The sequence below is a fragment of the Pinus tabuliformis genome, chromosome 2_1 (assembly GCF_031772625.1).
Source record: "Pinus tabuliformis cultivar Carrire ecotype Pingquan chromosome 2_1, CPIR1, whole genome shotgun sequence".
Lineage (NCBI taxonomy): Eukaryota > Viridiplantae > Streptophyta > Pinopsida > Pinales > Pinaceae > Pinus > Pinus tabuliformis.
This window is the reverse complement of record NC_142299.1, coordinates 413,707,077-414,283,792: the sequence shown is the minus strand read 5'-3', so window position 1 is coordinate 414,283,792 and position 576,716 is coordinate 413,707,077. Positions and strand designations below refer to the sequence as shown.

Genomic DNA, 576,716 nt, shown 5'->3' with positions numbered 1-576,716 from the left:
GTAAAAACACTTTTTCATTACTTTTTACGTAGTCCAAAGTAAAATATTAGTGTTCTAACTTGTTTTCAAACATATATTGTTCATTTCTGACTAATTTGATGAAGCATTTGAAAATACAGTACAATCTTTGAAAGAAAAAAGCTATTTATGGTAAAATCAAAATGAGACCATTCAATCGAGCAGTTTTAGCACATAGTTCAAGCTCGTTAAAAAATAAACATAAGCCATGAGCAAATGTTTCCCCCTGCATTTAAGTTCATTAAAAAATGAACTATTCCCCGGTAAATAACCATCGTGAATGTAGTACTTCAGCCATTAAAGCCTTGGTCATGTTTGCACCGTCACCTCCACTTTTCCATTGGCCGATCATACACCCCCATTTGATTGTTTACCCATTTTGAGGAACAGTTGCGAAGAGTGATTTCACTAGCCATCCTTGTAACACTGCCATGATTGGAAAATTCCAAACCTTACCTGGAATCAGCTGCTACCCATTTTATCACTCGTTCCTCAAAAGACGAGTCTCCTTTAAGCTCTTTTCAACTGACTTGTAAAATATGAAAAGATTGCTGAGCCATTAGCCTCTCCAGCTCGTTAAAGGGACAGGAAGTGCTATCCCTCCTCTAGATTTTAATATTTTTGGACCTGAGGGATTATTACACAAAAAGATCGAGCGCTCGTTAAAAGTATCGAAAATTCATCCCTTATGTATTGTTTTATACTTTTTCGGACTTAAGGGATTAGATGACGAAAAAGGAATTTTAGAGTTACCTTTACGTTCCTTTTCAGACTCTCTAAAATTGAAAAGGACCGAGTTATCTTTGTCGTTAAACTCATTAAAAAGATTAATAGCGACAAACTTGTCTATAGACGAGAACGAGTTTCACTGTCGCTAGGCTCGTTAAAACATAGCGATGGGTTTGCCCGAAGGGAAAATTATAGAACAAGCATATGTTATCCTCCTCAAGCTTGACAAAATAAAAGAGGTACTGGTCAGCAATGACTAGGGAAAATTGGGAAGAAAACTTGAAGAAACTTTGTTGGTAGCAAGTCGTTCTTGAACATGACACTTCCACTCCGTGTCCGAGTCGAGTTGGGTTGTTTCATTCATCGGTCACATCACCATGGTCACACCATAACATCCACATTTGGGGTTAATGCTACCAATCCATCACATCAGTGTCGCCGATATGTTCAAGAGAAGTCATTCAGTGAATTCACCTGTGTCTCACCCACTACCATACATTATACTCCATTCTTTCATGACCGCCACCCTGAACCTTATATCACCAGATCGTTTTCACCTCCATTAAAATCATTTGCTCCGTTTCGTGTCATTGATGTGGGATTCATTAAGGCCCTCCTGTGACAGATCACTTATTGTCGACATCAACTCATTATCCAAGAAGTTGATCTAGGAACACCCCATTCAGTACTTTGAAGCTTGCATGCCTCAATGGCAAGTTTCTCACTTCTGGCGACAGGTTTACATCAATGGCCTTCGACCGAAAGATTTTGCGTGGTGTTCGACGCCAAGTCCTTTATTCACACCACGTGAACTGTACTATGGTACCTTGAGGGTCATTATCATTATCGGTGATTCCTCTTGCGCTTGTTAACAATTTACATCATTGACTGGTAATCAAGCGATGTCTTTCCATGTTTGACTTCAGAACATTCCTCACATGGATCGACTTGTACTTCGAGTGAAGATCGGACGAGATTGAAGACCTCGGATCTAGTTTCATCCATCCGGGCTACGATATATATTCAAGGAAATAAAGACATTAAATGTATATCATTGCTGCATAGATAATCATCCACTCAAAAGGATGATGGCTCTATCAGAATCATCAGTCTACACTCAGACGATTATCTGTCCTATGTACATGAAAATGAATTTATAAAGCTGAGCATGGGAATGCCCGCCTCAGCCAGATCATGAAAATGTTATGAAGATAATGTATTGTATTGTATCTTATTACAGGTCTCCTCCCAGCATTGAAAGAACTTCGGATCCTCACAATAAAGCATTTCACCCGGCATCAAAAGATTGACGGCCTCATGCTTTAGGGGGCAACTGTTATAGACATTTTTGGGCCCTACAACCCCAAGCATGAAATTTCCATAAACCAAAGGCTCCTAAGTCCCTAAAAGTGTTGTTCTAACCCCTAAAGGAACAAGGTCAACAGATTACAGCTTCTCCGAGAAGTTCTCCATGAGAAACTGCTCATAATTGGTCAAAACAGGATCATTGCAGTTGCTTCGCTGGCTAAGTGTGTTGCATCTCACCCAAATACACTGTGAGGGTGTGTTTCATTTCAAAAGTCCCTTCTGTGGGGTGCGATGGGTGAGAAATGACAAATGGCAGTGTCATTCCACGAGGTGGAGAGGCAATGGAAGCTTCTAGAATCTTCTCCTGTGACACTTGCCTCACTGAATTCGACCAAGGATGAGTAAGAGGCCATCAGTATCCAAGTGGAAGCAAGAACTATCAGAGAGAAGACACTAATCAAATCACAAGCTGACTCATCCCCCTTACAGATATCTATATATGGATCCCTCATCCCAGAGATCCAGAGGCTGGAATTTTGCATATTGTAAGGAATTGTTTTTGGTTTCTTGAGACAAACATCAGATTGTTGGGTGATCTAAGCTTTGTTTGAGGTGAAGAGGGGCTTCTTTGCTGGGAGGTTGATGTTGGGTCAGAACAACTGGTTGTAACTCCTCTTGGCTCTTTTCTTGTTTATCAATACAAGTTATTTGAGTTTTCCTCCATGCTTTTGTGTCATTGATGCTTATTACATTTGTATGGTCAATTTACATCTGATCCTAGATTGTTTATGATTATAGATCCATGTCTTTGTATAGTGCTATGCTTCTGTGATCTTACAGGCACTTTGTGAAGTTGGGCGTGCAAGGGAGCAGGTAGCTGAGGACTATCAAAGAAGAGAGGGATCAAATCAGGAGATTAGCGCAAGACAGAGGTTGGTCTTTCTGTTCCTCTCTATCTATAATTCATAAAGGAAAAACAAAAGTAGCTTTTCTTTGTTTGTTTCTAAGGCAGCTGTCACACCTTAGTGGGATAGAGCAGTTCTATCTAGACACTTTTCCCTGTAACAACCTTCACGGTTTACTATCCTGCATATTCAACCTCTATAGTATTGTCTCGACATAGTTCCTCTAGTTTAACTATAGATTCCTCTTTTCCCATTCTCTTTTAATTTCCATGTCCAAAATATAGTTTGCAACACCAATATCTTTCATGTTGAATTTGGAGGAAAATTGGGTCTTCATATCCTGGATAATTTATTTGTCATTTCCAACTAGCAACATATCATCCACATACAAGACCAGATAAATAACATGGTCACCAATTAATTTAAAATACACACGGTGAGCTGCTTTGCTTCTGGTGAAAGCCAAGTGCCCGTATAAATGTGTCAAATTTCTGATACCACATCCTTGGTGACTATTTTAACCCATACAAATACTTCTTTAACTTGCATACCATTTCTTTCTTACCCTTCACCACAAAACCTTCAGGTTGCTTCATGTAGATCTCCTCTTCCAGATCCCCATGAAGAAATGTTGTCTTCACATCCATCTGTTGTACCTCAAAATCAAAAACAGTAGCAACAGATAAAAGTAATCTAATAGAAGCTACCTTGGCAATAAGAGAAAAAATATCACCAAAATCAATCCTTGGCACCTAGGAATAACATTTTTCTACCAAATGAGCTTTGTATTTCTCCACCTTTCCTTCTGCTTTTGTCTTCTTCTTGAACACCCATTTGTTGCCAATGGGTTTCCTTCTAGCCGACAACTCCACCAGATCCCAAGCCTCATTTTTGTGCAAAGATGCCATTTCATCAACCATGGCCTCTTTCCAGATTTTTCCATCCTCTGAATCTACTGCTTCATTCATAGTTATGGGATCATCATCAGTAACAGATAAAGAAAATTTTGAATAGAAAGCAGATGGACAACACCTTTCCGGCTGCCTTCTTTCTCGAACTGATCTTCTCACACCCAAAGTTTGTGGCTCTTCATCTTCTGATTCCTCCTCTATTGTAGAGTTTGATTCTTCCTTCTTAAGCTTAAGTTCAAACTATATCTTCTTAGGTTCCTTTGGTTGGAATTCATGTTTAATAACATATTTCACCTCTTTGAACACCACATCTCAGTTGTACACAACCTTCCTTGTTACTGGGTTCCAAAGCTTATAACCCTTTAAACCATCCTTATACCCAATAAAGATGCACTCTTCAGATTTACTATCCAACTTGGTTCTTTTCTGCTTTGGAACATGTACATATGCATCACATCCAAATACCTTTAGATGTGAAAGAGAGTTTTTCTTACCAGTCCATACCTCTTGTGGAGTCTTATCCTCCAAGGCTGATGATGGTGATCTGTTGACTAGGTAACATGATGTCTCCATCGCCTCTGCCCAGAATTCCTGTCCTAACTTGGCACCACTTAGCATGCTTCTTTCCCTTTCCATCAACATCTTGTTCATTCTTTCTGCAACTCCATTTCACTCAGGTGTGTATGGAGTAGTCTTCTATTGTGCTATACCACACTTCTTACATAATTCTTCAAATTTCATGCTGCAAAACTCTCCACCATTATTTTTCCTCGACACCTTTATCTTATTCTTTGTCTTGCTTTCCACCAAATCCTTAAATTCTTTAAACCTGTTAAAGATTTCATATTTATTCTTAAGGAAATATATCCATGTATTCCTTGAGAAGTCATCTATAAATGATACATAGTACACAGACTTACCCAGTGATGGAACCTTCACAGGTCCAAACACATCACTATGCACAAGTTCTAATATCTATTTCGCCCTCTTACCACCAAAGGGGAAACTCACCCAATTTTGCTTCCCATATACACAATTTTCACAGAAACCAAAATCCAGAGAGCTATTACTCATACCTTCTACCATACCTTTACCATGAAGTATTCGAAGTCCCTTCTCTCTAATATGTCCAAACCTTTGATGCCACAACATGGTCTTCTCTCCAGAGACCACTAGATTTTTTGCTCCACTTTCAAGAACCACAGAACTGTTGCACCCATCAACGACAGTGTTACCTTGCAGCTTGTACAGAGTTCCAATTCAAACTCCCCGCATCAATACCAATGTCCCCCGAACCATCTTGCAAGTATCCTTCTCAAACACTATTTTTACACCTGCATCATCCAGCTTTCTTATAGAAATCAGATTTCTGGCTAATGCAGGAATATGTAGAACACCCAGAAGTGTTCTAACCCTTCCACCTTGCAAATTCAACTTTACTTTTCTACGACCAACAATTCTAGCCTTCCTATAATCCCCCAAGAAGACATCACCACCATAATATTTCTCATACTCGCAGAACCACTCTCTATGGGGAGTGAAGTGAAAGGATGCACCTGAGTTAATCAACCATGCCTCATGATCTACATGTGTACTTGAAGAAGCCAAGTACACATCCCCACCTTCATTTGAGGTGGTTTTTGCCTTTGCATAAGAAGCATCATCAAATCCCTTTCCTTTATCTAGATCTTTATATTTAAAGTCCCTTTTGTAGTGCCCTTCCTTTCTGCATTTCCAGCACACCACCTTTACATGTTTTCCTAGAGATTTATGTCTCCCTCTAGATTTAGATCACCATTCTGGCTCTCCATATTTTTTTGTCTCATTTCCTCCATCAACAAGGATGAGACTATTTCATCAAACTGCAAGGCGGTTGCATTGCTACCTATCGCAATAACTAAACTATCTCACAAATCTGGTAGAGAGCACAATAAACTAATGCACTTATCTTCATCTGAAATTTTAATATCAACAGATAATAACTGACTTACCACAGTATTAAATGCGTTCAGATGCTCTGTCACCGAGTCTCCGTCTTTCATCCTAAGGTTATGCAGCCTTTTCCATAGGAACAATTTATTTGCCAAAGACATAGATTGTTACAAATTCCCTAACTTTTCCCACAAAGCCTTCATCATAGCTTCCCCTCATACATTCCACAATACTGAATCTGAGACACACAATCGTATTGTGCTCTTTGCCTTCTGATCCAACTTCTTCCATTGTTCATCGAACACTCCTGTTGGTTTAATACCTGGATCTACCGCGATCCACTGATCTTTATCCACCAACAGATCCTCCATCTTGAGTTTCCACAACTCAAAAATCTGACCATTAAATTTATCGATCTCTATCTTTCCATTGCTCGCCATCTTCTTTCACCACGAAAATCCATCTCGCTGATCTCCCACTGAACAGGGTCTACCACAGGCCCAAGCAAAACCCCTCGGCAACAAAGGCATCCCCTTGAAGCCAAAACAACTCTGACACCAAATGTAGGTTTTAACCCCATACAAAAACTACTTGCATACGAATTCTAAAACACAGAAAATAAACAATGTGAGAGCTTAACACATAAAACACATATACACAGAGATTTTCCCCTGGATCCCAAAACCGGGACTACCAGCCTGATTTTTCATTATGTTCCTTTCAATGTTACAATACATGTTTATACATTCTGAAGCATCCAATACCATGGACTGAAAAAATATCACGTCCAAAACCATGGTCCAAAAACCATCGCGTCCAAAACCATGTGCGAAAATCATGCACAAAACCATAGGTAGGTCCGCCCAACCTAATATAGGGTCCAAAAAACAAAATTTACCTGCACCCCTCAAACCCCCTGTGACCCCCCCTCTACGCAATGGGCACAACAAAGGGGGGGCTCCGCCCCCCCTCTAACCCCCCAGTTAACTACGTGGGTCAGTTGTGGAAATAATATAACACAACGCAACACAAAAATGGGTATGATGTTGCAGTGGAGTAGCAGTTAGTAGTAGCATGATGCAACATAATGAGAAGGGGTTGCAGTGTAGATGCAGTGTTGGTAAGAAGTACCAGCAACAGCACAAATACAAAGGGAGTTGTACTGTAGATGCAGTGTTGGGGAAAAGGACCAATAGTAGCACGAATGTAGAGGGAGTTGCAGTATGGATGTAGCAGTGGTAGTGATAGAGCCATGGGTAGCAGTATAGGATGCAACAGTGCAGAGGATGTTGGGCGGGGAGGCTCAGCAATAGCACAGGTACCAGTGCTGTATAATCGGAGTGATGCTTAGTGTGGAGTATTACTAGAGCACATTCCTCACTAAGAGGGAGTGTTGATTTGGGGTAGCATCATATGTTCTCTAGCCATGAAAATTGGTGAAGAGGCTAAAGGACATGATATTTCATAGTTAAGATGGATCTATTCTGGTTATTTAAAAATATGAAATCACATAACTGTATTAACATTTGGATTTTTTTCCCAAATTTATTTATATTTAGGTAATTACAAATTATCAACAATTTTTATGAAATCCTTCACCATATCAATAAAATTATATTTATTTTTTTACATATTCTAATTAATTAAATGTATATGCAATGATTACAACCTCATATTTGAGAAAAACATATTTTTGAATTATACAAATATTATAATAACAACTAACAATATAATAATAATAATAATAATTAGACAAAATGAGGCTGAAGGAAGAGAGGAAACGATTACATTTGATCCAACAAAAGAGTTTCTTCTTGTATTCTTTTATATTAGTGAATATTGAACACTCTTTACATCCTTTGAATTGGGATAATCACATTGACTATTTGTGGTCCCATTTTGTTTCATAGTAACTGGTTTCGTAGAGCATAAGCCTTAAGAAAATTCAAAGAAGGGAAAATAACACATCACCTATGCCATATTCCAATGCTTATGACAAAATTCTCAACCCTTTGGTATGTTTTTCTGAATATTTCTAGATACATAACATGAGTATAAAATAAAAATATATGTCATCTTGAGATTCATTATAAGTTAATTGAAGCATTTTATGAATTCTTTGTTAGATATGGATTTTTCACATTTCAAAAGAATGGAAAAATCAACTAGACCCATTGGAAACACTACCTTCACAAATTGATAATACAAAATGTGGAAAAAATGTGGGAGACCCCAAATGTGGACATGCACCTAATTTTCCAACATTTATACACTCTTAAAATGAAAATTAATGAGCATTATGAATAGGTGGATGACCCATGGTTAAATACATTTCTAAACTTTGAAAATAATATGATAGGAATGTCTAAATATATATCATACTTCTATTTTGGAATTAAACTGAAAAAACTAAACGAGTGATATATTTTATCATGGAAATTACGAAATTCATATTTATGTAAACTATATTTCTACTTAGTAATCAATTTTATTTATGTTAAAAGAATATATTTTGTATTCTTAAATTTAAAATCCTCAAATCCCATAAAAACACTTTTGGAACAAAGGAACTCAGAAAAAAAACTCGGTGCAAGGAATCGTAAGTGTATTTTCTTGGGGTATTCAAATACCTCCAAAGCACACCGTCTCTATGATGAAATTAATAAGAAGTATGTTGTATCTAGAGATGTGATATTTTTTTAATATTCCAAGCCTCACAATGTTGTTGAGCAGAATCTTGATTGCGTGGATAGATTCGGACATGCAAAGTCATTTCAAGAATTTGATAATCAGATTCCACATTTTGAAGTGGGGGTTCCTATACTAGATGAATTTTTGGAATCTTCTTCTGAAGCAGTCTCTCCCCCACATGAAGCTCCAACCACTGATGATGATTTGAGTGATGTGATTGACAGAATTGGTTGACTCAATCTTCATTCAGTCCCAACTCAATCAACTGAGAAGCTTGGTCCATCTCAGAAAGGTGCTTCAAAATGGCTCACAAAGAGACTTGAAAGTGTTCATCCTTATGACACTAGAAAGTGAGGAACAAGAAATTCAATTAGTCAAAATGGAGGTGATGTCGATGATTCTGATTCACCTTTTGATATGGATGTTTCTTATGATTGTGAACTCAATTTGTCTAGATATTTTGAACCAACTTCCTTCAAAGAAGCCTCTTCTCATGACGAATGGAAAGAAGTGATGTAGGAAGAGTATGATGCCTTGATAAAGAATGGAACTTGGAAGTTGGTTGATCCTCCATTGGAAACCCAACCAATTGGGTGCAACTAAGTCTACAAGAAAAAATATAAAGATGATGGCTCACTTGACAAGCACAAGGTAAATCTTGTGGCAAAGGGTTTTTCAGAGAAAGAAGGGGTCAACTATGAGGATAATTTTTCTCCCATAGCAAACTGGGCTACCATTCAGACACTCTTTGCCGTGGTAGCTTAGAACGGTTGGAAATTCCAACAAATGAATGTAAGAACTTCTTTCTTCAATGGAGATCTGAAAGATAATGTTTTTATGTCCTAGCCAGAAGGATTTATTGTGAAGGGCAGAGAACACAAGGTATGCAACCTTGTGAAATCCTTGTATGGGCTTAAGAAAGCACCGTGAGCTTGGTATGAAAATTTAACTAAGCATCTTCTCAAACTCAACTTCAAACATTATTAGCTTGATGATGAAACTTTGTTATTCAAGAAAGTTGGAAAAAACGTTTTATAGATTGTGGTGTATGTAAATGATATTTTTATGACAAGGAACAATGATATCTACATTGCATCCACAAAGAAGGGATTGAGGAAAGGTTTTGAAATGATTGACTTGGCTTTTAATCATTACTATCTTGGTATTGAAGTAACTCAACATCCAAAGTTTTATTCCTCTATCAGAACAAGTACATTGGAGATCTGTTGAATAGGTTTGGCATGGATGAGTGCAATCCTTTAACTACTCCAATGGAACAAAACTTAAAGCTCACATCCATTGAAGGAAAATAATTTCAGGATGAAACAAAGTATAGACAACTTGTAGGAAGTGTCAACTACCTGACTACTAATAGACCGAACATGTCATTTTTTGTTGGAATCCTCTCCAAGTTTATGCAAAAGCCTTGTGAGGGACATTGGCCTACTGTAAAAGGAGTTCTAAAGTGCTTTAAGGGAACTCGAGACTTTGGACTCAAGTATACACAGGTGGGAGACTTTAGCTTGATTGGATAATCTAATTCGGACTTCGATAGAGAAAAAGAAACATGGTTATCTACTTCATGTTATTCTATGAGTCTTGGATCAGGAGTTGTTTCCATGAGGTCACTCAAACAATCAGTTCCAATAGATTCAACAATAGAGGAAAAATATGTGGCAGCAGCTAACAAAGGAATTTTTGTGGCTCAGTAAAATTCTGGAAATTATGAAGGTGAAACAAGTGCATTCAAATCCACTCATGACTGAAAACACTTCTCCAATGAAGTTGGCCAAGAACCCAAAGTTCCACAATTGAATGAAACACATCAATAAAATATACCATGTGATTCTACATCATGTTGAGGCCAAGACAATCCATCTACGCCATTGTTCCACAAATGAGCAGATTATAGACATCTTCACCAAAGCACTTGGGAGATAAAATTTCAAAAGATTCATAATGATGCTTGGACTCACCAACATCCCTTCACATTAAGGCGGGGATGTTGACACCTAATCTTTGGGATTAGTAAATTTATGTAAATATTGTAAAAAGAAAATAAGGATATTAAATTCAGAGGTGAAGCCTAAGAGTCTCTCCCTCCATGTATATATCCATGAGAAATCTATTGTAGTGGCTACAACTACCCTCCAAAATTTTTCCTTAGCTTCATTTTGGAGCCCCCTGCCAACCATCCTCAATAGCATGTCTTTCACTGTTAAGTACACAAGCTTCAGTGGTTTTCTAGAAGATTTACAACCTGTGCATGATAGCCTGTTGCATCCCCCTCGCAAGTTGTTTATTCAGACTTTGTCCAGCTACAGGCTGACCAACTCCCTCAAGAAATTGAGCAATTGTGGAGGGGAACTAGCCTTCCCTCCAGAAATTACGCAATCCTGACTGGCAGCCTACTGGGGTCCAGAATTGTGCAATTTTGCCTGTCAACTTGATCCAAGTGGATATTTGTGGCCACCTACCAATTCCACTTTGACCCCCACCATTGTCTCTTTCATTTTTTTAGTTTCTATAATTGTAGCAAAGTTTACTATTTTTAGCATTTTTTCGGGTCGTGAACTTCCAGAGCCGTTTTGAGGCCCTAAATGACGTTTTTTGGGAACAATGGGAGTAACATGGGTCCATGGACCGATGTTTCTCTTCCTAAAGTTGTAGTCCTCAGATAGATCTTTCTAACGAGGTATTGTGTGCATCAAATGGAGATCATATGCCAAAGTTACGAACCCGGGAAGTTGATGTAACAATTTACCAAAAATGGGGCCCATAGTTTGGCGCTTCATCTCCGAGGGTTAGCTTTTTGGATGTTTAGGGTTTTCCATTGTGTCTCAAAAATAAATAGGCCTTCAAGCCTCATTGTAAGATAGTTCAGAGGCATGTAGCCGCCATATCTCTTCTTAGAGATAAGCTACCATCGCCCTAGCTAGTTTATTTCCATTTCTGTTTGTTTATAGTAATGAAATGAAGTAATATTTCTGTTGCATCTCTATATGTATGGTTATATCTGTAATTTGTTACATTCCTGTTTAAATCTAGATCAGTGGTATCAAAGCAGTCTACTCTTTCTCTGTCTTTCTTTGCATGTCCCCAACAATGTCTGGATATAAGAAGTTAGGGCTTGAACTGGTCGAACCTTTGCAAGAACAACCTCCCATCGTGGATGAAAAGAAAGACGAGAGGAAAAGAGATACTATAAAAATCTTGCTCAAAGAGGCCCTCGAGCAATAAAGGAATGCGATGATGAACAACTTTGCCCAGATCCTTCAATGGCTACCCAAGGGTGACACATCTACTTCCAGCAACTACTCTGGAAGCGCCACACCTTTTAAGGTACATGCTAACTTTGACATTCCAATATTTTAGGGTTAGATATATGCAGACGTCAAAGATAAATGGTTAAATCTGCTAGAAGGGTATTTTTCTGTTCATGATTTTTTCGGAAAGAAAAGATTACTTTCGCTATTCTAAAAGCCAACCCCCATATCAAGTATTGGTGGGAAAACTACTGTGAGAAGAAGGATGAAAGTACGGCCTCACTATTTTCAGCCGCACTCACTTGGAATTCATTCTGGTCTGCCATCAAGGAGCAGTACTACCCTGTTGGAAGTTATGAGGACCAATACATAAAGTGGACCATGCTGCAACAAGGAAAGGACCAAGACGTGCCAGATTTTACCAATATTCTCCATATCGTTCACACAAAGTTGAGTATCAAGGTTTCAGAGCAGCATTTGGTACTCAAATACCATGGCTGCTTGCATAGGTACATCTAGGACAAAACATAATTCCTAAACATCTCCTCGCTCAGCACGGCATATTGATATGCCGTCAAGATCGAGCAAAAGTTTAAATAGAAGAAGCGAGACTTTGGATCTACGAATGTGAAGCAAGGGAAAGGTGCGACCAAACCGTAGAATAAAGGACAAAGCCAAGGCGGGGTGGCCCAAGACAACCCACCAAAGCTACAAGCAAAGAACAACATTGCAAAGCCGAAAAAGGACATGGGAAAATGGTGTGAGTTCCATAAGAGCTCCACTCACAACACAAGTGAGTGTTAGGCCAAGCAGTCATTGGTGGCTGAGCTAAAGGTTTCAGAATTAGATGCATGTTTCGACTTTGAGTCAAAACCCGACAAGGGGAATGACAAAGGGAAGCAGATTATTGATGCAGAGCCCAACGCCACTATTGCCACAATGAAGATCCAGAAGGAGGAACTTGAAGATCCAGAGGAGGAGGAGTGCCTCTTCCACTCCCAGATGTGGGTAAAGGGCTCCCTGCTATAGTTCATTGTCGACAGCGGGAGCCAAAAGAACCTCATTTCAGTAGAGGTCATGAAGCTGTTGGGCTTACCGACCACAACACATCCACAGCCATACACCATCAGGTGGCTTCACCAAGGAAGTGATCTTCGCGTGAGCCAGTAGTGTCGCCTTACATACAACATCAAGCCCTTCACAGATGAGGTATTGTGTGATGTTGCTCCCCTTGATGTTTGTGATGTATTATCAGGCCAACTGTTGGAACTCATAAATGTCATATTTTCATCCACCTTTTTCTTCACTATTCCTTACATTTCATCATCCCATTAAACTTTTATCATATCATCTTCATACGTACATTTGGGTTTCACCTTCTTATTTTCCATTTTATTCATTTTTGTATTACAAGTGAATTTATGATTAATTATTAGAAAATATACATATTTTTATATATATCTCAAGAATATGTGAGTTTTGTGATGTGTAGGAAATATGTGAAGAATTAATTCCAAGAGACTTATCCATATCTCCTCCACCATATTAAGGAGATAATTATGCAAGCCTATTCCTAAGGAGAAAAGCATGGAGGATTTGGTTGGCATATCTTATCCAATTCCTAAGGAGAAGATCATGGAGGATTTGGTTGGCATATCTTATCCAAGATATGTGATAGCTTTATGGAGGATTCAAAGGGATCATATTTTGTAATAATGGGAAAGTAGTTAAAAATGCTTGAGAGATTTGTGGGATCATATTTTGTAATAATGGGAAAGTAGATTAGTGGATGATCATTATGAATTGTTCCTCGTCCCATTGTATAAATAGGAGTACAATCTCCTCCATTTGTAATCTAGAAGTTTTTGTAATCTTAGAATTTTGGAATAAAGGATCATACTTCAATTTTGTTTCTACATCTGAGTCTCCATTGAAGTGGTGTGCTGGTGGAGTTATGGAGGGCCCCCATGGCCTCACTTGCATGCTTATTTGTTTATGTTTTTGTTTGATTTCAGCTTTCAAGTTTTGTTAAATATCCTAATATTGGAAGAGTATTATTTGAAGGTGTTCTTGTAAGAGAACCGTAAGATCTCATACAATTATTAGATCTAGGTTTATTTCATTTCAGCTTTTAATTTCTTCTTAGATGTTCTAATGTTGGAAGAGATCTTGTAGAATATGTTCTTGTAAGAGAATCGTAGATCTCAGACAATTGTTAGATCTAAGTTTGATTAGTCATTGAAAGAGATCTTAATGAATATGTTCCTGTAAGGGGACTTTAAGATCTTCGACAAAATAGGAATCTTTCTAGATCTATATATTTTAGATAAGCACTTATAAGTTTACCTTCTGTTGATGCCCTGAAAATCGTTGTATCAACATTGGGGGATAACCACCCGGTCCGGACCTTAATACAGCTCCTTTTCCATTTGGAATGGTGGCTCCGACTGGGTATAATGGGACCAGTTTCCCAATAATGAATGAAAGGGGTGGATGAATGATTGATTATCTAATCTAACGATAGGTGAATAACTTAATCTATTAGCAAAAATAAAAGGACTACTACTAATCCCGGGAACTATTATTCTTTGAAATGTAGTGCTTGATGATCTTTGTCTATTGACAGGCATATAGATGACTCTATCTAATAAACATAGACATTTATTCATTCAATGATTACTTTGTTTAAATAGTTAAACAAATTGATTAGCACAATATTGCTACACTTATCATTTATATTATCAATACATATATGATCAAAAGGAAAGCATACTGTAAACATCCAATAGTGGAAGGAATAAAGAATGTTGTTTAAAACACATGCATATATCCGATAATAGAAAAAGCGATCAAATGACAATTCATATAAAAAGAATGAACTCAGACATAGATAATAGTACCATATGAGCTGCTAATCACTCCTTATATCAATCGCTATTTGAAATTCTTCTTCCGACTCAGAAATACTTTCAAACAAAGACAGTAGTGCACATCCGCATAAAAGCTTCTTTGTCAAAATCAGAATGATTGGCCCAGTTTTATAAAAGAATATGCTTGCAGTACAGTAGTGTAACTTCAGGTTTTAAGTCATATACAAAACTTACGACCCTTTCTAAATACATGAAAGGGTCTATAAATACTTAATTAATCTAACTACCTATGAAACTGAAATCCTACTTAATTGGTATCATTTGATTCTAAATATCTCCTTCACGGCAATCTGGCAGTCGGCGGCATGAATCATCATTTAGGTTGTTTGCCTTTAAACCTGAGCTGGCATATCGCAAGCATTGGCTCCACTTTGGGTGGTCTGTTGAGGCAAGAATTGAGTTGGGCAGCATAGGTGGCATCCTGTATATCGGGAATGATATACCCGATTGCATCTGTGAGGCATTTGAGGGTGGCTCTCTGGCTGTATGGTTTGACTAAGAAGAACCAATAGATGTCCCATGTCAAACTGTTAATTCCTGCGATTAATCTCCCATTTTTATCTAATTCTGGATAACATGACTGCTCCAATGTTTTAGCCGTTGTCAATTTACCTGGAGTACATTGAGAAATCATGTTAGACAAGTAGAGAGTATTATTAACCAATTCAACCAAATTACTTGTAGTTAATTTGCATCTTGAAATTGCTGTCTCTGCTTTCATTAACTGGGACTGCCATTCCGTAAATAATATCTCCTTATGTGATTCTAAAATTTTTGGTAAATTAGCCGCCTGTCCCTGATCGGTATCTTGCCACTCAAGAAAATTAGTTAATGTTTCATCGGCTTGATCAAATTCTGTTCTAGCTTTTTCCGATTTTTCACTTATTGATGTCGTCAAATCGCATAACGGTTCCACCTGGGTGATTTGTTGACATAAAAGCTTTATCTGTGTTATCAATGCCTTGTTTCTCTGTAATGCCTCTGCTCTGAATTCAGCTAGCTGTGGAAGATTCTTTGTTTTCTCTAGCTGGGCTGATAGTTGAGCAATTTGCTCATCTTTCGACTTCAGCATTTGTTCATTCGCTGCTTTTAGTTGTGCCAATGCCTCAGACAGCTCTTTCTGCTTTTGAACTGCACTATAGTCAATCCTATGTTTCTCTTCCTGTAATTGTTTAGTCAATTGATTATTTATTTGCTGATGTGTAAACAATTGCCATTCTGATTGCTCCGCCTTTTGTTGTGCCTCCGATAGTTGTGCTTGTAGTGAAAAGATCTCCTGGTCTTTTGTTTTTAATAAATTACTCACCTCTGATGCCTTGTCTATTTTCGCTGCCGAATAGGCTCCATCATATTGGGATAGTTTTGTTAGGTCATCAGAGGGGTCAAATTCCTCTTTCCAAACCACGTTGCCCATCACTGTTTGTTCTGGGAATAGGGAAGGTTGATCAGTCCTTCTCCTTTTCTGCTGTCGTTTTACCACAGCCTTGTGTCTTGGGCTATAGAAGACATCTAAGGGAGGAATTTCTTCTACTTGCAAAATAATCTGATCGGAGGAATCCTTTGGGATTATCTCTACTTCTTTAGAACTGGGTAGGCCGCTGGTTCCACTTGGAACCTGTTTTGAAGTTGTCTCCTGTGTGTCAGCCGCTTTTGATGTCTCGGCTTCCTTAGAGAACTCAAGATTGTTGATGATTGAGTCGAATTGCTGCCATTCCTGGAGCAATTTCGGGTCAATCTGAGCATCTACATTCACCTCTATGCTACTTTGTTCCTACTCTTTCGTCTGGATTTCCTCTTGTTTTCTCATATGCACTTCCTCTTGTTCTTTTGTCTGGGTTTCCTCTTGTTTTCTCATATGCACTTCCTCCTGTTCTTTTGATGTAACAGGAGGTTCCTTAGTGAGTTGCTGCTCAGGCTCTCTTGATTCTATCGTTGGGGTTGTTGCTAACAGATCTAGAGGCAGAGTTTGCAACCTCTGTTCTCTAAGTCTATTGAATTCAACTAACCCATCATCTTTGTATTCCATTCTGGCCAGCCATTTAATTTGGGAAATTGACTCGGCTGAGGAGAACAGGTCATCGAACTTATCTTCTTTATGATCAAACTTTGTCAATTTGGCCTGTTCAAGTGCATTATAGGCGACTTTGTTTGGATCAAATCGCCTATTAGTGAGAGTTGCTAGAGTTGATGCCTTCATCTTTTCAGCTTCTTTCTCTGCATGTTTAAAATCATGCAAAGTGTAGACACCGCATCTCAGAGGAAAAGAGGGCCAAACCTGCTTCTTATTTTTCTTTAGAGTTTGTGTAACTCCTTCGGACATAATCTGATAGGCTATCTCCCTAGCCAACAGTTTATCGGGTATGTACAAAGGAAGGACATGAGGTTTGGCTTGGCTGCCGAAAATTCTTATATAAGTAAATTTTTCCTCTCCGAACCATCTTCCTATGGATGTCAAATCAACCCCTGCTTGGTAGGAAATCTTAGGAGCAGGTTTATCAAAAATAGAGTAATGAATGGGTAACATAAAGCCATTGCAGACTTGGTATAAATGGTGCTTATAGTAAGTTTTCCACAACTTCTGATGGTATATGTGAATGGGCATGGGGTCTTGTGAAGCCCACCTCCATCCAAGCACGGGAAATTCAGAATTAAAACACAGGGTGTCCAGGATATAAGCACTGCAGTAGAATGGGGGAATAAGCCTTTCAGTGATGTGGGTTTTTCTTCTAAAATCAAGAACTGCGGTTGCTAGCTTATCTGACAGTATAGTTGCCCAATCCATTATTTCACTATTACATGCCGCTTCCATCAAAGGAACCATTTCTATAGCAAAATTAGCGGAATCATGCAACCCCCACAACCTACACATCATTATCCCAGCATAACAATAAGGAGAACATAGAGAATCAATAGAGTACTTACCCGAAGACTCATGCTTGTGTTCTACCGGATTTTGCCTCCAATCCCGAATGGGTTCAGATTCAATTTCGTTCTCATCTCGGAATTTCTCCAGAAATGCCTTGTTGTACTTCTTCTCTGGTACAGGCAAATGATACATTTGCCTCAAATCATTAGTTGAAATGAACCGAAGATTCTCCCATCTCTAGTGCAAAAGGTTTTGTCTGTGATTGGGATTTCCTCAATTGCCCACCTCACTACATCTATATATGGGAGAATTTGTTCTCGAGCTGCTATCCGATGAAGGAAACAGTCGGCTAAATCCTTTAGAGTAGCATCAGATTTTCGAGTGGTATCTACTGTGGCTTGTACTGCTGTCACCTCGGGTTCTTCGGCCTCAATCAAATTATAGGTACTTTGCCAAGTAGTTTTGCCGAGTCCTAGACATGTAGTGTCGGATATCAATCCTTTTCTTTTAGTTCCTGGATCAGCGATGAGTTGTCCTGTGGCTGGTGAAGCGGAGGCTATTGCAGTTTTCTTAGACTTCTTCCCATTCTGCTTAAATCTACTGCTTCGGAAGAGTTCTGCACAGGAGTGAAAATGAACGTAATACAGAGAATTGGTAGCACAAACCAAATATGAGCGAGATATATTAATCAATGCATGATGAAGGATTATCTTAAAGTGGCCGTGGATACAATCTGTGAAAAGATTTTTTTAGACTTACTATTTCATTAAATGGTCGTTAAAACCTGTCAATCCTTTAAATGCCCATCATATCGTTTATTGGCCAAATGATTTGTTTAAGCGTGCCTTGGATGTTTTGGCGGTTGAGCGCAGGTGAATCACTGTTGGGAAGATAAGGCCTTTAATACGAATTAATCATAATATCCCTGCTTTATCAATTCTTTGAAATTCGCGCTTTTGGCTTTATCGCAATCAGCCGTCGGGGAAAACTTAAATCGTTATATGGGTTCCTTTTGGAATCCCCGATTGCCGATAGCAATATCGCATCACATCGAGAGTATTAACTGAGAACTTTGAAAATCATGCATGGTACATCTCCGATCGCCGATAGCGATATCGCATCGCATCGGAGCGAAAGGGACTTTATCGCATCGCATCGGATCGAAAGGGACTTTTTTTATGATAACTCGTTATTGCCGATACCCGATAGCCTTTTGCGTGTTTTCGTGTCGGAGAAAACCAATGGGTCTTTAAGTTGTGCCTCCTTTGTCATTGCGACATGCGATCTGGTGATTGCTTTATCGCAATGATAAAAGATTACTCATTTATATATTATAAGACCAATTAATTGGTTTATCAAAAAGGTTTTGTAATGTTTTCATTTTGTTTTCAGATCTTTTTGAATAATACTAAGTTGATACCAATTAAAATAAAAAGGGGCCCATTTCATATTATAGTTTTGAGAATAAAAATGATATGAAATGGGGGGTTGTTGTAGAGCACAACAATTGGCGATTCACTGGAAGAAACAATTATCTCTGAAAAGTACGGAAATACTTAAACTTTTTCAAAATAGGAATCTCATCAAAAGGGAAAATTCTAATATAACTAGGTATATATGCATTCCAAATAAAATGAAACTATCTTTGCTAATTTCCTCTCTTGTTTAAAATTAGATACATTCTAAGTTTTAAATTGGCTTCTATTGGTTGATAATGATAAAACAGAAAACCTTTCCAAATCAGCTTTTAGAATTGACTCCTTTGTCATAGGTAGAGCCTCCGCTGCCAGCAAACGTTCATAGTTTCGACAGGGATACCTTTTAACCATGTTATTGTCCATTGTCCCATCCATTTCAGAGTATGATTAACAGAATGAATTCAAAACATGCTTTTCATATTTTGCATTTCTTTTCTACTTTTATGTTATTTTGTAAGATAAAAGCCATTGTCCTAGTTTGGTGACCAGCTGAGTGACAATGCCATTCACTGGTAGTAATTTAACCGAACACGCTGGCTCGTGATGAGACCCCTTGTCTTATAATTCTAAGCCATCACCCTGTTTTGGTATGCAGTATTGGTAATGTCGGTTATACTATTTCCCTATGATCATGGTAAGCAAGCTTGTAATAAGACCTCTTATCTTTTATATCAAATATTTTAGAATTACACTCTGAGTAATCATAAGCTTTGGTGAGTGGGATGGACAATTTTCTCCTTAAGAGTAAAATGGATGACAAGGTAAGAGTTAAAGATGCTGAAGTTGGATTAGTTCCTATTTTGATATTGATAACCTTTTTGTGACCAATTTGAAAACATAAAATGATTTACAATACTTCTAAACTTTGAGAAGCGTTCACAAAAATTGAAGTGTGGTTTCAGAATGCAATTATACCTAGTTTCCTAGAAATTATTCCTTTTGTTTAAGACTTCTATTATTTTAAAAGCAAATATCAACACTACTTCTTTTGAACAACTTTTAAATACAGCATTGGTCAATGGAAGATACCTTACAACTTTATTTTCTAATGGTCCTACAAACTACAAAATTCTACTAAACTAAAAAGGAGAAGGGGTTACCTCCTCAATTGAAGAATTTTTTTAAGATAAGACCATTAACAGGGAGAGAATCTCTCAAACCTGATAAATCTTGTAATATGAAGGTCAAATGGCCTAGCTTCTCACAAATCTGAAATGGACCAAGCCACATCTTCTGGAACTTGGTGTGTTTTCCCTTATCTTCATGGGCTTTGTCCCATTTCAGAACTAAATCACCGACTTGAAATTGTTTTGAACCGGATGAGGCTGAATCAAAGGATGACTTGATAATTTGCTGATGTTTTGCATGAATAACCTTGGCTTTTTCTCTTTCCTCTTCTAATTTTAGAATTTGGTCATGTCTAAGTTGAATAGAAGAAGAAGGGCTTTCCTCAATAAACTGAACTAGGGCTAGAGAAGGAAGGACAAGATTTGTTGGTAGCACTACCTCTTTTCCATACACGAGATTGAACGGAGAAGAACCTATGGAAGCCTTCTGTGTTATCCTATCAGCCCATAGTGCAAATATTAAGGATTTGTGCCATTTTTTATGATTCTGTTCGATAGTCCGCTTAATAATTTTAATCAGATTTTTATTTGTGGATTCTGCTAAACCATTACCTTGGGGATAGTAATTAGCAGAATATTTCAGTTTAAATCCTCTTTTAATAGCGAAATCAAACATAGCATTGCCTGAGAAGTAAGATGCATTATCAAAAACAAGATCATTTGGGACACCAAACCTGGTAATGATTAATTGATCTATGAATTCTATAATTACCTCAGAATTTGTTGTCTTTAAAGGAATTGCTTCAACACACTTAGTAAAATAATCAGTGGCGGTAAGGATATACTTATGCTGTTTGGAAGAATGTGGAGTAATTTCTCCAATGATGTCCAATCCCCATTGCTCAAATGGTTGTTCAATGTTGACTGGTTGCAAAGGGAAAGCTGGCTTTCTGTCTTCCACCAGAAGTTTGACAATTTCGGCATTTCCTTAGATATTCATGAGCATCTCTAAACAGAGTGGGCCAATAATATCCAGCATGAATGATTTTGTGGGATGTTTTGTCAGCTCCAAAATTTCCTCCTGCTGGTCCATCATGTAATTCCTGCAAAACCTTTTGTGCTTCAGGTTTTTCTAGGCATCTTAATAAGATTGAATCATAATTTTGCCTAAAAAGCACATCATCAATAATTGTGAAATTTTTTGCTTTTAATCTAATGGCCCTTTTGTTTTTGTAAGACAGGTTAGGAGGTGCATATCCATTTTTCAAATAAAAGATTAAGTCAGCATATTGTGATTCAGAATCAGTAATACTTATCTGGTTGATCTCTTCGGTTTGATCTGTATCACCTGATTCTTGAATGTTGGATGCTCCTGCCAATAACCTGCAAAAACCTTGGCCTCTAACAATCTTTGCTGGTTTAATTTCCAAGTCATATTCTTGAAGTGCTGTAACCCAATTTGCCCTTTTTTCACCTAATTCCCTTTGGATTAATAGTTGCCTTATCGCAAGGAAAGGAACTATAACTTTTGTATGGGCTTTTAAAAGGAAGGGTCTATAATGTTTGATAGATTTATATACAGCAAAGGCTTGTTTTTCTACTTCGGAGTAATTCAATTCAGCACCCTGAAGATTTGAACTATAGAATGAAATGGGTGCTTCTAAGTTGTGACTGTTAATCTGTGTGAGTACTGCTGCATAAGACAAATCGGATGCGATAGTATACAATGTGAAATGATTAGAAAAATTAGGAGTATTTAGAGCGGGGGCATTAATTATTGATTATTTGATTAAATCAAACGCTTCCTTTTCTGTTGATCCCCATCTAAAGACTGAATTTTTCTTAATCATAGTTTGAAGTGGAAAAATGATTTGAGAAAAGTCTGGAACGAATCTTTTGACAAAATTGATTTGGCCTAGAAATGACTACATGGATTTTTTATTATGAGGGAAAGGGATTTCAGAGATTTCTTTAATCCTGTCTGAATCAATATAAATGCCATCTTTAGAAACAATAAAGCATAAGAGCTTTCCTTGGTCAAGAGCGAAGAAGGATTTTTTAGGATTAAGTGAAATACCGTACCTTTTGCAGCGTTGAAAGATTTGATTTAAATCATGCAAATGATTGGATTTCTTTTTAGAAAATACAGTAATATCGTCTAAGTAGACAACTACTGTTTTGCTAATCAATCCTTTGAAAGCTATATCCATCGCTCTTTGGAATGTGGCTCCTGCATTAATAAGTCCGAAAGGCATTTTCTGATAAGCATAAGTTCCCCATTTTGTTCTGAATGTGGTTTTGAGTCGGTCATCAGGATGGACCAAAACTTGGTTATATCCTGAAAAACTGTCTAAAAAGGACATCAACTCAGAGCCTACCACTGATTGGAGTATCTGATCCATAGTAGGTAATGGGAAATTATCTTTTAGGCTCGCCTTATTCAAATTTCTGAAATCTATACAAATCCTGATGTCGCCATTTTTCTTTCTGACAGGCACCATATTGGAGACCCAGTTTGAGTGCCGAACGGGAAAAATAATCTTAGCTTTCAAGAGTTTATTGAGTTCTGATTTTATTTGACTCTCTAAGTTCGGATGTATTTTTCTCAACTTCTGTTGAATTGGTTTCTGTTCGGGAAGCATTGGAATGGTATGCTGGATGATGGATGTATCGTATGTCTTTAAATCGTCATATTTCTAAGCAAAAACATGTTTATTTTTTCGAAACAGTCTAATGAATGCTTCCTTTTCTTCCACAGAAAGTCCTAATCCTAAATTAATGTTTTGAGGACTTTGCTCAGTGCCAAGGTTTATCAATTCAAACCTTAAGGTGGAACTTTGGAGCTTTATATTGGTCACAGGTTTAAACCTGTCTTTAATATCATAAAGATCCTCAAGCTTCACCACAGACTTTGGGATTGAATTTTCCTCGTGTTTACCCCTCATTTGAAGTTCATGCTCGTTTTCCTCAATGATTTGATCATCATAGGACTTTTCGGAAGTTAAAAATTGTAAAATGTCTTCATCGTGATTGAATACTCTCCAATTAGTGACATTGTCAGGAATGGATGGCCTAAAAAGTAATTCTACTGAAAATCTATCTGGGCTATAATCTTCGGAAGGTAGGAGCTTGGAAGCAACATTAGCCAGCAAGTCGGCTGCTGAATTTTGAGACCTGGGGATGGAAGAAATATTGAATGTCGAAAAGCGGGAGGTGAGTTCCTGTACCAGCGACTGATAATGTTTGAGATGGCTAGAAAGACAATGAATTGTATTCCTTACCTGTTTAATAATAATTTCAGAATCTCCAAACACTTTCAAATATTGAACCTTGAGGCCAATCGCTTTATATAGTCCTTGGACTAAGGCTTCATACTCAGCTGTATTATTCGTGCATTCAAACTCCAGCCTACAGGACAGCATTGTTTTTTCTCCCTGAGGGCTAACCAAAATACATCCTACTCCTGAGCCCTCGCTAGACTTAGACCCATCGAAATATAGTGACCAAAATAAAGAAGTATTAACAATTTTATTTACAGTTTCCTCAGTATCATTAAAACATCTTGACCTATCTGTTTGTGAATAATTTTCGATCTGAGATGTAGAATTGTTTACTGAGAACAGAGATGGTTGGGCAGTGAAGTTGCCAAAGAATGACTCAGATGAATAATTCCCCAAAATGTTGTTATTAAATGCTATTGATTGGTTTTCTTGTTCAAATTTTGTAACTGTATGGGTCATGTGTTTCTCCCGATCGATTTTTATTTGATTTGGCTTTCCCTTATAGGGAAGCCACATATGGGACCAATCGGTAGAAATATACCCATGGAGTTTTTCAGACCAATCCCTACTCAAGATCAAACCATAAAATTCAGGTATATCAGCGATTAAGATATCAATTCTTTGAACTACTCTAGGATTAGCTGATAGCCTGATAGTTACTGAGTTGATTTCTCCTAAAACCTGGACTTTAGTCTTGTCTAACTGCACAATATGAATAGCAGACTTTTGGGGTTCAATGTTCAGTTTGGAACAAACTTAAGCTGGCATTATATTAGAGGATGCCCCTGAGTCAATCAAACAGTTGTGCAGGTTTCTATTGTAGATTTCGTAGGTTAGAAGGAAAGGTGGAGTATGAGAATTTGATCTATCTCCAATCAGAACTGCGTCTGTAGCTTCAACCATACCAGAAGGTGGTTGACCTGCATCATTTGCAGCTTTAGCACTGGGAAAGGGTGAAGTAGGAACAGCATTTAATTCTTTGAGAAGCAATTTTTGCTGATGTTTCAATTTACTAAGTTCAAACATGGTAATGTTTGCCTTAGTCTTTTTCATGTCATCAACAATATTGTAATCCATTGAATCAGAAACTACCAATGTCTTAGATGTTGACGGAATATTTGAGGTTGAAGGTTGGTTTTTTGGAACTGTTGCGGGTGGCTTCTTTGGGGGTACCTTTTCCTTTGTTGTAGTAGCACCTGCACTCCTTTTCTTTGAAGTTGTCTGAACAGGTTCGGAGGTACTTTTACTCCTAGTAGTGACAGGAAACGCTTCTTCTTCATTTTCTGTATCGGAGTTAGGCAATACAAAATCCCACATTCCATGACATTCAACAACTTCCTCTTCTTCATCAGTTGGCAAGATTGTTTCTTCTTCTCCTTCTTCAAGATTTGAATCTGCATTAGATATAACATTCGGTGGTTTTGATTCAGTTTTCTTGTAATTCTTAAAGGGCATTTTGGTTGAGGTTTCAGCTACTTGTTTTTTGATTTCAACCATTTCATTTGACATAGCCTTGAGGACCTTTTGTAGACCCTCCATGTCATATGGATCTTTAGGGGTTTTCTTCTTTGAATCATCTTTAAAAGAAACTTTTTTTGTTTTTCTATCTTCAAGAGCAGCTTTCTTCTCTAGAGCATTAATATGTTTCTCCACAGCAAGTGCTTCTTTCATGTTTTCAGCTAAAGTTGGTTTTCCAGCCCTGTCTACAAAAATAGCTATATTGGCAGGTAGGGCAGTTATATACCACTCGCTTCTGATTTGCTCACTTGGTTTGGAGGCTGTTGGGATTTTATTCAAGAGTTTATTGAATTGCGCATTAAATTCTTTAATCAGTTCCCTATGCTCTATCCTAAGATTGGAGAGATCATTTATTAGTGTAGCTAAAGACCTATCATCACCATACTTAGTAAGAAACTGTTCTTGGCAAGTTGTCCAACTGGTAATTGAACCAGAAGGCAAGGAAAAATACCAGGATCCTACTGATCCTTGCAAAGTATAAGGGAAAAGCCTAACGACAACATCTTGCTCTATTACTCCTTTCAAATTAACCACTAACATGAAGTTATTAATATGTTCCTCAGCTTGTGTTCCATCATCTGGATTAAACTTGGGTAGCCATTTCTTAGGAGCATCAAGCAATGCATGCAATGGTGCAGGCATGTTGACTGCACCGGGCCTGGTCCATGGATCTGCCATTGTAACCGCAGTAGTGGATGTTACTACTATTGAACTTCCAGATGTCTTGGAAGGAGTTGATATTGAGGATTGCGCAGGTTGGGATGTTGAGGTTGCTAATCCTTGATGAACAACAATGTGTGATGAGGGAGTGGATAGTTGACTTCACACTAGGGAAGATGAGATGGAGGATGTGGATGAAAGTGTTTCACTATCAGATCCTTCAGTGTTTTTCTTCACCTTTTTCCTTTTGGATAAAGGGAACTCAGTAGGTTCAATACTGAGCTTTCCACTCTAAAGTCTGGTGAGAGGGTGAGGTAAATTGAATTGCGAAGTCGCACTGCTTTGAGATACCTCAGATTTCTATGGTGATATCGAGAAGCTCTGAAGTTTATGGATAAGAGACTGAACTTCAGGAGATTCAAGACTTAATTGTTCTGGAGTATTATGAGTTTGAGAAGTGGTAGTTGATTCCTCTTCTTCTTGTTTGGATACTGGAGAACCAGCATGCAATTGGGAAGTACAAGGTGATATGGAGGGAGAATTACTCTTAGAATGGTCTGTAGATTTGGGTTTGCTTGCCATTCACAGTTGAGGCCCTCCTTCTAGCGCCAAAAATGTTGATGCCCCGAAAATCGTTGTATCAACATTGGGGGATAACCACCCGGTCCGGACCTTAATACAGCTCCTTTTCCGTTTGGAATGGTGGCTCCGACTGGGTATAATGGGACCAGTTTCCCAATAATGAATGAAAGGGGTGGATGAATGATTGATTATCTAATCTATCGATAGGTGAATAACTTAATCTATTAGAAAAAATAAAAGGACTACTACTAATCCCGGGAACTATTATTCTTTGAAATGTAGCACTTGATGATCTTTGTCTATTGAAAGGCATATAGATGACTCTATCTAATAAACATAGACATTTATTCATTCAATGATTACTTTGTTTAAATACTTAAACAAAGTGATTAACACAATATTGCTACACTTATCATTTATATTATCGATACATATATGATCAAAAGGAAAGCATACTATAAACATTTAATAGTGGAAGGAATAAAGAATGTTGTTTAAAACACATGCATATATCCGATAATAGCAAAAGCGATCAAATGACAATTCATATAAAAAGAATGAACTCAGACATAGATAATAGTACCATATGAGCTGCTAATCACTCCTTATATCAATCGTTATTTGAAATTCTTCTTCCGACTCAGAAATACTTTCAAACAAAGACAGTAGTGCACATCCGCATAAAAGCTTCTTTGTCAAAATCAGAATGATTGGCCCAGTTTTATAAAAGAATATGCTTGAAGTACAGTAGTGTAACTTCACGTTTTAAGTCATATACAAAACTTATGACCCTTTCTAAATACATGAAAGGGTCTATAAATACTTAATTAAGCTAACTACCTATGAAACTGAAATCCTACTTAATTGGTATCATTTGATTCTGAATATCTCCTTCACGGCAATCTAGCAGTCGGCGGCATGAATCATCATTTAGGTTGTTTGCCTTTAAACCTGAGCTGGCATATCGCAAGAATTGGCTCCACTTCGGGTGGTCTGTTGAGGCGAGAATTGAGTTGGGCAGCATAGGTGGCATCCTGTATATCGGGAATGATATACCCGATTGCATCTGTGAGGCATTTGAGGGTGGCTCTCTGGCTGTATGGTTTGACTAAGAAGAACCAATAGATGTCCCATGTCAAACTGTTCATTCCTGCGATTAATCTCCCATTTTTCTCTAATTCTGGATAACATGACTACTCCAATGTTTTAGCCGCTGTCAATTTACCTGGAGTACATTGAGAAATCATGTTAGACAAGTAGAGAGTATTATTAACCAATTCAACCAAATTACTTGTGGTTAATTTGCATCTTGAAATTGCTCTCTCTACTTTCATTAACTGGGACTGCCATTCCATAAATAATATCTCCTTATGTGATTCTAAAATTTTTGGTAAATTAACCGCCTGTCCTTGATCGGTATCTTACCACTTAAGAAAATTAGTTAATGTTTCATCGGCTTGATCCAAGTCTGTTCTAGCTTTTTCCGATTTTTCACTTATTGATGTCGTCAAATCGCATAACGGTTCCGCCTGGGCGATTTGTTGACATAAAAGATTTATTTGTGTTATCAATGCCTTGTTTATCTGTAATGCCTCTGCTCTGAATTCAACTAGCTATGGAAGATTCTTTGTTTTCTCTAGCTAGGCTGATAGTTGAGCAATTTTCTCATCTTTCAACTTCAGCATTTGTTCATTCGCTGCTTTTAGTTATGCCAATGCCTCAGACAGCTCTTTCTACTTTTGAACTGCACTGTAATCAATCCTTTGTTTCTCTTCCTATAATTGTTTAGTCAATTGATTATTTATTGCTGTTGTGTAAACAATTTCTGTTCTGCTTGCTCCGCCTTTTGTTGTGCCTCCGATAGTTGTGCTTGTAGTGAAAAGATCTCCTGGTCTTTTGTTTTTAATAAATTACTCACCTCTGATGCCTTGTCTATTGTCGCTGCCGAATAGGCTCCAGCATATTGGGATAGTTTTGTTAGGTCATCGGAGGGGTCAAATTCCTCTTTCCAAACCACGTTGCCCGTCACTGTTTGTTCTGGGAATAGGGAAGGTTGATCAGTCCTTCTCCTTTTCCACTGTCATTTTACCACAGCCTTGTGTCTTGGGCTATAGAAGACATCTAAGGGAGGAATTTCTTCTACTAGAAAAATAATCTAATCGGAGGGATCCTTTGGGATTATCTCTACTTCTTTAGAACTGGGTAGGCCGCTGGTTCCACTTGGAACCTGTTTTGAAGTTGTCTCCTGTGTGTCAGCCGATTTTGATGTCTCGACTTCCTTAGAGCACTCAAGATTGTTGATGATTGCGTCGAATTGCTGCCATTCCTGGAGCAATTTCGGGTCAATCTGAGCATCTACATTCACCTCTATGCTACTTTGTTCCTGCTCTTTCATCTGGGTTTCCTCTTGTTTTTTCATATGCACTTCCTCTTGTTCTTTTGTCTGGGTTTCCTCTTGTTTTCTCATATGCACTTCCTCCTGTTCTTTTGATGTAACAGGAGGTTCCTTAGTGAGTCGCTGCTCAGGCTCGCTTGATTCTGTCATTGGGGTTGTTGCTAACAGATCTAGAGGTAGAGTTTGCAACCTATGTTCTCTAAGTCTGTTGAATTCAACTAACCCATCATCTTTGTATTCCATTCTGGCCAGCGATTTAACTTGGGACATTGACTCGGCTGAGGAGAACAGGTCATCGAACTTATCTTCTTTATGACCAAACTTTGTCAATTTGGCCTGTTCAAGTGCATTATAGGTGACTTTGTTTGGATCAAATCGCCTATTAGGGAGAGTTGCTAGAGTTAATGCCTTCATCTTTTCAACTTCTTTCTCTGAATGTTTAAAATCATGCAAAGTGTAGACACCGCATCTCAGAGGAAAAGAGGGCCAAACCTGCTTCTTATTTTTCTTTAGAGTTTGTGTAACTCCTTCGGACATAATCTGATAGGCTATCTCCCTAGCCAACAGTTTATCGGGTATGTACAAAGGAAGGACATGAGGCTTGGCTTGGCTGCCGAAAATTCTTATATAAGTAAATTTTTCCTCTCCGAACCATCTTCCTATGGATGTTAAATCAACCCCTGCTTGGTAGGAAATCTTAGGAGCAAATTTATCAAAAATAGAGTAATGAATGGGTAACATAAAGCCATTGCAGACTTGGTATAAATGGTGCTTATAGTAAGTTTTCCACAACTTCTGATGGTATATGTGAATGTGCATGGGGTCTTGTGAAGTCCACCTCCATCCAAGCACGGGAAATTCAGAATTAAAACACAGGGTGTCTAGGATATAAGCACTGTAGTAGAATGGGGGAATAAGCCTTTCAGTGACGCAGGTTTTGCTTCTGAAATCAAGAACTACGGTTGCTAGCTTATCTGACATTATAGTTTCCCAATCCATTATTTCACTGTTACATGCCGCTTCCATCAAAGGAACCATTTCTATAGCAAAATTAGCGGAATCATGCAACCCCCACAACCTACACATCATTATCCCAGCATAACAATAAGGAGAACATAAAGAATCAACAGAGTACTTACCCGAAGACTCATGCTTGTGTTTTGCCGGATTTTGCCTCCAATCCCGAATGGGTTCGGATTCAATTTCGTTCACATCTCAGAATTTCTCCAGAAATGCCTTGTTGTACTTCTTCTCTGGTACAAAAAAATGATACATTTGCCTCAAATCATTAGGTTGAAATGAACCAAAGATTCTCCCATCTCTGGTGCAAAAGGTTCTATCTGTGATTGGGATTTCCTCAATTGCCCTCCTAACTACATCCGTATATGGGAGAATTTGTTCCCGAGCTGCTATCCAATGAAGGAAAGAGTTGGCTAAATCCTTTAGAGTAGCATCAGATTTTCGAGTGGTATCTACTATGGCTTGTACTGCTGTCACCTTGGGTTCTTCGACCTCAATCAAATTATAGGTACTTTGCCAAGTAGTTTTGCCGAGTCCTAGACATGTAGTGTCGGATATCAATCCTTTTATTTTAGTTCCTGGATCAGCGATGAGTTGTCCTGTGGCTGGTGAAGTGGAGGCTATTGCAGTTTTCTTAGACTTCTTCCCCATTCTGCTTAAATCTACTGCTTCGGAAGAGTTCTGCACAGGAGTGAAAATGAACGTAATACAGAGAATTGGTAGCGCAAACCAAATATGAGCGAGATATATTAATCAATGCATGATGAAGGATTAACTTAAAGTGGCCGCGGATACAATCTGTGAAAAGATTTTTTTAGACTTACTATTTCATTAAATGGCCGTTAAAACCTGTCAATCCTTTAAATGCCCATCATATTGTTTATTGGCCGAATGATTTGTTTAAGCGTGCCTTGGATGTTTTGGCGGTTGAGCGCAGGTGAATCGCTGTTGGGAAGATAAGGCCTTTAATACGAATTAATCGTAATATCCCTGCTTTATCAATTCTTTGAAATTCGTGCTTTTGGCTTTATCGCAATCGGCCGTCGGGGAAAACTTAAATCGTTATATGGGTTCCTTTTGGAATCCCCGATTGCCGATAGCGATATCGCATCGCATCGGGAGTATTAACTGAGAACTTTGAAAAGCATGCATGGTACATCTCCGATCGCCGATAGCGATATCGCATCGCATCGGAGTGAAAGGGACTTTATCGCATCGCATCGGAGCGAAAGGGACTTTTGTTATGATAACTCGTTATTGCCGATACCCGATAGCCTTTTGCATGTTGTCGCATCAGAGAAAACCAATGGGTCTTTAAGTTATGCCTCCTTTGTCATTGCGACATGTGATCTGGCGATTGCTTTATCGCAATGATAAAAGATTTCTCATTTATATATTATAAGACCAATTAATCGGTTTATCAAAAAGGTTTTGTAATGTTTTCATTTTGTTTTTGGATCTTTTTGAGTAATACTAAGTTGATACCAATTAAAATAAAAAGGGGCCCATTTCATATTATAGTTTTGAGAATAAAAATGATATGAAATGGGGGGTTGTTGTAGAGCACAACACCTTCCCGGGTTGACATTAAATTAAACTCTAATTTGCATCCGCATTTTAGACCACACATTTTGGCGCCGTTGCCAGGGAAGTGCAACTAGAAGGATTTAGTAATTATTTTATGCAGTTGTTTTTATGGACTAATTTGTGGAACTTGGTGACAGCAAGTTCATAAAGGAGTTCAAAGTTTGGAGCATTCTTTTTTTTCATTTTCACACATAGATAATTTAAATTCAGTTTTTATTTTAAACCCCCCATTTCTCACTAATCCATCTACGGATGAGGGCTTTGACAATGTTGAACAGGTACTTCTTGGAGAGCAAGGACAATAACCTTGAGCCAACTCTAAGACAGGATTCTCACATACTTGTAAAACATAATGTAAAATTTTTAAATCTTGATGTGAGCATGTTCGAATTTTTAGTCCGTAGATGGATTCACTGGAAGCATGCTTTTACTTAGAAAATAAAATATCTTTTAAGTTAATGTAGAATAGATTAGAAAAAAATAAAAATGAAATCTCATCAGAAGTCATTAGAAGTCGTTATCATTAGAAGTTTTTAGTCTTGTTTTCAAAAAAATAAATCATCATGAATAAATTCAGTGGCACATATTTGCATTTCTATGTCTTGTTTCTGTATCACGGATGAGCCAGGAGCCTGATTATCGGAAAAAATTGTCTTCCGAGAGTCTAAATGCCCCCATGACATTGCAGAAAGAGTGTAGATAATGCAAGGTTTTGTCGCAGATCTTAATTGTGTTTTATCCATCCACGCTAACATGCATAAATAAAAAAATCAAGAGATTAGTATGCTCTCTTCCTGCGCTTTGTGCAATCTGAAAGATTAGAAAATCTATTGATTTATTTCAAACAAAAAAATACTTTTGCTGGAAAATTGATCTGCATGAGCGAAAAATCATCTTAATTTTTTTTTAGATTTCTGTTAAAAAAAAAAAAAATTCCAACAACAAAAAAAACACATAATAATACGAAACACACTGCAACACCATAAGTCACCAAATTTTGTGCAAAACCGACTCCTCTGTTCATTTGTAGAAGCCTAATGAACACAGTAGAAGCAGATCAACTGCTCATGTTAATCCTTTCGAAGTCCAAACCATCTGCGAGACGAGTTGTCCGTGTGAGATTGTTTGTTCTCTTTATTATCCCTGTGAGACCGTTTGTCCTCTCTTTTGCTGTTAGATAACGGCACACCGAAAGCCTCTTGAGATTGTTTGTCCTGTTTACTGGTGGTAGATGAAAGCCCAAGGAGTGCACACTTACTCAGAACATTACTCATACCACTTCTTCCTGTGTCGAGCATCTGTGCGTGGGATTCTTTCCACCCAGGCAGAGCTTTATCTGATTTTTTTTTCCACTCGTTGTCAAATTGGTCGATCTCATCTCCATCCATATTGTGCAATATTTCCTTCGTCTCAACCCTTCCATCCAAATTCAGTTTTTTTTAGTAATAGAATGGCCCTTATATTTAATTCCTCTGGATGTCCTTTTGGTTGCGTTGCCCGTTGTGGTATCCGCTTCCATGTGTTCCTCGTGAGTCACCCCGTCAGGCTCCATTCTCCTGGTTGTTGAGGATGTATAATATGCGCTGTTTTGTCCTTCTTAGGTTACTTTGGAACTTTGGAATGAGAAGGTTTGAGATGATGACTGCCTTGGATAAGTATTGCTACTTCCTTGGAATACACTGTGGCTTCTCTTACCATAAACGGTGGGTCGGTCTTTCAACATCTCAGATTCTATGGATCTGGTAAATGCCCCTGACCCCAATAAAAGTGGATGTTGACCCATCACGCATCTGTATGAAACACCTCGAAAGCCTCTGTATGAAACTCAGCACGCGTTTGAAGCAAGCAAGTATTTCGACCTTGGAGTATTGATCTGGATTTTGTTCTAAATAAAAGTGATTCGTTAAGAAGCGTGGGAGCGAGGGCTACGCAATAAACCTTCAGTGCAACTTAGAAGATTTGGCTTGTTTCTCCAATTTCATTTTCTACTGGAAGCAGCCGACTGTTGTTGAGCTTTCATCCATAACCCTCATCGCTATGGTGACCAATTTCCGGAAACTTGGCCGGCCCACAGGCCATCGAATGGCCATGCTAAGGACCATGGTTTCCCAGTTGATTAAGCATGAGCGGATTGAAACCACTGTTGCCAAGGCAAAAGAGGTAAGACGATTGGCAGATAGAATGGTCCAGCTTGGGAAAGAGGGCACTGAATTAGCTAAGAGACGCGCAGGTTCTTTTGTTCGAGGAGATGATATTGTTTATAAACTTTTTACTGAATTTTCTTACCGTTACAAGAATAGAGTGGGTGGCTACACCAGATTACTTAGGACTCACATAAGACAGGGTGATGCTGCAGAGATGGCTTATATTGAATTTATCGACCATGAGAATGAATTGAAACAAGCCAAACTAGCTGCTCCCTTTTAATCCATTTTAATGTTAGTTTATTTTTAGAAATTTTCTTGTTGATTTCTTTATTAAAAAAAATGATTTTTTTTTCTAATTTTGAATTTCATTCTTTTGTTTAAAAAAAATTAAAAAAAAATTCACAAAATTCATGCAGGTCTGAAAATAAAAAAATGGAACACTTGGAAACAAATTTTGAGGATCGATTTATCAAACATTTGGAGGATTCTATAAATGATTCAATAGCTTCAAGTTGGCATTAAATATTCATGATGAATGATTGTATATCACATACTAATATGCAGAACACAACAAATCTTTCTAATGCCAATCTTTTTGCCGAGCATATTTCATCTGACACAAACAGGGAGTATTACTTTTCATGGTTATTTTTAAGAATGGATTGATTTTAATATCATTATTAAGTCAATTTCAACACCTTGATTGTCCTTAATATGTTTTATTTGGTATGAAATTTTTGCGTAAGAATCATGAAGGAAATGGCCATTTCTTCTTGAACACACTTATGTTTTCTTTCCACCAAGTTTTTTTTATAGGTTACAGGATAATCAAGTGATCATAAGGAGATTACATTGTGAAGACAATTGGTCTTCCAAAGACTACAATTCATGAAAAATTATAAAGACAAATCCAACTCCACAATCACTACCTTGCACCTCCCTTTTTGAAGCAGATTTTGAATTCCACCAATTGTAAATCCATAACGCATGACATTTCTGTATCCATTTTTCACAGCAAGAGTTCATCTTCATACACCATGCATTTCCTTACATTCATTTTTGGACGCTCGAAGTCATTCCCTTTCCATGATTACATGGCCTTGTTTTCCTTGCCATGCTGATCCACACTACTTGTCCGTGAGTTCTTTCCATTTATAATCCTACCAAACCTTTTTGTACAAACTCGCGTTGACTGATGTGGGATTCCTTAAGGCCCACCTTTCAACAAGTCTTGCCCCATCGACATCAGTACCTTATCTAGGAAATAGACTAGAGTTCCTTTAGAGTACCTAGAGGCTTGCATGCCTTAATGGCAAGTTCTCTCGCTGACGATCATGGGAATACATCAATGTCCCTTGATCTTCCGATCTTGCAAGTGGCTCGACCTCAACACATCCATTCGCACTTCGCAAGATGTACCCGGGTACCTTGGCACTCATTGACATCAATGGTGAGTTGCCTCACATTGGTTAACGGCATACATCAATGGCCAGTAATCCAATGATTTCTATTCATGCTCTACATCAACACATTCATTCGCATGTTTAGAATTGTACCATCGGGTTTGTAGCAGGTGAATACTATACACAACTCCCTCAGCAGTTACAGCAGCATTCATTCTGATCTATGAGAGTACCACAATTCCACTTTTAGCGTTTCTCTTTTCCATGATTCAGCATCAACAGTTCAGATTCCTTCATCTCCCAGGATCCAGTTACAACAACATCAGTCACATTTTCCTGATCCAGTAGCAGCAACAGTTACATTCCTATTACATAATTCATCATTCTTGGGTAAGTAGAGGTATGTTGTTTTCTAATCTTTAATCATGCAATTCCTTATATGATAACTTGAATATTTTGGAAAATTCCCTCACCATGCTACATTTCCTTTCATGAGCCATGTCAAGTTGCATGAGGACATGCAACCAATTCAGTTGAGGGGGGGGAGAACTATATTCACTTCCATGATTCCATTTCTTCACCACACTACATATTCACTTCCATGATTCCATTTCTTCACCACTATCACTCCATTTTTTCTCATTTACCATTCACCAACATTTATTTTCCAATGATACTTTGTTGCACTTTGCTTCATACGCAATATTGGCATGCTTCATTAATATTACAAAAGGGCTTTCTTATGCACATTGATAGCTTATGATTTCCAGTGAGTGTTTACATTATTATTGAAGAAAAGAGAACAGAAAATGAAATGAATGTTGTTAACACAAGAACCAACATTATTTGTATTCATGGTTGTCACACAAGAACCAACCATAAGAAAATGTAAGTTGTTACTCATGTATTTCACATATCCTGGAAAGATTCATTATTAAAGACATCATCATGTAAAGCCAAAGTTGTTCAAGATGCCAAATTTTCTTAAAGAGACCCATGCATGGTTGCATGAGGACATGCAAGAAGTTCAGTTGGGGAGGATGTTGGGACTCATAAATGTCATATTTTCATCCACCTTTTTCTTCACTATTCCTTACATTTCATCATCCCATTAACCTTTTATCATATCATATTCATACATACATTTGGGTTTCACCTTCTTATTTTCCATTTTATTCATTTTTGTATTACAAGTGAATTTATGATTAATTACTAGAAAATATACATATTTTTATATATATCTCAAGAATATGTGAGTTTTGTGATGTGTAGGAAATATGTGAAGAATTAATTCCAAGAGACTTATCCATATCTCCTCCACCATATTAAGGAGATAATTATGCAAGCCTATTCCTAAGGAGAAAAGCATGGAGGATTTGGTTGGCATATCTTATCCAATTCCTAAGGAGAAGATCATGGAGGATTTGGTTGGCATATCTTATCCAAGATATGTGAGAGATTTATGGAAGATTCAAAGGGATCATATTTTGTAATAATGGGAAAGTAGTTAAAAATGCTTGAGAGATTTGTGGGATCATATTTTGTAATAATGGGAAAGTAGATTAGTGGATGATCATTATGAATTGTTACTCATCCCATTGTATAAATAGGAGTACAATATCCTCCATTTGTAATCTGGAAGTTTTTGTAATCTTATAATTTTGGAATAAAGGATCATACTTCAATTTTGTTTCTACATCTGAGTCTCCATTGAAGTGGTGTGCTGGTGGAGTTATGGAGGGCCCCCATGGCCTCACTTGCATGCTTATTTGTTTATGTCTTTTTTTTTTTTTTTTTCAGCTTTCAAGTTTTATTAAATGTTCTAATATTGGAAGAGTCTTATTTGAAGGTGTTCTTGTAAGAGAACCATAAGATCTCATACAATTATTAGATCTAGGTTTATTTCATTTCAGCTTTTAATTTCTTATTAGATGTTCTAATGTTGGAAGAGATCTTGTAGAATATGTTATTGTAAGAGAATCATAGATCCCAGAAAATTGTTAGATCTAAGTTTGATTAGTCATTGAAAGATATCTTAATGAATGTGTTCCTGTAAGGGGACTTTAAGATCTTGGACAAATTAGGAATCTTTCTAGATCTATATATTTTAGATAAGCACTTCTAAGTTTACCTTCCCGGGTTGACATTAAATTAAACTCTAATTTGCATCCGCATTTTAGACCACACACCAACCATACTTGTGGAAGCGACATGATGTGTATGAATCAAGGCCTCGTGTTGTTATTGTTACTTTGGGAAATAAGTTGTACAGGATACCGGAGGTAGCACCGCCTACTTCCATCTCTCTGGTTACTACAAATAAATGCAGTAAACTCATTTCCAAAACTAGAAGAAGTATATTTTACACTTACGCTGAAGACTTATGTCTTCATGTAGGGGCTCTAAGCCTCGAGGCTTGGAGCACTCTTTTCCTATAACAAGACATTTGTCCTTGTACCAAAACAGAGCTTCCTACACCAAGTATTCCCATTTACTTTTGGGAAAAATAAAATAGCGTGTTAACTATAAAAAAAAATGCAAATGCGAGTATAATTTGAAATAACTTTCACATGAAAAAGAATGCTTTAATCATCTGAATCTTGCAAATAGAAATAAACTTTTAATATGAAAACAATCTTCAAAAGTTAAAGTAGACTTTTTTCAGTCAAAGGGTTTTGCAAGCAATCAAATATAACTCGAAATGGTTCACTATGATATTTCAGATTACTTTTAATCCTTTTCCTTACATTGTGAGATGAAGTCATAAATTAAGATATTTAAACAATGTTCTTTTCTTATCTCATGAATTCATCTTTAATTGTAATATTCCTAATTAGCCATGGCTAATTGGAATATTCGATTTTGTTCAATTTTTTCCTTCTATAGTTAATTGTAAATAAAAAAAGTGAGGACGGGGAACATAACTCACTTTTAGAATAAAAAGTCACTTCCTCATAGCACAACGTTTTGAATTAGAGGGGAGCCAAGGGGGCCAAAGGGGGACGCAGAAATGGAGCCCACACAGACACATGGAGGGACTGCGCAGGAGGGAAGAAACGCGTGGCAAGAGAGGAATCACGCAGGAGGAGGTGAGCCTTGGGATTGAGAGAGGCAAAGGCTATAAAGGAGAGAGGAGCCCCCTCATTTTGATCATTCCAGTTATGAGCATCTGTGATAGTCATTTTGACTTAGAGCACGCTAGCTATTTAGCTAGTTTGCAACACTGTTTAGTGCATTGAGTGTCTCCGTTCGGAGATCTCACCCTTAGCCCCGGGGGACTTCGAGTGCCTACTCAAGGAAGGTATTTCCATTGGCATTCTAGCAATAGTTTCATTAGCATTTCAGCAGCAGTTTCATCAGTATCTTTGAGGAACTGTGCAGAACCCCAAGGGGGTGATTTTTGGGGGTTGGCCATTTCAGAAAAGATTTCTGGGTTTTTCTTGGTTTCTTGAGTAGAGTCTGATTCCAGAGTTTCAGCCTTTTCTGAGGAGGGGAGCAGCCCCAAATCATCATTTTATTTCCAGCAACAATAGCAACACGGTAGTTTTCCAACAGCTAGGACGCAGATCAGTGTGACGCCATTCCTTTGTTATTTTGAGTGTATTTCTTCACTTGCCTTGTGCAAGTCGAGGTTCCTTCCTTCTAATCACCTCTGTACTCATTCCTTTACTCAGTATAATAAAATGGCTTAGCATTTCTCGCTGCATTTCGTGTGTATGTATTTATATTTCATATGTTCATTATTGTTGCTGCACTACTATTATATCTATGTGATTTTCTCAGCTACTATACCACTTGTGCATATACGTTGTTGAGATTTTGCTAGGTTTTTGGAATATTCTGGGTTAGGGATATTACAGTGGTATCAGAGCATAGATCTGGCTCAACTTGTGGAGTTAGAAATCTATGACACCAGGGTAAAAACCTTATATTTGTTATAGATGTCAGAGATATAGAGACACTAGGCGTAGGTTGGAGAACACTTACGGAGAGGGTGACTGTGTTCCGGTGATGGACGCAAGACAGGAGGATCCTATGGTGGACGCAAAGTAGGAGAGTCCGATGCCAGATGATGACAAGAAGAGATTTGCGGATATGCTCCTCAAATCCGTGTAGGATCTATCAAGGCATATTGAGGTGATGGGGTAGAGATTCATGGCAGTAGAGGCCAGACAACGTGAGAGCCCACAGGTTTTTCAAGTTGGTGAGGGATCAGGTGCATCCCACCATTCGCCAGAGCAGCATGATTCTACGTAGGAGGTGGCCTCACATGCCCCTACATGCTCTACCATGCCCACTTTCTTAGGAGCCGATAGGGGCCATAGCCTAGCAAGAGGCAGAGCCCGGACATATGGGCGATTATTTTGCAGAGTACTAGGCCTATGGGCAGGGGTTTAGGGAAGTCCTCTCATTCAGAGATTTTGTTAAGCTCCAACGGGATAGTAGACCCCGCGACCATCATAGAAGGTACCGGCATTACCATGATGGTGACACCCACCGTGCAGTGAGTAGATTCCACTTTCCTACGTTTGATGGTTCATCAAACAATTCGGCAAAGTCTTGGGTGAAGAAGCTGGACATTTATTTCTAGCTTAACCAGATGTCGGAGACAGAGGCCATTAAGGTGGCAACATTGCATTTGGATGGTGAGGCCCAGGATTGGTGGTTTCATGGGATGGATACACTAGGGAACTCCAATGTGACGACATATGTCGAGTTTACCAGGAGACTGATGAAGCGATTTGATCGGAGGGATCTAGAGCAGCATTTTGTTGTGCTGACAAGGCTCAAACAGACAAGGAGCCCAGAGACCTACATTGCAGATTTCTTGAGGGTCTCTGTGATGGTGCCAAACCTATCCATGGCACGGAGGGTCTATATGTATGTTGAGGCATTAGCAGAGCCACTTCGCGGTTTAGTCCGATCCACTAGAACAGCCACACTCCAGGATGTTATCAGCAGGACCCGGGACTTACAGGAAGTCTTACCTAGGACCCGGACACCTTACCCCCAGAGACAGAATTTCTAGTCTAAAGGGAAGGATGTGAGGATTCCACCTCCAAAGGGGAATCCAAGACGAGTACAGCTTGACGATGATGCCAGGAGAGAGCTGAAGAAGAAGCAGTTGTGCTTCACTTGTCAGGAGCCATGGGCACCAAGACATAGATGTGTTGCTGGTAAAGCACATTTTATTGAGGTCTTATCTGAGAGTAGTGGAGAGGAGGATGACGAGGATGATGTGGAGGCAGGAGATAGCCATGCCGTATAGCATCCTTTGCCACCACCACCGCCAGCAGCAAGTGGTGCATCGTTTGCACACATTGGAGGGGCCCTTGCAGCATTGCGAGGAGTTCCCAAGTATATGACACTACATGTACGAGGGACAGTACGTGGCCAAAGAGTATCAGTTTTGGTTGACAGTGGGGTGACCTACAACTTCATCGATGCCCAGATGGTTGAGCAGAGAGGTATTCAGACAGAGAGGTTCGATGGGTTTTCAGTCTTGGTCCCAGGAGATCAGACCATGACGTCTGCTCATTATGTTCCATAGCTTTCAGTGACGATGGGCACCTACACATTGACTGACCACTTTTTCGTGGTTGATATTCCGAACACCAACATGATACTAGGTGTTTAGTGGCTTATCACTCTAGGGAAGGTCACGACAGATTGGAAGACCCTGGAGATGGAGTTGGATGATGAGAAGACATGGAGGCATGAGAAGATACAGGGACAGCACACATATCCGCCTCAGATTATTTCGGCTCATTGGATGCAGGCAGTCTTCCGAAAGGGAGACATAGAGTGGGCAGTGGAGTTGCGTGCATCAGAGGCAGGGACTACAGGGTAGATGGTACACCCAGAGATACAGTCTATCCTTGATCTATATGCCATAATTTTTGGGGAGATTCCACCAGGACAGCCACCGGATTGGGGGTTTGAGCACACCATCGAGCTTAAGCAAGGCATACAGGCTGTGATTACCACCCCCTATAGGCCCCCCAAGGCCTATCGGGATGAGATTGAGCGAGCTATCCAGGAGTTGTTGGCTCTTGGGCATATCCGACCGAGCATGAGTCCTTTTGCTTCTTCTGTGGTGTTAGTGAAGAAGAATGGTACATTGTGGATGTGCATTGACTATAGGGTCCTGAACAAGATGACCCTGAAGAACAGGTACCCCATACCAAGGATTGATGAGTTGATGGACGAGTTGAGAGGGGCACATTACTTCTCAAAGATTGATTTGAGATCTGGGCACCATCAGATTCGCGTTAGGGAGCAAGACATTCCCAAGACCGCCTTCAAGTGTCACTATGGGTACTTTGAGTTCTTGGTGATGCCTTTTGGGCTAACCAATGCCCCTGCTACATTTCAGTCCTGCACGAATCAAATCTTCTGTAGTCACTTGAGGAAGTTTGTGTTGGTATTCTTCGATGATATTCTTATTTACAGCAGGACTTGGGAGGAGCATCTCCAGCACATTGAGACAGTATTGCGTATCTTATAGGAGCAGCAGTTCTATGCCAAACTCTCCAAGTGTGAGTTTGGGTTGACGGAGATGTTGTATTTGGGACACATCATAGGGGTGGACGGAGTGAGGGTCCACGAGGAGAAGATTAGGTCCATTAGAGAATGGCTAGAGCCAAGAAACATAAGGGAACTTCAAGGATTCATTGGCATTTGTACTTACTACCAGAAGTTCGTCAAAGGTTTCTCACAGCTTGCTGCACCCCTGACAGATTTGATGAGGGAGGGGGCTTTCAGTTGGTTGGATACAACGCAGCGAGCCTTTAATAGGTTCAAGGAGGTTATGAGCAGCTACCTAGTGCTTGCATTGCCAAATTTCACACAGCCATTTGTTTTGGAGTGTGATGCATCAAGAGAGGGGATCGACACAGTATTGACGCAGGGAGGTCACCCTATAGCCTTTGAGAGTCAGAAGCTCCTTCCGCATGAGAGGTTGTATTCTATATACAACAAGGAGATGTTAGCCATCAAGCATGCATTGGCTAAGTACCGACAGTATTTGGTAGGTAATAGGTTTAGGGTGAGGGCTGATCACAACAGCCTCAAGTTCTTTTTGGAGCAGAAGCAGCTACAGGAGAGGCAACAGAAGTGGATCAGTAAGATCCAAGCATATGAATTTGAAATTGAGTATGTCAAGGGTAAGAACAATGTGGTAATAGATGCCCTTTCATGTAGACCAGCCACATTGTCTCTTATGAGCTTGGATACAGACTGGAGGGCTCGACTCTTAGTAGAGTACTCCAAGGATAGGTTTGCATGTGAGGTCCTGGATGGGCAGGTGGCAGATGACAGTTATAGGGTGGTCGATGAGATCATCTATTACAAGGACCGGATCTTCTTGGCTGAGGGGTCTCAGCTCAAGAAGAAGATACTCCAGGCATCACATGATTCACCTATGGCAGGACATCAGGGGTTTACCACAACCTACAGGGCCATTAGAGAGAGGTTCTCATGGAAGGGCCTCAAGGAGGATGTACTCCAACACATCCGGGAGTGCGATGTTTGCCATAGGAACAAGGGAGAGATGAGCCATCTCGCAGGTTTATTGCAGCCTCTTCCCATTCCAGAGGGGAAATGGGAGAGTATTTTGATGGACTTCATCACAGGGTTGCCCACAGTACAGGGCAAGGATTGTATATTTATCGTCATTGATCGACTGAAAAAGTACGCACATTTTTTTGCCATATCCACACACTATACAACAGCACAGGTGGCCGAGTTGTTCTTCAGAGATATTTTCAGGCTACATGGTCTTCCTAAGACCATCGTCAGTGATAGGTACAGTTGTTTCATGGGTGAGTTTTGGTAGGAGCTTTTCCAGTTGGTGGGGACGGAGTTGACACTGAGTACCAATTATCACCCATAGATGGATGGGCAGACAAAGATAGTTAACAAGTCGTTGGAGGGCTACTTGTGTAACTATGTCAGTGGGCAGCAGTGAGCATGAGTGAAGTGGCTGCATATGGGGGAGTACTACTAAAATACTTCACATCACATGTCCATTGGTATGTCACCATTCTATGCCTCATATGGGTATCATCCTTTATCTTTTTCTGACGTGATGTTTGGTGATAACAAGGCTCCTAGAGCCAAGATTTGGATCCAAGAGAGTCAGGATATCCTCCGAGCACTCAAGGATATCATGGCTACAACACAGAACCAGCAGAAGCTGTATGCCAACAGGGGTCGGGTGGAGAGACAGTTCGAGGTAGGGGACATGGTCTACCTACGATTACAGCCATACCGATAGTCGTCACTGAAGCAGAAGGGGGATGAGAAGCTCAAGCCCCACTTTTATGGGCCATATAGGGTGATACACAAGATTGGACATGTTGCATATGAGTTAGAGCTACCCCAAGGCAGCAAGATTCATAACGTTTTTCATGTATCATGCCTGAAAAAGGCATTGGGGCAGCAGGTGACAGTGACAGATGAGCTACCACCCATGGATGATGAGGGGCATTTGGTATTGCAGCCGGAGGCTATCATTGATACCAGAGAGAGGCAACTACAGAGCAAGAAGGTCTAGGAATTCTTGGTGAGGTGGAAGAATTTGCTGGATGAGGATGCCACTTGGGAGAGTGAGAAGATCTTGCAGCATCTATCACTTCAATTGCTTGAGGACAAGCAACATTTTGCTGGGGGAGACTGTAATTTTCCTAATTAGCCATGGCTAATTGGAATATTTGATTTTGTTCAATTTTTTCCTTCTATAGTTATTTGTAAATAAAAAAAGTGAGGACGGGGGACATAACTCACTTTTAGAATAAAAATTCACTTCTTAGTAGCACAACATTGTGACTTAGAGGGGAGCCAAGGGGGCCAAAGGGGGACGCAAAAATGGAACCCACGCAGACACATGGAGGGACTGCGTAGGAGGGAAGAAACACGTGGCAAGAGAGGAATCACGCAGGAGGAGGTGAGCCTTGGGATTGAGAGAGACAAAGGCTATAAAGGAGAGAGGAGCCCCCTCATTTTGATCATTCTGGTTATGAGCATTTGTGATAGTCATTTTGACTTAAAGCACACTAGATGTTTAGCTAGTCTGCAGCACTATTTAGTGCATTGAGTGTCTCCGTTTGGAGATCTCACCCTTAGCCCTAGGGGACTTTAAGTGCCTGCTCGGGCAAGGTATTTCCATTGGCATTCTAGTAGTAGTTTCATCAGCATTTCAACAACAATTTCATCAATGTCTTTGAGGAACTGCGCAGAACCCCAATGGGGTGATTTTCGAAGGTCAGCCATTTCAAAAAAGCTTTCTGGGTTTTCTGGGTTTCTTGAGTAGAGTCTGATTCTAGAGTTTCAACCTTTTCTGAGGAGGGGAGCAGCCCCAAATCCTCATTCTATGTCTAGCAGCAACAGCAGCATGACATTTTTCCAGTAGCTGGGACGCAGATCAATGTGAGGCCATTCCTTTGTTATTCTCAGTGTATTTCTTCACTTTCCTTGTGCAAGTCGAGGTGCCATCCTTCTGATCACCTCTGTACTCATTCCTTTACTCAGTATAATAAAATAGCTTAGCATTTCTCGCTACATTTCTTGTGTATCTGTTTATATTGCATATGTTCATTATTGTCGTTGCACTACTATTATATCTCTGTCATTATATCTCTGTGGTTTTCTCTGCTACTATACCACTTGTGCATTTTCCTGGTTGAGATTTTGCTAGGGTTTGTGGAATATTTCAGGTTAGGGATATTACATTAATCTTGAGAAGTCTAACCTTTAATATTAGAAACGCTTCATTCTGATGATGAACGCTTAGTTTGCAGAAATAGATTAAATCACAAAAAGGGAAAAGAATAAAACACTTGCTATAAATAAACTAGCAAATCAGAGTGCAGAATCCTACATGCACTGGTGCAAGGATAATCTTAACTACACGATCCAAGTGAAAGAAAACCAGAAAGGAAATTACAAGGAGTAAACTAATTCAACTTAACTTTCATGCAATGGATTCATTCACACTTTGACTATTTTAATGAAATAAATCAAAATTTATAAGTAAGAATAAAATTAAGATTCAAACCACACTTCTGCAAATAAACAAAGTTAACACACCTTTAAGATAACGAAAGAAAGAGGGTAAACGAGCTGGGTTGGTTGGGCCCTAGGCAACCAACTCGTTTCCCGTTTTAGGAAACGAAAACCTTTAGCACGTTAATAACATATCAATGAAGAATTAAAACGCAGAATGAGAAAATCATGGCACAGCTCCTTGTATTAATTCCAATTAGCAAATATACATTTGAGTTCAAGTCCGACCCATAACGAGGGTGACAATGAGATTACAAATTAACCAGAAATTATAATTGTGTTGTTATCGCTATCACTTGCTAACCTATTTCTATCTGAAAGCTAAATTTTGTACAACCCTTCAACCTATGGACGCCACCAAAAATTACACAGTCATTCCAAATCAAGCCTTTTGGCTTAAACAAATTAACAAACAAAATTACAAAATTAATCCAATGGCTATAATAAGGTGTGAACTATTTGTTGGTCGTAGACCTGATCCTAGGCCATATCCATGACTATCGTCCACTTGAGTTCAACTCTATATGACCGCAACCAAACTGGACGACGTGGACTAAGATGTCCGTGTGAAGTGATCAAGTTGTTGTGGAGATCACGGAATGGGTAGTTGTTGGCGATGCAAGGATCTACCTGCACTAGATCAAGCTAGTAAAATGATTAATACCTTAGCTTATCAAATACTTTAGGAAGGTAAATATAAGTTACAAGAAATATTAAAGGCACAAAATCTATTTTCAATTATTAATTAATCACCTAATAAACCTTAAACATGAAATATCAAGTTTGTGTAGGAATAGACAGTATTCTTCGACTAGTGCAGGAATGAGGAGGTTTATGGAGATAAACAGAGGTTAATGATTGTGGTTTTGTAATAGGAAGGGGGTAAAAATAGAGAATTTCGACCTATGAACAAAGACTATGTCCAACAAGGAGTTGTACAGTTGAGCCACACTCCTACAGGAGAACAAGTGGTAGACATCCTTACCAAGGCCCTTGGAAGAACCAAGTTTGATTATTTCAGGGAGAAGATGGGGATGATAAAGAATCCATTTCAGTAGAAAAAATGGGTATGATGTTGCAGTGCAGTAGTAGTTAGCAGTAACACGATGCAACATAATGAGAAGGGGTTGCAGTGCAGATGCAGTGTTGGGAAAAAGTACCAGTAGCAGCACAGATACAGAGGGAGTTGTATTGTAGATGCAGTGTGGGGAAGAAGGACCAATAGTAGCACGGATGTAGAGGGAGTTGCAATATGGATGTAGTAGTGGTAGTGATAGAGCCATGGGTAGTAGTATAGGATGCAACAATGCAGAGGATGTTGGGCGGGGAGGCTTAGCAACAACACAGGTACTGGTGTCGTATAATCGGAGTGATGCTTAGTGTGGAGTATTACTAGAGCACATTCTTCACTAAGAGGGAGTGTTGATTTGGGGTAGCATCATATGTTATATAGCCATGAAAATTGGTGAAGAGGCTAAAGGAAATGATATTTCATAGTTAAGATGGATCTATTCTGGTTATTTAAAATATATGAAATCACACAACTGTATTAATATTTGGATTTTTTTTCTCAAAATTATTTATATTTGGGTAATTACAAATTATCAACAAATTTTATGAAATCCTTCACCATATCAATAAAATTCTATTTATTTTTTCACATATTCTAATTTATTAAATGTATATGCAATGATTACAACCTCATATTTGAGAGAAACATATTTTTGAATTATACAAGTATTATAATAACAACTAATAATATTATAATAATAATTAGACGAAATGACTCTACTGTTTGTCAACAAAATGAGGCTGAAGGAAGAGAGGAAACGATTACATTTGATCCAACAAAAGAGTTTCTTCTTGTATTCTTTTATATTAGTGAATATTAAACACTCTTTACATCCTTTGAATTGGGATAATCACATTTACTATTTGTGGTCCCATTTTGTTTCATAGTAATTGGTTTTGTAGAGCATGAGCCTTAAGAAAATACGAAGAAGGGGAAATAACACATCAACTATGCCATATTCCAATGCTTATGACAAAATTATCAAACCTTTGGTATGCTTTTCTGAAGATTTCTAGATACATAACATGAGTATAAAAGGAAAATATTTGTCATCTTGAGATTCATTATAAGTGAATTGAAGCATTTTATGAATTCTATGTTAGATATGGATTTGTCACATTTCAGAAGAATGGAAAAATCAACTATACCCACCGGAAACACTACCTTCACAAATTGACACTACAAAATGTGGGAGACCCTAAATGTGGACATGCACCTAATTTTCCAACATTTATACACTCTTAAAATGAAAATTAATGAACATTATGAATAGGTGGATGACGCATTGTTAAATACATTTCTAAACTTTGAAAAGAATGTGATAGAAACGTCTAAATCTCTATCATACTTCTATGCTGCAATTAAAATGAAAAAACTAAACAAGTGATATATTTTATCACGGAAACTACGAAATTCATATTTATGTAAACTATATTTCTATTTAGTAATCAAATTTATTTTTGTTAAAATAATGTATTTTGTATTCTTAAATTTAAAATCCTCAAATTCCATAAAAACACTTTTGGAACAAAGGAACAAAGAAACAAACTTGGTGCAAGGAGTCGTAAGTGTATTTTCTTGGGGTATTCAAATACCTCCAAAGCATAACGTCTCTATGATGAAGTTAATAAGAAGTTTGTTGAATCTAGAGATGTGATATTTCTTGAATCTTCCAAGGCTGACAATGTTGTTGAGAAAAAGCTTGATAGCTTGGATAGATTCATACATGCAAAGTCATTTCAAGAATTTGATAATCAGATTCCACATTTTGAAGGGGGGGTTCCTATACTAGATGAATTTCTGGAATCTTCTTCTTAAGCAGTCTCTCCCCCACATGAAGCTCCAGCCTGATGACGATTTGAGTGATGTGATTGACAAAATTGGGAGACTCAATCTTCATTCAGTCCCAACTCAATCAATTGAGAAGCCTAGTCCATCTCATAAAGGTGCTTCAAAATGGATCACAAAGAGACTTGAAAGTGTTCATCCTCATGATGCTGGAAAGTGAGGAACAAGAAATTCAATTAGTCAAAATGGAGGTGATGTTGATGATTTCGATTCACCTTTTGATATGGATGTTTCTTATGATTGTGAACTCAATTTGTCTAGATATTTTGAACCAACTTCCTTCAAAGTAGCCTCTTCTCATGATGAATGGAAAGAAGTGATGTAGGAAGAGTATGATGCCTTGATAAAGAATTGCACTTGGAAGTTGGTTGATCCTCCGTTAGAAAACCAACCAATTGGGTGCAACTGAGTCTACAAGAACAAGTATAAAGATGATGTCTCACTTGACAAGCATAAAGTAAATCTTGTGGCCAAGGGTTTTTCATAAAACGATGGGGTCAACTATGAGGATAATTTTTCTCCCATAGCAAATTGGGCTACCATTCAGACACTCTTTGCCATGGCAGCTTAGAACGGTTGGAAATTCCAAAAAATGAATGTAAAAACTTCTTTCTTCAATCAAGATCTGAAAGATAATGTTTTGATTTCCCAGCCAGAAGGATTTGTTGTGAAGGGCAAAGAACACAAGGTATGCAACCTTATGAAATCCTTATATGGCCTCAATCAAGCACTGCGAGCTTGGTATGAAAATTTAACTAAGCATCTTCTCAAACTCAACTTCAAACATTATTATCTTCATGATGAAACTTTGTTATTCAAGAAATTTGGAAAAAACATTTTATAGATTTTGGTGTATGTAGAAGATATTTTTATGACAAGGAACAGTGATATCTACATTTCATTCATAAAGAAGGGCTTGAGGAAAGGTTTTGAAATGACTGACTTGGGTTTTGTTCATTACTATCTTGGTATTGAAGTAACTCAAAATCCAAAGTTCGTATTCCTCTATCAAAACAAGTACATTCGAGATCTCTTGAATAGGTTTGGCATGGATGAGTGCAATCCTTTGACTACTCCAATGGAACAGAACTTAAAGCTCACATCCATTGAAGGAAAATAATTTGAGGATGAAACAAACTATAGACAACTTGTAGGAAGTGTCAACTACCTAACAACTAATGGACCGAACATTTCATTTTTTGTTGGAACCCTCTCTGGGTTTATGCAAAAGCCTTGTGAGGGACATTGGCCTGCTATAAAAGGAGTTCTAAAGTGCTTTAAGGGAACTCAAGACTTTGGACTCAAGTATACAGAGGTGGGAGACTTTAGCTTGATTGGATACTCTAATTCGGACTTCAATGGAGAAAAAGAAACATGGTTATCTACTTCATGTTATTCTATGAGTCTTGGATTAGGAGTTGTTTCCTTGAGGTCACTCAAAGAATCAGTTCCAATAGATTCCACAATACAGGAAAAATATGTGGCAGCAACTAACAAAGGAATTTTTGTGGCTCTGTAAAATTATGGAAATTATGAAGGTGAAACAAGTGCATTCAAATCCACTCATGACTTAAAACACTTCTCCAATGAAGTTGGCCAAGAACCCAAAGTTCCATGATTGAATGAAACACATCAATAAAATATACCATGTGATTCTACATCATGTTGAGGCCAAGACAATCCATCTATGCCATTTTTTCACAAATGAGCAGATTATAGACATCTTCACCAAAGTACTTGGGAGATAAAAGTTCGAAAGATTCATAATGATGCTTGGACTCATGAACATCCCTTCACATTAAGGTAGGGATGTTAACACCTAATCTTTGGGATTAGTACATTTATGTAAATATTGTAATTAGAAAATAAGGAGATCAGGAATATGAAGAGACACACAGAGGTGAAGCCCAAGACTCCCTCCCTCCATGTATATATCCATGATAAATATATTGTAGCAGCTACAACTACCCTCCAAAATTTTTTCCTTAGCTTTGTTTTGGAGCCTCCCTACCAACCATCCTCAGCAGCATGTCTTTCACTGTCAAGTACTCAAGCTTCAGTGGTTTTCTAGCATATTTCCAGCTTGTGCATGATAGCTTGTTGCATGCCCCTCACAGGTTATTTCTTCAGACTTGGTCCAGCTGCAGGCTGACCAGCTCCCTCAAGAAATTGAGCAATTGTGGAGGGGAACCAGCCTTCCCTCCAGAAATTGCACAATCCTGACTGGTAGCCTGTTGGGCTCTAGAATTGCACAATTCTACATGTCAACCTGATCCAAGTGGATATTGGTGGCCACCCACCAATTCCACTTGGACCCCCACCATTGTCTCTTTCCATAATTGTAGCACAATTTACTATGTTTAGCAGTTTTTCGGGTCCTGAACTTCTGGAGCCGTTTTGAGGCCCTAAACAATGTTGTTTTGGGAAAACTGTGAGAAACATGGGTCAATGGACCGATGTTTCTCTTCCCAAAGTTGTATTCCTCAAATAGATATTTCTAACGAGTTATTGTTCATGTCAAACGGAGATCATATGCCAAAGTTACGACCCTCGGAAGTTGATGTACCAATTTACCCAAAAGGGGGCCCATAGTTTGGCGCTTCATCTCTTAGGGTTAGGTTTTTAGATGTTTAAAGTTTTCCATTGTTTCTCAACAATAAATAGGCCTTTGAGCCTCATTGTAAGACATCTCAAAGGCATGTAGCTGCCACATATCTTCTCAAAGATAAGTTACCATCACCCTAGCTAGTTTATTTCCATTTCTGTTTGCAAGCATATTTCAGTATTTTAGAGTAATGAAATGAAGTATTATTTCTGCTGCATCTTTGTATGTATGGTTATATCTGTAATTTGTTGTGTTCTTGTTGAAATCTAGATCAGTGGTGTCAGAGCAGTCTGCTCTTGCTCTGTCTTTCTTTGCATGTCCCCAATGAGGTCGAGATAAAGGAGTTAGGGCTTGAACTGGTCAAACCTTTGCAAGACCAGCCTCGCAAATCCTGACAGCCTTCCATGGTGGATGAAAAGAAATATGAGGGGGCAGGAGATCCTATCAAAATCTTGCTCGAAGAGGCCCTCGAGTGACAAAGGAATGTGATGATGGACAACGTTGCCTAGATCCTTCAGCAGCTACCCAAGGGAGACACATCTACCTCTAGCAGCTGCTCTAGAAGTGCCACACCCTTTAAGGTACAAGTTAACTTTGACATTCCCATATTTGAGGGTCAGATAGATGTAGACACCATAGATAAATGTTTAAATCTGCTAGAAGGGTATTTTTAGGTTCATGATTTTTCCGATTGGGAAAAGATTACTTTCGCTCTACCGCCCCCACGTCAAAGACTAGTGGAAAACCTACTGCGAGTAGAAGGATGAAAGTATGACCTCACTTTTTTCAGCCGCACCCACTTGGAATTCATTCTGGGCTGACATCAAGGAGCAGTACTACCCTATTGAAAGCTATGAGGACCAATACATAAAGTGGACCACGCTGCGGTAGGGAAGGGACCAAGACATGCTAGAGTTTACCAATATTTTCCATACCCTTCACACAAAGTTTGGTATCAAGGATTCAGAGTAGCATTTGGTACTCAAATACCATGGCCTTAAGGCCTCATGTTGTTATTGTTACTTCGGGAAATAAGTTGTACAGGATACCAGAGGTAGCACTGCATACTGCCATCTCTTTGGTTACTACAAAACAATGCAGTAAGCTCATTTCCAAAACTAGGAAATTTGTTTTCCTGATGATACTCCCTCAAGGAAAGAAGAAGATGGTGGCCATGACCTCTAGACAGGGCCTGTCCACATGACAACTACAGACAGACAAGTTCGTGGAGGAGTATGAGGACATCTTCACCTCCCCTGCAAGGGTTCCTCTGCACTGTTAGGTCAAGCACTCCATTGATCTAACCCATGGTGAGCCACTGCCCAATGAACCAATCTATCAATGCTCCATTCTGGAGAACGATGAAATCAAGAGGCAGATTCAGGCAGATTCAGGAGCTTCTGCAAAAAGGTCACATCCATTTGAGTTCATTGCCCTGTGGGAGCCCGATCGTGTTGGTACAGAAGAAGGATGGGACTTGGAGACTCTGTATTGACTATCAAGTGTTGAACAAGATCATTGTCCGTAATGAGGACTTGATCCCATGGATTAATGACCTCCTGGACCAACTAAAGGGGGGAAAATATTTTAGCAAGATCGATTTGAACTTAGGATATCACCAGGTACCAATCGAACCCTCCGATGTGTGGAAGACTGCCTTCAAAGCCAAGGAGGGCCTTTTCAAATGGTTGGTTATGCCTTTCGGGTTGACGAATGCTCCTACAACCTTCATGAGGCTAATGGATGACATCTTGTGGCCATTCACCAACTCATTTTTAGTCGTATACTTGGATGACATCCTGATCTTCATCCAGAGTTGGGAAGAGCACCTCCACCACATTCGACAGGTTCTCCAAACACTGCGGCAACACAAGTTATCTGCCAATTTAGAGAAATGAACTTTTGGTATGACCCAGGTTCAGTATCTTGGATACAATAATGATGAATGGGGGTTGCATGTGGATCTAACCAAGATCCAAGTCATTCGGTATTGGCCATCTCCGACCACTCTGATAGAGCTCCACAACTTTCTGGGTCTTTCCAACTTCTACCGCAGGTTTGTGTTGGGATTTTCTCATATCACTTGGCCCTTGAGTCAAGTCACCAAGGGAGGAGAAAAAGAAAAATTATTTTGGTCTAAATCTCAATAAAAGGCATTCACAGAGTTGAAACATCGCCTCTGCTCAGCACTAGTGCTCGCATCACTAGACTTGCAACAACCATTTGAGGTCGATGCAGATGCCTCTGACTATGCTATTGGGGCAATCCTTACTCAACATGGGCATCCAATGGCATATCATAGTGAGGCAATTTCAGACATAGTCTTGAAGTATCCCACTTATGACAAATAGATGTATTCCATTATGCAGGCCTGTCGACAATGGAAGCATTACATTTTGGGGAAGGAAACGGTCATCCGCACAGACCACTGCCCCCTGCAATTCATACAGACCCAAGGAAAATTGCAGAATGATCCCCACCAGAAGTGGTCCACATAGCTGCAACAATTCCATTTGAATATCAAGTATAAGAAGGGAAGCACCAATAATGTTGCAGATTGCCTCAGTCGACCGCCGATCATGGCGTTAACCATTGTGCTCAACTCTTGTGGGCACGAGACTTCTGATTGGCCACTTATCTACAAAAGTGACCCAGAATTCAGCCACACATACTTGAAACTCTTGGAAGGCCAGCATGTTCCAGATTTTCACCTCCAGGATGGCCTGTTATGCCACCTGGGTCACCTTTGTGTTCCTTCAAGTGAGCGTGCCAAGATGATTTGGGAAGCACACTACAGTTGGGCTGTTGGGCATTTCAGGGTCAAGAAAATGGTGGCAGTACTGTAGAAGTATTTCTATTGGCTGAATCTTCGACAGGATGTTGGGGAGTACATCAAATCATGCACTATTTGTGCCATTGCCAAACCAGCCATCAAGAAGCAAGGCCTCTATACCTGATTTCCTACCTCTATTCGACCTTGGGAATCCATCTACATGGATTACATGTTAGGCCTTCCTTCTACTAAGCATGGAAACGATTGTGTTTTTGTGGTTGTCGAAAAGTTCTTGAAGATGGCCATTATGGCAGCATGCAAGACGAATATCATAGTAGAAGCCACTGCTAAACTCTTCTTTAAATGAGTGTGGGTACATTTTGGGATCCCAAAGTCTATCATCTCAAATTGGGACAACAGGTTACTCAGTACATTTTGGTCCAGTCTTTGGTCGATGTTGAACACCAAACTCACTAAGTCCACAACCTTCCATCCCCAAACTGATGGCGAGACAAAGGTTGTCAACAAGATGATCATACACATTCTGCACATGTACAACTCAAAACATCCACACACATGGGATGAGAGCCTTCCCTATGTTCAACACATCTATAACCGGGCTCTCCATAGCTCGACTAGCCACAACCCTTTTCATGTGGGCTTCAGATTCCAACCATTACGTCCCATTGATGTGGCCATGCCATTTGCAGCTACTCAGGCAGATTCGGCTCATGTCCAGTCCAAAATAGATAAGTAAAACAAGTTCATTGAGCACATCCAACATATTCACCAGTAGGTCCACGACATTCTGGAGAAATCAAATGCCAAGTACAAGCAGCGACATGATCAACATCGGGTACAGGGAAAATTTTAGGGGCTAATATTTTCCCATGGGCTAATTTTCTATACTTTTTCCAAAAAAAGTTTCGCTAATTTCCATTTTTTTGTAAAAATTATTCGCCCAAATTTTATAGAATGAAATTATTTTACCCTAAAAAGCGCCAAAAAATTATATATATACTAAAAATATTATAAATTTGAATATTTTTACAAAAATGTCTCCAAAAATTTATAGATTTTATATTATGGACTAGTGGGATTTGCTAAGGTTTCTAAACTTTAAGATAAATTTCCATCCTTAAAATTTTCCCTAATCGGGTGCCACACAAGTTTTAGGTGGGCGACAAAGTCTGGTTGCATTTGCAAAAGAAATGCCTTGCCGAAGCCTATCAAAAACTCAGACCACTCTGATATGGTCCTTACACCATTACTAAGGCTGTGGGAGACAATACATTTGAGCTCAGAATTCCCCCATTCCTTGGCCTGCACCAGTGTTCAATGTGGACCACCTTCAACAATACTTTCCACCATTATTAGACACATCCGACATTGCAGAATACCTCACACCCACAGAGTTAAATCTAGATTTCACAAAACAAGCTACAACTGATCGGATCATCGACACACAGATCAAGCACACTTGCCAGTGGAAGATCCAACTGTATCGAGTTGTCAAAGCAGGCCAACTCCTTCACTAGGGCAAGTGGCTCACTAGGGACCAAGTTCAGTAGAAGTTTCCTCATCTCATGGAGGAACTCAACGCAATGGGGACCATTGCTTCCTAAGGGGGGAGGAATTATTGAGGTGGATATTGGTGGCCACCCACCAATTCTACTTGGACCCCCACCATTGTCTCTTTCAGTTTTTCAGTTTCCGTAATTGTAGCACAATTTACTATTTTTAGCAGTTTTCCGGGTCCTGAACTTCTAGAGCCGTTTCGAGGCCCTAAATGACTTTTTTTTGGAAAAACTGGGAGCAACATGGACCCATGTTTTTCTTCCCAAAGTTGTAGTCCTCGGATATATCTTTCTAACGAGGTATTGTGCGTGTCAAATGGAGATCATATGCCAAAGTTATGACCCTGGGAAGTTGATGTACCAATTTACCCAAAACGGGGCCCATAGTTTGGCGCTTCATCTCCTAGGGTTAGGTTTTTGGATGTTTAGGGTTTTCCATTGTTTCTCAACAATAAATAGGCCTTCGAGCCTCATTGTAAGACAGTTCAGAGACATGTAGCCACCACATCTCTTCTTAGAGATAAGCTACCATCGGCTTAGCTAGTTTATTTCCATTTCTGTTTGTAAGCATATTTCAATATTTTACGGTAATGAAATGAAGTATTATTTCTGCTGCATCTCTGTATGTATGGTTATATATGTAATTTGTTGTGTTCCTATTTAAGTTCGGATCATAACCTTACCTGGAGAAACTGCACAATTTGTCCCAGCACGAATGCTCAACTCAGAAATTGCACAATTCTGGGCAGCAATCAGTTGCTCAGCTCAAAAACTATGCAATCCTTTTGGGTAGCTAGCCCAGCTCCCTCCCAAAAATGCGTAAATTTTCCCCTCAATCAAGCAGCCTGTTGCATGTTCCATTGGGTTGACCTGTTCCACTCGGGACTAAGAAAACTTGACTTGCATGCATGGGCTTCTTTTTCCCGAAATAGCAAAAAGCAACATGCAAAAAGCATCCCTAAATTTTAGGGAGCTATTTTTAGCAATTGGAGGTTACATGCAAAGATCTCTTTAGAATCTTTCATCCAAGTGTCTCTTTTTCCTAAATTTGTGGCATGTGCGTCATGAGCATCAAACTTATTTATTCGACACTTGAGAGCTCTGACATCCCACAACACATCCAGGAGTCTTCGACACATCCAATTCAACTATTTATGAGTAAGTCCTCTTAACTTTTCTTTTGAAAAAAATTTGTCGCTTTTTGTCTTTTGGCTTGTGTGAGTGTTGTTTGCTTGATTTCCGTGAACACTTGTTGTCGTTTGCATTCATATTAGCTTGTACTAGCACTGTTTCAGTTTTCGTTAGCATCTCACTATTGTCGCATGCATAACACTGTTTTGTACAAGTGGTCATCGATTTGGCGACTCACTTCAAACACATGGATGTTGTTTCATGTTCTAAATCTTTCATTCACAATTTTCATGCACGATCATTCACTCCTACTTACACTCAATATCACCATGCATTCACCTTCACATTTTCTTTCAATTGGGCATCGGCGGGTCTGGGCAACCTTGGCCCTGACTCTGCCTCATCAAGATAGCATTGCGCAATCCTGAGAGGGAAGGGTTTTCCTTAATCTCAGAAAATGTGCATTTCTTCCCATTTACTGTCCTCCAGTATTGCATTGCGCAATTATGAGAGGGAATGATTGTTGGGCCAGAAAATTGCCTAATGCAATCAATGGGCCTGCAACCATTGCCATCAGAAATTGCGCATTGCATAATTCCAGTAGCTAGCAGGCCAATCTAGATTGCGTACTGCACAATTCTAGCAGCCTGGAATGCCTTTTGTGCAATTCTGGCAACCAGTCTCCCAGCCTCCCAGGAAAAATTGCACAATCCTTTCTAGTCAATCCCCGGGTATGTTGTATGTTGTTCCTCAAGTTTACATTGGTTTTAACTGATAGATTTCTTGCCATGCATGTCTCTATGTCTCCATATCTGGCAGGTGTTCGTCCGCCACTCAACAGTTTAGGATCAATGGCCTCCAAGAGGGCAGGATCAAAGGACATTGACGAAAGTGCAACTGGAGCAACAGTTGAGCAAGTGTCCACAAGTCTATCGATCTATGAAGACACCAAGCTGATTGTAAACAAGGACATCAAGTTGAAATGGCAAGAGGCCAATGATGCATTTACAGGCACATTTGGGGAAGATCTCAAAGACTGCCAAGTCTATGTGAACATCCACAAGTCTGGCTTGTACTGGATTGCATGCAGGTAACCTATGTTCCATTGTATGGACATGATAAGTTGGATCGTCTCACACACTGATCCTGAGACAATGACATTGAGAAGTGTCAGTGGGACGAAGATTGCTACCTTCAAGGAACAATATTATGAACAAACGTATAATATGTCGAAGCCAGTGATCACCATGGATACACCCTTCAGCATACCCAGTAGCAATGCCAACTCCAAAGATATCTTAAAGAACTGGGTGACGGAGCTGGCCAAATTCAGGATGACAACCAACCAGGTCTACCAAATGAAGATACTGCAGAAGGCATATCAATAATTGGTCATATTTACATGTTACTTATATGGCCAAGAGAGCACAGAAACCTTCCCGCAGAGTTGGGTGATCATGTTGGACCAACTGGCCAGAGAAGGTAAAGCATGCAACGGGTTCGACATGTTGGCTCACCGGGTGAAAGAACAGGTAACAAGAGCTTGACAGCCACCCAAAGGTCAGCAGGCAGAAATCTACATGCCCACTTAAATCTTGGATGCAATCTATGCCCATCAGGAGTTATCGGGCCTGAAGTGGGCATGGACATCGACGGAGACCTCTATGAACACTAGTTGTGAACAAGGATCAAGTCATTGATGGACTTGGTGTTGCACAACCAACGTGTGTTCTCATTCATGAAGAATATGAGTGGGAGTTTGAGCATCAACACTCGGCGAAGGATGACTCCTTTCTACAATCACTCAGTGAAGGATGACTCCTTACAATCACTTAAATTTTACAAATAATATCCTTATTACTTTTGTCTATGACCATATTTTTTTATGTCCACTAAATTTGTCATTGATGAATTGAGGCTTCTGTGATCCATAATAGTTATAAGTAGAATTTCGGCGTAAATCACATAAAGAGAGACATTTGTCGACGCGTTTCGAACCAACCAGTGTGGCTCATCATCACGACAAGTTGAAGAAATAGATCTAGCATTGCATGCTAAATAGTCTGAGCAGAGCCTCCAACGACTATCTTGATCAACGACTAATTTTGACTTAGGGACTGTAGTCAAAAAGTCAAAATGATAAATTAATGGGAGTTAGTTATCATACCATAGATTATATAAAAGAAATAATTATAGATGTTGATTACGTTATTAGTTTATTAAAAATTGTGACTTATATGGGAATTAGTTAGATCAAGGACCTGACTTCTATATATATATATATATGTAAGGTAATTTTAGGATGATAGTTAGTTATAATAACTATATATTACTAGAAAGTTAAAATTAAATAGATAAATAAAGTAATAGAAGTTATTTGAAAGGTATAATTAAAAAAAAACAAAAAAAAAAAAGTAAATTAAGTGGGAATTAGTTATATTAAAGACCAATATATATATATATATAAGGTAGGTTAGTTAGTTATAATTACTAGAAACTTAAAAATATGAAATAATTTTATATGGTGATTACTTATTAGTTGGTTAAAAGGTATAATAAAAATTATAAATTCAATGGAAATTAGTTAGATAAAAGACCTTACTTTCATATATAAATATATTTATATATATAAGGTAATTTTAGGGTGATAGTTGGTTATAGTAATTATATATTACTAATCAGTTAAAATAAGATGGATAGATAACTAAAAAATAAAAATGAATAACAACTAATTAAGAACGTAGAATAAAATATAAATAAAAATAAAAATAAAAATTAATAGACCATACAAAATAATAATAATAATAATAATAATAATAATAAAATAAAAAAATTAATTAATAATAATAATAATAATATATAATAGTTACGATTATATTCAATAATATCTATCAGGAAGAAATAAATATAAAGAGCGCCTAACATAAAAAGAAGGAGAAGGACCGGAAAAAATCTAAAACGAAAGCAAAGAAGATGAAGGGGGGGGGGGAGGAGGGAGGAAGAGAAAGACTAGGATGAAAGGGAAGGGATCCAACATCTACTGATCTTCCAGCCGTCATCTCTATTGAGATTGTTTGGCCTTCTTTCAATCTCAATAGCTTCCCTGAATTTACGATGATGGAACTAAGCAACTTTGGCAACAACCTTGGCCTCCTCTATACACACCTGATGCTTAGTCTTTTGTACATGCTCTGCCAATGCTGAAGACTTGGATCTCCCATGTCTTAGGTTGGCTGCATGTTCGCTGATCCTCTGATGGATGGAGCGCCCTATTTCCCCAATATAGGGGTTCCCACAAGAACAAGGGATCAAGTAGACACCATTCATAAGCTTGGATAAGGAGAGATCCCATCTCCTTGATGTCTTTGTGGAAAATGGATATAGTAGGCGCCTAGGTCAGAAGGATTTTCGTAAAGCCTCTAAAAATGCGTTAATTAAGAAAGAGCCTAAAGAGCGTTGTCTAGGTGTCCATCTTCCCTATGTCCAAGGAACCACGGACAAGATTGCTCGAATCCTTAAGAGGTATGAGATTCCCTCAACCTTTAGGCCCCTCAACACCATTCGCAATTCCCTCCGATCGGTGAAAGATCCCATTAACCCTAAGGACATGAAGGGTGTCTACTTGATCCCTTGTTCTTGTGGGACCCCCTATATTGGGGAAACAGGGCACTCCATCCATCAGAGGATCAACAAACATGCAGCTGACCTAAGACATGGGAGATCCAAGTCTTCAGCATTGGCAGAGCATGTAGAAAAGACTAAGCATCATGTGTGTATAGAGGAGGCCAAGGTTGTTGCCAAAGTTGCTCAGTTCCATCATCGTAAATTCAGGGAAGCTATTGAGATTGAAAGAAGGACAAACAATCTCAATAGAGATGACGGTTGGAAGATCAGTAGATGTTGGATCCCTGCCCTTCCATCCTAGTCTTTCTCTTCCTCCCTTCCCCCCCCCCCCCCCCATTTTCATCTTCTTTGCTTTCGTTTTAGACTTTTTCTGGTCCTTCTCCTTCTTTTTATGTTAGGCGCTCTTTATATTTATTTCTTCCTGATAGATATTATTGAATATAATCGTAACTATTATATATTATTATTATGAATTAATTTTTTTTTTTTATTATTATTATTATTATTATTTATTTTTGTATGGTCTATTAATTTTTTTTTTTTTTTTAATTCTACGTTCTTAATTAGTTATTATTCGTTTTTATTTTTTAGTTATCTATCCATCTTATTTTAACTGATTAGCAATATATAATTACTATAACCAACTATCACCCTAAAATTACCTTATATATATATATATATATATGTTAATGAATATAATCGTAACTATTATATATTATTATTATTAATTTATTTTATTTTATTTTATTTATTTATTTATTTTTATTCTACGTTCTTACTTAGTTGTTATTCATTTTTATTTTTTAGTTATCTATCCATCTTATTTTAACTAATTAGTAATATATAATTACTATAACCAACTATCACCCTAAAATTACCCTATATATATAAATATATTTTTATATGAAAGTAAGGTCTTTTATCTAACTAATTTCCATTGAATTTATAATTTTTATTATACCTTTTAACCAACTAATAAGTAATCACCATATAAAATTATTTCATATTTTTAAGTTTCTAGTAATTATAACTAACTAACCTACCTTATATATATTTATATATATATATATATATATATTTATATATATATATATATATATATATATATATAGATATATATATATATATAGATATATATATATATATATTGGTCTTTAATATAACTAATTCCCACTTAATTTACTTTTTTTTTTTTAATTATACCTTTCAAATAACTTCTATTACTTTATTTATCTATTTAATTTTAACTTTCTAGTAATATATAGTTATTATAACTAACTATCATCCTAAAATTACCTCACATCTATATATATATATATATATATATATATATATATATATATATATAGAAGTCAGGTCCTTCATCTAACTAATTCCCATATAAGTCACAATTTTTAATAAACTAATAACGTAATCAACATCTATAATTATTTCTTTTATATAATCTATGGTATGATAACTAACTCCCATTAATTTATCATTTTGACTTTTTGACTACAGTCCCTAAGTCAAAATTAGTCGTTGATCAAGATCAAGATAGCCGTTGGAGGCTCTGCTCAGACTATTTAGCATGCAATGCTGAATCTGTTTCTTCAGCTTGTCCTGACGATGAGCCACACTGGTTGGTTCGAAATGCATCAACAAATGTCTCTCTTTATGTGATTTACGCCGAAATTTGTCATTTTTATATTTCTACTCCACTAAGCAATAAATGCAATTTCATTATTTGTACATTAGTTTTTAGTGACACACTATAATTAATCTAGTTATGGTAAAGATGACATTGATGTACATGATATTGATTACTTACAATTTCATTTAAATTTATATAAAAAGCAAATATGATCTAGTAAGGTTTCAAGAAAGAGGAACTAATTTTGGATAATAAATATATTTTAGCTTTCAAAATAAATTATATGTATAGCTAGCTTAAAAATTTGATGTCATGCTTTTAATTTATTTACTTTATTCCCAGAAACAAACACTTCATATTCAATATTCCAAGGGGAAATATAAATAATGTGTTGTGTTATATGGATAGAAAATATTTCTTGAAATATTATGGGAGAGAGCACATTCGTCACTAGTTGCAAAATAACACCTCCCCCAAATCGTCATTCATCTAAAGCTTAAATCGTTGATTAATTTATCATTTGATTCAACTTTCCTGTAGAGATCTACCAACACCTTCTGATTGTATCATTCTCATTTTGTCTACTGCTGCATGTCCCTTCCCTATGCCATCGCCATGGCCATCACATGTTGCATCACACTGTATGCTTTCTCTACCAATATGTTGTACTGGTTCATTCGCTGGAACTGGAACTGTTTATGAGGAAGAGATCATGATTTCACCATCTATATGCTGCGCTGCATTTTCTCGAACCCAAAATTATTCAAGAAACCCAATTTTCAAATATGCTTCATTGGCTTAAACTTTCCACAATATGCTTCTCACCCACCACGCCCCCTTTCGCATTCTTGGGAGGACATTAGATCTGCAGTACAGAGCCTAGGAATTAACCCCTCGAATCATTCAAGGGAAGGTGACATGGCAACTAGAAGGATCTGTTATAATATTATTCTTCAAAGTTAGTTTTTATTAGAAGTTAGTTTATTTGAAAATAAAGTTTAGTCGCAGATGATTAATTCGCCACCTATATGTTGCGCTTCATTCGCGGGAACCCAATAATATTCAAGAATCCCAATTTTATTTTATTTAATAACAATTTCCATAAAGATATTACATCAAAAAATTAGAAGATATACTAAGTTGGTGGTTCAGAGATTGCAATCTCATCCATTAGACAAACTCCATCCACCAACTATTTGGTGCATTAAAGAAAAACTAACAACATGTGACACAATGGACTTAGAATTATTATATTAAATGAAATGATATTTTAAAGTCCACGAGACTAAAAATAGTCTATGAGACCATTAGTTCCCTGTTTTTCGCTCTTTGCAATTCAGTCCTTTTCTGATTCAAATTGATGATGAGCTGACCCAACCTTCCAACAATCTCTTCCCTAAAAAGACAATGCCAAGAAATTGATGCTAACATGTTCTCATAACTTTCTCTGATGTCTTTGAATGCATCACATTCCAAAATGAAATGTTTTTCCTATTCCACCGCCCCAGACGTGCAAAATGTGCACCCTTTCTTCCCAAGCTTCTTTAAGCCTTTTCCACCATCTTGTTTCACACCAAAGTTGATGTGAGTTGGTCTTTAATTGAGCAATAATTTCCTTTGCCCTCCATGAAATGCTAGCTCTAATGAACTATTTTTGTTGTAAATCACACGTAGGGTTGAATTCCTCAATGTAATATTTCTTCTTTCTACCCAACTCTTTTCCCCATACCTTTTTACAAAACTTCTCCATAACAAAATCCTTTAGCTCCTTGTTATTTGTGGAACAAGCATTGAGCTAGATATCCCATTTTTGCATCCATGTGTAGTTTTGTTTCATCCATGTTTTCTTTCTTTCACCGATGCCTTCATTGAAGATAACATTAGGCCATCCACCTACTCTCATTTGTTCAATTCTTTTTAGGTATCTTATGAGCCGCACCATAGCAATTGCTTCAATGGAAGTTGCTCCAGTTTCACTCAACATTATCTCATAAGGTACCGAACTTTTCGTTTTGAGGTTGCTCATGATCAAGCGTTTTTGGATTTCTCAATTTGTTTCCATTTTAAGACGAGAGTGATGCTAACCCACAATTCACACCCATATAGCATCACTGGACAAGATAGGAGTCCAAAAAGCACTTTAATCGTTTTCCAATCCCATAACTCTGCTCTCTACATCTATTTTGAAGAACATATAATGATTTCCACCCTCCTAAAATTCTCTTCTTTCTGCAGTCATCCCAATTGAGTTTGTTGTTGAAATCAATGCCAAGGTACTTGTACTCCTTTACTTCTTCAAGAATGTTGTCTTGAAAGAAGAAAGTATGCTAGCTCTGCTTCCTTTTATTAGAAAAAATCATTATTTTGGTCTTGCTAATATTGACTTGCATCCCCACTGCTCTACAAAAATGCTCAAGGGCATATAAGTGAATTTCCAATCCATGGGCTGATTTAGAAATAAATACAATATCATTAGCATATAAAAGAAGCTTTATCCCAAACTCCCCCAACCCAACACCATCTCCACCTTGCAGATTTAGCCACTCTTCCAATTTATCAATATATAGACCAAAATGAGTGGGGGATAGAGGGCAACCTTACTTGACTCCAATGTCACTTCTAAAGCTTTCTGAAATACCTGCTGAGGTTCTAATTTTGACTTTCACTTCTTCATAAAGTCTATGGGCAGTAGCTCTATAATGCACAGGAATTTCAAGTTCTTCCATTCTACGCCACAACTTATCCCTATGGACTGTGTCAAATGCTTTTTTGAAGTCAACAAAGCAGCAAAATACTTCTTCTTTGTCCTCCCAAACCTTTTCAACCATGTGTCTCAATGTGATGCCATGATCCACTGTAGAATGTGCCTAAACTCATAAAGACGTGTGTATTTTCTCACTCACTTTCCAAAGGAGTGGGAATGGGTAGTGATGTGAATGTGGTTTTTTTTTTCTCTGAATTATGAAAGTAAAGTGAATTTTAATATATGTTTTTATTTTTAATTTTAATTTTATAATTAATATATATCTATTTCTAATCTATCAAAAGTTTAGAGGGATCAAAATTTTGGAGGTATAAAATTTTTTCCTAGTATAAAATTTGAAAAAAATATTTACTTTTAGAGAGATTGATTCCTCTCAACACTTCGTAGATTTGGAATTAACATAAATCTATGTTGGTTCTTTATAATATTATTTACATTATGTATAAATTTCACATATCTATATATAGAAAATATTCTTATTTTCAACCCTATAATACATATTAATATTAATATTAACTTTTGTTAAGAATATGAAGATATGTGAACTAGTTTGTGGGTGAGTGAAGGAGGGATATAAATAGTCCAATGTTTCAGCCACACTAGATGCCATAATTGCACAAAATTCTATGTCTATGGAGGGGTTTGTGAGATAGACCATCATAAGCATGTCCTTGAAATAGATTCCCATTCTCACTCTCACCCAAAGAGTGGTACTCATGTGTTATCAGAAATGGAACACAAGGAAGAAGAGGTTATGAAAAATTCAGAGGACTAAGATAAGTGCACCATCAATGTTGCAAATTCTGAAAGGGATACATTTGAGTAACTCAAGGGCTTGGATCTCCTCGCCTCACACATATTTTGAGCCAATGAAAAACAACATATAGGGGTGAAATCATATAGTGTGATGCATCATGTGATGGTCATGGCATATGTAAAGGGTGCAACACATATTTTGAGCCAATGAAAAACAACATATAGGGGTTAAATCATATAGTGTGATGCATCATGTGATGGTCATGGCATATGTAAAGGGTGCAAATTCTGAACGGGATACATGTGAAGAACTCAAGGGATTGGATCTCCCCTCCTCATAGATAGTTCTACTGAATGAAAAACAACATATAGGGGGTGAAATCATATAGTGTGATGCATCATGTGCTGGTCATGGCATATGAAAAGGATGAGTAGTAGAAAAAATAAAGAATAAAACACTTGAGAAGGTGTTGGTCAGAATTTAAATCAAATGATAATCTAATGAATGATTTAAGCTTTAGAATTGCTCAACTAGAGTAACATATATTCAAGGAGGACGATGAAAAAGACACAGAAAAGTAAAACTCATTCATACTCATCATCCCATTGAACCTCTCACCAACCAACCCGCCAAAATTCCAAATTTTGTATTTGTGATTCCATATTCTTATACTCCCAAAAGTGTTTTTATGGAATTTGAGGATTTTAAATTTAAGAATACAAAATATATTCTTTTAACATAAATAAAATTGATTACTAAATAGAAATATAGTTTATATAAATATGAATTTCGTAATTTCTGTGATAAAATATATCACTCATTTAGTTTTCATTTTAATTCTAGCATAGAAGTATGATAGAGATTTAGATGTTTCTATCGTATTCTTTTCAAAGTTTAGAAATGTATTTAACCATGGATCATCCACCTATTCGTAACGCTGACTAATTTTCATTTTAAGAGTGTATAAATGTTGGAAAATTAGGTGCATGGCCACATTTAGGGTCTCCCACATTTTGTATTATCAATTTGTGAAGGTAGTGTTTCCGGTGGGTGTAGTTGATTTTTCCATCCTTTTGAAATGTGACAAATCCATATTTAACATAGAATTCATAAAATGCTTCAATTAACTTAGAATGAATCTCAAGATTAAATACATTTTTCTTTTATACTCATGTTATGTATATAGAAATCTTCTAAAAAACATACCAAAGGGTTGAGAATTTTGTCATAAGCATTGGAATATGGCATAGGTGATGTGTTTTCCCCTTCTTCGAATTTTCTTAAGGCTCATGCTCTACAAAACCAATTACTATGCAACAAAATGGGACCAAAAATATTCAATGTGATTATCCCAATTCAAATGATGTAAAGAGTGTTCAATATTCACTACTATAAAATAATACAAGAAGCAACTCTTTTGTTGGATCAAATGTAATCGTTTCCTCTCTTCCTTCAGCCTCATTTTGTTGACAAATAGTAGAGTCATTTCATCAATTAACTGTTGCGCCCTCCCATTCACCACTTCCTTTCGTTGCGGTCTTTTTCTCGTTGCAAAGTAAATTCTCCCCCAAAACAATAGTTTTAGCCAATGGTCCCACTCCATTGCAAACCTATAAATCTTCACTCGCCCTCAATCACGTTCTTTCCTCACTCTCATACTCTCACAGTGGCATCAACCCAATCTATGTTTTTCCTTGTTTACTATCCATTGCTGACAAGAGTAATTACTTGCAAGTTCTTTTTCCCGTGTAATTAACATTGTCATCCTCTACAATTCTACCCTGTTATCACAATGGCCCCCAAAACCAAAACTGATGTCACTGTGATAAACCCGATGCTTCCTCCCTCTATGGATTTAGACCACATTCCCTTAGCCGAAAGAAACTATAAAATCGCCGAAAGATAGTGTGAATTCGACCTCTTTGAATTACACTACTAGTTTCGAGACACCTATCTAGACCAATCAGATGAAATTGGGCTTTGGCAATCTAGACTACCCCTATTCATTTTCCCTCAATCTTATTATTTCCCAGAGTTTTTCCTCAAATTCCAAGCCTCCTATCTCTCAAGAAAAAGAGCTATCATATCCCCTAATTGTGAAATCCTTCTCACCATTACCCCTAAGAATATAAACCACATGTTGTAGGTCCCACAAAGTGAATCCTAAACTCCCTTCTAAATTGCTGCTCTCAAAGAAATTTACCAAAAACTCACTTTTTCCCTAAGAGCAAGGATTTTTGAAATTTTTCTATCAGAGGATTCTCAATTGCCCAAGAAAAACCCCCCTTATCCCTCTTCTATTTTCCCCCAAAGAACCAAACAGATCATCTCTGTCTTGTCTCGCATACTTGGGTATTTCTGAGATGAATGGGTAGATGAGCCTATTTTAGGCTTTCTATCCACCCTTTCCACAGACTTTCAGTTAATTTTTACTATGGTCACTTTCTTACAGATGTAATACATGAACAATTCCTTCAATTTCTAACTGAAGGAATGTTCAGATACTCTTCCATTCTCATGCATATGTTTCTTTTCTTCCATACAAACAGGTTTCCTTTTGGAGTTTAGAAACTCAATCAGCAGGGTGAGCCTCAGTCGATAATCTGATGGACCTCCATTATCAGAAAGCATTCACAAGAGTACAAGTTCAAAGATTTTAGTGATGAGTTCATATATCGAGCAACTTGTTTACTCAATGGCCAACGAATTTCCCGGATCGGTGAGGATATTAAAAAGGTGTTGCATCTCAGTGAGCAGGTGAAGACAGGAGATTGGTATTTATGCCGAAATTATACTGAGGCCAAGGTTTATGGCTCTGAGATACCGCCCTATAAACTGCCCAAATATATTCCTATGAGTATATTTTCCTTAGAATACATGAGGCAAATAATCAAAATACAGATAGGGTTATTTATTTGTAACAGTAGAGTAAGAAGGGAAAGCATACATCCTTCTAAAATAGATGAATTTTCCCCTAGGCTTCACATGGTCTTACGAGCCCTTTGGGGTAATTTCTAAGCTGACGTTGGGACAGAAGACAACCCCTTATTGTTATAGACATTTTTGTGCCTTACAGCATTGAGCATGAAATGTCCATAAACTAAGGGATCCAAAGTCCCTAAACATGTTGTTCCTACCCCTAGAGGAACAAGGCAAACTAACCACAGCAATTCACAGAAGTTCTCCACCTGAAAACACTCAAAAACAAGCCAATTCTGGATCATGTCAATTGCTCCACTGAGCATCTACGCTGAATGTCAACTGCTCCACTGTCTACCTGCGTTGAATGTCAACTCCAACAAAGGCTACCTGCGCTGAGCGTAATTGGACAAGTGGCAGGCTCATTCCTCAATGTGTCAATGCCCAGGAAGCTTCCAAAATGACACTTGCATCAAGGAATTCGACTGGTGATGAGTAAGAGGTTCCAAATCTCCAAGTGGAAGCAAGAACCTCCAAGTGGACTCAAGAACTGAGAGAGGGAGAGGACACTAGTTAGATCTCAAGCTGACTCATCCTCTCTCCAAACATCTATATATAGATCTCTCCTCCATGGGATCTAGGAGGCTGGAATTTGGTGATTGCAAAGAATTGTTGTTGGTTTGTGGCTGGAAATATTGGGTGTTTAATGCTTTGAAGGGAGCTGAAGAAGGAATTCCATTCTACTGGGAAGGAGATGCTAGATTGGAGCCCTATGGGTTGTATCTCTTCCTGAACCCTATTATCAATCAATAAAGCTATCTTGATTCTTTCCTATATGCTGGTGTATTTCGTATGATTGCATTAGTGTATTTGATTTACTTCTAATCCTGAATCATTTATGAATATGTATATTTGCCTTTGTATTGTGTTCTTCTCTTGTCGCAAGCAGTTGTTCTCTTGTCACAGGTAGTTGTTCTCTTGTGATCTCGTGGGAGTCAAGTAGCTGTTCTCTTGAGCAAGCGAGGAGACAAGTAGCTGTGGACACACAAAGAGAAGAGGATCTAGATCGAGGGACAACCAGAAGACAAAGGTAAGTCTACCGATCTCCCCTCTTTCACATTTCATAAAGGAAGAAATCATAATAGCTGTATTCGTTTGTTGCTAAGGCGCTGTCACACCTTAGGTGGATAGGATCGTCCTGCATAGGCATTTTTCCCCACAAAAAATTGGCGACTCCACTGGGGAGAATTTGTTTATTCATTTCATTTGTGTTTCCATCATTTGTTTACTTCATAGACTTGACAGTAACTATTGAACTGCATCTTTCCCAGATGCAAAGTAGAAAGTTGTTGTTTTGATCCAGTTGCCGGACTTGTCTATGATCTAAACTAGATCCACAAATGATTTGATGATCCTTGTGATAGTCTTTAGTACCCTCTCAAAGCATCCCTCTGTTTAAACCTTGCTTTTGTTTCTGATTTGGCCTGAAACAGTTGATTTTTGAGCATTTTATGACCCAGAACCCAGGGGAAACGAGAGTTTCTCCTTCAGCGCAGACACTGTGAAGGCAGTTTGCATTTCAACGCAGGTCCCGTGAAGGCTACCTGCGCTGAATGTCAACTACACAGTGTTAGACTTGCGCTGAACCAGTGTGGCTTTGTGCAGCTGGGGTTCTTTGCTGTCTATTGCCCTGTTTTGATCTCTGCTTTTTGTAGCCTTTAACCAGCATAGGTACCAGTCAGATAACCCCTTTTCCTTGCTTAGATTCCGCCTCTTTTTTTTACAAAAAGACTGTGAATTTTTTTATGTGTTTGTGGCGTCATTTACAGTTTTCCTTTGCATGAGTAAAGTAGTCATTCTGTAGCCTTTGATTCAGATTTGATTGATTGTGGTCTTAGAAGAGAGTTCATTGGCTGTTTTCGGATTGATTATAGATTTACTTTTTCTTATTGGTTTGAATTTGTCTCTTTCAAAGTGTCAAAACAAGTCTTTATTTCGAAAATCGCAAAGTGATTGTAATCTCTTCTACCCTTGTTGATTTCGAAGAAAGTGAACTTGTTTGTATTGATCATCTTAAAAGCAAATTCAAAGTTGTGCAAAAAGCTTTCTTTGTAGGCATTTATACTAAGAAAGTGGAAAACAAACACCTGCATTGTGCATTTTGAATTTGATAGTTTGCATGTTGGATTTAGGGAAAGTGCATTAGAGTGTGCTGATTGCTCTTTGAGAAAAGATAGTGTTATTCTTTTCCCTTAGTAGCTAGGATTTTCAAAGTTGAAAGATAATAAAGCTTGCTTATCATCTTAGACTGCATTTAGGAATTTGTATCATACATCTCGTGGTGAACCTTGAAAGGCAAACTTTAAAAAGATCAACCTAAAATAAACTGAATGAACCTAACAACGCTTTGTAACATAACGCACAACATAGAGGTCTAGGCTAGAGACGTGTTCCGACGTCGTTAAGCCTAGTGACTGTCGATCTCGAAGAAGGTGGGTGATTCCTCCTGAGAGACGGTAGCGCTAGTACGGATTGTGCTCCCACGTACCGTCGCATATATATTGGGAGACCCCTATAGGCATATATCTTTTATCATTAGGAAGCCGTGTCGGCCGCCCTACCGATCGTAATGCAATGAACACAGCATTCACGAAGATCGACCGCCCGTACCCTAAAAAGTATTCTGCGATTTTGCGAAAAGTTTGGCACACCCTCTACCTAGAACTCCAGAGCAGTTTCTTTTGGCCTTTTTCAGACTCTATAACAGAAAAAGTCCATCCGAGCATTTGTCACTTCAGGCTCGTTAAAACATCGAAGGAGACTAGAGTCATCTTTAGCTTTTTCTCGACTCTTTAAAATTGAAAAAGCAAGTTGTGTCTAAAGCGTCGTTAAAATTTATTTTAAACGGAATAATCATCACCATTCCCTCGTTGATCTTCGAAGTTAGTCTCTTTTCATCGTAAGTTCTTGTAGAATCGCTAGAAAATCTTTTGGATAGACTAAATATGTCTGAACAACCGTCGACATCCAGGACTATGTCATTCGACACAGCAGCGGCAGAGCCTCCTGCCGCTACTCCAACGATGTTCGCTGGTATACCATCTGTCCCGGCAAGTTGTCAACAACAAGCTGGAGTCCAATCAGAGACTGTTTCGATGACATGGTTAGTTCCTATTTCTTCATCCGGATTATCATCTGGTATTTCTTATGTTGAAACTCAACAAATTGATCCAATGTGTCTTCAAAGGCCAATATACACTTTAAGTACTGGATTGCCACCATATGGAGGGCAGTATGCCTTTTCATTGTTCCCCCCAGGAGAACAACCATATGGGAGTTTACAACAAAGTTCAGGTCAAACTGGAATTACATCCAGCGGATGGGTACCGATACTGCCTCAGCAACCAAGGGTTGCATATTCAATGCAACCAGTCCACCCTGTGTCGAATGTTGCCACTATACCTGGTATGGTGATTGCGTCGCAAGTACAAGCACTACCTGTTGTATGTCAACCCCAAGTTTCTCAGGTTTCCATACAACAACCTCTTGTCTCGACAACTCAATCACAACCTCCAGTTAGTGCCTCCTTATCTGGAGTGACTCAGGCTCAAACAAGTACTATGACTCCTCATCTTGGTCAATCATCCAGTATTGAACAACAGCAACTGGTCCAACAACCAGAGCTGGTTCAAACTCATCAACCCCCATTCCAACAATCATATCAAGGACCTGAGCAACAAGTCTTTGTAAGTAATGGGCAACCATATTATAGTGGTTATGCCCATCAAACTTTTCAAAGTTGCCAGCATTATGTTGGTATGCAAAGACCCACTGCTCAGGCGATTCCATCTTATCCTGGATATGCTTCGCCTAACCTGAATCAACAGTTGCCCTTTGTAGCAACTCTAGAATTACCAGATCTAAACCGGCTGACGAATGATCCAATTGCTTATGCCCCTTGGTGGCCAGCGATTCCGCATAAACTTCCGTCAGATATTCCTAAATTTAATGGAAATCCGGGTGAAGATCCGTCGAATCATGTGATGACATTTCATCTGTGGTGTTCATCAAACACCCTGAATGATGATTCGATAAGACTTCACCTTTTTCAGAGGACTTTAACGGGTCCAGTGGAAAAATGGTATATTGAATTGCTTAGAGCTTCGTTCGACAACTTCAGTACCTTAGCCACAACCTTTTTAACCCATTTTCAATTACCGATAAGGTATGAAACAGGAACAGAACTCCTTACCAACTTCAAACAGACAACCGCCACTCACATATCTGATCATATACATGAGTGGCGACGTCGTCGAAGGATGGTAAAAACGTACGTTCCCGATCAGCTATTAGCTGAATGGTTTATCAAGTCGTTACTTCCCGCTATAACGAAAGATGTGGCAAAGGGAGGAGTCGTAACAGAAGAGCAAGTTATCGCTCATGCGCAATATCTAGACTTGGTCTATACTCAGTCTGGCACACTCTACGACAAAATACCTAACGCCCCTAGACCAGAATTCTCAATTCCTCCTCCTCCTAAATCAAACAATGACTCTCACGCCGGCGATGGCGTGATTGGCACGACAAACGTGAAATCGACAAATGCTACTTCTATAAAGGTCCGTAAGATTTCTAGTCAAAATGCAAATGAGGAACTTCTTGCCTCAGAAGTAAATGCCGCGTCGACCAACAAGGGAAAACAACTGAAGCAACCAGGGGGCAAGAAGAAAAAGAAAGGGAGAAAAAGGAAACCCCCTGCGGGGTGTCATATATGCGATGAGGATCATTGGATGAGAGATTGTCCACATATAGCTGAAGTTAAGAAACTCTTTAAGAGTTCAAAAACCTCAGCAGTATTGACTGATCCGTTTCCAAACCCTGGAACCAAAATGGTTGCTAATCAAAATGCTTCCCGATCCCAAGTGCTTATGTTGTCTGTATCAAAGCAACAAAATGATGCTTTGACAAGGAATAAAGATTACGGGAATCCACAGGTGTCGAATAACAAGGCTAATGAACAACCTAGTAGTTCGACAACAACTTTGACCAAAGCTGTGCCACCCATCATTCTTGTACCAATGATAAAGTCGCCAAAGGGAGTAGTACACAAATCGACATTTAATCCTCGTGCCAAAGTAGCACAGAATTATAATATAGTAGAGGACCTGGCCCAATCGCCATCCGCTATGTCGACACTTGAGGTACCGCAAAATTGCCCCTCCCAAGAGCAAGCTTTATTATCAGCAATAGGTGGGATTGGCCCAATGGATTCCAATCTTGTGGCCTTTGATCATAAAGGATATGACCCTCAGTTACCAGCTCAACTAGCTTTCCTTATTCAAGTGAAAGCCCTCAACAAAACTGTTCATCGAACAATTATTGATGAGGGGGCATCTACATGTCTTATGTCGATGAGTTGCTGGAAAAATTTAGGCTCACCACCCTTGTCGAAATCGTCAACAATGTTAAAAGCATTTGATGGACGATCATACACTCCATACGGGATTTTAAGTAACTTGCAAGTTGAACTGGGGGGCAAAACAGTAGAAGTTGATGTTGAAGTAATCGATGGAAACCTCGATTACAACATCCTACTGGGAAGGCCCTGGATATATGCCATGGCTGCAGTTGTGTCGACCTACTTCAGGAAGATTGCATTTCCCTTTCAAGGAGGAATTACAGTCGTCGACCAACAAACTTTCCTCCCCGACAGTTCACAAGTTACGGAAAGCATTCCAATGATCCATGGAAGCAATCATTCGCTTCAAAATATTGGAGTAGGTCTCCTAAAAGACCCTGCCTTAATGGGTACTTTTTCCCTACCGCCTGCAAGTAATCTGGCGAAAGTGGCCACAGTGGAAACCTACAATATGAAATCTTCTATATCTAATGGATTCGGAAGATTCCTAAACATTTTGTCAGCGTGGATCATTGCCCTAATAGAAATACTGTAAATACAGTGGGCTCCGAGGACAGTTCTTATCCTGTGTCGACCTCGTTAAAAAATGAAACAAGGAGTCATGAGGATAGTTCTTTTACTGTGCCAACCTCATTTAAAAAAAATGAAACAATCCCCTTTCCAAATCTCAAAGGTAAACCTTCATTCCAACCACCAAGTTGAATGCAATGAAGCTTGGGGGGCATGCACCTCGATTTGCGTTGTTATGCTGGGGGCATGCAAACTTATCATCGAGCAGTTTTAGCATAAAGTTCATGCTCATTAAAAAATAAACGCAAGATCCGAGCAGTTTTAACGCGGTCTTCATGCTCGTTAAAAAATAAATATAAGCAGTGAGCAGAGTTTCCTCCAGTGTTTAAGCTCATTTTTAACTAAAAAATGAACCTATCCCGGTAAATAACCACTGTGATCGTAAATTTATCAGCCATAAAAACCTTGGTCGTGTTTGCACCTGCCACCTCCACTTTTCATTTGGCCGATCGTTCACCCCCATATGATTGTTTACCCATTTTGAGGAACAGCTACGAAGAGTGATTTCACCTAGCCATCCTTGTGACACTGCCGTGATTGGAAAATTCCAACCTGTACCTGGAATCAGTTGCTATCCCTGTTTATCACTCGTTCCTCAAAAGACGAGTCTTCTTTAAGCTCTTTTCAATTGACTCATAAAATATGAAAAGATTGTCGAGTCTTGGCCTTCCAGCTCGTTAAAGGACAGGAAGAGCTATCCCTCCTCTAGATTTTAATCTTTTTGGACCTGAGGGATTATTGCACAAAAAGGTCGAGCGCTTGTTTTATTCGGCTCGTTAAAATTATCGAAAACTCATCCCTTCTGTATTGTTTTATAATTTTTCGGACTTAAGGGATTAGATGACGAAAAAGGAAATTTGGAGTTAACTTTATGTGCCTTTTCAGACTCTCTAAAAATGAAAAGGACCGAGTTATCCTTGTCGTTAGACTCGTTGAAATTATTAAATAGCGACAAACTTGTCTTTAGACGAGAACGAGTTTCACTATCGCTAATCTCGTTAAAACATAGCGATGGGCTTGCCCGAAGGGCAGGTTATAGAACAAGCATATGTTATCCTCCTCAAGCTTGACAAAAATAAAGAGGTACTGGTCAGCAATGACTGGGGAAAAATTGGGAAAGATCAAGAAAACTTTGATGGTAGCAGGTCGCTCTTGAACATGACACTTTTCCTCCGTATCATAATCGGGTTGGGTTGTTTCATTCACTGGTCACATCACCATGGTCTCGCCATACCATCCATATTTGGGGTAATGCTACCAATCCATCGCATCAGTGTCGCCATATGTTCAAGAGAAGTCATTCAGAAAGAGTCAACCGGGTCCCATCCACTGCCATACATTATCCTTCATCCATTCATGACCGCCACCCTGAATCATATGTCACAGATCGTTTTCACCTCCATTAAAGTCATTAGCTCCGTTCCGTGTCACTGATGTGGGATTCATTAAGGCCCTCCTGTGACAGATCGCTTCTTGTCGACATCAGCTCATTATCCAAGAAGTTGATCTAGGAACACCCCCTTCAGTACTTTGAAGCTTGCATGCCTCAATGGCAAGTTTCTCACTTCCAGCGACAGGTATACATCAATGACCTTCGACCAGAAGATTTTGCGTGGTGTTCGACGCCAAGTCCTTTATTCACACCACGTGAATTGTACTGCAGTACCTTGAGGGTCATTATCATTATCGGCGATTCCTCTCGCGCTTGTTAACGGTTTACATCATTGACCGGTAATCAAGCGATGTCTTTCCATGTTCGACTTCAGCGCAATTCTCACATGGATCGACTTGTACTTAGAGTGAAGATCGAACGAGTTTGAAGACCCCGGATCTTGTTTCATCCATCCGGGCTGCGATACATATTCAGGAAAAATAAAGACATTTGACATGTACATCATTACAGCAGATGATCATCCTACTCAAAGGATGATAATTTCGCCAAAATTATCAGTCTACCATTAGACGATCGTCTGTGCTATGTACAAAAATGAATTTATAAAGCTGAGCATGGGAATGCCCGCCTCAGCTAGATCATGAAAGCAGTATGAATCATAATGTGTTGTATTGTATTTTATTACAGGTCTCCTCCCAGCAGATGGATGAACTTCGGACCCTCCTGGATAAAGCATTTCACCCGATAAACGGCCTCATACTTTAGGGGGCAACTGTTATAGACATTTTTGTGCCTTACAGCATTGAGCATGAAATGTCCATAAACTAAGGGATCCAAAGTCCCTAAACATGTTGTTCCTACCCCTAGAGGAACAAGGCAAACTAACCACAGCAATTCACAGAAGTTCTCCACTTGAAAACACTCAAAAACAAGCCAATTTTGGATCATGTCAACTGCTCCACTGAGCATCTGCGCTGAATGTCAACTGCTCCACTGTCTACCTACGTTGAATGTCAACTCCAACAAAGGCTACCTGCGCTGAGCGTAATTGGACAAGTGGCAGGCTCATTCCTCAATGTGTCAATGCCCAGGAAGCTTCCAAAATGACACTTGCATCAAGGAATTCGACTGGTGATGAGTAAGAGGTTCCAAATCTCCAAGTGGAAGAAAGAACCTCCAAGTGGACTCAAGAACTGAGAGAGGGAGAGGACACTAGTCAGATCTCAAGCTGACTCATCCTCTCTCCAAACATCTATATATAGATCTCTCCTCCATGGGATCTAGGAGGCTGGAATTTGGTGATTGCAAAGAATTGCTGTTGGTTTGTGGCTGGAAATATTGGGTGCTTAATGCTTTGAAGGGAGCTGAAGAAGGAATTCCATTCTGCTGGGAAGGAGATGCTGGATTGGAGCCCTATGGGTTGTATCTCTTCCTGAACCCTGTTATCAATCAATAAAGCTATCTTGATTCTTTCCTATATGCTGGTGTATTTCGTATGATTGCATTAGTGTATTTGATTTACTTGTAATCATGAATCATTTATGAATATGTATATTTGCCTTTGTATTGTGTTCTTCTCTTGTCGCAAGCAGCTGTTCTCTTGTCACAGGTAGCTGTTCTCTTGTGATCTCGTGGGAGTCAAGTAGCTGTTCTCTTGAGCAAGCGAGGAGACAAGTAGCTGTGGACACACAAAGAGAAGAGGATCTAGATCGAGGGACAACCGGAAGACAAAGGTAAGTCTGCCGATCTCCCCTCTTTCACATTTCATAAAGGAAGAAATCATAATAGCTGTATTCGTTTTTTGCTAAGGCGTTGTCACACCTTAGGTGGATAGGATCGTCCTGCATAGGCATTTTTCCCCACAACACCTATGTACATACCCAGAGACCAGAGATTGAGAAATATATGAATCAACAGGATTGGGTAGAGAATACATTGCAGGAGGCTAAAGAGGTGTTGTCCAGAACCACTTCAGAGACTCTTACCCCTAGAGAGAAAACTAAGAAAAGACCGAGAGAAGAAGAATCACCTTCAGTTACAAAAGTCTCAGCCAAGGAATTCAAGATTTATTCCAAGAAAACAAAGACAATCTCCAAGATAGATTTCCCACCATGGGAGGAAACGCAGGGTGCTATTGTACTCTCTGGCCTTCATACTTTAAAGTTTGGTAGCAGCACCAGTGATTCTCCATCATCCTCAACCACTAAATACTGTTAGGGACAATTTGTCTATTAACATTTAATCGCACTTTTCTCTACCATTATTGTTTTATTAACCTTTAACCTTTTACATAAATTAACATTTTTTTCCATCTAAACTTATTTATGATGCATTGTATTCCCAAATTAAGAAACATCTTTCAATCATACTTATTATTTTGTTTTCAAGTGATGATATATTTGACTACCCAAGTTAATATTAAAATAAGAATTTCATATTTATATAGACTATATTTCTATTTAGTAATCGATTTTTAATTATATTTAAAAAAATAATATGTATTCTTAAATTTAATATCCTCACGTCAGAAAACGAGTTTAAATACAAATTTAGTGGGAAGCTGTACAACCATGATAATAATCATGAATGAGTTTTACTTCTCCGTGTCATTGTCATCGTCCTTGGATATCAGTCGCTCAAGTTGAGCAACTCTAAAGCTTAAATCATTGATTAATTTATCATTTGATTCAACTTTCCTGTAGAGATCTGCCAACACCTTCTTGATTGTATCATTCTCCATTTTGTCTACTGCTGCATGTCCCTTCCCTATGCCATCGCCATGGCCATCACATGCTGCATCACACTGTATGCTTTCACCGCCTATGTGCTGCACTGGTTCATTCGCTGGAGCTGGAGCTGGAGCTGGAACTGTTTCTGAGGAGGAGAGCATGGTTGCAATCTGCAGCATGGATCGTGCAATTCTCTTCCTTTTTCCTAACCTCTTCTGTCTGCGGTTGCGTTTCTGATAATTCAGGAGTGCCACTGTTTCGGTCAGAGTGAGAATGAGAATCCATTTCAGGGGTATGCTCATGATCTATCTGTTGGCCGCGCCCCTCCATAGTCATAGATTTTCCTGCGATTATGGCATCGAGTGTCTCTTCCAGTTGAAGCAATAGATGGTATACAGCCTTCCTTGACTCCCGCACAAATGACTTCACACCCTGCACAGAAAGAAAGAAGAGCATATATTATTTGGTTAAATATAATGTTAAATGATGTCATGTAATAATTTAAGGTTTCATGCCCCATTAATTATTAAAGTTAGTCAAAATAAATACCTCAATTGCATCGAGTCTGAGCAGCAGAGACAGGATCTGGTGGTCAAGTTTTCGGGACTCGTACTCATTTCCACGTATCAACTGAGTTTGTGTTGAAATACGCCTCCCTATTTCATCAGCTTCTGACTTCACATGCCCTATAATCCTCCAACGGCTTTGAATTCCGAACACAAAACCCTCTGAACGTGGACTGTATTTTCACAGCGGCAACACCCTGGTCCATCCTGGGAGCCGCCACCTTTGCTGCTTTCGTAGACACAGATGGTGATTCGGTGTCTGCATCATAAACGGGAATCGAAACCACTCTCCCCTTTCTACGTGTAGTTGCTTCTGCGTTCTTCTCCTTTGCTAGATGAGCGTTGGTTCTACTTGTAGTTGGCTTGGAAGGAGTAGAGTCCCGCCGATTATTTACCTTAAATAACAGCTAGCCTAAAAGTTTGAGCTTTATTTATTTACTTTATTCTTTGAAAAACAAACATGCATATTCCATATTTCACGAGGAAATCTAAATAAACCCATCATTAAGTGTTATAGTTCTGAAGGATCAAATCACCTTCCTCCTTTTTCCACCAAAATATGAATCTATCCCCTTACTCAAAAGGTGTTGTATATCTTGGTAACATATGAAATTCATAAACAAAAACAAATGCTTAAAACCACCACAATTGTCCATTATCTTTGCACGGCTTCTCAAATGTCTTGGATTAATAGCAAAATTAAAAATATTATGTCACAAAGGAAAATATAAAGGGAAGTTGAACAAGATAGAACAAATTCTCTGTTACCTTCAAACCCTTTCCCTTGATACCATTAGAAATTCTCTTAGATCCGCCAAAGACCCTGTAAACCCTAAAGACATGAAAGCAGTGTACTCCATCTCATGTTCTTGTGGGGTTCCATACATTGGGGAAACTCCTTACTCCATTAACCACAGAATCTAAGAACATGCAATAGATATTATGCACAACCACTCTCGTTCCTCAGCTTTAACTAGACATGCATCCCATGTTCTTATGGGATTCCCTACATTGGGGAAACTGGTTACTCCATTAACCAGAGAATCTAAGAACATGCAACAAATATTATGCACAACCGCTCGCGTTCCTCAGCTTTAGCTAAACATGCAGTGAAATCCAATCACCATGTCTACAACGAGGATTCTTGGGTCATCGCCATGCGCTTCCATCATAGGAAGCTTCAAGAAGCCATTGAAATTGAAAAGCGCGCTATTAATCTTACCACCATAGGAAGCTTCGAGAAGCCATTGAAATTGAAAAGCACCCTATTAATCTTAAAAGGGAACGATGGTTGGAATTAAGTAGAAGTTGGATCCCCTCCCTCTCTTCGTAATTTTTTTTAATTACTATATATATAATAATAACTAATTTATTTATTTATTTATTACTTTTACTTTCATATTGCAATATATATCTTTTCTACCTCCCTATTAAAATATTATCCAATATTTCAATATAATAATATTTAAATCTAATTGTTGAATATTTTTTTTTAATAATAACCATTTGATAAATATATTAAACTTATTTTTAATTATATATTTACAAATATTGGATTCTTATTATATTATTATTAAATTAATCTAACTAATTTGAATTCAATAATTAATAAAATAAAATAAAACATAACAAAATAATAATAAATTTATTCAACTAATTTTTAACGGCTAATTCCTAACATCTATTTCCTAACGACTAACTTTGGAACCAGATGCATCCTTGTTATTTAAACATTCTCCTTCACTTTTCCCCTGAGGTGGAACCACATTAGATGGTTTGAAACGTCAACCAACAACTCATGATGTGATTAATGCGAAAGAATTTATCAAAATCTTCACATTTTCTTAGGGTCGATGTGATACCTCTCCCTCAATTTCTTTTACAAACATGATTATTTTATATTTAATTGTAAATATTGTTTGACTAGTTGGCCATGCGCCCATGGCTTAAGTTGAAAAAATTATTCAAATAAATTTTATGATAAACAAATGCCTTTATTTTTGGAAATATTGTGGGAAAGAGCTCTTGAGTAATATAGGATTCTTGTTATCATAGGATTTAATAAGTGGTTAAGTCCACATGGTGGACCTTCCCAAATTCTTTCAAAACTCCTAGAAAAAATATTACCATGGGGGAAACAACATAATTGGAGAGAAACATTGTGTTGGGTTGAAAGATAAAATTATATGGAAATAAATGCTATGTTAAGTAACATTTTAAGAAAAGAATAATGGGAGAGAAAAGTGTGCTTAAGATGAAAAAGGAAAGACTTTTTCCTAATGAAAAGAAAAATCCTAGGTAAAGTAAAAAAACCTGGTAGACCTTAAAAGCGGGTCCCTTGTTAGGAAAAATCTATTGGGACCTTTTGGATTTTATCTTCTTTTGGGACAAGAGCTTAATCATTAAATAGAGGAGGCAAGAAGTTTGAGCTTGGGGGGAGGTGCTATTGTGCAACTCGTTGGTTGGGAGGAATGTGCTCTCTCCCATAATTTTTCCAGAAATATTTTCTCACCATATAAGTTACTGTATTATGGACCATGATTGATCCTAATTGCATATAATATTGTTCTTGAATATCAAGAGAAATAATTTCTAGTATTGTATATTTAATGGTTGCCTCCCTCGTGAAAATAAGTAGAAAATATTCTTTGTATCTTTCTTTCACCATATATTTTATTTGGCTATTAAGCCAAGATATTTGAGAAACACTCCAAGGAAAATGGACGATTTTAGTGGTTTTAATCATTTGTTTTTGTTTATGTATTCCATATGTTTCCAATATATATATGTAGCATTGTGGTAGCAACACCTTTTGCATAAATGGATAGGTTCATATTTTGGCTAGTAAAGGGGCAACATGATTTGATCCTCCACAACAATAACACATAATTATAGGTTTATTTAAATTTCCCCTTGGCATATTGAATATGAAGTGTTTGTTTCTTGGAATAAAGTAAATAAATTAAGATCATGCCATCAAACATTTACACTAGCTATACATATACTTTAGTTTGAAATCTCAAATATATAAATATGTATGTTGTCTTTGTGTGGGCTTATGGGGATTTTGTGCAGGCTAGTTCTGGCGTTGGCACTAATAATGTCTAATAAGATGGTGTTATTGAATCATTTATTATTTTTGTTACATCAACAATATTGATATCTACTATGAAAACTAAAAACTATATTATTAGATATTAAAGTTATATTTATACTTTAGGAAGACCATCACTTGTTTGATTCAATGGTTCAGGACTATGTTGTCTTCCAAAGAGCAGAACATTATGCCTATATAGTTAACCTTCTTGTTCATGCAAGGTAATTTGATGAGGCAATGAAAGCTATTAGATTCATGTCATTTGAAAACAATGTTTTGATACAATGAACATTAATTCGTGCCTCTAGAATCTACAAGAACTTGGTACTGGGAAAGTATGCAACAAAATGTATTCTTAGGTTGGAACCAAAAGATGATGTAACATGTGTATTGGTTTCCAATATATCTGCATAACTTAATCAATGGGATTGTGTAGAAAAGTTGAGTAACATGATGGAATCTAGAGAATTGAAAAAAAAGTAGGACAAAGCTAGATTGAGGTGAAAAGCTAGTTGCATTCTTTGGGTACAATAGATGAATCACATCCACAAATAAAAGAGATATATCAAAATCTGGTGAAATTAAATGGAGAAAAGAAGGCAATCGGGTATGTACCTAATACAAACTTTGTTTTTCATGATATATATGAGGAGTTTAATGAAGAATCGCTTCGCTGCCATAGTGAGAAGATTGTCATGGCTTTTGGGTTGATCAACACAGCGATTGGGACACCTCTCAGAATCATTAAAAATATTTGTGCATGTGGTGATTTTCATACTACCACAAAGTTCATCTCTAATATAGTTGTGCAAGTTATCATCATGAGAAGTAATAAATACTTTCACCAATTCAAAGTTGGTATATGTTCATGCGGAGATTATGGGTGATTGTGACTATAAACTAGCAAAACAAATCTAGTCATTAACTATGCAAAAATTACGAACTCTCTCAATTGATGATACATCAATCACGTCATCTTTAATTTTGCTACAAATACCATTTTATATTATAGTTTTTTATATATATACTTCAAATTTCAAAGTCTAAACATGCTATAAACTAGTATTTTTAAGGCCACCCAAAATAATGGGAAGGGAAACAAGCAATTTTGGCCTAAATTTTAGAATGAATTATTTTGGATTGATGGAATTGCATAAATTAGATGTGAACATTGCAAATCTACTTGCTAGATGGGTATTTAAGAGTCAAAATCCATTTTTGCATTAAAAATAATAATTTAATCCATCTAAAATTAACAAATATTAGTTAGTTGAATTCTATTAATAACAAACCAGAAAAGGTGGAAAAGATAGAGTGTTTAAGCTTTTTCTACTTCAACTCACTATCATATAAATATATACCATAAAGTAAATTTGTTTTAATAAAATAAAGCAAACCTAAATTATTTTTTTTTGGCCACTAAAGCACAACTAACAACATGTGACACAATAATTGGATAGGGTGTGCCTTTAAGCACCAAAGCCAACCATCATCAACTAGGGCGTGCATTTCAACACTAAAACTAGGAAATACAATTATGATTTTTCCCTCTCACCTTAAGCCATAAGAGCTCCTAGAAGTATTAACGAAATATCAATCAATAATGGTTCATGTACCAAATGAACTCCCATCCACCATTTTATAATTTTCCTTCTCCAAATACCATGAGTCATCAAAGATTATGAGTTTTCTTTTTATCTCCTTTATTTTTAAATTAATTATTCATTTCACTTTTTTATTTTTTCATTTTTATTTTTATGTTTCTTTCTATCCAAATCGAAATGAAAAATTTATCTTTTTGGAAAGGGACATTATAAAAATCACCATCCCAACAAGACATAAGCTTAACCTATAAAAAACCAATTATATGATATATATAATAATGTTAAATATATGGGATAAAGTGGTTATGATTTTCTTTAATATATTATTAAATTTATAATCATACTCTTTATAAAGAAAATAAAATAGGTGATTCAAACAAAATGTGATGGACCTAGAAGTATTATATAGAAAGTGCTCACATCACATAAGCCTAAACTCGTAAAGACATCTATGTATTTTCTCACTCACTTTCCAAAGGAGTGGGAATGGGTAACGATGTGCATGTGATTTTTTCTTTTTGGAATTATGAAAGTAAAGTGAATTTTAATATATGTTTTATTTTTTATTTTTTTATTTTTCTTTTTACGGGTGGTTCACAGACACTAAGTGGCCACTACATCCATTGAAAATCTGGGCAGATCAACTCTGAAGGGAATCTTTTAAAGCCTTAGGCCAAACTAGCAAGGCCTAAACCCAAGGGTGTCGAGGAGAATTGACCCTGTGACCAACCAATCGGCGAGGTACTTAACGATGTGGACTCGACCAGTTGAGCTAATACTTGGAGCTTTCAATTTTAATTTTATAATCAATATATATCTATTTTGATTTCAAATCTATCAAAAGTTTAGAGGGATCAAATTTTTGGAGGTGTAAATTTCTTTTCTAGTATAGAATTTCATCAAATATTTGGTTCTAGAGAGATTTGATTCCTATCAACACTTCATAGATTTGGAATTAACATGGATCTATGCTTGTTCTTTATATTCACAACTTTATATATAGAAAATATTCAACCCTATAATACACATTAGTATTAATATTAACTGATGTTTAAGAATGTGAAGATATATTAATATATTGTTTTTTGTGTATGACGTGAACTCGTTTGTGCGGGATTCAAGGAGGGATATAAACTGTCCAGTGCACCATCAGTGCTGCAAATTGTGAAAGGGATACATGTGAAGAACTCAAGGGCTTGGATCTCCCCTCCTCAGAGACAGTTTGAGCGAATGGAAAACAAGATATAGGGGGTGAAATCATATAGTGTGATGCAACATGTGATGGTCATGGCATATGGAAAGGACGAGTAGTAGACAAAATGAAGAATGAGATGTGGAAGTTAAATCAAATGATAAACTAATCAATGATTTAAGCTTTAGAGTTGCTCAACTAGAGTAACATATATCCAAGGATGATGACAAGGACACAACAAAGTAAAACTCATTCATACTTATCATCCCAATTGTGCAACTTCTCACTAACCAACCCTCCAAAATTCCAAAATTTGTATCTGTGATTCCATATTCTTATACTTCGGAAAAGTATTTTTGTGGAATTTGAGGATTTTAAATTTAAGAATACAAAATATAATTTTTTAATATAAATAAAATTGATTACTAAATAGAAATATAGTTTATATAAATATGAATTTCATATTTCAATATTAATTTCCATGATAAAATATATCATCCGTTTAGTTTTTTCATTTTAATTCCAGCTTAGAAGTATGATAGAGATTTAGATGTTTCTATCAAAAAAAATTAAAAGTTTATAAATGTATTTAACCATGGGTTATCTAACTATACATAATGCACATTAGTTGAGACTTCCTACAAGTTGTCTATATTTTGTTGCATCCTCAAATTATTTTCCTTCAATGGATGTGAGCTTCAAGTTTTGTTCCAATGGAGTAGTTAAAAGATTGCAGTCAAGCATTCGAAACATGTTCAATAGATCTCCAATGTGCTTCTTCTGAGAGAGGAATATAAACTTCATATGTTGAGTTACTTCAATACCAAGATAGTAGTGAACATATCCCAATTCAATCATTTCAAAACCTTTCCTCAATTCATTCTTTATGGATGCAATGTAGCTCTCATTGTTCCATGTCATCAAATTATCATACATAAAACACAAGATATACAACTATTTTTCCAACTTTCTTAAAAAAAAATTGCATCATCAAGATAATAATGTTTGAAGTTGAGTTTCAGAAGATGCTTAGTTAAATTTTCATACCAGGCTCACAGAACTTTCTATAGGCCATAAAATATTTCACAAGCTTGTGTACCTTGTTTTCTTGGCCCTTCACAACACATCCTTCTGGTTGGGACATAAAAACATTCTCTTTCAAATCTCCATTCAAGAAAGCAGTTTTTACATCCATTTGATGGACTTTCCAACAATTATGAGCTACCAAGGAAAATAGTGCCAGGATGGTAGCCCATTTTTCAATGGGGGAAAAGTCTCCTCATAGTTGACCCCTTCCTTCTTTGCAAAACCCTTTGCCACAAGCCTCGATTTGAGTTTGTCAAGTGAGCCATCAATGTTAGGTAACTATAATACTAGTGATTCCCCCGTTACTATTTTCATTGTATCCCTCATTGTTATTGTAGTTCCCCTACTATCCCTGTATTATTATTATTGTGCACCATACAAGCCCACTATTGTTATTTTTGTGCCCTTATATTATTATTGTTAGGTCGGCTTTGGTTATATTGTGACCTCCTAGACTCATATATATAGAAATGAGGTTTTGTCATTTGTATCATCAAAGAATTGTTCATTTGTGTAATGTAAAGGAGGTTTCCCCCTCGAAGAGGCTGAATTCTCAGGTGTTTATCTTTCTTTTCTATCTTTTTGTGAGCTAGTTTCATAACATTTGGTATCAGAGCTAGGATTCTAGGGTTTTTCTGCTCCAAACAGGTCATCGTGGAATTTTCACTATAATTTTTTTCTGTGATGTTTCAGAAGCAAACAAAAAAACCCATTGGAACCTAAATCACTCTGAACCGTGGGTCAAAATTTCAGATCTTGTCTCGCTATATGTTCGAAGATATGATCCAAGGAAGTTAGGGTTTTTGTAGGATCCCAAATTATATCACAAACAGGTGACCTGGGGAAAATCGTCATAACTCTTTTTTTGAGCATCAGTTTGAAATTTCGTAAGAAGTTACAGAAATAAGACAGAATGTAGTTTCCCATGTATCCATTTTAGATCCTAAGGTCAAAACTGTGACACGTGGAACTTTGTACAAGCTCGCTCTACTAAACGAGTCTATAATCAGGTTATCGTGGGAGATTTGGCATAACACTTCATTGGATAATCCAATCTTGATCAGACTCACAGGGTTAGAAGGAGTACTTAGAGGGATACCGCAAGAAGGAATTTCAAACCTTGGAGATCCAAAATTATAGAGATATAGTAGATTCAATATCGAGAACCTACAAAGTGAAAAAAGATGTGTAGTTTTTTTAAATTTTTGTATAGGTTTGGTTTGAAAAATTAGTTTGAAGGAATTCAAAGGGAATATTGAAGCATTATTATCATTAATTGATGCCCTGAATAAATAAAATGGAAACACCTAGTAAGCAACCTGAAAGCTCTAGCATGACTCATGAGGAAGAGGAAGAAATGAAACGTGATATATCAAAATTACAAGACCAAGTGCAACAAATTTCACTCGCACAAAAAGTAATAGAAGCTAAGATGGATGGTTTAAAGAAAGACGTAGAAGCTAATATGGATGACATGGAAGCTAAGATTGTTAGCCTCACTCTCATAATAAAACAATTATAAATCCAAAAATAATAATTAAATAAATCAAATCTTGAGAATTAAGAGTTAGTTCCTCGAACTAGGGATTTAGTTAGGATGAGAGATTCTCTCCAACCAGTTCTCCTAGATTAGTGTTTTGTTGAGAAAATATCTCAACCATAGTGTCCAAGATAGATATACTATCTTGAGGCCAACTTCCTCATGTATTTATTTGTACTATTATCATTCTTTGTACATTGGATTGATTAATAATGAGAATGTGAGGAATGTTGTAAGGCTGAGGCCATTTCCGCCATGTCTGGTTTCTATATTTCTGAGTGTTTATTTTATTGAGTTTATTTTATGTGTGTTAGTTTCCTTCATGTGGTATCAGAGCTTATGGTTTTCTCTTTGGAAGTGAGAGAGTAAGTGAGTAAATAATGGTCTGTTTCTTCATTGTAATCTGTGTAGAGGTGTAATCTCAAGTGAGCGGACTATTGCACAAGAGGAGGATCTGTAGATTTAGATCGAGAAAGAAATTGGTATCAAAGCTTCCAACCATTGCAGTACCTTTTTCAAATGTGGCCTCACGGTTCGGCTCTGTGCTGGATCCATCGGTAATAAGATTGTTATGATCCACAGGCGTTTCAATTGGGGGTGAATGTAATGTGACCAAGGGCTGATCTTCGAGACCAATGTCAGTTACAACTTTGCTTCTATCTATGTCCACGTAGTCCTCAAACCCCAAATCTCCTTCTCCTCCTGTTACTGCGGGTTGTTCTACTTCTTCTTCTGGTAGTGACTTGTGGTTATCAAAATAGTCATCATTTTAGCATTAATGTCATCCATTTTCAGAGGGTTATTAACTGGTCCAGGGCAATGTAGTCTGGTGTACCGACAGTTGAATAAGCCAGCATGCACCTGTTCCTTTGCCAATGTGAAAGCTGCTCCTGTTGAGTGCGCTTTGGTGTGGTTGATGTGTTCAAATGCCCATCCATGTCCAAAACATATTTTAGATTTTTTCCAGCAGTGAAGCCATTTTGATGTTATTTGATTAACTATGCAATTACTGTCTACCTCGGCAAGAAGATTCCTCTCTGCCTTCAACTTTTTCATTACATAGACATTACCAGTTTACATTTCAAAATCTAGCTTCTCTCTTTACACTCCTGTAAATTCCTCATTTGAGCTTTATAGTGGTTCTCTATGTATTGCTTGGCGGAGCTACTTTTTGTTTTCATGATGTTTGAGGGAGCTTCATGTGAGCAGGTCTGGGGTGAAATGATGCTTGAATCTACTGTGTTTTTTGCACAGAGTTGAATCTCTTTCACGTTCTAATTGGAGCTCATTCAAACTCTTGATTTCCGAAGCAAGATCATTGCCACATGACTCCAACACTACCTCAAGATGTTATTAATCACCCCCATAATTTTCAGGAAATTAGTACAGATGGAGAAAGAAAGCGTTCACAGCTATTAAATTGAAAGACATCAGGCTCCAGAACCCAATGAGGATCAATATCTTAACCTTCTTTTGTGTAAGATCTGAAGCCTATTTTTCCTTCTTTTATTATTTTAATTAAAATATATATATCACATACTTCGATATACTCCTGTATTCCATATTCCTGGATAAGTTTCAATCTGGACACTTCATTCCATGGCAAAACATGCCTTAGTGGTTGTTGTTGTTGGAAGAGGGAATTTGTCTGGCATTGAGAAAAATTGGATGAAACCAGTTTCGGTTAACTCTTTACTGGAAGTTCCAATGGAAAAGTCTGCATCTATGAAACTTCGAACAATAGTTGCTTTGGATTTTGGTGGTGTTGCCATCTTTAGTGAGTTTTATTGGACGAGGAAGAAATAGGATGAATGTGTTCAGTATCTAGCATGACAAGTGGGTCTAGGCCTGGTTTCAGCTGACCTTAACAACATCTCTTGCTTCATGTGTTTCTTTTAAAGCAAGTTTTGGAAAAATTCCATTCCAGATATGAGAGAGAATGCTCTTTTGGGGTTGTGATTTTAAAGTGTTTGTACTAGGCACTGGCTATTTGTTGTTGGTAACAACATTCTCTACCTTAGATTGTGCCATCACAAACCTTAACAGTGAGTTGAACTTCAAAGCCTTGGAAAAGTATAAGGTGATACTTTATTGCTTTTAAGTCATTAAAGCATTGATTATTATTTATAAAGGGTTTGAAAATTTTGTAAAAAGGAGTAGACTTCATTTAGTTTTTGAGATATAACATGCGAATGAGTTTTTTATTGAGAGATAAGGTGTATTAAATAATTTGGAGCAATAAGGTGAAAGTATTTTGAAATTTGGAGTGATAAGTGAAGATTTTTAAAAGGGAAGCTCATTGTTGTATTTTGAAGAAAGCTTTATTTTTAGCAGATTGAATCAGTGTACATTTATTTTTGAAGACAAGTTGCTTCAAGAATCTGTGAGCTTGGCATTCTCATTTTTGGAGAAATTTCATTCTTGAAGGTTGATGTACTCCCATACTTAAATAAAATCATAATTTTTGTGGTGCTTGTGTCCTAGATCTGCGCGAAATTGAATAAGGGGATCTCAGGTACACCGTGTGTAATGAATGCGTGTGCATGACTTGTGTTTAGATTATCATAACACTCTTTTTGTATTATTCTTAAACAACTACATGCACATAAGCAAGCTTAAGTATAAGAATGCTTAATCAAACTCCTATAATCAAGCTTAAGTACACATGCACAAAGTGTCACATCATCAACTTGATAAAGATGATCTTCCAAGCAAGCACATTTCACATCATGTAATCAAAGCAATCAAGTTAAGGACGCTACAAAATCAAGCATTTCAAGCCAAGACAAAATCAACATCATCAACACATTTTGTCTCACTTGCAGATAAACATTTTTTAACCGAATTGTAAGGGTGCTTTCTCGGTTGTAACCGACACCCTAACTTGAATTGTTAAGGTGAATACATTTATTCAAGTAAGTCTTCAACTAAGTCATCAAAATTGAACTTGTCATTTGTCTCTTGGGTGCATTTTCGACAGTGTTCAACACCCTTCCTTTTTTAAAATCAGCACATTCAGTGAGTACATTCAAGAAAGCACAAAATTTCAGTAATCAATCAAGCAAGTTTAAGCAAGCCATCTAGCAAGAAATCATCATCAAACGAGTGTGAATTCTAGTATTCTATTCTTCAAGTGAGCATCAAATCAAGCCAGTTTTTAGTGCAAGTGCAATAAGCAATAAATCAAGGGAGCATGTCATTCAAACAACAAAGCAAGCGAGCATGTCATTAAAACAACAAAGCAAATGATCATGTCATTCAAACAACCAAGTAAGTGAGTGTGTCAAAATCAAGTGTGAAAGTTCAGAGCACAACATCTACAACAAATGAGCCAGTGTGAAGTTGATTGAAGCATTCACTAAGTGTCAGTGAAGCATTCAAGCAAAGCGATCATCATCAAGCAAGTGTGAAATCAAGAGTTCAAGCAAACAAGTTATAAAACTTCAACAATTGTTTAAAGTATCAACAATAAGCAACAAGACAAGTGAGCCTGCATTCAAAGTGAGCAAGCTAACATGGCGACACACATTCAACTGTCCCAAGTCTCGACAACATCGGTGAAGCAGCCAGTGGGCATTTTCATCAGCAAGTGAGCATCAACAAATTCACCAGTGGGTGATCGACAGCAAAGTCAGTCATGAGAAATTTTCAAACACAACAGAAACAGTGAGTTGTTTTTCAATGTCATCAGCTAGTGGTCGTTCATCATATTTTGTTAGTGGACACAAGGTGTTGATTTCAAGCAAAGGATAGATGGATCCTTTTGCATCTTGGCATGTGATGGAGTTGTCAAGCGACATTTAGAGATGTATCAGACATGCAGCTGACTCATGGTCTCTTCATATTGCATTTTCTTCAGCATCCAGCTTCGGTGGTTTTTCATGCAAATGGTTTTTGAGGATCAACTTGAGAACTTGGAAGAGGGTTCCTTGTTCTTATTTTGGATTTATCATTGAGGGGGGGAATGTTAGCCTCACTCTCATAATAAAATAATAAGAAATCCAAAAATCATAATTGAATAAATCAAATCTTGAGAATTAAGAGTTAGTTCCTCAAACTAGGGGTTTAGTTAGGATGAGAGATTCTCTCCAACTAGTTCTCCTAGATTAGTGTTTTGTTGAGAAAATATCTCAGCCACAGTGTCCAAGATAGACGTACTATATTGAGGCCAAATTCCTCATGTATTTATTTGTACTATTATCATTCTTTGTACATTGGATTGATTAGTAATTAGAATGTGAGGAACGTTGTAAGGCTGAGGCCTTTTCCGCCATGTCTGGTTTCTATATTTCTGAGTGTTTATTTTATTGAGTTTATTTTATGTGTGTTATTTTCCTTCAAAGATCAACGATTTAAAGAAAGGCATGGAAGATAAGATGGAAGAATTGAAGACAAATTTGACAAAGTTTCTACAAGGAATGCTTACTAATGGCGAAAGGGTAGTAAAGGAAACTCATGATGAGAACAAACTAAATGTTAATCAAGATTTCATAGACTCTAACATTGGATCAAAGAACCACCATGTTCCAAAGATCGATATGAGCAATTTTGATGGCAAGGATCCTGTAACATGGATACTATAGATGGAGCAATTTTTCGATCTCCATAATGTGCAAAACACGCAAAAGGTACACATTGCAACTTTATATTTCGAACCAAATCAGTTTGTATGGTATCGATGGCTTTGCTCTCATAAACAAATTGTCACTTGGGATATTTTTATGGATGAAATGATACCACATTATGAGGATACAAAAAGAAACACTTTTTTTAGCCAATTGATAAATCTCAAACAAAAGGGTTCAATGATAGAGCACATTGAGGACTTCCAAAAATTGAATATAAGGGTAAAAGACATACCAGAGGAGCATAGGATTGATGTGTTCATAGGGACTTTAAAGAATAACATCCAACATGAGGTTCGCCTTTGGGAACCTGATTCATTGGAGAAGGCATTCAAGTTGGCAATAAAAATGGAAAGCAAAATTATGGCAACAAGGAAGCCTACCACTCATAATCATAAAGATGGAAGTGTTGTTGCCCCTAGCCATCCACAACCTACAAGGTTTACACCACAAAAATTGGAAGAAAAAAGAGAAAAATGTATTCGTTGCAATTGTGATAGCAAATACACTAAAGGTCATAAGTGTGCTGAGAAGAAATTATTTTACGTAGATTGTGAAGAGGAGGAAGAAACAAGAAACGTCAAAAGAAGAAGATATACACCAAGAACAAACCCTAGAGAAAGAAGAAATGAATCCGACCATATCTTGTAATGCATTGGCTGGAATTACCACTCCTCAAACTATCAAGATAGAAGGGCATATCAAGAAGAAAAAGGTAATAGTGTTTATTGATTCGGGCAGTACCCATAATTTTATTCATTGTAAGATAGCCAAGGAATTGAATTGCTTCCTATATCCAGCACCAGAGTGTCAAGTGATGGTTGCAAGTGGAGGAACCATAAATTTCTCAGGAAAGTGCCATAATATCAAGTTATCCATGGGAAAATATGTATTGGAGAGCCCAATGCTTTCCATTCCAATGGTTGGTGCTGATGTTGTACTAGGAGTCCAATGGCTACAAGTGATGGTTGCAAGTGGAGGAACCATAAATTTCTCAGGAAAGTGCCATAATATCAAGTTATCCATGGGAAAATATGTATTGGAGAGCCCAATGCTTTCCATTCCAATGGTTGGTGTTGATGTTGTACTAGGAGTCCAATGGCTACAATCCTTGGGTACAATAGCTTTTAATTTTCAAGAAATTTTCATAAATTTTTCTTCAGAAGGAAAGGAAGTTGAATTAAGGGGTATCACAGGGAAACTGGGAAAGATAATCAGCTCTAACGGAATAACAAAGCTTTTAAAGAAATAAAAATGGGGCATAATTGCACAATTATGTTCACTAGAGGTTCCCACATCGAAATAATATATTTCTCCAAATCTCCAAAAAATGTTGGACAATCATTCCAAGGTATTTGAGACTCCCAAAGGCCTCCCACCTATTCATGATCAATATCATGCTATTCATTTGATTCCAGGATGTGTTCCTCTAAACATCAGGCCTTATAGATATCCCTATGCCCAAAAGAGTGAAATTGAACGTATGGTTGCAGAAATGCTAGAGGCTGGTATAATACAACCTAGTAAAAGTTCTTTCTCTGCTCCAGTAGTATTGGTTCACAAGAAGGATGGATCATGGAACATGTGTCCAAATTATAGGGAGCTCAAGAAGCTCAGTATTAAAGATAAATTTCCCATTCCTATCATTGATGAATTATTGGATTAATTGCATGGATCAATTTACTTCACCAAGTTGGATCTTTGTTTAGGATATCATCAAATCAGAATGAATACTAAAGACATTCCAAAAACAACATTTAGAACTCATGAGGGTCATTATGAATTTTTTGTCATGCCTTTTGGCCTTACCAATGCACCTTATACATTTCGAGTTTTGATGAATTCTATTTTCAAACCCTTCCTTATAAAATTTGTATTAGTATTTTTTGATAATATACTAATCTACAACAAGTCTTGGAAGGATCATCTTCAACATGTTGACAAGGTTCTCAAACTATTGTAGGAGAAACAATTATATGAAAAAAGCTCCAAATGTTTCTTTGGAGTACAAGAGGTGGAATATCTGGGTCATACTGCATCCCATGAAGGTGTTAAGGTAGACACTAGCAAAACTAAAACCATTAAGGAATGGAAAATCCCCACATCCATAAAGCACCTACGAGGATTTCTCGGGTTGACAAGGTATTATCACAAGTTTGTTAAGAATTATGGGAGAATAGCTACACAAGACATCACAAAAACCTTTATTATGGAATGTGATGCCTCAGGAAATGGAATTGGTGTTATTTTAATGCAAGAAGAAAGACCCATTGCTTTAGAAAGGAATCCAATCAAAGGAAAGTATTTACACAAAGCTATTTATGAGAAGGAAATGTTGGCAATACTACATGCACATAATAAATGGCGACCCTACCTAATGGGAGGACACTTCAAGGTAAAAACAGATCATGATAGTCTTAAATACTTTTTCGAACAAAGATTATCTTCAGAAGAGCAACAAAAATGGGTCACAAAGATGTTTGGTTATGACTTTGAAATCATCTATAAAAAAGGGAAGCAAAACGTTGTGGCAGATGCACTCTCAAGAAAGGATGAGGACGTGGAAGCATTTCTTTCTGCCATTTCTATTATCCAACCATATTGGATAAACGAAGCAAGGGATGAATGGAAGAATGATGAATAAGTGTGGGAACTTATTCAAAAGTTACAACAAGATCCCAGTACACCTGATACATTTAGCACGAAAAATTATTCATTATGGTACAAAGATCAGTTATACCTATGTAAGAATTCCCAACTCAAACAAAATATTCTTAGAGAATTGCACACCTCTCCCTTAGGAGGGCACTCAAGATTTCTAAAAAATTACCACAGGGTTAAGAAGGAATTTTTTTGGGATGGCCTTAAATCAAATATTCAAAAGTTTGTGGCGGAATGTTTGGTTTTCTAACAAAATAATGTTGAAACAATTAAGACTCCAGGTCTATTACAACCTTTATCCATTCCAAGCCAACATTGGGAGGAGGTTTCAATGGATTTTATCACAGGTTTACCCAAGTTTGAAGGAAAGAGTGTTATCATGGTGGTACTTGACAAAATTACCAAGTATGCACACTTTTGTGCATTATCTCATCCATTTAAAGAAAGTAAATTTTCTACTACATTTATGGAAACAAATCAAAAGCTACATGGAAACCCAAAGATTATTGGAAGTGACAAAGATCCCATTTTCACTGGAAATTTTTGGACAGAATTAGTTTCTTGTATTGGTACTCAGTTAGCTCATAGCTCATCTTATCATCCTCAATATGATGGTCAAACTGAGATAGTAAACAAATGTTTGGAAGGATATCTTCATTGTTTTGTATCTGATAAACGGACACAATGGGTCAAATGGTTGCCTCTAGCTGAATGGTGGTATAACACTTCCTTTCATACTGCAACAAAAATGAGCTGATTTATGGCACTTTATGGATATCATCCACCATCCATCACATCATATTTAAGAGAAAAATCCAAGGTTCAAGTAGTGGAAGATCACATTGAGCATCAACAACAAGTTCTCCAACTCTTAAAGGATAACCTCACCTTAGCACATAGTAGAATGAAACAACAGGCAGATCAACATCGCATCGAAAGAAGTTTTGATGTAGTTGATTGGGTATTCCTACGGCTACAACCATATAAAAAAATGTCTCTCAAGCAAGCTAATAAGGATAATAAATTAGCACCAAAGTATTATGGTCTGTACAAGGTGTTGCAAAAGATAGGTACTATGGCATACAAATTGGAGCTTCCTGCAACTTCCCGAGTGCACCCAGTTTTCCATGTTTCATGCTTAAAGAAGATTATAGGTAACAAAATCCCAGTTCAAACAATATTGCCAGAAATTGATGAGGAAGGAAAAATCACATTGGAACCTGAAGTAGTCAAAGAAACAAGAACTCGACAGCTATGGAATCGATCAATTTCAAAGTATCTCATCAACTGGAAGAACTTACCCATTGAATATTCCACATGGGAGGATGAGAATTTTATATAGAAGCATCTAGAACTACTCAAGTGTTGAGGACAACACTTTTTTGAAGGAGAGGGGCATGTTAGGTCCCTATAATACTATTGATTCCCCCATTACTATTGTCATTGTATCCCTTATTGTTATTGTAGTGCCCCTATTGTCCCCATATTGTTATTATTGTGTACCATAGAAACCCACTATTGTTATTTTTGTGACCTTATATTATTATTGTTATGTCGGCTTTCGTTATATTGTGACCCCTCAGACTCCTATATATATAAAGGAGGTTTTTTCATTTGTATCATCAAAGAATTGTTCATTTGTGTAATGTAAAGGAGGTTGCCCCCTCGAAGAGGCTAAATTCTATGGTGTTTATCTTTATTTTCTATCTTTTTGTGAGTTGGTTTCATAACAATCAACTTTATACTATTTCTTGTGGACCCACTTGTAGTCAATTGATTTGGTTCCCAGTGGAGGATCAACCAACTTCCAAGTACCATTCTTTATCAAGGCATCATACTATTTCTACATTGCTTCTTTCCATTCATCATGAGAAGAGGCTTCTTTGAAGGAAGTTCGTTCAAAATCTATAGACAAATTCAGTCCACAATCATAAGAAACATCAATATCAATGGGTGAATCAGAATCATCTACATCATCTCTATTTTTCCTGATTGAATTTCTTGTTCTTGTATTTCCAACCTCATCATGATGAACACTTTCAAGTGTCTTTGTCAGCCATTTTGGAGGAACTTTCTGAGATGAACCAGGTTTCTTAGTTGTCTGAGTTGGGACTGAATCAAGATTGAGTCTCCCAATTATCTGAATCACATCACTCAAATTGTCATCAGTGGTTGGAGATTCATGTGGGGGAGAGAGTACTTCAGAAGAAGACTCCACAAATTTATCCAGTATAGGAATCCCCCCTTCGAGATGTGGAATTTGATTATCAAATTCTTGAAACAACTTTGCATGCCTGAATATATGCAAGCAAACAAGTTGCCGCTCAAGAAAATTGTTAGCCTTGAAGGATTAAAGAAAGATCAAATCTCTAGATACTAAAAACTTCTTATTAATTTCATCATAGAGAGTATTTTTTGGAGGTATTTGAATACCCTAAGAAAATACACTTATGACTCCTTACACCAAGTTTGTTTCTTTGTTCGTTTGGTATCAAGGCATAACAAGTGGAACCAAAGACCCTAAGATGCTTTACCAAAGGAATGTGGTCATACCACATTTCATAAGGAGTCTTGTTTCTAATATCATTAGATGGACACCTATTCTTTACATATAGAGAACATAGAATGGCATCAGCCCAAAACATCAAGTTTACGTTCTTAAAAAACATCATGGAACGTACCATATTTAAGATTGTCCTATTCATTCTCTCATCTACTCCGTTTTGTTGGGCATTATAAGGCACAGTTGTTTGATGTTTGATCACATGCATTTGAATATAGTTTTCAAATTCATTTGAAGTGTATTATTTTCCATTATCAGTGAAAATAGAGCCAATATGAGATTGTTCATCATTTTTAATAAGTGCATGACATTTCTTGAATGTTTGAAAAGCATCAGATTTGTTCTTCAATAAATAAACCCAACACAGTTTGGTATAGTCATGAATAAATGTCATCATATCTTTATTACCATTAGCATAAGGAACAAGAATTGAGCCACATAAATATGAATGAATGAGTTCAAGTTTTTTATGTGCTCTGGAAAGAGAATCATGAAAAAAAAATTTGTTATGCTTTCCTAGAATACAGGCATCACATTGTTTAAGTTTCCTAGGAATTGTAGGAAAACCGGTAACACCACTTTTATTCAACATATGAAGGTTATCATAATTCAAGTGTCCAAATATAGCATGCCATTAAATACTACATGGAAATGTACCTTCATCATCATGAGAATTTTATGAGAATTTTGGTGCACAAATAACATACTTTGCAGCTTTAGAAGTCTTTCTTCTTCAATCCCCGTCATGACAACTGAGTGATTTGATGCTTTTCTGACCTTAAACTTGTCATCAAACATATGGATGGGGTGTCCTTGCTAGTGGACATGGAACAAGGACAACAATTTTCTCCTAAACATTTGGAGGTATAGAACATCATGTAGAAGAAAGTCTAGAATAACAGGCAATTTGAGCTTGATGGTGCCAAGCCTTGATGGCTTGAGTTTTGACTTGTGTGCATAGTATATTGCTCCATCAAAATTGTTAGTAAATTCTTCAAAAAAATCTCTACTAAAGTCCATGTGGCAAGTTGCTCCTGAATCAAGCAACCAATCATTTTTCCAAGAAGCAAGTGAAGCATTAAACAAGTCTTCAGTTTGTAACAGCCCTGGTGAAAATTCCATGTAATAAAAGTAAATAAAGGAAAAATAATAATCATGGTTTATGGGACACGTATTCCAAGCTTAATGTTGTACAAGACATCCTAGTGTGGGTGTTCATTTGGTTGCATGTGAGGAGGAAATTGAGGGAAAATAATGGAAAATGAAGAAAATAGAGGCCTTATTCATAAAAAGGCTTATGAGGACCATTTGGTAACCTTTAGTCAATTCAATTTTTTAGCTCTCTCATTATTCTTTCTCTCTCTCTCATACTCTTGGGTACTTAGAGTTTTCTTGGAGCACTCTTGGAGGGCCTGGCATACTTGGATTTTGGAGCAAGAAGGAAAAGGAAAAGCAGGAAAGAACAATAGGACATTTGGATCTTGGAGGATGCATATATCCTCAAAAAATCCTAACATTTAACCAAAATAGATGAGTCTCAAATCCTAGTAAGACCACATACACCTAACCCTAGACTTCATTAGTGCCACGACGAGAACTAGCCTACACAAAATCCCCACAAGCCCACATAAAGGCAACACACATATTTATATATTTGATATTTCAAACTAAATTATATGTATAGCTAGTGTAAATGTTTGATGGCATTATTTTCATTTATTTCCCTTATTCCAAGAAACAAACACTTCATATTCAATATTCCAAGGGGAAATCTAAATAAACCTATAATTATGTGTTATCGTTGTGAAGGATCTTATCACCTTTCCCCTTTTCTAACCAAAATATGAGCCTATCCACTTATGCAAAAGGAGTTGCTACCACAATTATACCTCTATATATTGAAAACATATGGAATTCATAAACAAAAACAAATGATTAAAACCACCAAAATAGTCAATTTTCCTTGTAGTGTTTCTCAAATCTCTTGGCTTAATAGCCAAATTAAAAACATGATGACACAAAAACATAGAGAATCTTTTCTACTTATTCTCAACAAGAAGACAACCATTAAATATACAATACTACCAATTAATTCTCTTGATATTAAGAACAATATTATAATCCAAATAGGATCAATCTTGCTCCATATTACAGTAACTTATATGGCGGGAAAAGATTTCTAGAAAAATTATGGGAGAGAGCACATTCCTCCCAACCAACGAGTTGCACAATATCACATCCCCCCAACCTAAAACTTATTTCCTCCTATATTTAATGATTAACCTCTTGTCCCAAAAGAATATACGATCCAATTTCTTCCCACTTAATAGTTTTTATTGTTCTCTTCCCACTAGATTTTTCCTTGCAACGACCTGCTTTTATGGTCTACCGAGAATTTTTACTTTACCTAGCATTTTTATTCTCATTAAGAAAAAAATCTTTCCTTTTTCCTTTTAAGCACACGTTTCTATCCCATTGTTCTTTTCTTAAAATTTTATCTAACTTAGCATTTCTTTCCATCTAAACTTATATTTCAACCCAACATAATATTTCTTTCCAATTATGTTGTTTCCCCCATGGTAATATTTCTTCTAGGAATTTTGGAAGAATTTGGAAAGGTCCACTATGTGGACTTAACCACTTATCAATTCCTATGGTAACAATAATTCCATATTACTCAGCTCTTTGCCACAACATTTCCAAAAGAAAATCATTTGTTTATCATAAAATTTACTTAAATAAATTAGTCAACTTAAGCCATTGGCCAACCAGTCAAACAATATTTACAAATAAATATAAAATAATCATGCTTGTAAAAGAAATTGAGGGAGTAGTATCGCATCATCCCTAAGAAAATGAGAAGGATTGGTCTAAAATGCATCTCCTAAGATATATTCCAAGCCCTATGACAAAATCCCCATTCCTTGAGTTTGGGAATGTTGTTCTAAAATTTGCACATACATAACCTAACCAAAAATGATTTTTCTCAACTGACAAACAATGAAGGATACAGGGCCCATATCTGATCCGTCATCTCCCATGTAGCTTATTCAGGCCCAAAGTGCTTCCACTACACTTTAACTTGATCTATGGCTCTGTTCTTGAGCATGAGACGCTTCTGCTACAATATGCACTGAGGTTATGGATGTAACTCTCTTTCTTACTCCACCTACAATACAAACCAATCAATAACATGTTCAACATCCTTTATATACTTCCTAAGCATTGAAATATGGAAAACATCATGGAATTTCACTGTTGGAGGCAGTGAAAGTCAATATGCCACTAATCCAATCCTCTCAAGGATCTCAAAATGGCCACAATACCATGGTGCCAACTTGGCACATGATCCAGTCCTCAATGAGATTTTCTTGGGCTTGATGCACAAATACACATGCTCCCCAATCTAAAACTCCTTGAATACCTTGTTCTGATCTGCATAGCTCTTATTTCTATCTTGTGCTTCCTTCATATTCTTTTTTATAGCCTGCATTTCCTGCTCCATGTCCACCAACATATCTGGCCCAATAAATACCCTATTCACTGGATCACTCCAGCTGATGGGAGTGTTAAAACTCCATCCATACAATGCCTCGAAAGGACACATCCTCAATGACTCCTGATAACTAGTATTGTATACGAACTCAACCAATGGAAGATACTCCACCCATTTCCTCTATTGGTGCATCACGTACATCCTCAACATATCCTCCAAGATCTTGTTGACCATCTCTATCTGTCCATTTATCTGCGGGTTATGTTGAAGGACAACTTTTTACCGAAGCTTGCAAATAGCTCCTTCCAAAACTTGGAAGTGAATTTTGCATCCCTATCCGACACAATATTCTTTTAAACACCATGCAATATCACTATCTCTTTGATAATAAATAAACAATATATTCTAAAATTATTGCACAAATTTTGGAGCTCCAATGATTGAGAAAATCTAGGAATGTGTTCCCTATCATTTAATGCATATTCCTAGTGTTGGGAACTAGATCCACTATTTGAGGGATTTTGGAGGGTAAATATTCCTCCTTTAATGGAGAATTCCTCTTAATCATTTTGTATAAGTACCAATTCAATTTTTCCTCTAGGGGTTGGTTTTTCCTAGTCTTCTTCTCGAGAACACTTGTATTTTTGCAACTCCACTTTCATTTGTTGTTGGGATGTAATTGTATTGATGGAAATAATAAAGATTGTTACCATTTTCACGTTCTAAATTTTGGTCTCCTTCATAGGACTCTGATTTTCCTTGGGCTTGGATATCCCAGGATCCTCAGAGCCCTTTTGTATAATTTACTTCTCTTCCTTTCACTTTTTATTCACATGCATCTCTTGTTCTTGCTTTTTCCTATTTGTGCATTTAATATTAATTATTTCTTGTTGTAGGATTGGGTTAAATGGTTGAAGTAAGTTCTTTAGTAGGATCACATGTATGATTTCATATTTGGAACAACTTTGGAAGGTCATATTAATCATTTAGCTACTTGGATTAGTTTGTTTATTCCAAAATCTAAATTTTTGGAAGTCCCTTGTGGAAAATAGTAGTAATTTTCTGTTATTTTTTAGAACATGCTAATGAGCTTCAATTGAGTTGATTCCATTTGAATTAGATCACAAAAATATTCAAGTTAATAAAAGAATTTACCCCATTTCATTTTCACTTGGTTAGTTTAGGAATTTGATAGATTAACTAGCTCACTAGTTCTCGAATCTTTAGATTTTAGACTAGTAATTTTCTGTTATTTTTTAGCATTTGTTAGTAGCAGTATTTTTGAGTGATTCCACTTGGAAGGGAGACCTAAGACATGCTATTCAATATAAAAAATTGTTCCATCCAATTTGGATTTGGTTTACTTGGTCATTCGGTCAATTATATCTTCCTGTAGCAAATCCCATAATTTCCTGTACCACTCTTCCAGCATGTATATACTTGCCCAAATTTTCTCAAAAATATTGTTTTTTGTCCCTTAGGGTTGAATCATAACCCCTAGGCTCTAAATCCATGATTATGCAAGACTAAATACCACTTAGGACTTGCCTTTTTACCCTTGAAAAACATCTCAACAATTTGGGTTAATGGATGGATTTATGAATTGGATAATACAATAATGATTTTCTTGATTGTCACATCCAATGAACTCTGTCAATCTATATAAAATATTTTAGATGCAATGATTTATCTTTAGTTCATTGTATTTAATTAATGAAATTACAATAAGTTTTCTTTCCTGCAATAGGTTAATGTTTCCATTTTGAGCATTTCCATTACCACAATTAATTTAGGATTTGATTTCATTACATTCACTTCATTACGTCATGACAGTGAAATAAGGACACATTATATGTTGCACATATAGTGTTGATACCTCTTAATTTTGTATGAACCCTAGGTTCATAATTAAAGGTGGTAGCCTTTGGAGTTGCAACATTCAAGTTACAATACTGAGGCTCATCACTTTTTGGCATTGTTTTCGAGTAGTTGTCAAAATATGCATTGTTTTCTTCCCTAGTTGATTCATTTCTTTTTAATTTCTGCAAAAACAAAAAATTGCATTAGTCATATTTCATTTCAAGGACAAAAAATTGCATTGCATTAGCATTCTTATTCAAAAAAATAATCTCCAACACCAACCCCCCCCCCCATTTGATCACGTGGTGCAGTAAGAGCCACATCACCATTCATTTTTGCACATATAACAAGAAGAGGTGACTGAGGAGGTAGGAGAAATGGATGGAGATGATGACAATGAGGAAGATCCTCTTGGATTTCCCATTCAAGATACTGATGTTAGCGTGCACATGAAGAACATCCCTCCATCTTTTCTTCCAAGCTTCCATGGTATGAGGTTAGAGGATCTAGAAACCTTTCTCTTTAAACTTGAAATTGTTTGTAGATCTTATGGTTACATATTAAACACTCAAAAATTGAGATTGTTTACGGAAACATTTAAAGATAGAGCTCTTAAATTGTTCATGAGTTTAGGGACTAATTCAATAAGATCATGGAATTATATGAAAAATATATTTCTAGAAAAATATAAAGATCATGATCTTAAGGAAGAAATCTTTAGAATGAATCAAAAAGAAAATGAGCGCCTTGAGGATATAATAGAGAGATTCATGTATAATGTTAAGAGGGAAAAATTACATCATTTAGGATATGGCACACTAAAAACCCTCGTACTTAGAACAATTAGGGATGATTGGATTGATATTCTTGATCTCATGAGTAGAGATGATGTATACCAATTATCATTTGAAGAAGTCTGTGAAACATGCAAACACATATCAAGAGGAAGGGAAAGAGTAAGTAAATCAGCATCAAGATCAGTAAGTCAAGCTAAACTTGGAAATTTATTTGATGACTTTAAAACAAAAATATTAGCAATCTAAGCGAACAAGTAGAAATGTTAAGAACGAAAGATGAGGAAAAAGAAGATGTTGATATTTTTGTTGTCCATGTAGAATCACATTCTATTAAATATTTCCCATCATTACCAAGGTTGAAGGAAGTTTACCAAGAGGACAATGGATCAAGTCAATCACCAAAGAAACTATGTTATGTAGCTCCAAGAGGACCATGGAAGCCTAGTCAACCTGGTATGATGCAAGAGACTAATTCACAATTTAAAGGTTATGCACATCCATCTCAAAGTAATTGGAACACACCCTTTCCTTGGCAACTTTGGCCATATCAACCCCAAAACCAATCTTGGCAACAAGGTTGGAAAGAACCTTATAAGAGAAATCCACAATATCCTCAATATTATCCTCAATACCCTCCATACCCAACCCCATGTTATCCCTACCATCCGCCTCCACCACAACCACAACCTCAACCACATCCATCTCAAAGATCCACTCCCATTCAACTCCCTGTACTACCATTTCCAAACCCACACAAGGAAGTAGCTCAGCCCACTTACAATGTTGAGGCACAACACTTCCAAACATATCCTCTTGATTTAAATGGTATTAATCTTAGATCAAGAAAGGTATTGCAAATAAGCGATTCTATTGATGTGATTGAAGGACAACATCCAGAAGAAGAAGATTCAAATGAGAAGACGAAAGGATTAGAGGCTGAACTTGATGGAGAGAAGATATTACAATCAGAGATTAAGGGAGTTACATCAAGTTCACCATTACATCCTCTATATTTTCAAGAGAATAATCAGCAAAAAGAAGAAAATATGAATTTCATGGACTAGGGGCCTCATGACTATATTGAAATATGGTTCCATACAATCATTAAGTTGCAACAACACACTGTTCTTCAACAATTCTTAATCTCATCTCAGTCAAAGCATTTGGTCTCTTACATTCAGGTACATGTCAAAGAATATGTTTCAATCCTACACATGATTTTATATGTCATCCAATTATGCAAGTGGCTCCATTGGAAGTATTCCTACACATTGTATGCTACACATATAGTGCTAATACCTCTTAAGTTTTTACGAACCCCAGGTTGATAATTAAAGTTGGTCGCCTTGGGAGTTGCAACATTCTTGTTACAATACTAAGGCTCATCAGTTGCCTTATCCTACTTTTCCTTCCTTGATCTTTCTTTCCTTCCATTCCCTTTGCTTGATTTTCCTTCCTTGCTCCAAAGCTAGAGGGCTCCAAGAAAACTCCAAGTGACCAAGAGTGTGAGAGAGAGAGAATAATGAGAGAGATCCAAACTTGAACTGACAAAAGGTTTGAAAAAATATTTGCCACTAATCCTCATAAGCCCATTTATGAATGAGGCCTCTAATTTCTTCATTTTCCATTATTTTCCTTAAATTTCCTCCTCACATGAAACCTATGACCTTTCACCTTACTTTTCTCATAATTTCCTTTATTTTCATAAATAAATGTGCCAAAAATGTATTTTTTCCTTTTAATGCCTTTACCTTAGCCCTTGCTAATTTCCTTAGCCAAAAACACACATCCATTTATTCCCATTAGGATATGTTTGCCCAACATTAAACTTGGAATAAGTGTCTCTTAACCGTGGTCTTATTTTTCCTTTATTAAATTTTATTACATGAACTTTTCACTAGGGCTGTTACAGAAGGGAACTTTAGTGTAGGGAAAACAATGGCCAACTTGCGTAGGTACATGTATTGGTCCAAGATGAAAGAATATGTAGCTAGGTTCACAAGAGGATACATGATTTATCGTACCAAGCTTAGTAATAGGAAACAATGTCTAGATCATCCCACTACTACATATAGTAATAAATTTCGATGAAATAGAATGACAGTTTGGCTAAATTGGTTGTAAAATCGAAAATTATAAGAATTAATTCATTTATTTCATTAATTTTAAATTAGGCCCACATTTCTCGGTATTGCAACAAGATATATCCACATTGTCATAATTATGATGATATTCTCTATATTGTAGTAAGGACGGCGATATTCGGCAATTATCACATTATAAACAAAAATCCCCTTTTTGGCCAATCATTTCTATTCATTGATCTATTAATTGAACGGTCGGTCACTTTTTGACTAATCAATTTTGACTTTGTCAACTATCGTCAAAATTTTGATGGTATGCAAATTTATAAATATGTTTCTCTTAAGAGACGTTGCACAATTTATAAGGTCTTTTTGTCGAGAAAGAAATATATTTCTTTTTATATATATCAATTGCATTACAAAATATAATAGATCTAGTACACCACCCAATTTTGTAACATAATCATCGCATAACGTTTTAGTGGGGAAAAATGTCAAAAAAAATTACTACTAAAAAAAATAAAGGGGATGATGGGAGATGTTATTGCCCTTATTCTAAATGTTTGGGCTTACATCGCATAACAGTTTTAAGAGAAACAACTAAAATACATCATAGGGGAACATGGGCACATTGAAGGGGGATTGAATGAATATCATTCCTTGGTTAGCTATATATTCATTATTTATTGTGTTTATATTAATCACACTTGTAAAATTTTATATTGTTATAACATTTTTTATGCTAACTAATTTTGTATGATGCTATGTATTTATAAAATCAAGCTACCCCCCTAGTCAGTGTTCGAATGCCCCAAGTAGTAGTAGAAATGATGTTGTACAAGCTGAGGAACATGGAGAAAATATTGAAGATCAAGTTAATGATCCTATGGAAAAACTTGACAATAATGGCGTAGTTCAATATGATGGGACAAATGAATTGATCCAAGACTTGTTCGCTCGACTAGTCAATGATCAGGATGGGGAAAATGATGATAATATTCTTGATGAAACTCTGTTAGAAAGGCAATAACACCACTTTACAAAGGCTCAAGAAAAAATCTTCTTTCTTCTACATGATTGTTGGTGAGCTTGAAAGGGTTAACTAACAGTTTCTCAAACACTTGTATGGAACATATCCTAAGGTATGTAATATGTTTATCACATATTATACATAAAGGTTGATTTTTTCCCTTTCTTTGTGTTAATTAATTTGTAAAATAAGAATGAAATATTTACGATTAATATTACTTACACTAACTAGTGATTTTTTATGTTATAGATTTCTAGGTGAAATTATGTTACCATCACCAAATATTTTACCTTACTGAGATTTATATGCCATTATGAAATAAATTGGAGTGGAGTATCAAGATATAGATGCATGTTCTAATGATCATATTTTATATTATGGAAAAATGCATCAAAAAAAGTTTCCCATAATGTTAGAGCAATAGATATCGAACCCAATCAAATAACAAAAAGGTGCCTCAAAAGGTTCTTTGCCATTTTTCCAATAATTCCACATTTGCAGTGATTGTTCATGTACGAAAGCATAGCACAGTTTATGGATTACCATGCATGAAAGAGAATTGGAGAGGGTGTTCTTCAAATGCCTACAGATGGTTATGATTTAGGGAAATTGAGGGAAAATGCTCGCTTTATAAAGATGAAGCTCATAATGTTAGGATTTCATTGGCAGTTGATGGTTTTAATCCATTTGGAGATCTCAATTCTATTTACTCAATGTGGCCAATTTTTGTTATAAAAAATAACCTTCCTCCTTAGATTTCAATAAAGAGGGAGCACATAATGTTGACAATGATTGTTATAGGTATTTCTTTACAATAATTTTTCAAATGAAACATTTTCATTTCTCTTGTGTGTTTCGTAATGTGTTATATTTGTTTATTTTCTTATATATATACATATCATGGTAGTAATTATGTGTAATTTCAAACAATTAGGTAACTACCAAGTTAAAGATATGAATGTATATATCAAGCCTCTTATCAACAAGTTACTAAATTTATGGGTCAACATCACTATGTATGACATCTGTAAACCAATAAGGTAGAGGAAATTTCAATTCCATGGAATACTTGTATGAACAATTCATGATGCTCCAGGACTAACACATTTTGGTGGTAATGTTCCAATATTTCACTTTAATAGTATATAATTATTTGAAGATACAACGCATGTTTTTTAAATAATTTCTTTATATAATTGACATTAATATTGTTAAGACACATACATGGCAAACACAAAATATGAATGATAAACATGAGTGTGTATCTATTATTAACAAATGATATACATTCATAGTATGACCTTTGGTTTTGTATTCCAAGGTCTCTTGGACTTCCTTAGACTATTCAGCTTCCACACCAACCCTTAAAGGATTAGGTGTCCAACACCCCCTCGCCCCTTAATCCGAAGGGTTATGTATGAGCCCAAGAAGAGAGCTATAATACAAAATGTGAAAAGATGCATGGTGGCACTAGGCTGAATGTGCTCCCTAAAATGTTGGTATAAGGGAGGTGGTTTAAGGATGACCACCAACACTGGAATACTTAGTGTAGTTCCCAGAACTCTTCCAAGTCTGACATGAAGCTCAGGTCTTCTACTAGAGGAAGTTCTCCTGGTGTTTTAAAGAGGGAAACCTTCAGCCATGAATGGGAGGTCTCAACCTGTGATGGTTTAAGGATGACCAACAACTCTGGAATGCTTAATGCAATTCCTGTAACTCTTCCAAAACTAGTAAGAAGCTGAAGTCTTCTGCTAGAGGAAGTGTCCCCAATTCTTTGAAGAGGTATCACCAACTGAAGGCATGCTCAAGGGCATATTTGTCTCTGGCTACAACTCTGAATCTGGTATGGTAGGTTGTGGCTTAGGCTCACTTGATGTGGCTTTGAAGCTTGTAGATGACCATCATTTCCCCCCCTATCAGATACAAGGTGAGAAGAAGAAGAGATCTCAACTGCAAGAATTTTCAATATTCGAGAACAAATCCTGTTGTATGAGCGAAATATCTTCTTGGCTATTGAAGGCCATTGCCAAGAAGTGATCCATCCAAGATGAACCTTTGTTCTTGTAGGATGTTTGTTTCTGAAGCATCTGTTTGAAGAATGATTGGTTTTATGATAGTGCTTACATGGATGAAGATCAATACAATGATATTTCATGTGGCCAACTCGGTCATAGTGTTGGCATTTCACAATCTATTGTTGTTGCTATGGAAGAGGGGTAGAATCTGGAACAGTTGAAGGTGAACTGTCCTGAAGGAATCCAGCACTCTGAAACTGGATGGGCATTGAGTAATTGGGAATATTAAATGACACGTCCTTGTCATATCCAAGACTAGTTTTGTGCTTGTTATGGACAAGCTCTTCCCAAGGTTTGATGATGGGCTTGGGAAGTGCAAACTGAACTTCTGCATCTTCATGTACAACTTTTGCTTCATTAGGTACTAAATCTGAATGAACTGTAACATTATTGTCTTGTTGTTTATGGGAGTCTGTTTCAATCTTCTGAATAGAAACAGGTTCAGAATGATGACTCCACTGCTATAATTCTTCCTGCTATAGTTGAGATTCAAGCTGCAAAAAATCAATCTGTGCTTGTGCATATTGTAGACAAGTTTGAATTTTTGAGAGAGAGCCTTTGCTGATTTGGAATGTGTCATCAAAAGTAGATAGTATCAGAGTTTTCAAGAACTCTATTATTGCATTAATTATGGTCATTTTCGTTGAACAAATTAGGTCAGTCTCTCAAATTATATGGCTAAAATGGTTGCAAAAATAAACAAATATACCCTGTTGGACAAAATGCACAAAGCTAATTTTGCATAATGGCAAAAACACACTCAAATTTGGAAATATCAATGATCACTCTAAAACTTGCCACAATTCTCGATACAGTCAAATGTATTCAGTGCATCAAAACCAAGCCAAACTCATTGCAACTTACAATTAATATCTTAGGTTGCAATCTATAAGACCAAATTCAACAATTTAAATAGTTCTAAATTCAATGACTCTCGCGGACCATTCATTAATGGAGCAAGCTCCCCACATGCATAGAAACATAGGAAGCTTTCAAATACTATTAACCCCATTTCCCATCATCCCTTCCTCTTCGTCTCCTTGTTTCTTTCTCTGGTTGCCTCTGGAGCCCTTCTTCTTCGCTCCATGGATTCTTCTCCTCCTGGATTGAATCCAATTTATTTATAAAAAAATATATATTTAGACAACATTTATATATAAATATATATACACATACATATAAATATTTTCATCCATTCAAAGTGCGTTCTTTCATCCAGGAAGGTTGAGGAGAGCTCTGTCTCTGTAACGCTGCGCTTTCTGAATCGAAGGCTACCTGTGGGTGGTTTTGTTGTGGAGCGAGGGGTACATCTATTTGGCTCAAAGTTGGTGAAGAAGAAGAGAGTTATGCATGCAGATCAGCCAATCAATTTAAGGCCAAGAGGAAGAGTTAAAGGTCGTTCCTTTGGGCCTCGTCTTGACTCTGCACTTGTTGGCACCTGTTAGCACTTGGAATTCACCTAGGTTGAGATAGACAAACTCTCAAGGCTACATCAAACCATTTCACCTCGTAGCTAGCCCTACGAGGTATGAGAAGGCTCTCTCAGGTCAGATTCGGTAGATCTTTCAATATGATAAGCTGACCAATTAGGAATAAAGATTTTAGGCTAGTAAATTGATAAGGGGGGTTGATTTAAAGATTTTTGGGGTTTTTGGTGGCAATTGGAGGGAGTGCAATTCAGGGTGCGGGGATTGGGCACAGTTTTTGCAGGGGGATCTTTGGGGCAAGGTAGGAGTGAGTGCTGATGCCTTAATCTGAGACGGATGATCAGGAATGATAGAGGAGGAGCTAAAGAGGGCAAACAACAACTTTGAATCCTCTTTAGACAGTAGAAAACATAGATATTGAACAAAATTAAAAGTTGAGCATGGCATGCATGAATTCAAACTTTATCACTTCATCTGTTCAATTAGCAGCAAAGAAAGAGATGGAACACATAAACACACTTACAATAACATGTAGAGAACACACCATCAACACAACAATCCACAAGAATCCACAATGATGTCTGCAAAACCCTGGCCTTCCTTTTCCTTAAATTGCAGTAATAGATGTACAATATACAATAATGCTTCTCCCACAAGAGTCCAACCATGAAAATGAGCAAGAGAAGGCATAATATAGACCATCTAACTCCTTTCCCCACCTCTAGGGGTCGAGCTCAGCTTCCTAGGAGCAGTTTGAACTAATTCTAAACTAAGCACTAGATAATAGGAAGTCAAAACAACTTGCCTCTAAAACTTAGCTAACTCATCCATGCATTAAATATTCACTATTTACATCAAGGAAGCTTCTAGAAGGGTTAAGAGAGATTAAATCTATCAATGTGCCATGAAAATTATCCATACATCCATCATTTACAGGTACAAATGATCAACCAAGGTAAAAACAGAGTTTGCAGGCCTGAAAAGTCAAAACTGGCAATTTTAGCTCGAGTGGTCGCGCCCCCTGCTCGAGTGGTCGCGCCCCTTTGCAGCACTTTTTGAATGGGTTACAGTTGTCCAAATCAAGTGCAAGATGGCTCATTGGAAAGCTCTGTGTGTCTACTTTCCATCCCAAGTGGAATTTCTAGATTTGGAGTTGATCTGACCCCTCAAAAGTCAATTCTCCCAAGGTCACTTTCTGCAACTCAAAAAGTGGGCAGAAAGTCAAAATTTTGATGTATTTTGAGCTTTTGGAGGCCCAAATCTCAAAATCAAGTTGACCCCAAGTATAGGTAATTCTAGTTTTTGCATGCCCTTTCCAAAAATGTCAACTTTTTGTGATTCTGAGCAGTCCTCCCGAGTGGTCGCGCGGGGGGTGAGACCACTCCACAGGCAAAAACCTGTAAATTTCCAAAATGCTCCAAAACTCTCAAAATTTTTTGATTTTGCTGCTGGATGAAGGCTAATGAGTACCATGGTGAGTGAGGGATGCCTCAGCCAAGATACGGAGTGGGTTTGTCCTTTTCTTCTTCTTCTGGGCCTCTGACAGCTTCCTTCGGAGAATTTTCATTTTAGCCTTGCAAACATGCAATCTTGCCCAATAGTGTGTTTTCATGTTGCGTAGCAGCTCTTTGTCATGATTTTCCTTCTCCAACAATCTCTCCAAGCGAAGATTTGCTTGGATGAGCAATGACTCCCTATCAACGGGCAATGGGTCCCCGGGCCTCCTGCGGTTCAAGCCTCTGTTACCGTGGATTCTCCATAATTCATCCAGCTCTTTCTCCATCTCTAGCTGTTTGTTCCACTGCTCTATATAAGTGATAGTCCACTGAGCCATCTCAAGCTTCCGCTGCAACACAAGGTTCTCCTCCTCTCTCTGCCTAATGAGCTCATAGAAATCTGAAGAGGAAGGAGAATGAGCATCAAGATCAGTGAAATCAGGATGTGCCTCGCCAACTGCCTCATCCTCAACCATGGGCTGCTTGCCCTCTCGTACTGCTTCTGCTGCTGAAGGATGCGAGGCCCCTTCCACCTGGTGTGGAGATAACACTCGCTGATCTGAAGAGGATGACGAGACCCCTTCCACCTGCTGTGGAGAAATTACTCGTCGAGCTGCTGCAAATAAGGTCCTATGACCTCTCTGATAAGTGACCCGAGGAGAAGAAGCCATATGTCTCGGAATACTAGCCTCGGGCTGATGTGATGGCCCTCCCTCCTCGTGAACTGCCTCTAGCTCTGGCTGTGGCTGTGTGAAGAACTCACGGGAGATAAAAGCTGCCCAAGGAATGCCCTGCTGGCTCAGCTGATGGGAAACAACCAGCTGGATGAGACCATGATGACACAAGCTCCTGAGCTGCTGAGCTGGGGTCTGCTTCTGGAATATAGAAACCATCCTCTGAATGTCATGAAAAAGGTAAATCGGGATGTTCATCATCCTCACCCTGGTAAAGTGCATCAGCATGCGAATGTGGCAAGCAAATACTCGTGAGAACCTCCCCTCGCATGTGAAATAGTGCATAATAAGCCTCATGATAGATGCATATTCCTCTCGGAGGAACCTGATAGGAAAGTTCTCTGACAAGTTGTGTATGTATGTTGGCCTGACATATGGCTCAAAGTAAACAAAATCCAGCCACTTGCGCTTTGGCCACACCTCACCCACATTTGGTATCCCGGTAGCCTGTGAAATAGCCTCTGGAGAAAACACAAAATCCACCCATGCAAGGGTGACCTGCCCGTCATGAAGGTGTAGAAAAAATAACCGGTCCAGCTCCCTATGATGCTGAATCTGTGCAAGCCTCTCGCAAAACTGATAGCATGACATGTACTGAAAGCAAGTCACTGCCAATGGGCAAGCCTGCAACTCTGCCAAGGATGTGGGCTCTTCTCTCTTGTGATGACCACCCTTGCCACCCTTACGAGGCCTCCGCTGTGTCTCAACCTCTGTGGATGAAGATCGGTCATCACCTTGCTCATTAGTCTCAGTGGTTGACATGATGTTATTGAGCAAGGTGGAACAAATAAGCCAAGAGGACTGCTGCCCTGCCTGCAAAAATGCTGAGAAGTATGTTGTTTTCAAGGGGAAAAATCATGAGGGAAATGTTAGGGGAGGGAATTTACATAAGGAAAGGGAAAATATATATAAACAACAGGGAATTTTGAAGGAAATAATCACATAATGTCAAATATGTCATTCCATCTCTCATCATTTGCAAATAAATACTTTATTAGGGAAAATAGGTGTTATGATCACCAAGGGAAAGGACAATATAAATTTTCATCATGGAGAGAATGAGGGCATGAGCATAGGGGAATAGGGTAGCATCAATTATGAACAATTAACAAGCTGCTCCTTTTTATTTTGTATTTGAATGTCTTTCATGAGCATACTCTGTTTTTCAACATTTGATGCTAATGGGAAACAGGGATTTTTACTTATTTGATCATAGAGGAAGGGAAGGGGTTTTATGACAGTTTTGAAAGGGAAATGGGATACTTTGTATCAAGGGAATTAGGGAGATGTATCATGCCCTTGTGCAAACCCTAGCACAACAAACTGTTCATTTTGACCACTAGTACATTGATAAACTTTGTCATGGACACTCCCACAGATATCTAACCTCTGATATTTATACAGCAACATATATGTTTTGCTCATGTCTTTTACTAGGCTATGCATAATTACATTACTCTGTTTTTTATGATATTCATGTGCATGCCTCTTGCCATCATATTCTTTCTTTTCACAATGTTTCTTTTCATTTTTTGCTGTGTTTTTTACATATATATTTGCTGTGTGACATAGTACTAGGGTTTGGGTAGAAGGCATGGGAGAATGGGTTTTAGGGAGGGATTAGGGTTTCATGAAATTGGGATAGGGTTTAGCATTAAGTTGCAAATGTGATTGAATAAATTAACACTCTGACATTTGTGCATAATGATGGGAAAACATGGAGGGAAATAACAAAGGGATAATAAACCTTGAAGAACAAACAATAACCCAGCATAATGCTTGCAAAGGCAAAAAATCATTTAACCTATTTCTTCATTAATTTCTCATGATAAAAATGACCATAATCATCCATTGAATCCATGGCACAATCATTAACAATGCAAGGGAGGCCTACCTCAGAGAATTCACGAGCAATCACAAAAATTTTTGAAGTTTTGATACGTTCTGGAGCAAGCTGGCCGAGTGGTCGCGCACCAACCTCGAGTGGTCGCGCCCCCCTCGAGTGGTCGCGCTCGACCAAATTAACACAGGGAAATGTTGCTGGAGTGGTCGCGCACCTCCCAGGTGGTCGCGCACCCTGGTGGAGTGGTCGCGCACCCTCAAAAAGCCTGAAAACTGCTAAAACTTACCAAATTCGCCCTCTTGCCTCTCTCCTTGTGTTTTCTTGCCTTCAAATGCATAATGAGGCTCTTTAAAGAGGGAATTTGCCTTTATATGCTCGCATTTGAAAAAATTAACTTGAAAAACCCACTTTATAATGTTTTCACTTTTGCATTCTCTTTAACACTGTTTTTGAGTTGATTTTGTCCTGAAATTAGCTTTTTGAGGCGTTTGACTCCATTCTTTTTGCAGGTTAACCATCTGATGGACTGTGGCGAATGAACCAGGGTTGTTGCCGGCACTTTTGAAAACTTTTGAAAATTTCTTTATTTTTACAAATTTCTCATGACCTTGGACTTAAAAACAGGGTTTTTAAATCCAAGGCATTAAATGCCCTGTAGCTGATGAAAATAACAATGAAACATATGTACATACCTCCTTCTGGCTTGCTGGGCACTCACTGAACTTGAACTCATGACCTTGCAGTGATTTTGACTCAAAACCCTAGACCTAAGACCTGGGACCTCAAGACAAAAATAAAAACAAACATGACTCAATTTCATTGTGGTATGACCTGATCCAGCAAAGCCAAGAAGGGAACAAAGACTAGCCCTCCATTCAGTTTTATGGCATGCCTAGTGGGATGCAAAACTGACACTAATGAGACACCTACCTATGCATATGCAAAGAGCTATTGATCACCAATGGAGGGCTCAAGACCGACACTAATAGCACCAACACCACCTTTGCAACTATTATTTTTCCTTTGTCGTAGATGGATCTCAGGGTTTCCGCCCGCATGGAGGACATCCTAGTTCTGGCTCCTCTTATGAGATTCACAAGGCTAGACAGGAGATATAATCATAGTTTGTCATTGATGAATCAAGTTGGGGTCGTGGTGATATCAATATACAGGCACATCAAAGCAGACTAGCTCCTTCTTCAAGTCGGTGCTTAACTTTGATTTCTTGGACCTTTAGGGTGCAAAGGAGACAAAACACTCAAACAATGGGAGTTGAGTGACAATTTTGTTGTTTACAGAGAAATGTTTAAATCTCAAGATCTAAGGCATTGACAAGATAAATCTCTGTACACCCTACAACTCTCCGTCACTGCAAAGGGCCGAGTAACTTTCTCAACATATTTTCTATGTCCATCGAAAATAAGGAACAGATATGAACACATGCTGCTGCATATCCACAGTCCATAAAACGCTTCCATTCTGTTGCCATGGCCAATATGTTGATCCCTGATATCATTCAGGAGGACATATTCCCTCACCTGCCATGGCACACCCGTCCCCTTCTCATTGCCTTGAACAGAGTGACATGTGGCTACAGATGTGGCCATCGTGAAAGTTTTCAATGGGAAATGGAAGTCGGTATATACAAATTGTAGACCTATCTCTCATATATGCGCATCAGGCAAGGCTGTAGGTGGCCTTTTGCAATTAACTATAATCCTGGAAATGGCACTGGTTATTTTGACATAACTGAGATAACTGGTGCAGGAGAAGCAAGGGAGGAGGGATATATCCAGGATGAGAGTCTTACATATCACTCCACCAATTGCTTTACCCATCCATTCTTTGTGCATGTGAGGTACAGGTTGTATTTCTTTGGATTAATGGATTACAACAATGGTGTTTGGCTTTATGACTTGAATCAGAGATCACACACATTTAAGACAAAAGCGTTTTACATAGATATATGGTTTGCAAAATGCGGATTTTGACAGGGCTTAGAATAGAAGAATTCTGACAGGGCAGGAGCAACCAATAGATAGAGAAACAACCTTGAATACAAACATGAATACAATGCATATACATTTAGCATATGAACTAGCACACATAACAGAAAGAGATTCAATGCATATACATTCAAAAAATGAAACAGTCTGCTAGAGCGCCCAAGTGCAGCAGAGCAACATTAGTATATTTCTATAAATAGGGAAATGGTAGAAAAATTATAGAAAGAATGCAGCACTGACAATCTCTGAAAATGCCCAGGCCTAACGATAGCTCTTATACCATGTTGAGACGCACACATGGAAAACACAAAAGATGAATGATAAACATGAGTGTGTATCTATTATTAACAAATGATGTACATTTATAGTACATTCATATGACGCTTGGTTTCGTATTCCAAGGTCTCTTGGACTTCCTTAGACTATTCAGCTTCCACACCAACCCTTAAAGGATTAAGTGTCCAACAAATACATTAAAGGAACTATGGAATCCACCTCAATATAATCAGATTCATCTCTATGTTTGCTAAGAAAAGCATTAGGTAGCATGTAGAATCCCAATGAGGCATCAATTAATGGCTCGTCATTGAATATGGATGGATTGACAGGATTGCAGTGAGCCATTTGATGCATGGGTGTAGTACTGTGACCCATTACATACTTTGGAATATCTCTTAAATTGTTTGTTTGCATGGGTTTCCTTGTAATAGTGGTTGTCATGTTATGCATTACATGAATGTTCCCTAGGGGGGTGGGTTGTTTCCACGTCCAATTGAATCGTGGGTTGGTGGAGCAATGGAAAGAGGACCTCCACCCCCATTTTTCCACCTTAGTCACTCCATCTGCAGAGATTAAATTACCTATTTATTATTGTTGTATAGTTGATTAATGTCAGTGAATTACACAGAGAATAAATGTGGGTTTTTATGTAATCATATGATTCGTGATGACTATATAGATGGGATGGTCCATTGTGAGACTTTGATATTGTAGCAGGGTGCTAACTCTTGCATAAATGGTATCAATGTAAGAAGAGCCTATGAAATGGGAAGAAGAAAATAAAAATGAGGAAGACAATATTATGTTAGTAGAGGATAAGACAGTGTTACATAAGGAAAAAAAAATTCTAAACTTGTTGGAAATGTAACTAGTTCCAGTCTTCATAATTGTTGTTGTACTCATTTCAATATGTATTCTATGTAACAAATAAGAGAAGAAAATAAAAAGTTAGTATTTTAAAGCATGGGTTTCATGCTCATTATTGATGGTATTGTACGTAAAATCATGTTCGTCATGCCTCTATGGTTTTTTAGGTCATATGAGTTATTGTCATGAGTCAAGAAAGTCAACATCGTGTTTATAAGACCTTTCTAGGAAAAATGTAATTGGATAAAGAATGATTTTGAGCCTAGAAAATCTAGGAAACTCCAAAAGTACAATTCGGACCTGGCAGCTTCAGGTAAGCCTAAAGGAGGCAATTCAACCCTTTAGAAAAGCTATAAATACAAGCACTTCAACCTCATTTGTGTCTCACTCACTCACAAGTTCAATTTCAAGAAGGAAGTTCGACCTATAGCTGGGAAGAAGGAGAAAAAGATAGAAAAGGTCTAAAAGAAGAAAGGAAGGAAGGAAATCTTGTTTTTGGGCTCAATCTCTCACACACATGTGAAGAATTAGGGTTTTTGCAACTTCCAACAAGGTTGAAATCGCAGGTCTGAGTTGTAGTATCAAGTAGCTATGAGAGCAAGATATTTTGTTTTAACTTGGTTGATCTTGGAAGACTTATTGAAGGGTTGAGTTAGAGTTTCTACAACATCTACAGGGCTCAAGTTGTAGGTCAAAGTAGTAGTATTGAAGCTGGAAAGTCAAAGTTTCAATGTTAAGCTGGTTGGTGCTAGATCAGGGAAAGAATTGACTAGAAGGGTTGACTTGGTACTTGGAGGAGGACTTGGTCTAGGGATTGGGTATTTTTTGTCTCATTTGAAGTAGATTCTATAAGAAGAGAAGATTTTTCTGATTTTTCCCCTTGGAGGGGTTTTTTTCCCTCATTAAGAGCCTAATTTCTCTGTCCTCTATTGCTACTATTTTTTTTCTTGATATTTTTTTGATGAAAAGATCTAAATAAATAACACAATAATACTAACTAAATTCACAAGAAAACATTAAGGTTAAGAAAAATTGGAATTAATAGCTGCCACTTTGTATTTTTCCAACAAAACTAAGAGAAGTGGAATAAAGTACCATTCATGAAGTGTTGGACATGGAAGTTGTAAGATGTAGGAATAAGAGGAACCCATGAAGAAATGAATGGTTGAAGAATGAAGAGACTAAAGAATGGTTGAGGCTACAATGCTCTTTGGCTTGACAACCCTCTTTGAAATTTAGAGGAAGAGGGAATTAAGGCTAGTTTTGTAATATTTATATAGAAAATGATTAATAAATAAAGAAAAGAGACTAAGCACATTGTTAGTGTTTTTTTCCTTTGAGTCTCCACATTTAATTTATCACATTTATACTATGATGTCATTATTTATTACAACCAATGATCTATCAATTTTTGTTGTGCATACTTAATTAACATCATTAAATGATATAGGTCATACATGTTGTTGGGGTTTTGTATAATTTATCATGTTTATATGATGATATCATCATTTATTGCCACAAATGATCTATGAATTTGTTGTGCATACTTACTTAACATCATTAAATGATATAGGTCATACACGTTGTTAGGGTTTTGTATAATCATGGGATTCATGAAGACACATTGTTGGAGTTTTGTATAATCATGGGATTCATGAAGACTATGTAGAAGTGGTTCATTATAAAAAATTGACATGGTAGAAAATGGTTTCTCTTTGCATCACTTTCTCACACCTACACACAATCAGTACTACAATTTCCTTAAAAGTTTTATATTAAATTACATTTGAAATTTTCAAGTCATTTCATAAATTTTATTGAAGTAATGGTTGATTTTCCTTGAATTTCTCACATTTGTACTTAATTTAATGACATTATTTTCATTTTTTTATTATTGCCTTTGAATTTTCCCACACATTTAAAAAAAATTATAATAATAATTTTTTTGTTTTTTATAATTTTCTCACATCTATACCTAAATTTATAATGACATAAAAAATATTTGCTACTAACCCGACCATATATATAAAATGGTTAGTACACATTGATAGCCATCGAAACACTTACATCATGATATCTCAAATTTCCAAAGTTAAAAAAATTCATAAAAAATAATTACCATTAATTATAAAAATGGTTGATATATGAAATAAACAAAAATACATTTAAAAAATAGGTAACAAAATCCTTAACTATGGATATTGTCCCCCACTTTACCATGGAGATTCTTAACTTGTAAATTGAGTTTGTTACAATACCATGGGCCAATACCATGGCTCACTAATACCACATTGCCCAAAAAGCCATCGGTGAGATTGATATGAAACATGTTAATATGCCTTTTTTAATTAATCATTTTAATTAAAAGAGTAAATAGCTTTTGAGATAAATCTCAGTCTTTGTTTTATGGCTATTCCAAAATATTTGTGGAAGTTAAAACTATATCACTCACTTAATAATTATTGATAATTAAATGTAAATTTTAAAGTCTTATTCTAAATGTTATTAGCATAATTACTTTACAAAAATAAAAAATAAAAAATCAAATACCAATAATAAATTTAAAATTGAAAAAAACATTTAAACTATGACATTATTCATAACTTAAGAATGAGAATGTATACAATGTGCCATAATTAAATAAAAATAATAATCAAATATCAATAATAAATTTAAAATTGATAAGAACATTTAAACTATGACATTATTTATAACGTAAGCATGAGAATGTAAACGATGTGTCATGGTAGTTTGGAATGTGGCCATTTTTTTCAAAAAATTGACGTGAGGAGTGCTTGAATCTTGTTTTTGAGGTGGAAATGGATTCAACACCAACAAAAATAGCTAGGCACCCAAAATCTTAAAGCTTAACAACTATAACTTAAATTTCCAAAAATATTCATGAAATTTATAATCAAAATCATGCTGCAATTTCGATTTATTTTCTATCAAAAAATTATGCATCATTAAACTATAAACTAAATACACCACCTAAACTTAAATCTAAATGGTAAAGTATAAAACATTAAACAACATCATTTTATGTGAATCTAAAAGACCTAAGCTTACCTCTTTCAACCAATATTATTGTCTCAAGCTATCTAAAATAAATTAATTGACACATTAACATTTATTCTTATAAAATAAAAGTCGAAAGCATTTTGTTTTGAACAGAACAAATAAACACACATCACCATTTATTCTTATAGTTTTTTTTGGGGAATGTGAGGAGATACATATACATGCTCATCCATCTATTTATCATATTAAACTATTGTTTTATTGTAAAAAGATGGTTATTATAAACAAAACATTACACGATTAGAGATGTTATAAAGTTGATATTATATGATTAAAAATGAATTAAACAAAGTTTTTTGGTAGAAATCACATGAGAGAATTTTTTGGCGACGCGTTTCGAACCAACAAGTGTGGTTCACCATCAAGACCAGATGAAGAAGCAGGCCATGGCAAAAGCTTAAATAGGGAGCAATGTAGAGACATAATTTCAAGTAACGACTATATTTGAACAATAATGTTTAAATTATAATATTAATTTATTAATATATTAAAAACAAATATTATTAAGTAATGGCTATATTAGACGACTAGTTTTTGAAAAAATATTTAAATAATGATATTATTTCATTAATTTATTAAAAATATTAATAGGTAACGGCTATATTAAATGGCTAGTTTTTGAAAAATAATATTTAAACTATGATATTAGTTTAATAATTTATTAAAAACAAATATTAATAAGTAATTGCTATATTAAACAGCTAGTTTTTAAAATAAATAAATAAATAATCAAAGTCAAACTTTAAAGGCGGGGAATAAAAAGTTATAAAAATGAGTGAAGACCCTAATCGAGACAAGATCATTTGATAAATAAAATAACTAATGGAAATAAAATAAAATAAATTAAAACTAATTAATGGAAAAGTAAATAAAATAAAACAAAAATATACACAAGTCAAAATATATATATATATATATATATATATAGATCTATAAAATAAAAATAAATAAATAGAAATAAATAAATAAATACACAAACATATATATATATATATATATATATATATATATATATATATATATATATATATATATATATATATATATATATATATATATATATATATATATATATATATATATATATATATATATATATATTCAAAGAAAAATAATCAATAAATAAAACGGGGTCAACAATAAAATATGGGGCTCAGACCCATTAAACAAATAACAAAAATGCTAAAAGGAGTTAAGAACAAATAGGATGATAAAATACATAAAAACACGAAGGATCGAGAAAATAAACTCTAATGAATAATAAATCAACAACAAATATTATAAAAAGGATGCCAATACCTACAAAGATTTAAAAAAAAAAAAACTAGGAGGACAAGACAGGGACCAAACTTCTACTAATATTCCAACCATCATCTCTATTCAAATTATTGGGTCTTTTTTCAATTTCTAGGTCCTCCCTCAATTTACGATGATGAAAATTACTAACCTTAGCAACGACTTGGGCCTCCTCAATTCAGATGTGATGCTTAGATTTATTTGCATGCTCCACCAAAGTAGAGGAGCGGGTCCTACCATGCTTGATGTCAACAGCATGCTCATGAATCCTTTGATTAATCCTGCGACCAGTCTCACCAATATAGGGAGTCCCACAACAGCATGGGATAACATAAACACCCTTCATATTCTTGGGGTCCATTGGGTCTTTTATAGATCTAAGGGAGCTCTGTATGGTATTTAAAGGTCGAAAGGTTGAAACCACCTTATGCTTCCTTAGGATCCTTGTAATCTTGTCAGTGGTCCCTTGGATAAAAGGAAGATGAACACTAGAAAATCAATCCTTGGTATATTTCTTAGCACTAGGACCTTTTTCAGCTCTAAGGAAAGCCTTAGTACATTGGTGTCTACTATACCCATTATTAAAGAAAACACTTAGGAGATGTGCATTCTCTTCCTTGAGATGGTTCTCATCAGAAACTCTTAAAGCTCTAGTCGCTAAGGTGTTGAGAACACCAAGATTTTGACCTAGGAAATGATGAGAATTAGCATAAAGATATTGTTGCGTATGAGTTTTCTTACGATATACTTGATGAGAGAAAGAGCCATTATCATTCCTTGAGAGGAGGACATCAAGGAAGAGAAGACTACCATTACATTCAAATTCCATGGTGAACTTTATAGAACTAGATTGATTGTTAAGATGGAGGAAAAATAGTTCCAACTTTTCTTTACCATGGGACCAAATGACAAAAGTGTCATCCACAAACCTCTTCCACAACTTAGGTAGAAGACGAGAAGAGGCTAAGGCCTTTGATTCAAAATCCTCCATGAATAGATTAGCTACCACAGGGGAGAGGGGGGAACCCATGGAAACACCGCAAGTTTGCTCATAGAATTCCCCATCGAATGAAAAGAAAGTAGAAGAAAGACAAATACCAACTAAATAAGCCGTATAAGGATCTGTTATGCACTTGATAACTTCGATGGCCTCATTGATAGGGATATTAGTGTAGAGAGAGACCACATCGAAGCTCACAAGCTTGTGATCTTGATCAAGCTTGAAACTCTTTAACTCATTAACAAACGATGTCAAGTCCTTGACGAAGGATTCTGTATGGCCAACAAGGGGCTTAAGCTTTTGGGCTAAATATTTAGCAAGAAGATAAGTTGGCCCTCCTATCATGTTGACAATGGGTCTCAGAGGAGCCCCTTCCTTATGGATCTTTGGCAGACCATAGATTCTGGGGGTAAGAGGGTGACTTTCAATAAGCTTATGACTGAACGAGCTGACCAAGCTACTAGCCTTTATAGCAAGAGACACACTTTTGGAAATCTTCTTCAGGGGATCCTTGTTGAGTTTCCTGTAGCTCCCGCTATTATGGAGGTGGTCCAACATCTTTCGACGATAATCATCTTTATCAAGAATAACCATAGCGCCACCTTTGTCTGCTTTGAGAACAACAATATTCTTATTATCATTTAACTATTTGAGAGCATCAAACTCAGGTTTGCTGATGTTATTCTTGGGGGGCTTTGCCTTTCTAAGGACAACTGCATAGTCTTGACGAATGATATCTTTAATGACATCCGGTAAGTCTCTAATACCATATTCAATGTCACAGATGATATCGTCAACCGGGATCTTTCTAGGAGCAAGAGAAAAATTTAAACCTTTCTCCAAAATCCTAAAGATAGGGGGATCAAAAGAAAAGCTAGAGAGATTGACAACTCTATTACTAGAAGAGGAAAGAAAATTAGAACAACCAATATTATCCAAACTTAGAATCTTATTACCAATTCTATTATTATTACAATTATCAGAATTGAAAACAGAGCCACTAACCTCATTAATATTATTATTATTATTACGTCGAGTGATATTATTATTATTATTAATATCCAAACACAAATTATTATTGCTATTATTAATATTATTATTCCTATGTGAGGTGAAAATATAATCACTATTATTAGTATTATTATTAAACCAATTATTATTATTATTATTATTATTATTATTATTATTATTATTATTATTATTATTATTATTATTATTATTATTATTATTATTATTATTTAATATATTATTATTAATAGAACCACGTCCACTGTTATTGATACCAATAGAAACCAAAGAAGAATTAACAGACAACGAACCTAAGGGAATCTGACCCAGTGAATATGAGATTGTTCTAGCTTCACCTTTGATGGCAAAAGGGTGAGAAACATCGTCAACCCAAGATCGGAGAGCAGAGATTTGAATAGAATTAATTCTGCTTCTCAAAGGACCACGAAAGAAACTAGACTCATTAGGCCGTGAGATGAATTTCTCCGATAGCTTACTGAACTTCTTGGACTGTTTTACTTTCCATATTTCTTCCAGACGAGAAGATTTCAGATCCAAGCATGCTTCAATCCTTGACCAAAGGGGAGTAGAGATCTGATTTGAAAGTTCCAAATGGAGAGACAACAAATTACGAGAAATGAAATCCAAAACCTTTCTCACCCTAGCATGCATTGCACATTCCTAGACCTCAAGGCTTTGCCTTGGCTCCAGGAATTTCATAGAAGCTTTGTGTCATTGAACTCTAGGTGTTCTTTGCACAGTTTTGGGAGACATTGCCCAGTCTTTCCCACTGGGATTGTACAATGCACAGTTCCAACCAACAACCAAAATGGACTGAACTGTGAATTGCACAGTTCCAGTCCACAGTTAGCCTCACTGGATTGTGCTCTGTGTAGTTCCAGTCAACATCACATCTCACTGGTAGTTGGGACTGCGCAATGCACAGTTCTAGCTGATAGTCCCCAGGCTCTAAGAGTCACTACTGTGCAATCTTTCCCAATGGTTACCCAGCTTGTTGCATGATCGATCCTTGAAGTGCTATGTGGTTTTAAACTAACATTTTCTTCCCATGAGTGTCCAATTTGTCTCTAGGTACATCTGTTGTTGAGAAATCTCTCAACAGTACAAGCATCATGGTCTCCAAGATAGTTGGATCAAAGGACATTGTAGAGAGAAACACTGGAGATGTAGTTGAACAGGTGCCTATGAATTTTCCTATCTATGTAGACACACAACTGTTCGTAGAAAAGCACATGAAGATCAAATGGAAAGAAATAAAGGACATATTTGCAGGCAGTTTCAAGGAAGATCTGGAAGATTGACAAGTCTATGTCAACATTCACAAGTCAGACTTGTACAAGGTTGCATGTAGGTACCATGCCTTCCCATGCATGGATGTCATTCACTGGGTTGTCTCACATACTGATCCCGAGATAATGACATTGAGTAATACCAATGGAACAAAGATTTCCACCTTAAGGACGGAAAAATACCATCATATATATCACTTGCTGCAACCGGTGAATCACATGGATGCATTGTTCTTCGCTCCCAATAGCAATGTGAATACTAGAGATATCATGAAGTGTTGGGTAAAGGAGCCATCAAAGTTCAGGATGACGCCCAACTAGATATACAAGATGAAATCAATCAGGAAGGTGTACCAACTCTTGGTCATCTTCATAAGTCACTTGTATGGTCAAGAGAGCATGGAGACCTTCCCGCAGAGTTAGGTGATTATGTTAGATCAGTTGGAAAGTGAAGGAAGGCCCTTCAACTGGTCAGACATGTTGGCTCTTCAGCTGAAATTGCATGTGTCTAATGCCTAGAGTCCACCTAAGGATGGAAAAGCAAGATCCTTTATGTCTGCATACCTGCTTGATGCAATTTGTGCCCAACAACAGCTCCTTGGCATGGGTTGAACATGGACATCGTCAGAGGATGCTATGAACATTTATTGCAAGATCTGAGCTAAGGCAACCCAGATCTGCCCAAGGGTGACTTGAAAATGAGTAGATCTGAATGCATGGGAAAATATGGTGTAGATCTAAGTGAATGGAAATGCATGCAATCAAATAAAGTGCAAGAATTAGTCAAACAGAAGAATAAGAGAGCTCATGAAGAGAGTCATTGCAACGACGACTGTTAGTGCAGAAACAGGGTCATGCATGCGACACTAAGGAAATGCAATGAAAAACTTGAACCAACACTTCTACAAGTTAAAATAAACTTAAACACTAATGGTCATTTAGTAAAACATGAAAAACAACACTCACACAAGCCAAGAAAAGAAAAGTGATAGAAAAAGCAGCAAAAGACTTAAAAATAAAAAATTACCCAAAAAAGTTGCGCCTACTATGGTGAAGGTTCCAAGATGCCTCAGGAATGCCATAGCTCCAAGATCGAATGTGTAGAATGAGCTTTGAGGCATCATTTAAATAGATTTGATAGATTTAGGGTTTATGATGTGCATGCCACAAATCTAGGAAAAAGCAACACTTGGCGGGAAGTTTCTAAAATCAACTCGCATGTAACTCCTACTTGTAAAAAATAGATCCCTATTTTCTAGGGATGCTTTTTTCTTTCTGTTTTTTCCTTTTTCGAGAAAGGTTGTTATGCATGCAAGGAAGAATTGCATAGTTCTAGAGGTAACTGAGAAACCTACCAGCACATTCAGCAAACATCAGCTGAAGAATTCTTCAACGCAATTCATGGGTTGAATGGCTTTGGCTGCCTCTCATGCTCTCCATAGTTTCCCAACTACAGACAAGCTGTCAGCTGGGTCTTCACAATTCCTGAGCCAAAGCTCACTGCTGGGTTGCTTTGCGCAATTCCTGAGAGCAGAGCAAGTTTCCCTCTAGGACTACGCATTTTTCCAAGACAACACAAGAACCGGGTTCAGACCAAGTCACGGGAGGTTAGCTTGTGGTTAGAAAACAAGACAAGTTAGCAAAGACAAGCTGTAAAGCCAAAGATAAACTCAACTAAAAACACAAGTACCTGGGCAATGCAAGACAAGCTGCTTAGGATTTTGGTAGGGAGGCTCCCAAACAAAGCTAAGGAAAAATTTTGGAGGGTGTTTGTAGCTGCTACAACATTGGCGACACACTAGTAGAACTCCATATCTTTGTATGGACCTTGTTTCGTGTAAAGCGAGTCTAACTCCTCAAGAAGTATTGTTCGAGTCTTTAATCATCATGGCTTCTACACTAGCTTGAGTTAAAGATATAGTCCCTGCCATTCTCTTGATTGGTCAACACACATACCAAGCCAAGTCAATTGAGTTGTTTCGATTGGGGATGAGGGGTATATTGGTGCACAAGTAATATAACTATCAGAGTTTTAGTTGCATCTCTAGTGTTTCTCCACTTCCAGAAGGCCTAGATAGTACCCCGACGGAGTCACGCCGGAACACAAGAATCACTTCGCTGCCAGCGAGCCTGGTTAGTACCTTAGCAGAGTTACTTGCATCACCTCTCTACCCAAGAATCCTTTGTCTTCTTTTTCCTTCATTTTATTATTATTATTATTTTTTTCATTTTTTCATTTTCAAGAATTGTGCATAGGCACTTATTTATTTTTCATGAGGCAGAAGAGGGATCCCAACTTATTGAGAGCATAAGAGGTTGTCCCTTCAGATAAGTATGTTATATATACCTGTGACATACTTGTTAAGGTTTTTCCCCTCACCTTATTCTACTTGACTGAGCTGACAAGGGTTAACCGAATATAGAAAACCGATTAGAGTAGGCGGTACTAGTTAAAAGTGCAAGCATTGTGTTTTCACCAAGACTCAGTCTAAACAAAACATATTTTCCATCAGGGTATCATCCATTGAAGACAACAAGCCCTTCATAAAGAGAGAGGACAACATATAACCAATTTTTGATAGTTGTACAAGTCCTCTTGTATTTGAACTTGCTTGTCTCAAGAGCCAAACACGGTTTCATGTGAAGCTAAACCTATGGGTACAAAACAAGAAAACAAACAAACAAGAAAAACAAGTAAGCAAAGAAAAACATGAAAGCAAAGCAAAGCAAGAAAGAAAATAAAACAAAAAGAAAACACTACTCTTACTCCTACGCTAAACAATTCATGGGCCTACTCACGTAAAGTGATATTTCCAATGTAGCCACCAACGCATTGGTTGACCCATGTTGGTGAAGGCATGGTTGACAAGAAAGATAAGCATGTAAACCATCACACAAGAAAGATAAAATAGTGAAGACCAACACGCTCAAAGTTTAAAATAATCCACATAAAAGAAAAGGGTAAAAGTGCAAGAAAAACATTCTCCAGACGTACCATGGTGTTGCAACATGTTGTGCGTAGATGATGAGCATGTACACTCTTTTGACCATGACAAACAAGAAAACATGAAGAAGGAAGACAAGTTATGTTTCACAAAAATTCTCATTGTGTATGATTCCTCCAATGCATGAGTGATTGGATCATGTGATACAAGTGGAGGATGTGAAATATGTGGATCAGATTGATCTTCAATGCAAACAAGAGAGTGATGAGGAGCCTGGAGTGTTTCAATAGATTTATGATGAGGAGTGCAACTGACCTCAAGGCAGTGAGGACCTGACATAACCATCAGCTCAGGATGAAGTGCCTCGACATCTTGAGGGGTTTCCACTTCATAAACAGGTATATCATCAAATATTGGTGGCTTAGAAAGATCAACGATGAATGAATCAGCATCATGATCGAATGAAGGAGTAAAGAGATTATGATAGCCATGATCAGAAAATTTGATATGTTCATCAGCATCTGTTAGGAAACCAACTCACAAAAACATAGGAAAGATAGATCAACACCTTAGAATTCGGCCTCTTCAAGGGGGCAACCTCCTTTACATTACACAAATGAACAATTCTTGGATGATACAAATGACTAAACCTCCCTTCTATATATAGGAGTCCAAGGGGTCACAATGTAATCAAGCCGACATAACAGTAATAACATAAGGGCACAAAAATAACAATAGTTGGTTTCTATGGGGCATAATAATAACAATATGGGGGCAATAGGGGCACAATAATAACAATAAGGGATACAATGATAATAGTATTGGGGGAATCACTAGTATTATAGGGGCCTAACATGCCCCTCTCCTTCCGAAAAGTGTTGTCCTCAACACTTGAGTAGTTCTGGATGCTTCTGTATAAAATTCTCATCCTCCCATGTGGAATCTTCAGCGGATAAGTTCTTCCACTTGATGAGATACTCCGAAATTGATCAATTTCGTAGCTATCGAGTTCTTGTTTCTATGACTGCTTCCAGTTCCAATATGATTTTTCCTTCCTCGTCAAGTTCTGGCAATATTTTTTGAATTGGAAACTTGTCACCTATGACCTTCTTTAAACATGAAACATGGAAAACTGGGTGCACTCAGGAAGCTGCAGGAAGCTCCAATTTGTATGCCATAGTACCAATCTTCTGCAACACCTTGTATGGACCATAATACTTTGGTGATAATTTATTATCCTTCTTAGCTTGCTTGAGGGGATATTTTTTTATATGGTTGTAGCCATAGGAATACCCAATCACCTACATCAAAACTTCTTTCGCTGCGATGTTGATCTCCCTGTTGTTTCATTCTATTATGTGCTAACGTGAGGTTATTCTTTAAGAGTTGCAAAACTTGTTGTTGATGCTCAATGTGATGTTCCACTTCTTGAACCTTAGAATTTTCTCTTAAATATGATGTGATGGATGGTGGATGATATCCATAAAGTGCCATAAATGGGGTCATTTTTGCTACAGTATGGAAGGAAGTGTTATACCACCATTCAGCCAGAGGTAGCCATTTGACCCATTGTGTCTATTTATCAAACACAAAGCAACAAAGATATCCTTCCAAACATTTGTTTACTATCTCAGTTTTCCCATCAGATTGAGGATGACAAGATGAGCTGGGAAAATTTTAAGAACCACCCTAAATTTATATGTATAATAAATGTGCTAATCCACATGATACATAGGAAAAATGGGAGGCGATTTTATCAATAATATAATATGTATATATAGTTTTTTTGGCGAATCTCTCACCAAATTATATTATCTTGTACAGTGATGGAGAATTTTTCACTGAATTATAAAATCTTGTAAGATCTTGGCAAATCTTTTACTGAATAATAAAACATTGTGAAGTCTTGGCAAATGTTTTGTTAAAGTATGAAACCATATATGATAATAAGAAAACATATTCATTAAACTGTAATATACTAACATACATGTTTGGAAAAAAGAAACATAATTTTCTCTTCCTACAAACAATGTTCCAAGTTTCAGTGGTCATGTTTGTCAATGTTCTTACAATACACTCTTTCATATCCTTCTCTTAGTTTTGATAATATTCCACAACAAAGTTCTTGTAGGTGTTGATATTGACCACGAATTCTGTCAAGGTAGGAGAGATTAATCTTTTCTCTACAACTTTTGTCAAGCTACCACTTTTTTCAAGTTATCAAATTTCTTTCTTATTCCACAGACTCCAACTGCGAGATAAAAAAAAAAACAAATCAAGTTTGTTTACCCCAACATGCCAACAAGTAGCAAGCCCCAACTATATTATAAAAGAAAGTATTAGGTATCCCAAAGGCTTGAAGGGGATCTAATTGAAAGAAGTGACCATTGTGAGAATTCTTCCAATCAATATATGAATATATAAATGTAGATTTATTATTTTTTTAATTCGAAATCTTCAATTAAATAATAAAATTTAATTACATCTCTCCTAATCTAAATTGCTTATTAGCATAATTCACTACCCTCATACGTCTCACATTTTTTAATAGCATTGTAACATGTAGATTAATTTCCTTTTTGGTGAACAATCTCCACCTTTTAGGAAAATATGGTGCAGTGGCTCCAACCCCTACAGATCATTAGGACAAACTAAGAATAGCACAGAAGATGAAAGGTTGTACAAACCAGATTATTTTTCAAACAACTAATCCAACATCAGTACCTAAACTTTTTCATGAAGATATCATATTGAAAATGTTTGAAAAATGGTGGGAAATCTTCTGCGAGGGTGATGCGGAAAGAGTGATAAGGTTTCAGTGTTTTGATTTTTTTGTTAAATTAGAAAAACCAATATTAATGGAGATATTGGTATTTTTTACTAAATTTTGTGAAGTGACTAAATGTAGCTTTAACCATTCACCTTAATATGTGTTTACAATATAATTTCCTAAGTCTATTTAATATCTTCATTATCATAAAAACCAACCTATATCCATCTTAACTCCACATCTACCACTCTTAGAGGGATGAAATCTATTTATCCCTCTGAGAACTTGGTAGACCTAGAATTAAGATGGATCTAAGATGATAGAATTTCTCCTTTAAATAGTCTATGCTCACATGAATAACATGGTATTACCATGGGTTATCATAAACCTGGAGGTTAAAATTTACTATTAGTAATTTATAAAAATTAATAAAATTAATAATTGATTTTTATTTTATTTTTTATTTTAACCAAGTTAAAATGTTTAACGTACATTAAATTACAACATCCATTTTTATTCTTGATCCACCAAGCCTCGAGAGGGATCAAATATGTTTTCACTCTATGCTAGTTTGCATATCACGATATTTGATCCCTCTCAAGGCTTACTAGATCCAGAGTAAAGATAGATCTATGCTGATTTAATTCCCCCCTTTAAATAGGCTACATTCCACGTGAATACCATGGGTCAATAGCATGTGCCATTTTTATTTTTATTAATACTAATATTAGGGTTAATAATGTTTTTTTGCATGATAGTCTAGCCCATGGTATTTGGCCCATAGTATTTTGCCCATAGGTTTCACCTAAATAGAACGCATTTTTTTGAGTGTTCCTAGATATAAGGTGACTTACGGAGTAAATATAAAAAATGTTTTATTTATTTACCATACCTCTCATTTATTTATATTTTTATTAATTTACCATACCTCTTTTACAAATATGGTATTTGGCCTATAGGATTCACTTAAATAAAACCTCTTTTTTGAGCCTTCATAAATAGAAAGAGGGTTATGGACTAAATATAAAAAGAGGTTTTTTTTATTTACCATACGTCTAGTTTATTTATATTTTTATTTATTTACCATACCTTTTGAGTAAGTATAAAAAGAGGTTTTATTTATCTACCATACTTCCACTTTATTTATATTTTTATTTGTTTACACCCTTGCATGTATATAAGGTGACTTATGGAGTAAATATAAAAAATGTTTTACATATTTACCATAGCTCTCATTTATTTATATTTTTATTAATTTACCCTACCTCGTTTATAAATATGGTATTTGGCCCATAGGATTCACTTAAATAAGACCTATTCTTGAAAATTAGGGCGAATGGAAGGTTTTAACTCCTAATTTCAAGGGCTAAATTTACCTTTTTTACCCTCTCCCTTAAAATAAGGTGGGCTAACCTCGATACCTAATTTTTTTATAAAATAAATTTGAGGCAATTTGTAAAAATGTACTATGATACAAAATATTCGCCCACTAAAAATGTAAAACCCCTTAATTTCGCCTAAGGGCGAAAATTCGCCCCTAAAATTTTCCATGAAGATGAGCTATGAGCTAACTGAGTACCGACACAAGAAAATAATTCTCTCCAAAAATTTCCAGTGAAAATGGGATCTCTGTTGCTTACAATAATCTTTGGGTTTCCATGTAGCTTTTGAATTGTTTCCATAAATGCAGTAGAAACTGCATTGACTTTAAATGGATGTGATAATGCACAAAAGTGTGCATACTTGGTAAGTATGTCAACTACCACCATGATGACACTCTTTCCTTCAGACCTAGGTAAACCTGTGATAAAATTCATTGAAACCTCCCCCCAACATTGGCTTGGAATGGATAAAGGTTGTAATAGTCATGGGGTCTTAATTGTTTCAAATTTATTTTGTTGGGAAACCAAACATTCTGCCAAAAACTTTTGAATATTTAATTTAAGGCCATCCCAAAAAAATTCCTTCTTAACCTTTTGGTAAGTTTTTAAAAATCCTGAGTGCCCTCCTAAGGGAGAAGTGTGCAATTCCATAAGAATCTTTTGTTTGAGTTGGGAATTCTTACATAGGTATAAGTGACCTTTGTACCATAAGGAATCATTTTTCCGTCTAAATGTATGATGCAGGAAATCATACGTATACCCACAGTGTGCATATACTATGCATAAATCCTGTCTGTCCCAGGTTTTTTAACTCTCTAAGGAGTCAAATATTCAATTCTTAAGCTTTAAGGCCCATTAACAATTCTCTATACGGAATGATTTATAGACTAACAAAGTTTAACCATTAAACCAATGTTAGGCCCCTATACTACTAGTGTAACCCCTTATTGTTATTAGTACAACCCACTTATTATATTGATGTACCCATGTAGTGCCCATATTATTACTCTTGTGCCCCATAGAAGCCCACTATTGTTATTATTGTGCCCTTACATTATCATTGTTATGTCGGTTCTGATTATGTTATGACCCTTAGACTCCTATATATAGAAAGGAGGTATTTTCATTTGTATCATCAAAGAATTGTTCTTTTATGTAATGTAAAGGAGGTTGCCCCCTCGAAGAGGCTAAATTCTAAGGCGTTTATCTATCTTTTCTATCTTTTCTTGATCTGGTTTCATAACATTTGGTATCAGAGCTTTGGATTCTAGGGTTTCTCTACTTCAAACAGGTGATCGTGGCATTTTCGCTATAACTTTTTTCCTGTGACGTTTCAGAAGTCGCAAAAAAACCCATTTGAGAAGAAATCGCGCTGAACATTGGGTCCGAATTTCAGAGATTTTTGCGCAATATTTGCGGAGATATGATTTGAGGAAGTTGGTCTTTTTGAAGACTCCTGAATTACATTCAAAACAGGTGACCTGGGGAAAATCATCATAACTTTCTCTCTGGGGATTGGATTGAAATTTCATAAGAAGGTGTAGAAAGAGGACAGACTATAGTTTCTTGTATGCATTTTTCAGATCCAAAGGTTGAAACAGTGACTCGTGGCACGTCGTACAAGTTCGCTCTTCTGGAAAGGTCTATAATCAGGTCATCTTGGCAGATTGTGCATAACTCTTTTTTGGAGAATCCAATTTGGATTAGACTAGTGGCATTGGAAAGAGGACACAGAGGGCTACTACAGGTAGCAACTTCAGAACTTAAATATCTGAAAGTATAGATTTACAGTCATTTCAAGATCGAGGTCCTAAAATCAAGAAAAAGCAAGATGAGGAAGTTTGATGGCAAGGATCCGGTAAATTGGATACTTCAAATGGAGCAATATTTTGATCTACATGGTGTACCAGTGTTACAAAAGGTATGTATTGCATCTTCATATTTAGAACCAGATCAATTTTTATGGTATAAAGGGCTTTGTTCTTGTAAACAACTTGTTACGTGGTCAATTCTCACGGAGGAAATGATAGCACATTATGAGGATACAAAGAGCAATACCTTCTTTAGAGCAACACCACAACAATTGGAAAGAGTAAAAGGGCTTTGTGACATATCGGAAAGTAAAATTATGGCAACAAGGAAGTCTACCCCTCACGACTATAAAGATGGAAGTGTTGTTTCTCCTAGCCTTCCACAACCTACAAGGGTTACACCACAACAATTGGAAGAAAAAAGAGAAAAAGAGCTTTGTTACAATTGTGATAGCAAATGCACAAAAGGTCATAAGTGTGCTGAGAAGAAATTATTTTACATAGAGTATGAAGAGGTGGAAGAAAAGGATCAAAAAACATCAAAAGAAGAGGATATATTCCAGGACTCAACCCCAGAGAAAGAAGAAATGAATTAGACCATATCTTGTAAACTATTAGCAAGAATGACCACTCCTCAAACTCTCAAGATAGAAGGACATATCAAGAAGAAAAAGGTGAAAGAAGTGAAAGATCACATCAAGAAAGAAGAAATGAATCCAACCATATCTTGTAATTCATTGGTCGGAATTACCACTCCTCAAACTATCAAGATAGAAGGACATATCAAGAAGAAAAATGTTCAAGAAGTGAAATATCACATCGAGCGTCAAGAAATGAATCTGACCATATCTTGTAAAGGATTGGAAGAAATTACCACTCCTCAAACTCTAAAGATAGAAGGACATATCAAGAAGAAAAAGGTTCAAGCAGTGAAAGATCACATTGAGCATCAACAACAAGTTCTCCAACTTTTAAAGGATAACGCCACTTTGGTGCAAAATCAAATGAAACAACAGGTAGATCAACATCATAGTGAAAAATGTTTTGATGTCGGTGATTGGGTATTTTTACTGCTACATCTAAAGAAAGCTATTTATGAGAAGGAAATGTTGGCAATACTACATGCACTTAACAAATGGCGACCTTACCGAATGGGAAGACTCTTCAAGGATGAGGATGTGGAAGCATTGTTTTGTGCTATTTCTATTATCCAACCAGATTGGATAAACGAAGCAAGGGATGAATGGAAGAAGGACAAAGAAGTATGGCTACTTATTCAAAAGTTGCAAAAGATTCCAATGCAAACAATATTTCCAGAAATTGAAGAGGAAGGAAAAATCATATTGGAACCTGGAGTAGTCATAGAAACAAGAACCCGACAGCTACGAAATCGATCAATTTCAGAGTATCTCATCAAGTGGAAGAACTTACCTGCTGAATATTCCACATGGGAGGACAAGAATTTTATATGGAAGCATCAAGAACTACTCAAGCGTTGAGGACAATGCTTTTTGAAGGAGAGGGGCATGTTAGGCCCCTATACTACTAGTGTAACCCCTTATTGTTATTAGTAAAACCCACTTATTATATTGATGTACCCATGTAGTGCCCATATTATTACTCTTGTGCCCCATAGAAGCCCACTATTGTTATTATTGTGCCCTTACATTATTATTGTTATGTCGGCTCTGATTATGTTATGACCCCTTAGACTCCTATATATAGAAAGGAGGTATTTTCATTTGTATCATCAAAGAATTGTTCTTTTATGTAATGTAAAGGAGGTTGCCCCCTCGAAGAGGCTGAATTCTAAGGCGTTGATCTATCTTTTCTATCTTTTCTTGAGCTGGTTTCAAACAACCAACCTTTCCTTTATATAGGAACTCATTCTCCTTTTATCAGGACTTAATCACCCCTCTTAAACCTTCGTTAACCTTTTATTAACCCAAATATATATATAACCACACATTAAACTAAATCCCACTCATTCCTTTGGACTTGCACATGAAATCCTCATATCCGCGCTATATTCTATTATACTTCTTTTATAATAGAAATACTTCACAACATAGGAAATCTTACCTTTTCCGCACTTTTCCATGTCTCTGCACATTCTTCGATGCATGCTTTATCGCAATCGCAATCGCTATCTCCACGGGTCACATTACACATGAACTATTGCATCTGATATGCGATAATGCATTATCGGATTTCAAATACCATTAACCACACCCATATAACTGATCGGGTCTGCTTCTTATCGCATGCCTCAATACTCTTTGCCTCGATCAATACCGTTGTATGTTTGCGATGTGATCACTCCGATGATCGCATCGGTGATCGCTTGTCGCTGAGGTTAGTTCACATATCAATATAACATTGCGATGCGATATTTAAGAAGGCTCCACCACCGTTGATCTTATTTATGATTCGACGGTCCACGCTTCAATCACATATCGCAATCGCTCAAGGCATGAGGCTGGTTCATTCACTCCTGAAGCTTTCCTCCGATGCGATATTAACTGCTCCACTTGCTGCGACTTAATCCTGCCCGTTGATCCTAAAGATCCAACGGATCCTATGCAACAACACTTCATTACTCATCCTTCTCTTTACTTGTGTTTTTGCGGCATTCTTCAATGGTTTTGGTCCTTCTGTCGTTCCGCTACGCGACTCCCTCCTGAGCTTAATCCATATATTTCTTTAACCAATGTTACTCCAGGACTTTATTTCGATCCTTCAATTGGATTCAATGACCCATTACGACTCTCTGTCCATTCAAAAAGGAATCTTGATTCTTCATGCTTACACACAGGTTTTAATTAAGCAATTTAAATACTAATCCCGTGAAAGAATTTCCATCAGTCATTCGTGTTATTCATGCAGAATTCCACAGTATTTCACAGGTTCACAATCAAATGCATTATAGGGCTATTAAAGCACATACAAATACAAATTCCCACACATGGTATCCACAAATCCACACTGATTTGATATTAAAATATTTACAATGGAACCAGTCACATTCGACTGATTCAGTCCTTCTCCATAAAATCCATCTATCACTCCTCCTAAATTCTCACTTCTACACTTAATATCTTCTAACTCTCTCGCTCTAGCTAGCCTGTCTAACCTGTCTAACCTATTGAATTATATAAGATATTACAATTTATAATAGATTCTTCATTAATCAAGTTTACAATTAAAAATCCCCTCAACTCAACTAAACTTAGGAAAATAAATAAAATGATTAAGGGAACCCACTCCCTTTTGTAAATGTGAAATAAGACTCATGGGCCTTATAGACTTTGAAGAATGCTCCTGCATCAATGTATCATATGTACTGGGATCTTGTTGTAGCTTTCAAATGAGTGCCCACACTTCTTCTTCACTCTTCCATTCCTCCCTTGCTTCATTTAACCAATCTGGTTGGATAATAGAAATGACGCACAACAATGCTTCCACATCCTCATCCTTTCTTGAGAGTGCATCTGACACAACATTTTTCTTCTCTTTTTTGTAGATGATTTCAAAGTCATAACCCAACATCTTTGTGACCCATTTTTGTTGCTCTTCAAAGGATAATCTTTGTTCTAAAAAGTATTTAAGACTATCATGATCCGTTTTTACCTTAAAGTGTGTTCCCATTAGGTAGGGTCACCATTTCATAAGTGCATGTAGTATTGCCAACATTTCCTTCTCATAAATAGCTTTGTGTAAATACTTTCCCTTGATTGGATGACTTTAGAAAGCATTGGGTCTTTCATTTTGCATTAAAACAGCACCAATTCCATTTCCTGAAGCATCACATTCCACAATAAAGGTTTTTGTGAAGTCCGGCATAGCTATGACTGGTGCTTGGCACATTGCCTCTTTAAGATGTTCGAAGGCCTTTGTGACTAAGAAAGGATGCTCCACCTTCACCAACATATGTATTATGTGACAAGTCATTGTAAAGATCCTCCGACACTTCAAAATCATGTCCGTGAGACAGACATGTCAGGGGTTGGATTGTAATGTAAGTCATGAAATATGTACAGAGATTCAAGAACTACTTTGAGGACTCAACTTGTCATTTGGCCCTCCTAGCGCCAAAAATGTTGATGGTGCTGGACCCACCAACATGTCATGGGGTCTCCCCAGTAAGAAGTCCAAACTAGACCTCAGACCATTTAGAGGAGTCCCAGCACTGGGTAGTACAGTAGTGCCTTGACTGCGGTAGCGCACAAAGGTAAGTGTGATATCCTTCTCGGAAGAAAGTGTGTGACCTTGCAGTGAGTCAAGTGATATGCATGGGGGGTTCTAACACACGAAGGGGAAAATAAAGTGTGTCCCTTAGAAGTCTATAATAGTATGCAACCTAAAAGGAACACACGAGAAGAAGGAAATCACGGGATAGAAGTGGAGTAGTCCACAATCCAAGGTGACTGGTTAAACCAACAACAAGTCTCTTGTAATATTCCTAATTAGCCATGGCTAATTGGAATATTCGATTTTGTTAAATTTTTTCCTTCTATAGTTATTTGTAAATAAAAAAAAAGTGAGCATGGGGGACATAGCTCACTTTTAGAATAAAAATTCACTTGCTAGTAGCACAACATTGTGACTTAGAGGGGAGCCAAGGGGGCCAAAGGGGAATGCAGACATGGAGCCCACGCAGACACATGGAAGGACTGCGCAGGAGGGAAGAAACACGTGGCAAGAGAGGAATCACGCAAGAGGATGTAAGCCTTGGGATTGAGAGAGGCAAAGGCTATAAAGGAGAGAGGAGCCCCCTCATTTTGATCATTCCGATTATGAGCATTTGTGATAGTCATTTTGACTTAGAGCATGCTGGCTGTTTAGCTAGTCTGCAGCACTGTTTAGTGCATTGAGTGTCTCTGTTCAGAGATCTCACCCTTAGCCCCAGGGAATTTCGAGTGCTTGCTCAGGCAAGGTATTCCCATTGGCATTCTGGCAGTAGTTTCATCAGCATTTCAGCAGCAGTTTCATCAGCGTCTTTGAGGAACTGCGCAAAACCCCAAGGGGGTGATTTTCGAGGGTCGGCCATTTCAGAAAAGCTTTCTAGGTTTTTCTGGGTTACTTGAGTAGAGTCTGATTCCAGAGTTTCAGCCTTTTTTTAGGAGGGGAGTAGCCCCAAATCCTCATTCGACTTCCAGCAGCAACAACAGCACAGCATTTTTCCAGCAGCTGGGACGCAGATCAGTGTGAGGCCATTCCTTTGTTATTCTAAGTGTATTTCTTCACTTGCCTTGTGCAAGTCAAGGTGTCGTCCTTCTGATCACCTTTGTACTCATTCCTTTACTTAGTGTAATAAAATGGCTTAGTATTTCTCGCTACATTTCGTGTGTATTTCATATGTTCATTATTGTTGCTGCACTACTATTATATCTCTGTCATTATATCTCTGTGATTTTCTCGGTTACTATACCACTTGTGTGTTTTCCTGGTTGAGATTTTGCTGGGGTTTGAGGAATATTCCAGGTTAGGGATATTACAGTGGTATCAAAGAATAGATCTGGCTCAACCTATGGAGCTAGCAATCTATGACACCAAGGGAAAAACCCTATATCTATTACAGAGGTCAAATATACAGAGACAGTGGGTGTAGGTTGGAGAACACTTACAGAGAGGAAGACTGTGTTCTGGTGGTGGACGCAGTACAGGAGGAGCCTATGGTGGACATAGAGCAGGAGTATCTGATGGCAGATGATGATGGGAAGAGATTTGCGGATATGTTCCTCAAATCCATGCAGGATTTGTCGAGGCAGATTGAGGTGATGGGGCAGAGACTCACAACAGTAGAGGCCAAACAACGTGAGAGCCCACGGGTTTTTCAGGTTGGTGAGGGATCGGGTGCATCCCACCATTTGCCAGAGCAGCGTGATACTGCACAGCAGGTGGTCTCACATGCCCATACACGCTCTACCATGCCCACTTTCTTAGGAGCCAACATGAGGGCCGTAGCCCTGCAGGAGGTAGAGCTCAAACATATGGGTGATTATTTTGTAGAGTACCAGGCCTATGGGCAGAAGTTCAGGGAAGCCCTCTCATTCAGAGATTTTGTTTAGCTCCAACGGGATAGTAAACCCCACGACCATCAGAGAGGGTACCGGAATTACCATGATGGTGACACCCACTATGCAGTGAGCAGATTCCACTTGCCTACGTTTGATGGTTCATCAAACAGTTCGGCAAAGTCTTGGGTGGAGAAGCTGGACATTTATTTCCAGCTTAACCAAATGTCGAAGACAGAGGCCATCAAGGTGGCAACATTGCATTTGGATGGTGAGGCCCAGGATTGGTGGTTTCATGGGATGGTTACACTAGGGCACTCCACAGTGACGACATATGCCGAGTTTACCAGGAGATTGATGGAGCGATTTGATCGGAGGGATCCAGAGCAGCATTTTGTTGAGCTGACAAGGCTCAAACAGACAGGGAGCCCAGAGACCTACATTGCAGATTTCTTGAGGGTCTCTGTGATGGTGCCAGACCTATCCACAGCACGGAGGGTCTATATGTATGTTGAGGGGTTAGCAGAGCCACTTCGGGGTTTAGTTTGATCCACTAGACCAGCCACACTCCAAGACGCTATCAGCAGGACCCAGGACTTACAGGATGTCTTACCCAAGAACCGGACACCTTACCCCAAGAGACAGAATTTCCAGTCTAAGGGGAAGGATATGAGGATTCCACCTCCAAAGGGGAATCCAGGACAAGTACTGCTTGACGATGATGCTAGGAGGGAGCTAAAGAAGAAGCGGTTGTGCTTCACCTTTCAGGAGCCATGGGCACCAGGACATAGATGTGCTGCTGGTAAAGCACATTTTATTGAGGTCTTCTCTGAGAGAAATGGAGAGGAGGATGATGAGGATGATGTGGAGGTAGGAGATAGCCATGCCGTATAGGGTACTTTGCCACCACCACTGCCAGCAGTAGGTGTGCATCTTTTGCACCCACCGGAGGGGCCCTTCCACATTGCGAGGAGTTCCCAAGTATCTGATGCTACGCATACAAGGGACAGTACGTGGCCAAAGAGTATCAATTTTGGTTGAAAGTGGGGCGACCCACAACTTCATCATGCCCAGTTGGTTGAGCAGAGAGGTATATAGACAGAGAGCTTCAATTGGTTTTTAGTCTTGGTCCTAGGAGATCAGACTATGACATGTGCTCATTATGTTCCAGAGCTTTCAGTGACAATGGGCACCTACACATTGATTGACCACTTTTTCGTGGTCGATATTCTAGACACCAACATGATACTGGGTGTTTAGTGGCTTATCACTCTAGGGAAGGTCACGACAGATTAGAAGACCCTGGAGATGGAGTGGGATGATGAGAAGACAGGGAGGCATGAGAAGATACTGGGACAGCACACATATCCGCTTCAGACTGTTTTAGCTCATCGGATGGAGGCAGTCTTCTAAAAGGGAGACATAGAGTGGGCAGTGGAGCTGTGTGCATCAGAGGCAGGGACTACAGGGTAGACAGTACACCCAAAGATGTAGTCTATCCTTGATCGATATGCCATAGTGTTTAGGGAGATTCCACCAGGGTAGCCACCGGATCGAGGGTTTGAGCACACCATCGAACTTGAGCAGGGCATACAGGTCGTGATTACCACCCCCTATAGGCACCCCAAGGCCTATCAGGATGAGATTGAGAAGGCTATCTAGGAGTTGCTAGCTCTTGGGCATATCCGGCCGAGCACGAGTCCTTTTGCTTCTTCTGTGGTGTTAGTGAAGAAGAAGGACGGTACTTTGAGGATGTGCATTGACTACAGGACCCTGAACAAGAAGACCCTGAAGAATAGGTACCCCATACCCAGGATCGATGAGTTGATGGACAAGTTGAGAGGGGTACGTTACTTCTCAAAGATTGATTTGAGACCTGGGTACCATCAGATTCGCGTGAGGGAGCAGGACATTCCCAAGACCACCTTTAGGTGTCACTATGGTCACTTTGAGTTCTTGGTGATGCCTTTTGGGCAAACCAATGCCCCCGCTACATTTCAGTCCTGCATGAATCACATCTTCCGTAGTCACTTGAGGAAGTTTGTGTTGGTATTCTTCGATGATATTCTCATTTATAGCATGACTTGGGAGGAGCATCTCCAGCGCATTGAGACAGTATTGCATATCTTACAGGAGCTGCAGTTCTATGCCAAACTCTCCAAGTGTGAGTTTGGGTTGACGGAGATGTTGTATCTGGGACACATCATAGGGGTGGACGGAGTGAGGGTCCACGAGGAGAAGATCAGGGCCATCAGGGAATGGCCAGAGCCGAGAAACATGATAGAACTTCAAGGATTCATTGGAATTTGTACTTACTACCGAAAGTTCGTCAAAGGTTTCTCATAGCTTGCTGCACCCCTGACAAATTTGATGAGGAAGGGGGCTTTCAGTTGGTCGGATATAGAGAAGCGAGCCTTTGATAGGCTTAAGGAGGTTATGAGCAGTTGCCCAGTGCTTGCATTGCCAAATTTCACACAACCATTTGTTTTGGAGTGTGATGCATCAAGAGAGGGGATCGGCACAGTATTGATGCAGGGAGGTCACCCTATAGCCTTTGAGAGCCGGAAGCTCCTTCCACATGAGAGGTTGTATTCTATATATGACAAGGTGATGCTAGCCATGATGCATGCATTGGCTAAGTACTGGCAGTATTTGGTGGGTAACAGGTTCAGGGTGAGGACTGATCACAACAGCCTCAACTTCTTTTTGGAGCAGAAGAAGCTACAGGAGAGGCGGCAGAAGTGGATCAGTAAGATCCAAGCATATGACTTTGACATTGAGTAAGAACAATGTGGTAGCAGATTCCCTTTCATGTAGACCAGCGATGTTGTCTGTGATGAGCTTGGATACTGACTGGAGGGCTTGACTCTTAGTAGAGTACTCCAAGGACAGGTTTGCATGTGAGGTCCTAGATGGGCAGGTGGTAGATGTTAGGTACAGGGTGGTCGATGAGATCATCTATTACAGGGACCAGATCTTCTTGATTGAGGGGTCTCAACTCAAGAAGAATATACTCCAAGCATCACATGATTCACCTTTGGTAGGACATCAGGGGTTTACCAAAACCTACAGGGCCATTAGAGAGAGATTCTCATGGAAGGGCCTCAAGGAGGACATACTCTAGCACATCCGGGAGTGTGATGTTTGCTAGAGGAACAAGGGAGAGATGAGTCATCCCGTGGGTTTATTGCAGCCTCTTCCCATTCTGGAGGGGAAATGGGAGAGTATTTTGATGGACTTCATCACAGGGTTGCCCATGGTACAGGTCAAGGATTGTATCTTTGTCATCGATGATCGACTAACAAAGTACACACATTTTTTTTCCATATCTGCACACTATACAGCAGCACATGTGGCCGAGCTATTCTTCAAAGAGATTTTTAGGCTACATGGTCTTCCTAAGACCATCGTCAGTGATAGGGACATCCGTTTCATGGGTGGCTTTTGGCAGGAGCTTTTCCGGTTGGTGGGGATGGAATTGACACTGAGTACCAGTTATCACCCATAGATGGATGGGCAGACAAAGATAGTTAACAAGTGGCTGGAGGGCTACTTGCGTAACTATGTCAGTGGGCAACAGCGAGCATGGCTGAAGTGGCTGCATCTGTGGGAGTACTACTACAATACTTCACATCACATGTCCATTAGTATGTCACCATTCTATGCCTTATATGGGCATCATCCTTTATCCTTTCCTGACGTGATGTTTCGTGATAGCAAGGCTCCTAGAGCCAAGATTTGGATCCAAGAGACTCAGGATATCCTCCGAGCTCTCAAGGATAACATGGCTACAGCGCAGAACCAACAGAAGCTGTATGACGACAGGGGTCGGGTGGAGAGATATTTTGAGGTAGGGGACATGGTCTACTTATGATTACAGCCATAGCAACAATCGTCATTGAAGCAAAAGGGGGCTGAGAAGCTCAAGCTTCGCTTTTATGGGCCATACGGGGTGATACGCAGGATTGGATAGGTTTCATATGACTTGGAGCTGCCCCAAGGCAGCAAGATTCATAATGTTTTTCATGTATCATGGCTGAAAAAGAAATTGGGGCAGTAGGTGACAGTGACAGATGAGCTAACACCCATGGATGATGAGAGGCATTTGGTATTGCAACCAGAGCCTATCATTGATACCAGGGAGAGGCAGCTGTGGAGCAGGATGGTCCGGGAATCCTTGGTGAGGTGGAAGAATTTGTCGGATGAGGATGCCACTTGGGAGAGTGAGAAGATCTTGTAGCATCCATCACTTCATTTTCTTGAGGAAAAGCAACATTTTTCCAGGGGAGACTATAATATTCCTAATTAGCCATGGCTTTTGGAATATTCGATTTTGTTAAATTTTTCCTTCTATAGTTATTTGTAAATAATAAAAAAAGGTGAGGACGGGGGACATAACTCACTTTTAGAATAAAAAGTCACTTCCTAGTAGCACAATGTTGTGACTTAGAGGGGAGCCAAGGGGGCCAAAGGGGGACGCAGACATGGAGCCCACGCAGACACATGGAGGGACTGCGCAAGAGGGAAGAAACACGTGGCGAGAGGGGAATCATGCAAGAGGAGGTGAGCCTTGGGATTGAGAGAGGCAAAGGATATAAAGGAGAGAGGATCCCCCTCATTTTGATCATTCCGGTTATGAGCATTTGTGATAGTCATTTCGACTTAGAGCACACTGGCTGTTTAGCTAGTCTGCAACATTGTTTAGTGCATTGAGTGTCTCCGTTCGGAGATCTCACCCTTAGTCCCGAGGGACTTCGAGTGCCTGCTTGAGCAAGGTATTCCCATTGGCATTCCAGCAGTAGTTTCATCAACATTTCAGCAGCAGTTTCATCAGCGTCTTTGAGGAACTGCGTAGAACCCCAAGGGGGTGATTTTCAAGAGTTGGCCATTTTAGAAAAGCTTTCTGGGTTTTTTTGGGTTTCTTGAGTAGAGTCCAATTCTAGAGTTTCAACCTTTTTTGAGGAGGGGAGCAACCCCAAATCCTCATTCGATTTCCAGCAGCAGCAGCATCATGGCAGTTTTCCAGCAACTGGGACGCAGATCAGTGTGAGGCTGTTCCTTTGTTATTCTAAGTATATTTCTTCACTTGCCTTGTGCGAGTCGAGGTTCCTTCCTTCGGATCACCTCTGTACTCATTCCTTTACTCAGTATAATAAAATGGCTTAGCATTTCTCATTGCATTTCATGTGTATTTCATATGTTCATTATTGTTGTTGCACTACTATTATATCTCTGTCATTATATCTCTATGATTTTCTTAGCTACTATACCACTTGTGCGTTTTCCTGGTTGAGATTTTGCTGGGGTTTGAGGAATATTCTGGGTTAGGGATATTACATCTCCAACAAGATTCATACAATCATATACAAAATAGTACATACACAAATGCGTAAGTTAAATAACATACATTGCTAAAGCAACCAGAATATTCCAACTACAATAAAAACATATGCATGAGAATGTGTTGACTTTGTTATATTATATAAAGTGAAATTTCCATCCATACATACACCATGACAGCCACTTGCCCCAAAAGTGGAACATTACAGTCAACACTGCCTGCTGCTCCAAAGAGATGTACACACTCTGCACTACGGAGAAGACAAGGCTTGTCACAATACTCTCCAAGCCTTCTGTTAGACATGCCTAGTCAAAATCTTGGCTCCCAAAAGCCTCTACTATGAGTTATGAGGTTCTATGTATAACAAAGGTTGGGGTGACCATTGGCATTCCCCTTTGACTCTTGAACTACCCTCATGACTCTTCACATTAAAATAGTGATTGTTTACATTCCATTAACAAAACTTGGAATTTCACTTACAACATATTTACAATAATACAATTTCCACATATACCCATGTGGGACAAAATAGGCTTTAGTTAGACTAACAAGACAAACAACATCACTCACGGGCTTCTGGAAGGACTAACTCGGTAACCTCCTTGTGGTGATCTTCAGTGAAGAGATGATACGAAGATTGGTACTATGCTATAGTGTCCTTGTACCGTTTGATGATGTCTTTGTTGAAGAAAACTCCTGCCTACATGGCTTCCATGTATATGGTTTTGAAACCTCTGTCCAGCTCAACCTGAAGCATGTGCAGCATTGTCTTGAGTGTGGCTGGACCACCGATGTACTTCTGCAAGTTATTTGTGCTGAACTATAAGTCATCACTAGTGGCCTCGCACATCAAATTCTCTATGTACTCATCGACATCCAACATGACTCGGTTCTTCCTTCTGTCCTTTATGAGGGTTCCGAAGCAACTAATCTTGTGCATTCACACTATGACATCTAGACTCCTGAACAACTATGCATAGGAAGATGCAATGGTAGTGATGTGTGGAGGGAGATGCTCGTAGTTCTGGATTAACATTTGAATTTGTGCTTTGTCTAGCTCAACCTATGGCTTCATCTTCTTATGCAAGTAAGGCAGGGCTCCCTTGTAGCTCATTGTCCATTCCTGCATGTACATGATATCAACATGAATGTATTTGAGAGTTTGGGTTGTCTGCATGCACTTCTGCTGAAAGGCGTATAGATGGATAACTGCTTTGTGCACGGTGACAAATATGCTATACAGTGTCAGCATGATGGCCTTCAACGTAGATATCTTTGCCGCTATTTCTTTCTTAATCTCTCTCATTGTGGATCCCACGGACTACTGTATTTTTTTCCTGGCCTCTTGCAAGTCCTTTGCCATTCGATCATTCTCTGATATCAATAACTTTACCATTGAACTTGTGGTTTCTGCATAAGCCTTAGAAGCCTCGGTCATGGAAACTGGATGTCTTCTCACATATGGTACAATCACCCTTTCTTTTATGTGTGCAAGTGATGTATGATCATCTAGAAGCTTCTTTCTTCTTTCTTGTACAATCCATTATTGTGATTCATTAAATGCGAGATTGCACACATCCATCTCCAGATCATCATCAAGGAGAAGAGTCTCCCCTTGTTCACTCTGGACTTTCTCTAATGTCGGAGGTGGTGAAGCCCATGGGGTGAGCTCGGCTACTCTTGGCATGAGGTCGATATCTTGATCTTGCTGCTCTTGTACCATCTTCATGTCCATCTATTCAATCATCTGTTCAATCATCTATTCATCCTGTTGAGAAATTTCTTGTCCATGTGGCTGCTCACCATGTTCTTCATCTACTACTGGAATATCTAAGTCTTCAACCTGTATCGACGCAGTTTACTCTGATAATGTGCCTTACGCTTCGTCCTATTCTTGATCCTGTTCCTACTGCGCTTCCCTCTCTCTTATGCGCAACTCCTATTCTTCTCTGAGCTTCTGCTCTACCTCTTGCAACTTCCTTTCTGATTCTTCCAGTCATTTCTTTTCCATCTTTCTCTGTGCTACTCTCCTTTCACGTTGTCACCTCTTTGCCTCTATCTCCAAAGCTACTTTCTCAACAAGTGGATCCTCTTTAAACTTGTAGCTTTTCTCTACCTATGTGCTCTGAACAATATTCCTCTTGCCTTTGTCTTGTACCGATTTTTTGCTCACTATTGCTATTGTTGTTGCTTCCTGTGGTGCTACTGCATGGAGTGTTGCTTTCCATTCTACTGCTATGCTGACCGGTTCATTGAGCCTAGAGGAGTTGCAGCAATACCTCAAAGGATCTTCCTCTCACCAATGACATCTCCCGTGGATCCATGGATATTACACCTTCACATTGTGCTCTTTGCATATGCAGTGAGGATCATATGGATTGAACTTCTTCAAGTCCTTGGCCTCGACATCTGCATCCTTTAAAGTACGGATCTCATACAATCCAATACAGAAAGGAAGAGTGGGCCACAATGCCTTCTTCCTCCTGTGCAGTCATGATGATAACCTTGTGGAGATTTGGTATGAAACCTCTTGCATGACCATCTTGTCTATGGAAAACCTTGGTAGCTCATGTGGAGGCTTCTCTGTGCCAAACATCCTCATGAAGGTGCCATCGGGTGAGGCATACCAATCTGCAATGTTGAGCAATGCCTACATCGCCTCTTGCGACATGCAAGGCAGATCCCATTCAGAGATCATCTTATACAATGGGGTGATGAAGTGGTCAGACAATCTCGTCATGACTCCTCAGTAGCTTCACTTAGAGAGAAAATTGCAATAAATGTTCACAACGTCCTCTAACGATGTCCATCTCCAACCCATGCCAAGGAACTGTTGTTGGGCACAGATTTCATCAAGTAGGTATGTGGACATAAAGAATCTTTCTTGTCCATCCTTAGGCAGGCTCCAGGAAATAGACACATGAACGTTCAGCTGAAGAGGCAACATGTCTGACCAATTGAAGGGCCTTCCTTAATTTTCCAACTGATCTAACACAATCACCCAACTCCATGGGAAGGTCTCTATGATCTCTCGACCATACATGCAACATGCGAAGATGACCAAGAGTTGGTAAGCCTTTACCCAATGCTTAATGATATCTCTAATATTCACATTATTGTTGGGAGCGAAGAACAATGTGTCCATGTGATTCACCCGTAGCAACAAGTTATATATATGATGGTAGTCTTCTGTCCTGAAGGTGTCAAGCTATGTTCCACTGGTATTTCTCAATGTCATTGTCTCGAGATCAATATGTGAGACAACCCAGTCAATGACATTCATGCATGGGAAGGCGGGGTACCTGCATGCAATCTTGTACAAGCTTGACTTGTTAATGTTGAAATAGACTTATCGATCTTCTAGATCTTCCTTGAAACTGCCTGCAAATATGCCCTTTATTTCTTTCCATGTGATCTTCATGTCATTTTCTATGAACAGTTGTGTGTCTACATAGATAGGAAAATTCATAGGCAGTTGTTCAACTACATCTCCAGTGCTACTCTCTACAATGTCCTTTGATCCAACTCTCTTGGAAACCATGATGGTTATACTGCTGAGAGACTACTCAACAACTGATGTACCTGGAGACAAAGAGAACACTCATGGAAAGAATGTGTCAGTTTAAAAACACATAGCACTTCAAGGATCGATCATGCAACAATTTGGATGATTGTTGGGCAATATTTCACAGTAGTGACTCTCAGAGGTTGGGGACAGTCAGCTGGAACTATGCATTGCATAGTCCCAACTTCCAGTGAGATGTGTTGTTGAATGGACATGTGCAGAGCACAGTCCAGTGAGGTTGATTGTGGACTGGAACTGCGCAATACATAGTTCAGTCTACCTATGTTGTTGGCTGGAACTACGCATTGTGCAGTCTGAGTGGGAAAGACTCGGCACTGTCTCCCAGAACTGCACAGAGCCCAGCTGGAGGCCAGTGACAAGAAGATTCTACACAATTCCTAGAGCCAAGGCAGAACCTTGAGGTCCAGGAATGCATAGTGCATGCCGGGCAAAGCAAGATTTGAGCCAAGGAAATCCATATCTGCCCAAGGGCGACTTGAAAATGAGTAAATCTGAATGTATGGGAAAATATGGTGCATATATGACTGAATGGAAATGCATGCAATAAAATCAAGTGTAGGAATCGGTCAAATGGAAGAACAACAGAGCTCATGAAGAGAGTCTTCACAAGGTCGATCGTTAGTGCAGAGATATGGTCATGCATGTGACACTAAGGAAATGCAATGCAAAACTTGAAAAAACACTTCTACAAGTTAAAATAAGCTAAAACGCCAGCATTCGTTCAGTAAAACATGCAAAACAACACTCAAACAAGGCAAGAAAAGAAAAATGATAGCAAAGGGAGAAAAAGAATTAAAAAGAAAAACTTACCCGGAAAAGATGCGTCAAAGGTTCCTAGATTCTTCGGGAATGCGAGAACTCCAAGATAAAATGTATAGAATGAGCTCTGAGGTGTCGTTTAAATATATTTGATAGATTTAGGGTTTATGACGCCCATGCCACAAATCTAGGAAAAAGTGACACTTGGCAGGAAGTTTCTAAAATCAACTTAAGTGTAACTCCCACTTGCTAAAAATAGATCGTTATTTTATATGGATGCATTTTTCTTTTTGCTTTTTTCTTTTTTGAGAAAGGTTGTCATGCATGCAAGGAAGAATTGTGAGTTCTGGAGGGAACCAAGCAACCTACTAACACATGCAGTGGACAACAACTGAAGAATGATTCTACACAATTCCTAGGCTGAGTGGATCTGGCTGCCTCACATGCTCTACGTAGTTTCTGAGCTGAAGACAGGCTATTAGCTAGGTTTAAACAATTCCTAAGATAAAGCCCATTGTTGGGCTACTCTACGCAATTACTGATAGTGGAGGAGGCTTCCCTCCAGGACTGCATAGTTTTCCAAGACATCACAATAACCAGGTTAATACTAAGTCACAGGAGGTTAGCTTGTGGTCAGAAAACAAGACAAGTTAGAAAACACAAGCTGTAAAGCCAAAAATAAACTCAATTGAAAACACAAGTACCTAGGAAGTGCAAGACCAGCTGCTTAGGATTTTCACAGGGAGGCTTCAAAATGAAGCTAAGGAAAAAAATTGGAGGGTGGTTGTAGCTGCTAAAACAACTGGTTATATGTATATATTGTGGCAGCAACTATGTATGACTCTCATCTTGTTTTTAGTTTTTTATGAATGGATAATGTATCTATATCCTAATAAATGATAAGCAATGAATGACATGAGGAAACAATGGTTCATGGCGATTCTTAGATAATTATGAGATCCCTACACTTAATTCTGTTGTTTATGCCTCTAGGTTACATGTTGATGATATGTTTGACAAAATGCTTGTTAGGACTAGTAGGGGTCTGGATATCGTCTTGTTCAGTTTATTGCTTTGGCATCATTGTTTACCTGTACTTTTACTAGTTTTAAGTTATCATTCCATTCTAGGTAGTGTTTTGGGCTCTGGGCTTGAAAAGGTGGCTCAAATCCTGAAATTACTAGCTAAACCGAGTGTTACCCTAGAGACTAACGCATTTGGCTAAGGGCTGGAGAGAATTATAACTCTCTTGTGTTGTGTCTAGGGAGTGTTACTCTGGCCTAAGCTGGTAAAAACCTTAGTAGGTCCCAGGGGCAAGTTGTTTAAGGCGCTTGTTTGGTTATTGTGGGTCCCAAGGCTCATGTTGGAGGTCTATGTGTTATGATTCCATCTATTCCACTTGCTTAAGGTCACATAGGAATTTGAATCCCATCATAGTAGCCTCTTTCACATGTTTATCCTTGGTTGGCTAGTTATGTGGGTAGATGTTGGAGGAGGGTGTTATAGAGTGATATCAAAGCATGGTTCAACTCTCAGACTAGATGGGAAGTGTATTGATCATGCATGCATGTTAGTTGCATGTGTGTCTCTTACACTTGCATAACATTTTCTTGTTGCATTTGCTTGATGATTGATTATGGTTGTAGTATGGTTATCATGGAGATAGTATGGTTATCATGGAGAATTTGATATTGATTTTTTGAAATGCATTTTCATAAGTATGTGACTGACTGTATATGGATTATATGTTGATTTTATGTCACCTACTTACATCCTTTTATGTTAGGTTACATTCTTAAATATTTTGATTACATGTATTAGTCTTGTAGGTTGATTACAAGAATTGGTCACTTATGCTCGACAACATGCATTTATGCATAGGTGTAATTGATCTGGCATTGCTTATGCATGTTGATAGTTGCATATGGAAATGTGTACAATGGAGTAATGGTCATTTTCATGCATGAGGTCATAATATGCATTATTGATATGGCCTTGCATTAATGACTGGACCCTAGCTAGAGTGATGTTTATGTGTTGACACATTCATTTGTGTATGTCTATATGATGTTATGATTATGTTATACATGTATCATGCTAATTTGGTTATCTTTCAGATGAGGTAATATCCCTGAGCTATACTAAGGTACGTTGGTTTATTGTGATTTGGTTGATCTGACATATTATGCCTTGTAGGAAGAAATATCAAATGGATAGCAAGACGGTTGACTACAAAGACTCTCCCTATGAATCTGAAGAGTAGTATGGTATTGGGAATCCTTCTGATTTGGCAGTTACACTAAGAAGCTTAAAGAAGAGATAAGGAGTTGCAAGGCAGATAATGACTGAATCATATAGGCACAAGAGAAGCAAGCAAAGGTTAATGAAATACTTCTTCAGATTTTATTAGACTTGCAGCAACAAGGGCCACTTCAGATCAGCCATGGACTAGAACTAATGGGGCATATGGCAATAGATCTCCTGGTAGACACAGGTCAGATAGATCTAACACAGTGAGAGATGGCATGTTTTGGACACTCCAGATAGGAGGGGTGATGAGCACATGTATTGTTCTATTTATGGTTCTAATAGACATCATGATCATCATTGATATCATCCTTATAGAAGGAATAATAGGGGACACTTTCTGAATGAATTCAAGAAAGAAAAACCACCTACATTTGATGGAGATGTGAAGAAGCCGGAACAGGTAGAAGTTTGGATACTTGGAATGAAAAAATCCTTTGAGTTGGATGAGTACATAGACAACATGAAGGCCAGAATAGCTATCTTTAGCTTGAAAGGTAAACCAGACATCTAGTGGGAAGATGTTAAGCGGGTTAGAGACATTAGGAAAAATGACTCTAGCTGGAGGGAGTTTAAGAGGCTTTTCAGGAAGAAGCACTTATCAGAAAGGTACTATGACAGTAAGGAAAAAGAATTCTATGAGCTAAGGATGGGGTTAATGACAAAGGAAGATTACACGACCATGTTTTTAGAACTATTGAGGTATGTACCGTATCTTACTGATGAGAAGGCTAAAGTTCAGAGATTTGTTAGTGGTTTTCCATTAGCATTTAGAGATCAGATTGAGTATGATGAGCCTCGGTTACTTGAGGAAGTCATTAGGAAGTTGAATCATTGCTATGAATAATCAAAGCATAGAACTGAGACTAAGCCAGACTGGTGAGGTAATGTAAAGAACAAAGGAAAATGGGACAAAAAGTGAGCAAGGCCACAAGGTACAGATAACAAGGAGAATGTTGGACCCCCTAAGAGATTCAATGCATCAAATAGAGGACAGGGACATCGAACTGAAGAAATGAATAAGGACAGAGGTTGGAAGCCTATAGAGTGTTGGACTTGTGGAAAAGATCATCACAAGAGATATTGTCTGCAGAATTAGGGTGGAAGACCTCAGATATACAGTGCACAGGAGGCATAGACTATTGGGGATGTCAGTCAGAGTATTCCATGTATCTATGCAGCAATGGATAACAAATAGGTGGATCATTAGGTATCTATCATTGAGATGGATGGTAAGCTCTATGATCAAGTTATTTCTATTTTGATTGACCCCAGATCTAATTATAACTATGTTAGTCCTGAGTTGGTGGATAAGTGTGGTTTGAGTAACAAATTGCATGCAGAATCTTGGTTAGTGCAGTTGGCTACAGGTAAAAAGAAATGAGTCAATCATTGGGTAAGAGCTTGTGCATTTGATTTGAATGGTATGCCTACCGCAACACATTTAAATGTATTACCATTGGGTTCATATAGTATGTTCTTGGGCATGGATTGGTTGTATCTACATAGAACCAAGGTAGACTTCAATGACAAATCTATTGAGTGTGTTGATGATAATGGGGAACCAAGAGTCTTGCAGGGTAAGAAGAAATCCACATCAGTTAGGTTGGTGACAACTATACAAGAAAAGTGTAGCCAAAGGAAGGGGTGTAATCTATTTGTAGTACACATTTCTAGTGATAAGGGTGAGGAAGTTGAGTATGCCGATGTGTTGAGCAGGTACCCTATTTTGCAGCAGTTTCAGGATGTATTCCCTGAGGACATTACATAGTTGCCACCTCACAGGGAGGTAGACTTTTCTATTGAGTTAGTGCCAAGAGTAGCTCTGGCATCGAAAGAAAATTATAGGATGAGCACATATGAGTTGGTTGAGTTAAATTTCCAGTTGAAGGAAATATTGGACAAGGGATATATTAGACCAAGTGTATCACCTTAGGGCACACTAGTATTGTTTGTGAAGAATAAAGATGGAACACTCATATTATGCATCGATTATAGGCAATTGAACAAAGTGACTATCAAGAACAAGTACCCTTTGCTGAGTTTTGATGACTTGTTCGATCAACTGAAGGGAGTAGCAATGTTCTCAAAGATTGACTTGAGATCCGGATACCATCAAGTACGCATCAAAGAGGAGGACATTTACAAGACTTTGTTCAGGAGCAGGTATGGGAATTATGATTTTGTAGTTCTTCCTTTTGGTTTAACTAATGCTCTAGATACATTCATGTGTTTGATGAATAGTGTGTTGCATCCATATTTAGATAAGTTTGTTATTGTGTTCATTGATGATATATTGGTATATTCTAAAAATGGGGAAGAGTGTGTCGAGCATTTAGCAGCAATGTTGAGGTTTGTTAAATTGGAAACTAAGGCAAAACTCCATGAGGGACATATCATTCATGGCTGATAATATTTTTATTAGATTCCTCTCATTGACAGGTGTAGGATTGATCTAAAGATCATCCAATTCCAATAAGTATTTATGGAGATATGAATTTATTTTGATTATGGAATTATTATCAAGCCAACCTACAACTCATGTAGACTCAAAAGCCCAACAGTTGCATCTATTCAAACATCAATAGTTGTGTATAAATATAGGAGGACTTTTCCTCATTTGCACTCACTCATTCCTCACATCTCTCTCTCTTGTGCAAAAAAAAGGCTCTTCTCTATTGCGCAGAAAAGAGACCTTTCTCACACATGTGGAGGAGCAGTTGCAGATTTTAGGGCAGCAACTGTAGAAGTAAAGTTTGACCTGCATGGACCAGAAGATCTCCTTATCAGAACTGCACTGTAGGTCCATCTGGATCTCCTCTGAAGGCCGCAAATTTTGGTGGTGGAATCAAGCCGATCCGATAGTCGGTTTGCGAGATATCGACTGCCCTAGTTTGAAGGAAGATGCAAAACTGAAGCTGCAACTGCAGATCCAAACTTTGACCAGTGTAGACCATCAAACCTCCTCTTATGAACTGCATTGTAGGTTCATCTAGACCTCCTCTGAAGGCCGTACATTTTGGTGGTGGAATCGAGCCAATCTGATGGTCAGTTTGTGAGATATTGTCTACCCTAGTTTGGGACTGATCTAGGTTTTGCTGCTGCAAATATAAATCTGATTTATGTACTATTTCTCTCTGCTGGATTATTGAAGATAAAGGAATATTTGATCAAAGGGTTTCCCCACACATTGTGGGGTTTGTCCCTGGCTAGCTGCCACATCTTGTGTCTCTTGTCTTGGCTTGTTTTCTGTCGATCATTTAATGTTCTATCTGCACTTTACTTTATGCATATGTGATTGCTAATCCGTAGATAATAATAATAAAAAGAAGTAAACTACTATAAGCATAGAACATACCATATCTTAACATGGTATCAGAGTTGAGGTGAAGACAAAGCCCGAGCAAGAGCAAGATCAATCACTGAAGAGAAGATTGGTAAGGCTATCCTAAAAGAACTATGGGGTCCTCATCACTCTTTCCTGCTGAGGACAAGCTCCCTGAGAAAGCTGACTATCACGGATGGAAGATGTCTATCGATCTAACCCTTGAGGATCAAGGAGTGTTGGATCATGTGAGAGGCAATATTGTTGAGCCTCCATCAAATGCACTTGTTGTTGCCAGGATCAATTGGAAAACCGATGAAGTCAAAACAAAGAAGATCATCAAGGACTCTATTGACAAATGCTTGGTGGCCTACATCTCCAACCTGAACACCTCCAAGGAAATGTACGATAGACTGGTGAGTTTATTTAAAGTTAATGATGCAAATCAAGTCTTGTTTCTTAGAAATAAGCTGAAGGAAATTAAGAAGGGTAAAGATGAGAATATGCAAGCATACTTCTTACGAATCACCAAGATCAAGAAAGATCTACTGTCTATTGGGGAGATAATTACTAATAGGGAAATGGCACTCACGACTCTTGGAGGATTACCATCTGAACGGTACGTGTTCAGGACTACTCTTCTGAACAATAACATAATTCCTGGATTCAAGGAATTAATGGAAAGATGCATTCAAGAAGAAACAAGGATAGAAGAACAAGAAATGCCCATGCCTAAAGGTCCTCCTACTGCCTTTTCTTCTCATGCTAAGAAAAGAAATAATTCCGGGTCTAAATCTAAAAGAAAGGCAGGTCACTATGCAAGGGGGTGCCCTAATAGAAGGGACTCACACCAGGATGATGATCAAAATCCCTCTCATGGAAATCAAAGGAATGGCGAATCAAATAGCAGAGGCAAAAGGAGTGCTGGAAATCAAGGAAGAGGACAACCATTCAAGAAGGCCAGAAATTCCAGGTATAAATCCAACCTTGTTGAAAATAAGCAAGATGAATATTATCTACCAGTTGCTCTATATACCTCTGCTCCTTCGGACTCAATGGGAATTTGACTCATTGATAGTGGTGCCTCAAGGCACTTCACTGGTTACAAAGAAGTTCTCCATAATCTGTTAGAGAAAGAAACTAACGTGGAAAGTATTCTCGGAGATAATATGAAATATCCCGTGAAAGGTGTAGGCAATGTCTCTCTTAAATTGAATCAAGGTAATAGAATCCACCTACATGATGTATTATGTGTACCTGATCTCAAAAGGAACCTGGTGTCCCTTTCGACAATGGAAGACAAAGGCTACAAGGTAACCTTCAACGATGGCAAGGTACTGTTATAGACATTTTTGTGCCTTACAGCATTGAGCATGAAATGTCCATAATCTAAGGGATCCAAAGTCCCTAAACATGTTGTTCCTACCCCTAGAGGAACAAGGCTAACAAACCACAGCAATTCACAGCAGTTCTCCACCAGAAACTGCTCAGAAACAAGTCAATTCAGGATCATTTCAGTGGCTACACTAGCTGTTTGCGCTGAATGTCAAAGCCAACACTGGCTACCTGCGTTGAATGTCAAATGGAACACTGGCTACCTGCGCTGAACGAGAATGGACATGTGGAAGGCTCATTTCTCAAGGTGTCAAAACCCAGGAAGCTTCCAAAATGACACTTGCCTCAGGGAATTCGACTGGTGATGAGTAAGAGGTTCCAAATCTCCAAGTGGAAGCAAGAACCTCCAAGTGGACTCAAGAACTGACAGAGGGAGAGGACACTAGTCAGATCTCAAGCTGACTCATCCTCTCTCCAAACATCTATATATGGATCTCTCCTCCATGAGATCTAGAGGCTGGAATTTTGTTATTGCAAAGAATTGTTGTTGGTTTGAGACTGGAATCATTGGGTGCTTAATGCTTTGAAGGGGGTGAAGATAGGAATTCCATTTGCTGGGAAGGAGATGCTGGATTGGAGCCCTCTGGGTTGTATCTCTTCCTGAACCTTGTTATTCATCAATAAAGCTATCTTGGTTTCTCCTATATGCTGATGTATTTTTGATGTATGAATGCATTAATATGTTTAGTTTATTTCTAATCCTAAACTAGTTATGAATGTGAATATCTGTCTTTGTGTAGTGTTCTTCTCTTGTCACAAGTAGCTGTTCTCTTGTCGCAAGTAGTTGTTCTCTTGTGATCTTACAGGAACCCGTTGAAGCTGGGCGAGTGAGAAGGCAAGTAGCTGTGAACTCCCAAAGAGAAGAGAGATCGGATCGAGGGACAAACGGAAGACACCGGTAAGTCTATTGATCTCTCTTCTTTCACATTTCATAAAGGAAGAAACCAGAATAGCTGTCTCTGTTTGTTGCTAAGGTACTGTCACACCTTAGGTGGATAGGATTGTCCTGCATAGGCATTTTTCCCCACAACAAATTGGCGACTCCGCTGGGGATATATGTTTAGTCATTTTATTTGTGTTTCTATCATTGTTTGTTTCATAGACTTGACAGCAACAATCGAACTGCATCTTTCCCGGATGCAAAGTAGACAGTTGCTGCTTTGATCCAATTGCTGGACTTGTCTATGATCTGAACAATGGACTCACAAATGATTTGATGATCCTTTGTGATAGATCTTAGTACCCCCTCAAAGCATCCCTTTGATTACACCTTGCTTTTTGTTTTTATTTGGCCTGAAACAGTGAATTAAATAGCAATCTGTGACCCAGAACCTGTGGGAAACGAGTTTCTCCTTCAGCGCAGACCCAGTGAAGGGATTCTGCATTTCAACGCAGGTCCTGTGAAGGTTACCTGCGCTGAATGTCAAAACCCCTGTGTTGAGGTTGCGCTGAACCAGTTTGTCCTTGTGCAGCTGGGGTTCTCTGCTCTGTTTTGCCTTGTTTTGATCTCTGATTTTTGCAGCCTGTAACCAGCATAGGTACCAGTCTGATAACTCCTTTTCTCTGCTTAGATTCCACCTCCTTTTGTACAAAAAGACTGTGAATGTTTTTATGTGTTTGTGGCGTCATTTACAGTTTTCCTTTGCATGAGTGAAATAGTCATCCTGTAGCCCTTGATTCAGATCTGTTGATTGTGATCTTAGAAGAGAGTTCATTGGCTGTTTGCAGATTGATTATACATCTACTCTTGCTTATTGGTTTGAGTTTGTCTCTTTTAAGTGTTGAAACAAGTATTCATTTCGAAAATCGTTAAGTGTTGTAATCTCTTCTACCCTCTCTGATTTCGAAAAAGTAAACTTGTTTGTATTGCTCATTTAAAAGCAAATTCAAAGTTGTACAAAAAGCTTTCTTTGTAGGCATCAATACTAAGGAAGCAGAAAACAAACACCTGCATTGTGCATTTGCATTTGATAGTTTGCATGATTGATTTAGGAAAAGTGCATTAGAGTGTGCTGATTTCTCTTTGAGAAAAGATGGTGTCTTTCTTTTCCCTTAGTAGCTAGGATTTTCAAAGTTGAAAAGATATAAAGCTTGCTTATCATCTTTAGACTGCATTTAGGAATTGTATCATACATCTCGTGGTGAACCTTGAAAGGCAAACTTCTAAAAAGATCAACCTAAAATAAATTGAATGAACTTAACAACGCTTTGCAACATAACGCACAACATAGAGGTCTAGGCTAGAGACGTGGTCCGGCGTCGTTAAGCCTGGTGACTGTCGATCTCGTGGATGGTGGGTGATTCCTCCTGAGGGACGATAGCGCCAGTACGGATTGTGCTCCCACGTACCGTCGCGTATATATTGGGAGACCCCTATAGGCATAAAACCTTTATCCTTAGGAAGCCGTGTCGGCCGCCCTACTGATCGCAATGCACTGAACACAGCATTCAGGAAGATCGACCGCCCGTACCCTAAAAAGTATTATGCGGTTTTGCGAAAAGTTTGGCACACCCTCTGCCTAGAACTCCAGATCAGTTCCTTTTGGCCTTTTTCAGACTCTATAACAGAAAAATTCCATCCGAGCATTTGTCACTTCGGGCTCGTTAAAACATCGAAGGAGACTAGAGTCATCTTTAGCTTTTTCTCGACTCTTTAAAATTGAAAAATCAAGTTGTGTCTAAAGCGTCGTTAAAATTTATTTTAAACGGAACAATCACCCCTATTCCTGCGTTGATCTTTAAGTTGAAAAAATGGAGCACACCAACCAAGGAATTCCCCTTGGTGGAAATCCTAGTCCCTTCTCCTCTTGGGGAGATGTTGGTGCGCCTCATATGGCCATATTGTCACTTCCAGGACTGACAATTGGCCTGCCAGTCTGGCTCTTTTCAACCAATGTCGTTCAGAACACCACCATTCCTGAACAGTCGAGTCAACAGTTAGACTAGACCAGAGTTGCCAACCAGCCTTCTACTTCATCTAACTCTTCCTCTCCTCCTTCCTCTTCGCTTGACGGAACTGGTAAAACAAAAAACCAAGTTCCTAAGGAGAAGAAGGAAAAGAAGAAGGAGCCAAAAGCGACTGGGGGCAAACAAGTGTCGTCTGACAAAAATCCACACACAGCACTGACCAGGCCTAAATCGCCATGTGTCATATGCAAGGGAGACCACTTCCACAGAGATTGTCCCTGCATCCCTTGGATACTAAGGGACTGGTCTCCCCGTTTGCACAATTCGGTAGCATCAACCTCTGATAGCCATGTTGACTGCTCACCGTCGACTAGTGAAAGTGAAGTCCCAGGACAGAGAGGGAAATCTAGATTTCCCTGCAAACTGTGTGAAGGCGATCACGCCATCCACCGTTGTCCCTTCTTAGACGAGGCTAAAAGAGTTCTGGAAGATCGCCCGATTTTACGAGCGCAACTTCCTCCTGGATATCAAAAACTCCTGCCAAGTCCTTCACTAGTTGAGAACCCGGCTGGCCCGCCCAGGTGGTCAGCCAAAGCACGTATCATTGAAGATGAACCGTCTGGATCCATGCCTGACGAAAGTCAAAAGGTTGAGACGGCAGTTGACCCGGTTTTGCCTTCAGAGGCTCTATCTTCGAATGATACCATCACAGAGGAGAATAAAGATGACACCGTCCAAATTCTCTTCATCAACACTGACTCTGATGAACAAGGGGGCAATGCCCCCATTCCTTTATCGCAGGAAGGAAGTTCGTCAGAGCGATATCCGGCCGTTTATTTGGTCCCACCACTAAGCAACCTGGTTGTGTCCTTTGATTGGAACCAACTAGGCAGACCCCGGTTGCCAGCAAGCATACCATTCAGAATTATCATTCAAATATACAGAATGGTGATGGCTGGCACTATCATTGATGAGGGGGCATCTGTGAGTATCCTTTCCTCTATTGCTTGGAAAGCGCTTGGTTCGCCAGCACTTTTACCTGAAATGAGAAATCTATCAGGTTTTGATAAAGGAACCAGTCGACCTTTAGGGATCCTCCCCAATGTGCCTATAACATTGAAAGGGAAGACCGTTCAGATGAACGTGATGGTCGTTCAAGGACCCTTGGATTATAACCTACTCCTTGGACGAGACTATATATATTGCATGGGAGCTATAGTCTCCTCACTCTTTAGAGTAATGTGTTTTCCGCATGAAGGAAGAATGGTCAAGCTCGTAGACCAACTTTCATTTCCCAGATCACGCATCGCAAATAGTCATGTACCATCCCTAAATGGTCTATTCACGCAAGAAGTGTCTCAACCCACGGTCCGTCCTCCTGATGAGCGCGAGTAATCCGGGAGGATATGACTGGAACCCAGGGGGCATGCGTCCTGGTCTGCTTCGGCAAGGAAACTTTGGGTATAGAGTAGGTTTCCGCGGGAGAATATGACTAGTCTGTACCCCGTTCGTAGAGGAAGAAGGGTTATTCTAGAATAAGATTCTTTTGTCAAAGTTATGTGTTTGGCACTCGTTGCCACTCACCTTTGACGGAAAAGAAGTAGAGGTAACCTTGAAATCGTACTTTATACCTGGGGGCATGCAAACCTTTTGGAGTGCAAGCAAAGAGCGGTTATTTATCTGTTTTTTAGGTTAGCCGTTTCCTAACTTGCATAAAGAAAGGATGCGGGGCGTAGCTTTGTGAGATGAAGCTCCGTAAAAAAATAGAATCTCAATGAGACACTCTTATCATATGACTGGGTAATCGAGCAGTTTTAGCACACAGTTCATGCTCGTTAAAAAATAAACGCAAGATCCGAGCAGTTTTAGCACATAGTTCATGCTCGTTAAAAAATAAACATAAGATCGAGCAAATGTTTCCACCCACATTTAAGCTCGTTAAAAAATGAACTATCCCGGTAAATAACCACTGTGAATGTAATATCATCAGCCATTAAAGCCTTGGTCATGTTTGCACCGTCACCTCCACTTTTCATTTGGCCGATCGTTCACCTCCATATGTTTGTTTACCCATTTTGAGGAACAGCTGCGAAGAGTGATTTCACCTAGCCATCCTTGTGACACTGCCGTGATTGGAAAATTCCAACTTGTACCTGGAATCAGCTGCTAACCCTGTTTATCACTCATTCCTCAAAAGATGAGTCTTCTTTAAGCTCTTTTCAGCTGACTCGTAAAATATGAAAAGATTGCCGAGTCCTTGGCCTTCCAGCTCGTTAAAGGGACAGGAAGAGCTATCCCTCCTCTAGATTTTAATCTTTTTGGACCTGAGGGATTATTGCACAAAAAGATCGAGTGCTTGTTTTGTTCGGCTCGTTAAAACTATCGAAAACTCATCCCTTCTGTATTGTTTTATACTTTTTCGGACTTAAGGGATTAGATGACGAAAAAGGACTTTTGGAGTTAACTTTGTGTATCTTTTCAGACTCTCTAAAAATGAAAAGGACCGAGTTATCCTTGTCGTTAGACTCGTTAAAATCATTAAATAGCGACAAACTTGTCTTTAGACGAGAACGAGTTTCACTATCGCTAGGCTCGTTAAAACATAGCGATGGGCTTGCCCGAAGGGCAGGTTATAGAACAAGCATATGTTATCCTCCTCAAGCTTGACAAAAATAAAGAGGTACTGGTCAGCAATGACTGGGGAAAATTTGGGAGAAACTAAAGAAAACTTTGATGGTAGCAAGTCGCTCTTGAACATGACACTTTTCCTCCGTACCACAATCGGGTTGGGTTGTTTCATTCACCGGTCACATCCATGGTCTCGCCATACCATCCATATTTGGGGTAATGCTACCAATCCATCGCATCAGTGTCGCCATATGTTCAAGAGAAGTCGTTCAGAAAAGTCAACCGTGTCCCATCCACTGCCATACATTATCCTTCATCCTTTCATGACCGCCACCCTGAATCATATGTCACAGATCGTTTTCACCTCCATTAAAATCATTAGCTCCGTTCCGTGTCACTGATGTGGGATTCATTAAGGCCCTCCTTTGACGGATCACTTCTTGTCGACATTAGTTCATTATCCAAGAAGTTGATCTAGGAACAACCCCTTCAGTACTTTGAAGCTTGCATGCCTCAATGGCAAGTTTCTCACTTCCGGCGACAGGTATACATCAATGACCTTCGACCGAAAGATTTTGCGTGGTGTTCGACGCCAAGTCCTTTATTCACACCACGTGAATTGTACTGCAATACCTTGAGGGTCATTATCATTATCGATGATTCCTCTCGCGCTTGTTAACGGTTTACATCATTGACCGGTAATCAAGCGATGTCTTTCCATGTTCGACTTCAAAACATTTCTCACATGGATCGACTTGTACTTAGAGTGAAAGATCGAACGAGTTTGAAGACCCCAGATCTAGTTTCATCCATCCAGGCTGCGATATATATTCAGGAAAGATAAATACATTGACATGTACATCATTGCAGCAGATAATCATCCTACTCAAAGGATGATAATTTCATCAAAATTATCAGTCTACCATCAGACGATTGTCTGTTCTATGTACAGAAAAATGAATTTATAAAGTTGAGCATGGGAATGCCCGCCTCAGCTAGATCATGAAAGCAGTATGAAAAATAATGTATTGTATTGTATCTTATTACAGGTCTCCTCTCAGCATTGGATGAACTTCGGATCCCCCTGATAAAGCATTTCACCCGATAAACAGCCTCATACTTTAGGGGGCAACAGTTATAGACATTTTTGTGCCTTACAGCATTGAGCATGAAATGTCCATAATCTAAGGAATCCAAAGTCCCTAAACATGTTGTTCCTACCCCTAGAGGAACAAGGCTAACAAACCACAGCAATTCACAGAAGTTCTCCACCAGAAACTGCTCAAAAACAAGTCAATTCAGGATCATTTCAGTGGCTACACTAGCTGTTTGCGCTGAATGTCAAAGCCAACACTGGCTACCTGCATTGAATGTCAAATGGAACACTGGCTACCTGCGTTGAACGAGAATGGACATGTGGAAGGCTCATTTCTCAAGGTGTCAAAACCCAGGAAGCTTCCAAAATGACACTTGCCTCAGGGAATTCGACTGGTGATGAGTAAGAGGTTCCAAATCTCCAAGTGGAAGCAAGAACCTCCAAGTGGACTCAAGAACTGACAGAGGGAGAGGACACTAGTCAGATCTCAAGCTGACTCATCCTCTCTCCAAACATCTATATATGGATCTCTCCTCCATGAGATCTAGAGGCTGGAATTTTGTTATTGCAAAGAATTGTTGTTGGTTTGAGACTGGAATCATTGGGTGCTTAATGCTTTGAAGGGGGTGAAGATAGGAATTCCATTTTCTAGGAAGGAGATGCTGGATTGGAGCCCTCTGGGTTGTATCTCTTCCTGAACCTTGTTATTCATCAATAAAGCTATCTTGGTTTCTCCTTTATGCTGATGTATTTTTGATGTATGAATGCATTAGTATGTTTAGTTTATTTCTAATCCTAAACTAGCTATGAATGTGAATATCTGTCTTTGTGTAGTGTTCTTCTCTTGTCACAAGTAGTTGTTCTCTTGTTGCAAGTAGCTGTTCTCTTGTGATCTTACAGGAACCCGTTGAAGCTGGGCGAGTGAGAAGGCAAGTAGCTGTGAACTCCCAAAGAGAAGAGAGATCGGATCGAGGGACAAACAGAAGACACCGGTAAGTCTATTGATCTCTCTTCTTTCACATTTCATAAAGGAAGAAACGAGAATAGTTGTCTCTGTTTGTTGCTAAGGCACTGTCACACCTTAGGTGGATAGGATCGTCCTGCATAGGCATTTTTCCCCACAACAGGTACGCATATAGAAAAATAATGTTAAAGATTCCTTCACTCTTGGGTTTCGAGTTGATTCATTATATCAGGATGGAGGAAGTCCGCTAGGTGTCATGTCTTGTGACACATCTCAAACCTTGATTGAGAATCAAACTGAAAAGAAGATCAAGATCATAAGGACTGATAATGGGATGGAATATGAATCTAACGAGTTTCATGATTTTTGTAAAGAGGCTGACATTAAGAGGGAGACTACTACACCACATACTCCTGAGCAGAATGGTGTGGTGGAAAGGAAGAACCATATGATTGTGGAAGTTGTTCATGCTATGCTTCATGATCAAAGACTTCTGAAGTTTCTATGGGTAGATGATGTATCAATTCCTGATGTAGAGGAACCTATGGATCCTATTTATACACCCGAGCCTTCCTCTTCTAGGAAGAGGTCTTCATGGCTTAGAGGGTTACTTGATGATGTATGGGAAGTAGTTCCCAGACCCCAGAACAAGACAGTTGTCACTTCTAAATGGCTTTACAAGATAAATCATGCAATAGATGGAAGTACGGAAAAATATAAGGCTCGTTTTGTTGCTCGTGGTTTCTCCCAGAAGGAAGGTATAGACTATGATGTGATATTTTCACCTATTTCCAGATATATGACCATCTGTAGCCCTTGCGGTTTCACAAAGATGGAACCTACATCAGATGGATGTCAAGACTATGTTTTTGCATGGTTCGATCAAAGAAGAGGTCTACATGGAGCAACCCGAAGGATTTGAGATTTATGATTGAAAATCTCATGTATGCAGGTTGAAGAAAGCTCTCTATGGGCTAAAGCAAGCACCTTGAGCATGGTATGAGAGGATCGATAGCTACTTGATGAAACTAGGATTCACTAGGAGTGAAGTCGATCCTAACCTTTACTTTAAGGTTGAGGATGACAAACCTCTCATATTGGTACTATATGTGGATGACCTCTTCCTGACTGGTGCAGACCCTCTCATTCACAAATGTAAGAGGGAGTTGGCTTCTGAATTTGAAATGAAGGACCTAGGACTAATGCACTATTTCCTAGGACTTGAGGTATGGCAGAAGACAGGGGAAATTTTCCTATCTCAAGGAAAATATGTGGTGAAGATACTAGAAAGGTTCGGTATGGTGGACTACAAGCCTGTATCTACCCCAATGGAGCTTGACTTTAAGAAGTTAAGTGGTAGTGTTGCTGGACCTGTTTTACGAAATGCCACTGAGTATTGGCAACTCGTAGGAGCATTAATGTTCTTGGTTAACTCTCATCCAGACATATGCTTTGAAGTCAACACATTGAGTCAACACATGGTTGAACCTCTCCACATACACTGGATTGGTGCCAAGAATCTGTTAAGATATCTTCGTGGCACAATCACATATGGGCTCAGATACACTGCCGGAAATGTGAGACTATTTGGATACACAGATGCTGATTGGGCAGGTAATGTGGAGGACCGTAAGAGCACATCAGTGTGTTGCCTCTCCCTGGGATCTGCTTCGATATCCTAGATGAGCAGGAAGCAGAAGTCGGTGACTTTGAGCACCGTCGAAGCAAAACATATTGCTGCTAGCATGGCCTCCTATGAGGCAGTCTGGTTGCGAAAGCTCTTTAGTAAGCTATTTGGATTTACAATGGATACCACCGTGATCCTATGTGACAATCAGAGTGGGATTCATTTGTCAGAGAATCCTGTATTTCATGATCACTCCAAGCATATCGATATCAGGTATCACTATATTCGAGATATGGTGCAGCAGGGAGCTATCAGGCTCCAACATATCGGTACAGATGAACAGGTCGCCGACATTCTGACAAAGCCCCTAGGGAAAGTAAAATTCCTGACTTTTCGAGAACAACTTGGTGTTGTTCAAAGACCCTCTGATGAGGGTCCTATATGATGTATTGAGCTCTGGGAGCTCTAGGGGGTGTGGGGTACTTCTTGGAGCGACACATGACGAACAGGGTAAAAGAATCAAAACTTTCCCTGTGACACCCCATGGTGACTATGTAGCAGGATGATTAGTTCTCCTGTGAGGTCTGGATGATGTGTTCTCCATGAAGACTATGTAGCAGGATGATTGGTTCTCCAGTGAGGCCTGGATGATGTGTTCTCCATGGCGATTGTGGACAGGATGATTCGCCCTCCAATGGACAGGATGATTCGCTCTCCTGTGGACAACATGATTCTCTCTCTTGTGGGACAAGATGATTCACTCTCTTATGGGACAGGATGATTCACTCTCTTGTGGACAGGATTGATTAGTTCTCCTGTCAAGGCATCCTACCCATGCAGTCTGGGACTCATGGGAAGTACCTCTCATCTGATCAATGAGCAGGGAAATGAAGTTAGGACCATAGTAGTATCGATGGATGCATCGTTGTATTTACCGTACTCCCTACACTAGGATGACCTTCATTGATCCGGGATCAATGATACTGGTCTAGTACTAGTGGTAGGAGTTGTACATACTATGAAGCTGACTTCGAGTCAGCTGAGACTGGTCTGGGACCAGTGGTACATACTCTAAGACTGACTTCATGTCAATGCAGGACTGGTCTGGGACCAGTGGTACACTCTCTAAGCCTGCAATACTGGTCTGGGACCAGTGGTAGGAGTGGTACATACAATGACACTGACTTCGGGTTGGTTGAGACTGGTCTAGGACTAGTGGTATGCACTCTAAGACTGACTTTGAGTCGGTGGAGGATGATATTGGTCTGGGACCAATGGTAAGAGTTGTACCCACTATGACGTTGACTTCGGGTTGGTTGAGACTGGTCTGGGACCAGTGGTACATACTTTGAGACTGACTTGGAGTCAGTATGATACATCCTCGATCATTTCTTCCTCTTCATAATTCGGACAATGCAGAGCAGAACAAAGCAAAGCAGAGCAGATCAGAACAGAACAAATCAAGAGCATGCATAATAGAGTAGGGGTCAAGCTGTACAGGGCAATGCATTTGATGGATGAATAATAGCAACCAACAGACAGATTGTAGATGGAGTTCTCCCTAGTTGAGAGGGAGCGTTAAATTGGCAACTAGGGCCAAACTCCATGAGGGACATCTCATTCATGGCTGATAATATTTTTATTAGATTCATCTTGTCGAGAGGTGTAGTATTGATCTAAAGATCATTCGATTACGATAAGTATTTATGGAGATATGAATTTATTTTGATTATGGAATTATTATCAAGCTGACCTACAACTCATGTAGGCTTAGAAGCCCAACAGTCGCATCTATTCAAACATCAACAGTTGTGTATAAATACAGGAGGACTTTTCCTCATTTGCACTCACTCATTCCTCACATCTCTCTCTCTCTCTCTTGCGCAGAAAAGAGGCTCTTCTCCACTGCGCAAAAAAGAGACCTTTCTCACACATGTGGAGGAGCAGTTGGAGATTTTAGGGTAGCAACTGTAGAAGTAAAGTTTGACCTACGTGAACCAGAAGATCTCCTTATCAGAACTGCAATGTAGGTCCATCTGGATCTCCTCTGAAGGCCACAACTTTTGGTGGTGGAATCAAGCCGATCCAACAGTTAGTTTGTGAGATATCGACTGCCCTAGTTTGAAGGAAGCTGCGAAACTGAAGCTGCAACTGCAGATCCAAACTTTGACCAGTGTAGAACATCAAACCTCCTCTACTAAACTGTGTTGTAGGTTCATCTGGACCTCCTCTGAAGGCCGTACATTTTGGTGGTGGAATTGAGCCGATCCGACGGTCGGTTTGTGAGATATTGTCTACCCTAGTTTGGGACTGATCTAGAGTTTGCAGCTGCAAATATAAATCTGATTTATGTACTATTTCTCTCTACTGGATTATTGAAGATAAAGGAAGATTTGATCAAAGGGTTTCCCCACGCATTGTGGGGCTTGTCCCTAGCTAGCCACCACATCTTATGTCTCTTGTCTTGGCTTGTTTTCTGTCGATCGTTTAATGTTCTATCTGCACTTTACTTTATGCATATGTGATTGCTAATCTGTGGATAATAATAATAAAAAGAAGTAAACTGATATAAGCATAGAACATACCATATCTTAACAAGGTTGTTGAGGGAGCATCAGTTGTATAATAAGCTCATCAAGTGTAGTTTCTTCCAAAGTGAGGTACATTACCTGGGACATGTCTCTAAGGAAGGCATTGCAGTAGATTTAGAGAATATAAGGGCCATCATGGAGTGGGTAGCTCCTAAGAGTGTGGATGAAGTGAGATCTTTCATGGGCTTGATAGGCTCCTATAGGAGGTTCATCAAGAACTTCTCACAGATTGCTTATCCCATCACATCATTGCAAATGATAGGTAAGAAGTTCGAATGGACAGAGGAATGGGAGGCTAGCTTCAAACAACTTAAATAGTTGTTGACACATGCACCAGTGTTACAGATTGCAGGTCCAAATAAAGAGTTTGTGGTATGCAAAAATGCTTGCAAGAGAGGACTTAGTGGAGTCCTTACGCAGGATGGGTAGGTCGTATGTTATGAGTCTCGGAAACTATATGAGCATGAGAGGAACTATCCTATGCATGACCTTGAGTTGACAAAGATCATACATGCATTGAAGATGTGGAGACACTATCTTCTTTGCAAGAGGTTTTTACTTATGAGTGATCACATTAGGTTGAGATATTTGTTTGACCAACCGAATATGAATGCCAGGCAGGCTAGATGGTTGGCCATGATCAATGAGTTTGACTTCGAGATCAGGTACATCAAAGGTAAAGAGAACAGGGTGCTAGATGCTCTTAGTAGACGGGTACAGGTACATCACTTGGAAACTATGAGCTCCTATGGGACAGACTTATAGGATAGGATCTTGCAGGAAAGTCAGTAGGATGTTAGGTATGTGGAGATTGTGTGTAGGTTACAGTAGGATGCTAGTACAGGTACATGTGATAGTATAGGTACAAGTACAAGTGTAGATACAGATACAAGTAGTACAGGTACAGGTGCAGGTGCACATAGTATGGATTATTGTCTTACAGCGGATGGATTTGTTAGGTTCCGAGACAAATATATGTACCAGATAGAAGTGAGCTCAAGAAGGTGATCTTGAGGGAGTTTCATGTGAAACCTTATTCAGGTCGCCCAATTTATCAGAAGACACTAACAGTAGTGAAGATATATTATTATTGGCTGAATTTGAAGAGGGACGTAATAGAGTTTGTGGCAAGGTGTTTTGACTGCTAGTGAGTGAAAGTAGAGTGTAAACACCCAGGTGGATTTCTACAAATGATTGCAATTCCATCGTGGAAATGGGAGGTTATTTCCATGGATTTCATCATAGGGTTCCTAAAGACAGTGAAGTAGCATGATTCCGTTGTGGTCATTATGGATAGGTTAACAAAGGTTTCACACTTCATTCTAGTGAAGTCTACATACTCAGCTATCGATGTGGCATAGGTATTCATCTGAGATGTGGTTAGACTACATGGTGTTCCAAAGAAGATTATGTCAGACAGGGATACGAAGCTCACTTCCAAGTTTTGGAAGGCCTTATTTGTAGGTTTGGGCACAGAATTGGCCTTCAACACAACTTATCATCCGCAGACAGATAGACAAACAAAGAGAGTCAACAGGATATTAGAGGATATGTTGAGGATGTATGTGATGCATCAACAGAGAAAGCGGGAAGAGTATCTCCCTTTGGTAGAGTTCACATACAACAATGGTTATCAAGATTCATTAAGGATTAGTCCTTTTGAGGCAGTGTATGGGTAGAGTTGCAACACTCCCATTAGTTGGAGTGATCCAGTTAGTAGGGTATTGATTGGACCAGATATGTTGGCAGACATGGAATAGGAAATGCAGGTGATCAAGAAAATCCTTAAGACAGCACAGGATAGGAAAAAGAGCTATGCAGATTAGAACAAGTCATTTAAGGAGTTCCAGGTTGGGGAACAGGTGTACTTGCGTATCAAACCTAATAAGAGATCCTTGTGGATTTGTTCATGTGCCAAGCTAGCACCACAGTTTTGTGTACCCTTCAATATCATTGAGAGGATTGGGCCAGTAGCCTATCGACTTGCACTACCTTCGACAGTGAAAGTCCACGATTTTTTCAATGTATCTCTGCTTAAGAAGTATGTTAAAGATGTTGATCATGTGATTGACTGGTTTGTATTGCAAGTGGAACCAGATGGAGAACTCTAGTCAGAGCCTCAGTGTATATTGCAGAAAAAACTTCTCATGCTCCAGAACCAAGCAATCGAGCAAGTTATAATGCGATGGAAGCACTTTGGGCTCGTTGAAGCTACATGGGAGATGGTAGATCAAATGCATGCTATGTATCCTTCATTGTTTGTCGGTTGAGGCAAAGTAGCTTTGATATGGTGGTGTGGAATTTACTTTATGGTGGTTTTGTAGTTGCTTTATGGTGGATTGGTATTTTCTTTATGGTGATTCGGTATATGCTTATGGTGGTTTGGTATTTTCTTTATGGTGGTTCAATATATGTTTTATGGTGGTTGGTATATGCTTTATGATGTTTTGATATATGCTTAGATATGGTGTTTAGTGATATGTTTTGGTATATGATGTGGCATATGTTTGGGTATCTATATTTATGGTGATGTTTCTATATGTACACATATATATGGATGTAAATACTGTAACTAGCTATGTTATAAAGCTTCACTATGAGGTATGGGTATCATGTCATTATGGTTATGTTTTCATGTTATTATGTTGTCATGTGGTTATGTTAGCATGATGTTATGATGTCATATGGGTTGGCACTCAACAAGATGATCATTGTAAATATCGTAATGAGTTTTGTTATAAAGCTCCACTATGTTGTATGTTGGCATGTTGTCATGATGTTTTGTTTTGAGCAGATATTTCATTGTAAATACTGCATTAAGCTGTGTTATAAAGCTCCATAAGAAATATGTATTCTTTCAGCAGGTTTCTGAGGTATTTGTGTGATTGAACACCGAGGAATTTCACCTGTAGATCAACTGATAATGCAATGTACAAAAGCAATATACTAGATCTACTTCTACAACAAACTTTGTGGAAGCTTAATCGATTATGAGCAAGATCAAATAGAACACATATAATAGATCAAGAGAAATAAATCACACATGAACACAGAAGAATAACTCAGGGAAAGCCTCAGCCTAAAACCCCAATCTCTGTATTATCATACAAGTGGAAATTATCTCAGAATTACACAAAGCTTTAGCTCACAGGCTATCCAGCTCTCAGCACAATCCCACAATACCGCTCACAGACTGAGTAGACAAAACATATGCCTTTCCTCAGCCCTCCAAGCCTCCAATTTCCTTGCGCAGTTTTTCCTGGGGTCCAGTGATGCCACTTGTGTGAAGTCTGGTCTCATACAACTCACTAAACCAAGAAATAAATGCACAATCTCTAAGGAATGAATTCCTTCTGCATGCAAGAGATATCCTCCAAGGAATATTCCTGTAACTGATAGTACATTGTCCCACCATCTGATCTCAACTGGGTCTCTAACTGAACTGACATGCATGAGTTATTTATGAGAGAATATTCAGTTATTTGAAGTGCAGTAGTTACATGAATGCAAGCATTAACTAACTGAACTCACCATTAATTCTACAAACTGTTAGAACTAATCTAACTGGACTTAACTCAGTTAACTGAGCTAACTAATTTCAACTCAAAGTACAACTCATCCTCATCTCCTTAACTAAGGGATAAATTCCTCAATCAATGGAGAAACTGTTGCATGTCTTCACATAGACTTCATGTTTGATTTTCTCCAACTAATTAACTCAAGATGAATTAATTAATTATTAATCAAACAGCTGCTAAGAACAAATTCAAATTTTAATTCTCTATTTTAGTTCAGGGACTAATTAAAATTGGAAGGTATCTCGAAATTCTATTTATAGCAATGCTATTTATAGCAATGCTATTTTTAGCACTTCTATATTTAGTATTTCTTGTTGCTATTTTAAACACTCCCTCTCAACAAGAAAGGGATTATCAGTCACTTCGTTCCTGTCTCTGTGGAACTTGAACTTGCATTTTGACAATGCCTTAGTCAAAATATCTGCATCCTGCTCCTTAGTCGAAACATACAACAACAACATGATCCTCTTCACCACACAATCTCGAAGATGATGGTACCGAATATCTATGTGCTTGGACCTATCATGAAATACTGGATTCTCAGAGAGTTTGATACAACTCTGATTATCGCAATAGATCACAGTTGGATCCATCCTCTAACCAAACAATCCCACTAGAATCTTCCGCATCCAAATGGCCTCGCATGTCGCCTAACTGGCAGCCATGTCTTTAGCCTCTGCTACGCTAAGTGCAACTAACCTCTGTTTCTTGTTGTACCAAGAAACTACAGCTGAACCAAGGTTGAAGATTCCTCCAGAAGTGCTCTTCCGGTCTGATGGGCTCCCTACCCAATCAGCATCCGTGAAGCCCTAAAGCTTCACTCCCTCTATCCATTTGTACCACAATCCATACTGAGATGTGCCTCTGAGGTATCTCAGCACATGCTTTGCTACCTTCCAAAACAACTTGGTAGGTTGAACCATAGCTTGACTCAGTTGGTTCACCGCAAAGCACAAATTTGGTCATGTATTCACTAGATACATTAGTGAACCCACAAACTCCCGATAAATAGTAGCAGCTACTACCTCACCTGAAGTAGCATCCTCCTTCCTCTAGTTACCTGCTAGAGGAGTTTGCATGAGCTTGCACTTCTCCATGTGGAACCGCCTAAGTATCTCATTGGCATACTTGCCTTGAGACACAAATACTTCCCCATCCTTCTGCCACACTTCCATGCCTAGAAAGTAGTGCATGAGACCCATGTCTTTCATCTCAAATTCTCTTGCAAGGTCCTCCTTGCAAGATTTGATCAACTGATCATCACCTGTCAAAATTAGATCATCAACATAAATGGCTTACCTTCTACCATGATGTGGTAAGGGTTCGCATCTGCTTCACTCTTCGTGAAGCCCAACCCAGTGAAATAGTTGTCGATCCTAGTGTACCAAGCATGGGGTGCTTGCTTCATCCCATACAATGCTTGCTTGAGTCGGCAAACATGCGACTCACAATCGAAGGTCTCAAATCCTTCCAACTGCTCAATGTACACCTCTTCCTCAATCTTCTCATTGAGGAACGTAGTCTTCACATCCATCTGATGGATCTTCCAACCCATCTGAGCTAATAATGCCAACATCGATTTGATAGATGAGTACCTTGCTATAGGAGTAAAAGTATCATGGTAGTCGATCCCCTCGACCTGTGAGAAACCATGGGAAACGAACCTTGACGAACCTTGCCTTGTGTTTCTCAACACTGCCACCAGCTGCCTGCTTTACCTTGTAAAGCATTGGGAACTCACTACTGACTTGTCCCCAGGTCTAGGGACAACGTTCCACACACTTTTCCATATGATAGTGTTGTACTCCTCTACCATTGCATCAACCTAGACTGGTTTCTACACTGCCTCCTTGAAAGAAGAAGGTTTGGTCGCTACACACTCCCCAACCAGGGCCACGTAACCAGTGTATCTCTCGGGAGATATCCTCACTCTACACTGAGAGGATGGTTTCCCCAAATTCTCTCACGCATCTAGCATCAACCTATCAGCTTCCCTCGAGCATTTCCACCCGTCTCTGGAAGACTCTCCATGAGTGGATGTCTCCACTTCTGGATCCTCTACATGCGGCTGCTCTGCATCAGTATGAGGCTCCTCCTCCTTTGGAACTAAAAGTTCCTCCTCTGCATGCAACTTGAGCTCCCTCTCAAGTGATACTTGCATGTCTCTCTGCTCGTCGAACTTCAGATCCCTGCACCCAACTGTCCTCTGACTGGCAGGCAGAAACACTCGATAGTTGTGGGGTGTATCTATGTACCCCATAAGTATCCCCAACTAAACTGTTGGATCTAGCTTCTTCCGGGCATCTTTGGTCACATGGAAGTAAACCGATGATCCAAAGATATAGAAGTGACTCACATCTGGTCACTTCCCGGAAAAGGCCTCCATTGGTGTCTTCATCCCCAATATACAGTGAGGACTTCTGTTCTGTAAGTATATTGTTGTATTGCATGCCTTAGCCCACAAATGAAGTGGTAGGCTTTGGTCATGCAACATCACTCGAGCTGCTCCCACTATCGATTTGTTCTTCTTTTAGGCCACCCCATTCTGTTGTGGGTTATGGGGTGCTGTCAGCTCCCGTTTAATTCCTTCTGCAGCGCAGAAGTCCTTAAACTATTGGGAGACATACTCTCCACCATTGTTGCTTCGCAAGGCTTTTATTTTTTTTGTAGATTCTTTCTCTGCCAAGGCTTTAAACTCACAAAACCTCAAGAAGGTCTGATCCTTCTTTTGCATAAAGTAGATCCAACATCTATGAGAAAAATTGTCAATAAAAATAACATAGTACCTTTGTATAGTGGTGGAGGTTGTAGAGAATGGTCCACATACATCTGAGTGAACTCGCTCCAGGATTTCTCTAGCTCTATTGTCCCAATCCTGAAAGGAAGATTTTGCATACTTACCTAGGGTACACCCTTTGCATGTATCTGTTTGCTCCAGTTTCCCCTTGGGTAGTCCGGTAGAAATTTGTTGCATGATCTTCAGGGCTCCATGGTGCAAGTGGCCCAGTCTTCTATGCCATAGCTCGCCAACATCTTGGCTTTGCACCAACTTAGCTTTAGAACTCAATGCAATGCAGTCATCTACCTCCAACTTGTAGAGATTCTTTACTCGAATCCCAATTCTCTTGGTCTGTCCGGTGCTGATATGCCTCAATAATACCTTTCCTTTACTAAAGACTACATCATAGCCTTTATCTTCTAGCATAGCAACGGACACAAGATTCTTCTTCAGACCTGGTACATACTTGACATCAGTTAGTGTGAGAGGAGCTCCATGCTCCCTCTGAAACACAACTGTACCTTCACCTGAGACATGGTACTTTCCATCATCGCCCATCTCGATCCGCATTTGGAGATCCATCTCCACCAAGGTACCGAAAAGATTCTTATCGCTCAACATGTGGAATGAAGCTCCACTGTCCAGGTACCAAACACATCCCACCATGGATGAAACCATGCATGCGATAAGAGAGAAATCCAATTCGAACTATGAAGCAAGGGCCTGACCATCTGATCCCTTCGAGGATCCCTTCTTGGATTTCTTTTGTGGACAATTCATAGCATAATGACCCACCTCATGATAATGAAAGCATCACACTTTGATTTGTCAAACTTCTTCCCACCATGGGAAGATTTGGATTGGGACACCTTCCCTTTCCCTTTCCTAGCCTTACTTGCTAGGGCTAGATTTTCTTCATCATCTTGTTTTTTATGAAGATCCATCTCTGGTGCTTCTCCTTATCTCCTCCTGCATCATATCCGACCAAAGTCATTCCCAATCTAGCATTTTCTCTCTTCTGTTTACCGAGTCTTGGTAGCTATGCCAGCTCTTAGGAATACCGAGGAGAGCTAGACTCACCATGTTGTCATCAGTTGTCGTGATCCCTACACTTCCAAGCTCATCCCTGCAGGTGGTTAGCTTGTTCAGGAAGGTAGAGATCGTGTCACCCTTTTCACACTTGATTTTTCAAAGCTTGTCTTTCAATGCCAACTTCCTCTGATCGTTGCTATTTTGATATAGATCTTTCAATATTTTCCACATCAAAAACGATGTCTCCTTCCCATGGAGGCTTGAGACAATGTGGTCTCAAACTCCCTCCAAGAGGATTCTCCTTGCTCTAGCCACACATTTCTTCCATTCTGCCAATTCTTGGGCACTAGTTGTTGCAGGCTTGGGGACTTCTTGATCAATGAAGTCCTTTAACCCGTTGTCCTCTAATACTGCTTCCATGTGATCCTTCCAGGCTATATAATTTGAGCTACCATCAAGGGCATACTCAAGTCTCAAACCGTTGACGCCATTGATGAAATTGAAATGTGATAAGAACTCGATTTCTATAATCAAAAACTCTAAACTTTGTACTTCTCCCTTCTTGTATACTGTTCTCCGCTTGATCACCTTTGCTCCGATACCATGTAGGAATTTCACCTGTAGATCAACTGATAATGAAATGTACTAAAGAAATATACTAGATCTACTTCTACAACGAACGTTGCAGAACCTCAATCGATTATGAGCAAGATCAAATAGAACACATATAATAGATGAAGAGAAAGCAATCACACATGAACACAGAAGAATAACCTGGGGAAAGCCTTATCCTAAAACCCCAATCTCTGTATTATCATACAAGTGGAAATTATCTCAGAATTACACAAATCTTTAGCTCACAGGCTATCCAGCTCTCAGCACAATCCCTCAATACCACTCACAGACTGAGTAGACAACACATTTGCCTTTCCTCAGCCCTCGAAGCCTCCTATTTCCTTGCGCAGTTTTTCTTGGGTTCCAGTGATGCCACCTGTGTGAAGTCTAGCCTCATACAACTCACTAAACCAAGAAATAACTGCGCAATCTCTAAGGAATGAATTCCTTCTACATGCAAGAGATATCCTCCAAGGAATATTCCTGCAACTGATAGTACATTGTCCCACCATCGAATCTCAACTGGGTCTTTGACTGAACTGACATGCATGAGTTATTTATGAGAGAATATTCAGTTATCTGAAGTGTGGTATTTATATGATTGCAAGCATTAACTAACCGAACTCACAATTAATTCTACAAACTGTTATAACTAATCTAACTGGACTTAACTCAGTTAACTAAGCTAACTAATTACAACTCAAAGTACAACTCATCCTCACCTCCTTAACTAAGGGATAAATTCCTCAATCAATGGAGAAACTGTTGCATGTCTTCACATAGACTTCATGTTTGATTTTCTCCAACTAATTAACTCAAGATGAGTTAATTAATTATTAATAAAACAGCTGCTAAGAAAAAATTCGAATTTTACTTCTCTATTCTAGTTCAAGGACTAACTAAAATAGGAAGGTATCCAAAAATGCTATTTTTATCACTTCTATATTTAGCATTTCTTGTTGCTATTTTCAACAATGTGGTTATGTTAGCATGATGTTATGATGTCATATGGGTTGGCACTCAGTAGGGTGATCATTGTAAATACCGTAATGATTTGTGTTATAAAGCTCCACTATGCGATATGTTGGCATGTTGTCATGATGTTTTGTTTTGAGCATATCTTTCATTATAAATACTACATTGAGTTGTGTTATAAAGCTCCATAAGAAATATGTATTCTCTTAGCAGGTTTCTGAGGTATTTGTGTGATTGAACACCGAGGACGATGTCCCCCGAGGGGGAGGGTTCTGTAACAGCCCTAGTGAAAATTCCATGTAATAAAAGTTAATAAAGGAAAAAAAATAACCACAGTTGATGGGACACTTATTCCAAGCTGAATGTTGGGAACAATCCTAGTGATGGGGATCACTTGTGATTTTTAATGGCTAAGGAAATTAGCAAAGGGAATGACTAAGGCTTTGGAAAGGAAAAATGGAATTTTTGGCACAATTATTTATGAAAATAATGGAAATAGGAGAAAAGGGAGGTGAAAGGTCACAGGTTGCATGTGAGGAGGAAAATGAAGGAAAGTAATGGAAAATGAAGAAAATAGAGGCCTCATCCATAAAAAGGCTTATGAGGATCAGTTGGTAACCTTTTTTCAGTTCAACGTTGGATTTGTCTCTCATTATTTTCTCTCTCTCATACACTTGGTTACTTACAATTTTCTTGGAGCACTCTTGGAGGGTGCGGCATACTTGGATTTTTGGAGCAAGAAGGGAAAGGAAGAGTAGGAAAGTGCAAGAAGGCATCGGGATCAACAACTACATCATATTTGGCTGCAGGTACTGAGTTGCATGTATGATTTCTTCACTAGTTTTGGCATGCATGGCATATGCATGTGGCTTCTTGGTTGTGATTTGTCATTGGCATGGAGGATTGCCTCGATCGACGGTGGATTGCATAGCCTTGCCATTTCCTGGATAGCCATGGTGATTGATGGTTTACTTTTATTGTTTGTTGTTGGTTGGTTCTCATGTTTCCTTAGCTTGGGTTGAGTTATTAGTTCTTGGAAGCCCTGATTGGATAAATGATCTAGAAGCCTTGTAACAACTTGGGTTGAGCTACTAGTCCTAGAAGCCTTGGTTGGACAAACACTTTGGAAGCCTATGGTGGGTTGAGTTACTAGTCTTGGAAGCCTTGATTAGACAAATGCTATGGAATCCTAGTGGCAGTTGTGGGTTGAGTTGCTAGTACTGGAAGCCTTCGTTGGAACAAATGCTCTAGAAGCCCTGGAAGGCTTGGATGGAGACCAATCTGATGATGGTGTTGTGATGTGCGTCCATGAGGTGGAATATATGTTTCATGGGTTTATGTTGATGACTTCTGGAAGCCCTGGATGAGTTTTGATTGATGTGTTCAATGAGATCCCACATTCATGCTTGGAATATGGCCTGAGGGTGAATAGATGAAGAGAGATTTGGCTCAACCATTCTATGGTCAGGTGTAACGTGGTAGTCCCATCTCCAGTTGGTTCATTTCATTCATTAATGAGAAATTCATTCCCTCGATTTGCATGTGTAAATGTAATGATGTATATGTGGATTTGGATGGCTGATATGTTTATGGTATTTATGTTCTTATTATGTTGGTTATATGTATATATTGTGGCAACATCTATGTATGGCTCTCAACATGTTTTTATTTGTTTATGAATCGATAATGTATCTATGTCCTAATAAATGATAAGACAATGAATGACATGAGGAAACGATGGTCCATGGTGATTCTCAGATAAGTATGAGATCCCTTCACTTAATCTTATTGTTTACACCTGTAGGTTACATGTTGATGATATGTTTGACGAAATGCCTATCATGGCTAGTAGGGGTCTAGATATGGTATTTTTTAGTTTATTTCTTTGGCATCATTGTTTACCTGTACTTTTACCGATTTTAAGTTATCATTCCATTCTAGGCAATTTTCTGGGCTTTGAGCCTGAAAAGGTGGCTCAAATCCTGGAATTGTTGGCTAAACAAAGCATTACCCTAGAGACTAACGCATTTGGCTAAGGGATGGAAAGAATTATAACTCTCCTGGGTTATGTCTAGGGAGTTTTACTCTGGCCTAAGTTGGTCAAAACCTTAGTAGGCCCCAGGGGTATGCTATCTAAGGTGCGTGTTTGGTTCCTATGGGTCCTAAGGTTAGTGTTGGAGGTCTATGTCTTTCATTTTGTCGACTCCACTTACTTAAGGTCACATAGGAGGTTAAATACCATCATATTAGCGTCTTGTCACATGTTTACCCCTAGTTGGCTAGTTACATGGGTAGATGTAGGAGAAGGGTGTTACAATCCTTCTTTTCCTTCCTTTCCCTTTGCTTGCTTTTCCTTCCTTGCTCCAAAGCTAGAGTTCTCCAAAAAAAACTCTAAGTGACCAAGAGTGAGTGAGAGAGAGAGAGAGAGAGAATAATGGGAGAGCTCCAAACTTGAACTAACAAAAGGTTAGAAAATAGCTTGCTCACTGATCCTCATAAGCCTTTTTATGAATGAGGCCTCTAATTTCTTCATTTTCCATTATTTTCTTTCAATTTCCTCTTCACATGCAACCTGTGACTTTTCACCTTACTTTTCTCCTAATTTCTTTTATTTTCATAAATAAATGTGTCAAAATTTCATTTTTTCCTTTTAATGTGTCTGCCTTAGGCTTTCCCTATTTCCTTAGCCAAAAACACACATCTAGTGATGCCCACTAAGATATGTTTGCCCAACATTCAACTTAGAATAAGTTTCCCTTAACCGTGGTCTTATTTTTCCTTTATTAACTTTTATTACATGAACTTTTCACCAGGCCTATTACATAACCCTCCCCCTTGGGGAACACCATCCTCAATGTTAAACCACACCATGACCTCAGAAAAACCATTGAAAAGCAAACATATTGTCCATGGAGCTTTATAACTTAGCTCATTGTAGTATTTACAATGAATGACCTACTCAAAAGAAAAACATCATGACAACATGACAATATAACAACCATGCCATTTATTGGAGCTTTATAACTTAGCTCATGGTGGCATTTACATCCATATACATATACCAAAACATTATCATAACATATGCCAAACATATACCAACATAAAATCGAAAATGATTTGCCTCAAACGAAAAACAATGAAGGATACAGGGCCTACATCTGATCTGTCATCTCCCATGTAGCTTATTCAAGCCCAAAGTGCTTCCACTACACTTTAACTTGCTCTATGGCTCTGTTCCTGAGCATGAGATGCTTCCGCTGCAATATGCACTGAGGCTCTGGCTGGAACTCTCTTTCTTACTCCACCTACAATATAGACCAATCAATAACATGATCAAAATCCTTTATATACTTCTTAAGCATTGAAATATGAAAAACATCATGGAATTTCACTGTTGGAGGCAGTGCAAGTCGATAGGACACTAGTCCAATCCTCTCAAGGATCTCAAAAGGCTTGCAATACCATGGTGCCAAATTGGCACATGATCCAATCCTCAATGAGATTTTCTTGGGTTTGATGCACAAATACACATGCTCCCCAACCTAAAACTCCTTGAATACCCTGTCTCGATCCACATAACTCTTATGTCTATCCTGTGATTCCTTTAGATTCTTTTTTATAGCCTGCATTTCCTGCTCCATGTCTGCCAACATAGCTGGCCCAATAAATACTTTGTTCACTAGATCACTCCAACTGATGGGAGTGTTAAAACTCCATCCATACAATGCCTCGAAAGGACACATCTTCAATGACTCTTGACAACTAGTATTGTATACGAACTCAACCAATGGAAGATACTCCTCCCATTTCCTCTATTGGTGCATCACGTACATCCTTAGAATATCCTCCAAGATTCTGTTGAATGTCTTTGTCTGTCCATTTGTCTGTGGATGATAAGTTGTGTTGAAGGACAACTCTGTACCGAACCCTGCAAATAGCTCCTTCCAAAAGTTGGAAGTGAATTTTTCATCCCTATCTGACACAATCTTCTTTTGAACACCATGCAATATCACTATCTCTCTGATGAACACCTATGCTACCTCACTGGCTGAATATGTAGTCTTCACTAGAATGAAGTGAGATACCTTGCTCAACCTGTCAACCACAACCATAATAGAATCATGCTTCCTTACTGTCCTCAGAAGACCTGTGATGAAATCCATGGAAATGACCTCCCATTTCCATTTCAGAATCACTATAGGCTGTAGTACACCACCTAGATGCTTGCATTCATCCTTTACCTACTGGAAATCTAAACATATAGCCATGAACTCTACCACTTCCTTCTTCAGATTTAGCGAATAGTAGAACTTCTTCACTGTCATCAACATCTTTTGTTATCCTAGATGACCTAAGTATGGCTTGGCATGAACTCCCTCAAGATAAGCTTCATGAGCTCACTGCAATTTGACACATAGATCTTGTCTCTAAATCTCACCAGCCCATCTGCCGTGAGATGATAGTTTGCATCCTGATAATCTATACATGTACTGGTACCTGTACCTATATATGTGTCTACACATGTACCTATACTTGTACCTGTTCTCTGTTTTAACCTGTGCATGATCTCCATGTACTTGTCATCTCGTTGTCCTGCCTGTAAGATCCTATCTTGTAACTTTGTCCCATAAGAGCTTATAACTACTATATGATTTACCTATACCTTCCTGCTAAGAGCATGTACAACACGGTTCTCCTTCCCTTTGATGTATCTAATCTTGAAGTCGAACTCAATAAGGGTAGCCAACCATCTAGCTTGCCTGGCATTTAGATTTTGCTGGTCAAACAAATACCTCAAACTACTGTGATCGCTCATCAATGTAAATCTTCTGCCCAGAAGATAGTGTCTCAACATCTTACATGGATGTATAATCACTATTAGATCAAGATCATGTGTTGGATAGTTTTTCTCATGCTCATTCAATTTTCGTGACTCATAGCACCTATCCTTCTTGCATGAGAAATCCACTAAGTCCTCTCTTGCAAGCATTTGTACACACTACAAACTCCTTGTTCAGATCCGCAATCTTTAGCACTAGCGCATGTGTCAAAACTACTTAAGCTGCTCAAAACTAGCCTCACACTCTTCTACCCATTCAAACCTCTTACCTTTCCTTTGCAATGATGTGATAGGATATGCAATGCATAGAAGTTCCTGATGAATCTCTTGTAGTAACCCGCCAATCCCATGAATGATCTCACCTCATCCACATTCTTAGGAGCTTCCCACTCCATGATGGCCCTTATCTTTTCTAGATCAACTGCTATGTTGTCTTTGGAGACAACATGCCCCAAGCAATGTACCTCAGTGTGAAAGAAGTTGAATTTGCTAAGTTTAGCATACAACTGATGCTCTTTTAGCAATCTCAACACTGCTTCTAAATGCTCGACATGTTCTTCCTCATTCTTAGAATATACCAGTATGTCATCAATGAATAAAATAACAAACTGGCCTAGATAAGGACACAACACACTATTCATCAAACATATAAATGTAGCTGGAGTATTAGTCAAATTGAATGGAAAAACAACAAACTCATAATGCCCATACCTAGTCCTAAATGCAGTCTTGAAGATATCCTCTTCCTTGATGTGTACCTGATGGTATCTTGATCTCAAGTCGATCATAAAGAACATTTATGCTCCCTTCAACTGATCAAACAAATCATCAATCCTCAACAAAGGGTACTTGTTCTTGATCATTACCTTGTTTAGCTTCCTGTAATCAATGCACAATCTAAGAGTACCATCTTTATTCTTTACGAACAACACTGGTGTGCCCCAAGGTGATACACTAGATTTGATGTATCCTTTATCAAGCATCTCCTTTAACTACAACTTCAACTCTACTAACTCAAGTGTGCCCATCCTATAAGGTTCTTTTCATGTTGGAGTTACCCATGGCACCAACTCAATAGAAAAATATACCTCCCTATGAGGTGGAAACCCTGTAATGTCCTCCAAGAATACATACTGAAACTACTATAAAACTGGGTACCTACTTAACACATCTATATCCTCAACCTCCTTAAATTTATCACTAGAGATGTACACTGCAAACATCACACGACCTTTTCTGAAACTACGCTTAGCCTGAATAGCGGCAACCATCCTCACTGATGTAGTTTCCTTTCCTTGCAAATTCCTTTATTCCCCACCATCATTCACACACTCAATGGAATTGTCAAATAAATCCACTCTGGTTATGTGAAGGTATATCCAATGCATACCCAAAATCATACTATACGATCCTAATGGCAATACATTCAAATGTGTTGTTGTAGGCATACCATTTAACTCAAATGTGCAAAATCTTACCCAATGGTGAACTCACTGCTTTGTACCTATAGCCAACTATAACAACCAAGATTTTTCATGCACTTCTTTTCTCAAACCACACTTATCCACCAGGTCAGGATAACTATAGTTAGATCTAGGATCAATTAAAATAGAAACAACTTGATCACAAAGCTTACCGTCCATCTCAATGATCGATGCTTGATGATCTGCCTATCTGTTGTCAACAATGGCATAGATCTGAGGAATGCTATGACCAAAATCACCAACTGTATGCACCTCCCGAGCACTATAGATCTGGGATCTACTACCACTCTGATACTGTGGACAATCCCTCTTACGATGATCCTTACCACATATCCAACACTGCAATGGTTCCCTACCACCACCTCTAGCCTACTACTCTCCATGTCCCTTCTCAGTTGTATTAAACCTCTTGTAAGGAACTACATTTTCTTTCTCACTTGCATCTTGTGGCCTTCCTCTCTTTGGTGGCCATTTTCCTTTAACTTTGTCATTTCTTTTCAAGTCATGTTTAGGCTCAAATTTGCACTTCGACTGCTCATAAAAATGTTTCAATTTTTGGATGGCCTCCTCTGATGATCAAGGCTCATCAAACTCAATCCTATCTCTATATGCTACTAGAAGTCCACTGATGAATCCCTAAACCTTAGCCTTCTCCTCCTTGAGGTAAGGCACATATCTCAACAACTCCAAAAATCTGCTAGAATACTCCTCATATGTCATAGAACCCATCCGCAACTCATAAAATACCTTAGCTTTGTCATTATAGTACCTCTCTGACAAGTACTTCTTCTTGAAGATCCTTTCAAATGCATGCCAAGTCAAATCCTCCTCATGTATACCTTTGAAATTCTTCACGTCTTCCCCCCAAATATCACTTTACCTTTGAGACTGAAAGTGGTGATCTTTGCTTTCATGTTTTCTGAATAATCATGCAATCAGAATAATTTCTTTATACTAAGAAATCGTGCCTTTGCATCCTAGGATTTATTCATCTCTCCATGAAAGGTAAGTGGATTTTCTTTCTTAAACTCATCTGGAAAGTATCCCCTATCACTCCCCCAGTCTATCACCTCTCCTACCCAGAGTGTCCAACAACTTGCCATCTCTCACCGTGTCAGATCTATCTGACTTGCGTCCACCAAGAGACTTACTTCCACTTCCATATGCCCCACTAGTTTTGTCCTCCTATCCATGGCTTATATGTAGTGGCCCTTATTGCTGCAATTCTAACAAACTCTAAAGAAGTATTGCATTAAAATTTTCTTGTTTCTCTTATGTTTGCATGATTTTGTCATTGTCTGCTTTGCAACTCCTTATTCCTTCCTTCAGGCTTCTCAATGTGTCTGCCCAGTTAGAAGAGTTCCCCACACCATGCTACCCATATGATTCATAGGGAGATTCTATGTAGTCTGCCACCTTGTTATCCATTTGATCTCTTTTCTGCAAGGCATACTATGTCAGCGAAACCAAATCACAATAAACCAATGTACCTTAGCATAATTTGAGGAGGATACCTTTTCTATAAGATCATCAAATCAGTGTGATACATGTATAACATAAACATAATAACATATAGACATCTATTAAATAAGTGCATCAACGCATAAACATCACTCTAATTAGGGTCCATTTATGAATGCAAGGCCATATCAACAATGCATGCCATGACCTCATGTATGACAAAAACCATTACTCCAATGTACACATTGCCACATGAAACTATCAACATGCATAAGAAGTTCCTAATCAACTACACATATGCATGAACGCATGTAGTCGAGCATAAGAGATCGATTCTTGTAACCAACCTACAAGACATATACATGTAATCAAACAATCAAGAATGTAACCTAACATACAAGGATGTAATCAAGTTGCATATAATCATGTAATCAATCATATACTTCTGACCATTCATTCCACAAAATCAACATCAAGTTCCTCATGAAAACCTTACTACAATCATGATCAATCATTATGCAATGCAACAAGCACATGGAATGCAAGTGTAAGAGACACACATGCAGCTAACATGCATGCATGACCAAGCACCTTCACCCAAGGAGAGCACATCCACGCTTTGATACCAATATGTAACACCCCCTCCTCCTAGGTCTATCCAATCAATTGTCCATACGGGGTAAACATGCGACAAGAGATGCCACTATAAGGTATTCAACCTCCTTGGTGACCTTAAGGAAATGGAATCAACGAAACACATCAACCAAACCCATCCACATCAGCAACAACACCCATAGAATCTGCGCATTTTTCACTTCCAGTGCTCCCTGATACCCGCACTTCCTTCCCTGGAAAAATTGCACAGCTCTGTCTCCCAGCTGAGCCAAATCCCACAAAATCTCACTGTTGTCCCAGACTGCTCAACCCAGCCTCTCAGTGACCTATGCAATTTTTCTTGACAATGACCCAAAGCCCCGCATCCTAGCCTAAAATATGTTTTGCGCAGTTTCAGAGCCTTGTCCTCTCTCCCGGTCACCTGCACCCGAAAATGGAATATGATGCATCATGGTAGACTAGGGTATTTATGGATTCGATGTCATCTCATCATGATTGATTGCAGATACAGGTACATGCATGAGACATGGTGTGACGACGAATGGGATGAAGAATGAGTGCATGTCAGGAGACTTGTTCGCAAATGGATGAACGCATGAAGTATGCCAAGTACCAGCGAAGGGGATACATGCACATGCAATAGCAACGAACACCAGGACCATTGAAGACTCCACACACTTTGTCATGCAAAGGTGAAGCTATGATACACCAAGAGCACACTTATCATTCAACAACATTGTAGCACCGTCATATCAAGTCATGTCATGAGTCGTCTCGACCACATCACCAAGATGGGCCATACTGTTGTAATCAATGTAATATAATGTGGATGTCCAAGAGACCCACTGGTTTCAAGAATAAAATATCTTCCATACGCATCAAATAAGCCAAAGAACACTCCCACAGGGGTTGTTGTCTCAACAGTGGAAGAAGCAGTTCTTGCCATTCTCGAAGGTTTGGCATAAGCTATTGAGAATGGAGAGGAACATCCAGTCTTCCGATAGGGAGAATAGGGTAACCTTGTGATCTTGGGCTCAGACTCTAGTACAGGATGCAGAGGGGAAGGAAATGAGGGAGGTGGAGGTGGCGATGAACCAACAGACTCAGAGGCAGAACCATCACATTCTGAAAAAGAGGAGGAGGACGAAGAAGAAGAAGACATGGATGACCAAAACATGGAATGGATGACTCAAGGTCCATTGGATCTCCCATTTGTTTTGCACAAGAATCCAAAGCATTTAGAGAGGATGGTGAAAAATTATGACCCTGACGGAGCAGTGAAGGCTGAAGACCACTTTGAAAACTTCTACCTACAACTATAGACACTCGAGGTACAGTACAACGAAGTTGCATGCAGATTGTTTCAGTGTACCTTGGATGGCTGAGCAGTGGTATGGTATCACAGCCTTCTTGTCAATTCCATCCAAAACTAGGGTATGTTTAAAGGAATGTTTATGGAAAAATTTTGTTGATGACAAGGCCCCTACCATGTTGCTCAAAGCATTGGGTAGTCTCAAGATGGAGTCAAAATAGAAAGTGAAAGACTTTAATCAGAGGTTTGTACGCATCTTGAACAAGTTTGCAACATACATAAAACCTCATGACTCCATCACTGTCGACTATTACATGTCTGCACTGCCAACCAATATTCTGCAGTTCGTCAAGCGAGTTATGAAACCAACGTTACTTGAAAATTGCGAAGAGGCAATCGATGTGGAAAAAGACCTGGGCGTGATTGGAGTCATTAAGGATGATCAACCATCAAAAGACTCCAAAGATGCGAGCAGGAAGCCCCAAGCTGCTGCGAGTAAGGGGAAAGACAAGGAAGCAAGTGACATTGAAACCCTTACTCATCTTTTCAAGAACTTGACAACAGAGGTGTCTGAGCTAAAGCAACGAATAATCAAGACATCTGCTAACAGCTGACCTCCCAGATAACAGAAGAGGAGCATGTCATTAGGCAGCAACAACTTCCCGGCTAAAATGTACAGAGCTCCAACTCAGTGTTCCAGACATAAATATTCATGAACCCCAAGTTTTTCTCATTCCATAAAGACCATCACTCGAAAGGGACTTGTTTGGAATGGAAACACATTGCGAACTTAGTGTGCAACAACATGACAAACGTGGTAAACAATGTGTAGTGTCAAATGGAAGACGATGATGATGAAGAATATGTTGCATCTAATGAGACACCAAGTATCGGGCAGGTGATCAACATGTATCAATGCTTGCACACAACACAGAAAATGAACACCGAGGAGCAACCACCAAAAAAAAATGGTCGATACAATCTTAAAAGTCAAGGGACTCCCCTTACTGTTTGGGACATGCAAGAAAAGTTGAAACTGCTGATGAGGAAGGTTGATCCACTAGTCGTCCCAAAGAAAAAAGCACAAAGCAAGCTTGGGAATACAGCTACAAACAAGAGTACATCCATGAGTAGTAAACTTTAGAACACTCCGCCGGATAGTACAAACACGAGTCTAACCCCAGACACCTCGATGAGTTTACCCGCTCTTGATTACAATATTGTTGAATATATTAAGAAAACTCATGCAAACATATCTTTGTTCGAGTTAGTTAAGCTTAAGGGTCATTGGGATATTCTACTGTGTGCATTGGGGGAACATCTACAGACAACACAACCTCTACTAGCAAGGGAGAAAGCACATCTCCTTGTTCACTCACAACTGTGCTCAACACACTCTGGATGGAAGAAGAAAAGTTTTTTTTCCCTCCATTCTTTCTTTCATTTGAAATTTTTAACTGCAATGTTCACAACTATTCAGTTGACTTTGGCGCATCAGCTAACATCATGCCACTCTCCATTGCCAAGAAGATCAATGCACAATGGAGCAATACATATGCGCATATCATCTAGCTAGATCGAACATGCGTACCAACCATTGGTGAACTTCGAGATGTGATCATTTGATTATCTCATGACAGCTGAGTTCACCAGTGCATCAACATCGTCATTGTGGATATACCGGAAGCGCATGGCTTATTACTTAGCAGAGATTGGTCCAGCAAGTTGAATGGATACTTTTCCACAGACTGGTCACACTTATTGTTTTCGTACTAGGGTAGAAGCAATCAGATCCGGGTGTTTTCTGAGAGATACATGAAACATAATTTCACTCCCATCAATGGTGAGAATGAGTCGTTGTCTTTCGTAGAACTCATGTTTGGAAACTACCTCTTGGAAACACAGTTGGGGTGTTGTCTCATGCAGCCAGCTCCAACCCCACCATACATGCAATTGGGTCTCCTTCCTCGCCCAGTTGATGGAAATGAAACATGTACAACATATTCTAACACTAGTAGCAGTAGAAGTAGTAGTAGTAGTACTAGCGTGTCAAGCGGTCCGTGTACAGATGATTTGTCGACCATGTATTTTGATGGATTAAAGAAATAAGATGGCTCTCGATCCAGGTATGTCTTGATAGACCCAAAGCACAAGAAAAACTTGATCTCAAGCCGCTTGGAGTTCGAGTGCATGAATAACACTGTTGAATACAAAGCACTTGTATTGGCCTTGCACAAAGCCATTAGCCTCAATGTCGTTGTGCTCAAAGTGGTAGGTAATTCAGAACTAGTGGTATGACAAATACGTGACACCATACACTATTTGTCACCTCATCTCAAAAGTTATTAGCAAGATGTATGATGACTAATCTCTAACTTCCAAGCTTTCAATATTATTGTTGTGCCAAGAATGCGTAATGCAGTTGTTGACGCCTTAGCTAACGAAGTTGCTAGGATGACACCGCTTAGGGATATGTTTAATATTGAAATTTTGTATAAGCATTCTATCCCTTATAACATAACTAATTTACATGTTTTTGACGATGATCAATAGATACTACACTTCATGGCCAATGTTGATGTCTTCAAGGACACATCGATTGACGAAGATGAGCATGAGCAGTCTTTGCAAGCCGCAAATGATGACAAGAAAGGCAACCTCATCCCCAAGGGTGTGGTATCTCTCAAAAATATCTATGACTTGCAGAACCGTTTCTAGGAGCCAAGGAATAGAAAAACCCACAGCTCCACCATGATACACAAACAAATCAACTTGAGAATAGAATAAGATCTGAAGTTCGTCGATCTCAAGTTGTGTTGCACACCGTAGGAGCAGCAAGCCTTTGTCCGCTTGTTCAAACAATATCGGGATGTGTTCGCATGGACACATGATGATTTGAAAACATACTTCCCATGAATAATCCAACATATGATTCCGATCAAAGAAGGGGTCAAGCCATTTCAGCAAAAGCCGAGAAAAGTACATCTGTCATTTGAACCCCTCGTACAAAAAGAACTAAGTTGTTGGATGCTCAGATCACTTACAGATTTTGTCATTTTATATGGGTTTCTAATTTAGTTCTTGTACATAAGAAATCTAGGGATATCCGTTTATACATTGATTTCTGAAACTTGAACCATGCCTCAGACAAAAATAGCTACCCCGTGCTGTCAATGGAACCTATTTTACAGAAAATATCTGGACCGGGAATGTTGTCTTTACTCAATGATCTTTTGGGATATAACCAAGTTCTAGTAGAGGAACCTGATATATTGACATTGTTTCTAGAAAATATTGGCCCACACACGTACCATTTGCAATCACTTAACGAGAGGATTGACAACCTTCCTGTTAATGACCAAAATTTAAAGCATTACTTTCAGTAAGCTTGGGTTGTGCCCCGTGCTATGTACATAGTCTGTTTACCACTTATTATCTTTTCACTTTACTTTGCTATTTTTTCTTCGTTTTGTTTTTTTTTCTTAATATCATGTTATTTTTGGTTTTGTCAATAATTGCTTCCCTCTACTGAGTTCTTTCTTTTGAATGAGTATATGACTGACATCCAAAGAGTCTTGTGACACTACAACACTTGGCCAAACTTGTGTCTGTCTTCTCTATGCTTGGTTATAACCTTTGACCGATGAAGTCTTGATGGAAAATATGAACTATTTGTAAGGGGAGCTCTGGTCCAACCATGAACCTATGTCCACACTGGGAAACCCTATTCCTATACTCAGTCTTTTGCTCTGTATGTTCAAGCACATTCAACTAGTAGAAATGGAGAAGGGGAAAATCTAAACGAGAAAACCTAAATCAAAGGTCTTACATGCTTCTCTGAAGGAACAACCTCTTCTACTCTCAATAAGTCGGGGTCCCTCTTCTGCCCCAGAAATAAATAAGTGCCTATGCACATTCCTCTTTTAAAAAATACAAAGGCAAAAAAAGAGAAAGGCTTCTTGCATAAAGAGGTGAAGCATGCAACTCCACCAGGGTACTAACCAGGCTTGCTGGAAGTGGAGCAATGTGTGTGTTCTTTCATGACTCCACCGAGGTACTATCCAGGCCTGCTAGCAGTGGAACAACACCATAGATGAAAAATCATACTCTGAAAATTTTAAACTCGCGAGCCAAACTACCCTTCCTGATTTCTAAACATTGTGATCAAGCTAAAAATTGTTGTTGTGTTTGAATGAGTTGGAAAAAGGTGAGCCATGTCTGTCCATGGGGTAAGTGGGGAAGCAAAACTAACCTGTAAAATGATTCAATACTCTCTGATAGACCAAGGCCCCGTGTTGTCAATGGACCAAAACAGAGAAGTTGGCATTCAACCAATGTGTCACCAAGTGTTGTAGTGGCTGCAACACCCTCCAAAATTTTGGCATGTATTCAATTTCGGAGCCTTCCTTGGTTTTTTCCTTGATGTTTCCAAACACATGGGCTCATCTCAGGAGCTCGTGTCGTCTTTACACCCTCTTTGCTTGATCATTCACCGAACATTTTTTAGCATGTTGGTCACAATGTCATGCTTGTAGTCTTGTTCTAGATATGTTCAAGGTTCATCTTCATGTGTACAAGTTGTATTCGCTATGTAAGCATTTGTCACACTCACACACGAAGTTATATGCAATGTTGCACAAGTGTCGTCACGGTCATTCAACGATCTATCTCAAGTGTCACACTTGTCGCTCGCACCCTTTGGTCAATCATGTTGAGCATACGTTGTCTTGTTGGTTTGAGGTGTCTTGTCATCGAGTCATGTTGAGTGCGTGTTCAAAAGGTCATGTATGAGTTCACTCACTCACACACTTAACCATTTTGCCGAATATACGTCAACCGGACCACCCTCCATCATTCAGACCTCCACTGAGCTGCACTACACAATCTCAGCCCTCAGTGATAAAGTACTGCTGCCTAGAATTGTGCAGAGCTTGAGGCTGCCTCCTAGGCAGTCTACACTGCGCAATCCTAGAATCGAACTAGTTGACTGTCACCCAGAACAACGTAGAAGTTTCCCAAGAATCTATCTCAATCGGCATTACCCGCAAGCCTATCCATCAACTCTCCCACTATTCAATCGGAGAATTTGATCGGCTAGTGACCCCTGGCTTCACTCCTCCCAAACATTGTGCAGAAGTTGTCATCATGGCTGCCTACACTAACTGAATAAATTTCATAGATAGGAGGGACAAGAACCCACTACTTTTCACTGCATTGTCTCTGGAAATTGTGCAGTTTTGTCACTCGATCCCCCTACCAGTCAGCCTGCTGCTCCTCCTGGATATTGCGTAGTTTTCTTGGAATATACACCAGCTTCTCGACACCTTGCTCAACCTGGAAACTGCGCATACATGTCTTGCATGATTTCCTCCCAGTTCTGCGCATTTTTGGCTAGCAAGCTCCCGCAACCTGCTCCCAATCTTCCCTGAGAATCTACACAGTTTTCACTACCAGTGCTCCCTGATACCCACACTTCCCTCCCTGGAAAAATTGTGTAGTTCTGCCACCCAGTTGAGCTATATCCTACATAATGTCACTACTATCCTGGACTGCTCAACCTAGCCTCTCAGTGACCTATTCTCGGTTTTCTTGACAGTGCCCTGGAGCCCCGCATCCTAGCCTTAAATGTGCTTTGCGTAGTTTTAGAGTCTTATCCTCCCTCCTAGTCACCTGCACATGAAAACGAAAGATGACGCATAATGGTAGACTAAGGGATTTCTGAATCCAATGTCGTCTTGTCATGAGTGACTATAGATACAAGTACATGGATGAGACATGGCGCGACGACGAACATGAACAAGGAGCGCATGCTAGGAGACTTGTTTGTGAATAGATGAACACATGAAATATGTCAAGTACCAGCAAAGGGGATACATGCACATGCAAAATAAAGTGAACACCAAGACCATCAAAGAACACACTATTTTATGTGGAGGTGAAGCTATGATATACCAAGAGCACACTCATCATTTAATAGAACTACAACTCGACATGGACACCACCATCAACATGTACATACTAACATTGTCATGTCGAGTCGTCTCGGCCACATCACCACTGTGGGCCATACTACTGTAATCAATGTAATATAACATGGAAGTCCAATACACCCACATACGAAATTGAAGATTCATGTCATTTGAAGAGTCATGTAAGTCAAACAGTGATGAGGGAAGTTGAAGAGTCACAAGGGCTAGTCTCACCCTTGGCTATATATACCCCTCACTTGTACATGTAAAGGAATTTTCACCTTGGCTCCTCCCACATAGCCTTGAGAATTTGTAGTCTTTTATTTGAGTGACCAATGGATCCAACGCCATGCTATCAGGGTTAGTCATGTATGGTGTATGGATGTGTCTTGGAACTTTCGCTTAATTCAGAAGCCTGTTAACAGGTCGGCATGTTTTCACACATGTATTGTATTCGTTTGTAAGACTATTCTTTGGATGCTTGTAATGCATGTTTCTTTAATGTGTATTAAGACAGTTGAACTATTTCGGTTGTTTTAGTGCATATGTTGTTGGAAATGTGTTGTATCAGTTATTAATGTTGTCTCGCCCATGTGGACTATTCCGCCACACACTCGGCAGATTCATTCTTGTAAACTTGTTATAACGATTATCACACTCGTGTGGACTATTCTGCTAGGTGTTATATGTGCTATATGTTCACTTTGTGTTTGTGACTGCCACATCTGTATGGACTACTCTGCTGGAAGCTACACATGTCCTTCTGTGTTGTGTGTCTCTAATAGAGTTGGAACTATTCCCTTTCGACTTGAGACTCACTCTCACCCTCTCCCTTTGCAGTGAAAGAAATTAGACACAAGTTACACTAAGCACTCACCAGGCACACAAACCTCATTGTTTGAAGACTAAGTATACCAATCTCATGTGCAGACAAGCAAGAGCTAAGGCATATCTTTAAGATAATGGAAACCGGGCCATCATATCGGATGGGACTCCTACACCAAACGGTCCAGCACCGTCAACATAACCATAAACCAAATTGTGTTCATGGAACATGTGTTTGTCTCTAGCTACATATTAGACTCTCATTCTGGTTGAATCTAGCTCTAGGACATGACTACTGGCTTTGGTTCTGACTATGGCTCAAGCTCACTTAATATGACTTTGAAACTGGTAGATGACTATCAATTTCCACCTTATCAGAGACAAGGTGAGAGGAAGTGCAAAAGAAAAGTATATGATTTGTAGCTTGGAGAGGAAGTGCCTATACATTTGAAGGTTAAACACATCATAGGAAACATGTCACTAATGTTAATATCTCTTTTGATAAATTTATATATCTAATCTAGCATTTACGCAAGGAAAGTTTTCATTCTTAGAATACTATGGGATGTGACGCAATTCCAGGTCCTGTAGCGGCCAAATGTGAATTAAAAAACCATAATTATTGTTACAAAGTGCACAAACCCAACCATTTGGTTTTGGATACTATATTAAATTAATTGAAATGATTAAATCACAAAGCATAATAGATAGTGATTTAAGCCTGCACATGAGAAATCAAAATAGAATTTAAATATTTGGTATTCATTCAGAATGTGATGTTACATACAATAAACTTAGATCAGGGAGAGTGGAGTCCTCAAAGTACTTGTAATTCATATTTTGTTACACAGTGATACCATGCAGAAACCAAAAAACTCTCTCTAACTATATTTGGAGCTAAATACCATTAAAACCATAGCAAGGAATTCATATTTACATTATCCCTTGGCAAGGTTTCCTCGCATCAAAAGGTCCAAAACCCAAGGCATATCCTTGTGCTAAATCCATCATACCAGTCATAGCATGCTCATGGAAATCAATGGACACTATTGGGTACCAATATACCATAATGGCCCTGCTCCTGAAGTGCTTTACCAACATAATTTTTGTGTTCCAATTCCTTTCACTATTGTTTCTAACATTCTCTGACAGCTAATACCAACCACCCATACCGAGCATTTCAACCACCCAAACTTGGGCATTTTCTATGCTTTCTTATACCAAGCACATAATTTCCATTATATTCAAAAAGAATTGAAATAAATTCAAATGATACCTCAATGGTATCTCATCAATAAGGGACACCTATAATTTTTTTACTTCCTATCACAACAAGTAAAACTAGCTCTTTGATCAAATCACCATGTATAAACATATCACATTTGGATAGCTCAAAATACAACCATCATAAATCAAAATCATAGATCACATGAAACCATCATAAATCAGAATCATAGATCACATGCATAAGAAAAACAAAAATAAAATATTGATACTTATCCTTAGATCAACCATTTTCTTCTACCTTTATTCTTTGTTCTTTTCAAACACACACTGAATCAGTTTCCAAACCTAGCAAGCACCTGGCACCTTCTCTTCTCTTCAATCTTGTACACACACTAGATTAGTTACCAAACCTGACAAGAACCCAATTCCTTGTCTTTAAAGAAACAAGGGAGTCTGGAGACTAAACTGCCTCCTCCCTTAATATCAGCAATAAGGGCATCGAGAGACTAAAACTCCTCAACCCTCACTATCAATGACAAGGGAATCCAAAGACTAAACCGCCTCAATCCTCAATATCAACAACAAAGGCATATAGAGACTAAACTGCCTCAACCCTCAATATCAGTAACAAAGGCCTAAACAGTCCCATAGTTTCCTGTCCCATCACATTGTACAACACATACACTTACACTTGGTATACAACACAACACATACACCTACCACCCAGTGTACAACACAATACATATACGTACATAGTACAACACAACAAACACAAATGTAAGCAGAAAGACTAGTCAAACATAACCTAATAAGACAATCTAAGCAGAGAAAAAAAATAACTATGTGCATTATAAAACTAAGTAGATGCATAGATATCTAACTCAATTGGGTTGGGGTTCCCCTTAATACAACCACCATGGCTTGGAGTAGGAGTGATTTGATCTTTGATGCGCTTGAGATGAGCCCCATGTCTTGTTCGTGGAGGACCACCTTATTTATCATCAACATGATCTCCTCTTTAGCTTCATTTCTTTCCATAGTAAGCCTTCCAAGCAACATTTTCATCCTCCATTAGAGGTAAATTTTGAGCAGCTATTGATTTTTTCCTACCCCAGTGTGCCTAAGGTTAGGCACCAACTTTATGATCTCCATTGAAACCCCATAGTTTGAAAGACAACCCCATTCCATAAATATGTCAGCTTCAAACTCCCAAATTTCCTTTTGGACTGTTACAGGGACTTATTCTAATAATAAAAATGTTGATGCCTCTATCCCAACACAAACCTGAGCACCTCCCATCCCACCTTAACTACCAATTCCATGACAACATCTCGAGTGCTTTGTTACCATCATTTAATCCCTTATAAACCAATGATTCATGTTGTTCTATGTGCGACATGTCGATAATCATGATTAGAAATAGATCCCATAAAAATTTCAAACATGTGCAATGGAGATGGAAAATCTAAGACAACTCACTCATAGATAATGAATACAGAGGGGGTTGGCAGAGAAATAACAATGATGGGGGAAGCACCCATCAAAACCACATCCCATATGGCATTGATATCTGCAAATTCAAATTGAGGATACACACAATGAATACACCAAGATGAATCAACATAAAAAATGATGGAAAATTCGTAGAATCCATCATTTTTTGGATTTTCCACCATGTGAGTTGCACCATTTCCTAATAGCTTGGTACCAGGTCCTCTATTCACCATCTTGTGCATTGAAACATTGACTGATCCCAAGTTGTGGGTTGATGTCAAGGAGGGAAAAACATCACCCTCATCTATTGCCTTGGGTGGAAACTACCTTACAACCTCCCACCTCACTTGGTCTAGGTCTATTTATTATAGATATATTAAATATATAATTACAAGTTATTTGAGCTAACCACTCATCCTTTTCATTCTCCACCCATGGAGTTGAGAGTACATTCTTGAGTTTAATTTATTTTAAGATTTTTTATTGCTAATTTAGATATTTTCATATATTTGAAATATTAAATGCATTATAAAAATCATTAAAACATTACTTTTTACAATATTACATGTTTAGTTTTGAACAAAACCTCAATAGATCAAAATTGTTCCTTCACCTTAAGAAATATAGGAAAAAGAAAATTCTAACACTTTGAGAATGCTTAACTTGGAGGAAGGGGGTTTAACTGATATATCAAGTTTAGGAAGCAATAACTGAGACTTATAGAGGAAATATAATTTAATCTTCTTAAAGTTAATGTTGAGTTGGGATAAGTGATTGAAGTGAAATCTCTAAAATGTATTTTTATTTCGATTTAGGGAGTTCGTTTTATATTTGATGTATTCAGATTTTATGTATGTGCTTATTTTATAAGAATTTAAAAGATATTTGTAGGAATATTTGTTGTATTTATGTGTTTTTGGGTTAGTTATTATTATCCAAATTGCATGTTAATGGTGTTATCAAAATTATATTTATACATAGGAAAAAAAATCAAGTGAGAGAAGTTGTATCATAGATCATATTAAAAGTAATAAGATCTTTTACAACTATGATTATACTAGCAATATTTGTGTTCTTGGTGTGTTTCTTTGAGCTTCCTACATTCATCAATGGGTGTAGTTGTTTATTTATTATTTTAAACTAGCATGAATATTTGTTATGATTTAATGTTTGCTTATGGTTTATAATTTTGTGTAGTAAGATCTGTTAATACCTTTGATATAATGTAATTAAGTTATACTTGTTACGTCATCTAAATCCAATTGTATATTGTAATGTTGGGTTTGTATAGTAAATCATGGTGGTAACACCCTTAGCAATTTGCAATTCATTCATCTCATCTTGAATTTAGGGAAAACATGACTAACGACCAGAGAAAGTGTTAATTTGGAAGATTAGGGACAAATTCCCTTCTCTGGACAACCTTCCTCATCTAGAGAAGACCCTCTTTTCCCTTGGAAGAATTTAATTTAGTCAAGGAAAAATATTATTTTTAATGAAAACACAAGTGCACAAAATTTTAGGTTGTCCTAAAGTCATAATTGGGTCTCCAAATAAGCATATAAATACACCTCAATGGCACCTCATTTGGACATCATAGTGATCAATAAGATATGAAGAGATAAATAATGAAAGTGCATTCCTGAAACCACCTTTTTAGTTCAGAAGTGAAGATGGTATTTTGTGTTTCTTGAAATGACTCTTCCAGCTCAAGTGATATGCCACTAATTAGGTATAATTATAAATTTTATAAATGTTACAAACTATCCAATTTCAACATGTATGTGGAGACTTCAACTCGCATAGTTGGGGAAATTGTTATGAAACCAGCTCAAGAAAAGATAGAAAAGAAAGATCAACGCCTTAGAATTCAGCCTCTTCGAGGGGGCAACCTCCTTTACATTACATAAATGAACAATTCTTTGATGATACAAATGACAAAACCTCCTTTCTATATATAGGAGTCTAAGGAGTCACAATATAATCCAGCCGACCTAACAATAATAATATAAAGCCACAAAAATAACAATAGAGGGATTCTATGGGGCACAGAAATAACAATATGGGGGTAATAGGGGCACAACAATATAAATAAGGGGTATAACTACAATAGTAATGGGGTAATCACTAGTATTATAGGGACCCAACATGCCCCTCTCCTTCAAAAAAGTGTTGTCCTCAACGCTTGAGTAGTTCTGGATACTTCTGCATAAAATTCTCATCCTCCCATGTGGAATCTTCAGCGGATAAGTTCTTCCACTTGATAAGATACTCTGAAATTGATCGATTTCGTAGCTGTCGAGTTCTTGTTTCTGTGACTGCTTCCGGTTCCAATATAATTTTTCCTTCCTCGTCAAGTTCTGGCAATATTGTTTGAACTGGGAGCTTGTCACCTATAACCTTCTTTAAACATGAAACATGGAAAACTGGGTGCAATCGAGAAGCTGCAGGAAGCTCCAATTTGTATGCCATAGTACCAATCTTTTGCCAACACCTTGTACGGACCATAATACTTTGGTGATAATTTATTATCCTTCTTAGCTTGCTTTAGGGACATTTGCTTATATGGTTGTAGCCGTAGGAATACCCAATCACCTACATCAAAACTTCTTTCACTGCGATGTTGATCTGCCTGTTGTTTCATTCTATTTTGTGCCAACACGAGGTTATCCTTTAAGAGTTGGAGGACTTGTTGTTGATGTTCGATGTGATGTTCCACTGCCTGAACCTTAGAATTTTCTCTTAAATATGATGTGATGGATGGTGGTTGATACCCATAAAGTGCCATAAATGGGGTCATTTTTGTTGCTGTATGGAAGGAAGTGTTATACCACCATTCAGCCAGAGGCAACCATTTGACCCATTGTGTCTGTTTATCAGATACAAAGCAACGAAGATATCCTTCCAAACATTTGTTTACTATCTCAGTTTGCCCATCAGATTGAGGATGATAAGATGAGCTATGAGCTAACTGAGTACCAAGACAAGAAAATAATTCTGTCCAAAAATTTCCAGTGAAAATGGGATCTCTGTCACTTACAATAATCTTTGGGTTTCCATGTAGCTTTTGAACTGTTTCCATAAATGCAGTAGAAACTGTACTGGCTTTAAATGGATGTGATAATGCACAAAAGTGTGCATACTTGGTAAGTCTGTCAACTACCACCATGATGACACTCTTTCCCTCAGACTTGGGTAAACCTGTGATAAAATCCATTGAAACCTCCTCCCAACGTTGGCTTGGAATGGATAAAGGTTGTAATAGACCCGGTGTCTTAATTGTTTCAACTTTATTTTGTTGGCAAACCAAACATTCCGCCACAAACTTTTGAATATCTGATTTAAGGCCATCCCAAAAAAATTCCTTCTTAACCCTGTGGTAAGTTTTTAAAAATCCTGAGTGCCCTCCTAAGGGAGAAGTGTGCAATTCCATAAGAATCTTTTGTTTTAGCTGGGAATTCTTACAGAGGTATAAGCGATCTTTGTACCATAACGAATCATTTTGCCAGCTAAATGTATCAGAAGTACTGGAATCTTGTTGTAGCTTTCGAATAAGTGCCCACACTTCTTCGTCATTCTTCCATTCCTCCCTTGCTTCGTTTATCCAATCTGGTTGGATAATAGAAATGGCACACAACAATGCTTCCACATCCTCATCCTTTCTTGAGAGTGCATCTGCCACCACATTTTGCTTCCCTTTTTTGTAGATGATTTCAAAGTCATAACCCAACATCTTTGTGACCCACTTTTGTTGCTCTTCAGAGGATAATCTTTGTTCTAAAAAGTATTTAAGGCTATCATGATCCGTTTTTACCTTGAAGTGTCTTCCCATTAGGTAGGGTCGCCATTTCTTAAGTGCATGGAGTATTGCCAACATTTCCTTCTCATAAATAGCTTTGCTTAAAAACTTTCCCTTGATTGGACGACTTTCAAAAGCAATGGGTCTTTCATCTTGCATTAGAACAACACCAATTCCATTTCCTGAAGCATCACATTCCACAATAAAGGTTTTTGTGAAGTCCGGTGTAGCTAAGACCGGTGCTTGGCACATTGCCTCTTTAAGATGTTCAAAGGCCTTTGTTGCTTCCGGAGTCCATGAAAATGAATCTTTCTTCAATAATGTTGTTAGAGGTGCTGCTATTCTCCCATAATTCTTAACAAACTTGCGATAATACCCTGTCAACCCAAGAAATCCTCGCAGATGCTTTATGGATGTGGGGATTTTCCATTCCTTAATGGCTTTAATTTTGCTAGGGTCTACCTTAACTCCTTCATGAGATACAATATGACCCAAATATTCCACCTCCTGGACTCCAAAGAAACATTTGGATCTTTTTGCATATAATTGTTTCTCCTCCAATAGTTGTAGCACCTTGTCAACATGTTCAACATGATCCTTCCAAGACTTGCTGTAGATTAGTATATCATCAAAAAATACTAACACAAATTTTCTAAGGAATGGTTTGAAAATTGAATTCATCAAACCTTGAAATGTTGAAGGTGCATTGGTAAGGCCAAAAGGCATGACCAAAAATTCATAATGACCCTCATGAGTTCTAAATGCTGTTTTCGGAATGTCTTCAATCTTCATTCTGATTTGATGATATCCCGAACGAAGATCCAACTTGGTGAAGTAAATTGATCCATGCAATTCATCCAGTAATTCATCAATGACAGGAATGGGGAACTTATCTTTAATAGTGAGCTTGTTGAGCTCCCTATAATCTGGACACATGCGCCATGATCCATCCTTCTTGTGCACCAATACTACTGGAGCTGAGAAAGAACTTTGACTCGGTTGAATTATACCAGCCTCTAGCATTTCTGCAACCATACGTTCAATTTCACTTTTTTGGACATAGGGATATCTGTACGGCCTGATGTTTGGAGGAACACTTCCTGGAATCAGATGAATAGCATGATCATGATCACGCATAGGTGGGAGACCTTTGGGAGTCTCAAATACCTTGGAATGATTGTCCAGGACTTTTTGGAGATCTGGAGAAATAGATGATTCCAATGTGGAAACATCTAGCGAACATAATTGTGCAATTACACCTCTTTGCTCCTTTTTTAGAAGCTTTGTCATGCCATTAGAGCTGATTATCTTTCCTGGTTTCCCTGCAATACCCCTTAATTCAACTTCCTTTCCTTCCACAGAAAATTTCATGAAAAGTTCTTGAAAATTAAAAGCTATTGTACCCAAGGATTGTAGCCATTGGACTCCTAGTACAACATCAGCACCTCCCATTGGAATGGAAAGCATTGGGCTAGTCAATACATATTCTCCCATGGATAGCTTGATATTATGGCACTTTCCAGAACAATTTATTGTTCCTCCATTTGCAATCATCACTTGACACTCTGGTGCTGGATATAGGAAGCAATTCAATTCTTTTGCTACCCTACAATGAATAAAATTGTGGGTGCTTCCTGAATCAATCAACACTATTACCTTTTTCTTCTTGATTTGTCCTTCTATCTTGATGGTTTGAGGAGTGGTAATTCCCGCCAATGCATTACAAGATATGGTCGGATTTATTTGTTCTTCATCTAGGCTTTGTTCCTGGAATATATCCTCTTCTTTTGACCTTTCTTGCTCCTTTTCTTCTTCCTCTTCACAATCTATGTAGAATAATTTCTTCTCAGCACACTTATGACCTTTTGTGTATTTGCTATCACAATTGTAACAAAGCCCTTTTGCTCTTTTTTCTTCCAATTGTTGTGGTGTCAACCTTGTAGGTTGTGGAAGACTATGGGCAACAACACTTCCGTCTTTATAGTTGTGAATGGTATGCTTCCTAGTTGCCATAATTTTGCTTTCCATTTTTCTTGCTAACCTGAATGCCTTCTCTAATGAATCAGGTTCCCAAAGGCGCACATCATGTTGGATATTATCCTTTAAAGACCCTATGAACACATCAATCCTATGCTCCTCTGGAATATCTTTTACCCTTATGTTCAATTTTTGGAACTCCTCAATGTGCTCCATTATTGAACCCTTTTGTTTGAGACTTATCAATTGGCTAAAAAAAGTGTTGCTTTTTGTATCCTCATAATGTGCTATCAATTCTTCCGTAAAAATTGCCCAAGTGATAAATTGTTTACGAGAACAAAGCCATTGATACCATACAAACTGATTTGGTTCCAAATATAAAGTTGCCATACGTACCTTTTGTGTGTTTTGCACATTATTGAGATCGAAGAATTGCTCCATCTGTAATATCCATGTGGCGGGATCCTTGCCATCAAACTTCCTCATATCGATTTTTGGAACATGGTGAGTCTTCGATCCAACATTAGAGTCTATGGAATCATGATTAACATTTCTTTTGTTCTCATCATGAGTTTCCTTTAGTACTCTTTCACCATTAGTGACCATTTCTTGTAGCAACTTATTCATATTTATCTTCAATTCTTCCATCTTATCATCCATGCCATCAATTTTAGCGTCCATGCCCTTCACCTTAGCTTCCATGCCATCCATCTTAGCTTCTATGCCTTTCTTTAAACAATCCATCTTAGCTTCTACACCTTTCTTTAAACCATCCATCTTAGATTCTGTTCCTTTTTGTGCAAGGGACAGTTGTTGCACTTGTTCTTGTAATTTTGATATATCATGTAGCATTTCTTCCTCTTCTTCATGAGTCATGCTAGAGCTTTCAGGTTCCTTACTAGGTGTTTGCATTTTCTTTCCTCGGGGCATCAGTTACCGATAATAATGCTCTACTATGCCCTTTGAATTCCTTCAAAATAAATTTTCAAACCAAGCTTAAGCAAAAATTTAAAAAAATCTACACACCTTTTTTCACTTTGTAGGAGCTTGATATTGCTTCTGATGTATCTCTGTACTTTCCAATCATCTAGTTCTGAAATTGTGACCTGTAGTAGCTCTCTGTGTCCTCTTTCCAATGCCACCAGTCTGATCCAAATTGGATTCTCCAAGAAAGAGTTATGCACAATCTCCCAAGTGACCTGATTATAGACTTTCAGTAGAGCGAACTTGTATGAAGTGCCACATGTCACTTTTCGACCTTTGGTTCTGAAAAAGATATTCAAGAAACTACAGTCCGTCCTCTTTCTGTACCTTCTTACGAAATTTCAATCCGATCCCCAGAGAGAAAGTTATGACGATTTTCCCTAGGTCACCTGTTTTGAATGTAATTCAGGAGTCTGCAAAAAGACCAACTTCCTCAGATCATATCTCCGCAAATATCGCGCGAAAAGCTCTGAAATTCGGACCCAAGGTTCAGTGAGATTTCTTCTCAAATGGGTTTTTTTTTCGACTTCTGAAACGTCACAGAAAAAAAGTTATAGCGAAAATGCCACGATGACCTGTTTGGAGCAGCGAAACCCTAGAATCCAAAGCTCTGATACCAAATGTTATGAAACCAGCTCAAGAAAAGATAGAAAAGAAAGATCAACGCCTTAGAATTCAGCCTCTTCGAGGGGGCAACCTCCTTTACATTACATAAATGAACAATTCTTGGATGATACAAATGACAAAACCTCCTTTCTATATATAGGAGTCTAAGGAGTCACAATATAATCCAGCGACCTAACAATAATAATATAAAGCCACAAAAATAACAATAGAGGGATTCTATGGGGCACAGAAATAACAATATGGGGGTAATAGGGGCACAACAATATAAATAAGGGGTATAACTACAATAGTAATGGGGTAATCACTAGTATTATAGGGACCCAACAGAAATGAGTTGTTCACCAAACTAATATAGATTATAATTTTTATAGAAATTTTCTTGCAACATAATTTCTAGCAAACTATCCTACATCACTTGCTTCCGATAAATTCTTTTTTTTTTTTTAAATTAGAAATTGCACCCATTTTCAATGTAAATAGCCTGTGTGAATTTTAAACTTACGTAGCCATCTTTATTTCCCCAGCTTTATCTTGATTGTACTAAGTCATGATAGTTGTTAATGGGATCTCTGTCATATTTATATATATGCATTTGGGGATAGGATGCTCTTTTGTATTTTATGCAATATAAAAAGGTTTTTAAATTGTATTTTTCTTCATTTTTCTGATTGACAAATGCAGAATCGTGTGGTAAGATAGAGATCGACCATTGCTTATGGAAATGGAATTTTCGGGTTCTTTGTGACCAAAATATGGAACAAACCTGATCAGCTGGAGTTTAAATAATGAAGGAATGATTTATCATACTTTAAACGTTATTTAACAGAACGAATTCATTGAAAAAATGGATTGGTGAACATAATGGATTTACCATTTGAGAAAGTGGATCTTGAATAGGAGTATGTGTAAGCATTTGTATGATTAATATGATTTCCATTATTCCATATCCTTTATTAATGATTCCATTACCCTTCCATATCATGTCATTTACCATGCACAGAGGCAGGAAGCTCACACTCAAAAAGTTTCTTTTGAGCTCACACTCAAAAAGTTTCTTTTGAGAAAGTCGTGGGGAAAAAGGTGTGATCGTTGACAGTAGGTGAGAGTCGAAGTAGGAAAATGATGCTAGATCCTGCTTAAATTGAAACACTATTAACGGTTGGAGTGTGCAAACAATATTAACTTATTTACACTTTCAAATTACATTTCTCATTTACAAAATCTCTAACAAATTTCTAACATATATATTTTTTATTTTTTTATGAATTGAAAAAGTTGAGTACATACATTAATAGATAATCATATATCTAATTCCTCTTCTATCATTACTAAAATTTGGATGAGTTGGAATTTTCCAAAAATGAATCCAAACTCTTTTCTTTTTTCCACAAAGTCTTAGTTTTCTTCAGATTTTTTCCTTGTACAAATCTAGTCTATTTTACTAAACTTAATAAAAAAACTACTTCCATCTATATCCACAAAATTAGATAAGATTTCTTGTTTTTTATAACATCATTCCTATCCAAACTTTTTGATCTTTAAACTAAAACAAAGCCAATTTACTAATAAAATAAAGGAATCTAATTCCTTCCACATTTCATTTGCTTTTTCCAATTTCAAGAGTAAGATATTGCTCTACATCAGACTCTCGGGGAAAGAAATTATCCATGATCTCTTGAACATTTGTGCAATGATTGGACATATATGGAACAATCATCCAAGTAGCATCCTCTAATGGTTGATTTCTCCACTTCACCAAATACTGAAAGTACTCTTTTCCTCTAGTTTTCTTCACCACTTTTCGATCTAATAGCCCTTCAATTTCCTTTGGAGTTGCTTTGGGCAGTTGTTGCTTCCATTCAACAATATGATCTACTTCACTAGAAGACTCATCATCTGAAACTTTTCATGTTCCCTGAAAGGAATACAAATCAGAAACATTAAAAATTGGGGAAATACCAACATTGCTTGGAAGCTCCACTTCATAAGCATTTGAGGAAAATTTCCTTAAAATTTTACAAGGTCCGATCTTCTTGAGTTTTATCTTGTTGTAATTTCCTTTAGGAAATATTTCTTTCCTAAAATGTACCATGACTAAATCACCAATCTCAAAGTTATACTACCTTCTATTTGAATCAACCCTTTGTTTTTATTTTTTGTTGCTTTCCTATAGTCGTTATTTAACTCTTTCTTTCAATTCTTGCATGCTCACAACAAATTATTCACCTTCTACAATTCTTATATCTTGTTTCCCAAATTTCTCAATTCATATACTTCCCTTGGATGCATTCCATACAAGATCTGGAAGGGACTCATACTTGTACTTATGTTGGGTGTATCACCGTATGCAAATTTAGCGTGAGGAAGAACCTGATCCCATTGTGTGGAAGCTTCACTTACCAAGCTTCTTAGGATGTTTCCCAAGCTCCTATTCACCGCTTCTGTTTGCCCATAAGTTTGTAGGTTTAGATGAAATTAAGGTTAGTACCCAACTTCTTCCATAATTTTCTCTAAAAATGACCAACAAACCTAGTGTCTCTAGGAGATACAATGCTTCTAGGAAATCCATGCATCCTTACCACCTCTTTAAAGAAAAAATTAGCAATATTGGTGGCATCACTAGTTTTTATATAAGGTATAAAATGTGTCATTTTAGAGAACTATCAATTAAAATATAGATAGAGTCATTACCTCTTTGAGTCTTTGGAAATCATAATATAAAGTCCATGCTCATGGAATCCCATGGCATGGTAGGAATCAATAATGCCTGATGTAAGCCTATATTTTGGCTTCTTCCCTTTACATGCTGGCAGATCCTACATTTTATAACAAACCTCTTCACATCAACTTACATGCCTAGCAAAAAAAAAAAGCATTCAATTGAGAAAAAGTTTTATCTTGCCTAAAATGTCATGATAATTCTCCGTTGTGCTTTTCCCTGATAAGATTTTCTCTCATAGAACATTTCGGTATGCATAATCTATTATCTTTAAATAACAACCCTTCCTAAAACATAAAGCTCAACCATGGAATTCTATCACCAACAATTATATTTTTATAAGCAGCATACACATCTTTAAAATCAACATATTCCTTATACATCTCCTTCATGTCATCAAATACGACAGTGCTGATTTGAAACTCATGCAAAATAAAATTTATTCTATTTAATGCATCAACAACCTTATTTGATTTACCACTTGTACGCTTGATGATAAATGTGAAATTTTGCAAAAACTTCGCTGATTTAACATGCCTCTAATTCAATTTGGCATGACTGTTGATAAACAATAGAGCATGGTTATCAACATAAAGAAAAAACTCTTTGGGCATAAAATAATGCCTCCACTTTTTTAAAGCTTGAACTATAGCATAGAACTCTATAGGTTTTAACCCCGTACAGAAATTACCTGCATACGAATTCTAAAACACAGAAAATAAACAATGCAAAAGCATAACATATAAAACACATATACACAGAGATTTTCCCCTAAATCTCAAAACCGGGACTACCAGCTTAATTTTTCATTATTTTCCTTTCAATGTTACAATACATATTTATACATACCAAAGCATCCAATACCATGGACCAAAAAACATCACGCCCAAAACCATGGACCGAAAACCATCGTGCCCAAAACCATGTGCGAAAACCATGCACGAAACCATAGGTAGGTCCGCCCAACCTAATATAGGGTCCAAAAAAAATTCCCAGGGCATTGGCCTGGTTCACTGCGTGGGCTAGTCGTAGAAGGAATATAACACAACCCATCATTCTCCCACTTGTTGTTTTCTTTCCACAGAAAAGCTTAGTCATTTATCCAGCCCTACAATGCCCATTGTTTCTCTACACTAAGAGAACTTCTCAAAGCTCACAGATTTTGTCAATGCATCTATAGTATTCTTCAAAGTGTCCACCTTTACTAGAAACATCTTTTTGTCTTATATCATAACCCTCACAAAGTGATACTGAACATCAATGTTCTTGTCTTTGAATGATAAGCAGGATTCTTTGCCAAGAAAATTTCACTTTGGTTATCATAGTCTATCCTTATAGCTCCCTGTACTAACCCCATACTTAAACACAATCTCTGCAACCAAACTAATTCCTTGCTTGCATGATTGGTTGCCATGTATTTTTCCTCTGTAGTTGATAGTGCCACTATAGATTGTTTCTTACTCATCCAACTGACTGCACCTCCAAATAGGTTAAACACATACCCACTTGTAGATCTTCTATGATCCAAATATCCAGCCCGGTCTGCATCAACAAAGACATGAATATCCAACACTCTATCCAATTCTAGTCTTCCTTGGTAGCACAAGACATAATCACTAGTGCCACGCAAATACTTGAAAACCCGCTTCATTGTTGTCCAATGCTCCTTCCCTGGTTTTGACATAAACCTACTCAATACTCCCACTGCATGTGCAATGTCTGGTCTAGTACAGACCATTGCATACATCAAGCTACTGATTACACTTGCATATGGAACACGGGACATGTCCTCTTCCTCTTCTTGTGTCTTGGGACACTGTTCAACAGATAACTTTACACCTACAGGAATAGGAACATTCACCGGTTTACTATCTTGCATATTAAACCTCTGCAATATTGTCTCGACATACTTCCTCTGGTTTCACCAAAGCTTCCTATTTGTCCGATCTCTTTTGATTTCCATGCCCAAAATATAGGTTGCAGCACCAATATCTTTCATGTCAAATTTGGAGGACAATTGGGTCTTCAAATCCTGAATAATTTCTTTGTCATTTCCAACTAGCAACATATCATACACATACAAGACTAGATAAATAACATGGTCACCAATTAATTTAAAATACACACAGTGATCTGCTTTGCTTCTGGTGAAGCCAAGTCCCCATATAAATGTATCAAATTCCCAATACCACATCCTTGGTGACTGTTTTAACCCATACAAAGACTTCTTTAACTTGCATACTAGTTCTTTCTTACCCTTCACCGCAAAGCCTTCAGGTTGTTTCATGTAAATCTCCTCTTCCAGATCCCCGTGAAGAAATGTTGTCTTCACATCCATCTATTCTACCTCAAAATCAAAAGTAGTAGCAACAGATAACAGTAATATAATAGAAGCTACCTTGGTAATAGGAGAAAAAATATCACCAAAATCAATTCTCGACACCTGGGAATAACCTTTTACTACCAACCGAGCTTTGTATTTCTCCACCTTTCCTTCTGCATTTGTCTTCTTCTTGAACCACCATTTTCTACCAATGGGTTTCCTTCTAGCTAGCAACTCCATCAGATCCCAAGCCTCATTTTTGTGCAAAGATGCCATTTCATCAACCATGGCCTCTTTCTAGAGTTTTCCATCCTCTGAATATACTGCTTCCTTCACAATTCTGGGATCATTATCAATAATAGATAAAACAAAATTTGAACGGAAATTAGATGGAATATACCTTTCTAGCTGCCTTCTTTCTCGAACTGATCTTCTCACACCCATAGTTTGTGGCTCTTCATCTTCTGATTCCTCCTCTGTTGTAGAGCCTAATTCTTCCTCCTTAATCTCAAACTCTATCTTCTCAGGTTCCTTTGATGGGACTTCATGTTTAGTAACATCTTTCACCTCTCTGAACACCACATCTCGATTGTACACAACCTTCCTTGTTACTGGGTTCCAAAGCTTATAACCCTTTAAACCATCCTTATACTCAATAAAGATGCACTTTTCAGATTTACTATCCAACTTGGTTCTTTTCTCCTTTGGAACATGTAAATGCTTCACATCCAAATACCCTTAAATATGAAAGAGAGGGTTTCTTACCAATCCATACCTCTTATGGAGTCTTATCCTCCAACGCTGATGAAGGTGATCTGTTGACCAGGTAACATGCTGTCTCAACCGCCTCTGCCCAGAATTCTTTTCCTAACTCGACACCATTGAGCATGCTTCTTGCCCTTTCCATCAATGTCTTGTTCATTCTTTCTACAAATCCATTTTGGTCAGGTGTGTATGGAGTAGTCTTCTATCGTGCTATACCACACTTCTTACAGAATTATTCAAATTCTTTGTTGCAAAACTCTCCACCGTTTTCTATCCTCAACACCTCTATCCTTTTCTCTATCTGGTTTTCCACCAGAGCCTTAAATTCTTTAAACTTGTCAAAGACTTCATATTTATTCTTAAAGAAAGATATCCATGTATTCTTTGAGAATTCATCTATAAATGATACACAGTACATAGACTTACCCAGTGATGGAACCTTCATAGGTCCAAACACATCACTGTGCACAAGCTCTAATATCTATTTCGCCCTCTTACCACCAGAGGGGAAACTTACCCGATTCTTCTTCCCATATACACAATTTTCACAAAAATCAAAATCCAGAGAGCTCTTACTCATACCTTCTACCATACCTTTACCATGAAGTATTCAAAGGCCCTTCTCTCCAATATGTCCAAGCCTTTGATGCCACAACATGGTCTTCTATCCAGAGACCACTAGATTTTCTGCTCCACTTTTAGGAACCTCAGAATTGTTGCACCCATCAACAACAGTGATACCTTTCAACTTGTACAGAGTTCCTATTCGAACTCCCCGCATCAATACCAGTGCTCCCCAAACCATCTTGCAGGTATCATTCTCGAACATTGTTTTTACACCTGCATCATCCAGCTTGCTTACATAAATCAGATTTTTGGCCAATGTAGGAATATGCATAACACCTGAAAGTGTTCTAACCCTTCCACCTTGCAACTTCAACTTTACTTTTCCATGACCAATGATTCTAGACTTCCTATCATCCCCTAAGAATACATCACCACCATCGTATTTCTCATACTCACAGAACCACTTTCTATGGAGAGTGAAGTGAAAAGATGCACTTGATTCAATCAACCATGCCTCATGATCTACATGTGTATTTGAAGAAGCCAAGTACACATCCCCACCTTCATCTGAGGTGGATTTTGCCTCTGCAGAAGGAGCATCATCAGATTCCTTTGTCAAGAGCTTTAGATTTACAGTCCCTTTTGTAGTGCCATTCCTTTCTGCATTTCCAGCAAACTACCTTTATAGGTTTTCCTGGAGATTTAGATCTCCCTATAGATTTAGATCTCCCACTTGATGACTTATTTTTGTTTTTGTTTTGGGACCGTCCTCATACAAACAAGGCATCACCATTCTGGATCTCCATATTTTTCCGTCTCATCTCCTCCATCAGCAAGGATGAGACTATTTCATCAAACTCCAAGGCAGTTGCATTGCTACCTATTGCAATAACCAGACTATCCCATGAATCTGGTAGAGAACACAACAAACTGATGCACTTATCTTCATCTGAAATTTTAATGTCAATAGATAATAACTGACTTACCACAGTATTAAATGTGTTCAGATGCTTTGTCACCGAGTCTCCATATTTCATCCTCAGGTTATACAGATTTTTCCGTAGGAACAGTTATTCACTAGAGACTTAGATTGGTACAAAGTCCCTAACTTGTCCCGCAAAGCCTTAGCCGTAGCTTCCCTTGATACATTTAGCAATACTGAATCTGAGACACAATCGTATTGTGCCCTTTGCCTTCTAATCCAACTTCTTCCATTCTTCATCGAACACTCCTATCGATTTAGTACCTAGATCTACCGTGATCCACTGATCTTTATCCACCAACAGATCCTCCATATTGAGTTTCCACAACTCAAAACTTTGACCATTAAATTTCTCAATCTCTATCTTTCCACTGCTCGTCATCTTCTTTCACCACCAAAATCGATCCCACAGATCTCCCACTGAACAAGGTCTACCACAGGCCTGATCGAAACCCCTCAGCAACAAAGGCATTCCCTTGAAGCCAAAACAACTTTGATACCAAATGTAGGTTTTAACCCCATATAGAAATTACCTACATACGAATTCTAAAACACAGAAAATAAACAATGCGAGAGCATAGCACATAAAACACATATACACAAAGATTTTCCCCTGGATCCAAAAACTGGGACTACTAGCTTGATTTTTCATTATTTTCCTTTCAATGTTACAATACATATTTATACATGTCGAAGCATCCAATACCATGGACCAAAAACCATCACGTCCAAAACCATGGACCGAAAACCATCGTGTCCAAAACCATGTGTGAAAACCATGCACAAAACCATAGGTAGGTTCGCCCAACCTAATATAGGGTCCAAAAAAAAAATTCTTGGGGCGCTGCCCCAAATCCCGTAGAGGAGAGCTACCCACCCCCTGCAAGCCCCCCGGACAAGGGGGGCTGCCGCCCCCCTTGTTACGAAATCAGCGCAACGAAGGGGGGGCTCCGCCCCGCCTCTAATCCCCCGATTCACTACGTGGGCTAATCGTAGAAAGAATATAACACAACCTAACAAACTATTTATCAAAAAAGGAATACTTCTACCTTACTTCATTTAATTTTTCATTGAAATATGCAATTTTGCTTCCTTCTTGACTTAGGACAGCTCCACTTGCATTTGTCTCAACTTGAAAAAATTTGTTAAAATCCGGTAAGGCTAATATAGGTTGTTCAATTGTCCTTTGCTTCAATATTTTAAAAATTCTATTAGTTGCTACAATCCATTTAAATGGTTTCTTATTCTCCTTGATTGTGTCAACAATGGGTGCACACAAACAAATGAAATTATTTATAAACTTTCAGTAAAAACTCACAAGATCGTGAAAGCTCCTTACCCCAAACACATTCCTTGGAATAGGCCAGTTAATGATTGCCTTCAATTTTTTTGGATCCATCTTCAATCCTTCTTCCAAAATCACAAATCCTAGGTATACCAACTCATCCATCATGAAGCTATATTTATTTAAGTTTATCAACAACTTCTCTTGCTGCAAGGTGCTCAAAACTAATTTGAGATGCTTGAGATTCTCTTCTTTTGTTTGGCTATACACTAAAATGTCATCCAGATAAACAATAACAAATTTACCTGTAAATTCTTTCAAGACTTCATTCATTAATGTCATAAACATGGTAGGTGCATTGGTAAGGCCAAAAGGCATCACCAACCACTCATACAACCCATTGTTTGTTTTAAAAGTTGTTTTCCATTCATCCCCCTCTCTAATTATAATCTGGTGAAAACCACTCTTTAGATCAATTTTAGAAAAATACTTAGCACCACTCAAAAAATCAATCAAATATTCAATGTGAGGAAGTGGAAATTTGTACCTAATTGTCATTTTATTGATGGCCCCTAAATCAGTACACATTCTCCATCCACCATCTTTCTTTGGGTTGAGCATGGTGGGAACAACACATGGACTTAAGCTCTCCTTTATTAATCATTTTTCCAGCGACTCCTACACATGTTTCTTTATCTCCTCATTTTCTTTTGGAGCCATGTGGTATGTTTATTTATTTAGAAGACTTTCCCCAAAAATTAGATCTATGTGATGACTAATGCTTCAAAAAGGAGGCAACTTAATTTTCAACTCATCAACAATTATATCTGAAAACTCATCCAACATAACCTACAAATCTTCAAGCAGATCATTTAAACTTGTGTTGGTAAGAATTACCTTGGGTTTACCAATCAAAGAAAAATGGATTTTTTCTATCTTTCTGAGCTCTTGTAGTAGTTCCTTCTTGTTCATAAGTAGCACACTGGGATTAACTTCCTCTTTCATATCCTTATCCTCCAAAGGTACTAGCAGAAGTTTTTGGCCATTTTGTTCAAGAGTGTAGGTGTTCTACCTTCCTTCATGAATGGCTTTCCTGTCATGCTACCATGGTCTTCCCAGTAACACATGGCACACATTCATTGGCATTATATCACATAATACCTCATCCTTGTAATTACCAATTTGGATCTCCACTGTACACTTCTCATTCACCAATAGTTGATGGCCTTTTTGCAGCCAAGACACCTTGTAAGTTGTGGGATGTGTTATTCTCTGCAACCCCAACTTCTCTACCATTTCTGTGGAGACCAAGTTATCTATGCTACCACTGTTAATCACCACTTTGTAACACTTGACGGCTTGAACTAGCTTCACCTTCTTTTGGAGGTTGAATTTTCTCTCGATAGTTGGTTTGTCCTCTTCCCCTTATAGGACTTCTCCCTCTATTCCTTTGGCTTTACTTTCTAGCCAATTTTTCTTTTGTTTTCAGGGCGAATCGGTAAGCATCTTCTACAGTTCCGGGTGAAAATAGGCTAAACATGTCTTGAATCTCGAACTGCATCCCATTGATATATCTGGCAATTTATTCGATGTATCCTACTCTAATATTCACCTTGTAAAATTATTCAGTATAATCTTTAACAGTCAATGGCCTTTGTTTCAAGTTTTTCATTTTCTTGAATAAAGACAACTAGTAATCTTTGGGGAAAAAAATTACCTTTCAGCTTTGCCACCATTTTGCTCCAACTTTTGATCTTGGCTTTGTTTTTCTTCTCCTTTCTTCTTGGACTCTATCCCACCAAAGAGTTGCATGTCCTTTCAATCTAGTAACAATAAACTTCACCTATTTATCTTCAGCTACCTCCTCATACTCAAAATGCTTATCTAAAGCATTGATCCAATCTATTAATTCTTCCAGTTTTGAAAATATGAATGTAGTTAGGTATCTCCGTTCTACACCTTGAAATAGCCCCAATCATTGACCTCGTCAATTTAATTTTTGTAGGTTCTCTAGCATGTTCTTCATCTTCTGTTGGAGACTCTTCCTTAGATTCGTTGATGTCTCCAATCTCTGGATCTCTTTGTTTGTTCATCTCTAAGGATTCTAGCCTTTCTTGGACATGTCTCATGTCGTCCCTATCTCCAACAGAAAATGTTGGTCTTCCCCTTCGACCTCGTTTTACCCCATCGAGAGTGGAATGCCATTTTACTCTTTTTTTCTATGTCGCGTAGCTTTGAGACCAAATTTGATGTCATATCATGTCTAACCCACAACACGATTAATGGCTAGAGTGGGCAAACAACATTAACTCATTTACACTTTTGAATTACATTTCCCATTCACAAAATCTCCAACAAATTTCTAACATACATTCATAGATAATCATATATATAATTCCTCTAGTGTCATTACTAAAATTAGGATGAGTTGGAATTCTCCAAAAAGGAATTCAGTTCCCTATTTTTTTCCACAAAGTCTAAACTTTCTTCAAATTCTTTCTTTTTACAAATCTAGTCTATTTTATTAAACTTAATAAAGAAACTACTTTCATTTATATCCACAAAAATGAATAAAATTTCTTATTTTTTCTAACATCATTCCTATCCAAATTTTAAGATCTTTAAACTAAAACAAAAATAATTTACTAATAAAATAAAAAATCTAATTCTTCTCACATTTCATTTGTTTTTTTCCAATTTCAAAAATAAAATGCTACTGTATCAAAAAATGATCATGGGCAGTGGGCAACAACCGAAAAAGACCAAGCACAGAAAAAGACTAAACCGTGGAGACTTCTAGAAGTAATATAGTACATTTAATTTAGTGAAAGTATAGTCATTAATGTTATAAGAAATATTTCAAGAGTACAGAGTTGTTCCCATTATTGCACCACAGGGATTTTTCTTTGGGTATTTGATTTTAGTGTGCACAAATTCATCATGTGGCCATAATTTTGGATGATAATGTTTGGGAGTCTCATGTTTGTATGCTTTCTTCTTCCCACGGAGATTTTAATATTGGTAATGATATTATGATTCTTTTAAAGTTTTTTCTGTGGGATAAGCTTATAAATATTTGTTTAAAAAAAGTTTCAAGTTTGCTGGAAAGGTGTAAAGAGTTGAAATGAAAAGTTAATTTAATATTGGTAAAAAATTGTAAATTTATTTTTATAAATGTCTTAAAATATAAATATTTTTGCAAATTTATTAAGATATAGAATAAATGACAAAAATGACTATTATATGATTTCTATTTTTTTTTAATTATGATTATTTTTATTATATAGTTTTGATAAAATTGTATTTTTAAGGTATAAATGTATTCAATATCTTAAGATTTTGTCATTATATTTGGATTATGCAATTTTAATCATTAATTTTGTACTTTCAATTATTTTTTAAAATTTTTAATGAATTTTTATAAAAATAACTAAAAATATTTAAATCATAACATGTTTAAATTAGGTTAAGCATTTTTCTTACTGAGTGTAGAATAGGCAGTGACATGGTGATCTCTTAAGACATTCCATGGTGAAAAGGTCATTGGTTTGAAACTTCATGGGAAAAAATACAGTCATGCTAAGAGTTAGTGTGGCAAGGGTCGGGTGTCATACACGAGTAATTTTGATGGCTTAGATGCCCATATGTCATGGTTATTCAAGCCACAAGTTATCTCGCTAGTCATATCACGACTCACATTACCTAATAAATAAATAAAAATGCTAAACATTTTTATTTTTATTTTTATTTTTTAACGAAACATGTAGGTTTTTTTATATTAATTCAATCTAGTTTGAAGGCTAAAACCTTTTACATCTGCTACAATATATTCATCAATTGAGTTCAAGAGTGTCCAAAAAATACTTGAGATTCTAATTCTCTATCTACTTACAAATACTCTAAGCTGGAATTTCTTATATATCGTCCAAAAAAACTCCTAAAATTATCTATTTACATAACATGATTTAAAGCTAAAAAGAGAACTAGCCTTCGCCATTCAACCTAGGAACAAGGTTGACTTCAATTCCTTCATCTTCACACCTTGGATGAAGAGAAGCAGAAGCCAATTTCATATTCGCCTCTTTAGCTGCCATCATCTTTTTTCTTTTCTGGAGCTACGCCTTGTTGTGCCTCAATTTCCACAATTGTTTCCTCATTTACACTATTTGATGTTGCATCATGCGAGGGTGTCATTCTATCAAACTTGAGGTTCAAGAGGTCGTGTGCCACTTGCAATCTGTCCATCTTGGTTTGCAACAAACCAATTTTCTGATTTAAGAGGGTGAATTGGGCTTGAACTTCTACATTCCCCAGTTCCCCTTGCCTGGTTAACGGGGATAGGATGAATTCCATATTTGTCATCAAATAATCCAATTAATGATTGAATTCATCTTTCTCTAAACTAGACGACCACTCCATTTGAATACCAACATGCAAAACCTCCCTCCCTTCAAATATTTTCAATAACCAAAATCGAATTATTGATGAACAGATAAAGTATGACCTCACCTTATAATCAATCGTTCCTTGCCCCACTAGGTCATCAATTCTCTCACCATATTCAATATGACAAACAACCCTGTACATTCCGCAAACCAGGTGTTCAATATTTGAATTAATGTCTCTGCAACTTACGTCGCTCTCCTTTATAGTTGAGTACCTAAATACGCTAGTTTTCTAAATAAAAGTCGCGTACATATGCAGGTTCCCTTCTACATTAATGGAAGTATGTTTTCATATGTTATGGATGATCTATGTTGTATCACTAAGTGTCCAAGTGTGTGATCATAGATAAGTTTATTGGATATATTCTAGTTTTCTAAATAACAGCCGCGTACATATGCGGGTTCCCTTCTGCATTAAGGGAAGTATGTTTTCATATGTTATAGATTATCTATGTTGTATCACTAAGTGTCCAAGTGTGTGGTCACAGATAAGTTTTATCACTTCTCACATCGGTTCCACTGATCCCACACAACCAAATTTCAGAGGATTCCTAGCAACCTAGCCTCATCTAGGCTTCCCAAACTGCACACCTCGCATATTCAACCTTCAAGTTGTTCCTTTGTCTACTGGAACTATGTAATGTGTAGAAATCCCATCCTCCCTTGGCCTCCAAAACTACACAGATGCTTCCTCCAGTGTCCTTCCCTCAGCCGGAGCTCACTGCCTCCAGAAACTACATAGTTATGTCCCTCAAGCCTCTCAACCACCCAGTCACCCTTGCCTCTTGAAACTATGCAGTTTTTCCTCCCAGGGTTCCATCCCATAGTAGCCACTACCTATTTGAGTTACACAATTTTTCCCTTAGTGGGAACTGTGCAAACTTTTCCCTCAGTGAGGACTATACAGAGATTTCTCTCAGTCTTGCCTGAGCTGCACATTGTGAATTCTTAGTGATCAAGTTCAGACCTTGGCTGCTTGAACTGCGTAGCCACTAGGCCTTCTCGCCTGACCTGTCACTCAGTCCTGGCCCAGTTCATGAATCCAAGTGTTCTAACTTAGGTTATGGTTTTATCACACTGATGTTGTCCTGTCATGAGTGGATTGCAGATACAAGAATTCTACCATGCTACGACAAGATTATGAAGAAGGAGTACATGCTAGATGACACTTAAGGGGCTGAGGATAAAAGAGAATTATCATATAAGAAGACCAAGGAACCTTGGGGTATCAAGGCCGCATGAAGACTCCATCTAAATGAAAATCCTTTAGAGGGTAGGTATGAAAAACAAAGCACATCTTTCTTGAAGATGAAATGCACCTCTTACTGTAATATGAAGAACAACTTATCATTGTCATATCACTATGTCTTCAATGACAGGTATGGTCGCAAACACTAAAAAAATTCATTCCATGTGTTTTCGCTAAGTGTTTCACTCCCTTTCACAAGATAGGCAAGATGTCATATTTGCATGTTGGTTGTCGCACTTTATGCATAAGCTCATTCTGGTCGTTTCAAGGGCTCATCTTTGTGTTTATGAGTTTTCCTAACCATATAAACACGTGTCGCAGTCATTCACAAAGTCTTGAGCATTGTCGCACTCATTCACAAAGTCTTGAACATTGTCGCACAATTGTTGTCACGGTCGTAATAAAGTTTATCTTAGGCATCGCACTTGTCGTAATTAGTCACGAAGTGGGAACACACAATCAAAATTATTGTTCATGTGTCATGGGTAATCAATGTTGTTGAGTTGTCAAGTATTCTAAGTGTTAGGACATAGTTGTAGCTTCGTCACTTCACCTATCAGTCTCACTGGTCCAATACTTATCCTTTTCCGAAGAATTTCCCGGGCCCTTCAACTTCGCTTCACCCAGCCAGCCTGGACTGCGCATTGCGCAGTTCTAATCAGATGGTTGTGACCTTGACCCTTGGATCTTAGCAATGCACAATTCCTATCTCCCAAGACTACAACATTGCGAAATTCCTGAGCCTAAGACCTAGCCTTCCCTTCAGAACTGCGCAGAAGCTACATTTAGTGGTCCTCCCCTAATCCTAACCCATTGTCTCCCAGAACTGCACAGAAGTTAGTCATATGTCCTCTCCATAACTGCGCATAAATCTTCCACAATGGCCCCTCCTTCAATCGGACTTACTCATCTCAAAAACTGCGCAGGAGACATGTTGAAAAGTGTAACTAGGTTCGTTCTTCATACTGACTCATAATTGTGATTTTATGTAAATAGATGTAAAGAAGAAAAAAAAATATTGTAATGCTTGCATCATGGGTTTCATGAGAAAGAAAAATTATTTTTGAGTGAAGGCTCCCATTGAGAGCCTTTAGTAATTTTATCATCTAGTCATAAAATAATAAAAGAGTCATTGTCATGTAATGAAGTCATGTTACATATTGTATAGAGTCACACTTGTCTATGAAAAGTATTCCTCCAAGACCTTGTCACCTATCCTCTTCAACTTAGCCTACAATGAATGGAGAACTTGCTAGATGATGCTGACCTTCATCCTAATGATCATGTCAGCGTAAGAGACATGAGTTAGTGTGTATAAATATCCACACTTTGACTCACTTAGGAGCAAGCAATTTTGTGAAGAGAAGTTCAAAGAAGAGCCTACAAGATAAGTGTGAAGAGGAATACTACAATCAATAGTGAGAAGATGAGACTACAAGAGGAAGTGTGAAGAATGGATAGAGAATAATTATTATGGGGTTCTATCTTAGGCCATATACTCTCCCACGTGTGAAAGAAGAAGGACCAAAGGCATCTCAAGAAGATCGAAGTAGAACTAGTTCAAGTGATCATGTTTGAGCATAAAATCAGACTAAGGAAGTCGAGGAGGAACTGTATTCTAGAGTTTTTGATCTAGGGCTAACCTAGGAGACCGATTTTCTCTGGGTAAGATTACAAGAGTAGTAAAGACTGAGATTCTCTATAGTGATACGAGAATACAAGTGTGAAAGGATAGAGACCGAGATTCCCTAGAGAAAGTCAAGAAGAGCAGTTCAAGAGAAGAAGGAAGTCAAGTAAGGGAAGAGGCAGAACATCAAGGTTAGTGACAAGGGTCTTGGAGGATTCTAGAGTTAAGGGTATTTTTCATGGTCTTGGTGTTCATCAATTGAAGATCTATAAGAATAATTTTTTGATTGGGTTTTCCTCTCAAAGTGTGAGAGGTTTTGACCCTGGCTAAAAGGCCTACATATTGTGTCTCTTATATTCTATTGTTTATTTGGTAATTGTATTGATGAAATTAACACATTGATAATATAACAAGAAGTAAATCATATAACAAGAAATTATCAAGAAGATAAATCACCTAATTATCATTTTTCTATATTTCTCAACATGGAATCAGAGCTTAGGTGCTAAAGTCAAGAAAGGGTAGTTAATCAAGAAGACACACAAGAGTCAAGTTTCCAAGAAGGAGCAAAGAAAGTCAAAGGACACCAAGAAAGAGTTCAATATCTTCAACATATGGAAACCCTAGATCAAAAGAAATCTACTCTAGCAAGAAGTCTTTAAATCATACTCAAGAAGGAAGCAGAAGGAAAGACCAAAACCCTAGAAGCAGTTCCAAGATCATCATCTAAAGAAGGCATGAACAGTCAAGAAGGATCGTGAAGCAAACTCTCTCTCAACCTTTTAAGGAGTAATATTGAAGCAAACTCTCTCTCAACCTTTTAAGGAGTAATATTCTATCAACATCAAGATTAAGGAGAAATAAAGTAGCAAATACTCAAGTAAGTTTATGACTTCATCTGATACTATTAAAATGTATTTTTGCAAGGAAAGCAACAAATTGGTTGGGGCTGCAAACTTACTTGTCTGGAAGAAAAGAATAGACCTAAATCTCATTAAGAATGAAGTCATGGACCACATCAAAGGGTCAATAACTCAACCGCCTAAAGAATAATACTCAAGAACATGCTATATTCATGAAGGGGGGAGTAAGAGCTCAGAGGATTCTTATAGAATCCACCAAAGACTCTCTCATCCCATATGTATCAAAATTAGACACTGTAAAATCTATATATGACAAATTGATAGAGTTATTTTCTGTAAGTACTGCTAGAGAAGTAATCTCTCTAAGACAAGAACTCTACAAATTGAATATCTCTAGGGAAGAAGGAATAGCCTCATACTTTATGAGGATTTTTGAGATAAGATATCGACTTCAAGATCTTGGTGAAATAATGCCTGACAAGGAAATGACCATTGGAGTACTGAATGCACTACCGAAGGAATAGGGAAACTTCACTTCCAGTATCTATGAGAAGAAATAATCCACTCCCTTTTAAGATCTATGGTCATTATGTAAGATCAAAGAAACTAGACCGAAAGCAAACTCAGATGTAGGGACAAATGATCAAAATCAAGCGTATGCTACTATGTCAAGAAGAAAAGGAAAGTTTGGAAAATTTGGTCCTCAAAAGAAGAAGAAGAACATGGCTAAAGTACAATGCTATGGATGTCAAGAATATGGTCACTATCGAAGAGATTTTCCTAAGCATAAAAGGGACAATAACAAGAGGAATAAGGAAGAATCCCATATTACCGAAGAAGTAGAAAAGCATGAGACAAAGAAACCTAAGAAGGAGGAAGTGAAAGATCTCTACTATGACTAAGACGATCTCCTTCACTAAAAGGTACTCTTCTATTGTATTATATATAGGAAGATTTGAAAATAAAATAGGATGCATCATATTAGAGAATGGCATCATGGTAGAAGCATTAGAAGTAAGAGCTTGTGACATATGTAATATGATAAATGTCTTGAACAAAACCTATGGAAGTCAACTATGTAGGATATATCTCTTTGTAAACCTCATTAGAATCTCAAGTGATACTTATGAAGAAGGAAGAAGTCATCTAGGAAAAATGGTTATCGTACATCTTTCAAAAGATAACATGTGCAAGATAAGATATGCAAGATCCTCAAGGTTCTTTTATGGAATATTCATTGTAAGATTCATCGATCAAGAGGAAAATAAAGTGGTTCTTCAAGAATTCCAATCTTGTGGAATTCATAAAATGATGGTATGATAACATGACAGTGAAGAAGATCAAGGGAATGAAGTTTCTTCATTCAAAAGAAATTGTTGCAGGAAGTCTGGATGATTCAAAAGAAAGATGAGGTATGTATGCTCACATTTGATATCATGGAAGTCATGTCATATGGCTACAGACAACAGGGATCACTAGGGCATGATAAATGAAAGGATCTCCTCCCTCAAAGGGATGCAAGAGTGTATGGTTCACATATTTAATTAGATGAAATCAACATAATATATCCTCATATGGAGTATGAGGCAATTAACTACAATTCAAGAACTCTAATTGGAAGTCACTAGGAATGAAATGAAATATGTGAAGACAGGAAGGAAGAAATTATGATATATGAAACCGTGGTAAAGGCAATCAACATCCATAAAACCAAGAAGATTTGACTATAAACTCTCCTGAGAAGATATGAAGACTCTGATGGAAGTCTGAAAAAGATGGAGACCATTGATAATGGATATCTTTGAGAGATATGTTAACATGTATGAAGGGTGCTGATGCAAACAGGAAGATGTCATGATGAAAGACCATCACAAATTTAATTATGATTCAAGTGTTCATTTCTTATTTATGAACTAGTATTTGGATGAGCTTATGTAGGGATGTCAAAGGGAAAAACTATGGATGTCTTCCATGAGAACAATGTATAAGGATGTAATATCCTTCTGAAGAAGAAAGCATGACGAAGGCAACATAACATGAAGAAAGGCCAGATGTAGACTGATGGATCACTTTCTGATGAAAGGAATAAGAACATGACTAACTCATGAATGAAAGTGATGGATGGTCTTTTCCCTATGAAGAATTTCCAAAAGGAAGAAGACTTTGTGACAAACAATTTCATAACATTGAAGGATGGAGTTCTTCAAGTAGCTGGTTGTCCCATCATCTCCACCTAAGGAATTGATGTAGGTCCCTATTAAGAGGGAGCCTGGAAATTTTCTTACTTGGAAGGAACTTGAAAATTCCTAAGCCAAGAGGGATCTTAGGTACATTCCTTGTAGGAATGAGTAAATTCCTTTGTTGGAATAGATATCTCCTCCCTAATTGAGAGGGAGAGGTAGACACATCATTCTAGTCTTCACCGGGGATACTGAATGAGAGGATTGGGAATCGTTTGGCATCCAATACTCTTTGAGGATGAGTTAGCGCATCTAAGATAAGATTAGTAATGAAGGATCGATATTCTTTAAGGACTGGGAATCCAAGATAAGAATAGTCCTTATGGAACACACCCCAAGAACCCGAGTGGGGTAGGTTCAAAGAGAGACAATGATGAGAGTGTATATAAATCATTGGTCTTTCCAGCATTGAACTTAGACCTTCTGGAGAGATAGAGTTGTTAGTCAAGGCCTTGTTATGTGACAATGTTGGTTGATATGATGCTAAACAAATGGGTTACCAATCTGATTCTTCTTATGAGAAATTCTTCAAATTGAGAATGAACAAGTACCATTATGAATACCTCCCTAGTTAAGAGGGAGTGTTGACAAGGGTAACTAGGTTAAGTCTTCATAATGACATGCAATTGTGATTGTATGTAAAGAGATGTAAAGAAGAAAAATAAAATACTGCAATGCTTGCATCATGGGTTTTATGAGCAAGATATTTTATTTTTGAGTCAAGAGTCACATTGAGAGCCTTTAGGAATTTTGTCATCTAGTCATAAAAGAATAAAAGAGTCATTGTCATGTAATGAAGTCATGTTACACATTGTATAGAGTCACACTTGTCTATAAAAAGTATTCCTCCAAGACCTTGTCACTTATACTCTTCAAGTAAGCCTACAACGAATGGAGAACTTGCTAGATGATGTCGGCCTAAGGGACATGAGGCAGTGTGTATAAATAGCCACCCTTGACCTCACTTAGGAGCAAGAAATTTGGTGAAGAGAAGTGCAAGGAGGAAGATTACAATAAGTAGTGCTCATAAGAGACTACACGCAAAAGTGCGAAGAAGGGATAGTGAAGAATTCTTCTAGGGTTCTGTATTGGGCCATATACTCTCCCATGTACAAAAGAAGGACCAAAGGCATCTCAAAAAGATCAAATTATAACTTGTTCAAGTGATCCAATTTGGGCATAGATCTTGCAATAATAATGTCGAGGAGAAACTCTATTCTAGAGTTTCTGATTTGTGGCTAACCTAGGAGACTTAGTTTCTCTGGGTAAACCGAGAGGAGCAGTAAAGACCAAGATTCTCTAGAGGGATCCGAGAAGAGAAGAGTGAAAGGATAGAGACTGAAATTCTCTAAAGAAAGTCGAGAATAGAAGTTTAAGAGAAGAAGGAAGCCGAGGGAAGAAGGAGAACATCAAGGTTAGTGATAAGGGTCTTGGAGGATTCTAGAGTTAAGGTTATTTGTCATGGTATTGGTATTCTTCAATTGAAGATCTATAAGAATAATTTTATTATTGGGTTTTCCTCTCAAAGAGTGAGAGGTTTTGGCCCTGGCTAACAAAGCTACATACTGTGTATCTTGTCTTCTATTGTTTATTTGGTAATTGTCTTGATGAAAATAACGCATTGATAATAGAACAAGAAGTAAAAGAATATCACAAGCAATTACCAAGGAGAGAAATATCCTAATTATCATTGTTGTAGATTTCTCAACAAGGCAGCTTCTTAGCCTAGCCTGAATTGCACATTGCGCAATTCTAAACCTCAAGCCTCAGCCTTGGCTATTGGGACTACGCAATGCGTAGTCAGTGAGCCTCCCTTCCCAATTTATAACTTAGTTCTGGCTCAGTCCATGGACCAGAATGCATCATCTCAAGCTAGGAGGTTTTTGGGCTGATGTCGTCTCGTCATGAGTGAGTTGCAGATACAAGAACCTGGTGGGATGACGAAGAAGGAGATGAAGGAGGAATACATGCAAAGGAAATTCTTATAGTTTAGCATGTAAGTTTATATATCACAAAAAAGGGACACCAACTCGTGACCACAACCCAATACTTGAGATCATTGAAGACTCTTGTCACCTAGCCATGCGGAGGTGGAAGAAAAGAGTTTTCTCAAGAAGACATCACTCACAGTAGCAATAGTGGCCTAACATTGCCACCGCATCCAATAAGTTTACATTAGCAGTGCCATGCCATGTCTTTTCATGATCTATCATATGCCACATCATCATTGTGTACCATGTATATTATATTCAAATGTATTGTAAAGTGGAATTCCAAAGGACACACATGAATATGGAGAGTCGTGTAAGTTGAAAAGTCATAGGAAGTTGAACAGTCATAAGGGTAGTCAAAGAGTCACAAAGGGGAAGCATCACCCCTTGGTTATATATACCCCTTCATTTTATGAGCAAAGGATTGTTTCACCTTGGCTCCTCCTGCAATGCATTAGAGAGATCAACTAGTTCTTTGAGGAGCAAGGAGTGGCTCCAATGTCCCACTATTGGGGCTAGTGATGTACATTGGAAACATGTGTCTTGGAACTTTTTCTTAATAATAGAAGTTGTTTAAGGCCAGCACGTTTTTCATGCATGGACTATGAGTGTTTGTAAGACTATTATGTGGGCATTTGTATTTCATGTTTTCTTTCACATGTACTAAGATAGTTGAACTATTTACATTATTTTAGTGCTTATCTTATTGAGAATTGTTGCAATGTTTGTTAATGTTGTCCCATCCTTGTGGACTATTCCACATGATACTAGACAAATCTTTCCTTGTTTGTTAGTTGACTATCACATCTATTATGGACTATTCCGTTGGATGTCAGATGGAGCTTTCTTGTTCATGTGTGTCTCTTCCTAGGTGGTATTATTACCTCTCACTTAGAGGCTCACTTTTCTCCCCCTTTCGCAGTAAAGGAACCTTGACACAGTCGCAACTATACAGTCACTAGGTACACCTCCCTTGGTTTTGGAAGACACCATTGCATCACTTTCTTGTGCTGATAGGTAGAGCCAAGACAAATATTTAAGGATTTGGCAACCAGGCCTTTATACCGGATGGGACTCCTACACCAAACAGTGTGAGGTATGATTGGGACTTCATACCGATGGGATCCCCTTGGTTGATGGATTTCTAGCACCGTCAACACATTCATAAGAGAAAAGGTCTCTCGATCCAAAGGATGCAAGAGTATGAGAGTCACAATTATATAGTTTTATATATATATGAAAAATTAATTATTTACAAAAGGATAGGTTAACAATTGATATTTACAATTGAAGTTGATTACGTGAACTCAACAATTGATATTTGCAATTTCAACAATTCTTTTTATTTTAATGTTTTTTTAATTCTCAACCCTATAAATTCTTAATTTATGGGGTCATACTGAAAAGTAATCCTGTCATAAATAAGATTTTAACTTGGGTAGAGATTATAACAATTTATCTTTTCAAACACTTAAGCTAGACCAAATAATCTTTTAAGGTTGAATTGCCATTAGACCAATTTTGTTAGAATTAATTTAAACTCTTTCTTTCTTCATTTTAAGAAATTTTCATAATGATGTATATAAAATTTAAAAATTAATGATAAATTCAAATTAATTTAGTGTATTTTCACAATAATAACAATGAATACATTGAAATTTCCATGCAACCCTATCCCTCCCTTTATCATAACACTTAAATAAGGTTATGATTTTTGTCTTTTTTCATCCACTTGATCTTTTAGGATTACAAATATGAATGGATCTAGCAAGCCCCGAGAGGAATCAAATTTTTTGAGGTGCAAACCACTCTTATAGTGCAAAACTTGAAAAAAGGTTTTCCTCAAGAGATTTGATCTGTCTCAATGCTTGCTACTTATGGATACATGTTGTGTGTGTGTGTGTTTGTCATTGCTTAAATTGTGTTTTTGAATGCATAAATGGATTTAATGCTTTGAATACCCCCTCAGACACTTGGATTGTTTAATCTACACAACTAAAATTGCAATTCCAACAAATCATTGTTGGATTTAAGACAAAATTGACAAAAAAATATACCTAAAAAGGTGCTAAAATGTAAAATAGTTAGATTATTTGAAATGTTTTAACCATAAAAATTACTTTTTTATATAATATATACAATATATACATAGTTGACATTGAAACCTTTTACTTAATATAGGCAGTGAAATATTTTATATTAAATTAATTATTATTATTATTATTATTATGAATATTTTAAATGCCATATATTAATTTTATATTAAGAATTTTGAATTATATATATATCTATATATATATATATATAGAGAGAGAGAGAGAGAGAGAGAGATTTCAAATAATTTATTTAAGTTTCTCAAATAAAATAAAAGATTTATTTATTTATTTTTATTTATTTTGTAATTGTTGTATTTTTTTTATATAAAATTATTTTAAATGGATATTTAAATATCTTATTTATGTCTGGGAGTGAGAGTGAAGGATTTTTACATTGCTTAAATACTAGGTTGTAATATCAGCTAATGGAGTGAGCATAGCGAGAAAATTAAAACTAACCAAACATGTATATACGTTATTATTATTTTTTTATAATGGACTTTGTATTTTTATTTAGATAATATTTTATTTTTATTTTAAAAGAAACAAGTGTCAACTCCATGGTGAGCATGAATGAAATCACACATCTCCCTCATGCTAGGCTATAGAATGCACCTCTTGATGCAATGAATTCATTTCCATTCGAATTATTCCTAGTTGTGTGGGCCAAAGGCCATGATTAATTCCCTTTTCATGATTACAGCTGGCCCTTTTGAAAGTTTAGATAAATGTGAGGTTTAAATGTTATCCATATTCAATCATTTGCACCAATCTCCACATTTTAATTACCATCCCTATTCGTTAACATAACCCTTGACTCTGTTGGAAATATTGAGGGTGGGGTGAATCAATGTTTCTTTCAATTGTTATTAATGCGAGTTAAGATTTTATCACAAATTGAACCATAATATAAGAGACAAAAGAAAATAATTTTATTAATCAAAAGTAGTGAGGACTCCAATCCTCAGGCTCCAGCCTTTACAAAAATTTCCCAAGACGCCAATCTTAGATGAGGACTCCAATCATCTTTCAAACAATCCCAAGCACCAACTTCATAAATAATCAGGACACCAATCCCACCAAGCTCCAACTTGGTCAATGATAAATTCAACAACTCCATTTTGTTGCGGATTTCTAGCAACAAAAAGTTCCCTTTTGATTCCATGAGTTTCACAAAATTCATTGAATTCTTTTGAAGTAAATTCTCCACCTCTATCTATTATGAGGCACTTGATTTTTTATTCCCTTTCATTTTCGACAAGAGCCTTGATATTCTTAAAATATTCTAGTGATTTTGATTTAAATATTATGAAAAATACCCACATCATTCTAGTATAATCATCTACAAATAAATCAAAGTACCTTTCTCCTTGTAGAGTTGGATTTTTGGGTTGTCCGCATAGATCTTCATGGATGATCTCCAAAGGCTTTGATGTTGAGCATTCCTTGGTCTTGAAACTAGTCCTTGTCTTCTTTCCATGTTGACATGATGTACAAATAACCTTTTCAACTTTTGAAATTATGTGAATGTATCTTACTACTTGTGTTTTGTGTTGGGTTGTGTTATATTCTTTCCACATAGTTAACAGGGGGTTCGAGGGGCACCCGTAACCCCACTTTATTGGGTCTGGGGCAGCGCCCTAGAAAATTTTGGTTTTGGACCCTATGTTAGGTTGGGCAGACCCACCTATGGTTTTGTGCATGATTTTCGCACATCTTTTTTGGACGTGATGGTTTTCGGTTCATGGTATTGGACACGATGGTTTTCGGTCCATGGTATTGGATGCTTCGGCATGTATAAATATGTATTATAAGATTGAAAGGAACATAATGAAAAATCAAGCTGGTAGTCCCGGTTTTGGGATCCAGGGGAAAATCTCTGTGTATATGTGTTTTATGTGTTTTGCTCTCGCATCATTTATATTCTGTGTTTTAGAATTCGTATGCAGGTAATTTTTGTATGGGGTTAAAACCTACATTTGGTATCAGAGCAGATTTGGCTTCAAGGGGACGCCTTTGTTGCTGAGGGGTTTCGCTCGGGCCTGTGGTAGACCCTGTTCAGTGGGAGATCTGCGAGATCGATTCTGGTGGTGAAAGAAGATGGTGAGCAATGGAAAGATAGAGATCAAGAAATTTAATGGTCAGAGTTTTGAGTTTTGGAAACTCAATATGGAGGGCCTGTTGGTGGATAAAGATTAGTGGATCACGATAGATCGGGTACTAAACCAACGGGAGTGTCCAATGAAGAATGGAAGAAGTTGGATCAAAAGGCAAAGAGCACAATACGATTGTGTGTCTCAGATTCAGTATTGTTGAATGTATCAGGGGAAGCTACAGCAAAGGCTTCGTGGGACAAGTTAGGGACTTTGTACCAATCTAAGTCTCTTGTGAATAAATTGTTCCTAAGGAAAAAGCTATATAACCTGAGGATGAAAGATGGAGACTCGGTGACAGAGCATCTGAATGCATTTAATACTGTGGTAAGTCAGTTAGCATCTCTTGATATTAAAATTTCAGATGAAGATAAGTGCATCAATTTATTGTGTTCTCTACCAGATTCGTGGGATAGTCTGGTTATTGCAATAGGTAGCAATGCAACTGCCTTGCAGTTTGATGAAATAGTCTCAGCCTTGCTGATGGAGGAGATGAGACGGAAAAATATGGAGAGCCAAAATGGTTATGCCTTGTCTGTACAAGGACGGTCCCAGAACAGAAACAAAAATAAGTCATCGAATGGGATATCTAAATCACCAAGAAAACTTGTAAAGGTGGTATGCTGGAAATGCAAAAAGGGAGGCCACTTCAAAAGGGATTGTAAATCTAAAGCTCTTGACAAAAGAAAGGGATTTCATGAGGCTCCTTCTGCAGAGGCGAAAACCACCTCAGATGAAGGTGGGGATGTGTACTTGGCTTCTTCAAGTACACATGTAGATCATGAGGCATGGTTGATTGATTTAGGTGCATCCTTTCATTTCACTCCCCATAGAGAGTGGTTCTGTGAGTATGAGAAATATGAGGGTGGTGATGTCTTCTTGGGGGATGATAGGAAGACTAGAATCATTGGTTGTGGAAAAGTAAAGTTGAAGCTGCAAGGTGGAAGGGTTAGAACACTTCCGCGTGTTCTGCATATTCCTACATTAGCCAAAAATCTGATTTATGTTAGTAAGTTGTATGATGCATGTGTAAAAACAGTGTTCGAGAAGGATACCTGCAACATGGTTCGGGGAGCACTGGTATTGATGCGGGGAGTTCAGATTGGAACTCTGTACAAACTGCAAGGTAGCACTGTTGTTTATGGGTGCAATAGTTCCGTGGTTCGTGAAAGTGGAGTAGAAAATCTAGTGGTCTCTGGAGAAAAGACCATGCTGTGGCATCAAAGGCTTGGACATATTGGAGAGAAGGGCCTTCGAATACTTCATGGCAAAGGTATGGTAGAAGGTATGAGTAATAGCTCTCTGGATTTTGATTTCTGTGAAAATTGTGTATACAGGAAGCAGAATCAGGTGAGTTTCCCCTCTGGTGGTAATAGGGCAAAACCTATATTAGAGTTGGTGCACAGCGATGTGTTTGGACCTGTGAAAGTTCCATCATTGGGTAAGTCTGTGTACTATGTATCATTTATAGATAACTTCTTAAGGAATACATGGATATATTTCCTTAAGAATAAATCTGAAGTCTTTGATAGCTTTAAAGAATTTAAGGCTCTAGTGGAAAACCAGACAGAGAAGAAGATAAAGGTGCTGAGGACAGATAATGGTCGAGAGTTTTGCAGTAAGTAATTTGAAGAATTTTGCAAGTGTGGTATAGCACGGTAGAAGACTACTCCATATACACCTCAGCAAAATGGAGTTGCAGAAAGAATGAACAAGACGTTGATGGAAAGGGCAAGAAGCATGCTCAGTGGTGCCGGGTTAGGACAGGAATTTTGGGCAGAGGCGGTGGATACTGCATGTTACCTGGTCAACAGGCCACCTTCATCATCGTTGGAGGATAAGACTCCACAAGAGGTATGGACTGGTAAGAAACCCTCTCTTTCACATCTGAGGGTATTTGGATGTGATGCATATGTACATGTTCCAAAGGAGAAAAGAACAAAGTTGGATAGTAAATCTGAAAAGTGCATCTTTATTGGGTATAAGGATGGTTTAAAGGGTTATAAGCTTTGGAACGTAGTAACAAGGAAGGTTATGTACAGCCGAGATGTGGTGTTCAAAGGGGTGAAAGATGTTATTAAACATAAAGCCCAACCAAAGGAACCTGAGAACATAGAGTTTGAGCTAAAGGAGGAAGAACCAGACTCTACAGTAGAGGAGGAATCAGAAGATGAAGAACCACAAACTCCGGCTGTGAGAAGATCAATTCCAGAAAGAAGGCAGCCATAAAGGTATAGTCCATCTGCTTTCTGTTCAAATTTTGCTTTGTCTGTTACTAATGATGATCCCATAACTGTGACGGAAGCAGTGGATTCAGAGGATGGAAAACTCTGGAAAGAGCCCATGGTTGATGAAATGGCATCTTTGCACAAAAATGAGGCTTGGGATCTGGTGGAGTTGTCGGCTGGAAGGAAACCCATTGGCAGCAAATGGGTGTTCAAAAAGAAGACAAATGTAGAAGGAAAAATGGAGAAATACAAAGCTCGGTTGGTAGCAAAAGGTTATTCCCAGGTGCCGGGAATTGATTTTCGTGATATTTTTTCTCCTGTTGCAAAGGTAACTTCTATTAGATTACTTTTATCTGTTGCTGCTGCTTTTGATTTTGAGGTAGAACAAATGGATGTGATGACAACATTTCTTCACGGGGATCTGGAAGAGGAGATCTACATGAAGCAACCTGAAGGCTTTGCAGTGAAGGGTAAGAAAGAACTGGTATGTAAGTTAAAGAAGTCTCCATATGGGTTAAAACAGTCACGAAGGATGTGGTATCAGAAATTTGATACATTTATATGGGGACTTGACTTCACCAGAAGCAAAGCAGATCATTGTGTGTATTTTAAATTAATTGGTGACCGTGTTATTTATCTGGTCTTGTATGTGGATGATATGTTGTTGGTTAGAAATGACAAAGAAGTTATCTAGGATTTGAAGACCCAATTGTCCTCCAAATTCAACATGAAAGATCTTGGTGTTGAAAACTATATTTTGGGCATGGAAATTAAAAGAGATCGGGCAAAGAGGAAGCTCTGGTTAAACCAGAGAAAGTATGTCGAGACAATATTGCAGAGGTTTAATAGGCAGGATAGTAAACCGATGAAGGTTCTTATTCCTGTAGGTGTGAGGTTATCTACTGAACAGTGTCCCAAGACACAAGAAGAGGAAGAGGACATGTCCCATGTTCCATATGCAAGTGCAATCGATAGCCTAATGTATGCAATGGTTTGTACTAGACCAGACACTGCACATGCAGTGGGAGTATTGAGCAGGTTTATGTCAAAACCAGGGAAGGAGCACTGGGCAGTAGTCAAGTGGGTTTTCAGGTATTTGCGTGGCACTAGTGATTATGGTTTGTGCTAACAAGGAAGACCAGGATTGGACAGGGTGTTGGATATTCATGGCTTTGTTGATGCAGACTGGGCTGGAGATCTGGATCAAAGAATATCTACAAGTGGGTATGTGTTTAACCTATTTGGAGGTGCAGTTAGTTGGATGAGTAAGAAACAATCTGTAGTGGCACTATCAACTACAGAGGCAGAATACATGGAAGCCACTCATGCAAGCAAGGAAGAAGTTTGGTTGTAGAGATTGTGTTCAAGTATGGGGTTAGTACAGGAAGCTATAAGGATAGACTGTGACAACCAAAGTGCAATTTTCTTGGCAAAGAACCCCGCATATCATTCAAATACAAAGCACATTGATGTTCAGTATCACTTTGTGAGGGATATGATAGAAGACAAAAAGTTGTCGCTGGTAAAGGTGGACATTTTGAAGAATACTGTAGATGCATTAACAAAATCTGTGAGATCTGAGAAAATATCTTGGTGTAGAGAGACAATGGGCATTTCAGGGCTGGAAAAATGACTAAGCTCTCTTGTGGCCCCCTATGGAAATAAAACAACAAGTGGGAGAATGTCGGGTTGTGTTATACTCTTTCAAAATAATTAACAGGGGGTTTGACGGGCAGTCGTAACCCTACTTTATGGGTCCAGGGTAGTGCCCCGGAAATTTTGGTTTTGGACCCTATGTTAGGTTGGGCGGACCCACATATGGTTTTGTGCATGATTTTCGCACATGTTTTTTGGATGCGATGGTTTTCGGTTCATGGTATTGGATGCGATGGTTTTCGATCCATGGTATTGGATGCTTCAGCATGTATAAATATGTATTATAACATTGAAAGGAACATAAGAAAAATCAAGCTGGTAGTCCCGGTTTTGGGATCCAGGGGAAAATCTCTATGTATATGTGTTTTATGTGTTCTGCTCTCGCATTATTTATTTTCTATGTTTTAGAATTCGTATGCAGGTAATTTATGTATGGGGTTAAAACCTACATTTTGTTGATCTTCACCAAATTGTCAAAGTTTAGATGTCCAAATTTCTTGTGCCATAACCAACTTTCATCTGCTTGACTTGTGTAGCATTTTTCTTCTTGAATTTTACTAAGAACATATAAATTATCTAATGTTCTTACTCCTTTTCCCACAAGTTTTCCTAAATAATACTTTCTTATCTCACAATCCTTGGCACTAAAAATAGTATTGTGTCCTTGGTCACAAATCTGGATGATGCTTAGAAGATTGTGCTCGAGTCCTTCAATGAGTAATGCATTTTGTGCTTTTCCCTTGCCATTAATGAGAGTCACCATTCCTTTACCAACACTTCCAAAAGGTCCATCCTTCTTTTCCAATGAGATTATCTTATTTTGGTCACCAGTCATGTGCTCAGTGTTGGGTGTATGTTATATTCTTTCCACGACTAGTCGCACATGCTTGGGGTGTCATAGGGGGGTGATAACCTCCCTTGTTCATTGCACTAGGTGCATCAAGGGAGTTACAGGGGGGTGCAGCCGTCCCTGTCGAGGGGTTTTAGGGGAGCAGTAGCCCCCTTGTACAGGGTCCAGGGCAACACCCCAAGAAAAAAAAAATTGAACCCTATATTAGGTGGGCGGACCTACCTATGGTTTTGTGCATGGATCTCACACATGGTTTTGGGCATGATGTTTTTCTGCCCATGGTATGATTATGTTCTAAAGGGTATATGAATTTTTTGGCATGTATATATATGTATTGTAACATTGAAAAGAACATAATGAAAAATCAATCTGGTAGTCCCAGTTTTGGGATCCAGGGGAAATATTTATGTATTTGTTGTATATTCTCGACATTGTTTATTTTCTGTTTTTAGAATTCGTCTCCAGGTAATTTATGTACAGGGTTAAAACCAAAATTTGGTATCATAGTTGTTTCGGTTTCAAGGGGACGCCTTTGTTGCTAAGGGGTTTTGCTCAGCCCTGTGGCAGACCCTATACAGTGGGAGATCCGCAGGATTGATTCTTGCAGTGAAAGAAGATGGAGAGCAGTGGAAAGACAGAGATCAAGAAATTTAATGGTCAAATTTTTGAGTTGTGGAAACTCAAGATGGAGGATCTTCTGGTGGATAAAGATAAGTGGATCATAGTAGATTCGGGTACTAAACTAACGACAATGTTAGCAGAAGACTGGGCGAAGTTGGATCGGAAGGAAAAGAGCATAATACAATTGTGTATCTCAGATTCAATATTTTTGAATGTATCAGGGGAAGCTACGATGAAGGCTTTGTGGGACAAGTTAGGGACTTTCTACCAATCTAAGTCTCTGGTGAACAAACTGTTCCTACAGAAAAATTTTGTATAACCTGAGGATGAAGGATGGAGACTCGCTAAAAGATCATCTGAATGCCTTTAATACTATGGTAAGTCAGTTTTTATATGTTGATATTAAAATTTTAGATGAAGATAAGTACATCAATTTGTTATGTTCTCTGCCAGATGCGTGGGATAGTCTGGTTATTTCAATTGGTAGCAATACAACTACCTTGAAGTTTGATGAAATAGTCTCATCCTTGTTGTCAGAGGAGATGAGACGGAAAAATATGGAGGGCCAGAATGGATATGCCTTGTTTGTACGATGATGGTCCCAAAACAGAAACAAAAATAAGTCTTTGAGTGGGAGAACTAAATCTAGAGGGAGACCTAAATCTCTAAGAAAATGTGTAAAGATGTGCTAGAAATGCAGAAAGGAATGACACTTCAAAAATGACTGTAGATCTAAAGGTCCTGAGAAAGGAAAGGGATTTGATGATGCTCCTTCTGCAGAGGCACAAACCGCCTTATATGAATGTGGGGATGTGTACTCGGCTTCTTCATAAAGTACACATCTATATCATGAGGCATGATTTATTGATTCAGGTGCATCCTTTCACTTCACTCCCCATAGGGAGTTGTTCAGCAAGTATGAGAAATATGATGGTGATGATTTCTTCTTAGGGGATGACATGAAGGATAGAATCGTCAGACACAAAAAATTCAAGCTGAAGTTGCAAGGTGGAAGGATTAGAACACTTCTGGGTGTTTTGTATATTCCTGCATTGGCCAGAAATATGGTTTTTGAAAGCAGGATGGATGATGTAGGTGTAAAAATAGTGTTCGAGAAATATACCTGTAAGATGGTTCGGGGATCACTAGTTTTGATGTGGGGAGTTCGTATTGGAAATATGTACAAGCCTCTAGTACTGTTATTGATGGGTGCAATAGTTTTGTAGTTCCTAAAAGTGGAGTAGAAAATCTAGTGGTTTCTAGAGAAAATATCATGCTCTGGCATCAAAGGCTTGGACATATTAGAGAGAAGGGCCTTAAAATACTTCATGATAATGGTATGGTAGAAGGTATATCTAATTTCTCTTTGTATTTCAATTTTTGTGAACATTGTGTATATGGGAAGCAGAATCGTGTAAGTTTCACCTTTGGTGCTAAGAGGGCAAAAGGGATACTAGAGCTAGTGCACGGTGTTGTATTTGGACCTGTGTCAGTTCTATCATTGGGTAATTCTATGTATTATGTGTCATTTATAGATGACTTCCCAATAAATAAAAGGATCTATTTCCTCGAGAATAAATCTGAAGTCTTTGATTTGATAGGTTAAGAGAATTTAAGGCTCTGGTGGAAAATTAGACAGAGAATAAGATAAAGGTGCTGAGGACAGATAATGGGGGAGAGTTATGCAAGAAGGAATTTGAAGAGTTTTGTAAGAAGTGTGGTATAGCACGACAAAAGACTACTCCATACACACCTTAGCAAAATGGAGTTTCAGAAAGAATGAACAGGACATTGATGGAAAAGGCAAGAAGCATGCTCAATGGTGTTGGGTTAGGACAAGAATTCTGGGCAAAGGTGGTGGAGACTACATGTTACTTGGTTAAAAGATCACCTTAATCAGTGTTGGAGGATAAGACTCCACATGAGGTATGGACTGGTAAGGAACCCTCTCTTTCACATCTAAGGGCATTTAGCTGTGATGCATATGTACTGTTAAGCCCCTATACTACTAGTGTAACCCCTTATTGTTATTAGTACAACCCACTTATTATATTGATGTACTCATGTAGTGCCCATATTGTTACTATTGTGCCCCATAGAAGCCCACTATTGTTATTATTGTGCCCTTACATTATTATTGTTATGTCGGCTCTGATTATGTTATGACCCCTTGGACTCCTATATATAGAAAGGAGGTCTTTTCATTTGTATCATCCAAGAATTGTTCATTTATGTAATGTAAAGGAGGTTGCCCCCTCGAAGAGGCTTAATTATAATGTGTTGATCTATCTTTTCTATCTTTTCTTGAGCTGGTTTCATAACATTTGGTATCAGAGCTTTGGATTCTAGGGTTTCGCTACTCCAAACAAGTCATCGTGGCATTTTCGCTATAACTTTTTTCTGCGACGTTTCAGAAGCTAAAAAAAAACCCATTTGAGATGAGATCGCACTGAATCTCGGGTACGAATTTCAGAGCTTTTTGAGCTATATTTGCGAAGATATGATCTAAGGAAGTTGGTCTTTTTGCAGACTCCTGAATTACATTCCAAACAGGTGACCTGGGGAAAATCGTCATAACTTTCTCTCTGAGCATCGGATTGAAATTTCATAAGAAGGTACAGAAAGAGGACGAACTGTAGTTTCTTGTAGATATTTTTCAGAGCCAAAGGTCAAAACAGTGACATGTGGCGCTTCATACAAGTTCGCTCTTCTGGAAATGTCTATAATCAGGTCATCTTGGGAGATTGTGCATAACTCTTTCTTGGAGAATCCAATTTGGATCAGACTTGTGACATTGGAAAGAGAACAAAGAGGGCTACCACAGGTCACAATTTTAGAACTTAAAGATTCGAAAGTAAAGAGTTACATTCATTTCAAGATCAAGCTTCTAAAATCAAGAAAAAGCAAGATGAGGAAGTTTGATTGCAAAGATCCGGTAAATTGGATACTTCAGATGGAGCAATATTTTGATCTACATGGTGTACCACTATTACAAAAGGTATGTATTGCATCTCCATATTTAGAACCAGATCAATTTTTATGGTATGAAGGGCTTTGTTCCCGTATACAACTTGTTACGTGGTCAATTTTCACGGAGGAAATTATCGCACATTATGAGGATACAAAGAGCAACACCTTCTTTAGAGCAACACCACAACAATTGGAAAGAGTAAAAGGGCTTTGTGACATATTGGAAAGAAAAATTATGGAAACCAGGAAGCATACCCCTCACAACTATAAAGATGGAAGTGTTGTTTCTCCTAGCCTTCCACAACCTACAAGGGTTACACCACAACAATTGGAAGCAAAAAGAGAAAAAGGGCTTTGTTACAATTGTGATAGCAAATACACTAAAGGTCATAAGTGTGTTGAGAAGAAATTATTTTACATAGAATATGAAGAGGAGGAAGAAAAGGATCAAGAAACATCAAAAGAAGAAGATATACGCCAGGACCCCACCCCAGAGAAAGAAGAAATGAATCAGACCATATCTTGTAAAGCATCGGCAAGAATTACCACTCCTCAAACTCTCAAGATAGAAGGACATATCAAGAAGAAAAAGGTGAAAGAAGTGAAAGATCACATCGAGAAAGAAGAAATGAATCCAACCATATCTTGTAATTCATTGGTCGAAATTACCACTCCTCAAACTATCAAGATAGAAGGAAATATCAAGAAGAAAAATGTTCAAGAAGTGAAAGATCACATCGAGCATTAAGAAATGAATCCGACCATATCTTGTAAAGGATTGGAAGAAATTACCACTCCTCAAACTCCAGAGATAGAAGGACATATCAAGAAAAAAAAGGTTCAAGTAGTGAAAGATCACATTGAGCATCAACAACAAGTTCTCCAAATTTTAAAAGATAACGCCACTTCGGTGCAAAATCAAATGAAACAACAGGTAGATCAACATCGTAGTGAAAAATGTTTTGATGTAGGTGATTGGGTATTTTTACTGCTACATCTCAAGCAAGCTATTTATGAGAAGGAAATGTTGGCAATAGTACATGCACTTAAAAAATGGCGACCTTACCGAATGGGAAGACTCTTCAAGGATGAGGATGTGGAAGCATTGTTTTGTGCTATTTCTATTATCCAACCAAATAGGATAAACGAAGCAAGGGATGAATGGAAGAAGGACGAAGAAGTATGGCCACTTATTCAAAAGTTGCAAAAGATTCCAATTCAAACAATATTGCCAGAAATTGAAGAGGAAGGAAAAATCATATTGGCACCTAGAGCAGTCACAGAAACAAGAACCCGACAGCTATGAATCGATCAATTTCAGAGTATCTCATAAAGTGGAAGAACTTACCCGCTGAAGATTCCACATGGGAGGACAAGAATTTTATATAGAAGCATCAAGAACTACTCAAGCATTGAGGACAACGCTTTTTGAAGGAAAGGGGCATGTTAGGCCCCTATACTACTAGTGTAACCCCTTATTGTTATTAGTACAACCCACTTATTATATTGATGTACCCATGTAGTGCCCATATTGTTATTATTGTGCCCCATAGAAGCCCACTATTGTTATTATTGTGCCCTTACATTATTATTGTTATGTCGGCTCTGATTATGTTATGACCCCTTGGACTCCTATATATAGAAAGGAGGTCTTTTCATTTGTATCATCCAAGAATTGTTCATTTATGTAATGTAAAGGAGGTTGCCCCCTCGAAGAGGCTGAATTCTAAGGCATTGATCTATCTTTTCTATCTTTTCTTGTGCTAGTTTCATAACATGTACACATTCGAAAGGAGTAAAGAACCAAGTTGGATAGTAAATCAGAAAGGTGCATCTTTAATGGGTATAAGGATGGTTTAAAAGGTTATAAGCTTTGGAACCCAGAAACAAGGAAGGTTGTGTACAACTGAGATGTGGTATTTAGAGGGGTGAAAGATGTTATTAAACATAAATTCCTACCAAAGGAACCTGATAATATATAATTTGAACTAAAGGAGGAAGAATCAGACTCTACAATAGAACACGAATTAGAAGATGAAGAACCACAAACTCTAGCTGTGAGAAGATCAGTTCGAGAAAGAAGACAGACAGAAAGGTATAATCCATCTGCATTATGTTCAAATTTGTCTTTATCTATTACTGAGGATGATCCCAAAACTATCATGGTGGCAGTAGATTCAGAGGATGGTAGACACTGGAAAGAGGTCATGGTTAATGAAATGACATCTTTGGACAAAATGAGGCTTGGGATCTAGTAGAGTTATCGGCTAGAAGGAAATCCATTGGAAGAAAATGGGTGTTTAAGAAGAATATGAATGCATAAGGCAAGGTGGAGAAGTACAAAGCTCAGTTGGTAGAAAAAGGTTATTCCTAGGTGTCGGGAATTTATTTTTGTGATATTTTTTCTCTTGTTGTCATGCTAACTTCTATTAGATTACTTTTATCTGTTTTTTTTGTTTTTTATTTTGAGGTAGAATAGATGGATGTGAAGACAACATTTCTTCACGTGGATCTAGAAGAAGACATCTACATGAAGCAACCTGAAGGCTTTGTGGTGAATGGAAATAAAGAAATGGTATGCAGGTTAAAAAATTATTTGTATGGGTCAAAGCAGTCACTAAGTATGTGGTATCAAAACTTTGATACATTTATACGGGGACTTAGCTTCACCAGAAGCAAAACAGATCACTGTGTGTATTTTAAATTAATTTATGACCGTGTTATTTATGTGGTCTTATATGTGGATGATATGTTTTTTATTGTAAATGACAAAGAAATTATCCAAGATTTGAAGACCAAATTATACTCCAAATTCAACATGAAGGATCTTGGTGCTGCAAACTATATTTTGGGCATGGAAATTAAACGAGGTCAGGCAAAGAGAAAGCTTTGGTTAAACTAGAGGAAGTATGTCAAGACAATACTGCATAGATTTAATATGTAGGATAGTAAACTGGTGAAGGTTCCTATTCATGTAGGTGTAAATTTATCTTATGAACAATGTACAAAGACACAAGAAGAGGAATAGGACATGTTCCATGTTCCATATGCAAGTGTCATCGGTAACCTGATGTATTCCATGATATGTACTAGACCAGACATTGCACATGCAATGGAAGTGAGCAGGTTTATGTGAAAACCAAGGAAGGAGCATTGGACAACAATGAAGTGGGTTTTCAGGTATTTGTGTGGCACTAGTGATTATGGTCTGTGCTATCAAGGAAGACCGGGTTTGGATAGAGTTTTGGACATTCGTGGCTTTGTTGATGCAGACTGGGTTAGAAATATGGATCATAGAAGATCTACAAGTGGGCATGTGTTTAACCTATTTGGAGGTGTAGTCATTTCGATGAGCAAGAGATAGTCTGTAGTGGCACTTTCAACTATAGAGGCAAAATACATGGCAACCACTCATGCAAGCAAGGAAGCAGTTTGGTTTCATATATTATGTTCAAGTATGGGGTTAGTAAAACGAGCTATAAGGATAGACTGTGACAGCCAAAGTGCAATTTTCTTGGCAAAGAACCCTGCTTATCATTCAAAGACAAAGCGCATTGATGTTCATTATCAATTTGTGAGGGTATGGTTACGGGCAAAAATGTGTTGCTGGTAAAGGTGGACACTTTGAATAATGTTGCATATCCATTGACGAAGTCTGTGAGCACTAAGAAGTTTTATTGGTGTAGAGAAACACTGGCCATTGTAGGGATGGACCAGTGATTAAGCTCTCTTGTGACCCCCTATGTGGAAAAGAAAAAAACAAGTGGGAGAACGTTGGGTGTGTGTTATATTCTTTCCATGACTAGTCGCACATGCGAGGGGGTCACGAGGGAGAAATAGCCCCCCCTATTCGTTGTGTTAGGCGCAACAGGGGGGTCATAGGGGGTTCAGTGCAGCGCCCCGAGAAATTTTTTTCTAGACCCTATATTAGATGGGTGGACCTACCTATGGTTTTGTGCATGGGTTTCTATTGATGCTTCGAAAATCGTTGCATCAACATCGGGGGAACCACCCGGTTCGGACCTTAAAGCAGTTCCTTTTCCGTTTGGTGTGGTGGCTCCGACTGGATATAATGGGACCAGTTTCCCAATGATTTATAAGTGGGATGGATAAGTGATCAATTTTCTAATATCTAATGGGAATGATGGATGATCTATTCTAAAATGCAACAATATAAAAGTAACTAATCTATCCCGGGAAGTCTTTCTTCTAGTGCAATTTTTGATGGTTCTTATTGACAAGTAGGCATATAGATGACTCTACTCATAAATAAAAATATTCATTCATATGATAATTACTTTGTTCAAGTAGTTGAACAAAGTAATAATTAAAACGTTATCACACTAATCTTTATATATTACTGACACACATATATATGAAAGATAACAACTCTTAAACATTCAATAGTGATAAGTCAAAGAATTGTTGTAAGAGCATATACATATATCAATAATAGCAAAATTAAATAAATGTTGATTCACATAAAAGCATGAAGCAAAAACACATAGAGTAGTATCGTATGCATTTGAGTCTTCTCCGATATGAACTGCATTCAGATCCTGCCTTTTAACTTGGAAATATTCTTATAAAAAGCAATAGTGCATATCACATAAAAGTATTTTTCATCAAAATTCAGAATTCAGGTCTAATTTTTATAAAAATAAATATATCGGAAGCACAGTAGTGCAACTCCCAATCCAAGTCTTAATACAAAAATTTGAGGACCCTTTCTAAAAACATGAAAGGGTCTATAAATACTACTTAAACTAACAAACTATGAAATAAATATGCTATGCACTGGTATAACAAAATCACAAAAATTTGAAAATCTTCTTGAAATAGGCATGTTGCAGTCGGTCAAAAATGATTCACTGTATTGGCTGATCATCTTGTGATTGGAGCTGACAAATGGCGAGCATCGGCTGAAGTTCTGGTGGATGACTCATGCGTGAGTGTAACTGAGCAGTGTATGAGGCATCATTAAGTTCGGGAATCATGTGGCCGATTGCATTGGTGAGGCATTTCATCACTGCTCGCTGACTATATGGTTTAACAAGGAAAAACCAAAAGGTTTCCCACGTTAAACTTTGAATACCTGCGATAAATCTTTCCCTCTGTTCTAGCTCTTGTTTCCATGTTTGTTCTAATGCTTTTACTGGTGGATGTTTCCCTGGAGAACATTCTGTTATTAAATTTGACAAATAAAAATTGTTATTAATTAACTCAACCACATTGTTGCTTGTCGATCTGCATCTTGATGTTGCTCTTTCTGCCTTCATCAGCTGAGATTGCCATTTTGTGAATAGAATTTCTTTATGCGATTCCAGAATTTGTGGTAGATTAGTAGCTTTTCCCTCTTTGGATTCTTGCCAAGAGAGAAAATTTGTTAACCTTTCATCTGCCTTTTCTAATTCCAGTCTCGCATCAACTGATTTGTCAACCATGGATGATGAAATTTCACACAGAGGAAGAACTAATGAGATATTATGACATAATAGGCTCAACTGACTAGAAAATGTCCTGGTAATTTGTAGAGCCTCCGATCTGAATTCTCCCACTTGGGGATATTCCTTGAATATTTCTATCTGAACTGTTAGTTGAGTGATTTGTTCTTCCTTCGATTTATTCAGTTGTTCATTTAATAACTGTAACTTACTCAATGCTTGTGATAACTCTTGTTGCTTATGAATTGCTTGGTCATCAATCCTCTATTTTTCTTTGAGCAATTGCTCATTCAACTGATCATTTAGCTGCTTCTGTACTGTTAATTGTTGTTCCAGCTATTCTATCTTCTGTTGTTTCTCCTGTGCCTATACTTCTAGCAAACTGATTGCTTGGTCCTTTTCTTTTAACAAATTACTGACCTTCGATGCTTTATCCATTGTGGTCACTGTGTATGCTCTAGCATACTAAGAAAGTTTGGTGAGGTCTTCAGAAGGATTAACTTCCTCTCTCCATACCACATTCATTATCTCCATTTGTGAAGTCAAAAGAGGAGATTGATCAATTTTCCTCTTTTTCCTTTGTCTTTTGATTACAGCCCTATACTTAGGATTGTAGAAGACATCTAATGGTGGTATCTCTTCTATGTTTAAAATTGCTCATTCAACTGATCATTTCGCTGCTTTTGGACTGTTAATTGTTGTTCCAGCTATTCTATCTTCTGTTGTTTCTCCGGTAACTGTACTTCTAGCAAACTGATTGCTTGGTCTTTTTCTTTTAACAAATTACTGACCTCCGATGCTTTATCCATTGCGGCCACTGTGTATGCTCCAGCATACTGAGAAAGTTTGATGAGGTCTTCGGAAGGATTAACTTCTTCTCTTCATACCACATTCATTATCTCCATTTATGAATTCAAAAGAGGAGACTGATCAATTTTCCTCTTTTTCCTTTGTCTTTTGATTACAGCCTTATACTTAGGACTGTAGAAGACATCTAATGGTGGTATCTCTTCTATGTTTAAAACAATTTCATCGAAGGGATTTTCAGGGATTATTTCAACATCTTTATGAATCATGGGTGGGCCGCTTGTTCCTTCAGTCGGAATTGTGTTGATGACTAATTTCTACCAAGTGGTCACCTCGGGTGTACTTAATCCTTGAATGCTCTCAGTATTACTAATGATGAAATCAAATTGCTGCCATTCCTTGATTAGTTTAGGATCAACAAAAATGCTTGAATCAAAGGGTCTGCTACTTGTTTCTTGTCTCTTCTCCTGTTCTGGAAACTTTTCCTTTTTAGGAAGCTTCTCCACTATAGGAGTATTATCGGTAGCTTTCTGTTCACTTTGACTTTGTGGCTAAATTGTTGGTGTTGTAGCTAATAGATCCAAAGGCAGAGTTTGCAACCTGTGGGCTCTGAGCCTATCGAATTTTTCTAACCCCTATTCTCCATATTTGATACGATCCAATCCTTTAACCCTATGAAATACTTCGGCTGAAGCAAACAAATCATCAAAGTCATCAGTTTCATGATCAAACCTAGTAAGTTTAGCTTGAGAGCTAACGTTATAGGAAACCTTCCTTGGGTCAAATTGCCTATCCGAAATGGTGGCAAGATTTAACATCTGAATCTTCTCTGCATGTTTATAATCATGTAAGGTGAAAATGCCACACCGTAGGGGGAATGTAGGCCACATATGTTTCTTGGAATCCCTCAGGGTTTTTGACGTTCCTCCAACTGTAGGCCACATATGTTTCTTGGAATCCCACAGGGTTTTTGATGTTCCTTCAACTGTTATCTGATATGCCAATTCTCGAGCTAACAGTTTGTTAGGAACATATAGAGGAAGAACATGGGGTTTGGTAAGACTGCCGAAAAGCCTTACATAAGTGAACTTCTCCTCTCCGAACCAGCTACCTACTGTTTTTAGGTCAATTTTTGCTTCCTGAGATATCCTAGGGGCAGGCTTAGAATAATATACAGGTAGGAAAAAACCATTGTAAATTTTGTACAAGTGATTCTTGTAGTGGACCTTCCACAACTGTCTATGATAGATATGAATAGGATTAGGATCTTGGGAAGTCCACTTCCATCCGAGTATGGGGTATTCAGAATTGAAACAAATAATATCAAGAATATATGCACTGTAGTAAAAAGGAGGAATGATCCGGGAAGTTGTATATACTTTCCTTCTGTATTCTAGTATCTCAGTGGCTATTCTATCAGATAGAATATTTGCCCAATCCATAACATAACCATTAATCACAGCTTCCATTAACGAGACCATATCTATAGTAAATCTTGCAGAATCATGTTGTCCCCACAATCTACACATCATAGCGCCAGCATAGCAATAAGGAGAAGCTAATGAGTCGACAGAATACTTACCCGATGACTCATGCTTATGTTTTTCTGGGAAATGCCTCCAGTGTCTGATCAGGTCCGACTCCAAGTCATTTTATTTTACAAACGCTTCCAGGATTGCCTTGTTGTAGCGCTTCTCGGGCAGAGGTAGATGGTACATTTTCCTGAGATCTTCAGGTTTAAATGACCCGAATATCTTTCCATCAGCCATGGAAAATGTTCTATTTGAAGTTGGGATTTTCTCGACAACCCATCTAACCACATCAATGTATGGAAAAATTTTGGCCCACGCTGCTATCCTTTAAAGATATGAATAGGCTAGTTCTCTGAGAGTTCCTTCTGACTTGCTAGTGGAAATGACTGTGGCTTCCTCATCTAATTCTTCGGGCTCCTCTGCTTCTATTAAATTGTAGATGCTTTCCCAGCTCACATTTCCCAAACCGAGACATGTTGTATCTTAGATTAATCCCTTCTTATTTGGTTCTGGTTCGTTAGCTACAGGGGTTGCCTTGGCCTTCTTAGATTTCTTCCCCATCTTCTCCAGATTCATGAGTTCAAAGAAACTCTGCACAGACAATTATGAACCGTAACACAGGGTATTGCCGCTGAAAGCCAAATATGAAAATGAACAGAATTAAGGTAGTTAACATATGATAAGTCGGATGTAGTTAAGAACCACCACGAGTGAAATCTTTGAAGGATTTTACTCTTAACTATGAAATTAATAGTAGTTCAAGCTGCCAATCGTGATGAATAAATACCATAAATACCTGTCTCATTGAGCATATATTGAATGATTATCTTAAGCGTGTCTTCAGATTTCCCCGATCGGCGATCGGCGAGAAATCGCAATCGGGAGTTTCAAAAGGGCGAGGCTTGATTACTTGAGACGGATATCTCCGATTACGATAAAGTGATATTATAATACGGCGGGATATGTTTTTATTGAATTGGTTTGATGTATTAATTTTTTTTAAAGACTTATGCATGCAAACCATGTCGCGAATGTTTTCTCCTTGAGATGCACGCCTTATTTATTGATCGCAATCGGGGGTTTCAACTTGAGCTTTAACTCTTTGTCATATGACACCTCTGATTGCCGATTGCGATTACCTTTATCGGATCGGAGGATTTGATGAGGATGTTTTCGATGTATCCCTTTGTCATTGCGATATGCGATCTCCGATCGCTTTATCGCAATGTAGAATTATTTATAACATTTTTCAAAGGAACACTTTATACTTTATTCAAAAGGCTTTATAAAATGAATTACTTACATCGGGCCTTTTGATAAAGGTTTTTCTTATAATGAGGTTAATACCAGTTTTATTTATCAAATCACAAATCTTACTAAGTTTTTAAAAAAGGGACCCATTTCTTATTCAAAATTTTGTGTAAAAGTTTTTAGAAATGGGGGGTTGTTGTATAGCACAACAGTTTCACACATGGTTTTAGGCATGATGGTTTTACACCCATGGTATTTTGTAGATTTGGTAAAGGGAACTACGGTTATGTTCTAATCCAGGGTTAATGGATTGAGGTTTATGAATGCTTCGACATTATATATATATATATATATATATATATATATATATATATATATATATATATATATATATATATATATATATATATATATATATATATATATATATATATATATATATATATATATATATATATATATATATATATATATATATATATATATATATTATAACATTGAAAGGAACATAATGAAAAAACAATCTGGTAGTCCTAGTTTTGGGGTCTAGGGGAAATCTCTATGTATTTTTTTATATTCTCGTCATTGATTATTTTCTGTTTTTAGAATTTGTCTACAAGTAATTTATGTACAAGGTTAAAACCTACACTTAGAACATCCATTATCTACAAACCATGTGTTTTCCTCACTTTGTGAACACAAAGCTAGACCACATTTATCTGTAGTGTATTCCTTTCTTCTCCAAATCTTTACTTTTGGCTCAAGTGTACAATTTTGTGCTTCGGGGCCTATATTATTACATTTGGAGCATTCAAGGCCATACTTTGACAAAGGATCAAATGAGTTATAAGTCTTGATCTGATCTTGTTTCCATGAATTAGTAGACTTATTTGGGAAATTGGTCCTATACCTTCTTGAATTATCATCCTTATTGCTTCCATAAGCCTTGCAATGCTTAGCTTGGTGACCAATTTTTTTACAAAATAAACATTGACCAAGAAAAATAGTTTGATACATGTTAGGGTAGCCTTGGCTTGATGTGACATCCTTTCTTGAAAAATGCTTCTTCTTATTTCCTGGATTATTGTAAGGAGATATTTGACTTGGACGAAACTGTTTCTCACCTCTTGGATAATTGGAAAGAGCATTAGCATAGATTTTTGGAATTTCTTCATGATGAGTACTAGTGTTCTCATTTGAGTTTGATTATTCACCTGTGTATCCAAGCCTTGATTTATCATGTTGTGGTATTTGATTGTTGAGGATGACATCAACAGTTTGAGAGCTTTGTAAACTTCTGCTAACCTAGTTCAACTCCTTTAGAAAGACAACTTCTTCTTCTAAGTTTTCACATATTTCTTCATTTTTATTTAGTTTGTTGTTTAATATTTCTTCTTTCCTCTTTGCTTCTTCTTTTTCAATTTTTAGAGAGATGATATTATTTCTTAGTTTTTCATTTTCTTCAATAGCACTAATCAACAAATCATCCACATTTCCTTCTTCTTCTTCTTCAAGTTTAAATCTAGTATCATTTGCAAATGCCATGAAAATACTTCACTACTTCTTGCATAGTCATCTTCCTCATTAGAATCACTATCTTGTTTAGAGAAGAAATTCCTTTTGTTTGACCCTTTCTTGAATAACCTTTTCTTAGGTTCATCTTCATCAGAATCATCGCTTTCTTGTTTAGAGAAGATTTTTTTCTTGTTTGGTCCTTTCTTCTTTAATGTTCTTCTTTTGGGTCCATCTTCATCATCACTATCATCTTTGAAGGGGCACTTTGCAACATAATTTCCTATTTTACCACATTTAAAACAAATGAGAGGGTACTTACCTTTGAGTTTGGATCCTTTCTTTAGCTTCTTCACAAATTATACCAATTTTGTCTCAAAATCTGAATAATCACTGTTGTAACAACAAATTTCCCTTTTATTAATGGTTTTGAGGCCTTGAAAGAAACTTCTTTGGGATTTGAGATTCCCATTCTCATTTCATATTCAATGAGAATTCCATGAAGTTCGTCCATTAAGAAGTTGTCCAAGTCTTTCAACTCTTCTATGGCACTGACTTTGGAATCAAATTGGTCTGGAAGTGATTTCAAAACTTTCTAGATAATTGTCTTCTCCTTGATGTCTTCACCTACACCTTTGAGTGAGTTGACAACTTCATCTACTCAGATAAAATAAGCAGCGATATCTTCTTTTTCATTCATCTTTATACTTTCAAATTTCCTTCTAAAAATTTGGAGTTTTTCCTTATTGACTTTGGTATCTCCTTCATAAATGCTAATGAGCTTCTCTCACATTTTCTTAGTTGATTCATAATTCATAACCTTTGTGAATTCAGAATCAGATAGTCCACTTGTTATAGAATTTAAGGCTTTGGAATTTGCTATGTAAGCTTTCTTCCAATCCTAATATGTAGGAAGAGGAGATGGAATTGTATAACCATATGTAACTAGCTACCATACATATGCTCCAAGAGACATTAAGTAGAATTTCATTATAATTTTCTAGAAAGCAAAATTTGTTCCATCAAAAAGATGAGCCTTCTCTACTTCCCTACTGGCCATTCTAAATTAAAATCCTTCTTCTAGTTGTTAGCCTTATTTAGAAGAAGTTGGATTTGATACCAATTGTTGGAAATACTAAGAGGGGGGTGAATCAATATTTCTTTCAACTATTATTAATGTCAATTAACATTTTATCATAAATTGAACTAAAATATGAGAGACAAAAGATAATAATTTTATTAATACAAAATAATGAGGAATCCAATCCTTAGGCTTCAAACTTTACAAAAATTTTCCAAGACTCCAATCTTGGATGAGGATTACAATCCTCTTTCAAATAATCCCAAGCACTAACTTGATAAATAATTAGGACACCAAGCCCACCAAGCTCCAACTTGGTCAATGATAAATTCAATAAAAATTTAAAGATATTTTCTCCAAATATCTTCAATACTTCTGCAAGAAGGACTTCACTGTAAAAACAATTTCAATGTTATCCATAAACCAAGGTCTTCAAGAAATACTTCAAAAATAATCTTGATATTTTTCTTCAACAAAGGTCTACAATAATCCAATATTGTGACTTTAACAAAGGTTTGTAACAATCCAATATTGTGACTCTAATAAAGGTTTGCAACAATCCCATATTATGACACCAACAAAGGTCGCAGATCCTTAGTGTAGTCAATATTAATATGTTTGAGAGAAGTGTCACTATTAGTGAGAAACAAGAAACTTTACCACAAGTCCGATGTGTAATCTCCATAGGTCCAAAAAGATAGTCTCCAGATATCTTAAATAAGTTTCCACAGGTCTGAAAAGAATGTTACTATAGGTCCGAAAAATGTGCCTCCACAACTCTGTAACAGAAGGATCACTACATGTCCAAAAAATCCCTCCACATATGCGAGTTTATACCTCCATAGGTCCGAATAAAATGGTGCTAGAGGTGTGAGTATTCTTCACAAATCCAGAGGTGCTATTCTCCATAGGTCTGAATGAATATTTCTTCACAAGTTGTATTCTTTTTTCCTTTCTAGTTCATGAGACGTGAACTCGCGATCATGTATTTCTTTTCTTGTCTAACCCCAATCGATACTAAAAAATGAAGAATATATGGTCTATTTATACTTATTTTCCCATGTATGAATAGCCACATCTCTAGAAGGACCCGACTTGAGTAGGCTTATGTAGGCTTGACACATAATGGATTTTGACTTCAAAATTAATTTCTCAACAATAATAAAGAGTTAGAGGGCATGTAAATAATTGTTAGAAAAGTCTAAATGTCCTCTACAAGTTGGTGTGATCATTTTTTTAAGAAATTATCTATATTGTCATCTATTGTCAATGATCTCAATTTTCTTTCCATAAGAACGTTTTTAATGGTTGCTAGGTTTGATCATGTGTTTGACATAAATATTTTAGGGTTCCATGCATCAAGGGCTTCTGCATTTAGGGCATATCTAGGGTTTCAATTCATATATTTTTGGCATATGCATTTAGAGCTTAGGTTATGCTTCAACAAGGCTAGGTCTACAACAATGTTAGGGTCATTATTGACATCAATGACAACTTTATCCAACATAATCAAAATAATTCGCTGACAAAGGAATATTTTCCCTTAAAAATTCTTGCATTTCCTCTCAATTACAAGTCCCCTTATTTATATAACCAAAGAGATGATTGCACATTATGGCCTAAAAATCATTATCAACGCTGATTTTTTGGAAAATTACCTAGAATTCAACAATTTTCAAGGTTTGGGTAAGGTGAATATAACAATACCACTTGTATGGTTCTCATTCAACCCCGACCAAGGAAATCCTCCTCTCCCCATGTTGAAGAATCTAGGGCAATTAGGTCTAGTGTGACTCTTCACTGCTTGATAACGATTTGTGAAGCACTTTTACAATTATCTTAGCTTGATATTCTTCTTCTTAGTAGTGTGTGCATTTCATCAAACTGCTAAAAAAACATAAAGACAAGAACACAAATGCTGGCTCTCTGCCAGGGCCAAAACCTCTTTCTCTTAGAGAGGAAAACCCTTCGGTAAGTTTCTCTTATTGAATCTTCTTATTAAACAATGTCAAACCCTAGACCCTAAGAATATACTCCAAGCACAAGTCAATTCCTTCCTTCTTCCAGCACTTTGTTTTCCCAGAACTTCGTCCTCCTTCTTCCAAAACTTTGTCCTCCTACTTCTTTCATAAACTAATGATAGACCTTACTTATGTGAGATTCTAGATGAGATGTTCCTTATTTGATTCTTGGTGATGTCCTTTGCTTATGGATACGCCCTTTTCTTGCTCCAACGAAATGCTTCTTGAGATATATATGCAAACTGAGATGATTGTACAACAGCCCTAAATTTTCACACGTGTGATAGGTTAGCTTGTAGTTTAGGCTCCTATTATCATCTCTTGAGGGAGGGACTCCTTCACTTGAGTGAGAGGCCTTGTAGGCCTAAGATCTAGCCCAAACAAATATGGATACTTTATTGATATGTTACTCCTGTTATACTTTCATACAATCCTCCTTTTTCTTTGTACGTGTGACTGTTTCTAGCCCTAGAAACAGTTCAGAACTTCGCTCTTCTTTCCTTTCTTCTTCGCTGCACTTGGAGACCCTTAGACTCTCCTTTTGGTACCCTTCTTTCGTCCTCTATCTCGCAGATTTCATAGATGATTCACTTGTACGTTGAGGAGGCCTAATGGCTCCTTATATAAGATTTTGTCTCCTTCTTTTGAGCCGACTTGAGGCTGACATGTTTATTTCTTTACCATTTTGCTGCTTGAATACTTTCATTGCAAGGAGATGATTTTGACTTTGCTTGGAGGTATTCCTTTTAACTCTAATAAAATTATATGTAACATTCCTTCTAATGGGTCTTACATAAATACATTTCCTTTTGACCATTTGACTCACCTATAACACTTACCATTTGCTAGACCTATTTCGATGAGCAAGAAACTCATTGACATATATTATAAAAATAACATTTCTTTTCTCGAATAAGTAAAAATATCAAAATTAAATTTATGAAGACCGAACCTAGATACATTTCCTTCAACACTCCCTCTTAACTAGGGAGGTATTATACAATATTACAAGGTGTTTGGCTATGTTTCAATATTGAAGAATTCACATAAGAGAAACCGGATTTGCAATCCATCTGTTATAGCATCATAATAACCAACATTGTTTCCATAGCAAGGCCTTGACTGATAGTTCTATCTCTCAATAGATCAGAGCACAATGTTGGCGAGACCATTGACTTAAAGACACCTTATTCATTGCCTCTCAAGGTACATAGCCACTCGGGTATTCACTGAGTATGTCCTTCTAAGACTATTCTTGTCTTGGGTTCCCAACCCTCAAAGAATATCAGTCCTCTTTCCTACTCTTGTCTTGGATGCCCTACACATCCTCAAAGAGTATCGAATGCCAAATGATTACCCAATCCTTCCATTATTTCTTCCCAAGTGAAGACAAGAATGTCGTGTCTATCTTGTGTCTACATTTCCATTCATGACCTTCATCTAGACTTATGGTTGTTAGTCCCAGTCTAGTGCATGATACATGAAATGGAAAACACAATTATTGCTCTTCTTTCCTTTCTTCTTCGCTGCACTTGGAGACCCTTAGACTCTCCTTTTGGTACCCTTATTTCGTCCTATATCTCGCAGATTTCATAGATGATTCACTTGTACATTGAGGAGGTCTAATGGCTCCTTATATAGGAGTCTGTCTCCTTCTTTTGAGCCGACTTGAGGCTGACTTGTTTATTCCTTTACCATTTGGTTGCTTGAATACTTTCATTGCAAGGAGATGAATTTGACTTTGTTTGGAGGTATTCCTTTTTACTCGAATAAAATTATATGTAACATGCCTTCTAATGGGTCTTACATAAATACATTTTATTTTGACCATTTGACTCACCTATAGCACTTACCATGTACTAGACCTATTTCAATGAGCAAGAAACTCATTGACATATATTATAAAAATAACATTTCTTTTCCTGAATAAGTAAAAATATCAAAAGTAAGTTTATGAAGACCGAACCTAGTTACATTTCCTTCAACACTCCCTCTTAACTAGGGAGGTATTCATACAATATTACAAGGTGTTTGGCTATGTTTCAATCTTGAAGAATTCACATAAGAGAAACCAAATTTGCAATCCATCTGTTATAGCATCATAATAACCAACATTGTTTCCATAGCAAGGCCTTGAATGATAGTTCTATCTCTCAATATATCAGAGCACAATGTTAGTGACACCAATGACTTATAGGCAACTTATTCATTGTCTCTCAAGGTACATAGCCACCCGAGTGTTCACTGAGCATGTCCTTCTAGGACTATTCTTGTCTTGGGTTCCCAACCCTCAAAGAATATTGGTCCTCTTTCCTACTTTTGTCTTGGATGCCCTACACATCCTCAAAGAGTATCGAATGCCAGATGATTACCCAATCATCCCATTATTTCTTCCTAAGTGAAGACAAGAATGTCATGTCTATCTTGTGTCTACATTTCCATTCATGACCTTCATCTAGACTTATGGTTGTTAGTCCTAGTCTAGTGCATGACACTTGAAATGGAAAACATAATTGTCACTCCTTTGTAATTAGGGGTGTGTTATGAAACCAGCTCACAAAAAGATAGAAAATAGAGATCCACGCCTTAGAATTCAGCCTCTTCGAGGGGGCAACCTCCTTTACATTACATAAATGAACAATTCTTGGATGATACAAATGACAAAACCTCCTTTCTATATATAGGAGTCTAAGGAGTCACAATACAATCCAGCCGACCTAACAATAATAATATAAAGCCACAAAAATAACAATAGAGGGATTCTATGGGGCATAGAAATAACAATATGGGGGTAATAGGGGCATAACAATATAAATAGGGGGTATAACTACAATAGTAATGGGGTAATCACTAGTATTATAGAGACCCAACATGCCCCTCTCCTTCAAAAAAGTGTTGTCCTCAACACTTGAGCAGTTCTGGATACTTCTGCATAAAATTCTCATCCTCCCATGTGGAATCTTCAGCGGATAAGTTCTTCCACTTGATAAGATACTCTGAAATTGATCGATTTCGTAGCTGTCGAGTTCTTGTTTCTGTGATTGCTTCCGGTTCCAATATAATTTTTCCTTCCTCGTCAAGTTCTGGCAATATTGTTTGAATTGGGAGCTTGTCACCTATAACCTTCTTTAAACATGAAACATGGAAAACTGGGTGCAATCGAGAAGCTGCAGAAAGCTCCAATTTGTATGCCATAGTACCAATCTTTTCCAACACCTTGTACGGACCATAATACTTTGGTGATAATTTATTATCCTTCTTAGCTTGCTTTAGGGACATTTGCTTATATGGTTGTAGCCGTAGGAATACCCAATCACCTACATCAAAACTTCTTTCACTGCAATGTTGATCTGCCTGTTGTTTCATTCTATTTTGTGCCAACACGAGGTTATCCTTTAAGAGTTGGAGGACTTGTTGTTGATGTTCGATGTGATGTTCCACTGCCTGAACCTTAGAATTTTCTCTTAAATATGATGTGATGGATGGTGGTTGATACCCATAAAGTGCCATAAATGGGGTCATTTTTGTTGCTGTATGGAAGGAAGTGTTATACCACCATTCAGCCAGAGGCAACCATTTGACCCATTGTGTTTGTTTATCAGATACAAAGCAACGAAGATATCCTTCCAAACATTTGTTTACTATCTCAGTTTGCCCATCAGATTGAGGATGATAAGATGAGCTATGAGCTAACTGAGTACCAAGACAAGAAAATAATTCTGTCCAAAAATTTCCAGTGAAAATGGGATCTCTGTCACTTACAATAATCTTTGGGTTTCCATGTAGCTTTTGAACTGTTTCCATAAATGCAGTAGAAACTGTACTGGCTTTAAATGGATGTGATAATGCACAAAAGTGTGCATACTTGGTAAGTCTGTCAACTACCACCATGATGACACTCTTTCCCTCAGACTTGGGTAAACCTGTGATAAAATCCATTGAAACCTCCTCCCAACGTTGGCTTGGAATGGATAAAGGTTGTAATAGACCTGGTGTCTTAATTGTTTCAACTTTATTTTGCTGGCAAACCAAACATTCCGCCACAAACTTTTGAATATCTGATTTAAGGCCATCCCAAAAAAATTCCTTCTTAACCCTGTGGTAAGTTTTTAAAAATCCTGAGTGCCCTCCTAAGGGAGAAGTGTGCAATTCCATAAGAATCTTTTGTTTTAGCTGGGAATTCTTACAGAGGTATAAGCGATCTTTGTACCATAACGAATCATTTTGCCAGCTAAATGTATCAGAAGTACTGGAATCTTGTTGTAGCTTTTGAATAAGTGCCCACACTTCTTCGTCATTCTTCCATTCCTCCCTTGCTTCGTTTATCCAATCTGGTTGGATAATAGAAATGGCACACAACAATGCTTCCACATCCTCATCCTTTCTTGAGAGTGCATCTGCCACCACATTTTGCTTCCCTTTTTTGTAGATGATTTCAAAGTCATAACCCAACATCTTTGTGACCCACTTTTGTTGCTCTTCAGAGGATAATCTTTGTTCTAAAAAGTATTTAAGGCTATCATGATCCGTTTTTACCTTGAAGTGTCTTCCCATTAGGTAGGGTCGCCATTTCTTAAGTGCATGGAGTATTGCCAACATTTCCTTCTCATAAATAGCTTTGCTTAAAAACTTTCCCTTGATTGGACGACTTTCAAAAGCAATGGGTCTTTCATCTTGCATTAGAACAGCACCAATTCCATTTCCTGAAGCATCACATTCCACAATAAAGGTTTTTGTGAAGTCCGGTGTAGCTAAGACCGGTGCTTGGCACATTGCCTCTTTAAGATGTTCAAAGGCCTTTGTTGCTTCCGAAGTCCATGAAAATGAATCTTTCTTCAATAATGTTGTTAGAGGTGCTGCTATTCTCCCATAATTCTTAACAAACTTGCGATAATACCCTGTCAACCCAAGAAATCCTCGCAGATGCTTTATGGATGTGGGGATTTTCCATTCCTTAATGGCTTTAATTTTGCTAGGGTCTACCTTAACTCCTTCATGAGATACAATATGACCCAAATATTCCACCTCCTGGACTCCAAAGAAACATTTGGATCTTTTTGCATATAATTGTTTCTCCTCCAATAGTTGTAGCACCCTGTCAACATGTTCAACATGATCCTTCCAAGACTTGCTGTAGATTAGTATATCATCAAAAAATACTAACACAAATTTTCTAAGGAATGGTTTGAAAATTGAATTCATCAAACCTTGAAATGTTGAAGGTGCATTGGTAAGGCCAAAAGGCATGACCAAAAATTCATAATGACCCTCATGAGTTCTAAATGCCGTTTTCGGAATGTCTTCAATCTTCATTCTGATTTGATGATATCCCGAACGAAGATCCAACTTGGTGAAGTAAATTGATCCATGCAATTCATCCAGTAATTCATCAATAACAGGAATGGGGAACTTATCTTTAATAGTGAGCTTGTTGAGCTCCCTATAATCTGGACACATGCGCCATGATCCATCCTTCTTGTGCACCAATACTACTGGAGCTAAGAAAGAACTTTGACTCGGTTGAATTATACCAGCCTCTAGCATTTCTGCAACCATACGTTCAATTTCACTTTTTTGGACATATGGATATCTGTACGGCCTGATGTTTGGAGGAACACTTCCTGGAATCAGATGAATAGCATGATCATGATCACGCATAGGTGGGAGACCTTTGGGAGTCTCAAATACCTTGGAATGATTGTCCAAGACTTTTTGGAGATCTGGAGAAATAGATGATTCCAATGTGGAAACATCTAGCGAACATAATTGTGCAATTACACCTCTTTGCTCCTTTTTTAGAAGCTTTGTCATGCCATTAGAGCTGATTATCTTTCCTGGTTTCCCTGCAATACCCCTTAATTCAACTTCCTTTCCTTCCACAGAAAATTTCATGAAAAGTTCTTGAAAATTAAAAGCTATTGTACCCAAGGATTGTAGCCATTGGACTCCTAGTACAACATCAGCACCTCCCATTGGAATGGAAAGCATTGGGCTAGTCAATACATATTCTCCCATGGATAGCTTGATATTATGGCACTTTCCAGAACAATTTATTGTTCCTCCATTTGCAATCATCACTTGACACTCTGGTGCTGGATATAAGAAGCAATTCAATTCTTTTGCTACCCTACAATGAATAAAATTGTGGGTGCTTCCTGAATCAATCAACACTATTACCTTTTTCTTCTTGATTTGTCCTTCTATCTTGATGGTTTGAGGAGTGGTAATTCCCACCAATGCATTACAAGATATGGTCGGATTTATTTGTTCTTCATCTAGGCTTTGTTCCTGGAATATATCCTGTGCTTTTGACCTTTCTTGCTCCTTTTCTTCTTCCTCTTCACAATCTATGTAGAATAATTTCTTCTCAGCACACTTATGACCTTTTGTGTATTTGCTATCACAATTGTAACAAAGCCCTTTTGCTCTTTTTTCTTCCAATTGTTGTGGTGTCAACCTTGTAGGTTGTGGAAGACTATGGGCAACAACACTTCCGTCTTTATAGTTGTGAATGGTATGCTTCCTAGTTGCCATAATTTTGCTTTCCATTTTTCTGGCTAGAGCTATGAGAATTCTCTTGGAGGGAGTGCGAGATCACATTGTCTCGAGCCTCCATGAGAAGGAGACTCCATTTACAATGTGGAAAACATTGAAAGATTTATATCAGAATAGTAGTGATCAGAGGAAGCTGGCACTGAAAGACAAACTTCAAAAGATGAAATGTGAAAAGGATGAGACGATCTCTATGTATCTGACCAAGCTCATCACATGCAGGGATGAGCTTGCAAGTGTAGGGGTCATGACAGCTGATGATGATATGGTGAGTCTAGCACTCCTTGGCCTTCCTAAGAGCTGGCATAGCTACCAGGACTCGGTTAATGGAAGGGAGAAACTGCCAGATTGGGAACGACTATGGTCGGATTTGATGCAGGAGGAGATCAGACGAAGCACCAGAGATGGTTCTTCATCCATGGAGGATGAGGAGAACTGTGCCTTAGCGAGTAAGGAAAAGAAGGGGAAGGAGAAGGTTTCTCTTTCCGAATCCAGTTCTTCCAATGGTGGGAAGAAGGTTGACAAATCGAAAGTGTGATGCTTTCGTTGTCATGAGGTGGGCCATTATGCTACAAATTGTCCACAGAGGAAATCCAAGAAGGGATTTGGGGAAGGATCTAAAGGTGAGGCACTTGCTTCACAGTTTGAGTTGGATTTCACTATTATGAAACCAGCTCACAAAAATATAGAAAAGAGAGATCAACACCTTAGAATTCAGCCTCTTCGAGGGGGCAACCTCCTTTACATTACACAAATGAACAATTCTTGGATGATTCAAATGACAAAACCTCCTTTCTATATATAGGAGTCTAAGGAGCCACAATATAACCCAGCCGACCTAACAATAATAATATAAAGCCACAAAAATAACAATAGAGGGATTCTATGGGGCACAGTAATAACAATATGGGGACAATAGGGGCACAACAATATTAATAAGGGATACAACTACAATAGTAATGGGGTAATCACTAGTATTATAGGGACCCAACATGCCCCTCTCCTTCAAAAAAGTGTTGTCCTCAACGCTTGAGTAGTTTTGGATGCTTCTGTATAAAATTCTCATCCTCCCATGTGGAATCTTCAGCGGATAAGTTCTTCCACTTGATAAGATACTCTGAAATTGATCGATTTCGTAGCTGTCGAGTTCTTGTTTCTGTGACTGCTTCTGGTTCCAATATAATTTTTCCTTCCTCGTCAAGTTCTGGCAATATTGTTTGAACTGGGAGCTTGTCGCCTATAACCTTCTTTAAACATGAAACATGGAAAACTGGGTGCAATCGAGAAGCTGCAGGAAGCTCCAATTTGTATGCCATAGTACCAATCTTTTGCAACACCTTGTACAGACCATAATACTTTGGTGATAATTTATTATCCTTCTTAGCTTGCTTGAGGGACATTTGCTTATATGGTTGTAGCCGTAGGAATACCCAATCACCTACATCAAAACTTCTTTCACTGCGATGTTGATCTGCTTGTTGTTTCATTCTATTATGTGCCAACACGAGGTTATCCTTTAAGAGTTGGAGGACTTGTTGTTGATGTTCGATGTGATGTTCCACTGCTTGAACCTTAGAATTTTCTCTTAAATATGATGTGATGGATGGTGGCTGATATCCATAAAGTGCCATAAATGGGGTCATTTTTGTTGTTGTATGGAAGGAAGTGTTATACCACCATTCAGCCAGAGGCAACCATTTGACCCATTGTGTCTGTTTATCAGATACAAAGCAACGAAGATATCCTTCCAAACATTTGTTTACTATCTCAGTTTGCCCATCAGATTGAGGATGATAAGATGAGCTATGAGCTAACTGAGTACCAAGACAAGAAAATAATTATGTCCAAAAATTTCCAGTGAAAATGGGATCTCTGTCACTTACAATAATCTTTGGGTTTCCATGTAGCTTTTGAATTGTTTCCATAAATGCAGTAGAAACTGTACTGGCTTTAAATGGATGTGATAATGCACAAAAGTGTGCATACTTGGTAAGTCTGTCAACTACCACCATGATGACACTCTTTCCCTCAGACTTGGGTAAACCTGTGATAAAATCCATTGAAACCTCCTCCCAACGTTGGCTTGGAATGGATAAAGGTTGTAATAGACCCGGTGTCTTAATTGTTTCAACTTTATTTTGTTGGCAAACCAAACATTCCACCACAAACTTTTGAATATCTGATTTAAGGCCATCCCAAAAAAATTCCTTCTTAACCCTGTGGTAAGTTTTTAAAAATCCTGAGTGCCCTCCTAAGGGAGAAGTGTGCAATTCCATAAGAATCTTTTGTTTTAGCTGGGAATTCTTACAGAGGTATAAGCGATCTTTGTACCATAACGAATCATTTTGCCAGCTAAATGTATCAGACGTACTGGAATCTTGTTGTAACTTTCGAATAAGTGCCCACACTTCTTCGTCATTCTTCCATTCCTCCCTTGCTTCGTTTATCCAATCTGGTTGGATAATAGAAATGGTGCACAACAATGCTTCCACATCCTCATCCTTTCTTGAGAGTGCATCTGCCACCACATTTTGCTTCCCTTTTTTGTAGATGATTTCAAAGTCATAACCCAACATCTTTGTGACCCACTTTTGTTGCTCTTCAGAGGATAATCTTTGTTCTAAAAAGTATTTAAGGCTATCATGATCCATTTTTACCTTGAAGTGTCTTCCCATTAGGTAGGGTCGCCATTTCTTAAGTGCATGGAGTATTGCCAACATTTCCTTCTCATAAATAGCTTTGTGTAAAAACTTTCCCTTGATTGGACGACTTTCAAAAGCAATGGGTCTTTCATCTTGCATTAAAACAGCACCAATTCCATTTCCTGAAGCATCACATTCCACAATAAAGGTTTTTGTGAAGTCTAGTGTAGCTAAGACCGGTGCTTGGCACATTGCCTCTTTAAGATGTTCGAAGGCCTTTGTTGCTTCTGGAGTCCATGAAAATGCATCTTTCTTCAATAATGTTGTTAGAGGTGCTGCTATTCTCCCATAATTCTTAACAAACTTGCGATAATACCCTGTCAACCCGAGAAATCCTCGCAGATGCTTTATGGATGTGGGGATTTTCCATTCCTTAATGGCTTTAATTTTGCTAGGGTCTACCTTAACTCCTTCATGAGATACAATATGACCCAGATATTCCACCTCTTGTACTCCAAAGAAACATTTGGATCTTTTTGCATATAATTGTTTCTCCTCCAATAGTTGTAGCACCCTGTCAACATGTTCAACATGATCCTTCCAAGACTTGTTGTAGATTAGTATATCATCAAAAAATACTAACACAAATTTTCTAAGGAATGGTTTGAAAATGGAATTCATCAAACCTTGAAATGTTGAAGGTGCATTGGTAAGGCCAAAAGGCATGACCAAAAATTCATAATGACCCTCATGAGTTCTAAATGTTGTTTTCGGAATGTCTTCAGTCTTCATTCTGATTTGATGATATCCTGAACGAAGATCCAACTTGGTGAAGTAAATTGATCCATGCAATTCATCCAGTAATTCATCAATGACAGGAATGGGAAACTTATCTTTAATAGTGAGCTTGTTGAGCTCCCTATAATCTGGACACATGCGCCATGATCCATCCTTCTTGTGCACCAATACTACTGGAGCAGAGAAAGAACTTTGACTCGGTTGAATTATACCAGCCTCTAGCATTTCTGCAACCATACGTTCAATTTCACTCTTTTGGGCATAGGGATATCTGTACGGCCTGATGTTTGGAGGAACACTTCCTGGAATCAGATGAATAGCATGATCATGATCACGAATAGGTGGGAGACCTTTGGGAGTCTCAAATACCTTGGAATGATTGTCCAAGACTTTTTGGAGATCTGGAGAAATAGATGATTCCAATGTGGAAACATCTAGCGAACATAATTGTGCAATTACACCTCTTTGTTCCTTTTTTAGAAGCTTTGTCATACTGTTAGAGCTGATTATCTTTCCCGGTTTCCCTGCAATACCCCTTAATTCAACTTCCTTTCCTTCCACAGAAAATTTCATGAAATTTTCTTGAAAATTAAAAGCTATTGTACCCAAGGATTGTAGCCATTGGACTCCTAGTACAACATCAGCACCTCCCATTGGAATGGAAAGCATTGGGCTAGTCAATACATATTCTCCCATGGATAGCTTGATATTATGGCACTTTCCAGAGCAATTTATTGTTCCTCCATTTGCAACCATCACTTGACACTCTGGTGCTGGATATAAGAAGCAATTCAATTCTTTTGCTACCTTACAATGAATAAAATTGTGGGTACTTCCTGAATCAATCAACACTATTACCTTTTTCTTCTTGATTTGTCCTTCTATCTTGATGGTTTGAGGAGTGGTAATTCCCGCCAATGCATTACAAGATATGGTCGGATTCATTTCTTCTTTATCTAGGCTTTGTTCCTGGAGTATATCCTCTTCTTTTGACCTTTCTTGCTCCTTTTCTTCTTCCTCTTCACAATCTATGTAGAATAATTTCTTCTCAGCACACTTATGACCTTTAGTGTATTTGCTATCACAACTGTAACAAAGCCCTTTTGCTCTTTTTTCTTCCAATTGTTGTGGTGTCAACCTTATAGGTTGTGGAAGACTAGGGGCAACAACACTTCCATCTTTATAGTTGTGAGTGGTATGCTTCCTGGTTGCCATAATTTTGCTTTCCATTTTTCTTGCTAACCTGAATGCCTTCTCTAATGAATCAGGTTCCCAAAGGCGAACATCATGTTGGATATTATCCTTTAAAGTCCCTATGAACACATCAATCCTATGCTCCTCTGGAATATTTTTTACCCTTATGTTCAATTTTTGGAACTCCTCAATGTGCTCCATTATTGAACCCTTTTGTTTGAGACTTATCAATTGGCTAAAAAAAGTGTTGCTTTTTGTATCTATATAGTGTGTTGTCAATTCTTCTGTAAAAATTGCCCAAGTGATAATTTGTTTACGAGAGCAAAGCCATTGATACCATACAAACTGATTTGGTTCCAAATATAAAGTTGCAATAAGTACTTTTTGTGTGTTTTGCACATTATTGAGATCGAAAAATTGCTCCATCTGTAATATCCATGTTGCGGGATCCTTGCCATCAAACTTCCTCATATCGATTTTTGGAATATGGTGGGTCTTCGATCCAACATTAGAGTCTATGGAATCATGATTAACATTTCTTTTGTTCTCATCATGAGTTTCCTTTACTACCCTTTCACCATTAGTGACCATTTCTTGTAGCAACTTATTCATATTTATCTTCAATTCTTCCATCTTATCATCCATGCCATCAATTTTAGTGTCCATGCCATTCATCTTAGCTTCCATGTCATCCATCTTAGCTTCTACGCCTTTCTTTAAACAATTCATCTTAGCTTCTACACCTTTCTTTAAACCATCCATCTTAGCTTCTACATCTTTCCTTAAACCATCCATCTTAGATTCTATTGATTTTTGTGCAAGTGACACTTGTTGCACTTGGTCTCGTAATTTTGATATATCATGTTGCATTTCTTCCTCTTCTTCATGAGTCATGCTAGAGATTTCAGGTTTCTTACTAGGTGTTTGCATTTTCTTTCCTCGGGGCATCAATTACCAATTCAAACTAATTTTTCAAACCAAGCTTATGCAAAAATTTAAAAAAAAAACTACACACCTTTTTTCACTTTGTAGAAGCTTGATATTGAATCTGATGTATCTCTGCAATTTCAGATCATCCAGTTCTGAAATTTCGACTTATAGTAGCCCTCTGTGTCCTCTTTCCAATGCCACTAGTCTGATCCAAATTGGATTCTCCAAGGAAGAGTTATGCACAATCTCCCAAGATGACCTGATTATAGACTAGTTCAGTAGAGCGAACTTGTATGACGTGCCACGAGTCACTGTTTTGACCTTTGGCTCTGAAAAATATATACAAGAAACTACAGTCCATCCTCTTTTTATACCTTCTTACGAAATTTCAATCTAATGCTCAGAGAGAAAGTTATGATGATTTTCCCCAGGTCACCTGTTTGGAATGTAATTCAGGGGTCTGCAAAAAGACCAACTCCCTTAGATCATATCTCCGCAAATATAGTGCGAAAAGCTCTGAAATTCGGACCCGAGATTCAACGTAATTTCTTCTCAAATGGGTTTTTTTTTAAGCTTCTGAAACGTCGCAGAAAAAACGTTATAGCGAAAATTCCATGATGACCTGTTTGGAGCAGCGAAACCCTAGAATCCAAAGCTCTGAAACCAAATGTTATGAAACCAGCTCACAAAAAGATAGAAAAGAGAGATCAACGCCTTAGAATTCAGCCTCTTCGAGGGGGCAACCTCCTTTACATTACACAAATGAACAATTCTTGGATGATTCAAATGACAAAACCTCCTTTCTATATATAGGAGTCTAAGGAGTCACAATATAACCCAGCCGATCTAACAATAATAATATAAAGCCACAAAAATAACAATAGAGGGATTCTATGGGGCACAGTAATAACAATATGGGGAAAATAGGGGCACAACAATATTACTAAGGGATACAACTACAATAGTAATGGGGTAATCACTAGTATTATAGGGACCCAACATTCACACTCTTCGCATGGATGGTTTCATCCATGGTGGGAAGTGGTTGGTTTCTTGACAGTGGAGCTTCTTTCCACATGACCAACGACAAGAGTTTGTTCAATAATTTGGAGGAGAAAGATCTCCAAATACTCATAGCTATGGGTAATGATGAAAAGTATAGTGTCTCAGGGGTAGGCACGGTTATTTTTCAGAGGGAGCATGGAGCTCGCCTTAGCTTGACCGATGTCAAGTATGTACTAGGACTGAAGAGAAACTTGGTGTCGATCATGACGCTGGAAGACAGAGGCTATAATGTAGTCTTCAGTAAGGGAAAGGTTTTCCTTAGACACATCATCACTAGACAAGTGAAGCAGATCGGTTCATGGGTCAAGAACCTATATGCTCTTGAGGTTCAAGATGCATGCAAAGCCTTGAGCAGCAAGGCAACTGATGGAGACTTGGTGGTTGAGAGGGAGAGTATATTACCTCTCAACATGCAGCGTCAGAAGAAGTCTCAGACAATTGTGGAGGAGCCACAATTGGTGAAGAAGCTTTAGGAGGTTAAGGAGAAGCCACAACTGGAGAATCCGAGAGGAGACAGAGTGGAGGCATCCACTCATGTAGAGACCTCCATTAGGGGGAAACTTCGAGCCAGGTGGGCAGAGGGATCACATGCAGCCATACCTCCAGGTAAGAGGTGGGGCGATGTGGAGTGATCGTCCCAAGGAGGAGGGGCAGGATCCTTGAGGTACCCAACCTCTTAGATAAAACCTTGCTACGAGAGCCTCGATGTGGAGTAGCAAGAACTGACTGATTGGGTAGAGATAGATGCGGATGGAGCGACAGAGAGAGCTACAGTGCAGGGAATCCTAGGACAGCGCAGAGCATGCAGGCTGTAGCAATGCGAGAGGCACAAGTGTGTTGCACAGTGCAAGGTAGCACAAAGAAGGGTGCAATGGTGCGAGATGCATGGAGATGTTGCAGTAGCGCAGAGGTCAGAGAGGGAGCACTTGTCAGCAGCAGGTAGAGCTTCAGCATCAAAGTATGTTTCTAGCCAACAGAGTGGTCAATTGGGAGTTTTTTTGTTCTGAGTGTTGCTGGAGCAACCGCACTTGGTAGATGTGTTGCATGCAGAACATTCCAGAGTTACAGGATCGGGTTCAAGAGGAAGCCTTTCTTGTTGAGAGGGAGTGTTGAAAAATGTGCAACAATAAATGCTAAATTTAGAAAGTGCTAAAAATAGAACTGCTAAAAATAGCACTTCTAAAAATAGCAGTTTGGCCAATGAACACTTTGGCCACCTTGGGTGAGAGGTGAGACTGTTAAAAACAACATCTTCTAAAAATAGCATTTCTGGGTCCCTTCCTATTTATAGCAGTCCCTAGTCTATCTATAGGAAGTAAATTTTAATTTGGTCTTACCAACAGTTTGGAATATTAATTAATTAATTCAGTTTGAGTTAATTAGTTAAGGAAAATCAAACTTGAAGTCATTGTGAGAATATGCAATTATTTCTCCACTAATTGGGGAATGTGTCCTTGATTTGCTCCACTGATTGAGGAATTAAGGATGAGTTCTATATTGAGAGGATCAGTTGACTTAGTTTAACTTAGTTAAGTTCAATTAGATTAATTTAACAAGTTGTTAAATTAATGAGATATAGTTTGTTGATGCTTGCATGCATGTGACAACTATTATTCTTAGATAATTGTGTATTCACTCATGGATAATTGATGCATGTCAGTTCTGTCAGAGGCCCAGTTGAGATCAGATGTGGGATAGTGTACTATCAGATGCTAGGATATTTCTAGTAAGTATTCCTTGCATGGGGAAGGAAGATTCTTCCTTCTATGACTGCGTAGTTGGATCTATGGTGACAGCAGGTATGATCAGGCAAATTTAAATGTGTTTTGTAATTGGACCCCAATCAAAACTACGCAAGGAAATAGGAGCTTGGACCTGAGGTGCAGCCTTTATATACAGGGCGGTAGTCCATGAGCTTTATCATCGGAGTACAAAGAGAGCAGGATAGCTTTTGAGCTGATTCTTTTTGTATGTTGTTGAGGATTTCCACTTGATTGATAATACAGAGATGGGGTTTTAGTTTGGTGCTTTCCCAAGGTTATATCTTCTGTGTTATGGTTGATTACTTCTCATTATCAATGATATGTGTTCATGCTTGATGTTGCTCATGTTAAATTAAGCTTCCGCAAAGTTTATGGTAGATGTAGATCTAGTATTATGCTTTAGTACATTGCATATATCAGTTTGATCTACAAGTGAAATTTCTACATGATATCAGTGAGCTAGCTGATTTGTAGAGAAAATTATACACTTCTTTTGGGATATATGTTCAATGGTTCTTTATCAAATAGTGATTCTTTGTGATCATGGTGTTCTTCACATGCTTGGTCTCTTTCTTCATTTGCTTATTCTTAGATAGATTGGTCAACCACCTTATGCTCCTTGTGAGAGTACTTCTTCATTGCTTGCTTCCTGGACTAGTCAGCATTTCTTCTTGCTTCTTAGTCAGTAATCTTATACTCCTTATGTGAGCATATCATTTTGTTGACCTTCATTGCATTGTAGTACATGTCTTTGAGCATATCCTTGGTGAAAGATATTATTTCATACTTGATCATGTTATAGAATTATTCCCATGACTCAATAATATACATATGATAACATGACTAAACTTTGATGCATACATACCTCATCCAGATTCTCCTTTGATCATCTTAGCTTCATTTGGTTGTCCTTGGTGTGGCCCTTCTTGCTTCATCTTAGCTTTCCTACATATAATCCTTTTCTTGAATCCCATGAATGGGGTTCCCAATGATACATCTGTTTTGGTTCATGAACCTTATTTTGAAGATTCCATCATAGGATCTTAAAGACCCTTGCCTTGCAAATGTTTCTTTTCTTTTGATGACGGAGGTCTTCTAAGATTCTTAATCATGATCAATATTCTTTCATCATGGATGAGGTCCTATACTAGGTATGCTCCTTCTACATGAATATCTTGAGCTATATCTACCATGCTCCTATATTCTAGAAAATGATTCTAACCATGCATTTTGTTCTCATTATAAATGATACTTCTTCATGAGTATCTAGAACTCTATGTACTTCATGCTTCTAGATTCTAGAAGATGTTTCTAGCCATGCAATTTTTATTTTATTCCTACATGTTCCTATCCTACTCAAGACCTTGAAGGAAGAGTTGAAGTAAAGAGTTTGACTTAGTCCTAGTAGAGATCCAGAGGATCTTCCTTATTTTTCTTATTTTCTTCTTCTTTCACCTCTTGAGTCATGTGAGTTTCTTCCCTCTTTCTTTTGTTGTTGTTGTTCTTCTTAATCTTAGGACAATTCCTTTTGTAGTGTCCATATTCTTGGCATCCATATCATTCGATTTTGGACATATCTTTGTTGTTTGTTCTTTGTGGACCAAATTTGCCAAATTTTCCCTTTTTCTTAGCCATGGTAGCAAATGCTTGCTCCTTTGATCCCATATCTTCCTTTGCTTTAAGTCTAGTTTCCTTGGTCTTGCATAGAGACCACATTTCACTGAGTGTGGTTGCTTCTTTCTTGTCATATATGCTTCATGTGAATATGCCCCAATCCTCAGGTAGAGCATTGAGTACTATAGTTGTCATTTCTCTGTCAAACATGACTTCCCCAAGCTCTTGAAGTTGATCCCTCATCTCAAAGATCTTCATGAAGTAGGGTGCTATTCCTTCCTTGGATATCTTCATCTTGTACAATTCATTTATTAGAGATATCACCTCTTGACTGTGGATATAGAGAATAGCTCTACTAGCTTATCATAAATTTATTTTTATGTTTCAAATTTGGAGACATAAGGAATGAGAGAGTCCTTGATAGATTCTATTAGAATCCTTTGACCTCTTGTCTCATCCTTGTTGTACTTGGATAAGGCTTGGGTTTTTTCATTAGCTGGGATAGTGATATTCCCTTTGACATGTTCTAGAAGTTCATTTTCTTTGAAAAGTAAATCAATCCTCTTCTTCCATGCAAGAAAGTTATTGGTACCTACCACTTTGTTGCTTTCCTTGCAAAAAGACATTGATGTATATTCAGAAGGGGACATATACTTGATAGATTTTGAAATGTATTTCACTTCTTTTCTCCTTGAAGTCTTGATGGCTTGCTTTCATTGAATCTTGATGATTTGTGGCTTGATGTAGGTCCCTCTTTGATCTACTTCTTCTTTGTAGGTGCCTTTGTATAAGGCTCTTCTTCTAGCATTGTAGTCTCCCCCGATGAATGATAGATGATAGATGGTAGGCCTTCTTTTCCTTGAGTAGATTTGGCTTGATACTTCAACCTTATAGATGCCTTTCCTTGATGAGTGTTCTTGAGTTGCCCTTTCCTTGATGTGTCACCTTAGCTCCAATACCATGTTGAAGAATCTAAGGCAATTAGGTGTAGTGTGATTCTTCACTGCTTGATAACAATTTGTGAAGCGCTTTTACAATTATATTAGCTTGATCTTCTTCTTCTTCTTAGTGTGTGTGTTTCATCAAACTGCTACCAAAAACATAAAGACAAAAACATAGATGTTGGCTCTTCGCCAAGGCCAAAACCTCTTTCTCTTAGAGAGGAAAACCCTTCAGTAAGTTTCTCTTATTGAAGTTTCTTATTGATCAATGCCAAACCCTAGACACTAAGAATATCCTCCAAGCACAAGTCAAGTCCTTCCTTCTTCCAGCACTTTGTTTTCCTAGCACTTCGTCCTCCTCCTTCCAGCACTTCATTCCCCGACACTTCATCCTCCTACTTCTTTCGGAAACTAGTGATAGACCTTGCTTATGTGAGCTTCTAGATGAGATGTTCGTTATTTAATTCTTGGTGATGTCCTTTGCTTATGGAGATGCCATTTTCTTGCTCCAACAAAATGCTTCTTGAGATATATATGCAAACTGATATGATTGTACAGCAACCCTAAATTCTTGCACGTGTGATAGGTTAGCTTGTAGTTTAGGCTCCTTTTATCTTCGCTTGAGGGAGGGACTCCTTTGCTTGAGTGAGAGGTCTTGTAGGTCTAAGATCTAGCCCAAACAAAGATGGATACTTGAGTGATATGTTACTATTGTTATGCTTGCATACAATCCTCCTTTTTCTTCGAACGTGTGACTATTTCTAGCCCTAGAAATAGTCCATAAATTCGCTCTTCTTTCGATTCTTCTTCATTGCACTTGGAGACCCTTAGACTCTCCTTTTGGAACCCTAATTTCGTCCTCTATCTTGCATATTTCAGAGATGATTCACTTGTACGTTGAGGAGGTCTAATGACTCCGTATATAGGAGTTTGCCTCCTTCTTTTGAGCCGACTTGAGGCCGACATGAAGAATTGAGGCCGACTTGTTTATTTCTTTACCATTTTTCTACTTGAAGACTTTCGTTGCAATGATATGACTTTGACTTTGCTTGGAGGTATTCTTTTTTACTCTAATACAATTGTATGTAACATACCTTCTAATGGGTCTTACATAAATACATTTTCTTTTGACCTTTTGACTCACCTATAACACTTACCATGTGCTAGACCTATTTCAATGAGCAAGAAACTCATTGACATATATTATAAAAATAATATTTCTTTTCTTGAATAAGTGCAAATATCAAAATTACATTTATGAAGACTAGACCTAATTACATTTCCTTCAACGCCCCAAACCACCTTTCTCCAATATAAATCGGAGGTGAGAGGGAGAGAGAAAGGTATATTTGCAAACAACTTATTTTGACTTATTTTAATGACTATGGATGCAAATTTAGATGAGAAAAAACTTATACAACTAGACAAATACCTAGATTGGCACAAAGTGAACAAATTTCCATGATAACAAAGCGGAAAGGTCGAGGATTGTTGTAGGGCACATTATACATTCATACTTGATTTCTATATAGATCTTTCATAAAGGACCAATTTTTCTTACTATTTTATGTACAACCACAAGTAGTTGTCATGGAAATCACAAGGAGTTTTATACTTATAAATTCCATGCAACACCATGTTTACATGAGGCCTAGGATTCTTTTCATCCACTCCTAAGAATAAAAGCTTATAAGCGGTAAGAAAAACTGAGGTATGCCAATAGATTTTGTTCATAAAAGAGGAATGCGTTCGCACCCTTATTCTTAGTGCGTGTACTTTTGATGGTCATTGTGTTTCCAAAGAGTACCTCCACCATGGAAGCTATGAGCTAACTCACGAAAGTCCTATAAGGAGGCTTTGGTGTCTCATATTGAATACTTCCACTCTCTAATTATCAAACACTCTATTGTTGATAAGGTTGTGTTGATATCAAACATTTCTTTGGTCTCAATGGTTCTTGAGTAAAAAAAAATTAACTAGAACCAAGGTTGTACTTTAGCCTCAATCAATGGATATGCAACAATGGCTTTCTTAGGTTTGGAACCCCGCCTAAAAGAAAATCACAAGCTCATGGGTTCTTCTTTATGGGTTTAATTATGTTAGTGATGGGAAGTGCATCCTCCACGCATAGCCTTGGTTTCTAGGCCATGTTGGCTTGGGTACGAAGCCTTAGCATCCTTATTTTGTTTTTTCATCAATTCTTTAGCTTCAGTACCAATGCGTGTGAAGATTTCCAATCTCGCATTCCATTTTATAAAACCTAACTCTCTTGCCTCCATTAGAAATGGTCTAGGAAAAGTTCAATTTTATTCCCTTGAAATTAATAGCAGGTGCATCAAAACCTTTACTCAATTATGTCTTGAAGTATATTTTGTAAATGTTCTACAACAATAAAGCTAGATCAAGGTGTTTGATAAGCTTCAGAAGCAAAATTTTGACTATAAATAAGTTGCAATTAGATGTAGATTGTGTTACAGTTGTGGAAAAAATAAAATCCTACCTAACTCATCAAGTTGAAATTTTTAAGGGTCCTTGGAACCAATTAAGAAGAATAATGATCTATAAATTTCCAAGGATATTCCATGAGACAATTCACCACAACAAAGCTCAAAATGCTACTGCAAAAACAATAAGGTTGTGCTCTATCATGTTGTGATTACTTTTGATCAAGTTATAATGTTATATCTATATCACTTCTAATATGGAAAATAAAAATGAAAATAAGAACATATTGTAGTAGTGGTAAGGAAATAATGTTACTAATTTAATGAGAGTTTTACTAATCTCGTTTTTTGGAGGTCGCATCAAATCATTATTTTCATGTTGATTTTGAAAAGTGATGATGCAACATCCCCATTTTTTCATTTAAGGGTTAAGATGCCAATATTTTTCAATCATGGCTTTAAAAACAAAATATCATTATTACAAAAGACATGAAAAATCACTTTGAAATGCAAAAAAGGTGATGCAACATCACCTTATTTTTTTGGGGTTAAAACTTAAACATTTTCCAATCATGGCATTAAAGACTAAATATCATGACTATGAAACATATGAAAAACACGTTAAAATGAAAAAGTGGTGATGCAACATCATCCATGTTTTTATAGGATTAAAATCCAAACATTGCATTAAAGACCAAATATCATGATTACGAAAAACTATAAAAATCAGCGCTTAAAATTTGTCTAACTTAGTGTCCTTTCTTCTTCTTTTTTTAAATGTTTTTTTTTCAAATAATTTTCAAATTTATTTAACTTTTATTTTATTTTATTTTATTTTGAAGGTTAAAATTAACAATTAATTAGTATAACAACTTTGACCATTGGTATCATCCAAAATAAAAAATAAAATAAAAAACATAAAGCCGTGCCATTACATAATTTTTACTTTAATTTTTTTTAATGATTTATATTTTAAAAAATTACTTTAATTATTAATTTTTTTAATGATTTATATTTAAAAAATTGAGAAAATATTTTAAAAAAAATTGAAGGGAGAAAAATCAATTAAAAAAGTTACATTTTTATTCTAAAAAATAATGAAAACAATTTTTTTTAATAAGAGAAACAACAATGTTTTTAAACAAAACAAAAATAAAAAATAATAATAGATATATTTTACCTTTAAAATATACAATAAATACCTTTATGAAATGAAATGATATTTTAAGGTCACGAGTCTATGAGACCATTAGCTCCCTGTTTTTCACTTTTTGCAATTCAATCCTTTTTCGATTCAAATTGATGATGAGCTGGCCCAACCTTCCAACAATCCCCTCGCTAAAAAGACAATGCCAAGAAACTGATGCTAACATGTTCTCATAAATTTCTTTGATGTCTTTGAATACATCACATTCCAAAATGAAATGTTTTCCCATTCCATAGCCCCAGACGTACAAAATGTACACACCCGTTCTTCCCAAGCTTCTTTAGGCCTTTTCCACCATCCTATTTCACACCGAAGTTTATGTGATTTGGTCCTTAATTGAGCAATAAGAACCTTTTCCCTCCACGAAATGCTAGCTCCAATGAACTCTTTTTGTTGTAGATCACACACAGGGTTGAATTCCTTAATGTAATATTTCTTCTTTCTAGCCAACTGTTTTCCCCATACCCTTTTACGAAACTTCTCCATAATAAAATCATTTAGCTCCTTGCTATTTGTGGGACAGGCATTGAGGTAGATATTCCATTTTTGCATCCATGTGTAGTTTTGTTTCATCCATGTTTTCTTTCTTTCACTCATGCCTTCATTGAAGATAACATTAGACCATCTACCTACTCTCATTTGCTCAATTCTTTTTAGATATGTTATGAGCTGCACCATAGCAACTGCTTCAATGGGAGTTGCTCCTATTTCACTCAACATTATCTCATAAGGTATTGAACTTTTTATTTTGAACTTGCTCGTGATCAAGCGTTTTTGGATTTTCTCAATTTTTTTCCATTTTGAAATGGGAGTACTGCTAGCACACAATTCACACCCATATAGCATCACTGGACAAAGTAGGAGTCCAAAAATCACTTTAATCGTTTTCCAATCCCATAACTATGCCTCTCTACATCTATTTTGAAGAGCATAAAATGCTTTCCACCCTCCTAAAATTATATTCTTTCTTTAGTCCTCCCAATTGAGTTTGTTGTTGAAATCAATCCCAAGGTACTTGTAGTCATTTACTTCTTCAAGAATGTTGTCTTCAAAGAATAAATTATGCTGGCTCTGCTTCCTTTTATTAGAGAAAATCATTATTTTGGTCTTGCTAGTATTGACTTGCATCCCCATTGCTCTACAAAAATTCTCAAGGGCATATAAGTGCATTTACAATCCATGGGCCGATTTAGAAATCAATACAATATCATTAGCATATAAAAGAAGCTTTATCACAAACTCCCCCAACCGAACACCATCTCCACCTTGTAGATTTAGCCACTCTTCCAATTTATCAATATATAGACCAAAAAGAGTAGGGGATAGAGGGCAACCTTGCTTGACTCCAATGTCACTTCTAAAACTTTCTGAAATACCTACTGAGGTTCTAATTTGACTTTCACTTCTTCATGAAGTCTATGGATAGCTGCTCTATAATGCACAAGAATTTCAAGTTATTCAATTCTATGCCACAACTTATCCCTAGGGACTGTGTCAAATGCTTTTTTGAAGTCAACAAAGTAGCAAAATACTTCTTCTTTGTCCTCCCAAACCTTTTCAACAATGTGTCTCAACGTGATACCATGATCCACTGTAGAATGTTTCGACCTAAAACCCGCTTATCCTCTTGCCCTCTTTTCTTTTACTTCTGCCCACTTACTAATTTTGTCTTCTACCATGCTGCCGAAAAGCTTTGCAAACAAAGGATTGATCATAATTGTTCTATAGTTGGATGTATTATTAATGTCTTCACTTTTAAAAAGGGGTATTGCTAAGCTAGTTGTCCAGTCTCTTATAAATCCTTGTCGAATGATTTTGCTAAATATTTCCATGATGTGCGGTGCAACAGCGTTCATTCCCCATTTTAGATACTCTGCTTGAAGTTCAACCAAGTCCTTTGCCTTACTTGTTTTCGACTTCTTATTTCCATTCTCCACCTCCTGTAACGTGAAGAGCTTTGAATTGTGTTGATCTTAGGGGGGGCTCCACTTCAGATTCCTTTTCATAGAGTTGCCTTGGCTATTCAAACCATTGATTGGTTGTAATATTATTTTCAATTTCCTTCTTCCTTTGTTACAGTTCCTACCAGAAAAGCTTTGATTTATTCTTGCTCAAATATATTAACTCTTCTCTCCTTATTTGCATGAACTCATCTTTTTTCCTTTTTAGTATCTTCTTATATAACTTTACATTCATCTTCTCCTTTCTTGCCTTTTTCAAGGTTCTCCTTGCCATTTTTCATTCCTCATCAAACCAAGCATTTACAGAAAAATAATTTGATTCTGATTTCTTTTTTTTTTTCTCTTTTGCACTTCTCAAGTGCACTTTGAATTATATTTGTTAACTCATGATTGTTGAAGCTTTTGAAACCAGTTTTCTCCTTCCGAATAATCTCTCTAACATTGTCTTCAAGATAGTACAATTTTCTTGTGTTAGCAAAAATTTTCCCCTTGATAGTGATTGTCGAGAGCATTGGGTTTTCCTCCTATGTTGTCTTACTTCTAACCATGATAACCTTATATAAATTGGGTTATGGTCTGATTTTAAGTCCCAAATATGCTCTCCAATACTGACTTCGTCTATCTTTTATATCAAGCTTTGTGAACACATCACATAGTCAATGACACTTGCCCCATTGTATGTGTTGCAAGTGAAGTTCTTAGACCTTTTCCATCTATCTAGACCATTACAAATAATTAAGTTGAAAGCCCCACACAATGTAAGCAACTCCTCTCCAAAATGATTGCTAACTTTGTTATCTTCTGAACACCTCACCCATTAGGGATTCTCCTCTTCAGTGAGCCAAATATGATTGTTATCCTCTTTGCAACAAAGAAAACTAAAAAACTAATAAATATTAAAACATTCAAAACAATAAAATAAAATATATAGTTTTTAAATAAATTCGAAATAGTTATTAATATATCTTTTAAATTTTATAAAATGAATGTATATATATATATATATATATATATATATATATATATATATATATATATATATATATATATATATCATGAACACTAGAGATCGATGGTCGCTATGTCTACAAAAACTATTCAGGCAAATCCACCCGAAGGGAGCACATCTTGTCGATTTATTAACAGAGCCTAACACCAAGAGTGTTGAGGATAATTAACCCCATGACCTCCCATTAGCAAGTTCCTTTAACGACAAGAACTTGACCAATTGAGCTAACCCTTAGGGCATATCTTGTGTGTGTGTGTGTGTGTGAAGTGTGGGAGGGTGATGCTGCATCAGTCTCCCCCACCTTACATGCTCCATGAGCTCCTATTTTTTTTTTCTTTCTCACTTCTTTATGTTTTTTATTTTTTTTGGGGATTCAATTTTTTTAAATAAGTTTTTTTAATGTTTTTTATATTTATTTTATTTGTTTGTTGGGTAATGTGAATCATGAGATGGTTGTCACACCTAAATTGTGATGTAAACTGCAAACCAGGGGTATCTAAGCCATCAAATTCACCCAAGGATCACACCGAGCTTGGGCCACACCGACCCTTAGCATGACTAATTTTTTCCCACGAGGTTTCGAACCAATGAAATTTTCACCACGGAGTCTATTAACAAAGCACCCCATCACCATTTATTGTATGCTCCAAGGGCACGTTTTCTAAATTATTATTATTTTTTTCATTTTTTAATTAAATATGTATTTTATTATTATTATTATTTAAATATGCTTATTTAATTATTATTTCTTTTTGTAAGTCCTCTCTCTCTCTCTCTCTCTCTCTCTCTCTCTCTCTGTATATATATATATATATATTCACACACTTTTATTTTTCCAAATGTTTTGGTCCAACCCTCCCAAATTGAGGGTTGTTGTGATGAGGTTGTACAAGATCTTTCTTGCCGAGCTTAAGACCATTGAGGGTTGGTTAGAAGAAATCAAATGCAATATCGAAGCCAAACAAGGTTGTCCCTTATCCCTTCCCTTTTTTGGCATTTATATTGGTAAGCTTAAAGAATATTTAGAAGATGCAAGATGTGTTGGTCCTATGCTCACTAGTATCATCATAACGCTTCACCTTTATGGTGACAATATTATTCATTTGGAAAATAGCCATGATGATCTCGACAATTAACTAAAATTCCACCAAGGTTTTTTCTCCAAGGTGGGTATGACTGTTAACACTGACAATACTAAAGTCATGAAAATTAAATCCAAAAAGATTAACTATGACAATTTATTTTATGATAATAGCTACTTGGAGGAAGTTCATACAAATATCTAGAATTGACACCAACCATTAGCTCAAATGGGATTATATCATTGAGGAAAGGATAACTAGAGGATAGAAAGCTTATTATGGGGTTGAAAATAATTGTAATTCAACATATCTTTGGATTTGGGATTAAAGAACAAAAATTTAATCTTTGAGACTTCTTTTCAACCCTATTATTTTATATGGATGTGATGTTTGGGCTTGCAGTATATTTAGAGAATCATGGAAGAAGATTGAACAAATAAAAAAGAATTCTAAACCTGCAACCTAAAGATTAAAGGATGTACTCCCGATTGAAGCTAGTCTTTCCCCTATTGAAAGCATGGTTATGATTAGGTATATCATGTATGTGACAAAGTTATACAACATGTAAGCCAAGAGGTTTCCTAAAATTGTTTCTAACTCTAGCTAAAACCCCCACCTTTAGCTCAAGCGAGGATGGCATAAGGATGCCCAATCTTGGCTAGACCATTGGGGGATAAAGGAGGAGATTATCAAGCAAAATAAGAATAATATTAAAAATATTATTACTTCCAAATTTAAGGAGAAGTTACCGAGCGATAAAGAGTAAGAAAGAAAAAAGAGTCTAAGGTGTTATAATGTGACCAACCTCAATCATAGAAATCATGATTATTTATCAGTCTTAACTAGTGTTAAGAAGAAAATGAACATTTCTAAGATAAAAATTTCTTCGTATGAGCTTCATAGTGAAATTGGGCATTGGTCCACTCCAAAAACTTTATGGAAAGAACGAAAGTGTCACTTGTGAAATACTAGGAGGGTTGAAGATGAAAAACACTTTCTCTTAGACTTCCTAGCATATGGTTAAATCCATTTGAATTTTCAAAATACAAGTCATACTACCGACCTTCTTGACCTATTAAGGCAACAAAACTATGGTGATCTAGGAATGCTTCTATCAATTCCCTTGAAACATAGAAATAATATGTTAAATAATTTTGATTAATTTCCTACCTTCTTAAGGTTCCATAAACCATATTGGTCTTAGTGGGTGTTCATCATTATCATATATTTTACTTATTTTGATGTTTACACACATTATTTTCTTTTTTATTATTGGTTAATTATCATTTTTTTCTTTTTCCTTTTTAAATAATATTTTCTAAATACTCATTGCATTTTTTAATATTTTCTTTTAAAATTGCTTTAAATATTTATTTTTAATTATTTTTTAATGATTTTAAAATAAAACTTGGTTTGAAAAGTTTTTTTTTAATTACTTAATTTATTTTTTTAAATAAAATTTTCATGTTTTTAGTTGAGAAATACATTCCGTTTTTATAAGGGTATTTTTCATGATCTTGTGTACACTATTGATGATTGTACAAGCTATAGTTAAAAAAATAATGCACTTTTAGAGCCCCTTGAAAAATAGGTAAGTTGTTTTAGGCTAAGATCTCGAAAAAAGTCATACTTTACTCTTTAAAAATTGCTCAAAGTAATAAATCTTTGATTTATGTGTTGATATTTGAATTATGATTCTATGGTTGAAAAATGTTGAAATTTTAAGGTTATTGTAGTTGTAAAATTTGATTTTAATTCAATGGTTGAAAAATGTTAGAATTTTAGGTTTTTTGGAGTCATACTAATTGATCTTTAACACCATGGTTGAAAAATTGTTGGAATTCTAATGTTTTCCATGATCGCGATTTTTGTTTTTAATGCCATGGCTGAAAAATATTAGAATTTTAACCTGAAATTGAAAAATGGTGATGCAACATCACCATTTTTAGATTTCATGATTTTTTTTGTGCAAACAAAGGGGTATTTTTTTGCTAGAGTTCTCGTTTTGACGTTATAGTTCTCATTGAATTAATAACATTATTAGAGCATGCCATTTTTCAAAATGACCACAAGATGTACCATTCATAAATCCATAAGGGTGGAAATTCAACAAGAAAAACATGTTGCACCTTGCTCTTTATTTCTTATACCTACAATGTAACTTTGAAAGTTTGCTCCATTGTGGAGCAAATAAATACTAGGCTCCTCAATTTGGAATAATAAAACATTAAACACTAGGCTCCTCAATATGGAATAATAAAACATTATAATAGGAATGGAACCCCTTTTTCTCCTTGTAACTAAGGTTTTTATATCTCCTAATAGTCCATTGGGTTTGGATTAGGGTTTTTACATGCCCTAAATCCATATTAGGATTATGGTTTTGGACCCTCGAGTTCTACATAAATAATGGAAATTAGTGGTATCCACTTAGCATTGCAATGGTCAAAGCATAGATCAACGTCCATAAACTATAACTTTATCATGCAGACTTCATTTGATGTGCTCTTTGGACCATTGGAAATGTTTGGATGTGCGCTAACCCTAGTCATAATCTAACACATGATTATTGCTATTATCCCCCAAAAAGAGTGTTTGAAGCCCCAAACTATATATATATATATATATATATAATTGGGTCTTACTCAAAAAATTTCAAGGTTAGTCTTGAAAATGGGCCCTATAATCTCACAACGCTAATACATTACACAATAAATTACTCAAAATTATGACAAAATATATAATAATTCATTTTGGATCATACCTCCCCATTTTGTGAGGTCTTTGGCACCAGAAACATTTTATTGGACATGAGAAAAACTTTCATCAATATCTGCCTATAATACCGCTTGGTCTTGCCTTTTTACTAGAATTTTTCCTGACTCCTAGTCAATATGGTCCTCCCATGCATAAGCATAACCTCTTTTAATTTCTATTTCCCTATTCTCTTGTACACCCTTGATCCAATCTCAAGGAGAAAGCTACATGTCTTGCTTGAGCTAATTAGTTTCTAGCCTTGATTGGTACTTACCAAACAAAGCTTGTGTGAATTTCTTGTGAAGGACTTACCATCTTTGATCAAACAATACCAGTTAACTCTTCTCATGAATATAGCATTCATTATATACATATAGAGGCTTCCTAATACTACACTACATACATCAAGTGGTCCCACATCTACCTCCACTTCATCAATGAAACATGCACCAATGGAAAATTTAAGCATACATTATTTGGTAGCTTTTAGCTCACATCCTTGTTCACCCATCCTAAAGGGTATGTAAGGATGGTCATCTACCCTCTAATTCAAACATACTTTTCATGAGCTCTTCTATGAAGTTGACTTGCAAACTAATGTCAAATAGAGCATTTACATTCGTTTCTTAGCCTGGATCTTGATATGGAAGAGTTTTGTCATCGTCTCTTCATTATTATGGAGGTTGCTCATGTTTGACTCCGTATGCATTTAGAGTAGACAACCATTACATCTACATCTGAGCTGTTATCTATTTCAATTTTTGCATCCATGCGTCGAAGATTCTTCATCTTGGTCTGATGTTTATTGTTCTTGAAATGTAATTAGGGATGTAGATTCCAAAATTGGTCTTTGGTGTGGCCACCATCTCTATTATGGCAACAATTATTTTGGATCTTTTCTCTTTCAATAGTGGCAAGTCAATATTATGGTATTTTCCCTTCCACTTTTTCCATGTATTTTAGGAGAACCTAGCCAATCTGTTTACTATGTATCAATTGGTTGTCCTTTCTTTATGTTCATAACCCTCCATGTAGGTTTCCCACCAAGTTTAAGCATGACCATTCAAGCAAATGTTATTTTTAGATTCTTTTTATATCAAGCACATCCAAATAAACTTTTATTGCAATAATGATTAAATTGTTTGCATCAACCTCATCTTCAAAAGGCATGGTGTTTTCCTTTTAATTTGAACAAAAGTTAAGAATATGTTTTATGGGAGCTTAAAACTTTATTTCTCTAGGACTTATTTATCTTCATGTTTTCCATTAGATTGAGTCCTCATTAGAATTCACATTCTCTCAGAAGAATATGAAATTGATCTTTGTGGTTGCTATCAATATTTCCATACTAATGAAAATCTCGTGCATTTATGTTTCTAGTGTTAGTGACTCACTCCTCCCAATCATCCTTTGCAACATCATACTTCTCTACCATAAGCTTTCTCATCCTTCCTTATGTTGATCTCTAAACCCCACAAGTCTTCCAAAAAAGCCTAAATAACATAATGTGATCTATAAATGGTTATGTACAATTGATATGGCAACTTGTCACAACAAATCTTAAAATGCTACTACAAGTGTAGAGAAGCCATCAACCATATAGTGATTATTTATGATAAAGTTATAATATTAGAAGAATGTCACTTTTTAAAATGGAAAATAACTAAGAAATTTATAAATACCACGATAATGAATGGAAAATGCCACCAATACATTAAACAACAAAAGCTACCTTGGAGAAACTCATGAAGGTGAAAACTCCAGCTACAAATAAGTACAACGAATTACTCTTCCATTTCTCAAATTCACAATCCAAGATATAAAGAAAGATTTTCCCACTATGACACAAATATACATTATGCCCTATAATAGGTTGCTACAAGGTGCTCTTATTTCTCTATTTTGCTCTAATATTTCACTCCTTTAAATCATTCAAATATGCAAGAAAAAATCATTACACAAGAATGGAACCCCATAGTGGTTGAAATTTTAACATTTGCTCAGAGATATTAGCATTAGGTTTAGGATTTTGCATATCCCACCACCTAGTTAGGTTTAGGACTCTAGACCCTCTAGAATCTTCTTCTAAGTCCCACATAACACTAGCTCCATGTGTGAGTAAATGGGAGCTAACATCAAATCAATATTATATTATGACAGTCAAAAGCATAAGTCAACTTTTGAGGCCATAATTTTATCATTTAGACTACATTTAAGGTGCTCTCTCGCCATGGGAAATATCTAAACGTGTATGAACCACTAGGGAAATTGTGCAATTTTAATTGATCTCCAAATGAACAAATTTTCATTTTTACCCTACTTAGTGGATTTCATAATCTTTTATGGAAATGGCCCCTCCAAGTTTGTGGCAATGATTTTTTGCCTAGAAAGTTACCATAATTATGGAACACACATATACAGATTTTGAATCAAATGAAAAGCAATGTCATGGACCAACCTAGTGGCAAGGTGTTGGAGAATATCACCCCCTGATGGTAACTTAAAAACCCATCCTAAACGTAGATCATGAAAACAAAATTGAAGCAACCAACCAAAAATAATGCATGAAAGAGGAAAGTAAAATCAATATATTTAGATCCACTTGGTCATGTGACACCTATTAAGGAGGACCAATAAGGGGAATTGATAAAGTCACTTGAAAGGAGTCTATTTGACAACTTTTGAGAGAGACAATTAGTGGAATACTTGTTTACCTTCAACACTTTTCAAGTATCTAAAGTATAAGAATCAAGCTCATTTGGTCCCTTTGAAAGGATGACAATTGTAGTAGAGAAAATAAAAGAAATGTAAAAGGACCACAAGCACACTTCAAAGTATATGCCACTCAAATCAAAATAAATGGAAAAGATGTTCTTTATGCATGAAGCATCTATATTGATGGGATATTATGATGGTAATGATAAAAACCTTGGAAGGGGTGGTAAGAGCTAGGGGGTTGATTATTCACTTTGGAGGACAAGAAGAACTATCCTATTCTTGGAGTCTAAGGTGTGCTTTGAATAATCAAGCAAAGGCTCGTGCCCTTTTCCAAGGGCTTCAAATCATCATTGGATATTCTCGCATCATAATTCAACATATCTATCTAAGTTCTTCTCCTAAGAAGCTAATATTATTTATCACTCTCACAAGGAATCATTCTTTGTTGAAATGTATGAGAAAATATTATGTATTTCATGTCCTCATGCATAACAATCACAAATCAAATTTCACAACAACCAAGGAACATCATTGGAACCTAGCACCCTTGTTGTAAATGAAAGGGTGGGTAGTTTCCCAATCCCTTAATTCGTATGGTCCATTGAAAAGGTCTTATATGGAGAGGGACATACTTGTCCCTTTGTATGGGGGAGGGCGGGGGGCATGTGGAGGCTCAAGCATATCTTAGATCAACTTCCATGCAAATTAATAGACATGAGCTCCTCTTGAAGGCGACAATGCTCTTGGACATTAAGTTGGTACACTGGTATTCACTTGGAGGTTTAATCGACTTGATGGTTCAGGTGGTAGTGGTAGACTATGGTAATGGTAAGCATGTGAGACACATGCTTCCATTTCCCTTAGGCAATGGTAGGGGCCTTCATGGGGCCATATTAAGCTTTCAATGGAGAGGCTTTGACATAGCTCTACACTCTCTAGAGTTGGCATGCTCCATGGACAAGTTTGATGTTAAATGGGAATTTCGTTAGAAATGTGGGGTGGAGATAGTCTTCATCATACGTTAGGGATGTCGGTTAATACTTTGTGGCAACATTGAAAGAAGGCGCTGGCAACATTTCCTTGGTTTCTTATCTAGACAATAAGGGTGATTTTGAGCTCCACTTGTGGTTGGTTGATGAGCAAGCCTACCTATATTGCCACTCGCAATAAGCTTTTTCCTATCACCAATCTCATAGTGTCATAGTTTGCATAATAAGAATTATTGGCATGCAAGTATCAGTTTTCTTGGTAACCATAACTGGGTTGCGAATTAGATAAGGGAGATGTTTTGTGGGGATCAACAACATCACATGGATCAAGAGATTCATTCCCTGCAAAAGGAATCCTTCAATTGTAGCTCGAATATAATCAGTTAGCAATGGGTTTCTCATTGATAATGGAAATCTTGGTAGATCAAAGGGTGCAGTCATAAAAGGCCGAAGATGAAATTGGTATACTTAGAAATCAAATTATGGAGCTTCAGCAAGGCATGTATCAAACCAAGATGGTCTCTCTACTTCTAATAGCTTTGTTAGTTCTGGAATTTCACGGTCCCTGATTTGAATGCTAATCCTCCCTCTCTAAAGTCAGAGCAAGGGAATAGGATTAACAAACATCAATTTCATAGTTAACTCTACATGAAGGTAAAATTTTATAAGATTTTAGGCTTATATTGGAGGACATATCCTAGTAGAAGTCATAATATAATAGACTTCCTTAATGGACTCTTGCTAGATACTAGGCTACAAGATAAGACTAGAGCTTGGTATGATGTTCAAATTTTGTACTCTGCTAGATTGCCACACCACCAAGTGCAAATTAATAAAAAAATATTTTTTGTTATGGTTAATAAAATGATAAAAACCATGCAATTTCATTGCTAATCCAAACAATGTAATTACTTATGGTTATGGTTGGGACAACCTTTATTTATAATATAATACAAACTTGCTAAAAATAAAATAAAACTATTTCTTTAATAAAACTTGCTTTTATATTGTCATTAATTGTGCACATTGCAACTATCACTATGCATTTTGCAAGTGTTATTTAAAGTATAGCATTGATATTTCTTGATGTAGAGTAAAAATTTTTTTATTAATGAGCAACACACCCGCATTTGATGGTAATAAATGTTATTCATATATTTGCATCAAATTCTCTAATTATTTGGTTCACTAGAGCGTTTTGGTGAACATTAACGAATAGGATAACCTAATTAAGTTGATATTCATTAGAAGGTTGTTTCCTAATACAATTGAGCACACAAGGCCCACTTCTATACCTTTTACCTCCTAAGACCTTTGAGAATGTATTGTCTCAAAGAGAACTTTACAAATTAATGTGTAGTTCAAATATTTTTCCATGATTATTCGTTTTTTTAATAGTGTATTCCTAATTCTTCTCATTATTATTGTCATCCTCGCAACTCTTAGATTTTCATTTCATCATTATTAGGTTTCTTTCCCATAAAATTTCATGGCTAGAGATGAAAAGGATAAATATACATTATAGTCACCAAGTGTTCAAATGAGATGTTAATATTTTTTTACAAAATTAGATTGTGTTTTTTATTTAAATTTTCTCTTATTTACAGCCATTAGATCTAACAAAAATTAACTTAAATGGTCTCTTTCAAAAAATTGGGTTGTATTTCCTATTTGAAATTCTCCTTTTTACATCTTTTGCATCTACTAAAATTTAATTCAAATTACATTACAATAAATTTATTTTAATCCAATAATAATATACATCACATAAAAACAATATCATTAAAAAAATCATTTCAATGAAATAATTATAAACTATGTTTAGAAGATGCAGTAAAATAATTGAGGTAAACCTTGTAAATTAAAAACTCTCCTTTAAAAATAAAAACATGTAATAACCCACAAATTTAAATTGCCTGTAAATAATGCAAGAGATAACTAAAAGCAAGATGTGTCATCTTATATATGGAATGTGCACTAATTCAATGTATATTCATTCAAATAAAATGAAGTTATAGGACAAAACAAACATACAGGCTTTTCAAGCAAGATGTGTCATCTTATATATGGAATGTGCACTAATTCAATGTATATTCATTCAAATAAAATGAAGTTATAAGACAAAACAAACATACAGGCTTTTCACAAAGTTGTACTTGTGAAGCAAAACAAACCCATAAGGTTTCCACAAGATACAAAAATAATTACTCCATGTTATTTTTGAGGATTTTTGGAACCTTGATGAAAGGTTCTTCCAACATTGGCACCGCAGCAATCATTTCATCCCTACAATATTATAACGTATGAGATAGAAATTCAATGCATAAGTAGATAAACAAAAGGTCATCAATGAGTCGATGCTAAAAAGTTTGATAAGTAATACAACGAATTTCCAGTGTTTCCTGATCATTTTATTTAAAAGGTTGATATCTTCAATGCATAAGTAGATAAACAAAAGGTCATCAATGACTTGATGATTAAAAAAAAAAAAAAAATCTAAGTAATCCAACGAATTTTTAGTGTTTCTTCATCATTTTATTTACAAGGTTAATCTATAGAAGTCTATTATTTCTTAAGCAAAAATAGAGACTAACCTACAGCAAAAGTAATAATAATTTAAGTCAAAATAAATTGGATTCCGTAGCCTTGTTTAGTAATTTTATACAATTTTATTTCAAGTTTGATCTATAAACATCTCAAAGTATTATTTCTCAAGTAAAAAGAAAGAATGCCGTAAAGATCTAAACTAACCTGCAACTAAACAAATGGTGATTTAACTTTCTTAAAATAATGCTGGATCGATACAATATAGAGTTCAACTACTCGTAGTGATTTGAGAAAAACAAAGGAAAAGTCGCTGGTGAAACTTAAATTAAATACACGCACATACAGCTTGGTGGGCTAGGCTGAGTGATGAGTGTTTCGAGTTTCATGCAAGAGGCCTCAAGGTTAATCTGACAAGTCTATTGCCTTTGTTGCATGCCTCACTAAAGATCTCTAATGAATAAGGGGTTGTAATTGGCTAGATGAGTTTACTTTGGCTACCGTCCACAGAATGCAAGTACCCAATATCCATGGGTTTTCTTTGGAAAAGAAAAAAAAAAAAAATATATATATATATATATATATATAATCCCTCAGATGAGGTATCAAAGGCAAATGATGTGAGTATGCTTGATGCGCAGCAAATGAGGCCACAATGTGTGCGGAGAGGACCTAGGAATTGATGAGGATGGGGCAGTGATGCATCCTTGCTTCTTTAAGCAATGATGCACTCCTTCCTGTCCAAGATGTCCTATGATCTGGGACTTAATAGAGGAGAACAAGTTCATCATTGAAGGGAAAGGAGCTATGTTGGCAGAGACTGAATGGGAGATTATAACCTATAAGGGTTCATTCAAGAGCTGTGTCAGTTGAAGTTCTAAGCGTTCGTTTCACCTTCATCTGCACTTCTTTTTGCTTGCTGGAAGCCCAAGTGTAAGCATGAGTCCAAGATGTGGGCACTCCATCTGTCTCTCTGTTCAGGGAATTATTAGAAGGATGGACAACAACAAAGGAAAGGAATCAGAGGAACCAGTCCATGACCTACGCGGAGGTAGGCCTAGAAATTGCAAGGCTACCTCCAGCTCTAAGTCAAATCTTCCAATAGAAGCTTACAACAGCAAATTCTTGGCTGAGGTTAGGAGAAAAGTGGAAGTAATAGAAGTCAGAATAAGAGAATGCAGGGAATAGACCTCTAATGACAAAGTGGAAAAAGAAATGTCTCAGTAGGTATCTAATAGAGGATTTACTAGGAGTAGAAACACTATGTTTCAAAACACCGTTGGCTTACACTAGCACATGGAAAGTTTCAAAATTATGCAGCTATGACTGTTGAAGCCAGAGATGCTCTGATATGCTAAGTAAATTAGAAGATGGAAGCTTTGAGGAGTGGGAAACTCTCAACAAACTAGATGAATTGGACAAGAAGTATGAGCACCTAACAAATGCAGTATGGGGTGCTAAAGCAATCGTGAAGAACAGGAGTACACAGAAAGACATGCTATGACAAAGTAAGAGGGCCTGGGAGGAACAACTGCAGCAAGGAAGATGAAAACAGGGAATGGGAATCACTTTCCACTTTCATTAAACTTAATTCTAGCTCAGGCTCTAAGAAATATTCTTGGTCATTATAGGTTTTGTTACTCATGTTTGTTAGTCTGGCTGGTTTTCATGCCAAGCTTGCTAAGCAGACACACATTGTTTGGCTTAGATATAGGACGGTGCAGTCTATGTTTTAGCTCTTTGTGATGAACCCATGAAGGCTAATACTAATCTAAAACAACACCTTTATATTTTTTGAAAACTGTGGCTCTGCTTCCTTTGAAAGGCATAGCCTGACTGTTGTTCTTTTCGTATATCATTAATAGAATTAGTAGATAAATTTAAAAAAGAAAAAAAGTTCAAGATATCATTCATGAATTTCAAATTTGGATATAAAGCAAAAAAAGAGATATCATCAAGCTGGGCCCAATCTCTCTATTTTAACTTGTTTTGTAAGAGAACAAGGTTAGCATTCCTTTGTTTTTTATTTCGACGACTTCTTTCATTTTAGAGGCCAAAATGCTAACTAAAACAGTTGTATGGCATATGAAAAATCTGAAACATTGTTGAAACATTTTAGCCACATTTCATACAAGGATATGTTTCCAAAACATAAAACACATTTCCAGCACCTACAGATGGCCTTTCCAGTTGTTAAACAACACAATACTTCATTAAGCTGATCAAGACTATTGACGTAAACTAAATAATAAAAATAAAATCTTAATATGGAACAGCTATTAGCAAAGAACTTCGAAATAAAAGTTTGACACCAAGTGATAACTAAAATGTGAAAACTCTAGCAATCCCTCATTTTACATATTTGATTAAAATTTAAAATTTTACAGTCTACAGTTTGAGAATCCTTCATTTTGCATATTTAATTAGTTTCTTAAATTATATGGTCTGCCATTTGATGATTCCCAAACAAAACCACTAAAACAAGGTATTTTATTTACATATAATAGATTTATGAATATAAGAGGGATAACAACACAAGTATAAATGTTAATGCAGAAGTGTCCTCATACACGTAATTTTATTAATAAGAAAATAAATTACATCTGGAATTTTGCAAGAGATTACACACGAACAACAAAACACTCTTGCAATGAGCTATTTATAAGCTCAATGTCCTAACTACCTCTAATTATGGATCACTTATAAAATAACAAGTGTCCATTTACAATAAAAGCTATTTAAACAACTTACTAACAATTCTCCTAAATTAGAGCCTAAGATACGACACATTTGTAGAGTCAATCTTTTTACAACAATATTCTAATTCTAAATGTCTACATTTAATAATTAAATATTTTAGATTAATAATTATTAATTTAAAATATTAAATTAATAATTATTTTATTCTAACTTTATAACCTATGATAATATTTTTTTTTTGGATCATCTAACATTCCCCCCTATGATCCAAAGATACATTACAACAGATACCAAGTTCATCCCTGAACTTAGTAAATTTTATTCTACCAAGAGGTTTCATGAAAATGTCGGAGATTTGATCTTCTGAAGGACAATAAATTGGCTTGAGGACATCCTTGGCAATGAGAGATCTGATATGATGATACTTGGTGTCCACATGTTTTGTCTTTGAATGAAAAACTGGGTTCTTGGCAAGCTTAATCGCTGACTGGCTGTCAATGAATAATGACATAGCTTTTGCCTGAGAAATGCCCAAGTCCTGCAAAATTCTACGCAACCAAACAATTTCACATGCCGCTTCCCATGCTGAAATGTACTCTGCTTCTGCTGAAGAAGTGGCCACTGTAGCTTGTTTCTTACAACTCCAAGACACTGTTGCTGACCCCATGCTCATTAAATAACCTGATGTTGATGCTCGATCATCAATACTTCTAGAAAAGTTGGCATCTGAAAAACCACCAAGTACAAAGTTTTGAGTCTTTTTGTAAAGAAGACCAAAATCTTTTGTTCCTTGGATATATCGAAGAACTCTTTTGGCTGCATTCCAATGGCTATCTCGTGGTTCTTGCATAAAACGTGAAAGAATACTGACTGCATAAGATAGATCAAGGTGAGTGTTTGTCAAATAAATCAAGTTGCCAATCAACTGTCTATAAGTAGTGTTGTCCACCATTTCCCCCCCTTCAAATTTTGAAAGTTTCAAGTTTTGCTCCATGGGGGTAAGAACGAGCTTGCAATCTTGCATTCCAAATCGTTGAAGAACCTCTGCTGCATAGTTACTCTGAGAAATGAAAATATGGTGTGGACGTTGGAAGACATCAACTCCAAGATAGTAGTGAAGTAATCCCAAATCTGTCATCTTAAAACCTGCATGTAACTCTGTTTTCACCTGTGCAATATGATCATCATTGTTTCCAGTAATGATCAAATCATCTACATACATAACAAGAATCACCAGATATTTACCCTGTTGTCACACATACAAAGTATCATCAGATTTACTTCATTGAAAACCAACTTTCCTAAGGTATTCATCCATTTTTGCATACCAAGCTCGGGGAGCTTGTTTTAACCCATATAAAGCTTTGATCAATTTGCAGACTTTATGTTCTTGCCCTTCAATTTCAAAACTTGGTGGTTGTGTCATATATACTTCTTCTTGTAAATCCCCATTGAGAAAAGCACTTTTTACATCCATTTGATGAACTTTCCATCCTTTCTGAGCGGCCAATGCAAGTGTTAATCGGATGGTGCTCCATTTAGTTGTAGGAGCAAAAGTTTCCTCATAATCAATGCCTTCCTGTTGCGCAAAACCTTTAGCCACAATTCTTGCTTTATACTTTTCAAGTTCTCCATTTTGATTGTACTTAACTCTGTAAACCCATTTACATCCTATGGGTTTAACATTTTGAGGACAATCAACAAGTTTCCATGTGTTGTTATCAATTACTGCTCGATATTCTTCAATCATAGCCTATTGCCATTCTTTATGTTTTACGACTTCGTTGTATGTGGAAGGTTCAGTAAAATCATTTGCTATCAAGGCAAAATTTCCTTCACTTTTGTGTGACTTCCTTGTTCCTGTTTTATTCTGCTCATCAGGCCTTACATCTTTCAAAAGTTGAACTACCCATTTTGGTAGTTGATGCTCACTTGTTTGAGATTCTGAAAAGTCACCATCATTGTAAAGAGGATTAATGTAAACTGATGTTCGTCGATCAGTTGAAGATTTTGGAGGTGGAGAATCACTGTCAGAAGAACTGTTGTTGCTTGGAGATGCGGATGAACTGCTAGAAGATCCAGATGGTGTTGTTGAAGTAGATGGACTAGATGAATCATCTTCAGATGAAGGAAAATCAAGTTCATACCAATTTGGTGAATTTGGTTGACTTTGCATATTTCCTTTTCTTTGACTACCTTTAGTTTCTAACTTTTGAAGAAGACTTTCTATTTCTTCAGCACTCTTACTCTCTGTTTCATCAAAAATTACATCCCTGCTCACAATAAATTTTCCATTGGTCAAAAGACGGTACCCTTTTTTCTCATCAAAATATCCAATCATTGCGCATTTCAAACTTCTTGAGTCAAGCTTAGTTCTTTTTTCTTTCGGAACTAAGGCATAACATACTGATCCAAAAACTCTAAGATGTTTAACTCGAGGTTTGAAACCAAACCAAACCAAGCTTCATAAGGTGTGATTCCGTCTAAAGAAGCAGTTGGAGATTTGTTTCTTAAGTAGATAGTTGTATGAATTGCTTCTGCCCAATATGTTGGACTTAACTTTTTGAAAGTTAACATAGATCTCACCATTCCTAACAAGGTGTTATTCATTCTTTCTACTACATTTTGTTGTGGAGTGTAAACATTTGTAAGATGTCTTCTTATGCCATTATCGCTGCAATAAGTTTTGAATTCATTTGAAGTGAATTCTCCCTCATTATCTGTCCTGAGAGTGCCTATCTTTTCTTTGACTCCATTTTCAACAAGTTGGCGAAAAATTTTAAACTTTTCAATTGAAAGTCAAAGGTCGCAAGGTGGCATTCATCGATGGAAAGGTATGTGTTTGGAAATAGAATTTTCAAAGATGCTTTTATCTTTGAGTTCAAGGTTGGCAATTTGTATCAAGTTGCAGGATGGTCCATTGGGGACCATGTCAGTTGATAGCACCGGAGGTCTACTTATGGGGCTCTACCCGATGTGATTCAGATGGTGACTTGGATGCCTGAATTCAAGAAAAGCATGAAGGTACATGTCTAAGATGTACCGAAGGAAAATCTTACAAGAGGAACATTCCCCTCATGTAGCAGGTCCACAGGTTTGGAACAACCCGAGGGGTTTGAGATTCATGCTCGGGAATCTCATGTGTGCAGGTGGAAGAAAGCCCTCTATGGCTTGAAGCAAAACACCCCAGGTTTGATATGAGAGGATAGTTGTCAGATGAAGCTAAGATTCACTAAGAGTGAAGCCAATCCAAACCTTTGTTTGAAGGTTGTGGATGATAGACCTCTCATACCGGCACCTTCTGAGGACGACCTATTTCTGAAAGGTGTAGACCCTCTCATTTACAGAAGTAAGAGGGAGTTGGATTCCGAATGTGGAATGATAAACTGCAAGCCCATGACTACCTCAAGGATCTTAACTTTCAGAAGTTATATGGTAGTGATGCTGGACTTGATTTGGGAAATGCCTCTGAGTTTCATAAACTCATTCGCATTGATGTTCTTGGTGAACTTCCGTCCGGACATATGTTTTGCAGTTAGCATGATGAGCTCATATGTGGTTGAGCCTCACTGGATTGGTGCCAAGAATCTTCTGAGATATCTTTGGGGCACAATCTCTCATGGATTGAAATACACTGCCAGAAATATGAAGTTGCATGATTACTCGAATGCTGACTGGGCAGGCAGTGTGGAGGATCACTAGAGCACTTCTCAATGCTGGTTCTCTTTGGGTTTTGCTTCAATATCATGGATGAACAGGAAGCAGAAGTCAATTGCTATAAGCACCGTCGAGACCAAATACATAGCTACGAGTATGATCTCGTATGAAGCCGCCTGGTTGTGGAAGCTCTTTAGTGAGCTGTTTGTACACATGATGAATACCACCATGATCCTATGTGACAACCAGGGGGGATTCGATTGTTGAGGAATCCCGTATTCGATGATTGCTCCAACAGATAGACATCAGATACTACCTTATCTGGGATATGGTACGTTGATGAGCGAGTAGGCTCCATCACATTGAGACTGATGTACAAGTCGCAGACATTTTGTCAAAGCCCCGAGGAAAGATCAAATCTGTGACTTTCCCGAACGACTTGGAGTCGTTGAGAGACCTTCTTATAAGGGTCCTGCATGTTGCATAAATTGAACTCTGGGAGCTTTGGGGGGCTTGGGGTAATTACTGGAGCAACACACGACCATAGGGCAACTCACCCTCCCCTAATGGTGTGTTGTGTACAGGGTGAATGGCTCAGCCTTCCCCTGTGATACCCCAAGGTGACTTTGAGATAGGATGATTAGTTCTCCTGTCGAGGCATCCTACCCATGCAATCTGGGACTCATGGGAAGTACCTCTCATTTGATCAATGAGCAGGGAAATGGGGTTAGGGACCATAGTAGTACTATCAATGGACGCATCATTGTATCTACCATACTCCCTATGCTAGGATGACCTCCATTGATCTGGGATCAATGAAACTGATATGGAATCAATATGAGTGGTTTGAGACACTCACTTGTGATATTGATCTGGAATCAATAAAACTGACTTCAGGTCAGTAAGAGTGATATGACACACTCTCTTCATATGGAACTGACTTTGGGTCAGTAGAGAATTGTATGAGACATTCTCAATCAATTCATCTTCTTCATGGTTCAGCAAAGCAGGGCAGTGCAGGGCACTGATGGCAAAGATAGTACAGTCGAACATATGGATCAGCGGATGGAGTTCTCCCTAGTTGAGAGAGAGTGTTAAAATTGGTAACTAGGGCCAAACTCCATGTGGGTCATCTTATTAATGACAATAGATATTTTTCATGGATCCCTCTCATCGAGAGGTGTAGGATTGATCTAAAGATCATTCGATTCCCATAAGTATTCATGGAGATATGAATTTACTTGTGTTATGGGACAATTCGTCAAGGTCGGCCAGCAACCAAATAAACCCCACAAGTGCTCAACGTTTTAGTATAAATAGAGGTGCCTTGAAATTCATTTAGACACACTCACTTGGGATCTCTTCCTCTCTACTTGTCTTTGGGTTTTGGTGAGGGGGCAGATCCTAAGGGATAACGCTGCCCTAATGGAGATCTACGCTGCCCTAATGAAGAAGCCCTAGATGCAGGAAGGAAGGGAGATCTAGCATGGTGAAGGAGGCCTAACAGCAGACCCTAATGCAGTCCTATTATGCTCTAATATATACACTGTCCTGGAAGGGTTTTAGACAGCGCTTAGACGCAGCAAAAGGGATACCCTAACAGCAATAAGGAGCCTCCCATTCGCAGCCCTAACTTTCCCTCATTCGTTGTCCAAAGGAGCCCTTATACGCTGCCCCAATCCGTTGTCATAAGGAGGCCTTAAGTATGCCCTAGCCGCAGATCTAAATGCGGATTCTCTGTGGAAGAAGGTTGCAGCTCTAAGCAGCTAGGAAGGTGCTTACAGACAGATTTATGGGCAACGTAGGTAGGTCTTCTTAGTTAGATCAGGCCGCAGCAAATCAGAGGTAAGTTGGAGTATTTATGTGTGGGTTATCTATGTCACAGGGCCACTGAATAGGACTGTTGCTACAGCTGTGTGGGAGAACCTTTTGTGAGGGCCGAAAGGCTAGTTGAGGCCCTCTCTCTAGGCCACATATGCCCAGGACAAAGCGCAGTAGGACAGAGGTTCTTCCTTATTGTTTGGGGCTGCTTTATGTTGCTGGTTGGTACAGGTTGACTGTAGGATACATGGAGGAGGTGCCTCATACCCTACAGCAGATTTGGATGCCTATCATTGGACAGCAAATCCTTCATGTAGCAGATCTGAGATCTATAGGGTGCCTTGAGGTGATTGGGACAGCTAGTACATGGCAGCAAGGTACAACATGTCTAAATGGGACAACATTGAAGCTTGGTGAAGCATGGACAGCAACAGCATGGTAAAGCATGGACAAGCTGCAAGCATGGTGATGCATGGAGCAGCAATGAAGCTTGAATGAGCAACTAAATGAGACAGCAGTACAACATGTACAAGATGCAATACATGGACAGCAGTACATGAAACAATAGATGGGACGGCTAGTACATGGTGCAGCAAAGTGCAATATGGTACATGGGACAGCAGTGACAGCATAAGGTGCAACATGATGATGTGTACAGCACGGTCATGAGGTCCAGCAATGTGGTGATGGGTGCAGCATGGTGCAGCACAGTGAGGTGCAGCATGATGACGAGATGTAGCACAATGATAGGTGAAGGAGTCACCTTGGAGAATTAGTTGAAGCAGCATGCCTTCAACTAATCTCATGTAAAGATGATCTATTCTCTTATATAGAAAGTCCAAGTGTTGACTTATGTTGTAAATGTACTATCTATCTCTCTCTCTCTACTGAACTATTGAAGAACATATAAGAAGAATTGATCAAGGGTTTCCCCAAATTGGGGTTTGTCCCTGGCTAGCGCCACATCTTGTGTCCTCTTGTCTTGGTTTGTCTTCTATGATTTATGTTTATGTTCTATATGCAATTTACTTTAATGCTGATGTGATTGCTAATCTGGAAAAGATATTGAGCTAACTGTGAAAATTGAATTAAATTGCTCTAAGCATAGAACATACCTAAACTTAACAATTTATGTCCATATTTATTTTCAACGTGTTGACAGTCCCATGTGTTTTAATCTGAAAATTTCATTTCCAAAATTCTATATGTTGAATGTATGTTTATGGGAAAGGGCATTTAACTGAATGGAAGTGATAAGGTGAAATTAAAACCGGGTTGGGATTGCATAAAACTTTTTAGTCATCAAATTTCAACAATATCTAGCAACTGGGGCAAAAGTCTCCTCATAATCTATACCTTCCTTTTGCACATACCCCTTTTCCACGAACCTAGCCTTATACTTCTCCACGTTTCCATCTGCAGCATACTTGATCTTATAGATCCATCGAGAGCCCACAACTGACCTCCCCTCAGGTCTCGGCACTACCTCCCAAACATCGTTTGTCATGATGGAGCTATATTCTTCCACCATGGCATCTATCAACACTTGATGTTGTGCAGCCTCCTGATAGTTGGAAGGTTATTCAACCTGTGCCACCAATGCTTGGTACCTGTCTGCCTGTCTATGTTCTCTCTTGTTCATCATAGGAGCTCCAACGAACTCCTCTCCATATCTCAATGTTTGACGAGCTTCCCTGTTGATTCAACCACTAGTGTTGGGAGGCTCAACTAGCTCCTCATCCTGCCTCTGTTGCTTTGTCTGCTACGGTCTAATTAGACCCTCTACACCCGAGGATGCGTTGGAACTGGTAACTGTACTAGATCCGTGTGACTATGCTTGCGACAGCCCTGTGGTTGTGCTTGTGGCGGTCCTAGCAGTTGCCCCTGTTGTTGAACAAATAGAGCTTTTGTTGGCTCACTTTGATCATCTGTTGGCATCTCGTGAGACTTGTTGAAGGTTTTGTCCTTCATAAACTTCACATCTCGTCTCACTATGATCTTCCTACTACTAGGAACATAGATCTTGTATGCCTCGGAGATTTCACTATACCCAACGAAATACCCCCTTTTTGCAGTCTGATCTAACTTGGTGTGCTTCTCATCTGGTACATGGCAGTAAGCTATACTACCAAAGATCCTGAAGTGAATGACTCCTGGCTTCTTCCTTGAGAAGACTTCTTCAGGTGTTATCTTCCCCAATGCCATGTGAGGAACTCTGTTCTAAATATATACAGTTGTGTTACATACCTCTACCCATAAGAACCAGGGAAAATCCTAGTTATATAACATCGCCTTCGCCGCCCCAACTATAAACCTATTCTTTCACTCTGCTACCCCATTATGTTTTGGGTTGTATGGAGTTGTCCACTCCCTCTTGATGCCTTATTTCGCACAGAAACCCGTGAAGTAACTATCTGTGTACTCACCTCCATTATCTGAACAAAGCACCCTAATATTTTTCCCTGTCGTATTTTCCACCAGAGCTTTAAACTCCTTAAAGCGATCAAAGGCCTCATCCTTGATCTTCAGAAAATCGATCAAGGTTTTCCTAGAATGATCATTAATAAATTTGACGAAATACTCATGTGCCCTAAGAGATCCAGTGGACATAGGGCCACAAGTATATGACTGTATAAGTTGTAACACACCATCTGATTTGTTGTCACTCCTTGGGAATGTTGCCTTACCATACTTCCTAATCACGCACCCCTTGCACACATCATCATGTTCTATGCATAATTCTAGAACACCTATTACTGTCTCTTGAGCATTCTAAATGCTCCAGATGTAAATGTCCCATTCTCCTATGCCATAACTCATTCAAGTCTTTTCCACTACCACTGTTATTGCCAACCAATGCCATTAGAGAATCGAATTGCGACTTGTATAATTTGTTGCTTCGTACCCCAATCTGTTTCACCCTCTTCCAGTTCTGGTGTTTGATGAACACCTTCTTCCCTACAAAGTGGACATCATATCCCCTATCTTGTAACTGGGATATTGAAATCAGGTTCATACCCAATCCTGGCACATGCAATACATCTGTAACACTAGTGCTTGCTCCTAACTCCCTCTCTAAGTCAATGGTACCCCTCCCTACTGGAGTGCATTTCGTCCTGTTTCCCATTGTTATCTGGAAGTCCATTTTCTCCTCATTATAGCTGGAGAAATATTCTCTAACTCTTGTCATGTGAGTTGACGCTCCACTGTCTATATACCAAACTCCTTGTGAAGCTGAGCTAGTTAAGCAAGCAAACTCGTCCTCCAAAATGGAAGACAATTCTATAGCCTCCTGAATATTAAATTTTTCCATGGTCGTACTAGAGGATTCTAGAAAATTTATTGGAGACATCATGAGTATAATCCGTGTGCTTTTCTTTTCCACCCGGTGTTGATTCTGCTATTGCAAATCAGTAGCAAAAACAACTACGCCCAGATCTGCCCTGCGAAAATACTGACCTACGTCAACATAATTGCTTCCCGACTTCACCACTGCCTACTGGAACTGCTTTTGGACTCTGCAAATTTCCCTGCCACCTACACTGGAAAATCGAACCCATGTCCGCAATTCGCATTGTCTAGCCAGCCTCTAGGCAAACCCTGAAGAAGTCCTATTGCAGCGCCCTCTGAACTATAAATTTCTCCCTCTTTGTCTCTGAGCCTATGATCTGTCAAACTTGCTCTGATACCATGTGAAATTTCCCTTAAATTGTAGCAACTGGAATTAATTCTTTTAACTGATAAATTATGCAGTTTGTTTTGTTATGACAAAATAACGAATTAATCACACTGCAATTCTTCACAAATAAAAATGTTGCAGAAATAAACTGGAAACTAAGAAAATGCTAGCAACACATAAAAATTTGACACAGTTATTTTTGGACAATTGTCCCCAAAAAAACCCAATGTGGGAAAATAGGTGCAATAGATGAGGGTTTTATTATTATGCAGCAATGAAATTCTAAGTACAATCTATGGATGCCCAAACTAGCAATTCAATCTGAGAGAAATACTGGCAAAATCAACCGAGGGAAATTTACCCTCCTCCACAAGTAATCTTAGCACAGTCTGCCCACTCGACTGGCTAACTCAGACCCCTCTACGCAGCGTTTGTGCAAGCCTTACACAGTAACTCACACGATCTCCCCGGATTTGCAATGAATCTTCCTTTGACTGATTGTTGCTACTCTAGAAATAAAGCTTCGACCGTTTGGAAAATTGTTTCAGCCTCCGACAACTGAATCCTCCTTCTACTCAACCAAATCGAACTACCCTCTTGAGGCTACTGCGTAGTCCCTGCACAACCTCTTGGAGAAATAACTTCGCCTCCTCTCCTGACTCTCTAGAACTGTAAACCTCCTCTAGAATCACCATCTCTACCCCTTTACATCCCTTCTAGCTCGAACTCTCTTCGTCCTCTCGACCTCTATAATTGGATAGCTCGATCTGTCAAGGAACTTGTTATCTCAAAATCAAGCCCTGGAAGGCTGCAGACCAGAAAGACTTCAAGTAACTATTTCAAACCTACTTTAGGCTGAGGCTTAGCCTCCTCAACCTGAGAGGGCTCTCTCTAGATGGGTTAATGATTTTGATTAAGATAAGATGGCTAACTCTTGTGAAACAACTGTAACAAATATGAATGCTGGAAACATACTAAACAACTATCCATTGGGCCTATGGAGTCAACAACACTTCAATACAACAAAGATCTTGACCTTACATGGAAGTCAGGGCATTCAGCATTTGAATATTCAGAATATATACTCATAAGGAACCACACAGTTTATAGATGCATACAGGAAATCAGAGCACATTCAGTGAATTCTGAGTGATTATACATCCATACCACTGTAAACAAAACTAAGAAGAAGACAACATCACACATTCTAAATATGAAAAATCCTTCATAAATCCTGAGAAGTAAAACCAAAATTATATTACTGAAAGTGAGTCTTTACATAAGCCAAATACAAGCTTTGTTCATAAAATTTCCAACCTTGATTACATTGTTGTTTCAGCTATATATAGAGTTTTTATTCTAACTAATCGAGATTTCTCCTCCAGCATGAGGGGAATTCGAAAACTACTTCTAATGACACCTATCAACCATTCAACTAACTAATAAATACAACAAAGTGCTGACTGGAGTTCTTTTTAGAGTTCTAGATCCACTATGACTCCAACTCCATATTACATGCATGATGGCTTCTCCTCGTTCTTTGACACCTGGTCCTCTTTCAGTTTGGCTGAGCTGGATGTTTAATGCTCCATGTTGACCCTGAATGCTAAATCTTTTTAACTGCTCAGAAATATTAGGAGACTACCCTTGCTTCTCGGCTTCAGTTTTCCCCATTATATTCGAATGCACAGAAGCATGTCTTTTAGCCTTTAATTACCCAAAATGTGGAAAACTGCCACGTTCTTGATGCGTGGTAAGCTTTGTCCATGAACATGTGTGCAAGCCAGAGTTTCTTGCAGGTAACCCGTTTGATATATCTTGAACGGTGATAAAGGGGCTTTACACCAAAAATTTAAAATTGGATTTGACTCTTCAACCTTTTTAAGCACCCACCTGTCTTGACCTGATTGACTGTTGACAGCTCCAGATGATGTCTTGCATACCCTTTAGACGTTTTCCTTTCAAAATTCCCGCTCATGATTCAAACTGCTTGAATTGCGCAAAAATCATCACCTACAGCAGTTTCGTAGCGCGCTACGAAACTGCTGAATTATTTAAAACAGCTTGCTTTTTTACCCGAGACCTTTATTAACAGAGTATTTGATTGCCAAAAACTCCCTTAAACTTTCCACATGTCGAACAGGGATTTATATTTCCTCAGGAAGATTAAATCAAGCGAATTTGTCAAAATTTTAAAACAAAATCTTACTTGACATGGAAACTCATTTAGCAGGTAGCTGACTTAGCTGTGCCTTCAGATCTTCAATTTGTTTCCTCATAGCCCTATTCCCAGTTCTCAGTTGCATATTGATCCTTCTGATGTACTTGGCTTCTTTGATTGCTGGTACTGTCCATGTATGAAACTGTGAATGGCCATCTACCACTGAATTCAACTGAGCTTCTACAGCTACATTCCCTTCCCATAGGGTTTTATAATATTTTGCATGTATGGCTGCATGTTTTCTAGCAGCTTTCCTCAATTTAGCAATTTCATACTTAGCTGATTCCAACTGTCTCTGTATGGCTGCTATATTATCTTCTTGAGATGCAATGACTGTTTTGCCCGTATCTTTTTGTATCTCTTCCCCTGTTTCCTCTGTTCTTGGCAGTGCTTCCTGTACCTGCTGGAATCTCCTTGTCATAGGTCTTCTTGGTTTAAAAACGAACTCTTCAGCTGGCTCCTCAAATCTAAGCCTTTTTGAGGCCTTGGATTTCTTGGTGCTTTCCTGTTCTGATTGCATCAATTCGATTTGAACTGGTAGAGACTGCTCAATTTCAATAGCCTGCAATAAATCATTTAAACTTGCCTTGGACATTGGACTTTCTTCAACTGCTATAGCTTTACCTTTTTCCTTATTTATTTGACTTCTTGTTCTTACCCTTGAAACTGCTTCAGATGTGCTTGTTTCAGGTACATTCTTTTTACCCTGAGCCTTTTCCTTAGTTGATTGCTGAGCTTGATCTTGGATGATGAGTGGCTTCAGTGGCTTCACTGGTTTTCTTACTTGTGATCTTACTTGTGACTTTGTAATTCTTTTAGCTCTTGCTTCTGTTTGAAGCTCAGCTATTGTAAAATCCCTGGCAGGTTGGGGAGTGAGGCCAGTCTGGCTTTTGAAACCAGCCATAAAAATGAATGAATTCCAATCCCTGTCTATCTTTTGAAGCGCATCTAAAACCAGTAATTTGATCAAACCATGATGAAACAAAGAGGTTTCAGAATCCTCTTTCCTCAACTGTACCTTATCACACATCTTACTCAAACTACGGAAAAGATAAAACGGTAAGTCTATGGAGACCTTCCCGGTGAAATGCAAGAGTAGTTTGAAATGGTAAGAATAAACCTTGTTATACCTTCCTTCACAAGTCAAATATTTTTGTATGCAGGTGAGTAAGAGAGCATAATGTTCTTTGACATAATTCCTGGGCACTCCCCTACTTAAATCTTCATTTACATAATCATCCTTCAAAAACTCCTTGCAAAGATTCAAAATTTGAAATTTTTGAACCATTCCTCTTGTCCTCTTGGGATCTCTGTTACAGCAGATATCACTTCTGGAAAAACCTGCACTTCTAACATAGCTACCTTTGAATTCAAACCCGTGAAGTTAAGTGCAAATTCCTTAGTTACCTGTGCATGTCCTCCTTGTAACTTTTTGCAAAAGTTCCAGCACCCGGCCTTTTTAAACGCTTTCTTCACCTCTTCATTTCTCAGCGTTATATCCAGGCCTTCAGGTTCAGTCCTTAGAGGTTTACCGGATCTGTGCTCTTTTTTCTCCATGGATTCTTCCAAATCTTCGCACACAAAGACTACCAGCTCCGGTTGGAATTGTGATTCAGCTTCTTTTTTGAATTCAGCCTCGCTTGATTATCAGCCTCGCTTGAATATTAAACATTCACTTGAATTTTAAACTCTTCCATTTAAAACCTTTCAAGATACAATCTTGCAGATTTGTCATTCATGCAGGACTTACGGCCATCATTATGGTTTATGCACGGTAAAATTTCTTGGGAATAATAACTTGTGCATATCAACAGATCTAGTGGTGGTGATAGTGGCAATGAGTGGTAAAGAGAGGTGCATGAGCTGACATGAGAGGACATGGCCTATGACTCACCTAACGGATTTGATATTTCGGGAAAGATTCGCTGTGAAAAGTACGAATCCATGATTTCGCAGCGCGGTCAGTTTAAATTTTGATGATGCGCTGCGAAACTGGCTAATCATGAAGCGCTGCGAAACTGCCTAGTTATGATTGCGCTGCGAAACTGGCGAATTGGAATAGCGCTGCGAAATCACGGAAAGGCACGGTGACTCACATAAGACAAGAGGTGGCTATAGAACAATGATGGGTAGAGGGGAACCAATAGGAGTTGAGAACAACTTGAGTTAAAAACTCTTTTAAAAACTCCAAAACCTACGGGAAGAAAATTAAAAATAAAAATTTGAAATTAAACTAACACAGACCTTTGTCATCGAGCTAGGATAGAAAATTACATGTATCAATTTTTAGTTCTAAGTGATAACAGTGGCTCCACTTGGGATAGTGTGCTCCTGTAGTACACTAAGAACTCGTAGGTCCAGTGCTTTGTCCAATTTATGAAAACATAGATAGAGTTGACAAGCATTCCTTTCTAGCTTTGTGACCCTTCACCTCGGGCTTGAGCTTCATGTTCAGCTTGTCATTTATTTGCAACAAAGAAAGACTAATAAAACGGTTATATACAATGCTTGTGAGAAACTTGGCAGAGATTCAATCAATTGTAATGCTTTAGGAACCTGCCATTAACAGGTCCTCCAGCATATGGTGTTCCATCAATCTCTTGTAGAACGTAGGTGTTATTCCCATGGAAAGCAGAAATTTGATATGGCCCTTTCCACAAATTTTCAAATTTACCATGTTTACCTTTCTCTTCAATTCTGGCTTCCCATTTCAAGACTTTATCATGAATCTGGAATGTAACTTCTTTGATCTTTTTGTCAAATGCTCTCTTGATCCTGTTCTGGTTTTGTTGATCACTGTCAAACACCTCATTTCTTTTCTCCTGTAAAGCTATTAGCTGGTTGATCCTTCGCTGTATAGCATTTGGTTCCTCTTCTAATCCTTGAATCAACTTCATTACTGGTACCCCGAGGGATGTGGGAAATATAGCCTCTGCCCCATATACTAGCTCATATGGTGATGTTCCAATGGACCTCTTTGTGCAAATCCGGTCAGCCCACAAAGCATATTTCAGTTTCAAATGCCAAGCTTTTTTATTTTCTTGCAGCAACTTCTTAATGATTCTCACAAGGCTCTTGTTTGATGACTCAGCTAAACCATTTCCCTGTGGATAATAAGCAGTAGAATGTCCAAGGGAGATGTGATATTGATGACAAAAATTAATTAACCTTTTGGACTTGAAAGCTTGAGCATTGTCTGTAATGATCTTGATTGGGCAACCAAATCTTGATAATATATTATTTTCTAAGAAAGAAATAATCACTGAATCATTTGCTTGCCTTGTAGGTATCGCTTCTATCCATTTTGTAAAGTAATCGGTGGCTGTGAGAATCTAGCGATGCTGTCCTGATGAAGGAGGATGGATTTCCCCTATAAAATCTAGTCCCCACTGCTGGAAAGGCGCTTCAACATAAATAGGAACCAAGGGCATTGGCATAAGCTTTCTCTTTCCTTCAAACACTTGACATTCATGGCATGTGGCTATCTTTTTATAGATATCTCTAAACATAGTTGGCCAAAAATAGCCAGCTCTCAAGACCTTGTTTGCAGTGGCTTTCCAATAGTGATGTCCTCCACAATCCCCTTTATGAAATTCATCAATTACTTTATCAGCTTCTTCTTCAATGAGGCAGTTTAATAATATTCCTCCTGCATCTTTCCAGAACAAATTTTGGTCATACACAAAATATCTGAGAGATTTCAATTTGGTAAACCGAGCTTTGGATTTTGAAAGATTATCAGGAGCTCTATTACGCTGCAAAACAAATGCTATATCCTTGTACCATTCTAAGATCAAGAATTTTTCATTTATCTGGACCAATTCCTCTTCATTTTCAGAAATTTCTGAGATTTCTGTGTTTAAATTAATATCAATACAGTCCAGATTTGACTGGGTCAACAATTTGGCTAGGCCTTGACCCTTTACCAACTTGGTGGGTTTGATCTCAATATCATACTCCAACAGTTTTGCTATCCACTTTCCCCTTTTTCCATCTGGATCAGCTTGTGTAAGAATATCTTTAATAACAGCATTTGGGACGTATGCAACAATGTGAGAGTGCAAAACATAGATTCTGAAATCTTTAATTGCTTTCACCAATGCATAGGCTTGTTTCTCTAAGATATTATATTTCAATTCAGCATTGGCCAATGTCTTGCTAAAGAAAGAAATGGGCTGTTCAGTACCTTGACTTCCTTTTTGCAATAAAACTCCAGCAATTGTGTCTTCAGAAGCGAATGTAAAGATAAGGAACTCCTTGGTAAAATCCGGGCTGATGAGTACTGGCGCTTGAGTAAGTGCCTTCTTGATTTCTTCAAATGATTTCTTCGCTTCAACTGTCCATTTAAAATCTGCTCCTTTCTTTAACATCTTTGTTATGTTCTTGACAACTTCAGCAAAATTAGGAATAAATCTTCTAACAAAGTTAACTTTCCCAAGAAAGGATTGAACCTCCTTCTTACTCCTTGGTAAATCCAATTTTTGGATTGCACTAACTCTATTAGGATCAATCCTAATTCCTTCTTCAGAGATAATATGACCAAGCAGTTTGCCAGAAGTTAGAGCAAAAATACTTTTGGTTGGGTTTAGAGAAATACCAAACCTCCTACACTTCAGTAGGACCCTTTCAAGGTGCTTTAAGTGGTCTTCTTCCTTTTTTGAAAAAACTGTGATATCATCAAGATAAACTACCACTGATTTGTCCTTTTCTTCAGCAAAAGCAATATCCATTGCTCTCTGGAAAGTGGCTCCTGCGTTCATGAGGCCAAAGGGCATCTTTGCATACATGAATGTTCCCCATGGTGTAGTGAAAGCTGTTTTCTCCTGATCATCTGGGTGAACAAGAATCTGATTGTACCCTGAGAAACCATCAAGTATAGACATCCTTTGTGAACCAACAATGTTTTGCAGAATGAAATCCATTTTGGGGAGGGGATAATTATCTTTCAATGAAGGCTTATTTAAGTTCCAGAAGTCTATACAAATTCTGATCTCTCCATTCTTTTTTATGACTGGTACCAAGTTAGCAAGCCAATTTGAAAATCTGATTGGGACAATAATTTTAGCATCAAAGAGCTTTTTCACTTCTTTTTCAATCAGTGGCATTAGAAGAGGATTAATCCTTCTTAGCTTCTGCTTAAAAGGCTTTTCATTCTGCTTAATAGGAATGGTATGCTGTATGATTGAAGAGTCATATTGTTTCAAGTCAGCATAGCTCCATGCAAAAACATCAATGAATCTTTTCATCATCTCAACATATTTAGTCTTCATATCAGCTGAAAGGAATTTGGAAATCTTGACTATTTTAGGCACAACCGAGTCACCTAAATTGCAGTTTTCTACTTCTTCTTCATTAGCTTGTAGTCTTGGTGCTTTGAACACATCATTTTGGTCAAATAATTTTTCAAGGGGAATGAGGCCTTTAGGGATTAAGTAGTTTTGTAACTGTAAGACTTCAGAACTTTCCTTTGACTCTATTAACATATTCTGCTGATCTATCTGATTGTGCTCAAACTCTTCTTTTAATTCAATGAAGTTCCTTACCTGCTGATCATCCTCAAAAACTTGCCAATTTGTGATATTATCTGGTATGACTGGTCTATGGCGAACCTCCACTTCATAGCTTTCAGAAGAATGCTTAGGAATAATAAAGAGACTGGCTGAAACAGCAAGAGAATCTGCAATAGAGTTTTGATCTCTAGTTTTGATGCTGAAGGAATAGGATTGAAATTTTTCCAACATCTCCAACACTAAATTTCTGTATGCTCTCATCCTTGCATCCTTAGTTTGATATGTACCTTCTACTTGTTTAATTACCAGTTCAGAATCTCCACAAACAGCAATGTTTTTAGCTTTCAACTTTATCAAGGTTTCCAAACCTAAAACCAGAGATTCGTACTCAGCCATGTTGTTGGTACAATCAAAGTTTAATTTGTATGAGAGAAACTTACTTTCTTCAGTTGGACTAGTGATCCAAATCCCAGCTCCTGCCCCTTCTTTTCCTGTTGATCCATCAAAGTATAATGTCCAGCAGCCCATGATATCTCTCTCATCTCCTTGCTGCCCTTCTTGACATTGATTTTCTGTAGGTTCATCTTGTGATTCTTTTCCAACTGATTCATTGAAAAGGATAGCTGATCCAAGGCCAGTATCACATGAGTAAATAGGAAAATTCTGAGGCTTGTCTTTGCTGCTTACCATGTAGGCCATCCTTGTTTCGCGATACAACCTCCTTTGTTCTCCAAACACTGGGATGGTAGCATATGTAAGATCCATCTGCATTGTGCCCTTGATTTTTGCTGCCCATGACCTTGAAAGAAGCATCCCAAACTTTGGTGGAATGTCTGCAACAACAATATCCATAACAGTTGTTTTTGCTGGAATTTGTGTGAGCCCCACAACAACATCTTTTATCAAACCAATGCAATGGACTCTTTTTGAATCAAAGGAAAATAAATCCTTATATGGCCTAGTTACCTCTAACCCCAGCCTTTCCATGATTACCTTAGGCATGAGATTATGTGATGCCCCCGAGTCTAACATAGCATTATGTAGAGTCATCTCATGAATGCTAATGCTTATGTAAAAAGGGGGAAACTCTTCATTTTGTTCATCCTCTAGTCTTGGACCCAAACAGATAATAGGATTATCTTCTTGTACATTTAGGATATCAGCCACTCCTGGTTGTGAATTAAGCATTTCCACAATTTTGCTTCTGTATTTATCTACCTTGAGAATTTCATTAAAAGGGACTGATATCTTAATTTTTGCAATCTCATTCTCAAGATTAAAAACAGAAGTAGTCTTGTCAATTTCTTTAGGAGGAGGAAGAATTTGAATATCCTTTTTGACAAGAGGAGAATCATCCTTACCTTCGACCACCTTTGATTTTTCCTTTTTATCTTCAGCTGTCTTTGAGATATTCTTCTTAGGCTGTGCTTTGTTTGCTGTAATAGGGACATCTCTGTTCCTTAGATTATACTGCTTTTGCATCTCAAAAATAGCGTGCTGATAGCCTTTTAAAAAATCCGAAGGCTCTTCTCCTGACTTTATCATACTGGACTCATCATGTTCCTCCTTAGTCAAGAAAATCCCTGACACTTCTTCATCAAAACAATGGATTGATTCCTCAGGGACTTCAGGTTCATCTTCTTCCTCTTCATCTACCAAATTTTGTTGGAAGGGAGGTCTCACTGGAGGGTCTGCCTGCTGATTTCTGTTGTCTCTTGGCCTTTGCTGATTCTGAGGTCTTCTGAACTGAGGGTTCCTGAATTGAGGTCCTTGCTGTGCTGGAGGGGCAGAAGCATTCCCAAGAGCCAGTCGGTCCATCAATTTCTCCATAGTTTTCATCATTGTTTCAAACTTGTCTTCTTGAGCAGAGGTAGAAGGTTTCTCTTCTTCCTTTAGCTTAGTCTTTGCCATCTTTGATTTCTTAGCAGCAAGCATATTTACCTCTACCTTAATTGCATCATTTTTCATGTCAGCAAGAGAAGCAGACTCTCTTTCTCTGAGTAAAAGAGAGAAATCTGAATCAAATGATTCAGCATATCTCAACTGTGCCAAAGCTCCAGGAGGTTTCAAATGAGCTGGAATTGAATTGTATATCTTATTGAACCTCTTAGAAAAGTTTTGGACAGTTTCCTCTGGAGCTCTCCTAAGATTGTTGTATTCAGTAAGGGCTTGGACAGGGTTGGTTCTGTTTCCCCATTTCCTTAGAAAGCTGTCTTCAAATTCTACCCAGCTATGAATACTTCCAGCTCTAAGGGCTTTAAACCATTTTCTGACCTCCCCAATGAAGGTTTGAGCAAACAATCTTAGTTTTACATCTTCATCATCCACTTCCTCCCTGTCAACAAAATCATTGAACCTATCCACGTGTTCTTCTGCTGTAATATCTTCATCTCCTCCCCATGTTGGAATTCTGGCAGCATATTTGCTAGGAAGATCATGTAAAACAGCAGGGAGAGCTAGAGGAGCATACCTAGCAGGTATAGCCATAATGAATGGAGGAGCAGTGACAACAGGTATTGTATGACCGGTGGAACCAGAACTAGTATGAGATCGTGTCTGAGGACTATTAGGACTAGCAGAGGCAGAAGATAAAGTATTGGTCCGAAAAGGACTATTTGGACTTTGCAAACCACTGACAAAGGAACTCCAATTTGGGAGGGGTAAACCAGTTTTGGACTTGAGCAAAACTTCAAAAGGATCAAGTTCTTTGAGTTGATTCAAATCTTCTTCCTCTAATAATAATTTTGAAGTAACAACCTCCCAAAACTCTTCCTTATCCTTTTGTGACACTAAAGATGAAGTATCAATGCCTCTTTTTTGTAAATCTAAAATAATTCCAATAAGCTCCTCTTCGTTTTCAGACCTCAACAATACCTCATGAATTTTATCATCAACAATTTTATCTTCAGGACTTCTAGAAAATTCAGGGAACAAAGATTTTGATACAGATGAAGTACCCGCTATATCAGGAAATCTTTGCCTGCTCCTTGAGATGGTGTTTGGATTATCCACAGGAGTAGGTGGATTTGGGTCAGGATTACTCCTTGTATATCTTCCTCTCGAAGCCACCTTTCTAACTTTAAGATTGTATGGAGTCACCAAGGTAGAATGCAGCCTCGAAAACCCTCTGAGCTCCTGCTACCTTCAGAAGTTCAGCTTCATAATTTCGGGAATGAGTAATCTTCAGACTCCCGGCAGACGCACCAAAATGTTATCTCAAAATCAAGCCCTGGAAGGCTGCAGACCAGGAAGACTTCAAGTAACTATTTCAAACCTACTTTAGGCTGAGGCTTAGCCTCCTCAACCTGAGAGGGCTCTCTCTAGATGGGTTAATGATTTTGATTAAGATAAGATGGCTAACTCTTGTGAAACAACTGTAACAAATATGAATACTGGAAACATACTAAACAACTATCCATTGGGCCTATGGAGTCAACAACACTTCAATACAACAAAGATCTTGACCTTACATGGAAGTCAGGGCATTCAGCATTTGAATATTCAGAATATATACTCATAAGGAACCACACAGTTTATAGATGCATACAGGAAATCAGAGCACATTCAGTGAATTCTGAGTGATTATACATCCATACCACTGTAAACAAAACTAAGAAGAAGACAACATCACACATTCTGAATATGAAAAATCCTTCATGAATCCTGAGAAGTAAAACCAAAATTATATTACTGAAAGTGAGTCTTTACATAAGCCAAATACAAGCTTTGTTCATAAAATTTCCAACCTTGATTACATTGCTGTTTCAGCTATATATAGAGTTTTTATTCTAACTAATCGAGATTCCTCCTCCAGCATGAGGGGAATTCGAAAACTACTTCTAATGACACCTATCAACCATTCAACTAACTAATAAATACAACAAAGTGCTGACTGGAGTTCTTTTTAGAGTTCTAGATCCACTATGACTCTAACTCCATATTACATGCATGATGGCTTCTCCTCGTTCTTTGACACCTGGTCCTCTTTCAGTTTGGCTGAGCTGGATGTTTAATGCTCCATGTTGACCCTGAATGCTAAATCTTTTTAACTGCTCAGAAATATTAGGAGACTACCCTTGCTTCTCGGCTTCAGTTTTCCCCATTATATTCGAATGCACAGAAGCATGTCTTTTAGCCTTTAATTACCCAAAATGTGGAAAACTACCACGTTCTTGATGCGTGGTAAGCTTTGTCCATGAACATGTGTGCAAGCCAGAGTTTCTTGCAGGTAACCCGTTTGATATATCTTGAACGGTGATAAAGGGGCTTTACACCAAAAATTTAAAATTGTATTTGACTCTTCAACCTTTTTAAGCACCCACCTGTCTTGACCTGATTGACTGTTGACAGCTCCAGATGATGTCTTGCATACCCTTTAGACGTTTTCCTTTCAAAATTCCCAGTCATGATTCAAACTGCTTGAATTGCGCAAAAATCATCAAGCGAGGCTGATAATCAAGTGAAGCTGAATTCAAAAACTCCCTTAAACTTTCCACATGTCGAACAGGGATTTATATTTCCTCAGGAAGATTAAATCAAGCGAATTTGTCAAAATTTTAAAACAAAATCTTACTTGACATGGAAACTCATTTAGCAGGTAGCTGACTTAGCTGTGCCTTCAGATCTTCAATTTGTTTCCTCATAGCCCTATTCCCAGCTCTCAGTTGCATATTGATCCTTCTGATGTACTTGGCTTCTTTGATTGCTGGTACTGTCCATGTATGAAACTGTGAATGGCCATCTACCACTGAATTCAACTGAGCTTCTACAGCTACATTCCCTTCCCATAGGGTTTTATAATATTTTGCATGTATGGCTGCATGTTTTCTAGCAGCTTTCCTCAATTTAGCAATTTCATACTTAGCTGATTCCAACTGTCTCTGTATGGCTGCTATATTATCTTCTTGAGATGCAATGACTGTTTTGACCGTATCTTTTTGTATCTCTTCCCCTGTTTCCTCTGTTCTTGGCAGTGCTTCCTGTACCTGCTGGAATCTCCTTGTCATAGGTCTTCTTGGTTTAAAAACGAACTCTTCAGCTGGCTCCTCAAATCTAAGCCTTTTTGAGGCCTTGGATTTCTTGGTGCTTTCCTGTTCTGACTGCATCAATTCGATTTGAACTGGTAGAGACTGCTCAATTTCAATAGCCTGCAATAAATCATTTAAACTTGCCTTGGACATTGGACTTTCTTCAACTGCTATAGCTTTACCTTTTTCCTTATTTATTTGACTTCTTGTTCTTACCCTTGAAACTGCTTCAGATGTGCTTGTTTCAGGTACATTCTTTTTACCCTGAGCCTTTTCCTTAGTTGATTGCTGAGCTTGATCTTGGATGATGAGTGGCTTCAGTGGCTTCACTGGTTTTCTTACTTGTGACTTTGTAATTCTTTTAGCTCTTGCTTCTGTTTGAAGCTCAGCTATTGTAAAATCCCTGGCAGGTTGGGGAGTGAGGCCAGTCTGGATTTTGAAACCAGCCATAAAAATGAATGAATTCCAATCCCTGTCTATCTTTTGAAGCGCATCTAAAACCAGTAATTTGATCAAACCATGATGAAACAAAGAGGTTTCAGAATCCTCTTTCCTCAGCTGTACCTTATCACACATCTTACTCAAACTACGGAAAAGATAAAACGGTAAGTCTATGGAGACCTTCCCGGTGAAATGCAAGAGTAGTTTGAAATGGTAAGAATAAACCTTGTTATACCTTCCTTCACAAGTCAGATATTTTTGTATGCAGGTGAGTAAGAGAGCATAATGTTCTTTGACATAATTCCTGGGCACTCCCCTACTTAAATCTTCATTTACATAATCATCCTTCAAAAACTCCTTGCAAAGATTCATGTCAAATTTGAAATTTTTGAACCATTCCTCTTGTCCTCTTGGGATCTCTGTCACAGCAGATATCACTTCTGGAGAAACCTGCACTTCTAACATAGCTACCTTTGAATTCAAACCCGTGAAGTTAAGTGCAAATTCCTTAGTTACCTGTGCATGTCCTCCTTGTAACTTTTTGCAAAAGTTCCAGCACCCGGCCTTTTTAAACGCTTTCTTCACCTCTTCATTTCTCAGCGTTATATCCAGGCCTTCAGGTTCAGTCCTTAGAGGTTTACCGGATCTGTGCTCTTTTTTCTCCATGGATTCCTCCAAATCTTCGCACACAAAGACTACTAGCTCCGGTTGGAATTGTGATTCAGCTTCCCTCGCTTGATTATCAGCCTCGCTTGAATATTAAACATTCACTTGAATTTTAAACTCTTCCATTTAAAACCTTTCAAGATACAATCTTGCAGATTTGTCATTCATGCAGGACTTACGGCCATCATTATGGTTTATGCACGGTAAAATTTCTTGGGAATAATAACTTGTGCATATCAACAGATCTAGTGGTGGTGATAGTGGCAATGAGTGGTAAAGAAAGGTGCATGAGCTGACATGAGAGGACATGGCCTATGACTCACCTAACGGATTTGATATTTCGGGAAAGCGCTGTGAAAAGTACGAATCCATGATTTCGCAGCGCGGTTAGTTTAAATTTTGATGATGCGCTGCGAAACTGGCTAATCATGAAGCGCTGCGAAACTGCCTAGTTATGATTGCGCTGCGAAACTGGCGAATTGGAATAGCGCTGCGAAATCACGGAAAGGCACGGTGACTCACATAAGACAAGAGGTGGCTATAGAACAATGATGGGTAGAGGGGAACCAATAGGAGTTGAGAACAACTTGAGTTAAAAACTCTTTTAAAAACTCCAAAACCTACGGGAAGAAAATTAAAAAGAAAAATTTGAAATTAAACTAACACAGACCTTTGTCATCGAGCTAGGATAGAAAATTACATGTATCAATTTTTAGTTCTAAGTGATAACAGAACTCACACTACTAGCTTCTCTCTCTTGTCCCTAGCTCCAACTCCATCGACCTCCTCTTCTAATCTCTCATTGGCTCACCAACAACCATGATTAAGTCCTCATCAATGGCTAAGATCATATTTGGATTGATCTATGTGAGTTTCTAGAGAAATTTCACCTTTCTCAATTAATTCCTGTTAATTAGTCATTTTCCCTAAGTTAGACTTAGGAAAAATTTAATTATTGATTAATTAACTTAATTGAGTCATCTCTAGGTGCTATTGATTAATTAACTTAATTGAGTCATCTCTAGGTGCTATTGATTAATTAACTTAATTGAGTCATCTCTAGGTGCTTTCTCTTGAAACTTTTTATGGGTTCTCAAGCTCTTTTGTTTCTTAGCCTCTCTAACCAAAAGTCAAGACTAGAACACTCTCTGATGCTACAAAAGTCAACAGTTGTCTGATACTAATTGTTATTTTCTAATCTTGTTTTTATATTTATAAATTTTAGCTTCACAAACATAAACTGCATAAATTTATAGTGAAGCATCATTTACTATAGACTAATCCAAGCATTTAATTTCTTGTTGATTCAAAACTTCTATTTGTAGATCATGATGGTGTTTAATAAATGTGTTTTCCTTCACCCGATTCTCTAACATATATGTGCAACCTTGTACAATCCTCAAGTGCCTATTAAGTATATCAAATCTAGTATTGAATATTTTGTTATGAACATAAATAGTGTTATGAATATATAATTAATAATTAATAATAATTGGTATATTGAAGAGACATGTTTTAAAGGACACGACTATTCATGAAGAAGCACCTTGCCTAATATATAAATAGGACCCTATAATAAATATTTACAATATTTACTCAACCTATAATGAATATTTACAATATTTTGAATATTCATGAGTATGTGAACCTTGCACATTACATTGGTATTAGAGCCTTGTTCTCCAATCTTGGCCTTTTTCCATCCACCCTTTGTCAAATTCGTTGTCGTTGATATTGAGGTTTTTGGCCATACGAAGTTTTTTTTGGAGGTTCTCCATGTTGTCGTCCAAACTGTACAGGCAAGAAGCGACAACACTCGGGGTCAAGCATGTCACTAATTTTTTTGGAGGTTCTCCATGTTGTCATCCAAACTGTACAGGCAAGAAGCGACAACGCTCAAGGCTGGGCATGTCACTCTGATCCCCCCACTCTCATTTCTAGTTGTCTCCCTACAACAAGCTATGGGGGGTAGTCTCTATGAAATGTGAAGATGGAATTCTTGTTGACAACCAACAAGTTCGAGAGACACAACGGAATGGTCTAGCAACTTGGTTGAATTAGCAAGTTAAGTGATTCAATTAGATTTAATATGAAGACTAGTGCCTTGAATGGAGTCAACTACCTGCTCAAAACAAATTATTACCGAGTTACTAGATGAACAACTTTTGCTTGAGGGATGCTTCACTATCTTAAATGAGATGCAAGTCCTACAATCTATGTGAAATGGAGAGTCTTGGTTTATTTTAGTTAGATGCCTACTCTAAATATATCCTTCCTCTTAAATGTTTTGAAGCTAGTCTGTAGAGTAGGTTGAAAAAGAGAAGCCAAAGGAAAGCAAGCAAAGGCTTGGTTAACGATACCTTCCCTTAGGTTATAACCACATGATGCCTCCGGTGTTGTAGAGACTATGGCTCTGACGACTGCAAGGTCACCGTGTTAACCACTAAAGAGGTGCTAGGTCCCTCAAGTTAGATGAGAAAGGTGGTCTTATTCCCTATCGACCAAGCTTAAACTTGGAAGTAAATTAATTAATGCAAGTGCAAGAGATGGATGAGTGCTCTTAAGGTGAGATTACTTAATTACTTAAGTATTCAATTACAATGATCTTCAATTATCAATGATGAAATACTTGAACAATAGACAATCTCAACCACAAGAGAAAGTACTTAAGCTTAATGATGCTAGAAAATTATGCCAATAGACAATAGCTCAAGTGATAAACAAGTTACCAATATGTCAACTAGATATACAAGAGAGGATTTACAATAGATATCCAATTTAACAATGACGAACAAATCCACTTATCCAATGACAATATAGCAATGAGAAATTAAGAGAATTTGTCCATAATGTCACTTAGAGCAATTAGCCAATGACATTAAACACTTATCAATTTGATTAGAGCACTTACATGTGTTAGACTGCAACTAGATGCCAATGGTGTAGAAAGAAATATAGATCAGCCAATAACATATGATTGCAGCAATAAGAAAATCACCCAACTACTCAATTTAACACTTATCTAAGATCCACAAAATATATGCAACAAGAGCTAAATGAGATTAGATGACTTTCAACCACTTTATATCACCGTTGTAATTTTTATATCAAACTTTATGCAGTAAATTTCAGACCCAGAAATTTTACTAGAACCTTCAGAAAATGATCAAATATGCATGGAGGAGAAATCCCATTAAGTGGAAGTAACAATGTAATGATGAAATATGATTACCAATGAGTTATTATGCCACTGTGATGAAAATTAATCACTCTTGGAAGTGTTTTTATGTGGCTGTAGCAAACATATCAGATCTGAAACTAACCAATCAACCCACAAGAAAACCACTTATATGAACTCAAATCAACTTAGGGTTACTTCTTAATGCATTAGGTGATTTATTGATGAACTTAGGCTTATAAAAAATGTGTTTAGGCCTTAATTATACTACTGCCATAAATTACTTCAGAATTCAATTTTAGGACAGTGATGAAATTAGAGGGTCAGAGAGCAAGCCAAGAGGCCTTAAGGCCTTGTTGATAGCTATCTTGACTTCCAGTGAGGTTCGCTACCTGTAAACACCAAATTAGCTCAAATAAATGTTGCAAAACCAAATGTTGGCCCACGAAAATCACGCAAAAATCAGAGATTACTGAATACAAGGCTAGGGCTAAGGCCAGATGGCTAGAAAACTACAAGACTAGGGCTATAAATGACAAATGAGGGGCTAGAAGAGCTAAAGATGGTAGACAAGGGCAGAAAAAGACCAAGAATAGACACGGCAAGGGGAAATAAGCCCCTTGGGGCTGACGTCATGCCCAGATGGGCTGACGTTGGGCAAGAAAAGGCCCTAGAGTGCCTACGGCTAGGGTTTCAAAGGGGTCGAGGGCTCCTAAAGGCAGCCCAAGGTCGCGGCCAAGCAAAAAAGAGGGGGTCGAGGCTCTACGAGGGCTAGACGGTTGCCATAGAGGGGGGCGCAAGCCTTTAAAGGCCACGACCAGCCCTAAAAAGGTTGCGGCCAAGGAAAAGAGGGGGGTCGAGGGCCCTAGGAGGCTCTTAGGCCTCACAGTTAGGCCTAGGGCTTCAAAAAATTCCAGAAACTTGCAAAAATACCAAAATGCCAGAAAATCACTGCCAAATTGTTGGATGTTGGGCCTGGAGGATGTGAAGTCTACAACTGAATTTATTTTGGTATTCACTGAAGTATTGGTAAATAACTTATCATAAATAAGTAGGAGAAATAAATCAGTTATTGCAGCAAATTTTCACATGTCATGCACCAGACAGTTGTCATTGTCTAGCAACCCAACCACTATACCACCAAATGTAGTACTACAATTCACAGTTGTTTCAGAAAAAAAATCACACCCATACAACTATCTAGCCATTGCCCCCCCAAATCGCCATAGCCTCCTCCGCCAGTTAACACTGCGTTCTCTAATCGCCATCACCTCCTTCGCCAACCACCACTGCCTCCAGCCGCATCCACTATTCCAGTCACTACATCCCGTCACCACTCGATCAGCCTACCACTGTTGTATCATTCATACCGTCTCTCCCCCATTTCGTCACAACTTTCACCCTTTTTTGTATAAATTCGGACTATCAAAATCCCAATTCTCAAATCCTCCACGTGATTTTATAGCCAGTCACATTTGTTCACTGGAGAGCACTCTAATATTTGAAATTGAATTTAAGTGCTAAAATAAATAAATAAATTATTATGTAACAAAAGCCAATATAATTACATTTGGTAACTAAGTCATAAAGGTGGCATATTTTTACGTAGTCAAAAAGGTGAGATACATATATACTTTAAATTAAAGTAGAAAAGAAAAAGGGAAAGTCATCAGAGAATTATCGAAGAAAAAGTGTGAAAAGAAAGGAAAGTTACAAAGAATTTGCAAGAAGTATTGAAAAGGAATGTATCTGGAAAAGATACTAAATTCAAAGCGCAAAATAATCATAAATTATTGACCAACTGTAAATTATGGACAAACACAAAATGGAGACTATTAATGGAAGATTTTCCTATAACGATTTTCCAATTGCAGGTTGCAAATTAATTACACTAAAAGGGAGTATCCAAGAAAAAGACATTAATATTATTATTACTATGGGCAACGGAAAAAATTACATTAACATCAATTTGGAAAATCAATTATTAATTTTAGAAAAAAAATATAATTCAGAATAAAAAAGTCTCTTATTTCAGAGAAGAATACAAAATCAAGAACTTGCAAGTAATAATTGATGAATATGAATGTTTATCTCAATTCAATGTAGCAACTATGTTTAGTGAAGAGATTGACATAACTTTCACTTTACTTTGGTTTAAAGAACTAGGTACGTTCATGTTAAACATGGAAAAAAAAATTAGATGTTTCCCTATAAGAAGAATATGATCACATTCCAAGACATGACAATGAAGTCAAAATCGATAATACCTTCATCAGAAGACTTTAAAGATATTTCGAAATTGATGCTTCAAGAGAATAAAAAAACAATATCAAAGAAGCAAAAAGAACTTGAAGAAGTCATCTCCAATAAAAACAAAGAAATTTCTCATTTAAAAGATCATAGTTAGAAACTACTTGCACAAGTCAAGAAGTGTAAAGCTACAAAGCACAAATTAGAACAAGAAAATGAAGCTCTCGAGAAGAAACTCAATGGAAGCTTATCAGAAACTAAAGAAAAAGGAACAAACACTGACCCAGATAACATCACAATTCAAAAAGATTCCAATCCAATTGAAGTGAAGACATACTCAAATGCAATAGTTCAGACAATGGGAATTTCAAGTGAAGATCCAGTAATCAAACCAATGACACTAGTATGCAATGAAAATCATGTGCCAAAAATAAGTCAGGTGAATGCAACATGTATTTTATAAGGAAGGCACATCACACGAACTCCTTATCGACATCCTAATCACGAGAACAAGTACATTAATCAGTCAGTGAATCAGCTTCAATCTGAAGGAAAACAATCAACATATCTTCCGAAGAATTCTGATATCAGCACCATCAACTCTTAGGATAATATTTCATCTTGGAAGGCCTATAAGTGCAACATTCCACTGAAATTTGATTTGGGATGGTTAGATCATTGTATAGTGCGACAATTATGTACCACACTCAAAAGTTCATATCATCTTGTATCGTCAAAGATGGTGGTTCCAAGAATTGAGAAAAACAAGAAGACATTACAAGACAACAAAAGATATAAAGTGTTTCCATCAATAAGCTTTGAGGACAAAGCTTTTCTAAAGGAGAAGGCAAATGTTATCAATATAAATAATGTTATGAATATATAATTAATAATTAATAATAATGGGTATATTGAAGAGACATGTCATAAAGAACATGATTATTCATGAAGGGGCACATTGCCAAGTATAGAAACAGGGCCCTAATTTGTAATCAATCATATCTCTTGTATATTCAATATTCTTATATATAAATATTACTTGTCCTCTAAATGAATATTTATATATTCCAAATATTTTGGATATTCATGAGTATATGAACCTTGTTAATTACATGTTTATATACACATTTAAAGTTATATATTAAAGACTCCTTCAAATCCCTATGTGTCTAACATAATTGATAAAACGCCTTTCTTTCTACATGGATGTCCATATGTCTATTTAAAGATATTACTTTTATAGATGACTTATGGTATTACATGATCTACATCCTTTGCTAGTGAAGTTCCCAAGTCATCATATTTTCACTGTGCCTTTAGTCCCAATATTTAATATGTACTCTCTTAAGATTCTATCTACAATTTCCATGCAAAAAGATTTGACCACCACACATCAACACCAAAATCTTAATTCTATGCCTTCAGTTCCAAATATTTACTATGTACTCCCTTAAGATTCCATCTACACATTCATGCAAAAATCTTTGAAATACTACATGTAAGTACCAAAAAATGTAGCCATTCTAATGCATAATCAGCATCAGAGTATGGAAAAAACATAAAGCGGTAAAAGAAAGTAACGAAAGTTCTATACACACCTGTCTTCATAAATGATAGGTGCATCAGGTCGCATATTGCTCAGCTTATTAGTATCTGCATAAAACATTACAGGAAGACAAAAGTAAGAATATTGCAAAAATCACTCTGCATGTATCATATGCGTTGTCCACAAAGACATCATAATACCAGTACCAAACCTCTAAAAAGAAAAAAAATTATAATTCAGCTGCAAGAATTCATGATTCATAAATTATAAAGCACCATTCATAGTGAGCAGTTTCTATTAGGCTATTATATGTTATGATGTAAACATGTACACCACAAAACAATAAGGAAAGAGTATTACATTGTATATAAATATGAAGCAAGTCCTCATGCCTAGTCTACTTTGAATTTTCTGCCTAGTAACATTCACTTCACAAACAATAGATTTGTCAATATTTATATGGACCCCAATATAAACCAGCCCTAATTTATTATTTTTTTTATTTGATAAGATCAAAAGGTTAAACAAAGTGATATTTATAAGTCAGTGTAAATTTTGACAATATATAATTTGGCATTGAAACTGAATTTCCTAAAGAGACATGTTATGGGAGGGTCCATAAGACATGGGTAGTCAAAGACATCTGCCAGCATCTCTGAACAACTTCAAGGGTGTTGAAAAGTGTAACTAGGTTCAGTCATCATAATGACATGTAAATATGATTTTATGTAATGATATGTAAATAAAGAAAAATCAAATTATTTTATTTGACTTGCTTCATCGGTTTCATGAGCAAGGATTTTGTTTGAGTCAAGACTCCAATTGAGAGTCTTTAGGATTTATTTGTCATGTAGTCATAAAATGTAAGAGTCATTGTCATGTAAAAGAAGTCATGTTACATTTCGTAAAAGATCAATATTATCTATGTAAAATATCCTCCAAGAACTTGTCACCAAACCTCTTCAAGTCGGCCTACAAACGATGAAGAAGCTGCTAGAACAAGTCAGCCTAACTCTAGCTATCAAGTCGGCCTAATGTTGATTTGGGGCAGCATCGGATGTGATCTAAGCCTCAAATTTTGCAGGGAGGCTTGGGCACATACATTCCAAAGAACCCAGAAAGCGCGTTGGGAAATTCCACCCAGAAGTGATTTTATTAAAATAATTAATATTTTTAATGGAGTTCCTAAGTCTAAACTTAGGAAAATTAAAATATTAATGGGTATTAATCTAATCATATGTGAAACTTATAGAAAAAGACACAGATCAAACCAAAACAATCTGAGTCTTTGATTAAGATTTAATCTAGGCCGTTGATTATCCAACAGGAAGATATAAGAAGGGGCTTGAGGGTCATTTGGAAAACACACCAGGCAAATACTCAGTTGCCCAAGTAAAATCGATTTTCTCACTGGTCGGAGTTCGGCAAGAGAAAATCGATTCAGAGGGAGATTTGCAGGTGGAGGAGAGACAGAGAGGGTTCAACATCAGTCAAGGAGACAGGGACGAAAAAGCAGAGTAGTAGAAGGGACAACGTTGGGCAGATTGACGCTAGGAGACGCAGCGCTAGCTTGAGTGACGCAGGCATTGTGCAGGCCAGTCCAGAGGCCAGAGAAAGTGACGCTAGGCAAGCCAAAGAGATGCAGAGGGTGGAGGAACATCTCTCTCAGGTCAGATACTTGTTCAAGAACAACAGTAAATTTTTCTTAGAAAGTCTTGTTCTATACTACTGGGTGTAATTTGTACATGAAGATTTTTGCTGAAGAATAATAAAACCCTCATCTGCTGCACCGGTTTTCACACATTGGATCTTTCCAGGGACAATTGTCCAAAAATAACTGTCATTGTGATTGTATGTGTGCCAGCATTTTACTTACATTTACTTTCTACAATGTTTTAATTGTGAAAGTTGTCGTAGAATATGTTTCGATATTTGCCATAAGAATATAGTAGATAACTTATTTCTGAGGTAATAAGTAGGAGAAATAATATTAATCACTACAGTAGGATTTTTGTTTAGAAATTTCCACATAGTATCAGAGCTACAAGGAAGCAGAAGAGAGAAGCTGGAGGATCGAGCGCTAAGAAGGGAAGGGGATTGGAAAATTCCTGCAAGGGAAGAAATTCGAATCTCCCAGAGGATTGCGCAATTCAAAACTTCAAACCAAGGAGATTGGATTTCATGGGAAAATTCTCTCTAGGTGATTCTTTTCCAATCGAAATTTATCAGTGGTAGAAGGGACAGTGCAGCAGAAGATTCAGCAAGGAGGATTATCTCAGGTGGGATATAGTTTTTCCTACAGCAGTTGTTGGGATAGGTTAGCGTCAGAAGTTGGCACAATATGGATACTCAAAGTGTCTCAGATTTACCTACCAGATTAGATGAAGAATTTGCATGCCTAGCTAATTCAGCATCAGTGGATGTTTGGTACATTGATAGTGGGGCTTTAGCTCATATGACTGGAGTACAAGAACATTTCTCGAGCTATCAAGAAGAACAAATGGACTTCCAAATAACTATGGGAAACAGAATGAAATGTATTCTAGTAGGGAGAGGCACAATAGCTTTTCAGATGGAAGCAGGGACCAACATCCGAGCCACCAATGTTTTGCATGTGCCAGGATTAAGAATGAATTTAATTTCAGTGTCCCGGTTACAGGACAAGGGATATGATGTATACTTCATCGGGAAGAAAGTATACGTTAAGCATACAAGCTGGAAGAAGAAAAAGAAAAATTGGGGTTCGAAGAAACAAGTTGTATAGGTTGCAACTCAAATCGCCAATGGCATTGATAGGCAGCAACTATAATGGTGACAAGGAGCAAAATGAATTATGGCACAAGCAAATGGGGCACTTACACCATGGAGCATTGAGGATGCTCAGAGAGACTGTTACAGGGGTACCAGTCCTAAGTAGTGAACATGATGACTTGTGCAGAGGATGTGTACTAGGAAAGTACGCTAAAGAAACTTTTCCAGAAGTAACAATAGAGCAAAGGATGTATTAAGATTAATACACTCATATATTTGCGGTCCTATGTCCGCAAGGGCTCTTAGTGGTGGCAAATACTTCATCACTTTTATCGATGATCACTCTAGAAAAACCTAGGTCTATTTCTTAAAGACCAAGGATGAGGTCTATGATCGTTTCTGAGAGTTTAAGGCTCTTGTTGAAAATATGACAGGGAAAAATATAAAAGGTTTTGCGTTCAGATAATGGTGGAGAATATACAGAAAAAAATTTCACAGATTTCTGCCAAAAGGAAGGCATCAAAAAAGAGTGGAAAGCTCCATATAATCCGGAGCATAATGGAGTAGCAGAACGGAAGAACCGAACTATTGTTGGGGCAACCAAATCCATGTTGTATGATGAGGATCTACCTAAGTATCTATGGGCAGAAGCTTGCAACACAGCAGTATATATCCAGAATAGAACTCCTCATAAAGCATTGGGGAAGAGAACGCCCGAAGGAGTGTTCACAAGGAAGAAGTCGGAAGTTAGTCATCTCAGGATATTCAGAAGCATGGCTTATTTCCACATTCCAGACAAGAAGCGCAACAAACTAGATCAGACTAAAGAGAAGGGGTATCTCGTAGGATACAGCGAGACCTCAAAGGCATGTAGAATCTACATTGCTGGCAACAGGAAGATTATAGTAAGACGAGATGCAAAGTTCATGGAAGATAGAGCTTTCAGGAAATCTCGTGAAATGCCTACAGAAGATCAGTCAGGAGATGTTCCGTTAGTCCAAGAGCAGCAGGGGCAACAAGAAGGACAGACAGGAGAGCATACACCTGGGTCGAGTACAGTGACCAGCACCAGTATCTCCTCAGAGGGAGGAAATGCAAATGCTTCTCAATGGACAAAATGACAGGATCAGGAGGAAGAGTTGGTTGAGCCTCCCACCACCAATGGTAGAACGAGCAGAGAAGTGCCACAGACACTGAGGGACACAGAGGAGTTTGTTGGAGCTCCTAGAGCCCATAAGAGGTAGCGTAGACAACCAGATAGATACCAAGCATTGGTAGCTTAGGTTGAAGAACCATCTAGCTTTCAGGAAGTTGTTCAACACCAAGTATGGGTGGATGCCTTGGTGGAAGAGTACAACTCCATCATGGCGAATGATGTTTGGGAAGTAGTACCTAGACCAGAAAATAGATCAGTTGTAGAATCACGATGGATCTACAAGGTCAAGTATGTTGCAGATGATAGCGTAGAGACGTACAAGGCAAGGCTCATAGCTAAGGGTTATGCTCAGAAAGAAGGAATAGACTATGAAGAGACCTTCGCCCCAGCTGCTCAATACACCTCTATCAGATCTGTTATATCCCTAACATCTCAAATGGGATGGGAGATTCACCAGATAGATGTCAAGACAGCATTCCTGAATGGAGTGATAGAAGAGGAGGTGTATATAGAATAGCCCGAAGGCTTCAAAACTCATGAGAAGAAATCTCATGTTTGCAGGTTAAAGAAAGCCATGTACGAGCTCAAGCAGGAACCCAAAGCATGGTATGGTCGAATTGATAGTTGCGTGCAGCAGTTGGGATTTGTCAAGAGTGATGTTGATCCCAATCTCTACTATTTACTGGTAGAGAATGAGCCACTTATTCTGGTACTATATGTAGATGACATGTTCCTAACTGGGTCATCTAGGCTCATCCAGGACTGCAAGAAGAATCTTGAAGCCGAATTCGACATGAAGGACTTGGGATTGATGCATTATTTTATGGGGTTGGAAGTTTGGCAGAAGAATGGGGAGATCTTCCTTGGACAAGGAAGGTATGCTACAAAAATTCTGAAGAGATTCAGAATGCAGGATTGTCGACCCATGGCTACTCCCATGATCACCAACTGGAAGAAAATAGATGCATCAGAGGACAAAGAAGTAGATCCCACCTTGTACAAACAGCTCATTGGGTCGCTTATGTATCTGGTCAACACTAGGCCAGACATTTGTTTTGTTGTCAACACTCTTAGTCAGTTCATGGTGGAACCAAAAAGGGTGCATTAGGCAGCAGCAAGACACATACTTAGGTATGTACATGGAACAATCAAATATGGGTTGAAGTACTCTAGAGGGGAGGATATCAGCTTGAATGGGTTCACCAATGCAGATTGGGCAGGTAATTCAGTAGACCGAAAAAGTACCTCAGGGTATTGCTTCAGTGTTGGATCAGGGATGATATCTTGGTGCAGTAGGAAGCAGAAATCGGTAGCACTGAGTTCAGCAGAAGCAGAATATATGGCAGCCAGCACAGCTACGTGCAAAGCCATATGGCTCAGAAAATTGCTTGTGAGCCTATTCAGAAAAAGGATGGAAGCGACCAAGGTTTACTGCGATAATCAAAGTTGCATCAAACTCTCTGAGAATCCAATATTTCATGATCGGTCGAAACATATAGATATCCGTTGTCACTTTATCAGAGATTGTGTTCAGCGTGGGGCAATACAGCTATAGTATGTTCCCACAGGAGAGCAGGTGGCCGATATACTCACAAAGGCTCTCGAAAGAGCTAAGTTTACTCAGTTCAGAGAGCAATTGGGTATGGTTGAAAATTTGTTTCAGTAGCAACAGCAGTTTGCAGTGCAAGGACGGTTGGCAGTGGCAGTGCCAACAGCAGCATAGATGCAGAAATTCAGAGGGAGTTGTAGTACAGATGTAGCATTGGCAGTGGCAGTGTCAAAGGTAGTAGTACAGTTGTAGCAACAACGCAGTAGGTGGTGGACAGCATGTCAGACATCAACAGCACAGAGGAAGATGCTTTAGAGTCAGAGCAGTATGCAGCAGCAGTTTATTGCTAGAGCACATTCCTCGCTAAGAGGGAGTGTTGATTTGGGGTGGCATCGGATGTGCGCTAAGCCTCAAATTTTGCAGGGAGGCTTGGACACATACATTCCAAAGAACCCATAAAGCGTTTTCAGAAATTCCACCCATAAGTGATTTTATTAAAATAATTAATATTTTTAATGGGGTTCCTAAGTCTAAACTTGGGAAATTAAAATATTAATGGGTATTAATCTAATCATGGGTGAAACTTCTAGAAAAAGACACGAAGCAAGCCAAAATGATCTGAGCCTTTCATTAAGATTTAATCTAGGTCGTTGGTTATCCAACAGGAAGATATAAGAAGCGGCTTGAGGATCATTTGGAAACACACCAGGCAAATACTCAGTTGCCCAAGTAAAATCGATTTTCTCACTGATCGAAGTTTGGCAAGGGAAAATCGATTCAGAGGGAGAGTTGCAGGTGGAGGAGAAACAGAGAGGGTTCAGCATCAGTCAGGGAGACAAGAACGAAGGCACAGAGCAATAGAAGAGACAACATTGGGCATATTGACGTTGGGAGAGGCAACGTTGGCTTGAGTGATGCAAGCATTACGCACGCCAGTCCAGAGGCTAGAGAAAGTGACGCTAGGCAAGCCAGAGAGACGCAGAGGGTGGAGGAACATCTCTCTTAGGTTAGATACTTGTTCAGGAACGTCTATAAATAATTCTCAGAAAGTCTTGTTCTATACTGCTGGGTGTAATTTGTACATGAAGATTTTTGTTGAAGAATAATAAAACCCTCATTTGCTGCACCGGTTTTCCCGCATTGGGCTTTTCCGGGGATAATTGTCCAAAAATAATTGTGTCATTGCGATTGTATGTGTGCCAACATTTTACTTGCATTTACTTTCTGCAATGTTTTAATTGTGAAGGTTGCAGTAGAATATGTTTCGATATTTGTCGTAAGAATGCAGTAGATAACTTATTTCTGAGGTAATAAGTAGAAGAAATAATATTAATCACTGCAATAGGATTTCAATTTAGAAATTTCCACACCTAAAGGGCAGCGAAGGAGGTGTATATATAGCCTACCTCGTCCTCCATTTGAAAAAAAAGAAACTCGACTTACTTGAGACAAGAAGAAGTGCGAAAGAAGGAAGAGAAGCAGAAGTACGAAGAAGAGAAGCAGAAGTGCGAAGAAAGAAAGAGGATTCTCCTAGGTAATGCGAAATTAGGGTTTCTTTTGGGCCAGTGAAAAGACTTTCTTCTAGGGCAGTGTGAAGTCTGGGCAGGAAAATCTTTTGCAGTAGTGCGAAGTCTGGGCAGCAGATCCTTCTGGGAAGTGCGAAGTTAGGGCAGCAAGAGAAGGACTCTTCTGGAGGTCGAAGTAAGTGATCTAGAGACTGGGTCTCTCTAGAGGAATCCAAGAAAGACCTAAAGACCGAGATTCTCTAAGAAAAGCCTAGGAGAAGCAGTAAGAAGGATAGAGATCGAGTTTCTCTAGAAGGAGCCAAGGAAAGCAGTGTGAGAAGGGCAAAACAAAGGAAGAGGCAGAGTATCAAGGTTGGTGACAAGGTTCTTGGAAGGATACTAGAGTCAAGGGTCTGTGTCATGGTCTTGGTACTTATCAGTTGAAGATCTAAGAAGAAGAATTTTTTATCGAGTTTTCCTCTCTAGAGGTGAGAGGTTTTGGCCCTAGATGGAGAAGCCTATATACTGTGTCACTTGTCTCTTTTATTATGCATATTGGTAATTGTCTTGATGAAAGAACACATTAATAAGCTAACGAAGAATTGAACATAAGATTAAGAAGTAAAAGTGCATCACAAGAAATTATCAAGAAGAGAAATTGGTATCCATTACATGCCCTAGATTTCTCAACATGGTATCAGAGCTTAGGTGTTGAAGACAGGAAAGGGCAGTCAAGGCAAGTGAGCACACAAGAAACAAACTTCAAGGATCAAAGCAAGTTAAAGCACTCCAAGAAAGAGATCTAGATCTTCATCAATCTGAAACTCTAGATCTACATCTACAATATTGAAGTCATCTTCAAGAAGGAAAACAAGAAGAAAGATCAAAACCCTAGAAGGATTTCTGAAGATTATCACTCAAAGAAGTCGGAGCTCCTCAAATTGAAGGAAGAAACATAACACTCAAAAAGGAGCGTGAATCAAACTCTCTCTCATCAACTACACAAGAAGCAGATCATCTCTCAACATCAAGAAGTAGACAACAACCTCTTAGGTAAGTCTATGACTACATCCGATAATATTAACATGTCCTTTTGCAAGGAAAGCAATAAATTGGTTGGGCCTACAAATTACCTTGCATGGAAGAGAAGGATAGAACTGAAACTTATTGAAAATGAGGTCATTAATCACATCAAAGGATTGGTAACAAAACCTGTGAAGGAAGATACTCAAGCACATGCTAAATACATGAAGGGAGAAGAGAGAGCCCAAAGGATTCTTATAGAATCTATAAAAGACTCTCTAATCCCATATGTATCAAAATTGGAAACTGCAAAAGCTATATACAACAAATTGGTAGAGTTGTTTTCCGTAAGTACTTCAAGAGAAATAATCTCTCTAAGGCAAGAACTCTACAAACTAAAGATATCTAAGGAAGATGGAATAACCTCATACTTCATGAGGATATCAGAAATTCGGGATTAACTACAAGAATTAGGAAAAGTCATGTCTGACAGTGAGATGACCACAGTGGTGTTGAATGCACTACCGGAAGAATGGGGTAACTTCACTTCAAGTTTATATGGGAAGAAAGACACTACTCCATTTCAATATCTATGGTCACTCTGTAAGATCGAAGAAACGAGACTGAAGGCAAAGCTTGATGTTGGACCAAGTGAGCAGAATCAAGCATATGCTGCTACAACAATAAGGAAACGAAATTTGGAAGATTTGGTCCTTAAAAGAAAAAGAGGAACATGGATAAAGTTAGATGTTATGAATGTCAAGAACTAGGGCACTATAAAAGAGATTGTCCTAAATGTGGTAAGGACAAGAGAAATAGGGAAGAAGCCCACATCACCGAAGAAGTGAAAGAACTTGAGCCTAAGAAGCCAAAGAATGAAGAAGTAAAAGATCTCTATTATGACTGAGATGATCTTCTTCACAAGAAGGTACTTTTCACTTGTAAATTATAGATAAGATAAAATACATCAGATTAGAATATAGCATCATGATGAAACTATTAGAAGTAAGAGCTCGTGACATGGGAAGAAGAAAGTATGTCTGGGATAGATCTTATTGTTTACAATAGAATAGGAAGCTCTTAGGAAACCTCAATGATATGTATAGAAAGAAATGAAGGTCATCATGGACTAAAGTCATCATACAGAATCTATAAAGGAAAACATCTGCCAAGTGAGGATATGAAACATCCTCAGGTCTCTCTGATGGAATTCTCATTAGAGGATTCACTAATCAAGAAAGGAAGCAAAAGGTTTTCAACAGGAATTCCATCTCATGGGATTCAACGAATGAAGATATGATGACATCACAGGAATAGCAGGATGAAGTTCCCTCGTTCAAATGAACCTGCTACAAGAAGTTTGAATGACCGAAAGGAAAATGAGGTATGTATACACAAATTATGGTAGAAGTCATATGGTTGCAAATAATATGGATCACTATGGTCAAAGAAAAGAAAAGGATCTCCTCCAAAAGTTTGTAGCAAAGCATAAGTCACACCAGATGAAATCAACATAATATGTTCTCATATGAATCATGAGGAAGCTGACTACGATCAAGAACTAAGATTGGAAGCTCCTGGGAATAAAGTGTGAAGAGATAGGAAGAGATCGTGATGATATGCAATGAATATAGAAAGCATTCAACATCTGAAGTCCAAGAAGATTTGACTAGAAGATCTACCGGAAAGCTGTGACGACTACGATGAAAGTTGGAAAAAGATAAAGACCCTTGACAATGAATATCAGTGGGAGATGAGTCAATCTGCATGAAGGATGTTGATACTTAAAGGAAGATGTCATGGTAAAGGTAACTTTGATTTGATATGTTCATTGATTATTTTTGAACTAATATTTGGATGAGCTTATGTAGGTGGACCATATAGAAGGATGTAATGTCCTGCCAAAAATATGGCATGAAAGAAGAATAATATGAAGCAAAGACAGATGGAATACCTGATGAATCACTTTCTGATGAGTTGAAGACATGACTAAATCATGAATAAAAGTGATGAATTAATTGTTCCCTATGTAGAAGTCTCCAAAGTTGAAGACTCCTTAACGAAGAAGAAATTCATGACATCAAAGGAAGGAGCTCTTCAAGAAGCTGGTTGTTCCAGGATCTCCACAAGAGAAGCTGCAAGAAGTCCCTAGTTAAGAGGAAGCTTGATAAAGAAGTTTCTTACTTGGAAGAAACTTGGAAATTCCTAAGCAGGGAGCTTACATTCCTTGTGATGGAATGAGTACATTCCTTTAATGGAATATATCCTCCTGGTTTGAAAAGGAGAGAGATAGACATGTTGTTATGTTCTTCACCTGGGAAGGCAGAATGGAGGATTGTTTAATCATTTGGCATCTGATACTCCTTGAGGATGAGATAGGGCATCCAACAGTAAGAGTAGTCGTGGAGGACCGATATTCTTTGAGGACTGGGGAGTCCAAGATAAGAATAGTCCTCATGGAGCATACCCTAAGAGAACCCGGGTGGGGTATGTTCCGGGAGAGACAATGATGAGTCTGTCTATAAATCATTGGCCTCGCCAGCATTGTGCTTTGATCTTGTGGAGAGATAGAGTTGTTAGTCAAGGCCTTGCTATATGAGAACGCTGGTTGGTATGATGCTATAACAAATGAGTTACAAATCCGAATTCTTCTTAAGAGATTCTTCATATTGAGAGGGTCCAAGGTACCATTATGAATACCTCCCTAGTTAAGAGGGAATGTTGAAAATTGTAACTAGGTTCGGTCTTCGTAATGACATGTAAATATGATTTTATGTAGTGAGATGTAAATAAAGAAAAATTAAATTATTTTATTTGACTTGCTTAATGGGTTTCATGAGCAAGGATTTTGTTTTTGAGTCAATACTCCAATTGAGCACACTTTGATTGTCACAAAGCAAGGATGTTGGCTTTGTCTCTAGAGCCAAACTACCTCACATGCTCTTTTCACTACTTCTCAATATTCTGCTTTAGTCAATGCAAGAGCTATTGTATGCTACTTCTTGTTGGTCCACGTGACTACAACCATGCCAAGGCTAAAAACATAACAAGAGGTAGATTTTGTGTCATTCACAGAGCCTACATGATTTGAATATGTATACCTACACAACACTCTTTCCCTCTCAAGTTTCAAGTTTCCCTCTCACATTCAAGTTTCCCAAAAATGCCAAATTCAAGTTTCCCTCTCACATGTCTTGACACTCTTTTCTCTACAATCCAATGTTTTACTTTCGGCATTATCATGAATCTGGATATGAAGCTCACACTGTCGCTCAAATCAGGCCTAGTGGCTATAAAGTATATTAAGCGCCCCATTAGCTGCGTGTAGGCTGACTCATCAACTACAATAGAATCAATCTCCATTGAAAGCTTCAACCCTTTCTCAAAGGTTCCCACTAGTTGTGCTTGTTCATTGACTCACTAATTACCTTACAATTAGTCTTCCCTGAAAGCTTCAACCCTTTCTCCATAGGTGTAGACAAGATTTTGCAATCTATCATTCTAAACTTGTCAAGCAAACTCCAAGAATGTTTTGTTTGTGAGATAAAATTGCTGCTACCTATTTGTCAAACTTCCGCACCTAGTCAATAATGTAGAAGGGCTAGATAAGTCATGTCAAAAACTTTACTCATTAAAATTGATCTGTTCAATACCACTTGCCTCACTATTGGTAATAAGAATGTAATCTACATATATGATCAATAGAATGTATCATCATCTATGCTTTTCACATACAAATTGTAATCCAAAGGACTCCACTAGAACCCCAATTCATCCAAATATCTGTCAATTTTGAGGTAACATGCTACAAATGCCTACTTCAAGCCATATAGAGCTTTCTTTAGTTTGCAAACAAGATGCTCCTTCCCTCGAACTTGAAAACCCTGTGGTTGATACATGTAGACTTTTTCCTTCAAATCTCCATTGAGGAGGTATTCTTTACGTCCATCTAATGGATCTTCCAACCAAACTGTGCCATAGAAAGCACTATTGGACTAGACCTCAAAAAGCAGTGTTGTCGCACAGAGTGTCTAGGCACCGCGACAACGCTCAGAGTAAGGGTTGTCACTCTTAAATCCTTACTCACTCTGTTTAGACTCTCTCCTAGACAAGTCAAGGGGGGTATTCCCTAGGTAAACAGATGAGGGTAGCCTGTGAAAAATAGACTCTAGGAGATTTTAGTGATGGACAACTTAATGAACTTAAATGAATCTCGATTACCTCAGATGAATAGATTAAACTCTAATGTAACCAAGACATGACCACCAACTAGAGATAATTATCGACCAATGTCTTTAATTTGAATTAACCATAGATTAAGTAAGAAAACAAGTCATCCAGAATAACTTCTCCAATATGTGATGAATAGTGACAATCAAGTATGATTAATATAAACGCCCAAAACCGTGTCATGCAAGAGAATGATTATCGTTAATGACCAAGATCTAGAATTAATTAATTTTCTCCAACAGTCAATATAACTTAAAACATTTATCGTACTTTGACCATAGGAAAATCATAAAAATGCATTTAATGACAAAAAAAAACACTAAGGAACTTTAGGTCTAAATTTTAATTATTCCTTAGGTGATAACTAAAGAAGTAAAACAACTCAACAGGTTAAAAAAATCGAAATTTTTAATGGGCCATGGGCCACATTAAAAATTTTAATGTTTAAGCGAAAACCCCTTAATTTATTTCATTTTCCTTAGTCAAATTAAAAAAAAAAAATAGAATTTTTTAATGTTTAGAATTTTTAGGTTTTCTCAAAAATGTTATGAATTTTTAAATTTTTTTTAATTTTAATTTTTTTTAAATGTTTTTTAGATTTTTTTAAAGATTTTCAAAATCAAAATGAAATTAAAAATAAAAAAGGGTGAAAAGAAATGAAAAAAGTATTAGAATCTGAATTAATGTATATACAAAAATAAATAAATAAATTTGAATGAGTGAAACCAAAGCAAAAATAAAAATAAAAAATCGAACTTAAATAAAAATCAATGAAACTAAAAAAAATGTATATACACTAACCCTAAGTCCTATGTCTTAAATATATATACAAGTGAAATAAGACAACAGAACCAACCAAAACTAACGCAGCATAAAAAAAAAGGTTTCGAATGTTTTTTGTCACTGCAAGTCAGGCAGAAGGAGATCAGCTTGACGGCGAAGGAGGTGGAGCGAGCAGCTCATGTGGAGAGGCCGGATGGACGAAGGATGCAAGGGAGAAAAGACGCAGGGTGAATGTGCATGGAGGATGGAGGGATGCGGACAAGTTCGATGGCAGCGAATGAGGAGATGGAGGTTGCGAGTGAGGAAGGAGAAGCGAGCAGTGGATTGAGGGTGCGTGAGGGTTTTGGAACTTGCAGACTTGGACAGCAATGGTGAGAACGGCAAGTTAGGAAGAGAAGACGGCGTATGGAGCAGAGGGGCTGAGGCAGCGTGAGGGAAGGAGAACAATGGAGGAGACTACGGGTTGCTAGACTGGCGCAGGTGGGAGAATGAGGCAGCGTGGAGAGTGAGGATGAAGGACGTGGAGCTGGGCAGTGATGTTTTCCCTTCTTTCTTTCTTTTTTATCTTGTTTTTGTTTGCAAGTTTGGAGCGGTGAGAAAACTGTTGGAGCTGCAGATTTGTGTAAGAGGGGCAGCATATGGACTGCGGGTGAGACTGGCGATTCGAAGGGATGGAGCTGTAGATGGAGATGGGCAGAAACGCAGGGAAAGGGAGCATGAAAGGAAATGAGGGTTCACTCTTTGCTTGCTTGTTGTGTATGCAGGTTTGTTGGAGCAGAAGCTTGGACTTGAGCAGCAGATCAAATGCAGAAGACAGAGGAAAAACTTGAGGCAAACAAAAATTTCTAGATCCTAAAAAAAAAAAAATTTAAAACCCAGATAAAAAAAAAAATTCGAAATTTTTCCAGAAAACCCCAGGCAGCAAAAGAAATGCATCCAGAAACTTAAAATAAACCCAAGAAAACGAATTTCACACTAATGTGTTTTAATGCCTCAGATTTATGAGTGAAACCCAGGTGAAATTATTTCCAGATTCAAGAAAAGAATTTAAAACCCTGGACTGCAAAATTCTTTTGAATAAAATCCCTGCAAAAGGATATTGATGAACCCCAGAGATCCAGATCTTACCCTCCAGGGCCTAGATCTGGACTCTACACGGTTTTCTCCTTCAGATCTGTAGCTGCAATACAACAAGAAACACCCAAACGATATGTACAATGACCCAAAAAAACACCCAAGTCAGAAAACTAAAATTAATTACAGATCTATATACATGAATGGCAGATCTATCAGATCTAGGGAGTGTGAGTCCAACTCCGCTCCCAGATCTGATAATCTGAGGCTCTCAACAGCCAGATCTATCGATTTAGCACAAAAAAATAAATATTTTGAATTTTAGAGGAGGTACTGAGCTCAAAACCCTTCATGCATCACCCATAAAAAATATCTTATGATAAGCCCAAGATCAAATTTAAGCTGGGCTCTTCAGAAAACATGAATCGGGAGTTGGTTGGTTCAGCCGAGAACTTCCCCGAATGCCCGATGATCTAATAATCAAGGATTTTCCTGCAAAACTCAATTCAGTTGTCAACATATAGCGAGAAAATGATAATAAAATTCAGGCTTAATAGAGATACCTGTTATTATATTCAAAACTTAAATTATCATTCAAACCCCAGTGACTGAGCAAGATACCTATACTCAAATCACTCTTCAGAGAGCTATCATTAATGGCTAAAAAGAAATATATGCATGAAAATGACACATCTTACAGTATTTCCACAAAGAGTAACACCAGCAGAAATTAACCCCAAAGTCTTTCTTTATTGCTCATAAAAAGATTACAAGAGAGCTTTTCACTTAGTACACGATCAAAAGATCGGATGAACTCATTGACAAATGACCTCCTATTTAAAGATAAATCTTCCAACGGCTAATTCGAGTGATCCTCGTCAAAGCAATCTCGACCATTGATGGGGATTAAAATTTCTTTTAATCTCATCCATCGAAATTTTAAAGTATTGAGGAAATTCGAAATTTTCAAATAAATGAATTTTAATTAATCAAAAATTAAATTTTTGAATTAATTTCCTCAAAATTTTGACTTTGACTTAACCCTAGGGACCAAAGGCTTAAAATTTAGCAAAATAATTAATTTACCTTAGTCTTTAGACCTCTTAAGATTTAATTTTTTAAGGACCAACGAATTTTGCCTTTGGAGAATTTAAATTTACCTAAGACCTAGAATTAATCAAATTTCTGGCTTAGGATTTTAATTAATTTTGGCCAGAGAATTTAATTAATTAACCTATGAGGGGATAAATTATGTTTCCAACCCTCATGACACTTTACATCATGAATTTTACATTTTTTACATCTAAAGGGGGAAAACCCATTTGCAAAAGACCCTCACAGACTACCTAATTTTGCAACACAAATATAATCCAGCAGACCAAGCAATTTGTAATAAAATAACCTAACCAAATAGTTAGGATTATTCCCAAATCATTTTTACATAGACTTGATCTATAACAATAGGACTCGCCTAAGATCCCAGTGACAAAATCCATTCCGACTTTGGGGTAAGGCTGAAAGAAAACTCTGCTGACCATCCGAGAATGGATCGGTGAGACAAAAAACCTCCCAGAATGTAGATCGTCACCAGAAAAGTATGTTTACGTAGGTAATTAAATACACTACACAGATTTGCTGAGATTATTTACATTATACACATGCATAATGGGTTTACATTATAACATGATCCTCAGGCTGATGATGATAGCTGAATGGCAAGAACACATCGATAAGGCGCTATCCCTTTTGCGAAAAAAGGGGGTGCACTGCTATGGGTCGTTGACACATAGTGGTCAACAAGCAGTTTACCAGAATTTAAGAAAAATGAAAAAAGTACAAATTCATGGTATTTAAAGCACATCTATACAAGAGTCTCCTCGCATAAAATGCAAATGATGATTAAAAGGAGGATCCAACCTACTTCTTAGGTTCAGAGTCACAAACAAACCTCGGCTATCCACTAAATCCATTTTTGCTTTATGATGCAAAATGATTCACAAGGAAATTGTCTGCAAAAAATATTCAGCAAAATGACTTTCCAGCATAATGTCTAACAAAACTAACGCATACCCGCTCGTATTGCAGGTTCAACATTTTCAAGATTAACCCCTTGAAGTTGGCCAAACCTGCCAAATAATAACAGAGAAATTGAGTCAAATTTCACACAAAATTAGGGAGCCAAACTAACTTTTCTAAATCATCAATTTAAGCAGATGTATAATAAAAAGCTAGCACAAAAGAAAATAGCACAATCAGAAATTTATTCTTCAAACCTTAGTATAATTAACAATATTATTACCATTTGAGGTTCTTACCTCCAGAAATCCCAATTTCTTTTTTTACTAACAAAAGGAAAAGGAATAGATAAAACTATAATAAAACATATCATTATGATATGCATATTTCTCCATTTCTTCTAACTACAGAATGGATGACTAAGACGTCAAAATCTATTCTTTGATAGATAACCCACAAATTGTTGTTATAATAACAATCACACAGTTATCTCCCAAATCTTTTATGCCTGAGTGTATCGAGAGTGCCAAGAGCACAAAATTTACAAGCAATTTGTAGAGATATGTCATTTATCAATTTGTATTGATAAATCTGTGAGATAACATAAACTTGGTAGAGGAGATAAAACTCTAACAGATAACAACCTAAGTATGAAAGTCAGGTCAATGGGGAGATGTCAAACGCATAGATAACAAGACAAACAATTCTTTTGCAGAAAGACCCTTTCAGAGAATTCTCCAATAATAAGAACCATTCAACGGTATGCATAACATCATTTAGAACCACTTAACACCTCTCATAAACACAAACTTAAGAAGTTTAAAGAGAAAATAATTTTAGAGTTGATTCATCAAATGCAGGGAGAATTGAATAAATGCATGAACAGTACAGAGGCTCAGGCAATAGCAAAACTTCATATGATTAGAAAAAGGCACAAGATCTTTTGTGTTTGGACAGAATCTATCTCCATGCTAAACAGAGCTCTTAAATTTTAACTACTAGATGTTAAACCCTAGTTTAGATGTAGAAAAGGAAAAATAGATACCAATTAAAATGTGCACATTGCCAATGTTACTTCTAGGGACAAGAATATCAGATTCTATAAGGAGAGGAATCTAATAACTCTAAGTTACCAACCCCCTCAAAGCACCACTCTCCTATATCTCTTTATTGACTAGAATGCCAGAGCCCTAGATATTAGGTAGAACAGGAAGAATAAATGGTATTAAATCAATGTGCAGATTGCTAATGTTATATATAGAGTCATCAATATCAGTTCGAATGAGAGAGGAAATGGATAATGGTAAAGCATCATGTGCCTCTAGGGAACTCCTACTTTCAAGAATGCAATGGGACCTCACATGGGAAAAATTACCACTCAATAGGCGCCATTTAGTGGGGTTAGATAGCAACAATAGGCAGCAATCAAGCCAACTGATCCCTAATTGATCAGCCTAAGGCTGACACAATTCACCAACACAAATTCTTCATTAAAATTATCTGTCTTCAGTCTATGTTTGTTTCTTACTGTGCTATAGTTTTCGTGTTGCAGTTGTGCGTTAATTTTGATTACATGAAATAGTAAAGAACCCACTACACAAATAGCTCAATCGCATGCACGAAGAACATATTGTTCACCCTGGAAATAAAAATTTGGGAAAACCAATCTCATTGAGGCTTTGCTCAATTCTTTATGAGTTACTCTGAAATGGCAGATTACAAAGAGTTCTGGTGTGCTTTTGCTCTTGTGACAATAACTTAAACACTGCAACAGTGAATATTTCCTTTGCTTTGTTCTAGACACTTGGTGTAGGTCACAAAAGCCTCATGGCAAACCTTGCTTTTGTGCAATGGACTCCAGACTATTACAATTGCAAATAAATATGTCATGTGTCTTTGTCCTTAATCTTCTGCTAAGAAAAAAATAACTATTAGACTCTGAACTAGCTACAACTCTCTTTGGCTCTCTCTTTGATTTGAAAACCTAATTCAACTACTAACCAAAACTCTAGTTGAACCAATAATTCAAACCACTGATTTTCAATGTAGAAACCAAACCAAATCACTCATGCCTTCTGTGTTTGATGCAAGAAGGATTCTCAATTCAATGTGCATGTAACTAGAAAATTCTCTCTTGCTAGGAATTCCAACCAACAATGATATGTTTGCAATCTTCTTTGGGAATGAGAATGAATAGTGTTCCATGGGGATGTGCCCCCTTCCCTACCTCACCCCCTCCATGTTTCCCACGCTCTGGGGATGGTGGGGTGCCTGGAAAAACATCTCCCCCCATCTCTTTGGGTAAACATGAGGAAACGCATAGGGAAATATTTCCCTGGTGTGGGGGAAACATTTTCCCAAAGGGGGACATCTAAGGTGCCTACCCCACCCCCCCCCCCCCCCCCCGATTATTTGTCCAACAACACGTGAAGATATAAAAAGGATAGGGAATAGAGCATTGAGAAGTCTGTGACCTTGGTAATTAACAGTAATATTAGATTCTTTAGGTAAAAAAGACAATTTGGACCAATTCCAACCTTGTCAAACTTCATATGGAAAATAGAATTTCATATCCTATTCAGAATTCAGAAGACCCACTTGATTGGCAAGATTATAGCATTCCATTAGATTGCACAATGATGAATTTGCATGGGAATAAATGTTATTGGGATTTTATTATTAATTATATTTTTTATCTTTACAATTTTAGAAATGAGGATCCTGTGATAGGGACCTCAATGTCTCCCCATCCCCTTTAATTTCCTTAACATTTGGGGGTGCTCGCACATGTCTCCCTTGTGTGTCTTCCCACGACCATGCTCCACCATCCTATGAACTTGGTGGAACATAAGAGAAAATAGCTAATAGAATCCAAACTAACTTCAATTCCCTATGACTCTATCACTATCTCTAACTATGTATGATATTTGAATCACTCATTCAAATAATAACCAATATTCCAGAGGATTTCTCCCTTTTGATGTTCAAAGTGATAGGAGGAAATATTTGGGAGATTCACCATTCTTTTCAAGTTGAGGATTTCACATCTCTCAATAATAAAATCGTTCTATCCAATCCTTGAAACTTAATAAACTTCACTCTTAGAAAGAAGAATAAGAAGTCAAATCGACTTTGTTATGAAACCAGCTCACAAAAAGATAGAAAAGATAGTTGAACGCCTTAGAATTCAGCCTCTTCAAGGGGGCAACCTCCTTTACATTACACAAATGAATAATTCTTCGATGATTCAAATGACAAAACCTCCTTTCTATATATAGGAGTCTAAGGGGTCACAAAATAACCAAACCGACCTAACAATAATTATATAAAAGGCACAAAAATAACAATAGAGAGATTCTATGGGGCACAGTGATAACAATATGGGGACAATAGGGGCACAACAATATTAATAAGGGATACAACTACAATATTAATGGGGCATCACTAGTATTATAGGGACCTAACATGCCCCTCTTCTTCAAAAAAGTGTTGTCCTCAACGCTTGAGTAGTTTTGGATGCTTCTATATAAAATTCTCATCCTCCCATGTGGAATCTTCAGTGGATAAGTTCTTCCACTTGATGAGATACTCTGAAATGGATCGATTTCGTAGTTGTCAAGTTCTTGTTTCTATGACTGCTTCCAGTTCCAATATAATTTTTCCTTCCTCGTCAAGTTCTGGCAATATTGTTTGAACTGGGAGCTTGTCGCCTATAACCTTCTTTAAACATGAAACATGGAAACTGGGTGCAGTCGAGAAGCTGCAGGAAGCTCCAATTTGTATGCCATAGTACCAATCTTTTGCAACACCTTGTACGGACCATAATACTTTGGTGACAATTTGTTATCCTTCTTAACTTGCTTGAGGGACATTTGTTTATATGGTTGTAGTCGTAGGAATACCCAATCACCTACATCAAAACTTCTTTCACTACGATGTTGATCTGCCTATTGTTTCATTTTATTCTGCGCCAACACAAGGTTATCCTTTAAGAGTTGGAGAACTTGTTGTTGATGCTCGATGTGATGTTCCATTGCTTGAACCTTAGAATTTTCTTTTAAATATGATGTGATGGATGGTGGCTGATATCCATAAAGTGCCATAAATGGGGTCATTTTTGTTGCAGTATGGAAGGAAGTGTTATACCACCACTCATCCAGAGGCAACCATTTGACCCATTGTGTCTGTTTATCAGATACAACGCAATGAAGATATCCTTCCAAACATTTGTTTACTATCTCAATTTACCCATCAGATTGCGGATGATAAGAGCTATGAGCTAACTGAGTACCAAGACAAGAAAATAATTTTGTCCAAAAATTCCCTGTGGGATCTCTGTCACTTACAATAATCTTTGGGTTTCCATGTAGCTTTTGAATTGTTTCCATAAATGTCGTAGAAATTGTAATGGCTTTAAATGGATGTGATAATGCACAAAAGTGTGCATACTTGGTAAGTCTATCGACTACCACCATGATGACACTCTTTCCCTCAGACTTGGGTAAATCTGTGATAAAATCCATTGAAACCTCCTCCCAACGTTGGCTTGGAATGGATAAAGGTTGTAATAGACTTGGTGTCTTAATTGTTTCAGCTTTATTTTGTTGGCATACCAAACATTCCGCCACAAACTTTTGAATATCTAGTTTAAGGCCATCCCAAAAGAATTCCTTCTTAACCCTGTGGTAAGTTTTTAAAAATCCTGAGTGCCCTCCTAAGGGAGAAGTGTGCAATTCTAGAAAAATCTTTTGTTTGAGTTGGGAATTCTTACAGAGCTATAAGCGATCTTTGTACCATAACGAATCATTTTTCCAACTAAATGTATCAGATGTACTGGAATCTTGTTGTAACTTTTGAATAAGTTCCCACACTTCTTCGTCATTCTTCCATTCCTCCCTTGCTTCGTTTATCCAATCTGGTTGGATAATAGAAATGGCGCACAACAATGCTTCCACATCCTCATCCTTTCTTGAGAGTGCATCTGCCACAACATTTTGCTTCCCTTTTTTTGTATATGATTTCAAAGTCATAACCCAACATCTTTGTGACCCATTTTTGTTGTTTTTCAGAGGATAATCTTTGTTCTAAAAAGTATTTAAGGCTATCATGATCTATTTTACCTTGAAATGTCTTCCCATTAGGAAGGGTCGCCATTTCTTAAGTGCATGTAGTATTGCCAACATTTCCTTCTCATAAATAGCTTTGTGTAAATATTTTCCCTTGATTGGACGACTTTCGAAAGCAATGGGTCTTTCATCTTGCATTAAAACAGCACAAATTCCATTTCCGAAAGCATCACATTCCACAATAAAGGTTTTTGTGAAGTCTGGTGTAGCTAAGACTGGTGCTTGGCACATTGCCTCTTTAAGATATTCGAAGGCCTTTGTTGCTTCTGGAGTCCATGAAAATGCATCTTTCTTCAATAATGTTGTTAGAGGTGTTGCTATTTTCCCATAATTCTTAACAAATGTGCGATAATACCCTGTCAACCTGAGAAATCCTCGCAAATGCTTTATGGATGTGGGGATTTCCCATTCCTTAATGGCTTTAATTTTGTTAAGGTCTACCTTAACTCCTTCATGAGATACAATATGACCCAGATATTCCACCTCCTGTACTCCAAAGAAACATTTAGATCTTTTTGCATATAATTGTTTCTCCTCCAATAGTTGTAGCACCCTGTCAACGTGTTCAACATGATCCTTCCAAGACTTGTTGTAGATTAGTATATCATCAAAAAATACTAACACAAATTTTCTAAGGAAGGATTTGAAAATGGAATTCATCAAACCTTGAAATGTAGAAGGTGCATTGGTAAGGCCAAAAGGCATGACCAAAAACTCATAGTGACCCTCATGAGTTCTAAATGTTGTTTTCGGAATGTCTTGAGTCTTCATTCTGATTTGATGATATCCTGAACGAAGATCTAACTTGGTGAAGTAAATTGATCCATGCAATTCATCCAATAATTCATCAATGATAGGAATGGGAAACTTATCTTTAATAGTGAGCTTGTTGAACTCCCTATAATCTGGACACATGCGCCATGATCCATCCTTCTTGTGCACCAATACTACTAGAGTAGAGAAAGAACTTTGGCTAGGTTGAATTATACCAACCTCAAGCATTTCTGCAACCATATGTTCAATTTCACTTTTTTGGGCATAGGGATATCTGTACGGCCTGATGTTTGGAGGAACACTTCCTGAAATCAAATGAATAGCATGATCATGATCACGAATAGGTGGGAGACCTTTGGGAGTCTCAAATACCTTGGAATGATTGTCCAAGACTTTTTGGAGATCTGGAGAAATAGATGATTTCGATGTGGAAACATCTAGCGAACATAATTGTGCAATTACACCTCATTGTTCCTTTTTTAGAAGCTTTGTCATACCGTTAGAGCTTATTATCTTTCCCGGTTTCCCTGCAATACCCCTTAATTCAACTTCCTTTCCTTCCGCATAAAATTTCATGAAAAGTTCTTGAAAGTTAAAAGCTATTGTACCCAAGGATTGTAGCCATTGGACTCCTAGTACAACATTAGCACCTCCCATTGGAATGGAAAGCATTGGGCTTTTCAATACATATTCTCCCATGGATAGCTTGATATTATGGCACTTTCTAGAGCAATTTATTGTTCCTCCATTTGCAAACATCACTTGACACTCTGGTGCTGGATATAGGAAGCAATTCAATTCTTTTGCTATCTTACAATGAATAAAATTATGGGTACTTCCTGAATCAATCAACACTATTACCTTTTTCTTCTTGATTTGTCCTTCTATCTTGATGGTTTGAAGAGTGGTAATTCCAGCCAATGCATTACAAGATATGGTCAGATTCATTTCTTCTTTATCTAGGCTTTGTTCCTAGAGTATATCCTCTTCTTTTGACCTTTATTGCTCATTTTCTTCTTCCTCTTCACAATCTATGTAGAATAATTTCTTCTCAACACACTTATGACCTTTAGTGTATTTGCTATCACAACTGTAACAAAGCCTTTCTGCTCTTTTTTCTTTCAATTGTTGTGGTGTCAACCTTATAGGTTGTGGAAGGCTAGGGGCAACAACACTTCCATCTTTATAGTTGTGAGTGGTATGTTTCCTGGTTGCCATAATTTTGCTTTCCATTTTTCTTGCTAACCTGAATGCCTTCTCTAATGAATCAGGTTCCCAAAGACGAACATCATGTTGGATATTATCCTTTAAAGTCCCTATGAACTGTTAAGTTATGGTATGTTCTATGCTTATAACAGTTTACTTCTTTTTCTTATTATATTCCACCGATTAGCAATCACATGTACATAAAGTAAAGTGCAGATAGAACATTAAACGATCGACAAAAAACAAGCCAAGACAAGAGACACAAGATGTGGCGGCTAGCCAGGGACAAACCCCATAATGTGTGGGGAAACCCTTTGATCAAATCTTCTTTTATCTTCAATAATTCAGCAGAGAGAAATAGTACAATAAATCTGATTCATATCAGCAGTAGCAAACCCTAGATCAGTAGCATCAGCATTAGCGGCTTCATTATCAAACTAGGGCAGACCATATCTCACAAACCGACAGTCGGATTGACTTCATTCCACCACCAAAAATTTTGGCTTCCAGAGGAGGTTCAGATGAACCTACAGCGCAGTTCAGATGAGGAGATCTTCTAGGCCACGCAAGTCAATCTTTACTTCTGCAGTTGTAGCTTCAGTTTCAGCAGTTTCCGGCTTCAAACTAGGGCAGTCGATATCTTGCAAACCGTTCGTCGGATTGACTTCATTCCACCACCAAAAGTTGCGACTTTCAAAGGAGGTTCAGATGAACCTACAGCGCAGTTCCAAAGAGAAGATCTTCTAGGCCACGCAAGTCAATCTTTACTTCTGCAGTTGCAGCTTCAAATTCAACAGCTTCCGGCTTCACATGTGTGAGAGAGAGAGAGATCCATTTCAGCGCAGTAGAGAAGAGACTCATATCTGCGCAGTAGAAAGAGAGAGATGTGGTGAGATGAGTGAGTCCAAATGAGGAAAAGTCCTCTTATATTTATACACAACGTTGGTGGGTGAATAGATGCGACTGTTGGGCTTCTGAGCCTACATAAGTTGTAGGTCGGCTTGATAATAATTCCATAATCAAAATAAATTCATATCTCCATGAATACTTATCGGAATTGGATGATCTTTATATCAATCCTACACCTCTCGACAAGAGGAATCTAATAAAAATATTATTAGCCATGAATAAGATGACCCACATGAAGTTTTGCCCTAGTTGCCAATTTTAACACTCCCTCTCAACCATGGAGAACTTCATCTGCAATCTGTCTATCGGTCGTTACTATTCATTCATCAAATGCACTGCCTTGTACAGCCTGACCCTTGCCCTGCTCTGCTCTATTTTGCCTGTTCTGCTTTGTCTAGTTCTGCCCTGCACTGATCTGTACTGTTTTGTTCTGTTCTGCTCTGCTTTTGCATTGTTCTGTTCTACTCTGCTTTTTTCCGAATTATGAAGAAGAAGAAATGATCAAGGATGTATCACACTGACTCAAAGTCAGTCTCAGAGTATGTACCACTGGTCCCAGACCAGTCTCAACCAACCCACAGTCAGCGTCATAGTGAGTACAACTCCAATGGTCCCAGACCAAGATCATCCTCCACTGACTCAAAGTCAGTCTCAGAGTATGTACCACTGATCCCAAACCAGTCTCAACCGACCCGAAGTCAGCGTCATAGTATGGTACAACTCCTACCACTGGTCCCAGACCAGTATCATTGATCCCAGATCAATGGAGGTCATCCTAGGTAGGGAATACGGTAGTTACAACGATGCGTCCATCGGTACTACTATGGTCCCTAACTTCATTTCCCTGCTCATTGATCAGATGAGAGGTACTTCCCATGAGTCCCAGACTGCATGGGTAGGATGCCTCGACAGGAGAACTAATCAATCCTGTCCTCACAGGAGAACACATCAATCCTGCTACAATTTCCATGGAGAACACATCAATCCAGACCTCACAAGAGAACACATCAATCCTGTTACAATTGCCATGGAGAACACATCAATCCAGGCTGCCATGGAGAACACATCAATCCAGGCCTCACAGAAGAACACATCAATCCTGCTACAATCGCCGTGGAGAACACATCAATCCAGGCCTCACAGGAGAACACATCAATCCTGCTACAATCGCCGTGGAGAACACATCAATCCAGGCCTCACAGGAGAACTAATCATCCTGCTACACAGGAGAGCGAATCATCCTGTTGCACAAGAGAGCGAATCATCTTGTCCCACAAGAGAGCGAATCATCTTGTTCCACAAAAGAGCGAATCATCTTGTTCCAGTGCGCACCACCAGGGGAGGGTGAGTCACCCTGTGGTCGTATGTTGCTCCAGTAAGAACCACAAGCCCTCAGAGCTCCCAGAGCTCAATGTATGCAACATGCAGGACCCTTGTACAAGGGTTTCTTGATGACTCCAAGTCGTCTGGGAAAATCACAAATTAGATATTTCCTTGGGGCTTTGACAAGGTGTATCAACCTGTACATCATCTTAATGCGATGGAGCCTCCTTGCTCATCAACTTACCATATCCCAAATGATGTTTATCTGCTGGAGCAATCGACGAATACGGGATTCCTCAATAATCAAATCCCACCTCTGGTTGTTATAGAGAATCACAATGGTATCCAATGTAAATCCAAACAGCTCACTGAAGAGCTTTCGCAACCAGACTACCTCACACGAGGTCATGCTAGCAACAGTATATCCTGCTTAAGCGGTGCTCAAATTCACCGACTTCTGCTTCCTGCTCATCCAGGATATCGAAGCAAATCCCAAGGTGAAACAGCACTCGGAAGCGCTCTTCCGGTCCACCACACTGCCTGCCCAATCAGCATCAGTATATCCAAGTAGTCTCACAACTCCGACAGTGTATCTTAACCCATTGTGCCACGAAGATATCTCAGAAGATTCTTGGCATCAATCTAGTGAGGCTCAACCAAATATGAGCTCACAATGCTAGCTGCAAAACATATGTTCGGATGGAGGTTCACCAAGAACATCAATGCGAATGAGTTTATGAAACACAGAGGCATTTCCCAAATCTGGTCCGACATCACTACCATATAACTTTTAAAAGTTAAGATCCTCGAGGTAGTCATAGGCTTGCAGTCCATCATACCAAATCTTTCCAATATCTTTACCACATATTTTCCTTGAGATAGGAAAATTTCTCCTGGCTTTTGCCACACTTCAAGTCCTAGGAAGTAGTGCATCAGTCCTAGGTCTTTCATTTCAAATTCAGAGGCCAGCTCCCTCTTACATTTGTGAATGAGAGGGTCTGCACATGTTAGAAAGAGGTCATCCACATACAACACCAGTATGAGAGGCTTGTCATCTTCAACCTTAAAGTAAAGGTTAGGATCGGCTTCACTCCTAGTGAATCCCAGCTTCATCAAGTAGCTATCGATCCTCTCATACCATGCTCGGGGTGCTTGCTTCAGCCCATAGAGAGCCTTCTTCAACCTGCATACATGAGATTTTAAATCATAAATCTCAAATCTTCGGGTTGCTCCACATAGACCTCTTCTTTGATCAAACCGTGCAAGAACGCAGTCTTGACATCCATCTGATGTAGGTTCCATCGTTGTGAAGTCACAAGGGCTATGATCAAGCGGATGGTCATATATCGGGCAACAGGTGCAAATATCATAGTCTATACCTTCCTTCTGGGATAAACCACGAGCAACAAAATGAACCTTATACTTTTCCATACTTCCATTTGCTGCATGCTTTATCTTGTAAAGCCATTTTGAAGTAACAATTGTCTTGTCCAGGGTCTAGGAACTACTTCCCAGACATCCTTCTCCATAATAGACTCATATTCTATGGTCATAGCACCCTTCCATAGTTAACGCTTGACGACATCTGAGAATGATGAAGGCTCCTTTTGTATGATCGTGCTCATGATGGTCAGGTATCCCTGATACCTGTTAAGTTTCTTAATTTGACGGAAGGTTCCTCAGGGTGCAGCATGTCCTTCAGAATCATCAAGTATCCCCCTCAGCCACGAAGGCCTCTTCCTAGAAGAGGAAGGCCCATGTGGATGAGAATCAATCAGATCCATGGGTTATTCTACATCAGGCATTGATTCATCATCCTTTTCTTTCGGTTCCCTGGTGTCGGCTTCTTGAGAGCTCCTCAAAGTCAGAAGATTGTTCACCTTGCGGTGAACTTTCCTTCAAGAGTCTTGGAACCCAATGCTTGATGAGGGCATCGATTTTGTACATATACGGTGGTGATTGTAGTTTCAACCCATAGAAACTTCAGAAGTCTTTGATCATGTAGCATGGCCCGGACAGCTTCCATCATCGTGCGGTTCTTCCTTCCCACCACACCATTTTGCTCAGGAGTACGTGGTGTAGTAGTCTCCCTCTTAATGCCAACCTCAGGTATGCCTGAGTGAACCAACTGTAATATGTCGGAGGTCTTGCTTTGGCTTGAGGGGAATGGTCCCCTTTTGAGATTTCCTTTAGCACATCCCGGACATACACCTTCTTTCTCTACTTGGAATTCAGGCATCCCTGTTACCATTTGTCTTACATCGGGTAGAGCTTTGTATTGAAGGTGGGAAAACCTCCGATGCCAAAGTTCGGACTAAAGAGTTGTGTCACAAGACATGACACCTAGCGGACTTCCATCAACCTGATATAATGAATCAACACTAAACCCAAGAGTAAAGGAATCTTTAACATTATTTTTCCATATACATACCTTGCCATTGCTGAAGGTTACCTTGTAGCCTCTGTCTTCCATTGCCAAGATGGACACTAGGTTCCTTTTGAGGTCAGGTGCATTTAATACATCCTGGACTTTCTAGCCTTCTTGAATGGTTGTCCTCTTCCTCGATCTCCAGCTCTCCTCTTACCTTTGCTGTTGAATTTGTCATTCCTTTGATTTGCCATCAGAGGGATTTTGATCATCGTCCCGGTGTGAGTCCTTTCTTCTCTTTGCATGAGAAGAAAATGCAGCAGGAGGACCTTTAGGCATGGGCATTTCTTGCACTTCTTCCCTTGTTTCTTCTTGAATGCATCTAGCCATTAATTCCTCGAAACCAAGAATTACATTATAGTTCAGAAGAGTAGTCTTGAACACGTACCATTCGGATGGTAATCCTCCAAGAGTTGTGAGTGCCATTTCTCTGTCAGTAATAGTTTCCCCAATAGATAGGAGATCGTTCTTGATCTCGGTGATTCTTAAGAAGTATGCTTGCATACTTTCATCCTTACTCTTCTTGATTTACCTCAGCTTATTTCTAAGAAACAAAACTTGATTTGCATCATTAACTTTAAATAAACTCACCAGTCTATTGTAGATTTCCTTGGAGGTGTCCAGTTCAGAGATGTAGGACACCAACTGCTTGTCAATAGAGTCCCGGATGATCTTCTATTTTGACTTCTCCATTTTTCCATTTGTTCCAGGCAGGAGCGGATGCATTTGATGGAGGCTCAACAATATTGCCTCTTACATGGTCCAACACTCCTTGATCTTCTAGGGTTAGATCGATAGACATCTTCCATCCGTGATAGTCAGCTTTCTCACGGAGCTTGTCTTCGGCAGGAAAGAGTGTTGAGGACCCCATAGTTCTTTTAGGATAGCCTTGCCAATCTTCTCTTCGATGATTGCTCTTGCTCGGGCTTTGTCTTCACCTCAGCTCTGATACCATGTTAAGTTATGGTATGTTCTATACTTATAACAGTTTACTTCTTTTTCTTATTATATTCCACCGATTAGCAATCACATGTACATAAAGTAAAGTGCAGATAGAACATTAAACAATCGACAGAAAACAAGCCAAGACAAGAGACACAAGATGTGGCGGTTAGCCAGGGACAAACCCCACAATGTGTGTGGAAACCCTTTGATCAAATCTTCTTTTATCTTCAATAATTCAGCAGAGAGAAATAGTACAATAAATCTGATTCATATCAGCAGTAGCAAACCCTAGATCAGTAGCATCAGCATTAGCGGCTTCATTATCAAACTAGGGCAGACCATATCTCACAAACCGACAGTCAGATTGACTTCATTCCACCACCAAAAGTTTTGGCTTCCAGAGGAGGTTCAAATGAACCTACAGCGCAGTTCAGATGAGGAGATCTTCTAGGCCACGCAAGTCAATCTTTACTTCTGCAGTTGCAGCTTCAGTTTCAGCAGTTTCCGGCTTCAAACTAGGGCAGTCGATATCTTGCAAACCGTTCGTCAGATTGACTTCATTCCACCACCAAAAGTTGCGGCTTTCAAAGGAGGTTCAGATGAACCTACAGCGCAGTTCCAAAGAGGAGATCTTCTAGGCCATGCAAGTCAATCTTTACTTCTGCAATTGCAGCTTCAAATTCAACAGCTTCCGGCTTCACATGTGTGAGAGAGAGAGAGACCCATTTCAGCGCAGTAGAGAAGAGACTCATATCTGCGCAGTAGAGAGAGAGAGAGATGTGGTGAGATGAGTGAGTCCAAATGAGGAAAAGTCCTCTTATATTTATACACAACGTTGGTGGGTGAATAGATGCGACTGTTGGGCTTCCAAGCCTACATAAGTTGTAGGTCGGCTTGATAATAATTCCATAATCAAAATAAATTCATATCTCCATGAATACTTATCGGAATTGGATGATCTTTATATCAATCCTACACCTCTCGACGAGAGGAATCTAATAAAAATATTATTAGCCATGAATAAGATGACCCACATGAAGTTTTGCCCTGGTTGCCAATTTTAACATGAACACATAAATCCTATGCTCCTCTGGAATATTTTTTACCCTTATGTTCAATTTTTGGAACTCAATGTGTTCCATTATTGAACCCTTTTGTTTGAGACTTATCAATTGGTTAAAAAAAGTGTTGCTTTTTATATCCTCATAATGTGTTGTCAATTCTTCCGTAAAAATTGTCCAAGTGATAATTTGTTTACGAGAGCAAAGCCATTGATACCATACAAACTGATTTGGTTCCAAATATAAAGTTTCAATACGTACCTTTTGTGTGTTTTGCACATTATTGAGATCGAAAAATTGCTTCATCTCTAATATCCATGTTGCGGGATCCTTGTCATCAAACTTCCTCATATCAATTTTTGGAATATGGTGGATCTTCGATCCAACATTAGAGTCTATGGAATCATGATTAACATTTCTTTTGTTCTCATCATGAGTTTCCTTTACTACCCTTTCACCATTAGTGACCATTTCTTGTAGCAACTTATTCAATTTTATCTTCAATTCTTCCATCTTATCATCCATGCCATCCATTTTAATGTCCATGCCATCCATTTTAGTGTCCATGCCATTCATCTTAGCTTCCATGCATTTCTTTAAACCATCCATCTTAGCTTCTACACCTTTTTGTGCAAGTGACACTTGTTGCCCTTGGTCTCGTAATTTTGATATATCATGTTGCATTTCTTTCTCTTCTTCATGAGTCATGCTAGAGCTTTTAGGTTGCTTACTAGGTGTTTGCAATTTCTTTCCTCAGGGCATCAATTACCGATAATAATGCTTTACTGTGCCCTTTGAATTCCTTCAAACTAATTTTCAAACTAAACTTATGCAAAATAAAAAAATAAAACTACACACCTTTTTTCACTTTGTAGGAGCTTGATATTGAATCTGATGTATCTGTGTAATTTCGGATCATCCAGTTCTAAAATTCCGACCTAAAGTAACCCTCGGCGTCCTCTTTCCAATGCCACCAGTTTGATCCAAATTGGATTCTCCAAGGAAGAGTTATGCACAATCTCCCAGGATGACCTAATTATAGACCTTTCCAGAAGAGCAAACTTGTATGAAGTGCCACGTGTCACTATTTCGACCTTTAGCTCTGAAAAATATATACAAAAAACTACCGTTTGTCCTCTTTCTGTACCTTCTTACAAAATTTCAATCCGATGCTCAGAGAGAAAGTTATGACGATTTTCCCCAGGTCATCTGTTTGGAATGTAATTCAGGAGTCTACAAAAAGACCAACTTCCTCAGATCATATCTCCGCAAAATTGCAAATATAGCGCGAAAAGCTCTGAAATTCGGACCCAAGGTTCAGAGCAATTTCATCTCAAATGAGTTTTTTTTTTCGCTTCTGAAACGTTGCAGAAAAAAAGTTATAGCGAAAATGCCACGATGACCTATTTGGAGCAGCGAAACCCTAGAATCCAAAGCTCTGATACCAAATGTTATGAAACCAACTCACATAAAGATAGAAAAGATAGTTGAGCGCCTTAGAATTCAGCCTCTTCGAGGGGGCAACCTCCTTTACCTTACACAAATGATTAATTCTTCGATGATTCAAATGACAAAACCTCATTTCTATATATAGGAGTCTAAGGGGTCACAATATAACCAAGCCGACCTAACAATAATAATATAAAGGCACAAAAATAACAATAGAGAGATTCTACGAGGCACAACAATATTAATAAGGGATACAACTACAATATTAATGGGGGCATCATTAGTATTATCAGGACCTAACAGACTTTCTTCAAGAAGCTAGTCAATTTGTTTTTTGGTCGGGTCAATTTACTCACTCAATCGATTATTTATCTATGATGGTGGGTGGATGAATCAGGGTTGCAGGAACCATCCCCCCCCTGGTTCAGAAGGAGGATTTGCATCCTATTTTTCTCATTAACAACATGGGTATATTCTATTTCATTCTAATTTTGATTTTTGGTTGCTATTCCTTTCTAGCACACCAGTATACTAGTTCATCTTTCACTATCAATACACCAACAATCTTAGTAGCAACCAAACACTCCAATGCTCTAACAAGCATATCTCTCAAGACACACTAGCAGCAATACATCAACATCTTCAAGCATTTACATCACGACTTCTACAAACATTTGACTTACTCACAGTGTTACATGATCAACAATACATACATAGGGGCAGCAATTACTAAATACATACTTAGTAACATCAATGTCGAATACCTTTGGCATCTCCTAAACTTTAAATCAACTCTGGCTTAGACTGACTACTCACAAGCATCTGGGCTAACATAGGAAACCTTTAACACCCTTTTCCATCAATGACAACTTTGCCAACAATCTCCCCCCTTGGCATTGATGGAGATAATTTCCATAATTATTGCGAGACGATCGAAATTAATGCCCTCCTCCTTTTTTTTCGATTTAAAGCATCTGAGTTGGGTTTTTTTTGGTTATTTGAGTTTTTATGTTGCTGAGATTGAACTCTAAGAGGAAAAGCCACCTTGTGACCATTTTTCAACCCACAAACAAGGGGAATTATGTAGCTTTATTTGCCATTAGTTGAGTATTTTTGGAGTGGTTATCTACTCCAATATACCATTTCCATATTTCCAGGTATGCAAAAAAAAATCCTTCCTTTTCTTTGCTCTTCAAGATCTAGTACAGGGTATGCAATGTTCATTAGATCTACCTCCTTTTTCTCTCTTTGAATGGAGGATTTAATACTAATGTAGCTAGGGTATTTAAATTGGAGCATTTTTCATGTTTTTTCAATTTTGTGGATTTGTATTCTACTTCAAAATTTCTAATTCTATGTTCCCCTCATTTTTTTTGTCCCATAGGTTTACAAATTGAATCAATGCTCTAGACTCTAGAGTCTACACATTTCAAGAATCAAAATCCCAAAGCCATTGGATCCATTGTGGGAGTGTGGTCTACCCTATGAGAGTCATAATAAAATGTGGTTGAATTGCAACTTATGTGGTATGGAAATGTTTGGTAGAATTAGTTGTTTGAAATACCACCAAGATACCAAGGGATGAAGTGGATCTTTGCCTAGCATCCACCCCAAAAATTATCCATATCGCAAACCAATCCATTTTTCAGATGCATAAGAAGAGAGATCAAAAGGAAGAAGCAAGGCTTGAGCTTACAAATAGATCAACAACCTTCTCAAGTGTGAGGGAAAGCCAATCCTCAAGCTCACATTTTGCAATGTTTTGCCCCTCAACATCCTCACCTTTCTTTGTGCCAAGATCCATGCCTAGGAGGCAACCTTCTTTTCGATGAATGGTGAAAATGAACGAGAAAGAAGAGGATGACAAAATTGTGGCGAAATGCTTTATATGGAGTGACATACCATTCAACATGGCCAAGAACAACCCATTCTACAATTCCATGTTTGAAGATATTGCCATTGTTGGTTCGGGCTACAAGGGCACTTCTTATAATGACTTGAGAGGGAATCTCCTTCAAGGGGAAAAGGTTGATTGTACAAGGAGATTGGCTGAGTTGAAAGAATCATGGGAGATCATGAGATGCACCATTATGTTAGATGGTTGGACAGATGGGAAGGGTGGGTCCAAGTTTATCAAATCTATTAATGCATCTGCATATGTTAAATATGCACGGTTATTATGTGAGTTATTAGATAACTTCATCCAGGAGATAGGTTAGTAGTATGTTGTCCAAGTAATTACGGACAATGTTGCTAACTATGTTATTGTTGGCAAGTTGCTCATGGAGAGGTATCAAAGCTTATATTGGACTCCTTGTGCTGCCCAATGCATTGATTTAATGCTAGAGAACATGGGAAAATTTCCTTGGATCAAGGAAATTGTTGAGTCGAATAGGAGTGTTACAAAATGTGTTTATAATCATACATTTGTTCTAACACTCATGAGACAATTCATAGGGGGCAAGGAGTTGGTCCGTCCTGCCATCACATGTTTTGCAACTAGCTTCATTTCTCTTCAATCTCTCCACAATTTGATGTTGGAGTTGCAGAGGATGTTTCTCTTAGATGAGTAGAATGCTCGTGTTTATTCCACTAAAGTGGATGGGCAAGCCATAGCCCAACTTGTGAAACACAACCAATTTTTGGATGAGAGTGGAGGGGTTATGTGCTATCAATGAACCTTTAGTAAAGGTTATTCGCTTGGCTGATGGTGAGAAGCCCACAATGGGCTACTTGTATGAGGACATGGATAGGGCCAAGGAAGCTATCCATCGTGTAATGTCCCAAATGAAATAAATTTGGAACAATTTGGGGTTTTCTTAAAATTTGTTGAAAATAACTTCGGAAATTTTAAGCCATCAATCCCATAAACAAATTGCACAAATTTTCACCATGAAATTAACAGCAAAACTACGAAGCATAAACTACAACTCAAAATGGACAAGAAATATATGCAGAATCCTCAGCCTTATTTTATTAAAAATAAAAGTACATAGAAAGCTAGAAATGGCTGAGAGTATGGCCACTAAAGAAATCTGCTCCAATACTGCACTAGGCCTCCAAAACTGAACTGACCAATCAATATGCTGCAACCTTTGAACCCTGAATGGATCCACCAAGCGAAGAGATGGGTGCTCGCCCACTCTCACTGAATCATCTGAGGGTTTCCGTCCTGGGGCTATTGCTGAAGTAAAGAACTGAGTTCTCAAACCTCTCCACTAAAACAATACACAAATCCAAGATATCCCCAAATGATCTTCTCCTCTTTTTATAGATCTGATGGATAGATCTCCAAGCCTCTAGAAGCACCTTATTTTATTATTTTATTATCATTCTAGAAGCTCCTCCATTGACTTTATCTTAAGTGACCCTCTTATTTTATTTTATTTTACTTAAGTCACTTTTGGCTCATTTCCTCTAATTAATAAATTTTCCTTAATTAAATGACTAATTAAAGTCATTTTTAACTAAGGAAAATGGTAAATCGCCCACCATACTCTCTTCGGCCACTAGAAGTCACTTCTCAGCATCCAATCTTGTAGATCTTCTCGTTCCGATTCCAATGAGCTATTACACTGAGGTGTTCCATCAATTAATCTCCCCGAAATACCACCTCGAGCATAATTAAGTTATTACAATAATAACCCTATTTTACGGGAATTATTAGAAAGTCACAGAACCAAAAACAAGATGTGCAGAACTGCTCAGGATGATGAATATGCCACGTGAATGCCATCAGACCCCATGAAAACTCCATCAGAACCCCTGATGACATAAACCTACTCCACCGACTTGGTCATCCCTTGCCCTGGAAATCCACTCTGGTTGTACTATGATGAAGAATAAAAATGGTGACAGGTCAATCCTCCCACCCCAAGATTACTTTCCCTCAAGCAATCCAAATCTATGGACCAATCTGGTGGCCTGACACAACTGAGGCCCAATGCCCAGATCCATACAAACCACCGGTAATGCTCTACTCCTCTGTCAACCCATCATGAACGGACCCCTCAATGCCTGGATCCCAAACCAATCTCTGACTGAACCTGTCATTAACAAATCCTTCTGGATCCCAATGCCACCAAGAACAAATATCAAGGCTCCATGGCTCCTACTGCGCTATAACTCCAACCATGAATGCTGCTCCATCCATCGCGTACCAACTCATCACCTCTCTCTAATCCAACCCTTGGAATAGACCAAGGTCATTCTCATCATGTTGATGTCGTGCTGAAATACTGATGAGTGGACAACCTACATCCCGCTGCCAACTGAAGCATGTTATATCCCTCACCTCTGAGGGCTCCTGCAATACAATGCTCCTGACTAAAAATTATACTCCATCAAAAGGATACCAACTCATGATCTCTTACCAATCCAATGCATGGACACTTGTGCAAGAGATACGTCTGCTATGCCGAAACTAGTCCATGCTCAACTCCTGAGGCTGTACCCAGTCAATCAAAACATGTCCGAGAAATTCTGCCTTTCTCCCTCTAATGGGAAGAAGTGGGTAAACTGTGCTGCAAGCCCTATCTATATACTCCTAGAGATGGCTGCTCCCTGAAAGTCCTGTAGCTTTGCCAGCTGCCTGTGCATCTACCCGCACCTCATCAATGGGTCGGCCCAAAGATGGATGCACCACCATCTCCAACAACTCCTGCCGTCTACTAGCCTCCTTCAAAACGACCCTGTCAATCTCCAACACCTCCTGAGGACAAGTGTCTACAAACACTGACTCCCTAGAGGCTGCCTGCACATCTGTCGGCTCCACTCCAATGGTTGGCCCCAAGGGTGTCTGCTCATCCTCCATCATCATGGGTTCAATATGAACCTCCAACTAGCTCTCCCAAAAAGGCTCATCATGCATACTGTGTGCCTCATCCTCCTCATGCTCCATCATATTCTGCGAATGTTGACTCATTACTGGTGACACACTATCTTGAACGTCTCCCATAGGGTCCATTGACTGCTCACCATACACACCCAAACATAAATCTGGCTTGTTGTCAACAACTCCACATGACTCATGCTCCTCAAAGGCATCCTCAAATGAACCCATGGACTCGTCCAAAGAAGAATCCTCGTGCTAAAAGTTGTTGGAATTTCCAAGTCTGGCACATTAGAAACCCTTCATGCACTTTATTGATTTATTCCTACCTACTTGTTCTGTTAATTAACAATTTATTTACCATGTAAATACTGGAAATAAATACAAGTACATGCTCAACACATTACAGATCATCAACTAAAGGAAATAGAAATAAGCACACAAGTGACACCGTTGTTTTTGGACTAATGTCCCCGGAAAAACCCAATGCGAGAAAACCAGTGCAGCTATCTGAGGCTTTGATTTATTAAACAGTTTCATAATACAATTTGGGTGCCAAATCCGGCTCACCCAACAGAGAAAAATCTCAGCAGTAGTACCTCTCTACTCGGAAGCAGATATTCCGGCTGAAACCTCGAATAAACACTACGGTAGCTCTACAGCTCCAATCTGCCCCACGAAACCCCAGCGTCAGCCTCTAGGGACTGCATCAGCCTCTCTCTGGCCCAGCGTTAGCCTAGCGTCACTCTGGCTTGGCCTGCATTAGCCTCTAGAGGCACTGCATCAGTCCTCTGGCCCTCTATGTCACCCACGCTGGCCCTCTGACGCACTGCGCAACTCTTGGCTGCCTCTACGTGAACCCTTAGTTGCTTCTGCATCCCTCTCTCTCTGGCTACTGCGTTGATCCTCCCGGTGCTATCTCTGCCTCTCTGCTTCTGTATTCACTGCCCCTCAGCTGCAAATTTGATCACTCTCAACTTTCTCAGCGAACCCAGCCCTAGAAAGTCAAAATCTTGATCTCTTGGTGTGTTCTCCAAGTGACCCTCAAGCCTCCTCTTATACTTTTCTCATTGACGAATCAACGGTTGAGATTAAGTCCCTAATCAACGGCTAATATTAGATCTGGCTTGATCCATGACTTTTGGACCATTTTAACACAGTTTTATATTAATTCACATTAATATTTTATTTTCCCTAAGTTTAGACTTAGGGACTCCATTAAAAATATTAATTATTTTAATATCTCCTTATCTGTTTAGAATCTGCCCAAACCATTTCTAGGTATTGGAGATCTCATGTGCCCCAACCTCTCCACCAAATTTCGTGGCTAGAGCACATCCGATGCTACCCTAAATCAACACTCCCTCTTAGCGAGGACTGTGCTCTAGCAATACTCCTTACTGAGTATCACTCTGATCATCCGGCATCGATCCCTGTGCTGATGCTAGGCCTGTTGCCCATCATCTGCACTACTGCATCCTGTACTGCTACCCATGGCCCTGCCACTGCTGCATATGTACTGCAACTCCCTCTACATCCCTGTTGCTACCCATGGCTCTTTCACTGCCATTGTTGCATCTGCACTGCAACCCCTCTCGTCATGCTGCATCGTGCTGCCCATAGCACTACCACTGCTAACTACTGCACTACAATTCCTGCGCTGGTGCAACACTCCCGTGCCTCTCGCACTGTTGCAGCCTGCTAGCCTCACGCTATCCTAGGAATCCTGCATTGTAACTCCCTCTGTCGCTCCATCTGCATTCGTCTCTACTGACATCCCCAACACTGCTACTCCTCTTTGGGGCTCCCGTAGCAAGGTCTAATCCAAGAGGCTAGGTACCTCAAGGAGCCTGCCCCTCATCACCTGTAGTCCGCCTGACTACAGCGCGATGTCTCCCCACTTCCGTTCAAGTGGTGTGTGTGCACTCATGGCACAGTCATCGTCTGTCTCCACTTCCTACTCTACCCTTGCCGTCTTTGCCTTGGTCTCAGAGACCTCTCCCTTGCTCTTCTTCCTTGGACACTGGGTCGCATAATGACCCAACGCCCCACAGTGGAAGCATTTGACCTTGGAGAGGTCCTTCTTCTGTTTCTCCTGTTTTCCCTCAGATGCTAGGGCAGCATCCTCTTCCTCCTCCTTCTTGATTCTGATCCCCTTGTCGTTGCTTCCTGCCTTGCTCAGCCTTCTGATCTCTTCTTGGCGAAGAGTAGCCCACATTTCCTCCCAATCTGGAAGGGTTTCCCTGCCCAGTATGCTCTGGACAAACACCTCCCAGTCTTCTGAGACTGCGTTCAAGGTTGTTCTCACCATCAATTCTGGATCTGGCGTTGCCCCTATGGAAGTCAGCTAATCCCGGATCTCCTTCAATCGATCGAGGAATGGGTCGATCTGTTCTCCCTTCTGCATCTGGTATGATCGCAGCTGATTTTCTAATAGCATCTTCCTTTGCACAAAAGTATGCTAATACAACTTGGTCAGGGCCTCCCACATCTTCTGTGTCGTGTTCTTCTCGGCAATATGTGGTACTATATGATCCTTGACCCTGTCAAGGATGATACTCTTAGCCCTTGCCATTGCATCCTCGTACCTGTCTTTATCAACCGGGTTAACTGGGACCATTATCGTCTTCAAGGCGAAGTGCTTGACACTATTTCAGTCAAGTACGGATAAGATTTTGGCCTTCCAGACTACGAAGTTTGAGGCTCTGTCCAATCTGTCCTAGTCTCTTACTTTGTGTAGTGCCATTTCGCTACTCCTCTTCTTCCCTCCTGGAAGTTCTCGGTGTGACTCTTGTAAGGACCCATCTTAAATTAATGGGGACATAAAGATATTAGCATGCACACGAGACATGCATGTGATAGCTACATATGCATGCATCGCCTGCACTGCACAAGCATATATATTAGTTAATATGGAAAAAACGTCTGTATTTAGGTAACGAATTAACTATTGAAATGAATACCCAACTTACAAGAATATAGTAGGGTATATGATATACGTACCACCACCATAATACATATATATAATTCTACTATATAAAATTAAAGATAAATGCAGTATAGTGAACTCACAACAAAGGAAGTATGTACCCTACTACATACAAAGGAACTATACCCAAAAGTATTATGTACAAAAGAGTTATAATATACATATTATTCTACAAAAGAAACAACATATTCTATAAAATCAAAGGAAAGTATATATATATATTAAATAGTGAATGTAATAAAGAGAAGAATATATAAAACCATAATACTATGAAAATAATTCGATTTAAACAAAAGTGAAACATAACATTATGATAAAGGAGATATTGTATAAATAAGAGTGCATGGTCAGCAAATTGGGAAAGGAGAAGGCAGTGACCGCCTCTACAACTTATGAACTTATCAAATTAAAACAATAAAGAAAGAGGAAGCGGTGGAGGAGTTTCTGAGGGCATAAAAGGAGGAAGGGTATTGTAGAAAGGGGGACATTCTTTGATACAGAGGGAGGCAGAGGAGGAACTAACAAGAGGAAGACATAGAGAATAATGGAGCTTGAGCAATTGTTCTTGAGACTTTTGGGCACGGGGGCCAAAATGCTTCGAATTTGAAGTATTTTGGGGCTAGGTACTGAGATTGTACCTAGTTTGGCTGGGAGGTTTTTGGTCTTTTGGTAACGGGAGCAGGAACTGGAGCAAATTAGAAGCATCTTCAGCCAGGTAGGTACTCAACATCAAATTGATAAATTCTTATATTTTGAATAGTTATATCCTGTTAAAAATTTCAGGGCTTTACATTTTGGTATCAGAGCTATGTTCAAACTCTCGGATCTGTTAAGTCTGTTAAAGATAAGGTTACATTTGAATTCAAAAAAAAATTATTATGTTCTAAAGTCATTTACTGAACTCATGAGTAATGAAGAGACAAATAGAGGGATTTTACAGTGGTTGATTTTTACAATGATGTATTAGTTGGATAATTATAGAGACGTGAAGCTTGTTCTATGGCTCCAATTTCAGGGAATTAAGTCTATCTCTAATATAGCTTATCTTATTGTTGAAGACTCCATGATAATACATACAGGGTTTCAGGGTCTCATTAGAGGTCCTTATGTTGTTTAACCCAAATATCAGCGAGTGTGAGAATCTGTCACTGTATTGATCTATCATCTAAGATATTCGTCTCTGTAATGATATGACTCATACGTTATGTAATATGTGTACACCAAAGAGCAAAAAAAGAAAATAACAAATCACTGTACAAAAAAAAAAATCATATATATAGTAAGTCAGAACTAGAATACAAGTTTATTTAAGCTTCAGAAACAATTATGTAAGCCTCCTCAGTATTATTAATGGCACATTGATGGTGATTTTAGAAGATGATTTCCTCAGAGAAGAAGCCAATGTTGGACAAAAGAATGATGGAAGTATTATACAATTTATGCCCAAAAAAACAAAGCACTGATAGACGGCCAAGGTCGGTGAAATGCATCTAATTTAAGTCCTTGTTGAACTGATATTACACCTTCTTCTGCCAAATCCTGTCTAATTTCTGGCACCACCGATAGAATTCTCAAAACCCCACCACTGCCACACCTGATGCCAATAGCAACCAGATTCTGAATCAAAAAAAAAAAATTATTATGCACAACTAACGATGTTCAATTAAAAATTTAAAGCATAAGACCACGCATGAATTGGCAACCTTGAAGAAGACTCATCATTGTTATAGCAGTAATAAGGAGATCATCATTATGTCTGAAGTCTGCAACATCTAAAGGGTTTGAAACATATACTCTCTCTGTTCAAGATCCGAACTCAGGAAAAGATTACAGATATACTCGATTTAGTATACACTCACTCTAGTATTCTCGCACTCAGTCAAGAAGGAAGAAAAGGACAGAACTCTATAAAATCAATGATGGGCAAAAACTATGGAAACACTAGACAGAACATCTGAAAGTAACAGTTATGACAAAAGAATGGTTTCCTTCTTTCTAATCATTTGAAGATCATAAAAGCAAATCTCAATGGTATTTTCTGCATAATTTGAGCTCCTATGATACAAGTTTCTCCGCAAATATTACACACCTGTTAGATTGAAACTAACGACCCTGCATGCATTATAAAAGCCACGGTGCTCACACATCGTTTTTAAACACCTAAAACGTCGAAACTCATTTCTTAGGTGGCGTTTGGTGTCAAACGATGATATTAATTGCTTAAACCTTTGACGTATGTCAACCACCGGCGAATAGATGAACATCTAATCGAATGATTAGCTTTTTGTATCATCGTGGGGTTCACAAAATATACATTGAAGAGTAATGATGTGTCACTTCTATTCATGGTTGTTAAAATTGGCAACCAGGGCAAAACTTCATGTGGGTCATCTTATTCATGGCTGATAATATTTTTATTAGTTTCCTCTCGTCGAGAGGTGTAGGATTGATATAAAGATCATCCGATTCCGATAAGTATTCATGGAGATATGAATTTATTTTGATTATGGAATTATTATCAAGCCGACCTAAAACTCATGTAGGCTCAGAAGCCCAACAGTCGCATCTATTCACCCACCAACGTTGTGTATAAATATAAGAGGACTTTTCCTCATTTGGACTCACTCATATCATCACATCTCTCCCTCTCTCTATTGCGCAGAAATGAGTCTCTTCTCTACTGCGCTGAAATGGGTCTCTCTCTCACACATGTGAAGCCGGAAGCTGTTGAATTTGAAGCTGCAACTGCAGAAGTAAAGATTGACCTGCGTGGCCTAGAAGATCTCCTCTTTGGAACTGCGCTGTAGGTTCATCTGAACCTCCTCTGAAAGCCGCAACTTTTGGTGGTGGAATGAAGTCAATCCGATGAACGGTTTGCAAGATATCGACTGCCCTAGTTTGAAGCCGGAAACTGCTGAAACTGAAGCTGCAACTGCAAAAGTAAAGATTGACCTACATGGCCTAGAAGATCTCCTCTTCGGAACTGCGTTGTAGGTTCATCTGAACCTCCTCTGAAAGCCGCAACTTTTGGTGGTGGAATGAAGTCAATCCGATGAACGGTTTGCAAGATATCGACTGCCCTAGTTTGAAGCCGGAAACTGCTGAAACTGAAGCTGTAACTGCAGAAGTAAAGATTGACCTACGTGGCCTAGAAGATCTCCTCTTTGGAACTGCGTTGTAGGTTCATATGAACCTCCTCTCGAAGCCGCAACTTTTGGTGGTGGAATGAAGTCAATCCGACGAACGGTTTGCAAGATATCGTCTGCCCTAGTTTGATAATGACGTCGCTAATGCTGATGCTGTTGATCTAGGGTTTGCCACTGCTCATATGAATCAGATTTATTGTACTATTTCTCTCTGCTGAATTATTGAAGATAAAAGAAGATTTGATCAAAGGGTTTCCCCACACATTGTGGGGTTTGTCCCTGGCTATTCGCCACATCTTGTGTCTCTTGTCTTGGCTTGTTTTCTGTCGATCGTTTAATGTTCTCTCTGCACTTTACTTTATGTACGTGTGATTGCTAATCTTTGGAATATAATAAGGAAAAGAAGTAAACTGTTATAAGCATAGAACATACCATAAATTAACATGGTATCAGAGCTCAGGTGAAGACAAAGCCCGAGCAAGAGCAAGAGCAATCATCGAAGAGAATATTGGGAAGGCTATCCTAAAAGAACTATGGAGTCCTCAACACTCTTTCCTGTTGAAGACAAGCTCCGTGAGAAAGCTGACTATCACGGATGGAAGATGTCTATCGATCTAACCCTTGAGAATCAAGGAGTGTTGGATCATGTGAGAGGTAATATTGTTGAGTCTCCATCAAATGCATCCGTTGTTGCCTGGAACAAATGAAAAAATGGAGAAGTCAAAACAATAGAAGATCATCCGGGACTCTATCGACAAGCACTTGGTGGCCTACATCTTTGAACTGGACACCTCCAAGGAAATCTACGATAGACTAGTGAGTTTATTTAAAGTTAATGATGCAAATCAAGTTTTGTTTCTTAGAAATAAGCTGAGAGAAATCAAGAAGGGTAAAGATGAAAGTATGCAAGCATACTTCTTAAGAATCACCGAGATCAAGAACGATCTCTTATCTATTGGGGAAACTATTACTGACAGAGAAATGGCACTCACAACTCTTGGAGGATTGCCATTTGAATGGTATGTGTTCAGGACTACTATTTTGAACTATAATGTAATTCCTGGTTTCGAGGAATTAATGGCTAGATGCATTCAAGAAGAAACAAGGGAAGAAGTGCAAGAAATGCCCATGCCTAAAGGTCCTCCTGCTGCCTTTTCTTCTCATGCAAAGAAAAGAAATAATTTCGGGACTAAATCAAAAGGAAAGGCTAGACCTAAGGGTGGAAGAAAAGAACGATGTTACATCTATGATAAAGCAGGTCACTATGCAAGGGAGTGCCCTGATAGAAAGGACTCACACCGGGACGATGATCAAAATCCTTCTGATGGCAAATCAAAGGAATGACAAATTCAATAGCAAAGGTGAGAGGAGAGCTGGGGATCGAGGAAGAAGAAAACCATTCAAGAAGGCTAGAAAGTTCGGATGTACCCTGACCTCAAAAGGAACCTAGTGTCCATCTTGGCAATGGAAGACAGAGGCTACAAGGTAACCTTCAGCAATGGCAAGGTATGTATATGGAAAAATAATGTTAAAGATGCCTTTACTCTTGGGTTTAGTGTTGATTCATTATATCAGGTCGATGGAAGTCCGCTAGGTGTCATGTCTTGTGACACAACTCTTTAATCCGAACTTTGGCATCGGAGGTATGCCCACCTTCATTACAAAGCTCTACCCGATGTAAGACAGATGGTAACAGGGATGCCCGAATTCCAAGTAGAGAAATAAGGTGTATGTCTGGGATGTGCCAAAGGAAAGCTCAAAAGGGGACCATTCCCCTCAAGCCAAAGCAAGACCTCCGATATATTACAATTGGTTTACTCAAGCATACCTGAGGTTGGCATTAAGAGGGAGATTACTACACCACATACTCCTGAGCAGAATGGTGTGGTAGGAAGGAAGAACCACACGATGATGGAAGCTGTCCGAGCCATGCTACATGATCAAAGACTTCCAAAGTTTCTATGGGCTGAAACTACAATCACCGTCGTATATGTACAAAATCGATGCCCTCATCAAGCATTGGGTTCCTAAACTCCTGAAGAAATGTTCACCACCGGTCAAAGGGAAGTCGTGATTAGTCATGATGTCACCTTTGACAAAGATATGGCTCTCAGCAAGGTGGACAATCTGCTGACTTTGAGTAGCTCTCAAGAAGCCGACACCAGGGAACCAAAAGAAAAGGATGATGAATCAATGCCTGATGTAGAAGAACCCATGGATCCGATTGATCCTCATCCACATGAGCCTTCCTCTTCTAGGAAGAGGCCTTCATGGCTTAGGGGGATACTTGATGATGCTGAAGGACATGTTGCACCCTGAGGAACCTTCCATCAAAGTAAGAAACTTAACAGGTATCAGGGATACCTGACCATCATGAGCACGATCATACAAAATGAACCTTCATCATTCTCAGATGTCATCAAGCATTAACTATGGAAGGATGCTATGACCATAGAATATGAGTCTATTATGGAGAATGATGTCTAGGAAGTAGTTCTCAGACCCTGGACAAGACAATTGTTACTTCAAAATGGCTTTACAAGATAAAGCATGCAGCAAATGGAAGTATGGAAAAGTATAAGGTTCATTTTGTTGCTTGTGGTTTATCCTAGAAGGGAGGTATAGACTATGATATTTGCACATGTTGCCAGATATAAGACCATCCGCTTGATCATAGCCCTTGTGGCTTCACAAGGATGGAACCTACATCAGATGGATGTTAAGACCGCATTCTTGCATGGTTCTATCAAAGAAGAGGTCTACGTGGAGCAACCTGAAGGATTTGAGATTTATGATTGAAAATCTCATGTATGCAGGTTGAAGAAGGCTCTCTATGGGCTGAAGCAAGCAACCCGAACATGGTATGAGAGGATCGATAGCTACTTGATGAAGCTGGGATTCACTAGGAGTGAAGCTGATCCTAACCTTTACTTTAAGGTTGAAGATGACAAGCCTCTCATACTGGTGTTGTATGTGGATGACCTCTTTCTAACAGGTGCAAACCCTCTCATTCACAAATGTAAGAGGGAGATGGCTTCTGAATTTGAAATGAAGGACCAAGGACTTGAAGTGTGGCAGAAGCCAAGGGAAATTTTCCTATCTCAAGGAAAATATGTGGTAAATATATTGGAAAGATTCGGTATGATGGACTGCAAGCCTATGACTACCTCGAGGATCTTAACTTTTAGAAGTTATATGGTAGTGATGTCGGACCAGACTTGGGAAATGCCTCTGAGTTTCAAAAACTCATTCGCATTGATGTTCTTGGTGAACCTCCGTCCGAACATATGTTTTGCAGTTAGCATTGTGAGCTCATATTGGGTTGAGCCTCACTGGATTGATGCCAGGAATCTTTTGAGATGTCTTCAGGACACAATCTCTCATGGATTAAGATACACTGCCGAAGATGTGAGACTACTTGGATATACTGTATTGATTGGGCAGGCAGTGTGGTGGACCGTAAGAGCACTTTCGGGTACTGTTTCACCTTGGGATCTGCTTCGATATCCTGGATGAGCAGGAAGCAGAAGTCGGTAGCTTTGAGCACCGCGGAAGCAGGATATATTGTTGCTAGCATAACCTCGTGTGAGGCAGTCTGGTTGCGAAAGCTCTTCAGTGAGCTATTTGGATTTACATTGGATACCACTGTGATTCTCTGTAACAACCAGAGGTGGGATTCGATTATTGAGGAATCCCGTATTCGTCAATTGCTCCAGCAGATAGACATCATCTGGGATATGGTAAGTCGATGAGCAAGGAAGCTCCATCACATTAAGATGATGTACAGGTTGATACACCTTGTCAAAGCCCCGAGGAAAGATCTAATCTGTGATTTTCCCAAACGACTTGGAGTCGGCAAGAAACCCTTGTACAAGGGTCCTGCATGTTGCATACATTGAGCTCTGGGAGCTCTGAGGGCTTGCTGTTCCTACTGGAGCAACATATGACCACAGGGTGACTCACCCTCCCCTGGTGGTGCACACTGGAACAAGATGATTCGCTCTCTTGTGGGACAAGATGATTCGCTCTCTTGTGGAACAGGATGATTCGCTCTCCTGTGTAGCAGGATGATTAGTTCTCCTGTGAGGCCTGGATTGATGTGTTCTCCATGGCAGCCTGGATTGATGTGTTCTCCATGGCGATTGTAGCAGGATTGATGTGTTCTCCTGTGAGGACAGGATTGATTAGTTCTCATGTCGAGGCATCCTACCCATGTAGTCTGGGACTCATGGGAAGTACCTCTCATCTGATCAATGAGCAGGGAAATGAAGTTAGGGACCATAGTACTACCGATGGATGCATCGTTGTATCTACCGTACTCCCTACGCTAGGATGACCTCCATTGATCTGGGATCAATGATACTGGTCTGGGACCAGTGGTAGGAGTTGTACCATACTATGACGCTGACTTCGGGTCGGTTGAGACTGGTCTGGGACCAGTGGTACATACTTCGACACTGACTTCGTGTCAGTGCAGTACTGGTCTAGGACCAATGAGAGTGGTACATATTATGATGCTGACTTCGGGTTGGCTGAGACTGGTCTGGGACCAGTGGTACACTCTCTGAGACTGCGAAACTGGTCTGGGACCAGTGGTAGGAGTTTTACCATACTATGACGCTGACTTCGGGTCGATTGAGACTAGTCTGGGACCAGTGGTACATACTCCGAGACTGACTTTGTGTAAGTGCAGTACTGGCCTGGGACCAGAGAGAGTGGTACGTACTATGATGCTGACTTCGGGTCGGTTGAGACTGGTCTGGGACCAGTGGTACACTCTCTAAGACTGCGATAGTCAGGCTATACAAGGCAGTGCATTTGATGGATGAATAGTAACGACCGATAGTCAGATTGCAGATGAAGTTCTCCATGGTTGAGAGGGAGTGTTAAAATTGGCAACCAGGGCAAAACTTCATGTGGGTCATCTTATTCATGGCTGATAATATTTTTATTAGTTTCCTCTCGTCGAGAGGTGTAGGATTGATATAAAGATCATCCGATTCCGATAAGTATTCATGGAGATATGAATTTATTTTGATTATGGAATTATTATCAAGCCGAGCTAAAACTCATGTAAGCTCAGAAGCCCAACAGTCGCATCTATTCACCCACCAACGTTGTGTATAAATATAAGAGGACTTTTCCTCATTTGGACTCACTAATATCATCACATCTCTCTCTCTCTCTATTGCGCAGAAATGAGTCTCTTCTCTACTGCGCTGAAATGGGTCTCTCTCTCACACATGTGAAGCCGGAAGCTGTTGAATTTGAAGCTGCAACTGCAGAAGTAAAGATTGACCTGCGTGGCCTAGAAGATCTCCTCTTTGGAACTGCGTTGTAGGTTCATCTGAACCTCCTCTGAAAGCCGCAACTTTTGGTGGTGGAATGAAGTCAATCCGATGAACGGTTTGCAAGATATCGACTGCCCTAGTTTGAAGCCGGAAACTGCTGAAACTGAAGCTGCAACTGCAGAAGTAAAGATTGACCTGCGTGGCCTAGAAGATCTCCTCTTCGGAATTATGTTGTAGGTTCATCTGAACCTCCTCTGAAAGCCGCAACTTTTGGTGGTGGAATGAAGTCAATCCAATGAACGGTTTGCAAGATATCAACTGCCCTAGTTTGAAGCCGGAAACTGCTGAAACTGAAGCTGCAACTGCATAAGTAAAGATTGACCTACGTGGCCTAGAAGATCTCCTCTTTGGAACTGCGCTGTAGGTTCATCTGAACCTCCTCTGAAAGCCGCAACTTTTGGTGGTGGAATGAAGTCAATCCGTCGAACAGTTTGCAAGATATCGTCTGCCCTAGTTTGATAATGAAGCCGCTAATGCTGACGTTGTTGATCTAGGGTTTGCTACTGCTGATATGAATCAGATTTATTGTACTATTTCTCTCTGCTGAATTATTGAAGATAAAAGAAGATTTGATCAAAGGGTTTCCCCACACATTGTGGGGTTTGTCCCTGGCTATCCGCCACATCTTGTGTCTCTTGTCTTGGCTTGTTTTCTGTCGATCGTTTAATGTTCTCTCTGCACTTTACTTTATGTACGTGTGATTGCTAATCTTTGGAATATAATAAGGAAAAGAAGTAAACTGTTATAAGCATAGAACATACCATAAATTAACAATGGTTTTGCTGATAGGGCAGTCACAATGCCAGCTGCAGAAGGGAAAGCAGATAGATCTTTTCCTTGATCGGTTGAAGGAGATCCGAGACCAACTGACTTCCATAGAAGCCATGCCAGATCAGGAGTTGATGGTAAGCACTGCACTAAACGTAGTCTCCGAGGAGTGGGAGACATTTTTCCAGAGCATACTGGGAAGAGCGAATCTTCCAGATTGGGAAGAATTGTGGGCGGCTCTTCTTCAAGAAGAGATAGGATGACTGACCAAGACAGGAAGTAGCAGCAAAGGAGTCTGGATCAAGAAGGAAGAGGAAGACAATGCATCTCTGGCATCTACGGGAAAGAAAGAGAAGAGGAAGAAGAAAGACCTCTCCAAGGTCAAGTGCTTCCACTATGGGGAACTGGGTCATTATGTGAACCAGTGTCCGAGGAAGAAGAACAAGGGAGAGGCGTCTGACTCTAAGGCAGCGCCAACGAAGGCGGAGAAAGAAGTCGAGGAGGATGACGATTGTGTCATGAGTGCTCATGTGCCACTAGAGAAGAAGTGGGGAGACATCGAGTTGTAGCCAGGAGGACTACAGGCGATGAGGGGCAGGATCCTTGAGGTACCCAACCTCCTTGGATTATACCTTGCTGCGGGAGCCCCGAAGAGGAGTAGCAGGACTGGCGGATGTCGGTAGAGACGGATGCAGATGACGCAGCAGAGAGTGCTACAGTAATGGAGTCCCCGGGCAGCGCAAGGCTAGCAAGCTGCAACAGTGCGAGAGGCACGGGAGTGTTGCACCAGTGCAGGATGGCACAAAGAGGAACAGTGCGAGACGCAGGGAGTTGTTGCAACATCACAGAGGTCAGTGGAGGGAGAACTTGTTAGCAGCAGAGGGAGCTTCAACATCGGGAGTGTTTCTAGCCTGACAGGGATATCATAAGTTGGGTGGGTCAGTTACTTACTTCTCAGTAACTGAGTTGCAGTGTAGTAGCAATATGCAGTAGCACGATGCAACGTGATGAGAGGGGAATGCAGTGCAGATTCAGTGTTGGGAGAAAAGACCAGCAGCAAAACAAATGCAGAGGGCGCTGTCATAGGATGCAGCAGTGGTAGTGGCAGAGCCATGGGCAGTAGTACAGGATGCAGCAGTGCAGAGGATGTTGGGTGGGGAGGCCTAGCATCAGCATAGGTACTAGCGTTGTATAATCGGAGTGATGCTCAGTGTGGAGTATTACTAGAGCACAATCCTCTCTAAGAGCGAGTGTTGATTTGTGGTAGCATCGGATGTGCTCTAGCCACGAAAATTGGTGGAGGCTAAAGCACATGCGATCTCCAAGACCGCTAAATGCTTTGAACAGATTGTACCCAGTTTGGGAGATATTAAAATAATTAATATTTTTAATGGAGTTCCTAAGTCTAAACTTAGGAAAAATAAAATATTAATGAGCATTAATATAAAATTGGGTTAGAAAGTTCCAAATGTCATGGATCAAGCCAAATCTAATCTTAGCCATTGATTAGAGATTTAATCTCAGTCGTTGAAGGACCAACGATAAAAGTATAAGAAGAAGCTTAAGGGTCACTTGGAGGACACACCAGAGTGATCAGTCATTCGATTTGCTAGAGTGGGGTTACTAAGCAAAGTCGAATCAGTGGTTAGCAGCGAGGGGCAATGAGTACTAGGCAGAGAGGTATAGACAGTGCCAAGAGACCAATGCAAAAGCAAAGAGTGAGAGGCAGCAGCCAGTTCAGGCCACGCAAAGTCCAGCAGAGACAGCGCAAAGGCCCGAGGGATTGCGTCGTCCACGCAAAGGCTACAGGAGTGACACAGAGGATCCCAGAGGCTGTGTGGTACCTCAGAGGGCTGACGCAGGGCAACAGGGGGTTGACGCAGAGGCCATAAAGGCCAACGTAGTTTCGTGGGACAGGTTTTTTGAATATCTATTTCCGAATAGAGAGGTATTGTTGCAGTGTATTTTTTCTCTGTTGGGTGCGCCGGTTAGCCACCCAGTTGTACTCAAGGAAATACTACATAATAATAAACCCTCAGAATAGCTGCATCGGTTTTCCCGCATTGGGTTTTTCCGGAGACATTTGTCCAAAAATAACATCGTCACTTATGTGTTTGTTTTCTTTCAGCTGATGATCTGTAGATGTTGTGACTGTATTGTGTTTATTTCGGTATTTAAATGTTTTAAATAACTTGTTCATAATTTACAAGTAGAAGAAATAAACCAGCATAATACAGATTAATTTTCTAACAGATAGACTTATAAAATTCAACATTAGCATTCTCGCTATATCCTACTAGATATCCTTTCTCTGCAGTTTGATCCAGCTTCTTCCTCTTTTCCTCAGGTATGCAGCAATATGCTAAGCTCCCAAATATCCTAAAATGACTTGACTTCAAGCATCTTGCCTGTGAAGACTTTCTCTAGAGTAATCTTGCCCAATGCCTGATGAGGAGTTCTATTATGAACATAGACTGTTGTGTTGCATGCTTCTGCCCACAGGAATTTTGGCATATCCTGATCATACATCATGGCTCTAGTTGCTTCTACAATAGTCCTGTTCTTTCTTTCTACTACTCCATTCTTCTCCGGATTGTATGGAGCTATCCACTCCCTTCTGATGCCCTCCTTAGCGCAAATATCAGTTAAGTCCTTATCAACATACTCTCCACCATTATCTAAGCGCAAACTTTTATTTTCTTCCCAGTCAAATTCTCCACCAAAGCCTTTAACTCTTTGAATCGACAGAAAACCTTGTCCTTGGTTTTCAGAAAATAAATTCAAGTTTTCTTTGAGTGGTCATCAATGAAGGTAAGGAAGTACTCGACACCACTAAGAGCTTTAGTGGACATGGGTCTGCAGATATCTAAGTGTATCAATCCTAGTACACTCTTGGCCCTGTTTTTACTTCTGGGAAATGTTGCGTTGGCATACTTTCCTAGAGCACATCCTCTGCATACATCATCTCGTTCCATACTAAGATCCGGAATTCTTGTCACAGTGCTCTTGAGAATTCTCAGAGCCCCATGGTGGAAATGTCCCATTCTTTTGTGCCATAGTTCGTTCAAATCCTTGTCTCCATGACTTCCTATTAGTGTCATTGGTGATTCTAGTTGTAGTCTGTACAACCTGTTACTTTTGATCCCAATCTGCACTTTCTTTTTCCAACTCGGTTGTTTGACATATACTTTCTCCTTGAAGAAAATGTCATAGCCTTTGCCCGATCTGCACTTTCTTTTTCCAGCTCGGTTGTTTGACATATACTTTCTCCTTGATGAAAAAACATCATAGCCTTTTCCTTGAAGTTGCGACACGGAAAGTAAGTTCATCTCCAATCCTGGTACATGCAGCACATTGGTAGCACGGAACCGCTCTCCCGTTTCTATTTGAAAAACTATGGTACCCCTCCCTATTGGAGTACATTTTGCCTTGTTCTCAATGGTGACCTGAAAGTTCATCTTCTCCTCCCAATAATCTGAGAAACATTCTCGGATTCCCGTCATATGCCAAGTGGCCCCACTGTCTACATACCATACCTTTGATGATGCAAAGCTAGTCACACAAGCCACTTCTTCTTCCAGCGTGGAAGCCAACATAGAGAAATCAAAATCACTCTCTTGTGCAATTTTCTAAAAATCTTTGCGAGTCTCCTGACGTAGATGCCTCTGCATCATGGTCTTGACCCATAATTGGTTTTCACTTTCTGTCTCTGATTACTTGCTCTGATACCATGTGAAAATTCTATCACTGCAACAACTGAGTTATTTTACCTACTTATTTCCCGATAAGTTATTTATGAAAATCCTTCCGTAAACATTACAATAAATTATGCTGCAGATATCACATCATAATACAAAAACAAACACATGCACAAGAATTAACACATCAACACAAATATTTTGGACAATCAGTCCCCAGAAAAACCCAATGTGGGAAAATCGGTGCAGTAAGGGAGGATTTTATTATTCAGCAATTCTTCAGTACAACTGGGTGCCAAACTGGCTTACCCAACAAAGAGAAAATTCTTCAACACTTCCCCTAGTCTCAGCGTCAGCCTGGATGACCTCTACGTAGCTCCCAGACCCTCTGCGTCAGCCCCTGCCTCTCTGCATCAGCACTAGGCCTCTCTGCGTCACCCACGCAGGGCCTCCAGTGACTGCACAGTCTACAGCCTCTGCGTCAGCCTGAGAGGCTCTGTGTCTGCCTCTCCAACCTCTGTGTTGTTCCCCTGGTGTTGTTCCCGACTCTCTGTTCTGTACTCACTGCCTCCTGCTACTCTCTAGACCACTAGTTCGAATTTCTCAGCTAACCCTGCTCCAGAAATTGAACTAACTGGTCTCCCTCAGTGTGTTCTCCAACTGACCCTCAAGCCTCTTCTTATACTTTTCATGTTGGTCCTCTAACCGGTGCAGTAGATCTGAGAGTTTTTATTATTATGCAGTAGTTTTCTGAATACAACTCTAGACGCCCTCCCGGCAATCCAGTTACAGAGAAATACAACTGGTAGAAGAAATTTGTGAGATTACCTCACTCTACCCAGCAAGTCCCGGTTGATCCAGAAGCTGAACCAACATGTCCCCTGTTATTTTTGTGTTGCCCCTGCGTGGGCCCTATGTCAGCCTCTAAGGCTTTGCGTCAGCTCTGCACTGGGTCAATGTGCTCTCTTGGAGCTCTGACATCAACCCTCCTGGCTCAGACGTCAAACCCCAGCAGATTTTCAAACTTTTGCTTGGGAAGACTGCACTGCCTCTGCGTGAGCCCTTTTGGCTCAGCATCAACCCCTCCTAGGTACTGCGCTGCCTCCTTCTAGTGTCTCTTTGCCTCTCTGTTGCGTATCCTGGTTCAGGAGAAGAATCTCAAACCAAACTATCCTTGCCACTCAGTGCAAAAGCTCACTATCGAAATTCTCCCGACAGTTGCTCTACTTCAGAAAATCGAACTTCTGAACTCACTCTGTGTGTCTTTCCAAGTGAACCTCAAGCCTCCTTAAATAATCTCCTCGTTGACATTCAACGGCCCAGATTAGAAGCTAATCAATGGCTAAGATATTTATGTTTGATACTTGTCTTCTTCTAGAAGTTACACCCACAATTAGATTAATACCCATTAATTATTTAATTTTCCTAAGTTTAGACTTAGGGTCCCATTAAAAATAATTAATTATTTTAATAAAATTGTTTCTCGGTGGAATTTCCCAAAACGCTTTCTGGGTTCTTTGGAATACATGTGCCCAAGCCTCCCTGCAAAATTTGAGACTTAGAGCACATCCAATTCTACCAGAAATCAACAGTTTGTCCAGCAACAGATCTTATTAAGACTTGCAACTCAAGAGAGTCAAGATAGATATCATATTTTAGTATCGATGTTTGATGTACCACTTGACATCTTCCACATTTTACATAGTAGTTTTATCTTCATATTTATATGACAATGTGTTTGTTTGATGTCAATGTTGCTTTAGAAGTTTAAAATTTTGAAAAAATAAATTAAAATAAGTTTCCTAAAAATTTCCAATAATTTCCCCAATATTTGCCAATAATTAAAACTTTGGACCCCTTGTGATAAATTGTCAATAACGATAAATGTAACATTGTTACACATGTTGGTTTTCCATAGGGATTTTCTGGAAATAATTACTTCTAATGATATATCCATTATTTAATTCTGCATGTATCACATTCATCATTAAGCAATTATACATAGAAAATATTAACAGTAAACAATAATGACAGTAGGATCTATTACCCACCACCTGTGGGTGACACCCATAGGAGAAAGTTTTCCCCTAGATGGTCCTCAGCCAGCTGCCCCCAGATAGCTCGATGTGCCACCATCTCCGCCACCTGAGCCAACCATTATGATTCCTCGCCCATTTGTTATGATCATATGTTTGAAGATGTCCTTCCAACCCCAAAGTTATGGCTTTCATTACGTAGTTGGGTATTTTTGTTTACTTATCATGAACACTTTTGGGCATGGATTAGTGGGGCAATTCAGTGCAAAGAGTGGGTTTGATTTGTACTCGTGCCTCCTCTGTCCAACTTGATGGTTAACCTTTTATCCTAGTCCCACGGGATCTCTTTTATTGGCTACTAGCTTTAGGAGTGCCACTACATGGGAAACCCTAGTTTTGGTTGCGTGGTCCCGCTTCCCAACACCACATACGTCACTCCCCTCCACTCATTAAAACCCTTTTCACCATGTTTCCCATTTGAGTCCACATTTGTCCATTGGGTCCATAAGGAGTTAGCTTCCCCCTCCCCTTGTCCACACTTTGGGTTGGGCTTGGAATGATGCCCCAAAGATTGATGCATCTAAAAAGAAAGGAAAAAGAATAATTTGACCACTCTCAACAGAAAATCTACCATAAAATGCAAAAGACGGTCGGGACATACAAATTTATCACATGGGCAAAAGCCAAACATGAGCTCTAACCCCATCATTATGGCCATCACCCTAGTTCCTAGGCCCCCCTATATTGCCCCCCCTTATTCATCAAGGAACCTGTGATTGTCCCAACCCCTGGTGGGCGATGAACCGCCCTCCTTAAAGGGGGTATTGATTGCTATATCTTATACATCATGCTCTCATGTTGGAATTTATAATTTTAACCCGTTAGAAATTCTTCCTGTACTATCTGATTTATTTCTTCCTACTTGTTCAATTACTTAACAAATTATTTACTATGTAAATATTGAAAATAAATACAAGTACAATATCAACATCTACAAATCATCAACTGAAATTAAACAAGCACACAACTGACATTGTTATTTTTGGACCAACGTCCCCGGAAAAACCCAATGTGAGAAAACCGGTGCAGCTATTCAAAGGGTTTTATTATTATGCAGTTTTCATAATACAACTAGGGTGCCAGAAATGGCTCACCCAACAAAGAATGCCCTCAGCAGTAGAACCTCTCCTTGGAGAAGGATATTCTGGCTGATTAATCATTGGATTAATGATCCCACAACAACAACTGCAGCTTTTGTTGCTCTGCGTCACCCTATCTGGCTCACCAGCGCCCAATCTGTCCCACGAAATCCTCCAGCGCTGCCTCTAGGCCCTGCATCACCTCTGCTAGCCTCTACGTCAACTTCTGGAGCCTCTGCATCAAACCCTAGACCCTCTGCATCTCACACGCTAGCCTCTCTGGCACTACGCAGCTCTCGGTTGCCATTGCGTAGCCTTCAGCTGCCTCTGCGTCAACCTCACTAGGCTCTGCGCTGCCTCTCTGGTACCAACTCTGCCTCTCTACTATGTATTCACTGCCCCTCAGCTGCAACTCAGATCACTCACTCGATTTCCTCAGCAAACCCTGCCCCAGAAAATCGAATTCTTGATCTCTCTTAGTGTGTTGTCCAACTGACCCTCAAGCCTCCTCTTATACTTTTCTCGTTGGTCCATCAACGGCCAAGATTAAATCTCTAATCAACGGCTAAAATTAGATTTGGCTTGATGCATGACTTTTGGAACATTCTAACCCAAATTTATATTAATACCCATTAATATTTTATTTTTCCTAAATTTAGACTTAGGAACTCCATTAAAAATATTAATTATTTTAATATCTCCCAAACCGGTTAGAATCTGCCCAAACCATTTTTGGGCCTTGGAGATCTCATGTGCTTTAGCCTCCCCACCAATTTTCATGGCTAGAGTACATCCAATGCTACCCCAAATCAAAATCTCATCCCCTGGAGCCCTGAATAGTTATAAAAAAAAAATCAATAAAAGAAAAAATGAATATGAAGAAATGTGGAAAAACAAAGGTTGGGATAACTCATGTACCACGATTGCTCCCACCTACATTCATACACTCAAATGTGGGCTTCCCTTATCATAGCTACCCTTGTATTGTGGCATGTGGCTTGGAGCCTTTCCCTGATACCCCACTTCGTTCCATCATTATATCACATGCCACCTACCATTTGATGGATGTAACATGGACATGTTACTCCCCTTAGGGGCTAAAACCACCTAATAGGGTCCTTGGTTAACCTTCTTCTTGAACTTGGAGACACTTGTACGTTCTGAAGCCCATTATGGAAAGGCATGCCACTATGAAGTGTCCACTTGGTTTCATGATTTGTAAGCTCATTTTACTCAATCGCAGTAATGATTTGTTGTACTAGAAGGTGAGGGGACGCGTTGGATCTTATACAAGATTGCAGGTGGCTCTTCATCTTGGGTTGGGTCTCCCTATATAGTGTCTCCAGAGGGTCATATTGGCATTTGTAGGGTGAACGTTGAGAGCCATGGGCCTCCACCATAACAAAGAGCAGATTGTCGCATCATGGGATCCTTCAATTCCACTCATTGTTTGCTCGTGTTCCATTTATTTGACGATGATGATGCACCTAGACCACCTTACCCAGCCCTCTACACTCTTGCACCACACACTTGGTAGTTGATCCAGGGCCCAAAGGAGGATTTGTCTCACCATGGGAGACAAAGGGAGGGCTTGCATCATTCTTCCAGCACTTACAGATGGGATACAGCAATGTTACTTGGGAGCGGGAGCGGGAGCGGGGAGCGGGAGCGAAAACGGGAGCGGGAGCGACAATTTTCAGAAGCTCCCGGTTTTGGGAGCGAATCCGGGAGCGATTTTTTAAAAATATATATATATTTTTTATTTTTTAATTTTTGATACATATATGTCAACAAAAACATGTAGAATGATGAAATAGACATAAAAAACATAAAAAAACATAAATTGATCATTGAACCATATCACATCAATCATCTAGAAATTATAATCGTCATCAACCATGTCCACAAGTTAGTAAAATACATATTACAACTGCAACATATTGAGTCTTATAAATCATGATTCATCAAATTCAATATTAAAGTTTCAACTTCAAGCTTTCAAAATTGAAAATTCAATAACATTTATCATCATTGATCACCAAAGTTGTACTTGTAAGCTAAGTTTAACCATTACAAGAAGTAATATCGAAGATATTTCTAAGTCCTAACTTCTAACTGTTAACATGATATGAAATGTTAAAAATTTATAAAATGAAACATGAATAATGAGATGAAATGAAACAACTTTAGTCTTTCACAAAGCATCATATTCATAATTCACAGTCATTACCAACGAGTTATAATTGCCAAGGCCCAACTTCAAACTTCAAATTTTCATTGTCACAGTGATATAATGTTTACAAAAAATATCATAATGATATGAAAGAGTCAAGAGTCAAGAGTCAAGGACTCAAAACTCAACAGTTATGAAAACTAAAGTCTAATAGAAACTAAAAAAGACAAGTAAACTGTAAATCTACATGTGGCCCTTGCCACGAGAGTCTCCAGGAGTATAAGCAGGTCGTGGTGGTCTTCTAGGAGTCTCCCGCACAGACCGACGACCAGAACTAGAACCTCCACGCGAGGGTGTAGATGGAGGTGGCGACAGCAAAGGAACAAGACTCGGACCTCGAGCACTGCTACTGGATGGTGGAGGTGGAGGTGGCATGGCTGTTGCAGCTGCTTCATTTTCATCCCTTACAAGTTCCTCTTCTAGTTCTTCAATATGTACAATGCCATCCTCCAAATTGTCGTCCTCTGGGTGATTGTCCCAAATTTTATATGTGGGATCCTCATTAGCCCGATCACAGTAATGACTCAACAACCTCAAGTTGTAGTGCACATAAACCAAGCTTTCTGCTCGGTTTTCGTTGAGTCTGTTTCTTTTCACATTATGTATATAACTGTAGGTGCTCCAACACCTCTCCGCAGAAGAAGAATTTACAACCTGTGAAAGAACTTTTTTTGCCAATTTTGGCAAAAGTCCGTGGCCGCCATATGTTTCCCACCATGTGAGAGAATCAAATTTATCTTTGTCGTCCATTGCATGGAAGTTACCATACAAACCAGTGCCACTGAAGTATCTGCCTATTTCAAGGCGCACAGCTGCACAGTCCTCCCTATCAGGCACCAACTTTTCTAATGCTTCCAGATATCCTTTAGTTACCTCTTGATCTAAATGGGGTTTGGTCCTAACCCCACCCCCTGCTGCAGGTTGGCCCAACCAAGATGTAGAGTAGTATTTTGGCGTAAGGATATATGCCAAGCAATGTAGTGGAAGGTTAAGCCTATTCCACCGTTCACACACACAATCATGAATCAGTTTGTACAAGTTGGGATCTCTATTATGAACAATGTCTTTTATTTCCCCCAACATGGTATCCATTTGCTCATACACCTCGCCAATCACTGGTTTGTCTGTATCTGCAAACCGAATCATGTGATAAATTGGCTTGGTGAAATCCAATACCTGCCTCACAGTTGTCCAAAACTGCCCATCAAGAGCGACCTCCTCCACCATTTCAAAACCTGCCATGTCAGCTACATTTGTAGCCCTTTCCTTTAACACCTGCCAATGTGGACTTGATACCATGCTAGCTAATGCCTCTCTTACCTTCAAAAGGCGCCTGAAGGTGAGGTAATAGCTAGCAAATCTAGTCCTCGCAATCTTCAGCAACTCCAATCTCGAGTGACTGCGGAAAAGGCCATGGGTATTGCTATGATTTGTAATAAATTTTATCATTTGTTTTCCTTTCTTGTACAAATTACCAATCCATTGGTATTGTTCATTTTTGTTTTTGACAATATCATGCAACAGAAGGTTCAATGTGTGAACCAAACATCCAGACCAAAGTATGTTCGGGTATTTATCCTCAATAATTGCTCCCGCTGCCTTACAATTAGGAGCATTATCAGTGATGACTTGGATGACATTGTATGGGCCAATACGCTCAATTGTTTCAAGTAATGCTTCTGCAATATTGATGGCGGTCTTGAACTTGTCTGAGTAATCATGTGCAGCTAGAAAGATGGGACCACTAACAGACACAGCAAGAACACTTATCAATGGCTTGCCTTTTACATTTGTCCATCCATCAGATACAATGGACACCCCATTGTCAGTCCAAGAACTTGTCATTTTATTCAAAGAATGTGATATTTTTGCTTTTTCATGATCAAGGCCAACAGTTCTTGCCTTGTCATACCCAGGGCTCTTGTATCCTTTAGGGGCATCATTTATGGCAGAAACCATTTCGTGCCAATAAGGTGAGCGTAGAACATTGAATGGTATCCCACATGCATAGAGGAACCTGTAAACTTTTGAATCCACATCATTCCTACACCCCTCATCAAGGAAATCTGATACGATTCTACGCCTTAAAGATGATGACCCTGTGCCTCCATGTCCATATCCACCGCCTTGGGAGGATGCTGAAGGAGTTCTTTGTGATTGTGAGCTTGGTTCAAAGAAACCCCTTGATCTTTTTGTTCTGTATTGGGCGTCCTCCTCTTCCTTTATGTATTTGGCTCTATCTACTGTTGACACTGCTGCACAAGTTTTGATTCCTATTTGTTTCTCTCCATCCCATGGCCTTTTCCCGCAGAGGTGTCTTCTAGCACGGGTGTATGAACCTGTGTAATCAGTGTTGCAATGGGGGCAATGAAATTTAGTGGTTCCACCCCCTCTCCCTGTTTCAGCCCTGTGAACATATTTCCACAATGGAGTTTGGTCTTGTTTAGTTTTTTGAGGGTCATGTTCACCCTCCTCCACCTCCTCCTCACTAGGGTTTTCACCCATTTGACTTTCTCCGGCTTCTTCATCCCCCTCTTCAGTTTGGGGCCCCCTCCGTTTCCTACTCTCCAGCACCATAATAACCATAAAAGGGACCAGGAAGAGGAAAATGCCAATAAATATCGCCAGGTCCATGGTGTTTGATGTTTGTAGGGTTTTGAGTCTTGAATCGGCAAATTAATTTAATTTATTGGGATTAATTAATTTAAATTATTAATTTAATTTAAATACATGATTTTTAAACAGTTAAACTCAAACAACTAAATTAAATCAACTAAATTAACTACCTAACCAGCTAAACTAACTAGATTACTAAGTTACTTACCTCTGCAGGCTTGCTCCTCGCTCCTTGGCACTTGCTCCTCGCTCCTCAGCACTTGCTCTTCGCTCCAATGCTCTTGCTCCAGCTCCAAACTTGCTCAATGAAGTTATAATGAATGTTTTTTGGCCCATTGGCCTTATAAAACAAAAAAAAAAATTCTAAATTTTTTAATTTTTTCGGGTCCAGCGGATTTTTTTTCCGCCGAACCGCTCTCGGCCCGGCTCGAATCGCTCCCGAAGCGATTTTTAATGCCTGGGAGCGATCAGGGAGCGATCGCTCCCCGATCGCTCCCGGGCATTAAAAGTCGCTCCGGGAGTGCGGGAGCGATCGCTCCCTGTATCGCTCCCTAACAAACCAGGGAGCACAAATTTTTTTACGGGAGCGATTTTGGGAGCGCGCTTCGGGAGCGGGTTCGAAGGGGGGGGGGGCGCTCCCCCGCAACATGGGGATACAGGCTTGCTCGATCCATTTGTAGGCCCATGAGGATGTTTTGTGCCCCCATAGCCACTTCGAGGCACCACAGGTCATTTGCTTGGATATCATGTTGGTTTGGGGTAGCATCAGATGTGCTCTAACCACAAAATTGGGAGGAAAGGATGGGGCACATGAAATCTCCAATACCCAGAAAGGGTTTGGGCAAATTCTAAACAGATCAGGAAATATTAAAATAATTAATATTTTTAATGGAGTCCCTAAGTTTAGAATGTTAATGTGTATTAATATGAATCTGTGTTAGAGTGGTCCAAAAGACATGGATCAAGCCAAATCTAATCTTATCCGTTGATTAGGGACTTAATCTCGGCCGTTGAGATGTCAACAGGAAAAGTATAAGAGGAGGCTTGAGGGTCACTTGGAGAACACACCAGAGTGATCAGTCATTCTATTCTCTACAGCAGGGTTTGCTAAGAGAGATAGAATTAGTGATCGGAAGAGCAGCTGAGGGGCATTGAGTACATAGAAATAGAAAAGGCAGAGATTGTGCCAGAAGAGCAGCGCAACGGCCAAAGAGAGTGACGTAGAGCCAGCAAGGGCTCACGCAAGGCGATGCAAAGGCAGACAAGTGTTGCGCAGAGCACCAGAGGGGCCAGCGTAGTTGACACAGAGGCTCCCAGAGCTGACGCAGGGCCTCTTGGGGTTGACGCGGGCCAAGAAAGGCTGACGCAGGGCCAACGTGAGATAGAGGGGCTGACGCAGTCCAGATTGGGCAGACGCTGGGGTTGCGAAGCAGTTTTGTGCTGAGGAGCTGCCGAAAGGATTTTTCCAGGGTTTCAGCCAAGAGATTTCTCTCAAACTGTGAGGTATAGCTGCTAAGGAAATTCTCTGTTGGGTAGGCTAGTTTCGGCACCCAGATTATACTCTGATATTGCTTAATAAGAAAACCCTCAGATAGCTACACCGGTTTTCCCACATTGGGTTTTTCCGGGGACTTTGATCCAAAAATAATGGTGTCATGTGGTGTGTTTGTTCTTGTTTCTTTTAGTTGTTGATCTGTAATATGTTGAGCATGCACTGGTGTTTATTTTCAGTATTTACTTTGTAAATAACTTGTTAAAGAAAAATAACAAGTAGGTAGGAATAAATCAGAAAAAGTGCATGAAGGGTTTCTAAACTAAGTAAACTTAAAAACTTCAACATGGTATCAGAGTGTGATTGCAGATCACAGGAGGACTAAAAGACATCAACCGAGCAGAGCAATAGCAGCAGAAAACAGTTGTCCCAAGGTGACAGAAGTTGTTTCTAGCAGCGCAGAAGCCAAGAAGTGTGACGCAGAGCCAGCCAGAGCCACGCAGAAGAAGTCGAGAGTTGTGCAGAGCCTCAGAGAGGCCAGCGTTGCTGATGCAGAGGGCTAGAGGGCTAACGCAGGGCATCCCAGGGCTGACGCAGACCCATCTGGGGTGACACAAAGCCAGCGTGAGGCACAGAGAGGCAGTTGCTAGAGTCTAGAAGGCTGCAGAAATATTGCAAAGTGGAGCTAGTGAGGTACTGTATTCAAAACAGTGCCTGACAAAGCAGGGCCAGAGAAGTTGTTGCCGAGGGTTTCTAGCCGAGGAACCTGGATCAACAGTGCAATTGCATAAGACAATCAGAATAGGGGGCATCTCGACAAGCGGCAGAAGGATTTCCAGGAGGGAAATCAGGGCTCAGAGGGAGTCGAGAAGAGAACTTCCAGACAAGAAGTAGAGACTCAGAGAAGTCGAACAGAGAACTTCCAAGAGGGAAGTAGAGGAGCATCATGGCACTATACGGGATAAGAGACCAAGATAGACTAGACGGAGCATTGAACTTCGCAATTTGGAAGGCCAGAATCTTATCAGTGCTTGACAGGCATCGTGTCAAGAACTTCACCTTGAAGGTTATAGCTATCCCAGTCGACCCCAATGATAACGACAAGTACGAAGAGGCAATGGCGAGGTCCAACTGCATTATCCTTGACGGGGTCGAGGATCATGTGGTACCACATATAGCTGAGAAAGAAACGGCAGTTGAGATGTGGGAGGTCCTCAAGAACTTGTACCAATATACTTCTGTACAGAGAAGAATGTTGCTCGAGAACCAGATGAGGTCGTATCAGATGAAGAAGGGTCAATCGATTGACACCTTTCTTAGAGGACTGAATGAGATCCGAGACCAGTTGACTGCTACAGGAGCGACACCAAATCAAGAGCTTATGGTGAGGACAACCCTGAATGTTGTCTCAGAAGATTGGGAAGTGTTTGTCCAGAGTATCCTGAGCAAAGGGACTCTCCCACCTTGGGACGAGATGTGGGCATCTCTTCGCCAGGAAGAGATCAGATGGCAATCGAAGACAGATAGCAGCAGCAAAGGGATCAAGGTCAAGCAGGAGGAGGATGTGGCCCTAGCATTTGCAGGAAAGCAAGAGAAGCGGAAGAAGAAAGATCTCTCCAAGACCAAGTGCTTCCACTATGGGGAGATGGGTCATTATGCGACCCAGTGCCCAAGGAAGAAGAGTAAGGGAGAGTCTTTTGAGACTAAGGCAGCGCCAACACGAGCAAAGAAGGAAGTTTTGACAGACGATGATTGTGCCATGAGTGCACACGCACCACTTGAGCGAAAGTGGGGAGACATCGAGCTGTAGTCAGATGGACTACAGGCGATGAGGGGCAGGATCCTCGAGGTACCCAACCTCTTGGATTAGACCTTGCTACGGGAGCCCCGACGAGGAGTAGCAAGACTGGCTGGGTGGGTAGAGACGGATGCGGATGGAGCGACAAAGAGAGTTACAGTGTAGGAATCCCGAGACAGCGCAGAGCTAGCAGGCTGCAGCAATGCAAGAGGCACAGGAGTGTTGCACCAGTGCAGGAAGGCACAGAGAACTGTGCAACGGTGCGAGATGCAGGGAGTTGTTGCAGCAGTGCAGAGGTCAGAGAAGGAGCACTTGTCAGCGACAGAGGGAGCTTCAGCATCAGTGGATGTCTCTAGCCCAACAGGGAGGTCAGTTGGGAGATGAGTTACTTACTTCTCAGTAACTGAGTTGCAGTGCAGCAGTGGGCAGCACGATGCAGCATGATGAGAGGAGGTGCAGTGCGGATGCAATGCTGGGAGAAAGGACCAACAGCAGCACAGATGCAGAGGGAGTTGTAGTACAGATGCAATAGTGGCAATGGCAGAACCATGGGCAACAGTACAGGATACAGCAGTGCAGAGGATGTTGGGCAGGAAGGCCTATCATCAGCACAGGTACCGATGTCGGATGAACAGAGTAATACTCAGTGAGGAGTATTGCTAGAGCACATTCCTCGCTAAGAGGGAGTGTTGATTTGGGGTAGCATAGGATGTGCTCTAGCCATGAAATTTGGTGGAGAGGTTGGGGCACATGAGATCTCCAATACCCAAAAACGGTTTGGGCAGATTCTAAGCAGATCAAGAAATATTAAAATAATTATATTTTTAATGGAGTCCCTAAGTCTAAACTTAGGGAAAATAAAATATTAATGTGTATTAATATAAATCTGTGTTAGAGTGGTCCAAAAGACATGGATCAAGCCAGATCTAATCTTAGTCGTTGATTAGGGACTTAATCTCGGTCGTTGAGATGTCAACAGGAAAAGTATAAGAGGAGGCTTGAGGGTCATTTGGAGAACACACCAGAGTCACGAGTGATCAGTCATTCTATTCTCTAGAGCGGGGTTTGCTAAGAGAGATAGAATCAATGATCGGGAGAGCAGCTGAGGAGCATTGAGTACAGAGAAACAAAGAAGGCAGAGATTGTGCCGAGAGAGCAGCGCAGCAGCCAAAGAGAGTGACGCAGAGCCAGCAAGGGCTCACACAAGGCCACGCAGAGGCAGCCAAGTGTTGCGCAGAGCACTAGAGGGGCCAGCGTAGCTAACGCAGAGGCTCTCAAAGCTAACGCAAGGCCTCCTGGGGCTTACGCAGGGCAAGAAAGGCTGACGCAATCCAGATTGGGCAAACGATGGGGTTGCAGAGCAATTCTGTGGTGAGGAGCTGCCGGAAGGATTTTTCTAGAGTTTCAACCAGGAGATTTATCTCAAACTGTGAGGTATAGCTGCTAAGGAAATTTTCAGTTGGGTAGGTCAGTTTCGGCACCCAGATTGTACTCTGATATTACTCAATAAGAAAACCCTCAGATAGCTGCACCAATTTTCCCACACTGGGTTTTTCCAGGGACATTGGTCCAAAAATAATGGTGTCATGTGGTGTGTTTGTTCTTGTTTCTTTTAGTTGCTAATCTGTAATATGTTGAGCATGCACTAGTGTTTATTTTCGGTATTTACTTTGTAAATAACTTGTTAAAGAAAAATAACAAGTAGGTAGGAATAAATCAGAAAAAGTGCATGAAGGGTTTCTAAACTAAGTAAACTTAGAAACTTCAACATATCAAGGGGCCACCTGCTTTATCACTATGTTTGGAGCCCATCCATTCATTTTGGCACATATTGGACTCCACTAAGCCTCTTCAATGGCGCTTCAACCTATTGTATCTATCATTTTTCCCTCTTGAGAGGTTTATTTTTGTATTATGGAGCTATGTTGAAGAATGTAACTAGGTTCAGTCTTCATAAACATATTCAAGTCACAAATATAATGTATTTGTCAAAAGAAAGAAATTGAGATTTTATTATTATTAAAATTGACTTATTAAACCATGGGTTTCATGCTTGGGTCAATTATTTTTAGGTCAAAGCCTCCATCGCAGGTTTCTAGGGTTTGTGTCAAGTGTCCTTATCCATGTCATAATATAAAGAACCCTTCTTGGGAATTATTTGTCAAGAAAGAAATTTGTTTTCTATTAAAATAAGTCTTCTAGGCCTCCTCCACCAAGTCGGCTTGAAACTGGACAAGTCAGCCTAAATCTGGGCAGCATAATCACTATATAAAGGCAGCAACTCGACCTCATTTGTCACTCACTCACAAGTTCAATTTGCAACTTTTGGGGCCAGAAAAAGTGTGAATTTCAAGGAAAAAGAGGAAAAAAGATAGCAAAGGAGGTTTCTCACAAGCTTAAGAAGTCAAAATTTTCTCTTTCTTTCCCACACGTGTGAAGTTGTGCAGCTGCTGGAAGGGGGGCGAAATTCTGCAGTGCTTGGGAGGCCGAAATTATGCTACTGGGGGTTGAAATTCTGCAATTGGAAGTCGAATTGTTAGATTGTTGTTGGGTATAAGATGGTAGATAAGAAGAAGACTACTACATCATCTTGGAAGGTTGACTATGTGGAGGAGGAAGGTCTATTGGTCTAGGGTCTTGGTCAATCTCAGTTTGATTACTAAAGGAAGAGTTCTTGACTGGGTTTTCCCCTATATAGGGGTTTTAGCCCTGGTTGTCTGCCTACATCTGGTGTCCCTGATCTTCATGTTTTGCTTTTGATAATTGCTTGATGAAACAAAGATGAAAAAAGAACATAAGAAAGTTAATAAGAACATAAGAATATCACAAGTAATTATCAACAGAAGAAAATCTTTCTACCTTTCCGTTTGTCGAACATCTTGGTGGGTTTGTCACCAAGTGATGTTATTTTTGCACATTATTTGATTAGTTGGGGCATCATTAGGCCTAATTAGGCAAATCGAACCCCTTAGCAGATGATATATATTGATGTGATGATCATTTCATTTGATCATCACTTGGATTTGGATCTTTATCTCTTCTTGAGAATTTCGCTATAGCTATTTGAGGAGGAATTGGATATCTTTGATGCTTTTTGATGTTTGGAAAATCTTGTCTTGATCTTGGAGTTTCGATTTTTGTCTCTTTTGATGATTAGATGATTTCGATATACTTGTAAGTACCTTCTCATGATCTATCTCTTTATTTATATCACATGTATAAAGTATGAAAATTTTCGCTCATGAAGATGAATTGTTGCCCTGAAGGAAATGTGAATTTATTGAATCTTGAGGGTTTTTCATATGTTTCATGTTTGGTGTACTAAATGATTGTCCTAGGGGTATATGATCTTCAAATTACCTTGATAAATCATCAAATACATCTTCAAGAAGTGTAAATTTACTTGGTAACCTAGTTGTTCCTTTCAATTTTACAGTCATGCGAAGTTGTTGGGGAACTCCTTGATTGGGTAAAAGAAACAATAAACATCAAAATCTCATTGACTCCATTCTCCCAATAGGCTAGGCACTGGTCTAGTCCTAGTTGATCACCAAAACGAAAATCTTTTCACCTCCCTTTCTCCTTTTCTAAGCCCTAACCCTAGTGTCTCCTTGGGCATCACACAAAATCATTTGTTGCCGTCCCAAAATGGTGAAATTCGGTCTAGAACTGCGTTGGTGTGTCCTTGGGAGGTCCTCCAATTTTGAAGTTATTCCACTGATGGAATCTCATGTTTTTCCAAGCCCTAGCTCGAGAACCATTCTCCCTAGTTTTCCTTTGGTTAGTGGCTTCATTAAGGATCATTGCATTAAAAAGTCAAATCCAATCTCTTTGATCCTTTTCTTCTCTCTCACTTGGTCAAGACCCTTTGTTTGAAGTTTCACCCTAAGCCCTTGACCTCGTTTGGGGCTCCCTAGGGTTTCTTTGTGGTCCCGTAACCTTGTCATTCCAATTTCACAAGGATTACTTAGAAAACCCTATTATCCTAGGATTCTTAGGTCTAGGGAACTTTATATCAAGAAATACTCCTCAACCCTAGGTCTAGGTTTTCCCTTTATTCCTTCTAGGAGAGCCACATATCTTGCTTCTAAAGCAAGCAATCGTTATCATCTGAGTCTCTCTTTTTGAATAGGCTCTTGAAATCACTACCTTCATATCATTGACATATCATTCTTAGTGATTTCCCTCATATCGGGACTCCTCCCATTGGTGAAAGTCTATAAAGCGCAAGGAACTTTAGTTGAGGTGACAGTGGGCTATTGCTCCATTGTTGCCACTTGACCTAGTGGTTTCTCTATAGGAACCCCTCCTAGGACCCCTGCTAGATTGAGCGGTAATAGGATCAAGAAGAGATAGCCAAACACAAGAGACACAAAAACTACCGTGGGAAAAACCCAGCTACCCAAGCTTAGAGAAATTATTCCAGTTCAGCAAGATATAATCTGATCTATCAGACAAAAACAAGGTCAATCTGACCATAAACAAATCCAGGTAAAACCTGCTCAAATGAAAATAAATGCGGCCTGCTGTGATGGCCTCAAAAAAGTTCAGTCTTCTTCAGGGATTAGTCCTTCTGCCTCAGAGAATTAGATCTGCCCAAATATTTCAGTCTGCCTAGAACTTGGTCTGCCCATCTCTTTACTCTTTCGTTTGAACATGAGAATAAATAAGTGATCCGAAATTTCTCTTGCTTGAGATGGAGAATGAAATGTCATATGTATATTGAATGGATGTGTCTATAGGGCAGGCCGATATGAACTTCTTGGAGGAGCCAACCTTACATTTTTGGAGGCAAAATTCACAATCTGAAATTCAAAGTTTATTTCTTTTGGAGTCGACTTGAGACACAAATCATATTTGTCATTTCCTTTTAATTTTGGAGGGGCTAAGACAATTTATGGAGACCGACCGTAGCTACAAAAATCCAACAACACATACAAAAATGGAATATAGACAAAGATTCAAAACTTTTTAGAATTCAAAAACTAAAACATTTACAATTTTACATCATGATGATACAAATTCAATCATACAACTAGTACTACATCAATGATGATAAAATGACAAACACACAAGAAATTAGAACCATAAACTGCAGTTTTCTCATGAAGTCTTCAAAATCAAAATGCATTACATAGATAGTAGATTTTGAGTCACTACTACTATAGGTAGGAATGCCGATGGCAAATACGAAATAGGGCAGACACTAGAGAATAGAACCGTAGATGATAGGGTCCATGATCTTAATGGTAAGATCTACCCTCTCCCATCAACCATCATCTAAAACTATATCCTTGACCTTTTCTGAAGAAGCTTGATCTGCCTTTCTCCAAAAAGATCAAAAATCCTCCCTTTCCTTTGACCCTTACAAGTTGTCTTTGATGAATGAGCCATAATCTCTGTGAAATGAGGAAGACACTGGACTATTGTAGGAAAAAAAACTTGAGTGGTGGACAAATCCCTTCTAACACTTACAATAACCCTCAGCTGCACTCTAATTTGCCTCACAACTCCAACTTGCTGAGTGAAATGACAAAAAAAACAAGGTAAAAACATGAATGAATGCCACTCATATGGGGCACATGTATCCAATTTTCGAGACATGTTGAGGGCAAGTGTCCAACACATGTTCTCACTATTGGTGTCCGACATGCTAAATATGGGACATGGCCCCTATTTGGACATGTTCAGTTACTTAGCTGTCAACCATAAGATGACGGGGTGAAAATAAAGAAAAACACGCAAATTGTGAATATGACCAATGTTTTCCCCAAGGTATTGAAGTGCATTTCATGAGTATCCGGAATGATATACAAACCACCTACAGAAAAATTGACCTTCCATGCAAGGAGTGGATCGTCATAGGTGCCTGTTAGCAGGCCGGTCATCTCTTGCAGATTGGATCATGTCACTCTAACCAAAATTTTATTTAATTGTTTGCAAAACAATCACCGAAGTCTGTTATATATGGTTGTCAATGACGAAGTTTTCTTTACTTTGCCATAAAATAAAATTGACTCGATAAAATTTCAGAGTAGCAACAAGAAGTGTTCAGGAGAAGAGATAAAGAGAAGAAATAATAGGTTTCCATAATACCAATCTATGACCTGCCCAATCTTGGGACCGTAGTCTTCAACCTGAAAACATGCACCAGAAATATTGGTCAAATAGATGTTAGGCACATATGGTCATACAAATTAATAGTGCTCCATAAACCACGAACTAGCTTCCCAAAAAGAAGATGACTTTGACTAGAACATGATAATTATTAATTATCTTCCATGCAAATAATAAATAATTAAATGACTGTATCAACTTTAAATATTGTTTTATAACAATCTTTAGGTCTGAAAGAAAATAACGACAATCCTTAAATTGTGAGTACTCAAACATTATTCAACTATTAAATTGGGGAATTTTTCTCCCATCTATATCTTTAAGAATGAAAAAAAGAGGAAATTTGGGGGAAATCAAAGAGATTTCTCAAGTCCTTATTGACAAGTTTAAAGGCACAATAGTTTTACTTCCATAGATAGAATGCATTTGTAGGCATACAGTCTTACTAACATAGCTTGGTGCAATTTCCACTAATTCCTATAATACTAGATAGTTCAACCTTTAGAAGCCCTTTAGCTGTCGAAGATCTAGTGTCCTTTGCAACAACATTCTTTGTTGTTGCATCTTGAATATTTTTCAACTCTGGCACAGCCTCCAGGAGTGCAGACATCATCTTTGAGAAGCATTGACACTTGAGGAGTTCCACATGGTACAGTTCTCTAGCCTGGTCTTCAGCATGCATCGAGAAACTCAACATTAATAATACAAGGGATGCTTCTGGGTCAATTCTAAAGAGAGTGCTTCTAATTTCATTTTCAAATAACCCCACCAAGCAACAATGGTACTATATGGTAAATCATTGACATCCTTAAAATATTTACGAATCACACCTATCACCAACTGAAGAAAAGTGAAGAAAGAGAGTTCATGCACACATACTCTCCTATATCCTACAATATATGTGAAAAAACTCTCAAATTATTGTATATGAGTTGTTTGATGCACACCCACTATGTCTTGAGATCGCCTCTGATTGAGAGTGAAAGTAAGGGATGGTTATCACTGATACAAGTATCCTAGCTCTCTACCTCTGAAACACAAGCACAAAGGCAAAGTAAATAGTCATAGTGATCATTGATTGGCATGTATACCTATGTTTTGCCAAGGATTAGGGAAGGGGAAAATTGGGTGATGAGGGCATAAGTTTCAGGGATGGATAGAGAGACCCCAGAATTCCAAGGGACGGTAGAATGGGCAGAAATGGACAAGACGTAGATGACCTCCACAAATATAGAAATTATTAAAAAATATATATATTATTCATAAATCACGAGACCATCAATCAACAAAATGCAATATCCAATTACAGTGTACACTATTTGAAATCCAAACACGGTAGTCTAGATGATACATCCACGCATCACCATCTAACATAATCGAAAAAATTGAGACACTATTTTAAATTTGTAGCTTTAGATAGTAGATACAACATGGAGATTTATATCATGAATTTTAAAATTATATGATCTTAAATACAACATAAAAGATACAATAATTAAAACAAAAGGCATACAAGAAGCAAGTCACTTTCTGGGCTAAAACAACCTTTGCTCCATGTTTTGCTTCCATACAATACAATAATGTTTTGACATCATTGTTACGAATGTGACCATCAATGTCAGTCTCACGCATCTTTGACTTTCCAAAGATGCTCAATGGTGACCCCTGTTGCAACTCTAGTGTCTACACTCTCATCATCTATCTGTTAGCCTCCTCCGGATTGATATCACATTGTGTTGTTGCTCACTTCACATACTCAAGTGTCACAATACCAAAGAAGGAATTATGCACTACGTTAGCTTCCTTAAGGAATTTGATGATGTTGTAAGCAAATCAGTTCCTCTATGCAAAGGAACTAGCAATCCAAATAAAAAGTTAGTAGAGCTCTGATGCTCCATCCCAAGCATTCATCTGTTAATTTTCCACAAAAATCCCACAACAGCTTAGATGAACAATCTGAAACTAAACATTCTTTCACCAAGGCACAGAATTTTCTTAACAATAGATAAGCAGCGGAATAAAACGTAGAGATAAAAACACAGTCACACAAAAGACACAATAATTTTGCTTGGGAAACCCAACTAGGAAAACCCCTTCTTTGTTGTAGTATTTTTTATTTATAGAGACTGAGCAATCTGATTTCCTACAAGGCAAACAGTGACCCAGAGAACACACTTGTCCTCACTATACTAGTTGGACATACCCTGCAAACACTCAACCTCTACTCACCTACTTCCTTGCGCTGAGATAGGCCCAAGTTCCTTGCACACAAGCTGCCTATTTCCTAGCACAGGGGGCTCCCTATTACTTAGGGCTCGACTCCTATTTCCTAGCGCAAATCTGCAACAAGGAAGCTCTCTACAAACTGCGTACTGGCTCCTCCAAAATACACTGCCACAACAAGGAACTCTCTCACACACAAACTCGTGCAAGACAGTAACAATACAGGTTGTGCCTCCGTCCTCCTTTTATCAGTTCAATCCATGGTAAAATTAGGCAATTAGCATATTTAGAACAGCAGTAGTGATTGACAAGTTAAATGAGTTCGAATTGATCTCCCTCCAATCATAACTTGGAGTTATTGCTTGTCTTTGCCTGAATCGAAACTACATCTCCCAGCTTGCCCTATTCCAAACTCGAACTGCCACTTGAAGGTCCACATAACTGACCCTTCAACACCTCACATGAAATCTCCATCTCCACAAACTCGTCCATGGTCAAAGGAAAGACAAGCTTGGTTAATCTGGCTAAGGAACAAGCTAGAAGACCTTCTCTTGCTACATTTTTCAACACTCCCTCTTAGCAAGGAAGGTACTTATGGAGGAACCTCATCCACTTAGATCTGTCTCCAACACTACCACGTTCTCTGCTGTTGCAGCTGCTCCCTCTGAACTAGAAGGCTTCCCTACTTTCTTCTGTGGAATTTGATCTGAAGACCCGCTCTTTCCACCATGCTCTGCGAGTCTACCACTTTAAACATAAGTGCCATGTAACTCGTGTATCTTTGTGGTTACTTCCTCTGGCTGAAGGTGATACTGGAAGATCCAAGTTTCTCCTTATCTCCCTTAAACAACTCTTCTACCCACTTGGTGTTAGTTTTTTTAGCATCGGACAGGTGTTCTAGTCTCAACTTTGGTCGGAGAGGATAAGAAACACAACATCCCCAGAACCCAGAAAAGTTTTGGGAGAAAACACCTAGAGACGGCTCAATTAAGTTAATTGATCAATAATTAAATATTTCCCAAGTCTAACTTAGGAAAAGTGATTAATTAACAACAATTAATTGAGAAATGTGAGAATTCTCTAGAAACTCACACAAATTGAGTTTGAGATGATCTTAATCGTTGATGGGGATCTAATCATGGTCGTTGGTTCACCAACAAAGAGATTATAAGAGAAACTCGAAGGGGATGGAGATGACACACTTGTGAGGCCAAGTTCCTTGGCAAATCGAGTTATCCAGCCACAGAGGTCGAGCAGGGAAGAAGAGTTCTAGCCAGAAGGGATGGAGGAGTGAGAGGGAGCAGCAGAAGTGAATTTCGGAGGAGTTTCAACTTCGGAGACGCAACAGCAAGAGACTGAGTTATTCCACTAGAGGCTACGCAGGGACTGCGCAAACAACTTCAAAGGGCAATTCAATTTGATTGAGGAGGGGGTCGATTCAAGTGTTGGAGGTCGGGATAATTTTCTAGAGGGCGGGAGAATCACTTCAAGTAGCAGAAATAGGCAAAACGTCTAATTCAGAGGTAGTTTCTGGCAGTGCAAGTTACAAGTTGCACAGAAGCCTGCGCTGAGGTATTCTGAAGCCAATTTCTGAGCAATAGTTGGTTGCAGGATTGCTTGTGGAGAAGAAAAAAATTCCCCCAATAATTTTTGGCCAAATTATTTTGTTGAGGAATGATAGTATGGCATCCAGATTGTACTCAGAAATTTCATTGTTGCATAATAATAATAAAACCATCATCTGTTGCACCGGTTTTACCACATTGGGTTTTTCTGAGGACATTTGGCCGAAAATAACTGTGTCATTTTATTGTGTGTGCATATATTTTCTCTGTTCCAATTTATTTTCCACAATGTTTTTATTGTGAAGAAATTGCAGTGTGACTTATTTATTATTTTGCAACAACAAAATAAACTGCATAATTTAATCAATTAGAAGAATAAATTCCAATTGCTGCATTTCAAGTAAATTTTCACACTTGACTCGAACTCTCCCTATACTGGGAGTCACTGACTGAGTGGTTGCCTTTGTTAACATTGGGCTCTGCTCCTCATCATCCTGCTAGTCGACCCATCTGCCAACTAGCCGAGACTCAAACTGAGGTACTGGTTTAGGCTCCATCTTGAGTAGCTTCTTCTCAAGTACTCTAACCTACTCTTGCTCTAAGGAGTCTCTCAAAGCTCTGCTCTCCTCAACCATCACTTCTCCACTCTATGCACTTCTTGCCATCCTTCTCAAGTTTACACCTATATCAACCTATAGTAAGTACAAATTCTTCTTCCTTACACCTATCTGCTTCTTACATCTAGAAGCTAGGTGTTAGAGGTAAGCCTTACCTCTATTGAAGATGACATCATAACCCTTGTCCTCAAGGGTAGCTACCGAAACAAGATTTTGCGTAAGGCCTGGAACATAGAGGACATCTTTGAGATGAAGAGGATTACTTGACTCCCTCTGAAAACTGATAGTACCAACTCCTCTAGTTGCATACATAGCATCATCTCTTAGCTCTATTTGAAACTGCATGTCCTTCTCCTTCAGTTAGATGAAATAATTCTTGTTCCTGGTCATGTGGAAGGATGCTCCTGAATCAATATACTAATCGTTGTTGTCTGCTAAGCTTGCCATTCAAGCTATCAATGAGAAAACTTTCTCGAACTGGGTAGAAAACACATCTACCTCTGATGATGAAGCTACATGATCCTTACTGGAATCCTCCTTCTGATTAGGACACTTAGTGGCATAGTGCCCAAACTCATGGCAATGGAAGCACTTGATCTTGCTTAGATCCTTCTTCTTCTTCTCACCCTTCTAACTGGACTCGGCCTCTCCTTGGCCCTTCTTTCCCTTGGCTCTGTTGCCTTTGTGTGCTAGGGCAAATTTCTCCTCATCCTCTCTCTTCATCAATCTACCATCTCTCGTCCCTCTCCGGAATTCCTCTTGAATGAAATCACTCCAAAACCTTTCCCAACTGGGAAAATTTTCTCTGCCACTCACTACATCCTAGAAGCCATACCAATACTTATGGAGTCCCAGAAGCGCAAGACTCACAAGGTCATTTTCTGCTACTATCTTGCCCACACCACCTACCTCATCCCGAACCTGAGTGAACTTTGAAAGATATGTGATGATGGGCTCATCTTTGCTCATCCTGATACTTCTTAGCTTCTCTTTGAGAGCCAACTTCCTTGCATCATTGGAACCCTGATACAGATCTAAAATATGGAGATGAGGAATAATATGGTCTCTGACCCGCTCTAGAATGGTCCTCTTCGCCTTGATGTCATTCTTATGTTGGGCCAATTGTCGAGGATCTTGAGGTGGAACTATTTAATTAACGATAAACTCTCCCACCCCATTATCTTCCAACACTATTGTGATTCGCTCCTTCCAAGCACAGAAATTTGAGGCTCCCTCTAAACTACGATTTGACCTTATACCTAGGAACACCATATTGCTTATCCAAGGAATTGCTCTGCTCTGCTCTGCTCTTCAAACTCTAGCATTGTCCTTCCTAACTAATTTGCGCTCAGCCTCACTAGTCAACTTGGCATTGATCTTTATGTTGATCTCTGCTCTAATACCATGTTAATTTTCCACAAAAATTCTGTAATTACTTACATCAATAACCTGAAACTAAATGTTCTTTCACTAAGACACAAAATTTTCTTAACAATAGATAAGTGGTGGAATAAAACGCAGAGATAAAAACACAATCACACAAAAGAAACTAATTTTTCTTGGGAAACCCAATTGGGAAAACCCCTTTGTTGTAGCATTTTATATTTATAGAGACTGAGCAATCTGATTTCTTAAAAGGCAAATAGTGACCCAGAGAACAAACTTGTCCTTGTTGATTTTGGGTAGCATTGGATGTGCTCTAGCTCCAAAATTTTGTGGAGAGGCTAGAATACATAAGATCTCCAAGACCCAGAAATCTTTGGAGAAATTCCACCCAGATTGTGAGTTATTAATATAATTAAAAAAAATTGGGGTTCCTAAGTCTAAACTTAGGAAAATAAAAATATTAATAGGTATTAATAAAAATATGGGTGAGAAGCTTCTAAGAGACGAGGATCAACTCTGTTTTAATCTTAGTCGTTGATTAGGGACTTAATCTCAGTCGTTGATTCATCAACAAAAAAAGTATAAGAGGAGGCTTGAAGGACAGTTGGAGATACACCAAGTGATCAAATTAGTTTGATTTTTCTGGGGCGTGGTTTGCTGAGAAAATCGAACTAGTGATCTAAGTTGCAATGAGAGGGGAAAAAGCAGAGATTTGGATCGGAAAGGAGTTCCAAGCCAAAGAGTACCAAGCAAAGAGGCAACAGTAGCATCAAAGAGGCAGCGCAGAGGCCTAGGCAACCCAAGAAGGGGCTCATGCAGTGCTGACGCAAGCCAAGAGGGTCTCTTGCAGTGGCAGTGCAGGATATTTGGCAGAAGTTTGAGATTTTGTTGGAGAAGAGAGGTTCTGAGCCGGGAGGGCTAAACAACAGTCTTCCTCCAGCGAACCGATCCAATAGAAGGGGTGACACAGTCTCCTAGGGCCAAGACGTTGGCCCAAGCAGTGATTGTGCTGGGATTTCTCAGTGTTTGTCGAAGTCGAGCCACTCACTGGATCAGTTGTGACTTGGAGAACGAGGTAAACCCTCATATGTATTTCTTGCTCTCGTGATTTCTCTAAAAGGTTAGCCGGTGTGAGAGGCAACCTGTTGTACTCAGATTCTGCTTGCTTAATAATACAAACCCTCTATATGCTGCACCAGTTTTCCCGCATTGGGTTTTTCCGGGGACGTGTTGTAAATAACAGTGTCCCTTGCGTGTTTGTCTCATATATTTTCAGTTTATAATATGTATGTTAGTGTAGTCTGCAGTAGTGTTTTTCATCACTGTTTATAAATTAAATGACGTGTTGAATGTAATAACAAGTAGGAGATGATAAACCAATGATTGCAGTAGGATTTCGAATGTGTAGATTCAGAAATTTTCACATGGTATCAGAGCATTGTAGATCATATGACACTGAAGCCATCAGCTAGGAGATCCAGCAAATCTGTTGTAGAGAGGCAGTTGTCCCGAGTGACAGCGTTGTTCCAGAGCCAGAGACGCAAAGGGAGAGTGATGCAGTGCAGAAGAAGTGACGCAAAGGCTCACGTAGTGCCTGCATCATCATTCTGATCCAGGTGAGGGTGATGCAATAGCTGGGAGGAGCCCACGCAGTAACTGCGTTAGCTATCTAGGCCAACACAGAAGCGGAGAGGGTGACGCAATATCCGAGAGGAGCTCACGCAGTGACTACATCAACTCTCTGGGCCAGCGCAGAGCCTGAGAGGCTCAAATCAGTCAGTGGTTGGGGCTGGAGGAGCAGTGCAGATTCGATCTGAGGAGCTGGTGGGACATTGTTGTTGTTGGTGCAGAATAGTGTCTAAAGAGACAAAGTCGAGGTAGAGGGAGTCACTGCCTTAGTAGATTTCTTGCCAAAGAAATCTAGATCCAGGTTGTTGAGTAGCAGCAAAGGAGGATTGGAGAGGAGTGATTCGACATTTGGCAGGAAGATTTCCGTAAAGGATATCAAGACTTAGAGCGAGTCTAGATGAGCTTGTTCCTTAGAGGATTTCTAGCACCGAAGAAATCCAGATCCGAGTCTTGCTGGAGTAGCAGCAGGAGAGGGAGAAGAGAACCAGTCCTACATTTGTTTGAGAAGAGATGGCAGTCAATGGAATGAGGGATCAGGACAAATTGGATGAAGCATCCAACTTTGTTATCTAGAAGGCCAAGATCCTGGAAGTCTTGGACAAGAATCGCATCAAGGACTATGCCCTGAAAGTGTTAGTTGTATCGGTCAATGTTGATCCTCTCAAGAAATACAAGGAGGCTTAAGCGAAGGCTAAATGCATGATTCTAGACGGGGTCAAAGATCATATGGTCCCACACACACATTGCTGAGAAGGAAACAGCAAGGGAGATGTGGGAGATGTTGACCACCTTATACCAGGGGACTTCCGTTCAATGGAAGATGCTATTGGAGAATCAACTGAGACAGTACCAGATGCAGAAGGGAGAAGAGATCGATCCCTTCCTCCTTAGGTTGCAAGGGATTCGAGACTAGCTGACTTCCATGGAGTCTACACCAGATCCTAAGTTCATGATCAGGACTGCCCTGAATGCAGTCACCGAAGACTAGGAGACATTTGTCCAGAGTATCTTAGACAGAGCTTCTCTCCCTAGTTGGGAGGAGATGTGGGCAGCTCTTCGACAGTAAGAGATCAGGAGGCTAACCAAGGAAGGAAGTAGCAGTAAAGGAGTCAGAGTCAAGAAGGAGGAAGAGGAGGATGCAGCGCTCGCATCAGCGAGACAGCCACGGCAGCAGAAGAGGAAAAAGAAAGACATAACCAAAGTCAGATGCTTCAAGTGTGGGGAACTGGGACATTTCGCCACTCAGTGCCCTCGAAAGAAGGGCAAGGAAGATAAGTTTGACTCGAACGTTGCTCCAGCGAAAGCTAACAAGGAAGATGATGACGAGGATTGTGCCATGAGTGCTCATGCACCTCTGAAGAAGAGGTGGGGCGACATAGAGCTGTAGTCGAGAGGACTACACAATAAGGCAGGATCCTTGAGGTGCCCAAACTCTTGGATCACATACAGCTACAGGAGCCCTTAATGACAGTAGCAGAATGACAGGAGTCAATTGGTGCGAGGGATGATGGAGCGACCATGGCAAAGCTAGAGTGCCAATGTCTGAAGCAGCACAGTAGAGTGTTAAGCAGTGCGGGAGGCACAGAGAAGATACAATAGTAGCGCAGTAGCATCAGAGGGTCAGCACAGATTAGCAGCAGAGGTAGCTTCAGCATCACGGGGTATCTAGACTGACCAGCATGTCAGCTGTTGGGTGACTTTTTCAATGGCTTACTTCTCAGCAACTGAGTTGCAATGCAGCGGTTCGCAGTGGCAGTGCTATGCGCAGCATGATGCAGCATATTGAGAGGGAGCTGCATTACAGATGTAGCAGTGACAGTGGTAGTATCATGGGCAACGGTACAGGATGCAGCAATGCAGTGGATGAAGGGCAGCAAGCCAAGAATCGGCAGCACAGAGGACCGACGTCATGGATCAGTGTGATGCTTCTATTGGGGAGTATTGTTAGATCACATTCCTCGCTAAGAGGGAGTGTTGATTTTGTGTAGCATCGGATGTGCTCTTGCTCCAAAATTTTGTGGAGGGGCTAGAATACATAAAACCTCCAAGATCCATAAATCTTTTGGAGAAATTCCACCTGGATTGTGAGTTATTAAAATAACTAATATTTTTAATGAGGTTCCTAAGTCTAAATTTAGGAAAATAAAAATATTAATGGGTATTAATAAAAATATGGGTAAGAAGCTTCTACGAGACGAGGATCAAGTCTGTTTTAATCTTAGTCGTTCATTAGGAACTTAATATCGGTCGTTGATTCATCAACAGGAAAAGTATAAGAGGAGGCTTGAGGAACAGTTGGAGATACACCAAGTGATCAAATCAGTTCGATTTTTCTGGGGTGTGGTTCGCTGAGAAAATCGAACTAGTGATCTAAGTTGCAGTGAGAGGGGCAGAAGCAGAGATTTGGATCGAAAAGGAGTTCTGAGCCAAAGAGTACCGGGTAGAGAGGCAGCGCAGAGGCCTACGCAGCCCAGGAAGGGGCTCACGCAGTGCTGACGCAAGCCAAGAGGGTCTCTTGCAGTGGCAATGCAAGATATTCGTCAGAAGTTCGAGATTTTGTTGGAGAAGCGAGGTTCTAAGTTGGGAGGGCTGAACAGCAGTCTTTCTCCAAGAAATCGATCCAGCAGAAGAGGTGACGCAATCTCCTAGAGGCAAGATGCTAGCCCGAGCAAATGATTGCGCTAGGATTTCACATTGTTTGTCGGAGTCAAGCCACTCAGTGGATCAATTGTGACTTGGAGAACGAGGTAAACCCTCATATGTATTTCTTGTTGTCGTGATTTCTCTAAAAGGTTAGCCGGTGTGAGAGGCAACTTGTTGTACTCAGATTCTACTTGCTTAATAATACAAACCCTCTATATGTTGCACTGGTTTTCCTGCATTGGGTTTTTCCGAGGACATGTTGTCCAAAAATAAAGGTGTCCCTTGTGTGTTTGTCTCATATATTTTTAGTTTATGATCTGTATGTCAGTGTAGTCTGCAGTAGTGCTTTTTAGCACTGTTTATAAATTAAATAACATGTTGAATGTAATAACAAGTAGGAGATGATAAACCAGTGATTGCAGTAGGATTTCTGATGTGTAGATTCAAAAAATTTCACAGTCCTCACTATACTCGTTGGACACACCCTGCAAACACTCGACTTCTACTCACCTACTTCCTTGCGTTGAGATAGGCCTAATTTCCTTGCGCAAAGGCTACCTATTTCCTAGTGCAGGGGCTTCTTACTACTTAGGGCTTGACTCCTATTTCCTAGTGCAAATCTGTAACAAGGAAGTTCTCTACAAAACTGTGTATTGGCTCCTCCAAAATACATTGCCACAACAAGCAACTCTCTCACACACAAACACGTGCAAGACAATAATAATGCAAGTTGTGCCTTTGTCCTCCTTTTATCAGTTCAATCCATGCTAAAATTATGCAATTAACAAATTTAGAACAGCAATTGTCATTCACAAGTTAACTGAGTTCAAACTGATATGTCTCCAATCATAACTTGGAGTTATAACTCGTCCTTGCCTCAATCGAAACTAAAGCTACCAGCTCAACCTATTTCAAACTCGCACTGCCACTTGAAGGTCCACATAACTGACCCTTCAACACCTCGCATGAAATCTCCATCTCCACAAACTCATCCACGGTCAAAGGAAAGACAAGCTTAGTCTTTCTGGCTAAGGCACGAGCCAGACCACCTCTCGCTACAATTTTCAACACTCCCTCTTAGCGAGGAAGGAGCTTCTGGAGGAACCTTGTCCACCTGGATCTATCTCCAATACTACCATGTTTTCCATTGTTGCAGTTGCTCCCTCTGAACTAGAAGACTTCCCTACTTTATTTTGCAGAATATGATCTGAAGACCTGTTCTTTCCAATCATGCTCTGCAAGTCTATCACTTTAGTCATAAGTGCCATGTACCTTGTGTATCTTTGTGGTTGTTTCCTCTGGCTCAAGGTGATACTGGAAGATCCAACTTTCTCATGATTTCCCTTAAACAACTTTTCTTCCCACTTGGCTCGAACTCTCCCTATACTGGTAGTCACTAATTGAGCGGTTGCCTCCACTCGCCCTGGGCTATGCTCCTCATCATCTTATTGGTCATCCCATCTGCCAACTAGCTGAGACTCAAATTAAGATATTCGTTGAGGCTCCATCTTGAGTAGCTTCTTCTCAAGTACTCTAACTTGCTCTTGCTCTAAGGACTCTCTCAAATCTCTGCTCTCCTCAACCATCACTTCTCTACTCTACGCACTTCCTACCTTCCTGCTCAAGACTGCACCTGTCTCAACCCATATTAAGTAAATATTCTTCTTCCTTAAACCTATCTGCTTCTTACATCCAGAAGCTAGGTGTTGGACATCAACCTTACCTCTGTTGAAGATGACATAATAACTCTTATCCTCAAGGGTAGCTACTGAAACAAGATTATTCTCAAGGCCTAGAACATAGAGGACATCTCTAAGATGAAGAGGATTACCAAACTACCTCTAAAAACTAACAGTACCAACTCCTCTAGTTGCATACATACCATCATCTCCTAGCTCTCTCTGAAACTGCATGTCCTTCTCCTTCAGGCAGATAAAATACTTCTTGTTCTCGGTCATGTGGAAGGATGCTCCTAAATCGATACCAATCACTATTGTCTGCTAAGCTTTCCATGCAAGGTATCAATGAGAAATCTTTCTTAAATTGGGAAGAAAATGCATACATCTGCTAATGCAGCTACATGATCCTTGCTAGAATCCTTCTTCCGATTGGGATACTTAGTGGCATAGTGCCCAAACGCATGGCAATGGAAGCACTTGATCTTGCTTAGATGTTCCTTCTTCTTCTCGCCCTTCTAACTAGACTCAGCCTCTCCTTGGTCCTTCTTGCCCTTGGCTACGCTACCTTTGCTTGCCAGGGCAAAGTTCTCCTCATCCTCTGTCTTCATCAATCTACCATCTCATCCTTCTCCGGATTTCCTCTTGAATGCAATCACTCCAAAACCTTTCCCAACTAGGAAAATTTTCTCTGCCACTCACTACATCGTAAAAGCCATACCAAGACTTATGGAATCCCAAAATCGCAAGACTCACAAGGTCTTTTTCTACTACTGTCTCGCCCACTCCACGTAGCTCAACACGAACCTGAGTGAACTTTGAAAGATATGTAACGATGAGCTCATCTTTGCTCATCTGGATACTTCTTAACTTCTCGTTGAGAGCAAGTTTCTTGGCATCACTGGAACCCTAATATAGATCTAAGATAACTTTAAACATCTCATATGTTGCCTTCTTCTCATGGAGATTGGTCTCTGACACCCTCTAGAATGATCCTCTTCACCTTGGTGTCATTCTTAGTATGTTAGGCCAGTTGTTGGGGATCTCGAGGTGGAACTATTTGATTCCTGATAAACCCTCCCACTCCATCATCTCCCAAAACTATTGTGATTAGCTCCCTCTAAATTGTGGTCTAACCTTAGTCCTAGGAACGCTTATTGCTTATCCAAGGAACTGCTCTACTCTGCCCTTCAAACTCTAGTATTGTCCTTCCTGACTAATTTGCATTCAGCCTCACTCGTCAACTTGGTGTTGGTCTTTATGTTGATCTCTGCTCTAATACAATGTTAATTTTCCATGAAAATACTACAACTATTTAGATGAATAATCTGAAACTAAATGTTCTTTCCCCAAGACATAGAATTTTCTGAACAATAGACAAGCAACAGAATAAAACACATAAAAACACAATCACACAAAACACAATAATTTTTCTTGGGAAACCCAAGTAGGAAAACCCCTTCTTTGTTGTAGTACTTTTTATTTATGGGGACTGAGCATTCTCATTTCTTATAAGGCAAACAGTGACACAGAGAACACACTTGTCCTTACTATACTAGTTGAACACACCCTGCAAACACTCGCCCTCTACTTGTTAGATTTTGTAGCATTGGATGTGTTCTAGCCACAAAATTTTGTGGAAAGGCTAGAATGCATGTATCCTCCAAAACCCATAAATCGTTTCTAGAAATTCCACCTAGAGATGACTTAATTAAAATAATTAATATTTTTTTAATGTTGCCTAAGTCTAAACTTCGGAAAACTGATTAATTAAAGGGTATTAATTAAGTCATGGTGAGAAACTTCTAAAAGAAGACATGGATCGATTTCTAGTTAATCTTAGCCATCAATTGTATTTTAATATTGGTCGTTGAAGCTTCAACGAGAGATTATTAGAAGAAATTCGATGTGGTTTGGAGAACACACTTGAAGAGCAAGGAATTCGATATTGCTGGGAAATCGAACTCTAGAGTAGACGCTGTGTATTGTCGGAGGTGATTCAGTCGTTTCAAAGAAGTGCGAGAGGGGCAGGGATAGTAAGGCTAGAAGGAAGTTTCTCCAGTTCAGTGAGTGCATAGCAGAGAGGCAGTGAGTGCCACAGAGAGGCAACGCAGAGCTTCAGAGGGAGATCCGTATTTTGCTTAGGAGAAATCGAAATTCAGTACCAGAAGCCGGAGTGGGAGCCCAGAGGCCAGGAAGATCGATTTTCCAAATACGCTGGTCCGAGTTGTGGGACCCATATCTACGTAGGGTGACGCAGAGGCAACAAGGAGTAGCTCATCTTGAGCTAAGGTCAGTGTTGGATCACCGGTGGAAGTGAGATTTTTCTCACTAGACTTTTGTCAGTCATTTTCTTTGTATGGAAAGCTAGATTTGAGCTTCCATAGATTTGTACTTAGATTTACTACTGCATAATAATAAAACCCTCAGTTGTTGCACCGGTTTTCCCAAGTTGGGTTTTTCCAAGGACATTGGTCCAAAAATAACGGTGTTTCATTATGTGTGTGCATCTATTCTTCCAGTGTTTTTATTTCTTCCACAGTATTTATTTTGTGAAGGCTGCAATGTATATGTTTCAATATTTTCAGTAGGAAACTACAAATAATTTGGTTGATTAATTTAACAAATAGAAGCAACATTATCAATTGTTGCAGTAAGACTTGGGTCACAGAATTTTCACATGGTACCAAAGCACAGATCGTAAGCTGGAGAGCTCAATGACAGAAGAGGAGGAGGAGGTTCAAATTTCTGTGTAGGCAGCAATTCGAGTTTTGAGGAAAGGTCTATTTCTCTGAGTGAATCGATAGAGAAATTAGATTTTCCAGATCAAAGCTTACCAAAGGCAGAGGGAGATGCAACATTTTCTCTTGCAAAGCAGATCTTCAGTTGGGACACAGATTTTGCAACAGTTTGCTAGTGCATAATAGTGTCAGGAGGAAGGAAGAGCATACACTGAGGGAATTCTTTCCTTAGGGGACTTCTAGCCAAGAAGTTCAAATTTTCCTAGCAGAGCAACAGTAGTTGTGTGCGGAGTTTCTCACTCCAGAGAGGAGTGTGAATAGCTGGGCAGCAGCTGCGTAGAGGAGAAGAGGAGGAATTCGATATTTTTTTTTTGGAGAGATGGCATCGGCAGGGTTGAGAGATCAAGATTGGTTGGAGGGAGCCTCCAACTATGTGATCTGGAAGGCTAGAATTTCATGCCTTCTAGATGAACATGATCTCAAGACTTACATCGATAGTGTGGTAGTTGTGCCCACAAATGCAGATCCACTTAAGAAGTACAAGAAGAAGATGGTGAAGGCAAAGAGGTTGATTCTCAATGGGGTTCGAGATCACGTGGTATCTCACATAGCTAGCAAAGATACTGCCTGGCAGATGTGGGAGGCACTTCCTATGCTATATGAGGGATCTTCCAAGCAGTAGAAGATGTATCTTGAGGAGAAGCTCAAATGCACGAGGATGTAGAAAGAGGAGCGTAAAGACCCCTTCCTTACTAGGCTTCAGGATGTCTGGGACCAGCTGTCTTCAGTAGGGTCAGCACCCCAGCCTACAGAGTTGGTACGATTAGCTCTGAACAATGTTTCCAAAGAATGGCAAGTTTTCGTCCAGAGTATCCTGGGCAGAGAAAAACTGCCAAATTGGGATCGTATGTGGGTTGATCTACAGCAGCAGGAGATGAGGCGAGACCTAGGGAAGAGCACCATCAGTTGTAGCAGCAGCAGGAGTAGCACGAGAGGAAGAAGGACATTTCCAAGGTGAAATGCTTTAGATGTGCTGAGCTTGGCCACTACAGCACTCAATGTCCTCTCAAGAAGAAGGACAAGAAGGAGAAGTACGATCAGCAAGTTGCTTCTGCAAAGATCGACAGGCTATCCTCCAGATTGGAGGAAGAGTTTGCCATGATCACTGAGATACCTCCAGAAGTGAGGTGGGGTGATTTGGTTTTGTAGCCCCAGAGAGCTACAAGATGGGAAAGATTCTTGAGGAGGTCCACCTCATGAATCAATACCTTGCTATGGGAGCCCATAGCATGCAATAGCAGGATGGATCAGTGGCAGTTGGTGCAGTCAGGTGCCAGAGTGACAGATGCAGTAGCTAGTAGCAGGTCAGATACTGGGCAGCGCAGTGCAGAATTGGCAGTAGTGCAGATGGCACAGAGAAAATTCAGCAGCAGCGCAGAGGCTTCAGTGACAACGCAGAGTCTAGCAACAGTCAAGACTCGAGTGATAGATGCATCATACTAACCACAATTGGTTCAGTGTTTTGGATGTTTTTCCGTTGCAGTTGCAGCAACAGTAGATGGAGAAGAGTTGCAATGTTGGCAGCAGTTTAGCAGGGCCAACAACAGCACGAATGTAGCATTTATCAAACTTGCACAGTAGTTGGTGGGCAGTAGCAGCCAGACATCAGCAACAAAACAAGAGGTGGTACAAAGACAAGGTGTTGCTTCAGTGGATTGCAGCGCTAGAACACATTCCTCGCTAAGAGGGAGTGTTAGTTTTTGTAGCATCGGATGTGTTCTAGCCATGAAATTTTTTGTAGAGGCTAGAATACATGTATTCTCCAAAACCCAGAAATCGTTTACGAAAATTCCACCTAGAGACGACTTAATTAGAATAATTAATCTTTTTCTAATGGTGTCTAAGTCTAAACTTAGGAAAATTGATTAATTAAAGGGTATTAATTAAGTCATGATGAGAATCTTTCAGAAGAAGACATGGATCGATTTCTAGTTAATCTTAGCCATCGATTATGTTTTAATCTTGGTCGTTGAAGCCTCAACGAGAGATTATAAGAAGAAATTAGATGGGGTTGGAAAACACACTTGAGGAGCAAGGAATTCGATATTGTTGGGAAATCGAACTCTAGAGTAGCAATTGTGTGTTGCCAGAGGTGATTCAGTAGTTTTGAAGCAATGATGAAGGGGCAGGGACAGTAAGACTGGAAGGAAGTTTCTCTAGTCCGGTGAGTGCATAGCAAAGAGGCAGTGAGTGCCATAGAGAGGCAACGTAGAGCAGAGAGGCAGCGCAGAGTTTCAGAGGGAGATCCGTATTTTGCTGAGGAGAAGTTGAAATTCAGTGCCAGAAGCCGGAGTGGGAGCCCGGAGGCCAAGAGGATCGATTTTCCATATAGCAGCTAATCAGTTAGCAAGAGAGATGTTGGTCCGAGTTGTGGGACGCAGATCTACGTAGGGTGATGTAGAGGCAACAAGGAGCAGCTCATCTTGAGCTAAGGTCAATGTCGGATCACCGGTGGAAGGGAGATTTTCTCACTAGACTTTCGTCAGTCATTTTCTCTATATGGAAAGCTAGATTTGAGCTTCCATAGATTTGTACTCAAATTTATTACTACATAATAATAAAACCCTCAGCTGCTGCACCGATTTTCCCAATTTGGGTTTTTCTGAGGACATTGATCCAAAAATAACGGTGTTTCATCGTGTGTGCATCTATTCTTCCAGTGTTTTTATTTCTTCTGCAGTATGTATTTTGTGAAGGCTACAGTGTATATGTTTCGATATTTGCCATAGGAAACTGCAAATAATTTGGTTGATTAATTTAACAAATAGAAGAAACATTATCACTTGTTGCAGTAGGATTCGGGGTCACCAAATTTTCACACTGCTCACCTGCTTCCTTGCGCTGAGATAAGCCAGATTTCCTTGCACACAGGCTGCCTATTTCCTAGCACAAGGGGCTCCCTATTACTTAAGGCTCGACTCCTATTTCCTAGCGCAAATCTTCAACAAGGAAGCTCTCTACAAACTACATATTGGCTCCTCCAAAACACGTTGCCATAACAAGGAACTCTCTCACACACAAACTCGTGCAAGACAATAATAATATAATTTGTGCCTTCGTCCTCATTTTATCAGTTCAATCCATGATAAAATTAGGCAATTAACAAATTTTGAACAGCAGTTGTGATTGACAAGTTAAATTAGTTCGAGCTTGTCTCTCTCCAATCATAACTTGGAGTAATAATTCATCCTTGCCTCAATCAAAGCTGAAGCTCCTAGCTCGTCCTATTCCAAACTCGAACTGCCACTTGAAGGTCCACATAACCGACCCTTCAACACCTCACATGAAATCTCCATCTCCACAAACTCGTCCATGGCCAAAGGAAAGAAAAGCTCAGCCTTTTTGGCTAATGCACGAGCCAGAAGACCTTCTCACACTCCAATTTTCAACATCATCACTAGCCAATTGGATTCTCCTAAGATATAGTAAGAAGATCCTCCCTCACTTCCAATGTATTGGACCACTAAGTTCAACTAATGTAAGATTGTCGTTAAGGAAATGTATCCTCATCAACAACAAATATGTTTGCAATAGCAACTCGGAACCTCTCTGCTTCCCAACCATATCTAAGAGGCACTCTCTAGGGCCTCTGCACATACTATATAGAAGTGCACAGACCACCATGTTCACTAGTGTGTTCACATGGTACAACCATGTTGAATGATGGATCATATATATTGCATAGAACTAACATGGGGTCCTTTCACAAATGGCGAGTTGCAATTGGACCAAAGCATGGTCAAATGTCTCCAAAATATCCAAGACAAGGAGAGCTTGAGGACTCCCCACCAACTATATAGGAGTAACTACATAGGTTGTGATGTTCAATGGTGTGTTCACAGGATACCAACACAATCCAATGATGGATCAAATGTGTTATATGTAGAGCTATTAACGCAGGGCTCCTCTCGTAAATGGAAACTCCCAATTGGACAAACAATGATATCAAATGTTTGTTAAATCTCTCCAAGGCAATGAGAATTTGTATACATATCAAAAGACCACTAGAATAGGGGATGCAAGGGGGACTAAGTACCTTCTATGTGCCAACTAATCATCATTCAACATCCTTTGCTTCACATTTTTTCTTCATTTGTCTTGAACTCACTCCATATAAGTCATTCGTTTGATACAACTAAGTCGTGTTTCTTGCATATTGAACTAGAATTAAGGATTCCTTTCTTAATTGAGAATTATAAATAGATAAAGGAGGTATAGTAGTTGCAAATAAGCATCTTCATATCTCTAGCAGCTTCACCAAATTCGATATTCATGTGAACTTGTAAATGTCCTTGAGCACATTGTTCAATGATTACACATGACTTGGGGTCCAATAAATCTATTTATAATTATTTTAACTGTTGAAGAGTGTAACTAGTGTCGGTCTTCATAATTGTACTTGTCAAAAGAAGATTTATTATTAATGTAAATGACTTATTAAAGCATGGGTTTCATGCTTGGGTCAATGTTTTCAAGGTCAAAGCCTGCATTGAAGGCTTCTAGGTTTTGTCTAGAGGCATTAGAGTCATTGTCATTTTTATTAGACCCTTGTTGGGCTTTTGTATAAGGTAAAAAGAATTATTTTTTAGTAAAAAGGGTTATTTGTAACCTCCACACCAAGTCGGCCCTATCCCCATGAAGTCGGCCTACATTCGAGCAATCCAACCTATTTTTCACTTTTCACTAAACAAGTTATATCGTCAAGGAAGAGAGGCAGAAAAAAGAGCGAAGTAGTCGGGGGACGTAATTCGTTGGGAAGACCTAAGTCGAGTTTCTAGACTATCTATCTCTCACACGTGAGAAGTTTCTGGGTAGTTGTTGGGGCCGAAATTCTGTGTCTACTGCAGGTCCGAAATTTTGTTGCTAGGGATCGAATTCGTTAGTTTTTGCAGCATCGAATGTGTTCTAGCCTTGAAATTCTGTGGAGAGGCTAGAATACATGAAATCTGCAAAACCCAGAAATCGTTTCTGGAAATTCTGCCTAGAAATGACTTATTTAGATTATTAGTCAGTTTTTAAATATTTTCCAAGTCTAAACTTAGGGAATATGACTAATTAATCAGAATTAATTAAGTTAAGGTGTGGATGTTCTAGAAACTCACACGGATCGCCTTCAAGTTAATCCCAATCATCGATTAAGATCTAATCTTGGTCGTTGAAGGCTCAACATAGGATTATAATAAGAAGTCGATGGGGCTTGGAGAAAACACTTGAGCAGTTCGATTTCATGAGTAGATCGATTTCCTGAGTAGCAACAGTGAGTTGCCGGAAAAAGAGCCAGTGAGATCGTAACAGTGAGAGGGGTAGAGACAATGAAGCCGGAGGAGGGATTCCAGACCCGGTGAGTGCATTTGCAGAGAGGCAAGTGAGCCATAGTGAAGCTAACACAGAGCAGCACAGTAGCCTCTAGAGGCAATTTTGAATCTGCTAAGGAAAGCCAAGTTTCAATGCCAGAAGTTGGACAGAGGTTCCGGAGACCAGGAGAGACATTTTCCCAGACAGCTTGAGGAGAAGTTGGTTCGAACTGTGTGCAAAAGGGACTGTGCTAGGGTGACGCAGTAGCTGCGCAAAGCTAGTTTAGACGGCTCAATTTGAGTTGAGATCAGAGCCCGGATTTGCCGGTGGAGTGAGGAATTCTCCTCATTAGATTTTTCTTGCTTGTATTTCTCTATAGGATTGCCAGTTTCAGCAGCCAGTTGTACTCAGATTATTTCACTGTTGCTTAATATTAAAACCTTCAGCTGCTGCACCAGCTTTCCCAAGTTGGGTTTTTCCAGGGACATTGGTCCAAAAATAACGGTGGAAATTCCCTTCTCTCTTGCCTCTCGGCTTTTTGCTTCTCTCTCTTTCTGCTTTCTTTACTCTCTGTCTATTCGTGGATTAAAGCCAATCTGCTCCCTGACTGTTTGTTTCCGCTTCCAGGCTCTCTAGATCTCTTGCCTCTGTCCGCTGGAATTCCCCTGCTCTGCATCATCATCACTGTAACGCTTCACAGAGAGGTGGCCACCTGTTTCCTCACGAACTGAGTGTCATTTCTCTTTGAACGGTCGTTATTACCGTTGCTCCAAGATTGCCTGCAAAATCGATTCCACTGCCAACTCAGCGGTCATATCAGACCTCAAATCTCATATGACTCAGCCTATTTCCCCGTCGAATCCGTTCATCCATCGGATCATTTCTCTGTCGTTGATCTGGAGCCTCCAAATCCTACGGTCTCCGTCCATATCGCACGGGTAAGTAGCGTGACCTTTACCCGCTAGACACGCGTCACCCAGTGTATGGCATCGAGCGAGACTCGGTCAAACCCGCTTACCGCTTGAAGCCCTTCCGATATCCTGTCAGTTTTAGTGTGGGTCTCACCTTCTGATGGAATCGGCGATTTCCGTACGGTTTTATGCTTTACCTCGTGACCGAGCACTAGGGGCTTTCCTTCACTGGGGGGGACGCCCTGCGATTAGCAGACACTGCCTCTGTTTCAGGATTTGACCTCTCGTTTGCCAATTTTGTGCCAGCGCGCGGTTACCATGGGCCAACGGTCTGCACGCTTTGACCGAGGGTCCTCGTTGCTCCGTGCTGACCACAAATTGTTGTTGTTCAGAGGTTATTTCTGATAAGCTCGACATCCACAAGACTTTGAACTTCGGCATGAGTTTTTACAGAGTTCGGGTAACTTTAAAAGAGTTTAAGGATCCAATTCGGATCACGGCCTTCCCACTGAAAAAGATTTTGGACTACCAAAAGTTGGTTTTCAAGCATCGACTAAGTGAGGGTATAGTTGTCTCAGTTGTCCAATCTCTATCCACTTTGCACTGCTTGGCTTTGAACCCTTGAGTCTGATTCTGAGGTACTCAACATTTCCCCTGTGCGTCGTCCTCACCTTCCTGTCTAGAACTGTGTCTTCCTACAATTCATTGAGATATTCAAGTAATAGATCATCAATAGAAGGCAATTGACTCTGCTCTTCGGGATCTTCAATTAATGAAGGTTCAAATAGTCTCAAGCTATCTGCATTAACGACTGAGTAGAGATGTACATATAAGCTAGTAAATCAAGGCGAAAAACATTCTCACCAATTTTCTCAAGTATCTTGAAAGGTCCATACCTTATTGGCTTTAGCTTTTTACCTTCACCTTGCATTCTGTCTTTGCTGATATACAGCCAGACTTGATCACCAACTTGGAAACTATGCTCCATCCAATGCTTGTCATGCCTTGCCTTGTATTTGGCTTGGCTCTTTTCCAGTTGTTCCTGTACTACCTGGTGAATCTCTTGGATTTGTTCAATGAACTTGGTTGCCTTGTCCACATCACTGTGTCCATCAACTGCTATGTCTTTACCAAAGACAAAATCCAAGGGAGACCTTGGTGTGAAACCAAAACAGGTCTCAAAAGGAGATCTCTATGTAGAAGAATGTTTAGCTTGGTTGTAAGCATGCTGCACATAACATAAATGTTCATCCCAAAGTTTGGGATGCTTGCTGCAATAGCCTCTGAGCAACTGGATCACTATCCTGTTGACCACTTCTGTTTGGCCATCTGTTTGAGAATGAAACGTTGTACTCTTCTTCAGTCTGATGTCCATCAATATCCACAGACTCTACCAAAATTTCCCAACAAATCGGGTATCTCGATCAGATATAATGGAAGTGGGTAATCCAAAATGAACCCATACATGCTGAAAGAAAAACTTTGCAGTTTGTTCAGCTGTAATATGTTTGTTACAAGGCATCAAAATGCACATTTTTCTGAACCTATCCACAACAACATATAAATAGTCATGACCTTTCCTAGATTTAGGCAGTCCTCCAACAAAGTCCATGGAAACACTTACCCAAGGATGAGAAGGAACTGGATGTGGAGTGTACAAGCCTAGTTTTCTATTGCTGGACACATGGTACACCCTCTTACATATCTAGAAACTGTCTCATTCATTTTTGGCCAATAACAAAATCTTTGCAGTTGTGCAACTGTTTTACTTACACCAAAGTGACCTGATATTAGAGAACTGTGGGCTTCTCCAATTATCTTTACTCTTTCAGTTTGTGGAATACATAGCTTCCCAAAAAGAAACAAGATTCGGTCCTTAACATGATAATCCAATTCTTCTATTCATTTGCCTTGACTTAAAGTTGCATATACATCTTTAAAATCTATATCTTGAGCATACTGTTCAATGTAGCTCTCATGCAGTACTGAATTATGCTTAAGTATAGTAGATGCATATATAATTGGTCTGGACAACATGTCTGCAACTTTATTGTGTATGCCATTTTTATATCTGATGACTAAATGAAACTGTTTTCTATGCCATTTTTATATCTGATGACTAAATGAAACTGTTGTAGAAAACCCATCCATCTATAATGTCTTGATTGTTGCAACTTAGTTTGGGAGTGTAGATATTGAAGTGGTTGATGATCAGTATGTATCACTGTTTCTTTGCCCATTAAGTAATGCTTCCACTTTTTCACTCTGTACTAATGCATACAATTCTTTATCATATGTGGGATAGTTAACTACTGCAGAATTAAATGTCTCAGAATGATAACATATGGGTTTACCGTGTTGTATCAAAACCACTCGCATGGCATAGTCACTGGCATCCGTTTGGATCTCAAATGGTCTTTGAAGATCGGGCAGTGCTAGTACTGATGTTGTACTAATCTTTTCTTTCAAGGGGTCGAAGGCTTTCTGTTGTTTGCCTCCCCACTGAAACACCTTGTTCAATCCTGTTAAAGCATATAAGGGAGCTGCAATTAAGGAAAAGTTAGAGATAAACTTTCTCCAATACTGTGCTACTCCTAAGAAGCTTCTAACTTTTGTAGCAGATTTGGGTTTAGGCCAGTTTACAATGACTGCAACCTTAGAGGGATCTATCTTCAATTCACCACCCCCTGCTATATGTCCCAAATAATTTAAAGATGTTTTGCCAAATTCACATTTTGAGAGTTTAACATAAATATTTTCTCTTTTCAAAACATCTAGGGTCTGCTTAACATGCTTTAAATGTTCTTCCCACATTTTGTTGAATATAAGAATTTCATCCAAATATACAACAACAAAATCATCAAGAAAAGGTCCGAGCACATCACTCATTACTCTCATGAGAGTAGCAGGAGCATTAGTTAAGCCAAAAGGCATAACCAGCGACTCATACAATCCCTGCTTTGTTTTGAAAGCAGTGTTCCATGCATCTTGCTCTGCAACTCTGACCTGATGATATCCACTATGCAAGTCTAACTTGGAAAAATAAATAGCGTCTTTCAACTGATCTAATAGATCATCTATGCGAGGAAGGGGATAACGATTTTTTATCGTTATCTTATTCAGTGCTTGGTAATCAATGCACATTCTCCACGAGCCATCTTTCTTTCTCACCAAGACAATTGGAGACCCACATGGTGATGTGCTAGGTCTGATGAACCCATTCTTGAGCAACTCCTGCACCTGCTTTTTGATTTCTGTCAGGCCAGGGTAACTCCAGATTGAGCGGGAGAGAAAACTGATTATATTATTCATTAGCTAACTCATATTTATATACATAAATACAACGGATCAGTTCATCTTCTAGATGACTGTCTAGTTCACCCATCCGTTTCGGATTAGGTCTCAACATTCCCCCCCTTAATCTGAAGGGATGTTGGTGAGTCCAAGCATCGTTCTGAATCTTTCAAGCTTTTCTCTTCCAAGCGCTTTGGTGAAGATGTCTGCAATTTGCTCGTTTGTGGAACAATGACGGAGATGGATTGTTTTGGCCTCAACATGATGTCGGATCAGATGATATTTTGTATTGATGTGCTTAGTACGATCATGGAACTTTGGGTTCTTGGCCAACTTTATTGCAGATGTGTTGTCAATCATGAGTGGAGTTGATTGTATTTGTTTTACCTGCAAATCTTCAAGAATTCTCCTGAGCCACACAATTTCTTTCGTTGCTTCAGCTACTGCCACATATTCTACTTCTGTTGTGGAATCTGCTGGTACTGATTGTTTGCGTGATCTCCAGGAGACAGCTCCTGATCCAAGACTCATAGCATATCCTGAAGTAGATACCCCAGTTTCTTTGTCTCCATCGAAGTCTGAATCAGAGTATCCAATCAAGTTGAAGTCGTCCACCTGTGTATACTTGATTCCAAGGTCTTGAGTTCCCTTCAAGTACCTTAGAACTCTTTTTGCAGCAGACCAATGTCCCTCACAAGGCTTTTGCATAAACCTGGAGAGGATTCCAACAGCAAATGAAATGTCTGGTCTGGTAGTAGTGAGGTAGATGAGACTTCCTACAAGTTGTCTATACTTTGTTGCATCCTCAAATTCCTTTCCTTCAATAGATGTGAGCTTCAAGTTTTGTTCCATTGGAGTACAAAGGGGATTGCACTCTGTCATGCCAAATCTGTTTAACAAATCTCCAATGTATTTCTTTTGAGAAAGAAATATGGACTTTGGATGTTGGGTTACTTCAATGCCAAGATAGTAATGAACATAGCCCAAATCAGTCATTTCAAAAAAATTTCCTAATTCTTTCTTTATGGATGCAATATAGCTTTCATTGTTCCCTGTCATTAAAAGATCATCTACATATACCACAAGATATACAACTGTTTTGCCAACTTTCTTGACAAATAAAGTTGCATCATCAAGATCAAAATGTTTGAAGTTGAGTTTCAGAAGATGCTCAGTTAGTTTTTCATACCAAGCTCGTGGTGCTTGTTTGAGGCCATACAAGGACTTCACAAGTTTGCATACTTTGTGTTCATGTCCTTTCATAGCAAATCCTTCAGGCTGGAACATAAAAACATTCTCTTTTAGATCTCCATTCAAGAATGCAGTTTTTACATCCATTTGATGGACTTTCCAACCGTTTTGAGCAGCTAGTGCAAAGAGTGTCTGGATGGTGGCCCATTTTGCTGTGGGGGCAAAAGTTTCCTCATAATCGACCCCTTCCTTTTGTGCAAAACCTTTTGCCACAAGCCTAGCTTTGTGCTTGTCAAGTGAGCCATCAGCTTTGTATTTGTTCTTGTAGACCCACTTGCAGCCAATTGGTTTGGTTCCAAATGGAGGATCAACCAGCTTCCAAGTGCCATTCTTTATGAGGGCATCATACTCCTTCTGCATCGCTTCTTTCCATTCATCATGAGAAGCAGCTTCTTTGAAGGAAGTTGGTTCAAAATCTGTAGACAAGTTCAATTCACAATCATAAGTAACATCCATATCAACAGGTGAATTAAAGTTATCTACATCACCTCCATCTTGTTGGTTTGTATTTCTGGTTCCTGTTTTTCCAATTTCATCAGGATGAACACTTTCAAGTGTCTTTGTCAGCCACTTTGGGGGACCTTTCTGAGATGGTCCGGGCTGCTCTGTTGATTGAGTTGGGTCTGAATCAAGATTGAGTCTCCCAATTCTATCAATTACATCACTTAAAGCATCATCCGTTGTTGGAGTGTCATGCAGGGGAGATTGTTCTTCAGAAGAAGATTCCACATGTTGATCTAGTATAGGAATCCCCCCTTCAAGATGTGGAATCTGATTATCAAACTCTTGAAATGATTTCGGTTTCGTGAATCTATCCAAGCGATCAAGTTGCCGCTCAACAACACTGTCAGATTTGGATGATTCAAGAAAAATGACATCTCTAGATAAAACAAACTTTTTATTTACTTCATCATAGAGGCGGTATGCTTTAGATGTGTTTGAATACCCCAGGAAGATACACTTACAACTTCTAGCACCAAGTTTGTTTCTATGTACCTTTGGTATTAAAGCATAACAGGTGGAACCAAAAATCCTGAGATGTTTTACCGAAGGAACATGTCCATACCACAATTCATAAGGAGTCTTGTTTCTTATAGCACTAGATGGACATCTATTCTTTATATATGCAGCACATAGAACAACATCAGCCCAAAACATTGTTTTTACATTTTTGAAGAAAAGCATGGATCGTACCATATTCAAGATTGTTCTATTCATTCTTTCTGCTACACCATTCTGTTGGGGATTATAAGGTACAGTTGTTTGATGTTTAATCCCATGTTGGCGAAGATAGTGTTCAAATTCATTTGATGTATATTCTTTTCCATTATCAGTGCGAATAGACCCAATATGAGATTGTGCATCATTTTCAATCCACTTATGAAAATTCTTGAATATTTGAAAAGCATCAGATTTGTTCTTCAATAAATAAACCCAACACATTCTGGTGTAATCATCAATAAATGTCATGATATACTTATTTCCATTTGCAGAAGAAACAGGCATTGGACCACATAAATCTGAATGAATGAGTTCAAGTTTCCTATGTGCTCTTGAATGTGAATCATGAAAAGACTGTTTGCTATGCTTTCCTAGAATGCAAGCATCACATTGCTTATGTTTTCTAGGAATTGTAGGCAAACCAGCAACACCATTTTTCTTTAATAAGCGAAGACTGTCATAGTTTAAATGTCCAAATCTAGCATGCCATAATAAACTTGATGGAAGTGTACCTTCTTCATGATGAGAAATATATGAGAAATGTTGTGCATGAGCAGAAGTTCCTTGCAGTTTAAGAAGTCTTTCTTCTTCTATACCCCTCATGACAAGTGAGTGGTCAGATGCCTTTCTTACCTCAAGCTTGCCATCAAACATGTGAATGGAGTGACCTTGCTGGCGGATGTGGACCAAGGACAGCAAGTTTCTCTTGAGCTGTGGGAGATATAGAACATGATCCAGAAGAAAGTCTGGAAGACCAGGCAGTTTAAGCCTGATTGTGCCAAGCCCTGATGGCTTGATTTTTGACTGATCTGCAAAGTATACTGCTCCATCAACATTGTCAGTGAAATCTTCAAAAAATTCTTTCCTATGAGTCATATGACAGGTTGCTCCTGAATCAAGCAACCAGTCATTTTTCGAAGAAGCAAGTGAAGCATTAAACAAATCTTCATTTACTCCAATGTTACATTGTGCCTCAATATAGTGAGCGGATTCAGGTGCTTTACCTTTGTCTGTGTCATCAGTTTTACCTTTCTGCTGATTTCTTCTCTGCTCAATCTTTTCCCACGGTAGCTTGCATGTAGAAGCATCATGTGATCCATTTCGTTTGCAGCGAATGCAATGTAAGTGTGCCTTTTCTTCTTGAGAATGACTACCCCCCCTGCCTCTGAAGTATCTTCTTCTTTCTCTTGAATGCATACTGTAACAAAAATTATTTCTGCTAATAAAAAGACTTCTACTAATGTACAGTGAAATTGTACTCAAAAAAGGGCAAATACTTTACTGTTTCTTCAAAGCCCTCCAAAGATCCTCACCATATTACATATGTAAAAACTCAAATGCTGGTTAATGTAACCACAGTGCACACATATATACAGCGTTAGTGCACATATAAAGCACAGCCACAGCAACAGTGTTAACTCAGCACCGCTATCTCAGATAAAAGGAACACCGCATATAAAGTGATCAAAAAATTTCATTGTATTGTAAATACACCAGCATGCAATCAACGCACATACAATCTCAGTTTAGCAGCAAAATCTATTACTGTAAACGCACTTGTTTTTCTACAAGTCCGAAAGGACTTCTCCACAGAACCGAATCACCACAGGATCAAAATCTGAAAGAGATCCTCGCAACACAGCCACATGTACAGTGTTAAGTTGACTTGACTTTTGTTGTCAACACACTGCATCTCTCTGCACCATTCAACTGTTCTTGAACAAAAGGGACATCAATTCATTTACATGCACTCTACCCAATAACTATTTCTTCATCAAAAACGACTTCTCAAATTCTGCCAGCCTCAACTCGCAGATTCCATCACTCCACAAAATACAAATTGCACAAAATGCAAACTGCGTCTCAAATACAAATTGCACAAAATGCAAACTGCGTCTCAAATAGTTGGTAAACTCAAATCTGTAGCATAGCTTGGCTCCTTAACAAACTGCGCCACCGTCTCACATTAAAAGTCGTGCGGATGCAAAGAACGATGTATATACTAACTATATTTAATAAGAGTTTGTTTAATGCACACAGCATTGGCATTACAACGAACAAAAAATTGATAAAGGTTTTCTACCTTCATTTATATGCTGATCAGCATAACTCCATATCGGTTTCACCTTCAGAGTTCAACCCAAACTAAGCTTTCTAGATAGTAGGTAGCCTCCAGATTCGTCACAACGATTGATATGCAGTTCTGTCGGGCTTTGGTAGAACTGGCAGTTTGGGCGAGAGATGAAAAGCGGCTATGGCATATGCTTTTTAGAGACAGCTTCAAACTCTTAAGCAGCCAAAAACATCACAATGAGTTGGACAAAGAATGGTGACTCCAGGATCAGTGGATTGTTAATTTTAAATGACTTTAGAACCACAGTTAGCAACAACGAATTTCCTTTTAGTGCCCCGCTCCTCCATCACAACAGCAACATCTCTAACTTTTTGAAATAGTGCTGGCAAATTTTTCAACACTGTATCGACAAAGATACATCAAAGATCTCGATTACAAGGTATTTGGTGTTAAGGAATTTGAAGCGTCAGGTATTCATGCGCAGAGAGGCAGCGTTGAATACCTGATACCATGTATTCATGCGTAGAGAGGCAGCAAAAAAAAGTATAACAACGCTTATGCAATCAATATAAAAAACGCATCAACGCTCAGGTGCATTGCACATTCAGCAGGGCAGAGGGCGCAGTGTCAGGATAGAGGCAGCGCTGGTGCGCCAGAGAACATTATGGGCAGATGCGTTGGCAGTGCTCAGGGCAGAGAATGAAACGCATTACAGAGGCAGCGCTCAGGTATGAGCAGCTCTCAGGACAGCAGGAGTTACAGCTATTTCTGGGACCTGTGCTCTGATACCATGTCAGGCCAGGGTAACTCCAGATTGAGCGGGAGAGAAAACTGATTATATTATTCATTAGCTAACTCATATTTATATACATAAATACAACGGATCAGTTCATCTTCTAGATCACTGTCCAGTTCACCCATCCGTTTCGGATTAGGTGTCAACAATTTCTGCATTCTCTAGAGCGGACAACCTGTACATTCCGATGTTAGGCAATGGAGCATCTTTCTGCAAATTAATATCATGTACTATTTCCTTTTTGGGTGGCAAACCTTTAGGTTCTTGAAACAGATATCATATTCTGAAACAACTTTTTCTAAATCAGCTTGTTGTTTAGCATCACAACCCTCAAATACATTGGTTTTATCAAGTTTCTTTTCCTTTACAACCATCAGTAAAAATTGTTTGCATGAATTTACAATACATAGTTGCGGGGGAGCGCCCCCCCACGAACCCGCTCCCGAATCGCGCTCCGAGCGGGAGCGGTTCGGGAGCGCTCTCCCAAAATCGCTCCTGGAAGCATCACAATCGTCAAATACATTGGTTTTATCAGGTTTCTTTTCCTTTACAACCATCAGTAAAAATTGTTTGCATGAATTTACAATTCATAGTTGCGGGGGAGCGGCCACCCCTTGAACCCACTCCTGAATCGCGCTCCGGGCAGGAGCGGCTCCGGAGCGGTTCGGGAGCGCGCTCCCGAAAAAAAAAATTGCGCTCCTTGCCATTTTCGGGAGCGCTGTAGGGAGCGGTCGCTCCGTTGCTCCCGGAGCGATTTTTAATGCCCGGGAGCGATCGGGGAGCGATCACTCCCGGGCATTAAAAAATCGCTCCAGGAGCGTTTCGGAAAAAAAATCCGCGAACACCAAAAAAAAATCCAATTTTAAAAATTTTCTTTTGTTTTAAAAGCCCAATGGGCCTAAAAAAATTTTATTATCACTTCATTGAGTTGAGTTTGTTGGAGAGCAAGAGCAAAGGAGCAAGGAGAAGCGAGGAGCAAGCGCCGAGGAGCGAGGAGCAAGCGCCGAGGAGCGAGGAGCAAGCCTGCCGAGGTAAGTAACTTAGTAATTTAGTTAGTTTAGTTAGTTTTATTTAGTTAGGTAGTAATTTAGTTAATTTAATTTAGTTTATTTAGTTTAAAAATTATGAATTTAAATTAAATTAATAAATTAAATTAATTAATCCCAATAAATTAAATTAATTTGCAGATTCAAAACCCTACAAACATCAAACACCATGGACCTGGCTATATTTCTTGGCATTTTCCTCTTCTTGGTCCCTTTTATGGTTATTATGGTGCTGGAGAGTAGGAAACGGAGGGGCCAAACTGAAGAGGGGGATGAAGAAGCTGGAGAAAGCCGAATTGATGAAAACCCCGGTGAGGAGGAGCTGGAGGAGGGTGAACATGACCCTCAAAAAACTAAACAAGACCAAACCCCATTGTGGAAATATGTTAACAGGGCTTAAACAGGGAGAGGGGGTGGAACCACTAAATTTCATTGCCCCCATTGCAACACTGATTACACAGGTTCATACACCTATGCTAGAAGACACCTCTATGGGAAAAGGCCATGGGATGGAGACAAACAAATAGGAATCAAAACTTGTACAGCGATGTCAGCAGCGGATAGAGCCAAATACATAAGGGAAGAGGAGGAAGCCCAATTAAAATCAAAAAAATCAAGGGGTTTCTTTGAACCAAGCTCACAATCACAAAGAACTCCTTAAGCATCCTCCCAAGGCAGTGGATATGGAGGCACAGGAGCATCATCTTTAAAGCATAGAACCATATCAGATTTCCTTGATGAGGGGTGTAGGAATGATGTGGATTCAAAGGTTTACAGGTTACTCTATGCATGTGGGATACCATTCAATGTTCTTCGCTCACCTTATTGGCACGAAATGGTTTCTGCCATAAATGATGCCCCTAAAGGATACAAGAGCCCTGGGTATGACAAGGCAAGAACCATTGGCCTTGATCATGAAAAAGCAAAAATATCACATTCTTTGAATAGAATGACAAGTTTTTGGACTGACCATGGGTTGTCCATTGTATCTGATGGATGGACAAATGTAAAAGGCAAGCAATTGATAAGTGTTCTTGTTGTGTTTGTTAGTGGTCCCATCTTTCTAACTGCACATGATTACTCAGACAAGTTCAAGACTGCCATCAACATTGCAGAAGCATTACTTGAAACAATTGACCTTATTGGGCCATACACTGTCATCCAAGTCATCACTGATAATGCTCCTAATTGTAGGGCAGCGGGAGCAATTATTGAGGATAAATACCCCAACATATTTTGGTCTGGATGTTTGGTTCACACATTGAACCTTCTGTTGCATGATATTGTCAAGAACAAAAATGAACAATACCAATGGATTGGTGATTTGTACAAGAAAGGCAAACAAATGATAAAATTTATTACAAATCATAGCAATACCCATGGCCTTTTCCGCAGTCACTCGAGATTGGAGTTGTTGAAGATTGCGAAGACCAGATTTGGTAGCTATTACCTCACCTTCAGGCGCCTTTTGAAGGTAAGAGAGTCATTGGCTAGCATGGTATCAAGTCCACATTGGCAGGTATTAAAGGAAAGGGCTACAAATGCAGCTGACAGGGGAGGTTTTGAAATGGTGGAGGAGGCCGCTCTTGATGGTCAGTTTTGGACAAGTGTGAGGCAAGTATTGGATTTCACCAAGCCCATTTATCACATGATTCGGTTTGCAGATACAGACAAACCAGTGATTGGCGAGGTGTATGAGTAGATGGATACCATGTTGGGGCAAATAAAAGATATTGTTCATAACAGAGATCCCGACTTGTACAAACTGATTCACGATTGTGTGTGTGAACGGTGGAATAGACTTAATCTTCCACTACATTGCTTGGCGTATATCCTTACGCCAAAATACTACTCTACATCTTGGTTGGGCCAACCTGCAGCAGGGGGTGGGGTTAGGACCAAACCCCATTTAGATCCAGAGACAAAAGGAGGATATTTGGAAGCATTAGAAAAGTTGGTACCTGACAGGGAGGAATGTGAAGCTGTGCGCCTGGAAATAGGCAGATACTTCAATGGCACTGGTTTGTATGGTAACTTCCATGCAATGGATGACAGAGATAGATTTGATACTCTCACATGGTGGGAAACATATGGTGGCCAGGGACTTTTGCCAAAATTGGCAAAAAAAGTTCTTTCACAGGTTGTAAATACTTCTTCTGCAGAGAGGTGTTGGAGCACCTACAGCTACATACATAATGTGAAAAGAAATAAACTCAATGAAAACCGAGGAGAAAGCTTGGTTTATGTTAACTACAACTTGAGGTTGTTGAGTCATTACTATGATCGGGCTTATGAGGATCCCACATATAAAATTTGGGACAATCACCCAGAGGATGAAAATTTGGAGGATGGCATTTGTACATATTGAAGAACTGGAAGAGGAACTTGTAAGGGATGAAGATGAAGCAGCTGCAGCAGCCATGCCACCTCCACCTCCACCTCCACCATCCAGTAGTAGTGCTCGAGGTCCGAGTCTTGTTCCTTTGTTGTCGCCACCTCCATCTACACCCTCACGTGGAGGTTCTAGTTCTGGTCGTCGGTCTGTGCGGGAGACTCCTAGAAGACCACCACGACCTGCTCATACTCCTGGAGACTCTCGTGGCAAGGGCCACATGTAGATTTACAATTTACTTGTCTTTTTTAGTTTCTATTAGACTTTAGTTTTCATAACTGTTGAGTTTTGAGTCCTTGACTCTTGACTCTTGACTCTTTCATATCATAATGATATTTTTTGTAAACAATATATCACTGTGACAATGAAAATTTGAAGTTTGAAGTTGGGCCTTGGCAATTATAACTCATTGGTAATGATTGTGAATTATGAATATGATGCTTCGTGAAAGACTAAAGTTGTTTCATTTCATTTCATTATTCATGTTTCATTTTATAAATTTATAACATTTCATATCATGTTAACAGTTAGAAGTTAGGACTTAGAAATATCTAAAATATTACTTCTTGTAATGGTTAAACTTAGCTTACAAGTACAACTTTGGTGATCAATGATGATAAATGTTATTGAATTTTCAATTTTGAAAGCTTGAAGTTGAAACTTTAAGATTGAATTTGATGAATCATGATTCATGAGACTCAATATGTTGTAGTTGTAATATGTATTTTACTAACTTGTGGACATGGTTGATGATGATTATAATTTCTAGATGATTGATGTGATATGGTTCAATGATCAATCTATGTTTTTTATGTTTTTTATGCCTAATTCATCATTCTACATGTTTTTGTTGACATATATGTATCAAAAATTAAAAAATATAAAAAATATATATATTTTTAAAGAATCGCTCCTGGATTTGCTCCCAAACCGGGAGCTTCTAAAAATGGTCGCTCTCACTCCCAAGAAACATGGTTACAATTCGTTTCATTTGCCTTGAGTTTATGAGAGTATAATTATTCTTGAGCTTATGAGCTCTTACAATATATTCGATCCCATTTTTAACGAGTAGATACTTATTCTCAGCTCCATAGAAAATAGTTTTTCTATCATACAAGCAAGGACTTCCTAAAACAATTCCACATATATCCAAAAGAACTATATCTAACTCAACCTCATCTACAAATGCTGATCCAAAAGAAAGCTTAAGTTTACATTGTCTAGTCACTTGTAGTTGTGCGCTATCACTTAACCAACCTAAGGTATGGTTTCTTGTGAGGTGTAGTCAGTGATCCCAACTTCTTTACAATTGCTTCAGAAATTAAATTTACTTGTGAACCACTATCAAACAAAGTATCAATCTTTTGATGCTTGGAAATAACTCGAATATGGAAAAGCTCATGTCTTTTTCTCTCATTTTCTTCATTATTAGTAGATTGTGCAGAATTACTAGTAGATGCTTCAAAATTTTTACCTTTTATACCGATGGCTGCAATGGTTGTTTCATCTCCTGAGTCTGACCCCAAATCTTTTTGAATAGCTGCAACAGTCTTCTTCTTCTTGCCCTCAAACTTCTTAGGTCTCAACTCCAGATGCAGAATCCAACAGTGCTCATCATCATGCCCATCCTTCTTACAGTGAGTGCATGAAGCCTTGCTTTTCTGTGTAGTGTTTGTATTCCTCTCTTTCCATTTCTGTCTTCTTTTCTCCTTATTTTTGCTTGCAGTGGGTTGGGATGATCCCCCAATTTCTGGGTTCCCATTCTTACCTCTAGCTTCTAGATGTGTAGCCTGAAGTTTGAACAGCTACCTCATCTATACTAGTGGGGTAAACATGAGGATGGTGTGCCTCATGTAGCTGTGTAGACCACCTATGTACTTCAACAGAGTCTAAGGTGAATCTAATGAAATTCCTAGAATCAAAGCTCTTTTCCGAAATTCTTGGGTGTAACCTTGTACGCTTTGCCCTTTCCATTGGCAAAGAGTTTGCTAGCTCATCATGGCTTGCTGCATGTAAGCTAGTGGATAGAACTGCTTCTTGATTGCAGAAACAAATTCACTCCAGACAAAAAGAATCTTACCATGTTTCTTCATGTCAGCTTGTGTCTTGCCTTCCCACCATACCAAGGCAGTGCCTCCAAGGTGTAGGCTGGCCAGCTGAATCTTACTCTTGTCTGAGTCAATGCTTTGCACTCTGCAATAAACATCAATCTGTCTGATCTAGTTATCCAGCTTCTCTGCATTCAACGCTCGATCACATATTGGTAAATCAAATTTAACATCTAATTTAATCAGAGATGTCTTCTTTTTATTCTCAGGGCTATTAGGAGGTGTGAGAAAGTTTTCTTCTTTCCCTTTGCCTTTTGAGTGGTCATGGAGGAGAGATTCTTCTTCTCCTTTATCTTTGGAGTTTGATGCATCTGCATCTTTACCTCTCTTAAACTCCCTATACATTTCCTCTACCATGGACCTCATAGCCAGGAAACTATCTATATACTGGGGGTCTAACCCCAAGGAACTTTCTTCTGACATTTACTTCTTGGAATAGATTCTACAAATTTTCGGCTTAGTTTCAACCAACTCTCCTTCTCCTACTTTAAGCTTTGATCTAGTTAGCATTCAACAACAAAATCCAGCACAAGCTTGTCTAACCTTAACAACCTAGACGCTCTGATACCACTTGATCTGAAATTACTTGTAAATGACCTTAGGGAATTAATGAAGGTATTACAGACTCATGTGTTGGGGTGTGTCTATGTTATTTTATGCAACGGATCGATAAGATTGCGAAATACACAGACACAGAAGCAGTAGAGAAACATAGTAAGCAAACACATAAACACAACAAAATTAATAAGGAGTTCACCCAGTCCTCCTGGGCTACGTCTCCTCGTCCAGGCTTCAATGGTGGCCTTTTTCATTGTGTCTTAAAGCAGAGTTTTTACAATAAGGAGCTCAATTCGAGTTTCCATTAATAGATGATGATCAGTAGGATGGTACTTGGATTCCCCAAGTCTCTAAAGTGCACAGACTCCGCTTACTGAATCTCGACCTTAATGGTCTCAGTGGTATGAGTCCAATCTAGCACTCAATACCTGACAGATATGCACAGAAGAGTTTGCTTGAACCTCTCAAGCCTTCTCTGGAGTTCACAGACTCTCGGACTCTCTCTGTCTCTGTCTGGCTCGATGCTACCTTTGATCTGCAGGTCAGCTCGACTTCTCTGTTCTCTGCAATTCCCTTCTCTCTTGCCTCTCGGCTTTTTTCTTCTCTCTTTCTGCTTTCTTTAGTCTCTGTCTGTTCGTGGCTTAAAGCCAATCCGCTCCCTGACTACTCGTTTCCGCTTCCCGGCTCTCTGGATCTCCTGCCTCTGTCCGCTGGAATTCCCTTGCTCTGCGTCATCATCACTATAACGCTTCACAGAGAGGTGGCCACCTGTTTCCTCATGCACTGAGTGTCCATTCTCTTTGAACAGTCGTTATTTTCGTTGCTCCAAGATTGCTCGCGAAACTAATTCCTCTACCAACCCAGTGGTCATATTGGACCTCAAATCTCATATGACTCAACCTATTTCCCCGTCAAATCCGGTCATCCATCGGATCATTTCTCCGTCGTTGATCTGGAGCCTCCAGATCCTACGGTCTCCGTCCATATCGCGCGGGTAAGTAGCGTGACCTTTACCCATGCGATGTGAGCGGTTTTCACTCTCCTCCGCTAGACATGCATCACCCAGTGTATGGCATCGGGCGGGACTCAGTCGAACCCGCTTACCGCTTGAAGCCCTTTCGATATCCTGTTGGTTTTAGTGTAGGTCCCGCCTTCTGATGGAATCGGCGATTTCCATACGGTTTTATGCTTTACCTCGTGACCGAGCGCTTGGGGCTTTCCTTCACTGAGGGGGGCGCCCTGCGATAAACGATTAGCATGTATCATAAACTGCCTCTGTTTCGGGATTTGACCTCTCATTTGCATCAAATACTGAGGAGCACATTGCAAAGTTGGCAGCAGCGCAGTTGACAGTGCAGAGTCAACAGTAGCACAAATTCTTCAGTCACAGTGCGGATACTAGCAGCGATCAGGGATTTGGGTCACAGATGCATTATACTGATCATAGTTGATTCAATATTTTGGATGCTTTTTAGTTGCAGATGTTGCACTTGCAACATCAACAGATGAGAGGCAGTTGCAGTGTAGTTGTAGTGTTGGCAACAGTGTTAGCAACAGCACAGATGCAGTGTATATCAAAGTTGCGCAGTAGTTGGTGGGCAGGAGCAGCCAGACATTAGTAGCATAACAAGAGATGATGCAAAGACAGAGTGTTGCTACAAGAAGCAGCAATGCTGGAACACATTCCTCGCTAAGAGGGACTGTTAGTTTTTGTAGCATCAGATGTGTTCTAGCCTTGAAATTTTGTGGAGAGGCTAGAATGTATGATATCTCCAAAACCCAAAAATCAATTTTGGAAATTATGCCTAGAAATAACTTAATTAAATTATTAGTCAGCTTTTAAATATTTCCTAAGCCTAAACTTAGGGAATGACTAGATAATCAAAATTAATTAAGTTAAGGTGTGAATGTTCTAGAAACTCACGCAGATCGACTTCAAGTTAATCCTAGCCATAGATTAAGATCTAATCTTAGTCGTTGAAGTCTCAACGGAGGATAAGAAGAAGAAGTCGATGGGGCTTGGAGAAAACACTTGAGTAGTTCGATTTCATGAGTAGATTGATTTCCCGAGTAGCAGCAGTCAGTTGTCGGAGAAAGAGCTAGTGAGATCGAAGTAGTGAGAGAGGGGTAGAGACAACGAAGCTGAAGGAAGGATTCCAAATCCAGTGAGTGCATTTGCAGAGAGGCAAGTGAGCCAACGTGAGGCTAATGCAAAGCCGCGCAGTAGCCTCTAGAGGCAATTTCAAATCTGATAGGTAAAGCCGAGTTTCAGTGCCAGAAGCTGGACAAAGGTTCCGAAGGCCAGGAGAGACATTTTCCCAGACAACAACAGACCAAATGGCTTGAGGACAAGCTGGTTCGAACTTAGTGCAAAAGGGACTGCGCTAGGGTGACGCAATAGTTGCGCAGAGCCAGTTTGGATGGCTCAATTTGAGTTGAAGTCAAAGCCCGCCGCCTGTGGAGTGAGGAATTTTCCTCATTAGATTTTTCTTGCCAATTTTTTTCTGTAGGATTGCCAGTTTCGGCATCCAGTGGTACTTAGATTATTTCACTAGCTTAATATTAAAAATCTCAGTTGTTGCATCAGTTTTCCCAAGTTGGGTTTTTCCGGGGACATTGGTCCAAAAATAACTATGTAAATTTATGTGTGTGTGCTAGCATTTCTTCCGATGTTTATTTCTTCCACAATTTTATTCGCGTAGGTTGCAGTGTGTGTTGATTTTTAATGTACCTTGGACAAGTGGTTTCCCATGGGTTAGTCTCTACCTAGGGAAAAGTGTCCAAAATAATTTTTTCCTAAGTGTGACTTTATATGTGGTAAAGTCAATGTTAAATTATAAAGTGAAAAGTGACTTAGACAAAGTACAATGTGGGTACTTTATTTAATGGGTGAGTTAAAAAATAGAAAGTGAAAATTAAATGCACATTTATTCTTAGCCCTTGATCTAAATGAATCTGAGCCATTAGATCTTAGGGTTGCCCAACAGTCATTTAGGAAAACAAGAGGAAAAGAAAAGAGAGATTGCATTCATTCTTCATGAGCCGATTGGAGAAAGGAGGCTGAGAGCTGGAGAAAAGTTTTGAAGGAGAAATTTCTTGCAGCACGTTGAAGGAGTGACTTCTGGGCAAAGTTGGGCATGGAGATTAGGGCATAGAAGACAGCAGAAGGTACAATACGAATAGCATTGAATGTTGCAAGTTGCACGTCGTTTGAGAGAAGTTTTTGGAAAAAAAATTGAAAAAAAAAATTCTGTACAGTGGTATGGAAATCCGTACAGTCGTATCCTTACAGTACTTATTTTCAACTTCAAAGTGGGCACTTTTTTAAAGGAGTTTTGTGCTGAAGAGATAAGTTGTATTTTGATATTTTGTTTTGTCTACAAATGTATTTTTCCTGAACTTGAAAGATAAATAAATTTGAAGCTCTCTAACAGGTTTTCCCCGGAGAGTATTGAAGGGGTTTTGCATGGGTCTAAGTTGACCAAAAAATCTGTGTGTATTTTTATGTGTTGTTGGTCTGGTTATGTCCATATTTATCTTCAGCATGTGTTGACAGTCCCATATGTTTTAATCTAAAAATTTTGATTTCCAGAATTCTATATGTTGAATGTATGTTTATGGGAAAGGGCATTTAACTGAATGGGAGTGATAAGGTGAAATTAAAACCGGGTTGGAATTGCAGGAAACATTTTTTTTGTCATCAAATTTCAACATGGTATCAGAGCTACAGGCTGAAAATTGCAGTTTGAACAGCAGACAGTAGTTTGGGACAGCAAACAGTGGTTTGGACAACAAACTGAATTTTTGGACAGCAAACTCAGTTTGGACAGCAAACTGATATTTTGGGACAGCAAGGTGAAATTTCACACACACTGAACTTTTGGGACAGCAAGGTGCATTGGAAAGTTCATTTCTCCATTTTCTTGGTTTTGTAAATTTTGGACAACAGTCATGGCCATGTTCTTAAGGATAGAGGATAGACTGGATGGGATATCCAACTATGCCATTTGGAAGGACAAAATTCAGACAGTGTTTGAGGAGGCAGGAGTTTGGGACATAGTGCGGCAAGTGGTTGTACCTCCTACTACTGCAAATGAACTTGCTGAATTCACAAAAAATAATTCAAAGGCAAAAAGGATTCTGATGGACAGTCTGAAGGATCATGTGGTTCCTCAGGGGAGAGGAAACACATATGCATATCAGATGTGGACAGCTTTAATCACTCCCTATCAAAGTACCAATGAGAGCGGGAAGATGGTACTCAAAGAAAAATTGAAGAACATTAAGATGACAAAGGCTGTAAGTGTACATCATTATCTTGGCAGGGTCAAACAGGTAAGTGATGATTTCACTGCTATTGGTGAGGCAGTTGCACCCACAGAGTTAGTCACGATAGTTGTAGCGAGACTTCCTAAGTCTTGGGAGGTCTTTGGTGATGTTGTTACCTCTAGGGAGAATCTTCCAAATTGGGACAGATTTTAGGATGATTGTGTGCAGCATGAGATACGGAAGACTGATAGTGGTGGGTTGAAGATAGCAGATGAGGAGGATGTAGCCTCGACAGCGAGGAGGAAGAACAAAGTGAAGGCCAAGAAAGGGGCCTCATCAAATGGGGCTAAGGGAAAGGAGAAGAAGAAGAAGAAAGATACGGGTATGTCCAAAGTCAAATGTTGGGCATGTCAGAAGATGGGACACTATGCTACTACGTGTCCTGAGAAGAAGAACAAGGGGAAGAAGGGTAATGCAACTTCAGTAGAGGTGGAGCAGTTTGCTTCACAGTTTGACCAGGACTTCGCATTTATTACTTCTACATCTTGGAGGAGTACATCAACGGATGTGTGGTACATATAGACAGTGGGGCTTCCCGCCATATGACATGTTGGAATTTCTAAGTCTAACTGTTAGAAATCCTTCCTGTACTTTTTGATTTATTTCTTCCTACTTGTTCTGTTAATTAACAAGTTATTTACCATGTAAATATTGAAAGTAAATACAAATACAGTCTCAACACATATAGATCATCAACTGAAGGAAAAACAAGCACACAAATGACACCACTATTTTTGGACTAATGTCCCCGGAAAAACCCAATGTGGGAAAACCGGTGCAGCTATCTGAGGGTTTTATTATTAAGCAGTTTCAGAATACAATCTGGGTGCCAGAAATGGCTCACCCAACAGAGAATGCCCTCGGTAGTAGTACCTCTCAGTCGGAGACAGATATCAACCCCAATCTGCCCCACAAAATCTCCCAGCGTCAGCCTCTAGGGTTTGCGTCAGCCTCTTTGGCCCAGCGTCAGCCTCTGGAGCCTCTATGTGTCCCACGCTGGCCCTCCTCAGCTCCTGGCTACCTCTGGCTGCTTCTGCGAGTCCTCTGATGGCCTCTAGCTGGCTCTGCGTCAACCCTCTCCCGGCTTCTGCGCTGATGCTCTCAGTACTATCTTTGCCTCTCTGCTACTACATTCACTGCCCCTCAGCTGCAACTCTGATCACTCCTTCGATTTCCTCAGCAAGCCCTGCCCCAGAAAATCGTATTTTTGATCAAATCGGTGTGTTCTCTAAGTGAGCCTCAAGGCTACTCTTATACTTTTCTCGTTGACAATTCAACGGCCGAGATTAAGTCCCTAATCAACAGTTAAGATTAGATCTGGCTTGATCCATGACTTTTGGACCATTCTAACTCAGTTTTATATTAATTCACATTAATATTTTATTTTCCCTAAGTTTAGTCTTAGGAACTCCATTAAAAATATTAATTATTTTAATACCTCCCAAACTGGTAAGATTCTGCCCAAACCATTTCTGGGTATTGGAGATCTTATGTGCTTTAGGCTCTCCACTAATTTTCGTGGCTAGAGCACATCCGATGCTACCCCAAATCAACACTCCCTCTTAGCAACACTCCCTCTTAGCGAGGACTGTGCTCTAGTAATACTCTTCATTGAGAATCACCCTGATCATCTGGCATCGGTCCCTGTGCTGATGCTAGGCCTGCTGCCCAACATCCTATGTATTGTTGCATCATGCACTACTGCCCATGGCCCTGCCACTGCCACTGTTGCATCTGCACTGCAACCCCTCTCATCATGCTGCATCGTGCTGCCCACAGCACTGCCACTGCTAACTGTTGCACTGCAACTCAATTACTGAGAAGTACGTAACTGAACTCCCAACTCTGACATCTCCGTCAGGCTAGAAACACTCTGATGCTGAAGCTCCCTCTATCACTCCATCCGCATCTGTCTCTACCGACATCCGCCAGTCTTGCTACTCCTTTCCGGGGCTCCCGTAGCAAGGTATAATCCAAGAGGGTGGGTACCTCGAGGATCCTGCCCCTCATCACATGTAGTCCGTCTGACTACAACTCGATGTCTCCCCACTTCCTCTCAAGTGGCACATCAGCACTCATGGCAGAGTGATCATTTGTCTCCACTTCTTTCTCCGCCCTTGCTGGCGCAACCTTGGTCTCGAAAGCCTCTCCCTTGCTCTTCTTCCTCAGACACTGGCTTGCATAGTGACCCAGTTCCCCACAGTGGAAGCATTTGACCTTAGAGAGGTCCTTCTTCTTCTATTTCTCCTGCTTTCCCTCAGATGCTAGGGCAGCATCTTCCTCTTCCTCCTTGATTCTGACCCCCTTGCCGCTGCTTCCCGCCTTAGTTAGCCTTTTGATCTCTTCTTGACGAAGAGCCACCCACAGTTCCTCCCAATCTAGAAGGGTCGACTTGCCCAGTATGCTCTGGACAAATACCTCCCAATCTTCTGAGACTACGTTCAATGCGGTCCTCACCGACATCTCCCCATCCGATGTGGCCCCTATGGAAGTCAACTGATCCCGGATCTTCTTCAATCAACCAAGGAAGGTGTCTATCTGTTCTCCCTTCTTCATTTGATATGACCGCAGCTGATTTTCTAGTAGCATCTTCCTCTGCACGGAAGTATACTAATACAATTTCGTCAGGGCCTCCCACATCGCATTTGTTATGTCCTTTTCGGCAATATGTGGTATTACATGGTCCTTGACCCCGTCAAGGATGATGCTTTTGGCCCTCGCCATTGCCTCCTCATACTTTTCGTTCTCAGCCGGGTCAACTGGGATTGCTATCGTGTTGAAGGTGAAGTGCTTGAGGCAATTCCTGTCTAGAACGGACAAGATCCTGGCCTTCCAAACTATGAAGTATGAGGCTCCGTCTAGTCTTTCCTGATCTCTTACCCCATTCACTGCCATTTCGCTACTCCTCTTTCGAATCTTCTGAGTCTCTCTACTTCCCTCCTGGAAGTTCTCGGTGTGACTCCCTCTGAACCTCGATTTCCCCCGTGGAAACCCCTCTGCCAATGTGGAGATGCCCCCACTCCGATCGTTAGTGCAGTAGCACCATTGATCTGGATTTCTTGGCTAGAAATCCTCGGCAGCAACTCCCTCCACCTTGGTCTTGCCCTGTTAGATATTGTTCTGACTACAGTACCCCACCAACGTCACTCTGCAACTTACCCATAGCCTCCTATGCCCCAACAAACTGAAGGTTAGAGCCTCTAGGCTCTGCGCAATCACGGCACCAGCAAAATCCGTACCTCCTGGCCACGGGCGTCAATCCTTTTTGACTAAGAAGGATGATCGGGCACTGCGTAGGTCAGGTCTACTCCTCTCTGATCCTCTTCCCGACTTGAACTGATGACACAGGCACTGCATCATCCATTGTTGTTCTTTTATGCTAGGAACAGCTTCTGTCACTCGGGACAGTTGTTTCTGTTGTTACTGCTCTGCTCGGCTGATGCCCTTTGTTATCTTGTGATCTCAACAACGCTCTAATACCATGTTGGAATTTCTAAGTCTAATTGTTAGAAATCCTTTTTGTACTTTCTGATTTCTTTCTTCCTACTTGTTCTATTAATTAACAAGTTATTTACCATGTAAATACTGAAAATAAATACAAGTACAGTCTCAACACATACAGATCATCAACTGAAGGAAAAACAAGCACACAAGTGACACCGTTATTTTTGGACTAATGTCCCTGAAAAAACCGAATTCGAGAAAACCGGTGCAGCTATCTGAGGGTTTTATTATTAAGCAGTTTCAAAATACAATCTGGGTGTCAGAAATGGCTCACCCAACAGAGAATGCCCTCGGCAATAGTACCTCTTAGTTGGAGACAGATATCAGCCCCAATCTACCCCACGAAATCTTCCAACGCCAGCCTCTAGTGTCTACGTCAGCCTCTCTGGCCCTGCATCAGCGTCTCAGGGCTCCGCGTCAGCCTCTGGAGCCTCTGCGTGTCCCACGCTGGCCCTCCTCAGGCTCTGCGCAGCTCCTGGCTGCCTCTGCGTGGCCTCTAGCTACCTCTGCATCAACCCTCTCCCGGCTTTTGTGCTGATGCTCCTGGTACTATCTCTGCCTCTCTAATACTGCATCCATTGCCCCTCAACTGCAACTCTAATCACTTCTTCGATTTCCTCAGCAAGCCCTACCCCAGAAAATCGAATTCTTGATCAACTTGGTGTGTTCTCCAAGTGACCCTCAAGCCTCTCTTATACTTTTTTCGTTGACAATTCAACTGCCGAGATTAAGTCCCTAATCAATGGCTAAGATTAGATCTGGCTTGATCCATGACTTTTGGACCATTCTAACTCGGTTATATTAATTCACATTAATATTTTATTTTCCCTAAGTTTAGACTTAGGGACTCCATTAAAAATATTAATTATTTTAATATCTCCCAAACTGGTTAGATTCTGCCCAAACCATTTATGGGTATTGGAGATCTTATGTGCTTTAGCCTCTTCACCAATTTTCGTGGCTAGAGCACATCCGATGCTACCCCAAATCAACATGACAGGTGCACGGGAGTTCTTTTCAGAGCTTGCAAAGAGGGCACTTGATATTGAGATTGTACTAGGAGATGATTGCACTGTGAGAGTTGTTGGTGTGGGGACTATGACCTTTGAGAGGGAGTCTTTGCCTCCTTTGAAAGTCATGGATGTTTTGTATGTTCCGGCGATGAAGAAGAACTTGATTTTAGTGTCTTCTATGGAGGAGAAGGGATTTGACGTCACTTTCTCAAGAGGGCAAGTATTGATGCATCACAAGGGAGCTTCCATCACTTCGGCCAAAGTGATTGGAGTCCGCTCTAGGAAACTATACAGGTTCAATTTTCAGATGGCAGGAGCAAACGTGGGTAGCACATCTGGTAGCACTCACATTAGTACCACCAGCAGTTGAGACTTGTGTGAGTTATGGCACCGGAGGATGGCGCATTTGCATCATGGTTGTTAAAATTGGCAACTAGGGCCATACTTCATGTGGGTCATCTTATTAATGGCAGATGATATTTTTCCTGGACTCCTCTTGTCGAGAGGTGTAGAATTGATCTAAAGATCATCCAATTTCGATGAGTATTCATGGAGATATGATTTTATTTGTGTTATGGGACAATTCGTCAAGGTCGGTCGGCAACTAATTTGCCCCCTCTTGTGCTCCACGTTTTACTATAAAAGGAGGAGGTCTTCAAGTCATTTAAACACTCACTTCTCCTAAGATCTCTCTCCACTTGTTTGGGTTTAGTGGCTAGAGAGGTCAAGAGGGAGAATCCCTAGACGTAGTGAAGAAAGGGTTCTATGTGCCCTAGACGCAATTGAAAAACGCAGCCCTAGCCACAGTGAAAGGGAGCTCAAATACACAGTCAAAAGGAGCCCTAACAGTTGTCTAAAGGAGGCCCTATACGCAGCCAAGTGGAGGCCCTAATCCGCAGATCTAAGGAGCATCAGATCTAAGGAGCCCTATACATAGCCAAGTGGAGGCCCTAATCCGCAGCAAAGAAGGGAGATCTACCCACTGTTTAGGTGAACTACACACATCAAGGCAGCCCTAATCCGCAAACATGAGGAAGCCTTAAAGGAGCCTTAGGTGCATATCTAAGGAAGGGTTAAATGTGCCCTAGACGCAGTCTATACATGGCTGAACGCAGGCCTAAACACAGTCACCTTAACACTACTCTAGGCCGCATTTGTGGAGGGTTTCAAGTGCCCTTAGACTGCTATGAGAAGGGCTCTGAATGGTTCCTCATATGCAGCCTCATGACTGCCCCAGCCACAGGAAAAGAGAAGGCTACAGCAATTCATTAGTGGGACAATTTGGGAGGTCTACTATATCAAGAAGGATTATTATAATGCAGCGTGGAGGGCAGCAACTCAATGGAGGACAACCACAGTCATTAAGAGCAATTCTAGGCCAGCTTAGATGGGCTGTTAGGGACTGTGGTCAGTACCCTAATTAGTGCCTGAATTCCAGCATTACAACATGTTCAAGAGTTGACATTTCTATAGACTAAATGTTGTTGGGTTAATAATGATTGGACATTATCTATGATACGTTTGTTGTTATGTGCTAGACCGCAGGCCATAGCACCATAGGAATAGTTGTTATGGGCAGTGTATCAGGGTGTGCAACACAAGTGTATCAAGGTGCAGCATAAGTGTATCAAGATGCAGCACAACAGGATGCAGCATGATAGGCACAGTAAGGTACAGTTTGAAGATGCAGCACAAGGAGGTGCAGCGTAATGATATGGTGCAGCAGCATGATGTGTGCAACATGAAGATGAAGAGTAGCAAGATGGGTACAGCATGATGAGGTACAGCTCAGCAGTGATGCAGCATGGTGTAGCTCTATGATGAGACATGGTATGATGGTGCAGCACTGTGATAGGGTGATGGAATCACATGAGTCCATATTAGTTACCTCATGAGACATCTTCTTAGAGAAGATCTATGTTCTTATCTTGTCAAGTCAAAGTGTTGACTTCTGATGTATACGTACTCTCTCCCTCTCTGCTGAACTATTGAATAACATATAAGAAGAATTGATCAAGGGCTTCCCCACATAGAGGTTTGTCCCTGGCTGGCGCCACATCTTGTGTCCTCCTGTCTTGGCTTGTCTTCTGCGATTCATGTTTATGTTATATTTGCAGTTTAGTTTAATGTTGATGTGATTGCTAATCTGGAAGAGATATTGAGCTAACTGTGAAAATTCAAATAAATTGCTCTAAGCATAGAACATACCTAAAATTAACATGGTATCAAAGCTGAGGTGAAGACAAAGCCCAAGCAAGAGTGAAAGAGCAATCACCGAAGACAGTTGGGAAAGGACAAAAGGATCAATGGATTCCTCATCCCTCTTCTAATTCACCAAGGGTGAAGTCGAAGCAGAGAATATTATCAGAATGGCGCAGCGGAAGTTTCTGATGGCCTACCTGAAGATCACTTCTATGGGAAAACCGGATCTAAGGGTGGAAGGAAAGGCAGATGCCTTGGTTGAAATAAGTTCGGCCATTATGCGAAGGAGTGTCCGACTGGCAGGGACACATCACTTGATGATGATAACAATCATTCCAGGGACATCTTCAATGATCGGAGGAATGATAGGTAATGCAGGTCATCAAGGATACGGCCGACTCTTCAGAGAAAGCAAGGAACCCCAGGTATGAAGAATCAAATGTTGTTTCTGATAAGATAAAGAAGTGTTATCTTGTATTGGCCCTCTCCTTCAAATTCTTTGGGAATCTGGCTTATTGATTGTAGTGCTTCAAGGCACTCCATTGGATAGAAGGGTGCTCTCTCTCTAATTTGGTAGAGATGGAAACATTCGTGGGATTATACTTGGAGCCGATGCCACCTATCCCGAAAAGGGTGTTACCCCTCAATTGAATAACTGTAACTCGATTCATTTACAGAATCTCTTTTATGTACCTATTCGCAAGAACCTGGTGTCCGTTTCGGCAATGGAAGTCAAAGGTTTCAAGGTGGCATTCATCGATGGAAAGGTACGTGTTTGAAAATGAAATTTCCAAAGATGCTTTTACTCATTGGTTCAGGGTTGGCAATTTGTGTCAAGATGCAGGATGGTCCATTGGGGATCATGACATATCTCATCTATGAGGCCCTAAACGATGTGAGTCAGATGGTGACTCGGATACCTGAATTCAAGAAGAGCATGAAGGTACATGTCTGAGATGTACCGAAGGAAAATCTTACAAGGGGACCATTCCCCTCATGTAGCAGGTCCACAGGTTTGGAACAACCCGAGGGGATTGAGATTCATGATTGGGAATCTCATGTATACAGGTGGAAGAAAGCCCTCTATGGCTTGAAGTAAAACACCTCAGGCCTAATATGAGAGGATTGATAGTTGTCTGATGAAGCTGAGATTCACTAAAAGTGAAGCCGATCCAAACCATTGTTTGAAGCTTGTGGATGATAAACCTCTCATACCGGTACCTTCTCAAAAACGACCTATTTCTGACAGGTGTAGACCCTCTCACTTGCAAAAGTAAGAGGGCGTTAGATTCCAGACATGGAATGGTAAACTGCAAGCCCATGACTACCTAGAGGATCTTAACTTTCAAAAGTTATATGGTGGTGATGCCAGACCATATTTGGGAAATGCCTCTAAGTTTCATAAACTCATCTGCATTGATGTTCTTGATGAACTTCTGTCCATATATATGCTTTGCAGTTAGCATGGTGAGCTCATATTTGGTTGAGCCTCACTAGATTGGTGCCAAGAATCTTCTAAGATATCTTCAGGGCACAATCTCTCATGGATTGAGATACACTGCCGGAAATATGAAGCTGCATGATTATTCGAATGCTGATTGGGCAAGCAGTATGGAGGATCACTAGAACACTTCTCAATGTTGGTTCTCTCTGGATTCTGCTTTGATATCATGGATGAGCAGGAAGCAAAAGTCGGTTGCTATAAGCACTGCTGAGAATGAATACATAGCTACGAGTATGATCTCATGTGAAGCTGCCTGGTTGTGGAAGCTCATCAGTGAGTTGTTTGTACACATGATGAATACCACTATGATTCTTTGTGACAACCAAGGGGGGATTCAATTATTGAGGAATCCTGTATTCAATGATTGCTCCAACAGATAGACATCAAATACTACCTTATCTGGGATATGGTAAGTCAATGAGCGAGGAGGCTCCATCGCATTGAGACTGATGTATAGGTCGCAGACACTTTGTCAAAGCCATGGGGAAAGGTCAAATCTGTGATTTTCCCGAACGACTTGGAGTTGTTGAGAGACCTTCGTATAAGGGAACTACATGTTGCATGCATTGAGCTCTGGGAGCTCTAGGGGTCTTGGAGTACTCACTGGAGCGACATACGACCATAGGGCGACTCACCCTCTCACGGTGGTGCGCTATGTACAAGATGACAGGTTCAACCTTTCCCTGTGATACCTCGTGGCGACTATGGAACAAGATGATTAGTTCTCCTGTGGGTCGGGATGATTAGTTCTCTCGTGGCAACTGTGAAACAGGATGATTAGTTCTCTTGTGGGCCGGGATGATTAGTTCTCTTGTGGGCCGGGATGATTAGTTCTCCCGTGGCAACTGTGAGACATGATGATTAGTTCTCCTGTGGGTCGGGATGATTAGTTCTCCCGTGTTGACTTTGGGACAGGATGATTAGTTCTCCTATCGAGGCATCCTACCCATACAGTCTGGGACTCATGTGAAGTACCTCTCATCTGATCAATGAGCAGGGAAATGGGGCTAAGGACCATAGTAGTACTATCGATGGGCGCATCGTTGTATTTATTGTACTCCCTATGCTAGGATGACCTCCATTGATCTAGGATCAATGAAACTGATCTGGGACCAATATGAGTGGTTTGAGACACTCTCTTGTGATATTGATCAGGAATCAATAAAACTGACTTCGGGTCAGTAAGAGTGATATGACACTCTCTTCAGATGAAACTGACTTCAGGTCAGCAGAGAATGGTATGAGACATTCTCGATCAATTCTTCTTCTTCATGGTTCAGCAGAGCAGTGCAGTGCAAGGCACTGATGGCAGAGATAGTACAGTCAAACAGATGGATCAGCGGAAGGAGTTCTCCCTAGTTGAGAGGGAGTGTTAAAATTGGCAACTAGGGCCAAACTCCATGTGGGTCATCTTATTAATGACAACTGATATTTTTCTTGGACTCCTCTCATCGAGAGGTGTAGGATTGATCTAAAGATCATCCGATTCCGATAAGTATTCATGGAGATATGATTTTATTTGTGTTATGGGACAATTCGTCAAGGTCGGCCAGCAACTAATTTGCCCCCTCTTGTGCTCCACGTTTTACTATAAAAGGAGGAGGTCTTCAAGTCATTTAAACACTCACTTCTCCTAAGATCTCTCTCCACTCGTTTGGGTTTAGTGGCTAGAGAGGTCAAGAGGGAGAAGCCCTAGACGCAGTGAAGAAAGGGTTCTATGTGCCCTATATGTAGTTGAAGAACGCGGCCCTAGCCGCAGTCAAAGGGAGTTCAAATATGCAGCGAAAAGGAGCTCTAACAACTGTCTAAAGGAGGTCCTAATACGTAGCCAAAAGGAGCCCTAACACCTGTCTAAAGGAGACCCTATACGTAGCCAAGTGGAGGCCCTAATCTGCAGCAAAGAAGGGAGATCTACCCACTGTTTAGGGAGACTTCTACACACAGCAAGGCAGCCCTAATCCACATACATGAGGAAGCCTTAAAGGAGCCTTAGTTGCATATTTAAGGAAGGGTTAAACGTGCCCTAGACGCAATCTATACATGGTTGAACGCAGGCCTAAATGCAGTCACCTTAACACTACTCTCGGTCGCATTTGTGGAGGGTTTCATGTGCCTTTAGACTGCTGTGAGAAGGCATCTAAATGGTTCCTTATATGCAGTCTCATCACTGCCCTAGCCATAGGAAAAGAGAAGGTTACAGCGGTTCATTAGTGGGAGAATTTGGGAGGTCTACTATATCAAGGAGGACTGTTATGATGCAGCGTGGAGGGTAACAACTCATTGGAGGACAACCACAGTCATGAAGAGCAATTCTGGGCCAGCTTAGCTGGGTTGTTAGGGATTGTGGTCAGTACCCTAATCAATCCCTGAATTCTAGCATTACAGCATGTTCAAGAGTTGACATTTCTATAGACTAAATGTTGTTGGGTTAATAATGATTGGACACTATCTGTGATACGTTTGTTGCTATGTGCTAGGCCGCAGGCCATAGCACCATAGGAAGAGTTGTTATGGGCAGTGTATCAGGGTGTGCAACACAAGTGTATCAAGGTGCAGCACAAGTGTATCAAGGTGCAGCATAAGTGTATCAAGATGCAGCACAACGGGATGCAGCATGATAAGCACAATAAGGTACAGTTTCAAGATGCAGCACAAGGAGGTGCAACATAATGATATGGTGCAGCAGCATGATGTGTGCAACATGAAGATGAAGAGTAGCAAGATGGGTACAATATGATGAGGTACAGCTCAGCAGTGATGCAGCATGGTGCAGCGCTATGATGAGACATGGTATGATGGTGCAGCACTGTGATAGGGTGATGGAATCACATGAGTCCATATCAGTTACCTCATGAGACATCTTCTTAGAGAAGATCTATGTTCTTATCTTGTCAAGTCAAAGTGTTGACTTCTGATGTATATGTACTATCTCTCTCTCTCTCTGCTGAACTATTGAAGAACATATAAGAAGAATTGATCAAGGGTTTCCCCACATTGGGGTTTGTCCCTGGCTAGCGCCACATCTTGTGTCCTCTTGTCTTGGCTTGTCTTCTACGATTTATGTTTATGTTCTATCTGCAGTTTACTTTAATGCTGATGTGATTGCTAATCTGGAAGAGATATTGAGCTAACTGTGAAAATTGAAATAAATTGCTCTAAGCATAGAACATACCTAAAATTAACAGAGGTTTTGGCCCTGGCTGATAACCTACATTCTGTGTCTCTTGTCTATTTATGTTCATGCATTGGTAGCTGTTTGATGAAGAAGAACACTAATAACCTAAGTAAAAGAAGATCCTAATCTAAAGAAGTAAAAAGCACTCACAAGCAGTTACTAATTGAAGAGAAATCACTTAATACTTGATGCCCTAGATTTCTCAACAAAAGATACTACTGCATCGAAGTGTTGTTGCATCTAGGTCAAAGACTGTACTGGAAAGTGATCATCTGTTGAAAAAGGAAAGGGTTGACTTGGTGTGGAGGAAGTCTATGTCTAAGTCTAGAGTCTTGGATTATCTCAGGAAAACTATTGAAGGAAGAGTTGTTCACTGGGTTTTCCCCAAGATTGGGGTTTTTCCCTGGTTGTCTACCTACATCTGGTGTCCTTGATCTTTGTGCTATTGTTTTGGTAATTGCTTGATGAACTAAGATAAAAGAAGAACATAAGAAAGTTAATAAGAACACAAGAATCTCACAAGTAATTATCAAGTATAAGAAAATATTTATGCCTTTCTGATTTTCTAAAATGCCAAAGCTTCACAAGTGTCCAAAATTAGAATTTTGGGAGACTCTCTTATTATCATTCAACACTGATAGAAAGGAACCTCACTCCGGGGTAAGCATTTGGGGAACATATTGACGCAAATAAGGAGGATCCTTAAAGACATTCCACAAAAAGAGTCCTATCATATCCTTAGGAATCAAAATGGAAAAGTTGATAAATGTGTGAATCAAGCGTGCCGGCGTCAGGCAGGGCATTTATAAGTAAATGCCGACTTGGGGTGGTGGATTTTTCCCTAACCCTTAAGGCCAAGTCTTATTTCTAAAGAAGGAATTATGATTAATTTTCCCTCACTAAAGAATTATGTCATGATCCATGATCAAATTAATGATTGGTGTTAGGTTCAATATAAAAATTGAGAAGGGGGCCCAACGGATGTCATTGCACCCCAATTAAGTTTGGCAAATGCAAAAGGCAAAGCCTTTCAATTTCTGCATTTGAGAGACACAGCTCAAAAGACATAGTACAAATACACCAAAGTACATCCACACCCCGCGATGAATGCACTCAAGGAGGAGGCACTTATGAATAGTAATGCCACTATGACACTAGATTCATGTGTGATCTGGGTGATGGAGTATGAATCGGAGTTGAAGCAGAAAAACAGACTATTGAGGTTACCATTTCAGAATGCACCCTAGAGACAAAAACCGGGGGAACTGCAGAAGAATTTGACAAGTCCCATGGTGTAAGCCTAGACACTTACCCAATGCGCCATCTTCCTCCGCTAAGACAATTGACTTACATGTTGGTCTTTGTCTCTATCTAGTGTTTTGGATACTTTGCATGCATGACTGTGATATTTGGATTAGTTTTCAAATATGGTGGGTGGGACAAAAGCCTTGGGATTATGGTCCTTTGGCAATCATGTTACGTGTCTTTGCACTCCTTGCATGAAATAGACTCACCAGGGATGCTAGCGATTGACCTCTGTTGAAGGAAATTTTGCTTGGTTTACATATAGCACTCTGCATATCGGCCCCAGAGATTGAGGATTTTAGTGAAACAAAGAGTAGTCCGTGGCTAGCCCTGTTTGGCTTCCTTTAGGCTACAGGTCGGTTTAACGACCTTCTATGTGCCCTAGATAGATAGAAAGGAAGTGAGTTCTGTTAGATTTTGGTAGCACCAGAAGTGCTCTAGCCTTCAAAATTGGTGGAGAGGCTAAAGCACATGATTTCTAAAGAACTCAAAAACCGTTTGGTGAAATTCCACCCAGATTGTATTTTATTAAAATAATTAATATTTTTAATGGAGTTCCTAAGTCTAAACTTAGGGAAATTAAAATATTAATGGGTATTAATCAAAATATGGGTGAGAATGATCTAGAAGACGGATCAAGTCATGTTTTAATCTTAGCCGTTGATTAGAGACTTAATCTCGGTTATTGAAGACTCAACAGGAAAAGTATAAAATGGAGGCTTGGGGTTCATTTGGAAACACACACACAGAGATTAAGGAAATCGATTTTCTGAGGTGAGAAGTTCTCAGGAGGAAAATCGATTGGGGAGATCTTGTAGCTGAGGGGAAGAGAGAATCCGGGAGAAGGACTTTCCAGAAAATACAGAACAGAGAGGCGGAAAGAGCTTGCAGAGAGGCAGTGCAGTAGTCAGGAGAGTTGACACAGAAAAGTTGTTTGTCACGCAGAATCCAAAACTGTCGAAATAGCTGAAACTGCGGGGAACTGTCGCGAACTAACGAGAACAGCCGGAACAACCGGGAGAGCTAACGGAGAGGGCAGAGAAGTTGACACAGGGCAAACCCAGAGCTAGCGCAGAAATAGTCGATGTTAGCCAGTGTTGTGCCGAATCAGAAAGAATTATGCCGGGTGAAGTCAGGTAAAACTCACTTAGATTTTCCGCCAGTATTTTCTCTATAAAGGATTGCTAGATGAGCATCCTAGATTTGTATTCAGATATTTCTCCTGCATAATAATAAACCCTCAGAACTGTTGCACTGGTTTTCCCGCATTGGGTTTTTTCGGGGACTATTGTGTCCAAAAATAAGTGTGTCCTATGTATCTTGTTCTTTGCTCTATTTTCTGTTTCATGAGATCAAATATTTAATTAAGTGTAGGTTGCAGAAGTAATTTGCTTCAATATTCAAAAGAATAACTTGATGAATGTATAAAAATCAAGTAGTTGAAGTAGATTCAAATTTGCTGTAGTAGGGGTTCCTTGAGTATAGGAATTTTCACATGGTATCAGAACATTGATTTTGAAACAGTAAGAGCAGATCCAATGCTAAGCAGAGAGGCCAAAAGATGCACTTGGGAGCAATTCGAATCCCCTTGGAGGGATTGCGCAGTCCTTGTCGGGAAGCGGATCCGAGGAAATCTCTCTCTGAGTGAGACGACAGAGAGGTATGATTTCCAGTTTGTGAGTTTGCAGAGGTAGAGGAAGTGACACAGAGCCTCAGCATAGTACTTGAACAGTGCAGTTTCTGCCAGGGCAAAAATCTGCTGGAAAAGAACGAAGACACGTAGAAGGGAAATTTTCTCCTCATAAAACTTTTCGCTAGAAAGTTTGAATTTCTCATTTGCTGAGCAGCTGAGCAATGCTAAGCAGTGACTAGAGGAGTCAGTGCGACAGTTGGGTGAAATGGCATCGCATGGGCTCAGATATCAGGACAGGTTGGAAGGAGCTTCCAACTATGTCATATGGAAGACCAGGATCATAGTTGTTCTAGAGGAACATGATCTCGAGACCTACGTCAATAGTGTTGTAGTTGTTCTTGCTGACAACGATCAAAAGAAGGAGTACAAGGCCAAGCAGGGGAAGGAAAAGAGGCTCATTCTCAATGGAGTTCGAAATCATGTGGTCTCACATTTGCAGGGCAAGGATACAGACCGAGAGATGTGGGAAGCCTTGTCTTCTCTATATGAAGGCTCTTCCGAAAAGCGGAAGATGTATTTGGAGCAGAAGTTGCAGCGGACCTTGATGCACAAAGGAGAAGGGGTGAACCTCTATCTTTAGCGTGTTCAGGACACTAGAGACTAGCTTGCTACAGTGGGGTCCACTCCTCAACCAACTGCGATGGTGAGGATAGCCCTGAATGGAGTCTCGCATGAATGGCAAGTCTTCGTCCAAAGCATATTGGGCAGAGAAAAACTACCTTCATGGGAGGAGATGTGGGCAACTCTTTAACATGAGGAATTAAGGAGGGTCTTAGTGAAGGTCAACCTCAGTGGCAGCAGTGCAAGTGGCTCAAAGATGAAGGAGGAGGAGGAGAACGCAGCCTTAGCATCAAAGGGACAGTAGAAGCCGAAGCGAAAGAAGGACATTTTGAAGGTGAAATGTTTCAGTTGTGGCGAGATGGACCACTATGCATCCCAATGTCCTTGGAAGAAAAAGGATAAGGATGAGAAACATGATCCTAAGGCTACTTTAGCAAAGATTGACAAGGATGAGTTTGCCATGAGTGCTCACGCATCTCCAGGAGGGAGATGGAGCGATATTGAGTTGTAGTCGGGAGGACTACATGTGAGCAGGATCCTTGAGGAGTCCACCTCTTGGATCAATTCCTTGCTACGGAAGCCCAAGATTCAGCAGTAACAAGGTGGACTTAGTGTCGGATGATGCAGTGGATTGTTTAGAGGACAGATGTAGTAGCTAGGAGAGCCAGAGACTGATCAGCGCAGAGCAAGGTTGGAAGTAGTCCAGTTGGCACAGTCAAAAAGTCAGCAGCAGTGCAGAAGATTCAAAGGATCAAAGACTAGTAGCAGTCAGATTCCAACATTCATTGTATTATGTTGAACACAGTTAAGTTCAGCTAATTTTGGATGTTTTTCAGTATTCTCTCAGACTAAGTTGCAGTACGAATGCAGTGTTAGCAGTGGCAGTGCTAGCAGCATAGCAGATGCAGCGTTTGAGAGGGCGTTGTAATACAGATGCAACAGTGGCAGTGGCAATGTCATGGGCAGCAATACAGTAGCGGCAGCAGCACAGTGTTGGTGGCAACATCAGCACAGTGTTGGTGGCAGCAACAGTGTAGAGAGGAGCTGCTTCAAAAATAGAGTAGCATGCAGGTGGACATTGTTGCTAGAGAACTTTCCTCGCTAAGAGGGAGTGTTAGTTTTTGGTAGCATCATAAGTGCTCTAGCCTTGAAAATTGGTGGAGAGGCTAAGGCACATGATTTCTAAAGAACCCAGAAACCGTTTGGTGAAATTCCACCCGGATTGTATTTTATTAAAATAGTTAAAATTTTTAATGGAGTTCCTATGTCTAAACTCAGGGAAATCAAAATATGAATGGGTATTAAAATTTAATCAAAATATGGGTGAGAATGACCAAGAAGGCAGATCAAGTCATGTTTTAATCTTAGCCGTTGATTAGAGACTTAATGTCGACCGATGAAGACTCAACAAGAAGCATAAAATGGAGGCTTGGGGTTCATTTGGTAACACACACGGAGAGATTGAGGAAATTGATTTTCTGAGGTAAGAAGTTCTCAGGAGAAAAATTGATTGGAGAGATCTTGCAACTGAGGGGCAGAGAGAATCCGGGAGGAGGACTTTCCAGAAAATATAGAACAGAGAGGCAGAGGCAGCGCAGTAGCCGAGAGAGCTAACGCAGAAAAGTTGTTTGTAACGTAGAACCCAGAACTGTCGAAACAACTGAAATTGTCAAGAACTATCAGAACTGTTGGAACTGCCGAGAACTGTCAGAACAGCAGAGAGAGCTGACGCAGAGGGCAGAGAAGGTGACGCAGGGCAGACCCAAAGCCAACACAAAAATAGCCAGGGTTAGCCAGTCTTGTGTCAGAACAACCGGAATTCTGCCAGGTGAAGTGAGGTAAAACTCACTCAGATTTTCCGCCAGTATTTTCTCTGTAAAGGATTGCTAGATGAGCATCCAAGATTTGTATTCAGATATTTCTCCTGCATAATAAAAACCCTCAGAACTCCTGCACCGGTTTTCCCGCATCGAGTTTTTTCAGGGACTACTGTGTCCAAAAATAAGTGTGCCCTATGTATCTTGTTGTTTGCTCTGTTTTCTGTTTCATGAGATCAAATATTTAATTAAGTGTAGGCTGCAGAAGTAATTTGCTTCAGTATTCAAAAGAATAACTTGATGAATGTAGGGATTCAAATTTGTTGCAGTAGGGATTCCTTGAGTATAAGAATTTTCACAAGTTCGTGGGTTTCGGAATCTTATTTGAGTATCGGCATTGAATCATTGAGAGATCGCAAAATTGCTTCTGCCCGGAACAAAAAATGGAGACTAAGGGAAGAGAATGAGTTTGGTACCTCTGGGCTGCATGATTGTGATAACCATATATTGAATTGGCTGCATTGGTCAATATTTGGGGGTCATTGTGCAGCTTCCAAGTGGCAGGCTAACCCAACGTTTGTAGGTGGGGAAACAATGGTACACTACAGATTTTTGTTGTTGCTTCTAGACCGGTCCGACTAAGATGTGGCGAAGTAAAGAAAGAGATTTTGGCAATAACAATCAAGAAAGGCAAACTAGCTGCAAATGCAAGAAATGGGTCACTCAATTATTAGAGAAAATGGATGCCCTACAAATTGATTTAATGGCGATGAATATGAGATGGAAGGAGCAAATGGACACCAAAGTGAACATGTTGGAGGAGGTCCAAGCTCTAAAACATAAGTTAGTCAGGCAAGTTGATGAGTCAAAGGCACTTCGAAAGCAGATTGTAGACTTGCAAGAACAAGTTCAACTTTTGCATATCAGTCTAAATGAATCCAGTACTGATAGTTGGAAGGAAATTAACAAGTGTCCAGACCTCAATAGGCCGCTGGAGCAAGAGGATGACGATTTCAAATGATATGTGCATTGCGCTAAATTTTGTCTTTTATTAAGAAGTTACTGTAGGATGTATCCCTATAGGAATGTAATGAATTTTGTGAAAATATGCAGTCCCTTAGAAGTTTTCGTACTTGATAGCAAGCATAGGGATAAGAGAGAGGATGAGAAAAATGTAATGTATTTCATGAGTACATGTTGTGACGAGGCACAGATTTAAATGAAATACATATACTCATTCATGTTAAAAACAAAAACAAACAAAAAAAGTCAAAGCACTTTCAGTGTTTAGACCCGAGTTCAAAAGCTCGAAATACATATTGGTGCGTAGAGCAACATAAATGATTATTTATTATTATTATTACTATCAACATTTTTCTATTCTTACTTTTACTAATCTGTGTACATGTAGTTTTTTTGTTCTTACTTTTCCAGTTAAAGAACAAAGAGCTAGTCTTAAAAAGTATTTTAAACAAATGAAGATAATATTAGAACTATAAAATACTTCAATGGACTCTCTTGACGAATTACAAAGAAAAAAGATTGGATATGAACTTGCCACAAATTATTGAAGATAAACAATAGTTTAAGGCTAATTTTTGTGGCTCAATTCTTCAACTCTAGTTCTGCAATAAAACAACTATTTGCAATTAATTTTAAGAGAGCATTAAACTTGAAGAGACTAACTAAATTGAACCAAAAAGCAAGTAGACAATACCTCTTTGGGTGTCAATGAGATACGAGCCTTCGCCGCAAGTTGCACCACATCTGGAGCCTCAAAATTGTTGCACGCACTATAAAACCTCCAAGGTTGTGATCTTGATATGGGAGAAACCCTCGAGCACGAGGATTTTGTACATACAAATCCAAATCCAACCTTGTACAATGAATTTGTGCTCGCTAAAAATGCCATGAATGAATGAATCCCCAGAAGCCACCAGCTTTGAGCTCTATCAAACTCAAATAAACAACCAAATAGGAAAAAATTACATATCCATCATAATCATTTGCTTTTAAGTTTTCCCAACAATGAATTTAAGATGATGATAACATTTACCATCCCCTATGAACAACAAGGTCTATCAAATAAATGAAAGCAATCAACTATAATATTTTTCAAAATATCATTTCTGCATTTGAATATGACGAAAATGAAAGTACCAAGGTCATTATGGTTGTAGAGTCCAAGAGGTCCTCAAGATTAATTGAATTATGAAATTGGGTAGAGCTATGCCTGATATATACACCAAAAGAATTTTCATGTATCGTCTAGAGTCATTGGATTTGAAATAATAAGTTATATGAGACCAAGAAGGTCTATTGGACAAATAAAAGTAATCAACTGCAATATTTTTCATAATATCATTTTTATATTTGAACATGATGGAAATGAAAGTACCAAGGTCATTATGGTTTTTGAAGCTAAGAAGTCCTCAAGATTAATTGAAATATGAAATTGGGTCAAGTTATGTCTTATATTTACAAAACAAAATCCCCTTGTATCATCTAAGACTCATTGGGTTTGAAATAATAAGTTTACATTAGCATTAGCATTACTCAACTTTTGCAAATTTGAGATGACTATTGACTTTGGCTCCACTTTATGAGAAAATCAAGATAAATGTACTCTATGGCAAGATGTTAAGCAACTCTTGCAAGTTTGGCTTCAATCGAAAATTATTTGTAGCTTTAACTCATAAGTATGACTTGAACTAGTAAGCCAAATGTGACTCGAAATTTTTGGTGACTCTAACTTGAGATGATTGTTACCCCTCATGTCAACAAGAGTATACACACATTTTTTCACTTTGCATTATCACCATTGTAAGCCCAAGGACACAAGTCAAAGCCTTGTAAAAAACATGCAAGTCCTTGTATTTAGGCTAAGTCCTTGGTCCTTTTGTCTTGTATAGAATTGGATGATTTTGGATGGATCTCAGGGGGACTCATGGTTTAAAGAAGCCTTGGTTATGTAGGGGTGATCACCAATTTATGGACCAGTCCAGCCTGCGTCACGCTGCACCTATGTCTTACTACATGGTCATGTGTGTCATTGAGTCTATATGTGACCTTCGCCTTCGTGTGGTATTCCTCAAATGGTTCTCAACATGGAAATCTCACAAATTCAGTTTTTTCACATTTCCTGATGCAATTCACGTTTCTTAATGCATGTGATTCCGGAAGGGAAAAATTCAATTTAGTCTCAAAATGCTTAGCAAAAAAACTAGATGACATGACAAGTTGAAATTTTTCCAAAATGTGAAGGCATCATCAAGATAATGGCAATCAAAGGTGATCCAGCAATGTGTGAGGCATCCAAGTGGCATAACTAAGGTAGATCTTGACAAAACAAGACATGCAATACATCAAAAGTGGTCTATAGAATGAGTTGAACAAAACCAAGGTGGTAGATTCTCCAAATTCCCCAAGTAGTTGGAGATCCTTATTTATTACATGATGATATCATCACTAGGTGCCACGTGGGGTCAAGAGACTTGGTGTGAATGGGCAAACTCAACGTCAAAAGTTATGGAAAAGGTTAGCTGGACAAAACCCATGTGTTGAAATCCTCAAATTCTCAAAGGTGTTGAATATCTAGCCAATGGACCAAGTCAGCCCTCTTACTAGCCATTAAAGTCAAACAAGGAGGAACATTAGGGGTCAAAACTAGCCATTTGAAGTTCATGTCAGTCGTTGCATCTCAAGCATGTTGAGAAATCAAGGGAAGTTGAATTGGGTTTGATTTCTATGTTTTGATAATTACTTGTAAATGTTACATAGATTTTTTATTATGTATTATGCCTTCTTCATCAAGCAACTATAAGAATGTTCAATCAACTAGGAAAAACAAAGAGACAAGAGACACCAAAATTGTGGTCCAAGCCAGGGCAAAACCCCACAAGGGGAAAACCCAACAACAATCCTTCTCTTATAGAATCATATCAAAATGAGATATCCAAGACCAAGACCAAGACCAGAACTACCACCTAAATTCCAAGTCCAACCCTCCTCCAAGTCATTTCCAAAGTCAAAGTCGACATAGGTCAAACTGGTCAACCTCTCGAAATTTCGCTCCCAAAATTTCGAGCCTCCTTGAAATCTTGCTCCTGAATTTTCAAGCTTGCAATAAGCTTTGAAATTTGGCAATTTTTCACTAAAATTCCTCCACATGTGCAAGCTCCCTTTTCTCCTTTTACTTCGTCCTTTTCTTCATTAATTAGGTGTAGAAGATATGTATGATTATGATAAGTGAGTGTCATCCAAAGTGATCAAATTGTCCTCTATATATATCTGCCCAAGAGGTCGAATAGGTGGCTTTTGCAGGCCGAGACTGACTTGTTCCCAAGGAGGGCCGACTTGTACATTTTGGTGGACTTTGACCAATAAAATTTCAAAATTCTTTTTCATACAAATGTCCAAATGGGACATGACTCAAGTACATTTTCATTGACTCAAAATAATTTCTTTTTGACCCTTATAAGCATGAAGAACATGCTTTGACCAAAAATAAATATGTCAATGATAAAAATTACATTTTATTACATTATGAAGACCGACACTAGTTACATTTTCAACAAAGCGGAAAAGAAAGTAGTCGTTGTAAAGTCAAATTCCCCTCCAAAATACCAAATCAAACTACAAAGGTACAAGTCAAGTTCTTCGTGGACCAAAATCACTCCAAGCAAGCAAGTCAAGTCAAGCAAGCTAGCCATTAGGCTGTCCAAGTGGGACATTGAGCATTTTTTCTACTATTTTTTACATTTTTTCTTTCTAAAATCAATGCAAACGAAACATTGGACTTCTAAGGGACAAATGAGCCAAGAGAAAACCTTATAGTGGGCAAATCATTGTAATTAAAAATAATTTTGCTGAATATACTTAAGTCTCTGACATGCAATTGGCAAGTGAAATATTATTTTTGAGAGAGAGATTGAACTAGCCATTATCTAACAGTTAAAAAATAAATTATAGAAGGCTAGCCTCTCTTTTATTTCAAGTTGTCGTTGATTTGTGAGATCATTTTAATGCCTTAATATAGAAATTTTATTTTTGCAAACACAATGTCTCTATTATGTGAGTTGGATTTTCCTATTTTGTGTTTATCTGATTAATGTTGTAACTAGGCTATTGATAAAAACATTTCAAAAGTAGTAAGGATTACACAAGTGTTGGAGAATGATCCGTTGAGGGACTACATAGCCACGCGAAGAGGGTGGACTAGACGTTAGTCTACTTTATTACTCTTGTTGTAGGTGGAGTGAATAAGAACCGAGGGTTTGACCAATCCTTATAGGGGATAGCTTCAACCGGGTGAAGGTCATTCCATCGCATAGTCAACCTAACGATTGGAGACACATCTCAATAGAGGTCGCACCTAGTTAAATCTAGAAAGTTGTGAAAGGTTTTAGACATAGGTGGGGGCAAAACATTCTCTTCGAGTCTAAGCCCACCACACTATCCAAAGTGCATCTTGAAGGTAATATTGTGGTCAAAGTAAGTTATTTTTCAACAAACAAACTACTTCAAAATTTCCAAAATTTTATTTTTTGTTTTAGTTTCACTTTATTTGCTAGCTTGTCATTGAAGCCTTCATCATAAAATAGATATATGAAATGAAATGATATTTTAAGGTCCGCGAGACTAAAAATAGTCTATGAGACCATTAGTTCCCTGTTTTTCGCTCTTTGCAATTTAGTGCTTTACTGATTCAAATTGATGATAGCCTGACCCAACCTTTCAACAATCTCCTCGCTAAAAAGACAATGCCAAGAAACTGATGCTAACATGTTCTCATGACTTTCTCTAATGTCTTTGAATGCATCACATTCCAAAATGAAATGCTTTTCCGATTCCACAGCCCCAGACATGCAAAATGTACACACCCGTTCTTCCCAAGCTTCTTTAGGCCTTTTCCACCATCCTGTTTCACACCGAAGTTGATGTGAGTTGGTCCTTAATTGAGCAATAAGAACCTTTGCCCTCCACGAAATGCTAGCTCCAATGAACTCTTTTTGTTGTAAATCACATGTAGGGTTGAATTCCTCAATGTAATATTTCTTCTGTCTACCCAACTCTTTTCCCCATACCTTTTTACGAAACTTTTTCCATAACAAAATCCTTTAGCTCCTTGCTATTTGTGGGACGAGCATTGAGGTAGATATTCCAATTTTGCAACCATGTGTAGTTTTGTTTCAACCATGTTTTCTTTCTTTCACTGGTGCCTTCATTGAAGATAACATTAGGCCATCTACCTACTCTCATTTGTTCAGTTCTTTTTAGGTATCTTATGAACCGCACCATAGCAATTGCTTCAATGGAAGTTGCTCCTGTTTCACTCAACATTATCTCATAAGGTACTGAACTTTTTATGTTGAACTTGCACATGATCAAGCGTTTTTGGATTTTCTCAATTTGTTTCCATTTTGAGACAAGAGTGCTGCTAGCCCACAATTCACACCCATATAGCATCACTGAACAAACTAGGAGTCCAAAAAACACTTTAATCGTTTTCCAATCCCATAACTCTGCCTCTCTACATCTGCTTTGAAGAGCATATAATGCTTTCCACTCTTCTAAAATTCTCTTCTTTCTGCAGTCCTCCCAATTGAGTTTGTTGTTGAAATCAATCCCAAGGTACTTGTATTCATTTACTTATTCAAGAATGTTGTCTTGAAAGAAGAAAGTATGATGGCTCTGCTTCCTTTTATTAGAAAAAATCATTATTTTGGTCTTGCTAGTATTGACTTGCATCCCCACTGCTCTACAAAAATGCTCAAGGGCATATAAGTGCATTTGCAATCCATGGGCCGATTTAGAAATCAATACAATATCATCAGCATATAAAAGAAGCTTTATCACAAACTCCCCCAACCAAACACCATCTCCACCTTGCAGATTTAGCCACTCTTCCAATTTATCAATATATAGACCAAAAAGAGTGGGGGATAGAGGGAAACCTTGCTTGACTCCAATGTCACTTCTAAAGCTTTCTGAAATACCTGCTGAGGTTCTAATTTTGACTTTCACTTCTTCATAAAGTCTATGGACAGCGGCTCTATAATGCACAGGAATTTCAAGTTCTTCCATTCTACGCCACAACTTATCCCTAGGGACTGTGTCAAATGCTTTTTTGAAGTCAACAAAGCAGCAAAATACTTCTTCTTTGCCCTCCCAAACCTTTTCAACATTGTGTCTCAACGTGATGTCATGATCCACAGTAGAATGTTTTGGCCTAAAACCCGCTTGTCCTCTTGCCCTCTTTTCTTTTACTTCTGCCCACTTGCTAATTTTGTCTTCTACCATGCTGCTGAAAAGCTTTGCAAATAAAGGATTAATCATAATTGTTCTATAGTTGGATGGATTATTAATGTCTCCACTTTTAAAAAGGGTTATTGCTAGGCTAGTTGTCCAGTCTCTTGGGAATCCTTGCTTAATGATGTTGCTGAATATTTTCATGATGTGCGGTGCAAGAGCGTTCATTCCCCATTTTAGATACTCTGCTTGAAGTTCAACCAAGTCCTTTGCCTTTCCTGTTTTCAGCTTCTTAATTCCATTCTCCACCTCCTGTAATGTGAAGAGCTTTGAATTTGTGTTGATCCTGGGGGGGACTCCGCCTCAGATACTTTCTCATAGAGTTGGCTTGCATATTCAAACCATTGATTGGCTGTAATATTATTTTCAATTTGCTTCTTCCTTGGTTGTAGTTCCTGCTAGAAAAGCTTTGGATTATTCTTACATAAATATATTAGCTCTTCTCTCCTTGTTTGCATGAACTCGTCTTTTTTCCTTTTTAGTATCTGATTATATAAATTTACATTCATCTTCCCTTTTCCTGCCTTTTTCAAGGTTCTCCTTGCCATTTTACATTCCTCATCAAACCAAGCATTTACAGGAAAGCAATTTGATTCTGATTTCCTATTTTTTGCTCTTTTGCACTTCTCAAGTGCACTTTGGATTATATTTGTTAACTCATGGCTGCTGAAGCATTTGAAACCAATTTTCTCCTTCTGAATTAATCTCTCTAACATTGTCTTGAAGATAGTACCATTTTCTTGTGTTAGAAGAATTTTGCCCCTTGATAGTGATTGTTGAGAGCATTGGGTTTTCTTCCTATGCTGCATTTCTTCTAACCATGATAACCTTATAAAAATTGGGTTATGGTCTGATTTTAAGTCCCAAATATGCTCTCCAATACTAACTTCATCTATCTTTTCTATTAAGCTTTGTGAACACATCACATAGTCAACGACACTTGCCCCATTGTATGTGTTGCAAGTGAAGTTCCCGAACCTTTTCCATCTAGACCATTGCAAATAATTAAGTTGAAAGCCCCACATAGTGTAAGCAACTCATCTCCAAAATGATTGCTAACTTTGTCATCTTCTGAACACCTCACCCATTGGGGATTCTCCTCTTCAGTGAGCCAAATAGGATTGTTATCCTCTTTGCAACAAAGGATGCTAGCTTGATTATTTGTTGTTCTAGCATTGAAATCTCCCACTAAAAGAACTTCTCCCTGCTGAGAGTACACGGCAATATCTTGTTTTAAAGCTGCATATGGATCCTTGCTGTCAAGCCCCTTATTTTTGTAAGTTTTTGAGACTTGAGGGGCAAAATAGCATGCTACAATTCTTATGTGATTCTCATTCTCTGATATTTTCAACCATAAATATTGTTTATTTGCATCTTCTTTAATTAACTGAATGTGACGGCCTTCTTTTTCTTTCATTAAAACTAGTATTCCCCCATACCCTTTGCCATTTTCTGCTACCTTGTTCCAAACTGCCAACTTCAAATAACCATCAAACACAGGAGTTTTGCAACCATCATGCTCATGAGTTTCCGTGAGACAAATTATGTCTCTACCTTCCGCAATAGGCCCTAACCCAGGTCCCCTCCTCCAAGGGTAACCTCTACAATTCCAACAAACTAAACTTAGGTAGACCTGGGTAGGATTTGACTGCTATGTAGTTTGGCACATAAGACTCAAATTTGAGTCTTCACCCCTTTTTGTCCATGTTGTTCTTGTTGTTTTCGTCTCTATTATTGAATTCTTTGTTTTTTGTCTACTATCAACTTGCTGCCCTAATTTGCCTGGAGACCCAAACACTGCAATAACGGCTTTCCCATTGTACAACCATGCCCTTTTCCCTTCATTTCTTGCTGTTCTAATTTTCTCCACTTCATCCCTTCTCTCCTCTTGTTGTTTTTTGGTTAAATCTTCATCGAGGAAGAAGTATGAGCCTTTCAAGAGTTTCTTTTTGCCCAAAAGTTGTCGTTTTTCTTGTACGCTTGCCATGGTGACTTTTATGGGTCGAGGCCTCTCTTCACATATCCTCCCAACCCTTCTTGCTTGGCAAATTTGCCCTTTCCAATGTAGTTTCTCTTTCAAAAAGTCTCTTGTCAAATTGAGAGTACTTTCATTCTTCCCATAATCTCTTATTCCCCTGATAATAAAGTTTGATTTTCTGTCATGTCTTTCTTTTTGTTCTATTTCCTGTGCTCTGCGATCACTTGCATCTTCTTCTTCCTCTGTCCTTATGTAACCATTAACGTCTTCAGCTCTAGCTTTTATTTCTTTTGGACTATCTTTCCCACTGTTCATTTTTGTCTTCCCTTTGGAAATATCTGTTTGCTGAGACACCTGTGTATCTACCTGAGTTTGTTTAGAAATTATCACATCTCTATTTGTTGTTATTACTTCTTTCATATTTTGCCATTCTTGTTTTCCCGTCTCTAGAGCCTCTTGTAACATTGTTACATGTTCTTTTAAAATTCTATTACCTTCCATTAGACATTGGTTTGCAACTGTGATCTCTGAAATTTTGCGATCTCTTTCCTGTTCTCTGGCTTCCAAAATCTCCAGCTTTGTTTTGACCTTCATCAGTTCTTGGACATATAGATCTAATGACCAAGTAAGAGGTGTAGATGTGGGACTGTAAATGATTGATTCTTCTTTATTTTTGTTTCTTTTATTTATTTTCTTTTTCTTGATCTTGATTGGTTGTCTTCTCATTTGTCCCCAATTAAGGCGAGCAATCCTACGCCTTAAAATGCCCTCATATTGCTTTGCATTACCCAAATCCACCTTCATGTTTTGTCTGTTGAAGCAATTTTGACTTGACTCAAATGATTTGTTTCCACAAAATCTGAAATTCCCTTGCTCTTTACGCCTTGGCTCTTCTGAGCGTTTTCCATGTTCTGAGCGTTTACTTGAAGTTAACTGCCTCACTGCTTTGTGCTCACGAAACCCTGTTCTGTTCACGCTGCCTGTCCACTGTGCTCACAGGACCCTGTCCTCTGCTTGCCCACCTGTTCACTCTGCCTGTTACCTGTTCACTCTGCTTGATAAAGACGTCGAAGGAATTTGCTGCAAGGTGCGATGAATGGGATTTGGGCATAAAATATATATCTAAGCCAATGGGGCAGAATAATTGTTTTGGGGCTTTATCACACATTACCTTCACAAGCATATTGAGTGTTGTTTTGCAAATCTGCAATAAGTTACAGCTGTAGCATAACAGATCTTGCATATTTTCAAGGGTGCAAGGCTCGTTTCGAGTAAGTATTATCATTTAAACCTTGTGGTTAGTCTCTACATCGATTTTCCAAGTTAATATCATTCATTTAGGACTTACATAAACCATTTCCAGCCATCTACACTCTTATTCACTTGCTGAAAATTATTTATATATTTTTACCCAATAGGGTTTGACCCCATAACCTCAATAATAGAATTTTCAGCTTGCTAGAAATTCAAATATATCGCAGGTCTAACATTTGGGAGTGATCCAAAGTGATCAACCTTTAATCTCCTAGCATCTCAACCCCCTCTCCCACCCCCAGATCTTTGATCTAGAGTGTTTAGAAACTATTGGGTAGCTATTTTAAGGAGCTTTTGCTACTATTTTCTGTGTTTTTTGTAGAATTTTCAGTCTGCAATCACAAGACGACAAACTATTTAACAAAGGAACCCCTCTAACCAAAGATCTAAACTAAGAGCAACTCATATCATTGGTTATTGAATTAATTGCACACTCGTTTGAGGTATTTACATGTTATATATCTTCATTGTTGAGTGATTTAGATTACTGACTTACATTCATCTTCTAAATATATAACATCTTAAACCCAATATAATAGCAAAACATTAACTCCTCTACTTCATCTAAAACACCATAAAAGGCACTAATCATTCTTGATTTGGGTGAGTTTATCTCAAGGGAATCTTCCCATAGCCTTTTAGGAGAGAGTTGGACTTAAAGAGTGAGGACTTGACCAAGGTGACAGTGGGCCGCTGTCCTATAGGTACCAATCTTCGCAGGTTGCAAGGACCTTGGCAACCCTACTAATTTGATCGGTAACAATAACTCGAGTTTGACTCTACTCTAGAAAAAATCAAGATAAATGCACTCCTTGCAAGATGTTAAGTGGCTCTTTTGAATTTGACTTCAATCCAAAATTATATTTCTAACTTTGACTAATAAGTACAACCTCGACTACTAGGTCAATTGTGACACATTTTGTAATAAATATAAATATATATCAATAAATAATAAATAATAAATAGTTAAAGGATGAAAACAATTAACCTATCTCCACGAGAATATTGATACTAGTATCATTAAGTCACATAATAACAATTTGCTTAGAAATCCTATAAGCATAACATTCCACAAAAGATTGAACAAAGATTATCAGATCATGTTACGGTTTGACAAGTTTGGTCAGCACTCAAAGATTCATATTATCTCATATCAACAACTACGACAGCTCCAAGAACAAAGAATGATGCAAAGACATTACAAGAGAGGGAAAAAGACATCAAGCCCTTCCATAAATATGCTTTGAGGATAAAGCATTTCTAAAGAGGAAGGCAATGTAATATATATATATATATATATATATATATATATATATATATATATCTGTTAACAATAACAGAGAAATTATATTAAGCAAAAACAATGTTTAGCACAGTAAAAGTGAAAAATAGATACAAGTTCAAGGTCCTTGAGGGCCCTATCTAGCCTTAAAAGGTTTATTTTCCATCTTTTGATCCTTCTAACATTATAGCAAATTGTTCTACTCGTGTATTATCTAAAGAACGACCCTCCCAAAAAGTTTGATTTTGCCTCCATTACCTCCTAAATAGGAATTAGTCATCTATTACAATTACTTCAGGATCGTTAGCCACCTGATTTAGGTCGGGGATGGTTGGAGTCACTCGGTACAAGATAATTGGACTAAATTACTATGGTCTTAGTAAGTTGAAAAAAAGGTAGATATAGGTTATGTTCTTCAAGATGATTGACATCCACTTAAAGTTCATCAATTTGGTCGCCATTCAAATTCAGCATATTGATCGTAAAGTTGAGCTTGATGGAGAGTTCTGTGATCATTCTCATAAGGGTGTAAATATCCATAACAATTTCTCTTGCTATTGATTCTAGAGCTACAATGAAATTAAACATATCCCTGTCAGTTGCTCTGCTGATTTCTGTAGAAAAAATGCACCTGGAGATCTCTCCCTGGTTTCATGTTTGGTTTTCACATCAAGTTTAATGTCCTTCCCATCACAATTTGACGTTGATCTGAACTTGAATTTACAATCTCAAAAATGAAACACAATAGATCTACTCCACTTTCACATTTTCTGAGAAATTACACACACATGCATAAAATTTAGAAATAATATTTTTGGTCAAACTGACCCTGGAAAAACCCCGAAAGGAAAACTAGTGAGGAAGTGATAATTTAATTTCTTGCCAGCGAATTTTACAGCATTAATTGACAGCAATTAAATTCACTTATCTCCCTTGAATTTTTGTGCCTGAGTCTGCTTTGAAATTCACGCTGACAGTCACTCAAATTTCTGCCTAACAAGTCTTGAAATTCGTATTGAATCAACCTCAAAGTCCATGCAGACAATCCCCTAAAAATCCGCTCGAACTACCTTGAAAAACAGGCTCAGGCAGCCATGAATTTCAGCCTAACCAGTCTCAAAAATCGTACTAAAGCTTCATCAACTGATCAAGAAGATGCCTCAATATGTGTGCTTCATCCTGTCCTTGAGATCTGTGCTAATTTCCTTGCTGCTATGCTGTTGTACAGTTCTTTCTCTATTGGTATTTGCTTTCTCAGCCTCCAATTCTCCTTTCCTCTCCTTCTTCACTTTTCCAATTTCACACATGAAGAATGAGTAATAAACTGGATGCAAAGTGTTTTTTCCCCCTTCTTATTCTCTTAACGAATAGAAAGATCTGTTTTTTCCATTAATTAACACTCCTAGTAACTTTAATTACTTAAAAATGTACCATGTACTTTATAACACATAAAGTGACTTTTTGTTTATTTATTTATAAATTCAATTTAATAATAAAAAGTACAATGTCTTTTATAATCTCATAAAGTAATTAATAAATCACATGACTTTAATAAACTCATAAAGTCATTTATTCACAAAGGGTTCACTTTTCCACTTTTCCTAGGCTAGGCACAAAGCACTAGGAAACACTTCCTTGGTACCATTTCTCAACACTCCTCTTACTGAGGAAGGTGTTTCTCACCACTCTCATCTTGTTCCTGAAGTAGACATGCTTGCCCCTTGGCAAGGACTTTGTGAGAATGTTTGTAACTTGCTCATCAGTGGTTAAGTACTCTAGCTCCACTGCTCCTCTTTGAACATAATACCAAATGAAGTGGTACCTGATGTCAATATGCTTTGACCTGTCATGAAATATTGATCCTTCGTGAGTTTGACACAACTCTGATTATCGTAGTAGATCATGGTTGGTCTCAGTTGTTGACCAAATAAGTCATACAACAACTTACGAAGTCAAATGGCCTCACAACTACAACTAGCCTGACTAGCTGCCATATACTCTGCCTCTGCAAAACTCAGTGCCCCTAATCTTTGTTTCCTACTGAACCATGACACTACCGCCGAACCCAACATGAAACAGCATTCTGATGTACTCTTCCTGTCACTAGCACTGCCTGCCCAATCTGAGTCTATGTGTCCAATCAACCTGACTCCATCCCCCTGGATATAGTCCAGTCCATAATCCCCTGTGCCTTGTAGGTACCGCAACACGTGTTAAAATTGGCAACCAAGGCAAAACTTCATGTGGGTCATCTTATTCATGGCTAATAATATTTTTATTAGATTCCTCTCGTCGAAAGGTGTAGGATTGATATAAAGATCATCCAATTCCGATAAGTATTCATGGAGATATGAATTTATTTTGATTATGGAATTATTATCAAACCGACCTACAACTCATGTAAGCTCAGAAACCCAACAGTCGCATCTATTCACCCACCAACGTTGTGTATAAATATAAGAGGACTTTTCCTCATTTGGACACACTCATCTCATCACATCTCTCTCTCTCTACTACGCAGATATGAGTCTCTTCTCTACTGCGCTGAAATGGGTCTCTCTCTCTCACACATGTGAAGCCAGAAGCTGTTGAATTTGAAGCTGCAACTGCAGAAGTAAAGATTGACTTGCGTGGCCTAGAAGATCTCCTCTTTGGAACTGCGCTGTAGGTTCATCTGAACCTCCTTGGAAAGCCGCAACTTTTGGTGGTGGAATGAAGTCAATCCGACGAACGGTTTGCAAGATATCAACTGCCCTAGTTTGAAGCCGGAAACTGCTGAAACTGAAGCTACAACTGCAGAAGTAAAGATTGACTTGCGTGGCCTAGAAGATCTCCTCATCTGAACTGCGTTGTAGGTTCATCTGAACCTCCTCTGGAAGCCGAAACTTTTGGTGGTGGAATGAAGTCAATCCGACTGTCGGTTTGTGAGATATGGTTTGACCTAGTTTGATAATGAAGCCGCTAATGCTGATGCTATTGATCTAGGGTTTGCTACTGTTGATATGAATCAGATTTATTGTACTATTTCTCTCTGCTGAATTATTGAAGATAAAAGAAGATTTGATCAAAGGGTTTCCCCACACATTGTGGGGTTTCTCCCTGGCTAGCCGCCACATCTTGTGTCTCTTGTCTTGGCTTGTTTTCTGTCGATCGTTTAATGTTCTATCTGCACTTTACTTTATGTACATGTGATTGCTAATCAGTGGAATATAATAAGAAAAAGAAGTAAATTGTTATAAGCATAGAACATACCATAACTTAACATGGTATCAGAGCTGAGGTGAAGACAAAGCCCGAGCAAGAGCAAGAGCAATCATTGAAGAGAAGATTGGCAAGGCTATCCTAAAAGATCTATGGGGTCCTCAACACTCTTTCCTGCCGAAGACAAGCTCCGTGAGAAAGCTGACTATCACGGATGGAAGATGTCTATCGATCTAACCCTTGAAGATCAAGGAGTGCTAGACCATGTAAGAGGCAATATTGTTGAGCCTCCATCAAATGCATCCACTGCTGCCTGGAACAAATGAAATAATGGAGAAGTCAAAACAATAGAAGATCATCCGGGACTCTATCGACAAGCACTTGGTGGCCTACATCTCTGAACTAGACACCTCCAAGGAAATCTACGATAGACTAGTGAGTTTATTTAAAGTTAATGATGCAAATCAAGTTTTGTTTCTTAGAAATAAGCTGAAGGAAATCAAGAAGGGTAAAGATCGAAGTATGCAAGCATACTTCTTAAGAATCACCGAGATCAAGAACGATCTCCTATCTATTGGGGAAACTATTACTGACAGAGAAATGGCACTCACAACTCTTGGAGGATTGCCATTTGAATGGTATGTGTTCAGGACTACTCTTTTGAACTATAATGTAATTCCTGGTTTCGAGGAATTAATGGCTAGATGCATTCAAGAAGAAACAAGGGAAGAAGTGCAAGAAATGCCCATGCCTAAAGGTCCTCCTGCTGCCTTTTCTTCTCATGCAAAGAAAAGAAATAATTCCGGGACTAAATCAAAAGGAAAGGCTGGACCTAAGGCTAGAAGAGAATGACGATGTTACATTTGTGATAAAGCAAGTCACTATGTATGAGATCATGAGCATCATGATGAATGAGAACATGGACATAAAGGGCAACATGAGATCATGGACATATAGGATAACATGATGATGATGCACACTAGTTTTAGCAGCATTATGATGGATAAAATCATGGACATGGGCAGCATGATGATAATCATGATTAGAGAAGCATGGTACAGTATGCAGTGGTGCAACTCGAAATCCCTCTGATGGCAATCAAAGGAATGAAAAATTCAACAGCAAAGGTAAGAGGAGAGCTGGGAATCAAGGAAGAGGACAAGCATTCAAGAAGGCTAGAAATTCTAGGATGTATTAAATGCACCTGACCTCAAAAGGAACCTAGTGTCCATCTTGGCAATGGAAGACAGAGGTTACAAGGTAACCTTCAGCAATGGCAAGGTATGTATATGGAAAAATAATGTTAAAGATGCCTTTACTCTTGGGTTTAGTGTTGATTCTTTATATCAAGTCGGTGGAAGTCCGCTAGGTGTCATGTCTTGTGACACAACGCTTCAGTCCGAACTTTGGCATCGGAGGTTTGCCCACCTTCATTACAAAGCTCTACCCGATGTAAGACAGATGGTAATAGGGATGCCTGAATTCCAAGTAGAGAAAGAAGGTGTATGTCCGGGATGTGCCGAAGGAAAGCTCAAAAGGGGACCATTCCCTTCAAGTCAAAGCAAGACCTCCGATATATTACAACTAGTTCACTCAGACATATCAGGTATGATGCCTGTGAACTCCTTGGGAGGATACTCATATTATCTCACTTTTACAGATGACCATTCTCGAAAGACCTGGATATACTTCTTGAAAAAGAAGGATGAAGTGTTCCCTTGGTTCCGACACTTCAAAGCCCTAATCGAGAATCAAACCGAAAAGAAGATCAAGATCTTAAGAACTGACAATGGGACTGAATATGAATCTAATGAGTTCCATGATTTTTGTAAAGAGGCTGGCATCAAGAGGGAGACTACTACACCATATACTCCTGAACAAAATGGTGTGGCACAAAGGAAGAACCGCACAATTATGGAAGCTGTCTGGGCCATGCTACATGATCAAAGACTTCCGAAGATTCTATGGGCTGAAACTACAAACACTACCGTATATGTACAAAATCAATGCCCTCATCAAGCATTAGGTTCCTAAACTCCTGAAGAAATGTTCACCACCGGTCAAAGGGAAGTCGCGATTAGTCATGATGTCACCTTTGACAAAGATATGGCTCTCAGCAAGGTGGACAATCTGCTGACTTTGAGTAGCTCTCAAGAAGCCGCCACCAGGGAACCGAGAGAAAAGGATGATGAATCAATGCCTGATGTAGAAGAACCCATGGATCTGATTGATCCTCATCCACATGAGCCTTCCTCTTCTAGGAAGAGGCCTTCATGGCTTAGGGGGATACTTGATGATGCTGAAGGACATGCTGCACCCTGAGGAACCTTCCATCAAAGTAAGAAACTTAACAGGTATCAGGGATACCTAACCATCATGAGCACGATCATACAAAATGAACCTTCATCATTCTCAGATGTCATCAAGCATTAACTATGGAAGGATGCTATGACCATAGAATATGAGTCTATTATGGAGAATGATGTCTGGGAAGTAGTTCCCAGACCCTGGACAAGACAATTGTTACTTCAAAATGGCTTTACAAGATAAAGCATTCAGCAAATGGAAGTATGGAAAAGTATAAGGTTCATTTTGTTGCTCGTGGTTTATCCCAGAAGGGAGGTATAGACTATGATATTTGCAGTTGTTGCCAAAAATACGACCATCCGCTTGATCATAGCCCTTGTGGCTTCACAAGGATGGAACCTACATCAGATGGATGTTAAGACTGCGTTCTTGCATGGTTCTATCAAAGAAGAGGTCTACGTGGAGCAACCTGAAGAATTTGAGATTTATGATTGAAAATCTCATATATGCAGGTTGAAGAAGGCTCTCTATGGGCTGAAGCAAGCACCCCGAGCATGTTATGAGAGGATCGATAGCTACTTGATCAAGCTGGGATTCACTAGGAGTGAAGTTGATCCTAACCTTTACTTTAAGGTTGAAGATGACAAGCCTCTCATACTGGTGTTGTATGTGGATGACCTCTTCTAACAGGTGCAAACCCTCTCATTCACAAATGTAAGAGGGAGATGGCTTCTGAATTTGAAATGAAGGACCAAGGACTTGAAGTGTGGCAGAAGCCAAGGGAAATTTTCCTATCTCAAGGAAAATATGTGGTAAATATATTGGAAAGATTCGGTATGATGGACTGCAAGCCTGTGACTACCTCGAGGATCTTAACTTTTAGAAGTTATATGGTAGTGATGTCGGACCAGACTTGGGCAATGCCTCTGAGTTTCAAAAACTCATTCGCATTGATGTTCTTGGTGAACCTCCGTCCGAACATATGTTTTGCAGTGAGCATTGTGAGCTCATATTTGGTTGAGCCTCACTGGATTGATGCCAGGAATCTTCTAAGATGTCTTCAAGACACAATCTCTTATGGATTAAGATACACTGCTGGAGATGTGAGACTACTTGGATATACTGATGTTGATTGGGCACGCAGTGTGGTGGAACGTAAGAGCACTTCTGGGTACTGTTTCACCTTGGGATCTGCTTCGATATCCTGGATGAGCAGGAAGCAGAAGTCGGTGGCCTTGAGCACCGCCGAAGCAGGATATATTGTTGCTAGCATAACCTCATGTGAGGCAGTCTGGTTGCGAAAGCTCTTCAGTGAGCTGTTTGGATTTACATTGGATACCACTGTGATTCTCTGTAACAACCAGAGGTGGGATTCGATTATTGAGGAATCTCGTATTCGTCAATTGCTCCCGCAGATAGACATCATCTCGGATATGGTAAGTCGATGAGCAAGGAAGCTCCATCACATTAAGATGATGTACAGGTTGATACACCTTGTCAAAGCCTCGAGGAAAGATCTAATCTGTGATTTTCCCAAACGACTTGGAGTCAGCAAGAAACCCTTGTACAAGGGTCCTGCATGTTGCATACATTGAGCTCTGGGAGCTCTGAGGGCTTGCGGTTCCTACTGGAGCAACATATGACCACAGGGTGACTCACCCTCCCCTGGTGGTGCACACTGGAACAAGATGATTCGCTCTCTTGTGGGACAAGATGATTCGCTCTCTTGTGGAACAGGATGATTCGCTCTCCTGTGTAGCAGGATGATTAGTTCTCCTGTGAGGCCTGGATTGATGTGTTCTCCATGGCAACCTGGATTGATGTGTTCTCCATGGCAATTGTAGCAGGATTGATGTGTTCTCCTGTGAGGCCTGGATTGATGTGTTCTCCATGGCAATTGTAGCAGGATTGATGTGTTCTCCTGTGAGGCCTGGATTGATGTGTTCTCCATGGCAATTGTAGCAGGATTGATGTGTTCTCCTGTGAGGACAGGATTGATTAGTTCTCCTGTCGAGGCATCCTACCCATGCAGTCTGGGACTCATGGGAAGTACCTCTCATCTGATCAATGAGCAGGGAAATGAAGTTAGGGACCATAGTAGTACCGATGGACGCATCGTTGTAACTACTGTACTCCCTACGCTAGGATGACCTCCATTGATCTGGGATCAATGATACTGGTCTGGGACCAGTGGTAGGAGTTGTACCATACTATGACGCTGACTTCGGGTCGGTTGAGACTGGTCTGGGATCAGTGGTACATACTCTGAGACTGACTTTGAGTCAGTGGAGGATGATATTGGTCTGGGACCATTGGAGTTGTACTCACTATGACGCTGACTTTGGGTTGGTTGGGACTCGTCTGGGACCAGTGGTACATACTCTGAGACTGACTTTGAGTCAGTATGATACATCCTCGATCATTTCTTCTTCTTCATAATTCGGACAAAAGCAGAGTAGAACAAAACAATGCAAGAGCAGAGCAGAACAGAACAAAACAGTACAGATCAGTGCAGGGCAGAACAAGACAAAGCAGAATAGGCAAAATAGAGCAGAGCAGGGCAAGGGTCAGGCTGTACAAGGCAGTGCATTTGATGGATGAATATTAACGACCGATAGACAGATTACAGATGAAGTTCTCCATGGTTGAGAGGGAGTGTTAAAATTGGCAACCAGGGCAAAACTTCATGTGGGTCATCTTATTCATGGCTAATAGTATTTTTATTAGATTCCTTTCGTCGAGAGGTGTAGGATTGATATAAAGATCATCCAATTCCGATAAGTATTCATGGAGATATGAATTTATTTTGATTATGGAATTATTATCAAGCCGACCTACAACTCATGTAGGCTCAGAAGCCCAACAGTCGCATCTATTCACCCACCAACGTTGTGTATAAATATAAGAGGACTTTTCCTCATTTGGACACACTCATCTCATCACATCTCTCTCTCTCTACTGCGCAGATATGAGTCTCTTCTCTACTGCGCTGAAATGGGTCTCTCTCTCTCACACATGTGAAGCCAGAAACTGTTGAATTTGAAGCTGCAACTGCAGAAGTAAAGATTGACTTGCGTGGCCTAGAAGATCTCCTCTTTGGAACTGCGCTATAGGTTCATCTAAACCTCCTTGGAAAGCCGCAACTTTTGGTGGTGGAATGAAGTCAATCCGACGAACGGTTTGCAAGATATCAACTGCCCTAGTTTGAAGCCGGAAACTGCTGAAACTGAAGCTGCAACTGCAGAAGTAAAGATTGACTTGCGTGGCCTAGAAGATCTCATCTGAACTGCGCTATAGGTTCATCTGAACCTCCTCTGGAAGCCGAAACTTTTGGTGGTGGAATGAAGTCAATCCGACTGTCGGTTTGTGAGATATGGTCTGCCCTAGTTTGATAATGAAGCCGCTAATGTTGATGCTACTGATCTAGAGTTTGCTACTGCTGATATGAATCAGATTTATTGTACTATTTCTCTCTGCTGAATTATTGAAGATAAAAGAAGATTTGATCAAAGGGTTTCCCCACACATTGTGGGGTTTGTCCCTGGCTAGCCGCCACATCTTGTGTCTCTTGTCTTGGCTTGTTTTCTGTCGATAGTTTAATGTTCTATCTGCACTTTACTTTATGTACATGTGATTGCTAATTGGTGGAATATAATAAGAAAAAGAAGTAAACTGTTATAAGCATAGAACATACCATAACTTAACAACATGTTTCACAGCCACCTAATGCACCCTCCTGGGCTCCACCATGAACTGACACAATGTATTGCCTGTGAAACAAATATCTAGTCTGGTATTGACCAAATACATCAACGAATAAATCAACTAATGATATAAAGTGGGATCTACCAACTCGGAACCAGAAGCATGTAGCTTCTTTCAGTTGGTAATCATAGGCATAGCAATGGGCCGGAAATCCTCCATATGAAATCTCCTCACTATGTCCACTGCATACTTGCCATGTTCCAAGAAGATATGCCCATCCTCTTGCCAAATCTCCAATCCCAGAAAATAGTGCACAGTCCTATATCAGTTATCTTAAATTCTAAAGCAAGGTCTCTCTTGCAGTACTCAACAGCTTTCTCCTCTCTTGTAATAAACAGATCATCTACATATAGTACAAGAAAGAGCAGATCCTCACCTACCACAATGTAATATAGGTTAGGATCTACATCACTCTTGTCGAAACCTATCTACTGCAAGTAGGAATCAATCCGTGAATACCACGTTCTCAGTGCCTTCTTCAACCCATACAAGGCCTTCTTCAGCTTGCATACATGAGAATCTCTCCCATGCACCTCAAAGCCTTGTGGTTGCTCGATATATACCTCATGTATGATCCCATTTAGAAAAGTGGTCTTCACATCCATCTGATGGATCTTCCAACACAACTTTGTTGTAATGGAGATCATTGCTCTAATCAAAGTGTACATAGCCACTAGTGTGAAGGTCTCATCATAGTCAGTTCCCTCTACCTGTGAGAACCTTTATGTTACAAAAGGAGCTTTGTACTTCTCGATCCTGCGATCCGCAACATATTTGATCTTGAAGTCAATTGATTTTCCCTCAGGCCTAGGCACAATCTCCCACACAACGTTCTTCATGATGGAAACATACTCTTCCAACATGGCATCCCTATAGACCTACTGACCTGCAACCTCCTTGTAACTTGAAGGCTCTCACTCCACAATGCTATCACCATAGCCAAACAGCCACCAAACCTCTCTAGTGGTATGCTCTCCCTAACTGATCACTTGGGCTTTCCCACTATCTCTTGGGCTTCTTGCATAGTGTAAGGTATCACATAGCCATTTAGGCTTCCTCTTCCCTGAAGTAAGCTCTTGAACTGGGGTGGGTATATCATCCTCTGTAAGTGGTACTCCTGAAGATGATAACCTTATGGTATGCAGTGAACCTAGACTTTGGGAACCAGTGGTCGATGTATCTGTAACCTATGGGCCTGTCACCCATAAAGCCTATGAACCACAATACCCTTATGATCCTAGACCCTGTGGTGAACCTCCCTGCTACGCACTACTCTACTATGTATTATGTTTCTCTACATGACCCAAATATCTCGACCTCCTCAAGGTTCGCTCCTCTTCACACCTCACATCCTGCCTCACCACCACCTTCCTCAAGGTTGTAATATAGATCCGATAAGCCTTTAAGATCTCATTGTACCCAACAAAAATGCCCTTCCTTGCTCTGGGTTCTTTTGCTGCTATCATAAATTATCAGAATTTGTAAATTGTAATATCTCTCTCTGTTGAACTATTGAAGACTAAAAGAAGATTTGATCAAAGGTTTCCCCACATTGGGGTTTTTCCCTGACTGGTGCCACATATTGTGTCCTCTTGTCTTGGCTTGTCTTCTACTGTTTATGTTTATGTTCTATCTGCATTTTACTATCATGTTGATGTGATTGCTAAATTGAAATTGATATTGGGTTCATAAAGAAATTGAAGTAAAATTGCTCTAAAGCATAGAACATACCATTGTTGCCTAAAAACTTCATGGTATCAGAGGTGAGGTGAAGACAAAGCCCAAGCAAGAGTGAAAGAGCAATCACAAGGACAAAAGACTCAATGGGTTCCTCGTCCTACTTCCCGGCTGAAGGCAAGCTCCATGATAAATCTGACTATCATGGATAGTGTTGGAATTTCTAAGTCTAATTGTTAGAAACCCTTCATGTACTTTTCTTATTTATTTCTGCCTACTTGTTCTGATTAATTAACAAGTTATTTACCATGCAAATACTGAAAATAAATACAAGTACATGCTCAACACATTACAGATCATCAACTGGAGGAACAAAACAAGCACACAAGTGACACCGTTATTTTTGGACCAATGTCCCCGGAAAAACCCAATGCGGGAAAACCGGTGCAGCTATCTGAGGGTTTTAATTATTAAGCAGTTTGAGAATACAATCTAGGTGCCAAAACCAGCTCACCCAACAGAGAATAATCTCGACAGTAGTACCTCTCAATCGGAGACGGATGTTCCTGCTAAAACCCCGGATAAACACTTCGATAGCTCCCATCGCCAATCTGCCCCACGAAAACCCCAACGTCAGCCTCTAGGGACTGTGTCAACCCTTTTTGGCCCAACACCACCCTAGCTTGTCCTGCGTCAGCCTCTGGAGGCACTGCGTCAGCCCTTAGAGCCTCTGCATCACCCACGTCGGCTCTCTGAGGCACTGCACAGCTCCTGGCTACCTCTGCGTGAGCCCTGGCTGTACGTGAACCTCTGGTTGGCTCTGCGTCCCTCTCTCCCGGTTTCTACGTTGATCCTCCCGATACTATCTTTGTCTCTCTGCTTCTGTATTCACTACCCCTCAACAGCAACTCTAATCACTCTTTTGACTTTTTCAGCAAACCCTGCCCCAGAAAATCGAAATCTTGATCAACTCGGCGTGTTCTCCAAGTGACCCTCAAGCCTCCTCTTATACTTTTCTCGTTGACAATTCCACACTCGAGATTAAGTCCTTAATCAACGGCTAAGATTAATTCTGGCTTGATCCATGACTTTTGGACCATTCTAACACAGTTTTATATTAATACACATTAAAATATTAATTATTTTAATATCTCTCAAACTATTTAGAATCTGCCCAAACCATTTCTGGGTATTGGAGATCTCATGTGCCTTAACCTCTCCACCAAGTTTCGAGGCTAGAGCACATCCGATGCTACCCCAAATCAATACTCTCTCTTAGCGAGGACTATGCTCTAGTCTATGTCACACGGTTCAAGTTCGAATTTGAGTTCGACAACGATTAAGTTCGATTCGAATTCGAATTTTCCAATCAGGTTCGAATGAGGTTCGACATTAGGTTCAACTATACATATTTTTCAATATATATATATATATAGATATATATATATATGACAAAATAATAAAAAATTCAAAATCGATCCATAAACACATGAATACAAATTCTTATTAGTAAACATACATGAATAATGTAATCATTCTAACATCTAGTTAAATGTAAACATACACAATAGTAGTTTGCAAAAAGAAATGACATAATTTTCAGTTGCTTGTTAAAATGTTTTTTACATCATGTAAATATGTTTAGCATTTTGACAGGCTGTATATATTGTTCAGCAATTTCACAGGCTGTGATTTATTTTGTATATATGTCTGTTCTTCTTGTTTGCATGCTATTTAGATGGCATATAGACTCATATCTTATAACAATGTATTTCTAATTTGGTCTTTAGCCAGGGTAACTAGGCAGACTTACCATGAGCCATTTCTCTTAATTAGGTTATCATTATTTAAATATCCTATGCAAGGGGGACATGTAACTGAAAATATTTCATCCCAAGCCAAGCCCTATATGTCATTGGTGGGGTATACAAATCTCTAGATGTCATTGGTGGGTTATGCCAAGCCTTTTGATGGAACTTTGTCAGTTTTTGTTTCACAGAAATCCTTTTAATGGAAGTGAGGGAACCCCTGAGTGGCAAATTCTAAGCAAATATGTTTTGAGGGGATTGGAATCTTGTTGCCCACTGAACCCACCACCCCCCTTGACAATCATAATTGTTTTGGAAGTGAATAGGTGAATCCCCAATGATTACAATTTGGACATGAATTTGTTGTTTGATGATGAAATTGAGATTCTAAAAGCTGTAGCCAGTACCTTTGTAATAAGATTTGTTGAGCTGGCTCTACGTTTAACCATACTAATCTTGTTTCATAACCTTCAAACAACGTGTCTAGCTTTTAATTTAATAATAATAGGCTGCTAATATAAATCTTGGAAACAAGTTTTGCCAAATTTGAGGTTAATTTTTCAGTTTGTCTTTAATCTTAATGTTGTTCTGCAACTGTTAAAATTATTTTGTGCCATATAAATGTTAGCACATGGAGTTGTGATTTAACTTTTATATGTCATAGATTTCATTAGCTGTCTATTTTTAAATTTAGTAAAAGGATGCCTAGTGTTTTATGTTAGAATAATAGACCGAGTAACCATTTTTTTTGGTCAATTTCAAATTTAAGTGTGTCCAAAATCAAATAAAGAATGTTTTTGTAATCTCCTAACCGCATCTAAGATCACCTTAAAGATCTTTTAATGGAACAATAACTTTGCATTGAGGTCCATATGGCTCATTTACTAACACAATAAACCCATTTTTTCTTATGATACCCTGATTCCATTCTCATCTGTCATGCCAGCACTTCAATTTCCTTTTGGAATCTTGAATAACTACCATAATAGTTTAGAGCATGCGATATTGGAATCTAGGAAAACTGTCACACCCAGGCTTGATATTTTTTGGTCACTCCTGAGACTAGCCTACTGTATTCTTAGTTACAGTTACCATATTCAGTCAGCGGTTTCACAAAATATATGCAACTATTAAAATAATTTTCTGCTGTACTTGCTGCCACAACTGGATTATTTGAGATACTTGACCAATGAAAACTATAAATAGATAACGGCCCCATCACATGCAGGCTTGGGATTCAATGATCACAACTACCTGTATATCATATTTTTGGTTATGACTATGATTTTCCCTTCTCTGTTTCATAAAATAGACGGAACCTTCAAAATATTTTCCTGCCATAACTCACTCAGAACTCACTCAACACTTGCAAGCTATGCTAAATCCTTAACGCAGTGTTGTTTATGAAGGATTTTTTTGGCGGGAAGATTGTCGAAAACCAACTGCCAAACCTAATTCGAACCTCAACAAAAAAAAATCGAATTCGATTAAATTCGGCTTAAGGTTCGCTTTCAGGTTCGAGTTCGAACAGGTTCGACTTTCAGGTTCGGCGAACCTGAACGAATTTCAAAAAAATTTTGAGGTTCGCCGAATTTCGAACCTGAAGGTTTAAGTTCGCCAAACCCTGTGACATAGGCTCTAGTAATACTCCTAACTGAGCATCACCCTGATCATCCGGCATTGTTCCTTATGTTGATGCTAGGCCTGCTTCCCAACATCCTCTAAAGCTATTGCATCATGTACTACTACCCATGGCCCTGCCACTGCCACTGTTGCATCTATACAGAAACTTCCTCTGCATCCATGTTGTTACCCATGGCTCTGCCACTTCCACTGCTGCATCTACACTGCAATCCCTCTCATCCTGTTGCATCGTGTTGCCCATAGCACTGCCACTGCTAACTGCTGCACTACAACTCAGTTACTGAGGAGTAAGTAACTGATCTCCCAACTCTGACATCTCTGTCAGGCTAGAGACACACTCGATGCTGAAACTCCCTCTCTGACCTCTGTGTTGTTGCAACAACTCTATGCATCTCGCACTGCTGCCTCATGCTGTCTTAGGAATCTTGCACTGTAACTCCCTCTGACACTCCATCTGCATCTGTCTCTACTGACATCCGCCAGTACTGCTACTCCTCTTCGAGGCTTCCGTAGCAAAGGTATAATCCAAGAGGCTGGGTACCTCGAGGATCCTGCCTCTCATCGCCTGTAGTCCGTCTGACTACAGCTCGATGTCTCCCCACTTCCGCTCAAGTGGCGTGTGAGCACTCATGGCACAGTCATCATCTATCTCCACTTCCCTCTCTGCCCTTGTTGGCACAGCCTTGGTCTTGAAAGCCACTCCCTTGCTCTTCTTCCTTGGACACTAGGTCGCATAATGACCCAGTTCCCCACAGTGGAAGCATTTGACCTTGGAGAGGTCCTTCTTCTTCTGTTTCTCCTGCTTTCCCTCAGATGCTAGGGCAGCATCCACCTCCTCCTCCTTCTTGATTCTGACCCCCTTGCCGCTGCTTCCTGCCTTGGTCAGCCTTCTGATCTCTTCTTGGCGAAGAGCCGCCCACATTTCCTCCCAATCTGGAAGGGTCGCCCTGCCCAGTATGCTCTGGACAAACACCTCCCAGTCTTCTGAGACTGCGTTCAGGGTTGTTCTCACCATCAATTCTTGATCCGACGTGGCCCCTATGGAAGTCAGTTGATCCCAGATCTCCTTCAATCGACCGAGGAAGGTGTCAATCTGTTCTCCCTTCTGCATCTGGTATGACCGCAGCTGATTTTCTAGTAGCATCTTCCTCTGCACGGAAGTATGCTGATACAACTTTGTTAGGGCCTCCCACATCTCATTTGTCGTATTCTTCTCGGCAATATGTGGTACTACATGGTCCTTGACCCCGTCAAGGATGATGCTCTTGGCCCTCACCATTGCATCCTCGTACCTATCATTATCAGTCGGGTCAACTGGGACCGCTATTGTCCTCAAGGCGAATTGCTTGAGACAGTTCCTGTCTAGAACAGATAAGATTTTGGCCTTCCAGACTACGAAGTTTGAGGCTTCGTCCAATCTGTCCTGGTCTCTTACCCCGTTCACTGCCATCTCGCTACTCCACTACTTCCCTCCTAGAAGTTCTTGGTGTGACTCCCTTTGAGCCTCGATTTCCCTCCTGGAAACCCTTCTGCCAATGTCGAGATGCCCCCACTCCGATCATTAATGCAGCTGCAGTAATGATCTGGATTTCTTGGCTAGAAATCCTTGGCAGCAACTCCCTCCTCCTTGGTCTTGCCCTGTTAGGTACTGTTATGACTAGAGTACCCCACCAGCTTCACTCTGCAACTTACCCACAGCCTCCTAAGCCCCAACAAACTGAAGGTTAGAGCTTCTAGGCTCTGCGCAATCTCGGCACCAGCAAAATCTGCACCTCCTAGCCACGGGCGTCAATCCTTCCTGACTGAGAAAGATGATCGGGCACTGCGTAGGTCGAGTCTGCTCCCCTCTGCCACTGCGTTGATCCTCTTCCCAGCTCAAACTTGATGATGTAGGCACTGCGTCACCCCTTCCTTGCTACTTCTCTACTAGGAACAGCTTTTGTCACTCGAGACAGTTGTTTTCTTCTGTTGCTGCTCTGCTCGGCTGGTGTCCTCAGTTCTCCTGTGATCTGTAACCACGCTCCGATACCATGTTGGAATTTCTAAGTCTAACTGTTAAAAACCCTTCATGTACTTTTTTTATTTATTTCTGCCTACTTGTTCTGATAAATTAACAAGTTATTTACCATGTAAATACTGAAAATAAATACAAATACATGCTCAACACATTGCAAATCATCAACTAAAGGAACAAAATAAGCACACAAGTGACACCGTTGTTTTTGGACCAATGTCCCCGGAAAAACCCAATGCGGGAAAACCGGCGCAGCTATCTGAGGGTTTTAATTATTAAGCAATTTCAGAATACAATCAGGGTACCAAAACCGGCTCACCCAACAGAGAATAATCTTGGCAGTAGTACCTCTCAGTCGGAGACAGATGTTCCGGCTGAAACCCCGGATAAACACTACGATAGCTCCCAGCTCCAATCTGCCCCACGAAAACCCCAGCATCAGCCTCTAGGGACTAAGTCAGCCCTTTCTGGACCAGCGTCACCCTAGTTCGCCTTGCGTCAGACTTTGGAGGCACTGTGTCAGCCCTTAGAGCCTCTACGTCACCCATGCTGGCTCTTTGAGGCACTGCGCAGCTCCTCGCTGCCTCTACGTGAGCCCTGGCTTTGCGTCCCTCTCTCCCAGCTTCCGCGCTGATCCTCCTGGTACTATCTCTACCTCTCTGCTTCTATATTCACTACCCCTCAACTACAACTCTGATCACTCTTTCAACTTCCTCAGCAAACCCTACCCTAGAAAATCGAAATCTTGATCAACTCGATGTATTCTCCAAGTGACCCTCAAGCCTCCTCTTATACTTTTCTCGTTGACAATTCAATGCCCGAGATTAAGTCCCTAATCAACGGCTAAGATTAATTCTGGCTTGATCCATGACGTTTGGACCATTCGAACATAGTTTTATATTAATACACATTAATATTTTATTTTCCCTAAGTTTAGACTCAGGGACTCCATTAAAAATATTAATTATTTTAATATCTCTCAAACTGTTTAGAATCTGCCCAAACCATTTCTAGGTATTGGAGATCTCATGTGCCTTAGCCTCTCCACCAAGTTTTGCGGCTAGAGCACATCCGACCCCAAATCAACAGATGGAAGATGTCCCTTGATTTGACCTTGGAAGAGAAGGAAGTGATGGATTATGTGCAAGGTAAAATCCCTGAGCCTCCTTCAAATGCACCGGCTGCTACGAAGACCAAGTACTAAGGCTGAAGTCAAAGCGAAGAAGATTATCAAGGATTCCATTGACAAGCATCTAGTGGCCTATATATTCGAATTGAGGAACTCCAAGGAGATCTACGACAGGTTGGTCGACATGTTCAAGGTTAGTAATGTTAATCAAATTCTCTTTCTCAAGAATAAGTTGAAGGATATTAAGAAGGGAAGGACGAGGACATTCAACCCTATTTCTTGAGGATTACTGAGATCAAGAATGATCTACTCTCGATTGGAGAAGGCATTCCTGATAGAGAACTTACTCTCACCACCCTTGGAGGACTCCCACCTGAGTGGTATGTATTTAGAACCACTATACTCAACAATGATCGAATTCCAGGGTTTGAAGAATTGATGTTGGGATGCATTCAAGAAGAAACAAGAATGGTGGAGCAAGAAATGCCTTCTAATAGAAACAACCCCACTGCATTCTCCGCTCATGCCAAGAGGAAGAACAATGCAGGTTCAAAGAAGCAACGTCAAGGAAGACCATGATTCAAAAATGAAAGGAAGGGAAGATGCTTTTTTTAAAATAAGTTTGGCCACTATGCAAGGGAGTGTCCTAATAAAAGGGATACACCTCGAGGTGATGACTATCATAACAACTCCAGGGGCAACTTCAACTTCAACAACAACAATCAGAGGAATGGCAGGTCCAATGGCAAACGAAAAAGGAATGTGAGACATCAAGGAAATGGTCGACCCTCCAAGAAATCAAGGAACTCCACGTATGAAGAATCCAATGTTGTTAACAATAAGCAAAAAGAGTACTATCTTATATCCGCCCTCTCCACTGCCTCTCCTCCACACACTTTGGGAAATTGGCTGATTGATAGTGGTGCCTCAAGGCACTTCACTGGATACAAGGAAGCCCTCTCTAATCTGATAGAAAAGGAGACAAACCTGGAGATCATCCTCGGAGACGATGCCACTTATCCCGTGAAGGGAGTAGGGAATGTTACCCTTCAATTGAATCATGGTAACACTATTCATTTGCAAGAAGTACTATATGTACCCGATCTCAAGAAGAACCTGGTGTCCATTTCAGCAATGGAAGATAAAGGATTCAAGGTGGCTTTTATCAATGGAAAGGTACGTGTTTGGAAAAGAAAATTCAAGGATGCTTTTACTCTTGGGTTCAGGGTTAACACTTTGTATCAAGTTGGAGGAAGTCCATTGGGAGCCATGTCTTGCGACACATCTCTACAATCTGAACTATGGCATTGGAGGTTCGCCCATCTTCATTATAAGGCCCTACCCGATGTGAGACAGATGGTCACAAGTATGCCCAAGTTCAAAATAGAGCATGAAGGTGTATGTCCAAGATGTGCAGAAGGAAAACTTACAAGGGGACCATTCCCCTCAAGTAATAGCAAGACCATAGACATATTGCAATTGATCCACTTTGACATATCTGGTATGATGCCTGTAAACTCCTTAGGAGGATACTTATATTATCTCACCTTTGTGGATGATTATTCTCGCAAGACCTGAATCTACTTCTTGAAGAAGAAAGATGAAGTGTTCACCTGGTTCTGATATTTCAAAGCCTTGATCGAAAACCAATCCGGGAAGAAAATCAAAATATTGAGGACTGATAATGGAACCGAGTATGAATCCAATTAATTCCAAGAGCATTGCAGAGAAGTTGGCATTAAGAGGGAGTCTACAACGCCATACACTCCCGAGCAAAACAGTGCGGCTGAAAGGAAGAATCGCTCTATTGTAGAAGTTGTTTGTGCCATGCTTCATGATCAAGGCCTTTCAAAGTTTCTATGGGGTGAAGCTGCAAATACCGCAATGTATGTTCAAAACTGATGCCCTCATCAAGCATTGGACTCCAAGACTCCCGAAGAAATGTTCACTGGTAAGAAATCCGATGTCTCTCATTTTAGAATTTTTGGAAGCCTCATATATTTTCATGTGCCAAAAGAGAAAAGAAGCAAATTGGGTGCATCTGGGAAGAAAGGAATCTTTGTGGGCTATAGTGAAAATTCTAAGGGATATAGAATTTATGTGGCTAGTCAAAAGGAAGTTGAGATAAGTCATGATGTCACCTTCGACGAAGATATGGCCCTCAGGAAGATCAACAACCTTCCTATCCTAAGGAAGGTCAAAGAAGTTGACACAGGAAATCAGGGTGAAAAAGAGGACGAAACGATGCCTGATGTTGATGAACCTATGGATCCTATTGATCCACTCCCTCATCAGCCTTCCTCCTCCAAGAGGAGACCCTCATGGCTTAGGGAGACTCTCGAAGATGCTGAGAGGCACATTGCACCAAGGGGACTTTCCGTGAAAGCAAGAAGCCGAACAGGTACCAAGGATATTTGACCGCCATGAGCACTATCATTCAAAATGAGCCTTCATCATTCGAAGAAGTCGTGAAGGAACAAGTATGGAAGGATGCTATTAATGATGAACATGAGTCAATTATGAAGAATGATGTCTGGGATGTGGTCCCTAGACCCCAGGACAAATCGGTTGTCACTTCTAAGTGGCTCTACAAAATCAAGCATGGCGCTGATGGAAGTGCAGAAAAGTTCAAGGCTCGCTTTGTTGCTCGAGGATTCTCTCAAAAGGAAGGGGTAGATTACGATGAGATATTTGCCCCTGTTGCCCGATATACCACCATCCGCTCGACCATAGCCCTTGATGCCTCGCAAGGATGGAACCTACATCAGATGGGATGTCAAGGCCGCCTTCTTGCATGGTTCAATCAAAGAGGAAGTCTATGCGGAACAACCCGAGGGGTTTGAAGTTCATAATCGAGAATCTCTTGTATGCAGGTTGAAGAAAGCTCTCTATGGATTGAAGCAAGCACAACGGGCTTGGTATGAGAGGATCGATAGCTATCTGATGAAGCCGGGATTCACTAGAAGTGAAGTCGATCTGAACCTTTACTTTAAAGTTGAAAATGATAAACCTCTCATTCTGGTACTTTATGTGGATGACCTCTTTCTAACAGGTGCAGACCCTCTCATTCACAGATGTAAGAGGGAGTTGGATTCTGAATTTGAGATGAAGGACCTAGGACCAATGTACTATTTCCTAGGGTTGGAGGTCTCGCAAAACCCAGGTGAAATTTTCCTCTCTCAAGGAAAATATGTTGTGAAGATATTGGAAAGATTCGGGATGGTGGACTTCAAGCCTGTGACTACTCTCATAGAACTTAACTTTAAGAAGTTATGTGGTAGTGTTGCTAGACCTGAATTGGGAAATGCTTCTGAGTATCATCAACTCATAGGAGCACTGATGTTCTTGGTGAACTCCCGTCCGGACATATGTTTTGTAGTTAACAATTTGTGCCAATACATGGTTGAGCCTTATCACATACATTGAATTGCCGCCAAGAATCTTCTGAGATATCTTCAGGGCACAATCACTCATGGACTAAGATACACTACCGGAAATGTGAGGCTACATGGTTATTCTGATGTTGATTGAGCTGCCAGTGTGGTGGATCGCAAGAGTAGTTCTGGATGTTGTCTTTCTTTGAGTTATGCTTTGATATCCTGGATGAGAAGGAAGCAGAAATCGGTTGCCTTGAGCACCGCCAAGACCGAATACATAGCTGCTAGTATGGCCTCCTGTGAAGTTGTCTGGTTGAGGAAGCTCTTCAGTGAGTTGTTTGGACATGTACTGCATACCACCGTGATCTTCTGCGACAACCAGAGTGGGATCCGATCAGAGATCCCGTGTTTCATGATCGCTTCAAGCATATAGATATCAGGTACCACTTTATCTGGGATATGGTACAATGAGGAGAAATATGGCTCCATCACATTGGGACTAATGAGCAGGTCGCCGATATTCTGGCAAACCCCCTGGGGAAGGTCAAATTCTTGGCCTTCCGAGAACGACTTGGAGTCATGGAGAGACCCTCTTATGAGGGTCCTGTATGAAATGGACATTGAGCTCTGGGAGCTCTAAGGGGCTTGGGGTACTTCTTGGAGCAGTGAGCAACCATAGGGTGAGTGGTTCAGACTTCCCCTAGTGGTTTGTTGTGTACAGGGTGAGTGGTTCATCCTTCTCCTATCGAGACATCCTACCCATGCAGTCTGAGACTCATGGGAAGTACCTCTCATCTAGCTAATGAGTAGGGAAATGAGGATAGGGACCATAGTACTACCAATGGACGCATCGTGTACTACCGTACTCCGGGTCAATAAGAGTGGTATGAGACAGTCTCTTTTGATTGGGACTGACTTCGAGTCAGCAGAGAATGGTATGATACATTCTCGATCACTTCTTCTTCTTCATAGTTCAGCAGAGAAAAGCAGTGCATGGATGGAAGAGATGGTACAAAATGGCAGATGGATTAGCAGGTGGAGTTGTCCCTAGTTGAGAGGGAGTGTTAAAATTGGCAACTGATATTTTTCTCGGATTCCTCTCTCCAAGAGGTGTAGGATTGATCTAAAGATCATCCCATTCTAACATGTACAAATGAAGTTATGAATTTATTTTGATTATGGACAAATTGTCAAGGTCGGCCAACAAACTCATGTAGGCTCAGAAGCCCAACAGTCATGTCTATTCATCCTCAAAGTTTGCCTATAAATACATTATGCCTCCTCATTTGGACACACTCATCTTTTCACATCTCTCTCTCCTCATCTGATTCGGTACGCATTTCTGGGCAACTTCTCTCTCCACACGTGCGAAGCAAAGGGCAACAAAATTTATGTTTTGGACGTTGACCAGCGTTGACCAAATTTCTAGAAGGGTTTGACCAGCCAACATTGACCTGTTTGACTGTGTTTTTATGAGGGTTATTTCTGTTTGGGCAGGGCGCATTTCTGGGCACAGAAATCGAGGCAATCCGTACTATTTGACCAGTGTTGACTGTGGTTAGGGCTGAACACAAGTTGATTGTTTGACCAAACTTTGACTGGGCAGAATTCAACTGTTTTGAGGGTTGTTTCATCTTCTTGTTTGGAGGCCGAAGTTGACCGAAGTTGATTGAATCTTTGAGGGCTAAATCTTCCCTATTCACCAGTGTTGACTTTTCTAGTTTGGGCTCTTTTGCTACTATCATAAATTATCAGAATTTGTAAATTGTACTATTTCTCTCTGCTAAACTATTGAAGACTTAAAGAAGAATTACTCAAGGGTTTCCCCACATTAGGGTTTGTCCCTCGCTGGTGCCACATCTTGTGTCCTCTTGTCTTGGCTTGTCTTCTACTGTTTATGTTTATGTTCTATCTACATTTTACTATCATGTTGATGTGATTGCTAAACGGAAATTGATATTGGGCTCATAAAGAAATTGAAGTAAAATTGCTCTAAAGCATAGAACATACCATTGTCGCCTAAAATTAACAGGTACACCTATAACTATCTCCCTCAAAATGCACAAAGCCCCATGATGCAAATGTGTCATCCTCGTGTGCCATAGCTCACATAAATCGCTACTACTGGTAGTGGATACCAATGCTCCCATTGGATGAAACATAAGTTTGTACAACTTCCCAAAGCAGACTCCAATCACTTTCGCCGAAGTGATATCGGATCCCTTGGGATACATGAGGACCTATCCATCACAGAACACCATTACATATCCCCTGTCCTTAATAGAAGATATAGAAATGAGATTCTTCTTCAGCCTCGGAACATATAGGACCCCATCACCTTTAAGGGAGGATGTGACTTCCTCTGAAAGGATATGGTCCCCACACCAACTGCTCTAACTATAGAGTCATCACCCAACACTACCAGCTAATCTATGTCTCTCACAACCAAATCTGTGAAGTGCTCTCTAACACCTATCATGTGGTGTGAAGCTTCACTGTCTAGGTACCACACACTGGAGGATAAATCTGTGACAAGGCTCACCAACATAGAAAACTCTCTATCAAACTGTGTGGCAAACTCATCTATCTCTACAAAAGTTGCAATGTTCTTCTTCTTTCCCTTCTTGTTGGGACACTGAAAGGCATAATTGTTGTTTTTCCACAATACTGGAGTCTAGGTTAGAATCTTACAATCACTAACGCTACCAATCCAAGTATCACAACAAACTACTTTGCACAATGGAACAATATACAACAATAAATCTACTAGTGCAAAAATATAGACAACTTTTTACAATTTTTACAACAACCCAACTTTTTTATATTAATCAAACTGTCAATACAATTGTCTAGGGCTCGCGTACCAGGGATAATGGCCCTCATACATTCACTGATACAAGACTACAACTAGGACTTGGTGTCAACAATTATGACAACCAAACTACCCGAACAAGATACTTTAATCATCTGGCTAATGTAGTACCCTCTCTCAACTCCTCTCGGTCGTATCTTGAAAACACCTGCCCAATCCATCGGTCTTGATCTGCGACAACTCCAATCTACTTCTATCAATGAACCAACTCCATTAGGTCACTAAACTCGACTCCAACTACTCTTTAGTTGATCATTAGTCCTTCAACGTATCAACACATTGAGACTCCTATCGAGTTTATTACAACTTCGTTTATAAACAACTCTCAACTGCCCACTATTGCTCCTCAGCTTCTTTGGGACTTCTTGCCCAACTCGCTGCTCCTTAGTCCTTCAAGGACACAACGATTAGGGACTTGCTTCCCACTAGTGTCTTCTTGTGTTGCCCGATGAAGACACTCCTTAGGGCACAGAGGGTTGCCACCTATCATTGTTAAATGTCCTTCTCCAACAATGAACTTGGGTTGATGTGATATGCTCCCTTGACCTCCTTTCTTCGTCCTTCAAGAATCAGTCTTGAGCTCACCTAATTCTACCTCTTCTAGCAGCTCATTTTTCCTTCAATGACCTGCACTTAGGGCTTGGAGCAAGCCACTGCAACCCTCCTAACTCCTGCTCTTTTGGCTGCTCCACCACTGTCCTACACTAGGACACTACATCCACTAGCAAATCATCAACTCAAGAAGATGACCAAACCTATCCTACAACCTCCTGCTGCTCTTCTTGATCTTAGCACACATGCAACTGTTATTGATGAACTTGCTTCTTAGGATGTACCAAATTTGTCATATGAAATTGTTGTTTTAGCTCCTCTAGAATAGCCCTCCAACCTAGCAAGCTCCCTCCTTGAACTTCACATGCTTGCAGCCCTAAATCTAAGCACAATTGTAGAGGCAAATTGATCTCTGGTTAGGGCTTCTTAACTGCCCTAATTTAGACTATTATACCTCCTCAAACCAGGCCTAAACTCCCCCAAACTTCTGCACTAGTAATCCTTCCAATGCGACCTTCATCCAGCTATACTTTGAGGTATCATCCCTCCCAATCAAGGATCTCGGCTCCCTCTTTTACATCCTACAACAGACTCAACTCTTGTAATGAAAAGGACATCAGCGGCTCCCTTAAACTTGAGAGAATATACCCACAATCATGCCCAGATTTCTTCTAAAGACGTAGCTTGTTACTCCAATTGTAAGGCTCCAAACTCTGCGGCTCTCCTCTTACTCATGTGCCAAACAAACCCAATTCAAGAACAGAAAACTCGTGCTCCTAATCTACACTTCTATTTGAGGTATGTGAAGTTCCTTGAGAAGAGAATAGCTCTTGTTGGAGGAAGAAATGATCCTCCAAACAACTCTTATTTATATGCTTACCATGGGTTTCAATGAACAGCCCTTGTGGCACTCTAATACACCAAGCTAACCTCTAGTAGCCATAATATCTTATGATGTAGACCTCAATTTCGATGATTTTCACTGCCCCTAGTTCCTTTAGAGGTCCTTTATCATCTCCATCAGTCAAACCAATAAAAGTCAACTTAGTTTTGACCCAAATCCTTTGGGTGCAAAACCCCCACGCTTAGGTTCTTAGCCCACAAGTGCCCTTGTGATGCCAATTCCTCCAAAACCCACTAGCCTAGGGTTTGGAGTACCTCCCAAGCTACCAATCTCAACACTCCCTCAGCTACACCTTATAGTAGACTCAGCTCCTACAATGAAAAGGAATTTTGCGGGTCCCTTAAACTTGAGAGAATATACCCACAATCATGCCCAGATTCTCTTCCAAAGACGCAACTCCTTACTCCAGTTGTAATGCTCCAAACTCGACTACTCCCCTCTTATTCATGTGCCAAACAAACCTAATTCAAGAATAGAAAACTCGTGCTCCTGATCTACACTTCTATCTGAGGTATGCAAAGTTCCTTCAGAGGAAAATTGCTCTTGTTGGATGAGGAATGATCCTCCAAACAACTCTTATTTATATGCTTACCATGGGTTTCAATGAATAGCCCTTGTGGCACTCTAATAAACCAAGTCGACCTGCTCTAGGATAAGGAAGATGGTCAAAGGTATGCTTGATTTCAACATAAATCATGAAGGAGTTTGTCAGGGTTGTGCAGCTGGGAAACTCACAAGGGGACCATTCCCTTCAACTGAAAGCCAAACTTCCGATATTCTTCAATTGGTCCATTCAAATCTATCTGGTATGTTGCTCGTAACATCATTTGAGAGGATACTTACACTATGCAATTTTTGTGGATGACTTCTCTCGCAAAACATGGATCTATTTCTTGAAGAAGAAGGATGAAGTGTTCAAATGGTTTCATTCTTTCAAAGCCTTGGTGGATCAAACAAGGAAGAAGATCACAATTGAGAACCAACAATAGAACCAAATATGAATCAAATGAATTAAATGACTTTTGCAGAGGTTGGCATTAAGAGGGAGACAACTATTCCATACACTCCTGAGCAAAATGGAGTCGTTGAAAGGAAGAGTCAAACAATCATGGAAGCCACATGTGCCAAGCTCCATGATCAAGGTCTACCGAAGTTCTTATGGGGAGAAGTTGCCAACACTGCCGTGTATGTTCAAAATAGGAGCCTGCATCAAGCACTGGATTTCAAGACACCTGAGGAGGTCTTCACTAGTAAGAAACCTGATGTTTCTAATTTTAGAATATTTGGTTGTCCTGTATATTTTCGTGTGCCTAAAGAAAAAAGGAACAAGTTGGAAGCATTTGGGAAGAAAGGTATATTTGTTGGCTACAGTGAAATTTGGAAATCATATAGAATCTATGTGCCTAAAGAGAAAAGGAACAAGTTGGAAGCATCTGGGAAGAAAGGTATATTTGTTGGCAACAGTGAAAATTCGAAAGCATAGAGATGTGGAAAGAAGCCATGATGACACCTTCGATGAAGATACTGCCCTTGGGAAAGCCAGAGATCTCCCAATTCCACGGAAGGATAATGATGATGTTGCAAAAAAACAGGATGAACCTTTGACAGATGAGCCTATGCCCAATGGATCCCATTGATCCACCTCCTAGTGATCCCTCTACCTCAAGGAAAAGACCTTCATGGCTCAAAGATACTCTTGAAGATGCTCAAAGATACTCTTGAAGATGTTGAAAGACATATTGCTCCCAGAGCGATATTCCATGAAAGTAAGAAGTCAAACAAATATCAAGGGTACTTAACTGCTATGAGTACTATTGTTCAAACTGAGCCATGTACATTCGAATAAGCCGTAAAGCACCAAGTTTGGAAGGATGCGATGAATGAGGAATATGAATCTATCATGAAAAATGAGTTTGGGATGTGGTGCCTAGACCGAAGGACAAGTCCATACTCACCTCAAAATGGTTATACAAAATCAAACATGGAGCAGTTGGGAGTGTTGAATAATACAAGGCCAGGTTCATTGCTCGAGGCTTCTTTCAAAAGGAAGGAGTGGACTATGACAAGATATTTGCACTAGTTGCCCGATATACCACTATCTGATCTATTATTACTCTTGCTACCCCTCAAGGATGGGGCCTACATCAAATGGATGTTAAGACTGCTTTCTTTCATGGCTCGCTTAAGGAGGAAGTCTACTTGGAACAACCTTAGGGGTTCGAAGTACAAGATCGAAGGACACATGTATGCAGGTCGAAGAAAGCCCTCTATGGGATGAAGCAAGCCCCTAGGACTTCGTATGAGAGGATTGATAGCTATCTTATGAAGTTGGGATTTACGATGAGTGATGTTGATTCTAACCTATACTCCAAGGTTCAAAAGGACATGCCTCTCATTTTGGTCCTTTATGTAGATGATCTCTTTCTGACAGAGGTAGACCCTCTCATTTATCAATGCAAGGAGTTGGCTTCCGAGTTTGAGATGAAGAACCTAAGATTGATGCAGTACTTCCTAGGACTGAAGGTCTGGCAAAAGCCAGGTGATATTTTCCTTTCTCAAGGAAAATACATTGTGAAGTTGCTCGAGAGATGTGGGATGGTGGATTGCAAGTTTGTGTCTACTTTGATGGAACTCAACTTCAAGAAGTTATGTGGAAGTGTTGTTGGACCCAAATTGGCAAAACCCTTTTGAATATAGAAAACTTGTGAGGATCCTGTATGATGCATGCATTGAGCTCTAGGAGATCCGGGGGGCTTGGGGTACTTCTTGGGGCAACAAGCGACCATAGGGCGACTCACCCTCCCTTAGTGGTGCGTTGTGTACAGGGTGAATGGTTCAGCCTTCCCTTATGATACGCCGTGGCAACCTATGGACAGGATGAGTGGTTCTCCGGTCAAGGCATCCTACCCATGAAGTCTAGGACTCATGGGAAATACCTCTCATTTGGCCACTGAGTAGGGAAATGGGGTTAGGGACCACAATGGTACCGATGGATGCATCGTGTATCTACCGAACTCCCTATGCTAGGATGACCGACATTGATCTGGGATCAATTGGAACTGACTTAGGGTTAGTAAGAGTGATATAGCTCACTCTCTCTTGGAACTAATCTGGGATCAATAAGAGTGGTATGACACACTCTCTGGAACTGATTTCGGGTCAGTAAGAGTGATATAACTCACTCTCTCTTGGCACTAATCTGGGATCAGTAAGGCTGGTATGACAAACTCTCTGGCACTGACTTCAGGTCAGTAAGAGCGTTATTAAGCACTCTCTTTATATAGAACTGACTTCGGGTTAGTAGAGAACGGTATGAGACATTCTCGATCAATTCTTCTTCTTCATAGTTCAGTAGAGCAGTGCAGGGCACTGACAGTAGAGATAGTACAATCTAGCAGATGGATCAACAGATGGAGTTCTCCCTAGTTGAGAGGGAGTGTTAAAATTGGCAACTAGGCCAAACTCCATGTGGGTCATCTTATTTATGGCAGCTGATATTTTTCTTAGACTCCTCTTGTCGAGAGGTGTAGGATTGATCTAAAGATCATCCGATTCCGATAAGTATTCATAGAGATATGAATTTATTTGTGTTATGGAACAATTCATCAAGGTCGGCCAACTCGGCCAGCAACCAAATAACCCCCACGTGTGCTCAACACTTTAGTATAAAAGGAGGTGACTTGATAGTCATTTGATCACACACTTCACTATTAATTTCTCCCCACTTGTTTTGGGTTTTAGTGGAAGAGAAGTCTAAGAGGAGGAAGTCCTAGACGCAGGAGGAAAAGGAGCCTAAGCATGAAGTCTAAACATGGTTCTAGATGATGCCCTAGTAGCTCTATGGTGACCTAAATCAAGGAAGACACAGACAACCCTTATCCTATACGCTGTCAAGGAAGACGTTGTCATATTGTGAACAACACAAACACAAGAAGACAGCTCGTTGAAGAAGAGGACATTCTCTGTTTTAGCCACAGCAAAGAGGGACAGAACAGCATGGGTTTTGGAGGCTGTTTCAGGGTCATTTTGTGAAGGCCGAGTTGTTGTTAGGAGGGCCAAGGTACCTTCCTAGAGGGTTGAGGCAGAGGAGGTTAGTTTCAAGCTGTTTTGGGTTTGATGTGTGGGCTAGAAACTCTGTTTGAAGGGGTCGTAAGCTACAGCAAGGTTGTGTGGTAGGCCGTAGGCCATACCACCACAGCAAGGGATAGCATGGGCTGTTTTGGGGTTATGTTGTGCCCTAATCTTCAGCGTGGAGGCAGAGGGTTCACACTAGGGTAGGCCGCAGAGATTAAGGGTTGTTTGGGTGACTGTTTGAGGGTTGTTGCAGTAGTCTGAGGTGCCCTAACCAGTCACTATCACAACAGCAGCAAAGCAGACTTGGAGTAGCAGTTTGTGTGGTGTGTTGGGTCAATGTTGTGACCAGATTTGGATCAGTTTGTTGAGCAGCCTATGGGAGCCAAGTTGGAGGCTTGATTGGGTGATACAGAGCCTCCATAGGTGCAGATCTTGCAGTGATAGGATTAGGTATGTTTTAAGGTTGACGTGGGCCACAGTGATGCCCTAACCAGAACACAGTCATAACAGCAATGAGTACATGTTGTACAGTGCAGCATAGTGCACATAGGAGCAACAATGCATAGCATGATGTACAGTACAGCATAGTGCACACAGTAGTAGTAATGGTACAGTATGGTGTAAATCAGTGTTGATGGACATTGGTGCAGCAATGGGACAATATGGTAATTATGGGCATATAGTAGCAACGAGAATGCATACAGCAGCAGGATGATGAGGTATTACAACATGCATTTGGGTGCAGCATAGTGCAGCAGTACAGTGATGGGTACAATCATGATTAGTGAAGCATGATGAGATGCAGCATAGTGATGATGGGTGCAGCATGGTGCAGCACAGTAAGGTGCAGCATGATGATGAAGTGCAGCACAATGATAGGTGCAGCATGGTACTAGAGTCACCTTGGAGAATCAGTTGAAGCAGCATGTCTTCAACTGGGTTCAGTTGCTTCATATATCATCTTCTTAGAGATGATCTATACTCTTATTTAGATAAGTCAAAGTGTTGACTTCTGTTGTATATGTACTCTCTCTCTGCTGAACTACTGAAGAACATATAAGAAGAATTGATCAAGGGTTCCCCCACATTGGGGTTTGTCCCTAGCTAGTGCCACATCTTGTGTCCTCTTGTCTTGGTTGTCTTCTACGATTTATGTTTATCTTCCATCTGCAATTTACTCTTATGCTGATGTGATTGCTAATCTGGAAAAGATATTGAGCTAACTGTGAAAATTGAAATAAATTGCTCTAAGCATAGAACATACCTAAAATTATTATTTTACTTGTACATGAATGGATAATGTGTCTATGACCTAATAAATGATAATGCAAAAAATGGCTTGAGGGAACAATGGTTCATAGCGATTCTCAGATAAGTACGAGATCCCTACACTTAATTCTGGGGTTTACACCTGTAGGTTACATGTCGATGATATGTTTGACGAAATACATGTCATGGCTAGTAGGCGTCTCCTTAAGGTCTTGTTGAGTTTATTTCTTTTGCTTCATTGTTTCCCTGTACCTTTCTTGATTTCAAGCTTTCATTCCATTCTGGGCAGTGGCCTAGGCTCTGGGCCTGAAAAAGTGGCTTAAATCCCAGGGTCGCTGGCACATAATTGGCAAGATTGCTCCATAGTCGTTGGCATGTAGACCTATGAGAGTGACTTTGGGTTTATAGTCGCTCCCTTGCCCATAGCATGAGAGCGACTATGACCTAAGAGGTCCAGAACAACAGTGGGACCCAGGGACAGGCTGTCATAATGGTTGACTTGTCCCTTGAGGGTTCTGTTAATGAGACTGGATCACTGTATGTGATGTTCCATCGATTCCACTTCCTTAAGGGCACATAGGAGGCCGAATTTTATCATAGTAGCCTCTCATCTCATGTTTACCCCGATTGGCATGGTTACTTTGGGTAGGCGTTGGAGGAGGGTGTTACACTAAATATGACTTATTGGTACTTTTTTGAATTTCATTTTTCGAAACATTTCAAATAAAACATCTTTTGAAATCGCTTGATGGTTCATTGGGCCATTTTAAAGTTATTGCTTTCATAATCCTTCAAAATGACCAAAGAGTTCATAAAGCCAAATTTTAAGTTCATATCAATATATTTTTAAATGATTTAATGGTTCAACTAGCAATTTTTTAAGATCATGTCACTTAAACATTCTCGAAAAATCATTTGATGGTTCATCAAGGAACTTCCCAATACGTGTTTACCTTCTTTCAAAAGGTCTCAATGGTTCATCAAGTCACTTTCTCACATTCAAATGAACATCCTTCGAAAGGGCCCAATAGTTCACCAAGCCACATCGAACTTTCACCATGGGCATCTTTTGAAGACCCCTGATCATTCATTGGTTGTTTTCAAAGTTTGAACAACATGTCTTTTAAAGCTTAGTAATGGGGTATCAAGTACCCTATAAATTCAAATGTTTGCATTTAATAGCACAATCTATTTTATCCTTCAAATTTAATTGGGACTTAATGCACCCATGGCCTTTTTTAACAATAAATCTTTCACCTACTTCCAAATATTTTCCCTTCTTTGCCATAAATTTAGTACATAGGCTCCGTAGCCATTTGAAAAATTATAAAAGTTTAAACGATGCAATTTTTGCTTTCATATTGTTAACCAAATTAAGAATAAAAGCAAGTTCAAATTGGCTACCAACACCTATCGAACATTCAAAGACCCTTACCACTTTTGGGTTGTCAAACCTCCCTCTACTCAAACATTGAAACTTTCATTGAATTTGTAAGGTAGGCTTGTTGAATAACCACTGTTTTCATAAGCTATCGTGTTTTCACTTGAGCTAACTTTCGAATTCCAAAATCTGTACCGTGTTGAAAGATAGCTAAGCAGAGGATGTATGCTAGCATGTGTTTCCTTCAAATGAGAGTGCCCTACCTTCCTTGTATTACAATACTAGCATCTCTTCTCCTCAAGTCCACTAATATTACTTTGAATGTATGTGATTTATCATCCCTTCCTCTATTCATAAAAATAGTTCTTTTCCAATGAAATTCCACTTAGACTAAACTTTGAACCTCAAGAATCTTCAATTCTTCCCTGCCTCATTCTACACTCTAATTTGGATAACCCTTATAGTTTTGTGGTCCAAGATCAACAATCTTGAGCTATATACTTGTTCATATTTTGAAATACAAGGTTCCTAAAATCTAGGTGTGACTTTATTTGAATTTTTGGTCATATTTACCATGCACATAGGTTAGGTTTGAGATACACAATGCTTAATTTTTACGTAGAGAATTGAACCCATATTGAATTTAATTAATTTGTCACTTTGAAGTATCTAGATCTCTTTTCCAACCTCATTGATGTGATATATTGTTAAAACGAGTGGCATGCAAAACTATTATTTTTTCATATAAAAAAAAGAAATCATTATATTTGATATTTTAGAGTTGAAATTAAAATATACATCATCATCTATGTACAACATCTATGGGACCGCAACTCTCATTTGTCATCAATATAAAATAATAAAAAACTTAGGAAAGTTCTTAATGTCTCTTTGATTCTCCATAGAAGAAAAGTTTTAACCTCACAAAGGTGAAAATCTAAGAATCAAACAAGCTACCCATTGTCACCTCGATAGCCTTGCCCTCACTTCTAGGTCTAGGGATGGCTTCCGATCCTAGGGGGAATTTCCTATACTTAATCGTAAGCCTATCATTTAGTACATGCGATAGTATGGCTAGGATTAAACTTTGACTTATTCTAAAGTAATATGGTGCAATGTTGATTCTTTGAATATTAGTGCAATCTAAAACATGTCAACCATATGACTTAAACAATGTATTCACGACAAATTAAAGATGCATCTAGAAAGTATTGATTTAATCCCATAATGAAAGTGTAATTGTTGATCAAATAACACAAATTAAATTTATGATCTTCTCGGCTAGAAATGGCTTGTAGATAAAGGGTATGCTTGGTATTATAGCCCTCAAACATACCGATATAGGGCCAATACAAGAGGGTAATCTTCCCCAATGGTGTTTTCAATGCACTATAACACTTAGGTGGGCTAATGGTTGATTTCAAGACCTTTGATTTACTCAAGGTAAATAGAAGTAATGTTTGTGTTCAAGTATTTCTAATGCAATACCACTCAAATGGGTACTAGCAGGGGTTACCTTGACCTCCACCAAGGCAAGCCTTGAACTCATTGAGTAACCTTCTAAAGTCTCATGCATCCTTGCATGTATATTTCCCAAGCTGCAATTTTAAATGCTTAACAATAGATGTTATTTTAAGGCATCAAAACATGTCTCTGGCCTAAAATATCTAGAAGATTATTTGCCCAAAATATCTATGATCATGTTAAGCATTATTGTATTTGTTCAACCAAAAATTGATATCATTTATGCAAGAAAGTGTTATTTCATGCATCACCATTATTGAACAAATATTGTATGATCCAATGTCAAAGTAAATCATATGCTAATGAAATACCATGGAATTAAAGTGATTGTTCCAATTCATGAATCAATTGGTCAATCATCCAAATGTGCATTTGCTCAAAGACGCTCATTATGGGATCAATAATATATGTAGATGTCAAATGCATCTAAGGCATCTCTTGATAAGTGTTTGATTTCAACCCCATAGACATAAAAAAATGAAATAAAATGCACTTGTTACAAAGAAATGTATAAGCAAGTTTCATGTAATTATCATGCACCACAAACTACATTCCATTGCCAAGCATAGTTAGATTATATTCCAAGAACCAATTTGAAGAAAATCATTGACCCAAGTGTGTCTTCAAGTGTGAGTTTGTATTTAAATAATCAAGACCAACATAAATCATCTACGTAATAAGCAATATGTTTTGTTAAACACGCACAAAAGTAATAGGAAGAATTTAGATAAATTCGTGTGATTGCATCCTATTCTTTGTGAAGTGGAAGTGCTTCATGATGATGGCTTGAAGACGACCACAAACTGGTGTAGTAGAAAGCAAAGTCTTCTGCAAATGGTTGTTTAAGGCTAGCCACCAACCAAAACATGTTCTAGAGCATGACTCTGTCTCTGGCTAACACGCTAAATCTAGCTATGGCCAACTCTAGCTCTAGGTTCTAGCAACTGGCACTGGCTCAGGTTGTGGCTCAGGCTCACTTGATATTTCTTTGAGGCTAGTAGTTGATCATCAATTCTCCCTTATTAGATACAAGGTGAGAAAACAAAGATATCTCCACTAAAAAATGTGTCAATACTTGCGACTGAACTCTAAGGTATGACTGATATATCTTCTTGTCAACTGAAAACCATTGTCAAGAAGCAATCCATCCAAGGTGAATCTTTGTTCTTGCAGGAGTCTTGTTTCTGGAACTTTTGTTTGAATGATGAGTATGTTTACCACAATGCTCACAAGTGTGAAGATCAAAACACTTATCATTCACATGGCCAACACGATCACAATGTTGGCATATGAGAATATGATGTCACTGTGGAAGAGGAGCATGTGAAGATGAATTGTCTTAAATAAACCCAACACGTTGAAACTTGATGGGTTTAGAATAGTCTGGAATGTGAAAGGAAACATCCTTGTCATATCCAAGACCAATTTTATTTTTGTTGTTGATAAGTTCTTCCTAAGTTCTAATGATGGGCCTAGGAAAGGTAACCTGAACCTCTGCATCTTCATGCAAATCCGCTCCTGATATGGCCTCTTTGATCTGATCAATTTCTGACTATTGATGGGAGTCAACTTCAAACAAAGAATTGTTTTGAACAAAAACCAATTTATAATGATGACTCTTCCATTGTAGCTCATCACGTTGTAGCTAAGATTCGAGCTACAAAAAATCAATCTTGTCTTGTGCATTTTGCAAACAGGTTCAAATGTCAAAGAGAGTAGCCTTGCTAATTTTTATTGTATCATCCATCGTAGAGAATATCAAAGTGTTCAATAACTCTAATAATCCATGAAGTCTAGCCATTTTCTCAAATTTGAGTAAATTTGAACCAAATCTCTTCCTCTCAAAGTAAAGTAGAGAGTGAAGTAAAAGGTCCTTAATGAAAAAGGCTAAGGAACATAAAATCCTGACATAAATTTGTAAATCATAACTCACTCAAAATCTCCACCACTTGAGGTCAGCAGCATTAACTCATGTTCAGTATCCTAATGCTCCCATTTTGTCAAGTTAAATTGTTGGTATGCCTGTGTATAACAATGCTCACTAGAGATGAAAACTAAGAGATTATGGAGACATGTCAATATCTGTACTACATCTGTATTTGCCCTTGTTGGGATTTACCTGCATGTTAATCTCCTACTAAACTGAAACTCAAGTATACAACAGATATAAATTAGTGCAACCTAGGCCTTAAACAAAGTTAAATCTCCAATCTAATTCCACAGGGGGATCACTGATCATTGAAGCTGATTTGAGAGTGGTATGTTGTTGAAAGACCACCAAACATGAATCGAATTTGTAGAAAGTCCAGAATACTTGTGCAGTTCATAGGATGTAGAATGCATTCTCCTCCTTGTAGTTGGAAAGTCTCACACTGCCCAGATTCGTTGTTGTAGTCGATGTTTCATACATAAAACAACGTTATATTCTTCATCTATTATGTCCTTTCTGTTTACACTGTGGCTTCGCAATAACTCACTTGATTGAGGCCTCTCATAGGGATGCTATAAATCCATCAAAACCATTGCTTTCTTGTAATATTTTTTCTGCAATGTCATGAATTGTTCTACATGCTTGACAAGAATGTTGCCATGAAAGTTTATCACGCAAACTAAAAATGGTTACTATCAGTCCTTTTCTTAGAGTTCTAGGAACCAGTGTTGCGAAAATCGCAATATTATCGCGATAACAATAAAAAATCGGGAGTTTTTAAAAATGCCGATAATATCGCCCAATTACTACGCGGTTTTTTTTCCAAAAAATCAGTGAAAAAATTGCGTTAACTTCAAAAATCGCGATAATTTCGAAGTTACCATGATTCGATGGGAAGTTATCGTGGGGGTTGTGGACAACACGATTTTGTTTTGTCATTTGAAAAAACAGCGGCGTGGATTGAGAGCTGAGAGGGAGTGGAACCCTGGAAGGCGTCTACTAGGGCAGAGGGGGAGGAAGCTTGGAGATTTAGCAAGAGAACTTCGTCTTTGGAGCAAATTTCTCCGGCAAACCGTGGTTTCCAGGTATGGGCACCAAATTTGGCCATTTTGTTTTGGTTTTTTCTTGTTTTTGCTTGGGTTTCTATAACCCATTGTTTAGCAAAGATTTTTGAGTGGATTTGATAATGTTTTTTTTTTCATTTTTGTTGCATAAAGTGGAGAGAGTTCATTTTGGATTGAGTTGAGGTTTTTTTGTTTGTTAAATTGTCAAAAATTCAATGTGTTGTGTCATGTATGTAATTTTTTTTTAATTTTTGTAACTTGCAATTCTTATTGTGCCATAGGTTCAACTTCAAAGTTCAAACTTCATCTTACATTAAAACTCAAGAGTTCAACCAAGTTACAAACATGCCAAGGAAATTGGACCCTCTGTGGGAATTTGGTGAACTTGATGGAGGGTTTGATAAATTGAACTTGTCTTGCAAGTTGTGTGGGCAGCATATGTCAAGGAGAATTTATAGATTGAAGTATCACCTTGCAAAAATCCCTGGACATGAATAGGGCCTTGCAAAAATACAAATGAGAAAATCATCCGAAGAGCCATGAGATCTTTGGAAGAATTAGAGCAAGAGAGAGTGGCCAAAGCAGAAGTGAAGAAGCAACTAGGAGAGAGGGTGTTAGGCTCAGGTGAATATGGAAGTGGCACTGGATCTACTTCAGCATCAATGTCTACAACCAACCCTGTAGCTGTTTCATCATTTTTTGTTCCTAGAACCACACCTAGTTCACAACCATTTATCACTTCAATGCTTAAAAAAAATGAGAAAGAACAAACTGACAAGTTGTTGGGCAAGTTTCTCCTTTGGAGTGATATTCCTTTTAGCGTTGCAAGGAATAATCCATTTTTCCATCCTGCAGTTGATGCTATTGCAATTGCTGGCACAGGGTACAAAATCCCTTCTTATAATGATTTTAGAGGCCGCATTCTTCAAGATGAAAAGGTTGACTGCACCAAAAGATTGGAGGAGTTTAGGGCATCATGGGCACAAACTGGATGCATTGTGATGTCAGATGGTTGGACCGTCCAAAAGGGGAGAACGCTTATAAACTTCTTGGTTAGTTGTCCCAAGGGGACAATGTTTATGAAATCTGTTGATACATCTTCACATATCAAAGATGCAAAAACTTTATGTGATTTGTTGGATATGTTTATTTTGGAGGTGGGTACAGAACATGTTGTCCAAGTCATAACAAACAATGCTGCAAATTATGTTGTTGCTGGCAGGATGCTTATGGAGAGGCATCCTACTTTATTTTGGACACCTTGTGTTGCACATTGTATTGATTGATGTTGGAGGACATAGGAAAATTTTCCTTTGTCAAAGATATTGTTGACTCATCAAAAAGCATTACAAAATTTATATATAATCATACATCTATGCTTAGCTTGATGAGAAAATTCACCAACAACAAGGAGTTGGTGCATCCCGCCATTACACAGTTTGCCACCAGCTTCATATCTCTTCAATCCTTCTTGAATTCTATGTGGGATGTGAAGAAAATGTTTCTTTCAGATCAGTGGCGTGATTTGACAGTGAGCCGCAAACCAGAGGGAGAGGTTGTATGCAGATTAGTTTCATACCAGGAAGACTTCTGGGCGGGAGTGCAGGAGGTGTGCACCGTTACTGAACCTTTGGTAAAGGTTCTTCAATTAGTTGATGGTGAGAAACCCGGAATGGGTTATTTGTATGAGGCCATGGACAGGGCCAAAGAATCCATTCGGGCCTACTATGATGAGAAGGGAGATTAGAGATTTCATAAACAACTCCTCCTATGGAAAGTGATTGATGAACGATGGAACAACACACTCCATCGTCTCATTCATGCTACAGGGATCTACCTGAACCCTGCATTTTCTTATCCATGTGGGTTCGTATTTGATGCTGAGATCATAGATGGATTCTTACCTGTGTTCAGAGGATGGTGCGATCTCTAGCAGAACATTCAGAAATCTCCAAAGAAATGGAGATATACAGGATGGTAGGTGGCACATTTGGCTTTGAGACGGTTATGACTGATAAGAGAACTAAAATGCCAGGTATTTTTTAGTTTGTTTCAAATTTCATTGTCTCTTCAAGTTCATAACTTCATACTTTGCTTCAACTTTCAAATTTCATTTTTTTTATTATGTTTATTTGATTTGTAATTTTGTTGTAAATGCATGGTGGAGAATCTATGGTGCCAGAGTACCCCATCTGCAAAAGTTTTCCATTCGAATCCTCAGCCAAACATGTAGCTCCTCAAGGTGCGAGCGCAACTGGAGTGTATTTAAAAAAATAAACAACAAGAAGCGCAACAGGGTAAACTTAAAACTTAAAATATTGCAAATTTCCAATTAATTTTTTGAATTCATTAAACAATATTTTTTTGTAATTATTATTTTATGATCTTTGTACAGGTTGGAGTCCCAGCGACTTAATGACATGGTCTACGTCTACTACAATCTTCGATTGTGGGTGAGCCAACTTGAGAGGATACCTGATATGGAGGCCATTTCATTGGATGGGATTGACACCACTGCTGCATGGAGGGTTGAGGCCAAGAGACCTCTCATGGAGTCTGTCGATGATTGGTTAGAGCAAGAGGTAGTGGAAGGCGTAGAGGAGGAGGAGGAGGAGGAGCAACAGGAGGAGGAAGTGACACCACCTACCTGAGCTACCCCTGCAACCAGTAGAGGACGTGGTCTAGCTCCTACTTCTTCAAGTTCTAGAGCACAACAGAGTCCACTACCAACTCCACCGACATCTACATCTAGAGGGAAAGGGAAAGCTATTGCATTTTCTCGCAAGAGGGGCAAAGGAAATCAGTAGCATTAGACTTTAGTTATTTGGTTCATTTCATTGTATATGACATTATGACTCATGATATGAGATACATTATTATATTTTTTGTTGATATTTTGACACTGAGTTGGGACTCAAGAGTCAGGACTTACTATTCAGGACATGATTCACTGTTATGTGTGATATAGCACTAGAAATGATATTACACATCTTATATATTAGTTCCTTTATCATATTTATGTGTCAATGTATTTATTTTATGTTGTAGATGCTTTAGATATTAAAAAAAATGGATATTTTTGTATTTTACAAATTTTTCCCGATTTTTACGATTTTTTCCTATTTTTTCCTGATTATTTCCCTCGCCGATATTATCCTGATAACAATTTTCGCAACATTGCTAGGAGGTATAAAAACATGTAAAAGCAAGTAGAAGATTGTGATAAAGTTTCCAAATGCCCGAAACCTGTCCAAATTTATTATGACTGCATAAATACTCCCTTAATCCAAAGTACTTTCTTAATTCTGTAACCGTTTAGCCAAAATCTAAAACAAATCTTATGTTTTCACAGATTGCAAGCAAGGATTATGTCTTGGAAAAAGGGAAAATTTTAGGTATATGCACCCACAGCTTAAAAGCCAGGATATCAAGTATTTAAGTTTAACTAAGTATCAAGCTCAATTATTAGAAAATAAATGTACTAAGCAGCACTGCCAGAACTTCACATGAAAGCAATTATTTTCTTAAGACAAGAGAGGATTATTCAAAGATAAAGCTGCAAGTTCTTCCGCTAGGATAATTGCTTGTTGCGACACATTACACAACACATCCATCGCTTCAATGACCTTTTGATTCGAGGCCTCGGGAGATTCAAGTAGATGCAAAACCTCAGTGGGGTGCGAATATGATTTTATTGGGATACAATAGAAATCATTTTGTTCTAGACTCGGTCTGCTAAGCCCAGGAGCCTGCAAGCAAAATTTTCCTCTTCGAATCTTTCAAGCTACACCACAATGTTGGACCTTCACTCAGAGCAACATCGATTCTCGAATCCCTTTGAATAGTGACCTCGGTGGTTATCTTGACGCCAAAATTGTAGCATTGTAGTGGCGTTGGGTTCAGATTTTACACAGGTCACAGGTATGTTTCATTTCCCCAAACATAGACTGGACTGATGTTAGAACTCACCAAACACCGAAAATGAGTGAGGGTGCCTAGATTGGAGCCACAATTTTAAAGGTTAGGGCAACAAGAGATGAAGGAAAGAGAGCATGGATTTATAAAGGCAAAGCTGTGATAGCGCAATCTGGACCTCCTTCCAGAACAGAGCAACAAGATGGTAATAAAGAAGAGGCAACAAACTCTTCAACAGGAAATCAAAAAGCAAGGTCGGTATGGGAAAACAGGGACAAAGACTCAAATGTGAGTCTTTCATGTCAAAATAAATAGCAATCAAGTCATACCCAGGTTTCCTTAAGATTAGTTTGTTGGAACTGCAAAGGTTACCCATGGAGACGAGGACCTGGGTTAGGGCCTATTGCGGAAAATAGAGACATAATTTGCCTCATAGAAACACATGAGCATGAAGGGTGCAAGACACCTTTGTTTGAAGGATACTAGAAGATAGCAGTGTGGAACAAGGCAGCAAGGAATGGCAAAGGACACAGGGGTATCATGGTTTTAGTAAGGGAGAAAGAAGGTCGTCTTATTCAGTTAGAAAAAGTGGACTCAAATAAGCAATTCATTTGGTTTAAAATATCAGAAAATGGAAACCACATCAGAATTGCAACGTGCTATTTTGTGCCACAGGTTTCAAAAATCTACAAAGGTAGAGGGCTTGACCACAAATATCCATTTGCAGCTTTAAAAGCAGACATTGCAACATATTCGCAACTAGGTGAAGTCCTTATAGTGGGTGATTTCAATGCTAGGACTGTAAGTGAGCAAGCTAACATTCTTTGTTGTAAAGATGATTGTGACCCTATTTGGCTTACAGAAGAATGTAATCATCAGTGGGAAAGAATTTCAGTGGACAAGAGCTGCAATTTCTTTGGTGAACAATTACTTACTCTATGTGGGGCCTTTAATTTAGTCATTTGTAATGGCTTGACTAGATGGGCAAAGTCCAGTAATTTCACTTGCAATACTTACAATGGAGCAAGTGTGGTAGATTATGTAATTTGCTCGCATGGTTTGTGTGAGAAAATGGAAGAAGTTTTGGTTGGAGATCAGTTGTGGGATTTGAAATCAGATCACAAACCAATTTATTTATGTTTCTCTTAGATTGGAAAAAAACAATTAGAGTCAAAAATTCAGCATGTCCAACAAAATCTCCCACAGGGCAGAATTCTTTTGACGCCAGAAAATTGTAATACCTTCAAAATGGCGCTACAGAGGCTCTTTGAGAAGGAAAAAATTACAATTCACAGCGTTCATAGTCATGAATTAACACATTTAATTCAATGCGCACTTGCAAAGTGCAAAAGAACAAAAATTAAGAAGTCTAAAACAAATTGTTTTCCGATTAATGCTTGGTTTGACGAAGAATGCAAAAAGGCAAGGAGAATGTGGAAAGAGTCAAACAAGGATAACATATAGCTCAAATCGTACAAGCAGTTATTAAGCAAGAAAAAGGTTGATTTCATGGTTTCAACAAGGGAAGAACTAATCTTCCTTGGGAAAAATAATCCCAAATTATTTTGGAAGGAGCTCCAACCGAAAAAGATACAAATTGGAAATAATATTACAACTTCTAAATGGTTTGACTATGCCAGACAACTCTATGAGCAGGTTCCCAAAGTTGACCCTCCCCCCTTGGTCAACACTGATACTGAACTTTTCACGGTACAAGAGGTAGAGATGAGTATCAAGAAGTTGGGTGTTGGAAAAGCAAAAGACTTAGCTGAACTCCAAGTTGAATATCTAAAGTGGGGCTCAAAGATTCTTGCACCTCACATTACAAAAATCTTCAACAACATCATACAACAAGGGCTCCCCACAAATTGGTCAACTAGTCTGGCAATACCTCTTTTCAAGAGTGGTGACGTCAATAATCCCTCCAATTATAGGACCATCATGATAAACCCTTTGTTTGCAAAGCTATTTGGAAGCATGCTAGAAAACAAAATTAGCAAGTGGGCAGAAGAAAGAGATAAGCATGCTAAAGGCAAGCACGTTTTAGACCTAAACATTCCACAATTGATCATTGCATAACTTTAAGGCACATCATTGAAAAATTTTGGGAGAAAAAGAAAGAAGTCTTTTGTTGCTTTGTTGATTTCATAAAAGCGTTTGACTCGATTCCTAGGGATAAACTTTGGTAGAGAATGGAGGAACTTGGGGTTCCTAAACATTTGAGAGCAGCTGTGCATACGCTGTATGAAGATGTGATAGTCAAAATTAGAACTTCAGTAGGCATTTCTGAAAAGTTTTAGAAGCGATATCGGGGTCAAGCAAGGTTGCTCACTGTCCCCTACCCTTTTTGGTTTATATCGACAAGCTTGAGGAGTGGTTAAATTCGCAAGGGGGTGATGGTATCTATTTTGTTATAAGGCTTCTTTTGTATGCAAATGACCTTATTTTGATTGCTAAATCGGCTCTTGGTTTGCAAGAGCACTTACTATCCCTTGAGCATTTTTGTAGAATGTTGGGTCCCTATAATACTAGTGATTACCCCATTACTATTGTAGTTATACCCCTTATTTATATTGTTGTGCCCCTATTACCCCCATATTGTTATTTATGTGCCCCATAGAATCCCTCTATTGTTATTTTTGTGGCTTTATATTATTATTGTTAGGTCGGCTGGATTATATTGTGACTCCTTAGACTCCTATATATAGAAAGGAGGTTTTGTCATTTGTATCATCCAAGAATTGTTCATTTATGTAATGTAAAGGAGGTTGCCCCCTCGAAGAGGCTGAATTCTAAGGCGTTGATCTATCTTTTCTATCTTTTCTTGAGCTGGTTTCATAACATTTGGTATCAGAGCTTTGGATTCTAGGGTTTCGCTGCTCCAAACAGGTCATCGTGGCATTTTCGCTATAACTTTTTTTCTGTGACGTTTCAAAAGTCGCAAAAAAAACCCATTTGAGAAGAAATCGCGCTGAACCTTGGGTCCGAATTTCAGAGCTTTTCGCGCGATATTTGCGGAGATATGATCTGAGGAAGTTGGTCTTTTTGCAGACTCCTGAATTACATTCAAAACAGGTGACCTGGGGAAAATCGTCATAACTTTCTCTCTGGGGATCGGATTGAAATTTCGTAAGAAGGTACAGAAAGAGGACGGACTGTAGTTTCTTTTGTGTGTGTTTCAGATTCAAAGGTTGAAACAGTGACTCGTGGCACGTCGTACAAGTTCGCTCTACTGAACCAGTCTAAAAGCAAGTCACTGTGGGAGATTTCACATAACTCTTCCTTGGAGAATCCAATTTGGCTCAGACTTGTGGCATTGGAAAGAGGACGCAGAAGGCTACTACAGGTAGCAATTTCAGAACTGGATGATCCAAAATTACAGAGATACATCAGATTCAATATCAGGCTTCTATAAAGTGAAAAAAGGTGTGTAGTTTTTTTTTAAATTTTTGTGTAAGCTTGGTTTAACGGAATTCAAAGGGCATAGTAAAGCATTATTATCGGTAACTGATGCCCCGAGGAAAGAAAATGCAAACACCTAGTAAGGAACCTGAAAGCTCTAGCATGACTCATGAAGAAGAGGAAGAAATGCTACATGATATATCAAAATTACAAGAACAAGTGCAACAAATGTCACGCTCACAAAAGCTAACAGAAGCTAAGATAAGTGGCGTGGAATCTAAGATAAATGGCGTGGAATCTAAGATAAAGGGCATGGAAGCTAAGATGGATGATTTGAAGATAGATATGAAGACAGACATGGAAGAATTGAAGAAGTTGCTACAAGAAAGGGTCACTAATGGTGAAAAGGTAGTAAAGGAAACTCATGATGAGAACAAAAGAAATGTTAATCATGATTCCATAGACGCTAATGTTGGATCGAAGAATCACCATATTCCAAAAATCGATATGAGGAAGTTTGATGGCAAGGATCCCGCCACATGGATATTACAGATGGAGCAATTCTTCGATCTCAATAATGTGCAAAACACACAAAAGGTACGTATGGCAACTGTATATTTGGAACCAAATCAGTTTGTATGGTATCAATGGCTTTGCTCTCGTAAACAATTTATCACTTGGGCAATTTTTACGGAAGAATTGATAGCACATTATGAAGATACAAAAAGCAACACTTTTTTTAGCCAATTGATAAGTCTCAAACAAAAGGGTTCAATAATGGAGCACATTGAGGAGTTCCAAAAATTGAACATAAGGGTAAAAGATATTCCAGAGGAGCATAGGATTGATGTGTTCATAGGGTCTTTAAAGGATAATATCCAACATGATGTTCGCCTTTGGGAACCTGATTCATTAGAGAAGGCATTCAGGTTAGCAAGAAAAATGGAAAGCAAAATTATGGCAACCAGGAAGCATACCACTCACAACTATAAAGACGGAAGTGTTGTTGCCCCTAGTCTTCCACAACCTATAAGGTTGACACCACAACAATTGGAAGAAAAAAGAGCAAAAGGGCTTTGTTACAGTTGTGATAGCAAATACACTAAAGGTCATAAGTGTGCTGAGAAGAAATTATTCTACATAGATTGTGAAGAGGAAGAAGAAAAGGAGCAAGAAAGGTCAAAAGAAGAAGATATACTCCAGGAACAAAGCCTAGATGAAGAACAAATAAATCCGACCATATCTTGTAATGCATTGGCGGGAATTACCACTCCTCAAACCATCAAGATAGAAGGACAAATCAAGAAGAAAAAGGTAATAGTGTTGATTGATTCAGGAAGCACCCACAATTTTATTCATTGTAGGGTAGCAAAAGAATTGAATTGCTTCCTATATCCAGCACCAGAGTGTCAAGTGATGATTGCAAATGGAGGAACAATAAATTGCTCTGGAAAGTGCCATAATATCAAGCTATCCATGGGAGAATATGTATTGACTAGCCCAATGCTTTCCATTCCAATGGGAGGTGCTGATGTTGTACTAGGAGTCCAATGGCTACAATCCTTGGGTACAATAGCTTTTAATTTTCAAGAACTTTTCATCAAATTTTCTACGGAAGGAAAGGAAGTTGAATTAAGGGGTATTGCAGGGAAACCAGGAAAGATAATCAGCTCTAATGGCATGACAAAGCTTCTAAAAAAGGAGCAAAGAGGTGTAATTGCACAATTATGTTCGCTAGATGTTTCCACATTGGAATCATCTATTTCTCCAGATCTCCAAAAAGTCCTGGACAATCATTCCAAGGTATTTGAGACTCCCAAAGGTCTCCCACCTATGCGTGATCATGATCATGCTATTCATCTGATTCCAGGAAGTGTTCCTCCAAACATCAGGCCGTACAGATATCCCTATGTCCAAAAAAGTGAAATTGAACGTATGGTTGCAGAAATGCTAGAGGCTGGTATAATTCAACCGAGTCAAAGTTCTTTCTCAGCTCCAGTAGTATTGGTGCACAAGAAGGATGGATCATGGCGCATGTGTCCGGATTATAGGGAGCTCAACAAGCTCACTATTAAAGATAAGTTCCCCATTCCTGTCATTGATGAATTACTGGATGAATTGCATGGATCAATTTACTTCACCAAGTTGGATCTTCGTTCGGGATATCATCAAATCAGAATGAAGATTGAAGACATTCCGAAAACGGCATTTAGAACTCATGAGGGTCATTATGAATTTTTGGTCATGCCTTTTGGCCTTACCAATGCACCTTCAACATTTCAAGGTTTGATGAATTCAATTTTCAAACCATTCCTTAGAAAATTTGTGTTAGTATTTTTTGATGATATACTAATCTACAGCAAGTCTTGGAAGGATCATGTTGAACATGTTGACAGGGTGCTACAACTATTGGAGGAGAAACAATTATATGCAAAAAGATCCAAATGTTTCTTTGGAGTCCAGGAGGTGGAATATTTGGGTCATATTGTATCTCATGAAGGAGTTAAGGTAGACCCTAGCAAAATTAAAGCCATTAAGGAATGGAAAATCCCCACATCCATAAAGCATCTGCGAGGATTTCTTGGGTTGACAGGGTATTATCGCAAGTTTGTTAAGAATTATGGGAGAATAGCAGCACCTCTAACAACATTATTGAAGAAAGATTCATTTTCATGGACTCCGGAAGCAACAAAGGCCTTTGAACATCTTAAAGAGGCAATGTGCCAAGCACCGGTCTTAGCTACACCGGACTTCACAAAAACCTTTATTGTGGAATGTGATGCTTCAGGAAATGGAATTGGTGCTGTTCTAATGCAAGATGAAAGACCCATTGCTTTTGAAAGTCGTCCAATCAAGGGAAAGTTTTTAAGCAAAGCTATTTATGAGAAGGAAATGTTGGCAATACTCCATGCACTTAAGAAATGGCGACCCTACCTAATGGGAAGACACTTCAAGGTAAAAACGGATCATGATAGCCTTAAATACTTTTTAGAACAAAGATTATCCTCTGAAGAGCAACAAAAGTGGGTCACAAAGATGTTGGGTTATGACTTTGAAATCATCTACAAAAAAGGGAAGCAAAATGTGGTGGCAGATGCACTCTCAAGAAAGGATGAGGATGTGGAAGCATTGTTGTGTGCCATTTCTATTATCCAACCAGATTGGATAAACGAAGCAAGGGAGGAATGGAAGAATGACGAAGAAGTGTGGGCACTTATTCGAAAGCTACAACAAGATTCCAGTACTTCTGATACATTTAGCTGGCAAAATGATTCGTTATGGTACAAAGATCGCTTATACCTCTGTAAGAATTCCCAGCTAAAACAAAAGATTCTTATGGAATTGCACACTTCTCCCTTAGGAGGGCACTCAGGATTTTTAAAAACTTACCACAGGGTTAAGAAGGAATTTTTTTGGGATGGCCTTAAATCAGATATTCAAAAGTTTGTGGCGGAATGTTTGGTTTGCCAGCAAAATAAAGTTGAAACAATTAAGACACCAGGTCTATTACAACCTTTATCCATTCCAAGCCAACGTTGGGAGGAGGTTTCAATGGATTTTATCACAGGTTTACCCAAGTCTGAGGGAAAGAGTGTCATCATGGTGGTAGTTGACAGACTTACCAAGTATGCACACTTTTGTGCATTATCACATCCATTTAAAGCCAGTACAGTTTCTACTGCATTTATGGAAACAGTTCAAAAGCTACATGGAAACCCAAAGATTATTGTAAGTGACAGAGATCCCATTTTCACTGGAAATTTTTGGACAGAATTATTTTCTTGTCTTGGTACTCAGTTAGCTCATAGCTCATCTTATCATCCTCAATCTGATGGGCAAACTGAGATAGTAAACAAATGTTTGGAAGGATATCTTCGTTGCTTTGTATCTGATAAACAGACACAATGGGTCAAATGGTTGCCTCTGGCTGAATGGTGGTATAACACTTCCTTCCATACAGCAACAAAAATGACCCCATTTATGGCACTTTATGGGTATCAACCACCATCCATCACATCATATTTAAGAGAAAATTCTAAGGTTCAGGCAGTGGAACATCACATCGAACATCAACAACAAGTCCTCCAACTCTTAAAGGATAACCTCGTGTTGGCACAAAATAGAATGAAACAACAGGCAGATCAACATCGCAGTGAAAGAAGTTTTGATGTAGGTGATTGGGTATTCCTACGGCTACAACCATATAAGCAAATGTCCCTAAAGCAAGCTAAGAAGGATAATAAATTATCACCAAAGTATTATGGTCCGTACAAGGTGTTGCAAAAGATTGGTACTATGGCATACAAATTGGAGCTTCCTGCAGCTTCTCGATTGCACCCAGTTTTCCATGTTTCATGTTTAAAGAAGGTTATAGGTGACAAGCTCCCATTTCAAACAATATTGCCAGAACTTGACGAGGAAGGAAAAATTATATTGGAACCGGAAGCAGTCACAGAAACAAGAACTCGACAGCTACGAAATCGATCAATTTCAGAGTATCTTATCAAGTGGAAGAACTTATCCGCTGAAGATTCCACATGGGAGGATGAGAATTTTATGCAGAAGTATCCAGAACTACTCAAGCGTTGAGGACAACACTTTTTTGAAGGAGAGGGGCATGTTGGGTCCCTATAATACTAGTGATTACCCCATTACTATTGTAGTTATACCCCTTATTTATATTGTTGTGCCCCTATTACCCCCATATTGTTATTTTTGTGCCCCATAGAATCCCTCTATTGTTATTTTTGTGGCTTTATATTATTATTGTTAGGTCGGCTGGATTATATTGTGACTCCTTAGACTCCTATATATAGAAAGGAGATTTTGTCATTTGTATCATCCAAGAATTGTTCATTTATGTAATGTAAAGGAGGTTGCCCCCTCGAAGAGGCTGAATTCTAAGGCGTTGATCTATCTTTTCTATCTTTTCTTGAGCTGCTTTCATAACATAGAAGCGTGGGGATGCAAGTCAATATAAGCAAAACGAAAGTAATGGTCTTCTCTAAGAAAATAAAGCATAACCAGCATAAGTTCTACTTTGAAGGCAACATTTTGCAAGAAGTTGCGGATTACAATTACCTCGGGATTGACTTCAACAAAAATCTAAGCTGGAATGGTTGTAGAAAAAAAAAACTTTGGGGGCTTGGAAAGCATTTTATGCCTTTCAAAATAGGTGTAGAGAGGCAGAGTTATGGGACTGGAAGACCACTCAAACTCTTTTTGAGCTTCTAGTGATTCCGGTGATTCTCTATGGTTGTGAACTGTGGACTAATTGTACCTCTGACATGCAGTGGAGACAAATTGAGAAAATTCAGAAGTGTTTGATTACAAACAAATTTAAGATTAAAAGTTTAGTTCCTTATGATATCTTGTTAAGTGAAACAGGGACTGCTCCTATTGAAGCCATTGCTATGGTGCGAGTCATAAGGTATTTAAAAAAAATTGAGCAAATGGAAGAGGGTAGATGGCCTAAGGTTGTCTTTAATGATAGATTGTGCAAGAGCAAAAAAACTTGGATGCAGCAAAATAACAAATGGTTTAGTAAATGGGGTATTTGCTTGAACGCGTGTCCCATAAACAACAAAGAGATAAAAGCTTTTGTTATTGAAAAGTTCCACAAACGTAATTGGAATAAGGAGCTAGGAAGAAAGAAAAAATACTATATTGAAGTGTTTAACCCCACTCATAATCATCAACCAAAAGCATACATAGAGGCCAATATTTCTTGGAGAGCCAAAATTCTTATTGCTCAGTTAAGGACTAATTCTCATCAACTCCGTTGTGAAACAGGATACTGGAAAAGGCCAAAGGAAGTGTGGGAGGAAAGGGTATGCATTTTTTGTTCTTCCAGAAAAGTGGAAACAGAAAAACATTCATTTTAAAATGTGAGGCCTTCAAAGACAACAGGGAAAGTTATGCAAATACGCTGGCAGCTAGCTCTTGGGATAATCTATTTAGCGAGGGGTTTGTCAAGAAGCTGGGAGCATTTATTGTGAAGCTTCACAGAAAAAGGGCCAAATACATCAAGCAAATGAAGAAGCAATCTGTTCCATAGGCTATTTTTAGCCTCGTGGACGTTAAAATAATTTCTTTCTTTCTTTCTTTCTTTATTTCTATTCCAAAAAGTTGCTTGGACTTTAATGGCGGTTTCCTCAACAACAAAAAAACATGACGAATAAGTTGTCTGACCTGTTTAAACACTTGCACATATGACTGAGATATAATGGTCCATCTTTGAACAATGTCATCAAAGACTAACAATGAAATAATATCGACAAAAAAAATTTGGCCGTAATGTCATTAATGCATTACTTGGAGTACATAAATCAGGCCTAACTTTTGTTGTTTAAAAAATAGTGGAAATCTAACATTATCAATATTGTTATCATGAAATGCAAAGGAGTTTTGGGCATTGTCATCCAAATTTCCTTTCACTTTTTACCAAACCACAATTGATTATTATCAGATCTTAGTCCTCGAAAAACCTAGAAAAATAAATGCAATATATATATGATTAGGTTAATTGTGATATATTTAATCTGAAATCAAAACCCTGTTGCCCATAATCCCAAAATGTTCAATGTTATTTAACCAGAAAGCACCAAGTCATGATACCATTCAAGATGTAGTGGGACTAATGTTTAAATAAGTCAGGGTGAATGAAGGTTGCTCCTGAAATAAAAATTTGTTGTTTATGGTTCTCAAATTAAAAATCAATCTCACACGGAAAAGGGTTCAAAACGTGTAGATTTAAAGACAAATATGCAATGAATCAATTGGTCAATTTGAACTCACCAAAACCCGCTTGCCTAAGGAGTTATATTCCGAAAAAGTCTCTGTGAGCAAAGTCAAATTTGCCCTATATAATGAAATACATATACTCATTCATGTTAAAAACAAAAACAAACAAAAAAAGTCAAAGCACTTTCAGTGTTTAGACCCGAGTTCAAAAGCTCTAAATACATATTGGTGCGTAAAGCAACATAAATGATTATTTATTATTATTATTACTCTCAACATTGTTCTATTCTTACTTTTACTAATCTGTGTACATGTAGTTTTTTTGTTCTTACTTTTCCAGTTAAAGAACAGAGAGCTAGTCTTAAAAAGTATTTTAAACAAATGAAGATAATATTATAACTATAAAATACTTCAATGGACTCTCTTGACGAATTACAAAGAAAAAAGATTGGATATGAACTTGCCACAAATTATTGAAGATAAACAATACAAAAGATGGTCAGGACAAACCCATTTAGCACGTGGGTAAAAGTCGATGCATGAGCTCTACCCCATTATCATGGCCATCACCCTGGTTCCTATAGGCTCAAGATGAGCCTCCTTTATCATTCAGGAACCCATGACTATCCCAAACCCTGGTGGGCAATGAACCGCCCTACCTTAAACAGGATATCCACAACTATACCTTACACATCATGCTCTTATACCTTAAGCTCCGAGCAGTAAATCAAAGAAAAATCATAAAAAGAAAAAGGTATATAAAGAAGGGTGCAAAAATCAAGATCAGGCCACCTCATGCACCACGATTTCTCCCTCCTATACATTATACCAAAGTGTGGGCTTCCCTTTTATTAGCTACCCTTGTACCCCAGCATCTAGCCCAGGACTGCCACTTTCATTCCCTACTCCATTCATCTCTTTATCACATGCCACCACCCTTTGAAGGATGTACCTTGGACATACTATCCCCTTTAAAGGTAGAAACCACCTAATAGAATACTTGGTTAACACCATTTGGAGCTTGGAGATATTAGCACATGCCAAAGCTCACAATGGAAGGGCATGCCATTATAAAGAGCCCACCTGTTGTCCATGGTTTGTAAGCTCTTTAACTCTATTTCCTTTGATGACTTGTATTGAAAGGTTGGGGGACGCATTGGATCTTATGCAAGATTGCAGATGGTCTAGAAGGCTACATTGGCACATGTAGGGTGTGTGTAGAGAGCCATGGGCCTCCACAACAGTAAACAGCACTCCATGGATGCCCAGAGATGTTCAGAAATTGCTCGAGATTCACCTAGTGGACGAAGAAGATGGCACCTGGTTCACCATGCCCAATCGGTCCCATAGTTGTACCATGCACTTGGCAGATGACCCAAGACTTGTATGAGATGTGGCATCACTTACACCATCATTTAAGCCATTACAGATGGTTTACAGGCATCTTCGATCCACTTGGAGACCCATGAGGTTAATTGTATGCCTCGCACCCATTACGAGCACCACGGGTTTATTATTTGAGGAACAAGGGGCCAACCCCTTGTCCACTACTTTTGCGAGTCCTAGTCATCATTGTGGCACTTATGGACTTCATCATGCTTCTTAGAAGGCCAAACAACATGTATTATTGATCATTCAACCTCTTGAGAGGCCTATTTTTTTGTTTATGAGGTAGTTTGGTGGGCTTGTCACAAAAAGTTAGTTGTTTTGCACATTATTTTATTTTAGGGGCTAATTGTTGATCAGTGGTTGTCATTGATGTCAACCTGAGCAGCACCAGGGGCTACCCCGATCTTGCATGGGCATTTTGACTTGACAACTTACTCTATTCTAAGTCAAGGATCTTCTAAATGGATTCTACTCGTCGAGATGTTTCCATTGATATATATAGCACGCCAAGTAATTCTTCACGGTTTGAGAGATATTCATGTTTGAAGTTAGTAACCCCAGTTAGTGGGCTAAAACCCTATGGGGTTGTGGCATGACACTCATAATTGGTTGTGTTCATTGAATAGTCAATAATTAAAAACAAAAAAATTACTCCTAAAATCCCTCCAACATTCACTTGTTGAGGACCCTCTCAACTCAAGACATTCATATAAAGAATGACCCTCATATCCTCCTCTAATACGGATTTTGTGGCTTCAAACAGGCCATCGTGGCATTTTCGCTATAACTTTTTTCTACGAAGCTTTAGAAGCTGAAATTAAAACCCATTTGAGCCGAAATCGTGATGAACCTCATGACCGAATTTCAGATCTTGGATCGCTATATTTTCGGAGATATGATCTAAGGAAGTTTGGGTTTTTGCAGGCTCCTGAATTCCATGTCAAACAGGTGAAATTGGGAAAATTGTCATAACTTTCTCTCTGAGAATTGGATTCAAATTTCGTAAATAGTCACAGAAAGAGGACAGACTGTAGTTTGTTGAGTAGCGTTTTCAGGGCCGAAGGTCGAACAGTGACACGTGGCACTTCGTACAAGTTCGTTGTACTGAAACAGTCTATAATCAGGCCATCGTCGGAGATTGGTCATAACTCTTCCTTGAAGAATCCAATCTTGATCAAACCAGTGTGGTTGGAAACAAGACTCAGAGGGCTACCATAGGACGAAATTTCAGACCCTGGAGATCCGAAATTACATAGATACAACACATTCAATATCGAGCTCCTAGAAAGCAAGAAAAAGCATGCATTCATGGATCACTACAATAAGGACCACACATCAACAGTCAAGGGTAAGTCTCCTACAGCAAGGTATGTATGATTAGTGTTTACATTTGAATTTTGAGTATCATCTCTGACATATGTTTTTGCAGGACAACGTAAGTATATACAAGGTCTCGGTTATATCTCTATGTCTCTATATGTCACAGTTAGTTTTTTGGATGTCCTATTCTTGATACTACACATTTGATGCTACATATTCTTGATGCTACAGCAAGTCTACTAAATGTATATGATGTTGTTAGTTTTGAATATAGTCTTGCATAGAGTCCAGGACTATATCAAGAGTGGGAGTCTTTGTCTACTGCTGCAACAAGTCAACAACAAAAGTGACAAGCACACTTCAGGTACGCATTGTAACTTTAATTTGCATTTATTCATTATTATGCACTTACATGTGTTTTGCAGGCAAAGGTAAGTTGAAGCGTATTTTGTTTTGTTTTGGGATTGGTTTCGTCGGGCAAATTTTGCATGCAGGTAGAAGAAGATTCAAGTACAACTTCAAGCACGAATTCAAGAGCAGAAGTATCAAATCAAAGGAAGCATTGCAGCGGGACATCATTTGAAGATATGACAGCCATCCGTATATTGTGAAGAAGTGTCAAGGCCAAGAGTCATCATTGTAAGGTTGTAAAAGTGTCATCATTTGAAGAGTCATTATTGTAAAAGAGTCAATCTGCCTAGAGACGAAAAGGCATTATTGGGAGGTATAGGAGTCTCTGTTGGGATGATATCATGGTTGGGTTGCTGGTCATAGTGTGATTAGGTGTTGGGTCAAAATCATTGCAAATCATATTGTATCGTGGATCGTTGTCCCTAGTACAGGAATCCACACTCTTGTCCATAGTTGCGGGGGAGCGCCCCCCCCCCCCCCCCCCGGAACCCGCTCCCGAATCGCACTCCGGGCGGGAGTGGCTCCGAAGCAGCTCGGGAGCGCGCTCCCGAAAATCGCTCCCGGCTCCGAAGCAGCTTGGGAGCGCGCTCCCAAAATCGCTCCCGGACGGGAGCGATTTTCGGGAGCGCACTCCCGAAAAAAATTTGCGCTCCCTGCCATTTTCGGGAGCGCTGTAGGGAGCGGTCGCTCCGTCGCTCCCAGAGCGATTTTTAATGCCCGGGAGCGATCGGGGAGCGATCGCTCCCGGGCATTAAAAAATCGCTCCGGGAGCGTTTCGATGGGCGCCCGGAGCGATCCGGCGGAACATATAAAAAAAATAATAATAATAAATAAATAATAAAAAAATCCGCAGACGCCAAAAAAAATCCAATTTTAAAAATTTTCTTTTGTTTTAAAAGCCCAATGGGCCTAAAAAATTTTCATTGAGCAAGAGCAAGAGCAAAGGAGCAAGGAGAAGCGAGGAGCAAGTGCTGAGGAGCGAGGAGCAAGTGCCGAGGAGCGAGGAGCAAGCCTGCAGAGGTAAGTAACTTAGTAATTTAGTTAGTTTAGTTAGTTTAATTTAGTTAAATAGTAATTTAGTTAATTTAATTTAGTTTATTGAGTTTAAAAATCATGAATTTAAATTAAATTAATTAATCCCAATAAATTAAATTAATTTGCAGATTCAAGAATCAAAACCCTACAAACATCAAACACCATGGACCTGGCTATATTTCTTGGCATTTTCCTCTTCCTGGTCCCTTTTATGGTTATTATGGTGCTGGAGAGTAGGAAACGGAGGGGCCAAACTGAAGAGGGGGATGAAGAAGCTGGAGAAAGTCAAATTGGTGAAAACCCCGGTGAGGAGGAGCTGCAGGAGGGTGAACATGACTCTCAAAAAACTAAACAAGACCAAACCCCATTGTGGAAATATGTTAACAGGGCTTAAACAGGGAGGGGGTGGAACCACTAAATTTCATTGCCCCCATTGCAACACTGATTACACAGGTTCATACACCCGTGCTAGAAGACACCTCTGTGGGAAAAGGCCATGGGATGGAGACAAACAAATAGGAATCAAAACTTGTACAGCGGTGTCATCAGCGGATAGAGCCAAATACATAAGGGAAGAGGAGGAAGCCCAATACAAATCAAAAAAATCAAGGGGTTTCTTCGAACCAAGCTCACAATCACAAAGAACTCCTTCAGCATCCTCCCAAGGCAGTGGATATGGAGGCACAGGGTCATCATCTTTAAGGCGTAGAACCATATCAGATTTCCTTGATAAGGGGTGTAGGAATGATGTGGATTCAAAGGTTTACAGGTTTCTCTATGCATGTGGGATACCATTCAATGTTCTTCGCTCACCTTATTGGCACGAACTGGTTTCTGCCATAAATGATGCCCCTAAAGGATACAAGAGCCCTGGGTATGACAAGGCAAGAACCGTTGGCCTTGATCATGAAAAAGCAAAAATATCACATTCTTTGGATAGAATGACAAGTTCTTGGACTGATCATGGGGTGTCCATTGTATCTGATGGATGGACAAATGTAAATGGCAAGCCATTGATAAGTGTTCTTGCTGTGTCTGTTAGTGGTCCCATCTTTCTAACTGCACATGATTACTCAAACAAGTTCAAGACCGCCATCAACATTGCAGAAGCATTACTTGAAACAATTGAGCGTATTGGGCCATACAATGTCATCCAAGTCATCACTGATAATTCTCCTAATTGTAAGGCAGCAGGAGCAATTATTGAGGATAAATACCCCAACATATTTTGGTCTGGATGTTTGGTTCACACATTGAACCTTCTGTTGCATGATATTGTCAAGAACAAAAATGAACAATACCAATGGATTGGTGATTTGTACAAGAAAGGCAAACAAATGATAAAATTTATTACAAATCACAGCAATACCCATGGCCTTTTCCGCGGTCACTCGAGATTGGAGTTGTTGAAGATTGCGAAGACCAGATTTGGTAGCTATTACCTCACCTTCAGGCGCCTTTTGAAGGTAAGAGAGGCATTGGCTAGCATGGTATCAAGTCCACATTGGCAGGTATTAAAGGAAAGGGCTACAAATGCAGCTGACAGGGGAGGTTTTGAAATGGTGGAGGAGGCCGCTCTTGACGGTTAGTTTTGGACAAGTGTGAGGCAAGTATTGGATTTCACCAAGCCCATTTATCACATGATTCGGTTTGCAGATACAGACAAACCAGTGATTGGCGAGGTGTATGAGCAGATGGATACCATGTTGGGGGAAATAAAAGATATTGTTCATAACAGAGATCCCGACTTGTACAAACTGATTCACGATTGTGTGTGTGAACGGTGGAATAGACTTAATCTTCCACTACATTGCTTGGCATATATCCTTACGCCAAAATACTACTCTACATCTTGGTTGGGCCAACCTGCAGCAAGGGGTGGGGTTAGGACCAAACCCCATTTAGATCCAGAGGTAACTAGAGGATATTTGGAAGCATTAGAAAAGTTGGTACCTGACAGGGAGGAATGTGCAGCTGTGCGCTTTGAAATAGGCAGATACTTCAGTGGCACTGGTTTGTATGGTAACTTCCATGCAATGGACGACAGAGATAGATTTGATACTCTCACATGGTGGGAAACATATGGCGGGCATGGACTTTTGCCAAAATTGGCAAAAAAAGTTCTTTCACAGGTTGTAAATACTTCTTCTGCAGAGAGGTGTTGGAGCACCTACAGCTACATACATAATGTGAAAAGAAACAGACTCAATGAAAACCGAGCAGAAAGCTTGGTTTATGTGCACTACAACTTGAGGTTTTTGAGTCATTACTGTGATCGGGCTTATGAGGATCTCACATATAAAATTTGGGACAATCACCCACAGGATGACAATTTGGAGGATGGCATTGTACATATTGAAGAACTGGAAGAGGAACTTGTAAGGGATGAAGATGAAGCAGCTGCAGCAGCCATGCCACCTCCACCTCCACCTCCACCATCCAGTAGCAGTGCTCGAGGTCCGAGTCTTGTTCCTTTGATGTCGCCACCTCCATCTACACCCTCACGTGGAGGTTCTAGTTCTGGTCGTCGGTCTGTGCGGGAGACTCCTAGAAGACCACCACGACCTGCTTATACTCCTGGAGACTCTCGTGGCAAGGGCCACATGTAGATTTACAGTTTACTTGTCTTTTTTAGTTTCTATTAGACTTTAGTTTTCATAACTTGAGTTTTGAGTCCTTGACTCTTGACTCTTGACTCTTTCATATCATAATGATATTTTTTGTAAACAATATATCACTGTGACAATGAAAATTTGAAGTTTGAAGTTGGGCCTTGGCAATTATAACTCATTGGTAATGATTGTGAATTATGAATATGATGCTTCGTGAAAGACTAAAGTTGTTTCATTTCATTTCATTATTCATGTTTCATTTTATAAATTTATAAAATTTCATATCATGTTAACAGTTAGAAGTTAGGACTTAGAAATATCTTAGATATTACTTCTTGTAATGGTTAAACTTAGCTTACAAGTACAACTTTGGTGATCAATGATGATAAATGTTATTGAATTTTCAATTTTGAAAGATTGAAGTTGAAACTTTAAGATTGAATTTGATGAATCATGATTCATGAGACTCAATATGTTGTAGTTGTAATATGTATTTTACTAACTTGTGGACATGGTTGACGACGATTATAATTTCTAGATGATTGATGTGATATGGTTCAATGATCAATCTATGTTTTTTATGTTTTTTATGTCTAATTCATCATTCTACATGTTTTTGTTGACATATATGTATCAAAAATTAAAAAATATAAAAAATATATATATTTTTAAAAAATCGCTCCCGGATTCGCTCCCAAACCGGGAGCTTCTGAAAATGGTCGCTCCCGCTCCCGCTCCCAAGCAACATGGCCCTTGTCTCATTTCAGTCATTATAGGGTGGCAGGGAGGTGCTAGGCTGGTGCATGAAGTCACCTACAGGTTGGAGCCTGTGAACACTTCAAGGTGGTAGGTTGGTCTAGGATGTTGGGGCATCCATTCAGTTGACTACTGAAGAAACCAAGGCGTTGGGGCGTCCTTCCAGTGGGAGCTGGAGAAGAATGCTTTTCTAGAATTCTAGGAAGTTGTTTCTTTCATTTCAGTTGGGGCTAAAGATTAAAGAATTTATTAGAAAAGTGTTCGGTGGTTTTTGACCCGGAGGGAGTTTTCCACCTAAAATTCTTGTGTCTACTATGTTCTTTTATTTACTGTTATTACTGCATAAACATTAATAATAATTGAAGATTAACTAATGCTCTGAAAAGATTTAAAAGTGCTAATTGCTAAGGAATGACGATTCACGCCCCCTCCCAGTGTTTCCAACAATTGGTATCAATGCTTGGTTCCTTCAATAACAGCTTAACCGCTGGAAGTCAGTTTTCAGAGCATATAAATGTGAAAGTCAAAGAAGCATGTTACAAGGATTTCAAAGGAAGGTACAGATACAACAAAATCTAAAGAAAGTGAGTATTGTGTACCAACTCCTGATTTTGATGCAGATAATTACTGGATATGGGAATCCAGGATGGAAGTAAATTTGCAGGCACATGGAGTATGGGAATCAATTGTTTCTGGAGACACATCTACCAACGAAGCTAAAAGGTACAATTCAAAGGCCATGAATGTAATTTTGAATGTTTTGCCAAATTCTGTGAAAACAAAAGTTGGTCAATGTTCAACAGCTAAAGCTCTTTGGGAAAAGCTTCATAATCTCTATTCAACAAAGCAATTAGGTCAAGATGTTATTGAAAATTCAGATCCTTCTGATTATGATGAAGAAATGGGAGAAATGAGTAAAACAAAGTTTCAAAATCAAGTGATCAAGGTGATAAAGGAACTCAAAAGTCAAAAGGAAAAGACAAGACTTTTGGAAGCAGAATTGAAGACAACAAAAGAACTCATCAAAGAAAATGAAGAGTCTGAGAAGATGATTAGTAGTCTTAGAACTCAATTGGAAGAAATCAAGAATACAGCGACACGAGACCTCACGGGAGAAGTCCAACAGATGCAACAAGAACTCGACACAGCGTTTGCAAAGATTAGCAAGAGCACACAACAGAGGTAGGAAGCAGAAATTGAAAGGAAGGAATCTGATCAAAGATACATATCCGTTGTTGACCAAAAGCAAAAGGAATTAGAAACATTTTCAGTAGAAATAAGCAGGCTCAGGATTGAAAATGAGAAGCAGAAGGAACAGATACAGGTTCTCAACAGAGAAGTAGAGAAGACCACTCTTCTCAAGCTACAGGTTGAGGAGGCAGAAAAAAGAAGGAAGATCTTGAAAAGATGGTTTCAAGAAGATCTTGCTCAAAAGAAAGAAGAGCTTGATGCAACCCGTGATTAGATCATCAAACTCAAGGGATTTCAAAAAGAACAATTACAAGATAAGACAAATGAAGAAGCAAAAATGAAGGCAATTAAAGATGGTAAAGCTCCAATTGATGAAGGTACAAGCTGCACATCTTCGGAGGATGATTCTTAGAAGGAAGTTGATCAAAGTGAAAAGCCAAAGAAGAGTGTTACAACTCCAAAGTACAAGACCAAAGCAATCAAGAACAAAGGACCACAACAAACTACAACACCGCCTCCAAAGAAGAATGAAAAATCTTCCAGGTACAACTATCAAGGACCATCGCATCCAAATGACCCATTCAAGTACGCACATTTATTTAATGGTTATTGCTTTTTATGTGCTAACTATGGACATATGGCTAGGGATTGTGAAGTTTTTGACAGGTACAATCATTATCTGCAAAACCCTAGAAGCAAGTTTGCAGGATCACGAGACAGGTTCCACGATGATTTTGTCATAAGAGAATACATGCTAGATGGGCCAAACATTGAATGTTTCAAACGCCATAACTATGGCCATAGCGCTCGCGGTTGCAAATAGCAGATGATATCACCCATGGACAACATTGAATGCTTCAAGTGTCATAACTATGGGCACATGGCTCGAGATTGTAGGAATAAGAAGGTCTGGAAAAGGAAACAGGTATAGGAAGACAAAGCAAATAACAAGGTTTCAGCAGTTATGCTTTTAGGATTTGTAAAAGCAAAAGGTCATGAGGAATTAGCAGTTGCTTCAGATAATGACTCAAGTCAAGATGGCCCGTTAAGTGACTCACTATTTTGAACAATCTGGCTTGTTGACTCCTTAATGTTTGTAGAGGAGGAGTCTATGCAGCAATATATGGCACAAATCTACGATTGACGGGAAGGTAGTTTGAACAAGATGGCAGTTTCATTACAGGTTCAGGGGAAGCAAAACAGTTGAAGGATTACAGGTTACTAGGAACAAGGAAAGATTAGTCTGCAAAGGATATGCACAGGTTGAAGGAATCGATTTTGAAGAAACATTTGCTCTTGTTGCCAAAATGGAAGCTATCAAGATGTTTCTCGCTTATGCTTACTCGAGAAAAATCAAGGTCTACCACATGGATGTTAAGTTAGCTTTTCTAAATGATGAATTGGAGGAAGAAGTTTACATTGAACAACCCGAAGGTTTTCTGCGCTATGACAAATAAGACTATGTCTGCAGATTAAAGAAGGCTCTATATGGTCTCAAGCAAGCTCCTAGGGCTTTGTATGCTCTTCTTGACGGATATCTACATCAACAGGGACTCAAGAAAGGAAGCACTGACAACATTCTTTATGTGAAAGTGGATCGAGATAACCTAACAATTATCGAAGTATATGTGGATGATATAATCTTTGGAAGCAGTGAGGATAGATTAAGTAAAGACTTTGCCACAAAAATGCAAAGTGAGTTTGAAATGTCTATGATTAGCGAATTGAAATACTTTTTAGGGCTTTAGATTTCTCAGCGGGATAAAGGAATATTCATATATCAAACCAAGTACATCAAAGAAATGCTCAAGAAATTCCAAATGGAAGATTGCAAGCCAGTCCTTACCCCCATGGTAACATGTTGCAAGTTAAGCTTAGAAAATTCGTCAAAGGATGTGGACCAAAGGTTGTATAGATCCATGATTGGTAGTCCCTTATATGTGACAGCCTCCCAGCCTAATGGATGTAGGCAGTTGGACAAGTAGCAAAATTCCAAGCAGCACCAAAAGAATCTCATATTATTGTCATCAAAAGAATTCTTCGGTATCTTAAGGGCACAGCGGAATATGGTTTATGGTATCCCAAAGGAAATGATCTGGTCATCCAAGCTTATATAGATGAAGATTGAGCAGGAAGTGTTGATGATCATAAGAGTACTAGTGGAGTAGCATTCTATCTAGCAGGAAGTGTTGATGATCATAAGAGTACTAGTGGAGTAGCATTCTATCTAGGTGGTTGTCTTGTTTCATGGTTAAGTAAAAAGAAGTCTTCAATCTCGTTATCCACAGCAGAAGCAGAATATGTCACGGCAGCAGCTTGTTGTACTCAAGTTCTTTGGATGAAGCAAACTTTGCAAGATATTCAAGTCAAGTTCGATGAGCCTATTCCCATCTTTTGCGATAACACCAGCGCCATCAGTGTCTCCAAGAATCCTGTGATGCATTCCAAAACGAAGCACATTCCGATTAAATATCATTTTGTTAGAGAGCGGGTCGCTAAAAAGAATATCAAGCTTGAATATGTTGGCACAAAGGAACAAATTGCTAACATCTTTACCAAACCATTACCTTGTGAATCATTTGAGTATCTTCGCCAAAAGCTCGGGATTCTCCCAATTTTTCATTAGACTCTTTCTCTTATCTACTCAAGTAGAAAGGGGGAGTGGATGTGTGTACAAGTCGGCAAGATGGTTGTTTGTCAGGGGGAGTTACCCTTTACCATTGATGACAAAGGGGGAGAGAATGCAGTAAGAAGAGGTGTCACGATCGCAAGGGGAGTACTTGTGTTGCTATCAATGCCAAAGGGGAAGATTGTTGATCAGTGGTTGTCATTGATGTCAACTCAAGCAACACCATGGGCTACCCCGATCTTGCATGGGCATTTTGACTTGACAACTTACTCTATTTTGAGTCAAGGATCATCTAGATGGATTCTACTCCTCGAGATGTTTCTGTTGATATATGGCACACCAAGTAATTCTTCACGGTTTTAGAGATATTCATGTTTGAAGTTAGTAACCCCAGTTAGTGGGCTAAAACCCTATGGGGTTGTGGCATGGCACTCGTAATTGGTTGTGGTCATTGAATAGTCAATAATTAATAATAAAAAAATTGCTCCTAAAATCCCTCCAACATTCAATTGTTGAGGACCCTCTCAACTCAAGACATTCATATAAATAATGACCCTCATATCCTCCTCTAGTAGGGATTTGTGGCTTCAAATAGGTCATCGTGGCATTTTCGCTATAAATTTTTTTCTACGAAGTTTCAGAAGCTGAAATTAAAACCCATTTGAGCCAAAATCTATATGAACCTCGTGACTGAATTTCAAATCTTGGTTCGCTATATCTTTGGAGATATGATATGAGGAAGTTAGGGTTTTTGCAAGCTCTCGAATTCCATGTCAAACAGGTGATGTTGGGAAAATCGTCATAACTTTCTCTCTGAGCAGTAGATTCGAATTTCGTAAATCGTCACAAAAAGAGGACAGACTGTAGTTTGTTGAGTTGCGTTTTCAGAGCTGAAGGACACATCGCACTTCGTACAAGTTTGCTCTACTGAAACAGTCTATAATCAAGTCATCGTGGAAGATTGGGCATAACTCTTTCTTGAAGAATCCAATCTTGATCAGACCTGTGAGGTTGGAAAGAGGACTCAGAGGGCTACCACAGGGCAAAATTTCAGACCCTGGAGATCCGAAATTACATAGATACAACAGATTCAATATCGAGCTCCTAGAAGGCAAGAAAAAGCATGCATTCAAAGATCACTACAGTAAGGACCACACATCAACATTCAAGCGTAAGTCTCCTACAACAAGGTATGTATGATTAGTGTTTACATTTGAATTTTGAGTATCATCTCTGAAATATGTTTTTGCAGAACAACATAAGTATATACAAGGTCTCAGTTATATCTCTGTCTCTATATGTCACAGTTAGTTTTTCGAATGTCTTATTCTTGATACTACACATTTGATGCTACATAGTCTTGATACTACACCAAGTCTGCTAACTGTATATGACGTTGTCAGTTTTGGATATAGTCTTGCATAGAGTCCAGGCCTATATCAAGAGTGGGAGTCTTTGTCTACTGCTGCAACAAGTCAACAACAAAAGTGACAAGCACACTTCAGGTACACATTGTAATTTTTAATTTGTATTTATTCATTATTATGCACTTACATGTGTTTTGCAGGCAAAGGTAAGTTGAAAGGTATTTTGTTTTGTTTTGGAATTGGTTTCGCCAGGGAAATTTTGCATGCAGGTAGAAGAAGATTCAAGTACAACTTCAAGCAAGAATTCAGGAGCAGAAGTATCAAATCAAAGGAAGCATTGTAGCGAGACATCCTTTGAAGACATGACAGCCCTCCGTATATTGTGAAGAAGTGTCAAGGCCAAGAGTCATCATTGTAATGTTGTAAATGAGTCATTTGTAAATGTATCATCATTGGAAGAGTCATTATTGTAAAAGAGTCAATCTGCATAGAGTCGAAAAGCCATTATTAGGAAGTATAGGAGTCTCTGTTGGGATGATGTCATGGTTGGTTGCAGGTCATAGTGTGATTGGGTGTTCGGTCAAAATCATTGTAAATTATATTGTATCGTGGATCGTTGTCCCTGGTACGGGAATCCACACTCTTGTCTCATTTCAGTCATTATAGGGTGGCAGGGAGGTTACTAGGGTGGTGCATGAAGTCCCCTATAGGTTGGGGCCTGTGAACACTTCAGGGTGGTAGGTTAGTCTAGGATGTTGTGGCATCCATTCAGTTGACTATTGAAGAAACCAGGGCGTTGGGGCGTCGTTCCAGTGGGAGCTGGAGAAGAATGCTTTTCTAGAATTCTCGGAAGTTGTTGCTTTTATTTCAGTTGGGGCTGAAGATTAAAGAATTTATTAGAAAAGCGTTTGGTGGTTTTTGACCCGGAGGAGGTTTTCCACCTAAAATTCTTGTGTCCACTGTGTTCTTTTATTTACAGTCATTACTACATAAACATTAATAATAATTGAAGATTAACTAATGCTCTAAAAAGATTTAAAAGTGCTAATTGCTAAGGAATATTGATTCACCCCTCCTCTCAGTATTTCCAACACTAATGTAGGCCCAAGTAGCTAAATTGAACTCATTAGAATTTTGTAAATAGAAGTTATGAGGATTCATTTTAGCATCATCACTTGGATTTGGAACTTGCATCTCTTTAGAGATTTTCGCTATCCTTCTTGGAGGACGATTTTTTGGGGCATGGAATGAATGTTGATGTTTGGATAACTTTCATATGTCTTGGAGCTTCTTAATGGCAAGTTTTTGGATGTTTGGATATATTTTTATACATGTAAGTACATTTTAATGCTATTCTTTCTTTTTAATTTTGTCACATACATTGTTGTTGGATTTTGCAATACTAGGGCAGATTCGCTACATCTCTTACACGAAGTTGTGGAAATTTTGTTTCTGGATAGTAAATGCTTCATGTATGGGCCATGTAGAATGAATGAATGTTCCTAGGGATGCTTCATTACTGAAATTCATCTTGATAAGCCATCTATCTTACAAAATGAAGTATAAAGTCTTTGAAGTTGCTTTTGTTGTTGCCCTAGTGCCAAGCAAAGTTGTCTTTGAGGCCTCCTTGACCTAGAAAATTCGAAGGTACATAGTCATAATTCTACTTGACACCAATCTCCCCAAAGGTGATCACGTTAAACCTATTTTCCTTCTCCCCTCTCCTCTTCTCTAGGTCTAGACCTCTTGGTCACCTAGGGCATCAATTATCTCACAATATAGCCATCTAAATACTTCGATTTGTGGTCCACAACTGTGTTGGTGTGTCTTCAAGAAGCCCTCCAAATTTCATTAGATTTCGACAGTGGGATCTTGAGATATCGCAAGCGCTAGCTCGAAGACCAATTCTTGCCCTTGATTTCCCCTAGGCTAGAAGCCTCACTAGGATTTTTGCATTGCCTTTCATTGAAAATTCATTCCTTGATCCCTTTCCACTCCCTGATTAGGTCAAGCATATCATTGGTTGTTGAATCCTATCCCCTTGACCTAACCTCGTGTCCACTTGGTCATGTGTGGTCCCATGCACTAGCAAGGTTAATTCTTCAAAGATCACCTGGAACCCAAGTTTGCACAAGAATTATAAGGCTTAGGGGTCTCCTTTATAAGACACATACTCAAAAGCTAATCCTTGAAATTCTCCCCAAGCCCTTCCTTGAGAGCCTTTCATCTTGTCTTCCAAGACAAGCAAGCCACATATTTGAGCCTCTAGTGTGAATAGGATTCCAAGATCACCCCTCGCCCTATCATTGGTCAATCCATTCGTGATCCTTATCATAACAGGTCTCCTCCCATCGGTTAAAGCCCGTAAAGAGTAGGGAGCCTTAGCCAAGGTCATAGTGCGCTATCGCTCCATTGTTGCCCTTAGCCTAGTAGAAGCCCTTGAAGGATCCCATTTTAGGACCCTTGCTAGTTTGCACGGTAAGATTTCTGGCATTGTTGCCGGGGCAACAACACGTGTGTCTTGTTCCTCATACGACATTATTGACATATCATTCTGGCGACTCCATTAGAAGAACGGAGACCTAGTTCTTCATTGAACCTGAAAGTCAATGCTTGTACGGTGTAGCAAGCATTTGTTAAGGCAATTTTAGTTCACCCTGGTGACACCGATGATATCAATATATAAAAATCAATGGCTTTTAAAAGTCTTCAAGAGTGGTTTCCTGCTTTGGATATCACATGCGTTCCACAATACCAAAATGGCCTCGATTGGAAGTTCATGCGGAATATACCACAATTTGAGGATGATCCATCCATAGCAATGGACCACATAGCAAAACTTATTAAGCATGCTTCCGAGGTTAATGTGGTTCATCTAGACAGCCTCGTGGAGTTATTTATTGCCTCTACTGAACACAAGCACCAAGGTTGGCTTGACTCGTGTGAGCCTGAAAGCATTTCATCTTTTATCAAGTTGATCAACAAATTCGTGGAGTATAAGGGACCAAAATTCCAATCTAATGAAGTTGCTTGTGATAGCCAAGAGGAAGCCCTATGAAACGATGGTCTCATTAGTAAAGATTAAGAGGTTGGAGATAACCTTGAGGATCTAAGCGATGAGCAAGAAGATGAGTCCTCATTGGGTTCGCATGATGAGTAAGATGATTTTGAAAACACGTGCGTTGGGAAGGATGGGTCTACGGAAAGTGAAATCGAGACTAACCTTGCCTTTCTCAAGGATATTACTCCTAATGACTCTTCTTTTGGGAACCTTGAGGAAGGTGATCCCATTGGCCCCTTAAAAGGGCATTGGAGATTACTTCCACATTGAAAAGGAGAAGTAGGAAATCGTTGGTCCTCAATTTGATTGTGCTCCCATTTATGAACCCAACAAGGAAGATGAGGTTGAGAATGGTCTCCCCTTTTTCTCGGACATTACTTATGATGACATATCCATAACTACCTTTGAGAAAAGGGATCATTATTTTCTCTTACATGAAAGAGGGAAGTTGGAGGTAATTGATTCTCCTTTTTGGGAAGACCCTATCATTGATATTAATAGTGATGAAATCGACAAAGTTCCCACCTATCCGCCTTGTGATTCTACATTCAAATCACTTGAGCCTTTAAATTATGATAAAGGAAAAGCCCGTTGAATGTGAGACTTCACCCTCCCCTTTGTCCTTTTCTACCGTTCATCATCCTAGGTCTTCCACAAGTGTTTCCCCCACCCCTTTTAGTGTGATCTCCAATGACCATGGGCACTTTCACCTCCCGAGGCATGATGTCGAAGAAGAACCATCAATAGATGCATCCCTCCTCCCCCCTCATACCCTAAGGGTTGTGAATACAATCACTCCATTGAGCAACCAATAGGTTGTCCCTTTCCAAAGCATAATATTATGAGCATTGATTGTGATAAAGATTCCTAAGGGTGATCATTCATTCCACCAATGTGTTTTTAGAGGGAAAGCCCCGCACTTCTGGATTGACTTATTTTCCTTCTCCTACGGCTTCCTCTTACCTCGCATAGAAACCATATTTTCCCACCTCCACCCATTTCATCCTCTATGTGATTTTGTCTACATTCACATTGAGTTTTGCTACACAAGTAATCATATAGGCAAGCATGTGTATATTGATTTTTATGCTATGTTGGTTGCACTGGCTTTATAATTACACTTAGCTTTACATTGTATTACATGCCTATTAGAGTAGGATGCATTGAACACTGAATTTTGCATTAGAACTAATGTCATATGATATTTCTCATGATAGATTAGCTGCATTTAGATTTAAATACTACATTTGAAAGTTTAATTTTATGAGTCTAACCCAAGCATGTGCAATCATGAAACATCGCAAAAGCATGCTACCCTATGTTTTCATCTATTATATGTGCAGGTAACAGGTCTGCAGTAACCAAGAGATTGTTGGAGTTCTTGTGACCTCCTGTTCAAGTAGCTTCGTCCACTTTTTCGAGAGATCACGTCCCAGTTGGAGCCAGATGTTAGCCACCATTTTGTGGGTGATATCCATAGGAGAAAAAAATTATCCAATATGGTCCTCAGCCAGCAGTCCCTTGCAACGACCAACTAGCTCTTTGTGCCATTTCTCCGCCACCTGAGACAGCCATCTGTCGTGATCGTATGTTTGAAGGTGGGCCTTCCAAACCTAAATGTATGCCTTGTCATTTGGTAATTGAGTATTGTAGTTTGCTTATCATGGATACTTCTAGGCATGGATTAATGGAGGGATTCGGCGGAAAGAGTGGGCTAGGTCTGTGCTCTTGTCCCTTAGACCTCTCTTGGATGTTAACCTTGGAACCTAGTCCCGTGAGATCTCTTTTACTAAGCTTTGGGCTTTAGGGGTGGTACTACATGGGAAACCCTTATTTTGTTTGCATGGTCCCGTTCCCTCATCCACATATATCACTCTCTTTCCACTCATTATAACCCCATTCATCATTTCTCCCACCTGGGTCCACATTCCTCCACTGGGTCCACATAGGGTTAGCCTTCCCCCCTCCCCTTGTGAAAATTCCTACACTCAAGGAACCCCTACTGCAGCAAAACTGAATTTACTTCTCCTACTTGATTTTAATATACATTATCAAGTTATTTTCTAAAAAATACTAAAGTAAATTACTTCTGCAGCCTACACCAAATCAATTTGATTACATAAAACAAGAAACTGAGCAAAGAACAAGATACATAGCACACCATTATTTTTGGACAAAAGAGTCCACGGAAAAACCCAATGCGGGAAAATCGGTGCAGCAACTCTGAGGGTTTTATATTATTAAGCAGTAGTTCTGAATACAATGTTGGATGCCCTCCCGGTTGTCCAGTTACATAGAAAAATATAATGGCGGAAAACTGAGTGAGATTACCTCACTTCACCCCGCAGTTTCTGACTGATCCAACAGCAAAACTGGCTAACCCCGACTATCTTTGCGCTTGCCCTGCGTCAACCTTACGAGCTCTGCGTCAACTTTGCGCAGTCTCTTCTGCTTCCTAGAGCTTCTGCATCAACCTCTCCCAGTTCCAGCAATTTCGGATTTTTGGGTGAGGGCAACCTCACTTCTGCGTTGGCTCTCCCTAGTTCAGCGTTAGACCTGCGTGGGCCCAGACTAGCCCAGCATCAATCCCTCTGGGTGTTGCGCTGCCTCCACTAGTGGCTCTCCGCCTCTCTGCTCAGTATTCTCGAACTATCCCTGCCCCGTTGCTACAAAATGATCACTTAATTCGAATTTCTCAGCTTCCTAGCCCCAGAAATTTCGAACTCTAGATCAATTCATTCTCTCGATGTGTTTCTAAATGAGCCCCAAGCCTCCTTCTTATACTTTTCTTATTGAGACTCCTACGGCTGAGATTAAGTCTCTAATCAATGGCAAAGATTAAAACTTGACTTGATCAACTTTCTAGAACATTCTCACCCATATTTTGATTAATACCCATTAGTATTTTAATTTTCCTAAGTTTAGACTTCGGAACCCTATTAAAAATATTAGTTATTTTAATAAAATACAATCCAGGTGGAATTCACCAAACGATTTATGGGTTCTTTAGAACTCATGTGCCTTAGCCTCTCCACCAATTTTCATGGCTAAAGCACATCCGATGCAACCAAAAACTAATAGCCCACAACTTGGGCAGGCCTAGAATGATGCCCCGGAGATTGATGTAGCTGAAAAGAAAAGTAAAAGCATAATTGGCCACATTCAACAAGAAAATGTACCACAAAATACAAAATATTGTAGGGACAAACACACTTAGCACGTGGGTTGTCGATACATGAGCTCTACCCATTATCATGGCCATCACCCTGGTTGCTATAGGCCCTAGATTAGCCTCTTTTATCATTCAGGAACCCATGATTGTCCCAACCCCTGGTGGGCAATGAACCACCCTACCTTAAAGGGGATTTCCACTGCTATACCTTACAAATCATGCTCTTATCCCTTGAGCCCTGAGCAGTTAATCAAAGAAAAATCATCAAAAGCAAATGGGTATATAATGAAGGGAGGAAAAATCATGGTCGGGCCACCTCATGCACCACGATTGCTCCCTCCTATACATTATATACCCAAGTGTGGGATTCCCTTTTATTAGCTACCCTTGTACCCCAACATGTGGCCCTTGGTTGCCCTTTTCATTCCCTACTCCATTCATCTCTTTATCACATGCCACCACTCTTTGAAGGATGTACCTTGGGCATACTATCACCTTTAAAGGTAGAAACTACCTAATAGGATACTTGGTTAACCCCATTTGGAGTTTGGAAACATTAGCATATGCCAAAGCCCACTATGGGAGAGCATGCCATCATGAAGTGCCCACCTGTTGTCCATGGTTTGTAAGTTGTTTAACTCAATTTCCTTTGATGACTTGTAGCACTGGAAGGCTAGGGAACGCATTGGATCTTATGCAGGATTGTCGATGGTCTCCATTTTGGGTTTGATCTCCCTATATGGGGTCCTAACCCTCCAGAGGGCTACATTGGCGCATGTAGGGTGTTTGTAGAAAGCCATGGTCCTCCACAGTAATAGACAGCACTCCATGGATACCCAGAGATGTTCAAAGATTGCTCGAGATTCACATATTGGACGAGGAAGATGCACCTAGTTCACCATGCCCAGTCGGCCCCACAATTGTACCATGCACTTGGCAGATGACCCAAGACTTGTATGTTGATGTGGCACTACTTAAACCATCATCTAAGCCCTTACAGACGGTCTACAAGCATCTTTAATCCACTTGGAGACCCATGAGGTTACTTGTGTGCCCTCGCACCCATTGGGAGCACCACAGGTTTATTATTTGGAGAACAAGGGGCCAACCCCTTGTCCACTACTTTGGCAGTGCTATTTATCATTATGGCACTTATGGACTTCATCAGGCTTCTTAGAAGGCCCAACGACATGTATTATTGATCATTTGACCCCTTGAGAGGCCTATTCTTTTGTTTATGAGCTAGTTTGGTGGGCTTGTCACAAAAAAATAGTTGTTTTGCACATTATTTTATTTTAGGGGCTAATGTAGGCCCAAGTAGCTAAATCGATCTCATTAGAAGTGTATAAATAGAAGTGATGAGGATTCATTTTAACATCATCACTTGGATTTGGAACATGTATCTCTTTAGAGATTTTCGCTATCCTTCTTGGAGGACAAATTTTTGAAGCATGGAATGAATTTTGATGTTTGGATAATTTTCATATGCCTTGGAGCTTCTTGATGGCACGTTTTTGGATGGTTGGATATACTCTTATACATGTAAGTACATTTTAATGCAATTCTTTCTTTCTAATCTTGTCACATACATTGTTTTTGGGATTTCTCTATGCTAGGGCTTATTTGTTGCATCTCTTATGCAAAGTTGTGGAAATTTTGTTTCTGGATAGTGAATGCTTCATGTATGGACCATGTATAATTAATGAATGTTCCTACGGATGTTTCATTACTGAAATTCATCTTGACAAGCCATTTATCTTGCAAAACGAAGTATAAAGTCTTTGAAGTTGCTTTTGTTGTTGCCCTAGTGCCAAGCAAAGTTGTCTTTGAGGCCTCCTTGACCTAGAAAATTCATAGGTCCATAAATTCATAGGTCCATAGTCATAATTCTACCTGACTCCCATGTCCCCAAAGGATTAGGCACTGGTCCACCCAAAGTTGATCACCTTAAACCTATTTTCCTTCTCCCCTCTCCTCTTCTCTAGGTCTAGTCCTCTAGGTCACCTAGGGCATCAATCATCTCACAATCTAGCCATCCAAATACTTCGATTTTTGGTCCACAACTGTGCTAGTGTGTCCTCAAGAAGCCCTCCAAATTTCATAAGATTCCAACGGTGGGATCTTGAGATATCACAAGCCCTAACTCAAAGACCAATTCTTGCCCTTGGTTTTCGTTAGGCTAGAAACCTCACTGGGATCCTTGCATTGTCTTTCATTGAAAATTCATTCCTTGATCCCTTTCCCCTCCTTAATTAGGTCAAGCATATCATTGGTTGATAAATCCTATCCCCTTGACCTAACCTCGTGTCCACTTGGTCTCGTGTGGTCCGATGCACTATCAAGGTTAATTCTTCAAAGATCACCTAGAACCAAAGTTTGCAAAAAAAATCTAGGGCTTAGGGATCTCCTTTATAAGGCACATACTCAAAACTTAACCCTTGAAATTCTCCCCAAGCCATTCCTTGAGAGCCTTCCATCTTGTCTTCCAAGACAAGCAAGCCAAATATTTGAGCCTCTCTTGTGAATAGGCTTCCAAGATCACCCCTCACCCTATCATTGGTCCATCCATTTCTTGATCCTTATCATAACGGGTCTCCTCCCATCAGTGAAAGCCTGTAAAGAGTAGGGAGCCTTAGTTGAGGTGACAGTAGGCTATCGCTCCATTGTTGCCCTTAGCCTAGTGGTAGCCCTTCAAGGATCCCCTTTCAAGACCCCTACTAGTTTGAGCAGTAACAATTTTAGCGTCGTTGTCAGGAAAATGAGATGTGTGTCTTGTTCCTCATACAACATTATTGACATATCATTTTGGCGACTCCATTGGAAGAACGAAGCCCTAGTTCTTCATTGAACCTCAAAGTCAATGCTTGTAGGATGAAGCAAGCATTTGTTAAGGCAATTTTAGTTCACCCTGGCGACTCCCATGATATCAATATATAAAGATCAATGGCTTTTAAAAGGCTTCATGAGTGGTTTCCTACTTTGGATATCACATGGGTTCCAGGATACCCAAATGGTCTAGATTGGAAGTTCATGCGAAATATGCCTCAATTTGAGGGTGATTCATCCACAACAATGAACCACATAGCAAAACTTATTAAGAATGCTTCCGAGGTAAATGTGGTTCATCTAGACCAATGTTGCACGAAGCGGGAGCGAAGCGGAAGCGCGGAGCGCGGAAGCGTCATTTTCCAAAAATCTAGGGAGCAAAGCGTCCGCGGAAGCGTCTGCTATATATATATATATTTTTATATATTTTTTTGCATTTATACTCAAAACAAACATCCCAAATACCAAATTAATTGTAGAAGACATGAAAACATGCATATTTTTGCATAAATCAAGATAGATATGGCATCCATGATTCCATTGTAGTTACTAGTATGTACAACAATCATCTATATTCTAGCTATTACAAACATACATCAAATTTTTAAGCATATTATAAAACATAAAACATTTAAGCATATTATAAAACATAAAACATAGAGCATATTATGATTTATCTAGCAAGTTAGCAACTGTCAACATTTGTCATGTCCAAAATTCAAATAATAATGTTTACAAAATATGTCACTTGGTCACCGCCAAGCCAAAAAGGTTCAAAATTCAAATTCACAAGTCTACAAGTCTAATGAGTAATCTATGACAAAAAGAAGTAGATTGTGAATATATCTACTAATCTCTCCTCCTTCCACCACGAATAGAACGTGATGGCGGGCCTCCACGTGGTGGCAATGAAGAAGATGGTCCCTGTGTAAGTCGTGGCACTGGAACTGATGAAGAAGAACCCCCTGTCGTTGGTGTTGAACCATGGAACCTAGAAACCAAGGGACCAGATGGGGGTGGGGGTGGTGGCATATCAACACCCGTGTCATCATCCTAGAATCGCTCAAAAAATTCATGCAAAAAAAAAAACACTAGTTAACAAAAAAATTAAAAACATGAATTAGAGAAATGCTTTATAAGGGAAAATTGGAAAATTCATACCACAATGGACATACCTGGATAAGAGAATCCTCTAATTGCTCTAGTCGCAACACTCCATCCTCCAAATTGGGCTCCTCTGGATTCTTGTCCCAAGTCAACAAGTCTTTATTAGACTTTGCATCTTCACAGTAATGGGACAACAATCGCAAGTTGTAATGAACATAAACCAAGCTCTCTGCCCGGTCTAAATTCAACCTGTTCCTTTTAACACTGTGGATGAAAGAATAAGAGCTCCAACACCTCTCTGCAGAAGAAGTGTTTACCACCTGTGATAGCACCCGCAATGCCAAACTCTGTAGAAGTGGAGTAGGCCCTCCATGCATGTTCCACCACTCAAGAGCAGAAAAATGCTCTCGATCTTGAATTGCATGCATGCTAGAAAATGGACCAGTGTTGCTCGTATAGTTGCTCACCTGTCTCCGTACCAATGCAGCCTCCTCCTCATCAGGGATTAATCTACTCAATGCAGCCATATATTTTTCGTGAACCTCTTTATCTTGGTGTGGTTTTCTCCTGACTCCCCCCCCAGGTGCTGGTTTTGAAAGCCATGATGGATGATAGTATTTAGGTGTCAAAACATATGCTAATGCATGCAATGGAACATTTAGCATATCCCATCGTTTTTCCACCTCTTCACGAATATAATTGTACAAGGTGGTATCTCTAGGCTCAACAATGTCTTTAATCTGCCCCAACATGCTATCCATTTGCTCATACACCTCCCCAATTACTGGTCGATCTGAATCTGCAAACTTGATCATGTAATAAATTGGTTTGGTGAATTGCAAAACATATTTAACCTGTGACCAAAAGTAACTGTCAAGAACAGTGTCCTTGACTTCATTAGCACCATCTGTACTGACGTTAATTTCATCCCATGTTTCAGCACACACCAGATTAGTTAAAGCTTGTCTCACCCTCACTAGCCGCCTAAAGGTGAGGTAATAACTAGCAAATCTTGTCTTTGCAATTTTAAGCAATTGCAACTTGGAGTAAGTGCCATAGAAGTAGTTTACCCTTGTATGCCCTGTGATGAATTTAATGAGCTGCTTCCCTTTCCTGTAAACCTCAGCAATCCACCCACAATCTTTGTGTTTCACAATATCATGCATCAAAAGGTTCAATGTGTGAACCAGGCACCCAGACCAAAAGATGTGTGGATGAGTACGCTCAATAATTTTTCCTGCTAACTTACAATTTGCTGCATTATCTGTGATCACTTGAACCACATTATTCGGACCAACATCTTTGATTGATTTCAATAGGAGATCTGCAATGTTTGGTGCAGTTGCACTGATGGAGGAGGAGTCATGAGATGCAATAAATACTGCACCACTAGAAGAAACACCAAGAACATTTATCAAATGTTGGTTTCTAATATTTGTCCACCCATCTGATACAATGGATACCCCAGAATCCACCCACTCATGTGTAAAACGTGTCAAAGCTCTTTGAACCTTAGCTTTTTCTCTTTCTAATAACACTGTTCTAGCTTTCTCATAGTTGGGGGCCTTGTATCCTTTTGGGGCTTCATTGATGGCCTTTACCATTTCATGCCAATAGGGAGAGCGAAGCACATTGAATGGTACACCGCAAGCACAAAGAAAACGGACTATCTTTCCATCCACATCATCCCTCCCAGTAACATTAAGGAAATCCCCTATTGTTTTTCTACCTCCAGAGGTTGCAAAAGTACCATGAGGAGATGGGCAACTACCAAATTTAGAGGTTGCACTTGATTCAGAATGAGTTTTTTGTTTCTTGTTTTTTCGTTGTGCAGCCATCTCTATTTTGATGTATTTTTGTCTTTGTTCACTTGAAATGTTTGGGCAAATGGTTACCCCCACAGAACCCTTTTTTTCATCACTGTCTAGCACCCCACAAAGATGCCTCCTCAGACGGGTATATGAACCCGTATATGGTTTTCCTCCATGACAACCATGAGGGCACATCCATTTGTAAGATCCACCACCCTTTCCCCCTTCAAGTTTGGTCACATAGTTCCACAAGGGATTTGATGTACCTTTCCCATCTTGTGCTTCAGTGTCCTCTTCAAGTTCATCCCCTTCCTCTTCAAACCCTTCCTCCTCATCATACATTGGGTCACTACTATTAGGACCAAGTTCATCCCCTTCCTCTTCCCCTCTATTCCTCACCCTTGCCATCATTAAAACCAAGAGTGGAATGATACATAGAAGCCAAAAGAACACCATCTTGGAATATGGATATAGGTGGTGGACAACCTGTAAATAAAGGAGCAAGTAGAAACAATGGGAAAGAGTAGGAGAGAGAGGAGAAAAATACAATTTTTTTTTCAAAAAAACAAGGGAGTTTGGGGTTTGAACTTACCTCTTTAGCTCTTGTAGATGAAGTCCTCCAAGCTCTTGCTCCAAGCTCCTCCTCCTTCTCCTAGCTCCTCCTTCTTCACTCCTCCAAGCTCTCCTCTCTTCTCCTCTCCTTTCCTCTCTTCTCTTCTCCTCTCCTCTCTTCTCTTCTCCAACTCTCATAAACTCAAAGTGAGCAAATGAGAAGAGAATGGGGGCTTTATTCTTTTCTAAAGTCACCCTAAACTCACCTAACCCACCCCCTCATGCTAGTTAAGTTAAACTTTAAAAGAAATTAAAAAAAAAATATGTTTAATTCGCTGCCCGCGGGGTTGCGTCCGGGTTGCGCCTGGGTGGCGTGCGGGTGGCGTGCGCTTCCGGGCAGGTTGCGTGGCGCCACCCCGTGCCCGAAGCGTCTGCCGAACCGCGATTCCGGGGGGCCGCAACATGAAATGGCAGGAATCGTTTTTTTTGCCCGGAATCGCGCCACCTCCAAAACGGAATCGCGCTTCCAGTGGGGATTCCGGATCGATTCGCTCCGATCCGCGATTCTGCCTTTGGATCCGGGGGGGGGGGGCGATTCCTGCAACACTGATCTAGACAACCTCATAGAGTAATTTATTTCCACTATTGAACACAAGCACCTAGGTTGGCTTGACTCGTGTGAGCCTGAAAGCATTTCATCTTTTATCGAGTTGATCAACAAATTCGTGGAGTATAAGGGACCGAAATTCCAATCTAATGAAGCTGCTTATGAGAGCCAAGAGGGAGCCCTCTAAAGAGAAGGTCTCATTAGTTAAGATGAAGAGGTTGGAGATAACCTTGAGGATCCAAGCGATGAGTAAGAAGAAGAGTCCTCATTGGGTCCAAGTGATGAGTAGGATGATTTTGAAAACACATGTGTTGGGAAGAATGAGTCTACGCAAAGTGAAATCTAGACTAAACTTGCCTTTCTCAAGGATCTTACTCTTGATGACTCTTCTTTTGAGAACCTTGAAGAAGGTGATCCCATTAGCCCCTTGGAAGATGACACTGGAGATTACTTCCACATTGAAAAGGAGAAGTGGGAAAGTGTTGATCCTCAATTTGATTGTGCTCCCATTTATGACACTGACAAGGAAGATGAGGTTAAGAGTGGTCTCCCCTTTCTCTCAAACATTATTTATGACGACATATACATCGATATCTTTGAGAAAAGGGATCATTATTTTCTCTTACATGAAAGAGGGAAGTTGGAGGTAATTGATTCTCCTTTTTGGGAAGACCCTATCATTGATACTAATAATGATGAAATCGGAAAAGCTCCCACCTTTCCTCCTTGTGATTCTATATTCAAATCACTTGAGCCTTTAAATTATGATTTTGAAAAGGAAAACCCCGTTGAATGTGAGACTTCACCCTCCCCTTTACCCTTTTCTCCCGTTAATCATCCTGAGTCTTCCACAAGTGTTTCCCTCACCCCTTTTAGTATGATCTCCAATGACCATGGGCCCTTTCACCTCCCTAGGCATGATGTTGAAGAAGAACCATCTACTAGATGCATCCCTCCTTCCCCCCATACCCTCAGGATTGTGAATACAATCACTCCATTGAGCAACCAATAGGTTGTCCCTTTCCAAAGCATAATATTATGAGCAGTGATTGTGATAAGGAGTTCCTAAGGGTGGTCATTCATTCCACCATTGTGTTTTTAGAGGGAAAGCCCCACACTTCTAGATTGACTTATTTTCCTTCTACTACGGCTTCCTCTTACCTCGCATGGAAATCATATTTTCCCACCTCCCACCCATTTGATCCTCTATGTGATTGTGTCTACATTCACGTTGAGTTTTGCTACACAAGTAATCATATAGGAAAGCTGTGAAGGTTCCTAGATCTAACAATCTCATAAATCCTACTACAACCAGTTGAATCTACTTTGCCTAGATTGTAAATTATGTTACAAACTTATTTCAGTTTTATTCTTGAAACATTGAAGTAAATTACTGAAGCAGCCTACACCAAATTAAATATGATTCTAAAACATAGAAATTGAGCAAGAAAAATTGAAACACATACGACACTGTTATTTTTGGACAAAAGTCCACAGAAAAACCCAATGCGGGAAAATCAATGCAGCAACTCTGAGGATTTTATTATTATGCAGGAGAAAATCCAAGTACAACTCTAGGATGCTCAACTAGCAATCTGATACAGGGAGAGTATTGAACAAAAGACTAGTGAAATGATCTCACCCTATCACTGGGAGAATCAATGACTGATCCTACTAAACTGGAGGCTCTGCATAGTCTCTGTGCAGAACTGCGTCACTCCCGACAGTCCCTACATCACCCCTCCCGGATATTACGTTGCGCCTCTTCCGGATCCTCTATTGGCTGAGAAAATCGACCTTCTGCCTCCCGAACTCAAACCCCGGCTTCCGGCAACTGAAATTCAACTTCCCTTAGCAGGAAACTCGACTTCCCCTCAAGGGTGTGTTGCCTCTGCGTCAGCACTACGTGGCCCAGCATCAGCCTTCCTCTCGGCTCCTTTCTGTCCTCTCTCTGGCTCATACTCTCCAGAAATTCCTTCCTCCGAATTCTCACTACCCCTCTTCTGCAAAAGATCTCGTCAATCGATTTTTCCTCCTGAGAACTTCTCACTTCAGAAAATCGATTTCCTTGATCTCTAAGTGTGTTTTCCAAATGACCCTCAAGCCCCTTCTTATATCTTCTTGTTGGACAACCAAAGGCCTAGATTAACTCTTAATCAAAGGCTCAGATCGTTTTGGCGTGATCCGTGTCTTTTTCTAGAAGTTTCACCCATGATTAGATTAATACCCATTAATATTTTAATTTTCCTAAGTTTAGACTTAATACCATATTAAAAATATTAATTATTTTAATAAAATCACTTCTGGGTGGAATTTCCCAAAACACTTTCTAGGTTGTTTGGAATAACGTACCCAAATCTCCCTGCAAAATTTAAGGGTTAGAGCACATCCGATGCTACCCCAAATCAACACTCCCTCTTAGCGAGGAATGTGCTCTAGCAATACACTGCTACTGCATACTACTCTAACTCTAAAGCATTGTCCTCTGCGTTGCTAATATCTAACATGTTGTCCACCAACTACTGCGCTGCTACTGTAATTGTACTGCTGCCTTTGACACTGCCATTGCCAATGCTACATCTATGCTACAGATCCCTCTCAAATGTTGCATCTATGATGCTGCTAGCACTGCCACTGCTAACACTACACCCGTACAGCAACTCAGTTACTGAGAGAAGCAACTGAAAACACCCAAAACTGGACAAGTATCCAGTGGATACACCTCGGTGTTGAAATCCTGATTGCTGCTAGTCCCACGCTATCTTCTGAAGCCACTACACTGTTGAAGCTCTGCACTGTGCCTCCACGCACTACTGCCTCTCTGCTCTGCGCTGCTCAAGTTTTGGTGTTGCTAACTATTGCATCTGTTGCTCCAACACCCCATGGCACCAACTGAAAACTCCTCCATCCCACTACTACTAATCATGGGCTCCCGTAGCAAGGTGACTGAAAACTCCTCCATCCCACTACTACTAATCATGGGCTCCCGTAGCAAGGTGATGATCCAAGAGGTGGGCTCCTCAAGGATCCTGCCCATCTGTAGCTCTATCGAACTACAGTTCTATATCAGCCCACCTCCCTCCTGGAGGTATCTTGGTTGTCATGGTGAACTCCTCCTCCTGTTCAATCTTTGCGGCTACAACCTTAGGATCGTGCTTCTCATCCTTGTCCTTTTTCTTCAAAGGACATTGGGATGCATAGTGGCCCATCTCGCCACATCTGAAGCATTTCACCTTGGAGATGTCCTTCTTTCGTCTCTGTTGCCCCTGTTGTCCCTTTGATGCAAGGGTTGTGTTATCCTCCTCCTCTACTTTGGGCTTCGACCCACTGCTGCTTCTTCCGTCAAGTTTTACCTTGATCAAGTCTCTCCTCAACTCTTCTTGTTTCAGAGCTACCCACATCTCGTCCCAATTTGGCAATGCTGCTCTGCCCAAAATACTTTGGACAAAGACTTGCCATTCATCCGAGAAGGAATTTAGAGCCAGTCTCACTAACTTTGAATCCTGAGGTGTGTGCCCTAGCCGACAACTCATCACGGGTTTCCTTCAGTTTCGTGAGGAACAAATCCACACGTTTTCCCTTCTGCATCTGCACAGATCTTAACTTCTATTCTAAGTACATCTTTCGTTGCTCGGAAGATCCTTGATACAATGTGGCCAAGGCATCCCACATCTCCTTAGCAGTTCCTTTGCTAGCAACGTGGCACACCACGTGATCCTTGACTCCATCCAGGATCATCCTCTTGGCCTTTGCCATCTTAGTTTTGTACTTCTTCAGTGGATCTACATTCGCAAGGACAACCACCACACTATCAACATACGTCTTGAGGGCATGCTCATCTAGAAGGAAAGACATTCTAGCCTTCCAGATGACGTAGTTGGAAGCCCCATCCAACCTGTCCTGATCCCTCAAGCCATTGGTTGCCATATCCTCCGAAAACTGTCGAACAGCTCCCTCTTTCTCCTTACTGCGTAGCTTCTAGGTTGGCTTACGCACTCCCTAATGGAGCTGGTAAGTCTACTGCTCCTCTGTTGCTAAGTAACTGAGAAATATTGATTTCCTCGACAACAAATCATGGAGGAAGTATTCCCTCACTATGCGATTTGCTTCTTCCTTCAGACGGCTTTTCTGCTTAGCACTTAGCTTGCAAAAAACTGCATCCCTCTAGCTTTGCGTGGCTCTGCATATCTCCCTTTGCCTCGGCAAATTCTCGATCCGACAGTCTTACCTCTCTGTCAGCTCACTCACAGAGAGACACCCACAAAAATACAACCCTCCTGGCTAGAACTGCACAAGCCCTCAAGGGATTCGAACTGTTGCTTGCTGCAGCAAGTTGACCCTTGTTTCAGTGCTAGATCTGCTCTTCCTGTTTCACATCAACAACTCTGATACCATGTGAAAATTCTTAGATCTAACAATCTCAGGAATCCTACTGCAACCAGCTGAATCTACTTCACCTAGATTGTAAATTATGTTACAAACTTATTTCAGATTTCTTCTTGAAACATTGAAGTAAATTACTGAAGCAACCTACACCAAATTAAATATGATTCTGAAACATAGAAACTGAGCAAGGAAAATAGAAACACATAGGACACCGTTATTTTTGGACAAAAGTCCCCAGAAAAACCCAATGCGGGAAAATCGGTGTAGCAGCTCTTAGGGTTTTATTATTATGCAAGGGAAAATCAGAGTACAATTCTAAGATGCTCAACTAGCAATCTAATACAGAGAGAATATTGAACAAAAGATTGGTGAAATGATCTCACCCTGTCACTGGGAGAATCAGTGATTGATCCTGCTAAACTGGAGGCTCTACGTCACCCTCTGCGTGGTCTTTGCATAGAACTGCGTCACTCCCGGTAGTTTTTGTGTCACCCCTCCTGGGTATTACGTTGCCCCTCTTCTGGATCCTCTATTGGCTGAGAAAATCGATCTTCTGCCTCCCGAACTCACACCCCGGCTTCCGCAACTGAAATTTGACTTCCCTTAGCAGGAAACTCGACTTCCCCTCAAGGACTGTGTTGCCTTTGCGTCAGCACTACGTGGGGCAGCGTCAACCTTCCTCTTGACGTCCTTTTGTCCTCTCCCTGCCTCGTACTCTCCAAAAATTCCTTCTTCCGGACACTCACTGCCCCTCTGCTACAAAAAATCTCAATCAATTTTTCCACCTGAGAACTTCTCACTTCAGAAAATCAATTTCCTTGATCTCTCAGTTTGTTTTCCAAATGACCCTCAAGCCACTTCTTATATCTTCCTGTTGGACAACCAACGACCTAGATTAACTCTTAATCAAATGCTCGGATGGTTTTAGCCTGATCCGTGTATTTTTCTAGAAGTTTCACCCATGATTAGATTAATACCCATTAATATTTTAATTTACCTAAGTTTTGACTTAGGAACCCTATTAAAAATAATAATTATTCTAATAAAACCACTTCTGGTAGAATTTCCCAAAACGCTTTTTGGGTAGATTGGAATACATGTGCCCAAGCCTCCCTACAAAATTTGAGGCTTAGAGCACATCTGATGCTACCCCAAATCAACATAATCATGTGTATATTGATTTTTTATGATATGTTGGTTACACTGCCTTTATGATTACACTTAGCTTGACACTGTATTACATGCATATAAGAGTAGGATGCATTGAATACAGATTTTTGCATTAGAACTAATTCATATGATATTTCTCATGATAGCTTAGCTGCATTTAGATTTAAAGACTGCATTTGAAAGTTTATTTTTATGAGTCTAACCCAAGCATGTGCGATGATGAGACGTTGCGAAAGCATGTTGCCCCGCGTTTTTCATCTATTATATGTGCAAGTAACAGGTCTATGGTAACCAAGAGATTGCTAGAGTTCTCGTGACCTCCCGTTCGAGTAGCTTCGTCCACTTTATCGAGAGATCACGTCCCAATTGGTGCCATATGTTAACCACCATTTTGTGGGTGATATCCCTAGGAGAAAAATATTCTCTAATATGGTCCTCAATCGGCAGCCGGCAGCCCTTTGCAGCCACCAACTAGCTCTCTGTGCCATCTCTCTGCCACCTGAGCCATCCATGTGGTCCCTCACCCATCTGTCATGATCGTATGTTTGAAGGTGGGCCTCCCGAACCTAAAGGTATGCCTTGTCATTTGGTAATTGAGTATTGTAGTTTGCTTATCATGGATACTTCTGGGCATGGATTAATGGGAGGATTTGGTGGAAAGAGTGGGCTAGGTCTGTGCTCTTGTCCCCTAGACCTTTTTTGGATGTTAACCTTGGACCCTAGTCCCGTGGGATCTCTTTTACTAGCCTTTGGGCTTTAGGGATGGTACTACATGGGAAACCCTGGTTTTGGTTGCATGGTCTCGTTCCCTCATCCACATATATCACTCCCCTTCCACTCATTATAACCCCATTCATCATTTCTCCCACCTGGGTCCACATAGGGTTAGCCTTCCCCCTCCCCTTGCCCACACCTTGGGTCGGGCCTAGAATGATGCCCCAGAGGTTGATGCAGTTGAAAAGAAAAGTAAAAGCATAATTGGCCACATTCAATAGGAAAATGTACCACAAAATGCAAAAGATGGTCGAGACAAACACATTTAGCACGTGGGCAAAAGCCAATACATGAGCTCTACCCCATTATCATGGCCATCACCCTGGTTCCTATAGGCCCTAGATGAGCCTCCTTTATCATTCAGGAACCCATGATTGTCCTATTCATCATTGTGGCACTTATGGACTTCATCGAGCTTCTTAGAAGACGCAACGACATGTATTATTGATCATTCAACTTCTTGATGGGCCTATCTTTTGTTTATGTGCTAGTTTGGTGGGCTTGTCACAAAAAGTTAGTTGTTTTGCACATTATTTTATTTTAGGGGCTAATGTAGGCCCAAGTAGCTAAATCGAACTCATTAGAAGTGTATAAATAGAAGTGATGAGGATTCATTTTAACATCATCACTTGGATTTGGAACTTGTATCTCTTTAGAGATTTTCGCTATCCTACTTGAAGGATGAATTTTTGGAGCATGGAATGAATTTTGATGTTTGGATAATTTCCATATGTCTTGGAGCTTCTTGATGGCAAGTTTTCGAATGGTTGGATATATTCTTATAGATGTAAGTATATTTTAGTGCTATTCTTTCTTTCTAATTTTGTCACATACATTGTTGTTGGGATTTCGCTATACTAGGGCTTATTTGCTGCATCTCTTTTGCGAAGTTGTGGAAATTTTGTTTCTGGATAGTGAATGCTTCATGTATGGGCCATGTATAATGAATGAATGTTCCTAGTGATGTTTCATTACTAAAATTCACCATGATAAGCAATCTATCTTGCAAAATGAAGTATAAAGTCTTTGAAGTTGCTTTTGTTGTTGCCCTACTGCCAAGTGAAGTTGCCTTTGAGGCCTCCTTGACCTAGAAAATTCAAAGGTCCATAGTCATAATTCTACCTGACTCCAATCTCCCCAAAGGATTAGGCACTGGTCCACCCAAAGGTGATCACCTTAAACCTATTTTTCTTCCCCCCTCTCCTTTTCTCTAGGTCTAGTCCTCTAGGTCACCTAGGGCATCAATCATCTCACAGTCTAGCAATTCAAATACTTCAATTTTTGGTCCACAACTACGTTGGTGTGTCCTTAAGAAGCCCTCCAAATTTCATGAGATTCTAAAGGTGGGATCTTGAAATATTACAAGCCCTAGCGCAAAGACCAATTTTTGCCCTTGGTTTTCCTTAGGTTAGAAACCTCATTAGGATCCTTGCAATGCCTTTCATTAAAAAATGCATTCCTTGATCATGTTCCCCTCCTTAATTAGGTCAAGCATATCATTGTTTGCTAAATATTATCCCCTTGACCTAACCCATGTCCACTTGGTCCCGTGTAGTCCCATGCACTATCAAGGTTAATTCTTCGAAGATCACCTGGAATCCAAGTTTCCACAAGAATTCTAGGGCTTAGGGATCTCCTTTATAAGACATACTCAAAACCTGAGCCTTGAAATTCTCCCCAAGCCCTTCCTTGAAAGCATTCCATCTTGTCTTTCAAGACAAGCAAGCCACATATTTGAGCCTTTCTTGTGAATAGGCTTCCAGAATCACCCCTCACCCTATCATTGGTCCATCCATTTCGTGATCCTTATCATAACAGGTCTCCTCCCATCGGTGAAAGTTCGTAAAGAGTAGGGAGTCTTAGCCGAGGTGACAGTGGGCTATTGCTCCATTGTTGCCCTTAGCCTAGTAGTAGCCCTTCAAGGAACCCCTTTTAGGACCCCTGCTAGTTTGAGCAGTAACATTTTTGCCGACATTGCTAGGGAAACGAGACGTGTGTCTTGTTCCTCATACGACATTATTGACATATCATTTTGGTGACTCCATTGGAAGAATGAAGCCCTATTTCTTTAGTGAACCTCAAAGTCCATTCTCGTAGGGTGGACCAAGCATTTGTTAAGGAAATTTTAGTTCACCTTGGCGACTCCCATGATATTAATATATAAAAATCAATGGCTTTTAAAAGGCTTCATGAGTGGTTTCCTGCTTTGGATATCACATGGGTTCCAAGATACCCAAATGGCGTAGATTGGAAGTTCATGCGAAATATGCCACAATTTGAGGGCGACCCATCCACAGCAATGGACCACATAGCAAAACTTATTAAGCATGCTTCCGAGGCTAATGTGGTTCATCTAGACAGCCTCATGGAGTTATTTATTGCCTCTACTGAATACAAGCACTGAGGTTGGCTTGACTTGTGTGAGCCTAAAAGAATTTCAGCTTTTATCAAGTTGATCAACAAATTCGTGGAGTATAAGTGACCGAAATTCCAATCTAATGAAGCTACTTGTGAGAGCCTAGAGGAAGCCCTCCGAAGGGAAGGCCTCATTAGTCAAGATGAAGAGGTTAGAGATAACCTTAAGGATCTAAGTGATGAGCAGGAAGATGAGTCCTCATTAGGTCCATGTGATGAGCAGGATGATTTTGAAAACACATGTGTTGGGAAGGACGAGTCTACAGAAAGTGAAATCAAGACTAACCTTGCCTTTCTCAAGGATATTACTCTTGATGACTCTTCTTTTGAGAACCTTGAGGAAGGTGATCCCATTAGCCCCTTGGAAGATGACATTGGAGATTACTTCCACATTGAAATTCAATAGCCAGGGAAATTTATCTCCTAGGATAGCAACCTTTAAAGAAAAGGGAGCAAGATGGGAGCCACAAAATTTAATTACCTAACAATAGGCAAACTAAGCGTAGACATAGAACTAAATGTTCAAGGCTTTGAGGGAACCACAAAAGAGACATTTTGATGGGGTATGTTGAGGTGGACTAGTCAATGGCCAAAATATCTTCCCTTAAAAAAAGACCTTTTTTTATGTTGACCAAGGGTTTCCAAACACTAAAAAGTCAAAAGAACTAAGTCAACTAGTTGGTTATGCATCTATACATTTTGCTAACCAAAAGTCCAATGCTAGTTTACAACAAAGCCACTTGTAGCCATCAACAAGCTTATACTTCTTAAATGCCTTGGCCTTGTTCCGATTCCAATCCTTCCACTATAAGTTGCAAGAGATTCAATATCTAGTTCAATGATGGAATCAAACATAATTTCCTTCATTAGCTCGAGGATATGTCTATCAAGATTAGTCAACATGAGCCTATCTTTTTTTTTGCCTCAATCTTCCAACCAATACAAGCAAGTAGCAAGTGCTCTATTTCAAATTCAACATTGGGAAAGAAATGTCTTGCCATGCTACAAAAGTCTTGTTCAACTAAGAAGCCACAAGTGAGGGGTATCTATTCCATCAAAAATGTGGAAGGCTCACACTTAGCCCCGCCCACTTTTTCCAAGCATAGGCACACACGAACATAAGCATGTCATTGTATAGACTTGAACATGAGTGGGGTTGATAACTACACCCTGCTTTCACCAACCCAACAAGTCAATGTTAACATGAACCTGTCTTTTAGTTCATGCCAAGGGATCCAACCCCAATTTTGGGCATCAAATATGTGATTTTGTTAATGCCTCTTCTAAAGAATCCAAGATTCAAAAACAATGTTGTCTCAATCAAAGCTTTGCCTTGGTGAAGCAAATAGGGGATCATCAAGGAGAATGATCATCACCATATAGTATAAATCTAATCCTAGTTCAAATATGGATTAACAACCCCCTAGGTCTTCCAAATTCTCTAAGCAACAAAACTCCATTGCACCTTAACAACAACCAAGATAACACTGAGAATTAGCAAGTTCACACCCAACCACAATTTCTTGCCAACAGGAGACCCTTCACATATACAATTTTGTAGAAGCACCTTTCAAGGCTCATTACCTTCTAACACCTCAATAATCCATTTAACACATAGAGCACGAACCTAAGTGTGGTTTTTAATGATTCCCATACCCCACTAGTGTAGCACATGTTCTAATTGACATAATGGAAACTTTTGCCTCCCTCCATATTAGCATAAAGAAAGCTTTGGAGAATTTTCCCAAGACATTAATAAGCACATGCCACTGGGACACATTCATAAGCACCAACTGATAAGCAGTAGTTGAAACACTAGGTGTCGGCCCACTCAACCCTAAATCTAGAAGTTAAACAAACAAACAAAAATGAAGAGAATCCATCGTGTTTTCCATTGTTTCTTATTCCTTTAAGATGAAAAGGAAGGTATCATCAGTGAAATGTTTATCAAGTTGCCTAACTCCTAGTTCAAGAAGGGCCATCCATTTGATTAAACCTTGGTCAACTATATAAGAAATAAGGTAGTTCAAGGCCCTCTGCTACCATAACATAAAGTGTTGGGGATGATAAGCATCCCTATCAAATACATTTGGAAATCCCTCAATCGTTCTTTATTTACATTTATAAATAAGCAAACAAGTCAAGCCTCCAAATAAAGAGTTTCTATGGCTCTAAGAAATAAGAAGTCAAATTCCAAGGCCTTGAGCATGTCTAGAATGAAAGGCCTCTCCATTCTATTGTGAGCCTTTTCGAAGTCAAATCTAATAGAGACGGTATTATGGACTAAGCATTTTACCCAATCCACGCCTTTCCAAATAATGATAACTTTGTCTAGAAAGAAGCAACCCCTAATAAAGCATGTTGGTTTTGGGAGATCTTTGGCAATATATGATTGACCCACATGGCAAGGACCTTGCCCAAGTTGTAAGAACACTCAAGAGGGTGATCAATCTCTAGTTGGTAATATAATAATAAGCCTAAGGTCCCCATGCTTCGAGAAGAATCAAATAATGTATATTTACATTGACACCCTATGATTGTTTTCTAACAACTTTTGAATACTTGCAATAGGTCTAGGCGAACAAAATCTTGGGTTTCCTTGTAAAATTCACATGGTAAGTCATCCAACCCAAGCAAATTATCCTCGAAATCGTTATTAGGATAGCATCATCTAAGGTCAATCATTGCTTGCAATCCCTCGTCTAGGCCTCAAAAGGTCTACAGAGGACCACATCAAGACAAGTTTGCACTGCCACCTTACATTCCTCAGGAAGGATCTAAGACAGGAAAACATTTTGTAATGGTAATAAACTCCCACTCAATATCCTCTTACTTGGTGAGCCACCCAATGGGGGTCCTTATCGTAAAATCTCCTCAAAGGCTTCTATGCAGATAGTACTTAAATAAAGTCTTTTAGTGCTCAATATCCTATTGTGAAGCTAGTGGAATCTTGCTCTCAATTAACTCTCTCGAGCATAACAAGTTGCATAAACATTAGAAAGTGTCAAAGCTTAGGAGCACTAATATGTATTGATTCAAAGGGGTTGTCTTGACCTAATCAAACTTCTCCTTAACAACTTTGTCATTTTTGTGAAATTGGGGCATTTTATCACATATAACCCCTGAAAAAGGAGGGCAATATGGGCAATGGTGTCTTCCCACCACACAATCCAAACACCATGACTTTTGGTTCTAGGCAAGAGATGTCAAATTCTTATAATACGATAAAGACCACTATTATATTTCAAGTGAGAGGCATTTGAGATAAAAAGGTCCTTAGCCATTCGCATTATTGCCAACACCCCAAGATACCAAAAATCTATCAAATGATGGTTTGAGAGTATGGCCTCCCACAGACCTACACAAGCTCCATGACAATCAAAAGAGAAGGTATACTCAACGCAAAAACATATCTCACTCATACCTTTTAAGGATTCTTTTGTTTCCCTTCCAAGAATGGACAACAAAAACCATAAGCTCAAAAGATTATTTTCTTCTAAATCATTAGGGTCAAATGAACAAAGCTTGCTATAGAGAGCATTCCAATTTCCAGGGTTTTTTTCTTGACATGGGGAGCATTCCAATTTCCAAGGCATTTTTCTTGCCATGTGGCATTCTCATGGGCAACATACATTCCTTGTCTTTTTAAGAATCCACCATGTTAAAATCTCTATGAACAAGCTAGTGAACTTTGAGGACTTGCATCAAAGCCATAGAATCTATAAACATCTCTAAATTTTATTCATAACAACTAACAAACCATTCTTCCATCTCTCAATTCTATAAATTGGTAAAAAATTGGTTTAGGTTACATTATTCTGATTTCTTAACAAATTAGTGTTAACTAGACCATTAATGAAAAACACCTAAAACGCTTTCCATCAAACATATCTACTAAAACCTAGGCCTTACATCTAAGTTGCACGAAACACCGAAATGTTTAGAAGTTTCTAAAACAGGGACGGCTTGAAACACAACCCCCGTAAAATAGAAACACGGTCGAAACATCATATATATATATATATATATATATATATATATATATATATATATATATATATATATATATATATCTATAGATATAGATATATATTACATAACACATTATTTAGAAAAAAAAAAAATGAGACATATAAATGACATTTTAGAAGGAAATCCAAATTTATATTAACTCCAACAAATGATTACATGATGCAAATATCCAAAATTAGCCTTTATACATGAGGCTTTACATCCAAGACTCCAAAATCAGCGTTTATATGTGCGGCTATATGTACTAAAACTGAAATAAAACATGAACTAAAGACAATTATGGCTACATTTAAATATCATTACTAATAAAACTCCTCTTCCTCATCAGCAAAGACAAAACAAGATGCTTGTTCAGCAAAAGAGGCAACTCTCCTAGTACTTCTAGTTGCACTTGCATCACCACTAGCACAAATATCAAGAGCAGAGAGAGAGCTCTAAATTTGGACATTCAGCACCCACATCCCAGTCTTTATGAGGTCCACTTGTATATTCTTCACCCCTACGAGAAACAAGGCGTAGGTTTAAATGCACATATACAAGGTCCTCTGCCTTCTGCAATCCCAACTTGTTGCGCTTCACACTATGAATGAAACTATAGGTGCTCCAATTTCGTTCTACTAATGAAGAGCTTGCCACTTGTGATAGAATACAAATGGCAAGACTTTGCAAACGAACACCACTTGCAAATGACAAGTCCACCACTTCAATGGGTCCATGGTCCTCCTCTCATCCAAATTTGATATGTCTGCAAAATCCTCTAATCAAGCAACAAAACAGGCAAATTCTTGCCTTACATCAGTTTGTAAAGAAGCTGGAAACATCCTCTAAAAGGCTTTCTTCACTCCATTGGCCACCTCCTTGTCCTTATGTGGAGCCTTCCTCTTCCCATTGCTTTTAACAATGAATTCTTCATCATAAAATTTTGGATTCAAAGCATGTGCCAAAGTGTGTAATGGAGTGTTGAAGCTATTCCACCTGGTAATAATAATGGACCTCAATTGTTCAGCAAAATCAAAATCCACAAAAATAAGAGTGGGAGTCTCTTGTGTAATAATTTCCACAGTTTTTTCAACCATGGTATCTATGCCATCATAAACCTCTCCTAAGAAAGGTTTCTCTGTGTCTGCATCTCAGAGAAGATCAAATGCAAGTGATGTGAACTTGAGTAAGAAATCAATCTTGCTCCACCAATCTTCATCAACCAACACCCTTCTCACCATACTTCCCTTCTTTGAATCTGCTTGTCTCCACTTAGCCCAAGTTGGACCCACCACCATACTCATTAATGCATTTTTAACTTCAACAAGGCAAAGCAACATGATGAATTTTGAGGCATACCTTGTCTCGACAACTTTCAACAACTCCAATTTGGAGTATTCTCGATATATTGCTTGAGATTGGTGGTGGTTGGTGATGAATTTTATAATCTCCCTAGCCTGCCCTGTTACCTCCTTAATCCATTCTTTTTTTACTCAAATTCATCTAAAATTAGATTCAAATTGTGGACAATGCAAGGCGTCCAAAATATGTGATTGTATCTACTCTCAATAATCAAGCCTGCAGCTTTGCAAATAGGTGCACTATCTGTGATAACTTGCACCACATTTTTTGGCCCTACTTGTTCAACAGCAAAAATTAAAATATTAGCAATGAACTTACTATACTTAATTTCACCCAAACAATCCTCTGCTTTGGTGAACATGGCTCCTTTTGGTGATGATGCAATGACATTAATCAAAGTTCTGCGTCTTGTATCAGTCCAGCCATCTGAGATAATGGAAAGCCCTGTACTACCCAATGAGTTACAAATTGGTTTCAACACATCATCAAGAAGTTGCCTCTCTTTCTTCAGCAAAATTGTTCTATCTTTTTCATAGTTTGGCCCCTTGAGGAGCTTTGTTAATCGCTCTCACCAAATCCTTCCAATATGGTGATCGAACCACATAAAAAGGGATGCCACAAGCAAAGATGGCCCTTGCCACTCTTGAGTCAGCTTCTTCTCTCCCTTGACTATCAAGCATTTTCAACAATCTGCTCTCTTGAATTGGAGTTGATGGCTTTGATAATTCTGCTTCTACTTCTAGTGCCCTCCCTTTTCTTGCTTCCTGAACAATCCTTGGCTCAATGCTATCAGACATGCGAGAATTGGTAGTGCCCGTGCCGATTTTGCTTATTTGATCCTTCAACCTTTGAGCATCATCGCTCTCTTTCTTGAATTTAACCCTCACCTCTGGGATTTTGGTATGTGCACACACATCAATACCCTTTATCTCTTTATGCAAAATGTGGGCCTTCACTCTTGTGTAAAAGCCCTTGAAGGTCTTTTCATATTTGCATAAATTGCACTTCCATTCCAATGTACCAATGGAACCCATCTGCTTCACTTTGGTAACATACTTCCATAGAGGATAATATTCTTATTGCCTGGTTGCTTGAGTGGATTTAAGGGTACTTGAAACACAACTTTGAGAAGCCATGAATGCTGCAAAATGAAAAACTCACCCAATTTAGGGGCACTTGAAACACAACTTTAAGAAGCCACGAATGCTGCAAAATTAGGAAATGAAAAACTCACCCAACTAGTTGCTTCTCACACCCTTACTCTTGCTGCCCACACTCCAAAACACAAATGAACTCCTTGTTGCTGCAATAAGAAGCTCCTCTTGCAAAACAATGTGTGAGAAATGAGTGAATGAAGTGCCTTTTTAAAGAAAAGAAGAGGATCACAGGGTTTCCAAAGAATTCGACTTTTTTCATCTTCTAGAGAATTCTATTTGTAAATTTTTTTTTATTAAATTTAGCTAAGAGCCACATAAAAATTGATTTATTAGTGTATTTGAGTGTTAGAAGGGGCCCACACCCTTCTTCACCCCTTGAGTTGGCCCAAAAAGGTCAAAAAAATAAATTTGCTTTTACACCAACCGAAACTCGACCGAAATGCCGCCAACCATATCAGACAACATTTCAAAATCATGAAACGTCGTACAATAAGGCCGGCGGCGTTTTAGCCCTGTTTCAAAGTTGTTTAGGGCCGTCCCCGGTACTGGTACGCCACCTTTTTAGGCGTACCCTGCAACATAGCCTTACATGCATGGCATCTTAGAATCATGCAAAAATGGTCACTTATCTAACCATTAAACATATTGTTTCAACCTTGTATATGTTCCTCATAAAGGCTAGACACTTGAAACTTCAAAAGAAAAACTAGATATTCTTATTCCTAATGAAAGATAAAATATAATGTATAGAAATTATATACCACCATACAAGTTGTGACCACTTAACTGTCGTGGATATATTATTATCAACAATGTCCTCAATGTAACCATGAGAACATACCAACATTCTAGTGTACCATTATTTGCTTTGAGGTTCCATTTATTCTCCTTTTAGGAATACATATGATATCTAGGAGTTAATAGCATATTGGTGGAATCAGCATGTTATGTATGTCTTGATTTATTACAAGTGTGTAAAATAAAAGCATGACATTCATTTGAGTGTTGTCAATTATCATTGCATGACCCGTCTAGACAATATAGAAGACATTTATCTGAGTAGGCAATGGTCAACTAAGGATTGGCCCTATATGAGTAATGACTAAGAAATATTATATATAGATGATTATTATACTCATTTACACTGACAAATATATATATTTATTTGATAATGTTACCTTTTGGGGTTATTGGAAGATTTTCTCCTAATTATTAAGAGTTGTGGTACAACTCACCATCATTATTATACTTCGGAGTTGTTCTCAACATCTACATTTGTTATATTCATTGTTTATTGTACTAAAGTGGGTAACTTAAGACACTCTGAGTTGTATCACAATCGATTCAAGGTGTCACAAAAATGGTGAAAAAATGGCCAAGGAGTTGTCTATATAAATCTAAACAACTCTCAAAAGAAGGGTCAATAATAGTAAGTCATCTTAAATTGTACATAACTTTTGATTGGAATATCCAAATCAAGTGATTAAAAAGTTTAATTAATAATTTAGAGCATTCTGATGGTCATTATACAAACATTTTAGTTTGAAAGTTTAGGGTCCTATTTGCTATTAGGAAAATATTTTGGGTTGGAATCTAAAGGGGAAAGCTTTGAGTTGGTGGCATAGGCTTTGTTGATTTTTCATAAGAAATCTGATAATTACATTCCAAAAAAATTTAAACAAATTAACTTATGTCACATACATCATTAAGCAATTATACATAGAAAATCTCAACAATAATGCAGTAATGACGGTTAGATCATTAAGAGATAGCCAAGCACAAAAGAGACACAAATTTATCCTAGGAAAACCCAACAACCTTTTCTTAGGAGAAATTGTTCAATTCAGCAAAAAAGTACAGTTTGATATTTTTCAAGTAAAACTTGGTCAAACTGACCATCAAACTTGGTCAAATAGGCCGAAATTTGGCCTTCCTACTGCTGCCAAGAATTTCGGTCAACCTCAGTCAACAGGGTCGAAATTCGGCCTCGTGTAGTTATTGGTCAACTCGATCAAACTGCCCAGACAAAGCTTGGTCAACTACCCAGAAATTCGGTCAACTCTTCCCCAGAAAAAGTCTCGATCTACTCCTTTTCTGCGATCAAACTTCCTCAAAAAATCTCTGTCAACATTGGTCAAGCTTCTGGTCAAACTTTGATCTTCTTCTTCCTCTCCTTCACACGTGTGAACTACTTGTGTGTGATCCGAATTGTCCAAATGAGGGAGGCCAAATTGGTGTATATATATATATATAGTGGTCAAATCAAGTGGGTTTTGACCAAGAGTCACACCCATTCAACTGGTGGGGTTGACCTATCTCTTTGGAGCCTACATGAGCTCAAAATTAATAGTTTTAATTTCTTTTAAAAGGTTGATTTCAATACCAACCGTAGCTACCAAAAATCAACACTTCCTCTTAGTTAGGGAGGTATTTAACTTTGACTTTCTCAGATGTCTTCTTTGCTGAACAATTTCTTCATCCAAAGAAAAGATTGAATGAATTTGCTATGTTAATGTATCCATCCACTTCATGATATATCCTAGAACCATGTGGAAAGCATCCTGCATCAGCATCATGCAAATGTATCTAGTCACCCACTAGCCAAATAACCTTTGGCGATATGGTCAGGTACCCCCTAACCGGAGTAAACACAAGACTAGTCCTGGGTCACCAACTATCCAAGTCGTCACTTGGAACCAGGTTAGTATCCCTGACCAATGGTGAAGCCCTGGGCCAATTTACCATTCCTTCATGTCGTAACATGATACTGAAAGGTAAAACAGTTGCCCAATGTTATGGGGCACTCAGTCTACCCACTAGCCAAGTAACCCTTGGCAATATGGTCAGAACCTTCTGACCAAGGGAGCACTCTAGGCCCACTCTAGGCCCTGATGCTCTCTGGCCAATCTCCCTAGCCACATTACATGGCTCTTGGTCAATACCCTTGACCTAGGAGCTATGTTTCATGAAACTTCTTAAGGATCCCGAGTCAAAACACGATCCCAAGCTCCCTTTGTTTCTAGACTAGCTTCAAGTCTCTTTAATAGCTTCTCTTTCACCTGGCTCTAACACCATGTTGATTTTTCATAAGAAATCTGGTCTTCTAATCTAATAATTACTTTCCATTTCCAATGATTTCTTAAACAAATTAACTTATGTCACATACATCATTAAGCAATTATACATAGAAAATCTCAACAATAATGCAATAATGATAGTAGGATCATAAAGAGACAGCCAAGCACAAAAGAGACATAAATTTACCCTAGGAAAACCCAACCTCAAGAAAAATCCAGCAACCTATTCTTGGGAGAAATTGTTCAATTCAGCGAAGTACAATCTGATATTTTTCAAGTCGAACTTGGTCAAAATGACCATGAAATCCACACAAGTCAATCATGGTCAAACAGGCCGAAATTTGGCCTTCCTGCTGCTGCCAAGAATTTCAGTCATCCTTAGTCAACATGGCCAAAATTTGGCCTCCTACAGCTGCTAGTCAACTTGGTCAGACAGCCCAAACAAAGGTTGGTCAACTGCCCAGAAATTCGGTCAACTCTACCTCAGAAAAACGTCTCAATCAACTCCTCTTTTCGACAGTCAAACTGCCTAAAAAAATCTCAGTCAACATAGGTCAAACTGACCTTAAAAAACTCGGTCAACATTCGTCAAGCTTCTGATCAAACTTCGATATTCTTCTTCCCCTCCTTCGCTACCAAAAATCAACAAGCTTGACATAAGAAAGTTAGACCTTTTTATGTGATGAATTTGAAAATTATTCTTCAATGGATAATCAATCGAAAGAAGTCAAGATAAAATAAGAACATAAGAAGAAAATTTGAAGATCTATGAAAGGAATTACAATGAAACCAATCTAATTACAAGAAGGAAATTGAGAAGAAGAATAAAAAAATATCCATGTAACAAGATCTTAATAAAACACTTATTAATGAAATTGAAGAGTTAAATCAAATAACGACAAAGACATCAAAGAATGACAAAGAAGAGTTGAAGTAAGAAATTGAATAAAGGAGAAACAAATTCCAAATTGAGAAACCATAATAAGTCATCCTTAAGGAAATTAAGAGTTTGAAATCAAATAGAGATACATTTAATCACCATAGACAGAGAGACCACTAGAAGAATTATGGAAGTTATTTGTACAAGGGTTAAGAAACCCTAAATTTTGACCTAGACAAGTGAAAAATACAAGAAAGCCCCAAGGGTCAGTTGGGTTTGTAGATGCGCTTGTGTGAAAGTTCACAGAGGTATGGAGATGAAATCCCAATAAGTCCCTTGGGGTTACTATCGTCCTCCATCCAAAATCAGGAAGAGAAGGAAAATACATAGGGGTCTAGCAAGGTACTAACATCCTCATTTGGAACATTTAATACACAAGTGAAGAACTATATTTCTCTTTACCAAAAAATGGTCAAATATACAAACAAACAAAAAAATCAAGAGACAATAGAATTTGAAAGATAGTAACCTAGAAGCCCACGGGGCTTTGGATTGACGGTGAATGGGTGCGCTGTTAAGGCACTTCTTGCGATAGGTCACTGGTTCAATTCCCCGTGGGCACTTAGTTTAGTCTTAACCTAGAAAAAAAAAGAAAGATAGTAACCTAGAAGAAAGGTTGAAGATGAGTTTGATGACAAAGAGATAAATGCTACAAAGGTTAAACCATATCAACATCCTCACTACTAGGAAAGCCTACAAGTAGACAAAGCCTTTAATCAACATGCAACTTTCAAAAAAATTAAGGGGAAGCATTATTGATACACCTGAAATCAAAAGAAGGACAATTACATGACATAGTACAATCAAAGACCAACAACAAAATGGCAAGATCATGTACAGGGGTGGAATCAAGAATAAGAAACCATACAAAGGTGGACTATTAATGATTTACACCATATAGATTTTGTATCGAATTATTGATGATCACGAATGATGACAATTCAATTCCAACTTACAAAGATCTTACAAATGCGGCTCATCTTATGCTTCGAGGACAAAGCTATTCTGGGAGGGAGAGATTTGTCTTGAACCCTCTAGCCAATAAAAGGGGCAACTTTTATCATAAATAGTAGGTCATCTAGCAATTAGGCATATGTGATAAATGTTTGATAAATTGGTATATATTGGCCATTATTATACTCATCAACACATAGAGATGTATGTGATTATTTGATATCGTTACCTTTCAAGGCTATTGGGAGGTATTCTCTTATCTATAAAGAGCAGTTGTGCCACTCACCATCATTGTTATGTTTTGTAGTCATGCTCAACATCTATATTTGGCATAATCAATGTTTATTGTGCACATTGGGAAACTCAGTATATTCCAATTCCATATAAGTTAAGTGCATTCATGTCAATTCATTTGCAAATAGATTTCATAACATCAAGAGATATAGTAATATAATGTCTAATTTTAAGAAAAGAAAAAAGGAAAAGAGACTACTTTTCCCATGCACAACACATCATTCTTCTTCCAAGTTGCATTTGACAAGAAAGGTACTCCAACATTATGCATGTAATATCCTTAAAACTTTAACCGTAGATTGCCTCAATAGAGGAGACTAAACCAACTACAAGTTGGCAAATGAAATAAAGGAATATTTGAACCATGAAAGAAAGGAATCAAATCAAAATCAAACATGAATGGGTTGTGGTTTTTCATGCCCAAATTTTTGCCAAGTCTATACTCGTGATTTTGAGAGAGGAGATCAGTGGACCAGTATCCATATTACAAAGAAAGGTACTCAACACATATGCATGTAATAACCTTATAATTTTAAATGTAGTTACCTGAATAGAGGAGATGAAACCAACTACAAGTTGGAAAATGAAATAAAGGAATATTAGAACCATGAAAGCAGGGAATCAAATCAAAATCAAACATGAATGAGATGAGGTTTTTCTTGCCCAAATTTTTGCCAACTCTGTACTCGTAGTTTTGAGAGAGGAGACCAGTGGACCAATATCCATATTGCAAAGAAAAATAAATCTTCAGGAATAATTAAGTTCTACATTAGATGACATCATTATAAGTGTATACAGTCCATATTCCTTTTGTCTAGGTTTTGTTCTCTTCTTGAATTTAAGCCAACTCAACTTAAATGAATATATTTCAGAAATTTCTTCTAAATCTAATCCAGAGTTCATTCATTCCATACAATCTTGTTTAAATGAGGACATGCACCCATAATCCAGATTCCAAAAAACATTTATTATTATAAAATCGTACCTTACAAAAGCATTAAATCTGCAAATTGCTATTTATTATTGTCCAATGTATGCTCCTTTTTCATGTTCAACGTAACTTAACAATTATAGCAATACATTTCATGCACTTTTCCAGATATATATAGTTACTTTAGATTATGATAGTGTCTTATAGATGCTTAAAAAACTAAGATAGACTTTATGCATGTAGAGACATCGAAAGCCAATACCTTATCTTCAAACATGACTAGATAGGAAAGTCAAAACCACTTTGCTAAGAGAAAACAGAACCATGATCAGCCATTGTCATAAGGTATTTTTGCCCAAAAAATCTCTCTGTTAGATGCATAAATAGTACAAACATTGAAAAACTCAACATCCGCAAAAAAAATGGCAAGGTCATCAAAACCCAAGAAAATGGCAGAATTGGGAAAAAATGGTGAAAAAAGGCAAAACTTATTAAGCATAACTCATATAACTCAATGAAAACAAAAACAAAAAAAAATCGGAAATTTTGGCGAATAATGGCAAGAAATCAAAGATTTTTATTGTAGATATTATTTCAGGGAATATATTGTTCAAGGTCCAAAAAGAAACTTATCGGAAATATCAAGGAAAATATTGAAGAAAACAAAACAAAAAGAATAAACTTAGAGCTACAAAATTCTGAAAATATTGAGCAAATTGGCAACCTGAAAAACTCAAAAGACATCAGAAATATCCGGAGAAACAGGAGATATTTAGAACACTAAATTATTTCAACACTACATATAGCATTGTAGGTTGCACAACATGCATGTTAAGGTGACATGACTCTATGAGAATCACTCCAATGACCAATAACACGTGAAAAGCACCCAACAACACGCCAAAGGGCCAACCCTTGAATCAGCAAGTTTTTGTACAATTCTATAGATGACCACTCTCTATGCAATTAGTTTTGTTCCCTTGCAACATCCCCCCCTCCCTATTAGTCTAGACTCTAGACACTTCCTCTTGCCTTGGGCCACTTTGCCAACGACAACATTAGGCTCAATATTAGGAAATTTATTGCGATCAATGGCATCGCAGACTTTTTCAATGACTTAGACTATAACTAAAAACCTTTCCTTATTATAATCCTACTCTTCCTCACTATTCTCTCAGATATTGTGCAGAGTTTCCCTTGTCAATTAAAACCTTCCATTCTTCACTTTTATCCCACTGAAATATTGCTAGCCTATAAGTGTTACTTTTTTAAATGAAGCGCTATGAATTCCTTATTTTGCTATGTGTACCAAAATTGTACTCCAGTCCCATTAACTTTTTCTTTGGTCATGGGGGGACAATAATATAATTCCATTTTTATTTAATTTCATCTCAATGTTCCACTAAATTTCTGGGACTCGGTGATATAGGAACGAACAAGTACAACATATCCAGAGGACATATGGAGACACCCCCAAATTCTAGAAAACATTAAACGTTGAGGTCCTTCACAAAAGGGACCTGTCCAAAATTTTAAATACAGTCATGATAAATGGGCTACACGTCCCACCTTAAGTAGTGTGCCCCCGTGTAACTGATTTCTACCTCCTTTTTCGAAAGTTTTTCCAGAAACATGCCTGAGGTTGGGAGCCGCATTGCATAACACAAACTTCCTTCCATTTGTGTGCAAAGCAAGATGGGTGCCCATTATGCCAAATTCCTTTGGGACTTGAACCTGTCCTTATCGTTTTGTGGATCCCATAGGAGCGGACAGACCAGAAGGAGAATGGAAACCCTGTGGACAGTTTAACAATACGCCAATTTCAACAGTGGACCAAGACTTTGTTGGACATTTTCCCCTCTTGTATATTGCCACCAAAGCAACTATGGGTTTCTAACCTCGCTTTTAATGAAACGCAGTCATCTTAAAGTTCAAATCCATACTCATAAACAAGGTGTTAAACTCCAACTCCAATCTATGCAGCCTACTTTAAATTACTTCCAGATTGGACTTCTCCGCTAAATTGCAGTACCCCATATAAGAGTTTGCAAATAATAATTAAATATAACTAAAACCAATCTGAGGGTTTGTGCAGCTATAAACATGATGACCAGAGAAGCCGTGGAGCGTACTAAACTTCACCACAGCAATTCAATCATCAAAGAAAGTAAGAATCGTGGGTAGTTTGAACCTATAAGCAGTAGCTCCGTTACACATTCTCGACATTACTGATGGAACTTACGTTGTTTCTGCATACGTTTTGAACTCTAGACCTGGAGGCGGCTGATCGTCAGACCAAACCTTTTCAGTCTCAGTTAAAGCCAAAAAATAATTAAGCCTTTAAATTGAATTCCTGCACCAGTTGAAAATTATAACATTTTTCCTTACAAAGTTCATATTCATTCAAAGGTTTTTCCGCACCGGCTGCCCTAACTGAAATCAGATAATGTACAAGACTTAGATATCCAATGGCCAGAAACAGCTACAGAAAACCTACTGACCTGTTATCCTGAACGGGCATAAATTACTAATATCATGAGAGCATTCAGATGACGTCCTCTGCCCTCCCTTGCGCTTTTTTGCTCCCTCCGGCTACTATAAGGCGGTCCAATAAGCCGTCCAATGTGACATGCTCAACGGATCCATCAAAAATTATTGGAAAATATTTGTTAGTTACTAATGGGCATATTCTCCTTCATTGGCCAGTGGATTGTAAACTTTGAACTTAGCTTTGAAGTGCAAGTCAATGTATTATATTTTACTTTACTATTTTTTATTTTTTATTTTTCTTAATATTAATGATTTTTTTTTTATCACCTCTATAGTAATATTAATTGTATTTTCATCTAATATTTTTTATTACTCATTTTTAATATTTGTTTATCACTTTCGTAATAATAATGACGTTTTTCCCGGATGTGGGTGCTTAAAAGGCATGGCAGCTCACAGGGGGTGCGTCACATGGGCATGGGTCAGCCCTTGCGTGCCACGCAGTACCTTACAGAATGTTTCAAATGGGCGCATGCAGGGACTTCAATGCGGGTATTATTACTGGTCTTGTCCTCCTTAATTGGCCTCCTGGTAACCTGTGCGATGGCGCTTCATATTCCGGGAGCTTTTGTTACATTTACGCATTCATTTGAAGTTGTTGGGCATTCCACTACAACGCTGGAGCACTCCTCGGTGATGTGGGGGATTGCACAGGGACATTCTTGCTCTGTGCCCAACTCAGGTATTGTTCCAAGCTTGAGAGTGGTTTACAAGCATTGTAAGCCAAATTCTGCGGCCCCCATCTTGGTTAATTTCTCCTCTCCGGGTTTCTGCAAGCTGGTTCATCCTCTGAATTTAGCAATGAGGAGAGAGCGTCTCAGAATGAGCAGTCGACGAGGAGGCTCTCGTGGTCGGGCTACCGCTCAGAGGACTAGCCCCATTTCTCCTTCTTCCTCCATCGAAGTTACATCTGAGCAGCATCGCCTCCATGGCATAACAGCAGGACGTGGCAGAGGGCCTGGGAGCGGAAGCATAACAGAATGTGGACATGAAGCGCACCCCACAGTCAGGTATCGGATACCCTGCACACTCGCCAACTCCACTTTCATTGTATCTGTTACTGTCGAGCACTGTGATAATCTCAGAGGTCAGGCGGAAGTAAATCAGAAAAACCCACCTCCAGCTCAAGGGACAATGCCCACAATTGATCTGCAACGCCCTGTTATGGAAAGTTCCACCCCGGCTACTCAAGCAGGCCTTGCGGGTCCAAGCGAGCCTGCTCAGGGGGTCCCTACTTGCTCGATGGTCCCTCTCTCTGACTCGGATGACTCCCGGCAATTTGGGTGCAGGGTGGAGGAAGAGCCCTACACCACGGACGATGATTAATCCAATCAACCAGTTCGCTCTCGGCAGCCTGGAAGTGGGAGCATTACTCTGTCTTCGAATCTTGTTTTCTGTATGTGTTTGGCTTTAGTCTGGATTTTAAAATCTATGTGTCGGCAATATGGATCCATATGTCTGTTAGTCCATGTTTAAGTAGTGTTCAGTGTCGATATGTTCGTTTGTCTCAGCATGTCCATGTTCAGCATCCAATTTTTGAATATGTTCAACTTTGGGTATGTATAAATTTGGGCAAACTGTCAATCTCTCGGCAAGATTTACAGGGCCATGGCCTTGTTGTAACACTGATGTAACTTTTTGACTTTTTGTACCATAATAGAAATAGCCTAATTCAGAAAAAATAAAATAAAAAAATAAAAAAATAAAAATAAAAATAAATAAATAAATAAATGACGTTTTAGTAATAATAATTTATGTATTTTTATTACTTTAGTATTATTTTATCTTTATTATTAAAATATTACTTTAAAAAAAAAGCTTTTTCTAAGAGATCACATTGACTAATTACTTGAAGTCAATTTTTGGAAACACATTGAGTAATTACTTGGAGCCAATTTTTGGAAACGTATGTGATCTTTCCGTAAAAATCTTTTTTAAACATTATGGATAACACATCTAAACTCTAAAAAAATATTATTTTATTTTCATAATAAAAATAATAATAATAATGGTAGTAATACCATGTTTTATGGAATTTTCATGATTACTATTTATATAATTTGTTCAATTTTATATGAATAAAATTAAGCTTTTAATTTAGTTGTTCATATTAATAAGAATTGAAATTTTTATTTATTTTATAATTTTATATAGATAAGAGTTGATTTTTTGTATATTTTATTGCTTACCTAAGAATTAGTTTTTATGCATATTATATATCAAATATGTACATTAATATGAAAATTCCTTGCATTGCTTATAATTGGTCATAGACGATCTTGGTGAGGGGGGTGAGCTCTGGTTCTAGGGTTTAACGAAATCAGTTGCAGAGAGTACCACGCATCCATGGAGACATAGGGAGGAGGGAGCTCCACTCCCTCCTACAGTTATATGGTAGCAGACAGAGGAAGAGGAGGGAAAAAGAACAAACCTCCAAAGCCCTGGGAGGTCAAGACAAAAGACACAGAAACTCAGAAGGCGGAAGGCAGCAAAACCAATGCAGATCAAGGGGCCCACGAAGAACACTGTCGGGAGGAAAAAGTAAAAGACAGAGGTCAAGGGTCAGAGGACAAAGCTAAGATGGGGCCCTGTAAATCCAAGACCACAACTAAACCTCGAGTTATTCTGAACGACCCATCTCTGCAAGCGCACAAAGACCACATGGCTAACTATGCCATCATATGTAAATTTATGGGTATCTGGCCATCAGAGAAAGCGTTGTACACATGAATAAAATACAACTGGAAACCAAAGGGGGGGGTTAAATATTCATCTTGGATAAAGTAGCATTCATCTCAGCGTGGCGCTCTGGATCGACTCTCTGCGTGGTATTTTGAACCTGCGCGGCGCTAAGGAGGGGCGCGGCGCACCGAGCCGGCTCTGCTTTGCTCGGTCTTCATTTCTTTCAGTCTTGTGTTTTCGCATGGGAACCTAACTGCTGATCTTGCTCTTCATCGTGTGATCCTCGCTATGGATCATGGAAGCGGCTCACTCCCACCTTCTGATCTCGATGCCTTCAGATCACTTGTCGCTGCTGCAGATAAACGACCGACATCTGCCTCTCAACAAAAGTTTGTTAAAAAACTAGAAAATATCCTTGTTGTGTCTCTGTCGGTGGAAGAAACTTGCAGAACTGCGTTAAACCTAGCTGAAAGAGGCCTCATCGGTCAGTTCACAGGGTTATGGCCATCTCCGAAAGCAGTAGAAGACTGGGTCAAACGAAACTGGATACCACTGGTTAAGGAAGGAATAAAAAGCCACTTTGTAGGCAAAGGGTTCTTCGTTTTCGTGTTTGATAGCATAGACGACAGAAGCCTGATCTTCAGAAATGGGCCATATTTCATGGGTCCCCAAGGGCTATACTTGAATAAATGGTCCCCAGACTTTGATCCAGCACAAGATGTGCCCACGGCTGTACCTGTTTGGGTGCGTCTCCCACACCTTCCCCTCCATTGCTGGAGTCAGAACTCGCTGCAATCCATTGGCAATGCCCTAGGAAGATACATAGATCAGGCACCGAGGAAGGATCAATACTCCTGCGCCCGCATCTGTGTAGAGGTCGATCTGGAAGTCGGGCTACCTGAAGCAATCAAACTCTCGGTGGCGGACTGGACACACATCCAAGAGCTCGACTATGAACAACTACCCTTTAAGTGTCGACACTGCCACGAATACGAGCATTTTGCAAGATACTGCAAAAAAAAATGAGGAGACATCAGAGAAAGAAAAAGGCGAACAATGGAAACAAGCAAAGAAAACAGCAAGTAGCAGGCAGAATAACAAAAATAAAGCCAAAGAGACAGGGAATAAAGCAGGGCAAGAAAGTGCAAGCAATCAAAACACTGGAAGCAGGGAAACCATTAGCATCGTGGAGGACAAAAATCCCTTTGAATCCCTCAAATCACCCTCAGATCCTCCAGAAGCAGAGCGGGAAGATCTTTCTCAGCTGAACAATACCGACACTTTAGAGCCAGGTAACACTCCAAACCCGACCCCAAGTAACACTTCTTCTCCTACATATGTTGATATAATCAAACAAAAGAAGAAGAACACAGAAAACACAGGCTCATCAGATGATGAGACCTTCGAAAAGCCATCAAAAAGAGTTGGAAGGAGATCAAACAAGGAAACCAGGGAAGAAGAGTCAGAAAGACAAAAAAACCTTGGCAGTCAAGCTACCGTTGAGATGACCCTCAGGAGGAATACCAGACCAAGGGTCCCCAAGGGAGGAGGGCCTACCCCAACAAGTGGTAAATGATGCAGCTGGTCTCTTGAAACTGCAGGGGTTTGGGTAATCCCACTAAGGCAGAGGCCATTAAAGATTTATTGAAAATGGAATCCACAGACATTCTCATGCTCCAAGAGACAAAAATAGAAGGGGAGATCCTTCTAAATACTAGTAATACAAAATGGAAATTTGACTCTGGAAAGGTTGTTAGTGCTAGAGGCTCGGCTGGAGGAATAGGTACATTCTGGTCAAAAAACTCCTTTTCTTTAGAGAGATCCTTTGAGACCCAACATTGGATATACACTGAATTGCGTCACACTGCAAGCAACCTCATCCTAGCTTTGTTCAACATGTATGTCCCTGTACACTATGATGAAAAGAAAGAGTGTTGGAAGACACTCTCGGACTTTTTAGAGCGTCTTAATCCTATGAATATAGTTATAGGAGGCGACCTGAACATAATTCTAGATCCCAAAGAGAAGAGAGGAGGGACCTTCTCAAGAGATCCTTTTCTCTCCATAGTGGAAAATCTGATTCTACAGTGGGATCTAGTAGACTTCAAGCCAGTGAAAGGAGAATATACCTGGACCAACAACAGAACAGGAAAAAACCACATATCAGCAAGGCTGGACAGATTCCTCATCAGCAGCTCTATAATGATGGACAAAAGAATAGTTTTCACCAAGATTCTTCCAAAACTCACCTCGGACCACAAACCAATTCTTCTTTGCCTGAAAGAAGAAGAAGATTTAGGTCCTCTCCCCTTTCGCTTCAGTCCTCTCTGGGCAGGAAGAGAAGGGTTCTTTGAAACAGTTCAATCAGCTTGGAGAATAGATGTTTCAGGCTCCCCAAGCTTTGTGTGGGAGCAAAAAATGAAAAATGCAAAGAAGGCCCTAAAAGAATGGATAAAGAAATCAATGAATACCCCCACCAGTCAGAGGAAAGAGGCAGTCCTTCAGCTGGAAGAAATCCAATTTGAATTGGAAGAGAAAGATATTTCTCCCATGGACTTAGACAAAGAAAAATCTGCACAAAGGAAAACATATTGCTCCTTCAGAAGCGAGGAAGAGTATTGGCGCTTAAAGTCTCGCAGTCTGTGGCTTAAAGCTGGGGATAGAAACACCACATATTTTCATAGACAGTATAGGGCTCGCCTTTCCCGAAACCATATAGCAGAAATCACCACATCTAATGGATAGGTATGTAAATGATTTGCCCAAATCAAGGAAGCTGCAGTGAAGCATTTTCAGAATCTTCTTAGTGCAGAAAGGGATGGGAGTGAGGAGGACATATCAGAGTTCCTCATAAACATACCAAAGCTAGTTAGCATAGAATATAATGAAAATCTTATGAGCCCAGTCACAGAAGAAGAGATTTCTAATATTGTATGGTCCATGGAGCCAGACAAAGCACCAGGACCTGATGGATTTTCAATCCACTTTTACAGAATTTGTTGGGAGCTAATCAAATCTGATCTCCTTAGAATGATACGTGGTTTTATGAGGAAGGCAAAGGTTGGAGGCGGAATAAATTCCACCTTCCTTGCTCTAATCCCCAAGGAAGCAAACCCAGGTTCATTTGACAGATACAGGCCGATCTCACTCTGCAATTCGTCCTACAAGATAGTGGCCAAACTTCTGGCGAACAGAATCAAGCCTCTCCTGCAAAAGCTCATTTCTCCAGCCCAAGGGGGATTTGTGAAAGGAAGACATATCCTGGACAACGTCATCCAAGTTCAAGAAACCCTGCATTCGAGCCATTCACGCAAAGAACAAGGTATGCTTATAAAACTAGATATGTGTAATGCTTTTGATAGAGTTAATCGCTCTTTCCTGTACAGGGTTCTCTCATCCTTCGGATTTAATCAGGACTTCATAAACCTAATCAAAGCTTGTCTAGAGAAGATCTGGATAGCCCCAATGGTAAATGGGAGACCAACAGACTTCTTTTTAGCCACCAGGGGATTGAGGCAAGGCTGTCCTCTTTCACCATTTCTATACATTCTGATGGCAGACTCTCTGAGCAGAAAGTTGACCTTGGAAAAACAAAATGGCAACATTCCTGGGATCAAAATTGTGAAAGGAATTGCCCCAATGAATCACGTGCTTTTCGCTGATGACTCACTTTTGCTCGGGGGCACCTCTCCAAGAATAGCTAACTCCTTCAGAACCATTCTTCAAAAATTTTGCAGCATCTCTGGAGCGTTAATCAGTGAAAGGAAAAGCGTTGTTTATGGATGGAACACAGAGCAGCACGCAATTGATAGAATAGCCAGCGATCTGGGCTTTAATGGACATGCATATTGGGATAAAATAAAATATTTGGGCCTTCCAATAACGATGGGATCCAATAGAAACCATTTGTGGGAGGAGGTGATCTCGAAATTCAAAAAAAAGATTGCTGCGTGGGGTGGCTTTTGGCTCACCACAGGAGGCAAACTCACGCTCATCAGATCAGTCCTTTCGGCACTGCCAACATTCCAGGCTTCCTTAATGATGGCTCCAAAACAAATCTCAGATCAAATCTCCAGTCTCATACGCAATTTTCTGTGGAATGGAGGACGTGGAAATAGCAACAGGGTTCACTTAATAAACTGGGAAACAGCGAAACGACCATTAGAGGAAGGCGGCCTTCAAATCCGAGATCCCTTGCAAGCAAACTTAGCTTTGGGCTGCAAATTACTGTGGCAGCGTTTTTCTGAGCCTAATCACCCAGTCAGTCAGATATTAAAGCTTAAATACCTCAAAAACCAGTCAATTAAATCTTTCATTCCGGAGAAAGTCCCAAAAGGAACGCAGACTTGGAAGTTGTGCAGCAAAGGCATCGAATTTTTCAGATCTCACCTGTATAGAATCCACGAGAATGGAAAAAATACACTGCTATGGAGAGACAGAGTCATAGGTCATCCCCCTCTAACAGAAAACAATGAAATCTCAAAGCTAAGAGTTTGGTTACACACGAAAGGAATTCGGAAAATTGAGGATATTTCAGGTTGGGATAGTAAAGGAAATTGGCAGCGCTGGAATTTTCCTAAAGTACCAGCGCATCTAAATCCCCAGTTAAATGCCCTTATAGATGCAATTTCAGATTTTGCTCTAGTACATAAAGACGATGAAGATTCCTGGGGATGGGGTAAGACGGGGGTGTACATAGCAAGACAAGGATATTTACAGATGCAAAGCAAAAAGGATTCGCCACTGATGAGCCCCAAAAATGGATAATTATATGGGCTCATTCAGCCTCCTAATTCGACTTAATCCACCATTCTCATTAGTTTATTGCATGTTTTTTATTATATTTATGCTAATAGAGTGAATTGGGTTAGTCATTATGCCAACAAGTCTAATGGGTGCTTTGTGCAGATTTTTAGTCAATTTTGAGACAAAATCAAAGGTTTAAATGAGCACTTGGCAGCCAAATTCGTGGAGAGGATTTTTAGGAAGGTGTCCCCTTCATTTATGGGCCCTTACCTCGAATTCTCCACCATTAGCTTGGAGTTCAAGGGCCACCAAATCGATTATCACAAGGGCAGCCGAGCAAGGGCTAGTAAAGTTGTTGTTAACTACAAGTTTTGGCAACCGAGTTCCTAAAATTTAGGAGGGTTGTTGGGGTCCTCAATTTGTATAAATAAGAAGGCTTAGGGCCTCATTTTAGTTAGTCACTTTGTAGGCAAAAGTTAGCTAGTTGGCAGTTCGATTTTAGTCATTTTTTAGGCAGTAGGTTAGCTCTGCATTTCAGCACATTTTCGAGCTTTTCCTTGTGGACAGTTTTTGATGTAACTATTATTTCTTGAGCAATAAAGATGAATCCAGCTTTGCACCAGCTCTAATCTTCCTCAGGAGGCTGTAGCTCTTGGGGTTGGGCCCAACCCAAGTGCCCAGTACCTCCTTTGTTTACCTTTATGTGTTTTTGCTGCATTCTTAGAATAAAATCTGCTATTTAGATTTAAATCTTGTTTTGTTATTTAGGTTGCTTTTGATGATTAAAAAGGCTTTTCATGTTCAGATTGATTTGATAGGTTAATAACAGAGAAGATCTTCAGAAAAAGGCTATCAAGCACCTCTGATCTCACCTCTCCTTCAATGGGACCATGAGCTGGGACCAAGGTGTCCTTGCTGCCACCAAAAACACTGTTTTTGCTTCATCATGCAATTATTAGTGTTAGATTCTCATTTGCAGAAGTTGATACCAGTTGTGGTTACATGCTCAGGTTCATGATTTCTTAGTTTGCATAGCTATTTCACATGATTTCATTGCAAATAAACTGTTGTTCATTTTATTTGTTGTTATTTGGGTTAGATTAGGTTAAAGTAGCTAGGTCCTTGATTTTCCGAGTCTTTGTTTGTTCAGTTTAAAAAATAACATGCAGAGCACCTGTATTACCTCTCTATCTACCTTTCCTCCATCAGATAATCTGCTCCAACCCTTAATCCATGATTCCTACCCTTCATTTGCCATACTTTTCCCACCTTGCCCTAATTTCTACATTCTTGTGCATCATCGCTTCCTCCATCCTCGAACAAATCCAATCGCTCCTTAGCCCCATTCATTAGGTCCTAGACCCCTTAACATCATTATCCAACCTCCATTTCCACTTTCCCACCATTTTTCCTCCATCAACCCTCCAAAATCCTCTTTTCGGAACATCCTGTAGAAATTTCAGAACATCCTGTAGAACCCCTGCAAACTTCCTATAGAAGCTCACGAAAGCGGTTTCTTGAGATCCGATCACTGTGAAACTCTCTGGAAGGGTGATAGGGACCCCTTAAGCCCTCTTCTAACCTTCCCAACCTCCTGCAAGCATTTCCTTTCGCCAATCCACCTATGCACAGTAAAAAACAGTTAAAGCACATGCACAATAATTCCGCCAACTTACTCAAAAATACACAAAGATGTTTCTTTTTAGATTTCGCTTCAGAAATAGCTTAGTCACATGAATTTTACCTTTCTAAGAGTCAATGGCATTCCTTTCTATAGCTTTCATCATTTTTCTTGCACCAGTAGGGTTAGTCGGTAAAACTAGGGTTTGCATTTCCTTTCCGCTTTCAGTTTCTTTCTGCAAGTAGATTAGCCCTCTTTGAGTTAGCTTTCATCCATCAGTTAAAAAGCTTCTTCTAAGAGCTCATAGAAGTTGGCTTAAGCTCCTAGCGGACTTGTGCCAGATAATCAAGTGACAGCCGCGACAAGAGTTAGTACTTGTGCATATAGCACCGTCGCTTCCAAGTTTGTTACGAACTACCGAGTTGATAAAATTAAAGAAGGGAGCCCTAGGAGTTGCAGCATTATTGCTGCAATACCGGCGCCCACCATCTTTTTGGTGCCGTTTCCGGGGAAGCGTCAGAGTATTGGTGATTGTTGCTTTTCTTCTATTTTCTACTACAACCTTCTGCTAAGTAGTTTATTTCATTTCCATTCTGCAATTTCATTTCTGCAAAAGTAGAGTAGATATTTCCTGCTTTCATAGATTAGCATTTCAATTCCGCAATTTCAATTCTGCAAGCGTAGCCTAGCATTTCATTCCTGCAATTTCATTCCAGCAAAATAGATTAGTCATTTCCTGCTTTCATTTCAATTCCGCATTTTCATTTCAGCAAGATAAATTTTAGTTAGTTGCAGTTCAATCTATTTCAGTTTTGCAGGTACAAGAAAAAAAAAATCCTTTCATGCCTTGTAGGAGTAGAGATAAATCAGAAAAATGTTTGCACATCACCCCCCACTGCTTCACCCAGCCAACCTTCTCCCTTCTTCGATGGCTGTGATTAAGAAGAACCCTTAGGCGGACAACAAGACATATTTGAAGAACCTCTAGGGGAGAAGAAGAAGGAAACATTCCTCTGGAGCAAATGGCTACAAGCAGACATGTTGGGAGCAGTACCTTATCCAAAAATGAATTTTCAAATCAGATGGAAGATTTCAAGAGCGAGATGAGGCAGTTTCTTGCCATGCAACTAGATACCTTACAAATCCAAAGGAAGCAAGAGGAAGCCAAGAGGGCTTTGGCCATCTTTTGTCCCAGGTGCACTAGAAAGCATCTTGGGAACGAATGTCCATTACACTCCATAGAAGTGTGTTTTGTCTGTGAAAGAGACCATCCTACGAATCAGTGCCCTTCCTTGCGTGGAATCAAAGCTGCATATCAGAGGGCTAAAGGAGCCACTAAACCACTCTATTATATGAACCAAAGGAGGCCACATGGACCCATGCCTTACCAGCAGGGAATGCAAGGGACATCCCAGACCTATCACGACCCCTATCAAGCCACTTTCATGCCTTCTTGGGGCCCCCCTGCTCATCCTTCCTGGTCCACACCCCCTCCTTGGTCAGATCCATATCCATATTATGCCCAACCAGCTGCTCATTCGTTTCACTCTTATGCTCAGCCACAACCTCAGTGGAATGCACCTCATCTGGGGTGGAGGCCACAGTACAACTCTCCTCCCACTCCTTTGCCTCCACCACCTACCCAACCACAACCCCATCCACATCCATCTCAAATATACACCCCCACTCAACTACCCATACCACCATTTCCAAACCCGCACAATGGAGTAGCTCAACCCAATTACAATGCTGAGGCACAACATTTTCAAACAACTCCTTTTGAGCTCAATGATGTTCACCATAGCTCAGGAAGAGTATTGCAAGGAAGAGATTATATTGACAGTATTGAAGGACCACATCCAGCAAAAGAAGATTCAAGAGAGGAGATCAAAGAACCATGGGCTGCACTTGATGAAGAGAAGACATCAGAATCAGAGATCGAGAGAGTTCCCTCATGGTTACCATCAAATCTTCCATGTATTCAAGAGAAAAATCAGCGAAAAGAGGAAGATGAGAAGGTCATGGTAGAAAGTGACATGAAACATGATCCAGATCAGCAAAAGGACCAAGGATATCAGAGCTATATTGAGATATGGTTTCGGACAATCACTAAGTTGCAGCAGTACTCTCTTCCTCAGCTATGCTTGATCCCTTCAAAGTCAAATCATTTGGTCTCTGAAATCCGGATCCCTGTCAAAGCATGCATTTCAAGCCTCCACATCATTTTGTCTCTAATCTCGATGTGCACATGGCTCCATTGGAAGTATTCTTATACTTGAAAATGATTTTGTCTTTCAAGTAGGGTAGGGTAGGAAAAAAGAAAAAAATGAGAAAAAATGAAAATAAAAATCTAAGGTGAAAACCTTCTCGGAGGCACCTTAGATTGGCTCATTGATTGAAAACCTCCATGAGGCGGTCAATGGGTTGGAAAAAAGAGAAAAGAGAAAAGAATAAGATCCTTGGGTGAAAACCTCCCTTGGAGGCGTCCAGGGCAGGAAATTAGGGTGAAAACCTCCATGAGGCGCCCTAGTTGTTTTCAAAAAGAAGAGAAAAAGAAAGAAGAAAAAGTAAACCTAATTTCCATTGAATAATTGTAGGTTGCAGCAAGGAAATTGCAGGTTAGGAGGATCGCTTAAAACCAAGACAGAGGAAGTTCTGTGCCTTCTACAGGAAGTTTTGTGTCTTCTACAGGAAGCCTACAAACAAGCCAAAATTGATCTCCGAAGAGGACCAGAAGGCTAGGAATATGTCCATGAGGCCTGCAAGCATCCATGTTTCCATCCCTCACCCTTCTCCATCATTTTTTCTATCTCATTGTGCTTCTTTCCTAAAAATTGCATGTTCTATAGGAAGTTCCTGTAGAAATTACAGGAAGCTAGAAATGGATTTCAAAAAGGCAGTTTGGCAAACATGATAGCTTCCTCACGGGTTCATAAGTCCTCCTACAATCCTCAAACCTCTCTCCCATCAATTCCATGCCTGCATCACGGCCCAAGCCCATTTTACTTACCATGAAAAAAACTGCAGAATGCTTGGAAGCGAAAATACATAGTGCTAAAATTTGTTTTTTCCCTCACGTGAAAACCATGCATCCATTCACAAAACCGTTTTACGGGGAGTTGTATAGGGATGATGGCAACATGCCCGAGCAATTTCAGCCAATTCCGGTGCACGGTTTCCAAGAAATCAGCCTCCATCACCATCAACCATTTTTGCATTTTCTCCATATCCATGCATCCATTTCAAAACATGTTTCATGGGGAGATGCATATGGGTGATAGTAACCTACCCAAGCAGTTTCAGCCGATTCCGATGCACCGTTTTCGAGAAATTAATCTCTGTTATTCAGCCGTTTTCCATTTTTCTCGAAATCTGTGCATCCATTGATCGCAATTTTGTTATGGGAGGTGCATAATGATGATAGGAACATGCTCAGAAAGTTTTAGATCGATCCGGTCTATTGTTCAGGAGCAATGGAGAAAATAAGTCGTTGCCTTGTAAAAATTCAACATCAGCAGCTTGAGGGTGCAAGTCTGAACGTGGAAACAAATTCCTGCAGCTTAGATCCAGCCAGAGGACACCTGCACAAGGAAAACAACCATGAATCAGCAACCAAGCCATCATGCAACCACAGAAACCAATGCATGCAGCAAATGAAAGGCCACAACACCTCACAGCAACCACGCTCGACTTCCAGGTACGTGACTAAACTCGTTCCTCTGATTGCATGAATGTAATTTGAAAACTGCGTGAACAATGAGATGGTTGTGGTTAAAAAAATCGGTGGCCAGCCAACTGGCCACCCTCATCCAGTTCAACAGTGCTCGGTGGGTGAATATGACACGTGTGCTCAGCCATCTCAGGAGGAAATCTGGAAACAGGTAGTGGTGACCATTTAAACTTCAATGTAATTGATGGAAGTGATCACAGGTAGAAAACATGAAGTTTTGGGACAACACTTTCATCTGCATGGAGCCAACGCACATTTTGCCACCTCATCCCCTCACCACGAATCATGCCGCAATTAAAAAAATGCTCGGTTGAAACCACCTGTTGTTCATTTGCACTTGCAACTGAAGTATGCGTCCTCCGCTTCCAAAAAATGATTAACTAGTCGTCCTCCACCAGTTTTTCTACCTATCTTCGAGATTCTGTTGCGTATCGGGCTCGCTTAGAGGCGCAGTAGCGTTCTACAGGAACCCGGGGGGGTCTTCTACAGGAAGTACGACACAGCTTTCTGGAGCAGAGAAGCCTGGACTTTTCTTCGTCGAATTCGGAGTTCCGAGAGAGGTAGGCTCAAAAACACTCTTCCATGCATGGCATATTTCGAAAAAGTGGTGAATTGAATTGTCTTGAATTGGAGGGTTAGAGACAAGTCTGCCTGTGAGTCGAAAATAGCAGTTTGCCTGTGTGTTGCACGGAATTTCTCAGTTGGTTTTGCGTCAAAATTCTCCTCCACCGTTCCTGTTAAGAAATTCCTTCTGTAGAAAAGATAAAGCACTGTGAGGGCTAACCTGTTTATGAAGAATGTGAATTTTACATGGTTTTATGTATGCTGGGGATGAAAATTGAGCTCTGCACTCTGTCTGTGGAAACCTAATTCTTCCTTATATACACGGACAGCCAAGTTCTGGGCAGCAAAGGCCTTAGAACCAGGGAATTGGTGCAATTTAAAATTTAAACACCCGAGAGATCCTTTCCTGAAGTCCAAAGGAGGAAAACATAAACAACATTCTCTTTTCTGATTAGAGCATAAAACAAAGCACTCTCACCATGCCAGGGGGATTCATAACTCAGCATTATCCATGGTTATCATTTCAGGTTGCTGTGTGAACTTAGACATGGAATTGATTTACCTCCAGAAATGAAACTAAGCATTCCCTATTTTCTTCTTCAGTCACTGGTTGAATATGGGACAAAAATGAATGAAGGGATTCCAGACCAGTTGGCCCATCATGGGCTCATGTCCCAGGATGATAATATCAGAGTTTTGGCCGAAAGAAGAACACACTGCAAAAGGTGAGAAAACCAGTGATGAAGAAACGCAAGACATTCAGGCACAACAAGAACAGAGAGGAAAAGGAGAAATGGGCCAAATTGCTGAGCCTAAAACTGTGGGAGGAACAATGGCACAAACACCCAGGGAGAAACAGTTGCAGAGTAGAGCAAAGAGGACTGAAAAAGTCCACAAAGGAGGGCACAACCAAGGAAACCACACAGAAGCTGAAAGGAAAGACACACCCAGCCAAGCAGACCGAAACAGTTAAAACAGTTTCTACAGGAAGCATGAAAACAGCTGACACAGTTTCTACAGGAAGTATAAAAATGGAGCAGCAAATGGAGAAATTACCTGAGATTTTAGCTAGGAAGGTAGCAGTTGTGCTTGCTGCCTTAAGCACATCTCCCAAGCAAAAAGGGAAGCGAAAAAGGGAGACCCTCGTGTACTTTAAGGCAAGAAGGAACACACAGATAAAAGTGGGCAGATCCAAACCATAGTCAAAAGAGCCAATTACTATTGAGGACGCCACAACTAAACAAAAGGAGGATTCTCATTCAAAGATAACCATCACCTATGAATGAGGAAGCCAAAAACCTTCACTTGGAGAGAGAGAATTCAGATGATGGACTCAAAGACAACTCTACAGGAAGCTGAGAATTCTCTACAGGAAACTCAGGCTAAGCTAAGAGAGACCGAGAAATTGGAGGAAAAGGCGGCCAAACAATCACAGGAAGAAGAAAAGAAAAGGAAACATCTGATGAACAACAAAGAGAGGACAAGTCACAGGTTGAGGTTGAGGCACTAACAAAACTACTACAAGAAAAGGAGCACAGGCAGTGGGAAGAAGTAGAGAGAAAAGCATGGTTTCATAACCGAGAAGAGGACATCACTTCAGAAGCTTGGCATGACAAGGAGGCCACCAGGGCCATCAAAGATGAAGAGATAGATTAGTTGCTTAGAGGGTGAGCAACACTTTCAACAGGGGGGTGATGATGAGCCCCAAAAATGGATAATTATATGGGCTCATTTAGCCTCCTAATTCGACTTAATCCACCATTCTCATTAGTCTATTGCATGTTTTTTATTATATTTATGCTAATAGAGTGAATTGGGTTAGTCATTATGCCAACAAGTCTAATGGGTGCTTTGTGTAGATTTTTAGTCAATTTTGAGACAAAATCAAAGGTTTAAATGAGCACTTGGCAGCCAAATTCATGGAGAGGATTTTTAAGAAGGTGTCCCCTTCATTTATGGGCCCTTACCTCGAATTCTCCACCATCAGCTCGGAGTTCAAGGGCCACCAAATCGATTATCACAAGGGCAGCCGAGCAAGGGCTAGTAAAGTTGTTGTTAACTACAGTTTTGGCAGCCGAGTTCCTAAAATTTAGGAGGGTTGTTGGGGTCCTCAATTTGTATAAATAAGAAGGCTTAGGGCCTCATTTCAGTTAGTCACTTTGTAGGCAGAAGTTAGCTAGTTGGCAGTTCGATTTTAGTCATTTATTAGGCAGTAGGTTAGCTCTGCATTTCAGCACATTTTTGAGCTTTTCCTTGTGGGCAGTTTTTGATGTAACTATTATTTCTTGAGAAATAAAGATGAATCCAGCTTTGCACCAGCTCTAATCTTCCTCAGGAGGTTGTAGCTCTTGGGGTTGGGCCCAACCCAAGTGCCCAGTACCTCCTTTGTTTACCTTTATGTGTTTTTGTTGCATTCTTAGAATAAAATCTGTTATTTAGATTTAAATATTGTTTTGTTATTTAGGTTGCTTTTGATGATTAAAAAGGATTTTCATGTTCAGATTGGTTTGATAGGTTAATAACAGAAAATATCTTCAGAAAAAGGCTATCAAGCACCTCTGATCTCACCTCTCCCTCAGTGGGACCATGAGCTGTGACCAAGGTGTCCTTGCTGCCACCAAAAACATTGTTTTTGCTTCATCATGCAATTATTAGTGTTAGATTCTCATTTGCAGAAGTTGATACCAGTTGTGGTTACATGCTCAGGTTCATGATTTCTTAGTTTGCATAGCTATTTGCATTGATTTCATTGCAAATAAACTGTTGTTCATTTTCTTTGCTGTTATTTGGGTCAGATTAGGTTAAAGTAGCTAGGTCCTTGATTTTCCGAGTCTTTGTTTGTTCAGTTTGAGAAATAACTTGCAGAGCACTTGTATTACCTCTCTATCTACCTTTCCTCCATCAGATAATCTGCTCCAACCCTTAATCCATGATTCCTACCCTTCATTTGCCATACTTTTCCCACCTTGCCCTAATTTCTACATTCTTGTGCATCATCGCTTCCTCCATCCTCGAACAAATCCAATCGCTCCTTAGCCCCATTCACCAGGTCCTAGACCCCTTAACATCATTATCCAACCTCCATTTCCACTTTCCCACCATTTTTCCTCCATCAACCCTCCAAAATCCTCTTTTCGGAACATCCTGTAGAAATTTCAGAACATCTTGTAGAACCCCTGCAGACTTCCTGTAGAAGCTCACGAAAGTGGTTTCTTGAGATCCGATCACTGTGAAACTCTCTGGAAGGGTGCTAGGGACCCCTTAGGCCCTCTTCTAACCTTCCCGACCTCCTGCAAGCATTTCCTTTTGCCAATCCACCTCTGCACAGTAAAAAACAGTTAAAGCACATGCACAATAATTCCGCCAACTTACTCAAAAATACGCAAAGATGTTTCTTTTTAGATTTCGCTTCAGAAATAGCTTAGTCACATGCATTTTACCTTTCTAAGAGTCAATGGAATTCCTTTCTGTAGCTTTCATCATTTTTCTTGCACCAGTAGGGTTAGTCGGTAAAACTAGGGTTTGCTAGGGTTTGCATTTCCTTTCCGCTTTCAGTTTCTTTCTACAAGTAGATTAGCCCCCTTTGAGTTAGATTTCATCCATCAGTTAAAAAGCTTCTTCTAAGAGCTCATAGAAGTTGGCTTAAGCTCCTAGCGGACTTGTGCCAGCTGATCAAGTGACAGCCACGGCAAGAGCTAGTACTTGTGCATACAGCGTCGTCGCTTCCAAGTTTGTTACGAACTACCGGGTTGATAAAATTAAAGAAGGGAGCACTAGGAGTTGCAACATTATTGCTGCAATACTGGGGCCCACCAGACACATCCGAAATCAGTGTGGAAACAGGTCTGGGATAGCTTCAGCATCCCTAAGATCAATTTCTTCTTTTGGACTCTGTTTCATAACAAAATCCTGACTGGAGAAAACTTGTGCAGAAGGAACATAGCAGGTCCTCACCGATGTGCTCTTTGCAAAAACGCATTGGAAACCTCAGAACACATGTTTATTGATTGTGAGTATGCGAAGAAGGCCTGGTCTATCTTCCTGACCGGATTGAATGTGAGACCCCCAACACAATGTTCGATTGCAGATATGTTCTCCACTTGGAAAGCCAGTTATCCTCATAATATTGCTGGCAAATCTCTATGGCACAAGGTGTGGATTGCTGCCCCTAAATATGTATGCTGGAAGTTATGGCTAGCCCGGAATGAAATCATCTTCAACCACAATGAAACACCTGCAGAAAAAGTGGCAGACCAGGCAAAGAAACTCCTTTTAGAAACTCTGAACCATTCTTCAGTCAAAGATGATAACTCCCTCCGAAGAGAAGAAAGGGCGTGGCTGGATGCCTTCTCCTGCAAGACCAAACCTCCAGCAATCACACAGCCATTTCATAAGGAAAGATGGTAGATTCGAGATCCTGTGGACAGATTTCAGCAGTGGTGGAAATCCCAGGGCAAGTGCACGATCTTCTTTGATGGTGCCTCAAAAGGCAATCCAGGTAGGTCAAGAGCAGGAGGGGTGATCTTCTATCCGAACGGGGAAAAAGATGACTTCAGTTGGGGACTTGGACTGAAAACCAACAACCAGGCTGAAGCTCTCAGCCTTTTAAAAGCTTGTCAATTGGCCAGAAAAGAAAATCCAAGCGAAATCCTAATCTTTGGAGATTCAGAATTGTTAATAAAGTCAATAATAAGCAAGAAAGGGCTCAAGGATCCAGCGCTAAACAAACAGCTCTCAAGAGTGAGCAGAATTCTGAAGGACTTCTCCTCGGTTCAAATTTTCCACATACTCAGAGAATTAAACAAGGAAGCGGACAGATTGGCAAATATAGGATGTACTCTACAAAATGGAACGATCAGCATAAATGCAGGTGCTTTGAATATGGCAATTATTCCCTAACCGGAAAAGGTGCCCATGTAAAATCTGCGAATTGTAATGGTTGATTAGGCTTCACCCAACCTGAATTTTATCAATAAAACATAACCGTCCAGTTAAAAAAAAAATATTCATCTTGGATCCAAAGGTTTTTTCACTGTGGTGTTTACGAACATGGAAGACAGAGACAGAATTTTTGAAGCAGGGCCATACTTCTTTGCAGCTGCTGGGCTCTATATGAGGCCATGGACGATGAGCTTTGTGCTTGAATGAGAAACCTTCACTTCGGTACCGGTATGGATTCGACTATACTCCTTACCTTTAGATTACTGGATGCCAAAGTCTTTAAAAGCTATAGGCAATAAATTAGGTCATTTCTTAAAGATTTTAGAGGCAACTCTAAGGGGAAAATATACATCCTATGCCCGCATTTGTGTGGAGATGTACCTATCAAGAGCCCTTCCAGATGAGGTCATTCTAGAAGTCTATGATGAGGAATGGGTTCAAGCAGTTGACTATGAACATATCTTGTTCAGATGTCACAAATGTCATGAGCATGGGCATCTATCAAGAGACTGTCAACTCAATCAAAGGGAGGAAAACCTAAATCCCAACAAAGGAAAAGACCAGACAGGTTTCACCAAAGTGGGAGGGAAAGGAAAAGGGGGAGGAAGGAAGACACAAAAGAGCCATAGTGTGAATGACAAAACAAAAAGTTACAACAGCTTTGAGATCTTCGGAGAAAAAGAAGTTGAGGAAGGGGATAAAGAGAGTGCAGAGAATCAGACAGGAAGGGGGAAAGAAAAAGAGACCAGCGTGGAGTACATTCAGGAACAGAATGAACACATGATGGACTTGTTGAATAGCATGGTTGTAGAAAAGGACCAGGAAATGACTCAAAATGAAAGTGGTTCGGAAGATCAAGATTTGCAGGAGATCTTAGAAAGGGAGAACCTAGAGCTGGAAAAGTTTCTAGAACAGGGTGGAAACCTGGGAATAAACTCCATCCCTCAGGAGGATGTGGATAAAGTCCAACAGATATTCCTTAACAAGACACATCAAACAGCTGCAGGAGTCAAAAGAGGACATGACAACCAGGAAAACAAAGGAACTTCCTCAATAGGACTAATAACTAGAAAATTAACAAAGAATCTAGGCAAAAGGAGGGGTAGAAAGAGACAGAAGGAGTTACTACTGGAGTGTGGCAATCTCATGATTGATTCAGGAAGGACTAAGGAGCAGAAGAAAACAGAGGAACCTTAGTAAAAGGATTAAAGAGGAAAAACCTGACATAGTATTCATACGGGAAACAAAATGCTCAGTGGAGAAAGTCCATGAAAAACATAGAAAATGGGTAAATAGATATGAATACCTTGAAGTTAAGGCAAACAAATCTGCTGGTGGTATTCTCACTCTCTGGGATCCACAGAAATTTGGTGTGATTGATGCGGAGGCATCCAGACATCACCTTTCTCTGATTTTCCAACTGGTGGGATACAGGCAATGTTACATGATCACCAATGTCTATGGTCCACAACCAATGGAGGACAAACTTCAACTCCTCGCAACTCTTGAGGATATGAAGAAGAGATACCCAGCTCTACCATGGATTCTTGGAGGTGATTTTAACATAACAAAATCACTCATGGAGAAGAAAGGAGGAACTAGAATACTTGGGAGAGATTCAATTGCCTTCCAGAACTTCATCACCAATATGAGATTGGTTGATATGGAAACAAACAATGGAATCTTCACTTGGAACAACAAAAGAGGAGGCCCTACCCAAGTGGCCTCAAAATTGGACAGATTTATGGTTTCAGAGGAACTTATTCTCAGGGGAAACAACATTACTGCACTCATTTTACCTTTTGGGGGTTCAGATCACTGGCCTATCCAATTAGAAGCCTCCCTTTTTGGCAAGCCAAGGAACACCCCCTTCAGGTTTGAGAATGCTTGGCTCACACATTCAGATTTCCTCACAAATATTGAACAATGGTGGAAGGAAGATCTTCACCTTCAAGGTACAAAGGTGTTCTTGCTTCACTGCAGGCTCAAACATATTAAAAGCAGGCTTAAAGAGTGGAACAAAACGGAATTTGGTAACATATTCAAAGCTAAAGGAGAGGTGGAAAAGAGACTAAAGGAAATAAACCAGATTCTTATCACAGAAGGATACACAGATGAAAGGAAGGAGATGGCAGAGTCACTCCAGCAGGAGTGGGACAATAGATGCCTTCAAGAGGAAATACTTTGGAGACAGAAATCCAGAGTACGATGGATCAAAGAAGGGGAGAGAAACACCAAATTCTTCCACAGATCCACCATAGCTCACAGAAAAAACAATAGAATTGTGAAACTTACAGATCACCATGGTGTAGAGAGAAACACTCATGAAGAAATGGAGAAAGTTCTACTCCAGCATTTTGAGAAAATTGTTGAGGAAACCTCGAAGGATAGATACCAGTTTATAGAAAAATTCACTCAGCACATCCCTAAATTGGTCACCAGAGAAGATAATTTCAATCTCAATAGACCAGTAACAGTGAAAGAGATGCAAAATGGGAAAGCACCAGGCCCGGATGGCTTCAATGTGGACTTTGTCAAAGCTTGTTGGAAGATAGTGAAACATGACATCCTGGAGGTAGTGGAAGACTCTCG

General features: G+C 39.1%; 1 protein-coding gene across 3 annotated transcripts; it reads right to left on the bottom strand.

The window, feature by feature from the left end:
• Positions 1–284,018: 284,018 nt before the first annotated feature.
• Positions 284,019–556,000, bottom strand: LOC149200673 (glutamyl-tRNA(Gln) amidotransferase subunit C, chloroplastic/mitochondrial-like). 3 transcript variants are annotated; one of them, XM_089399617.1, is made up of 7 exons: positions 555,792–556,000; positions 445,253–445,484; positions 387,446–387,610; positions 386,926–386,966; positions 333,566–333,621; positions 317,477–317,531; positions 284,019–284,470 (listed from the first exon to the last, which is right to left on the bottom strand). In XM_089399617.1, the coding sequence occupies exons 1-7, from the start codon at positions 555,809–555,811 to the stop codon at positions 284,389–284,391; spliced, it is 651 nt and encodes a 216-aa protein (XP_089255743.1). In that variant the 5' UTR covers positions 555,812–556,000; the 3' UTR covers positions 284,019–284,388. The 3 variants fall into 3 exon arrangements, with proteins under 3 accessions (XP_089255743.1, XP_089255744.1, XP_089255745.1); XM_089399618.1 differs by lacking the exon at positions 555,792–556,000 and adding an exon at positions 544,477–544,543; XM_089399619.1 differs by lacking the exon at positions 387,446–387,610 and having other exon boundaries at positions 555,792–555,993.
• Positions 556,001–576,716: the final 20,716 nt, after the last annotated feature.

Excerpts from the sequence above, each read along its gene's own strand:
- LOC149200673 (XM_089399617.1), bottom strand. The coding sequence starts at position 555,811 with ATGCCCGTTCAGGATAACAG. Across the intron at positions 386,967-387,445 it reads CAGCTAAAGGGCTTCTAAAG|GTTGAAGACTACGGTCCCAA; the intron begins GTTGAACTATCT and ends GCATGTTTTCAG. Across the intron at positions 317,532-333,565 it reads TGAACCTGCAATACGAGCGG|ATACTAATAAGCTGAGCAAT; the intron begins GTATGCGTTAGT and ends TGTTTTATGCAG.